The sequence below is a fragment of the Hippopotamus amphibius genome, chromosome 10 (genome assembly GCF_030028045.1).
Source record: "Hippopotamus amphibius kiboko isolate mHipAmp2 chromosome 10, mHipAmp2.hap2, whole genome shotgun sequence".
Lineage (NCBI taxonomy): Eukaryota > Metazoa > Chordata > Mammalia > Artiodactyla > Hippopotamidae > Hippopotamus > Hippopotamus amphibius.
Window position 1 is genome coordinate 107,264,842 of NC_080195.1, and position 576,716 is coordinate 107,841,557.

Sequence of the window (576,716 nt, forward strand, 5' to 3'; positions counted from 1 at the left end):
TGCTTTTCAAGTGTGCTCCTGGGAACTTGTCAGGAATGCACAATCTTGGGTCCTACCCTGAACCTACTAAATCAGAAGCTCTGGAGTCTGTATTTTAAGAAGCCCTGGGACTTCCCTGGTGGGCGAGCGGTTAAGACTCCATGCTCCAAATGCAGGTGGCCCAGGTCAGGGAACCGGATCCCAGGTGCTGCAACTAATGATCCTGCATGCTGCAACGAAGACTCAGGGCAGCCAAATAAAAACAAATAAACAACGAATAACAAAAAACAGAAGCAGCCCTGTAGGGAATTCTGATGCTTGCTAAAGTTGGAGAAGCACTATTCTATGGTATGCATGCCAAGCCTTATGAGGGTCAGGTCAATATTTTTCATTATTTGTAGACCAGCTGAGTGATGAGCAGTGATTTCTACCACACTTTCTTTTATTCATTTGTACGTTCATTTTTGGGTACCTGTTCCTGTCTTAGGCACCACGTGGATCAGAAAGACATTAGACAAAGATTCTTCCTTTAGTTAGCTGATGGGAACGTGGCATAGACAAAGGGAACTTTTATATGGAGATGTAAGGCAGAATATGATTAAATCCTTGAATGACACAGACATCAAGGGCAGTATAAGTGTGGGAATATTTTGGGCTGCAGAGGTGAGGCTGGGAATGTCAATGGGGAGAATTAGCAGTCAGATGGTGGAATCGGACCTGGTGAGTTCTAGAAACAGCAAAGGTAACCTGAGGCTGGTCAGATTAGGGGAGACAGCTTGTGCTGGGAAGTTTCGAGATTGAATTTCTTCATTCCTTTAAGGACCCTAGAGGTGCTGGCCTCCACGACACCAGGCAGTGGATGGTTGGCCTCAGGGCCATTGCTTAGTGCTGGACTCTGAAACCTCCTGTCCAGGAGGAGAAGAAGAAATATTTTCAAATTCCACCACAGTACAAGCCTCAAGCAATTTGGCTTCACTGAGGTTGTTGGGAAATGACTGTGTAGCCTCACAAGTCCCTTGAGCAGCTTCCCTGGGCTGAGCTGTTTTTTTTTTTTTTTTCTTTTTTAAAGAAATAGCCTCGGGTTGATTTTGAACTTGGAAGAGAGTCCAGCAAATAGCTAGTGGACACAAAAGGTTGAGTCGTGAGTTTATGTTTCATCAAGGCCCGTCTTTTCTTCCAAGCATGAAGCGGGATTGAAGTGGGATTGGCTTCTTCAATCATTTGCATTTTCAAATTGTAACTGTAAATTCTCTGTGATGTACTTCTCTAACCTGCATTACTCTATACACCTATCTGCATATCTGCATGAAAATAAAATTGCTGTTCATAATGAGGTGCTACTAGATTCCCAAAGACCTTCTGAATTGTCCAAGAAAAATATGTAGTTGAGTATCCAGCTTCAGAGCATTTTACTGTGCTTTAATTTTTTTTTTGGCCACGCCACCCAGCATGCGGGATCTTAATTCTCTGACCAAGGATCGAACCTGTGCTCCCTGCAGTGGAAGCATGGCATCCGAACCACTGGCCCTCCAGGGAATTCCTTGGGCTTTAATTTTTGAAACCTAACCATCCATTTGTGATCTAAATAATAAATCTAGTTATCAGAATTTTTTATTAATCAGAAAACTTTGTTATTAACCAAATTAATTCATTGCAGTTACAACTATTGATATTTTTGAAAATAACAATAGCTAGCATTAATTTAGTACAGGCTCAGGCATCGTACTTCTGCTTTAAATTCAGTAGTTTGTCTCATATTCACAATTATCCTACAAAGTAAGCATTATTACTGTCTCCATGTTACAGGTGAGCAAACTAAGTCACAGAGAGGTTACATGACATCTTTAACATCCTACAGCATGTTGTGAAATTTGCATCACACACACCCCTGCCTCACACCATTCAAATCCTGGTGGGAGAGGGTATCACATCTTGGAAGGAGGTAAGGATTTCAAGCTAAGATCTACTAACTGAGTTTTGACAGATGGAGAACCTTGGGGAAGCTACTTTTAGTTTTTTATTTTTTTAATTTTTAAAAAATTTTTTAGAACTTTTATGGAGATGCAGTTAACATACAATAAACTGCATATATTTAGAGTGTACAATTTGGTATCCCAACCTCCTACTTCATTCCCTCCCAGCCCTCCCCTCTTGGGGAAGCTACTTTTAAACTCTTAGTGTACTGGTTGCTTATTCAGGAATACAGAAAGAAGCCCTTCCTTACAGGTTAGTTGTGAGGAAAAAATGAGAACATACATGGAAAAGTTCTGCTCTATAAACTACCTCCCCAACTCCCCCCTTCCCTTGCCAACCATATCCAGAAATTAGGTTTCTCTGGTAGGCCACAGCTGTAGAAGCAGCCTCAGAATCCCCCGATCCAACTTCCTTATCGCAACTCCAATGGGCTGATTCTGTTCCTAACCTGCCAGTCCATGGGGTTCATCATAATCGTCTGTCTGCCCAGGTGACCTGGTAAGGAGTCAATTAACCACCAGTTGCACACGGAGCTTTTTGGAGAGCCAGGGATGCTGACACAGACTTGGACCTGCTCAGCGCTCTGACAGATGGATGGCATGGATGGCGGCATCCCTGAAAATAAAGATGTCTTGTCTGCCGGTCTGTGTGTCTGGTTGCCTAGGCACTCCTCCCCTCTGGGGAAGTCACATTTTCCTTTGCTCCACCCAGTTAGGGCCCCAGGTGGCACGTAGACCTTTACATCCCTGCCTTATCCCTTGTCCGGAACCTCAGGAACCTGCTAACCAACCTTCCCCAAGCCCCCGGACCTGCCTCTCACCCACTGCTGCTCTTCACTCACTGGATTTTACCTCTTGATGAATTTGTGAAACCGGGGTTCTTGTGAGATTGTGTCTCTCAAGTGCTCATGGAAAACCTTTATGCCTGGGGCAGAAACAACTATTTGCACTCCATCTTTCTAGAGTGAGGGGGACTTTGGAAATCTCTCTTGAATTAAAAAATGATCCGCAGATGAAGGCCTGTGAAGCTGGAAAGGTAGCTGTTAGGATAGATAGGGTTTTTTTTTTTTTTTTTTTTTTTATTGTGGTAAAATAGACATCACATAAAATTTACCATGACATTAAGTACATTCACAGTGTTGTGTAATCATCACCTCTGTTTATTCCAGAACATTTTTTCAACTCCCCAGAAGGAAATCAGTACCCATTAAATAGTCATATTCATTTCTTCCTCCCCCAGCCCCTGGAAACCACTAACCTGCTTCCTATTTCTAGGGATTTGTCCATTTTCAGTATTTTCATATGAGACAGATGAGTTTGTTAATTTTAACAAAATTAAAAAAGTTTCAACATGCTATACATTCACATTCAAAATATAAAAGTCTAAAATAGCTTCCTCTTTTGTATCTCAGTCCCCAGGAGCCCTCATCTCTCCCTGCCCCTTGGCTTCTACATCTTTGCAGATTCTTATCTCGTCTTCTAGAACATGCATATTCTTATCCAAGCCCCTATTTTATCTCCATCCTTTCTCACACAAAAGGTAACGTTCTATACACAACATTCTGTACCTTGTTTTTCAGTCACTTAACAGAACATCGTAGAACTTTGCCCGTATCAGGCCACAGAGAGCTTCCTTGTTCCTTTTCATAGCTGCATAGTTTGTCATCCTGAGGTTCCATGCTATATTTAACTAATCCTTTCTTGATGACCTTCTGAATCTGTTTCTGGCTGTTTGCCATCAGCCATGAAGCTGCAGTGAATCATCTTGGACACTTGTCATCTCTAAAGCGTCTCTGCAGCACAAAGTCTCAGAAGACGTGAGGCTGGGTGAAAGGGCACGTGGATTTATACTCCTGTGCACTATTGCCCAGTTGCCCTCTGTGTGGGTTGTACCGATTTATAGCCTCCCTGGCAACTCAGGAGAGCCCCATAGCCCCCATCACCGTGTGTCACCAAACCTCTGTATGTTCTCATTCTCAGTCAAATTTTCATTTGCGTATTTATTCATATGTATAGGAAATAGGATTTATTTCTCAGAAAACTAAAAATAGAACTACCATACCATCTAGCAATTCCCCTGTGGGCTATGTATCCAAAGAAAACGAAAACACTAATTCAAAAAGATGCATGCACCCCAATGTTCACAGCAGCACTATTTACAATAGCCAAGGTATGGAAGCAACCCAAATATCCATCAACAGATGAATCAATAAAAGAAGATGTGATAAATATATATATATATATCACAATGAATATATATATCACAATGGAATGTATATGCATATATGTATACACACACACACACACACACACACACACACACAATGGACCATTACTCAGCCGTAAAAAAGGATGAAATTCTGCCATTTGCAACAACGAGGATGGACCTAGTATTATGCTTAGTGACATAAGTCAGACAAAGACACTCTATGCTATCACATATGTGGAATCTAAAAAATAAAACAGAAGAATGTATATGACAAGCAGATTCACAGATATACTAGAGAACGAACTAGTGGTTGCCAGTTGGGAGAGGGAAGAGGGGAGGGGCGAAATAAGAGTATGGGATTAAGAGATACTAACTACTCTGTGTAATAGAAATAAGCAACAAAGATATATTGTACAGGGGACTTCCTAGGTGGCGCAGTGGGTAAGAATCCGCCTGCCAGTGCAGGGGACACAGGTTTGATATCCCTGCCCCAGGAAGATACCACATGCCGCGGAGCAACTAAGCCCGTGCACCACAACTATTGAGCCTGCGCTCTAAAGCCTGTGAGCCACAACTATTGAGCCCATGTGCCGCAACTGTTGAAGCCCACGCGCATAGAGCCCGTGCTCTGCAACGAGAGGCCACCGCAATGAGAAGCCCGCGCACCACAATGAAGAGTAGCCCCCCGCTCGACGCAACTAGAGAGAAAGCCTGTGTGCAGCAATGAAGACCAAACACAGCCAACTAAAAAAAAAAAAAAAAAAAAAAAAGATATATTGTACAGGACAGGGAACTATAACCATTATTTTATAATCACTTTAAATGGAGTAAAATCTATAAAAATATTGGATCACTATGTTGTACACCTAAAACTAATATCACATTAGTTTTAAACTGATAAACTATACTTCAATTAAAAAATAAACTATACTTCAATTAAAAAAATAAACTATACTTCAATTAATAAAAAAAATAGGATTTAAAAAACAATTATTCTTTTTGTCTTCTTAAAGGAGAAAAATGCACTTGGCACCTCTCTGTTGCCTGTTTGTCATCTCCAATGAGATTCACTAAAGCAGCATCCTGCCCAAGCCTGCAGACCCCTCCTCTACCTGGAAAGAACCCCGCTGTGGGAGGTCACTGCTTCCCTAGGCCACCGGTCGTCTGAGCCCATCTTTGTTACAAAGTGATTTGGTGTTTTCAGTAGAGCTCTCCAATCTCCAGCCTGACTGTGCTGCCCACAGGCTGTGTGGTGTGGTCCAGCCCATCCCATCACTGCTCTCTCACTAATGACTGCTCCCTGCTGGTCAGCTGCTCTCTGAGCGCCAAACCAGGGATCCAGAAGTTTATTTAAAGGCGTGATGAGAATGCTTATTAAGGAGATGGAAGCCGTGTGGGATGCAGAGCAGGGCTCTCTTGAAAGGAACCCTTCTTGGGTGGGGTGGGGAGGAATTGGGATTGACACATACGCACTGTTGATATTATGTATAAAATAGATAACTAATGAGAACCTACTGTATAGCACAGGGAGCTCTACTTAATGCACTGTGGTGACCTAAATGGGAAGGAAATCCAAAAAAAGGGGATATATTTATGTATATAGCTGATTCACTTTGCTGTACGATATAAACTAACACAATATTATAAAGCAACTATACTCCAATAAAAATTAATTAAAAAAAAAAAGGAAAGGGCCCTTTCTTGGCCCTTTTCCATCCCAGTGGAGTGGGGGGAGTGTGGTGAGCTCCAAGGAGAAAGAACAAGATAGACTCAAAGGGCCAATATTGAGGGAACAAAGAGCTACAGGACTCTATCACTCTGTACAATGCAACCATTGCAATGTCCCAAAACCTTCCCAAGCAGCACGCCATGTCCCTTTCCCATTCCATATAAGGAAAGATATTTGCCCCATTTTTCTCCTGCTCAGCACACTGAAAGTATACATCCTCTGCCCAGTCAGCAGATAACCGCAGGTCCCCTGGCTGCAAAAACAGGCAAGCAACCCATGCTCAGGGTCAGCTTTCCCTGGCTACCAGGAAGTCGGCCCGCTGTTCTTGCAGCGTCCCTTCTCTCTAATAAACTCTACCTTCTTTGCATTCTGCCTTGTGTCTGGAAATTCTTTTCCAACCCTCACTTGGACCACGACATTTGGTGGCCTGTACGGGGAACACCTCCTGGGGGACTATCTCCTCCCCCACCTCCTCTCCTCATTCCTTGGGACCCTCTGTGAACAGGCAAGTGGCTCTGGAAGCAACAGAGGAATTCTGGCCAGGGCCACACGCTGGTGTGTTCCAAAGTCTCCGCAGTTCCCTTCACCCGAGTAACTGCCTCCTGGAATGGGTGAGGGTCCTTCTGTCTTCCTTCTGACAGCGGACTAGGCCAATTGATATTGCGCGGGCACGGGTCAGGCATTTAAAAGCCATTAGGTTGCCTGCTGCTTGAAGACTCCCGTGAAAGGATAAGGGGGTCGTGGAACAGACCAGGCTATTAGAGCATCTGCCCCCAGCAAGACAACTTCTGTGCAACGAGAGGCACATAGTGGTTGCAGCAAACATAAAGCCCACGGTCCCTTGGCCACCGCCTCCTCCTTAGGGTTAGAAGGCAGGATCCTCAGTCCTCTTTTCCTATTACTTCCATCTCCTCTCCTCTAGCCTGGACTGACTCTATAGGACCTTGCCACCTCTAGATCATCCTGAAAAACTTCTTCCCGTCCCTGCGGATCTCCTAACAGTGAGTCATTTCCTGGTGGCCAGCTGGGAAATCCCCTCTCTGTTCTTACTGGAGCCTCAGTCACATAGTTTTCACTGGTGCCTCAGACGCATGGTTCTCACTGGTGCCCGAGACCCACAGAGACGTCCCTGAGACAAAGGGGGGCGCCTTTTTGCCTGTCAGTGATTCTCAATGCCCCCTCCCCCATTCCATGGCATCAGGGCTAAGAATGGAGTCAAACATGTCTGTCCCCTTAGACTCACCTCTTGGTTGTATTTTCAGGAACTGGAGGAAATTTGACCCAGACCATCTCAAAAAGAAGAGGCTCATTTTCTTTTGCAACAAGGCTTGGCCCCAGTACAAACTGGGAGATCAAGAACAATGCCTCTTCACGGGACGCTAAGTTATAACACAATCCTCCAACTTAATCTCTGTGGTTGGAAACTAGGAAAGGATTCTGAGGTTCCCTACCTCCAGGCCTCATGGCCCTCAGTCAGAATCCAAGCCTGAGGGGCCCCTGTGGCATGGTCTCCCCATCGCCACTCTATTGCCTCATCCTCTCCCTTCTCCTTCTCCGTCAGCTCCACTACCCTGCCCCTCTCCACCCTCCACCAGATATTTTAGATGGTCCTTCCTGTCCCCGGTCACAGTCACCTCCTCCTCAACCTTCTTGTCCCCAACCCCCACCCCCTTACCCAGACGTAAATCTTCCCTCCCCTCCCCCATGCTAGGTCACCGGCAGCCCGATGCCCTGAACCAGGCTCCAATGTGCTTCCCTTACCAGAGTTCGCTAACAGAGACCTAAATACTATCAGAGCTCATGTCCCCTTCCCCATGTCTGATCTCTCTCATATCCAGGGTATCCTAGGCTCCTTTAGCCAAGACTCTTCCCCTTTTATCAGGGAATTTTAAACTCTCACCATAGCCTTTGACCTAACCTGGCAAGACATTCATGTAATCCTAACCACCTGCTGTACACATGAAGAAAGGACTAGGATCTGGGCCTTGGCTCGGGCCTGGGCAGACGAGGCACACGCCCGAAATCCTAACGAGCACCCAACAGGGGCAGAAGCAGTCCCACGGGCAGACCCAGGGTGAAAATATCAAGCAGATGAAAATGGGCCCACAGGAGGGCTCACCAGGAGAAATTACATGATTACCTGCCTACTGGAAGGTATGAAAAAGGCAATCATCAAGCCTGTCCATTATAATAAACTCAGAGAAGTTACACAAGAGCCCTCTGAGAATCCAGCCCTTTTGCAGGCCCGATTAGCAGAGGCTATGAGAAAATACACCAACCTAGACCCTGAGACCCCTGAAGGTCAGACTATACTTGCACTTCACTTTATAAGCCAGGCATCTCCTGACATAAGACAAAAATTACAGAAATTAGGACAGGGCCCACAAACCCCATTCTCTGTCCTACTTGACACGGCCTTTAAGCTCTTTAACAACACGGAGGAAGTTTCCAGAAATAGGCAAGAACTAAGAGAGGAAGAAAAACTAAAGCGACACGCTCAATATATGGCCCTGGCCATTACTCAGTCCCTCCCACAACAGGGACCCATGGGAATCCCTCCCTCTTCTCAGAAACCACCGCTGACCTTCTACCAGTGCAGGGGCACAGTGTCAGGAACTGCCCCACCCCGCCAGCCGATACCCCATGCCCTTTCTGTGGCTGAAAGGGCCATTGGAAAAGGAGTTGTCCCTCCCTCCCTCAACTGGGTAGGCCAACACCTAAATCATCCAGCACCTGGGGTACTTGGAGACCCGGCCTCCTGGGCCAAAATCAAGGCCAATTGCCCCTGGAGGTGGTAACTGACTATCAGGAGCAGGAACCAGACTGTGCTTTAGAGCTGAGGCTCCTGGATGCAGATGACCAAAGATGCCTGGGGCTCTATCTAATGGCCCCTATGTTCCCCAGAAGAACGGAGGAGCCCAGGGCAACCCTGGATGTGGCAGGGGCTACTATAACCTTTCTGATTGACACTGGGGCTACTTATTCAGCCCTGACTTCCTTCTCTGGTCCCACTCTGCATTCCTCAGTCCTCCTAACAGGGATAGACGGACAACCCTCTTATGGCCATTTTACACTTCCCTTACCTTGTTCTCTTGAGAATACGCTAGTCACACATTTCCTAGTTCTCCTGGCCTGTTATACACCTCAGTTAGAATGAGACCTTTTAACGAAATTTAAAGCTACTTTATCATTTACTCCAGTAAATATGGCCTTAACAAGCAGCATGAAGCCACCCTAAGTAAAGTCCCTCCCCATATCCTCCACCAAGTTCCCCTGGAAGTACGGGAAACCACGATTCTAAACCCCGCCCCTCTCTTGCCCAGTCCAAATCAGGACACCCCCCTACTACATTCCTGTCTAGAATTTATTGATCAATACTGCAATGCGAGACCAGATCTACAAGACACCCCGTTACCCAATCCAGACGCAGAATGGTTTACGGAGGCTAACAGTTCTATTCAAGAAGGTCGAGGGTTTCAGACTATGCAATAGTCAGTTTAATAGGGGTAATAGAGTCAGGCCTACTCCATGCAGCTACTTCCTCTGCCCAGAAAGCAGAGCTTAAAGCACTAACTAGAACATTCCAATTGGGCAAAGGACTATGAATCAACATTTACACAGACTCAGCATATGTCTTCCTTGTGGTCCATGCTCATGTGGACTTTTGGAAGGAAAGGGGCCTACTAATCACACCTAACACCCCAATCAAGCATGGACCAGAAATCCTGGACCTATTAGAGGCCATAAAATCCCCTAAGAAAATAGCTCTCATCCACTGCAGGGCACACCAGAAGGACCCACCATAAATAACTAAAGGAAATAATATGGCAGATAGAGAGGCCAAAATAGCTGCCCAAAATGTCCTACAGGCCCCCTTGACCCCAAGTTTAGACTCTTTGCTCCCACAGCACTCACCATCAGAACTTAAAGAGGGACAAAACCGTGGTTCACTCTAACCCCTGAAGGGTGGCTGCAAAACCCAGACACCAAACTTCTTCTACCAGAAGCCTCCCAATGGAAGATTCTGAACCACCTTCATCAGGCTACCCATTTAGGACCCAATTCCCTCTACAGACTGGGAGGGACAATATTCACAGGAAAAGGAATCCTCTTCACCCTCCAATCCACATGCTAGGCCAACCCAGAGGGGGCCATAGAACTCACTCTGCTATCCCATCTGATCCAAAGGTGGGGGAACCAACCAGGAGAAGATTGGCAGATAGATTTCACCCACACGCCCTCTTGTAAAGCCTTCAAATGTCTCCTAGTCATGGTGGACACCTTCTTGGGATGGATAGAGGCCTTCCCTGCTATAACAGAGAGAGCATCCAAGGTTACCACTACTCTCATGGAACATATTATACCCCAGTTCAGGCTATGGCACTCTTTACAATCAGACAAAGGCCCCACCTTTATTTCAAGTCTAACCCAAGGGGTCAGCAAGGCCCTCCAAATCAATTATCTTCATTCAGCATTGTGTCCTCAGGTGTCAGGCAAGATGGAAACAGCCAATCAGGCCCTCAAGAAATATCTGACCAAGTTAGCAATAGAGACACACTGAACACGGCTTTGGCTTGTAACTGATGCCAAAACAAGCCATCTCCATACTTACTATTTTGATTCCCCTTTCTACTTTACTTCCCCAAATCTCCTATTATCACCACTGATTGGACAAAAACTAGCTATTTTGGGACCTCCATGTGCTCCACCCCATCCCCAAACTGCCCCATCAGAACCACAAGTTTTGGTTCCAACTCTCTAATATTAAACAAGAAGACTGCAGAAAACTCGACACCCGAGGACTATGACATAGGTTGGAACCCTACTATTCCTTCTTCAAACTGGGCTTATAACTTTTCCTCCTATCCCTCAAAGATTGCTCACCTCTCCCTCTTAGCTGGGATGACTTCAGCTACCACCTATGAGGGCTTAGCACATTCCCATACCCATTTAGGGAAACCCTACTTCAACATCACTTTCGATGTCTGCTTAGACCCTACAAATCGCACCTATTTCCTCTGCGGATCCAACGCGTATACTTATGTCTCCCAGCCAGCTGGATGGGGACTTGTACCCTTATATACATCATTCCTAACCTTCCCCTTACAAGTGACAGTATCCTGCTTCCCTCATGCTCTCACTCACATGGACAGAACCGAGAAACCCGCACTGTAATATCAGTCTTAGGGATTAACTTTGGGATGGGAACAGGCTCAATAGGCCTCTTAAACCCTATTTTTATGGCCTGACAGCTCTCTCTCTCGAACTCACACAACAAATTACTAACCTAGCAGCTCAGGTTAACACTCTATAAGAACAGATCAATTCCCCTAGCAGGAGTGGTTTTATAGAATAGGAGAGTATTTATTTATTTATTTATTTATTTATTTATTTATTTATTTATGGTTGCATTGGGTCTTTGTTGCTGTGCATGGGCTTTCTCTAGTTGTGGAGAGTGGGGGCTACTTTTCGCTGTGGTGTGGGGGTTCCCCATTGTGGTGGCCTCTCTTGTTGCGGAGCATGGGCTCTAGCTGCAGTGCGTGGGCTCAGTAGTTGTGGCACAGGGGATTAGTTGCTCCGCGGCATGTAGGATCTTCCCAGGCCAGGGATTGAACCCATGTCCCTTGCATTGGCAGGCAGATTCTTAACCACTGTGCAACCAGGGAAGCCCTAGGAGAGCTTTAGACGTACTAACAGCTAACCAAGGTGGGACCTGTGCTATGCTGGTTTTTTTTTGTCAACCAATAGGGCAAAATTCAAACTAACCTTCAAGATATTATTAAAAGAGCTAGCGGGTTTTATATGAAAAGAGCCTCAGGGGGATTCAACTCTTGGGACTTCAAGACTAATATCTGATCCCAGCTAGCCCCTTTCCTAGGTCCTATAGCAGCCTTCATACTTCTACTGATCTTTGGACCATGTATTTTTAACCTCCTTGTTAAGTTTGTCTCTTCTAGGATACAACAAACAAACCTCCAAATGGTAATGCAACAAGAATATCGGCCAGCCAACACCTGGACAACACTTGAAGAAGCTGCCATCAGGTCCCATGGAGCCCCCACCCCTCCCCAGGTGTACCCTGACAGAGAGAGCCAGGGAGAGTGTCGCCCTTTTCCCTTACAAAATGGGTTCCCGAACACCTGAGAAGGAGCTGGGCAGATAGACAGAGATGAGCAGGGTATCCAATAGGGCCAAAGAATTGACCCTTTAAATAAAGAGTGGGGGGAGTGTGCTGTGCTCCAAGGACACAGAACAAGATAGACTCAAAAGGCCAATATTGAGGGAACAAAGTGCTATAGGACTCCTATCACGCTGTACTATGCAACCATTGCAATGTCCCCAAACCTTCCCAAGCAGCATACCATGTCCCTTGCCCATTCCATATAAGAGAAGATATTTGCCCCATTTTTCTCCTGCTCAGCACACTGAAAGTATACATCCTCTGCCCAGTCAGCAGATAACCGCGGGTCCCCTGGCTACAAAAACAGGCAAGAAACCCACGCTCAGGAGGAAAAAGATGGCGGCAAAGTAGAGAGACGTGGAGTGCATCCCTCTCCACAGATGCATTGGGAATGCATGGAAGGACGCAGTAATTCCCACAGAGAACAAGCTGAACACCAGCAGATGGCCTCGGACACCGGAAAGGGCTGTGGGGAGCCCGACATAGCTGACTTAATATTCGTTTAATCCAATACTTGGACATTAGTCTGAGGCTTGGACAGTCTTCTATAAACACCTCTATCACCAGGACAAGTAACCCCAAAAGTTTGGACAACCATGAGGAAACAAAGAAACACCATGCAGGCAAAGGAGCAGGAAAAAAACCCACAAGACCAAATAAATGAAGAGGAAATAGGAAAAATGCCTGAAAAAGAATTTAGAGTAATGATAGTAAAAATGATACAAAATCTCGATAACAAAATAGAGAAAGTACAAGAAACAGTTCATAAGAACTCAGAAAAACAAACAGCAATGGATAACAAAATAACTGAAATTAAAAATACTCTAGATGCTATAACCAGCAGAATGACTGAGGCAGAAGAATGAATAAGTGAGTTGGAAGATAGAATGGGGGAAATAAACGCCACAGAGCAGGAAAAAGAAAAAAGAATAAAAAGATTAGAAGACAGTCTCAGAGACCTCAGTGATAACCTTAAACGTACCAACATTCGAATTATAGGCATCCCAGAAGAAGAAGAAAACAAGAAAGGGTCTGAGAAAATATTTGAAGAGGTTATAGTGGAAAACTTCCCCAACATGGGAAAGGAAATAATGAACCAAGTCCAAGAAGCACAGAGAGTCCCATACAGAATAAACCCAAGGAGAAATACACCAAGACATATATTAATCAAACTAACGACAATTAAACACAAAGAAAAAATATTAAAAGCAGCAAGAGAAAAGCAACAAACAACATATAAGGGAAAACCCATCAGGATAACAGCTGACCTTTCTACAGAAACTCTGCAGGCCAGAAGGCAATGGCAGGATATACTGAAAGTCCTGAAAGAGAGAAACCTACAGCCTAGAATACTCTACCCAGCAAGAATCTCATTCAGATTTGAGGGAGAAATCAAAAGCTTTCCAGACAAGCAAAAGTGAAGAGAATTCAGCACCACCAAACCAGCCTTACAACAAGTGCTAAAGGAACTTCTCTAAGTAGGACACACAAGAAAAGGAAAACACCTACAAATACAAACCCAAAACAATTAAGGAAATGGTAATTGGAACACACATGTCAATAATCACTTTAAATGTAAATGGATTAAATGCTCCAACCAAAAGACACAGACTGGCTGAATGGATACAAAAACAAGACCCTTCTATATGCTGCCTACAAGAAACCCACTTCAGACCAAGGGATACATATAGACTGAAAGGAAAGGGATGGAAAAAGATATTCCATGCAAATGGAAGTCAAAAGAAAGCTGGAGTAGCAATACTCATATCAGACAAATTAGACTTGAAAGTAAAGATTATCACAAGAGACAAGGAAGGACACTACATAATGATCAAGGGATCCATTCAAGAAGAACATATCACAATGGTAAATATCTATGCCCCCAATATAGGAGCACCTCAATACATAAGGCAAATGCTAACAGCTATAAAAGGGGACATCGACAGTAACACAATAATAGTGGGAGACTTGAACACCCCACTTACACCAATGGACAGATCATCCAAACAGAAAATAAATAAAGACACACAAGCTTTAAATGACACATTAGACCATCTTGATTTAATCGATATTTACAGGACATTCCATCCAAAAACGACAGACTACACTTTCTTCTCAAGTGCACACGGAACATTTTCCAGGATAGATCACATCTTGGGTCACAAATCAAACCTCAGCAAATTCAAGAAAATTGAAATCATATCAAGCATCTTCTCAGACCACAACGCCATGAGACTAGATATCAATTACAGGAAAAAAACTGCAAAAAAGACAAACACATGGAGGCTAAACAATTCACTCTTAAACAACCAAGGAATCACTAAAGAAATCAAAGAGGAAATCAAAAAATATCTAGAAACAAATGACAACGAAAACACAACCCAAAACCTATGGGATGCAGCAAAAGCAGTTCTAAGAGGGAAGTTTATAGCAATACAGTCCTACCTTAAGAAACAAGAAAATGATCGAATAAACAACCTAACCTTACACCTAAAACAACTAGAGAAAGAAGAACAAAGAAACCCCAAAGTGAGCAGAAGGAAAGAAATCATAAAGATCAGAGCAGAAATAAATGAAAAAGAAAGGAAAGAAACCATAAGAAAAATAAATAAAACTAAAAGTTGGTTCTTTGAGAAGATTAACAAAATTGATAAACCATTAGCCAGACTCATCAAGAAAAAAAGGGAGAAGATGCAAATCAACAGAATTAGAAATGAAAAAGGAGAAGTAACAATGGACACCTCAGAAATACAAAACATCATGAGAGACTACTACAAGCAACTATATGCCTATAAATTGGATAACCTGGAAGAAATGCATACATTCTTAGAAAAATACAATCTTCCAAGACTGAACCAGGAAGAAATAGAAACCATGAACAGACCAATCACAAGTACGGAAATTGAAGCAGTGATTAAAAATCTCCCAACACACAAAAGCCCAGGACCAGATGGGTTCACGGGCGAATTCTATCAAACATTTCGAGAAGAACTAACACCTATCCTTCTCAAACTCTTCCAAAATATTGCAGAAGGCGGAACACTCCCAAACTCATTCTATGAGGCTACCATCACCCTGATACCAAAACCAGGCAAAGATGTCACAAAAAAAGAACATTACAGACCAATATCACTGATGAATATAGATGCAAAAATCCTCAACAAAATACTAGCTAACAGACTGCAACAGCACATTAAAAAAATCATACACCATGATCAAGTGGGGTTTATCCCTGGGATGCAAGGATTCTTCAATATACGCAAATCAATCAACATGATACATCATATCAACAACTTGAAGGATAAAAACCATATGATCATTTCAATAGATGCAGAAAAAGCTTTGGACAAAGTTCAACATCCATTTATGATAAAAGCTCTCCAGAAAATGGGCATAGAAGGAAATTACCTCAACATAATAAAAGCCATATATGACAAACCAAAAGCCAACATTGTTCTCAATGGAGAAAAACTGGAAGAATTCCCTCTAAGAACAGGAACAAGACAAGGGTGTCCACTCTCACCACTATTATTCAACATAGTTTTGGAAGTTTTAGCCACAGCAATCAGAGAAGAAAAAGAAATAAAAGGAATCCAAATTGGAAAAGAAGAAGTCAAATTGTCACTCTTTGCAGATGACATGATATTATACATAGAAAACCCTAAAGACTCTACCAGAAAACTGCTAGCACTAATTGATGAGTTTAGTAAAGTAGCAGGATACAAAATTAATGCACAGAAATCTCTTGCATTCCTATACACTAACAACGGAAGAGCAGAAAGAGAAATTAAGGAAACTCTCCCATTCACCATTGCGACCAAAAGAATAAAATACTTAGGAATAAACCTGCCTAAGGAGGCAAAAGATCTGTATGCAGAAAACTTTAAGACATTGATGAAAGAAATCAAAGACGACACAAACAGGTGGAGGGACATACCATGTTCCTGGATTGGAAGAATCAACATCGTGAAAATGTCTGTATTACCCAAAGCAATTTACAGATTCAATGCAATCCCGATCAAATTACCAATGGCATTTTTCACAGAACTAGAGCAAGAAATCTTACGATTTGTATGGAAACGCAAAAGACCCCGAATAGCCAAAGCCATCTTGAGAAGGAAAAATGGAGTTGGTGGAATCAGGCTTCCTGACTTCAAACTATACTACAAGGCCATAGTGATCAAGACAGTATGGTACTGGCACAAAAATAGAAAGGTCGATCAATGGAATAGAATAGAGAACTCAGAAGTAAACCCAAACACATATGGGCACCTTATCTTTGACAAAGGAGGCACGAGTATACAATGGAAAAAAGACAGCCTCTTCAATAAGTGGTGCTGGGAAAACTGGACAGCAACATGTAAAAGAATGAAATTAGAACACTTCCTAACACCATACACAAAAATAAACTCCAAATGGATTAAAGACCTACATGTAAGGCCAGACACTATCAAACTCCTAGAGGAAAACATAGGCAGAACACTCTATGACATCCATCAAAGCAACATCCTTTTTGACCCACCTCCTAGAATCAGGGAAACAAAATCAAGAATAAACAAATGGGACCTCATGAAACTTAAAAGCTTTCGCACAGCAAAAGAAACCATAAACAAGACTAAAAGGCAACCCTCAGAATGGGAAAAAATAATTGCCTATGAAACAACGGACAAAGGATTAACCTCCAAAATATACAAGCAGCTCATGAAGCTTAACACCGAAAAAGCAAATAACCCAATCCACAAATGGGCAGAAGACCTAAATAGACATTTCTCCAAAGAAGACATACAGATGGCCAACAAACACATGAAAAGATGCTCAACATCACTCATCATCAGAGAAATGCAAGTCAAAGCCACAATGAGGTATCACCTCACACCAATCAGAATGGCCATCATCACAAAGTCTGGAAACCACAAATGTTGGAGAGGGTGTGGAGAAAAGGGAACTCTCCTGCACTGTTGGTGGGACTGTAAGTTGGTACAGCCACTATGGAAAACTATTTGGAGGTTCCTTAAAAAACTGCAAATAGAACTACCATATGATCCAGTAATCCCACTCCTGGGCATATACCCAAAGAAAACCATAATCCCAAAAGAAACTTGTACCATCATGTTTATTGCAGCACTCTTTACAATAGCCAGGACATGGAAGCAACCTAAATGCCCATCAACAAATGAATGGATACAGAAGATGTGGCATATATATACAATGGAATATTACTCAGCTATAAAAAGGGATGAGATGGAGCTATATGTAATGAGGTGGATAGAACTACAATCTGTCATACATAGTGAAGTAAGTCAGAAAGAGAAGGACAAATATTGTATGCTAACTCACATATACGGAATCTAAAAATGGTACTGATGAACTCAGTGACAAGAACAAGGATGCAGATACAGAGAATGGACTGGAGAACTCGAGGTATGGGAGGGGGCGGGGGGTGAAGGGGAAGCTGAGACGAAGCGAGAGAGTAGCACAGACATATATATACTACCAACTGTAAAATAGTCAGTGGGAAGTTGTTGTATAACAAAGGGAGTCCAACTCGAGGATGGAAGATGCCTTAGAGGACTGAGGCAGGGAGGGTGGCGGAGACTCGAGGAGGGGGAGTCAAGGAAGGGAGGGAATACGGGGATATGTGTATAAAAACAGATGATTGAACCTGATGTACCCCCCCTCCAAAAAAAATGCTAAAAAAAATAAAAATAAAAAAAAAAGAAGAAACCCACGCTCAGGGTCGACTTCCCTGGCTACCAGGAAGTCAGCCCACTGTTCTTGCGGGGTCCCTTCTCTCTAATAAACTCTACCTCCCTTGCATTCTGCCTTGTGTCTGGAAATTCTTTTGCAACCCGCACTCGGACCAGGACAGGGAGGTGGCTGGGAGCCCCAAGTTCAACCCTTGGAGGCCGCGTGACAGCGAATGGCAAGAATCGCAGCACTCACATCCTTTGATTGTTCCTTAAAGTTATTTTAAAGGCATCTGGGGAAAGTGACTTTCAGGCTGTTTCCGTCTAGGAAGAATTTATTTCTCCTGAAGTGGGAGTCAGAGAGTCCATTGAGAACACGTGGCCGTCACAGTTACTGGCCTCTGCATGGACGCCTCTCCACTTGGATGGAGGCAGCGGAGGGCGTTCATGTCCTACTGCGTTTGTTTCCCGTTTCCTCCTGGATGTCTGGGTGGGGGGCACGATGACCCTGCCCTGCAGCCATGTTTACATCCCATCACCTGGGGTGGGGGGGGGGCGGTGCAGCTGAAGGGGTTTCCATCCTTCATTCCAAGGGCAGGGAACTAAATTCAGCTGAAGCGAAGGGCGACTCCTCATGAGGCCACATTCTCTGGTGGAGCCTGCATTCCTTCCCACCACATACGCTGCCTGGGAGCACGTCTCCCCGCCACGTTTCTCGTGATGCTGAGTGCTCCTTGTGTAAGTGTTGAATCAGGAGCCGACCGCAGGCTTTACGCCCGAAAAGCTGTGAGTCATGGACCCCTCTGCTCCCTGCATCTGCTGGCAAGTGTGTCAGCTCAGTCCCCTGACCCCCATCTCCCATCACTCCCTCTGCCTCTTCTCCCCCAAATCCAGTACCCCAACCTCACTCCCCCATCCTCCCCAAGCTATCCCCAGTTCTCTGGTTCTCAGTGCAGGGAGGTCTTGGGAGCCAATGGCAGAGGGTCAAGTCCTGGCTTGGTCACTGACAGTCTGGGAGTACTTTATCGATTCTGAAATCAGTGTTTTCATCTGCGAAATGGGCTGACAACACTGCTCTCCAACAGCAATGGCTGAGGAGTGAAAGAGGCATTTAGAAAGTGCCCGACCCCAGAGAAAGCATGGTGGCAGCCATGGAAATGTGTCCCTCATGGTTGACAGTGACCCCAGGGCTGTGCTCGGTGTCCACCAGTGAGTCTGCACTGAGCCACACTCCCCAGGCAGTGACCGAGCGTGACAGGGACATTAAGACAGGTGGGTCCTGAGGGATATGGTTTCCTCTGACAGCTTTGCCTCCAGGACTCCCCGTGAGCATGGCCGGAATTTTCTTTTCTTTTTTTAATTATTTTTATTTTATTTATTTATTTATTGGCTGCATTGTGTCTTCGTTGCTGCACATGGGCTTTCTCTAGTTGTGGTGAGCAGGGCTACTCTTCATTGTGGTGCATGGGCTCCTCATTGCAGTGTCTTCTCTTGTTGTGGAGCACAAGCTCTAGGTGTGTGGGCTTCAGTAGTTGCGGCACACTGACTCAACAGTGTGGCTCAAGGGCTCTAGAAAGCAGGCTCAATAGTTGTGGCGCATGGGCTTAGCTGCTCCATGGCATGTGGGATCATCCTGGAGCAGGGATCGAACCTGGGTCCCCTGCATTAGCAGGCAGATTCTTAACCACTGCGCTACCTAGGAAATCCCGTGGCTGGAACTTTCTCAGAACTGCGCTCTGGGAGAGACTTTGCCTCTTCAGCATCCTTCCTGCCCTCCCCCCTCACGAGGTCAGAGCTGCATGTGGTCTGACGCCTCTCCCAGCCTCTCCACTCCTTCCCCTTCTCCCTCACTGGTGGCCCCACACCCACCCCCAGCCCCACCCCCCAAATCTCTTACCTGTCTAATCCCACCTTGGTGTCTGCTTCTTAGAGACCACACACCAACACAGCACTCAACATATTTTCGTTCCCTCTTTGCTACATGCATCGCCCAAAAGCCATGCTTAAGCATTTCTAATCTAGAAATCATTTAAAGGAATAATTACATATGCTACTTTTTTAGAAATTATTTCTTCTCAACCTGGGAAAGATTCCTGTAAGTACCTCTGAGATTGTGAATCCTGGGATTTCTTAGAGCATCAGCATTTTGGGAGAGCTTCTTCTAATGCAGACAGAAATCTCAGGATCTTCCCTTGTTGATCAAGGCTAGGCATTGCAAAATGTGTCCTACATGAGGACACGAGAACAGTTTTACTGCTTCTGCAAGTGCTGTGCTGCCAAAAGCCAGTGTGTTTCTCCACTCTGAGGGTCAGAGAGGATGGGAGGACCCTCAGGTGTGTGCACAGAGGGGCTCCAGTCTTCCTGTGGTCCCAGCAGGCAGGACTCCTTTCCTCTATCTCACTTGGCGCCATCTGATTTTTCTAGGAACCTTAGCTCCTTGGTGCCCAGACTGGCGATGGAGCCTCCAACACTTATTCCTTTTTTTTTTTTTTTTTTTTTAACACTTATTCCTTTTGCCCCACAAATCAGCCCAGGTGTCCTGGGCAGCTCAGAGTTATGAGTCCATAAAAACATGGATTGGCAGAGCGTGGAGGGGACTTAGAGATCATTAAATTGAGCCATATCATTTGACAGGTGAGGAAAAAGGTCTGGGGTATAGCAGGAGTGAATCCATCCTTGACTTCCATCCATCCATCCATCCATCCATCCATCCATCCACCCGTCCACCCGTCTACCCATCCACATATCGAGCTAGGCCCTGAGAACACAAAGAAGGTTAAGATGTAGCCTCTATCCACTGAGGGTCTCTCAGTCCAACACTCCCTAGATTCCATTCCTTAAAAGGGCCCAATTCAACCTTGTCCCTGAAATAGCCTCACTGTGTCATCCGTCACTTAGCCTCTTGCTGTGGAAGCCTTTCAGATTTCATCAGCAGCACTTCAGCTGCAGGTACGCAGGTCGTGAAGAGCAAGGTCAGCGATACATGCCTGCCCACTGCTTCCAGAGGAAGGCACTCCTGTGTCCAGGGTCTGTGGGGTCAGCACCCCCAGACTTGGCAGACTCTCCCGTTCTCTCAAAAAGTGGATGCTCTCAAACCTCTGCTTCTCTCCACTCTCCTCCCAAGTTAAGAAGCTCTGCCTTAGAGGCAGGAATGCAGCAGCCATGGAAACTTCCCAGGGTGGTTCATGTGGGATTTGGCCCCTAAATCGAGCTGGTGCCTCAGGGTCCTGCCTGCCTTAAGCTATGGGGCCCAGACCTGTCGAGACTTTGGAGGCCGCCTCTGATTTCCAGTCTGTAGAGGTCTCCGCCTGTGGTTGAAAGGTGAAGAAAATCTTGGGACCGTGGGCTGGTGGCAGCCGTGAATTTTGCTTGGTTTTGTTCGGAACAGAGAAGAGAGATCCAGGTGAGTCCTCGTGTGTTTGCTGATTACGGCCCAGCTCCAACTGTGCATGGAGGGTAAACAGAGAATACGTGGCTGCGTGGCTTGAGTTTATCATCTTTCACCTCTTTCTTTTTTACCCACGCGTGCACATAGCCCCCCCAACCCCCGGGGGGAGGCATCTAGTTCTTTCCCTGACATCCATGACTCAGAATGGTTATATCTGTGTTGCAGATAACGATCAAGAGGGCAAGGGTCCCAGGTTCGAACTCTGGGCCCCAGAGGAGGAGCATGCAGTCAGTCTGCTTCCCTTGACTTCATCACCGCTCTCCTTTGCCGTTCGGGTGTGGGCAGGATGTTAAAGCCAGGGCGGGGGGGGGGGTGTGTTGGAGCCAAGATGAGAGTTGGGATGCCTGGGCCCACCCCCCAGCTTTGCCCTTGACCTGCTGCGTGACCTCAGGCAAGAGCCTTCCTCTGCCTGGGGCCCAACTTTCTCCACTTTCAGGTAGGGGTGAACCTACTGATCACTGGGTAACGTCCACCGTGTGCTTCAAGGAAGACTCCTACGGCATCTGAGCGCTCGAGGCTTCCTCTACAGCTGCAAAGCATGGCTACGAGGAGAGGCAGATGCCAAGGGGATGTTGCCCACCCTGCATCTCCTGAGCCCTCCCTTCCAACCCCTCTTGTGAAGAGTTGCTGTGCCCTCTGGTGCATTTGCAGCGAATGGATGTCATGCGAGGTCCTGGCTCTCGCCAACATTCTTGTGTCCGTGGCTTTTTCCAGCAGTGGGTGTGCTCCAGCGTGAGCCCACAGACCCGGGGGAGATTCTGGACGGGACCCCTTACTGAGGACTGGGATTGGGAACCAGGCAGCGCAGCAGGCTGTCGGCCCTAGAGCCCCGATCCCCCATCGCAGGAGCCTGGAGACATACAGCAGCCCCGCTCCCCCACCGTCTCCCCTCTCAATCCTCCAGCCTCCAAAACCACGGTGATTATGGTGTCATTCAGTTATCTGCTAAGAGATCTCGGCACGTCACTTTCTTTCCTGGAGACTCAGTTTTCCAGTTTGAAAAGTGAAGCTCACCGTCACACGGACGTCACGGGGTAGTTACGTCGACGACAGAAGGTCATTTCTGTGAAAGTGATGCATGGAGAGCTTTCCGCACATTCATTATTTTTATGACTGTGGACTGTTGTTAGGGCAACTCTCTAGGAAAGGGAGCAAGCAGTGAAAGCGGCTTCCAGGGTTCCACTCTGGGAAAGGAGGTGCACGACACTTCCCTGCAGGTCCTCTCCTAGGAGACAATCAGCCCACTGCCCCAGGTCGTACCCCGGGATGAGCCTGTGGAACTGACACACAGGAGCACCTTGTGGACACTTCTTCTCAGGTGATTCTGTAAATCGCATGTCCTCTCTCATCTAGTCCTCTCCACACCCATGGAAGCGGTTCTGTGTGAATCCTCATCTTACAGAGGAAGAAACCAGAAAGGACTTGTCCCAGTGATACAGCAGAGCTGGTACGGTAAGAATTTGAACCCAGGCTGGTGGTCCTTGCCCAGCTCTGAGCCACCATCAGCTGGAGCTATTGGATGCTGGAAGGAGCTCAGGGAAAAACCCACAGAGCCTGCCCTGCTGCCGTGTTCCCCAGAGACAACACCCCGTGCTGGGCTCACCCCCGCGGTCACCCTGCCACCCGCTACATCCCTGAGGCTTTCGGAAGGGACACGCTGAGGGCTCACCGCTCCTTGCACTCTGCCGCAGGCAGCCCCCACACTCACCCTGGCATTTCCCCCCAGGGCCCGTGTCTGAGTTTGGGGAGTCTGGGACAGATCTGTCACCAGTGCCACCGTGCCACAGATCAGATGGCTGAAAACAACAGGAATTCATCCTCTCACAGTTCTGGAGGCTTATGTCTGAAATCGAGGTGTCGGCACGGCTGGTTCCCCCTGAGGGCTGTGAGGGAGAATCTGGTCCAGGTCTCTCTCCCAGCTCCTGGTGATGGTCCGTGGTCCTTGGTGTTTCTCGGCTTGTGGCAGCCCCATTCCCACCTCTGCTCTGTCTTCACATGGCCTTCTCCCTGTGCCTCTGACTCTTCACAGGGCATTTCTTTTTTTTTAAAATTAAGGGCACCAGTCATGTTGGATTAGGGGGTCTCCCTACTCCAGCAGGACTTCATCTTAACTAATTACATCTGCAACAACAATAAGGTCACGTTTGAGGTCCTGGAGGCTGGGACTGCAACATATCTTTTTTTGAGGGGGGGGGACAAAATTCCACCCATAACAACAAGTTTTGGGGAGGATGGCCTAAGGGGTGAGTATCTTGCATCTTGTCTAATTTTCCTTGGAGTGAGTCAGTTTACACTGCTGTTACGAGGTTACTCTGGCCTCAAGTATCCAGAAGGGGCTAGAGAAGGAACACCAGGTGGAGAACTGGGAGACATGACACGTGTCACCCGCGTAGTTCCAGCCTGAAGGATGAGAATTTCTCAGAGGTGGGCCCCTTGTATCAGAACCCCTTTGGCAGGTGGTGCTAGTGGTGGTGGTGGAGCCTTATTAAAAACACAAGTGAGAACCAGGAATCCATTTTTCTGAGCAGGTGTGATGGGTTGAATTGTGTTCTTCCAAAAAAATGTGTTGAAGTCCTAATCCCCAGCATTTCAGAACGTGACCTTATTTGGAAATAGGATTGTTGCAGATGTAATTGGCTAAGATGGGGTCATGCCAGAGTAGAATGTGCCCTAATCTGGTATGACTGATGTCCTTATGAGAAGAGGATAAAAGACACAGACATGCGGGGAAGATGGCTGTGTAAAGTAGAGAGATGCAGGGAGAAGGCCACAAAATGGCTGAGGCAGAGATTGGAGAGATGCTACCAAAAGCCGAGGGATGCCAAGGAGTACCAGTCACTCCGGGGAGATAGGAAGAGGTAGGAAGAATTCTACACAGTGTCTCAGAGGAAACCAATTCTGCTGACACCTTGGTCTTGGACTTCTGGCCTCCAGGACTGTGACAAAATACATTTTTGCTATTGTGAGACACCCAGTTTGTATGACTTTGTTACTGCAGCCCTAGGAAACCGATACAGAGAGCTTCCCAGCTGATTCCTGTGTCAACATAGCTGAAAACCACAGAGCTGCAGAGTCTCTTGCCCATTCCAGCTTGGACACCATGGGGCAGCGATGGTTGCCTCTTTAGGTCTGGACGCCTCCCCTTCCCCAAACAACCGTCTGTCCATCCAGGGTCCTGACACCAAGGCTCTCCAGAAGAGAAAAAAAGCCAAAGAGAAGCTTCTGAGGAAGATATTTGTAACCTTGTCCCCACTTTGCAGATGGGAAGTGAGGAAATTTGCTGAAGGTTCCTGGCTGGTAGGCCGCCAAGCACACCTTCCTCCTCAGGTCTGGGGGATGCTCAGTTCTCTGCTGTGTCCGCCCTCTCGTCGTCTATGGGTCTGATCTGGACCATTCAGCAAATACCGTGCGTGCCAGCAACCGAAGTGGATCCCCAAGAAGCAGAAGTGAACCTCACCTCCACCAGCTTCGGGCCACGGGGCAGACATTTTTCAAGTGGCCGATTATCATCTGTACTCTTTGCAACTTTATTTTAATATCCCTTGAACAGGGTCTAAGTTTCTGTTGACCAGGGAATAAAAGCTGCAACACTGCAGACTTTCTTCAACTGCTCCCACAAGACCTAAACGTGAAACAGATGTAACGAATGAAGCAGCACAAATGGAAATACTAAGTTCCACCGCTCAACACAGTTCATGACAGTGTCTTTAAGGTTCAATTGAAGAGGGGGTGGCTTCTAAAAGGAGGGTCATTTTCCCTCCCCTATATTTTATAATGTTGGTAGTTTTATTTGTTTATTTATTTATTGGTTGCGTTGGGTCTTCGTTGCTACAAGTGGGCTTTCTCTAGTTGCAGCGAGCGGGGGCTACTCTTTGTTGTGGTGTGTGGGCTTCTCACTGTGGTGGCTCTCTTGTTGTGGAGCATGGGCTCTAGGCACGTGGGCTTCAGTAGTTGTGGCACATGGGCTCAGTAGTTGTAGCGCATGAGCTCTAGAGCACAGGCTCAGTAGTTGTAGTGCACGGGCTTAGTTGCTCCACGGCATGTGGGATCGTCCCAGACCAGGGCTCAAACCTGTGTCCCCTGAGTTGGGAGGTGGACTCCCAACCACTGCACCACCAGGGAAGTCCTAATGTTGGTCATTTTAATCCATATTTCTTTGCAACGTCTGTCTGGGCATGAGCAGCATCACTCAGTGAGTATAGACAGACCATCTCTCTTTCTTTCTTTTTCTTTTTTTTTTAACTGGAGTATAGTTGCTTTATAATGTTGTGTTAGTTTCTACTGTACAGCAAATAAATCAGCTATATATATATATATATACATATATATATATGTATTTCCCCTCTTTTTTGGATTTCCTTCCCATTTAGGTCACCACAGAGCATTGAGTAGAGTTCCTTGCGCTATACAGTAGGTTCTCATTAGTTATCTGTGAGCCATCTCAGTTTTTGATTTGGCCAGGTTAATAGCTTTGTTGAACATGTGGCTTTCTCCACGTCTCCTCTTTGTACTTCAATAGTTCCGATGGCTTTCTATGCAAAATCACATTTATTGTCAACTTCAGCAGTAGCCTTGCTGATAAGCTCCAAACCTCTATCCAGATGTAGCCTGTGCTTTCGGGCAGCTGGGCTCTGCCTGCTATTACCTACTAAAGCCCAACAAGTGACACATTCCCCAGTTTATTCTCTCTTGAAACCCTGAGGTGATGTAAAAAGCAGCCCCAACTCAGGCTGCAGGAGAGATGCCCCCATCTATCCTGCAGTGGACATTGACCCCCTCAGTGCCCTAATCCTCAAGGACCTGCAGAGGTTATGGACTCTGCCTGTGTTCCCAGAAATGCTCTGGACTAGGGCCTCATTGTCCTGCCTGGGTCAGTGACTGTGCGTCACACAGAGGGGCACCTGTAGGGGTCCCGGGGCCCAGCAAGGGCTCCTCATTGGTCTGTGTCAGGTCACAGTGGGCTGACCAGCTGAGGATGGTTTATAGCTCCCCGACCCTGGTCCTCTGCCTGGCACCCTCTCATGCTCTGTTTATGGCCCTTAATTGCTCTGCAGAACTGCGTGTCAATCTCGGTTGCATTTCTCTTCTCTACTAGCCAAATCTGATTTTTCTCTGGGCCTTACCTCTTTCCAGGAAAACTGTGGGAATTAGCTCAGGTCAGTTGGCACAGGCTAGGGCTCTCTGAAAAAGCACTGCTTTAAAAGCTTTTAGGTTCACTGATTCCTCTTTTAGGGCACAGTAAAGCCAGGCCACTGCTGCAGTCCAGATTTGCTAACGTGGTCCTTGCAACCATCCAGTTAGATAAGCACTCTTATGCTTCCCATTTTACAGAAGCAAAAAATGAAAACAGGCACAGAGATGTCAAGTAACTTATCCAAGGTCACATAGCTAGTGATTTTCAGAAACTGGACTCTGACCCACATGCTACTGAGAGCTTGTAATCAAAATTCCACACGGCAGCTTGAATGTCTGAGACTGTAAGCATGTAGGTGGGCAGACAGATGACAGATTTTAGATGGGTAGGTAGATGGATAGATAGATAGATAGATAGATAGATAGATAGATAGATAATAGATAGATAACACAGGTAGTAGATAATAGGTGATATAAATAATGATAGATTGATAATAGAGATAGATTGATGGAAAGAAAAAAGGGTAGATGGATGGAGGATAGACGAATGGATAGATAGATGATAGAAGATATAGATAGATAAATAAAAGGTGATTGAGAGATGATAGATGATTGGTTGATAAATAGGTAATATAGATAGAGTGATAGAAAGAAGGAAAGAAAAATAGATAAATGTGTGGGTGATAGATGATAGAGAGATGATAGATAGATAGATAGATAGATAGATGATAGGTAGATAGGTAGATAGATAGATAGATAGATAGATAGATGATAGATAGGTAGATAGATACTCTCTAGACCTAAGAGGCTGGTAAATCCCATGGGAGATAATTTGTTGTTATTATGTATTTTTTCTAATCAGTCTTTTGAAATTCCACACAGGCACCCAGCCTCACGACAGCCTCTTGCAGAAGACAAAATAAATGCTCAGAGGACTCAAGCTCCTCATGTAGGCACCGCGGCCCAGAGGCTGCATGCTGACCTGCCCCCGAGCGCCCCCTGTGAAGGGGCTTCCTGCGGCCACACATCGGGGGCTACAGTGGGCAGCGGGGACGTGAGCCTCCCCCTTGGAAGTGAACCTGAGGCAGGGAGACAGGAGCAGCCCTCAAGACGCCACCTCAAGTCTTCAGGACCCTGGGCATCGGGGATGAAGCCTCACCCCCAGAAGCGTGTGGGCCACAGCCGAGCACCGTGCCTGAGGGGGACGTGGGGACCTCAGATCCCCACTCGTCCATGCTGGGGTCTGCAGCTGAAGAGGGTGCCCGGGTGGGTGAGGGGCTGCGGCAGGGGCATCCCCGCCCTGGAAAGCTGGTCTGGAGCCAGACCCGTGGGCTCAGCCGTGCCCCACCTTCTACTGTGCAAGCTAACCTCTTGTGCCTCAGTTTCCTCACCTGTACGACGAGGACCTTAACAGTAACCGTATCATAGAGTGGTTACGGGGTCAACGAGTTTCTACGTGAAAGGTGGAAGCCGACCTTTGGCCCCCGTATGACAATGGCTTTGCTGTGGCTGTTGCTAAGTCAAGCCCTGGGTTTGTCTTGGCCTGACTTATTTCCATTTTCAATTGGAAATTGAATTTGGATAGACTTCAGCCTGACTGGTCTGCTCCCTGGACCTCGGCCAGCCGGCTCTGAGTAACTGCAGACAGGGTGGGGTCACCGGGAGCAGGCTGTTGGATGTTTTCCCCCCTGCGGTTTTGGGCAGCCTGCTCGGTGATGGGCAGCTATGTTGTCTTCAGACTGGAGTTTCCCGGAGAGCATTTGGGTCACTCTGTGCGTCACTGGAAAGGTCTGCTCTTGGACAGACAGGGTCATCAGCTGTGCCCGGAGCTGCTTTCTTTCCACCTGTAGCCCCTCAGCCATTCAAAGTCTTGGTGACACGGGCTCCCGTGGCTGTTGTTTCACTGCAAGGTGGTTGGCGTTGCCGTTTCCATCCAGAAGGCATTACTTCTCCTTTGTGACCGTCTCTGTGCTTCCCTGGCCATAAGCCCCTTCTCCAGCCCCACAGCACCTCACCCACTGAGCTCCAGGGGACGCAGAGGTGAGAAGCCCCAGCCAGCCATGTGCCTGCCCCAATCATGGTTCCCGCTAACCCTCTACCTCGAAGTCCCTTGCACTGGTGGGGACTGAGTCAGCTGGGCTGCTGGGCCCGTTCCCGGCTGCTCTCCAGCTTCCCAAAGTGTGTTGCCTGGGACCCATCCCTCCGTGCCCTTGGGAACCACTGTAGGCAGTTCCCATTGCCTATGACACTGGGCCAGGCTGAACACTGAAAATTCTGTGAATCTGAAACTTGAACGAAGAGAGTTTAGCTTGGGATGCAGTTGTGCATGCCTCTCTCTCTGTGTCTCTCTGTCTCTCTGTCTCTCTCTCTCTCTCTCTGTCTCTCTCTCTCTCTGTGTTGGGGGCTTTTTTTTTCTTTAAAAAATTTTTTTACCTAGGGCAAGAACTCCTTAGACATACCAGCCCAGAGCCCTACATTATGAGAGGCCAGACAGCCTTCGAAACATACACAGACTCCTCGTGAGCTAAGCCAGTCACTGGTCTTCTAGCAGATTGAGCTGCCAGCAGCCCCCTGAAGGTGACTGGATTATGCTCAGTGGGGATAGTCTTGAAGCCCTGGCACTCTGCATCTTGTCAGTGAGGCAGCAAGGATGCTCTTTTCTGTGTGCTTTCTGAGGCTTTATATCATGCTGGTCCGTTGGCATCAGATGCAAACAGAGTCAATGTCTGCAAAAAAGTCACCAGTTTATCCCAGGGGCACCAAGCCTAGAATTATAATCAGTTCTTGACTTCTTCAGAGCCTTCTTGCTTTGGATTTTCCAAATCGAAAATAAACATGGAGGGCAGTTACCTTCCCTTGGTCCTCTGATGCCTGAAGGAGGGTTCTCATCCTTAATTTCAAGAACCCTCTCATTTCATTCAGAAAGTGTTGGCATGTGGAACTTGTCAACTCAGTATCAACACAGTTTGTCTAGATTTTGAATGGAGAGAGAGAGGAATCAGTGTGCTCTGCGTTAATATTGTCCTGTCTTGAAGAAGTCTTGGGCGTGCCAGATACCCCTTCTCAGATGAAAACAGCTGTTTTCTTCCCATTACTGGATGCAGCGTTCCATTCACTTGCTATCCCCAGAGCATCCTCGAGGGGGCAGCAAACCACAACCTCTGGCTGCGTTTCCCAGGCTGGGGTTAGCTCCTGAACCCACAGAGAGGATTTGGAACTTGTCTCCAGAGGGGGATGGTTATTGGATTACTGGTCTCTTTCTCAGGCTTTTCTCTGGGCTTGATGGGAAAGCAGTTCTCCTGGAGGGAAAGCTAGAGCTCCCCCCGTCTCATTTTTAGAGATCTGTGAACATGACCAGACCTATTAACTACTAAATTGAAGTTGAAGCTTTGAAGATGAAAAAGCTGCATAAGTGGGGAGTTCTGCTGTCCCCAGCCTGGCGAGCTGTTTCCCAGGATCCTTCTAAGTGTCTCTTTCAAGCTGTCAGGTTCACTCCGGTGACCTTCTGCGGTGACACGGACAACCCACCCCACCCCTGTGGGTCAAGGAAGTGTCTCCTCGGTGCAGCCACTTGCAAACACTTCCTTGAGCCCAAGCCACACCAAGCTGCCCACAGAGTCCCAGCAAAGGGCTTAGTCATACTCGGCGTGTGTCCCTGTCCCTCTGCTCTGCCCTGGTCACAGGCCCCCAGTGGTGGCTGAGAAGCTGCAGGGAGTGCAGGCTCATGAATGACTCTTTGCTGGGCTGAGACCAGCTGACATGGGAGTCCTGGAGGCTTTGCGGCCCTGCCTGGGAGGCAGCGGGTATTGGCCACATAACTGAGCAGTATCTCCAGGCACTGGGCCAGCTCTGCCTGGGTCCATTATCCAGGGGAAGGGGGCAGAGCGGGAGGTGTAGGAGGAAGACCAGGGAATCAGCTGCAGAGGTGGAATGAAGACGCAGGTATTAATGGAAACCCTTGAATGTGGAGCTGATGCTTAGTTTCCAAAGAACTTTCACAGCCAACATTATCCTGTGGGAGCCTCTAGAAGGTTCTGTGAAGTTGAGGATGCGCGTGGGAGGAGTAGGCAGGAGGAGCCCAGAGCAGCAGAAGGAAGAGAGCTGGTGGTGGGAGGTGAGAACCCGAGAGCAGAGCCTCTTCCTTGAAAGCCCTGCTGCCCCTCTTCCTGTTTCCGATTAGATGGGACCGCTGTTGTGGTTAGAAAGGCAAAATCCTAAAGGCCACTCTCCCCAAACTGTGACCTCAGCTAAGATGGGAGCCATCGTGGGAACAGAATTAAAAATTAATCTCTATAAAGCGGGCGTTTGACATGCTCTGCTGCTCTTAGTAAAGTAATTCTTGTACATGTAAATATTGGGGTTGGCCAAAAAGTTTGTTCATGTTTTTTCCGTAAGCCAGCTCTGGTAGCGCTTCGTTGTCTTTAACTTCATTCAAAACAGTTTTGTTAGATTGAATTGTGATAGCTGTCTTATCAGCTTGCATTAAAACAAAGCTTATCAAAATTGATGAATTTTTGTGTAGCCATTTTAATATTGAAGATGGAAGAAAAAAAAGCAACATTTTCAGCATATTATGCTTTACTATTTCAAGAAAGGTAAAAATGCCACCAAACACACACACACAAAAGACTGTGCAGTGTATGGAGAAGTTACTGTGACTGATCAAGTGTGTCAAAAGTGGTTTGCGAAGTTTTGTGTTGGAGATTTCTCACTGGATGATGCTCCACGGTTGGGAAGACCTGTTGAAGTTGAAATCGATCAAATTGAGACATTAATTGAGAACAATCAACATTATACCATGCGGGACGTAGTCAACATACTCAAAATATCCAAATCACGTATTGAAAATCATTTGCACCAGCTTGGTTATGTGAATTGCTTTGGTGTTTGGGTTCCACATAAGTTAAGCGAAAAAAACCTTCTTGACCACATTTCCATATGTGATTCTCTACTTAAACATAATGAAAACATTCCATTTTTAAAACAAATTGTGAGGAGGGATGAAAAGTAGATACTGTACAACCATGGAGAACAGAAGAGATCGTGGGGGAAAGCGAAATGAACCACCACCAACCACACAAAAGACCAGTCTTCATCCAAAGAAGGTGATGTTGCATATATGGTGGGATTGGAAGGGAGTCCTCTATTAGGAGCTCCTCCTGGAAAACCAAGTAATTAATTCCAGCAAGCACTGCTCTCAATTAGACCAACTGAAAGCAGCAGCACTCCATGAAAAGGGTCCAGAATTAGTCAATAGAAAATGCATAATCTTCCATCAGAATATCACAAGACCACACGTTTGTTTGATGACCAGGCAAAAACTGTGAAAGCTTGGCTGGGAAGTTCTGATTCATCCACCGTATTCACCAGACATTGCACCTTCGGATTTCCATTTATTTCAATCTTTACAAAATTCTCTTAATGGAAAAAATTTCAATTCCCTGGAAGACTGTAAAAGGCACCTGGAACAGTTCTGTGCACAAAAAGATATAAAGTTTTGGGACGATGGAATTATGAAGTTGCCTGAAAAATGGCAGAAGGTAGTGGAATAAAAGGGTGACTATATTGTTCAATAAAGTTCTTGGTGAAAATGGAAAATATGTCATTTTTACTTAAAAACCGAAGGAACTCTTTGGCCAATAGTTCTCTTTTGCATTCAGACCAAAGGGCAAGAGAAACCAGTGAAGGAACTAAAGTCCAGACTCACAAGGCAAGGGCTGGAGGGGAAAGAGACCCCAGTTGCAGAGCGAGGTCCCCTCTGGCGTGGGGAGAGGGTGTGTTTTCTTCCCCAGCGCAGGTGTCCTTTCACCGCAGCCCACAGCCTCACACAGCTCTGCTTCACTTAAGTTTTTGGAAGCCTGAGCAGCTCCCTTGGCTGGATTATTGCAGCCTCAAGGGCAAGACCTTGACCCGCTTCACCCAAAAGTGCAGGGTGTGCCCAGCACAGGTCCATGTACGTGGGTCTTCCACGCACATGTGCTGAGGGTGCAGATGTGCAGATGGGGGGAGGGGAGAAGCGAGGAGAGGGGCCAGATTCATCAACACAGTCTTGTGGTCAGTGAGGTCCTTTTGGTTACAAACCACAGAAGTGGATTCTGACCTCTCAATTTAATCAGAGTGTAATTAAAACTGGAGATGTACTGGAGGGAGACTGGGGTTGCATGGCTCAGAGAGGGTGTTGGAGGGTTAAGTTGCCCTTTTCTTGCGAAGCTGTCCTGAGAGATCAGAGAGGTACCCTTGACTTGGCTGGCCTCAACTCCTGGTGTCTGGGTCTTGATGGTCCAACCTCCAATTCCCAGGAGTCTGGATTTGCTTAGATCAATGGGGTGTGGCTAGAGCGTCAGTGTGCGTGTGTGAGTGTGTGTGTGTGTGTTTGTGTGTGTGTGTGATCTTAGGGAACCAGTAGCTTCTCTAGGCTGTGTATTTCATGTCATATATTTTCATGCATTATCTTATATGGAACCCTCCCAGAGAATTGAAATTTTTTCCATTAAGCATCTTTGAACATCTGTCTGATTATTTCTGCCATAACCCTACCACAGAGGAGGGGGAATCATTTTTCTCATAACCAACACTAAATTCAGCAGGAAAGAGCACTGATCTCTAGAATTTTCTTCATTTACCGCTCTATGTATTTCCTACAAGATACCGTATCTTCTTTAAGTGTTATCAGGTTTTCTGTTTATAGAAAGTTTAGAAAACAGAGAAAAGTACCAAGAACAAAATTAACATCGCTCATGGTCCCACCACTCAGAGAGAACAATTGTTTCCTTTGGCTGATATCATACATAAAATAAAATATTACATATATAATAATATCACATACATAATAAAAATGAATATGTATTACAATGTATATGCGTATAATGAGCACATTGCTTTGTGATCTTTCTCTTCATTCCATTAAATAGTTTCTTCCATCATTTTTAATGGGTGCTTAATATGCCCTATCACATATGTGTCACTAAATTTATTTATTCAGTCCTCCAATTTTGGACATTAAGGTGCTTCAAATTCTTTGCTGTTATAGGCAATGAAATGATAAACATCCTTGAAGAAGCATCTTTGAACATCTGTCCGATTATTTCCTGAGGATAAATTTCTTCATGTACAAATGCTGGGTTAAGGGATGGATATTTTTAAGATTTTTTGATGAGTCAGATCAAACGCCCTCCTGAAATGTACCAAGCGTTCTCCCGACTGTGCTAAATAAGGCAGTAATACAGAGTAAGTATTCATTTGCACAATCGTTTCCTATTTTATGGGAGACAACGACATTTCACTGTGTCTTCATTTTTAAATGTTTTATAAATATTTTTATTGAGGCACAACATGTAAACACACACATCTTAAGTGGACAACTCAATGGATTTTTATGTATAGAAATGCCCAGATCAAGGCATAGAACATTTCCAACCCTCCAGGAGGCTCTCTGTGCCCGCTCCCAGCTAATTCCCCCTACTGGAAGACAACCACTATTCTGCCGCTTTTCATTTTAGAACAGTCTGTCTGTTTGTGGCCCCCGTATAAATTGAAACATACAGTAACTACTCTGTCCGTGAGATTGACCCGTGTCTTATGTGCACTTGTAGTTTGCTCTCACTGCTGCCTCTCTTCCATTGTGTGAATAAACCACACTTTGCTTATCCATTCCTCAGTGGAAGGACATTTCAGTTGTTTTGTTTTGAGCTACAATGAGTAAAGCTGCTATGAATGTCCTTGTAAGATCTTTTGGACTTAAGCACTCACATCCGTGGAATGTATGCCCAGGAGTGAAGTGTCGAGTCAGCACTCATACATTTAGTTTTAGTAGATCCTTCCAAAGATTTTTTTCTAAGTATCAGTTTAACTTCCCACCAGACATGCATGAGAGTTCCAGTTGCTTCACGTCCTTGTCAACACATAGTGTTTCCGTCCTTTTATTTTCAGACATTCTGGTTTAATTTGTATTTTTATTATTAGAGGTGAGCTTGATTACTTTTGGTGCATGTGTATCAACCATTTGGATTTCTTCTTTTTTGAATTGCTTGTTCAAAAAGATTTCTATCTAATGGCCATCATCACAAAATCTGGAAACCACAAATGTTGGAGAGGGTGTGGAGAAAAGGGAACTCTCCTGCACTGTTGGTGGGACTGTAAGTTGGTACAGCCACTATGGAAAACTATTTGGAGGTTCCTTAAAAAACTACACATAGAACTACCATATGATCCAGTAATCCCACTCCTGGGCATATACCCAAAGAAAACCATAATCCCAAAAGAAATTTGTACCATCATGTTTATTGCAGCACTCTTTACAATAGCCAGGACATGGAAGCAACCTAAATGCCCATCAACAAATGAATGGATACAGAAGATGTGGCATATATATACAATGGAATATTACTCAGCTATAAAAAGGGATGAGATGGAGCTATATATAATGAGGTGGCTAGAACTACAATCTGTCATACAGAGTGAAGTAAGTCAGAAAGAGAAGGACAAATATTGTATGCTAACTCACATATACGGAATCTAGAAATGGTGCTGATGAGCTCAGTCAGAAGAACAGGGATGCAGATGCAGAGAGTGGACTGGAGAGCTCAAGGTATGGGAGGGGGCGGGGGGTGAAGGGGAGACTGAGACGAAGCGAGAGAGTAGCACAGACATATATATACTACCAACTGTAAAATAGTCAGTGGGAAGTTGTTGTATAACAAGGGGAGTCCAACTCGAGGATGGAGGATGCCTTGGAGGACTGGGGCGGGGAGGGTGGGGGGGACTCGAGGTGGGGGGAGTCAAGGAAGGGGGGGAGTCAAGGAAGGGAGGGAGTGCGGGGATATGTGTATAAAAACAGATGATTGAACCTGGTGTACCCCCCCCCCCCAAAAAAAAAAAAACCATGTAAGGGACAACAGAGTTTGGCAGACAGTTCCAAAGTTAAGAATAAGACTTTTTCGACAGAAAGAAAAGAGAGCTAACCTTTGGTATGGGATAAAAGGAATCGGTGCCTTGGAGTTGAAATGCAGAAGTAATTGTACAGTTTTGTAATAAATAATGTGTTTAAGAATAAAAAAAAAAGATCTCTATCCTTCTTTGGTATTGGAGTGACTGTGTTTCTTATTGTTACTGTATGTTACAAAAATTTACAAGAATTACTGTAACTCATTTTAAGAGTTCTTTGTATATTATTATCATTATTATTAATGCTACTACTTTAATTCTTGATCATACATGTTGCCAACACATATATGCTTTTGTTTAGCTAAAACAGGGCTGAATGCAAACAAGTATTGAAGGCTTACTGTGGACCAGGCACTACTCTCAGGGTTTTATATATAATCGCATTAATCCTTATAATTTACAGAATAAGAAACGAAGACACAGACAGGTTAAAGAACTTGCCTAAAAATCACACTGTGAATAATCGTTGGAGTGGGATTCACAACACGCCACTGCACACCAGAGCACAATGGTCTACCGTGAATTTTCAGCTGGACCACTATTTGTCAAGGTTCCCGGCAGGAATTGCGGCGTCTTCCTTTACAGTCATTTCTGGAGTGGTGATTTCATTCCATGATGCGGCTGATTCTATTTGAAGGAGGGTTGTGTGCTCATGATTGGAAGAGACACAGTGTGACCAAGATTTCTGATGCCATTGGGCAGTAAGCACCTGAGACCCCCTTGGTGGTCATCCGTCCGTCCTCACCTCAGTCCGTGACCCTGCATCACCTGCCCCACTCTGCCCCCCTCCCCTGCTGGGGCCCTTGCTCTGCCAGACCGCACCGTGTGCTGTCTCCTGCCCGTGGCTTGGGTTCAGGGCTCTCTATCTCAGTCCTATAAGTGCAGGGCTAAATTGTCACTGGAGGCAAAGGTGTAGTTAATTCTTTCAGTATCATTCTCCTCTCATGCCCAAGACACCTACATTCCCACTTTTGAGACGTGATTCCTGAAATAATAGTGGCAGCCATCTCTGCTGTTTTCATTCCAAGTACTTTATGTACAACACAGAGAAGTGGGTCATTTAATTCTCAAAAATTTTTTTTGGAAAGACAGTCATACCTACCACAGGTGTCGTATTGATCTTACCTGTGCACAGTGATATAAAATAGAAATATGAATTGTTGAAATGTGGTATTTAAAATTTAAGTATTGTTAAAACTGAACGTTTAATAATCCAAAAAAGAAATTAAGATGGAATACAGAACAGTGGAAGTCTGGAAAAATAAAGTTTTTTTGGAAACACACACACACACGCACTTCCTTGTCCTGGGACCTGCAGCGATTGGGGGGAGGGGTGCAGAGTGGACCCTGAGGCTGGGGGTTGGACAACCCCAGCTCTGCCCTGGGCACAGGCCACTGAATCCCTTGCAGTTGTGGGATCCTTGTCTCTGATTCTCTAGACCCTGTGTGGCAGGTCCTCTTCCTCTCAGTGGGGCTGGTGGCCACTCATCCCATCCCTGCTGTCATCACTCTAGTCTCAGATTTCCCCCCGGCCCCTCAATGACTCAGATTGCCTCCTCTCTTGGCAACTACCTGCCAGGCGCTCTCCCCCAAACCAATCCCCCAAATCACTTTTAGATTCACCTTAAACCATTCATGTCTACATGTCATTATTCAAAAGCCCACAGTAAAGAAATGCGTTTTAGAATGTGACCCCCTACCTCTATAAGTGAGCATATATATACATGTTTGTATGCATACATATATGTGTATACACACGCACACGTAAAAAACTCAAGACAAGATTCATGAAATGTGAATTTCCTACCTGACATCCTCTCTGGCATCTTCCAACCCATTCCATTCTACTTTATTCTATTCCATTCCTTTTATTTGATTCCACCTTGTTAAAATTAATTATGTTGATGCCCCAATGCCTTGATTTCATGACCCCTTAGTGTGTTGTCCCCACACTTTGACTCAGAGGGAAATTTCAAAACTTTTAGCCTTGCTTTCAGGGTTTTTGCTAACTCACTGGCCCCAGCCTCCACATTCCTGCCACCCACTCCCCCATCATCCCTTCAGCTTTTTTTTTCATGACTCCATGTAGGAATTCTTGATTTTATTTCCCCAAACTGGCCCACTCCTAGCAGTTTCTGACGCTCAGTGCTCTTTCCTGCCTGTCCTGGTGTGTTCCGTTCTCTTCTTCATCCTGCTGGTCCTGAGGGCCCAGTTTAATCCCTGCCTCCTTCCTGAAGGGTCCCTGACCAAGATCCCCCTCTCTTGTTTTCTTCCCCCTACACCTGGCACCTAGATCAGGCTCTGCTTTCATGATGCTTAATTTATGAGCAATCCACCACATCTAGGTTGGTTTCCCAGCTCAAACCATGGAGGGATGCTTGTCCAGGAGCAGGACATTTGGCACTTCAGCAAGTTACTGGTGGCCTAGAACACCCAATCCCTCCTTCCCCAGAGCCCCTACGCTCAGGCTGCCCATGATGGTGGTGAGGAAATCAGAATGTTTTCATCACAAGTTGGAACCAGAAACCAATTTTCTTGCCGAGGTAAACAATGCCATGTAGGCAAGTGCACCTGAAAAAACGTTTTGAGTGCTGTGCTTAAAGACATGGTGACATAGGCTTTCACGAGTTAGCCAAACAAACAACCACTGACCTACCAACAAATTTTGGATTTCTGCCTGTCCTTGGATCGACCACCCCCTGTACTGCCCTGTCTCACCACCTTTCCATGTGGGCGTGTCTTATCTCCCCAACTCGCCAAGCCTTGGAGCATAGAACCATGTCCCTAGCCTCCCTCCAATTGCTCCTGGGCTGAGTAGGGCGTCATCTGTCTCCGTAACCATTTGTTGGTGAAGCTTCGTTTTCCCTGCCTCCTCTGGCTGCCCAGTCATCTCAGCTCTGCCTTCATGTTGGTTTATCCCAGAGTAAATGGGTCCCATCTGTTATTTGGAAAATCTTAAAGGATTCTTAGCAGGAAAGCAAGGACAAAGAGAGAGACGGGAGACAAGAGAATAGGGGAGGAGAAGAAAGGAAGGTGGATGGATGGAAAAGGGGATGAGAAAAAGGGAGAGAGGTGAGAAGGGAGACATAGAAATGAAGAGAGGAAGACAGATGATGAAAGGGGAAAAGGAGGAGAAAAGAGGAAGAAAAATTAAAACAGGGAAAGAAAGATGAGAAGAGAAAAATAAGAAGAGGAGAAATTGGAAAGGTAAAAGGGCAATAAAAGAAAAAGAAAAAAGAAAATAAATTCTAATAATCTGACCAGAGATTGTTTCCCTGCAGAAAAGAGCAGAGAACCAGACTAGGCGAAGGCAAAGGAATGAGAACTGTGGTTCCGGATTCCCATTCTGGACAAAAAGAGACCAAGCTGTATGGAGTTTCAGCTCTACAAGATGAAAAGAATTGTGGAGATGGATGGTGATGATGACTACATAGCATCGTACATGCATTTAATACCACTGCGGTATACACCTACAAGTGGCTAAGATGGTCAATTTTGTGTTATCTGCATTTTGCCACAATAAAAAGAACGATTTAAAAAACCTCCCACAGATCCCCATTTGATCAAGCTCCCACTTGATGAGAAACTAGGAGTCTGCATTTGGTATGTGTACTAAATTTTATTGCATATTTTTAAAGTATGAAATGAATCCCAAGCTTCATACTAGAAATCCAATAGAATTATTTATTTAAAATAAATAAGAGAAATGCTCCAGGGGCAAGGATGGACTGAGAAGGGAATGAGGGAAATGTATGGGGATTTGGTAACGTTCTGCACCTTGGTGAGGGGTTAGGCTACATGGGTGCATGCACAGACACTTAAGATCATGTACATTTAACGATCGTGTATTTCCTGGTGTGTAAATTTTACATCAAAAGAAAAAACTGTAAATAAATATTTAACTTGAAAAAGAGAGGGCTCTGGCAGGTGTTTCTGATGGATGAGGAACTACAGTGACCTAACAGAATCAACAACTGTTTCCTGACCCAACTGAGCCAGTGAGGACATAATGCTCATTCTCTGTCTACAGGGTGCAGGTGAGCCTCAGGGCCTGGTTCAAGTCCCAGCCTCTTCAGCGTGAGGCATCACTTTGCAGCTGATGGGGCATCGTCCCCTCAAATTCCCTAGAGCTGTGGTCTCACCCATTCTTGGAACAGGAGGAGGCAGATGACAAGACCATGGAAGGTTCTGGAGGCTCTCAAATCCTTGAGTGCTGTCAGGGTGTGGCCCTGAGCATCTACACGAGGTCCCAGTGCATATCTGCCTCATGACACACCAGGCTCTAAAAAGTAAAGAGAAGTTAAGAATACAAAACCAGATGTAAAGGTCCACTGGAAGGCCTTTCCCCCAACCCCTTAAATTGGCCTACTTGTGGCATTGACAATACGATTTTGGAGGACAAGGTGAAATTAACACCCTATGCTCCAGTTCCAAAGGCCCTCTCTTGACTTACAACTTGTTTCTCCTAGGGAGGGTCATTGGGCTACGAATAGAAAAAAAAATCTATTGTGGGCTACATAACAGAAAGCAACTTAACAATGAGTTTTATTTTCATGGGGGGATACATACAATGTTATCTAGTTTTTTGGTAAACAATGTGGGACAGAAAACTCCATTTGATATACATATGTTGGCTTAATATTGAAGTTAGTTAAGAGAAGGAGACAGAAGGAGAAGAAGAGTGAGGAGAGATGGAAATAAGAAAGATGGAAAGAGGCAGAAAAGAATGAGGCAGAGAAGGAAAATGAAGGAAGAGAGAGAGAGAAAGATGATTGACAGAGAGGGGAAAAGAGACAGATATTCTGCATAAAGTATGTAGATGCACAGAGGCAGAGACCCTCAGAGACCAATGGAGAAAAATACTCCTGTGGGTGTGCACGTGCGTACAAGGGCAGGCACAAAGGCTGGGTCAGGAAGAAGCAGTTTCAACCTGGGGTCTTTACAGTGGTCCCTAAAAGATAAAAAAATCATGTTGCTTTTTCACATCTGCAGCACAGGTGAAGACTGCACCTGATGCTTCTGCCATGACCAGATGGCATTAAGCTAGAGGTCAGATATCAGAGTGACCACCACTACTCCAGACTGACTTGGATGACACATGGTCCCATTTTGAGGATAAGCTTTTTTATTTCCTTCCTCAGTGAAGACAGATTTTCAGTCGCTGTTTATGCCTTTAGAATAATTTGTCATTAATTCATTTGGGCATTAGGTGGGCAAAATGGTCCTTTAAAGATGTCCAGGTCCTAATCTTCAGAATCGGTGAGTAGACTATATTACACATGAAAGGGAAATTAAGGCTACAGACGGAACCCAGGTTGCTAATCACCTGTTGTTAAAATAAAGAGATTCTCCTGGATTGTATGGGGGACCCCGTGTAATTACAGTGTCCTTGAATGGGGATGTGGAAGAGTCGGGAGCAGAGAGGTAGCATCCGGAGAAAGACTCCATCTGCTGACATGATACTATATATAGAAAACCCTAAAGACTCTACCAGAAAACTGCTAGCACTCATTGATGAGTTTAGTAAAGTAGCAGGATACAAAATTAATGCACAGAAATCTCTTGCATTCCTATACACTAACAACGGAAGAGCAGAAAGAGAAATTAAGGAAACTCTCCCATTCACCATTGCAACAAAAAGAATCAAATACCTAGGAATAAACCTGCCTAAGGAGGCAAAAGATCTGTATGCAGAAAACTTTAAGACATTGATGAAAGAAATCAAAGACGACACAAACAGATGGAGGGACATACCATGTTCTTGGATTGGAAGAATCAACATTGTGAAAATGACCGTACTACCCAAAGCAATTTACAGATTTAATGCAATCCCGATCAGATTACCAATGGCATTTTTCACAGAACTAGAGCAAGAAATCTTACGATTTGTATGGAAACGCAAAAGACCCCGAATAGCCAAAGCCATCTTGAGAAGGAAAAATGGAGTTGGTGGAATCAGGCTTCCTGACTTCAAACTATACTACAAGGCCATAGTGATCAAGACAGTATGGTACTGGCACAAAAATAGAAAGGAAGATCAATGGAATAGAATAGAGAACTCAGAAGTAAGCCCAAACACATATGGGCACCTTATCTTTGACAAAGGAGGCACGAGTATACAATGGAAAAAAGACAGCCTCTTCAATAAGTGGTGCTGGGAAAATTGGACAGCAACATGTAAAAGAATGAAATTAGAACACTTCCTAACACCATACACAAAAATAAACTCCAAATGGATTAAAGACCTACATGTAAGGCCAGACACTATCAAACTCCTAGAGGAAAACATAGGCAGAACACTCTTTGACATACATCAAAGCAACATCCTTTTTGACCCACCTCCTAGAATCATGGAAATAAAATCAAGAATAAATGAATGGGACCTCATGAAACTTAAAAGCTTTTGCACAGCAAAAGAAACCATAAACAAGACTAAAAGGCAACCCTCAGAATGGGAAAAAATAATTGCCTATGAAACAACGGACAAAGGATTAACCTCCAAAATATACAAGCAGCTCAGGCAGCTTCATACCAAAAAAGCAAATAACCCAATCCACAAATGGGCAGAAGACCTAAATAGACATTTCTCCAAAGAAGACATACAGATGGCCAACAAACACATGAAAAGATGCTCAACATCACTCATCATCAGAGAAATGCAAGTCAAAGCCACAATGAGGTATCACCTCACACCAATCAGAATGGCCATCATCACAAAGTCTGGAAACAACAAATGTTGGAGAGGGTGTGGAGAAAAGGGAACTCTCCTGCACTGTTGGTGGGACTGTAAGTTGGTACAGCCACTATGGAAAACAATTTGGAGGTTCCTTAAAAAACTACAAATAGAACTACCATATGATCCAGTCATCCCACTCCTGGGCATATACCCAAAGAAAACCATAATCCCAAAAGAAACTTGTACCATAATGTTTATTGCAGCACTCTTTACAATAGCCAGGACATGGAAGCAACCGAAATGCCCATGAACAAATGAATGGATACAGAAGCTGTGGCATATATATACAATGGAATATTACTCAGCTATAAAAAGGGATGAGATGGAGCTATATGTAATGAGGTGGATAGACCTACAGTCTGTCATACAGAGTGAAGTAAGTCAGAAAGAGAAGGACAAATATTGTATGCTAACTCACATATACGGAATCTAAAAATGGTACTGATGAACTCAGTGACAAGAACAAGGAAGCAGATACAGAGAATGGACTGGAGAACTCGAGGTATGGGAGGGGGTGGGGGGTGAAGGGGAAACTGAGAAGAAGTGAGAGAGTAGCACAGACATATATATACTACCAATTGTAAAATAGTCAGTGGGAAGTTGTTGTATAACAAAGGGAGTCCAACTCGAGGACGGAAGATGCCTTAGAGGACTGGGGCAGGGAGGGTCGGGGGGACTCGAGGGGGGGGGGCGTCAAGGAAGGGAGGGAATATGGGGATATGTGTATAAAAACAGTTGATTGAACCTGGTGTACCCCCAAAAAAATAAAATAAAATAATAAAAAAAAAATAAATAAATTAAAGATGTTTAAATGCCAGTTTTCACATGCTAATATGGCTTGAGAGACCTGGAAATCTCCACATAATAGACCAATTGCATTATCCTTAACTTTCAAATCTTCATGAAACAGTGAGAATACGGAGCTTGATCTTTGATGAAATTGGGTGAAGCAGTCCCTCATTACTCCATTCATGTTACAATAATCATACAGTTGGTTGAACATATTTGTAAAAGAAAGAATCACAGCTTTGTCATTCAATATATCCTTCACATCAGTGTGCTTTGATGGGATCTCAATGTAGTACTTCAATATATGAATATATTTTATACACTGGGATCAATCAAATCTAATATAAAGGTTGTATTTTCAGTACAGATGAGTGCACTAACAACTCTAATTTCACAGTCTTGTGCTATTTCTTAGGCAATAAAATTATGATTGACTTATATAATTTTATGTGCTGGACTAATGGTTTATTTATACATGTAATCTCTAATCCATGTTCCTTGAAGAACTATTTTTACATTAGTCCTTTCTTGTTGAAGAATTTTAGGCATAAGAACAGAACTTACACAATCTAAATAAATAAAAATGTATGCTCATTTTAAAATTAAAAAAAAAAAAAAAAGACTCCATCTGCCATTGCTAGATTTAGGATGGAGGAAGGGGCCACGAGCCATGGAATGCAGGTAGCTGCTAAGAGCTGGAAAAAGCAAGAAAACAGATTCTCTCCTAGAGCCTCCAGAAAAGAATGCAGCCCTGCTGATACCTAGATTTGAGCCCAGAGAGACCCATTTCAGACTTCTGACCACCAGAACTGTAGGAGAATAAATCTGTGTTGTTTCTAAGCCTCTAAGTCTGTGATAATTTGTTACGCCAGCCTTAGGAAACAAATATAGACATAAATCCCTTGAAAATCTACTTGAAAGACTTAAAACTCTTGGGTCCATCTTCAGGCAGCCTCTGTATTGTAGGTGTGTTTGAAAGTACCAACCCTGATGATCTGTCCTGCAGGTCAACAAGTTGACTGTTTTTTTTTTTTTTTTTTAATAGCTGTTCTTTGAACTCAGTTGAGGAGTTTTCATTATTTTACAACCAGTTGGCAGTGTGTTTGTGTGTGTGCATCACCTCAAAACCCACATTACACAGGAAACTTGAAGTGGCCTAAGCTCCAGAGAGCTGTGAATGTTGGTGATTGTTCTGAGAGCTGGACGTGTAGAGACCACAGTCGGCTGCCTTCTCACAACAATAACAGCCTTAATTATTCCCCTAATGTGGAGCTGGAGCCTCCAGAATCACAAATCTTTGACTCACAGAAGGCTTAGACCCTAGCTGCATGTTGCTACCACCTGGAATCTTCTAGAAATCCCGATAGTCAAGCCACATGTAAATTGGAATCTTTGGAAGTGCCAGTAGGTATCAGTATTTTGTGCAGCTTCCCAAGAGATTCTGGTGCAGCCAAGATTAAGAACTAATGCTTTCACAGGACCTAAGGAGCAGATCCCAGGACTGTCCAGGGGCATCGAGCAGGCCTGCCTTCTGCAGACTGGCTGCATGGGTAGACATAGAGGAGGGGAAAGTGAAAGCTGTAGGGTGATTTAAGACTCCATGGCATAAAAAAGAGTGAAATAATGCCATTTGCAGCAACATGGATGGACCTAGAGATTATCATACTAAGTGAAGTAAGTCAGACCGAGAAAGACAAATATTATATGATATCATTTATATATGGAATCTAGATAAATGATACAAATGAGCTTATTTACAAAAACAGAAATAGACTCACAGACATGGAAAACGATCTTATGGTTACCAACGGAGATAGTGACAGGGCAGGAGGGTGGTGCGGAGATAAATTAGGAGTTTGGGATTAACAGATGCACACTATTATGTATAAAACAACCTACTGTATAGCACAGGGAAGGATATTGAATATCTTGTAATAATCTATAAGGGAAAAGAATCTGAAAAAGAATATATATATGTATAACTGAATCACTTTGCTATACACTTGAAACTAACACAATATTGTAAATTAACTATACTTCAATTTAAAAAAACAAAGGAATACATACGTGGGTCTTAAGTCTGATAATTTGGGTGTACCAAGTATTAATTTAGCCTGTAACAGCGTTTGCAATAAAACTAAGATGCCTTGGGAAGCAGTTCCAACAACTGCCTCGCCCATATCAGCATCTGACCAGCATCTGGTCTTCAGTTCTAAATCCTCTGCACAGGGCTTGGTACTGATGGAAACCTGTGGACAGGCAGCAGTCACAGAGGTTCCGGAGAGGTTCAAGGTGGATTGATGACTTCCAAGCCAGTCAACCTCATCTCCCCTCGGTTGTTGACTTGGTGACAGGGGCCCCACTTGTCTCTTCACTTCTCTGCTTCATAGGGTTGTGGGAGATAAGATGATGAAAATCATCCCAAGAGAGAGCAATGCTTTGAACACTCAGACATCTGTGGAATGAATGAACAGCCCAATGTGGGAATAGAATTTCTGTTGGTGTTGTCCTCTCTGCCCACAGGGGATCAAGGGGAAATAATTGAGTCCAGGGGCTGTTCCTTCTAACGTAATTGTCAAAAGAAATCTGGCTATAAAATTCTACTTTGCTTGTATAAATAAACAGGAACCTCATAACCCTGAGCAAGTGGAAAGTTGGAAAGTTCTCTCAGTAAAAATTTGTAGGGACCGGGAGCTTTTAAAGAACTATGATTTCTCATGTACCAGTCACTAATACAACAGTGACGTCATTAATTTGGATCCTGAAGATTTGGAATCTGCAATAATTTATACTTGTCCAACTAATTCTCTTTGAAAAAAAATGTTCAAAATACTTTGTTCCCTTATGGAAAAAACTTGTACTTACCAGCTAAACTTTTGACTGAGTCCAAAGTTTGAAAGCGTAGGGTCAGATCCCAGATTGGCAATTTATTAGCTAAGCGATGCTCGAAAAGTAGCAGCCTCTGTGGATCTCTTCTGTAAAAACAATAATAATCCCAAGTTTTTTGTGAACTTAAACATGATGAAACAATATGGCAAACTGAAGAGTGTTTTGTAACTAAAGTCTTTTTTATCATCTAACTTTTTTGTCATCTAACTTTCATGACTAGCTTTTTTTTTTTTCATCTTTACTGGAGTATAACTGCTTTACTGTACTGTGTTGGTTTCTGCTGTACAACAAAGGGAATCAGCTATATATACACATATATCCCCATATCCCCTCCCTCCTTCCCCATCCCACCCCTTTAGGTCTTCACAAAACATCAAGTCGATCTCCCTGTGCTCTGCAGCAGCTTCCCACTAGCCATCTATTTTACATTTGGTAGTGTATGTATGCAATGCTATAAGCAGCTTTCTTAAACTCAAGAGATATCAGATTCCTTCATGTGGCTTCTGCCTGTAGACCTCTCTAGGCTGGACCTTTCAGGTTCCTGCCTTGCCGGGGCTGAGCCTCCAGGTCTCATGTGTGCTGACAGCACTGCCGACCAGAATGAGCAGCGCCTGGTGCAGGTCCCGGGTGCTTCGTGGTACAGCCAGTAAACAACGACTTATTGACTGATCACATATTATCATTGTCACGTGCCCAGCCATCTCCCCATCTTCCATATGACCGACAGGCTGGTTCACGGTTGGCACTAAGAATGAGCATCTTAAAATTTAATCAGGTTCAGGTAACAGGTAAGGACTGGTTCCCCAGCAAGGGGAAAAACACAGCAAATATTTTGGATTCAACTATGTGCGCCGTATCTTGCTGGAGCTTGCAGGCCCTTTGGAGGCTCTCAGACGGCTCTTAATTAATTGCTGGAGCCAAGTGGGGCAATCTCGTGAGGGCTGTTGCTTTTCTAATCTGATCCAGCGGAGCACTCGGGGCGGGGGCGGGGCTGGCCTTGGATTGGGGGGATGAGTGGGGCGTGGGAGGAGCTTGAATGGCCAACCTGATGCTCAAGCAAAGAAACAGATCTTCTCTTCTAGGCTTAGTTCCCTGGCTTGGAAATAAGGGGCCTGGAATTGAATCCTGACTCTGCTGCTAAGTATCCCTGAGACCTTGGGCCAATGAACCCTTTTGAGTTTCAGTGTCTCATCTGTATAATGAATACAGGATGACAACCTCACAGATTATTGTGGGAATCAAATGAGATGAGAATAATGCCATGTAACATAAGCCCGGGGTCTGGTCCTGCAAGGCTGCTGAGCAGCTGGGCATGCCCGCAGCTAGAAGCTGTGCTGACCTTGGGGATGGTGAGCGGGGAAGAGATCTAGGGTGGGCACATTTCCCAGGGGCACCAAGGATGGGAGATTCTGGGGGTGGGAGCCTGCGGGTGCCAGGGACCATCTCCCTAACTCCTCTGCAGCTGTGCCAGCAGCTCCCAAGGAGCTTGGCGGAGCTGGACCTGGAGGGGTGGGGGTTCCTGCCTACCTAGGCTCGGCTCCCACTGGGTGCAAGGGGGCCTTTCCTGGCCCTGGGCCTGGTGGAGCCCTGTTTTTGCTTTCACCACCCCTGACTTGGCCTTTGGCCTGGTTAAGGATTCCTTCCATACACTCCCACAGAGGGTCACAGTTAGAATGCAGCCTCCTGGAGAAGCAGAGTGGGCTGGGCCTCAGCAAGGACACAGGGACAGCTGCATCATCCACTCCTTCCTGACCCACGCTGGCGCTTTATTCATCATGCTGCTTTCCCGCTGCTCTCTTTGCCAGCGACACCTTGCCCCATCACCCCTCTCCTGCAGGAAGTCTTCCTTGACCACACTGGAGAGGGACAGCCTTGCTCCAGGCCCAAGAGCTCCCTGGAGATGTCTCTGCCATCGTCTCTGCCACACTGTGTTGCCCTTGTCCTTGCCTTGGCTGTCTCTTTCAACCAGTCTGCACGGCTCCTGAGGGCAGGCTCTGGATCTCATGCAGCTTTGAGTCTCCAGGATGAGAGTCACCCTCCCAATAAATATTCACTGAACTGAACTAATTCCGTTCTTTCTAGTGTAAGAATTGAAGCCACAAGAGGGATGGGGACCTGCCTAAAGTCATGTGCTCATCTGCGGATCAACCCGTGCTTCTTAGGCAGGGTCAGGCATAGCCTAGATTCTCATCGCATCCTTATTCAATTGAAGAATGCTATATTCATGACTTAATAGATCAGAATTAATCAATCAGAAAACACTCCTTGAGCATCTCCATGTGGAGGATGCAGGTAGAACAGGTAGTAATTTTATACAAGCCTCAAACTCAGGTGTGCAGAAATGCAACTTTATTTTTTTCTTATTTTTCAAGAGATCCCATGATCATATTACATAAAAGCAAAAAATAAAAAGCTATAACTTAATATGTATTTTTTTCTATTTTATTAGTTTCTTGTAAATCTCTTAAAAGTAGAACCAAATGTAAACATTCTTTTTTTTTGGCCATGCTGTGGCTTGCGGGATCTTAATTTCCCAACCAGGGATTGAACTGGGGCCCCTGGCAGTGAAAACGCCAAGTCCTAACCACTGAACCACCAGGGAATTCTCTAAATGTGACTATTCTTATTCCTCCATTTTTAAATAAAAAAATGCAACATATTGTTTGCACCTTACTTTCTTCATTACCTTTCCATAGCACTATTATTTCATAGCTATAGAATAGTCCATTTTTTTTAAAGAACTTTTATTGCGATACAGTTAACATACAATAAACTGCATATATTTAGAGTGTAAAATTTGGTATCCCCATCTCCCAATTCATCCCCCCCAACCCTCCCCACTTCCCCACTTGGTGTCCATATGTTTGTTCTCTACATCTGTGTCTCTATTTCTGCCTTGCAAACCGGTTGATTTGTAACATTTTTCTATATTCTGCATATATGTGTTAATATACGATATTTGTTTTTCTCTTCCTGACTAGAATAGTCCATTGTTGATTTAAACTGTTCCTTGCTGATGGACACTTAGCTGTTTCCTATCTTTCTTTCTTATAAACAAAACTGCAGTGGGTGCTTATGTGCATGGGTCAATTTGAACAGGTGAAGGTAGGTCAATAGGAGAAATTCCCAGAAGTGGAATCACTGGAATAGAGGGAAGATACTTTTGTAAGTTTTATAGATATTTCCAAATCTGCATAGGGTTGTGGCAATCCAGACTGGAGCCAGACATGCAGACAGCACTGGTTGGCCACAACCACACCAACAGAGCCTCAACTCAGTCCATGTGGAGGTCACTTTTCTACCTAGTGATAGTGCCATGGACTGAGTTGTGTCCCCTCAAATTCATGTGTTGAAGTGCTTCCCACCCACCCCCACCCATGTGACTGCATTTGGAGATAGAACCTTTAGGAGGTAATTAAGGTTAAGTGGGGTCATAAGGTTGGGGCCCTGATCCAATAGGATTGGTGGCCTTATAAGAAGAGAAAGAGAGAGAGACCACTCTTTTTTTCACATGAGCATAATGAAGAGGTTATATGAGGACAAAGTGGCCACCCCAAGTCAGGAAGACAGCCCTCACCAGAAACTGAACCCTGATGGACTTTGGTCCGGGACTTCCAGCCTCCAGAACCGTGAGTAATAAATTTCTGTTGTTTAAGTCACGCAGTCTGTGGTAGTTTGTCTTGGCAGCCCAAGAAGATGAATGTAGGTAGAAAAATCTTAGTTACTTCTGAGTAAACTCTTTCATTTTGGTGTTTTTCTTGATTGCTTTGGGATCATGATTGGGAGTTTAGGAGTCTCTGCCTTCCCCATCTTTCTAGGGTGGCATCTGGCTAAAGTCATGGCATCTTTCTCTAACTTTTTCTGCCCTCCTTGGCTTCCACTGAGAGGTCCATGGTCCCAACATCCTGCCTTCAGGCAATCAGCACATGGTATGTCTTTATCTGCCTCCTTCTTTTTCTTCTTCTGGGTCTCAGGTGTGCAGGCTTGGATTAATCATAACCCTTGATTCACACCATACTATCATTATGGCCCACTTTTTTTTGTTATTTCTAATAATGATTAAAATAATTAGTTATTGGGCTTCCTAGGTGGCACAGTGGTTAAGAATCTGCCTGCCAATGCAGGGGACATGGGTTCGATCCTTGCTCCAGGAAGATCCCACTTGCCGCAGAGCAACTAAGCCCATGCACCACAACTATTGAGCCTGTGCTTTAGAGCCTGTGAGCCACAACTATGGAGCCCATGTGCTGCAACTACTGAAGCCCACGTGCCTAGAGCCTATGCTCTGCAACAAGAGAAGCCACGGCAATGAGGAGCCCATGCACCACAACGAAGAGTAGCCCCTACTCACCGCAACTGAAGAAAGCCCGCTCACATCAAAAAAAAAAAGACCCAACACAACCAATAAAATAGATAAATAAATAAATAAATAAATAAATAAAATTAGTTATTTTATGAGATATTTATGGTCCCATCAAGGTCTCTAGTTATCAGCCCATGACTCCATTTCCTGCTTGTCCATACTGTGAGGCCCTGTGCACACTCCTCTGATGCTCCCTGAGCCTCTCTGATGCTATCTCAGGCCCTCCCTTCTGGCTCTGCTGTCTCTTCTACTCAACTGCTTTTGAGGGCAGGGGAGGGGGGAGTGACTCTGTGAGCTGCAGGCTCAGCTGTGTTGGTAAATGCCTCACAACTGGCTCTGCTGTGGGGGGAGGGGTGCAGAGAGGACACAGTTTGTAGCATTTGCTCTTTTCAGGGATGCGAAAACTCCCACCCTGACCAAGTTCAAGCTGCTAACCTCAACCAGTTTACAAAATTCCTGAAAATTTAACAGTTGGCTGCTGGAATGAGTGAGTTCCAGGCTCACTACTGGGATAGGGCACAGGGACCCTCCTTAGACATCCACAACTTTCTCCTTTTCAGTTTTCATTCCCTCACCGGGGTAGCCCTTTTCCAAACTCTAGGGAAATGGTCATTTAGCTCTTATTTGTGCTTTTTTCAACTCTTTATGCTAGACTGGGGTTTGGCATTCTTTGGGGATTACCTTAGAAAATGTCACTCTGATTTCTGTTCTCTGTGTAACCTCTCTCATTTGTTTCTTTTTATTTATTTATTTAATATTTTATTTATTGGCTGTGTTGGGTCTTCATTGTTGTGCTTGGGCTTTCGCTAGTTGTGGCGAGTGGGGCTACTCTTTATTGCAGTGGGTGAGCTTCTTATTGCGGTGGCTTCTCTTGTTGTGGAGTATGGGCTCAAGACATGCAGGCTTCAGTAGTTGCGGCACATGGGCTCAGTAGCTGTGGCTCGCAGGCTCTAGAGCACAGGCTGAGTTGCTCCTAGGCATGTGGGATCTTCCCGGGCCAGCGATTGAGCCTGTGTCCCCTGCACTGGCAGGTGGATTCTTACCCACTGTGCCACCAGGGAAGCCCCCTTCTCATCTGTTTCTATAGGAACAGGGGAAGAGAGTTGTGGGGAGAGCAAAGCAGCAAGCGAGGGAGAGCACACCCACCATGGAAGGGATCTTGGTCTGTTTCATCTCAGTTGTCTTTTTGGTTGGCATATTGTCGATGTGCCGACAATACATATCTAACAATTACTACATTTCTGAAAATCTTACCTTCCTACTCAAAGACGTAGAAGACATAGTCTTTGCCCTCATGGAGCTTACAGGTGGTGCAAGATATGAGATGAAGAAAAGGAACAAGGATATGTAATGGCAAGTGCCAAATTGTGGTCCAGACCATGAGTTTTGATGATTGTCTGGAGGATGGAGAAACTGCCCTGGGCCAGGATGCTCAGAGTGTTCTGTGGAGAAGGTGGGATTTATACTGAGTCTAGAAAGATGCTGTTACTAGAATAAGCCCAATAACTAATTGAAAGCACATAATTCAACTCTGACAGTATGTCAAGTTGTCTCACAGAAAGCCAGCAGCATTCTTCCTGTTTGGCTAAGAGATACGCACCCTGTCACAAGGAAGCAGGTTGATGGGTACACTCCTGAGACTTTAGCTCCCCTAACGAATGGCCCAAATTTGAGAACAGTCACACTGAGTCAGGACCTGCAAGTGGGCGAGGCGAGGTCCTTATTCTTTTAAGAGCTTCCAGTCTGATTAGGAAGATTCCGACACACTTAATTGACAGGTACATGTGCAATGCCAGAGAAATATGATTTTCCTTCTTGTCCATCTCTGCATAGATTAGAAATTTAGGAACGGGGAGACCATTACGAGGAGCCTCCCAGGTGGCCCTCATAGACATCCCATTCCACACAGCCAGGACTCAACCCAACAAGTTCCTTCCCACAGATGCTCAGCTCTTTGTCTTCTTTATCTCAGGGCTCGAGGGCAACATCGACCTGGCTGTGCAAGTGAGAAAACTTAGCAGTAACCCTCGCCTGCTGCAAGGCATGGAGGAAGTCCCCAATCCACAGTCCATTTCATTCATGTATTCATTTAATCGTGCATTAATTCGTTCAGCAAACAAGGGCTTACTCTGTGGGGAGGTCGTATATTGTATGGACCAAGGGCATGGGCTCTGGAGAGAGAGAATTTGGGTTGGAACCCTGGCTTTGCCACTTACCAGCTGCGTGATTGTGAGCAAGCTGCTTAAAGCCTCTAAGCCCCGGGTGCTTTTATCTGTGATGTGAAAGTAATGGCATGCTTCTCATATGGTCATTTGAAAGAGTAAATGAGGTAATCCACAAAGGGGGCTTCATAAGGGTTAGACACAGAGTTAGTACTCAGCACACATTTGCTAGTTATTATAAGGATTGCTAGCAGCACCACAGTTGTATCCTTTTTTTGTTTTTGTTTTTTTGTTTTTTTTTGCTGTACAACAAAGTGAATCAGCTGTATTTACACATATATCCCCACATCCCCTCCCTCCTGCGACTCCCTCCCACCCTCCCTATCCCAGCCCTCTAAGTCATCACCCATCATCGAGTTGATCTCCCTGTGCTCTGCAGCAGCTCCCCACTAGCTATCTATTTCACATTTGGTAGTGTATATATGTCAATGCTACTATCTCACTTTGTCCCAGCTTCCACAGTTGTGTTCTTAGACTTTAGGAGGAGTATGGATGAACAGGACCCTGCCCTTGCACCAGAGAAGTTCTGTTGCCTCTTTTTTGGAGAGTGGACATCCCCCTTACTGAAAGAGTGTGGGTGTGTGTGTGCGCATGCACACACTCCTTTTAATTAAATCACCCATGGGAGGTGGTGTCCACTGGGTAGATGTGAGCCTTGAAGGGAAAATGTGAGCCCTGCTTATCCCTTCCCTGTAGATCCATGCATGGAGGGCCTCTATCTGCATCCTTCCCAATGCAGGGATTGGAGCCTCATGTCCCGCTTCAAATGGCCCTGTGACCGTGGGCTGCCCTGATCCATGGCTGGGTGGACTTCAGCTGATTTGGTGCCTCAGCAGGTGCCCCCAGCCTCAGGATGCAAAAAGATGGTCCTAGAAGCCCTCTAAAAACATCTGTCTCTTACCAACGGGAAAGGATGCAGAAAAGGACAAAGAGGTAACCATGAGACCCAGTATGAGCCAGGAACAAGCTGATTACTCAACCCCAGGCTCTGTGGCAGAGGCGGGGAGGACAATGCCACACAAACCACAGAACACCCCACGTGGAGCAAACGTGAGCAGCAATGATTGCATCATCATGCCATCCAGACTTACTCATCTGTGAGGTTGAAGATGGCTGGACCACATGGGTGTGTTCAGCCGCAGAAACCAGGTGAGGTGGCTACCAACCTTACGCATACTGACACCTGTTGGGAGAGGTGGAGGCATCTGATCAGAGTTTCCCAGGAGCAGGTGGCCTGGTGGGAAGATGGGTGTGAGGGGTAAGGTCAGAGAAGACAAGCAGGGAATGAAGTTCAAGGGCTTCGAGTTTAAGAAAGCACCTCAAGTCTAGTTATCTTCATGGCTACTGAGAAGGCACCCTGTCTCCAACCCCATATCTTCCTCACCTGCTTTCCCTTAACACGGGACAAAGCCTCCTGTAATTCCAGGGGATTTGCATTTCCCACTGAAATGCATATCCCACCATAGCAGGGGTGGGGTGGGAATAAAACCAGAGTGATTCCTAATCACACTAGCATGTAAATCATTGGATCACTGGCCTGGGGCCTTTTCTTGAGAGTAGACTGGGATAAGAGGATATCAGAAAGGTGGAAAACATACTGATCAACTTGGAAGCCTCAAAGGGGTGATGGAGGCAGTGAGAGGAGAAGGACAAGATCGCAGAGAAACAGGCTGGGGTGTTTAAAGACAAATCTTGCTTTCTTTGCCCCCAAATTAATTTGAATTCCTCCCTCCCTTCCTTCCTTCCTCCCTCCCTCCCTCCTTCCCTCCCTCTCTCCCTCCCTCTCTCCTTTCCTTCCTTCTTCCCTCCCTCCCTCCCCCTCCCTCCGTCCCCCCTTCCTCCTTCCCTCTCTCCCTTCCTTCCTTTCTTTCCTCCCTGCCTCCCTTCCTTGCTCTTTCCTTTCTTCCTTCTATAAAATTTTTTTGAGGCTCACTACATTCTTTGGAACTAGGCATATAACAATAAATAATACACAGACCCTGTCCTCTCTGAGGTCCCAAGAAAAGACTAAGGGTAAACTAGCAAATTATCACAATGAAGTGCGACTATGCACTACAGAAAGATGAACTATAAGTGGTAATGGGAGAAAAGCGGAGGGAGTGATTGCTTCGGCGTGGGGTTAGCCCTCTATTTGCACAAGCTGATCTTGAGGGATTTCTATAAAGCTTGCATGTCTCACTGTTGCCTTCAGCTGGGTTAAAAGCAGAAACAGAGGAAAAGAAAGGTTGTAGTGGTGGTGATGAGGGGGTGGGGGGTAGATTTATGTGAGTTTGGGGAGCCTGGGTGGCTTTTAGATATTAGCTTTTAAGACTAGCTTGTGCCTGACTAAGTAGTGACCTTGAATAAGCCAGTTTATCTGCAAGGGCCTCTGCTGGATTAGATAAACTCGGGTGTCCCTCTATACCTTATTCCACCATTGTTTGAAGGGTTTTTGGGTTGATCTCCATGGGGCAAATGACTTACTTCCTTTACGAAGTTGGTGTCTGGGAGGCAGGGGTAGAACCAACCTAAATGAGCACCAGTTGCTCTCAGGTACCATGCTAGGCAATTTTCCATGTCATCTAATTTACTCTTCCCAAAACCCTATTGAGAGGCATACTATTGGTTCCATTTTGTAGGTTAGGAAAGTGATGCTTAGAGCAATGGAGTCCAAGTTTACGCGGTTAATTCGTGACAGGGTATGGATTCCATCCCCCTCACCCCGCTTTGATCTCACTTCAAAATCTATGCTCCATCCACCATTCCACACAGGATGATCTACCTTTTAAAAGCAACGGGCAAATGGAATCTGTGTAGCCATGTTCATGAATTTCATTAAATAAGCTTTGTCAAATTAGACTCCCGGGGAAAATATGATCAGTCTTGGATTGCTCTGCTGTTAGTAGATGACTTGGCATTGTGATAGTAGCTGTATCATCTTGGATGAGTCACTGAACTTTTCAATGTCTTAGTTTTTTCATCTGTACTCGGGGTAATAATAATACCCTAACACCCTATACTACCTCTGGTGACTGAAGTGAAGAGCAAGTAAATAGAAATGCATGCTTTTGAATTGTAAACTGTTAACGCTATTTTGATTTGGGCTAACTTGGTTTACCAGGTCTTGAGTATCTAAACGTCAACTTTTGGTTCTGATATTGAAAGCCATTTAGATTTTCTTATATTGAAGTATATACAGAAATACAGAAAAATATACATATCACAATCTGTGAAGTAGCTTGATGAATTATTACAAAATGAAACGGCCCATATCAGATATTGAACATTATTAGTACTCAGGACGCCCCTCTAGGTCCCCTCCCACTAGGCCCTTCTTTCTTCCTAGAGGTAGTCAGTATGAGATGGAGCAGGACCCTGTGGTCCTCTCCCACACACCCCCCACCATGTCTTCAGCCTGCCTTTTGTCCGTAGAAAAACTTTAGCCAAAAAATGAGTTTAATCAGAGAAGTGAGAAAATGCAGAAGCGAAGGAATGCAGTCAAACAGGACAAAATAATAATAGTTTAGCCATTAAGCAAAGTCAAGGACCTTTAGTTCCTCTTCAAGGGTTATTGATAATATTCTGAGCCATACCCTGTGAGCTGTTTTGTAGAGACCGAGACCTTCACCAGGTGGAAGAAGTTAACTACGTCATAATCAGACGGTAGCCATGACATAAGCTGCCACAATTCGGAGAACTGGCCTCAAAGAAATGGGAACAAATCGACCTTGGACCTGAAGACTAACTGTACTGAAAGCAATCAAGATGACACTGGTCAGACCACCGATGACCAATTCCAGGGTAACTGCCAGAGCTGACCCTGCTGTTTCTGCATGTAGACCCCTTCCTCCGCCTGTGCACCCTGAAACTCCCCCCCCCCTTTTTTTTTAGATTTATGAGCTCTACTTTAATTCATGCTTCAAATATAAAAACATGAACTTACACACAAGAGTGAAATTACATACATTGAGCACTCTACACACATATCATGTAATCACTACAAAAGCTCTGTGGAATAAGGAATTGAAGACCCATTTCACAGATGAGGAAAGAGACTTGAAAAGGTTAAACATCTCACTCAAGGCCACACTTCTATTCAGTGGTGGGACTGAGAGTCAAGCCCAGGCTAGCCTACTCCATAAGATAATTTAGGAAAAGATCATCCATTTTACAAAAAGATTAACTAAGGTGGCTTTAGGTGGAAAATTTTCCTCTAGCTTTTCAAATATGCAGACTCCATCTGGCTGGTGTCCATTCCTGCAAGAATTCTCTGGAGTGACTGCCATTAGGAACACTGTGGATCACATCAGACACATGCTGAGGAGGAGAGCATACAAGGCTCTTGGGAGCCAGTGTGAAAGGTGGTGGTGGTGATGGTGTGTATGTGATCTTGGGGAGGGTGGGTGAAACTCCCCTTTAAAAGCTCTTGCCCACTGATCGTCAGGGGAGAGTTTGTTGGCCTTTGGATGTGAGTCCACTCCCCGTCCCCTACTCATTGCCAGTATCCAAAATAAAGCAAACTTTCCTTTCCACCAACCTTGCCTCTTTATTGACTTTTGAAGAGAGAGCAGCCGGACCCCACTTTCAGTAACAACTATCCTGACATAACCTTAGACTCATTTTTGCCTATTTTTCAACTTTATGGAGATGGAGTCATACAGTAGTATTTTTGTTTGTTTGTTTGGCTTCTTAACTCAATCTTATGTTTGTGAGAAAGAAGCAGGTGTTTATTAATTTTCACTACTGCATAGTATATTATTGCATAAATAGACTACACTTTATACTAATCTAATAGATTGATAATTGAATGGTAAATCAGTTTGAAATCTTGGAACAAACCCAACTTGATCTGATGTATTATCCTTTTTTATATTGCTGAATTTGATTTGATAGTATTTGCTCAACCTTTTTGCCTCTGTGTTTGAGTGAAATTGGTTTGTACTTTTCCTTTTTTTTGCAATGTTCTTGTCAGGTTTTGGTGTCAAGGTCTTTCTGGCTTCATAGAAAGAGGTGGGAATGTCTTTTCCTTTTTTCTCTGAAAAAGTTTGTGTACAATTGGTGCTATTAATCTGAATTAATAGCATGAATTGTATACAAACGTTTTACCAATGAAAGATATAGGCTTGGAGTTTTGTTTATGGGAAGGTTTTAAATCATGGATCCAATTACTTAAATAGACATGATAAAGTTTTTATTTTTTCTTATGTCAGTTTTGGTAGGCTGTATTTTTCTAGAATTTTTTCATTCTTTAAAAATTTCATACTAATTGGCATCGACTTTTTTTTAAGTTTTGATACTTTATTTTATTAATTTATTAATTTTTTGGCTGCATTGGGTCTTCATTGCTGCACGCAGGCTTTCTCTAGTTGCAGTGTGTGGGGGCTACTCTTTGTTGTAGTGCACTGCAGGCAACACACCTTCTCAGGGCTGTGGCTTCTCTTGTTGGGGAACACAGGCTCTAGGAGCACGGGCTTCAGTAGTTGTGGCAGGTAGGCTCAGTAGTTGTGGTGCATGGGCTTAGTTGCTCCATGGCATGTGGGATCTTCCTGGCCTAGAAGTTGAACCCGTGTCCCCTGCATTGGCAGGTGGATTCTTTTCTTTTTTTTTTAATATTTAAAGTGTACAATTTGATATTTTTTTCTTATTAGTAATGTATATATGGCAATCCCAATCTCCCAAATCATGAGCACCCTCCCCCCCATCCCCCGCTTTCCCTACTTGGTGTCCATATGTTTGTTCTCTACATCTGTGTCTCTATTTCTGCCTTGCAAACTGATTGATTTGTACCATTTTTTAATATTCTGCATATATATGTTAATATATGATTTGTTTTTCCCTTTCTGACTCACTTCACTCTGTATGACTGTCTAGGTCCATCCATGTCTCTACAAATGTCCCAATTTCGTTACTTTTTACAGCTGAATAATATTCCATTGTATATATGTACCACATCTTCTTTATCCATTCATCTGTTGATGGACATTTAGGTTGGTTCCATGTCCTGGCTATTGTAAATAGTGCTGACAGGTGGATTCTTAACCACTATGCCACCAGGGAAGTCCCAGCATAGACTTGTTCTTAATATCTTTTATCTATTTAATATCTGTGATGTATTTCTTGGAGGATAAACCCTTTTACTACAAAATACCATTATCGTTATGAAATGTTCCTCTTTATCTAGTAATGCTTCTTGCCTTCAGAATTATTTTGTTTGATATTAATATGACTACATGCACTTCCTTTTGGTTAGTGTTTGCATGGGGGTATATCTATTTTCATCCTTTTATTTTAAATCTTTCTGTATACTTATATTTAAGATGTGCCTCATAAAAGCAGCACAGTTTTTAATCCAGTCTGTTAATCTTCTTATTTAATTGAAATCTTTAGTCTTTATACTTGTTTCTGACATATGTAGTTTTTAAATTAAAAAAAAATTAATTAATTAGGTTGTGCTGAGTCTTAGTTGCCGCAGGGAGTCTCCTTAGTTGCAGTTCGTGGGCTCCTTAGTTGTGGCATGTGGGATCTAGTTCCCTGACCAGGGATCAAACCTGGGCCCCCTGCATTGGGAGCTCAGAGTCTCAACCACTGCACCACCAGGGAATTCCCTGATATATGTAGTTTTAAATCTGCTCTTTTAAAATGTTTTTTTTTTCCTATTTGTCTCATCTTCTGTGATTTTTTTTTTTGCCTCATTTTTTTCATGATACAAAAATGTGTCCACGGGTTCTTTCATATTTCATGTTTCAAGAGGTGGAATTGGTCACAAATAGAATAAGGCATAAATGACAGTGAATGATTTAAAAAACTAGATCATGGATGTACCAGGCATGTTCTGAGGACACTCAAACAACCACTCCTATGTAGTGAAGAACTGAGGCCTCCTGCCAGTAGCCTTAGGAATGAGTCATCTCGAAATAGGTTCTTCACTCTCAGTCACACTTTCATACAACCGCAGCTCTGGCTCACATCCTAATGGCAACCTTATGAGATGCTCTGAGTTAGAGCCACCTAGCTAAGCTTCTTCCAAATTTCTGACCCACAGAAACAGTGAAACATCAAATGTTTTGTTGTTTTAAGCTGCTGACTTTTCTTTAAGCTGCTATGTTTCTTACTTTATTTGGAATAATTATTTCTTCTTCTACTCTGTTAGACATCCATTGGTTACATGTTCTTCTACATTTCTTACTCTGGGTTTTTTACACCTGTCTCAGCTTACGATAGTGACACTATCAGCTAGAAATTGCCTGGGGACACTCACCTGGGTGCATGTTGAGCCCCCAACAGACATCTTCCCTTTCAGAACCAAAGTTGTAGCTGGACCAGCCCTTCTTATTATGATTACAAAATGCCCTCAGCAACAACCATTTGGAAACTGTGAAAAAAGGGACAAGGTTTCTTACTCCCAAGTCTTGGAGGGTTATACAGCATGCCTGGGGCCGCACAGTGAGGTGGGTGTGAAGGAGGAGAGAGAGTGAGGAAGCAGGCCTGGGGTTCTGTTTTATTGGGGTTGAGAATAGGGTTTTGCAGTTTCATTCTTTAATGGTGAATTTAAAACCTGAGTGAGAATTAAAAAGAGGGAAGGGAAGAACAGATAGCCCAAATTGTCAGTTATCTAAATCAACCAGAGGTCTTTAAAACAAAGGAAACTTCAGGGGTGGAGTGGCCTGGCTCTTTATCTAGTCCCTGGCTGGCAATTTGTTTATTCGAGATAGCTGTCTTTGAAGTAGATGCCTCAGCAATCAGAAGCTTAAGCAGGACACTCACGTTACAATAATAATAAAAAAACCCAACTGTTAGACACTCATATTCATGGTTACTCTAGCTTACAGCAAGCATCTTTGACATTAAAAACTACTCTAAGTTAGTATTCTTTTTATCACTCATGAATGATGCAAGGATCATAGGGCACCTTAATTTTTCTTTCTGCCTTTAGTGTTATTATCAGAACATATTTTAAATTTCTCTGTATTTTTTAAACCTCACAAGACATTATTATCACAAGACAATTCATACCTATGTGTTTTACCATTTCCTTTACTCTTCATTCCATTGTATGCTTCCATATGGAAGCATTTTCCTTCTACCCAAAGAATTTTGTTTGTACTTGCTCTGTACTGCAGTCCTATTTGGTGACAACTTTTTTGTTTTTGTCAGTTTGTCTAAAACTATCTTTATTCTATCACTTTAAAATATATTTTGACTGAGTTGGGAGTTTTAAGATTGCATATTTTCTTTCACCATTTGGAAGACGCCACTCCATTATTCCCTAGGTTTTGCTTTTTCTGTTTAACACTTATCTGTCAGTCTTATGTTTACTCTTTTTATTCATTTCCTGACAACATAAACATAATTTAGGTTTTCAAAGACTTGGTTCTCAGAAGTATACCAAGCTGTCTATCCTAAAGTTAGAAGATTTATGCATGTGGTAGGTGAAAAGCAGATTTTGAAAGATCCCTGCCTCCAGTAGTGATGGACTAGTGTGTTGCAAATCAACACTCCCATAGATGAGAACTGAAAAAAAACAAAAAAACAAAAGCAAACTTCTGAGTATGTCTGTGTGCATGTTTGAGGACATCAAACTAAGGGAACAGAGACGTAAGAAACCAATATACTAAAAGCATATAGAGCCTCAAATTATCTCAAAAAATGTTTATACACAATGATCAGTGTTCAACTTAAGATAATATGTCTTTATTTCTCTCTCTGGCTGATTGTAAGAGTTTTTTGCCCTTTGTTTTTGGTTTTCATCAATTTTCCTATAATGTTCTTAGGTTTAGTTTTCTTAGTATTTACACTGCTTGATTTTTTTTTTTAACATTTTAAAATCTGTGGCTTGATGCCATTGGCTGTGGAAATTTCTTGGTTGCCATCTCTTTGAATATTGTATCTACTTATTTTCTTTTTCTTCTCCTGGAATTTTGATTACATGTGTATCAGACCTTTCACCATGTACCTTATGTCTCTTGTGCTCTGTTCTGTACATACTTTTTTTTTTAACTCTGGGTATTGCTTTTGACCTGTCTTCCAGTTCACTAATCCTCTCTTCAGCTCTCTCATTTACTCTTAAATTCATTGGTCAAGTTTTTAATTTCAGTTCAAGACTTTTCTGTTGCAGAATGTCCACTTTTTCTTTTGCTGAAGATTAACACCATAGCCATCTAATTTTCTTGCATTTAGTAATCACATGTACTTTGAAGTCCATATCTGATCATTCTTGTGGGACTACTTTTATCTGTGATTTCTCTTGATTTTCAGTTATTCATTCATATCTTTTGGTGCACCAAGTAATATCCAATTGAACACTAAGCATTGTGTATAAATACTTTTTGAGATAATTTGAGGCTCTATACGCTTTTAGTATATTGGTTCCTTAAATCCCTGCTCCTTTGGTTTGATGTCCTCAAACATACACACACACACACACTTGGAAGTTTTTCTTTTTTCAGTTCTTATCTATGGGAATGCTGATTTGCAACACACTAGTCCATCATTACTGGAGGCAGGGAGTTTTCAAAATCTGCTTTTCACCTACCATATGCATAAATCTTCTAACTGCAGGATAGGCAGCTTGGTATACTTCTGAGAACCAAGTCTTTGAAAACCTAAATTATGTTTATGATGTTGGGAAATGCATAAATTAAAACTCAAAGTTTCTGGCATTTATTTACCCTCCAATTTTGTCACATCATCTCTTAGTCTGTGTAAGAAATGCTTCAGCAGTCCCAAAGTTCAGATTTGAACTCAGCATTGAATGTAAAATGTTGCCAAGAAAACATAAGGTAGACATATAGGGACCATGAGGTTAAGCAATGTGACCTGGTCCCCAGGCTGTACGTGACTTTGGTGCTATTCTTTACACTTCAAGTTCTGGCAGCACTTAGCGAACTAGTGTTTTGCAAGCTTTTATCTTTTTCCTGACTTTGTGATGGTTGCTTTTGTCAATGTGACCAACGAATTTTGAATCAGACTTCTGGCATCTTCAGAATGATATTACATATGAAGGTTCAGACCTGCACCCTTTAAAATCCAGTTTCATTAAAGGGAGGCTGGGCTTTTTAACATGTTGGAAATAACGTTGAATCCTCCATTAAAGGCGTTTCTTTACACAAACTGTAGGACTCGGTGTTAAGGCAAGATGGGAAGAGCCTAATGGGCCATTCTGAAAGAACTACCCGTTAAAAGGTAAAGTACAGTATGTTTTAAGTGACAAGCCCAAGAGCTGAAAATGACTCTTTGATCTTTAAAAGGCTCATAAACAGGGGCAGTGCACTTGCAGACCTATATTTATGTATTCAAATATTGGGAGAAAGTCCAAGCAGAGTCTTAGGACTGCAGGAGTTTGCAGTTTAAACAAAAAGAGTTGGGGGTGGGGGGAGGGCAATTACATGAAACTTTTTACAGTATGAAACAAGTTTTCTTCCCTCCTTGTCAACCAATGAACTGGAATCTTGCTAAGGACTTGTTTTTTAAGGGAGGCTTGAACCAGTCATTACACAGATGTGAGGTATTTGTGAAGAAAGAAAGAGACAATTGAAACCAAAAGAAAGGATGTTTTGTTTCTGAATTAAATCTCTGGTTGTTGCCACTTTCTTTTACTTTGATGAAGGGTCTCCAATTATCTCCTACCCCTCAGTGCCATATATATATATATAGTGTATATATATATATATACCCCTTTTTGGTATTGAAATCATTAACCACATCTGGAGACTTAATCTATGGACAACATGCTTATTTCCTCTGTTTCATGGAGCAACTAGGGAGGGCTCATAAATAACTGCAGGGCCATTGTCAGGGCTTTGAGGGTGGTAGTTGTTAGGAGACATTCAAAAGAAGTCAAAGAACTATGCAACTTTCACTCGTGGCTACTTTCAGTCTCAACAGCGTGTTGGTGTTTTCTCTTCCGCTGACCCAGATGGTCCATCCTTGAGAAGAAATAAATCCTGCCTTTCATAGAAGAGCCACAGGCACTGGAATAGGGAATCTGAGTTGTGGTTCCAACACCAGCCATTTACTCTTTTACCTGATTCCCATGGTGACCACAGCTATGTTTTTGTCACATGACCATTTGGTTCTTAGGATCCAAGGGGACCTTGGGCCAGAGCAAACTCTACTGAGTGAGTTTTGATCTCATTAGCTGTCTACTTGAATTAAGTTTTATGAATAATAATAAAATAAATAGACATATTCACCAGCTAAGTGAAGAAACAGAACATAACTGCGTCCCAGAATCTCCTAAGTGTCCCTCTCCTTACTCACCAAAGGTAACTACATATCCTGAATTCTGTATTAATCTCTCTCCAATTTTCTTATGACACCTATCTTTGAATCACTAAAAAGTAACTAATTAGTTTTGTTTGCTTTTGAAGTTTACATAAATGGAATTATACTCTATACAGTCTTCTGTTTTTTCCCCCTGTAGTTTACCTTGTTACGTGCAATGGTAGTTCATTCACTTTCATATCCAAATACTATCCCATTGTAAGAATAAAACACAACTCATTCATTCTTCTGTAGTGGGCACTTGTAGTGTTTCCAGGTTTTGCTATCACAATTGGTGCTCCTATTAGCATTTGTACACATCTCCTGGTGTGTATGAAGAGAATTTGTGAAGTAATTTTTTAGTAGTAGAAACGTTGGGATTTGGGGTAAATATGCATTCAATTTTTTGAGAGTAATGTCAACTTGTTTTCCAAACGTGATTAAACTAATTTACACTCTCAGCTGTGAAGTTTGAGCGTTGTAGTTGCTCCTTTTCCACACCAATATTTTCTGTTGTCTTCCTTTTAATTTTTTTGCCAAACGTTTATTATTCAAAATGGTTAAACGGATGTTTTTATCTGCACCTTATCTGTGTGGACACTGAGGCTTGAAGGTTTCAAGTCATTTGATTAGGTTTAAGGAGTATAGATTCTGGAAATATGTTACATATAGGAAGGCAATTATATCACCCAAAACCAATCCATAGGAAGCCTGCCTAATGATGGATCATCTAATGGCCAGGTCTCTTCAAATTCACCTCTTTGAAAGTTTTGCATCTGTTTGGAATCTCTTCATGTGGAACTAAATACAAAGCAGCATAACTAAATAAAACTAAATTAAAAAATAAAAACCAATATTTCTTAATATTTGAGAAAAAGAGCTTTAGAAAAAGTAGCTGAAAAGTTCTGCATTTATTCACAAGGGGGAAAAGGACACCCAATTAAAAACAAAAACACAACATTATCCATAAAACACTGCAAATTTGCTGACTGCTTGTCAAAGATGTAAAAAAAAGTTAGAATCGCCCTTAGACATATTCAACAATTTAAAAACCAAGATGGCAAATGAGGATGGGACAGAGGGAAAAATGCCCAAACCTTTGAAGCTGGATTGAATTTTAAGGTGACTTGACCCTCGCACAAATGGATCACAGGCCAAGTGGCTTCCAACAAGATGACCTAGACTTTTTTGGGTTTTACAAACCCTAGGGCAGAGTTGAGGATTAGCCATCTGTGAGGGCACCAGGCTGTTCATCACAGTAGCTTCTGGAGCCAACCTAGTACCCCCTTCTCTTCCTCATTACTTTGTAGTCCCTGAATATCCTGAACGTCCTTAACAACCTGGAAGGAACCAGAGTTTGGGAGAAGAGAAAGCACTTCTTCCCCTAGCCAGTGCTTCTGCCAGAAGTGACCTCGCAGAAACCATTTATGTACGTGTGTCGATTAGGATTAAGTTTGTCTGCAGTGATGGAAAACCCCACAGATGAGTGGCTTAAGTGAGGGATAAATATTTAGTGTCCTTGGATGTAGATGAATCCAGATGCAGGCAGCTGAGGGCTGGGATGAGGGCTCCACAGAGACATTGGACCAGGCTCCTTCTAATGTCACTTGCCCTTTTTGGGATGTGGTTCTCTCCCTCCAAGCATCGCCTCCTCATTCTAGGCAGCAAGGCTGGGGGAGGGATGAAGAGGAAGGGGCAAGGGATGCACATCAGCTCTTCTTTAGGGAGATTTTCAGAAGCTGCTACACCCCACCTCCATTTAGATAACTTTGACACGAAATTTGTCACATGGGACACTAAACTTCAAGGGAGGCTGGGAAATGTGGTCTTTCTTCCAGGCAGTCATGTGCCCAAGGGAATCTGTTACTAAGGAAAATAGATACTGGGGTAGGAAATTAGCAGGTTTTCACTCTCTTCACTTCATGAATGGAAGGAAGAGACAGGTATTTCAGCTCTACGAATCCTATTGTTTTTGCAGGTTTTAACACACTGCCTATTCTGTTTGGCAGTCAAGATCAGGGCACACACAGACTTTGTGAAATCCTCCCACCATCCTTGGGTGCCAGCTGGTTGGTGTAAGAAGATAGTGAACTAACACTTAGGACACTGTTGTGGGGCTGCCTGCCGTTGGGCAGTAAGGCCAAAGGAAGAGGAAATCCCTCATTTATCAAGATGGACCATGAGGACACGCAGAGGAGAATTCAAGGGTCCCCCTGGCTTTGCAAAGAGTCAGATCTAGATCATGGACTATGTGTCAGAAAATGGAATACTGTTTTTCTTTTCTCCTTTCTCCCTTCCTTCCTTCCTTCCTTCCTTCCTTCCTTCCTTCCTTCCTTCCTTCCTTCCTTCCTCCCTCCCTCCCTTCTTTCTCTCTCTCTCTCTCTCTCTTTCTTTCTTTCTTTCGTTGTTTATTTTTTGTGGCTGTGTCATGCGGCATGCGGGATCTTAGTTCCCCAACCAGGGGTTGAACCCACGCCCCCTGCGATGGAAACATGAAGTCTTAACCACTGGACTGCCAGGGAAGTCCCAGTACTGCTTTCTTATCAAACCTATGTGTGTGGCTCTCAAGCATTTCTAACAAGCAAGGTGGTTCAACTTTTTTCATAGCTTCTGTTTCCACCTGGATGGATTCTTCATTGTTGGAAGAAATCTTGAAGAGCATATTAGTCCAGTCTCCCCTTCCCCTGCCCCACCATGAGTCTGGGGTCCCTAGACAAACTCAATCCTCCCCAAATTTCTGTTTCAGGGAATGGCTACTTCATTCTTCTAGTTTCTCAGGCCCAAATCCTTGAAGGTGTCCTCAAATCCTTTCTTGCTCACATGCCAGATCCAGTCCATCGTACCCTGTTGGCTCTTGAAATGGATTCAGAATCCAACCACTCCATGCTACCTCTACTGCAATATCTCCTACCTACCTGGAGTGCCTAGCTGAGCAGGCGAATAGGTGCTGAAATCCAGCCCTGCTTCACTCACTGAATTGTGTGGCTTTGCTCCGAGGCTGCATCCATTTGGACAAAGGGCACTCTTCTCAATTTGCACCAAGATGCCTGGTAGACAGACAACTGCCTTGTATGTTAGCTCATGTCATTTCTCTGCTCAAAACCCTATCATTCAGAAGAATCCCACAGTGATGGCTGTGTGTCCTGGCCCTGCTACCTCTGTGACGTCACCTCCTTTTACCTCAGACACATTGGCCTTCTTGATCAATCTCAAATACACCAATATGAGGTCCTGTCTTGGGGCCTTTGCACTTCCTGTCCCCTTTGCTTAAAGTTCATAAAATGACTCACTCACCCTCATCCTTCAAGACATCTAGCGTTCCATCCTTGGTGTGCTCCATCTTCCTCACCCTCCTTAGCTGTATCCCCATCTGTCGTGGGCTGAACTCTGCTCCCCAAAGACATGTTCAAATTTTAACCCCTAGTACAGTAAGTTTCCTACATACAAACAAGTTCTGTTCTGAGAGTGCGTTCGTGAGTCCAACTTGCTCATAAATCAAGCAAAGTTAACCTAGTACCCAACTAACACAATTAGCTATATAGAACTGTGCTATTCTAGATTTATACTACTTTTCACATAAATAATACATTAAAAAAAAGCACAAAAAATAAAGAAAATATTTTTAATCTTATAGTACAGCACCTTGAAAAGTACAGTAGTGCAGTACAAGAGCTGGCATCCAGGGGCTGGCATTGAGTGAACAGGCAAGAAGAGTTGCTGCCTGGAGGAGGGAGAGGAGGTGGGAGATGGTAGAGCTGAAGGATTGTCAGCAACAGGAGACGGAGGGCCAGCTGCAGGTTCACTCATGCCTGATGTGGATGGAATGCATGTCTGCACATTTGAAAGTTTGCAACTTGAAGGTTCATATGTAGCGGACTTCCTGTACCTGTGAACGTGATCTTATTTGGAAATAGGGTCTTTGTAGATGTGGTCAAGTTAAGATGAGCTCATACTGGATAGAGTGTATCCGGATCCAGTGACTGGAATCCCTATAAGAAGAGGGAAATTTGCCCACAGAAACACACAGGGGAGCACCCCTAATGAAGGTGGCAGAGGTTCCAGTGATACATGTGCAAGGCAAGGAACACCAAGGACTGGGGAGAGTATCAGATTCTCCCCCAGAGTCTAGAGACGGAAACAACCTTGCCAACATCTTGATCTTGGACTTCTGGCTTCCAGAATTATGAGACAGTAAATTTCTATTTGAAGCCACCCAGTTTGTGGTACTTTGTTAGAGCAACTGCAGGAAATGGGTATGCCCTCTGACATACAATATGTCACTTGTTCATTGGCTTGGGGGTCTGCCTCCCCCTTTAGTGGGGAAAGAACTCTGTGCTTCGCTGCCATAGAATATATTTGATGGAGGCAGTCATTCTGTAAGAGCAACACTGCAGCTTTCTTTTCGTAATAAATTTATTTATTTATTTATTTAGTGATTTATTTATTGGATGCTTTGGGTCTTCGTTGCTGCACATGGGCTTTCTGTAATTGCAGTGAGTGGGGGATACTCTTCATTGCGCTGCGCAGACTTCTCATTATGGTGGCTTCTCTTGTTGTGGAGCATGGGCTCTAGGCATACGGGCTTCAGTAGTTGTGGCACACAGGCTCAGTAGTTGTGACACATGGGCTTAGTTACTCCATGGCATGTGGGATCTTTCTGGACCAGGGCTCCAACCTGTGTCCCATGCATTGGCAGGTGGATTCTTAACCACTGTGCCACCAAGGAAGTCCAACACTGCAGCTTTTAACCACCGGCAGAAACCGATAATCATGGAGGTGCAGGAAGAATGTGGCCGCATACAATGATTTGTAGTAACAAATAATCGGACTTTCTATGCGTGTATGACTTTTCATCTTCAAAACACTTTCAAAACATTAATTAATCCTTACAACAGCATTGATGAAATGGAAATGAGGGAGAATCTAAACTATGGAAAATTTAATTACTAATGTTAAAATCTGGCACAAAACTAACACTCCTCCTGCCGGGGCAGTAAACACATTCCATGCCATCTCCTCTCTCTTTGAAAAAACGAGCAGGGAACTTAGTTCTATAATATGTCAGGAAGGAGGCACAGCTATTCCTGAGAATACCAAGGGGGTGAGGAGGGGTATTGCGCGTCAGAGAGAGGGGTGGATTCAGAGTTCCTTTAGGATGCTGGGATCTAGGATTCTAAGACCCTTCCTAAGGGAAGTCGTGGACACAAGGTGGGCTGGTTTTGAACAAAGATGTGGAGAATTCTGTCAGGGCATAAGACAAAGCTCAGCCTATGGTGCCAAACCAGAGAGAGAGAGAGAGAAAGAGAAAGAGAGAGGAAGGGAGAGAAGGAGGAAGAAAGGCTTCTAGAACCCTGAACTTTTGGATTCTCTAGACTGGAGGGGTGGAGTTGGAGTGCAAATGCAATGCACTCAGCAGGAGGGAGAGCTGCCCATGCCCTCCAGAGCAGAGAGAGTGCTTCATGCCAGGGGCATCTGGCCCCTGTATCCCACAGGACCTGCCGCCTGCTGGTGTAGGGCTGCTCCAGCCAAGGGAGGGAGAGTTATCATTCCCTATTCCTTAAATGTGGCCTGTGTGTAGCTAGTTCCTTCCAAAGAGTACAGTACAGAAGGGGGGAAATTAAGGGTAACTTTACAGAGCAGAACCTGGCAAACACCACTCCCCACCAGCCAATCAATCAAGGTCAACCTCAACAGCCTTAATAATGTTGATAGTATATATCCTTGATATGATATGGTAAAAATTGCATGGTACCCCTGTGATCTTCCTCCCCAAACCCGTAACCCCAGCCAAATCGCGAGAGAAAACAGTGGAAAATTCTGATAGAGGGGCACCCTACGATATACCTTACTAGTACTCGTCAAAATTATCAAGATCCTCATAAACACGGGAAGTCTGAGAATATGTCCCAGCCCAGAGAAGCCCAAGAAGTCATGACACTTAAATGTAATCTGGGATCCTGGAACAGAAAAAGGACATTAGGCGAATACTAAGAACATCCGAATAAATTATGGACTTTTGCTAGTAATAAGGTATCAATATTAGCTCATTAATTGTTTCCTGATGTTTAAGATGTTGATAACCCGGGAAATCGTGTGCTGCTTTCAGGGGGTATGTGTAGGGGTGGGGGAGATGGGGACTCCATGTACCATCTGCTCAGTTTCTTGGTAAATCTAAAACTGTCCTAAAAATCGAGTTTATTAATTAAAAATAAATAAATGGAGGGCAGGCTCAGGGACGTGTGGAGGACTCCCACTGAAGCTTCCCCTCAGAATTCACAGGGTCTGCCTGACACACTTGGTCGTGCAGGGAAGGGGCTTTTAACCTGGAACCCCTTCCCGGTGTCCAGCATGGAGCAGGGATGAACAGTTTCCATGGAAACCCTTTGGCTCCACCCCCTCCCCCTTTACCAGAAACTCTTGCACAGTTTCCTTTCTCCCTTCTGCTTTTCAGACTAGCAAGAAGCAGGCATTATTTGAAAAGACAGGCCACCCTGGAAGGTTTAGACAACACTTTTGTCACCAAGGAATGCCTAGCATTGCTCAGAGCTTCAGTATAGGAGAGCGGTTAAGAGCCGGGGGTCCTGGGCTGGACTGCTGCTCCTCCAATAGCCGTGGGACCGTGTGAATGACTTAACCTCATGGACCTAAGTCTCCTTATCTGCAAAATGGGGACAACAATAGGATCTCTCCCATGGGGCCAGGGTCAGTCCTCGAAGAAGCTATCACACATGAAGCACGTAACCAGAGCCCAGCCTGTAGTAGGCACTTGAAAAATGTTTGTTGTCATTTTTTCTTCAGGCAGACACTCCTCCTCTGGAATGCCTTGAGCACTTTGGAAGATCCAAAATCTCTCTGACACTAAAGTCTGGATTAAAAGCCTGCTACAGACAGCAATCCAGCATCTACCTGGCAAGTTTCTGTTTTCTTCTTCCTAGCACAGGGCCCCGACCCTAGAAATCCAGTTCAGTAAAACCTTCTGAAAGAGGTATCTGGTGGTACCTGTCAAAATGTAAAATGGTTTTGAATCAGCAGCTCCTTTTATTTATTTATTTTTTTTTTTATTTTTTTTTATTTTTTTTTTGGCACACGGGCTTAGTTGCTCCGCGGCATGTGGGATCTTCCTGGAGCTGGGATCGAACCCGTGACCTCTGCGTTGTCAGGCGGATTCTTAACCACTGCGCCACCTAGGAAGCCCTCAGCAGCTCCTTTTAAATGTACAAAAATCCTAGCATAAGTTCCTAAGATATACGCAGAGACTGTTATCAAAGCAAGACATTGGGAGCAACACAGATGTCCAGCAATATAGGAAGAGGTAAACAAATTAGTACAACAATGAAATGTTATGCAGTGCAGTCATTAAAAAGAATGACATAGGTCTAAGCAGGCTGCTGTAGAAGGATGCATGTTGTATATTAAGTGAAAAATCTATGCAAGGATATGTATAACATCATCTGATGCCTTTTTGCATAGGTGTAAATTAAATATGTGGTGTATATTATGGGTAAAGAAAAAAGTCTGGAATGGTGAACACAAAACAGTGAATAGTAGCAGCAGGGCATGGATTGAGCAACATGGAAGGCATTTAAACTTTTTATTTGATATTGTTTACATGCCTAATAATGGGAGATATCACTTTGTGTATTTAACATTTATTGAGCATGTATTATGTGCCAAGTGCTTTTTGAAGTGTTTGATATGTTTTAACTTATTTAAATTTCATAACTTAAAGTAGTATTTTGTCTATTTTACAGGTGAGGAAAACTAGGCCATTGGTTTCACTTGTTTCCTTGTGTGAGACAGAACTGGAACTCAAACCCTGAGTACATGCTTTCAGTGGCTCCACTAGGCTTCCTTGCGGGACGTATGTAACCCAATCCTTCCACCCATTTCCTGCCTCTGCTCATTAGCCATTACCTCCTACGTCTGTGATTTCTTTTCTTTCTTTTTTTTGATGTGGACCTTTTTTAAACTCTTTATTGAATTTATTACAATATTGCTTCTGTTTTTTGTTTTGTTTTTTGGCTGCGAGGCCTGTGCGATCTTAGCTCCCCAACAAGAGATGGAACCCGCACCCCCTGCAATGGAAGGCAAAGTCCTAATCACTGGACTGCCAGGGACGTCCCTGGGATTCCTTTTGATCCCACTTGCTTTTGTTCCTGACATTCTTTGTGGCCATTCTGTAGGTCACTTAAGACCATGAGGTGGCAGTGGCAGGAACTGGAAAGCAGCTTTAGCCTGGTCCTTAGCTGGGAGGTACCTTGGATCACACAGAACCTTGAGACTGAGATATTAATAGTCCTTTGCACAGGGGTGGTGGTGAGGGAAGCCCTTATAAACTCCCCATCACAGTCATCAAGGTGGACTCCTGTAATTTACAGAAATGGAGGCAGGTAAGGGTGCCTGGACTCAGGTGAACATATACCCTTTCCACCTTGTGTCTGAAAATCCCGCTTAATTCTTTTCTTTTTTAAAATAAGCATTTATGCATGCTTCAGCGTTCCTTTCTACCCAAAGCAGCAACCCTGGAAGCCTGGGCTTTACTCAGGCCGTGATGCCGGCAGGAGCAGGAGGCGCTGGGAGGCAGAGGCACAGACTTCAGCTTGCAGACTATAAGCTGCCTGTTGAAGGCAGTTTCCTGTGTGTTGCAGGGGACTTCGCTCGGCTTCCCAGCCCTCCATCTCAGAGAAAGACAAAAACCAATGTGATATGGTGTACGTAGTTGCCAAACCGTTTATTTGCCATTCACTGGTTATAATATTGGATTTACATAAGAAACTTGGTACAAAGAAAATAAGGCTCCAATGGTTCCTGGGCAGCAGCAGTCCAGCTGCCCTGCACAGGCTGGGCCCAGTGGAAGCTCCCAGCAGAGGGGGCGGCCACTCCGACTACGTGCAGTGAGTGGACCACGCATAACGGGGTGTCTGCTCTCCTGCACTGTCTAGAAACACCTTGGAGAGGGGCTTCTGGGGTGTTCCCTCATAAAGTATCTGGTTTAAAACTCAGGCTTGGCAGTTCCCTTGCAGAAAATGTTCACTAGGTCAGTACCAGGGAGAAAGAAACCACACAAATTTCTAGGATGCTCTGTGAACAGATCCAGTAACTGCTACACAAATAGACACAAGATGGAGCCTAGTCAATTAGTGTGCACGTCCCATCGTTACTTTTTCAATAGATGTGTTATATTGTCATTTCAATTTGGAAGTTTATTTTTTTCCATTGATTTTTATACATCCAGAATAGCACAAATAACCAACAGTTCTTTTTCTTTTTTTTTGCACATTCATTTCCCCAGAACAAAAAGTGAACGTCTTAAAAAAAAATTGGAACCATGCTATTAGCTCTTTACAAAAGTGAATAAAAAGTAGCTCGTTTTTAAGTCTAAAATAAACAAAGTAGAAAGAAGCGTTTTTTTTTTGTCTACAGTATTTAGCAAACATAAGAAAATGTTCTTAGAAACACACAAAAAATTGAAAAAAAATTATTACAGATATTAACAATATTTTATAATGAAGCTTAAAATCTATTTACATACATAAATACAATTAACTTTGTTGATGCAACTCTTCTGGAAGAAAAAAAAAGCCAAGTGATCAGCCTCATCAATACTGATCCGGCTAAAGGGAAGGGAAACCTCCAAAGAAACAGACAAACAAAAAGTCCCAAAAGATTGTATACTGCAGGTAAACAAAAAGGCATTTTGTTCAGATGTAAAAAATGTTTTCTGATATTACTGTTAAACTGACTTTTCATGTATAAAAGACCCCAAACATGTCATCCCCCAGAAAACAAAAAAACACCAAAAACAAAAATCACCAGGACGGAATGTCCCAAGGAAACAGGTATTTCAAGACAGAAATCTGCAATCCTAAATTGCAGGACATTTGAGTGAAACCATTCATTTCCTTTCTAATCAGAGCATTTCTGTTTATCTGCGCAGAAACCCTAGGCAACAGAAAGGCTGTCTGTGAACTCACTGTAATTTGCCCAGGAAGGCTTCTATTGCTGCACTTGGACAGCAAGCAGATCCAAAATGGTTGGCAATGTCTCCATTATGCTGGAAGAAACCCATATGCAGGAGAAAGGCTGACTCACTATGTTCCTTTATGTAAAGGGAGGAAAAGTGCAGTTCCTCCTGTTCTGTGTTTGGTGTTGGGATAGGTGTGCATGCTATCTCCTTATACAAAGCTGGAGAACGGAGGAGGGAAGAGGTGGGATTTGGAGGAGGGATGGGGAGAGACAAAGAGGGAGATATTTGCAGGGGGCACAGAGGGAGAAAGATATAAGTATTTTTAGACAGTGAGAAAAACAAAAAGAACTGAAATATGTGTCTATGTTAAAATTATAAATAAAGGCATGAACTAGCAGTAGAGATGGCTTACTTAATCTTTCTTCTCCTGGACCAGTGCTCCCAGATACATCCAGTTATTACTTTATTGGCTTAAGGGTCTACCTGATAAAAGGACCACCTTAATTTAACCTGAAGGCAATAGAATGGAATTCCTCAGGGGGGAAAATGCATTAAGTATGAGACCTATCTCCAAAACAACCAAGGTTTGACTTTTTTTTTTTTCTGGAAAGATTAAATACTATGTATGCTGGTAAGGGTCTGTGAAACTCTGAATGGCCAAACCCGTGGGTCTACGACAAAGTGACAAGCTCTCCTTATACATGGCTTTGAGAGTGAAGTTTCAGTGTGAGAGATTATCTGATTTCCCTTGTAGGGCATTAGGCTGATTTTAAGTTGGAATATCTTCAGGTACCAGAACGGAACTGAAAAACATATTTTTTTCCCTTCATTTTTTAACCAACATTTTGTCAGGTCAGATAAGGCAACGTGCTGAAAAGAATATTTAAGCTCAATTTGGGGTAAATGGGCTAATGGTCCTTTTCAGAAATAAAAAGTTTTAAATTTATTGATATTTAAGGGTAATTTTGCTGTAAAAATGTAACACAGAATAAAACATGAAAATGAGTTGTGGAGGGAGAATTATGCCTAAAATGAAAATAAACATATTCTGAGTTTCTCCAAGATCTGCTTTAGCTCTTTTTTTAGATAAGAACGACCTGACAACACAAACTGCTTTACTCTTTAATTCTTACCAAAGTGCTACTGCATCTGTGTAAAACAATCAATATATATATATAAGAAAACTCAAAAACAAGTTGTTTTAAATAAGACCAGCTGTTTTGCTGCCTGCAGCCAAAGATCTTTCTAATTTGAATCCTTAAATTTATAAAATAAAAATCAAACACTGTTCTGAAGTCCTGCTTTCAAATACTCTTCAGAGTTGACCTGAAATCATTTCAACGAATTTAAGAGGTACATTAAATAACAACCAGATCATTTTGAGCACACACGTCAAAATCAGCAGTTAGTATTCATGAGCTGTACAACAACTGCATTCTGACCAAATTCTCCAATAAAAATAGTGCCATAAAATTGACAGTGACATTGGATATGTTTGGATTGTAGCCATGGGCAGCAGTGACAGAATCTTTCTTGTCCTGCTGATGCACGGGTAAAAGTGCACACACCCTACAGGGTAGGGTCTCAGCCTGGTGAGAGCAACACAAAGATGGGTGGTGAATGAGCAGCATGGGATGGGGTCCTGCACAGGTGGGAGGATGCTCTCCCACATGACTCCACTGAGGCACACGGAGGGATTTGGCTTGTTCAGGCCTGCTGCTGGGCCCACCTACAAAAACTGAGCTGGAGACCTTCGGCTGTCAAAGGCATCTGGTCTAGTCCCTTCCACTCCCAGCCCTGGGGGACAGCAACAAGTTTTGTTCTCCATCAACGAACAGGTGTTGTACCAAAGAGGAATATTTTCTTGGAGCTAAAAAAATCTGAACTCTGGATTCAGATGATCTCTTTTCTGCCCCAGAATCACAGTTAAGGGACCCCTAAATTCGCTCATTCGGTTTCCATGTGAACACTGCTCCTCCACACAGCTGACTTTGGATTTATTCTGTTACAAAGCGTATCTGACATTATCAAGAAGCCATGGAGTGAGCAAACTCCTAGGTAGAAAATAAATCCTCTCCAGAGGTGCAATCATTGGCATCTACCCGAATCCTCTGGAACCAGATTTCACCTTTTCTGAAGGGAGGGAGTCAGGTATGAGACCCTTTGTTGAGCTTGGCAGAAAATTCCATACTTCAGATCTTTGGAGTGACCCTCAGTATCTAAAAAGCCTACTAAAAACATTGCTGCGTTAGCTACCAACTCGTTTCTTTAACATTAAAGGGAGTTTAATGTAAACAATATTTAGATAACCAAGTGATCACATTACCCATCCTTTTTTTCCAACCTTCTGCAATGTGATACAATTAACTTTGGCTACTATCAAAAACAAAAAATGTAGTACTTGATATTTTTCTTCTTAATATAAGTACATTTAAATAATAAAAAAGTATCAACACATTAAGTAAGTGTCTAAACATCAAGATACATAAATATCTAGGGATTCCTTGTGGGAATACAGTAGTTGAAAATGACCCAAAGCTGTAGCTGTTTCTTAAAAAACAACTACACAAAAGTCCAAAAGAAAAGTTAAATAAAACGTACAGAAAAAGGAATCATATTTTTTTCATTTGTCAAAGCAAGAAAGAAGCAAGCTCAAATTTATATATACATATAAAATAAAAACCACCCCAAATGCAAATACGCATTTTGCAATTTATAAGGTGCTGGAAAAGAAAATTAAAAACATGAATTAGACGCCAAACAGAATGAGTTGCATCTCCCCCCCCCAAAAAAAAACAACCCCCAAATTCCATACTCTTTGGAATAAACAACTTGGTTAAAAAGTGAAGTCAAGGGTATAAAATCTTTCTTTTATTCACAGCATTGCTAAATCAGAAGCATTCACAGTTTCCCTCTGGGAATCTTCCTGTTTGCCTTACAACGCGTCCACGGGGTGGTGGAGCGGACAGCCTCAAGTCGCGTCAGGTTAGAAAAATCTGAGATGGGCCAACAGCCACTGCGAACTGCACGGCCTCCAGAGGCGCCGGGGGCCCGCAGGCCCGGCCCGGGGCGAGACAACGACGGCAGGCGCAGGGCCGCGCTGCCCTGCGCCTGCGGCCGGGCCCACGCGGCTTCCCCCGCAGCGCGAGGCTGGGCCCCCAGCAGGCGCTTCCGCGACGGCGTCCAGCCGCTCGGAGGGCGCGTGCGCGCGCAGCCTCAGTAGGGCCGCCACACGGCCTCCTCGAGGCGCGCGGCGGGCGCCATGTTGGTGGGGGAATTGCTGTGGCTGCCCTCGGCCTCCACCACGTCGCTCTGGTTCGGGAGGCTGGGGTTGAGCAGCGCTGAGCCGGTGGAGGCGTTGGTGCAGGGTGGCAGGATGCGCGGCGGCGAGCGCTCACCGCCCACCATGGAGAACTGGTAGGAGCCGGCCGACGCGCCGTAGTACAGGTGGTAGGACGGCGAGCTGGCCTGGAACGGGCCGCCCTGCGCCTGCGACGAGCCGGGGTAGGGCGGCGGCAGATACGTGTGGTAGCGCGTGGCCGAGCTCATGGCCGACATGCCGATGCCGATGCCCGACGTGACGGGCGTCGGGGAGTAGGTGAAGGCGCCGGGGTAGTGCATGCGGGGGTCAGAGATGGGGGGCAGCGCGGTGAACTGGCGCGGGTCGCCGAAGGCCGTCAGGTCGGGCGCGGCTGCGGGGTGGTGCGAGAAGATATCGTGAGACGGGGGTTTAGGGAGGCCACGCCCCTTCCCCCGCCGGCCCGCCCACAGGAGGATTACCCAGAATGCCGTTGCCCAGGGAGATGGTACGGTAGAGATGGTAATGCATGGTCTCTAACAGTGTAATGTGCTATGTGATGTAATGTAATACTTGCTTCATGTAAACATAATGTTGCTGTAACTCCGGGGTTGGCAAACCCACCTGCCAGTAATTTTTGTATGCACACAGTCTAAGAATGAGTTTTACTTTTCTAAATGGTTGAAAAAAAATAAAAATATTTCTTGATATGAAATTTAAATTTCAGTGTTCATAAAGTTTTATTGGAAGAAGCCTTCCTCATTCTTGTATGTATTATCTGTGGCTTCTTCTAAGGCACCACTGCAGAGTTGAATGGTGATGGCAGAGACTGGAGGACCAGACTGTCACACTCAGAAAGTCAAAAATATTTAGTAGCTGGCCCTTTGCAGAAAAAAGTTTGCCCCCCTCTATATAATTAATATGTTAACATATCAGTATTAATGAACATTTAATTGGTGATGTTAATATAATAATATATAACAAAATATGACACTCGAAGAACAACTAATATTATGGATGCATGAAAAATTATTAATAGAATATATACATAACACGATGTTGTCATAACAATATTAATATGTAATAACATTTTAATACATCATACATAATATTTAGGTTGAATCCTAGAAAATTGCTGTTTCCGTAGGCCTGGAAAAGTTAATAATTGGCAGTTTCCTATGGCTGAAGCTAATGCATGCCATAGTACTGACTGGGAGTGGGTGTCCATGAACCACCATGTCACTCTTTCTCCCCTACATCTACCTGCAGACTAGTTCCACATTTTTAGAAACAGCACAGCCTCGATTTCACGTGCTTTTCTCTAACATGTGTCACTGGTTTGTTAACAGGAATGGCTGCAGGACTTTGATTTATCTGCTCCGTTTTTGCATATGTTGAAAGTCTACCAGGAATGGCAGAGCTTTATCTGTAAAACTCATTTTGTCAGATTATGCATTTACTGTTTCACAGACTGGCTTTGGCTGTCCTTTGTTGCATCTTTCTGCGTTTTCCTTAACCACAGGCAGCTCTGGGGAACCAGTAGGGGGTTTGGGTGCCAGGATGGGTTTCCTGTGTCCTGCAGATCAGAGTTTCCCAACAGGGGCACTACTGACATTTGGGGCCAGCTCTGGATGTTTGGCAGCATCCTTGGCCTCTGCCCACCGGATGTCAGTAGTGCCCCCACTCCCCCCATTGTGACAACTGAGGATGACTCCTGACCTTCCAAATGTCCTGGGGGTAGGGGTGAGGGGGGCAAAAGTGCCCCCCCCCGCTGAGAACCACCACTGTGGATGTAGGATGGTATCCTGGGGTAGTTTCTGTTCCTCAGAATTATTCATTAAATGACCAGGCCAGGACCGTGGTCTTTACATGAGCAAACCCAAAAGACAGCAGCAAAACAGAGCAGAGGTAAGAATTGAATGTTTTAGAATTCAGTGCTCAAATCAACATACAAAATAACTCCAAGCTCAAGATGGCATGTGGCCTGTGTCCTTTTGTGTTTAGGCCCAGAGAGAAACCTAACAGAGCCAAAAGCTTGCTCTGAAAGGAAAGCTACCAGGGTGGATTAATCTGTTTTTGGACGGCATCGGCTGTTGATCAACTTCCTCATATTTCAAGCCTATTATTCCAACAGGGAGAGCTAGTGTTCTCATTCTCTCTCTCTCCCTCCCTCTCCCCTCCTCCCCCTCTCCTTTCTCCCTCTCCCTCTCTCCCCCAGCCCTCCCTCCCACCAAATGAACTCCTCTGTAAATTTGGGGTGCCTGTGATGAGGGGATAAACTCCTCATCAGAGAGGTAATTAAAGTTTATAGAAACAACCGAAGTCTGCAGCAAATCTCTCCACTAATGAGGAAACCAGGAGTCTGACTTTCAAACAAACACTCCTGTTAATCTTTTCAAAGCGAGTCAGACATGTGGGCAGGGAAAAAGTTGTAAACTGACAGTGGTTCTAGGGCTGCCCTTCCACGGACACTCTCTAGCTCGTCCTGAAGCCAGGCCGCACCTCATTCCACAGGGTTTGTCCCTGCCCGCTGGGGCCATCTGTGAGCAAGCCCTGTGTCACTTGTTTGTGTTCACACAGAGAGCCGTGACAGGCCTGAGAGTTAACAGAAAGCTTTACTCCATTTTTCCAGTTAGATTTCTATAGTCCAGGGAGAAGCATTAGGCGAATACAATCACTTTGTTGTCATCTGATGCAATACTCCGGACACAAATAAATGACTCCACCCCTTATTCCTCTTGCTTCATTTGCCCTGAGACAAAAAGGTGAATCCACTGGAAAATGAATGAAAGGTCACCCTGTTTCATGACGGTGTCTGGACATGCTCCGCCAGTCTGTTCCAACTACTATGTGGTAACCTGGTGATGGCGGCAAGTTACTGGAATCCCGAGTGAGCCCGTGATTTGTCACGGACATAAGTAATGGAATGATGTTACGGTCTCAGCTGTCAGGGGAAAATAATTCTCTCACTTGTGGGCAGAATATCTGAAAGATCTTCGATGCTGCCTGTGATTCTTCTTCTGCCCACACAGTAGCAATGCCACACTACAAAAGACCACCCATTTGGCCAAATTATCCTTTACACACACACACCGTGATAACAAAACAACTTTGGCCCACTAGGTAGGCTCAGATTTAAGTGACCTATTCAAATACTTGTTTTCATTTTCATGTCCGATCTGACGTCCCCTACCAAGCAAGTCCCACCCATCACGCACAGTTCACCCACCCAGCCTTAGCTCATCTGTCCTTTTGGCTGGCCTGGGGCTCCTTATTCAACAGCAGTGTGGGCAGAGGTGGGGACCCCTGATCTTCACAGGGAGCTTTTAAAGAGCAGGCAGTCTGGGGATTAGGCGGTATAGGTATTTTGGTTGGAAATGTTTCCCCACCGATGGGGCTAAATATTTGCCATGACAGCTCAAGTCTTCATTCTGCAGCTTGACGTGGATGAAAGCAGTCCCATTCCGGGCCCCTCCCACTGCCCCCAAAGGATTAAACAGCCTGAGCAGATAATGGCTGCCTTAAAAGGATCTTTTGCATGACTCAGATTAATGCATGCTGTCTGTCGCCCAGGTTGGCAGCTAAACATCATTTAAAAAAGAAAAGAAAAGAAAGAAGAAAACGTCCAGATGACAACTCTTTCCAGACAAGGTGTGGAGTCTGTCTGCAAAGGAAAGAGAAAGACACAGAGCACAAGTCTCTCCTGCAGAAGGAAGCCCAGGTGGGGCTGGGGGTGGGGAGAAGGGCAGAGCACCGAGCGTGGGGGCGGGATTCAAGGGAAGCAGGCTCTCAAAGCAGCCACTTTTTTTTTTTTTTTTTTTTAAAGTCTCCCAGCCCCCTCCTGCCCCCAGGCGGATGACAACACTTTTCAGGCCTGGGCTCCGGGCTCAGTTTCTCAGCGGGAGACCTGCCTAGGTGAAAAGCAGTCTCCCATGCTGTCCTCTGCCACAGGGTCATGCTTGGGTGCCGAAATGGGACTTGATTTTTATCTCCTTCATACCCTCATGCCATAAAATGCCCTTCCATTGCTCCTTGACTAACTGAAGTCCAGGCTATTCAGAAGTATAACTGTGAGATGGGATGTGGGAGGGCACATGTTACTCCTATAAAAAAAGAAGTCACTCTTACATCTGAACTGGTCAGCTGGAGCAGCTGGCCCCTAGGGTTCTTGGACTATAAGGTACCAATGATCTTGGGTGCTGACCAAGTCAAAGATGTATGAAATAAATTCCAAGGGACAGACCCACAGCAGGGACATTTCCAAGGAAAACAGTAAATTGTGCTTCAGATTTAGGCCATAGCCAGTGGGCAGAGCAGTGCCACCAAAAAGAAACAATGAAAGATGACAAGTGCCTTTGGAAGCAGACCAGTCCTGAGGGAGCAGAGCTTCTACAACAACGAGCTGAATAGGCTTCATAATTCCTACACGAGTCCCTTAACTCCTTAGCCCAGCAGGTGCCGTGAGATTCTTGGCATCGGTGGCCAAAAAAAATGTGGAAACTGGGCAACTAAGTTGGCTTTCCTATGTCACTACCGCGTCCAAGAAGACAGTCCTTAACTGAGGGGCAGCGTCAGCCCTCTACGTCTGCTGATTTTTGGTTGTCATTGGTGTGTGTGTGTGGGGGGTGCTGCTGGCATCGAAGACACTGATGACAGTCTTACAATGCACAGGCCTGCCCCCCACAGCGAAGAATCTCTGGCCCCAAATGTCAGTGGTGCTGCTGTTGAGAAGCTGAGAGGTATTCCGTGAAGCTCTGAGAAGAAGCTAAAGTGTTTGTGGAAATCTCAAGTAATCACAGTTGTCCGCAAAACACAACATTACACAGTACTTAAAATGGCAGACGCGAGGCCTTTGCCCCTTTGCCTGCCCCTAATCTGCTATAATCTGATCTCAGGAGCTGAAAAGCAAAGAAAGCCGCCCTCCTCCCAACACACAAGAAGTGTGTTCGCAGGCTTCCCAATGCTGAAGTTCTCTGAAGTATTTTCACAGTTTGGTCCAGCTCCAATTTCAAAGCCCCTAACAGGGAGTTGCTTCTTTTTGCGTTCAACAAAGGAATTTTTCTCTGCAACTCTGATTTCCCTGCCCACGAGCAAAGGTAAGTGCCAAGCCCAAAGGTCTCACAGGTTAAATGACTAGTATTAACAACAATTATGCCAACCACGGCAGCTGAGCTTTCCAGTCCGTTGCCCTAACCTGGTATGAGCAGCCCGTCGTGGGAAGTGTCCCATTGGGGTAGACTTGTGTCTCCTTCCACGTGTGCCCTAGTGCACTGTTCACGTGACCTATGAAAGCTCTCCACCACAAGATGGATCAGTCCCATCTGAGTTCCAGAAACTGACAACTTTGGCTTTTTCTATTATTGACCCTTCAGCTGCCACCCTTGCCTGCCAAATGTGAGTGCCCCAAAATGCCCAAGGAATCCACTTTTTCCAAGCCACTCCTACTTCCACATCCATAATCTCTGCCTCTGAGTGTCAAGGAAAATCAGTGCACAGGCGCTGGACTTAAGAGATAGACAGCCTTGTTTTAAAACTGTATTGTATCCAGTTAACAATGACAGCCACCCCCTTCATGCATCGCATCTGGTCTCTAGAACCTTCCACAGCAGCCAGACTTCACAGTGTATTTTCAAGCAGCTTACTTGAGAGTCGACTGGAAAGCTCTGCAGAGAGGGTTGTCATGCCGCTGGCCCGTCCAGGCGAGATGGGTGTTGCTGGGTGGACAGAAGGAGAGGCGATGGATCCCAGGTACTGGTAGGACTGATCGTAGGACCATGGTGGGGATGGCTGGATCTGCCTTGTATCTGCAGAGAATCAGGGAGGTCAGTTACATAGAGAGAGGGGCAGGATTTAAAAAAATAAAATCTTTTAATAAAAAACCAGCTACCTTTGTTTAAATCTTATACATGTCTGTGGCCTGTTAACCTATGTTTAATAAGCCTCCTTAAGTCCAAGTATTTGCTTTTGTTTGATGATTTCCCCCCCAAACGATACTGAAATATAACTTATGTTTGATTCTTGAAGATTTTCCTCTGCTAACTGTTGTTTTCAAAGGTTTTATTTAGTCACACTAATGATGAGAGGAGCTGATTATGCTTTCCAGTTAGCGTTCAAACTGTTGACCTAGCACACGTACTGACTGTCCAGCTGTATCAGTAATTACAGCTATCATTATCGGGTGGTCACCTGTGTCTCTGTACTCAGTAAGCAAAAAAGAATGCAAGGGTTTGGGTCTTTTTTTGTACCTTTGGCAAAAATATTCTGTGGCTTTTAAGTTTTCTGTTCAGGTGAACTCTCTTCCAAGGATAATGGAAAAGAAAGTCTGGCTGGGAAACTGGCAGTGAGGCCTGATGACTAGTTCACAAACCTGGCAGTGCAGAGCTGGCTTTGTCAACCCAGACTAACAGAGATGTCTTGCATCTTTTTTCAAGACCTCAAGTTTGCAACTTTTGAAGGGCAGAATGTTGAGCAAGTATTTTACAGACTGCCATTAAAAGAGGCCTGGGACAGGGAAGAGACAAAAATCTGACTTTAGAAGATTTAGGTAAGAAGGATTTTGTAAATTTAACTCCAGCATTCATAGGAGTCCTAGTTTTCAAACTCATCATACTGTTTGCAGATGAAAGGGACGAGGGAAAAAAAACACCTTCTATTCTTAGGCAAAATGTGTAAGGAAATGTAGAAATCGACCACTGTCTTAGCACGAGATAGTTTTACATTTATGTCTTAGAATTAAACATTCATTTTCTCTTTGTATCCCATATTCTTTGTGGACAAAGGTGACAGCAAACTACACTAACTCCCAAGGGTCTTCATAGCCAGGGGTTCATGATGCTGCGAGTATATATAAGAAGAGCAAAGTCCCTTAGGAAAATGCCAGGTGTGAGTTTTATGTGTGTCATGACATAAAGAAATGAGCTATTCCTACTCGTTATACAGTATCCACATCTGCTCCCTCCAGGGCTTTTCACTTCCAGCAGTTAAAGTCTCCTTTGTCTTTTATGCCTTTGAAGCTGTCAGAGTGGAGAACAGAATGAGGCATTTGGAGACCCAAGTCTTCCTTCCTCATCTTCTCCTGACAGCCCTTTCTCCAGTTTCTCTCATACTGATCTGCTTCTTTGTTTTCTTTAAAATAACTGACTTTTTAATTTTTAATTTTAAAAAAACCTGGGGAGGTATTTTAACTTCGAATATTAGAAGTCTAATATTAAAGAAAGGTCTTCATTTCCTTCTGAATTTTAGAGAATTTGAGGGGATGACAAGGGATAAAGACCTGGTCCATTCCAGACTCAGTGGAAAGTAAGTGTTCAACTGCAGTCAGAGATCCTGTATAACCTTACAGCGAACAGTGCTTCCAGTAATAGAAAGCAAACAGCAGTAGCAGGTGGTTTAATATTCCCATATTGCTACAAGTATTTTGCTCCAAGTGAAAATAAAATTATATACTCAGATATTTTCTATAAGACATGCGTATGTCCTGGATACACATATTTACTGAGTGAATATATATAGTACTCAAATATGTTAATCATTTAAAAAGCAAACAAAAGAGGTTTTATAATTGTCATAAAGCCCTCTGGGTGTGAATTGCAGTACAATAATTCTTGCCTTGTTGTGTAGACAGCCCAGCACCCCTAACCCCATGTCTGAAACCACAGTAAGCATAAAGTATTATGCCATGATTCATGCTCTGTCATGTTTTACTGTAGTGAAAAAGTTGTGCTAGGCTTTTCTAAACTTATAATTAAACCATGCAAACGTTGCATAATGTTTCACAGCCTTTTAAAAATATGCTTTGGTAAAGTGATCTTTATGATTAAAGTCCAGGTTCCATGATTTTTTTTTTTAACACAGGGTTTCAAATTCAGTATCTTCTTACTGCACACCACTACTCAGCCTTCCAGTGCTGGGGGTGGGGCTGGGGACAATCCTAAAAACCTAGTGGCCCCTGATCTGTGACCACAGTCAACTGTGTCTGGCTTCATTGGCAGTGGTGGGCCAGAAGGTGGTGATGGAGAGCTTCTCATGTCGGAGTTTTGTGTGTTTTCTTCTAAATATTATGTGGATTATTCAGTAAAACAAAACCAAAACCAAGCAAAAAAAAAAAAAAAAAAGGAAGGGCCAGTAATATGATTTATGCTGAGTTTACTACTGAATTACCATTCTTGCCATGATTGGGCCACTGTGAACACACGAAGGCAAGTGTGGAAATGACAGCACTGTGGGCCACCCGGGCACTGGGCGGAGAGGCAGGAGAAGTGGCCTCTGGCCTCTCTGTGTGATGACCCTGGATTATGTGGTTACACTTTCTTATTCTCATCTCTGAAAGGAGATGATCTTTAGTGGTGACAGTGCAGGATCCTAATTCCAACAGGTCCCAAATAGTACTTCTCTGCTTAACTTGTATGTTAAACAGAGTTAGGGGAGAATCAGGTGGGTGGGCGAGGTGGAGAATGGTGCTTGTAATAGTTAATATGTGTATTCTGCTTCCCAGAAGCAGGAAGTAGGAAGAGGAGGTAGGACAGGGATAAGATGGGGGTTATTGGGGAAAAAAAGTCATAGGCTGAGGAAGAGCACCGCTGCCCATCATTCTTCAGAGGAGGGCTGCTTGTTCTTGAAGGGAATGCCTCTGATGGGTCAATCCACCAAAAAGAACAAGTTTATTGAAACTTACTATGTGCCAGGCATGTGCTAATTTATGAGTAAGACCAATATGGTCCCTGTCCCATTGGAACTTAGAGTCTGATATTAGTAAAGATCTCAGGACTGTATGATGCTTGGAAAGGCTTTTTCCTGTTGCATTAATCATCATGCTGAGTCACTTCATTCATTCACTCCAGGCTCATGAAGTTATTCACTTCCTCATTCATTCATGTTGCCAGTGAACTCTTTTGCTTTATTAGGGCCACTGTTTTGGGAACTCAGTAGTGAGTGGATTATAGTCCTTGCCTTCCAGAGTTATGGCTAGTGGGGGCTGTATCCAGTGAACAACTGGATACCTGCCTAAACTGGACTTGCAAACAGCTGTTCCCAAGTTAGAGATAAGAACCCTATGGTGTTTACTATATGCCATGTTCTACCAAAGTGAGGAACAGACAAGGGAACGCACCTAATTTAAGTGATATGCAGATTTTGGTTTGAAGTCTTCTTTCACCGTAAACTAGCTGTACGACCTAGGGCAAATCCCTTATTTCCTCAGATACACAGTTTTCCTACTTCACAGGGTAATAGTGAGGGGTAAGTGAGATAAGCCATATATACAGTGGGCGTCACAGTTTCTGGCCATATTAAATGCTCAATAAGTCTGGTAATTTTTATGATTAGATTACTAAAAAGGAAAAGAAATACATATCAGGGGACTTATCTGATATTTATTGGTAAGGCCACACACACCTGCTCCAAGATGAGACTCAGGCAACACTGTTCTGTTCACTGAAAAAAGGCCTGACACGCAGAGTCTTCAGCACTGGAGAGGAACCGGACTCAGGAGATTAAGTGGTAAATGGGCAAGAAAACTGGAGATTTGAGGTAAGGATGGAGAAGGTGAGGATACAATCTCAACCAACTCATGTTTCCATTAAAAAAACTACTGGATTAGAAAACTTAAATTTGAGTATGTCTGCATCCTGTTTTTTCCAGGGTACATTTTGATGTGGCAGCTTTACTGAGGGCCATTTTTATGATGGGTTATTTTTAGCTTTTTGATCCATCAAGTAATGGATAAAACAGCCCCCTCTCCTGAGATCCTGGGCCCCACTCCCTTCCATTTGAAATGCCGTCAGAGAAGGGGGGAGTTTGGAATAAGGTGGTTGAGGCTAGTGGTGAGCTTAGAGTCACCCATGGCATATTATCATGTAATAAGAGAGTTGTGTTTTTGCCCTTTGATGCAGTAATATCAAATAATTCAAGTCAAAATGTTCTGCTGCTTCCAAGTTCAGCTCTGAAATGTCAAGAGCTTAGGAGTTATCACTCCTATCTTTATAAGAAGATAAAAAACCTGATCTATGATTTTTCTTGGACCTATCAGAGAATTGAGGTCATAGGGCAAACTGCCACCCTGAAGTCTTGAGAGGCAGGTGGATACAGAAAAGTATGCTGAGATGTGCTTACTGGGAGCAGAAGCCACTGGAGCCATGAACTGGTAGGAACATTTAAATGGTAATTTTGATGAATTGTTGGAGGCTGAGTATAGACTAGTGTGAGAGTAAGAAATTCCTGGGGGTTGCATTCCTCTGTGTGTGTGTGTCTGTGTGTGTGTGTGTGTGTATGGGGGTGAGGTGGGGACACTTTCATGGGTTTTTCATTTAGGAGCTCCTCCAGCTCTTCGTGGGATCCAGTATAATAACAGTGGGTTATAGAAGAAGGAGCTGCAAGACAGGCTATTTAAGGAAGAGTTCTTAGGGAAGCCCAAAGACAGACAAAACAGGGACATTAGAGGAATCTGAAGCCTCTGGCACCTGCCACTACAGCAAACATTAAACATGGCCCAACTCCCAGCTAGATGAACATAAAAATCTCACACCGAAGGCCTATTTACTTCAGTTCCTGTCACCTGGTACATCGTATCCAGCTGCCAAATCAGAAATAAGGCACAACAGAAGGCAAGAAAAAACAGTCTGAAGAGACAAAACAAGCATCAGAACCAGACTCAGATATAACAGAAATTTAGGAGTTATCAGACAGGGAACTTAACTGATCAATGTGTTAAGGGCTCTACTGAAAAAAGAAGACAGCATGGAGGAACAGATGGATAATCTAAGTAGGGAGATGGAAACTCTTAAGACTCAAAAGGAAATTATAGAAATGAAAAACACTGTAACAGAAATGAGAAATGAGCCTTTCATGGGCTCAACAACAGACTGGATATGAGTGAGGAAAGAATCGGTGAAATAGGAAAGAATTCCAGTGAAATTGAAATATGTCCGTAGAAACTTCCAAATTATATAAGGTAAAGAGAAAAGAAAACAAAAACAAAAACCCTAAATAAAAATTAGAACATCCACAAACTTTGGGACAATTTCAAAAGGTGTAATATATGCATCGTAGAAATACCAGAAGAAAAAGGAGTAGAAAACTGAGTGGAAGATATATTTGTAGTATTAACAGCTGAGAACTTGCCAAAATTGATGACAGACACCAAACTGCAGATCCAGGGAGCTCAGGGAACACCAAGCAAAATAAATACAAAACAAACAAAAAAAACCCCACTAAACCCCAAAAAACCCAAATAATCTACATCTAGGCATGTCCTACTGAAACTGCAAAAAACTCAAAGACAGAAAATCTTGAAAGAAACTGGAAAGAAAAGGTTGGGGGAACAACGGTAAGCATCACTTCAGACTTCTTCAGAAACCTTGCAAACACAAGTAGAAACGTAAATAAAGCGTTGAAAGAAAAAAGCTACCAACCTCGAATTCTATATTCAGCCAAATTATCATTCAAAGGGGAAGGAGAAATAAAGCCATTCTCTCAAAAACTGAGCTAATTTATCCAGCAGACCTGCCCTGCAGAAAGTGTTAAAAAAAAAAAAAAGGTCTTCAGGGATAAGGAAAATAATATATGTCAGAAACTTGGATCTACATAAAGAAAGGAAGCGCATCATAGAATAAATGAAGGTAAAATAAAGTCTTATTTTTCCTGTTCTTAACTGATCCAAGAGATAACTGTTTAAAGTGATAACAGTAATGTATTGGGTGGTTGCAAGGTATGGGTAAGTGAAATGAATGACAGTAATGACAGAAAATGAGGAGGGAGGAGTGGTCTTGTGTTCTTTGACGGTGACTTACATTCATTACACATATATTTTGCAAACTCTAGGACAACCACTAAAAACATTTTTTTAAGTATAACTGATATGCCAAGATTGGAGATAAAATGGAATCGAATCATATAAAATGCTCAGTTAAAACCAGAGAAGGCAGAAAAAGAGAAAAAAAGAACAAGTGCAACAAATATGAAACAGTTACCAGGCTTTCCTGGTGGTGCCGTGTTAAGAATCCACCTGCCAATGCAGGGGACATGGGTTTGAACCCTGGTCCAGGAAGATCCCACATGCCACGGAGCAACTAAGCCCGTGTGCCACAACTACTGAAGCCTGTGTGCCTAGGGCCTGTGTTCTGCAACAAGAGAAGCCACAGCAATGAGAAGCTTGTGCACCACAGTGACGAGTAGCCCCTGCTCGCCACAACTAGAGATAGCCCATGTGCAGCGACAAAGACCCAATGCAGCCAATGAATAAATAAATTATAAAAAAACAGTTACCAACATGGTAGATGTTAATCCAACTATATCAATAATCACTTTGAATACGAATGGTCTAATACTTGTACCAGCTAAAAGACAGCGATTGTCAGAATGAATTAAAAACAAACAACTATGTGTTGTCTATAAGGAGCTTTAAATATAAAGCCTCAAGTTGAAAGTAAAGGGGTAGAGAAAGACTCGGCTAACACTAATCAAAAGAAAGCTGGAACAGCAGCTGTATTAATTTTATACAAAACAGACCTCAGAAGAAGGAAAAATTTCAGGGATAAAGAGGGAAATTACACGAAAAACACTGTGTTTGTGTGTGTGTGTGTGTGTGTGTATACACATATATAACTGAATACAGCAGAAATTAACACATTATAAATCAACTATACTTCAATAAAATAAATTTTAAAAAAAGAATTACATGAAAAATGTTGTCTAAGAAATCATAATCCTTAACGTGTATGCATCTAACAACAGTGTCAAAAGGCATGAGGCATAAACTGATAGGACTACCGGGAGACAGAAACACACAGTTACAGCTGAAGACCTCACAGCCCTTTTTCAGTAGCTGACACATCAAGCAGGCAGAAAATTAGGGCACAGTTGATCTGAACAGTGCTACCAACCAACTTGATCCAACGAACACCCTTGGAAAATTCCATCCAACAGCAGCAGGAACACATTCTTTTCAAGCTTACAAGGAACATCCACCAAGACAGACCATAAAAAACACCTTAACAAAATTTAAAAGAACAGAAATCATACAGAGTATACTCTCAGGCCACAGGGATTTAAACTAAACAGTCAATAACAGGAAGATAGCTGGAAAATCCCCGAATATTTAGAGCTTCAACAGCACACTTCTAAATAACCCACGGGTCAAATAAATCTCAACAGAAATTAAAATGTATTTTGAACAAAATGAAAATCAACATCACAATTTGTGGGATGCAGCGAAAGCAGTGCTTAGAGGGAAATTTATAGCATCTTAATGCACGTATTAGAAAAGAACAATTCAGAATCAATAAGCTTCCACCTTGGGAAATTAGAAAAAAAGCAAAATAAACCTAAAGCAAGCAGAAGAAAAGAAATAATAAAAATTAGAGTAGACGTCAGGTAAATTAAATACAAGAAAACGACAGAAAATGAACAAAACAAAAAGCTGCTCTTCGAAAAGTTTAAAACGTCCTACTTTGTGCTGTATGTTTGCAAAGGGCCATAGGAGAGGATGGCCAGAGATACCTCCTGGTTCTCTGAGCACCTATGTCTATGGGCTTTTTAACACCCACCGTCAAACCTGGGTCCCCAACAGCACACACATGCTGGGAGACCTTCCCTCAGCCTGGGGCCGGGAGAAGGTTGAGGGCTCTGTTGCCAGTTAGACTTTGGAGGCCCTTTCCTTGGCTATTTAGCTGATATCTTTAGAGACCTGATGTTTCAGTCACCTTTCAGAGCCATTTAAAAACAAAGACCAGACAGTTATGTATGTGCCAGGGCCCCAGTGTCTATTTTTAAAAGAGCCAAACCTACGTCGTGAACGTATAAACCCTCAGGGCGGCTCTGGTTTTTTCCCTAGAGGATTTTTTCTCCCTTTTCAGCTTGGAAGGTGGCAGGGCAGTTCCCAGGGTGCCCTCCAGTTTCACCTCAGTCATGGGCAGCTGGTGTAATGCCCTCTTGGATGCCTCAGAACACACAACAGGATGTGACTCAGGACTCAGAGATGTGAGTCAGTTTCCAAGGCGATGTGTCAGGGCGAGCCCTGGTGATGGCTTGCATCTCCCTGTCTGGGACCCCTGGAAGAAAGATCCGAGCTCCCCTGTGAACAAAAGGGGTGCTCCCAGATACTCCGCTGCTACCTTCAGAAGCGTGTGATTTCAGCTTTCACAGCCCCAGCGCCTGGGTCATTCTCTGCTATGAAAGAGGCATTTCCCTGGGAGTCCCACCGTCTGTCTGAAGTGCTGTTTCCTCCAGCCTATGCAGTACAAGCGTACCGCAGAGCAATAAGCAGGAACAGCGGTCACCTACGAGAGTGCCCAGGTAGACATTGATGAGCCTGGTGTTGCTATCAGTGAAACCCTCTGGTAACATGAGTCAGTTCCCACCGGCTCTGGATCCTGGAAAAAGAGAAGTTGTGAAAGAGCTCTGGTATCTGCCAACCATTTGTCTCCACGGGCCGCAGACATCTTGGTTAGTCATGTACAGCTAAGATGCATTCATTATTCCAGCAATTACTCTGTCGGGAAGCATCTAGCACCAAACTTGGGTAGAGGCCTGCCTGGGGATGCTGCATTTTAAAGGCTTTCAGGGCCTTGAGGGATTCCCAACCTCAGAGCTGACCAGTGGGCCCAGGAGGTGGCAGGCAGGCTGCCTGCCGCAGGGCAGAAGGGAGCTGTGTGGCCACGTCCCTACCCCGCACTGCCTTGGAGACGCGTACTCTGTAGCTGGCAGGGAGAGGCTTCCCGGCTCTTTGGTCAGGGCGCTGGGAGTCCAGAAAGCTGGTTCCTGACATCAGAGCTGCCCCCAACTCCGGCGGCTCGCCACAGCCCTTTCCCTCCCAAACCTCTCTTTCCTCAGCTCAAAAAATGGGGGTAACCAGACTCACCTGCCTCACAGGTGTGAGAGTTAATTACTGTTTGTGGAGCAGCTTTGAGAGCCGCAGATGAAAGGTGCTCTATAAATGCAAAGAGCGATTCCTCATTAGACTTGCCAGACAGTTCCCAGGGGAAACAGTCCAGCCCTCACCACGAGGCCTCTCCCCTTGGCCAGATCAGTCTGAGCCACGTCTGGAAAAAGGCTCTGGACTCAGGCACACTTGACTCCTAGGCAGGGTTTGGGGATAAGTCACTGGCTTCTAGAAAAGACGGGGGGTCTGGATAACACCTCTGATACTCTGCCAGCACTGCCTCCCTAAGTCGGAGGGAGGGTGGCTTTCAGGTCACAGCGGGTGGAGGGGTCTGGGTTCCAAGAGAAAGGAAGGCACCTTCTGCCCTCTGCTCTGTCCTCCCCTGCAGACAAATTACTTCCCTGGATTTTGTCAGACAAACATCCATGGCAGACATCTTAACCATAAAGATTTTCTGCACCCTCACTTTCTGAACGGCTGCCCCGCCCCAACTTTCCAGCCCCAAACTGATTCTGCAGACTGGCTGGGGAAATTCCCGTCAGGCCAGGCCATCACGGGCAAATTCAAACTATTCCATGACTGCCCTGCCAATTTCTGTCCATTCCTCCATGTCTGTCTCCACCAACAAGAATCTCAAAATATGGAGGGTAAAGATGGCTCTCTGTCCCCAGCCACTTATTCTGCACCTCTGCCTTCTTTGCTGGTTCTCGAAAGGCATGAGCCAGAGATACCTGTCGAGGGCTGGGAAATCTCAGGTAGCTTTTGGTTTGGGACCCAGCCCTCGGCGGCAGGAAATGAGGACCCTTACTCACAGGAGCCAAATTACTGACTCTGCAAAGCGGGCAGCTATGAGTGGGAGAGACACAGCACCCCCCGGACTGCCCACAGCTAAAGAAACTGGATTTGATGAAGGAACATTCCACCGAGGGCAGCGCATGCTATAAAGGGGACTGTGCAGGTTTGAGAGTCTTGTTCCGTGACCCAGGGCGTGAGACTGTCAGAGCCAAGCCGCAGTTGCAGTCCCAGCTGACCATGTGCTGATGGCCGGAGGGGAGCCTACGGGACTTCCCAGGGAGGCAGCAGCCATCACTCCCACTAAGTAGATACAGTAACAGCCGTCCCTTGGGCAGATCCTATTAAGTAGCGTGGCTGAAGCTTTGCCAGGGTCCTTGAAATGCCTCAGGGTGGCAGCAGGCAGGAAAAAAAAGAGTGATGTTATCGTTGCGATCCGGGGCCATAGGATGACCGCCCCTGCCCCATGAGTTGTCAGTTGGAGGATGCTCTTAAGGCTGCCGTGGAAGGACATCTGATGCACAAACAAGTACCCGTGAGGCCTTTCTGCAGCCTGGCTTCCTCTGAGGCCCCCCACCCAGCTCTGTGCTAAACTTTTTACTTTAGCACTTAGGCGGTTTTGTAAAAGGTTAGACCTTTTGACACATTTTATTGTATTGTGAGGTTTATTTATTTGTCGTAAAGTCATGATGCAAATCTATTCCACCATACTTTCTTGCTCCAGGCTGTAGCCCACACATACTTCAAAGCCCATCCAAGCAGCCTCTGTCTTGTGCTGTTATCTGACATGCACTCTAATGCATCCTTACTGGATTTTACACCGGACACTCTGATTTTAAGCAGCAAACTCGGAAGCATAGCATTCCAATGAAACCAGAGGAAGAACTCATATGAATGGGAAAAAAGGCGTGCAGTGAGTACCATCTAGAGAATGCTAAAAGAGAACATGAAAGAAGCTGAACTATCCGTTGGTTTCTCTTGGCTCCAAACATCTCCAGGTTTTGGGAACCTCATTCCTGAGCTGCCCCGCAGGGAGAGAGGGCCTGGGCAAAGGCTCAAGGGCAGGGTTTTGGAGTCTGAGAGATGAGGACTGAGCCCCTGGCTTGCTCCTCACTCACTGTGTGCTAAGGCAAGCCGCTTAAGCCCTCAGAGACTCAGTTTCCCCACCTATGAGGGGGGTTAGGGGAGGGTGAAACGGGATCCTGACTCCAACACTGCTAATGCACTATCTGGCTCCTTCCAAATCTTCTCTCCCCGTCCCTTCAGAGAAAGATTCTGTGTCCAGAGGACCCACTCGGTGCCATGCAGGCCCCAGTGCTCCACGTGAGGGAGGAGGGGAGGCACAGCCCCATGGAATTGCCAGGACGAGACCTGCCTTGGCCTTGGCTGGAGGTCCAAGGTGCAAAACGCTCCCAGCCCTTCACCCAGGAAGACATGGTTTCACCATTGACATGTGCACCATTCCAGCAGCACCTACGTAGACTGCGAAACGAAACACGAGCCCTTTCTCCCGCCAAGAACCAGCCTCCCTCAGAGGGAGCACCGCGACCACCCTGCGGAAGGCACCTGCTGGCCGCAGCAAAGAAACCAAAAGCTGAATCTTGCAAATTGAGGATGCACGCATGGTTCTTCACCTTCGGGGCTGGGACCCAGGTTGAATGGCGACCGCTCTTCAAGAGATTCTATCCACACTCCCAGCCTGAAGTGCAGTAACCCCCAAGCTGGAGCGCCTGCCCCCCCCACCTCCCACACTCTTGCTGGCCAAGGCAGCAGCTGCCTCGCATTCTCCTGTCCTCCCCACCTGTCCCCACTGGCCTGTCCCAGCTTTCCCTTCCTGATGTGCACGCTCCTCGTCTTCCTTTCCCAAACATCAGGCCCGGGCTCCTGGGATTCCCAGCAGCAGGACCAGGAGGCCAGACCCCCTTGGGACATCACCCGTCTGCATCCCTCTAGCATCCTTTCTCCGGGGCACAAGAACCCTGCACCTGCCTCGAGGGAGAGCCAGCACTGCACGGTTCCTGGCCGGCCCTTCACCTCCAACACTGCATGTCCACGAAGCTCTGGGAAAGTCTCTGGATGTCCAGAGCAATGGGTTTCTCGCTCTTAAAGGGCACTGCCATCCCAGCTGGCCCCGATGCATTTTTTCCTCCCATTCCGCTGCGCCTGAACTAATGACACATCGAGGCAGCCTATTCTCCTCATTTAAGGAGGGCCCTTAACCCCCGCGCTGGGGACAGGAGACACACGGACTCCCATCTTTTCTGTCGGTGGCCTCGGGGAGATGGCGGGACGGGCAGCCCTGAGCCCAGCATCCTGCTTCGTTCCTGAACCTGACACCCTCCAGCCCCACCAGCTCTGGTTCACTTTTTGTAAACATGCTTTTTCAGGAGTAGTGTTTATTATATGTCTTCAACGCAAGCCTGCTCCATACATTAAAAAGCCCCCGGAGAAGTGGCTCCCTTACGCTTCTCTTTGTTTTTTGAAAATCGTTGACTACTGGGATATTTGCCCTTGGAGCAGCAGTGAGGAGAAAGAGGTGCGCTGTCTGGTCACTCCGTGGCAGGTTCCTGTGCCACGATAACTGGGGGTCTATGACTTGCGAGCAGGGGAGGGGGGATCGCTATCAGCTTCCTCTGTGGAAGCCTCCTGCCCCTCCTGTGGTCTCCCCCTGCCTCCCCACCAGATCCACACAAAAGGAGCCGACTCACCTAAGTCTGCAGCCATTGCACACCCCCCAAAGAACTGCCCTTGACATGAACTAATTGGGATGGCGGTAGATGAGTGGTACAGGTTGCTGAGGTGGAGTTTCGCAGCATCAAGGAGGCCTTTGAAGATAAGAGCCGCGTGTGCTTTCATAAGCTCATCCCTGGTGCTCTGAACAAAGGACGCAAACTAATAAAGTCAGATTCATCTGGGGGCAATCCACACTCACAGAGGAACATCACCCCAAACTCTGATTCAGAAAGGCAAATGGAAATCTGCCGGAATTCTTTTAAACTCCAACACAGACCTCGATTTAAAAACTGACACACACACACACACACACACACACACACACACACACACACACACACACACACACACACACACAACTCTGGGTAATAAGCAGACCTCTGATGATCTAAAGATCCACAGCTTCATGTATTGACTTAGAGAAAGTAAATGGCATTTCAAATACAACCTTCATACTTTAATAGATGAGGTCACCCTGAGAAAGATGATACTGTGAGCCCAGCAGTGGGAAACCTCCCTCCAGAGAACCGCTTTGATTTACAAGGTCACGGAAGCCTTTCTCAGAGAAGCAGGAGGTTTTTAGTGACTTGGACTAAAGTGAAGATTTTTTTTTTTTTAATTAAAAGCCAAGTTTGAGAGAGCAGACAATTTGAAACTCTTGCTCAGCAACAGGGATGACCCCGGAGAACAGGGATCCAGGCGGCCTGCAGAAGTCAAGGGTCAGCACTGCTTTACTGCTGAGGATAAAGGCCCAAAGGGCTGCCATTTGTGTCCGACACTGATATCCTGTGCGGACCGCCTGAGCTCTTGTGAATTTCCCAGGTGGGTTTCAACAGGGGTGGTTTCTCCTCCAGGGCATGCCGGACAATGTCTGGAGACGTTTTTTGTTGTTGCCACTGGGGTAAGGGATGCTATTGGCATCTCGTGGGTGGAGGCCAGGGGGTCGTATTAAACATCCCCAAGTGCACAGGATGGCCCTCCCCACAGCAGGGGATGATCCGGCCCCAAATGCCAGTGGTGCCTTAGGGAAACCCGGCCCAGGGTAGGCACGCACCTCCCCCATGTCAAACCAGGATGACAAAGCCAGATGCCGTGACTTTCAGAGGTGCCCCCAGACTCAGAGAAATTTAACGCAGCACGTGCCCTGAGCTGAGTACAAATGAAACTGAGGGGTGTGCAGAGATAAGGGGTGTAGCGGGCACCTTCTGGAGCCCTTCTGGGAACCCAGAGGTGGCTGGAGACCATCTGTCTGCCGTCATGCTGTGGCCAGGACTCTGTCCCCACGCCAGCGCTTGGGACAGCCGCTTTCTCACAGTCTCCCGGCCTGGCACCCAGAATCGGAGCTGGTGTGCCGAGCCCCGGGTGAGGCAGGTGTAAACGACCAACAAGATCCCTCCTGAGCTGACCGTCGGCTTTGCCACCTGGGAAGGGACAGGCTAGCGCTTGCCTCTCCCGAGCTACCCAGGCATGAGTCACATGTAACCAGATGATGATGCAAATCACTGTCAACATTTCTAAGGTTTCATTCCAGCATCTCATGGGATGAGAGAGCGGAAAGCAACCTCGGAGCCTTTCTGAGCCAGCCCCATGTCGGAGAAAGCCGAAGCGTGGCAAGGGGAGATGACTGTGACTCCCTGTTGTTCCCCATGGCAAGTTAATGACAGGGCAGGGACAGACCTTCTTGTTCTTTGTAGAGTGCTGCTTTTACTGTGTGATGATTGAAGCCATTTCCCCCTGAACCTAGTTACCATATACTGACAAAACGAAGAAACTGGTCTAAGCTTAAAAATACACACACACACACACACACACACACGTAATCTGCAAGTACAGTACCCTTTGGGTGCTGGGGAGGGGTACCTTTTCCTGCTAACAGATCTGGGATTCTGAGCTTTGTGGGGCTGGCTGGGAGGCCCTTACTCCATTTACATCTCAAATAAAAGTTGATATCTGTTGCTGCTATGAAATCATGAATAACACAACTCGAAATTAGGGAGGGAGGGAGGGTACCATTTCCCTCCCGCCCCCCGACCGTGTATTGGGGGTGGTCGCGGGAGGCAGGAGGCAGGCTTCCAGAAACGGAGGGGGCAGCAAGGATCACATTGTCACCCTGGTTCTGCCTTTTCTCCTAATAGCCTTCAACTGCCAAGGGGCTGCAACCAACGTGCTGATTTTAAACCCTTTTATGGAAAGTGCCATACCCTCTTCTGCTCACATCACTTAAAATAATGAGTTAGGCGCACTTGTATTAGTCTGTCTTTCAAGTGGATTAAATTCATGGGCTCGTTCTCCTGCAGTCTCGCAAGCTTTGGCCTGGCTGTCTGAACCTCCAGATTAGACAGACGAGCACATGCCAGACGGCAATGAAACGCAATTACCTAGGCAAACTTTTGAAGGATTTGAGCCCTGGGGCGCAGGCTGTTTACGACAGACTAAAAGCACCGTTTGTACTGAGCAAGACCAGTTGCCTCTGTCTTTTCGAGTTCTGGATCCTACCTGCCACTGGACTCCAGGCAGGATTTCTAGGGGCCCGATAACATCAGGCTTCTGTCCGCACCTCAGCACCTCGGGGTCTTTACTCTGTTTTTCAACAAGAAAATGCAAGTACCAACAAAAGCCTATTATAACCTCTCCCTTTGTGTTCACTGACTCTCTCTCATTGGTTTATTCTTTTGGTATTGTGTACCACCCCGAGAAAAGGCAGCGAGAAATCATCCTATAGCTAGCTGCTTGGCTCTGTAACATCTTTGGAAATGAACAACCTTTCCAATAAACAGGAGCTTCCTGCCGTCTTTGAAAAAAATAGCAAAGCAGTCTCAACAGCATGCCTGAAGTACCTCCCCCTTGATTGGAACTGAGGGACCGAGGGAGAGGGGGCAAGAGAGAAAGGAAGGTTGATAAGGAGGGGGTGCAAATGGCTTTCCCGCTGCTGGTCCACACTTCAGTATTTTTTTCAGATGGAGACCAGCAGGGCCAACAGATGGGTTGGAACTGTCCTTCGTCTACCAGCTGAAAACTATGACAGTGAGAGGGGGCCTGGGGGGAGGGGGTTACCTGGACTTCCGTAGTCCTGTCAGGCACAGAGTGAAGCCGTCGAGGTGGCAGCAGTGAAAGCTCTCAGTGTTTTGGGACCCGAGGTCCTGAGGCCTGTCAGTGGGTCACTTTGGGCAAGAGGCTGTGATCAGGGGTGGGAAGATAAGAGCTAGCAAGATAAAGAGTGAACTTGGAAGGATGGGTTTGGCAAGTGCTGGAACCCAGAGGAATCTAGGGATGCTTCTGGGGAAGAAGGCTACACGGGGACACCTGAACACAGGAGGAGGGTGCAGAACACAGGTGCCGAGGAGATGGTGGTGTGGTGGGGGGAGGGTGTTATGAGGAAGCAGTGGACAAACAACCTAGTCTTACCTTGGGGTTCAAATCTGTAATTAAACATGTGAACCCAGATTCAGGCATTTGAATAACAGGCTTAGGTGAGCTGGCTGAGGAGCTGAATGATGGGAAGGAAGACACGAGAGAGTTTGACTTGGATGGGGAGGGGACAGGGTAGCTCTCTAGCATTAGTTAACAGAAGCTGTAGAAAGTAACGAGAGCAGTAGATTAAGAAGCATAGAGACTCCCCATTTTCCTCTGCGTCATAAAAGTGGAGAGGAAGGGCCCAGGGAGGGGTAGGTGTGCTGTTACCTGGCGTCCAGCTGGGCTCTGGGAAGTGGAGAAAGAACATATCACGAAAGCAAGAAACGAAAGCACCGAGAGTTGGTACTTTGGGAGGAAGGGAATCGTTTGGGGCAGGAAATTTTGAAATTGAGATTAAAACCTGCAAATCCTGAAAGCAGGGAACATGCTTCCTCAGTGACTCCAGCTGAACCCTTACCCTGGAGATCCGGGCCAGGGTCGTGGGGTCTGGAGATGTGGGAGAGAGAGTTCCTGCCTGCCTGGAACTTCTAGGAGAACTTATTCTCGGAACTGTGATTCCAGATGGGGAGGAGAGAGGGCAGCTGGGTGGGGCTCCGTGTGGACTGTCCGAGGGGCATCCCTCGGTGGGATGATCTCGCAGCACAGAGGGAAATCTCTCTCAGGTGCTCACTCCTGGGAGCCCATGACAGTTGGAGAAGCAGCAAACGTGCACCCATCTGTGGGGTATCAACGCACACGTACGGGGAAGGGAGAAGGAGAAGTGAGAGGTCCCGACAGAAGGGTCCAGAAGTGGAGAGGGGATCAGTTTGGTCCTTGGTGGGGATGAAGATATCCTGAAAGAGCTGGGACAGGATTGGGGGAGGTGGAAGGGGTGAGGGGTAGGGGTTTTCTGGGTGGGCCGCCAGCATGGAGCAAAGCAGGTGGGCAGGGCTGGCCACAAGTGTTCAGAGCCCAGAAGTAAAGGCGGGTAAAAAGATAGCTGCTCACAGCATTGACGACCCAGCCTCCCTCCGGCTCGTCTGCTGGCCTTTTGGTCATTTCAGAGCACAGTGGGCTTAGGGAGGAACATCTTACGGCCCTGAGAAGGCAGGGCCTCGGCTGGAAGGGGAGCTATGAAATCAGTGGTAGAGGTGCTCTTTGACTTCTGGACCAGGCCCTCTGTGGCCATCAGATGTGGTAACATCTGCCTCCTCCACAGGCGATGTCTTTAGACAGGATGGGCTCAAGGAGGAGCCTGAGGGGTGGCTGGCAACGCTATCCCAGACTCCCTGAAGGCCAAGGTCTCAGCAGCGATGCCACCTCCTACTACACTGCACAGTGTCTTCATATGTGTTGTCAAGGTCACATGCAAGGTCACAGAGAAGGGAATCAAACCCAGGTTGGAGGGGAGCCAGACGTTCCCAGATCTTCCATCACTTGTTGCCGTTTACAGGCCTCACTCTGCTGTCCCTGAAAAGTTGTTCTTTTGTCCCTTTCGGGACGTTGGCTGATATTCATATAGAGATAGTACTAGTTAAAAGTGATTGATACTAAGAAAACAGCCGGGCCCCACTTCCCCTCAGCTAAGTCCTAGGTCTCAGTTCTACCCTGCTATGTCTCTGAGGCTGAGGTGACGAGATTGGGCCTTAGTGCTGACACAGAGTTTGCAGGTGAGGAGGGTGGGGCCGCCTGTTTCTTGTTGGAGAATAAGCAGGATGGAGTGACCACTGGTGCCCAAATGCCTCCCAGCTCAGGTAAGAGCCTTGCTTATAGAGAAGGGGGCTGGGAGGTGTGGGCTACCCGAGCCCCCAAGACGTGACAGCTCCACGGGCGTGGAACCACGCGGGGCTCCTGCACGGGCTCCCCAGTGGGAGGGCTTGCAGAAAGGGGTGGTTTTTTATAACTGGACAACTCCTTTCTGGACTGTTGTCCTATGGATCTTTACATCATGCATTCCTATGAAGAGAAAGTCATTTCAGGACGGCTTTGACCAAATAATGAGTCCTTGGAGCTACTGGCCTTGAGGGGCTCCAACCTTGACCCAGAAGAGGTCCTGCCCAGGGGCCACCTGGAGTTAGGGTCTTGGGAGAACTGGACTTGCAAAAGGTCCGCAGACTTAAGTGCTGGTGGCCGGCTCTGTCCTCTCTGTTGATGACAAGGGACAGGAGGGCTGAACTGGGATGGAACAGTCTGTGGATAAGGACAGAGCTAAGGACAAAGTTCTTCTGCTTTCTGCTCCAGCCCCTGACACGTCAGCAACAGAAGGGAAACCAGGAAGAGAAGACCCCGTGGGAAGAGCTCAAGTGTCAGCCCTGGCTGGGGGGCTCCACCCCTAGCTAGGCACCTCGCATCCCCACCGCCTTGCTCAGCTCAGGTGGTGCGTGAATTCCTTCTCCAACAGGCCCCGAGCTCCTTGTTTTGCAGTAAGGAATTCTCCTTCATAAAAGGGCTACTGTTGGTATTGTTTATTTGTTTTTTTAATTTCCAAAAATAAGGAAAGGTTTATAAAGTGGGGGGTTGGGGGGGAGAGGAAGGAGAAGAGGGCAAGGGAGGCGGCGACCCCAGCATGTCCCAGGCTCGCCTTGGCTTCTCCAGGCCCCCAGAGCCCCCTCCCCTCGCTGTTCTGAATGTGAAAAGTAAGCAGCGTAAGCCGCCTGGGCTGGAGATGCGTCTAACAAGGCCCTCATTGTCTCAGACAGGTGTGAGATTGGACTTGATTCGGGGCCAGCACCTCCAGTCCCAGAGCCAGCTCTGTGAGCCGAAAACATGCACCAACCCTCCAGTAATACCACTGCAGCCAGCCAGAGTCTCAACAATTTAAGGCTTAGCACACACAACATAAATCAGAGGAGGATGGACCAGCCGACCGGCAGTTTCTTGGGCGGATGCCTGCAGACTGTCTGCAGATCAGACCCTGCCTGTTTGGGTTATTTGAGCCTTTTTTTTTTTTTTTTTTTTTGGTAATATAAAGATGAGAAACAGGGTGGAGCAGCGCACAGAGGCACACTGGTGTTTGCCCTATCTTGTTCCAACGGCCCCTTTTTCTTCCTAAGTGCTGTTTTGAAGGGACTGCTCGGGAAGCTTCGCCTTGCTCTATCCAAATACTGAGAATGTGTTCAAGCTGGGCAGGAGAGGCAGAGGCAGAGGCAGAGACGCTCCAATATGAGAGCCGTCTGTGTGGCCTTCAGCAAGTCAGTTAACCTCTCTGGGCTTCCAACGTCTCCTCTAGCTAATGAGGGGGCTACCATTTCCTTCTGGTCTAGCTTTCTCCGATTTACTCATCTCCAGTGGTCACAAGTTCAGAGTCACTGTAAGAACCGCCTAAATCAGGAAATCATCACCCTTGAGAGGAAATTTACAACCCCACTGAATGCTGTTTGAATGGATTGGTTTCTTGGAGCAAAAGGTCCGTTATTGGCCTCCTCCTCTTATCTGTTCCTTAGGAGCCTGTGATCTTCAAAGCCCTAAGTCCAGCGCCCTGGGCAGGTGGTCAGGATGCTCCGAGAGCCCTGAGTTGTGGGAGATGAGGAGGAGATGACAGGTCGGTGCTGCGAGTCGGTGCAGGGCCTCAGGTCCCCATTTCTCCCATCGACTCTAAAGTAAGTTTCACTTAGGAGAGGCAGCTGCTGAGTCACAGAGTCTCAGCCCAGGAAGGGAGCCCAGAAGCCACCAGAAACGCATCTGGTCTCCACTCGTGGGACTCCTGTGACAGTCCTGGGTGGCTCTGGTCTGGCCGTTCGTGCCCTTGGCCCTGAATTCACCAACAAGGGTGTGGCCACTGCAGGGATGCCAGGGTCTGGCCGGGTGCCCGGGCCCTCACTGCCATGCACTGTGCGGGGAGTGAAGGGCATGGACTTGACAGCCTCCTGACCTGGGATGAGGGGACCGCTGCTCAGCCCGAGTTCCCCCACCCCCCCGCCACATTCCCAGAGCTGTGGCTGCGGCCCTGGCCCCTCTCACCCCACACCTGTTTGCTGGCCTGCTTCAGCCCAATAGCTCAGGCCGCAAGCAGGCTTTCAAGGCCCGGGCTTGTGGGCAGAATCAGCACAGGGAGGTATTTACTTCCAATCACACAGGAGGGTGAAACGCGGTTCAAAGAAATCCTCTCGTAGACGGTTCGTTCAAAATGCCGAAGAGGCCGACCATTCACATCCTCTGAATGCGTCCGATTCATGCAAGTAAAGGGACAGGTCAGGGGTCACCCCGACTGCTTCCAGTGTGGGCCCTGTGGTCACGGAGCGTCCTGTCAACCTCCCTGCAGCTGTCCTCCCCCCGCCCCCACCTTGGAGCAGGGTTGGGGACACTTGGTGGGGCTGGGAAGGACAGAGGGAGGCCTTGAGATGGGTGTCCCATCCGTGCCTTTTAAAAAAACCCCTACTGCTTCAGTATGAAATTCAACGTCGCAAAGATGGAGACACAAAGAGGCGCGTGATACCAGATCGAACCATGGGGACCCATCCTCCCATCGAGAAGGACGGTGAGAGGCAGAGCAGGAGTAGATGTCCTGATACGCCCTCTGTACTGACAGCAGAGCCCACATTCTGTGCATCCCTCTGCCCCCGCCCCAGGCAGAGGGACAGCAGGCCAGTAGGACGGGCACTGGACCAGGAGCCTCAGGACTTGGAGTTCAGGTCCGTCTTCAAGTGGACCAATCACTGATGCTCCCTGGGCCTCGGTGCCTCATGAGTGAAATGAAGGGCTTCCAGAAAGACACTCAAGGTCCCTTTCAACTGTAACAATCTTCCATCCCCATCTGACCCTGTGGAGCAGTGGGTGTGTGCTCTCCTGTTAGTTTACCCAAGAAAACCGAACTTGAACAAAGACAACACTAAAATAACCCCTGCCCTTGTCCACCCCAGGGCTATCATCACGCCTGGAAGTAAGGGGACACGGAAGGTCATTATCACAGAGCAGCTGTGTGGCTCCTAGGAGAGGACGGACGTGCAACGCCCTGGTGATGCACCAATGCCACCAACAAGAGTAGACAATAGCAATAATAGTAAAAAGCATAACACTGACCACTTACTGAGCATTTAAAGTGTACCGGGCTCTATGCTACATACTTGACAAAAGTATCTCTCAATCCCTGTGATGAGTTCATGCGGTAACGGGCGTAAATACGGCACACCAGGCATCCAGTGCTTTACGCATATTAACCCAGTTCATCCTCACAACTCTCCATCATTTTCGTGCCCATTTTACAGATGAGGAACAGCGGTGCACAGGGCTAAAGTAACTCTTGCAAGGTCACCTAATTAGGAAGTGGCCAACCTGGGATTTGAATTCCCATTAACTATATCCACATAGATCTTAGCATTAATCTATGGATCCACACTCTGCTTTCCTCATATACTGCATTCTGGGGGTTCCCATGATTTTTATGAGTCCCTTCTGATGGTAAGGTGGGAGGAGCGGCTCTATCCCGACTGACGGGATAGATGGACAGAAGAACCGGCATTCCACTTTGACATCTGCGGCCCACTGTGTGCTCCCACGGACGACCAGGGAGAACGTTTGAAAAATAAGAGAAATTTCTTATAGATTCTCTAAGGCATCTCCCCCCGTGGCCCTCCCCACAAGGCGTGAAAGAATCAAATGAGGAAATCGGGAAGAGATTCTGGAATAAGAATAACAAGATTTCCTCTCCCTTCCACCTGAATTGGCCATCCGTAATTTTGCACAAATCCAATTCTAAAGTCATACCTTGTAATTTGTGGAAAATCATATTAAACAGATCCACGTCTGGGCAATGGCTTCTCCCATATAGCAACATATGGTGGCTCGGAAAGCCCAGCCACACAGCAAAAATATTACCAAAAAAAAAAAAAAGGGAGGGCCTCTTAATCAGGGGGCAGAGTGGGGGGCTCTGGACATCCCTCCTGGCTTCCTGAGAACATCAGGCGTTAATCCCTGAAAGCCGCAGAACCTACCCTGAATTACAGCCTGTTAGAGTTAGGGCTGCCTTGTTAATGGCTTTCATGGTAGGTGAGGGGCTAGGACTCATGTGGCTGCCAGCACCTGAGTGGGCACGGCAGGCAGGACCCTCAGGACCCCGCCGCACACCTCATGCGTTACTGGTGGTGGGGATTCAATGAACCAACAACATCAGTCATTCCAGACACGTGAGCCATAATTATCTTGTTACTGTCTTCAGTAAACGTGTGACCCAGGCAATGTCCTCGTCATTCTGCAGTGGCCCCGGCTCCAATAACAACCCAGATATAGACCCGATCACAGACATACGCTGCAGTTTCAAAGCTGGGAGGAGGACCTGCACTTTTCAAAAGCTTCCTCATTCATCCCAAAGATCCCAGCCCTGGTGGATGACCAACAGAAGCACGGCTTACAACTTGGGCAATGACGGTTGTTCCACATAGCAGGCAATTCACAACAAAGTGCGGATGAAGGTGAACAGACCCCGAGAGGGACGACCCAAATAAGTTGCCTGATGGGCAGCAATGCCAAGTCGAGCCCTTGAGCTTGTGCTGACTTTTACAGATATTTTAATAACTTTATCATCATATAATCTGCCATCTGATACGGACAGAGAGATGCACTAATGGAGCATGAGTGCCCGCAACTGTGCGCTAACCCCAGGAGATGTAATAGAACAATCATGTTCACTTCCTTGTATGACCTACAAGCTGCAATCACGAGTCGGGTTATTTCTTCCTGCCTTTTTACCCAGAGATATTCTTTTAAAACCTCCCAAGCAAGTGTATGTTTGTAGCCCTTCCCGAGATGCAAGGAGGAATTGGCACCGCCTAAGCTCTTTGATCTGGCCTTGGGATGACTTGGGTTGGGCACAGAAAGGTGTGGGGCAAAGAGAACTTCTTCTGCAGCAGGAACCAGCAAGTTACAGATCCGGGAGACTTCACTGCCCCCGATGGGTGAGCTGCTCACACCCAGGGTAGCACTGACTCTCCTGGGCTCCTCAGAGACCTGCCTCACAGGCCTTCCCTAGGGATGCCCTGCTCTTACAGCATCTGCGTGGTCACAGCCAAATGCCAGATCTGAAGGACCATAGCGCATCTCCTTCACGCTCCCAGAAGGACTGAGCTCCCCACTGCAAGGACCCAAATCCTGTTAGCCAGACCTGATAATACGGACTTATAGAGGCTCAGATTCAGTGACACTGGGTGGGGGACCAGTGGTGTGCACAAATAAGCCCTATTTCAGTCCGTGATGCTGTGTACCTTAATGCTCAGGTTTCACGAACTGTTAAGTGACATGAGATGCACTGGTCAGGGTCCCCCACTGCCTCTTCTGCCTTCTTGTCCACCCTTCTTCCAGGTGGGAAAGCAGGGGGTCCCATCTTAAGGAGGAGAACCACCTTTACAAAAGGGACAGTTAACTCTTGCTACTGATTAAAACTGAAGGATGTTTTCCCTAGTCTTGCAATAATACTTGGAATATTCTTAACCCTAAACCTGACCCTTAGGTAGTGTGAAATCATGGTGGGTGCTTGAGCCTGTGTCTGGAAGAAAGGACTGTCTTTTCCGCCCAATGACTGTCTCTCCTGCCCAGGGCTCATTCAGGGGTTTGGTGCCATGGTTTTGTTTTCCCTTGAGAAGCTTATTTCTTTTAAACAGTAAATGTTATATTCTGTGCCATTTGGGAGAGTCTGAATTAGCTAGCACTCAATCTAAAGACTTTCCATAGCTCGATAATGAAAAGTCAACTGGATAAGAATTGGCACATTCCATTTTCTTCCCCCTGTCACTCATCAGGAGTGCCCAAACAGAAAAAAAACATGATTGGCCAATGTTTGTTTTCAGGGTGAGTTCTATACTGTTTTTTAAATTATTATTATTTTATTTACTGTGGCTGTAACCGAATCTCTCGTATCAAAACATCAAATGTTCTGCCAGAGGAGATTATGGAAGAAAAGTCTATGCTAGGAAACCAGGTTTGTCAGTGAAGATTTTATTTACAGGAGTTTTGCAATAGGGATCTTTAATCTCCATAACAATTGAGCTGTTCTAAGGCTTTGAAAGCAATTGTTCAGTAATAAGAAAGCTCATGTAGGGCTAAGGCTTTGCGAGTAAAATGTGAAAATATAATACAAATATACACTGAGGTGGCTCTGAAAAGTTGAGAACCCCCCTGCCTCTGTACATCTTCCCCCTAAAAGTCAGGCTGCAGTGCTCTGAGGGTCAGAGGGAAGTAAGGGAAGAGAGCCGTAATTACAGTTCCTCAACATTATTTAAATCACCCATGTTAAATTTTCAGGAGCACTAAAGTAACTGAATCACAGAGGGCCTGCATTTCTGTTCCATGATGTGAGGAAAAACAATTCAAATGAGCAAAACCAACTCCGTTTGGAGAACTATAACTGACAAAAAACCACAATGGGTCGTTTTTTCACCAGAGCCTTTTTTTTTTCTTTCCGTATCAGCATCTATTGTTTGCCCCTCTCTTGGTACAAACTTTTGGTAAACTTTGATATTACTTCACGGCCACAGTCAAAGTTTCGTTTTTAAATATCCAAATGTGAAAGGCTATCTTCGGGTGATTTGTAAATGTGGGATTATGAGATGCAAAGTAAATCGCTAGCCTTTCGCAATGGGTTTCTGGTCAACAGTGCCTTGCAATAAAGCCATTTTTAACAAGGCAGCTTGTTCAAAACAAGAGTGATATGCCGAGCTCCGGGCGGTCACATTCTTGAGTCTGTCCCAACTGGCTGGCTGTGGTCTCCCGTGTCATCTTCTGTCCCTGTGCTTACTCCCGGCCACGATGTCATGGCTTTTGGGGGCCAGGGCAAGAGGCACCCAGCCCTCCTGTCTCCTACTTTTCATCGCTCTCATGGTACAAGGAAGGACCCCCTTTCTCTACCACTGTTGGGCTCTCTGGTTCCATCAGCATAGGTGTGCTAGAAAATGTTAAGAAATATCTGATCTCATGTAGAAAAAAAAAAATCATACATTCTTGTGGCTGGGAAATAAAAGTACCATGATACTAGTTCTAGCAAATGATGGTTCGAAGTGAGAGTAGCCAGAAGACGTGATTGAGGCTTTCAGGCATAAGTCACTGAGTTCACATCTACCTACCCATCATATCTATTCTGGGGGAGTGGACAAGGGAAAGTTATCTCTGGACTCACCTGATGCCCTGTATCCTTTCTACCTTGGTGTAATGGGTAGAATGGTGGCCCTGCAAAGGTATGTCCATGTTTTGACCCATGAAACTGTGAACGTGACCTTATTTGGAAAGGGGGTCTCTGCAGATGTAACTAAGTGAAGGATCTTGGGATGAGGTCATCCTGGGTTAGCCTGAGGGGGGAGCTATGCCAATCACAAGTGTCTTTAGAGACAGAGGGGGAGGTGACACAGAGGAGGAGGCCATGTGATGACAGCGGCAGAGACTGGAGTGATGCAGCCACAAGCCAAGGGATCCTAGGAGCCACCAAAGGTTGGAAGAGGCGAGAAAGGATCCTTCCCTGAGATCTTCAAAGGGAGTATGGCACCTTGATTCTGGATCCTGGCCTCCAGAACTGTAAGAGAATCAATTTCTATTGTTTTAAGCCACCAAGTTCATGGTAATTTGTTACAGCAGCCACAGGAAGCTTAATACACTTGGCTAGGTGCTGCTGATCATCACTGCCCACAGTTACTAGGTGTTGCCCATGGGCTGGCTCTCACGCCCACTGCCTCACCTTTCACAGTGGTTCTAGGATCTCCAAGTATACTTATTACTCCCATTTTGCAGACAGGGAAACTGAGGCTTTAAGAGGTTAAGCAGCTTGCCAAAACTCCTACATTAATACGTGGCAGAGGCCAGTTTGGGGCCAAGGTGGTCTGCCTGTTGAGCCCTCATTCTTAGCCACCAGGCTCTGCTGTCTAACTTGGCCATGAGATTTTTCAGCTTAACCTTCCTGCTGTTGTACCATCAATATCAAATAAGTGCTCCAACTACAGCTTTGTTAAAAACTTACTCTTCTGAACAAAACTTTTGTGTATTTGTGTGTGTATGTATAGTGTGTGCTGGTCCGTAGATCACAAGAATGAGGGAACATTTCAGAACATATCAAATCCACGGAAGGAATATTTTATCATTAAAATCAAGCCCTAAAATGAACCCTTCATTCCTCTAATTAGGAAAAATGACCACAGGCATTAACAACATGCTCCGGAAAGCATGGTCTGATCACCCTGAACGACATCCATGAAAACACTTGGTCTGAAAATGTGGTCCCGCTAAAACGTGGTTTATGATTACTAGGGCACTGACAGCTCGCCAGGTTGGCGGCTCCTTTGAAGGGCTAGTTTATTAAGTACTTAGCTGAGAGGTGCTTGTAAATACATCACAGGCATTTGGAGCAGCGCTGTTCAAGGGAGTTCTGTGTCAGTGACCGTGCAGTCCATGAATAGAGTGCGGAGGAAACGTAAGGCTAGCCGCCACTCTGAGCACCGCTCTCTAAGTTACTCCAGGCAGCAGATGGAAAGCAAGGGCAGCTGACACGCTGCAGCCACAGAAGCCACGACAAAGGCCACAGGCAGACCAGGAAGCCAAGGCCTAAGGGCCTTTTTTAAAGGAAAAAACAAAGACTTCGCTTTCTCCCTATCCTTCATCCCCATTTTTTAAATGTCTACGATGAAATTGATTAGCTGAACTTTTCAAGCTTTCCTTAAACTTCGTTCATGTTGCATCAGCCAAGAAGAAGGAAAACAGTACCAGTATTCCTCTAGTTCTCTCAATTCATCTAGTTCTAGTAACCTGTAACCTCTCTGCCTGCAGGTGAGAAGAGGGGTGGGGATGGGGTTGCATCGCCCACCAACCTGCTTACACTCCACGTGAACGCTCTTCATTCTGCGTCCATTCCACTGTTTTTCTGTTCTTTCCTCCCTCCCTTCCTTCTTACATTTATTTATTTCTATTTATTCATGGGAACACCTGATTCAGGCTTGTTTTCCATGTAAGATTCTGCTGTTGTAGACCTTGAAAGGCTCTCAGACTCTACTACACCTAGATAAGAGTTATTTTTAGATCACTCCCTTTTCATGTTCAGAGCATGTCTTATAAGTTGATTTCTGGCACTCTGAATATTTTGTGTCACCATGACCATTTGTAGATTTACATAGAAGAATGTCCGGTGTTTGACTGATGGTAGCCGCTACCTCCAAGGTATTCCAACAGCCCCCTCCGTGCCCCCCCCACCCCCGCTACTTTGTTTTTGAACTTCTAGAATTGCTAGAAGAGAGAGGAAGGAGAGAGACAGAGAAAGAGGAAAGGGAAGGGAAGAGATGTTGTGCATTTTGATATTTTACCCCTGAGGCTGGAAAGGGGATTTATCTCTCCTACAGAAACGTGAAAAGGCTGTTTTTTTTTTTTATCTTTTGTCAATCCAGCTGATAAAGATTGACATAAGTAACCCGGTATAGCCAAGAAAGAAAGTCGATTCAGTATCTCAAAAAGTGACACAGACAACAGCACCGGAAAATGGTGTTTCCAAAGTAGCTTTAACTTGTAGGGTAAATCACTAGCAAAACAAAATCATTTGGAATAGTAAAAATCAGGAGGTGATTTAAGAGGTCAAGACCCCTCTGGCCATAGGGATGTCTTAGAGCAAGGCACCCACCCTCCTGAAAGCTGATGAGATGTTGCCAGGGTTTGGAGGTTAAGAAGGCCTTGGTCCTTGGATCCCACAAGAGAGACTCTTTCATGCATGAAGGCTAGGCAGTTGCCCCAATGAAGTAAACAGAGCAGCTGGGAAGTCCTCTCCCTGCCCATGCATGCTTCCTTCACTCATGCTTAGAGAGTCATTATTCTGAGTTCAGTTTTCTTTTCTCCACATCGTTAAAAACAAATGCACATGTCTCCAAAGGAGAGAATTTACTGAGGTGCCCACCACAGAGTCCGGCCCTGAAGTTAGTATTAGAAACACCTAATGATAATAGAACATAGTCATTACAGGACTGCCGAGTGAATGACCAGCCCAGTACTGCTGCCATCTCCCTCTTGATGACTGGCATTTTACTTGACACCAGTCAACCCTGTGTCTAATCGATCCTTGATCCAAGAGTGGGAGCCTGGGAGAAGCTGCCAGCCACCAGCACTGGCTTTGGAGCCAGAAAGGTCTGTGTTTGAGTCCAAGTCCTTCACTTCCCATCTTGGAGATGTGGGCAATTGTTAACCTTGGAGGTTCAGTTTCTCTGTCTACAAACCACACCACAGGATTACAGGTACAACACAATGTATATAAAAGGTCTGACTTGTGCCAAAATAGATCATAACTGGTCCAATTAAAGAGTTAAACCTTGTGTCTTGATGTTGACGGCAAAACACACAAGAACAAAACCTGGCCTCTTAGTTTCTATGGTTTTGACAGTTTTCTGCACCAGTAGATTTCACCCCGTCTCCATTTTCCCAGAAAGGAGGGAGTTATGTAGCTTCAGTGTGGTTCATCATTTTTGGTAAATCAGGAGTCAGATTCTTAAAATTACTTCCTCGGGTTGCCTGAAGCCACCTCTCAGGCAGATGTGTGGCTGAACTCGCAGCATCGCCCTGTTTGTCTAGACTCTGCCCTGGTCCATCTTTTAAAAGGACATGTATCAGTTTCCTTTCCTGGGACTGTAAAAGAATGCTAAAACTCGGCTGTAGGAGTTCATGACGATGTCCTGACTTGCTTAAACGTGTAGCCATGACAAAATGGCTTTCTATTCAATTTTAAGACCCGATGAAGTAGGAAGTTGAAATTAACCTCAGCCCTTTTATAGCTGAAACCTCAACAAATAAACAGTGGTTTGGTGGCATGGCAACCTGGCCCCCTTTTCCATCTGTACCCTGCTTCAGATCATTCGAGATGTCTATTTTGAGTGATTCTCAAGCACACCTGATTCTAGGTAAATAGTGGCATTATTCTACATCCATGATTTTGTACTGAAGGAGTTAAAGGGCCAGGCATGACCCTCCGATGAAGTCCTAGCAAGACAGGGTGTATCAGCCTATCAACTTATGATCTCTCCGAGTCCCTAACTGCTGACAACTCCGCCAGGCTGAAAACATCCACACGTCAGTACAGCACTGCTGTAAAACTGCTCTGACTACTTTGGGGATGTTTTTCTTCCAACTACTGCTGCCATTTCAAAGAGAGCCATAAACACATGCTGAATTTTTATATAAAGCATCTTCTTAAATATAATATAGAAGCTCTAGCGCTAAGCTGGGAAAATAACCATTTTCCTACCCATCAAGAACAAAATGAAGGTTCTGGCTGAAAGAGATTTTACTGTTATCCCTGTTAACTTTCTAATTTCAGGCAAAAAGAAATCCCAAGGGTCTACTCAAAACAGGATGAGGGTAAAAAAGCATTTTCTTATGGAAAAAAAGAAAGGAAAACAAGTTTTACATGAAAATCTCCCAGATACTTATTTTTTAAAGGTTGTTCCTACCATTTTACAAGTGACGTTCTGAACGGCAAATCATATTTTGGAAAGAAAGAACATCAGTGATATAGTTAACACATTCTCTCGAGTAGCAACTAAGCCTCCAGGGCACTCTAAAAGCAAGTTATTATTATTTAGATGTTGCAGGAGTAAAAAGTTTTTAAAAGGAACAAGAACGGGGGTTAAACCTGATACGCTGCTAAGCGTACAGTATTTCAAAGAGCTGAGGAATGCCCGTCCATGGCGATGCCTAGGCCTGAGAGCTACTGACTGCTGAGGACAAGAATTCAACACCCCGCCCCCTGCCCTGCTGTTTTCTTTTTGGTAAAGAGAGTCTATCTGACCAGGAGGGAAATCAGATCTTTTTCACTCTTCACCAAAACTGAAACCAAGCAGAATTTATGGTGACGATTTCCACTTGCCCCCGTGTGGCTGAATTTTCCATTGCCTTTCAAAAGGCTTAACAGTTTTGGTTCCAATAGCAACAGAAAAAGGCAAATCCCTTTATCAACCTAGTGGTAGAAATGGTCAGTTATGTCATAAGAGAATAAGAGAACAGAAGTCTCCCCTTGGATGTCACAAATGGAATCCTGAAGGTGACATAAATGAGTGTAAATGGCCCTAGACACAAGATCCAGTCATCTCCTGGAGAATTTTATTCTATTTAAAAGAAAAGTAGCATTTTTCCCTCAAGCCCATCTCTCCCACTTAATGTGCCATTTGATCTAAGTTCTCACACACCCTTGCATTTTGGAATTAAAAAAAAAAATCAATATGCATATTTTGAATAAGTATGCAATGATTAAGCACCAGGAAACCAATGGTTTCATGGGACCTCTTCTTAAATTCACCAAAGATGAAACGGGAGATGAGAGGCGGCCCCCCGAAATCAAGCTTAGGTTTCTGTTGTCCACAAAAGGGCTACTGTACAGATAGACCACGTAACAGCTGCCTGCATAGCATCTTACAGGAGGAGTTCTCGGGGGATTTTCCACGCAAATAAAACAACCTCCCCCAGAACGATGACTGTGAGAGTGACTGGCAGGGGCCATCCGGCTCTGAGGGCAAGAGTGGGCATGGCTTTTGCCAGCCCCACAGCGGTAACCACAAAAGAAAGCTAAAGGACTTAGGATGCTTGCACATCTCACAATACAACTCAAACAGAGAAAACGCCCGGGGAAAGCTAATTTCTGCTGTGCCAGGAGGGTAAGGAGCGCGTCCCCTCCTGGCCACCTGCCCTTTCCCCCAGATGTGTTGCTTATCTCTTCCTTTGAGTGAAACAAGCCTGCTCCTTTGAGAAAGGAATCTTACTGCGACCCTATCGTACACAGCTGTGTCCTGCACGGCACCGAGAAAACGACTGCATTTCGGAAATTTGAAATGGTATCACAGAGCAAATAATCATTGACGTCAGTGCTTCCTACAGTGTAAATGAACTCTGTGTATTATCTAATTTGGCACAGTGGGTTTTATGCAATTATTGTATTTTACAGTGTTTTTGCAATTGCCAGCTAACCCCACGGTGGGAGGAGGGATAACCCGCATTCTTTATTGATTGCAAATTTACAAATTGCAATGAATACCCTCGATGGGATGGCGTCCAGACACTTCTCCTATTTCTTTATATTTTCAAAAGAACGTGTATTAAATATAAACCCCACAGATAATCAGTAAGAACTTGAAACATCCTGACCTTCACCTGGTTTGATGTATATGTGTGTGTTTTCAAGACCAGGAAGGTAAGAAATTAGCCTAGCCAAAGCTAACACTTAAAAAATTCAAGATATGATCTGCAAATCTGTATTTCTATATATCTGTCCAGATCCTGTCTATACCCTCTGGAGCAGTGCCTTTCAATCTGGGTATCTTGTTACAATGTAGATCCGACTCAGTGGGTCTGGGGCGGGCTAGAGACTGTGCGGTTAACAAGCTCCCAGGCTGCTGGTCCAGGGACCACCCTCTCTGGAGTGTGGAGGAGTAGCCATGATTGGTCTGGGCGGGTTCCGCCCGAGGGCGAGGTGGGAAGCGGGCTCCATCCAGGTACTTACCCTGCATCTGACTCTGAGGCTGAGGGTTAAAGGCAGTGGAGTGGTTCAAGGAGGCCCGAGGGTTGGGTGTGGGGGCTGGGTGGTGTGGGCTGACCCTCATGGCCGTGCGCCGCAGCTGCTCCAGTTCACTGAGCCGCTCGGAAAAGGACAAGCTCCCGGGCTTGGTCTGATCATCTAGTTTCTGACGATGTCCTATTGCGGGGAGGGGGTGGGGAGGGGAGAGGGAGGCAAGAGATCAGAAAATGTACTGTGGATTTGCTAAAATTCGGGCTTTCCTCGTCTTTCCCCTCCCTCTCCCGTCACCCCCCACGTGCATCTGCTGGAGATTTGCACATTTGGCTGCTCCCGGTGGGGATTCGGGGCCGCTGTCCCCACAGCAGACTGGGGCCCCTTCTGTCACACTGGTCACTGGGTGCTCCCCCAGACTGGGTCCCGGCACCCACCCTACCCCTCTGCACCCATCTCCACTGGGCGCAACACGGTGGGCACACGGGGCTCAGTGGCAGTGGTGATGGCAGGAGGGAGAAGAGGGGCGTTCATTGTTGGCACTTGGCCAGGAAAGGAGCCCTGCCAGTGGCATCGCAACAGCTGCCCCAACTGCACACCCCACCTCTGGCAGGTTTCAGAGGCAGCAAAGTGTGAGCCCCGGAGCTCAGTGGCGTGCCCCTTCCAACAGGAAATGAGGTGTGGCTGCAAACCCACAGCCCCAGGAGGTCAGATTTCCTGTTAAGCGCAGGGCACTGGCGGCCCCGCGGCCGGTGGGCCCTCGGCCGCTCTCCTCTGCTAGCAAGCTCTGCACGAGCATCCTTTCTTCCCGAAGCCAACTTCCCCAGCCTCGGTCTCATCCAGTCCAAGATTCCCAGCAGGCCGGGCCCACTGGAGCCCAGACGGGGCTGCAGCAGATTGGCCGAGCTTCCCCAGGGGTCTCAGGCTCCAAGGCGGGCAGGGGGGCCCCTCAGCATCCGTATAGACAGTAAGTGTCCTCGCCTTGTTCCTCGTCAAAATCTCTGTCACCAGGATGCAGGGAGCAGAGGCTTTTCACTGGAGAAGGGCCAGGGGGACTGAGCCTTAATCCTTCATTGAAATGTCTTTAAACTAGAGACTCAGGCCCGTCAAGCAGAGCTGAGGCTCCCATGTACTGATACAGCCATGGGGTGGGGTGGGGGGCGGGGGGGCAGTGGGGGCGGGGATGGTGGTGGGCTCGGCTGATTCATTCCTCTTTCAAAGAAGCTGCCCTCCTGCTCCTCCTCACCCCGGTGGTTCGAAAAAAGAGTCATCGACCAGTTTCACAAACCACCCCCCGGATTGTCGAGTGGCCTCAAAACAAGAGTGGAGAAGCAGGCTTTTTGGTGCCACCCTCGAGTGTCCATTCACACGCCCAACCCAATCCTCAGTGAGAACGAGGACGCCTCGATTCCGTGCCCCCTAGCCCACGGAGGGAGTGGGCGGAGGGAGAAGTACATTTTAGCCCAGCTCCCAATGGCTACAATTATAAAATTCAATTTTATAACTTGTATGATGGTTCCAAATCTCCGTGGTTTGCCGTTTCTTCCTGCTGCCAGGCCCCTTGGCACAGCTGACACCGTCTCAAATTCCAGACCAGAAAAAGGACCCGCTATACTGCAGTGATTTTATCATGAACAAGACCTGTTTCGCTCTGAGATGAGGAAAAATACTTAAGCATAATATTTGTGTAGTTCAAATGCTCGCTCTTTTCATGTGTCACCAAGGCAAATCTGGACTCTGATTCAGCCCTGCAGCCCACAACACTCGGCCCGAACACAGCCGCCTGAGTCACGCGGGCCCAGCACACATGTGACAGGCCTCTTACCGGCTGAGTATTTTAAGCACTGGCCTTGTGGGCGAAAGGCCATGGGGCCAGGTCCCGGAACAACCCCTGTCAGCCCTTTCCCTCAGAAGTATGAAAACATCTTTTTCTAGAACATTCTATTTCAGTCAATCATGGAGTCATTCGTGGTCTCTGGATGGAGCTTCCCTTGACTCCTCCCTCCTCTTATCTATGTGACACATCCTTGGCTTCCTGATGGTCAGACTGAAAAATCTGAAGTTTTCTTGCAGAAGAGCAAACGACTGCAACTCAAAAGCCATCCCGAGCATAATAATTCGGCCCTTTAAATGCCCAACATGGGACTTCCCTGGTGGGCCAGAGGTTAAGACTCTGCGCTTCCAATGCAGGGGTTTGATCCCTGGTCGGGGAACTAAGATCTCGCATGCCACAAAGCCAAAAATAAATAAATAAATAAATAAATGAATAAATAAATAAATGAATAAATAAATAAATAAATGAATAAATAAATAAATAAATAAATAAATGCCTACCACAACCTAATGCCTGGTATTAGGAGTCAAGGGGAGTAGATGGCAGGACAAATGATTCTGGAAAGTTCTACCACCTCAGAAAGAATGCCAGTTGGCAAAGTTATGGTGCAGAGGCTTCTAGCAGGTTCTGTACCCATTTCAAAACTTCACATTCCTTGGGCACCCAGTGGCATTTTTGAAGAACATCATGTCAAGGACAGTGGGTGATCCAGGGGAATGATATGTACCAGACCACTCTGAACACGTGGCATTCTGCATTTTGGAGCCTCCGCCAGCCTTTGAAGAGAGGCCTTCAATTGTGTCTGCCTCAGCCACCAAGCTTGGGGACCACGTGCCACCAAGAACCCAAACAGGAATAAGTCATGTCAGGTAAGCCACTACTGCAGGCAGGCACAACGTGAGATTCTTTTTTTATGAGACCCCTCTCATCGCACTATGCTTAAAAAGAAAAAGTTTCAACATGTGAGCCATTTCTCCACCAGCTGACACCTGCCAAAATCGTAGTCATTTACAGAGATTAACTGATGACTGTCTGCTTTAGCAGGAATGTTCAGGCATAGCTCTCAGAGAAAACAATTCTTCACTCTAAGCTATTTCCTAAGCCCTGAGAGTCGCAGGGCTGAGTTTAATGCCGGAGGAGGGGGTGATAGTTCATCCCACACCCTCCCCACGTGTGATGCTGGGCATAGGTAAGAGCATTACTGCCCTTCCAGGGAACCCTGAGCCCCTTGCTCACTGTTAGTATGAGAGAGCTGTAACACCAAGGCATGGGGGAAATAAGAAGCGTTATCATATTAAAGGTGTGGTTCTGATGCATTTATAAGCTAGATCAAAGGGAGACTTAATTCCTCTTTTCTGAAACCATCAGATTTCATGTGCCAAAGAGCAATATTTTGCGTGAAATATAGAAGCTTCCGATATAAACTTTCAAGCTGAGGAAAATGAATGCTTTATGTCTCCAGTTTCCTGTATCTGTGTGCAATTAAAATGTCAATTTGCTGCCTGAATTTTAAATACAGGGGTATGGAAAATGTCCACTATCAAATTCACTTTTCTTTTTTCTTACTGACTCCTCCTTCAGAGGGCAGCAGGGAATTCAACCCCGGATCAAACCTTCTGGTAGAATTAAACAATAAAGTCTAAAACACACGCATGTTGGGAGCCTGGCTTTTTGAACATGTTGGAAGTCAACTGTGTGTGTTTACATGGTGGTCCTGAAAATAGTGGCTACCTCAAGATTTCATGCTGGGACATCTTACTGAATCTTTAGCAGAGTTGAAAAAGATCCTAAATTATGTTTCTCTATTACTATTTTCACATTTTTGAAAAAGTACCTGATTAGAATTTTGTATATATGCAAAACTATACAAAGCCAAAAGAACAAACAAAAAGAATAAAAACAAATTAATTCCATCCGCTAAATTTTACTTCTTCATTCCAAAGACATATGTCCTGCCGTCTTCCAGAATGGGTGACCAACGGGCATCCCTAAATGTTAGGATATTTGTGATGGATAATGAGATCAGCTTTCAGTTTTCTGCTATAAAAACTAGGCTGAATAGGTATGCATATTTCACTGCCAAATGAAGTGCCTTTTTCAAGAAACCATTGTTAATCTGTGGCTGTAAGTAATATACAGCCACAGATACAACATAGATCATCCTCGAATTATAATGGGGTAATGTTCTGATAGATCTATCCTAAATTGAAACTATCATAGGCTGAAAATGCATTTAAAATACTTAACCCACCAGACATCTTAGCTTAGCCTAGCCTATCTTAAATGTTCTCAGCACATTTACATTAGCCTACAGTTGGGCAAAATCATCTAACACAAAGCCTATTTTATAATCAAGTGTTGACTATCTCAAGTCATTTATTGAATAATGAAAGTGAAAAACACAACTGTCATCTGAGTACAGAACGGTTGTGAGTATATCAGTTGTTGCTGATCCTTGAGATGGCACGGCTGATCACACAAGCATCACACCACACGTCACCAGCCCGGAAAAAGATCAAAGTTCACAATTTGAAGTACGGTTTCTACCAAATACGTATTGCTTTCACACCATCATAAAGTGGAAAAATTGTAAGTACAACCATCCTAAGTCAGGGACTGTCTGTACATAATCTCCTATGAAAGAAAACAGGTAAGGCTAAGTTGTCACCTTTTCTTGGCAAGTTCTGGTTGGAGAGAATCATTTCCTGATGATCAACATGTTAGTCCATGTTTCTGATATGAGTTTACTGGTTTTCTTGACAGATTCTCAGCAGACAAATTAGAAAAGGTGTACACTCAAAGCACTGTCATGATGAGCAGTTGAGAAAAATCGATGCAAAATAAGACCAAAAAGATATCTATCTATATATGTGTGTATATACATATCTATCTATCTATCTATCTATCTATCTATCTATCTATCTATCATCTATCTATCATCTATCTATCTATCTATCTATCTATCTATCTATCTATCTATCTATCATCTATCTATCTATCTCATTGTGATTCTTCTAAAAGGATATATGTTTTTCAAAAGATGTTTGCCAATCAGTCTGATACTAACGACATGTATCTGGATATAAAAACATTGATATCTCTTTCTTTAATTTGCTATTCTTTATGACTAGGGAAAAGAAACCAACGTGTGTTTCCTGGTTTAACACTCTGACTTCTGGGTTCTGGAGTCGTCAGTACCATTTAAAGCAATGGTACTGAACGCGGATGTGATCCTTCCTCAGAGCACCTTGCAGGTGAAATAAACCTTCCTAATTGCAAACCTATCCATCTGCTGGCTAACTAAATGTTCGTAAATACTGTCCCATATTATATATTGTGTATAGATTATATACACATAGATTTATACATATAGTTATAAACAGAGATTATATATAGATTTTATGTATATTATATACACAGTATATGATAGGATATAAAATATATACTGATACATGTTACTGTACTAGAATACATATTATCACACATGTTTACATATCATCCAACGTTACACACACATGGGTAGCCTAACGTCCCCCCCATCTCCTCCCATGTTGTTAAGCTTAGAGAACAGCACTGGAACAGGCTGGAATCCTTCCGAACTGGACAAGAGCTGGAGAAACTAGCCTCATCTTTTAACCTACATGTGGGAGCGAAGTTCAGAGACGTTATGTCATGCACCCAACCTCACACAGCCAACTGGAGAAAGAGGGCAGGTCTGAAAATACACCCACTCCCTCAACCTTCCCCCTCCCACCTCACGCTCCGTGTACCTAGAAATACCCATTTCCATGAACAGAGAGAAGAGGCACACAGCGTCCTGTGGTTGTGCAGCACAGGGACCCCGGGCACTTGCATGGTTCGCACTCTGCCTTTACAATCCCACTTCTGCTCCCGGCGCGTCCTTAGAACAGAAGAGAGCCAGAGCCGTGGGGTAACCCCTGGCGGAGAGCTGGGTCTCACACATCTGCAAGGGCATCAGAATCACCCGGACATCCTGGCAGGGAGGCATGGGGAGTTCAGAATAAGGTCCCCGTGATGCTGAGACTGCTGGTTCAGGCACCACCCTGGGAGCGTGGGTGTGATGCCAGTGACTCCTCCCTGTGGTGCACATGCTTCCAAAGTGCTCCTCATCTGCCGTGGGCTGGAAACTAAAACACCAAATATACCAGAACTGTTTAGACTAAGTGTCCATGGACACTGGGTGATGGCCTTGTTTTGGTGATAACTATTTTGTGGTCTTTAAACAAAACAGTTTAAATTCTTCAGTGTTCTGTACGGAGAGGCTGAAAATGCCAAAACTCAGCCTCTAGAGAGGTGGGTTGCGACCGTCTCTCTCCCACCATCCCTGAGATGACTCTGTGAGTCGCTGTTGCAATAATCAGGCAGATCTTTAAGGGGAACCCAGGATTCTCAAGTAGGAAGCGACTTCTGTCCTGCCATCCAGGGAAAGACTTTGGGGAACAGTAGAAAAGGGTTCCGTGGACCCTATTAGTCCATCCCAGAAATGCAGCGGCTAAGACATCTGAGCTGCCACAAGGATGGGGTGCTACTGCAGATGCTATAATCCTTCTCTCTCCAAGAGGAACAGCATGGCACCAGGGAAATGGGACTGCCAGTCTGGACGTTAATAACTCTCCACCTTAAATCTGCTTTTCCACCCAACTTTCCTGTGGACAAGAGCAAGTCTCTTCATCCCTCAGCCTCCTTATCTGCAAGCCTGGAATTAAAGGACTAAGATGGATTACTGTGAGGGGCTCTAAAAGCATTCACGGCAATTACATCGGCAGCGATTCTTCTCAACTGGTTCCTGTCGGACGACTCTAAGCAGGGGCTTTCCTGAACCACTTCATGTGACATTAGGACTTTCAGAGTTTTCTTTCTGTCTCTTTTTTTTTAGGCACATACCTGGCCTTTAGGAGCCATCAGACTGATCTTTAGAGCTCTATCTTGAACCTGGGTTTCTACCCGGCCTGCCCTACCCCTTGCGTGTGCTGGTGGCTGGCAGCTTTGCACAAGGCATCCTGAGAATTCACTCTCCCTTTGTGTCCTGCTGTTTCATCTGTGGCCCTCTGAATAGTTACGAATGACCTTAAACATCAGTTTTCACAGATCCTTCCTTTTCACCCCTCAAGCCTTCACCGAGCCTTTCCTGGTACCCACTGGCTGGGACATCCCATGCTGTTTTTGCCCCTTCCCCATCATGGCCCAAAGGCTGCGCCCAGAGGGAGTGGGCCATTAAACTCACCTTAAAACCTGCTAGCAGGTTGTCAAGGGCTGCAGCTGGGAAGAAAACCACTCTGCTGAACCTTAATCCAGGGTCTCATTTTCCTGCGTCTCTTATTGGTTAGAAAATGATGATGCTCTTTGGTCCCCTGCCCGCCCCTTCCCACTAGCAGCCAGAGGAATGTAAGGCTGAGATTAATGTCCATTATCCTACCGGTGGAACTGTCTCATCCCCCCACCCCAGCCTCACCCACAAGACCTATGCTGGGCTTCTGTTCCCCTTGCTCACGCTCCTTCTAAATCATACCCAGCCAGTGGGGAAAATCTACTAGGATGCCACCACTTCCTAGACCATGGGTTTCTGCTGACTTAGGGACTCTACAGACATGCTGCTTTACCCCAGGAGAATCACCAACAGGGACAGCAATGGCTTTGGTTGAGAAGAGCTTTGGTTCTCTTGCAGGTGGCAACAGGTGAGTGACGCCCGAGTCTACCTGAGCACGGGACTTCCCTAATCTGGGTCTTCCCAACCATGGTCCTACAGAGGCCTCTCACATGGCACAAAGTATATATTTAGAGGCCACCTGGCATTTTGCTAAGCCTACTTTCTAGACTAGAAGGCAGACAGTTTGAATTCCCCACTTTGCTCCAGCCATACTGGCTACATTGCTACGGCTCCTTTATGCCCGCCTCAGGGCCTTTGCAGTTTGTTTCACCTGCCCAGAACACTTATTCTCCAGAGACCTGTGGACCAGATCTCTCCAATTTTTTCCTAAGTCTTTGCTTGAATTTCATCTTCTCCCCGAGGAATTCCTGAACACCCCAGTGTAAGCTGCAAACCCTCTCCAACCTGGCCAGTCCCTAACCCTCTACCTTTGGTTTTCTCCATAGAACTTACTAATGTTACTTACAGTCTGTCTAGGCCCAGTGGGCTACAAGCTCCCTAAGAGGGAGAGTTTGTCTCTTTTCTTCACAGCTGTATCCCCAGTGTGTAGACGAGTACCTGACACACAGTAGGCTCACTAAATGTCCACTGAGGTGACCGACTGACGGGCTGAACGCTGGTGCCAACCAATTGTCCTCTATTAGATGGTAGGCAAGTAGAACTTATTGGGGGCAAAGGAAATTTGAACTAAAGTTTTCAGCTGGAGCAGAACTAGAGGGCTCAGGAAAACTGCTTGGGGAGGAAAAAATATCATCACTGAACATAGAGAGTTTCACGGAGAGTTGTCTCATGAGAATTTGAATAGTCCATAAAACCTGTCTTCTCTATTTTTTTTTCTTTCATCACACAAAAAGATAAAAAGGAATGGGTAAAAGGCCTTTTGTGCAGAGTAGCACCCTCACATAAGCAAGGTACTGCTACAGCTTCCTTGTGTTGTTGGAGAGAGTACACACACACACACACACACACACACACACACACACACGCAGTGTCCCATGTCCCTCTAGACATGAGCTGAGACATAACTTCTAGAGCAAAGCATGAAAGGAAAGTAGAAAGCCATGGTGAAGTGTAGAGCGAAGCTAGCTGGGGCCAGAGCAAGAACAACAAGTAACCCAGACTTCAGGCCAAAGGGCCACACAGGGCCCACCCCCTCCATCCCTCTGTGAACCTTGCCTTCAAAATTCACGGGACAAAAACAGAAACAAAACTGAGTTCCCTGAAGTTCCAGGCTCGTGGTAACAGGCAGTGGAGTTCGTAGCTCCTCTGTGTGAGCTTCTGGAGACCTGGGCCTCCCTAAAAGCAGAGGAGTCAGAATCTGTAGTCATCGGTCACCATGGGTTACCTCCTGTTTCTGTCTGGTGACTAAGGAGGTAATTGTAGGTTAGGACGGAGAACCCGCCTGGTTTCTTTTGCTCCTGAGAAGAGGTAGCCCTCTGCGGGGGCAGCAGAGGCAAACTCCGTGGAGGGTGCAGACAGCTTACAAGTGCAAGATTTTTCTCCTCTACAAGCTTGTGATTCCAAGTATTGTCAGCCCATCCTCGGTGAAGGGACTGTTTCTAGAAAACCCCCTGGGAGGATAATAAAAAGTAATCCAGGAGCGGTAGCTGTTGGTCACGTGGATCCAAGTGGCTCCTGCCCCCCAAGGACAAGCTCTGTGGGTGGGAGGTGACTTTGGAAGAGTACGGTTTGGTGGTGAGGCAGGGGTCAAGTTGAGAGGAAACGCTCCCTGTGGCTTTGACCTGGCTTTGGAGTCCAGGTCCTCAGCAGTCCTAGCCCTGGGAGCACAGGCAAGGCCTGGGGGAAAGGAGAGCACCATCCATCCCTGACTTTCATGGGCTCCACCTGCAACATTGAGCTGCCTGGGCATTCCTGGTCCCCCCCAAGGTGTTCCGATGCCCCTGTGGGTCTCCACGCCCCTCCTGCACCCTCACACACCACGCATAAAAGACAGAGGCCCCAAGCCTGTGCAGACAGGGCTGTGGTAAACAGAGGGCCCTTTGGAGGTTGGGTGGTGCCCCAGTCAATGCTGGATGAATGAATGAGTGATGGATGAATGCATACGTGAATAAACATCCCCCTCCTGGGCTAGACTTACTCTGGGATGCACATCCAGCAGTGTGCAGGATGCTCTATTCCTCTGTGTTTTTAACAGAGGGTAAGGAAAAATTCCCTCCCATTCCTAAAAGCCCTCCTGTTTGGTCCCTGGGGGCTTTCCCAGCAGCGGCAGAGGGGCGGGGGAGCAGCATGTTATTCCCATCTCCTCTCATGTCACAAATGCCCACTGGGTTCTGGGCTGGCCTCATGGCAGCAGGAGACCAAGGGGTCAGCCAAAGTCCCAGCCCAGGTCTTCTAATAGATGGCTAAGTAGGCCCTTGCTGGTACCAAAGGACAGTGGTCCTCTGGCCACTCATAGCTCCTGAGCACTTGCTAGTAAGAAAACCAATAGTAACTAGTAGTTGTTTTTAACAGGCCATTATCCCTACCTCACGCCATCCAGAGAAAAAGCTGGGAGATTATTTTGGGGATGATGGCCTCACTCAGGCTAACATTTATCCACTGTTGCCCACAAATAGCTGAAAAGGAAAATTTGTGGGGGAGGGGGTCCTCCCCCCTCAGTTACTTGCATGGGCAGTGGTGCTCTGTCTGGGACTCCCAAAGAATCATAGCAAGGTGATAAAAATGTTGGTCCCACTGCTTGTCAGGTAATGTTGGGAGGGAAAGTTCTATTTATTCCAACTCATAAGTGCCCCCCATTCACCCTGATGACCGCATCTGAGCCAGTTCTGGAGTGAAGGACAGGAAGGCTGCCGATACCTCCCTCCAAAACCCAGGCACCATTCTCCTGTCCAAATCCTTTCCAGATTAAAGAGCGATAGGCCTTCCTCCTTCTGTCTTTACCTTGGGACTCTGCCCCTGGAAGGCTGGCTTGGTGGGACCAGCTTCCCTGCTCTGCTGCAAATGCAATAGGAGAACTGCCTTTCCAACCAATGTTTTGAACTTTTTCTCCTTTTAACTCTGTCAACAGTCCCTCTTCTGTATGAATACTCTGGTGTGTGAAAGCACAGCCTCTACTGGGTGAGGGCACCCTCGTAAACTGGAGGTTATGCTTTGTGTTTTCCCAGCCTGAGGGGCCCCTACCCCACTCCCGTCCCTGTCTCTTCCCCACCCCCAACATTTTTTTCTTTTAAACTACTTCTGCTTCCTTCATTTTCTTTGCAGCTGCAGCCGAGAGATATAGTAAAGCTACTGTATAGGATTTTGAAAGCAGGGCCTCTGAGAGCTTTCCAAGCTCCGTACAAGCCGGTTATTCTCTGGCTTGTTTTCTTTGGCTTCAGGTTAGTAACACAGAATGAGTCAAACAGTATTAACTTTCAATAGGGAAGTGGTGTGGTCAACCCAAGCTGTTTGCGGCTAGATTGTGAAGATAGGTAGGGCAGGTAGTGAAGAACAACCCATAATACTGCGAGGAGGCAAAGGAGGGAGGCAGCCTCACTCAGAAACATCCAACAATTAGGTCAACAGGACTCAAACCATCTTTTTTAAATTGGCTGAGGAATTAATACTGAGGTCTCCAGCCAGCCAGCTTCCGGAATTTGGCCAGGTTGGGGCTCTGTAGCTTGCACAATTGAGCACTTTGTGGGTATAAGGATTTTTTTTTTTTTTTCTTTTTCCTTCCTTTCTTTCTTTTCTTTTTTCTTTTTTTAAATGATGCCAAAGTCATGGGGAATCTAGTCAGGATGATCTCCTCTCCTTACGGCATGTCACTCTGGGTGGACCTTTATCTATTTGTTTCCCCTGCTTGGGGTGTGAGCAGCTGCACCCTCCCCCCTCCTTCCACCTGGTCCTCACCCATCTTCTCAGGCCCGGATCTGTCTCCCCAGCTTGGCGGGCTGGCTGCAAAGCCTGGACTCTCCTTCTCCAGGTTAGGTGATGCACCTAACCTGGTGTTGGGTGGGGTTGGGGGTGGGAGGGTTCAAATGCTCCTACAGACATTGAATCTTACTTTTAGAAGCTGATAAGGATCTTAAAACCATCAAATCCTCTCTCTCTCTTGTTCTGCAGATGAGGAATCTGAGGCTCTGAGAGGGGATGTGGGCTGCTCAGCTTTGCAGAGCCAGCCGGGGCCGGGATCTACGGCTCCCAGCGGTCTTTCCACAGGGCCGCCTCTCCCTTGCCCAGGGCTCAAGATTCCTCTTACAGCTCAATAGAGCGGCTCCGAGAGTGGCCCAGCCCCGGAGACTCAAATTTCAGCAGTTTCCAGTTCTTTCTCCCTGCACTCGGCTACTTATTTATTTTGAGACCAGCTGAATCACCCAAGGAATAGAACGAGTTTCTCTTCCCAGCCTGCTTCCCAGCAGCATGTCCACAAATGAACAGGACAGCAAGCCAAGCCGACCTCCGGAGCCTTGCAAGGTTCCCACCTCGCAGCAGCTGAAGGTTTTGACTCTTGGGAAACTGGCATGAAAGCTCAACGGTGTAATATTTCACCTCCCTGCAATCTAATCCAGAAATCTCAGGCAAGCAGCATATATAAAAAGCCACATGTGAAAAAAAAAAAAAGAAAGAAAGAAGGACTCAGCAAGCTGCACTACAATCTTTGTAACTCTTCCTAAGCCTTTCATGGAAAGAAAATGAAATAATATAGCCGGAGAGGTAAAACTGTATTTGGTTTCAGAAAAGAAATAGATATTAAAATAAAACTCAGTTCTCTAATCTGTCCAGATTGTCTTTTGTTTGTTTCCAAAATGCTTAAAAGGTGTGTAACAGTAGGAAAGAAAATATTAAGATATCCTAATGGCAAAAGGCAAAGTTTCTAAAAGTATGGACTCACAGTGGGGCTGATTTAAATCTCCTTTTTTTTTTCTCTATGGTTTTCTTCTCATCGGTCCTGGAAGACAGGATGAGATGAAATGTACCTTCAAGAAGCCAATAATTATTTTATTTTAAGATCCCTGAGATTTTTGTATAATGTACACAACAATAATAAAATTTCCTATGATTGTTTTTCTATCTAATTACATATCTATATATTTCTATTATCTGATGGACCGTTTACAAAGCACCTCGATATCTATTATCTCAATTCACCCAAAGCAATCCTATACATTAGAGTTCATATAATTATCCCCACCTTATAGATGACTCAGTGGGAGCTTCTAGATGCTAAGAGTCTTGGCAGATCACACAGCAGGATGTTCAGTTAAGCAACAACTACATTTCAATAAAAATCTTTGGGAAAAGACAGCCTCTTCCCAAGGAAGCAGGGCAATATGGTGAACTTAGTTTTGCTTCAGTAAGGAGTAAATTGGTAAAGTTGGCTCAGTAATTCAGTATTTGGGGTTAATAATAGGTAGGGTGGGAGGAAAAAGAGAAAAAAAGCCCTTACTATATTGTATCCTGAGAGTTCAGTCTGCAGTGATTAAAAAATATATATATATATCTTAGGAAAAAGAATATATATGTATTAGGGAGTATGGGATTAACGTGTACACACTGCTGTGTTTAAAATGGATAAAATGGATAACCAACAAGGACCTACTCTGTAGCACAGGGAAGTCTGCTCAATGTTATGTGGCAGCCTGGATGGGAGGGGAGTCTGGGGGAGAATGGATACGTGTATATGCATGGCTGAGTCGCTTTGCTGTGCACCTGAAACTATCACAACACCGTTGATGGGCTATACTCCAATACAAAATAAAACGTTAAAAAAAAATAACTTGGCAATGGCAAGTATTTGGCCCCCCACTTGGGCAGAATTCCAGTTGCTTCCACGGTGGGGGAAGGGGACCCACCTGCGTCCAAGGCATGTGCTTTAATAATGACAGCTACTATTTAAAGGGCACCTCTGTGCCAGGCACCGTGTGTTATCCCATGTGTTACTTAACTGAGTTGGCACAAGAATCCCCCAAGATGGGGACATCATCTCCCTGGTGTTACACCTGACAAGGCTGAGCTTGGGGAGGCTAATCTGATCACAGTGGAGGCTTGATCTTGAATCAAGCAGTCCATTCTCTAGCCGGGCTGCCAACCATCACTCCAGCCTGCCGCCCAGATTGCCTCATTTAATCCTCACGTCCCACAGCAAGGTAAACGTCACAAGCCCATTCTACAGATAGGGAAATGATGCACAGTTAGCAAGCAGCAGGGTTCAGATGTGAGGCCAGGTTGGTCCAGCTCCAAACTTCTCTCTCACTCCCTCAGGCTCAGAACTCTCAGCTTTGTTTCTGAAACTCAGGGCTATGCCCTGTTAGCAATTCAGGGAATGAATGACAAGATGTGACTACGGGTGTTTCTCCTTAGCTCTTTAAAATGAGTGAATTGGAAATATCATAAATCCACTTCAGAGGTAAGTAAAAATAAGGTGACACCAGGAACAAATCCAAAAAGGGCCATAAATGTATATAGTTCTTAAGAGCTTAGTTATTTCAAATATTTGCTTTTTAACTCAAATGACCTCAAGGCTGCCTTCTAAGCCATGGTGAACAAAAACAAAAGCAAAAACAAATGGGATCTCACATGCTTGTTGAGATCAAGCATTTGATCAGTGTATGAAAGTACACTGAAAGATTCAATAACAGGCGGAGTTTCAGTCAATACTTGCTTTAATGGAACCTGAGTATACGTAAATTGTGTAAGTACCAAAGTAATGTATTGCCATTAAGTTACTTTATAGGGGTCTAGGGAGTTGGCAGATTAATTCAACTGTGTTCCTTAAAAAAGGGAAAACAGAAAAGAACTTTGCTTTGGGTACTTAAATGTTTTTTACCTTGGCTTTCATCTACAAATGTATAGCCAGAATATTTGGCTTGGCTATTGGGAATTTTCCCAGTGACAATGCATAAGTTACTTGCACAAAGAACTCACTGTAAATAGACCACGTATAACTCACAGCACGAAAAAGGCATTTCACATCCAATGTCAGTGTTTGTGATGTGTCTGATAATACAGCTGTAATGCCCAGTAATAGATTATACTTAATCTACCCCTTCTTTAGTGTCAACTTTTCATAGCAAAAAAGCAAACCTTTAAAACAAATTGTTTATAAAGGAAAAGAACATGGAAAGGATGGGAGAAAACAGAAATTGCAAGCTAGCTCAAACGAACTTAAACACAGATCTAGTGCAAAGGGGTAGTTTTACTTAACTTACTCAAACGTAACCTGTTTTGTTTTGTTTTTTTGGTGGTGGTGGAGATCTATCAGACCCACTGAATCCAATTCTCACCAATGCCTTTCTTAGCTGCACGCTCTGAAGGAAACAGATATAAACCTTTGCGAAAACTCAAGGAGAGTTTTTTTTTTTTTTTTTTGAAAAATAAAAAATAGAACGTGGTTAGAGTATAAAAAAAAAAATCTAAGTCCACTCCAGAGCTGACAAGCAGACACATTATAATGCGCTGTGACGACAGCAATCCACCTGCAAGCTGTGGGTCTATCCCCCGCCTCCCCACCCCCAGGCAGGGAGAGTTTCGCACACAGAGATGGCACCTAGGGTTCCAACGCTGTGGCTTAGGTGCTTCCCAAACTGCAACTAGATGGCAGCACGGACCTCAGCGAGCAGCTCCCCAAGCATCCCAGGTCAGAGGCTGCTCCATCAGGTCACAAAGTGTGCAGGCAGCAGAGGCATCGCGCATGCCCAGAAGGGTCTCCGATAGTGAAAGGCGACAGCATCCTCATTGAAAGGGGCCGCTGAATGTCTCAGGGGGAAATGAAGAGAAGCCCTACCAAACACATACCAAAGAAGAAAAATCCAAAAAATCCAGGGCAGATCTAGACAGACACACTGGTTTAGGAAACTCGGAGAGTGGCCGAGTGCTTTCTGCGCCCGCAAACCTTGGCTACGACTAACGAGTTCAGACGCTCCCCCGAGGTGAGCTGCATGCTTCTGGTACGAGAATTTGGACCCCAAGAAACTCTGGCACATTTCGTGGCAGTTTTCTAAAACGATGTGGAAGAGCCTCTCCCAAGCTGTGTTATGCATATATCTGAAAGGACCCACGTGTTAGACCTCAAATACTTTCTAAGTTACTCAGGCAGGTTTTTTTTCCCCCTGAGTTTTTCACAAAGTTCAACCTTTGGGGGCAAACCATGTGCCCATGAGGGACTTAGGAACGGTGCCTGGAGTGTTTCAAGGGTCCATAAAAATGCCAGAAAAGAAATTTTACTGTGTCTAAATACAAAAGGAAAACTGAAAAGAAAAATCAAAATTTATAAATGTTTAATTAAGTCTTAAAAAAATGAAACATTATGGCAACGTCATGAATTTTTAAACTTAGGAATCACAGATCTTTTCTGTTTAGAGTTTTCTCATTTCCAGAGGATTCCAAGACTCAAGGCAAATAACTGTTCCATCTCCTGAACACTGTGTGCCAGGCACTGGTTCAAAATGTTCTACTGAGACTGTCGCGTTCATCCTCCCTGACCCTTGAGGCTCGTACAGCCCCTGTCCTTGTTTTACGGAGGCTCAGCCGGGCCAGCACGCCCCCCCTGCTCCCCCCAGCTATGGTCACCCACACAGTCAGCAAGGGCCCAAATGGGGATCTCAACCTAATAATAACCACGATGTTGATGGCAGTGAAATTAGTGCTGCAGGAAATTAAATGAGGTAAGTTAATTTCAGATAATTTCAACACCAAATGATAAAAGCCGTTCAAAAATTTACAGCGAAAAGAAACATCTAACATAGGAGCTGGGTGCATATGGGTATGTCTGACGTGATGAAGGATGCGGCCCCCGTGGAAGGCAGCCCACGGGGGTCATCCTCTAAGGGGCGCTGCTTGTGGGGGAGCTCATAGCTTCTGTTTTTCTGATGATATTTTGTTATCCCTTCAGTGGGAACTAATTTAGAGATTATCTCGTCCCATTGCCTGGTTGGACAGAGAGGAAAGTGAGGAGAAAGTACTTAAGATAATTGCCCCAGTTCACACCCACTGGCCTGGTGGCGCCAGTCTGAAACCCAGGTTCCCCCAGGTCGGGATCTAGAAACCTTTATACATGTTTTAAGATTAAGAGACGGAAGCCTAAATGCAGACAAGATTTGTTTTTTTCTTTTAGCACTTCATATACTAAATTCTAACAAGGACTGTGATATGTTAGCTTAGATCTTGACTTCACTGGTGTGGCGTTTAAAATAGCGATGTGGGTTTGCAATGGTCCGGATGGGAAGAGATAGTCAAAGTCACAGTTGAAGATTAGTCCTACACAAAAACAAATGAAATTAGGTCATTTGTGGAGTTGTGGATGGACCTAGAGTCTGTCATACAGAGTGAAGTAAGTCAGAAAGAGAAAAACAAATATCGTATCTTAATGCAAATATGTGGAATCTAGGAAAAGTGGTACAGATGAACCTATTTGCAGGGCAGGAATAGAAACGCAGACATAGAGAACGGATGTGTGGACACAGGGGGTGGGGAAGGGAGGGTGGGATGAACTGGGAGATGAGGTTTGACATAAATATACTACCATGTTTAAAATAAATAGCTAGTGGGAACCTGCTGTTTAGCATAGGGACCTCAGCTAGGTGCTCTGTGATGACCTAGATGGGTGGGCTGGGGGGAGAGGGAGGTCCAAGAGGGAGGGGATATATGTATACATACAGCTGATTTACTTCATTGTATGGCAGAAATTAACATTGTAAAGAAATTATACTCCAAGTACAAGAAAGATTCATTCCATGTTTCTTCTCTCCCCCCTGCCCGCTATGTGAGACTGAGATGGTACCTAGATCATTTCTTTGGGTTCTTATTGGTACCCGGAAGGAAATATTTTTCCTTCCTTTCTGTAGCAATACAAATGCCATTTAAACAATCTTGGTGACTTCTGTATAAGACAGGGCTTGTTATCAAGAAGTCATAGGTCTGCCCAGGTCTCAGGAGAGCTAATGAGGGGGGTTATCACTGCTTCAGGGGCAGACGCTTACTCCCTCCAGGGTCCTCTTACACCCCCCTTGTCCAAGGGACCCTTCCTTACCTTAGCCTGGATAAGTTCGCTAAAAACTCAAGGGTCATGGAAGTCTTTACGTATATAAAATTCTTCGTGTTCTAGTTTGATGCTATGAAGTATAACCACCAGGAAGACATTCTAAAATTCATTGGAAACATTTAGGCAGGATTATTAGCGCTTTAAAAACTGCTTTTGACAAGTCACCAGATAGTTGGGGAGCTTAGCACAGTGGGGGTTATAGCACCAGTGGAAGTCACCCCAGAATGTCCACCTTAGCACCGCACTGCCTTTCACAGTGGGGAGGAGGAATATAAGTAAAACATTCTGCCTCTTTGACCCTCTGTCTCCTACTTTGTATATGGGTGAGATGGAAGAAGGAATTATTTCCTTTTCTCTTGGGGATCGTGATTTCACCTAGAAAGAACAAAAGTCCAAATTCGACGTTTGAAGAATCCAGAAAAAGGGGGTTAAGTAGATCATTGTTCATTACTGAGAGGACTTGTTTGAAGCAATTCCCAGCAAACAAAGTGATTGGGGATTGATAATTACAATCCTGAGGTCACAAATCTGGAACACCGTCTGGCATTCCACTAACAAGTCAGGAGCAAAGGATGATACAAATCTGCATCCTCCTAACAGGCTGCACACTGTGCACGTGGGCCCTCCAGGAAGCTCCTTGCCGAAGGGGGAAATGGACTTGGACGGTCACATTACACATCTTTCCTGCCTGCCTGCACTGGAGGGAGAGGTGTATGTTGGGCGCCATCCCTGCTTCAAGTCCCCATTGATGCCGGGCCCCCAAGCAGACCCTGGTGACAGACACGGAACCAACAGTCGGCACGTGTGATGGCGTGGCTGGTACATTTCACTGCAGCCCCGCCTCAGGGAAAACGCTGATTCCATCCCATCAGTACAAAAATGACGACTGCCGAGGCTATGAGGCTCTGCTTTCTCCAAGAAAACTGTATTTGAACCAGAATTTTATTGATAAGCTCTTCTAATAAAAAAACTTCTGCACAGAAATTTCAATACAATAAAGCTCAAGTAGCAGTCAGTGTAGTTCTTAAAAACAGACTGGCGTCTGTGGACTGCAGTATCTGGACCGCTTCGTTTCTGGCTTACTGTGTGACCTTGGGTGAGGGACTGGATTTCTCTGTGTCAATTTCCTTACCTGATCTTGCAAAAATTATTTCAATTAAGGTATATGCAGTACTTTGAACAGTGTTGGGCAAACAATTAGCACTATCTGAGTGTTAGGTATTGTTATTATTATTAGGTGTTTTTATTATTAAGAGAAAATAACATTTTAAAAGAGAACTGCGTGTTAGTGACTCACCAGAGCAATCCATAAACATTTCCGCTCATCCTAGACTTTTCTGGACAAACTTGATTTCAAACGTTTTTAGGTCCACTGTCACCATAAGTCTATAGGTGCCTGTCATGCACTCCTCTTTTTCACTTGAAACATATTCGTCATAAACAAACATCCTGTGTCTTCTCTCTCGATATATATTACAGGTATGCTATTTACATTCAACATCATAGAAGAAAATTATATTCGTGTGACGTAATCTCAACAAAGTCCTTAACAAAGCAATTCAGTGATGGGGGGTTAAGCCTACTGTAAATTGTCTTACTTTAACTATAACTCTCCATAAAAAAGTATTATAGTTAGTTGGCAAGAAGGCTAGTGCTCCGGAAAGTAGCATATTCCAAAGTTTTTAAGTAACGGCTCCACCTAGCTCTCCGTTATTCCGAACCTCAAGAGCTCAGACACAACTGTTACTGTGATGGGCTCCTTTAACCCGAGGGCATAAGTTGTCCCAGAAATGGCCAATATTTGTTTTACAAACCTTTTCAATTTTTAATTAGTTACTCAATGTTCCAGATGTAACGGATACCCGGCCAGCCAGGTGATGGCTCTTGCCATCAGAATGACTGTCCAATCCACAGTTCACACTACTAGGATCTGCACCACCCCCAGCCCTGCCCCGCCTCTACCACTGGGTCAGTAGTTGGGGTCCCAACTGCTCCTCCGCCCCTCATTAGTAAAATATCTTCCTCTACAGCACTGGGTTAATTCACACATTCAAATTATTTAGTGAAATACCTGCAGAGAATATGCTTTGGTATCTCGATATTATCATATTACAGACACACGGGCTAAATTACAGACACATGGGCTGAGAGCTAGAGTTTTCCATTAGATCCCCTGAAATAGTAAAAAAAAAATAAAAAAATAAAAACAATCTCAAATATCCTTTTCTTGAAAACTCCTTTCACTCTATCTTTCATGCTTAAAGAGAAGACTATCTTTTAATATGTTGACAAGCTTCTAAATGTTCTACCTACAAACGGAAAACAGATCCCGCATTGCCACTTGCAAGAAGTGATCCCAGCAGAAGATACCTTCTGATGGTGTTCTTTCTCCATAATGCATTTAATTTTTCAACAATTAATAATTTCTCTATTAATCTGAGATGTAAAAATAATCCTGTGGAATGTGGGAAAAACAAGTTTTGACTCACTAAGAGGCAGGTCAGTTTCTGTTAAAGGGCAAGTAATCATCTGAAATGAAAAGCATTTTCAATTCTCTTTGGAAGATATCTTTTTGCTACAACTTCACCACTGAAAACCAGGAAACTGATTGGGAAACATCAAGTTATCCCATTGGCCTGGCCAGCAGACTAGCTGTGGCATGTTCCTTCATTCTTTGTCCTTTTCTTAATGACCTGACTGGCAGGTTGAATGAGATAAGCTTTCCTTCCTGTTTTTGCACAAATGCTTTAAGTTCAAGGCTCCATGCCTGCAATCAGGTGCTGACAATTGCCCTTTCTAGACAATCTTGGAGGTGGGACAAATGTGAGAAGTCATGTAAGTCATATACGCTTCATTTCAAAAATGAGGATACGGAGGTTGGGTCAGAGAGTCTAGAATAGATGATGTGTAGACGGTACGGTATGGGTGGGGAGCTGAATGCATGGACGGACAGATGCAGGGATACGAGTACAGGATTAACTTCAGGAGCTCCTCATTCTAATTCTGGTTTCATCACCAACTATTTCTTTCCAACCCAAGCAGACCGTTTCATTTCTCTGGGCCTGCTTTCCCTTACCCATAAGGCAATCAGCCCTGGAGGCTCTCTCAGGTCCCTTTTAGCTCTCATAGTCATTGATTTCATGAAACAAAAGAACTTTTCAAAACTATTCGACTTGGCAATGCTGGGACCATTTTGCCAGAATCACCCAGAATTCATAGCACCGTAATAATGATAGAAGGGACTTGGGAGGTCTTATTAAACCACAGATTTGACACTACCTGGGCATACTGATGTATGTGCAATGACCTCTCTTAAAATTGCATTAGGAAGAATGTCACACAGTCAAGACATGGTAACAACCAAAGTGTCTATCAACAGACAATGAAGAAAAAAATCTCTCTCACACACACACACACACACACACACACACACACACACACACAGGAATAGTATTCAGGCATAAAAAAGAAAACCTGCCATCTACCATTTGCAGCAGCCATTTACCATTTGCAACATGCATAGACCTCGAGGGCATTATGTGAAGTGAAATAAGCCAAACAGAGAAAGACAAATAGCACATGATCTCACTTATGTGTGGAATCTAAAACAAAACAAACTCACAGAAACAGAGAGTAGATTGGTGGTTGCCCGGGGTTGGGGGTGGGGAAAATGGGTCAAAGGGTACAAACTTCCAGCTATAAGATGAAAAAGTTCTGGGGACCTAATGTACAACATGGACTAGAGTTAACACATTTTTAACCAGAGACATATTACGGCCACAGGCGTTAGTTTCTACAAAAATCCTCCAGTCAATAATGTGTTAACAATACTGCATTATATATTTGAAAACTGCTAAGACGATAGATCTTAGAAGTTCTCAACACACACAAACAAACTGTCACTATAGGATGTGATAGATGTGTTAACTAATCTCATTGGGGTAATCATTTCGCAATGTAGGCATATATCAAATAATCGTGTTGTAAGCCTTAAAACTTATACAATGTTATAAGCCAGTGACATCTCAGTAAAGCTGGGAGAAAGAATTCTGTTAACTTTCTCATTAAAAAAAAAAAAGTGGCTGTGAGCAGAGCTTCATCAAAAAGAAGTAGTTCCCACCCTGAATCAAGACATCCAGGTAATAATAAGAAAACAGCACGCTAAAGGCCTGCCTTGCCTTGGAGAGTGGAAAGTCTGCATTACTTGAGTCACCCTGAGAGACTGTGTATTTGACTTTTTTCTAGAAGTCCCTTGTGAAATGGAGACTATCTACCTGGGCACGTAACACCTCCTTATAGTATACTTCTACGTATTCATTTAACTTAATTTGCTTTTAAGTTAATTTTTCCCTAGACCCCCAATTCCATTTGTCAGGAAAGACTCTGTAAAAATGGGTGCCTCTTTGGAGCAAATCTCTTCTGTCTGCTCAAAAAGCCCTTCCCAATAATGACTGTTTTCTTAAGTCATAAAACAGCAGGAAGCAGAGTCAACTGTATATACAGGAGGGCCATTACAATCGCCTATTTTTCCCCAGTTCTTAAAAATCCAAGAGGCCATCATTTGTTTTCTGAAGCTCAACCGCCATTAGTTCTTTGAATGGTACAGGAAATACTGGCTGTGGGGCAAAAACTGCCCGTTTTTATGCATAAGAGAAGACGGGCAGCTGGAAGGTATATGGAGGGGTCACCTGGTTTAAGCTTCTTCCTTCTGGCAGGTCTGCCATTGAACTGTCCCAGAGATGGCTACTGCTTCTATTTTTATTTAAAAAATTTTTTTTATTGAGGTACAGTTGATGTACAATAATATTATATGTTTCAGGTGTGTAACATAGTGATTCACAATTTTTAAAGGTTATATTCCATTTATAGTTACTATAAAATATTGGTTATAGTCCCTGTTGTACTATATGTCCTTGTATCTTATTTATTTTATACATAGCAGTTTGTATCTCTTAACCTCCTATCTCTATCTTGCCTCTCCCCACTTCCCTGCTTCTATTTTTAAAGATAGGGATTCTACAGCCTCCTGTATGAGTCTTTCTGGAAGTTTAATTACCCTCAAGGTCAATTGCCTGACACCTCACAACTGCCTGCCCCCCAACCCCATGCCTGCTGTAATCTGAGCCTCCTCCCTCTTTGGTCCTCTGCAAGCACCAAGGCGCCTGCGTGGTGTGTCTGTTATGTTTAATGCAGGGTCACTAGGAATCTTCAATTTGCTGTTCCTACTTGGAAACTTACGAAGTTGGGTTTGGTTGGAACTGTGTGTTTCTGAGCCTGTGGTTTGCTTTTCACACAGAAATTGGAATCAGGGGATGCTACCAAGTCCCAGGGTTTCCTGAGTCTGGACATGACCAGAATACCTCCAGGTGCTTAAAGACAAAAATCTGCCAGGGGAAATGAGGTCAGAAATAACAGGAGTCACGAAGCAGGCAAACGGCACCAAGGAGATGGTGAAGGGACACCATGTCCTGGGGGGGAGGGTGTCCCTGGTGGGCATGGTGCTTCTTTCTGCCCATTCTGGGGTATGGGGAAGGCTGGGGCGGCAGCCAGGATGGTTCTAGTGGGTGATCAGGACGCCAGAAGGCTGTGCCCAGGACGGTAGGAAAGACTGCCACGAGCTGTGGTGCTCACAGGATGACCTGCAGAGAGCCGCGCCCGAGAGGCAATTTTAGGGCCCCCTCAGGCACCAGGCAGATCCTCTGGAGGACTGGTGGGGAGTGGGGGTGGGGGGCAGGAAGGAGCAGCAGTGAGAGACACAGGCAGGCAGGGAGGCTCTGCTGGCATTTCCTGAATTCATTCTCTATGCCAGACACACAGCATTGTCTCATTCCAGCTGATAGAGAAGCTCTCATTATTATTCCCACTTTACAGATGAGGAAACTGAGGTTTAAAGAGGCTCCATAACTTCCTGAAGGCTTAAGTGCCTCAACTGGAACTCCACTTGTTTGCCCCAGAACCCAAATTCTTAACCACTTCTTTTTACGACCTGTCATCCCTGCATCTCAACTTACTGGCAGGGTAGGGAGCCCTATTTTGACCCCCCCACCCCTACCCTGAGAACAGAGAATATTAATTTTCCACCGGGGACCTGACATGGTTAGGAGACACGCAGATGCTGGGCGGGGTCACCCCGCTGGGCTGGAACCCAGCCTCCATCCCAGGGAAGGGTGTGGTTCTGAAAAAGAGTGTTACTCTTGTGTTTACTCAAAGATAGTCATTAAGTCACCGTGAAGACATTTTTCTGCAGACTAAACAACCCCACTCCTTTTTTTAAAAAGCTTTCCTCACAGGAGCTATTTTTTTGGTACCATCTTTCTATATTTACTGGTTTTCCCCCAGGCACTCTTCCCCCTTCCCATTCTCTATTTTAAACAATCCTGTAATAAGATTTTGATCTGTGACACAGAAAGAAAAGGGTCATTTTCGTAGATTTCATCTCCAGCCTCCAAATGAATAACAGCCCAGCATGGATGGTAATCAGCCCCTTGTGGTCCACTCTGACCCTCTGGTCTTTTTTGGCCACCTCCGCGCCTGGCCAGTCTTCCCTTGAACTTTACCACGTATTTGGTCCCTAGTCCCACACAGTCCCAAAATGATTCTAACATCCACTTGAGTCAGCCTGATTTCCTTTTGCCCTCCAAAAGGAAAGATGCTTCCAAAAAAGAGCCCAGTGCTCAGAGACAACCTTTGAGGAGTGAGAGTGTCAAAAGGAAAATTATTCCTCTCTGCAGGGGTCTGACAGTCCCCTACGGCAGAGGTTTAAGCCACATCTGAGCAACGCTGATCGAGCACAGGGATTCTGAGACATGGTCCCTGGTGCCGGAGTCTACCAGCTGGGGGTGGGGTGGTGTGGGGTGGGGGTGGTGCCAGCCCCGAGGGGGCCCACTTACTTCGAGGTTCTCGGGGTCCATCCACTGTGATTTTGATGGCTCTGTGGTAGGTGGCAACTTGTGGTGGGTTTGTGAAGACGGTGATGGTCAGAGTGAAGCTTTTCCCTGTTAGAACACAAAAGAGAGCAAAGAATGAGGTGATGGCCTGAATATATCTGCTGGGTAATTCAAAATTAACTGATGCTTTCCAACCCTCAAACTGGAAAGGGGGCAGGGCTTCAGCACACGTTACTGATTTTTCCAATACTCCTTTGAGTTTGGCTTTGCTTAAATTTTGGAATATACACCCATGTTATCTAGATGTGACACTTCCCTTAGTCCCGTGGCTTTCATCTAGTTATTAATAACACAGGATCAAGAGAGATTCAGATGTGTTTTCTTTCAGATTGAGACCCCAGGAACCTAGGAGCAGATTGGCAGCTATTGGCTCCTTGCCCCCATGTCCTCCCTGTTAATAAGCTCAGGGCAGAAGGAGGAAAAGAAACCATTTCCATCTTTCCCCTCTAACGGTGTTTGTACCTCCAACGATTAGGAAAGATAGAATCCCTAAGTCTGAGGCTGGGCTAAATTGGAATGATTCTCTCTGAATTTTAAAAATACTAATTGCTGGTTGATTTTCAATATTATTTTGATTATGCCAGATGTTATTATAGGCACTCTTGGGATTGGCCAGACAAAATTTATAGCCAATAAATGGATTTAAGGATATATAATTGACAGATTGAGATTTAGTGGCAACTTTTAGTATAAATACGCACATGAACTTCCATCTAAGCATTTTATACATACTTAAAAAACACAAGCATGTCTTCATTGCATGTCGAATGCAATGCTTTTAATAATTTTTTTAAAAATATAATTTATAATAAAAGTATTAATATAGAAATACATTAGTTATCTAAAAGCATTTCTTCTTGGCTAAGTGGTTCAGAGAATGTTCTCTGGGTTTCAATTCTGGCTAGCTGAACTTTGGCAAGCCACTAGCCCTCCCTGTGCCTCAGTGTACCTGGAAGATGGGTACTGACAACTCTTCCAACCTTGTAGGATTTGGGGAGAGGTTAAATGAGTTAATATGAGTAAAATCATTAAAACAGCATCTGACACATGGTATTCAAAGGTGTGTGAGTATGTGAGAGAGAGAGAGAGAAAGAGAGAGAGAGGCACAGCTCTTCCTACAAGAGAGGTAGAAGATTTAAGTTCCTGTAGAAATATTTGACCTCTCCAGATCTCAGCTTCCTGGTTTGCAAAATGAGGGAGTTCATGCGTTACATACAATGTCACTTTTAACTCTGATTGTATTTTTGAGATGAAATCCCAGGGCCATCTCCATGTGTAGGTGTGTGCCTGCCCCCCGCCCCGGGGTCTCCCCTGCTGCCTGCAACTTCAACATTTCAGAGATTCCATCTAAACACAGTATTTCCTTCCTAGGGCTGCTGTAAGAAATTACCACAACTGAAATGTATTGTCTCCTAGCTCTGGACACCAGAAGTCCACAACTGAGGTGTTGACAGGGCCGTACTCCCTCTAGGGAAGGCTCCCTCCTGGCCTTGTCCCAGCTTCCTGTGGTCACCAGCAATCCCTGGCATTCTTCGGCTTGTGGCCTCATCACTCCATTCTTTGCCTCCTTCCTCATGTGGCCTCTCTCCCTCGGTCTCTGTCTGCAAACCTCCCTCTCCTTACAAGGACACCAGTCATTGGATTTTGGGCTTACCCTACTCTAGTAAGACTGTACCTTAACTTGATGACCTCTGAAAAGCCCCCATTTCTAAATAAGGTCACATTCTGAAGTTACCCATGGACATGACTTTTTAGGGAACACTATTCAACTCAGTTCAAACACCAAATGCCATAAGAGTTCCAGTCTTGGCACTACAAGTGACAACTGCTCTCCAGGCACCTGTGGGTTTTATACCCTGAAATGGTCCCACTCCTGTGGTGCCCCTCCTACAACCATCCTATTGTTTTTTTAATTTTTAAAAACTTTTTACTGAAGCATAGTTGATTTACAATGCTGTGTTAGTTTCAAGTGTACAGCAAAGTGATCAGTTACATATATATTCTTTTTACACATATTCTTTTCCAGATTCTTTTCCATTATAGGTTATTAAAGGATATTGAATATAGTTCCCTAGGCTATACAGGGAATAGCGTAGGTCCTTGTTGTTTATCTATTTTATACATAGTACTGTGTATCTGTTAATCCCAAATTCTTAATTTGTCCCTTCCTACCCCTTGTCCTTTGGTAACCGTTAAGTTTACAACCATCCTATTCTTGATTTCCTAAATGACAACAAAGAATCGTTGTCTCCCCAATGTTGGCATTTTTAGGTCTGCGTAGAACTTAACAAGTTTTCAAGCACTTTCCCATATATTAGTTTATTTGGTTCTCACAATACTCTCATGAAATAAACAAGACAGATTTCACTGTCCTTGGTTAATAGGCAGCAAAGCTAAGGCTCAGAGAGGATGAGGGGTTTGTCCAAAGTCACACAGCTCGGATACATGGAAAACCCAGATCTCCCAACTTTGTGCTTCACGTTATCGTCATGAGGTCCTAAATCTCTACCTTCTAACTCAGTGGCACCAGCACCAGGAAACCAGACTCATGGTACCCCTTCCATGCTCTGCCCCTGCCCCTGTCAACTGCAGACTGGCCTACTGAATCGGGAAGGAAATTCAACCAAAGCGAATATTTGTGAAATCGTTGCTTGTAATTATAATTCTACTATTTTACGCCCATCATTTTACGTGCAGTCAAGAAGTCTGTCCAGCAGAAACTAGTAGGTGGGGCATTTTGGCCACAGGAACGTGGTTCACGCAGGTGGAGGTATTCTGGCTCGCCTCTCGCACAACCTTCTCTAGTGTACAGCTTTGAGCACCAGGACATCTGCTCATTACCTCAGAGACAGAGGCAATAAGTGATGACATTTTGCTCACAGGTGTGTGTGGCTTTTTTTACACTCCAGAACTCTGCCTTCCACTTCCTTGTTCGTCCGATCAGACCGGGCACTGGACTTGACACCTGGGGACAGCCATCCAGTGGGCACGCTGAACCCTGGGAACGCTGCCCTCCGTGCTCCGCCCCTGCCACGCCCTGGCCACGCCCCCACCGTGTCCTGGCCACGCCCCGCCACGCCCCTGCTCATCCCTGCCGAGACACAGCCTTTCTTGGCCAGCACCTGCAGCAGTGGTAGGTGCGCCCAGAGCATACGTGTTATTAGCCAAATTCCCTCATCACAATGACCTATGGGCCTGGTATTTTAAGTGCGTGGGTGTGGAGAGTGAAAGCCTCTCAAGTGTTTTTCTCAGCAAGCTCTAGCCAGACTAGTAAGACGGCAGAGGAGAGCAAACGAGGACGGATCAGCTAAATAACCACCACCCAGAAACAGGCTTCTCGCGACCAAATGCAGGGCTCGGAGATGGCGCTGCCATGGAGAAGACTGATGTTCCCATTTGCAGCCTGAGCGGCTCCTAGCCTGGAGAGGCCGGAAGGTTCCTTGCAGCCCTGGATTTGGTCCATGGGGTGAGCAGAGGTGCCCTTGGCCGTCCTGCTGAAAAGCTGCAGCCCTGGGCTCCCCAGGGGCCAGGTGCAGGGTCAGAGGTGTCCTGCGTGGGGAATCACAGCAGAGGGAGCTAAGGAAAGGGAGGCATCGAGACATTCCTTCTCCTGTTCACGGAAACCGCACCCAAACAGCACCCTGACTTCTGGCCAGTGGTTGGGTCCAGGAGGAATGCCTGTAGAAGACGAACACTAGGACTGAATAAGAAGGTGGGAGGAAACAACAAAGGAGAGAAGGGTTGTCTTGACTTAAGCCTGAAAGCAGCGAAAGATAAGAACTTGATCGTACAATCCTGTGGAAGTGCCAAGGCATAGGGTGCTAGTTAACAGTGGGGACTGCCTGGGTTTGAATCCCAGCTCTGCCCCTTGCTAGCTGTGTGACTTTGGGCAAGTTACTTAACCTCTCTGGGGGCCTCATCATCTGTAAAATAGGGGTGATAATGGTCCTTCCATCTCATAGTGCTGTTATGCAAATTAAGTGAAATAATGCATCAGCAAATATCAGTTTAATTATCATTAAAGACGTGACAAACATGATTCCACAGAGACCAGAGTTGTGGGCAGTCCCGTGAGGTGGGGCTGGTGGCGAATCGGTGTTGAGGTCTGATGGTGGGAGGTGAGGTGAGCCTTAGTGTTTGGCAGGCGGTGCCGCTGGAGCCCCTCCAGGACCATCCTCTCTTCTCTAGGAATTCCAGCAAACCTAGGCAGAGTGCAGAGGACAGCAAACAGGCAGCAAATGGGGCTTAAAGGCCCATCAGGAAAACTGCATGTTGAACTAGAACTTCCAGTTCAAGGTCACTGCTGCCCCCTCCAGCTGGCGACCTTTGTAAGGCACAACTGCAAGTGGCTGATGCACTTTATAAACAAGCCAGGTCAAATGCTTCCCGCTGGGGCACGTGTTGTCCCCCTCGACGCCAGTGTGTCCATCCAAATGCCAGCACAAAATCCTAAGTGCTTTATTTAGTTGGGAAGAAGGTCATGGGGTGAGTCTTCCTGGACATTTGCTACCATGACACACTTTCCAAGGCGAGGGAGGGACGAGAGCCCAGATCTGTCCTTTCCTAGGGCTCACGATTACAGGCCTGGGGCTGATGGACTCTGGCAGCCAGGCTGTGGTCTCATAAAGCCACGGCTGGACACTGCAGTTCCGCAAGGGCCTGGGGCACCACGCCACTTCCTGACCACATCTGGGAAGTGGCGAAACCTCAGGATTGCTGCAAATAGGCGCCGTGCTCCCGCAGGGTGAGGGTAGGAAGAAGGGCAGAAGGTGAAAAGGCAACTCAAGATCATCTCGTGCCCGGGAATGGAATAAGGTCCTTAGAAGTTCGTGCCCCATCAATCACATCGTGGCAAAGTCCTCCTATGGCCACGGGTGTCTCCCTCTGTCCTCTTGCGATCATCCCTCCCTAGGTTTGGTTCACGGGTAGCCAAGCCGCCTGCGTTGGCTCCTCAGCCACTGGGCTCTGTTTTGGTCACTCTCCTTGGTGAAGGTTTGGACCCGAAAGTCATCTTCTCCTTTTTGGGCCAGTTTCGGTGGGATGTGAAACTTGCCCTTTGTCACGCAAGGGCAGGCTGTACGGACAGAGGACCGTCTGCTGAGGGGTCGCACAGATTAGGAAATGCAACCACGACATTTTCCACTCATTCATCATCTCTCCAGGGAAACCGGTGGTGCTCACACACTTTAAGCACCCGATGAAAACCAAGAAAGCCAGGGAAGGCTCAAGTCTTGCTCTTTGCAAATTCTGGAAATTCCAAAAGATTCTGCGATGTTGCAGGAAGATTTCTCCTCTTACCATGTAGTTTGTGCCGGGTCTAATTTTAATCACGGATAACTAAGTATTAAAATGAACAAACCCTCAGATACCGGGAGAAATCTGAATTGGGGGTATTTTTCACAAAGTACCTTTAATTTGTGTTTCTCGCTTTTCCCCTGGAACAACCTAATGGCCAAAATGCATGCTTCTCCTCCTCATGCATTTCCTTACCCAAACACCTACCACTATCTCTGACAGTGGGGCTGTATAATTATTTATTTGGGGATTTTTGAATAGAGGACAGATTCTTCAAGTGGCACAGAATTTCTGGTTTCTCTGAATTGAAGTGAGGTGACGATGTTGGTGCGTGTCCACTTGGGTGCAGAGTGCTGGTGTTTACAATGTCCTTATCCAATTGCACCTGCAGCCCCGTAGGCAAAATGCAGCGAGGAGGCCCCAGCTATTGGCACAAGGACAACCCCCCAAAGTTGCCTGAAAGTCAGGTGCTTAAAATACAGAACTCAGTTTTACATAAAATCAGCATGCATTGGGTATATGGAACGTTTAAAAAACAGCAGTTTTAGGGCTTCTGAGGTGGTGCAGTGGTTAAGAATCCGCCTGCCAATGCAGGGGACACGGGTTCGATCCCTGCTCCGGGAAGATCCCACATGCCGCGGAGTAACTAAGCCCGTGCGCCACACCTATGGATCCTGCGCTTTAGAGCCCGTGAGCCACAACTATGGAGCTCATGTGCTGCAACTACTGAAGCCCACGCGCCTAGAGCCCACGCTCCGCAACGAGAGAAGCCACGGTAATGAGGAGCCCGCGCATCACCACGAAGAGCAGCCCCCACTCATCGCAACTAAAGAAAGCCCACGCAGAGCAAAAAAAAAAAAAGACCCAACACAACCAATAAAATAAATAAATAAATTAATTAATTAATTTTAAAAAATAGCGGTTTTTACTTAGAGAAAACCAAAAACATGCCAAGGGTTGCCTCTGGAGCTATTCTATAAAAATGAGTTGTTTGAGGATGGGGGCTGTGGTTTATTAATCTTTGCATCTTCTGTTCTGAGTCAATGAAAAAAAAGTTTGATAAATGGGTCAATGGATTATTCTGTAAACTTTCAGTTTGACAGTTGCTTCTTTCTGATGTCTGACTTCACCTGGAAGGCTCGGTTCTCCTTTCTGGTGGCATGGGTGTGAGTTCAGCCTTACTAAAGGGATGGATGGGCTAGCCTTTCTGTTCATGAAGAGCTTTAACCGAACCCCAAAGAACCATGATGCTCTCACGCGATTTTTGCACTTCCTTTCCCCAGATGTCACGGTCCCTTTTTGATCTTCCTTTTTTCTTTGGCTGTCCCAGTGCCTGAGTGTCTTGCATGAGGAACCAAGTTTTAACCCTTTTAGCCCAAACATCTCCAAGACTCTGAATTCACAGCTTCTTTAGGTCGAGGCCATGCCTGCTGCCCTGTACTCCCATCCTGGAGAACCCTCTGGTTGGCACAATTCCCCAGTCTCCACCCATCGGGCCAAATGCCACACAGGACAGGTGACCAAAGTGACCTTCCAGGGCTAGCCTAGTCCTGGTCTTGACCTGCTTGTGCCCACAGCCCGAGGCCACATGGCACTGCGGCAGAGAGGCCCGGGGGTGGGCATTTTGAAGGGAAGGCAGCATCAGGGTCCTCAGTGCCCACTCACCAACCTGTTCGTGCCCATAGCTCTGTTGCAGGAAGCAGGGAGGGCAGGTGGGGGTGGAGGCTGAGCAGGAAGAAGAGGGACAGTCCAGGAAAGCCTGCGGGGTGTGGCAGGTGGGGCCTGGAGGGAGTTGATTTCTAGACACGGTGACATTTATCAGATGGTGTGTCTGCAAACTGGATATACAGTGACCCCCTCTGAATATGTGGGTTCGGTATCCGTGGGTTCAGCATTCATGAATTCAACCAACCTTGAATCCCATCTCTGAGCTCCCAAGCACCCTCCAAAAGCCCTGCCTGCTCTTCAGTCTGCAATCCCAGCACCTTCATACCATTTGTATCTGGTGATGTCAATTCCCTGCTTAAAACCTGCTGGCAGTTTTCCGTTTCACTGGGACCAGCCCAAATTCCCAATGTGGATGTCAAGGCCCTTACCAGCTCTCTCTGGGCCAGCTTGCTGTTCCTTCCCTACCCCGTTTTCTCTGCGTGGACACTCTTGCTGATGCCTTCAGCTGGTAGCCCCCTTGTCACCCTGAAGTGTCTCCACCGAGATGACAAGTTGTCCAGAAAGACCCCTAAGCTTGTAGTGGGTTATGCACCCGATGGTGCATTTTGCTTCTGTCACTCCTGTCCTTTCACTATGGTGTGGCCGCTCAGAACAGTGACATCTGCTTAACTGTGGGCCCCTCACTGGCCCCGGCAGGCTTGGCTTTTCTCTGGCTGGCCTTTGCATCTCCAGGGCTAACCCAGGGCCTGGCACACAGCAGGCGCACAAGACACACTGAGGAATGAGTGAACGAAATACCCTCTGGGGCTGGGGGAAGGTTCTCACAAAGCAGCCATGGCACTATACACTTTCCTGATCGAACAGGGTCCAGAGCCTGTGAGCAACTCACCAATCAAAACAAGATCCATGACAAGGTTGGTGCCCAGCAAACGTCTGGGAAGATTATATTATTCTTCTTCTGGCATTTATTTATGAATATTTATGAAATTCCTGCTGTGTCTCAGGCACTCTCATTTTACAAGTTTCCTCGGAGGATAAAGGAATATAAACTCCTTGCCAACAAGGAGTGAACAATGGAAATAGCATTGTTCCTGACTTTCTGATTCAGGGAGACATGGGCTAACTCCTGCCTGCTCTCTTCCTCCCCGCTCTGCGAGTCTCCTGCAGAAGGAAGAACGATGCGGAGGTGAATCGTAGCTCTTTCTTCCCAAGTCTTGTTACACACACGCCATCTCATTTTAATCATCCTAATAACCTTCTGAGGGGTGTATGAAGGGCAGTGTCATACCTACTGTACAGATGTGGAGACTCATCTGAGTCCGGCAAGCACGCTACCTTCTCGTCCTTTGTCACACTACCTTCCAAAGACCCGCAGAATGGCCACAAGCAGATGCGTGTGTTTCTATGTTGTTATCACGAATCAGAGCAATATCAAATAGGACACAATGGCCTTAGTGGATTCCAGAGCCCATGGATTTGGGCAGAATGCGAGACACCTCTCCAAGCAACAGCCAGATTAATCGATTCTCTGTTGACGTGTGGCCAAAAAAGAAAAATGCGTGGGTGTCTGCTTGTAGTTTCTGAAAATGCTGAGATACAACCTTCAAATGGCTTCCAGGGGAACAGCCAGGATGTCCTGAAGTGGGGTCCAAGGCGAGCTGCCGTGGCACTACTATAAAACTCCCCTCGACTTGGGTGGAGTCAGAAATTACGGTGCAGGAAGGATGTGATGTTGCTGGGTGCCAGCCTGCAGAGCCCGATGACAGGACCAAGGGATTACTCTGCTTCAGTGTGAAAACGCACTGTGTATTGTTATGATACGATTGGGAATTAAAGGGGCATGTATCAATCATAAATATTTGCATGCCGTTAATGTTTGGACAAAAGAGTTACAAGGGCTAAGTTGGGAGAACTTCTTTTCCCACAAAAAACGGTGCCTTGGATTTCAGTGCATATTTAATTTCGTCTCTGCCATTGCTGATCTGAAATCGCAGTGCCCGCCGCGCATAAATAACCCTTTCGTGACCTGAGAGCTAGCTCTATGGGCTCAAGGGATCAGGATAAGGGTCGATGTTCCCTCCCGGAAAAGTCATTCATTTAGACAAACAAAAAAGCAGGTCCTGGTCGTATGGTTTGTTAGGAGCTCCCAGAGTTGCTGTCAGCTACTCTGCAGAGTTAGAATCACAGCGACTGATCTTACCATGTAATAACCCCTCAAGTCTGTCTTATCTCAGGTAATCCTCACTGCACCCCGCTCCCTTTGGACAAAGGCTGAATCAGGCTCAGATAGGTCAAGTAACTTGCCCACAGACACACAGCTCTGAGCAAGTGTCTTCAACTGGTGTTCCCTGCCCCCAGTTCTCCCCCAGGGAGGAACATTTGGCAAAGTCTGCAGACATTTCTTGTTGTCACCACCCATGACCGGGAGGGGGAATGCTCCTGGCGACTGGGTAGAGGCCAGGGATTCCGCTACCCATCCCAAAATGCAGAGGATGGCCCCCACAACAAAGAATACTCAGCCCTAAACGTTGATGGTGCCCAGGGTGAGACACTGTCCTCCCAGCGGAGAATTCAGGAATGTCCATGTACTAACCGCTAGGCTCTCCTGCCTAGAGGAAGAAGAGTCCTGGGGTAAGTCACTCATTTGGAGATATTTAATGAGTCCCCACTCTGTATCAGGCACTGGTCCAGTGACTAGTGATACCACACAGTGTTTTCCTAGCTCAGGGCAAGATCTCTCGTGTTTTGAAAATTCTTGGAAGGCCACCTCCTGGGGACTCCCAGGCCCATCTTCGTTCTTTCCCCGGTGCTTGGGTGTCAGCACCACAGTGCACCTGAGCATGCCTGCCTGCCACAGCTGTTCCCGAGCTCTTTCCCCAGCGACCTTCACTTCCTAGCGCGTCGGTAGCGCGTGGGCCCTGTGTAGCCCGGTGTAGACGTCGCCCAGGGACTCCCATTCTGACAGTTAATTCTTGCCAGTCTCAGATGATGTGACACAACTGATCTCCACGTCGAATCTGGGAGCTGGTTGCTTTACTAAGGGAAACTTACAGGAAGCAGATGGGGCAGGAAAGTTTGGAGTGAGGGTCCCCATGCAGAGTAAATGCAAACAACCAACATCTTAAAGAAATTCCACCTGTAGCAGACACCACCATAATTCAAGGAGAACACCTAGAGAACTCTTTTTTCAGACTCTTTTCAAGTCATCTTTCCCTGAAACTTCTTGCAGAAAACAAGGTGAGGGCAGAACCACTATGTCAGGGCAGGTGGGAGAAAGCTCCAGAAGGACCCAGCCCTCTGTTTGCCTGTGGTCCCTGCACACCTAGCATCTGAGCAACAAACCAGGGCCTCCCAGGAACAGATGATAAATCGGTCTCTGTCCCGTCCCTGTCCCCTCCATGCCTTCCCCCCGGGGGTGCAAACTGACTCCTTTTTGGTGTCTATAAGGTATCTGTCAGCAATGAATACCAGCACCTTGCTTTTAGAACTTTTTGGTTCAAGTGGACACTGTTCACGCATGTCAATTCCTGTTCCTGGATCGGTGAATCTGTGCCCCCCACCCGCCAGCTGAAGCCTGATGGGGAGGGGGGCTGGCGCTGAGAAGGCAGTGGTACACTCTCACTGTTTCTGAGGGTCCCTGTGGACCAGCATGTGGCTGACATTCCTGAGGGAGTGGCTGCAAGGGGGCAGTTCTCAAGGAAGATCATTTCCTGCCCGGTGGCCCCCTCCACCTGCAGCCTCTCCTTCCAGCCTTCACACATCCCCCGACCTGGAAGATGACGAGAGGGTGCTATTCTGTGCACACAGAACTCTAGTATATTTTCGTGTTTAGAACAATACTTGAATATTCAGTGATGCTCTCTTGTTTGGTTATCTTTGTTTTAATTCTGTGTGAACTTTTTAATCTAAGTTTTACATAAATTTGGGAAAGGGGCAGAAAGTGTCAGGCAACAGAGAAGACATTTTACAACTTATCAAGATCATCTGTGTGGGGCCAGCCCAGGGTTTCTCAGCCTCAGCGTGACAGGGTAGGGCTGTCCTATGCGCTGTGGGGTGGACTCTACCCACTCGATGCTAGGAGCACCCCCACCGCCACCCCAGCGGTGACAACCACACATGTCTGCAGATATTGCCAAAGGTTGGGACCCACTGAGGGAGACCACCATTAAAACTGACAAGCAGATAGACAGATAAGATCTACCAATGCTGACCTGCCCTGAGGTTTCACATAGGATAATGAAGGCAGAACACCTGTACAGACCCAGTGTCGCAGGTACTGGGGACACACCATGTAAAGAGGTCAAAGCTGTATTAGGATATGAGTTTAGACTGTTTCTCATTAATTACAGATAGATAGATAGATAGATAGGTAGATAGAGACTGTACCCCACACAATGGTTTTAAATAGAATGAAGGAAAACATCTCTAAAAACCCCAAACTGATGCCTGGAGCAAACTGGAGTGTTTCCACCTCCAAACAAGCCCATCCCTCTTGCCTCCTCTGAGGAGATCTGACAAGCACACAGATCACCAACTGTGCTCAAGCGCCCATATTCCTGCGCCATGCCTTTGTTTGAGCCAAGGAGCGGCTCCTCTCCTTTGTTTGCATAAGGTGACTCAGTTAAGGCCACACACCAGACCTCCCATTCACTCCCAGGAGCATCCTTGGATCCGGAGGCTGGGGGGAGGGTCAGCTCTGCAGACTGGGCTGCCCCTACATCCTTAATGACGCTCTTAAATCTCAAGGTGAAAGCAGGGATTCATCTAAGTTGAGAAACAGACAGGAAATTTACTTACATCTTTGAGAAAAACACAGTGTAAGTGGCTCCTACACGAATGCTTCCTCACTAGGGAAACCAGAGAAAATGCATTTTGAATCTAGTGGCAGGATGGCCACCGGGCCTCTTGAAGGAGGTTGCTGGGATAACTTTCCGATTTATGGGTCTTCAACTACCTGGAACCCTCGTTGGAGGAAGTTCAGTGACTTAAAATGGAGTTCCTAAATGGGATGCGCTGCCCGACATAGCCTAATAGAGGCTGGGATGTGCTGGAATCCCAAATCAGCGCCAGGAACAGGAATGCCACAGCAAGCTCCGTTCTTAACACGGACCAAAATACATCTCTGTTGAATGCAGGACCTCATCAGGACCAATGACGCAGTGTAAGCGTTGCCTAAAGTCCACTTATGCATGTTTATAAACATAAAAACTTTGAATGCCCCGAGAGTGAGCTGATAAAACTGGCACCTTTGAAAGTATTCATAGGCAGCTCATTAAATACACACTGCTCACTTATTAATTTCTGTTAATTGCTTTATTGGGGCTTCCAATGAGAAGAAGTTATTAGTATGGATTTAGTCCTCAAAGATAATTTGGTCCAGGAAGTCTTCAAAGTGGAAGTACTCTCTCTCTCTCTCTCACACACACACACACACACACACACACACACACACACGCACCTTTCAGGCTGAAAGTCCACGAGATCCTTCGAAACCACATAACCTCTCCATTTTGACAGTACATGATTATTCATAAACATCCCCTTTCTGATCTGAACACATTTTATAATCACCAACAGAAAGAAAACAGCCATCAGACAGTATAACATCTCTCTTCAACAAGTCATTTTTCTTCTTTGAAAATAATGAGGAAAAAGAAACAGAATATGTTCTTCCATAACCAGTCTTCTCCACCCTCTCGTGCCCCTCGCCAACCAGCACAAAAAGAAAATACAAAACTGATTTATTAGAACCAGAACAGCACTGCAGCCCTTGGCCGGATCACTGTTTATGTCTATAACGCTTGCTGCTGAAACAGGAAGCTCTAAAAATCACTCAACCATTGTTTCTCTCAGAGGCACTTTCTGATTGATAGTCCGCTGTCCCCACCAAGTAGGACTGTCTCAACCCAAAGCAAGCTGGCTGGCAAGGGAGGGGTTTGGGGGAGCGGCAGTAGAGAGAAGTCCAGCTTCTGCCCATTAACTCTTTTTTTTTTTTAAATAAATTTATTTATTTATTTTATTGGTTGTGTTGGGTCTTTTTTGTTGTGTGCGGGCTTTCTTTAGTTACGGTGAGTGGGGGCTACTCTTCATTGTGCATGGGCTCCTCATTGCCATGGCTTCTCTTGTTGCAGAGCAAGGGCTCTAGGCGCGTGGGCTTCAGCAGTTGCAGCACATGGGCTCAGTAGTTGTGGCTCACGGGCTCTAAAGTGCAGGCTCAATAGTTGTGGCGCACGGGCTTAGTTGCTCCGCGGCATGTGGGATCTTCCTGGAGCAGGGATCGAACCCGTGTCCCCTGCGTTGGCAGGCGGATTCTTAACCACTGCGCCACCTAGGAAGCCCCTGCCCATCAACTCTTAAACATTGTTCATACAAATAACCTCAATTTAAAAGAGCTGTCCGACACCATCAGCAATGCCTGGCACATCGTAAAATCAGCAAGAAAACCGTGAAGAGATCAATTGCGAAGCTGCGTGTTCCAGGCACAGGCAGTTTTCAAGAAAGCTCTCCTCCTTGATCTTTGCCATGACAGCAAGCGGGACAGGGACTGCGGGGTGGTGGTCAGGGGTCCCCAGGGCAGGGTGGCAGGCGGCAACTTGCTTTGAGAAAGTGTCGTTACTCTTCTATGGGCAAATGTGAAACAGAATGAGAGAGCTGATCTCTAGAGGTGAATTCTACATTGGATCATGGACACTAGCTCTCGCCCTGCCATTGAATGGCATTATTTGCTAGGGCTGCCTGAGGCTGTGTGTATCAGAGGCTGGGTCTTTTCCCATACATATTTGCCCACAATGAAGTCTGCAGACAGATTTCAGTGCATATATTATTTTAAAATGTAGATCAATAGCAACCCCAAAAGGGGAGAAAATGGGAGAGCTGATTTTAACACACTTCTCGTCTTTTCCTTGTATTCTCTCCAGGAGATCTCACTGCCAGCTCATTACCTTGAATGTTATCCACGAAACAACGCTGGGATTGTCAGATGAATTTTCCTCCCCTTATTATATGAGTATGTGATAAAATAGAGAATGACTTAGATCCTATGATAATACTGTGAGTCATTCAGGCCACTTCTCAGTAATAACCACTCCATAAAGACACGTCTCTCTTTGTTTAGAATACCGGTACACTCTATCCTTTTCTACATGTACCTTTCCTTCAACCACAGTCTTGCACTCATCTGAAAGGCAGCCTCCCCATTCTGTTCCCCAAATAAAATAAAATACCTTAAGAGTGGAAATGCCTTAAGTAACAAACATTACACAAATAGGCAATAACCCCGATTGTGACAGGGTAAATATTATGTCTGGGAGGAGACTCACAGCAGGAACATGAGGAAGGAATTTCATTTTATAAAAGTGTTGGGAAGGGTACTATTTTGAAAGTGGGCAAGATTAAAGGTGCCAGGTGAGGTCAACATAAACACAAATTTCTACTGAGAAATACCCAGAAATTAAACCCAGTCCTAACGGACAGGGAACACGTGGCCTCATTGGGCTGTTTGTGGAATTCGAGTTGCAGGTCTGCAGCCAGGGTGCCTGGCAGTTAGTAGAGGGGAGGCTGACCCTTCAATGGCAAAATAAGCCCTTCTCCTTTCAAAGGACCATATGCGTGTACACTTGATGGCCTCTCAAAGGTCTGGACCAGCAGTTTGAATGCGATCTACTTTCCTAATTATACAAACCAGGTCCTGGCTGTAATAAAAGCAGGTGTAACCAAAACAGCACAGAGCACAAGAAGAATGTCTAATACACTTGCTCATTTATTTCCTCATTTTCCAGTTATCTACAATGTGCAGCACAGCACTAGACTGGTCCTCCACGGTCAAGGCAAAGTTTCAGATTCATAGATTCTTGGCTTGGGGGTCCATGGATACCCAGAAGGTCCATAAACAAGCTTCAGAGGCCCTGAAAACTGAAATTGTATAAGAAGCTGTGTGTGTAAGTGTACATGTGCATTTTTTTTCCCGTGGGGAGAAGGCTTCCAAGGATTTTCAAAATTATTCCTGATGTTCCCCAAAGTTTAAAAATCACAGTCTTAGGAAAATCAGAAGGAAATCTGCAGTGGATTCTCTTCCCCCATTTACGATGTAGTAGATAATACAGTCTGGTAGATTTCCTCCTTGGTTCTAAAATGAATTAACTAAGGCCGTATTCCCTGATTGATCAATTCCTTTCCAACTGATTAAGTACTCCAATAGGGGCGGAAGCACTCACAGATTTCATTGCTAAAATTTCTTCAACGTCTCTCGGCTGCAGCCTTGATATACTTTCTTGTAACTGAAAATATCCATAGCACCTGCCCCAATGGCGGAGGTAAGCTGATGTCAGCTACTGGTCATGAACGTCACCAAAGAGAGTTCCTCTTGATCTTGAACTTCGATTTTCTGGAGGTAAGGGATAGTCCCAGGACGTGTGTTTAAGTGTGAATTGTTCTGCACAACAACTGGTGTGCTCGACATCAGCTCCCCTCTCCCGGGAGCTGCTATCTCTTCTTCCATTGTAAAGGAATGGTTGATCTATACAGAGATACTGAATCAGAGGGAGAAAATTCCCAGGGTGAGATATCCCTGAAGGAGAGGTTTCAGTTGTAGGGACAGAAAGGAGGGAAGGAAAGAAAGGGAAGGAGGAAGGCTCAGACTGCTGAAGACCTTCACCAATATTTTTTAGGGGCCAATGTTGTCAGCAACTCTGTAAAAGCCGGATGGGCAGGTTTTCCCAGTTGCAGGCTGAACCTGAGGTTAGGTGCTGTGGTCCTGGATGGCAGCCAGCACCCAGACAGATCGGTTTTGTCGAACAGAGAAAAACCCTTCCATGTTCAACCTCTGGCAATTTCTACCAAGTTTTACAATCCCCGGGGAATGGCAGCTGAGAAAAGAAAAGGGAGTTTCTTTTTCTACCCTTTACTTGGAACTGAGCACCAGGCCACCTGAGAATCCATCACACCAGTGACTTTCGACAGAATGGGAAATTGGCATTGAAATGTTCGGTGAGCCAACAGCCAGGACCTTCTCAGCCCCTGCGTGGTGTGTTGATGCCAATGTCATATTTTCAGACACATTTTTAAAACCAGAAAACGAAAGAGTGGATAGTCTTGGGACCAAAAATGAAATAATGGATAGTCTTAAGATCACTTAATAAAACATTATGAAACTTTCCAAGGACGAGATTCAGTGAGGCAGATTAAGACTGTGAAAATGAGTGAGAGTCATCTGCTCTCTACATAATGGGAAGCAAATTGCAAAAAAACAAAACAAAACAAAACATAAACCCTGGCAAGCTTCGATGTTGACACTTAGACTTGAAAGAGTAACATCAGGTTGTATTTTATGACTATGGGGAGAAATTATGAGACAGAATCACACTGGGCCTTTTGACAGCTCATTTTGTCTTGTAGCACTAACCGAAAAAAAAAACCCAAAAATTTCACTCAAGACTGACAATATATTGGGTAAAACCTTCATTTCGGGGTTCCTCTATTTTGGATTGCTTATAATCACGCACGGGAAGCAGAGCCCAGCTGAAACAGATACTGTCCATATATGGAGTGTTTCAATTAATTTTCTCGTTCCAGGTTATCAGAAGACAGCCCAGCCTTGGTTGCAGCTATTTCCCTCTGCAAACTCAAGGGCATCCTGGCACGAATCAGGCAGCCAAATGCAAACACTCCACACCTTGGGGAAACAGTTCACTGTTACCCAAGTAAACACAAGCTCCTCTTAGTCACCCACTCAAAACAGACACGGCCAGTGAGGGACGAGAAACACCAGAAAAAAAAGCATGCTGCTTTGACAATTTCATTCTCAATTATTACCAGCCTCCTGGGCCTCGCCAGCCACTACTGCACTTCTTACGGGAAAATGGCATGGGCCATTCAAGAGTTTCCAAAACTTTCATAACCAAAACCTGACCCATGGGCCCACAGAAATGCACATGATGATAATATCACTTCCTCTGGAAAGGCAACCAAATGATACTCAGCTATGGCTTCCTAAGAACAGAAATCCACAGGAGTTGAACTGAGATGGTTACTAGGCTGTGAGGCATGAAGCCAGGCAGTCAGGCCTTTGTTTTTTATTGGCTTCTCACCCACCCTGCCAGCTACTCATCTGAAGCCTTCATGATGTTTTCTAAACACGCATCTCTGAATCATAATGGGAATTCCATTTACTGGAAGGTGGAGACTTTTAATATAACAAGTGAACCCACAGACTAACTGTGCCTTCGTAGCTTATAGCATCATGTATGCTTTCAATAAGTGGACATAATTTGCTTGGCGTTACCCTATTATGAACATAGCACTAGGAACAAATATTTTCAATCATGTTATAAGTTTTTTACAATTTTCTCTACCTTTGATTCTATTTTGAAAATTCCCAGACAGCTAGGATAGCACAAAAACAACAGCCAAAAAAAAAGCAACATGGCTTTACCCCCATTCCTCTTCGACTAATCAAATTCCCCAAGAACACAGATTTTCTTATATTTTTGAATGCCTTTATAAAGAGTAGTGATTACTCTCATGTTTAAATGTCCATTGTTGTTGTACTTTTACTTCTTTTCAATGCAAAAGTCATCTACTGTTATTTAGGTAGCTGCCACGTCTTTTTTTATCATTCTCAAAATAACTTTTATTCGTAAGCTTATTCAATGCTTTATTACAAAAATGAGATTTTCAAAACAAACTATCTTACCTCCCTCAATTAAACTAATAGTACTCACTGCTATTTACAAAACAGGACTAAGGTTCTTACAATACAAAGAAAACACAGTATTTGGAAATAACTGGAAATCAGAGATTACAATAAGCCCAGAGTCCTCTTCCTGCTCTAATACTTTGATAATGGGCACCAAAAAAGAAAACTACACGTAGAACTGCATTGATGCAACAGAGCCTCTGGAGAATCCAATCTTTAATATTATTAGTACCTAAAATATTAACTGGGCCCAACCCCTCCCCCAAAATAATAAGGCATCCAAATTACATATAGGAGGGTCACACTGCCATCAGCGTCACCAAACCAGAATGTTACTAACGCTATTTCTTCATATTTTACGATAAAAAAATGCTTCCTTGAAATGTTTCAATAATCATCCATCATACATCCCTTAAAACTGTTAGAAGTGATCATTTTAAACTCTGCTACTTGTCATAGATAGCACATGGACCCTGAGCTAAAGGCTTCCAGTAGAGAGATTTCTGAAAACTACCTGAGAGAGAACCACTGTTGTATAATCTTAGTTTCCCTGATGGCAAGTTTTATATTTTTACATTTTAGTAAAACATCTGAGAGGTTTCCTTGAAATTCACAATTCATGTTTTGCCTGCTCCAAATTGGTCTTAAACGAATTCAATAATGGAAAGCAATAATGTAAAGCCAGATTCTGTTAAAAACCTTAAATTTTAAATAAAAAGCTTGATGCAGCAATAATAATGGGAAGAAATGACTGTGTTTCTAGGGAATCCTATCACAGAAACTTCTAGATGTTTTGAAATCTGGGTTTGTTGCCATGTAAACACTGGGTGTTTCAAGTTCAGTTCTGACAGATACATACCTCTTCCACTCCGACCGACAAACCTGAGGTCATTGAATCTTGCCACTTGGTTTTTCATGGCTGCGGTTGCATTTCTCAGTTCGGCTGAGTAGTTTTCATCATTGCCTGCCATCACAGTAACCAGAGTGCCATCTGGAACATCCCCCAGTGCCACCACCTAAACACCAGACATCAGGCATGTTAGAAACTTTGATGTCATTTGCATATGTATTCTAAAATTGAATGTATATTATGTGCTGCTTTTTAGTTTGCAAAGGAGTAGCAATCGTAAGTTAAGCAAAACGACAGAAAAGTTGTTAATGGAAAGATTTACTTTAAATTCCACTATGTAAAATTACAAATGTTTAAATAATAAAACATTCACCTAATGAAACCACATAAAGTCATAGAGTACAGTTGGAATAAGACTCACTATAGCAAGGACTTTGAAAAGCTATGCCTTCTCGTGAACACAATCATCTCTTCTTAATTCTTCATATTTGAGAAACAGATGTCTTGTTTTTTATAAATTTATAACTAACCCATCTTTCATTTGTCCAGGCCTCCACCGACAGGCCGAATAGGGCTGATGTTGCCGTTTAGGTGTTAAACTTACTTCTGCTAAAATTAAATTTGATTGCTACCACTGAAGTGCTGACCATTCTTGAATGACTTAAACTCTCCCTTCACAATTATTTCATCCTTGTTGCCCCTACTGGCTTCTACTACCTTGATTTTCACTGGCAGTGAATTCTGGTATGCAAGAGAAAAAAATCAGAAACATACCCTTGGCTTAACACTAACTACAAAGTCAACAGACCTCAGAGAAGAGGAGTGCTCCCTTTGATGTGCTCCTCTGCATTCAGGAGCAGAACTATGTCGAATTTTTATATCTGTGAGTCACAGAGATGTGTTGACTTGGACCTTATAGATGACTGAGGTTTTCTCCAAACCCATGTGATCTCGAAGAAAATTCCTTCAATGTAACTGAATGGGAATGAATTTCCATCAGGACTATTAAACTAGTAAATACATGTTTTTGACACTTAGGTAATAAAAAAAAAAGCAGCAATTTCAAGGTAAAATGCTCTAAAGAGCATGGCCTGAAGAGGCTTCATTCGATAGCATCCATTTCTTGGTCATCATTTGACCCTTCTAGAAACTATTTTCTTGGTTGAAACATTTATTCTTAGCTGCGTTTTCATTGTTTCTGTTTTTTCAAGTAGTTGTAGAATTTCAAACCCAAATGCCCCAAGTTGTGCTTGTCCCTATCACTTCTGGTGTCTTTGATGGTACCCTCTCGGTCAGCAACGAAGTGTGTGCTCATCATTCCATCATATAATCGTTTTGGAGGTTTTGTTTTTGAGTTGCGATAATAAAGTACTCTACAGTGATTACTCCTCATCCTGTTTTCCACCTCCCCATTTTTACCTAATATTTGCTATGTAATTTGGGGGTAACGCCTATATTTCAGTCCTCTTTTTCTGTCTGTAAATAAGGCTGCCATAGGCTCCCTTGTATGATAGAAAAGCCACGTTTCTCTAAATTCCCATCTTCACTGCCTGCTTAGTCATCACCCTTTCTCTGTGTCATCCGGATGACCATCTTTTGTTTTTATTTCCGAGGATGCTTCAGCTCTTGGATTCTAAGGAATATGACGGGGAAAATGAACCACTGTAAGGGGTGGATGTACTTCCAACCCAGGACTACCCCAGGAGAATCAATTCTCACAGCAGTAGGTAGGCATGTTCCTCATCTATTTTATCCGACTTGCACTCTTATCTTTTTTCCAATCCTTTCCCTCCAATGGATGTGTTTTCCATAAAGGAAATTTAAAAACACTATTTCTTCACTAAGCTATTTCTTCCTCAAGCACCCTCTAATTAGGTATTTAGAGCCCATTATAAGTATGTTTGTTGGTGTTTAATTAAGAGCAGTAATATGACAATTCCCTTTTGTTTCAAAACCATTATTGAAATAAATCTCCTTGATCAGTTATTTAGTTATTGTTACCGGTTTTTTCTATTCCCATAAAATATACTTGCTTTATTCTGCGCTTTTCAGTCTCTTCAAAATCCGCCCCCCCTTTTTCCCCACTGTTTTCACTTCCCTCTGTAAAATTAGCTCACAATGTTGAAATGTCCTCCTTGAAAACATATTTTTACTTCCTCATCCCCACCTCCCTCTGATGGCCTGGCCTCTCTATTTTAATTCCACATTCAGTAAGTATACAGGGACCAGATCAACTACATGGTTTTCAAACTGAATATCTCATTGTTGGTTAAATAGGTTACATTAAATAAATCTTGTTTTATAGCTACCAAAATGTATTCTACATCACCTTCCTCCTACTGGCCCCTCTCACAGTGCTCCAAGGCCTGTGCTTCACGCATCTTTCCAAAACTACCCTCATCAGTAACATGGCAAATTCACGAGGCCGTCACCAAACAGAAACAAATAGAGAGTAAAATAATCATGGTGGCTAAACAAGAAAAGGTTGTTGATGTTGGAATTTAAGACTAAAAAATTAGGAATTTAAATACTGCTTTTCCCTTTTTTTAAACCGCAGCAGGAGTCAAAAAAATTTGAGGCTCAAAGATCATTTACTTGGCCTTTTATTGATTTTTCATGGTAGGGGGGAAGGGAAAGAATATTAATCCAGGGAAATTACATTAATAAAGTACATTATCTAATTATTATCAAGCATTTTTAGACTAGGAAAAAATTTTTTTAATTTAGAACTAACATGTCTGCTAATTTGATACAGATTTTATCATTGCTAGGCAATATGCAGAGAATTTTTTTTTTTAAATCTAACTTCAGAAAAAAAGAAGCAACTGGAATGAGGAGCTATAAACAATAGGTAAGGAAACACAAACATTTACATTTTAACATAGACCAAACAGACAAGAAGGGACTTGCTGGCCAAAGGATATCTCATTTTTTTTTTTTTTTTTACTTCTCTGTTTTTAAAGTATCAGGAAGTTGGGCAAAATATCAAGCCTCCTCTTTATTACAGAACCTCCCCACACTTCTCTTGGTCAGCCTGTGCACAGTTCAAACTGGCATTTTAAACCAACTCTGATTAGGTTGAAATTACAGTCACAATTCATTTATTTCAAGTCCCTTAATTTTCCAGTGTTTTAAAGAAAGCTGTGGGGTGGAACTTAGCATTCAGCTGAGACGACATTTAACGCATAGCTAGGGGACCACCATCTCGCTGACACAAACGTTACTTATTTCTTTCTTACAGAAAGAATATTACTATCAGCGGCCAAGGCCTCTGAACTTGCTGAAGGCATGTTTATGCCTTCGGACTCTGGAGTACCAGGGCCTAAATAAACTTTAATATTACAGTCTTATAAAATATATCTTAAGTCATCCAAATAGCTTTTTTTGACTGCTTCTGTAAATAATGGGTGACACGTAGCAAATTTAAGATTTTCTCGGCAGTAAAATAATGGATCTCTTCTAGGCTAAAAAATAAAGGCGTTTCATGGCAGAGGGCAGGGGTGGGGGGAGCCCACTTTGGGATCCAGGATAAGCAATTAGCTTGATTTGAATCTATTTTAAGGAAAATTCATAACTTGAAAACTCCCTTTAGTTTCAAAGATTAAAGCCAAGGATTCAGAAGATGCCCAAAGAATCACTTCAACGTTCTTTTCATCAGTCTCATCAGACTTTTTCATTGTTTTACATTTTCTCCTCCTTATTACAGGGAATGTAATAACTCTTTACTGATTAACTTCTTAAGGAGATTGTCTGAGGCTTATATAAGATCCAAATTTTAAAGTAATAATTTCTATAGAAACTGCTTGGGAGGTGGGTGGTGGAGAACGAGTACAGAGTAGAGTCAGGGATACACACTGAATCAAGCCGGATGCAGTCACTTTTTCAAGTGTAGCTTGCTTTACCCTTAATCTGCACTCATTGCCTCCCTGGAAGTTTTGTCTCCTCTTTCCCTTATGCAGTGAGCAGGTCTCCTTCAGAAAGAGGCCCCTCTTTATGGGGACTGGAGGGGTGACAGATTTATTCATCGGTGGTCTGATTCCTCTGCTGTCCTTTCCTTTGCCCCAAATGTTCTCAAGACCCACCTGAACTTTTTTCAGGAGATCTATACCTTGATTTTCAAGCTAGAAACTATTGCTCAGGAAAGCAGAATTTTTTTTTAAAGTGAATTGTCAAAAGTCATTTTAAAAAGGCAACCTCAATGGTTATTAAGATTTCTGCTAAAAGGAATTAATTCCCTGGTGGCTCATGAAAGCAATTTATAAGGTTGTTTTGTTTTTTTTTTAAAATTCTTTTAGAAGGAAATAAATACTTTCATGTGGTGGCTTGAGAAATGACATCGCTTTGACTCCTGAAGATTCTCTCTTAATCACTTAGTCTTTGGGGTGTGGGTTCCCTAGCGGAAGAGGAGAGATGCAGAGGAGACTCTGATTTACCCCAAAGGAAGCCACAGATCCCTGAGAACCCACTCCCTTGGTGTGTCCGGAGCACCTGGTTTTAAAGGACCCTGGGGTTGATTATCAGCCTGTCTCCTCCCCTCTGCACTTATCTGAAAGTGACCCCATCCCTATCAGGTCCTCTGGAGCTGAGGGAGCTCCGAGGAGGCCTGCCCGTTGAATCTGTTTATGTAAAGGGATTAGAGTGATTTAAAATTGAAATGGGCTCCCAACCCACATCTAGAGATGGAGGAAGGGACAGGAAAGGGTCCAGCGGCTGCTCAAACTTATCCTCATTTCCACCCCCCTCAAAAACTCCTGCTTTCAGAAAACTGAGGCAATTCTAGAGACACAGCCAATTGTACATTTTTTTTTGTTTGTTTTAGAAATCATAATCTAAGTTTGGAAGGTGTGTAAAGCTTAAAAATAAAGAACCCAGACAGTACTTTTTAAAAAAGTGAACATTATTCATTGCAACTAACTCAAGATCCAGCCCAGGCTTGGAACCATAAAAAGTTTATATTAAATTAATCTCCTCTTAAAGGGGACAATTATTTAACCAGATTTTTTTTTTTTTAAAGAAAAAAAGAGTAGCTGATCCTTACAGCCTTTTTCCCCCCCACCTGCCTGCCTTAGCCTCTTAAATGAACAGGAAATGACTGCACTGGTTGTATTAAAAAAATCTACCCCTTCTGCAACCCATCCAAGACAGAAGAACTGAATCCCCACCACCGAAATGAAATGTCTACTGTTTGCTGCCAGGGTGGTGGGGTGGTTGTTTAAAAACGCCCGGGGTTGTTTATATATCCCCGTTGAAGGCCAAGGTTTTTAAAGGCAGCTCAAAGCTAGGGCAAGATCAGGGGCGAAAAGTGAACGGAGACCTCTTAAGCTGCTCGGCTGAAGTTACCCGGTCCACGCCGCCCCCACCTCAAACAGCAAAGCGGGCGGATCAGACGCCCGGCTCCAGCTCCCGGCAGACAGCCTTGCCTCCTCTCGCTGCCCCCGGCTTAGCTAGGTGAGCCGGTGATAACGTTCAGCAGGGTTCCAGGAAAAGAAACAGGATTCGCTGCTTGCGGCTTCTGGCAGGAGCAGGCTACAAGCTCGAAAAAACTCCTCAGAAAACTTTTGCAAACTTAACTACGCCCGCCGTGGACTTTGAACTTGCTAATTCCTATAGGGCTGTTAAAAAGGGGGTGGAAGTGGGAAGCCCTGACAGGTTTCCTTGTCAGTTTATTATTTTCATTGACCTGAAGGTATAAAAGTATCTCTATTTTATTTCCTGATGCCTCCCTCAGAATAGATTGGGTGTCAAGCCAAAGTGGGGAGAGAAGCAGGGGAGCAGATAGACAGCCTTGTTCCTGCTGGGTTATAACTTTTCCTACTTTGGATCAAAGCTAAGGACCGCTGCCGGGGTGGACCAGCCGGCCCTCAGTGGACATCTTCCGGGACATCCTAATGTTTTCAGCCATCACCGGAGGCCGCCACGACCGGCTGAGGCAGGCCCCCTGAGGGTCGCCACGGCAACGCAGCATCCCCAGTCTCCCGAGCGCAGAGGGATGGACCATGGGCCCCAGCGCCGGCCCCTTTCTAGAACCCGGCCCCGCCTGCCTGGCCGCTGCCCTCCGCGATCGCCCCGGCCTCGACCGGCCTCTGCCTGTCCTCCCGCCACCCGCTCCGGGCCGAGTACCTTGAAAGCGATGGGCAGGGTCTTGTTGCAGCGCCAGTGCGTGGGCAACACAGAGCAGAGGAAGTTGGGGCTGTCGGTGCGCACCAGCTCGCCCGGGTGGTCAGCCAGCACCTCCACCATGCTGCGGTCGCCGCTCCTCAGCTTGCCGGCCAGGGCGGCGCCGGCGTCCGGGGTGCCCAGCGGCAGCGCCTCGCTCATCTTGCCCGGGCTCAGCGCGGTGGAAGGCGGCGTGAAGCGGCGGCTCGTGCTGGCATCTACGGGGATACGCATCACAACAAGCCGATTGAGTTAGGACCCTGCAAACAGCTCCTACCAGACGGCGACAGGGGCGCGGATCTTCAGCAAGCAGCTCCGGGGAGACCAACATACAAGTTCAGGGGCCTTTATTGCTGCGGGATGGCTGGGGGATGGGGGAGACTAAGTTACTAACAGTCCAAGAGGGGGAAAGTTCTAGTTTTGCCAATCGGCCTCAGACCCGGGCAGGACTCTTAGCAACCGACCGCTTAGTGCTTTAAAAAGTGGGCGACCAGAATCCGAAGTCAAGTGCCAAGGGAGACTATCTTCTTCTGAGTCTTGCTTTGAGAGTTTTAAGTTCAGTCTTTGGCTGTTACAAAAGCTCCTGGAGGCAAAATTCCCATACACTTCCTAAAATATTTGTGCGGAGAGCAAAAGGACCAGCAACTACATAATTTGGAAGTTCCAGTAGTTAATTGCCTGTCAGTTTTTTTCCCAGGTCAGTTTTGTCTAAAGTCCAACACAACAGAAAATACACGAGGAGTGTCTTCCAAATACAGCGCCACTTTTTATCATGCAAAACTGGCTTCAGTCCTCAAAAGCAAGAACTGAGACTTCCAAAGGTCCTGCTTCTAATGTATGTGCACACATATATATATATAAATATATACATATGCTCTACTTCATAAAATATTTACAATACAATCTGTAGAGAATTTAAACACAACAGAAATCCATTAATGCTCGCTGCAGGTTTTTTTTTTTTCTTTTTAAGTAGCCTTGAAAATCAGCTTCAGTAGTTGGAGAAGGGCTGGGCGAGAAGTACTTGTCATGTTCTCAATAAATTCTGGCAAAATGCTCAGTTCAGAAAATTCAGCTTTTCAAAGAAAAGCTAATCTTAAAGAAAGAAAGAAAGAAAAAAAAAAAGGGTCCAAGTCGATGACACTCAGGGTTCAGCTCTCCACATCTGAGAACTCGGGTTTGGGGATGTTGGTTAAGTTTGCGGCTGATCCTGTGGTTTGGTGGGGGTTGAGCAGCGGCCGAGTCACACGCACGCAGGCACGCACTCTTCGGAAGGCAGCCGCTGTCTACATCGACTCCGGTGAGTCAGCCCCGACTGGGGCAGTAGCGAGACGATCTTCCTCCAACGTCGCCCCAGCGCCGGCCGGTTAACTGCCCAGACGCGCCAATATAACCACGATCACCGCATAATCGCAGCAGGTGGAGCGGGCCTTGCCTCCGCAGCGCAGATCGAAACAGACGGGGCGGCTCGAGTTACACAAGCACGCACACACTGCCACGCACACGTAACTTCACCACTCGCCTCCCAGCACAGTGCACTTTCTCCAGCAGTTGTCAAAGGAAACAACCGGGAAAAGTTCACACCCAGGAAAGAAGTTGAACCATCCAGCCAAGAAACCAGTTCATTCAAAAGTAAGAAAGAAAGAAAGAAAAGAAAAAAAAATCGAAGCTCCGACGCGGGTCAAGGAGAAACAGCAAAGATGGACTTTCATCTGGTGTCCCCAGAAGCCCCGGGAAGAGGTGCCTGCCGGCGCAGGGCCGGGCAGCGTGGTGCCCTGGCTGGGTCCGGCCGCGGGGCGCCCGTCCCGCCTGCGCCCGCTGGCTCTATGAATGAGAGTGCCTGGAAATGAACGTGCTTTTACTGTAAGCCCGGCCCGAGGAATTCCATTCCCTCAGCTCGTTTGCATAGGGCGGCCGCCGGCCAATCACAGGCCTTTCCGGTATCAGCTAGGGCGCGGCTCCCGGCCGCGGGCTCCTGGAATTGGCCCGCGCGCCCCCACCGCCGCCGCCGCCGCGCGCTACTGTACGCGGCCGGGGTGGAGAGTCCACCGCCGCGTCCGCCTGGCGCTGCCCGGGCGTCCACAACCACGCACACACACGCACACACGCACAGACGCTCCCGCGCTCGCCCGGGGCCCCGCCCCGGTGCGGACCGCGGCCCTGCGGCTTGGCACCCACGCCGGGGTGCGCGGCCGCTGGCTCTGGGGCTGCAGGGAGCGGCCGCGGTCCGGAGCTCCAGGAGGTGAAGAAGGGGCCGGCCGGCCTGGGGAGGTCTCGGGCCGGGCGCGGAGCCCCGAGCGGCCCAGGACCAGAGACCTGCCGGAGGGAGGCGCCCCGGGAGCCGTGGAGAGGAAGCGGCAGCCGCGAGGCTCCCGAGGCCGGGGCGGGACCTCCCGGCACCAGGCCCCGGGCCCTGCGCGGCCGCCCACGGCCGAGCCTCTGCTTTTCTGGCGGGCGTGGGATTGGGCCGCGCGGGGGCCGAGGGCCCGTTCAGCGCGTCCCCACGGCGCCGTGGGCAGCTGCGGCGAAGTAGCGCTGATTCATGTAATGAGGCCGGACGGCGGTCGGTCTCCCCAATAGGGGTTTTGTGTTTTTAGTTTTTTCTCTCGGTTTGTTTTCTGTAATGGGTGTTTTTCGCCGCGGTGGGGCTGCGGCTTCATTACGCGGCGCGCCTCACTCAGGCTGAGCTTAGCGGCGAGCCGAGGAGTTCCGTAGCGAGAGAAGACCCCGCAGGACCAGCGACCCGAGAGAAAGTTGAGAGCTCCCGCTCGCCTCGCTCCCCGTCCTGGGCGCGCCGGCTCCCCCGCCAGGCCCCGGCCGCCCGCGCCCCGCACCCACCTCCGGCTCCCCGGAAACGGCCCCGGCTCGGCTCCCCGCCCGCGCGGGCCGGCCGCCGCGGGTGCTGCACCCACCCCGGCTTTGCGCGCGCGGGCGGGAACTTCCCCCGCTCCCGTCCCCGCGGCGCCGCGGGCATCTTCCCGGAGCTTGGGGGGGGAGGCCCGGCCGCGGGGCTCCCCCCTCCGCGCGCAGCCCACCCCGTCCCTCCCCCGGGGGAGGGCGCTCGTCCACTCCCCCCAGCGACTCCCCCGGGCGGGGTGGGAGGGTGGGGGGGGGTCCCTCGCCCTCTCCCCGTGGGGCCCCTGCCTCCGTCGCCCTTGCCGACGCCGCCGCTCCGGACTCTGGCGCTGCGGCCTGCGGGAGGCGGGGGCCGCGGAGGCCTCTCCGGGCGCCCAGGCAGCTTCCCTCGCCCCAGGCCCCGAGAGGCCGGGCGGCGCTGCGGGCCGCGGGCGCGGGGCGGACGCCAGGGGGCAGCAGCCGCCCTCGCTCGCCGCCCCGGGCGCCCGGCGGCCGGGCAGCGCGCCCGGGAACGCCCCCGACGGCGCGGGGCTCGGCCGGCCTTCTCGCGGCCTTTGGGTCTCCTGTGCGAACTTCGGATGGGGAAGAAACAACAGGAAACGGCCGCCCGACGCAGCCTGGGCGACCCCATCCCGCCGCCGCTGTGCGGACTGCGGAGCCGGCGGCGAGGGAACCCTTGGGCAGGGGTCCCGGCTGTCCCGAGCGGCGCGCGTCAGGGTCCCTTCCCCAAACCCGTTTGCTTGGACACCGCCGTCGGCCGGCCCCAGGCCGTCGGTGCTGCAGGCGTCCCAGGCGCCCTCGCCGGGCCTGCGGCCCCGGATCCTACCATCCCGCCGGACTTCTCCCCACGTGGGCCGGTCCCCTCGCTCCTCTCGCTCCAGGAAACCTGGGTCTTTCGGGAACTCCCAGGACCCAGCTGCATTTTGTTTTAATGGGTCGGGGTGGGGGGGTCTCAGAAAACGCCTTTGTATTTTTCTTTAAAAGTGATTTTGAAGAAGCCGCATTTCAGGTGTAAAGACCGCAAACATCCTCTCTCCACCTGGACCGAGCTATTCCAAATACTGCGCAGTCACCACACTTCTCTTCCCGCCGCCCCGCCTGCCCGGGGCCACAGTCCCTCTGCGTCCGGGCTCGATGCTGCCCGGCGAGTTCGGGCGGAGTGAAATCTTTCGCTTCAGCTCAAGTGCATTTCCCTAAGAGCGGATCGAGCGCTCCCGGGGGCCGCCTGCAAGTGCATCCCCATAGACCCCCATGGACGGGGGCTGGGACTCGGGAGAGTGGCGGAGGCAAAAATGGGCTCTGACTCGGCGAATGTAGCGGTCTAGGGTAAGCTGCCGCCCGGAAAGGTCAGAAGAGGCTTCTCTGGGGCTGCGACCGTTTGCCCGAAGCCCTAAACCCTGCGAGGGGCTGCGGGGCGCATCCTGCGCTGCGGTTTCCCGGGCGGGGATCACGTTCCCTTAGAAAGAAAAGAGGTACAGCGATAGATGCGCCAGGCTTAGCCTTTCAAGGGCAGCACCGTGGGCGCTGCTCAGCTCAGAGTCTCAACCAGTAAATCCCGAGTTCGAACGCAGACAAGGAAGATAATAAGGAAAGCGTTTGCTGATTTATTCTGAATCGGGCTGCCGGGCATTTGGGGTTCCCCAGACTTTGCACTGTAACTGCGTTGCGCGGTGCAAGCTTGAAAACCAGAAACAAACAACACTGCCCCTCCTTATCGAGGAACTAAAGTGAATGGAAAGCAGGCAGCATGGGGCTCAACGAAAGGGTACCGGGAACCCCTTAGTCAGAAGGGCTTTTTACATCGTTTTTGAAGTTGAGTAACATCATGTACGAAATGGAGAACTCATTTCCACCAGCAGCGCTCATTTAAGCGGCGATATAGAATTTCCCTTCCCCTGCCTCTCTAAGGGAAAAGGAAACATTACGTTTACACTCCTAGTGTTCCCCAGGAATAACACTAAAAATTACTTTTGTCATAATACAATACAAAAAATATCACGAAGTAGTATGTGGGTGGATGCTATGTGACAGATTCTTCCAAATTCGCTACATGGGAAAAATTTCAAAGAGGCTCATCAGTTGATTGAATGAAATGTAAGTTTTCACAGTGAATTTAAAAAGCAGTATTTGGTTAGTTGGAAGAAGAAAAAAAAAACAATTTCACTGGAAAACAATAACAGCTTATTGACATTTTTTTCCTACAACTTTAGGTAAATATATAACTATAGGGGGTCTCAGAAAATATCTAAATATTTTACATCTTTTGTTCTTTCAAAACCCTCTCAAAAATAAGTAACACTCTCAACCATTCTCTTAAATCCCCATCTGTAATATGATATTTCTAAAATTACATTTCTAAAAATGTAATATTTCTAAGAGAATTATTTCTGTTTTCAGTGGCCGTTTTAATGAAAGTAAAAACCAGAGAATGTATTTTGCTAGAGGTTCTGGACCAAACTGCTGCAGTTTGTACTAATGTCAAAGGGAGGGAAAACAATTTTGATGAGGACTAACATACATGTTAATGTATGTACAATACACACTGTCCAGTTTTCAAGATTGGAATTTAATTAAACATCCCATCCCCCTAGTGGATTTGAGATTATTTCATTTTGAAATCTAATTACTTTGGGGACAAGATCCCTTAGTTCTTCCACTACGTCCTTCCTCTATGTGACCGTTTCCATGGGATCCTGTGGCTGATATGTGACTATTTCACTAACTTTGTAAAGCAATTTACAACTCACAAGTAGCAAACTGAGAAAAAATTTAAATTAATCTTTTTAAAAAATTACGGATGCTTAGTAAACATCTTACTCTCATAAAAATTTTGCATTAGCATTGCTACAGCAAAAGTAATAAACTAGGTTATAACACATGGAAGCCAAGCTCTATTTTTTTTTTTTTAGAGTCATATAGAGTCATTTAATAACAGCAGAATGCACCTGTGGTAAACGCTGTAGAACTGAGGATATCATTTAAGGTTTCATTGGAATGTTTTATATGTTTGACATTTACAGTATTGAAAACAGCATTTAAGTATTTTTGAATCAGCAAAAAGAAAGTCTTGACTATTTGGTTAATTTATATTGTGAGTTATTTATAGAGATACATGGATAAAATGTCATATATATACATATACAAATGTGCATATTTTATTAAAAATATAATTTGGAATCTAACATACCATGAACGTCTCTAGATGGATTCATTCCGTGTACACATTCTGAAAGAGTGAAAAGTAGGAAAATAAAAATAATGGTATGAATATACTGACAGCAAACACTAAATCAACTGAAATTGATTAATTTAATTGTAATTGGAATCAATGCCAGTTTAAAAACTAAATCCCCCCCTCTTATTTTTTTTGGTAGCTTGTTACCTGTTACACTTTTTTAGCACTGGAGATTTTTATAGCCTATTGTCCAGCTTTGGCTCAAAAATAACTTAAAACAGTAAATCATTATATAAAAAATGAACTGTTACCTTTGCATATGGTTTTTATGTACCTTTGACCGATGTTTTCTATTGCTAGATAATATTGAATCTTTATCTTTCATAGAATCACCTCTTTTAAGCTCTGTATGTGATGCAAATGTGATTTATTTAATGAACATTAAAAATACATTTGGAGAATGTAGGGATGGATCACAATTTAAAGTGAAATTAAAAGCAAACCCTAAGTTAATACAAAAACATTTAAAAATCTATAACATGCTAGAAGCTAAATGCGAAAAGTGAAAATATAGTTTTCAAAGTGATAAACAATTTGGAATACACCTTATAAAAGAAACAAACTAGCAGATAAACATTCTGATCATTTACTTCCAATAACAGGACATTTTAGAAATATTCCCTCTTTGCTTGATTTCCTTTCTTTCCCTTTGTTAGGAGGGCAGATTATTCATATGGAAAGCTTTCATTCTTAAAGGAACAGATGATATCAATGATTATTGAAAATAATTGTCATATGATAATTCTATATATGAATCACTTACTATATACTGCTGCATGTATAGTTACAGGTAAAGTCACAGATCCATTAAGCAAAGCCATATGAAGCTATTTCTCTTCACATCTTGAATATCTATGTATAATGTTCTGAATTTGAAATTATTCCATCAGCCTTGTGTATTGATAATAGCACTGAATGGTTAACATGGAGGAAATAGCATTTTTCAAAGCCTTAGTGTTTGAGCATTTCAAATACAGCAGACCTAAAGCTTTCAACTCCACCGCATAATGTTAGTATATTATAGTTTAAATAAAGCCTTTAAAAGTAAGAAAGGAGATAATTATTTCAAATTTCCAGATGCTGTTTATATAGGCAGAAGAACAAGATTTTCAGCTCCATAGTCTTATATTTTTGCCAAAGCAAAAAAGGGCAACTAAAATAATAAGGGATTCTGAAGGACTGCCCTACGAAGAAAAATTAAAGGAATTAAGTGTGTATGGTCTCAAAGGAGTGCCCTTACAACACACACACAGACACATGTGCGTGCGTGCATGTGCGCATACAATTATGGTTTACAAGTACATAAAGTGACTCCATAAAGATTTTTTAAAAATAGAGCAGGGAAATAATTATTTGCACTAATTATGGACGATAAGGCAAAAAAAAAAGAAAAGAAAAGAAAAACAAATAACAAATGTATCCTGAAGTTAGTAAGTTTAGTTTTAATAGGCATGGGGGTTGGGGGAAATCCACAACAATAAGATGGACCAGACAGCTGAGTTTGCACTAAAGAGACCCAACAAAACTAACCACCCTAGAAATTCTCTCTGAAGACCCTAGGGAAGCCTCTCCATGTCTGAGACTGAGAAATAGGAGAAACAGAGTGGAAAGGCAAGTGTTTTTGTCTACACACCTAATGTTTCAGTGATTCTGAGAGAAAAGCCAAGATTTTTTTTTAACCTAAAAAAAAAAAGGTAAGTGGATTTTGAAAGGTGTGCATGTGGTCTGTAGAAAGCTTTCTTAGTTTGTCCTGTGTCAGTAGCATTGAGGACACAGCACACACCATTAAGCTGCGGGGTGGGAAAGGAGAGAGAGGGGACAGGTGTCTGTACGTAAAGTCACACCTGTAGCAACTGAAATGATTTGCCCAAGGAGTTGTTAAAGGTGCTAGAACCTGAACTGTAAGACAGGAGAGGTTATGGGAATTCATAACAATGAGAGCTGACTCTGGCTACCGCATCCTTCAGCTCTCTCAGTTGAATGCTGCTGTGTCCCAGGCCACGGCCAAAATGCTTTTAGATACCTTGCCCAATTTATTCCTTGCAACAGAACCACTACCACCTCCCCATTTTACAGACAAGAAACCTTACACTTGGAGTTTAGGAAACCTGCCCAAAAGTTGCTTCACTCGATCTCTGTGTACACACACACACACACTCGCATCCCCACATATGGGTCTACACACATGGTGAGCTGTATTTCTTTTTGACCACAACTATGTATTTTTATCAGTGTCCTTTGTAGTCTTCTGAAAAATTAAACTCTGATCTCATCTTTCAATTTTATCCTCCCCTGTCTCAAGTTCTCCATCAGAAAATAGCCCTGAAATTCTTTACCCTGCAAAATCTCAAATATTTAGGATTCATATCATGAGGTTGCTTCTGGCCACCTACAAAGTTTGAGGAGCAGGTCGAGGTCCCTTTGGCAATGGTGTGTCAGGCTGCTGATGGGCATGTGTGCAGGGTCCAGGGAGCTGATGGGAGGAGGCACAGGGGTTGGCACCACCTGGTGGGCTCTGGAAAGACTTCTTTCCTGGTTAGAGATGATATTTGATTTGACCCTTGGAGGTTGTGTATATTTTCACCAGGTGGTTGGGAGGGCGGGAGGAAGGACTTGGGGGTGGCTGGGAGGTGGGGGAAGAAGGCTTTCCAGGCAGAAGGATGAGCATGAGAAAGGCATGGGTGAAGTTGTGACACAGACCCACAGTACAGTGGGAGCGTAGGTTGGGGATCAGGTTGGGGAGTGGCAGCTCGTAAATGACACAACGCTGGCAGACATGAACACAGGTCAGAGGCAGCTTACACAACCTAAAGAAATGCTGAACTTCAACGTGAGGGCAATGGGTTCTATCAGAGCCTTGACATCTGGGAAATAACATGATGAATACATATTTTAGGCAAATAAATCTGTCAGAGGTGGACAGGTGAATTGGAGGGGATAGAGAAGGAGCTGGAAAGCTACAGCCTTGCCTGGCAAGGACTCATGAGCACTAAGGTTGGGGGTGGGGTGGGGGGAGGGATCTTCCCCCATTTCTGGCCCAGGTGCCATTAGCAGCAGTTAAGACCAGAAGAGGATGGGTTTGGGCGTAGACATCAAGAATCAGCTTGGGATGAACAGAGCAAAATTACAGGTGCTGGTGGAAAAAAACAGGAGGAACGGGTGTTGTGTAAGCTGCTAAGTTAGTGATCATTTGCTAGTTTGGCAGCAATAGAAAACTAGCACACCAAGCACGTCTTCCCCTCCTCTCACTGTTCTGGGGAGACATTGCCTGTGTGCTTATTAGTCTCTGTTTCTGAGGTTCAGTAGCAGGAAGCCACACACCTAAGTCACTGTTCTCCAAAAGTCCTATCAGTGATAAAGCTGATGGTTTGATCTCTGTCTGCTCGACTTCCTTGCCTGTCTCACAGTTGGTTCTGGATCTTTGGGGAGCAAGGGTGTCTTTTATTGGCCTTCCTTAAGCCAACTCTATAATTGTCTCATTCTCTTCTGACTCACCCTTACCCTCACACAAACACGGAACCACTAGATGTTGAACACCTTGCCAGTGAGGCTTCCTCCTCTTCAAATCTTAGACAGCACTGTGTAAACAATGTGTATCCCAAGCCCCTGGGAATCTGGTTAAATGCAGATTCTGATTCAGTAGGTTTGTGGTGGGCTGGAGGCCCTGCACTCAACGAGCTCCCTGTGATGCCACTGCTGCTGGTCAAGGACCCTACCCAGAGTTGGCAAGGCCAACTGCTCAGTATTCAGCAAAAACTGTGCCTAGGACACGCTGGACTGCAGTGTCTAAAAGGGTTTTGTAAACATTACAAATTGAAAAATTGACATGACATCTATCTCTGATTGGACTTTAAAAACTAATGTGATGGGGGCTTCCTTAATGGCACAGTGGTTAAGAATCCGCCTGCCAATGCAGGGAACACAGGTTCGATCCCTGGGCCGGGAAGATCCTACATGCCACGGAGCAGCTAAGCCCGTGCACCACAACTACTGAGCCTGTGTTCTAGAACCCGTGAGCCACAAATATTGAGCCCACGTGCCACAACTACTGAAACCCATGCTCACCTAGAGCCCATGCTCCACAACAAGAGAAGCCACCACGGCAATGAGAAGCCCATGCACTGCAGTGAACAGTAGCTCCCGCTCACTAGAGCTCAACTAGAGAAAGCCCGTGAGAAGCAACAAAGACCCAGTGCAGCCAATAAATACATACATACATACATATTTAAAAAACAAAAACGAACAAACAAATAAAACTAATATGATGGACTGAATGTTTGTGTGTGTCCCCCCACCAAACTCCTATGTTGAAGCCCTATGCCGTAATGTGATGGTATTAGGAGGTGAGGCCTTTAAGAGGTCATTAGGTTTAAATGAGGTCATGTGGGTGGGGTTCTCATGACAGGATTAGTGCCCTTGTAAGAAGAGACGGAAGCCTTTCTCTTTCTCTCTCTGTCTCCCTGTCATGTGAGCACATGATAAGAAGGCAGCTGACAACTAGCCCAACCGGGAAGAAGGCTCTCACCAGAACCCAACCATGCTGGCATCCTGCTCACAGACCTCCAGCTGCCAGAACTGTGAGAAATAAACTTCTGTTGCCAAGCCACCCAGTCTATGGTATTTTGTTATAGCAGCTGAGCTGACCAAGACAACCATGATAATTGAAGCTCCCTTTGATCACTGCATCAGACCTCACACTAAGGACCTTACACACATTATTCCATTTATACCTCTAGCAGCAAACAGTCCACAATTATTCCCTCCACTTTACAGAGGAAGAAACTGAGGTTCAGTGATTGGCTCACTCTGAACCCATGCAGTTTGCCCCTGGAGTGCCAGTCACAGCCAGCAAGCTAAGCCACCTTGCAAGATTCATATCATTATGCTATTATCAGTCAAATTTCTTTATTAGTTCTTGACACATTGCCTTTAAACCATGTGAGCATTCTTTCTTATTTTGAGAAGCACTGTCCACTAGAAATGTAATATGAGCCATATATGTAATTTAAAAATTTCTGATAATCACATTAAAAAAGTAAAGAGAAATGGGTGAAATTAATTTTAATAATATATTTTAATTAACTTAGTATAGCCAAAACACTTTCATTCCAACATGTAATCAATATAAAAATTGTTACTATTTTACATTATTTTTCTCTTTTTCTTTTCTTTTCTTTTCTTTTAGTAAGTTTTCAAATTCCTGTGTGTATTTTATATTCACAGTGCACCTCAATTCTGTCTAGCCAGGTTTCAAGTCCTCAAATGTGACCCGGGGCTAGTGGCTACTGTATTAGGTAGTGTAGTTCAAGGGCAAACACTCAAAACACAATTCACTCTGAAGAGCAATTTTGCTACTATTCTGCTTGTGCTCAAGTGATCCCTGTTTCCAATCTGTTATTAGCAAAGGCCATTAAGTAGTGCATCTTTCTGGACTCATATTTTCCCTTCAAGCTGTCCTGAATCACAGTTCAGAATTTTATTATAGCATCACTTGATTGGCTTGTAGTCATAAGGACACACATATGGCGAAAACAACTAAATTGCAAAGGCCTACTGACCACTGCCATTGCCACCAAAGCATTTTCACAGCCACAGATGAGCTACAAGTCCACCCTATGCAATTCTCATTTCCATTTAACTTTTACCAGCCGCTGATGCCACAGCCTATACAATATGCTTTGGTTTCTTTGACCCTGAAAGAATACTACCAAAGCATCTCTTGACCCTTTCTTTTCCAACACACTTGTTTTTCTATGAAATTCACATAGGCAACATGGATTAGAATAAGAGGTATTACTTTTATGAACACATGACTTCAAAACAGAATTGCAAAGTGACTGAGTGATATTTTCAAATAGCAATTCCTATAAACAGGTTTATCTTGATATATAGCATATAGATTAAAAAAAAAAACAACCCACTCAACATGGCAATTTGCTAGCAATCTTCCAGTTTAAATAATGAGTGCAAATCAAAGATGAGGTAGCTCCTGGCTTCAGTGGCCCATCTGTCTTTCTTCCAGTCCTCAGAAGAAACAACAAAAAAGAAATATGGAGTCAGGTTTGTAACAGAAACCACAGGCCTGACCTCACTGCATTGGTTCCTATGGGGATCCTGGAAACTTCGAATGTCCGAGCATCTCTCTCTTTTTTTTTTAACTTTTATTTTTTAAAATTAATTTTTATTGGAGTATAGTTGCTTTACAATGTCATGTTAGTTTCTACTGTACAGCAAAGTGAATCAGCTATATGTATACGTATATCACCTCTTTTTTGGATTTCCTTCCCATTTAGGTCACCACAGAGCATTAAGTAGAGTTCCCTGTGCTATACAGTAGCTTTTCATTAGTTATCTATTTTATACACACATACATATTTTATCAGTAGTATATATATGTTGTAGAGACATGGACGGACCTAGAGACTGTCATACAGAGTGAAGTAAGTCAGAAAGAGAAAAACAAATATCGTACATTAACACATGTATGTGGAATCTAGAAAAATGGTATAGATGATCTTATCTGCAAAGCAGAAACAGAGACACAGACTTAGAGAACAAAAGTATGGCTACCAAGGGGGAAAGAGGGAGGGTGGGAGGAATTGGGAGATTGGGTCCAAGTATCTCTTAAGAGCAAGCATACCTGGTTTCCACCCCTCAGCGTTGTGGGTGAGGTCAAGGGGCCGATGCATGGACCCTTGAAGGGGCCTGGATCTTCCCCACATTCTTTTTGGCTCCATTTAAATGAGAGGCTGAGAAACTACTTGCTGTGCATGCAACTAATTCTCTCTTCGAGTGATTTCCCCTCTGTAAGTACTATGGAAAGTACCCAAGTGTTAAGGAGCGTCTCAAAGTCTCCTACACTTGAAGAACAGGGAGGTGAGTTTACACACTTTTCTGTGGCTTTGAGTCCCCTAATTGGGCAATGTTACAGCAGTCAAGATTTCTGGTGGATAATAGAAGCGGCGTCTATTAAAAAACTTCAGTTTTAGAGTCTGCTTTACTTTAGACATTTTAATGAGTATATTTAAAACCATTTCTGCCACTATGAATTAGAAGCAAAATACAAGTTTTCTACAAACTTATGGTTACCAGGGGATAAGGGGTGGGAGGAGGGAGGGATAAACTGGGAGATTAGGATTGACATGTACACACTATTATATGTAAAATAGATAACTAATAAGAACCTGCTGTATACACAGGGAACTCTGCTCCATACTCTCTAATGGCCTATAAGGGAAAAGAATCAAAAAGAAAAAAAAAAAAAAGAGTGGATATATGTATATGTATAACTGATTCACTTTGCTGTACACCTGAAACTAATACAACATTGTAAATCAACTATAGTCCAATAAAAATTAAAACAAACGAAAACAAAAAACCAAACAACAAACACAAGTTTTCTAAGTTGAGCAAAAAATTATATGAATGAATGTTTGAATGAATAAACAGGAGTCCTGGTCCTCATTTCCCATGGGTCTTTCCAAAGGGAACTCTCCTCCCCAAAGCAAGCACTTTATTTTATTCTTTGTGTTTATAACTTATCTTTATTCCCACACTGGGGCAATCATGACATTATTATTAGACAAAGGTCTGACTCTTTTCCTTCTGCAAACTTTATGTTTAAAAATAACTAGGTGAGTCAGTTTAACTGGTTCTTGAACTGCTAGGCACAGGGAGGAGGGTTGGGGGTTAACTGTAGGTCTGATCAGTCACTTAATTTGTGCCAGCCTCAGTTTCCTCATCTACAAAATGGGAGCCTGGGGCAAGCAGGCTTTCCAGCTCTGTGAGCACTAATGTACAAATGCCACTTGGAACTGTGAGAAATTGACCTGGTCTGATGCTGACCAAGGTCAGCATCTGGCAGGAGTGAACTTGGATTTTGAGTGGGGAGGGGAAAGGAAAGAAAAAGGGGAACACAGAATCAACTCAAGACAATACATTTTAAGGATGTTACCAATTTATTTAGGGTCCCTCTAACTTCACATATGTAATTTCTATTCATTCAAGCAGGCCCAAGGAGCTGTGATTTAAACAAACATACATACATATAACTGAGATTCTGCATCTTCTAGAAAATAACAGAAATACATTGCTGTTCTGTACTATAATTTACATAGGATTGAGGTTAGAGAGAAATAGATATTTACTTATAAATATTACCTATAATTTATTACTACAATTATTTAAAAATATTAAAATTATCCTTTTCACTAATTCTGTTTTCTCTATGTCAACCCAACTAGTGAGGTTTCACTGTATACTATATTATAAAATAATAACTAAAAAATAATATGTATGTACAACATAGTTTAATAATTCCTTTAGAATAAACAGCTGCAAGGCTCTTCATCATTATCATTACAACTGTTAGCACATCAAATTGGAGTTTTTTTTCCACTGAAATAAAACACTTTCTATCTATGATCTCATATAAACTGTAGAGAAATTTCCCAAAATATAGCAGAAGTTTCTAGGAAGAGAATGTAAAGGCTTGAGATAAATCTTGGGTGCTGACTCTCCAATCTGTCTTGGACATTTGAGGCCTACCTAAGAATTACGAGTCAGAAGTGTAGTTACCTGTGAAGGAATTGCTGAGATATCTATATTGATCAATTACATAATAAACTGCCAAATGTTGGTCTTAGAGGGTTTTTCCAGGCACTCAGACAAGACAAATCTTTTTGTATTAATCCTTCTATCTTCAGATGTGGAAAACAGAATTTTATATGGAATAATGGGGCTAAGACTATCATTATCCTGCTTTGTGTGAGGTCATGGAATTATACTCTACACAAGCTTCAAAATTTCATGTTGTAGTCTGAAATAAAAGAGAGCTAAAAAAAATCAGCAACCGTGGAAGCAATCATTCTATGTAATTACAGAAATCCATTTTCCAAGTTTCATAAAAAGCCTACAATCTGCATTGTAATGGCTACATGCTTGCAGATGACATTAATAATATTATATAATTGATGTTCTAGTAATAATCACATTTTTATGGATAAGTCACTAGACACTGAAGTGGAATATCAACAATTTTTTTTAACAATTAGAAAGGATATATTGTGTGTCAATATTTTATAATAACTGCAAGTGGAGTATAATCTTTAAAAATTGTGAATAACTGTCTTGTACACCTGTAACTTATATAATAATGTACAGCAACTATACTTCAACAAAAAGTATGTTTTAATTAAAAAAACACAATTATTGAGGAGACTTCTTATGAAACATCATTGCCTAATTCTAAAACAATGGTCAAGTCAGATTTAAACTTTTGGATAGGGTTGTCTTGGACTCGCTTAGAAAAATGCTATAATTTAAACCTATTCAAAAAAATGAAACCAATTTTGCTACCATTTTTGAATGAATAATGGTGTTAATTCTGGAGAGTCTTCTTAAAAGGTAGAGGGGAAGAGTGAAATAATTTCTAACAAAATTAAAAACAGCTGAAAATAGATATTATCTGTTACTAATTGCCAATTAAACATATGTACAATGAAAGCAATATACAGAGATCATCCAAAACTTATTTAAAAATGATTAAACACACAAGCGAATTCGAAGACTTTTTGTCATATATTTTTGCAAAGTTGGTAGTTTTTAATAGGAAGAGCAAAGGAACACATGCCTGTCCAAATATGACGACAAATAAGCTCCCAAATGAACCTCAGCTGGTTTCTAGTTGAACTACTGATCTGGAAGTTCACCGATGTTTAGCAACTACAAAGGACGCTCATAATTCTTGTTTCTCCTGTCACCTTAGCAATTCCAATGCCCATGAAGAGACCCACCCGAGGAGAATTTCACAAGCATTATTGGGAAATACAATACTCTAGGGTAAGTTTTGAAAAGGGGGCGTGCAGTAAGTATCTATATAAATGTGGATCTGAAGACTTTTTAAAAAGCATTCAATTACAAGAAGTTCTGTAATTGTCAAGTTCTCCATTTAGGGAGTATCTCACTTTTTTTGGAGAAAAATATCCCAGACCAAGTCTATCTCCTTACCACTTCTGAAATGGGAAATATTTATTTAGCTAAGACCTCTCTTTTGCTGAAGACGCCAGATAATGAAATGGACTTCTAAGGAGGAAAGAGGAAAACTTTACCCCATGTGCCAGTGGGGGCTCCTGTTTGTGCCTGTAAATACCACGCTGAGCTGTCAAACTGAGCCGACTCCAGGTTTAGCAGAACGAGGGAGGGTGTCCGGAAACTGCCTAGTGACCTCAGCCTAGGAGACCTGGGCAGACAGCCCCCTTCTCTTGATCGAGATCATTATTCAACACCAGCACATTGAACAATGACATGAAGTCAGGTGCAAGATGGAGATTTTTTTCCCCCTCACTAACCAAGCTCACGAGAGAATTCATTTCTTTTCTTTTTGCCTCGGGCATCTATAGGCTAGCAATTTTCATCCTGTTACTGAAATGTTTTTTCCCCCCATCCTTCCCAATTAGAGTGGAAATGGATTAAGACTTCAGGTTAACCCCTTGCTTACTAGGGATGAGAAGGAAACAAAGTTACATGGAAGCTTTATTTTCTGATTATGATTAATGATGGTTTGATTAATCATACTCTCTCCCAAAGACATTCCTTTAGCAAAAATGTGATAATGCCTTAAGGTAAAGCAGGAAAAAAGCCCCCAAATGAAAAAACAAAAACAAAACAAAAAAGCCCCAAAACAAAACACAAAACTTCTTTTATGAGAATGTTATTGTTACTTGTCATCTTCATATTTATAAGCATTCTAGAATTCTTATGAGTAAAATTAAATACAAATTCAGATATAGCCTAAGAAGTTATAGCAATAATATGCTTCATCATATTATAGAGAATGGATACAGTAAAAGTGGAATTTTGTTGTTGTTATTTTATTTTCCTAAGCTTGAAGTATCAGGAATTAACAAAAAATAACAAATATCTAGAAACTGCTGGATCACCTGAAACTTACCAAGTAGCTCTCCCCTCCCTGAATCTAAGAATAAAAACTTCTATAGAAAAATATCTTCTCTTTATTGATCTTTAAGATTTTTGGCATGTTGCAATCCAAAATACATAGACCTCAAATAAACTCCTCCATGGCAACCTGTGAAATAAGAATCTTTTCTCTGCTGGAGGTCTGTTTGTTTCACTTTGAACAGAAGCGAAAGGAGCATTTCTGACTTGTGTTATAAATCAGCATTCCTCCCCAAAGCGAAACTCCCCTCTGGGACAAATTTTTGGATATTTAAAAGTAAATATAAATTTTTTCTATTTTTATTTATTTTATTCTATTTTTTAATTTTTATTTTTTTCCATTTATAATCCCATTTATTATGTTGAAAGAAAATTTTATGAAAGTTGGAGGATAAAGAAATGAAAATAATGAGTGTTTGAATTAACATGAAATCCAAGGTATACAGACATTTAGACAAAAAGATTTAAAGTAGAATGTGTGACCTTACTTTTTTTTTTTTTCTTCCAGATCTTTATTGGAGTCTAATTGCTTTACACTGGTGTGCCAGTTTCTGCAGTACAACAAAGTGAATCAGCTGTATTTATGCATATATCCCCATATCCCCTGCCTCCTGCAACTCCCTCCCACTCTCCCTATCCCACCCCTCTAAGTCCTTACCCATCATCCAGCTGATCTCCCTGTGTTATGCAGTTGCTTCCCACTAGCTACCTATTTTACATTTGGTAGTGTATATACGTCAATGCTACTCTCTCACTTATAAATTTTTTCTATTTTTAAAAAGAAAACCAATATATAAGGGTTTATATTGACTTAGTAGGTCAAGGAAATAATTGATCATATCAGGAACAGCCTGGATAGCCTTGCAGCGGCTCCTGATACACGATGGCATTGGATTTGGGCTCTGCTAGGTTTTAATAGTTTGAAAGGGGGGGTTCATTTATCTGAAGACAAGAGACTAGGCCACTTGACTTCTGGGGATTCCATCAAGTGTTCCTTGTCTCTTCGAATCTTCGAACAGAGAGAGCTGTAGAATTGATTCATCAAAAGTGGAAGCTTGGTTTATGCTAATAGGGTTATGATGGCTGAGTGAATTTTAGTGGACAAATAAGAGTGATGCGAACATTCATTCAGAACCTGAGCTGCTCTGAGCCCTAGGCATTGTGGCAAAGGCTGTCCATGCATTATCTCATTTAATCCTCTCCATAATCTTATTAAGTTTGAAACTCTTATCCCTTTAAGTTTAAAGAGGTTAAAGAGCTTGCCCTTAGCCATGTGGAGATGGAGCAGTGAAAGCGAGAACTTGACCAGCTGCACTGAGAAATCAATCTTTGAGTTGTGTGTATTTTTAATAACCATGTTGTCCTTTATATTTCTCATTTAAGAAGTTTCATAGACAATGACTTTCCAAAAGGACTGCCTGTGCTTCTGACAGGCAACCTGTCCCCAGTTCAAGTGGATGTGTAAGCAGGTCCACTCTAGGAATGTGACACAAGGAAGTGAGCTGCTTCAGAAGCTCTGAGCCCAGATTGATGGATAAATATTTCAACGGCTTTTCCAGAATGGCACTTAAGGATTAGAGCCCATCTCAATTTGGGTTTGAGCCCAGGGCCTTATGGTTTAAATATAAAATGCATTAAAGCCCTTTATTTAGAGAGCCGTATGCCATTTTTAGGGAGCAGCCCTGGTTCTCCTTCTGACTGTATTGGGAGTACAAAGCAAATAGGTGTCTCAATGTTGTCATTAGTATTCATTATTTATTAGGATTTGATGGTGTATTCATAGCCAGGAGGGTCATGAACCACCTACAGAGGAAGGCTTGACCCTAAGGACAGTGCTTCCCTAGAGCACAGCCTGGATGGGCTCTTGACAGAGCGAGAAAATCATAACAGAAGAAATGCCCTCAGCATCCCCCGTGGGGGGCTCAGGAACTCCGATGTACGTCTCTGATTTAGAAAGCAGAAGGACACCGCCATGTGAAAAGTTTCTGAACAGTGACTTCAAAATCATAGATTTTGACCATTCACTGGTTTCAAATTAAACAACGACAATAATTATTATTATTATACAAATACAAGACAAGGAAGAAAAAGAAACAGAAGGAAAACAATGGAAAACAGAGTGCTTCACAAGTAGTAAGAACAAGTATTGCTTCCTGAAGCCCTTTTTTGATTGATAGAACCATCTCCTGAGTCATGCATGCAACTTACTTCCTACGGTCGCTTGCAATTCAAAAAAGTTTGAAAGCCTCTGGCCTAAAATGTCTATTTTACTTGGTACTTCTTTTGTTAAGGTGACCCAGTATGCGAGTCTCTGTGACTCTTTGTGCGTCTGCTAAACTTTCTGTGCCTTCATTTCCTTACTGACCAGGTCTAGAGCTCCTGCCACTGTCAGCAGGCTTATCGAGAAGATCGCATTCAGCCATCACTGCTGAAGCACTTGGAAAAGCCAGACACAATCATCAAAGATAAAAGATTATTATAAAACAAGGCAGAGTGAAACTGTTTCGAAGGCCACCCTTCTGTGGAACGGCATCTGATCATTTTGAGAGGTGAGAAGAATCTGAGCAAACACTTTGTGCAATCCATTCATTTTATAGAGAGAAAGAGAGGCTCCAAAAAATGAGTGGCTTTTCCCAGGCACCGCAATAGTGGCTAATCTGGGACCTCCAAGCCCGTGAATTTGTGTCCTGCCCCCAAACCTGCTACTATTTCAATACCAGTTTGTGACTCCTTTAAAAAAAAAAAGGGATAATCTTGTGAAATTTTATTTACAGAAAATTTACAGCTCATGAAAAACTAAATTGATTTCTTCCCTTTCAAAGTGGTTTCCCGATTGCAATCAAATAAATTAAACTCTAGCCCCGAAGAAATTTCAGGGACCGAGTCATAAATCTCCAAGGAGAGATACTGAGAATCCTTCAGAAATCTTGAGAAATCTTTGCATCTTATGGCAAAGAGTGAACGTGACTCATCTCCTACCTGAAATGTCAACTGGGGAAGGATTTTTTAAATTGTATTGGAAAGGAAGAATGGAGAATGTCTCCTTTCTCGCTTTGATTGTCTAAACTGAAAGTAATGAACCAAAAAATGTCAGCCAAAATGTCCCATTTGTCTCTCCAGCGGGGAAAAAAGTGCTATAAAACAAAGGCTTGGATGATACAGCAAGGTCGTTGCTCAATGCTGTGTTGTAACACTAGTTTAACTGTCACTGAGGGCCGGGGTGGCAAATGTTGCATCAACTCCTCTGCAAGGTGTTTCCTGGGCTTTGCAGACAGGGTAGTTTGGGGGCAGTGCAATCTCTATTCTTGTGGAGGCCAGATAAAGCCTTCTGCTCCAGGCCACTATCTTTCAGTGCTGAAGTTATAGATAACACAGTTTCACACCCGCTGCCCAAGTCCTGCTTTCCCAATTTGTAAGCCTTTATTGCTAAAGTCTTTTGTGTGTGTTTTATCAGACACATTTTATCATCCTTCTCCAAACGCCCTTTGTCAAAGTCAGCCTTTGAACTTCTTTTGCATATACATCGAATGTGACCGATGATTCAGGATACGTAAAAGGCTTATCTTATAATTCTAAAGAGAGAGGGACAGAGCCATTGATCTTTCTGCTATAATAGATCTTTTGGGGGCCTGTGTGTGTGTGCGCACGTGCGTGTGCGCGCCTGAGTGTGCACGGATGCTGAGGGGGCAGGAAGTATAATCTTGTTATTTACCTGTAAGATGTTATGCAACAGATTACTCTATGCAAATAGTTTATGCCTTTTGTTTTCCCTCACAAATTAAACCTGAATTCTGGGGCAGCGCAAAGAATGCTAACAGCCAGCCTATCTTGGCTTGTGCTAAAGGTCACTGAGGGTGGGACTGACGTCAGGGTCTTGTTCACAGGACCCCCTGCGTGGACTGCATGCCAGGCTGACTCTCTGTTCTCTTTTTTGTGCAGCTTGTGGTCAGACCGCCAGAGTCTGAATTCAGATTCTTGCTTTCCTCTCATTTGATATGGGCGCTCCCTGGAACTGAGTGCCCACCCTCACAAGGGGAGCTGATCCTTGCTCACATTACTTACAGCTCCTTTATTCGGCAAGCAGATGTAATCCATTTGGGTCACATCAGATAGGTTTATAACTCCCTTCTCATTTTTTGCATGTCTCACGTCACACCTAACGCTGCATCTGTGAAAATCAACTAGGAAGGGAGAGATGGGGACAGATGAGACTGTTCCCTTCTGGGTCACAGAGGCAACTTCTTAATGCAGCTCAAGTGCTGCCCCCAACACAGAGAATGTTGAGCTCTTATGGGGACCACATTACACTTAAAAAAAAAAAGAAAACCAGATGATGTTCTGTTTCATGTCCTGCACATCCCCAGAGGGAGATGCAAAGGGTGGTGAGCTGCTGAGACGAGTCAGGAGACCTCGCTGTGGCTTTTTGGCTCTAGCCGGGCCATTCTTCACTAGGGGAAAAATGAGCTTCTCTCGTTGGAAAGTACAGAGGAGCAGATACATCTCTGCAAGATTCAAACCTGGTCTTTAGGGTTCTGGGTCCTTTCACCAAGTTTTCTCGCTTCACATCACATCTTTCTCTTTTTCTTCCTCCTCCTCCTCCTTTCTGGAACCCTTCCCTGCCAGGTTGTGCTTCGGCCACCCTGAGGTGTTTTACACTGTGAAGGACGCACTCAGGCCAGCAAAGGGAGTGAAACAAGCTAATGGATTCAGTTTTAAACAAATCAAGACTTACATCAACTGACCCTGAAATCAGCTTCCACCAACCAGATGGATTCCTGGTTTAGCTGTCTCTTTCCCAGGGGCTCACAGACTTTTCTTCCCCTTGGTCTGCCGTCCTGGAAAAGCAAACCTGCCATGGTGGTGGGGGAGGGGGGTGAGTCATGCCTTGCACCCTCCCATCCCGTGTCTGGCAAGTGAGCAAAGGACTCTGCTTCTCTTGCTCGCCCCACCTCCCCACAACTAGCTGGAGGCTCAAGCCTCTCCCAGGTCCTAGTTTTCTCCTTTTTGTAATTTCCTGATGGAGTCATCAGTGATGGAGATCATTTTCAAAACATATTTATTTATTTTTTTCTGGTGGGGAGTTCATTTAGGTTTCTGGGAACTAAGAACAAATGAACTGCCTTTCTGAAGTCAAGAACCGCATAATGAAAGCGACATGCTGGGGCTTCCCTGGTGGCGCCGTGGTTAAGAATCCGCCTGCCAATGCAGGGGACATGGGTTCAATCCCTGGGCTGGGAAGATCCCACATGTCGCCAAGCAACTAAGCCTGTGAGCCACAACTACTGAACCTGTGTGCCACAACTACTGAAGCCCATGCACCTAGAGCCCGTGCTCTGCAACAAGAGAAGCCACCACAATAAGAAGCCTGCACACTGCAATGAAGAGTAGCCCCGGTTCACTGCAACTACAGAAAGCCCACGCGCAGCAAAGAAGACCCAATGCAGCCAATAAATTAAAAAAAAAAAAAAAAAAAGACAAAGAAAAAGTGACATGCAGAGGTAAAAAGCTCTTCTGCTCATCACCCTCTTCATCACTAGCCCTCGATGTGACAGTAAAACTCCCTCTCCGCCACTGGAACCCAGCATGGGACAGAGCCCCCTGCACGCTGGACAGAGTCTAGAAGCTGCCCTCTGAGTGGGCTCCATCCTCACCCAGGCAACACCGGGCACTACCAGTGGGCTTGTGCGTGAATCACACGCCAGTCAGGATTCCTAATATGAATGTTGGCACATTGGTTCAATATTGCATAATACTTCAATTCAAGACCTGTGAGGAGGGCACAGAAAGCCTTTGTCTGAGTTTCCTGGGGGAAGTAGGAGTTATCAGATTTGGGGGGAAAGGGATGCTTCCTGATTTTGGATCATAAAACTGCTCCTTGTGGTGGTACAGGACCCAGGGGATAGAGAGCAGGTGAACTGCAAATGTTTGCCAAACAAAAGTTGGTAAAAATCGGCATCAAAACTGCACTCATGGGGATAACGTAGGAATAAAGGTGAAATTAACAACAGCAGCAACCAGTGTCTGTGAGATGAGAAACTGAGTACCAGACGTCTTGCAGACAGCAGCCCTGGGAGGGGATCTTATACTTGATCAAGGCACAGAGATATGGAGTATTTGCCAAGGTTATGTACCTAATGGTCACCTTTGAAGCCACACTCCCACAGAGAAAGGGCTGAGGTCTGCTTGGTGCTGGCGTTTGTGGTGCGCAGAAAGGGCTGCAGCCCTTCCAGCCAGCCCTGCCGCAATCTCACAGCCAGAGACCAACGTAAATCGGATCTTGTCTCTCCCCTACCCAGACTCTGTGAGGGCTTTGCAGGGCACAGAGAATTCCAGGCCCTGGGCGCCTCTCTGATGTCACAGAGCCCGTGTATTCCTCATCTTACTCTGCCTCAGCCTCCTTTCTGCTCCTCAGATACACCAAGCTCTTCCTGGATCTTTTCACATGCCTGGACCACTTGTTCCCCTGCCTTGCCCCCAGTTTTTCCCACGGCTGCACAAATGTCATCGATCAGAGTAACAGCAGAGTCACCCCACTTCCTACCCCTGCATGGTCACTCTTATCATATGATGCACAGTGATTTATTTTTGACATTGCATGTGTCTCATTTAATTTCTGTGCCCACTTATTTATTGCCTGCCTCCAAGTGATGGGTGGAATGAATGTGAGAAAGGGAGACTTTATCTAGTTCATTGCTGGAGAGCACCCAGGATCAAAAATAAAATGTTTGGAAATGAGTTGATTCTCATTAAATAATTTTTATGAGTAAATGAATAAATGAATGAATGAACAAATGAACGATAAGGGACTGTAACAGCCACCTCCTCTCCAGCCTGATGTGCCCTGAGGCAGCCCAGGTCTTAGAGCAAAAGGGTAACTTTGCAGGTGTTGAGTGGTGAAAAAGTGTCTCCCTTTATGACTTGCTCTTTTGATCTCTGGGTCTCAGTCTAGGAGCCCAGGGAACCTCATCTCTGTTTCTAACTCTTGGCGCCTTGAGGGTTTTGGAGGTTGACCTGGCCAACAACCTGCAGAACCGCCTCAGATGGCATCTGAGTTTCAGACACAGTGACAACCACAGCTGGCCTGCAGTCGGAGGAGGCATCTTCCTAACAGGAGGACGCTTTGGTTATGCAAATGTACGGTTTTTCTCACTCGGATGGTAAATGTTCCTGGTTAAATCAAAACTAAAGAAACACAAAAAGGGAGACTCATCCATCTAGGCCCCCGATCCCAGTGCCCCAGCCTGGGCCCTCATCTTACAGCTACAGACCCCTGTTTCCCCTGCTTTCCTGATCTTTGGGGTGCAAGCTAAGTTGAGGTGGGAAGGGATTTTCTCTACATTTGGGGAATCCACATCTGATATGTATCTGAAGTACCAGGTCAGTCTTAACATTGTTCCCAGATAAACAGGACATGGTTGGATGAGTGTGATTGGATCTGAGTTAAACATTGAGTTGACACAAACGGTGGTGTGGGAGAAGCTTGGGCCTCCCACCCAGAGGGCTCCACTGGCCCTGGCCAGGCTGGCGACAGGCCTAGAACTGCAGGAGCAGGGCGGAGTGGTGGGCCTTGCAGGAGCTTATCTCTGGGATGAGTAGGGCTCTGGGAAAGGAAGAAACCCATAGGGCTCTGAGGGGCTGCCCACCTACCAATGAATGGAGACAAACAGATCGGTGTGGATTTCCTGCAGCCTTATCTGAAGACATAGGGGCACATGTTGGAAAACCCAGAGATGGGGAGCATCCTGGGGCAGACTTTAGCAGCATCAGCAAACTCCTACTTCTGCTTCATGCCTCCTAAGCGTCATCACTTTCTCTCTCTCTCTCTCTTTTGGCCTCTCCACCTTTGTAAGATTTTCATTTAGGACCCAGGGCATCTTTTGAACCAGCCTATGACACAGAGCTTCAGTTTAGGGCTGGGGGTGGGGTGGGGACCCTTGCATTATATTCTTTAATAATTCACATGGCAGCTTTGTAGGGAGATTCTTAACTTCTCCTTAAAAGTAATTAATTGATTTTCTGACATATCGGTTAACAATGTATGCCACTGACACAAAGTGGCATTGAGGTTCTTGATTGGGTGGGAGGATGGCATGGATTAAATTCAGCCCAGAGTTTAGCTTCAGAGACTCTAAAAATATGCCTCTATAAAAGGAAAGCCTTTTTTACATGGAGTGTTTTCTAAAAATCTAAACCATATGTCCTTTCCGGGCCTGTCAATGGGCTAAAATATAGGTTCAAGTGTGTGTAGCTGCTCAGACGTCGAACATTCAAGAGGCATGAAATAACCTACTGTTACTCAAGACGGTCAACACTCTGGATGAACGTTTACCTGGAATTTGCAGAGGGAATTCTCACTCTCGGTCAGTGTCTCACAGGAGGAATGCCATCAAAACATGGTTTGCTCAGGACTCTTGGAAGAAGGCAGATTAGCTCTGCACTGGGAGTGGTTGCCCGTCTCAGTGTCGTAGCAGGCCGGCTCTTTTTGTAGCTGAATTTTCAGGATCCTTTTACCACTGCTCATGATGGAGGACTTCTCTGTAGAGAAGTTTCCCGTCCACAATGCAGACTTTATTAATGGGGACATTAAGACACACACTAGTGAAGTGGCTTGCCCTGGGTCTTGCAGTGAGTCAGTGAAGTGCTGGAAACAAGGACTTCTGACATCTTGGCCTCTGGAGGGATTCGTGTAACAAACTTCTGCAATGGGGATGGTGGACTATTTTTTAAAAAAAAAAATTTATTTATTTATTTTGGCTGTGTAGGGTCTTAGTTGTGGCACAAGGGATCCTTCATTGCAGTGCGCAGGCTTCTCTCTAGTTGCGGCGTGCAGACTCCAGAGCGCATGGGCTCTGTAGTTGTGGTGTGTTGGCTTAGTTGCCCCGAGGCATAGTGGGATCTTAGTTCCCTGACCAGGGATCGAACTGGTGTCCCCTGCATTGCAAGACAGATTCTCAACCACTGGACCACCAGGGAAGTCCCAGGATGGTGGACGATTAAAGAGTTATATCTGCCAGGAAGTCGCTGTGTGTATTTGAAAACTGATGGTGGCCATGATGTAAAACTCCTTAGAGTAAACTTTCTGGGAACTGGTGTTTCTTTCCCATTCCCAATGCTGGCTGCCACGTGGGGGGTCCCTCAGGGAGGTGTCTCCTGGCCTCTCTATTCCCTTCACTTGGTGCGTTGGTGCATCTGGGAGAAGGAAGTGATGGATCTGGGAACTTGGTCTGCTCCCTTTCTCCTCTGGGGGCCCGTGGCTGCAGGAGGCACACATTCTGGTCTGTGTCTCTGTGTGGTGTGTTTTGCAGGCCCAGCACTGGTTTGAGGTGCCTGAGACAGAGAGTGAGCCTAATGAATTTTGAGTGCAGTTTTGGGGGAGGGCATCGTTGGTGCATACCTAAGCTTCATTCTGCAGTCTGGCTTTCAGTAGCAGTACAGCTGGCCTTTGGACCTACATCTGTCCCACTCCTTTCGGTCTGTCACGTAATAGATTCAGTATTCAGGAAGTTTGCCATTTATTGGATGTGCTTCATTCTTCAGCATCCACAGAACATAGAGCGTCTGAGCATAAAGCCGGGACACATGGTAAAAGAAGAACAAGCCCGCTTGAACTTGCTATACAGAGGGCTGAGGCTGACTTCCTGGTTCTGTTACTTCTTTTGGGCTGGTCAATGAATCTGTTTCCTGAACTACAGAATAGGGGCAATTCTTCCTTTATAGCTCTGTTATGAGAATCTGATGAAATATCCTATAAGACAAATCTTAGGCTATGTTTAGCCTTTCTATTGTCCATTAATGGGACTTGAAATATTTTCTACTGCAAAATGCCAGAAGAAGGACATATAAAAGTATTTGAAAACCTTAAAGTATTTCCATATCGGGCTATTTTACTTTTTACTAATTTGAGAACATCTTAAGTTCCGACTGAGTCTTACGAGGAGGAAAATTTAATGGAAGAGTGAAAGACCACGTGGAAAAGAGGGAGTGGACATTTCAAGAGGAGGGAGAGGGCCAAGAAACGCCTCATCACTGATCTGGTCCCGCTGAGAATGGACTCAACATTCCTTTAGTAACTGTTCGAGTTACCATTCCTTCTTCCTTGTTGAGTCCAACCCAGTGGGCGTAAAGACTCATGTTCATAGCACCTGCTCTGGTTGCACAGAAGGGCTGCTGTGGTGAGCCACAAAGGAGGAAAACATTTGAAAATTAAAGAGGAATTATAAGCAAATACAGAAGGTTCTTATTGACATTCATATGACACTGTTTTGATGGCTTCTAATATCATGTTTGTTGCTTCTTGGCAAAGTGCAAGGTGTTGACAGACGAGAAATAAGGGCAAAGGATCCAGAATGTTTGCATGACTCATTTCAGAATTATCTTTAAATTTTAAAGCTTGGCAAATTCCATTTTTTCCTACATCAATGTTATTTGGCTGATGCAGAGAACAAACAGTAACATTGTAAATATATGAAAAAAAGTATCCTCAGGGGTCCAAAGTGCTGAATATCAAGAGCCTCTTCACGTTCTTAATCTTGGGAAGTGAAAAGCTTTTACCTTGAGATGGACGTTGTCTTCTTTATTCTTTAAGTATGGTAACAGGAGATCCAAGCAGATTCAATAATGCATATTCTGAAAGTTCTTCAGGTTTAAGAACAGGAGAGTATTTTGTAGAGGGAGTGGGGAAAAGGACATCAATTATTCACCATGGCCCTAGAAATGAAGGAGAGTCTCAAGATTTTGCTGACGTCACTGATTGATTTTTTGACACAACAAGTGAAATGAAACTCCAGTGGCCCGTTGGTATTTCATGTCAGATGCACCATCCCCTGTTCAATGCAGAGCTGCACTTCAGGTGCTAGACATTTGTGTCTCAGGGTGTGGGAAAGGGTGGTGATTTCTCCTGCCTTAAAATTAATACAACCTACAAAGCTCTTAAAGCAATCAACAAAATATGCATTCCGTAATCAATTAATGTCATGCAAGCACTCTGCACCCATGTACCAAAGACCTAGCCTGGACATTCTTGAGGAGTAATATCTGCTGAAGACATGGCCCCAACACTTATCCAATGTACAGTCTAGAAGGAGTGGCTGTTTGATCGCCAAATACTGACAGTTTGATGTAGAATATAATGAGTGTGATGATGGAGGAATAAACCCAGTGTCATGGGTGCTTAGGAAAGGGGAGAAATGAGATCCATCTGGATGGGCTGGGGACCCTTTGAGGAAGAGATGGAGAGAGGATTGAGCCTGGAGGGAGTGTAGGGTTTGGGAAAAGAATTTAAGAGAGCTTGCGGGACATGAGCAAGGGAAGAAGGAAGCACAGGAAATGTGATGGATGCAGGATGAGGCTGCAGTGCACACTGGCTTGGGGAAGAGAAGGCCCAGGAGGGACCCGAGGCTTTGGGGAGGCCAGCCTCAATAAGGGGCCGTGTTTACTGGGCACTTACCGTGGCTGCCAGGTCCCGAGTCAGTCCTGTATGCGTATTATCTAGTTTAATGTTCACAACAACCCTTTGAGACAGTCTCCATCAATAAAATAGCAGGTTTATAGAGAGTCAGTAATACCCAAGGCCACTGAGACCATAAGGGCAGAGACAGGACCTGGACTCAAGCCTGGCGATGGCCAAGCCCCTGTATAACATAATGCCCCTAAGTCTGTCACGGAGGGGTTTGGAGATGAATGTTCTGACTCCAATTCCAAAGTATGTATGGGGGGTGGGCTCCCCACGTATCCAAGATATTCCCTCTGTTTCTCTTTTTAATTGAAATATAGTTGATTTACAATATTGTGTTAGTATCAGGTATACAGCAAAGTGACTTAGTTATATATACATATACATCTACTTCTTTTTCAGATTCTTTTCCCTTAGAGGTTACTACACAATACTGAGTATAGTTCCCTGTGCTGTACAGTAGGTCCCAAGGAATTCTCTAACACCAGCTGAGTGTCCTACAAGTCAACTCAGTTCTGATGTTACATACCTGGAGACAGCATCAGATCCCATCAGTTAAAGCTCAGTCCTAGAAGAGCTGCCCCCACCCCTCCCTCATTGCAGATGCCAAATGCAAGTCCAGTTGTCACCTGTGCTTCCGGCCAACTGGCTATGAATTGGAGGCTCCAAAGAAGCCCCTTCTTGGGTTTGATTAATTTGCTAGAGTGGCTCACAGAACTCAGAGAAACACTTTACCTACCAGATGACTGGTTTATTATAAAGGGATATAACTTAGAAACAGCCACATGGAAGAGACGCCTAGGGCAAGGGACAGGGAAAGGGCCCAGAGCTTCCACCCCCATGTCTCAGCACATAGCTCTCCTCAGGTAGAGACCTGAGTTACCAGCCCAGAAGTTCTCCCAACCCTGGCCTTTTGGAATTTTGTGGAGGCTTCATTACATAGGCTGACTCATTAAATCATTAGCCACTGGGACTTGAACTCAACCTCTAGCCCTTCCCCCTCCCCAGAGGTTGGGGGGTGGGACTGACAGTTGCAAACCTCTAACCACGTGGCACATTCTCCCGGAAACCAGCCCCCATCCTGAGGTGCAGTCCCAAAGTCACCTTACTAATGTAACAAGAGACTCCTTATCACTCTCATCACAGGAAGTCCCAATGGTTTTAGGAATTCTGTGTCAAAAACAGGGACAAAGACCAAATATATTGTTTCTCATTATAAATCATAATATCACAGGAGACTTGTTTGCCCCGTGGATGCATCACAGTCCTCAGCACAGCCATGCTTCAGAGAGAGCGTCAGGGATCAATGACAAGGACAAGTGTGAGTGGGTCAGGGCTGGAAGCCCATAGACGGATTAGGAGATGCGACAGGAGTCTTGGTGAGGGGGCTGTGGCAGCCACAGAAATGGAAGGCAGATGGAGAAGAGGGGATGGGAAAGAAGATCAGAACTTGGAACTGGGCATTGGGGTGGGGCTAGGGCGCATGTGGAGAGGTCCAGGATTTTAGTCTGGATGACTGGATGGCCGGGAGATGGAAAAAACCCACAGGACGAATCACTAAGTGGCTTCTGGTTGAACTCAAAGCATTAGAATTCTGTAGTAGCTCTGTATTGTCTAATTCTGAATGCATGAGTGTTTGATTCTTAGGTAGTAAAAGATGTTGGACAGAGTCATAATGCTAAATCAAACCTAGGGTCATGTGTAGAGATGTGGATGGACCTAGATGTCATACAGAGTGAAGTGAGTCAGAGAAAAACGAATATCATAGATCAATGCGTATACGTGGAGTCTAGAAAAAAAACGGTACAGATGAACTGGTTTGCAAGGCAGAAATAGAGACACAGATGTAGAGAACAAGCGTATGGACACCAAGGGGGAATGCGGGGTGGGTGGGGAATGGATTGGGAGATTGGGATTGACATATATATGCTGATAGGTACAAATAGGTAAATAATAAAAACCCGCTGTACAGCACAGGGAACTCCACTTCACTACACAGTAGAAACTAACACAACATTGTAAAACAACTATATTTCAATAAAAAATAAACAAAGCAAAAACAGAAACAAAACAAAAAACTTAGGATGCTCTCTACTGGGTGAAAAATGTAATGAAATGATGACGCCCCTTGATATTTTTTTGTCAGAAATATCTCAAAGAAGATAGACATATGGAAAGGTGGACAGACACAGAAAATGAGAGAGAAAGCCGGGTATGTTTCGTCCTCATGTAAATGCTGAAATAAATGCGAAGCTTGGCAGTTATGAAAGACGAGCCAGTTCTCACCACTGGAACTTGGAATCAATGTTAAGATGGCTCCACACGACCCCAGACACATACACAGAAGAATAAGAGATGGTTATAAATTCCTTGGCTTTTGCCCAAGTTATGAGGCTGTGGTAAGGTCAGCTTGATCTGAGAATCACCTTGCAATAATCTGAGTTTTTCCCCTGTGGGTGCTCATGAGATGGGAAATACAGCAGGATGGTGACATCTCTCACCTTGAATACCTCTTGGGAACGTTTCTTAACATAGGTCTATGACAATTGTCCCCTGGCCTTGAGTTGGAAAAAGTCTGGCCGGGGACTTCCCTGGTGGTGCAGTGGTTAAGAATCTGCCTGCCAATGTAGGGGACATGGGTACATTCCCTGGTCCGGGAAGATCCCACATGCCTCGGAGCAACTAAGCCCTTGAGCCACAACTACTACTGAGCCCGTGTGCTGCAACTACTGAAGTCTGTGCACCTAGAGCCCGTGCTCTGCAATAAGAGAAGCCACTGCAATGAGAAGCCCGTGCACTGCAAAGAAGAGTAGCCCCCACTCACCACAACTAGAGAAAGCCTGCGTGCAGCAACAAAGACCCAATGCAGCCAAATAGAATAGATAAATTTATTAAAAAAAAGAAAAAAGAAAGAAAAAGTCTGGCCAATCCCCAGCATTGCCAGGTTAACATTTCACTTGGTGACGTGGTTATCCTCAGCTGCAAGGGGTATGTGGAGAGATCTATATTTATCAGATTACTTTTAAAAATTTTGCTGGTTTTATCTACTGTGCTTTCTTATGGATACCTTGAGTTTATTCTTTGTTGGGAAGAAATATCACGGCTTTATAATCATGAGGGCTGCACTCTCAATGTTTCACAACTTTCACAAGTTACATAAAGTAAAATTCATAAAATAGATGTAAAATTACAATATAATGTATTTTGAGGTATAGCATAATATTTAATATGTCAGATGCTGTTGCAGTCTATCAATTCCTTACAAACTAATATACCAGTTCCTTTCACATCAGGGCTATGAGCTAGGTAGTAGTATCATCATCCATGTTTTATAGATAAAGAAACTGAGGCACAGAGCTGTTGATTAACTTGCCTAAGGTCATAGAGCTAGCAGAGCTGGGATTTGAACTTAGATACTTTGGCTGCAGAGCACACACTCTTAATTACTTTCTTAAACTGCCCCTCTTGATACCAAAACGTAATCCTTGGCGTGGATTTGCAAGTACGGTTTTTGACAAGTGATGACCAAGGAGAGACGAGACTTCAGAAAGAAGGAAGCTCTGATCTAGTAACCAGAGAGAACCCGATGACTTAACTCATTTATGACTGTATTTAACAACTGCATCTTTTTGCCAGGGACCAGATAAGGGACCTCTCCAGTTCTTTCAACTTCTTGACCTATTGACCTACTACACTATTTTACCAGTTTTGCACGGAAGCCCCCCGCTGTACAAGGTTTCACCAGCACCAGGGCCTGTCCTTTGCTTCAGTGGATCTGGTGGGCTGCCCTCACTCCTCTGGGGCTTGTTCTCCGCCCCGTATCTGCATGTACCCAGCAGAGCTTGACTCTTCAGGGGAAAAAAAACGATTGACCAAATTAGCATGGAGATAAAAATACTTCCTTCTTTGATTGGGTGGTCTCCTTATAGAACAGAACCAAAATTAGATGCAGGAAGTGGCAGGTATTTTGGAAACTGATAATTGACTGTTGTTAGATTCAGGTTTTTGCCCTAAGTAAGCTTTGTAGATTTTTAGGAAAGACTATTTCAGGTGAACATTTTTAGATGTGAATCAGATAGTAAAGAGAATGTGTGCATCCTATTCTGTATTTAGTGCTCTATTTTTGAAACATCCTTGAGAACTAGATGTAAGCATTCGTTCATCCAACACTTCGTTTTGAGCCGGTGCTCCTGGCCAGGCACCGTTTTAGGAACCTGGTTGAGAGCAGTGAACCAAACAGCAAAAACTGCCTCCTTCGGGAAGCCGACCTTGACCTTCTAGGTTCAGATGGAGAAAGCTGAATGGATTCAAGTTCCACGGTTGGCAAATGAACAAAGCAATGACCACTGTCAAAGCCAAAAATGCTCTTCGTGTTTATATCCTTGCCTTCACGCTATTTGACCAATTTGGGGGTGTAGGGGTGGGATTCCCAGCTATTTTCTTCCAAGGATCTATTTTAGCATCTTAGTACATTTTATGCACTTACCTCCAATCCCTTCCATGACTATCTGCTACTTTTCCAGCAAACTGTCTATTTCTGATTCCACAGGCAAAGCCTTCCCCAAGACCCCAGGCTTCCCACGTCCCAAAGCTACTTATGGCCATGTCATCATGGATGGTGACTGTCCCCAGTTTCTGGCCAAAAAGATGAAGCAAGAATAAAAGCACTTGAGGCTCCTGGTACCACCTGCAAGGGCATAACTCTCAACCAGAAACACACCAAGAAATTTCCCAGTTTCAGACCAAATGGAACAGTCAGTAAAAATCTCCACAAGCATTTCCTCCTTTGTTCCTATTATTTATGCCACACATAGTTGCATTCCTGGGGACACAGGAAAACGTCTTTCGCTGTGCATCTCCGGAGAAGGTCTTAACTCTCTGCAGAGTGAAAGCACTATCCTGTTCCTCACCTAAAACCTAGAATTAGAAACCTGGGTTCTGAGGCTGCTGCCCCTAATACCCTGGTGATACTGGGGTGGGTTGGAGCAGTTATAGTCGTGTCCACATGGGCAAATTACACACGCATGAAAGAAGCCCTTCTGTATAACTAGCAGGAGCTACTTAAACATTCTTTTTCCCCTTTGTACTGTGGTAAACTATACATAACATAAAATTCACCATTTTAAGTATATACATTTTAAGTGCGTGTATGATTCATACATTTTGAAGTGTATGATTCTGTGAGACTAATTACATTTATGCTGTTGTATAACCATCCATCTTTGGAAATTTTTCATCTTCCCAAACTGAAACTCTGTCCCCCTTAAATATTAACTTTCCATTCCTCCACCCTTCCAGCCCCTGGCCACCACCAATCTGTGTTCTGTGTCTATGAATTTGACTACCTAGGCACCTATAACTGGCATCATGATATTTGCCCTTTTGTGATGCGCTTATTTCCCTTAGCGTAATGTCTTTAAAGTTCACCCATGTCGTAGCCTGTGTCAGAATTTCTTTCCCTTTTAAGGCTGAATAATATCCTATTGTATGGATTAGACCGCATTTTGTTTACCTATTCAGTGGTCGATGGACACTTGGGTTACTTTCCAAATTTTACTAATGCTGCTCTGAACCTGCGTGTACACATATAAATATTCTTATTCACTCTCTTGACAAACAGATATTAAAAAATGTGATAGACAACTATGAACCCACTCTTGAAAATCTGTGACAAAATGAGGTTACCTTAACTTTTCTTGAATACTTTGTACCCTTCAGATAGATTCATTCATTTGTTGGCCAGACGAATTCCCACTGGGTACTAAGCACTATGTGAGATCTTGGGAATTCCAATAGGTACCAGGAGGGGTTCCGGCTTTGAAAGGAGACAGGTCTATAAGTGAGGAGTTAGGCTGGTGCCCCGTGTGCCTTCAGCAAGGTGTGTCCTAGCCAGAAAGGAGAGTGCAGTTGTGTTTCACCTGTTCTGGATGGTCAGGGGAAGTCCTGAGCAGTGGTGATACCACATCTAAAGGAGAAGCTCCTGAGGTGTGTGGTCCCTGGGCCAGGTACTTGACATATATTGTTTGGTGCAATTCTTTCAATAGTTTTATGAAGGGGGTGCTTTAATGCCCCTATATTACAGATAAAGAATCAAGGCTTGGAGAGACTAAGTAATTTGTCCAAGGTCACACACTTAATAAGAAGCACAGTACTCTACAGCTCTTAAGTACTCTGTTATACTGGTGTTCCAAATAGGGACTGACAAGGTAACGTGGGCAGTGGGGCAGGATGAAGGGCATTCCAGGAAGAGGAAACAGTGAGCTGGATGCATGGACTAAGGAAGGAGCATGGAGGAGTTAGAGATGCTCAAAGCATCCTTTCCAAGTGGCTTACAAAGCAATTGCCTGCTGGAACCCTCAGTATTTAGGCTTGGAGGGGAGTCCCTGGTTTCTGCATCTCTCCCTCATTGTCCTTCTGGGTAGGATGGCACCTGTGACATCTGCAGAGACCAGACACGAGGAAACCACAGGATATTTTCTGCCTGATTTGGGCCCCTGCTGCTTGGAAGCTTCTGGTATAAACAGATGGAAAATATCAAAATCATTTTGACTGAATAAATATGTATCTACCATTGATTGACAGCTTATTCTAAGCCAGACACGATTCTAAGGACTTCTCATGTATTAACATTCTAAGTCTTCGCAACCATCCTTAGATGTAGGCTCCAAGATCATTCTCTTTTATAGAAGCAAATAAATCCCAGGGAAGACAAGCAACTTGTTTATGACAACACAGCTAAGAATGGGCAGGGCCCTGATTTGAAGGATATGGAGGTTCGAAAAATTGCAGATGGACATTGACAATGTCCTGCTTTTGTGTTAGATGCTCAAGGTCAACTTTCTCTCCTTAGCGTGATGCAGTGGGGTTCTTGGCCCAGCCTCTCCGAGACGGCTGACCCCTGGCCGTTAGGACAGGTGGCTGCACAGCTCAGGGTGCCCAGAAAGCCAAGTGAAGATACTGAGCTCCCAGGGGCTGCTGATTCCCTTTCATCGTGTGCAGAGCAAAGATGAACTATCTATATTTAAATGGATCTTTTTAAGAGGCAGGCTGTCACTGCCCGTTAGCTCTGCGGTTTCATTTCTTTCCAGCTCACAATTGGACTTGTGAAGAAACTGAGAGGTGATGAGCTGGGTCCCACTCACCCTGAACGGCAGTTGTGTTCATTTTTAAGTCATGATGTCACGAAAGCCTGAGGCACATTTCTCAAGAGTCAGAACTTGAACTCAAATGAAATTCTAATTTTAGTTGTTACTTAAAAAACACAAAAATCCCCAACCCCCATAACCTAGTTTTTAACTTGATAAAACCTAGATGTCCCATGGGAATTCAAAGTACTCATGGGCGAAACTGAACGTGTGGCCAACCCCACGCCTACCTGTTTCCTGCAGCCCCTGTTTCTATGAGCAGCAGTTCTGTCACCTGTCATTCAAGGGAGAAATCTCATCTCCTTCTTTCCCAACATGGCAATCCTGTCAATTTCACCTCCTCATCTTTGGTTCACGTTCATTACCTCCTTCCTGACCCCAGTGTTTCTTTTGCCTGCCTGTTCTCTCTAAAGTTGACTTAGGATACTCCCTGCCTCTGGCCTTGACCCCACTGTGCCATCCTCCAGGTCGCTGCTAAACCATGTCTCTTATATTCAAATCCGAACACATTTCCCTGCTGGAAAAATTTCTGTAGTTGCCCATCACCCAAGGCCCCACTCACTGAGTCTTTGTTCACGTCTCCCGTCTTCCTCCTCTTGAATCTCATGCTCTGGTTGTATTGACTCTTTTGTGTTTTCCTAGCATGTCGGGCCATGTCACAAGTCAGGGTCTTACTCACACAGTGACCACCACTCCCCACCCACGGTGTGTTTTGCCCCTTCCCCTGTGATGAATCGCTTCTCTTCACGGCAGCTCAGTCATCAGCCCATCTGCAGAACCTGGCCCTTGGCTAGGCTGCAATTAGGCTCATCCCCTCATTTCCTGTCCACGAACAATTCAGCTCAACCAAGTTTCAGTAAACCTTTGGTGACCCTCTGGCAGTGTTAGGCTCTGTGTTATATGTTGGGGATACAGAGACTCTTGGGACGCAGTTCCCGTCCTTAAGGGACATCAGGCTATGAGTCAATATCTACAAGGTGTAGTGGTGGCCCAGGGCGGGTGGTGACTAATTCTCTCCAGGGGTCCAGGATTCCTGGAGCTATGATGTCAAGGTTGGGCTTGTGGAAGGATAAATCGGAAATTGATGGGGGTGGTGGTGATGGTAGGAAATGATGAGGAGATATTCCGGTTAGAATGAGCGACCTGCACAAGTGTGATGGTGCAAAAGAAGAAGGTGTCTGTGGGACTCCTGTGTGGTTTGGCATCGCCCAGCAAGCCTCCCAGGGCTGAGACTCAAGAGGAGGGCAAGAGCCAGTTGGAGAAGTACCTTGTTTACTATGCAAAGAGTTACAATTTTGTCCCTTTCCCTGGAATGTCTGTTTCTCCCTCCATCCACCTTTCCTACCAAGATCCACCCAAGTGCAGTGAAATCCATCAACTCGTCCCAAACTATCTCATGCTTCTGGAATAATTCTGTCAATTTCCATTGCACTGGCAGCTTGGGTCATATATCTGAAAGCTTAATTATATAGGTCTTTTGTCATTCTCTAACTGACTCCTGTGAGGTTTTTTTTGCTTCCTCAATGCTATGGGTCGAGTATGTTGAAGTTTTCACTCTCAGTATACCTGTGACTGTGACCTTACTTGGAAATAGGGTCATTGCAGTTATAATGAAGTTAAGAGGAAAGTCATTAGTGTGAGCCCTAATCCAATGTGACGAGGGTCCTTATAAGAAGAGGAAATTCCACAGGAAGACACAGATACACTCAATGCTACATGATGTCAGAGGTAGAGATTGGAGTGGTGTAGCTGGAAGCCAAGGAACGCCAAGGACTGCCAGCACCACCGGAAGCTAGGAAGAGGCGGGGAAGGGTTCTCCCCTGCAGTTTTCAGAGGGAGTGTGGCCCTGCCGACACCTTGATTTTGGACTTTGGGCCTCTAGAACCCCAAGACAATAAATTTCTGTTGTTTTAAGCCATGCCATTTGTGGTACTTTGTTAAGGCAACCATGGGAAACTAATATTCCAACTAAACTGTAGGTTCCTTAGAGGCTGAAAATAGATGGGAAATTTTTAGCATCATTACAACACAGCTCAGAAAGGCATTCAAGAAACATTTACTGGCTGAAGTTAGAATAAGTGCTTGGAGTGTGGATGGGGTTTACAATAGTCAGAAGGGCATAGAGTCATCTGTGTTTCCCCAGGGCCAGCGCTGTGGCGGGCTTTCCTGCGCATCTCATTTAGCCATGGAAAAGCTGGGCTTCTCTCCATTAAACCTACCCTCTTCCATGGTGATGAAAAGCAAAACTAAGGGTAGAACATGCACACAATTGTTAACAGAAGTTATCTCTAGGGAGTGAAACTTTGAGTAATTTTGATCCACTTTTTGCTTGGTTGTATTTTCCAGTTTTTTTTTTTATAAACGAACATATATCACTTTCATAATAAAAGTCATATACATTTTTTAAAAAAGGCAAATGTCTTGTGTGCTCGATATGAAAAGACAGCAGGTTTTTATTCTTGACTGATTAAATCTGTCAGCATTTGGATCCACAGTAAACACAAACTTGGGTTTTTCTAAAGCTCTTTGGGGCTTTTCATAAAGCAGGCTTTTTATGCAACGTTTTGAACAGATCAGGTTAAGGTATGCAAAACAGTCGTTCCAAGTGGGATTTTTTAATAATGCAATAAGAACTGAAGATTTAATAGGGGATTTCTTCCCTAAGCATAGGAAGAACCAGGTAGTTGTTTATCATTCTTTGCACAGAGCACTTCACTTTTACTCTTGGGCAGACTGATAAAACAGATGTTCCCTGCAGACATCAGCACCTTCCATAGAAAATCAAAGCTACTCAGCAGAAAAACACAAGGATAGTGAGAGGCAGATACTGTCCGTCAAGGGTGGCTGTCACTGTCCATTTGCTTAGTGACAGGAGTGCTGTTGTTTTTTTTTTTTCCTCTCCCCTTGCATCTCTTTCTCCAGATGTCCTGGGCTTCCCCTTTGGCTAAAGTGCTCTCAGAGGATGAACTATTGGAACCAGTTGCCTGCACAGTGAGCTGCTCAGCCAGGAGTGGACAAAAAGGGTGAATTCAAGCATTCCAGAAAGCTTGGCTCCCACTTTATAAGAGCAGGGAGAAAATTCATGAAGATGACGAGCACACTAAAGAGCAGGGTTTACAGGATGCTGACCAGGGAAAGAACTCCGTCTTGAGAAGCACCAGGAAAGAATGAATGACAGTAGCCTGGGCTTCAGCTTTCTTTTCCCTTGCCACACTCCCTGTAACACAGAATGCACAGACACCAAGCCACGTGTGTGGTTTCTCCGGGAGCACAATTGTAGGGTAACCTGAGACTCAACTGTTAATCAGTTTTCCATTTGCTGACGGTTACCTGTGAGGCAATTACTTTTGCAGAGACACTGCTCTGTTTGGGATAGAAGGCGGTGGGTAGCAGGCAAAGGGAATCTGACGTACAGGCCAAGTAGTGTGCTCTCTTGAACAGTGGCTGTGGTTGATGCCTGTGGTGGCCTCGAAACTCTTTAGAAGGGAGAGTCCCACCAGAATTCACGGATGGGTTCTGGGGCTCAGGAAGGCCCCAACAACCTTGCAAGTTTCTTTCCCTACATCTCTTTGGGATTTTACTTTGTGACTAAAATCCTCTTTAGAACTGTTCTTATTCTTCCCTAAATTCTTGACTCTGTGAGGAAGCATCTAGGCACGCCCCCTTTGTGAAGACTCTGTGGATCAGCCTGAAGCAACTTGCCACCAAAATATAGAAAGTTAGAAACAGATTTCCTCTCAAACTTAGTAATACAACTTATTAAATACAGTCCATAAACACATGAAAAGATGCTCAACATAACTAATTATTAGAGAAATGCAAATCAAAACTACAATGAGGTATCACCTCACACCAGTCAGCATGGGCATTATCATGAAATCTACAAACAATAAATGATGGAGAGGGTGTGGGGAAAAGGGAACCCTCTTGCACTGTTGGGAATGTAAACTGGTGCAGCCACTATGGAGAGCAGTATGAAGTTTCCTTAAAAAACTAAAAATAGAGCTACCATAGGATCCAGCAATCCCACTCCTGGGCATATATTTGGAGAAAACCATAATTTGAAAAGATACATGCACCCCAATGCTCCCTATAGCACTATTTACAAGAGCCAAGACGTGGAAGCAACGTAAATGTCCATTGATAGAGGAACGGATAAAGAAGATGTGGTACATATATACAATGGAATATTACTCAGCCATAAAAAAGAATGAGATAATGCCAGTTGCAACAACATGGATGGACCTAGAGATTGTCTACCGAGTGAAGTAAGTCATACAGAGAAAGACAAATATATGATATCACTTATATGTAGAATCTAAAAAAGGTACAAATAAACTTGTCTACAAAACAGAAATAGAGTTACACATGTAGAAAATAAACTCGTGGTTATCAGGGAGTAAGAGGGGGAGGGATAAATTGGGAGATTGGGATCGACATATACACACTACTATATATAAAATAGATAATCAACAAGGACCTACTGCACAGCACAGGAAACTACTCAATACTCTGTAATGACCGATATGGGAAAAGAATCTGAAAAAGAGTGATTATATGTATATGTATAACTGATTCACTTTGCTGTGCAGCAGAAACTAACACAACATTGTAAATCAACTATGCTCCAATAAAAATTTAAAAAAAGAAAAAGAAAAAATGCTGTCCTTATTTGGAAAAATCAGATATATATATTAGGACTTTTAACAAATTCCTGAATTCATCAAAATGTATTTACTTAGGGGTTTGATTATGAAACATTCCTACAGCAACGTTACTGAATGACTCACGTTAGGGGAAAAAAAAGTGGAATCCAGTGGTCAACTTAGAAATTGCATTACTTTGATACTTTGACTCCATTTAAATGAATAGGAATAGGTTTATCCCCAGAAATATTTTTTGTGGGGCGGGGCATGAGAGACAACAGAGTAAGAGGGTATCCAGAGAGGATGCTAATCTCCTTGCACTTTAAGGCAGATTCTCAAATTTTTGACATTTTATGGAGCTTACCAAGGTGCCTAGATCAATCTTTTGATGGAAAGACATTTTGGGTGAATAATATGAGCACTAAGAGACTGCTGCTGGTTTTGGTAAAATACTGATGAGGGCAATTTTTAAGAGGACAATTTTTATCGTAGACATTCTGGGTTTTGGGTGTTGGTAGAGCCTTTATGGAGGAGATGTCCCCAGGCCAGATGTAGTTCCCCAGGTCTCTCCAACCATGATACATTAAAAGATTGTAGGTTCCTTTCTCTGAACAACTATTTTCAACACATCACTTTCTCTATAGCTGGGCCAAGATGCTCCTTTAGGAAACCATACCAGAGGTCTTTACCCATCTAAAACAATTACCATTTATTGAGGACTCAATTACATTGTATGTGTGATCCAATGAGTTTATTTCCCCTTTCTGCAGTAGCAGAGACCAAGCTGTGGAGAGGTTAAACCACCTGCCAAAGCCCACAGGGATGGTGACTAACTCAAGGAGCAGAGCCGGGAATTAGACACAAGTCTCTCTCCCTCCAAATTTTACTTCCGTTCCATTTTCTTGCACTGCCTTTCATTACCAGGTGATATCTTCTAGAAAATGCTCATCCCAAGCTGCTGATTTCATGCACCTGATCATGTATGGTGGACCCTGCATCACTCCTTGCATTTTCTTTATTTCCTTTCTTTTAAAGATTTTTTTTTTAATGTGGACCATCCTTAAAGTCTTTACTGAATTTGCTACAGTGTTGCTTCTGTTCTACAGTTTTGGTTTTTTGGCTGCGAGGTATGTGGCTTCCCGACCATGGATCGAACCCGCACCCCCTGCATTGGAAGGTGAAGTCTAAACGACTGGAGTACCAGGGAAGTCCCCGCATCTTCTCTTCTTTCCCATTTACTCAACAGTTTGCCTCATCCCTGCTTCTCTGACCAATTAGCTATTCTTTCCTGTTTTCCAGACCCATCTGTGTCCTCATTGCATCTGCTTTCTTATTTATGTTCTCACTTACTGCTCCTATTTCTCTCGTGGGTACTTATACATCTATGGGCATAGTGATCACATATCTTTGAAGTACCTAAGATAATTTGTGCAGGAAAACATGGGACAAATATAGGTGCATTGTAGTATGGGTTCAAGCAAAGTTGCAGGCTCTAACCAGAGATTGGAAAGGCGTATGCATAAGACATTAACTGTTTATCCTGGAATATTACTGATTGGGACCATCTTGATAGTGAAGTTGTTTACAACTGAACACCTCTTCTCCAACCTATAGGCCACTTGCTTTCTACAGATCTCTCAGTGCACGGGTACCATGATAATACCTGCTTGTTACATGCCACAAATAGCCCTGCACATAGGAGTCCGTGTTTCCAAATACCCACATAACTAGGTCAGAGTACATCCAGAGCTAGGCTATGATGCTCTGATGCTGTTTACATTTAGCTTCTCATTTAGTATAACAATTTAAGTCACTAATAATATACCTGACGTGACATTTTAGGAGTGGTGGGGTGTTATTCATCCTTTACCAAGTTTTGATGTGCTTTCTTTAAGTGACTTCCAACAAGTTGGAGTTATTAAGATTTACTACCATTAAAGGAAACAAACTGTTGTTTTACTATGTTCAATGTATATGGTAAAAGTAGAAAATTGTCAAAACCTATATTTCTTTTAAAATTAAAAGCTCCTATTTCTTGCCTTGGTCTTTGGTTTGACTGGGCATGTAATACACTGCCAAAGGGTGCTTACCCAAGGGGATGAGGATCTCTCAGTTCAACTTAGGTTTGACCTTCATGCTATGTCCAACTTGCTACACGTATGTTCATCTGGCTTGCTCTGTCTTGCCAGACATTGGAAACCTTGGCCTTGGAGGCAGTAAACAGTTAACAGGACTCCAAGATGTGGATGCACAGGCTGACTCACGTGCTTTAAGGGTTGTGAAAGCCACGTCAGAGAAGCAGAAATGGAGGACACAGGGCCACCTTTGCGGCCGCGGGCTCTGCAGTCTAGCAGTGACGGTGGAGGGTGTGATGGACTCAGGGAAGGAGGCTGTGTGTGTATGAATCAGGAAAGGAGGGTGAAGGCAGGGATGGGAGCTGGGCTGGAGAATGGGCATACGACCCGAGGGTTCCACAGAGGTCTCACGAGGCGAAGACTTTCAGCCGCCCACCAGGAAACAGAAGTCATTGCCTTTCATTTCCTCCCTTTCCCTTTTTACCCCCTGACTTTTCTTTATTCATTTCTTTCTCTCTCTCTCACTGCCTTTCTTTTTTCGCACTTTTGATTCTGTCTTCACTCAACATTTAATGATTTAAAATATGATCTCTTTACAGCTAATGAATTCTTAAACCAATGGCATTTTTGAAAGAGTGAAATTAATAAAAAGGATTAGAGAGGAAACCAAAATATGCTTCTATAATTAAAGTAATGTGTTCCTCATATGTTCACTGATTCTAATTGATTACTCTTGAGGACCATAAAGAGAACCAAACAATGGATCCCACAGCTGTGGACTCTCCTTTGACACCATCATTTTCCTTCACAGAGTTGTATCGTTGGTGATTTCTAATTAGGATGGAGTTGGACTGAAACCTGGGCTTAAATCCTGACTCCAGTATTCAACATTTATGACCTTGAGTTAAGCATACGTTTTCTTAGTGTCTCCTTTGCTATTCAGATAATACCTTCACCAACAGATGTGTTACGGAAGTTTAGGAAAGATATGTGAAACAATGGGTAAATGTGACTTTGAGAATTTTCAAGAGCAGTCTGGATCCCGGGATTTTGCATGGGTTGTAATAATATGATAGATACTCACGATGAGAATCATTGAACCAGCCTCTTAGTGAACAAGTTTGAGGTGTTTTCGTAACCTGGTTAAAGCAGGGTCTTTCCACCTCCGAACTGTTGACATTTTGGGTGGGTAATTCTTCGTTGTGGAAAACTGTCCTGGGGATTGTAGGATGTATAGCAGCATTCTGGCCTCTGTCTACCAGATGCCAGTAGCACCCCCTCCCTATGGTACAAAGACCAAAAATGTCTCCAGATATCGCTCAGTGTTCGCTCCCAAGCAATATCACCCCCAGTTGAGAACCACTGGGACACAGCTTGCTCAGTCCAGCTGTGATCTCCTTCCTTCATATTAATGTTTTGAATACAACTTAGAAAGCAAACATAATAGATACCCCCATAAACAGCAAAGTGGGCTGATGCAGTCGGTGTACACAAAAGCACGTTTGCCAATGTTTATACAGAACACATAGCTCTACTTAGCTCCAACCAGTGACAGAGGATTCAGAGTTTACTTTCAGTCCACACTTAGACGAGACCAATGTGAGGGGGCAAAAAGCCAGACTTCCCTCTCAGAAGCCCCCATTCTGGGTTGGAGAGCCTATGTGAGTACCGACTGTAAACTGATTTACAACCCAAACGTTATTTGTTCACATCCATCAAATAAAATCTGAGACTTAAAGACACAAGCCGATGTGTTCATTTCCTCCCTTAGATTCATTTGTGATAACCATTGAAAATCCAGCCTCTCTGCTTTTTTTTTTTTTTAAACAAGAGCATGCTGTCATTTCCAGAAAATGTTTTAAATTAGTATAAAACTTGGCTAAATTTAGCTTTTATAGAAGAACGAATAAAACATAATTAACTGTTTAAAGAAGAAAACAAAAACCACATGAAGGCATGAGACTTGCTGGCGAGAAATCTAACAGTAGTGTTTGGTAGCTAACCCATCTCCTGTGTAACAGATGTTCACGAATTTAAACGGAAACAGGATGGGCATCCGTGTAGAAGGCACTGGTGATAAAAAAGCTGGTAACTGTGTACATGTAGGAGTCCGGTACAAGTGCGGTATTTCATCTCTAATTGCCCAGAGATGGGTTCTCAAGAACACTGGAGTGGACGGAGGAAAAAATCTCAAAGTGGCCAGAAATCTCGGTAGATAGATGCTTAGCGGGGCCTGGGCAAGCAGGCTGCCCCTCAGTACTGTCTGCTTGCTAATAATTGCCAGCCTAGGTGGAAGACCAAGCACTCTATTTTAAGGCTCTGGAAGCATTTGTCTCTGGTTTTAGCAGAACATATACTATCTCCTGTAATTTCTATGTAAATCCTTGGGGGTTGAGAAGAACTATTTTTTTTCTCCCTATGCAGACTACTATTTATGACTGTTCACTGGCAAAAGGGGTTAATTTGATTTAAAAGCTAAACATGATTCTCTGTTTGGCTTCAAAAAAGTATTTTAAAAAATCTCCGTAGAACACAGAGAGACAAAGGATTCTATTGTACCCCTGACCTAGGCGTGCCGTGTCTTTTTCCTCCATACACAGACACAGGGCTTGGCCCAAAGCATGAACTATTATGTACAGATGGGTCCAATCTTTGTCACCTAATAAAGACTCATTAAATCAAAGGCCAGGTTATCATTTATTCTGCTGGACTGACTAATGCAACGTTCCCTCTTCCATGCAGTCTTTTCTTAATACTCTAGCAATTATCATTGTTATTGTTGTTGGTGCTGTAATATTTTTAAAACACAGATGGACCTGGGAGAGTGCCATTGTGACATTGTGGCCAGGAGCCAAAAAATGACAGTCATCTATTGTTGAGGAGCTGGAATGCCTTGGGTGACTCACAGAGGCTCAGAGTAATGTGTCTGCAGTGCTTCCAATAAGTTAATTGACTAGTTCTGCTTACATTCCTCAGTCTCCACCTTTCATCTCCTTTGAGATTAAAAAATAAAGTGAATAATAAAGTAATACATACATTAATAACACATGAAATGTATTCATAATAAGCGATATAACCAATAAGCCCCTTGTAAGATGACCTCATTAACAATCGCATTTTATTTGAGGTTCCGCTAAACATTTCAGGAATAGTTTTCTTCATTTGGAAAAAAATTCTAAAACACTGGATCCTAAAACACTTTGAATGTGGGGTTCTGGGGTTCACCTTTTATGTCATACCTCATTCCATGTAGGGGTGTGGTTTTACAGTGAGAAAACGAAAAGAAAAAATCCTCTGTCCCTTAGGTCTGGGGATGGGAAGGGAACATGCCCTCCCACATCAGTGAGCCCACTTTCTGCATATTCAGGATTTTTAAATAGAAAATACCAGGTGAGGTTAACCTGTTTTCCTCTAAAAATGCTTTCTCTTTAACTCAGGGTCTTAATTGTAATGCAAAAGGCCTCTGAGCTTCAAAGAAATGAGAAGTTGACTATTTCTTTTCTTACATAATTCTCCCCGAAGATGCCAAACCTTAGTATGCAAGCCATTGAGGGCTTTTATTGTGCAGGTGATCCTGCATTTTGGAAGCTGCAGTGTTAGTTTATGGCTTTTAAAGTTTACATTTTGATTAATAGGAGCAATTAATAAACCACGAGTTATATGATTAAAGTGAAAAAAATCAATGTGACCAAGAAGAGATTGTAATATTAAATGCCTAAATATATCATATATGATTTTTGCAAGTAGTCTCATGCCAGTTACATTTCCAGGAGAACTAATGTTTTCATATTTTTCTTTTTTCACTGAGGAGTAATCTCTTCCAAAACCAAAAGTAAGTGAATTCTCTCAGAACTTTATATTTAACTAAACTATTCCAGTCTCTAATTTAGGACTAAATTACTTCTCACTTGAATGAGAAATTGGAATGATTTTCTTCTCTCTTAAGCTTAGACGCATTCTCTTAGTCTGACATCTTGCTCAGGGTCTGTGCAGACAAGTTTTGTTTTCTAGTTCCTCTCCATTTTCGTCCTGCTCTGCATTTGCTTTTCTTTTTTTTTTCTTGGAACTAATGCTTTTCTATCTGTGGGGATCTTTCTGGCCACATCTGTCAAAGTGCTGAACACACATTGTTTAAAAATAAGGATGAATTCAACCAATGGTGCTGGAACAACTGGACATCCACATGCCAAAAAAAAAAAAAAAAGGATCTAGACATAGATCTTACATCCTTCACAAAAATGAACTCAAAATAAATCATAAAACTAAATGTAAAACACAAAACTGTAACACTCCTAGAAGATAATGTAGTAGAAAACCCAGATGAATTGGGTTTGGTGACACCTTTTTTTAGATACAACACCAAAGGCATGATCCTTGAAAGAAATAATTGATATGCTGGACTTCATTAAAATTAAAAACTTGTGCTCCATGAAAGACACTAGTAAGAGAACAAGAAGACAAGCCACAAACCAGGAGAAAATATTTGTGAAAGACACATCTGATGAAGGACTATTATCTGAAATATAGAAAGAACCCTTAAAACTCAACAATAAGAAAACAAATAACCCAATTAAAAAATGGACCAAAGACCTTAACATACCTCACCAAAGAAGATATATAGATAGCAAATAAGCATATGGAAAGATGCTCCACATTATATATATCATCAGGGAAGTGTAAATTGAAAGAGCAGTGAGATATCACTATACCTCTATTAGAACGGTCAAAATACAGAACACTGATAACACCAAATGCTGACAAAGATGTGGAGAAACAGGAACTCCCATTCATTGCTGGTGGGATTGCAGAATGGTACAGCCAACTTTGGAAGACAGTTTGGCAGCTTTTTATTTTTGTTTTTTTAAACTAAACATACTCTGACCATATGATCCAGCAATCTCACTCCTTGGTATTTACCCAAAGGAGTTGAAAACTTATGTCTACACAAAAAACATGCACACAGATGTTTATAGCAGCTTTATCATAATTGCTAAAACTTGACAGCAACCAAGATGTCCTTTAGTAGGTGAATTGATAAATAACCTGTGGCATACCAGCCAATGGAATATTATTCAATACTAAAAAGAAGTGAGTTATCAAGCTACAAAAAGACATGAAAGAATCTTAAATGCACATTACGAAGTGAAAGAAGCCAGTCTGAAAAGGCTACTTACTGTATGATTGCAACTGTATGTCATTCTAGAAAAGGCAAAACTATAGAGAGAGTAAAGTGATCGGTGGTAGCCAGGGGTTGAAGGCAGAAAAGAGGGAGTGAATAGGGAGAACACAAGGGATTTTTAGGTCAGTAAAATATTCTATATGATACCATAATGGATACCATTATACATTTGTCCAAATCCATAGGCTGTACAACAGCAAGGCGAACCTTAATGTAAACTCTGGACTTTTGAGTGATAACGTTGTGTCAATGCAGGCTCATTGATTGTAAGAAATGTACCTCACCATTGGCGGGGGCTGCAGGTAATGGGGGAGGCCAAGCATGTGTGGGGGCAGAGAGTATATGGGAAACCTCTGTACCTTCCCCCTCAGTTTTGCTGTGAACCTAAAGCTGCTCTAAAAAAAAAAAATAAAGTCTTAATTAAAGAAGGAGATTATAAACCGATAATAATAAAAAAAGGTTGGAAACTTGGCCTTTCATTAAAATCTATATAACAGATGCCATTCTCTTTTTCTCAATACTTTTTTAAAAATTAATTTTCATTGAAGTAGAGTTGATTTACAATGTTGCATCAGTTTCTTCTATACCGCAAAGTGAATCACTTATACATATACATGTTGCCACTCTATGCCCACATAGGTCATTACAGAGTATTGAGCTCCCTGTGCTATACAGGAGGTCCTTGTTAGTTATCTGTTTTATATATCATACTGTGTATATGTCAATCCCAGTCTTCCTTTATCAATACATTTTTTGTATTTGATACTGTCATTTGTAATAAACTGTTATTATGTCTTTGCCTATGTCTTTCCTTTGTCTATTATATAGAGTAACAAAAAGGAGTAACCTTCTGATGATAACGTTTAGTCAAATAGGTTCCTGAGAATATTCTGATGATAAAGTTTCACCTTGGTTTTGATACTTATCTGCTAAAGTGTTGGGACCAAATGGACTTATGGATTTTACTGGCAAAAAGAATTCTAAAGAAAACACATTCATCACTATTTTTCTAGACTCAGTTCATATAAAGGCAAATTTCATATTTTAAATGTTTTCTTCACAGAAGTTTTATAGATGAAATTTATAAGCAAATTGGATGATTAATCAATGATCACACTGTGCCAGCATGTGATACTTTAAAAAACAAGTGAATGATTAATGTAACTGATAGTTGCTTTTTGTATTAGAGATTTCAAATGGATTTTCATTAAAAAATTTCTCCCAAGCAACAAAAAAATTCAAGAAACGCAATTCAATACTTTGCTAGGCTCAATAGATACATTTTCTTATTCTAACAGCTGCTTCTGTGCGCAACAACAAAAGATGGACAAATGTTATTATTTCAGAGCAGAAATGGCCACATCTGTTGGATTGCTAATTGTCAAAAGCACCAGTTTGCTTCTATAGTGTCCATTAAGGGATTTATCTATTGCTAAAATAGACCGTTTGTTTAAAATTTTTATTGGATTATATTATAGTTGATTTATAATGTTGTGTTAGTTTCAGGGGGACAGCAAAGTTACTCAATCATATAGCTAAAATAGACTTTGAATTCTTCCTTTGGAGGAGAATATAATGACCATGTATATGACACAGCAAGGATACACATTCACGGAGAGAATTCGCCCTGGCAAGCCAAAGTACCCCTGCCATGTCAGAATGAGAGGAGAAACAGGGGTGCCCTAGTCTCCACCTTGAGCACCTTAAACAAACCTCAGCACTTGGAGCTAGCTTCCCAGGGTCCAGCCTCTCAAAAAGGTACCAAGGAATGTAACCACCAAGAATTATCCTCCAATACAAGGGCTACTAGAGACTGCCTAAAACTTCCTACCCAGGGAGTCTAGACATAGCTGCAAAAGCAAGAGGCTGTGGAAGCAGAACTGCTCGTGTTGGTGGGGGTGCTAGAACCCTACCAGCTTCTTCCTGGGTGGTTTGGAAAACTCTGGAACATTTCAAGTTATGTGATCTTTGCATCACTTTGTTTCCAGGTTTCATTTTTTTCCTTCCTCTCAGACAAGACCTTTCAGGTTAGTCTAACAATTGTGCAATCTATAACCAGCCATGCCTCTCCCATTCATACTTGCTTTTGTTTTTCATTTAAAAGGGGAATCAATAGCCAACCACCCATTTATTGATCTGCAACAAAGAGATTAGGATGTTTCAACCTTATAACTTTTCTGGATTCTTTTCCATGTCAAAAAAAAAGGGTTAGTTTCTTCTGGTCCACAGTCAACCTCTACTGTTTCTGCTTTGCATGTCCAATGGGTGGCATGAGTTGAGAAATAATGCCAGAAAGTGGCTCCTGAGAATCTCGTGGAATGGAAACTGCCAATGGGATAGAGAAACATCAGTGACTTACAAGGCAAACTAATAATGGCAGCACCCACACAAGCCACAGCCCAGAATTCTTGGGCTGTAAGTAAAGTGTGGCTTGTGGAATGTCCAGTGGTAAGTACTCATTGGTTCTTTAGTGTCCCAGTTATGTGGTTTCTGTTAGTCATCAAAATCTGGAATTTCTCAAGCCAACTTCTAAACACACAGAAAATAATAAATGGCACATAAAAGGAATAATTATCCTCATGATTTTTTTTTGTCTTTCCTCATGATTTTTAAACTCAGTTCTTTGATAGCACACTGCCCATGTTCCTATACATAGATGAGTGCAGGAGAACACACTCATATATGTATACATGCTCTAACGCAAACAAAGATTGCAAAGAACAGTTTGGGTCCAGTTTGTCCCTAAGTCCTGCACCAGAGTTGAGGGAAGAGTTGAGTCGACTACATTTAGTTTTGTTTTAGGAGCAAGAGACCTGTGAGCCCTTCAGAAGTCTCACCACCAGTCAAACCCACTTAGCCTTGAACTGTTCTCCTTTTCAAATGAAGTAAGATGGTGCCTCACTCACAACTTTCACAAGGAAGTGTAGGACCTTTCTGGTGCTTAAGAGTGATAATTAGTAGGTGTCTCTTCCACTGGGCTCAGAAAACTTTGATTTGTGCTTCTGGCTCCTCCAAAATACATCTGCCTTCTTCAACTCAAAATCAAATACATGCAAACCTAGTTTTCCTTCTTGATGAGAGCAATGACCCAGCACTATTCAAACGGCAGTACAGAGAGCTGGAGATGTCTGATCCCACCCTGGAAGGATGGCTGTGGCTATAAGTACACTGGAGATGCCAAGAAATGGTCCTTCCTCAGGTCTCTCTATTCTAAAGATCTTGGCTGAGGGTTATTCTGCCCCTTTCTCTAACCTTAATCATCTGATGAACATATGAACAACCAAAGTATCCTTCTGACAAGCCTTCATCCACAATTGTGACAATTCCTATGTTCACTCTGGTGCCCAGGAGTCAATCTGGTTCCCTTTAGCCTCTGTGCCTCCAAGCATCCCAGACAAGAGTGACAAGTTGCTAAGGATACACTAGTCTTCCTCTGAGGAGGCAGGTCTGTTCAGTGGACATTGTTCTAAATAAATATGGAGAGAGAGAAAGATCACTGAACTGGGATTTAAGACCCACTTTCTCCTCCTGGCTCTGCCACTAACTAGGAGTGAGACATGGGGCAGTTTCCTCTTCGGGACTCAGTTTCTGCATCTTTAAAATGAAGGCTATCCATCAATAGATGAATGGATAAAGAAGATGTGGTACATATATACAATGGAATATTACTCAGCCATAAAAGGAACAAAGTTGGGACATTTGTAGAGACATGGATGGACCTAGAGACTGTCATACAGAGTGAAGTAAATCAGAAAGAAAAACAAATATCATATATTAATGCATATATGCAGAATATAGAAAAATGGTACAGATCAACCATTTTGTAAGGCAGAAATAGAGACAGATGTAGAGAACAAACATGGATAACAAGGGGGGACAGGGTGGAGGGGGTTGGGGTGGGGTGAATTGGGAGATTGGGATTGCCATATATGCATTACTAATAAGAAAGAATATCAACTTGTACACTTTAAATATTTGCAGTTTATTGCATGTCAACTACATCTCAATAAAATTCTTTAAAGAAAAAGATAAAGAGTAATATCTGATATCTTTATAAGAAGAAACTGGGTAAAAGGATCTTAGAGACTGATTTGAATGAAGCCACCAGATATAAACAAAAGAAATGGATCTTTCCTTGTAAATATCAGAAATTGCAAAGATGAAATAAAGTTCATTTTTTAAATTAATGAAATAAAATGAAGGCTATCCAATGAAGGAATGATATCCACCAACTGGAACTGTGGACCATCTAAGTTAACCCCTTCTCCTTTAGAGCAGTCTTATGCAATGCATTATTTTGTACCCCCACGTGTTTTAGAATAAGAGAAATCGGTAAACTGAACACAATGGCACTCTTTGAGGAAGAAAGCTGAGGTTGACTATGGAGGGTGCCTATCGTGGGAGAAGAGGGAGCTGGCTATTTCCTGCTGATGTTGACTGTATTCTCAGACTTCAATAGCAAGTTTCCCTTCCCTTCATCCTAGAATTTCAGCCTCTCTGTTCCTGCAACAACTCCTGGGGCTTCTCCCAAATCTTCCATGTGAATAGCTATCTACTCTTCCATATGGGTTCAGATTGGTGCCCAGTTCAACACATCCTGAGTGAGGTATCTGACTTTACTACACAGAAGAGTCTGAGAATGAGACACAAAGACCTATCCAAACATAAGTCCAAAGAAACACATTTTACTTTATTTTTAACATAACCTACCAGTCTTTCAAAACTTTTGTCTTTTCATGTATGACATGTTAAGACTCTTACTAAAAAACTCTCTTAAATGTCAGCCCATATACTCTGCGGGAAATATTTTACCTCTATTCATCCACATTCTTTTTGAAGGTCATTTTACTAAAGTTAGACATCTGAAAGATGATGGTATAAAATCTAATTTCTTAATGGTATGGAAGGCTAGTAATCGTTTTATTGTTTGATGTTTAGCTATAGATGATGATTTGATGATTTCTTTTTCTTTCTTTTCTTTTCCTTTTTTTGAAGTTCAGTGGATTATTTAATGAGAGACATATGCAGCAAGTTAAAGCTTGCAAGCTTACTTCATCTCAGTAATGCAGAAAAACTCCTTAAATTGTGGATTTTTTTTCAGAGGGCACTCTGAATCATGCAAAATAGGATCTAATTTCTCAGGGAAAATTAGAAAACAATGAAGAAAAAGTACCTTCAAATTTTATAAGCTTGGTGCTCCCTTGTCCCTGTAACCCTATCCAGGGTTGAATTAATGAGATTCAAATACCAGAGATGTTATGGTACTGGGATGTTTAGAAATCATTCCCTTGAGGCACCCCACCTACGTTGGGGTGCACCTCTAGGTTCCTGGGGATGGAATGTGGAACCAGTTCCAGTGGTTCAATCATTAGGCTAGGTGATCTTCTATAGGTTACTTATATGGCAGTTTTCTAAGATTTATAAGACTGTATCATCTTTGCACTTGTTCTAATGCACTCAAGTAAAAATTGCCCATCCAATGACTTATATTGACATTGATGGCTGCGTCTGGTAAGATCGTCTACCAGTGTCATTGTGCAGAATTTTCACGGGCTATTGGCCCACTGTGCAGATTTCATAGTCACTTGACAATCATTCACTAGATGCTTCAAGAAGCTTCCTTCATTCTGCTCCATGTTCAGGTAAGTGTCCATTATTTGCTCTAAGAGCTACTCTTGATGGTGCTTAATTGATATTTCCATTAGTCTGATGAATACAAATGGCGATAAATGCCAGGATTGGCCACAAATTGAGTACAAGGCATCCTTTGCATCCACATGGGAGGGTGAGCAGGGTTTTAAGGCAGAGTGGTGAGGACAATTAGCAGGGTTAATGGATCCTTTCCAGTGATGAGATGACACCAGATGCCCTTCTGTTGCTTGCATTCCGTGCATGTTTAAAGTCCATGCTTTTTTTCTGTGTAGCAAATCACACTGTTTTGGACCCAGGAGGCTCCATTCATCAATGGTACAACTTTGTGTTGTTGCAGTAAAACAGTGGGGCAGCGAATGTGCTGGAAGCCTTGGGTCAGGTTGGAGGATGGTTTCCCTCCTCCCCCGAATGGGTGGTCACATCAAACGTGGACCCTAAAGTTCCTCAAAGCTGTCATGACTGTGCCCTGCCCTGAATTCAGAGCCCCAAGTCAGTCTGGTCAGCTTTTAACCCTCTTTCCTCAGCCTGTGTCAGCACATGGTACCTCTCGAAGTAATTGGGAAGCACAAATGGAAAAGGTCCACAGGGGCCCATCAATCATGTCATCAAGCTCAGTTCTGAAGAAAACAACCACAAATGTTCAAGTGGAAATAAACTAATTTCACTCTGACTCTTCTACTGTTCTTGGTTTTATGACCATGTTTTTCACACTGGATGGAAAAATACAAACAACTGCCCAGGAACTAAACGCAGAAAACAATCTGTTTGAGGGTGATTTCCTCCCTTGACTTCTCTGCTGTATCGACCAGATGGACGCCATGGAGGCTCCAACAGAAACCCCACAATGGACCTTAGGGCCAGCCCAGCACACAGTACCAGAAACGTGGATGCCTAAAGTGTGAAAAGCATCTTGAATGTCTTCTTGGCAGAGTATTTCACAAGAATTGCCAGTTTGCCAGTTGTTACACCAAAGAGAGATAAGGGGACCAGCTAATCCAAACCCATTTTACTTGATAAGAAAGGGAAACATGATTTTAGAAGGCCAGTGGGGTTATGGGGAGAGAACATGGAACCAGGTCCCAGTGTTCACATATCAGACCTTATGACCTTCCATACATTATTCGTGTTGGTGTTTTCCCAACACCATGTATCAGACCTCATGATCATCCATATGTTATTCATGTTGGTGTTTTCTCACCCCTCTAAGCAGGCTCAGAGATTTATGAGATTGTGCCTTTGGGTTTGCTCTAATGAACTCAAGTGAAAATCCCGTATTGATTTCCTTGTGCATCAAACGACTGGGTCTGGTAAAACTTCTAACCCTCCCAAGTCCATTGTATGCAAACGTGTTCGAGCCAAATATTTTCACTTCTAGTCTCTTGAGAAGGATGGTGGAGGTAGATTTGCCTAAACTGAGCATTTGCTTATAAAATACCTTTTCTCTTTTCCCCAGATACTTTTTTTTCTTTCCTTTTGTAATCAAGTAGGAAGAAAGGAGATTTAGGAAATTTTTTCATGTGCTTACTGTAGTCCCCAACAATTTCTTATTCTTTGAGAGTCTCAACCTTACTGAATAAAGAAAGAGTTTCCTTGAATTACATTGTGATCAGGGAAAAATTGTGTAGACGAAGATCATGGAATATGTCTCCTTCTCTTGAGCAGTTCTTCTAAGAGTTTAGGCAGGGAGCGTATTCTTCTGGATTGGTTAGTATTTGGGTTGACAAGCATGTCAGCACATGAATTTGTGGTTAAATATTATGCTGCTTTGGGTGTTTAGCCTAATATGTGTGCTTCTTCTAGCATGAAGGTCATTTGGCTAACTTGATCCTCGCAGTTCAAATAACAACATGGAGGGTTAGAAGAGGGTTAGAGGGTTAAAAGTTCCCTATGGCACTGAGAATGTTAGAATTGGGAAGAATTGGGTCTGTATTTACATGACTAGAGAATATACTAACCATCATAATCATATTGTGGCTGTAAGTAAAGAGAATTATTTTATTTTCAGTAATATCCGTGGCTAAGTGAGCATTGTGAGAGTAACTCTATAACTCTAATATCTTCTCTGGCTAATGCTCGTTAATCAGCTGAGAGCTAATTATATTAACAATGTAATAGACAGTTTCAGTGTTAACGCTTCCACTCTCAAATGAATTGTTTGTTTAACAGGTGACTTCTGACTTATCTGGGAGCTGTTATAACATCAAAGCCTGGCTTATGAAGCCTGGCAAATGATGCATTGTATTTGAGCATAATCTTTTTTTCCCAATGTTACTTCTAATTTACCCTTTTTGATACCTAAGATTAATAACGAGTACAGCTAAATAAATCATTTCTTTGAGAACAGGCATGCCAATACAGATATTATCAAGACATGTAATCTGCCAAAACGTTGGTTGAGTATCAGCGATGAGCAAGCCACACAGTGCTGAAGACTTATTGATCACTCATAGACATTAGTTGTAATATATGTATAACCTAGAGTTTCAGGTAGACTGAAATATCCTAAATACATAAAATACAGGAAAATGTATTCTAGAGTTTTTTTTTTTTCGTTTTCAAGAGTAAAACAATTCTATGATCACATGGACAGATGCAAGTCTATTTCTCTGTGATTAGAATAAGCTTGGGCTTGTCTAGAGGGCATGTCACTCACCTTCCCTTGACCTTGCTAGCTACCTCCTTTGAGTGCACTTTCCTTTTTCCACTTCTCTGCCAGATGCCCCTCAAAAGTGCTCCCACCTTCCACCTCCACAGTCTCACCATCTCCTCACTGCCCGGCCCAGCAACCTGCTTTTTCCTCCCACTGCTCTCCTGAAATTGCTTTCTCAAATGTCACCAGTATCAACAGTTGCTGATTCAATTCTTCCCTCTAGATTTCTCTGCAATTCTCTGACAGACAACACCCTCTTTGAAATGTCCTCTACCCTTGGTGTGTCCTTGATGCTGTAGCAGCCTGGAGTTTTCTCCACCCCTCTGACAGTTCCTTCTGTCTTCTTTGCTCTCAACCCCTATGGAAGCCTTCTTTAAGGTTGTTTTACCCTTTCTTGTAGAACTTGGGTATTTCCTGAGCCTCAACTAATGTATATGTGAAAGTGACCATCAAGACTCTTCCTCCAGACTTTCCTTCTTCAACTCCAGTTCTATGTCTCCATTTGTTATCTGGACACCTCACCACTTTTTTTCAAAGAACTTTCGTTGAGATGTAATTGACATACAGTAAACTGCATATATGTAAAGTGTGCAATTTGATATTTCTTTTTCTTATTAGTAATGTATATATGGCAATCCCAGTCTCCCAATTCATTCCACCCCATCGGCATCTCACCTCTTGATGAGCTTTGGTACTCAGCATATCCCAAAGAAACTCATTGACTCCTTCTCTCTAATAACCTCCTCTTCCAGATTTTCTGGTTAGGACGTGGCACACTGTTCTCTCGGCCGCCCATGTAATCATAAATGTGGGGCCTCCCACTCCGTTGGTTGCCTAATCCTGTCAATCTTCTTCTCACCGTGTCTAGTGATATGTCTCACCCCTTGGTTTGTCCTGCCACCACCTCCATCCAGGGCCTCATGGGTTCCCTCTCTGGACTGGTCTTCCCAGCTCCATTCCCTTCCAGTCCTACAGCGTCCTCATGTCTCACAAGATCTCTATGCTAATTTTTCCAAAGAAATTATACCACTGTGACATTTCTCTTTACAAAAATGTTTTATAGAGTTCTGACTCCTAAACTTATGTTTTTAGCCTTTTCTCTGCTCTTCCTCAAACAGGGAATCCTATCCTTTAAATCCAGTGGACTTGATGGTCCAAATCATACATGACATTCTTCTCTCTGCTCTTTGTCTATGCTCTTCCAGCTGCTTGGAATACCCTCCTTCACACATCCTGCCCTTGTCATCCTTCCAGTCCCGGTTCTGTTATCACATTGTCCACAAAGCTTGTGGTGATGCTCTGAAAATTAGAATAAAGCTTTGCACTTTTCCATAACTTGGCTTGATGAATGTGCTACAGATACAAAGGTTGTCAGGGTCATACATGTATATCATATATATATCACATATATATATATAATACAGCAACCTGTGATTGACAAATCAACATATAAAGTGGCTATTGAGAGCAGAGGTTTATTTACCAAAGGATCCAGCTCTGCAAGCTGAGTGTATGAGAGCCTCTCTGGCCAGGGTTACCTGGTGACAGGGAGATGCAGGTGGCAGTCAGAAACGAGTTTGGGCAGTGACATCCCAGCTGTCTCCAGACTCTCCCAGTCATCTCCAAGGGACCGGTGAGCCCTACAGGACTCTACAGTGTGGGCATCACATGACCCCTGAGCTCCAGAGGAGAGACAAGCTCTTCCACTTTCAGGTTCACCCACACGCACTGCACTTGGTTCTCCCTCAGTCTGTAATCAATTACTTATTCCCACCTTGGCCAAGCTAGCGCATCCTCTAGAGACAGGCTGAGGAAGTACCTCCTCCATGGTCTCCCTCGGACTCATGGTCTCTCCTCGGCCCACACATGGTTAATCACGTATGGGTACCGCAATTGGCCTGACTACTATACTCCCTTATTTTACATGTGTCATCTCTCCAAACAGAAAATGAGATTTTTGAATGGGAGACTAAATTGTATTCATTATGACAACACTTAACATCCTTTTGCTCATAATTGCGATTTAATAAATGTTAGTTCAAAAGAAACATGGTAGAATAAAGTTTCAGATTCCTTGGGTCACCATCATTCCCAGATATGTTGCCATGCGTCCCACAGAAACATGTATCTGTCAGCCCACCACTCAGATTGATGAGTTTTTTATAGGGGTTCCAGTAGGGCAGCTTTTAGAATAAAGACGCAAACCCCCATGCCCTCTCTCAACTGAATGGCTGAATAATCTCAAACTTTTCAACGTAAGTACCAGTGAATATGCCAAAAACCTCATATATTTCCTGAAAATGGAAATCGTTATCATTACGGGTCACTGTGTATCTTATTTTGGTCAAGCTTTTCCCCTGATGTGTTCATAAAGGTGTCCTATATTTCACCTCCTCTGCTAGCTGACACTCCGGCGTGCAGTCGTTCTCCTCACGCAAGTTTTCGTTTGTTCTTCCTTTTTATCCCTCTTGTCACCAGCCCCACCACTCCTACCAGATGTTAATTGAAAAAAATCCTTTTTTGTTTTACTTTCAAAATGAAGGTCGGTATTTCACCTTTAGATTTAGAATGACTATTTTAAAAATTCATTTTTCCTATAAATTCAAAAGGGGGCTATAAAGAAAACCAGGACAACAGGACCTTTTCAACAATGGCCTCAGAGATTTCAACAGTGGCCTGGTGTGACCTCATTTTCCCTTGCCAGGCCAGGCCAGAGCCTCGTGCAAGAGCATCAAGCCTTCTAAGCTCCAGCTCAATCAAGAGAGATTTTCATTTTATTCATCTGAACTCACCCACAAAAATAGTTTTAAAAGGCTCCTTTCTAGAAAGGAATGGGCTTTGGGAGGGGAATTTCTCCGAGGAGGTCTCAAGGGGTTTGCTTTATGTTACCCGAGGCCTAGACTCCCTGGGTTGTGAGCCCATGGAGGGGACTGAGGTGGCCTTGTGGGCAGAGTGATTAGCAGCCTAATTTGGGTACCCAGGCAGCTGGAACCATGCAGAGCAGACCACAGATCACTTCCAGCCATCTCAGCCATGCAGAAACCAGGGAATGTGCAGAATTTCTTGACTGGAGATGTGCATTTATTTATACATTACTTCTCTGCTCTGTCCCCCCAAACAACTCAACAGGGCTTGTCTGGAGATTTGGAAGATGGGAAAGAACAGATGTTTGTGAGGTTTCAGTTTAGTTTGGCCTAAAAATGGAGGCGTGAACCAGACAACACACCAAAATCCTTTCTGCTCAAGAATCAATATCAGGATAGCCATCAGTTTGAATATTTCCATTAACCTATTTTTGGGGTACACTGGGGGCTTTCCTAATGGCAGGATTTAAAACCACCAATCTCCGTCTTCTTGAATACATGCCCTCCAGCTGCAGAACTGTAAAGTGAATTTCCATAAAGCACATCATGTGTTTTTCAAAGTCTGTTTTTCCATAATAAAAACAGAGATGTAACCTTCATCCCAATGAGGTTGGGTTGAATGCTTTGACCAGGGACTAGTGAAGGGGACGTTTCGAAAACATCCCCAGCCAGTGGAATGAGGAACGAGAACTGTGCTTTCTAGGCTAGCCTCCCCAGGGGTGTGCATCCGTTAAAGGCAAAGGCAGGAAGGCAGCCCCAAGCGTAGAGACGGCCCCAGGGACGTGACAACCAAGCCAATGAGAAAAAAAGGCCAGTAAGGCCTGTTTTGAGATTTATACTCTGTCACAGTCCCACAGGGAATGGGGAGGGGACATCTCAATGTTGTCACCCAGTTCTGTTTAGCCGACCGATAGCTAATATTTATTGGTCATATCCCTTCTGGCAAGTATCGAGCTAGGCCCTGGGGGCGCAAAGATGAATAATACATGAGGCCCTCCTACATGGAGCTTACAGATCTTCCAGGTTAACCAAGTTAGGGTCCTTCTGAACTGACTGGACACCAGCGAATGACACTGGTGTTGGCATCTTGTGCTCAAGAGTTACAGAATCACTGCTCGGCGACCATCGTAGGATTGTAGAACATTGTAAGACTAAAGGATCTTAAAGATCTTGTAGCAAATTGAGGTGAAATGAAATGATTGTTTAGTTGCTTATAAACTGCCCAGAGCTAAACAAACATTATTATCTGGTCTAAGCCTCACCGTTTATGAAGGAGAAAGATTGACACAAAGTTAAATGATTAGAGCTACCTCATTATTAAACCTGTAGTTTAATAATCACAACTCACATTGAATTTTTTGCTTAGTATTCAAAACTAATATTTTTAAAACTATACCACGAATAACAGAAATTATACCTAGATAGATGCATAGAAATTATGGGAAAGAAATTGCACTGAGGAAATATTCAAGTGCAATTTTGTTCTGGAAAATTCAAGCACTTGTAAGTATGAGCTTAAGTAATGATTAATTATGGATATAATTATGCAATGATTTAGTTGCATTTTATAGAGTATCTGTAGAGGCAGAATCCTAAGACAGCCCCACAAGATTTCCCACCCTAATCCCCTGTCCCTCTTCGTTCTAACTTCCAGCATGACTTAGGGCAAGCACTAACATCCTGTAGAATCCTAGCAAGTATAATTAAAGTTCTGTTTATAAATCCTTTATTGACATTTAGTCAGAGATTACAGGACTACACACTGCCCCGCTCTGTAATAGCTCATGATGAAGTTTGCTAGAAAAGACATTAGAAGCAATTTGTCAACAGTCTCTGAAAATCAAGGGACCAGGTATTTACATTTTACAGTGTTGCCAACTGTTAGGTACCTCCTTGCAGGCGGGCATGCTTCATCAATGCATCTTCCTGGAGGGACTTCACCCAGATGGCTCAGATGTTTTGAACACACACCATAGTGAATTCTCCAAGTCAGCTAGGAGCATGACAGCAGTCTCACTAAAGTGGCCTTGTCACTTAAACCTGGGAAGCTATGTGGAATCTCTTTTGTGTCTTTCTAATGAACTGCAATTCTTTTGAACAGGAGAATTTCTGTTACAAAAAATGTGAAACTGGCCTGTCATCATGCTAGGTGCCTGAGTTTGCAACCTGGGGTCACCTGGGTACCACTTATTTGCACAGAATAATGATAATGTCTGGCATAGACCAGAGAGTCAACGTATCTGCAAGAATGAATGGATTGTAAATTTATAATTGCTTTACGACTTCCAAGGTCTTATATTTATATTTATCTGATTTAAGCGCCTAGTCCTTACCACTCTGGAAGGCTAAAAAAAAGGTCGTCATTTTATAGGGAAAGAAACTGATGTTTGAGAGGTTTAACATGTCCCAGGGCTGTGGTAGGTCTTCATTTTTCACATTCATCAGACTTCCTGATTATCGAATATCTTAGGCGCTGGTATTAGCAGTTATTTCTTGTATGTTCCTTCACTTCATTTGTTCTTAATTAGTTATAGCTTCACATCATGAGGTAGGTCTTTTTACCCCCATTTTCAGATGAGAGGCTCAATGGAGTTATGTAATTTGACCAAATCCCACAGGCTGTGACTGATCATGGGGGCTTCAATCTCAGGTCTCTCTGCTCAAGAGCGTCTGACCTTCCTGCTGTAACCCAGTTGCACTTCCAATGAAAGTGAAAGGCTATTGTTATTTTCATTTTTAAGTCTGAAAAGCACTAAACACTGACTTGAGGCAGTGTTAAAGCTATAATAGCTCATCCAGGGAGTCTCTGTTTTTGGCAGTTAAAAAAAGAAAAGCATGCTTTGTAGCATTATTATACTTTCCAACTGAATGTAATTTAATCCAACAAGCTTTGACAAGTGCCTGTTTTCTACAACTTTTATGTGGTACCCAATATCTATTTACCCTTCTTCCCTAGAAAAAGGTCTCAATTTTGTTGAGGAGAGCAATGTGTTTAGGTAAAAGTTGCCATTTCCCATCTTTTCTTGCAGCTAGGCAGTCATGTGAATACATTCTGACATTCTAGATGGGATGTCAAGGAAAGCTCTTTAAAGGGGTCTTTCATCTTCCCCCCTTCCCTCTGACTAGAGTGTGGATGTGATGTCTGGAGCTCTGGTTGCCATTCTGGATCATGAGGCATACTTGAGAATGCAAGCCAAGTGCTAAGGATGATGGGGAAGAAAGATATAAGGAGCCTAGCTCCCTGGTGATGTGATGGGGCTGCCAGGTCAGCCTTGGACTACTTACATCTGGAATCATCATGTAAAAGACATAAACTTTTATCTTGTTTAAGCCACTCTTTTTTTTCTGGTCTCTAAATGCATTTTCTAACTGATGGGTATAGGAGAAATGAATAAAATACATTTATTGGTCTCTAGGAAAGACAAATCCACAACTTATTAGAGTATGTTTTGAGTATGATTTAATCTAATAAAAGCATAGACCCAGTGGGGCAGCATCCCAGAGAAAGAGGAAATTAATTTTGCTAAGAGGAGGGTGTCCAGAAAGGCTCTTGCCCCTTGGATGGAGGGAGATAAGAAGTAGAAGAGCAAATTCATTGAGCAAAATCCTGGAGATGGATAAGTCAAATTTAAGTAATGGCAATTTGTTGCAACAAATGACATTGACATTTCAGAAATGATTTTATTGAGGTTTTCAACAAAACACTGGCCATCAGTTGTGAGCCTTGTTCTCATGGACCCAAATGTAAACTAAATAGCAAATTCTTGTGTGTTATTTGAGATATTGTCTATTGGCTCATTCAAGTACCTTTCTTCAAATATATATTACTTAAGTGGTAATATTTTAATCTATAGACATGGTAGTTATCCTTTATACATTTGGCTATAATTGAGTAAGAATACGTGTGTGTGTGTGTTTTTAAATAAGATTCAGTTCACATTTTTAGGGCTGAGTTGAATAGCTGTCTTTGAGGAGGGAGGAGAAAACAAAAGGGGAAATGCCATTTATATGGGATCCCTTCTGGGATGATGTTATGGACGAGAATTAGATGTTTGTGTCCCTGCCAAATTCATTTGTTGGCATTCTAAACTCCAGTGTGTAAGTATTAGGAGGTGGGGCCTTTGTAATTAGGTTTAGATGAGCTCATGAGGGTGGGGGCCTCATGATAGGATTAGTGCCCTTGTAAGGATAGACCAGAGAGGTTGCTTTTTCTCTCTTTCCCCCACATGAGGGCACAGCAAAAAGGCAGCTGTCTGCAAGCCAGGAAGAGAGGCTTCACCAGAATGTGATCATACTAGCACCCTGATCTTGAACTTCTCAGCCTCCAGAACTGTAAGAAATAAATGCCTGTTGTTTAAGCCCTGCAGTCTATGATATTTTGTTACAGCAGCCTGAACTGACTAACACAGATGCCTTTTACACCTTACTACCTGTGAAGGGGGGGTGCTTTCCTGAAAGTTTCATCGCAGGAGTCATGCTGGAGGTGATCTTGAAAGGCAGGAGACAGAAGGAGCAGAAAACAGAGGATGATGATGAAGAAACAAGGTCCAGTTCCAATGGTTAATGAAACCGGGGTAGCTTCAGGTGCTGATGGCTGGTCCCAGATCTCTCACTCAGGTGTTCACTAAATGTACTTGTGATTCTACCCTTTCTTCAGCCTCCCTCACAGTTAGACTGGGGTCAACTGGCTGAATTATGGCCTATGTGATGTAGGTAGAATTTGCTCTTCTACTTCTTATCTCCCTCCATCCAAGGGGCAATAACCCCTTCCAGGTGGGACTCAGCAGTGTCCTGGGTGATCATCCAGCCCTCTTTCTTCCCACTGTGGTGACACTGGATCCTGTATTCTAGGTGGCATAGCTGCAAGGTGGAAGCAGCCTGGAGCCCTGAGTCACTGGATGGAGGAGATTCTTGTGGATGAGTTACCCTCAAAACATTAGCTTTTGCACAAGAGAGAAATAAGCCTTGGCTGTGTGATGACTTTGGAACTTGGGAACTATTTATAATGTCTGCTAGAGTTAACTATTCTGACATTATCCCTTGGCAGGAAAATCAGTATCAGTCCTTCATAAAATGAGTGAGAGTTGGTGTGCCTTTGGATAGGAGCATGGAATTCAGAGTTGGGATAATACAGGCTCAGTTTGATTCCTGAGTGAGCTTGGGCAAGTTTCCTCTTTAAGCCCAAGATTTTTACCTATAAAATGGGAGTAATTGTTGTACCTACTTTCTAGGGCAATAATTTGCAAAATGTAATCTCATAGACCATCCATCCAGACCCTGCTAAACCCAAATACTGGTAGAGTAGGGGGAGGCTTGGAAGTCTTGTTTTTGATAAGCTCCTCCAGGTGATTCCTACACTTTGTAGTTTGAGAATGACTGTTCTCAGGGGTTGTGAGGATTAGATGAGATCATATGAGCAAATGCACAATATCTGGCACACAGTGAGGACTCCATACAAGGGAGCAATTACTTTCATCATTAGAGAACATAATGGTGTAAAACTCTAATTTCCTAAGGAAAGTGGGCAATGACATGAAGGGTGAAGAGGGAGAAGGCTTTGTGTTTCCTTGTGCTTATCACTCTGGCCTCAAAGGAAGCCAGGGGGGCAGGCTACTGAATATAACCTGATTTGACTTAAATGGAGGGTTGAGGCAAACTGCTGTGATGTGGTGCTTTTTCAGAAACAAAGTAACAACCTGAAAACGAATGAAGGAGAAGGTCGGTCTCCTATCAGCAAAATCCCTAAAGACTCCCAGGCTTTACAAAGGTGAATTTTTAAGCGTTGATGGAAACGCGTTAATGAGCGTATACAAATGTGGTCGGATGGTGCCCACCATGCCTGAAGCTCTGTTGAGAAATTATTGACAGCTATATTGCTTATTCCTGTAGTGGTTAGGAAATGAAATGCCTTTCTCTTATCAAGTAATTGCATTAAGGAGCTACTGGGAACATTTGGTTGCTTTTCTGGAATAGGCAAGAAGTCAACTGCACTTCAACCAGGTTAACTGTCAAGAGGAGTTTGGCTCAAATTTCTTTTAGTTCAAATAACATGTTTTTCTTTTCCTCATGCATATGCAAACAAAAACAGAAAAACAAAGTCAACTAATAGTCAAAACCCAAGAGCATGTTTGTCATAAATCCTTGCATGTTTGTGAAATGAAATTCAGCAAAAGAGGTCTTTTTGTTTTTTCCATTTTTGGGGGGGAGGAAAGCCCTGAAATGAGCAGCTACGGAGCTGGGGTGAGAAGGATCTCCAATGACTTAAGACAGGAAGCTTTGCGTGGGGCCTGAACTGTAGGGAGAACCATTGTACGCTTTGGTGCAACCCAAGCAGAGAGAGATATTTTCTAGTTAGGATGGTTTCACTGACAGCATTTTCCTGCAAATACAAAGTCTAAAAAGTTTCTCATTTGAAAAATCGACTGAGGGAAAATACGAACACACAGAATAGTAACGGAAGTGAACAGAAAAGTGGTCATTTTTTGGCGAACTTGATATTATGCATCTTCGAGCCTTTGCATTTTCTAAGGGCCCCTTTTATGTCTACACTGTCATAAACATATGGCCACTAAGCAAAAAGGCAGTTACCTGGCCATTTTGTTCACACAATGTCAAATTCTTGGCCAGTCCTGCTTTTCACCCACGTGCTGACGAGTGTTGTTTTTACGACACACACACAACAGACACAACTTTGTGAGTTTATGTGTTCTTCTGCCAAGATGGGTGACCACCTTACTCATGGGCTGTGGCTTCAAGGCCCCTGGACACTGAGCAAGTTGGGTCCGAGTTGCTAGAACTTTTGGCCTCACAGTCCCCAATTTCTCTTTATTCTCTCCCATCTACACAGTAACATACAGGGTGTATCACTACCAAATATAGCTCATTCCTCACAGCTGACAAAATTCCATTCATGAGATCAACTTGCTCTTTTTCTGCAGCTTTGAATTTGCCCACCAGGCTTGCTGTAAAGAATGAACCATTTCTACGTGGTAGGAGATCAGGTTACAGAGCACAGCTAGGCCACCAGGAGAAACCCCTATACTGTTTGTGTTTGTTCTGGAAGAGGATGCCAGGGAGAGGTGATACTAGAAAGAAGCTGGCACTGTGCACCTGAGCTTTGTGACATTATGCTCCTCCAGTTTGCCTCCTCAGAGCCTTACAGCATCCTGGTGCCAAACAGGGAGGAAAACACTGACTTGGCCAACACGGGCGTTACAAATGTTTGCTCACATTTGTTGACTGCTTTGAAGATGCAAAGCATTATGGGGCACTAAGGATGAAAATGATCAATTATAAATCCTCACCCGACTCCCTGGAAAATTAGGGATAAATGGGCAGGAAATATAAATGTTTGTGACAGGAAGCTAGGAGCCAGGGTGGCTTGTGAAATGGGAGGAGCTCAGCACACACTGTCCTAACCTGGAGCCAGCCAGGAACGCACTTGTGTTTGGAAAGTCAACGCCTCCTTGAGCTAAAGTGGTCATACTGGGGGCTCAGGGGAGATGAGAGGGAGCTCCCTTCAAGATCTGTCTTCTTAAGCACCTACTGTGTCCTGTGCTGACTGTGCTTGTGCTTATTTCCTGAGAGGAAGCATCTCTCAAGCATGGTGCCGTCCCGTTGGTCCCATGAAAGGAATACCCTATTTAGAGTTTGGCCTGGGCTTTCTCCTCATCCCTCTTCTGTAATAGGATGATGAATAGAAGACCTTTGGGTCATTCAGATACCCACACATTCTAGAATAATCACCCTTATTCATGGCTCCCAGAATAAAGCATGCCTCCTCTGGTCATGTGATGGTGTTTACAAACTTGAACTTTATCATCTTAGAAATCTGTAACCTTTTCTGGTCATCTAAGGTCATCAGGCTGGTGGTGTGTCTGGCTAATGGCACATGTAGCGTGGACAGTTGACTATATGGCTTCATCTGGGGGTTGCTGGGCAGGATGTCTGTGCCAGTGTTCCACCCTTTGCCTGTCATGGCACCAATGAGAATCCGTTTGGCCATCAGTTTCTCTGCTGGAGTGAGTCTTGCATCAAACTCATCCTTGCAAAGGATGGTGAAATGAAAACTCACTTTATTATTTTTTGAAAGACACAGAAGAATTTGGGGCACTCATAGGAATTACACTGTATTTACCTCATTTTAGATAAGGGATTTTCTAACAAGCTGATGTGGGGCTGTGATAGAAACGACCTAATGTGGTGCCTTCTTATCGAGGGGACGGATAACATTGGGGTCCACCTATGAAAACTGCCAACAACCAGCTGCTTGGCTGTGGACAACGCCCATCACCTTTCCAAGGCTCAATGTTAACATCTGTAAGATGAAGTGTAGCTGGACCAATGATTTTAAGTTCCTTTCTTTCTCTAAGGACTCAGTGTCCTCTGAGCTAGGTCTAAAATGCTATCACCCAGGGAAGAGAAAAGAGAGTATTTTGAGCTGCATGGGGAGAAACAGGCTATGTGACCCTGGAAAAGTTACTTAACCTTTCTGTGCTTCAGCTTCCTCAACCTCAAAGTGGGGGTAAGACTGTAATTAACTCGTAAGATCCTGAGGAATATGTTAATATTTGCATAGCACTTGGAACAGTGCATAATGTATAATAAATGCTGTGTGGATTTTTATGAAAAAATATAAGGAAACCAAACTATGGATTCCTTAGACAGCCAGAGGGGGAAAAAGTGGGCTGAAGGTTCGTGAGCCAATGACAAATGCCATAAAAATAAGACCAGAGAGAGAAAACAAAGAGACCCTCCCTTCTTCCTCCTCCTCCTTGTTTTCTTACAATATCTCTAAAGTTTATTTCTCCCAGTTTTATTGAGATATAATTGACATATAACATTGTATAAGTTCAAAGCATACAGCATAATGATTTGATATATGTGTATATTCTGAAATGATTACAACAGTAAGTTTAGTTAACAACCATCACCTCACATGGTTGTAAAATTTTTTCCTTGTGATAAGAACTTTTAAGATCTACTCTGTTAGTGATTTTTGAATATACAAAACAGTATCACTAGCTAGAATCATCAGGTTGAACATTACACCCCCAGAATTTATTTATCCTATAACTGGAAGTTTGTACCTTTCGACCACCTTCCCCCAATTCCCCTTATGAATATACTAAAGAAGACAAGTATTTAGGAAAGCAATCTACGGGTTTAGTGTAATCCTTATCTATCAAAATACCCATGACATTTTTTCAGAGAACCAGAACAAATAATCCTAAAATTTGTATGGAACAAAAAACCTGAATAGTCAAACCAATCCTGAGAAAAAAGAAGAAAGCTAGAAGTGTCATGCTCCCTAACATCAGACTGTACTACAAAACTACAGTAATCAAAACAGCATGGTATTGGCACAAAAACAGACACATAGATCAATGGGACAAAATAGAGAGCCAGAAATAAACCCATGCACTTATGGCCAATTAATCTACAACAAAGGAGGCATGCATATACAATGGGGAAAAGACAATCGCTTCACTAAGTGGTGCTGGGAAAACTGGAGAGCTACATGTAAAAAAATAAAATTAGATCATTTTCTCATCCTATATACAAAAATAAACTCAAAATGGATTAAAGCCCTAAATGTAAGAATGGAAACCAGAAAATTCCTAGAAGAGAACATAGGCAGAACACACTTTTACATAAATTATAGCAATAACTTTTTGGATTTGTCTCCTAAGGGAAAGGAAAAAAAACCTAAAATAAACAAATGGGACCCAGTTAAACTTAAAAACTTTTGCACTGCAAAGGAAAGCACTGACAAAATGAAAAGACAACCTATTGAATGGAAGAAAATATTTGCAAATGATATGACCTATAAGGGGTGCATAACCAAAATATATAAACAGCACATACAATGCAATATCAAACAAACAACCCAATTAAAACATGGGCAGAAGACCTGAATAGACATTTTTCCAAAGAAGACATATTGATGGCCAACAGGCGCATGAAAAGATATTCAACATTGCTAATCATCAGAGAAATGCACATCAAAATCACAGGATATCAGACTTCCTAGGTGGCACAGTGGGTAAGAATCTGCCTGCCAATGCAGGGGAAACGGGTTTGATCCCTGCCCCAGGAAGATACCACATGCCGCAGAGCAGCTAAGCTTGTGCACCACAACTATTGAGCCTGCCCTCTAGAGCCCGTGAGCCACAACTATTTAGCCCATGTGCCGCAACTACTGAAGCCCACACACCTAGAGCCCGTACTCTGCAACAAAAGAGGCCACCTCAATGAGAAGCCCGTGCACCACAACAAAGAATGCCCCGCTCGCCACAACTAGAGAAAGCCTGTGTACAGCAATGAAGACCCAACACAGCCAATAAAATAAATAAATAAATAAATAAATAAATAAATAAATAAATAAATTTAAAATCACAAGATATCACTTCACACCTGTCAGAATGGCTATCATCAAAAAGATCACAGATGTTGGTGAGGATGTGGACAGAAAGGAACTCTAGTATACTGTTGGTAGGAATGTAAATTGGTGCAGCCACTGTGGAAAACAGTATGGAGATTCCTCAAAAAACTAAAAATAGAATTACCATATGATCCAGAAATTCCACTGCTGGGTATATATCTGAAGAAAACAGAAAGACTAATTCAAAAAGATCATGCACTCCCATATTCATGGAAGCATTATTTATAACAGCCATGGTATGGAAGCAACCTAAGTGTCCATCAACAGAAGAATGAATAGAGACGATGTGATACATATATATACATATACACATTACATACATATATACATACATATATATACTGGAATATTATTCAGCCATAAAAAAGAATAAAATTTTGCCATTTGCAACCATATGGAAGGACCTGGAGGGCACTATGCTTAATGAAATAAGTCAAAGACAAAAATTGTATATTATCATTTATATGTGGAATCTAAAGAACAAAACAAACAGGTGAGTGGAACAAAACAAAAAAAGACATGCAGGTATAGAGAACAAACTAGTGGTTACCAGTGGGGAGAGGGAGGAAGCGAGGGGCATAGGGGTAGATGATTAAGCGGTACAAACTACTGTGTATAAAATAAAAAAGCTACAAGGATATATTGCACAGCATAGGGAATATAGTCAATATTGTACAATAACCTTAAATGGAATATAATCTATAAAAATATTGAATCAGTACATTGTATACCTAAAATGAATACAATATTGTAAATCAACTATACTTGAATATAACTTTTTTAATAAAGAAAAAAAAGGGTATTCATATATTTCTTCCATGTTTTGACTGACCACTTGAGAGAATGATAAATGATGACATATGAAGAAAAAATTGGGTGACATTTCTGCAACGCACTTTGCAATTTCACTATCCTGAAACCCTGACTGTGGAACTTTCCTCGACAACTCTACTCGTAGGAGAGAGGGAAGTGATTTCAAGCCAAGCACTGGCAGCTCCTCTGTTTTACTGATGATGGTGTGACCCTACATCAGCCTGTATTTCGGTCTCTGCAGTGAGTAATGATTTCTGTCACGAGGCGCAAATGATATTCTTTCCCAAGTAAACCTTCCATGAGAAATGGGGGGAGGGGTGGGCAGGCATAGTGGGTCTTTTCTCAGCAAATTATCTTTCTGAATCAGTGTCCTTCTCTACGTATGCCTCTTTCTGTGTTTCAAAGTTCTTGCCCAGTTTATGTGTTTTATTAATTTATAGATTTTTTGATGTGTACGAAGTTCATTGCACTTTCTGCTCTCACTAAACATTTTTAAACATTTAGAAAGAAAAGGCTGTGTTTTGCCAAAGGCAAAGGGCTGAGCACCCTTTTCGACTTAAGAGCTTGCTTGGGACTCAAAACAGGATGTTCTGTTTGACCAAAAGAAATTTCTTTCTCTGCTTTTAATGCTCCGGTTAGCTCTTTCTTTTTGATGGGATTTGAGAGAAATATCATCAGGCAGCTAGTAAAGAGACAGCTTACAGAAATTTGCACGAATGAAGTACTTTCCCCTCTCTATTCCTTTAACTATAAAGACTTGAGATCTCTCTATTGCTCTATCATTGCTGTTGCATGTTTGTTTCCTTACTGTTCTGCTCTGACACTTGGAGGCTATGCTTGAGTTCAAACAGTTAAGCCAAAGGACCTTGACCAAATGGCCCAAATCCAGATGTAAGCACTGTGTAACTTTCCACGTCCTCGGCCCCAGACATACACATTCCCACCGCAACCATTTTCCAGAGTGTGACTAAGAGATGGAGAGCGTGGCATTTCTTCTGAGAAGCAAATGAAATTAGCCCACAGTTGTCTGTTTCCCTACAACCTTGGCTGCGGGGATAACATTTGAATATAGGTTCTCGTACTTTGCCAGTCAAAGCACACGCCTGCCCTATTGTCCCCAGGAGAGGCCACAGCAAACAAAGGAAGGAGATAAAATAATCCTATTTTCACTAGCTCTTGGCTCTCAGTACTACTGAAAATCTCTCAAGGCAATTCTAATGTAGAGTTAAGATTGAGAGTCCGGGTGATAGAGCATTTGATGTCCACAGGTGAGGCTGTGGTCCCCTTGAGGGCAGGGCCACATCTCACAGTGTTGGTATCCCTGGCATGTGACCCTGGGCAGCATGGTAGAAACACTCACTAAGCACCCACATGTAAGATACACCCACATCCCTGCACTGCAGGGTGTCCATGGCTTTCTAGGACAGCAATGGCCTTTCGAAGCTCCAGCAGGGAGGATGCATTGGTGTAAGACCCCGGGAGCTCTGGGTGAGGGTGAAAAAGCCCCGAACAGAGTGTGGTCTCTTGCTCCAGCTTGGCCATAGATTGGCCAAGGATCAGTACCTCACTGGGTCTCAATGTTCTGAAATACATGAGTTGACCGCACTTGGATGTCTCAAAGGCCCTTTGCACTGTTAAAAATCCATCATTCCATTTGCTAAAATGCCAGGCCCATCAAGGAAGGAAGAGGTGGAAGAAAAGGCCGGGAACGGGGCAACTTGGACCACGAGGGATTGCCTTTGATTTTTTTCACCATATGATGTGCTGTTCAAGCTCTAGGCTACCCCCAGGGTGTATTAGAGGCAGGCAGTGCAAGGCCAGGCAGGAGGTGGATTTGGACAGTGGATCAATGGGACATTATCTGGCACGGCTATTTCCGTCGTGATGATAGAACGGGGAGACTACCAGCACGCAGCTGACTCAGAGAGCAGATGCCTCGGGAGGGGAATCTTTTGAGGAACGTGCCCGGCCATGAGGAGCACTGAACCCTGCACATGGAGCAGGGCCCTCGTCTCTGAATATTCTAGGAGCCTGCTTTCCTCCAGTTCAAATAAGGAAAGCTCAGTTGTGTAGACAGAAGGCTGGGGCTGCTATGCATGCATTCATTCCCTCCACATCCTGCCCTTGAGCTCACACTGCTGATGAGAGGGTCCATGGACTTGGACTCATGCTGACCCATGAAGACACAGAGGGGACACAGAGAAGAACCAACTGGCTGGGTCAGGGGACTCAGGTGCCGCCACGTGCCCCATGGGAGCCGTGAAGACCCAGGTAGGGAGGCTGTGGGCCTCACAGTGTTCTAGGGCATTTTAGTGCCAACCCTGGACTGCAGAAGCCCCTCTAGACCCGGGTGCACGTTCCGCATAGCAAGGGCTGGAGAAACACACAGTTGACCTGGCAGAAGGTGAGAAACCAGCCCTGAGGTGGTAGCGTCTCAAAGAGGAAGGAAAAGGAGCGTGATGGAAAGGGAGGTGGAAGAGGACAGTTTGCTTTCCAGTCAGGCCTCTGCCACAAACCAGCTCTGCTATCAGGCGAGATCTGTTCCTCCCCCAGCCTCAGGCCCCACATCTACAAATTGAATGCAAAATGTCCCAGATCTCTTCTGGCTTCTCCTGAGGGCGTGATGGAGGATAGAACAGAGCCCACACCCAGAGCATTCTCAATGCATGTGTGTGCAAGTACACGCGCACACACACACATGCACACACACACTCCTGGACATGTACTTCAACCCATGCACACACTCTTTGATGCACACAAACATACATGCACACCGATCTGAGTATAGTTTCCACACTTCATCTCCAAATTTTCAGAAAGCCGTAACAGACCAGTCAGGAAAGTAAAATAAAAATCAGCTGGAGTTTTTATCTGCTTCCGATGCTCTTGCTGCCTTTGGTTTCGGCTCCTTCACCATTGCAGAGGGCCAGCTTCTTCGGTTTTTACATAGGCACCACTTTCAGAGCAATGAAGCATTAGGAGAAAAGAGTGAAAGCAAAGACATTTATAAGAGGAAAAAAGGAAAAAGTCCCCCACCCCCATCCATGGTGGGGGGGAGGTGAGGAAGGATTTTTAGAGTGTTCTTTGAGAATATTTGTATAAAGAACTGCATGTTCTTGTTTACTTTCTGTGGAGCCCCATTTCCTCCCTAGAATTCCTGGTGGTCAGACTCACCAGTTATAGGGCTCTTCGGATGAACATCTGAGACACAGAAAATGCGCACACGCACGAGGGCAGGGGCATCCTCGGGTCCGAGTCTCCTCTCTGGGATCTGGGGCTACCTTGCTGCTCACCACTGTCTGACCTGACCCTAGAGATGCAGAGAGAAGCTGAGGGACATCTCTGGGGGTCACACCTGGAGACACCTGTGTATCCCGTGGGTAGCAGTTCAGGAAAGCCATGCAGAAATATGGCGCACAAGGGGAGGGACTGGCCAATCATGTCCCAGTGTGCCTTGCTGGAACTGTCCCCTCATCGGCAATTCCGATGTTCCCTGAAGAAAGGCGAGTTCTGCGGTCTCAGGTTCAGTTACAGAGAGAGCTCTCCTATTTCTTACTCAGTGTCACGGGCACACTTATGCAAATTGATAGAGGCCAATTTTACAGATAAGGAACCTGAGGCTTAGACAGGTTAACTAAAACGACATGGCGAGAAAACAGGAGAGCTTAAACTCGGATTTGCATCTTCTAAGCCCAAATCTACTCCTATTACCATTATTTCATGGATAATGAATAATGATAAGCAGAAAGAACAATAATAATAATAAGCTAACATTTTAATAGATTACCAAGTACATGGCACCATTTTAAGTGCATTATATAGATCAGCTTATTTAATCCTTGCAACCCTATGAGGTGGGCACTTTTGGAATCCCCAGCTAGAAGATAAGAAAACCAAGCCCCAAAGGGTCAAGGAACTTGCCCAAAGCCGTCTGTCAGTGAATGGAGAAGTGGATGCTTTTGTCTAAAAACCACTCTGCTGTCCAGAGGAAGCCGGCGGGTCACCACCACTCCCGCCGGGCTTTCAAGGTTTCCCCATCCCTTTCAGCCAGGTTTCAATGTACATCATCATATGTGTTTCCTTCTATGCTGTGTGTCCATAGAGGGCTTCACCCACCAATCAATGACAACCGTCTTTCTCCCCAAGGGTCTGATAATTGATCCAATTATGGGTTTGCTGCAAATGGAAATTAATGTCATTTGGCCTTCTATTTATTTTTGCTTTTCCCGCTGAAATGGCTATTATGGTTACATACGCCACACAAGAATTGTGGTAATGTTGTTTCTAAATTAATTTCCACCTAAGAGTTTTCGATTTTCACTTTTCGTCGTGATGGAGGCTACCAACAAGGAAACTGCAGTTACGGTAAATGGCTCTTGTCATTGAAGCACGTGGAGGAGGTGAGAAAGGGACGGGGCAGAAGCCGGAAAGTCAGGGCACATTTAAAAAATATATTCAGACAACCATCTAATTTCTTCAGTAATGGGAAAAATATCTTAGGGGTGTGAAGAAAGCAAATTCACAAACGTGTTTTTTTTTTTTTTAATTGTGTTTTGTTTTTGCATTGAGCTTTGGGTTGGGCAGAAGGAGTGGTCAGTGGGCCCCTCTTACCAGGCCCTTGTGAGTATAGCAACCCATCAGTCTTTCTCATAAACATGTCGGCGTCAGCGGGGGGAGGCTGGCTCCCCCCAGAAGCCCCTGAACACGCAGACCCGTGGTGTTGCAAATCCGCCCTTTTGTAGGCGTGCATGAGGCATGCAAGAGTCATTTCTGGTGTTAGGTTGAACAGGTTTAATTTCCTGTTTTAGACAAAAGGATTCTCCAGCCCCATTGTGGTGAGAAGTGAATGATACACAGTCACGTTAAACAAAATGACAAGGCATGATGTCCTGGTAACAGCAAGGTGACTCACTGATACCAGTACTGGGGTCTCCGAGACCCCCTAGCAGCATCCCTTGATTGAAGGGCTGCAGTTTGCAGGTTGCCGGAACCAGGCTGCACTCTCCTGGTGCTGCGGGCATTTGTTTCTAAGGCAGCTCCCATCAAAGAGGGTTGCAAACTCACTGTGTCATGCCTGTTCCGGAGAAACAGCCTCTTTTCCATTTCCAATCCGAATCAGTTTGGAGGCCTCCTAAATGCAGCTGCTAAGTCTGGGCAAGCTAGAGAATCAGTGCATGGTTCCCCTGCCCCCAAGTCCTCTCTCCTCAGAGCCTGTCTGTCCGGGGAAAATACCAATCAGGCTTTCTGGGCTGCTGAATTTCCCTCCCCAGCCCTAACTCCTGGATGCAGCTCTGCAACCTTCACAGGTCCAGAAGGTCCTCAGGAGGCAGGCTGAAGTGTCGCTTGGATCTAAGACTGAGCCCTGGTCTGGCTGTCTTGTCTGAGCAAGCGTATTGGTTCTAAGCTCTTGGCAGAAATCTAGGCGGTTTGTTGCTATGGCCTGGAGATTCTTCTACAGCAACACAACCCTCCACTGGGACCCTTAGGTCTCAGGCAGGATGGGACAATCAGAAGGGATGCTGTGAAGCTGTAGAAACTGAGGTCCTAGTTAAAAGGACCCTTGGGTGTTACCCTCTGAAGAGTCTGTATCTGGGATGGGACCCTCTGAAAGCAGTGACTTGTGGAGCCATTAGTGGAGAGGCTCCCAGTGGAAGGAGGTGGCAAGGCTTACGCTCTGCATCCTCACAGAGGCAAAATCCATTCTGATCTCACCTGCCCTTCAGGTGGCCTCCCTGGCGCTCCATTTCTGGTTCATGGCTAAGACTATCTGGAATGTTCTTTGCTGCTCAGTCCAACTGGCAGTATTAGTATGGGGGAGAGTGCATATGAGGAGAGCCATGTGACTTGCTCCCAGGCATCCACCTCCCCAAACCCCCGGTGATCTTTCAGGCAGAAAGTTTCTGGAACATTCTAACACTGCTGCAGGGTGTCTGTGAAGCATGTACCACAGTGAGAGGGTGGCCTGACCTGGGGAAAACTTTAGCGACTCACCCAACTGCCCTTTGTGATTTGAAAAAGTAATGCTGATAGAGAGCTTCGTTGCTTCTGAATCTGTCCCGTCCTTAGTGAGGGCTAAATGTGTGTTTATTAGGAAGAAGCCATATTTGGGTTTATATCCAGCTAAAACAATTCAGCAACCACACAGGCCATTCTGCAATAGGTCACAGAGTGGCGAAATCAAGAACGAAAACTTCCCTTTCCCTGTTTAGAAACGATCTGGGCAGAGAGGTCTAAGTCAGACCTTTCACATCACAGTCTCCTTCTGTCTGAAGACGGGGTTCAGTTTTCCTTTATCTCTCGTGCCCTTTGAAGTACAAGCCTCTGTCTGCTTAATGCCCTAAGCCAGAGAGACTACGATGAATTCCTTTTACATTAAACAAATCCGAGTCTGGAAAGGCAGTAATATTTCTAAATAAGTAAACCCAGCCATGACTTTGGCTTTTGCAAAGCTCGAGATGGTTATCCAGGACTATTGCTAATGGAGCGAAAATCTAACGTGCATCTAGCAAGGAGCTGACGGAGGTGACTGGAGACCCTCTGATGGGCTGTCCAGCCATAAACCTGTCTCCTCTTTGAATCCATTCTATTCACAAGGCAGACTGTCTCTTTCAGGGGCTGAGAAAAAAAAAGGGAGAGGGAGTCAGGAGAAAGAGCGGGCAAAAAAGGAAGAAAAGATGAAATGGCAAAAGGAAATGAAAAGAACTTTACTGCTCAGTTTCTTCTCCTGCCTGACCCAATTATCAGATTTTGCATTCAAGTTTAAGACAGTAGATCAAACAGCAAGAGGCACTTTGTACTTCTGCCAGGAGACCATATGATATCTTTCAGTGACTCTCCTGCATACCAGGAGTACGGAACCATGCCTCTCTGCCAGGCCTGCATATGGTGCGATGTGCAAAATATAGCAAAATTCATAAGTGACTGCTCTTATGGATGTTGTCCAGGATTTACGGCACTTTATCAGCTCAAGGAAAAAAAAAAGGCAAAGCATGATCTAATTATAACTTTCCACAAATAAGTCAAAAGGAGAATGAGAACAGAAAGACAAAAGGAGAGGGTCATGCTTACTCGACAAAACTGATTATCTTCAGGCTTGTTTTTATGTGATACAGAACTTTTTACAAGGTATGGGTCATATCTGTTCTGGGTATTTGGATGTTGCTGGCGGTGGCCATGTGCATTCTCCGCGAAGGCCTGGATGGCAGACGTTAACTTTTTCAAGCCCTTATGGTTTGCCTCCTGAGAGAATCAGTCAAAGACCATCCTTTGTTGTATATAGAGGTGGTTTATGTGGGCTGCGCATGGTATTTTAGTGGTTTTCATGCCTTTGGACAAGGATTTGTCTTTGTGCAGCTGGATGAAGAGATGCTTTGGAAAAGCACTTCTCACTTCTGAGAATCGTGATATGCACTGGGAAATCAAGATTCTACCCCAGGGCTGGGAGAATGAGAGGAGATGGGGTAGAAGGATGTTCTAATCTTCACAGTAACAATTCAGAAGCACTATGGATGACCTCTACTCCGTGGATGGTGGTGGAATTAGCAGCACTTACTTCTCCAAATTAATATCCAGCTAATATTCTTTAGAGATTTTTCAAATTCAGCCCTTTCCCTGGGTGAAGACAATGGCTGGAGCATGGAAATCACTGTTTTGTTCTGATCCTGAATGGCTGGGTGTTTATTTTTTTTAAGTTTTTTATGCTTTATTAGATTTGTTAATTCATCTTTATTGGAATATAATTGCTTTACAATGCTGTGTTAGTTTCTGTTGTACAACAAAGTGAATCAGCTATATTTATACATATATCCCCATATCCCCTCCCTCTTGAGCCTCCCTCCCACCATCCCTACCCCACCCCTCTAGGTCATCACAAAGCAAAGAGCTGATCTCCCTTTGCTATGCAGCAGCTTCCCACTAGGTATCTATTTTACATTTGGTAGTGTATATATGTCAGTGCCACTCTCTCACTACATGGTTGGGTGTTTAAAGACTGACCTCAGGGGTCACCTCCTCTGTGGTGGGCTCCTCATTGGTTGGAGGTCCAGTTAGGCTTTGCTGCAGTTATTCATTTATGGGTCTTATTTTTTTGAATCTGTGAACTCATTCAATCCTCACAATGACCTTCTGAGGTTGGCACCATTATCATATTCATAGTGTACTGATAGAAAACATGGGGTCATGGAGCAAGAGGTGAACAGTTGGTCAATCTGGGTGAAGAGTATACAGAAGTTCTTTGTATTACTCTTGCAACTTTCCTGTACGTTCCACTCATTTCAAAATAAAAAGTCAAAAAAAGTCTCAGGAGTTAGGTAATTCTGGATTTCAGCACTGGTTCCACCACTTACCAGCTGTTTGTAAATTAAGGGTTTTACATAGATTAGCCCACTTGATCTTCACAATCCTATAAGGTGAGGTAGGTAATATATGTTTTTCCCAACCATACACATGAGGAAACTGAGGCTCTTAGAGGCTGAAGAATATGTCAAAAAAGCTGGCGCTCATGTATACTATGCTGTTATCCACAGTTTGAATTGACTTATTAGCATAGTGTTAAGCTCCCTAGAGCTCTGAGAAACAAGGAATGCAATGTTGGGTCAATTCCTTTCATCAAAGAAAATTTTATGGAACACATAGTAGATTCCAATCAAGACTGACCTTAAGAGATGTGGTGTGTAACTTGAAATTCCTTAACTTCTCTTAATTCATTTCTGTATAAAGATCAATAAAGAGAATCCAGGAAAGGCTAAACATTTGGAATTTTGTTAATTTTATCCTTTCTTTATATTCATTACAGTTTAAAGAATGTTAATTCTTTTACCTTATCTTAAGAAAATACTTTATCATCTTGATGGCTTTAATTGCCTTCCAGGCACATTTAAAATTTTTGTTCTACTTCCTTCCTTCCACTCACCACTGATCCATCTATCTATCTATTCAACCATCATCCATCCATCCATCCATCCATCCATCCATCAACCTATCCATCCATGAACCCATCCATCCACCAACTTATCCATCCATCCATCCATCCATCCATCCATCCATCCATCCACCCATCCACCCATCAGTCCATCCACTTATCCATCCATCCATCCATCCATCCATCCATCCATCCATCCATCCACCCACCCATCCATCCATCCATCCATCCATCCACTTATCCATCCTTCCTTCCATCATCCATTATGTATGGTGTATGTCTATGAACAAGGTCTTTGTTAAAGAGAAGGTACATATTTTGCCTTCACTGAGTTGAAGAAGGAGATGCATGTATAACCAGTCACAGAGAGGGAGGGAAACTCCAGCATCTCAGAGGAGGGAGAAATGATTCTTCTATGAGGCCCATGAATTGCAACAATCAAACCTCAAGCACCACATATTGCACAGAACAAGCATAACAACATGTTGTGTGGTTCACCAGTCCCCTATAAAGGATTTCTGTGGCCTGCCTGGATGGTACAGTACATTGCACTGATGTCTCTACTGGAAGAACATTTTCTGGGACAATTTTGATGGCCCTTTGTAGAGCTGTAACTGATCACTTAGAGACTATAACTTTCTAAATACAGTTCAAAAGAATTTCTCCTAAACACAATAACAGGCCAACCTTTAAGTTGATGTGCCACTCTCATATCCACTACCCAGAAGTTTACTGAGTTTATTCTATTTATATGGCACTTGGATAAGCTCATTTTTCACTAGAAAAACTGGAAATTTCATTGCTCACTGCTCCGACTTCCAGGTGATTAATGAAATATTGAACTAGAGAGCCCAACAGTGACTTCTGGGGCCTGGAATCAATACTTCTCATGTAGGTAAATGTCCATTTGGTTTCTGCCTCGATATCAATATTCTACAGTAAAGTATCTTCCAATACCATGGTACTTAAACAAATAGAAGTTTTTTCTAGGTTCTGTGCCAAAGAACCTCTGGAAGTGAAATTTGATTATATCTGTTGGCCCCATTTATCCTTTCACTTATTATCTATCGAAAGAAATTTATAATATGCATCGCCCTAAAAAGCAAACACATGAAAATAACCAAAAGCAAACCCGTGTTCCCGAGACGTGTGGGCAAATGTAATTTTGTTTTGTGATTGGTGAAGTGGGCCATAGGCTACCATCATTAAAGACTTTTGCTCTTTGATAGAAGTCCATTGTGAGTCCTATCATAAAATAAATGATCACTCTTGATTGATCTTTTATGTAAACAAGGTGTTTATGTATTAGGTTTGGCATTTACTATAGACTATCCGAGAGTGGATGGTGAGATGTGGCTTTCTACTTAAAGGCACAAGTGGTTTGGGATTTTGCACGGTCGGCTCTGCAGCATGATGATGAGATTACCCCTTTCAGTTGGCGGTATGTGGCTTAGCTAATGGTCATCATTTACGAGGTCTGTTCTCGTAGATGTCCTGTGTCATCCAGTTGCATGCATAGGATATGCGGGTCAAACCCTCTACTGTTCCCTTTGACGTCTTCTTCTTCAGCATCTCTCTCACCCTGGGGGGTATCATTGACAAACTACCTTTACACTGGTGACTCTCAAATCCACGTCTCCAGCCCAGAACTCTTTCCCTGAACGTCTAGACCCAACTTTCTGGAGGACCTTGAGAGCTCTACTTGTATATTTCATGGGGGTCCTCAAAACCAATATATCCAAAACCAAGCCCACCACTTGGATGGCTTCCCCAGCTCATTGAATGGCACCTTGTTTAAAGCTCTTTCCCCATAGATCTGTCTCCAGGAGAGTATCTAGTTTTCTGTTCTGCATTCAATTACACAGAAGAAAAGGAGGCAGATGTGGGGATCTTTAATTTCTGCCCCTTCACTCCTTACAAGATATTCCCACCTGGTCCCTGGGACATTGTATTGCAATGATTAGTGTATCTGATTGTCTCCTTTGCTGTACAGTAATCATGCCAAGCGTATGCTATTGTCTGTGGATGGAGGTCAATGAGAGATGGCCAAATTCCTGCAGTTTATAGGCTTCTGAACCTGGATTGGACAAGTACCTCATCTCTCTAGGACCTGAACTGACTACCTCATGGATGTTTTTTGAGGGGGTGGGTGGACAGGACATCCAGTATGGTCATGTGTGGGAAATTTTTGTGTGTGAATTTTATAGTGTTACACAGATCTAAGCTCTTTTTTAACAAGCCATTTATTTTCTCCTATTGTTAATCTTTTAAATTTTGCACCTATTGATGTAAAAAATGCTTTATTATAGATTCAATCCATTCTTCCATGTGTTCACTATTGTAATCCTTCTAAAATCACAAGCACTAGTTTAATTTATAGAGAGAACAACGGTGGGTTCCTTTAATGTCATGGAGATCTCAGCTTGGAGTTCCTTCATATTAATCCTTATCCAAATGTCATCACCTCCCAGGGAAAACAGCTCATCTGACACTGTTAGCTTCTAAGGAGGATTTTAATCTCCTTCTCAGGAGGGGAAAACTGAGTGGTTTCATCCCTCCATACACTCATATAGGCCACTTTGCATTTACTATTCCAGTATTTCTGATGCACGTGGATTTGTGGCCCAGATTACCCTAAGAATTGCTTCAGATCTCCTCTTTGTCTCCATACCTAGATAAAGCTCTAGACCATCCCATCTCTTTTTTGATTCGTTGCTCTTCAAAAATTTTCTTCTCTGTTTTCGTAAAAGCTAAGTGCAAAGAGGTGAACTAATTGGTTGTACTTCTTATCGAAACATCTGATGCTTTTCAGTCATCTGAATGATCACGTGAGCAAGACTGCTCAAAACTTGGACCTTCAGAGGGCAGAATGAGAAGGAATCACCTCCACGCGGGCTGACGGGGACTGCTGCTGATGCAGTCCATGCTAGCTGAAGCCTTGCTGCGCTCTGCCAGGGAACTCTTCTGAAACTAGGGCATGCTTTGCATGAAACCCCATTTTCAAACCGAAACCATGAAAAAAAATGGTGGTTCAGTGTGGTTTTTACTCAAAACCAGGTGATGCTTTGTGGTTCAGCCACGTTTCAACTTGAAGCCAGAGAGAGATCAGCGTTTGGCTGGATCTTATTTTATGTTTCATGTTCCCTTTGGTTTTGTTTCCCAAATCTGAAATCTGGGGTTCAGATGAGGGGTGCTGAATGAAGAAAATGAAGATGGCATGAAATCTGGGGCAGATAAAGACGGCACTAGGTTTATAAAGGCCATACCACTCTCCTGGGTAACTGTCTGCTCCTGTTTTGTTTCAACATTCCTTCTGGAAAGAACCTTCTGCACGCTATACAGTTCTTTGAGATTTTCTTTAAAGGGGCAGAACTATTAACACCGTACAAAAATAGCAAAGCCTGTCTTGCTCTTGGTTTTTTTTTTTTTTTCCTAATAGGTCCATGAATAAATCTGTTTCTTCAGGTCAGCCATTGAAATATTTGAAAACAACGTTTTAAGCAACAGATTGTGACATTATGTATGCATGTCATACTTTAAGCTTCTACTCTGTGTTGGATATTTGAACTTGTTAAATTTTTTACAATGTATCAAAATATTTTGCAGAGGAGGAAACTGGGCTCAGAGTGATTGGATAACCTGCCCATATAGGAAAAGGGAAGAAAAGTAATTGTAACACTAGGTAGATCCAGCCAGTAGGAGGTAGAAGAAAATGTTGCTCTTAGGTCTTTCTCTAGCTCTTTCCATTATAGCATGTTGCCAAGAAATCAGACCAAAGTTCTGTCCTTTAGGAGCTTTACACTTGGAGAAGGAGCCAAAATATATACCTAAAACCATAGTATGTAGTGGAAAGTGCTAAGTGTCCTAAGGGTGGTCAGATGGTAAGTTGTATAAGGTCAGGAGTGGGGGGATCATACACAACATTATATGTCAATTGTATCTCAATAAAGCTGGAAAAACTCTTTGTGGAAACAGTGACATTGGGACACTGAAGAGTAATTGGGTGTGGAATTTTTAGGAAGGAAGGGAAAAATAGTCATGGTGAGGAAATAGGGTGGGTAAAATCACAGAAATGAGAGGTTTAGTGGTTGAAGGGCAGGTATTAGATGGAAAGGTTGGTACTAAATCTTAGAGGGTCTTGGTTTTAGGAGTTGTATTCTACCTGTGGAGGAAAGCCATTAATATTTTTGAGTTGAGAATTAATAAATTCAGGGCAAAAGACAGGCAAAAACCTATGATTTAACTCTGAAAGTTGCTTGGGTCTCACTGGAAATTCAGATGAGGATAAAAAAATAATTCAGTAATTGGTCTTTAAAAAAATCACTGAAGAAAAACGAATCATCCGTATACTGTCTGAGCTCCACAATAAGATATACTTGAAATTGCAGAATAATATCCAGCTCTTGAATTTTGAAGTTAGAATTTATTAGCATATATCTTAAAGGAATACACTGTCAACAGCTTATTTTTACAAATTAAAAAAATTCCCCAAACCTGTGGGGTCTGTCTCACTATTATGCCCACATGTACCCTGCCAGAGAAAAAAAGAAATTAAATTTAGATTCTCCCTAATGAGAGATATGAAACACTAAGGAATAAGATTTTGTCAAGCAGTATTGAGTTTTGGAGGGCCACAAACCATTATGATATCAAAGATTTTATTCACCCCCCGAGAACCAATTTTTGTCCCCTTGGGTTGGATATTGCCTCAGTTGGGAACCCATGATACAGACCCAAGCTTGCTTTGGGATGCTGTTTTCCTAAACACAATGGAAGCGCTAATGTGAAGTCCTTATTACAGAAGGGAGGATGTTTATACTGTCCAAGCCCAATAGGCTGATAATTGATAAAGAAGCCACCTGAGAGATTAGGTGTAAAGATTAGATGGAGAACGCAAAGAACTATTAGGGAGGACATTCTTACTAGAACATCAAGGTCAGTAACATGTTGGTTGAGTCTATTTCCTCCTAACTATCAGTTCTTCCTGTAAAGTAACTTAGTTTTTTTTTTTTTTTTTTTTTTACCATGCATTCTGGCAGGTGATGGCAGTAGGAAAGTCAAGAAAATGCTATAAGTCCCACAAAATGCAACATAAAGGTGGTTATCAATGTAATATATTTCTGGAGGCTTGACATTACACTGGCTTTCCAAATGGCCTCACTTATAAGGCAATGTTACTTTAAGCGGTGGCTCTGATAATATTCATTTTAAACAGCTAGACGGCTATTCCTTGGAGATGCACAATCAAATTAATAAAAAAATACCCTAGTGTTCATTGCAACACCATTTACAAGAGCCAAGACATGGAAGCAACCTAAAAGTCCATTGACAGATGAATGGCTAAAGATGTGATATATATATACACAATGCAATATTACTCAGCCATAAAAAAGGATGAGATAAATGCCATTTGCAGCAACATGCATGGACCTAGAGATGATCATACTAAGTGAGTAAGCCAGACAAAGAAAAATATCAAATGATAACACTTATATGTGGAATCTAAAAGAAAATGATGCAAATGAACTTACATAAAGACCAGAAATAGACTCACAGACACAGAAAACAAACTTAGGGTTACCAAAGGGGAAGGCAGGGAAGGAATAAATTAAGACTTTGGGATTAACATAAACACACTACTATATATAAAATAGATTCCCAACAAGGACCTACTGTACAGCACAGGGAACTATACTCAATATTTCATAATCTATAAGGGAAAAGAATCGGAAGAAAAAAATAGGTGTGTGTATATATATATAAATATATATATATAACTGAATCACTTTGCTATACACCTGAAGCTAACACAATATTGTAAATCAAGTATACTTCAATGAAAAATAAATTTAAAAACTACCCCCAAAACCCCAAATTACACATAAATAATACATAAATTAATAAATAAAACCAAACTGATAATTTAAAGTTTGAGAGTGGTTGAGTGTGCAGTTATTTGTTTGTTTTTAATTGAGTGTGGCTATTGTTTGAAATGTCCAGTGTCTTCAAGTAAACACTAAAGAGTGCTTTAGGCCCAGTGAGCAATCTGTCCAAAAGTTCTACCACAATAGCTTACTTTCCATGGATGAGTATGAAGGCACTGCTTCTAGGTTAGTTTGCCGATGAACTCAAAATTTGGTGGTCCTCGTGGGGGAAATGAATGGGATTAATATTTCACAAAGGAAAAAAGAAACGAACATGTCTTCCCTTTTTACCACCCTCAAGTGTATGACAAAACACCTGGTTTTATTGTGTTATTTGAACTTTCACAGGAAGAAAATATATTGCCAAACCTGAAGATTCTATTTTTTACTAGAACAACAAGATGTCACTTGGAGAACATTACTTTATTGGAAAGTTTTTATTTTTTATTTTTTTACTTGTCTACCACAGCTTCACTCATTTCATAGCTGTGTGCTTCCTGGTTAAAAAGCACCAAACTTTCAACATTTGCTTCTCCTTTTGTGAACCAGATCAGGGCTAGGAAATTCCAGTATTTAAGAACAGCTGTAGAGGTTAACTAAGGGATTGTCTGGTGTTTCGGCCAGTCCTGCTGATAAAGCATGAGCTGCTTTATTATTTAAACCTCTGCATGCCTGAAGCTTCCTTTTCCTGATACTGAAGCTTGTCTTCCTAAGCCACCTGGATTCAAAAAGGAGTTTTTAGGTGACCATGGAGTCTCCCTGGCTAGAGTTCTCAGACAAAAATAGCACTTCCATTCATACTCAGCCAGGGAAGCTCTTCGTGTCTTTTAGGAGACAGATGTTCTCCTTTGAGTTTGAAGGAGTGAAGCTGCATTGTGATTTCCACTCTCTTCAGTGGGCTATGAGCACTGAAGTTTCTAGCCATGCGTGGCTAGTTGGGAACCCTGAAGGCTCAAGGATGCTGTATATATTCCCACGCCCAAGTTCTAGGATATCACCTGTGACCCACACAGCCCATGGAATGAGAGAAAGATTCCTTCCAGATTTGGCTTTGCTCTTAAACATATGCTCCAAACTTTATATGCTGTAAACCCTCTTGTTTTTTTTTTTCCTGTAAGTCACCATCTTTATGGCCAATGCATTTTTTTTTTTTTTTTTGCATAGGTAGGCAATTCAAGCAAGCACTGTTTATAATCACTGTCAAACAATATTTATTAAGAAAAACCTTTCCATGGGTGTTTTACCAGATGCTCGGCAAAGAGAATTCTACAGGCGTGTACACGATTTGGAGGGGCTTGTGGTGTCATTCAGGCAGACTTTGACAATCAAATGCTAACATGAAAACCACAGGACTGATATTTAGCCAGTCCGTCTGGGGGTGGCCATATTCGTCCTCATACTGCCGCCTTCCTTTCTGAGTGGTCGTTACTGGTTATTGTACCTGTCTTTCAACATTTTGATTATCTTCCCAGAAAACATGTTTATTATCTGGTAAGTCTATGTTACATCTATTTTAAAGCCTCCTCTGTTTTTAAGTGCCTTTGGTAGTACTTGGATGATGTTCACAGTAAAATAAAAACATCAGCTTGGAAAAATCGGGCTAAATTTTCACTAACAACTTTTTCTCTCTTTGCTCCAAAAGCAACATAATACAGAGAAGAAGGCACGACCAAGAATCAGAAGTGTTGGCTCTGGATAGCAGGGTGAGGTGTGGAACTCATCAGACTCTAGAACCAGGCAGCCTGGCTTCCAGCACAGCCCTGCCCTCCGCTGGCGCATGGCCTGGGGCAAGCTGCGTGCTGTAAGATGGGATGATAATTGAACTTACCCTGCAGGTTACTGTCAGGGTTAAATGAGTCAATATACATACAGGGCTCAGAAGAGCACCTGGCTTGACCATAGGTGCCACATAAAGATCTGCCGTTATTGCTTTGATCCTGGCTTTGTCACTGAGGAGCAGGTCTTGGACCCCTGTGGGTCTCCGTCTCTCCGTATCAACTATGGACTAAGTTCTCTGAAACCATTTTATCTTGTTTTCTTTGCAGATAAGGCATGTTGCAAACACCTAGGGGTAAGTCATGGAAAGGAGGGGATCATATAACTTATCATCCAAATGGAGTGCTTTTCAGCTTGAATGGAGATGCTATTACTAGTTAAGAATGACAATGGGGTAATGGACATAGGTCAAGTCAGCGTGGTCACCCCGTGTACAGCAGGCAACGTCTTGAGCCATATGTAGACTTGGGACCAGGGATTCTGCTTTAAAGACATGAGGACAGCGTATACTGTTTCAGGTTGTAAGGGTGGCGTTTAAATGGGACGCAATTGAAATGACAGTTTCCAAAACGTGCTGTACGGTTTGGTCTCCCACTTTTTTCCAATGTCCCTCTTCATTTTTTCCTAGCTTACAGGCAGAATAAGGATCAACAGTACTAAAAAAACAGACTTGGATTAAAAATCAGTCGTGCTGATTTTTATTTCTGCTGAGTTTTCTCTTATAGAGCTACCTCCACCATCCCGAGAGAAACAGTTTTCCCCATTACTGATGGAAAGTTAAGTCTTCTCATAAGGAGGATTTCCCTTCCAGAAATTCAAAACGAGAAAAAGTATCAGACAATGTGATTTTGTGCCAGCGAACAGCCCTTTCCAAAGATTTAGATGGAATAATTTGTTTTTCATGGTTTATAGGTAGCAGATAAAACCTACATGGAAAAATGGACAAGGAGAAATGGAAAATAAGACACAGAATCTGGAATCGTAAGCTTAAAAAGCAATTTGTTTTATTTCAGCTGTGCCCAGAAATAACTTGAGGTTAACAAGTGAGTATTTCTACTGGAAGCATCAGCTACAATTAGGTCACCAACTTAGAGAAGACGTAGGCAGAAATTTAAATACCAAGTCTATCATTATAAAGGTACTTTATCAGCAGAACTGTCAGCTATGCATTGTTGACTTAAAATGATTAAGAGCCTAAAATATCAAAGAGGAAGATGAAGCTTGTGGAAAGGCTCCTATTGATAGCAGCTGAGGGGCTAAATACGAGAGAGTTGTTTTACTAACATTCCTTGGGGAGTGAATTTTAAACTTCGTGATTTCTACGTCAGTCTGATGTGAAAAGACATAAATACTTGCTTCCTCCTGAAAGCTCTGTTCTGGCCACAAAAACCTGGGGTCACATATTTAATTCTGGTGATGATAAAGTGACAAATCTGTTGTTGGTTAGCATAACTGAGACGTGGTGTAATACTCTTCTGATTTCTCACTAAAAATTAAATGTGAAAAATCTATAACAATACTATTCAAACTTCTTATTTAAAAAATAAGCAAAAATCAATAAAAAATATGGAACCTTTGGATCTGGCACCAAGAATAAATTCTGCGTGCATTGTCTTAGCTCACTCAAGAAAGGATTTCTTTCCCTGGAAGTTTATTTGAGAGCCTAAAAAAAGATTTCTTAATTTGATACGTATCATTGCATAGTTTAATAATGACTAGACTTTACAAATATCTGGATTCATATTAGCCATGGAATTCAGAAGAATATTATCTCCTGTTACATTGAGAACATGTTTTTCATGGTGGATTTCACTTGATCATTCATTTGGTCCATTCAATTCAATCATTTAGATGTTCCAAACTACTCAATGATGACCTATTTTTTTTTTTTTTTGCATTTCCGTTCACCATCATGATACAGCTTTAAGTTTCACAATGGCTGTGTCTAGTTCCTTAGCCGCAAAAATGTCCTGAGACCTTTTTTTCCCGTATTTGTAGGACCTTGCCATCACTGCAGTGGAAGCCCCCATTACAAATTTGTCTTCTTTACATGGGGCTGTTGTTTGAACAAAAGCCTAAAAGGATGGGTCTTAGAACAGCTGTAAAACATGCAGCTGTACGGTGAGGCTGCGTGCACCATGCCAGCACTCAGCTGGGCACGTTCCTTAGTACGTGTGGAGGCTGGGGGCTGCGTGCAGACAGAAGCGGCTTCCTCTCGTCCAGCGTTCACTGAGCGCCTGGTTCCACTTCCTTTGTCACATGTACGTCAGTGCTTATCTTCTCGAATCATTGCAACTATACACTGCTGTTGCCCTTCCCTTTAAGGTTTAATGTCTCTTTTGCCACATACGAGGTATAGAGAACTCTTTTAGGGACAGAGTTTTAAACCCAATCTACCCACGGAACTGCCACTAATACCAGACGTTAAGTAAAATGAAGGTTTACTGTTAGTGAAGGTGTAGCTCTTAAGAGGGCCCCCCCAAAGGTTAACCCAAGACTCAGTTATGAAGTCAGAAGATGCTAGAGTGTGTGTGTGTGTGTGTGTGTGTGAGAGCGAGAGAGAGAGAGAGAGAGAGAAATGGGGTCTACTAGCCTCATTGTCAATTTTTTCTTCTTTATAATTAAAAAAATCTGGCCTCATGAAAAAATTGTGATATTGTCTTCATTTTGTAAAAAAGGAAATAAACTCAGAGAAGTTAAGCCATCCCCCAAGGTCTCACAACCAGGAAGTAGTAGAACCAAGATTTGAAGCCAGGTTGGTATGTTCCAAAGTCTACTCTATTATACTGTTAACCAAGTGAATCTTCAGAAACACTCCAAGCACATAGTCCTATGTCCTCTGCGGCTCTTCTCTGCACTCGGCAGGCTGCAAAGGGAGACGGCACTAAATGTACATGTTGTTGACCAGCAATTGCACAAACTCGAATTTTTGGAAGAGTAAGGCCTTACAGAACACCCCAAATCATGTCCCAAGCATCTGTCTTGTCTTTCAATATGACTTCTAGGAAGGTTAAGTGTTAGAAGCTCTAGGGTGATGTGAATCACAGGAAGTGAGTCATTCTTTCCAGATACAATGGCCTTTATTTCTCTAAAACTGTTGATAGACCTTTATAAATTGGGGTAGAATAAAAGCTAGTGAAATTTAATATTATAACTACTGCTAATGAATACTAAAATAAACTTACTACTACGACAACTACTGAATGGCTTTCACTTTTCGATAATTTATCAACATGTTGGATTCTTTGCTCCATCGAATAGCGTGCCACGTGCCTTCTGGGTGTAAAATAAAAGTTAATTACAATAAATGTAAAGACGTACAGTCTTTTTATGGTGTTGTCTCACTCACACAATCTCTCTTGTGTTCTGGACCTACAATACACGTGGTTCTTGGCTAGCAGGGGATGGGTTTTAGAAACACAGTGGAGGTAGAGTCAATAGGATGTAGCCGTGGTTGGGTGTGGCGGTGAAGGGTGAGGGCATTCAAGTCAAGTCTGAAATTTTAGCCCTGGTGACTAAGGGCTGCTTTCCAGAAATAGGGAAGTTGGAAAGTCTGAGAAGATGATGCACAGGTTAGAATAAAAAAAATTGCATCCAAGTGGTTTTGTGATTCCAACAATACTTAGGAGACAGAGTGAAAGTAGAGAAAGTACGTTGTAGGGTTTTTTTCAAGGGAGGCAACTTGCAGCATCTACTCTGTGTGGCTAAAGAATGAAGGTGAGGAACTCAGGACCCTGCCAAAAAGCAGAAGGGAATTCATTTGAATATTGGGTTTGAAAGCCCTTCATTCCCTCATGGTCCAATCACAGTGTCTTGCAATAGGCTTGATGGGAGTGGGAAGCTATAGGTGCTGGTGAGACCGCCAGGGAATGATGGATCATAGAGTCAGGCCTACTGTGGTGGGACAGTACTTATCAAGGTGCTGACTGGCTTGAGAAAGGAGTTGGCCGGAGACCTCTGGGGACACCATGAAGGAGTGAGGATGGTAGACTGGAAAGAGTGGAGGCTGTGGATGGAGGAACATTCCAGAATGTAAGATCTTGGAAATGGTACCATGTTTGCTCTGAATGCTATTCCAAGGCCACGAGTTCCCCAACCCCCATCCTGATTGAGTGCTCCAAAAGTTAGAGGGGTTCCTTGGGACACCTTATGAGAGCTCCTCCCATGTTCCTTAGTGGGCGTATCTTCCTTTCTCACAAGAGGACAGAGGTTATTATGTGTGGGGTAAACAAGTATGTTATTCAATCATATTTGATTATCCTTTACTATATTATTACTGCTGTCTTATTGCAATTGACATTTCCTTCTTCAGTGATGGGGCATCAGATGTAACAGTTTTAGGGAAATGTGTCTGCTGGTCTACCAGGATTTTTCTCTTTGACCAGACTCAGCGGGCTGGCTGCTGCACACCATTCCACTTTCTAGGTTTCCCGTCTCACAGGCTGACCCTGTTTCCTCAAACATGAAAGTTGAAAGGCTAGGATGCAACATGATGCACCAAGGTTCCAGTCCAGGAGGCTCCAAAATCAAGGCCAGGGACAACTATCTCCCCAAGATGGGGGGTGGAAATGTGTGGAATACGGTCAGTGAGCCGTGGTCCCAGGAGTGCCCCCCAAAGATGGATGTCTACCCAGAACCTCAGAATGTGATTTTGTTTGGAAATAAGATCTTTGGAGACATGATTGGTTTAAGTTAAGATGAGGTCACACCAGATAGGGTATGCTCTACATCTAATGACAGGTGTCCTTGTGAGAAGAGGAGACACACAGATACATAGGGAGAACACATCCAAAGGCAGAGGTAGAGACTGGGGCATGTAGCTACAATTTAAGGAATGTCAGGGATTACTGGGAGCCACCAGAAGCCAGGAAGCATTCTTCCCTAGAACCTCGGGAGGGAGCGTGGCCCTGCTGACACCTTGATTTTGAACTTCTAGCTTCTAGAACTGTGAAACAATACCTTTCTGTTGCTTTAGACCAGCCCACTTGTGGTCCTCTATTACAGCAGCCTAGGACCCTGATACATCCCTTAACCCTGTGAGATACTTGTCACTGCGCAGCTGGGAATCTCCTCCCTGGGGCCAGTACCCCTGTAACTAACACGATTGAAAGTCTTGGGACGCCTTGCCCCAGGAGGCTTCATGCCCAGGTAAGTGTATTTCTTTGGACTGCTCTTGCCATGACATGGCTCTGACTTACATCTTTGTTCCTTTGAACTTCAATCAATGGCTGAACCAGGAACGTTGTTTTGACTACACCGATGGTTTCTAAACTCCCCACTGTGTGGTTTCCAGGTCAGACCGTCGGGCTTTGTTCTGTGAATCATCGCCGAAAGATTCAATTAAATCTCGCTTCGCCTGCCTTGTGGCCAGGGTTTCGGTGACTTAGCAAGAACAGGGGTGCTTAGGGAGTTACTGAGGAAAGCCAGACACAAGAGGGGGGCCGAGTGCTGACACGAGGCAGGGAGAGCAGAGATTAGGGGGCTCGGAGTGGCGGTGACGAGTGAAGTCACCAGGAGCTCAGCCTCTTGGCTGGGAAGGCAGCTGTTGATTCCTGACATACTATTTTAGGACCCGAAAGAGAAAGTGAGGGGGCTTTGTGAAATCACTTAAAAGAGACTGCATGTCAAGGGGAGATGAGACATGTGTTAGCACCACTGTCCTTTCCCCACAGGAATGAGAGAGAAGCACAAATGTGAGTCTGCTCGTGATCTTTATGGTGGGAGGCTTCCTTTGAAGTCTGACATCACTAAAAAAAATCCCCATAAAACCAAAAAGAAAAAAAAAAAAGCATCTCATCCTGGCCAGGAGCTCTCCAAGCACCAAGGAATATGGGGATGAGAAACGGTTACAGTTCTGCAGAAAGAGGGATTCAGCGGAAACAGAAGTTACTCAGGAAGAGGAAAGAAAAAGACGAGATTTCTTGACAGGCCCGGAGGCTGCTGCCTTGATGGGGAGGCTCGCTCCAGGAGGGAAGAGTCCTGGGTGATGCCAAGAGAGCCAGGGGAAAGAACAGACCGCATCCCGAGAGCACGAGTAGCCCTGGGCAAGTCACGGAGACTTGGCATCTTGGACTCAGTTCTAGTTTGCTTCTGATGCAAGTAAGGTCTGGACCCTACTAACTGTGGAGGACTTGCAGAAGGTGATTGCTTCCAGAAGTTCCCCACGTAGAAGCAGGGATCCCTGGGATGGGACAGCCACATGTGCGATAGTGTGGTACCTATGTGTTTAGGCCTCACATCAAAGAGAATCAGGTGTGGGTGTTTGCCACAGTGGGAAAAATGGGCAGATGCGAGAGGTCGTAAAGGTAGATCAGAATGACAGGTTTAAGTTGAAAGGCTTCAAGATGGTGAGCCTCACTGCCTTGCTGTGGCTGTATCATGAACCAGGCTGATGTACACACGCACATTTGGGATGCCTCTTTTAATAGGTACAATGCTGGGAGATGAAATGAATTTTTGACGACATTTTTCGTAAAACTAGACAAAAGCTCAGCACTTCTTTCACAGGAAACATCAGCTTTGGGCTTCATTTGTGATCACAGTGCCATGGGTGACCAGCATATTTACCCTGAGAGCTGGATAGTTCGAGGGAATGCTGGGTCATTCTGACCGACCAGGAGTTTAGAGAACTACTGATGCCATAGACTGAATGGATGTGTCCCCTGCAAACTCATGTTAAATCCCAATGTCCCAGGTGATGCTATTTGGAGGTGAGGCCTTGGAGAGGTGAGCAGGTCATAAGGGTGGAGCCCACATGGATGGGATTAGGGTTCTCATAAAAGAGACCCCAGAGAGCCCCTGGTCCTTCTGCCATGCGCGCATACAACAGGGAAGATGGCCATCTATGAACCGGGAAGCCAGCCCTCACCAGACACCGAATCTGCTAGAATCTTGGTCTTGGGCTTCCCAGCTTCTGGGACTGTAAGAAATAAATATCTGCTGTTTATAAGCTACCCAGTCTACGGTATTTTTGTTAAAGCAGCCTGAACAGACTAAGACAGTTGAAAGCCAGCTGTAACCTCTGTGGAGTCCAGGGCTGGCAACTACCCCCCCCCCGCCCCCGCCACCTCCTAGAACATGCCCCTCTCTCCAGATGAGACCCCCTTCCCCCTTCCCTTGGCTCAGTTCTTCTAGATAAAGAATATTCACGTCTGCCATCGCCTCCGCTAACCGGTTGGGTGTCCTGCCCTGTGCTTCCTGGATGGCGCAGGGGGTCTGTTTACTCGTCTGTCATCCCCAGAGGGGTCCTGCGTGACACAGATATCCAGCTGACCTCTGTAATGCATCTATGGGAAACTGGCTGACTTCATCTTGCTCTACAGAGCTCTCAAGGTGTGCCAGCCACCCTACAAACTGCATTGCAATAACCCAGGGAGGCAAGGATGGCTGCCCTTCCTATTTTACAGGTGAGGACGTAGAGCACAAAGAGGTCACATGACTTGCCCGTCACACAACTAACGAGTGGTGGATGGTGTTCATATACCTGATCTGGGTTGCATAGGGTCTCTAAAATTCATGCCCACCCAGAGCCTCAGAGCAAGACCATCTTTGGATACAGGATCTTTGCAGAAGTAACCAGTTGAGGTGAGGTCATATTGGAGCCCACACTATGGGGCTCTAAATCCAATGACCGATGTCCTTTGAAGAAAAGAAACCAGAGTCACACAGAGAGAGGAAAGACAACTACGATGATGGAGACAGAGACTGAGGTGATACGGGCAGAAACCAAGGGACAACAATTGCTGGCCACTAGCAGAAGCTCGAAGACAGCCAGGAAGAATTCCCCCCGGGAAGCTTTCAGAGGTAGGGTGGCCCTGCCTTAATTTCAAACCGCTAGCATCTGGAACTATGAGAGAAAACAGTTTCTGTGTTTGCAGCCATCTACTCTCCGGTCATTTGTTACAGCAGACACAGAAAAATAGCAAACTCCCTCTCGGAAAGAGAAGGGAAAGCGTTCTCTGGGGGCTGTGGCATCCCTGCACTTTCCCTGGACAGGAGAGAGGGCAAGCAGGCCTGCTTCCCTTGGAAGCTCTGCCCGGCCACAGGACTCCCAGACCGCTCGCACGCTGAGCAGGCCTGCTTGTTCCTCCACGAGATGGCATTTTTGGAGGCACACAGGTCCAGAGCACAAGGCAGGAGCCTGGGGCACATTCCCAGCAGATGGACTTTGGGAGGATTGGATGCGGCCACCTGGTGTTTCAATTTTCATTTTTTAAAAATGGAGCCCATTCGTGAACACAAATCAGGTACTGTTCTAAGCACTGGGAATGCAACAGACAGTGAAATTGACCATGTCTCTGTCCCCACGAAATTAACCTTCTAGGGGAGACAGGCTATGACTCAATCAGTGAATACGTGATGCTTTCGGAGAATGACGGGGATGCGAAGAAAAATTCCCTTCTCAAAAGATGATGAGGTTTCACAAAACTAAGCATCATAAATAAAGACAAAAAACCAGATCAAACGATGATGCTCTTTGCCCGTGTTAACGATCACACAAGTGTCTGCATGGCGGTCCAGGCAGGACCCTGCGAGCTCAGGCTCAGATGGTCCTTGGGCTGGCCCTGCTGGACTTATGCCAGAGGCCAGCCTAATGTGCGGCCAGAGTGTGGCACATCCAAGTCTAGTTTCTCCATTGCAGGCCAGCAATAAAAGGGATGACTGGACAGGCAGCCTGACCAGACCTTGCAGGAGGGAGAGTGCATCCCCTGGGCCGGTTCCCGGGACTGAGCTGGCAGCAAGGCCAGCAGTTCCCCGAAAGGGCCACGCTCCTTCCCTGCCAGGAAGAGCATCTGCAGGGCCTTTGGGGACACCTCCAAGAGGTGCCAGGCACCCAACATGCCTCTTGTCTTCAGATACCAGTCCCCAGGCGGTGCCTCTTGGGTGGCCGCTTTGAGAAAGACACAGGGAGCCAATTTCAGGAAGAACGAAACTTTCAAGGAGAATGAAACTTTCAGGAAGAACGAAAGGCAAACTTTCCAAATCTAGTGAACACGATAATGAACGTGAACGAGGATGATTTTAGACGCAAGCATTGTGACTTAGCTACAGAACAGGCTACTAGGAAATACAGGGTGCTGTTAGTGATGGGTGATGGAAACCGTTATTGTAAAATAGAACTGTTTTGGAGAGAGAGGCAAACAAAATTGCTCCTGGGGCTTCGGTGTCCTCGGTGACTCTTCACCTAACTTGACTTCTGAGGTCAAACACCATTACTACGAGCCAATGCGGGGTTGGAAGAGAAAATTGGCCTGTTTGCTTGTTACTAGATATACACACACTCACACAAGTGACCAAGGAATGTAGGGGGAAAAACCTGGAATAAATGCACTGGTCTAATTTCTTCCACTTCACTCACTGAAATTCCCCACTCACTAATTTTTCTAAAAGCTGATTTTCTCATATACTTTGAAGTCAGGCAAGTGGGTTTGGGGAAAGTCACATTCTCTTTGAGGTGGCTGTTAACATGCCAAGTTATCTCAAGAGCACCTTCAGCGACAGAGGAAATCTCCCCTTGGTGAGTGAAGAAGGAGAGAATAAAGGCTACGATTCTAACTGAATAAATATGGAGCTCTTCTGACAATCGTTGGATCACTTAACGGTTTCAAAGCAACCAGGAGGAACAGAATTTTCTTTACATCCAAAGTTTTCTTAAAAAAATATAGCCAATATTTTATAAGAACCTTAGAGTATTATGTATAAAAATACTGAATCACAATGTTGTACACCTGAAACTAATATAATATTGTAAATCAGCAATATGCCAATTAAAAAAATTAAAAAAGAATCTTTGAAGAAATTTTACAAACCTAGAGGAAGGATATTTACCCAAGATGAAAACTGTCTAAATGAAATGATCTATTATCTTCTTTCCGCTGGTGAAGGTGTAATGAAAATTTTCCTGTTTTAAACTCGTGCACATATATATTGACATTTTTATGCTTGCAGAGAAATTGCTCAATAGATGTAGCTTGGCCTAACAAAAAAATCTGCATCGGCATTTTGTGTCTAAATGGCATGGTGAATGTTAACTAATCTTGATGTGATAATCATTTCACAATATACACAAATCATTATGCTGTACATCCCAGACTTACACGGTGCTCTGAGTCAATTATATCTCAGTAAAGTAGGGGGGAAAAAGAATGAAAGAAAAAGCAAGAAAATTGGCATTCACTTCCAGCCTAAATATTGACTGGGAACCTCTGTGCTCGCCCACCCTCGGAGACCTCAGCCAAACTCTGGGGCGGTTAGTTTGGTTTCCTGGCTGGAATTGCGACACCGTTGGGGCAGAGAGTCTTGTAGCTGCAGACGAGCCTGTGAACAGGGTGTCAGGAAGTCCGGGAAGGCATGAGTCAGCTCAGCGCTGGCACCCCTGGCACTGGGGCTCCAGAGGAAACTTGACCAGTAGCCGAAGTCAACAAAGGGCGTCGAGCAAGCCGTGCGGCCTGGGGGAGGCACGGGGGCAGGCGGCTGGCTCGTGAGCGAGGGCCGGGAAGGGCCCGCCAGCGTGTCCCCACCAACCCCACACACCGAGCTCCACCCTTCCCAGCAGAGAAGGTCCAGCCCTTTCAGCTCTGACCACAAAGGGTGGAATTTAACGACCTGGGAACTAATTTCTCCTTGGTTTTGGTAAACTAGAAAGATAGAATGAGTAATGTATTAAAAGAATCTTTTTCCTGATTGAGGATTTAAAAAAAAAGTATTACAATTCTGTTGGAGACCTGAGGTCTTTGGAATCAAGACTCTGTAACTTTCTGGGAGGTAATTTGAGATGTAAATGTGTAAATGCTCTGATTTACTCGTTGTCCTGTACTGACACGGGGCGTGGTTTAGAGCAAAGGCTACAGGAACTAGGAACTAGCTGTCTCTTAGATCTTTCTGTCTCTTCTCTGCCTCTTGGCATGTATGTGTAGGTATGTACTTGGGTACGTATGTGAATGGGTAGGTATGTGCATGTGGAGCTACTGTACATGTAGGTATGTACTTGGGTAGGTATGTGTATGTGTAGGTACGTCTTGTATACTCAGTTTCTTCTATCCATCACTCCTCCCTTCTAGAATACTCCTGCCCAACCTTCAGGGTAGGTTTGCTTTTTAGAATTTTGAACGCTGAGAATTATTTGAAGCTCCTGGTCTGTTTTTTTTTTTTTTAACACCTTGAACTTGATATGTCTGCAGCCTGCCCCTAGATGTGTAGAATAATAGAAACTCAGACTTGGTAGGACCGTGGAGCCGTGGGACTCTCCACCTCATGGGGCAGGAATTCTCCCCAAAGTACCACACCCCCCAGGATTTGACCTGACTTAACCAGGTTCCATCTCTGTTTCCGTCCTGCAGCCCAGCTGGGGCGCTCAGATGTGATAACCCTGCTGAAGAGTGGATGAGAAGGGAGTTAAATTGTGGGCAAAGTGAGAAAAGCCCTGGATCTGGTGCAAAGGAGGAAGTGGAGAGAAGGGAGATCGTAGGAGGAGTTTTGCCTGCAGGGCGGCAGTCAGAGGCTGGGGGATTCCTATGGAAGGGAGAGGGCTGGAGAGGTGGCCTCGCCGTGTCCTGACTTGCCTGCCTCTGGCCCCTGGCTCCTCCTTCTCAGACCCCCGAAGATGAGTCTATTAAGTCAGCCCATCGCACACATCTAGAAGTTTCTGGGTGTTGCAGGGAACTCGAACACGGAAACTTTGGCCTAAAAGCAGACTTCTCAGAACAATACTGGCACAAATAACAGTTAGCTTGAAAAAGAATAGCAAACTCCTCCTCTCTCTCTCTCCTCCCCTACTTGACTTCAAAACCATCTCTATTAAAACTTTAAGTGGAAAAAAAGCTAGTTTCGCAAAGATCCTTGTTACCAGAAAGGGTCGCTGTAAATTATCTAGAAACTTCGGTATTTCTGCTTTACAATTTTTGCCTGAACTTATCACTTTTCTTTACACCATGAGGCCAGAAGATTAAAAACAAAAACAGAAAAAAAAAAACCCAAAAAACAAAACCCAACAAAAAATAAGATTGTAGATCTTGAGCAATGGGACATAGATACTATCAAAACATTTTGCAAAATTACAGAAGCATTGCTACATTTTCCATAGGGTTAACTTTTGAGATGAAAAACTAATTTGGAACTTATGATTTCTTTGAAAAGAATTCCCTTAACCAAACCAAAGACATTTACTTGGGGGAAGAAAATGACTAACTTGTAGTTTCCACAATGAGAAACACATTCCCATGGCTTCTGGCCACTTTCTGTCATTACGTGATGGGCTTAAATTGCATTCATTTATAATGAGTGAAAAAATATGAATGAAACCTTTAAATTAGTCAAAATAACGTCATGCTTTAAACATCCTCCCCTACAAAGAAAGAGAGGATATTGGATGGCACTTGACCTCACCATCGTTTCTGAGGATCGATCCCAAACCTGACGGTCCATATGTAACTTCAAACCAAGTGTTGCAACCTCACAATTAAAAAAAAAAAGAAAAAAAGAAAAGAAAGAAAGAAAAAAGCAGGCCTCTTGTTGCTGCAGTGAGATAGGGCAGCGTAATGGCTTTGAGCATGCCTCTTCCTGTCGCGTATCTGGCCTCGAGTCCACAGAGCCCCCCACCAACATCAAAGGAAGCTGTAGGAGATGGTGTGTGGAACCCCAGATAGCCCCGGGAAGGGCGGGGGACCCATTCTCTGCCAAGAGGAATTGCTAAAATTAGATGGTGAGGGAGTCTCAGCGCTGGAAGGGATCTTGCTGATCATCTGCTTCCATCGATGATAGAACCCGTCAGACCTTCCAGACCTTCAAAGACAAGGGCTTATGCAACCGGCAGGAATGCCTTTCTGTTTGGAGATTCTTCCCTCGGTCTATCTTAAGCTCTTCATGCTGGTATTCAAGTCAATTTCCTCTTGCTTCAGGGCTCAGTGAGGCTGGGGGGCAGCCAGGCACTGCATTTTCCTCCGGGCGTTCCAAGATTTTTTTTTTTTAAATAATCTGAGACCATCATGTGGCCCTTCCCCTTCGTCTGGGATGCTGTCCTACAGTCTTCATTTTGGCCTTCTGGGTGCATTTGGGATGCACGTGAAATCCTCCCAGAAGGGCTAGAAGGGTCAGGGCCAGCCTCACGCTGGGGCTGAGCGAGGGAGAGGTCACCTGCCCAACAGCATCTTTATCTTTCCCTTATCTCCCTCTCCATCCGCCCTGCCTGGCCCTGATGACAGTATCTGAACGTCTGCCACTCAAGATTTACGCTCTGGGGCTAAGCGCTGCCCCTCCTTCACTGTTTCTCTGTGACACTTTGAGTCCATCAGGAAAGGGTTAAGTCTCTTAAAATTAATATCTCTGCTGCCCTGATTTCCTCCCTCGAAAATATTTAGGGAAGCAAGACAGGCTGGGAGAGGGGATGAGGGAGGAGAAGAAAGGGGCTTAGGAAAAGGGGACCTGAGTGGGAACCACAGAGACAGCCTCGCTTCCCTGAGAACGTCCCTTGTGGCTTCCTTGGCAGGACCACACAATGTCCAGAGACCACTGTGTGACTCGCAGAGATAACGGCCGCGGTTCCTGGCAACATTTGCTCCATCCCTGCCCCCTCCATCATCCGTCTTCCTACCCAGAGAATCTTTCTTTGGCTTTGGGCACCATGGACCTCAACTCTGCAGAGCCGGGAAGAAGCCAGACCATCGTGAGTCCAATCCACATCCCATCTTGTCAATTTCTTTCTCCTCAAGACCAAAACAAACCACAAACCCTCTTATCCCACTAAATATCCACTCATGAAGCACAATCAAGGAATCTGTGTTCCAAAGCAAAACGCTTCTCTTTAAAGGAGCCAGCCTTGACTGCTCTGCCCTGCAAATGGGAGATTTAATAGACTTGACCTGAGGCAGGCATATGGTAGTAAGTAGGTCTATTACAAGGTTGAATTGGTGACTTGCGGTGGCTGTCAAGCATCGGGGGCCTTGAATTCAGGCCTGTGGGTGAGCAGGGCACAAACAGCTGGGCAGAGCAGCCCTTAATCTCCTGCCAGCTGGACCCAGAGACAGAGCTCGGAGGCTGGAGTGCTCAGGCTGCTCTTGGCACGGATTCCAGAAACGACTCTGGTGGCAACGTGGGGCTGTGGCTCTAGGCCTGCCCCAGAATAACACGCTGTCAGCATATGTTAACAGGCTGCCTTTTCTCCAAAGATCACAAAATGCATTCCATTTAGTGTCTGTTTTGCAAGTGTTACTATCTGTGTTTTATGGGCAACAAAACCAAGATAGAGCAAGGCCTTTGAGCTCTGCCGTGTGAGTGTGAGTGGTGAGGGGCTGACCTGGGGGGACCTGTGCTTCCTGAGTCTCGGGCTGTTGCAAAACAGCTTCCTCCCAACCTTTCCAAACTCCTTCCAGAATGGTCATGCTGGCTGGCAGATCTCAGGGGCTGGTGGGAGTTAAAAGGAACACATGTGTTCCAAACTCCTTGGAAGAGAGAGTGGTATTAAACACACACACACAAGCTAGTGTTCACCATGTGGGGACCCAGATGAAAGGGGTCGGCTGCTTCAGTACTAGGCTTTGTGACCACACGTGGTGAGGCCTTCACCCCATAGGAAGCATGTGCAAATGAGCAGAAGACCTGGTTCCTTCTTCTCTCCTGGGTCTTGTCTCCCGTGAAGCGTAAGACCATGCAGAATCTCGTCTCTCTCCTTTTAAAAATGTGACCATCCCTTAAGACTAAACTTTCTCAGAAACTCACCACTGACACCAGTCAACAGAAAGAGGAACCTGCTAGTCTAACACTAAGTGAAATTTTCCAGCTGGCTCTGTTCTGTCTCAGCCCCCTCTGCCCACGTGCTGCTTCATCTTCATTGAGTGAAACAAGATAAGCTTCTCCCCAGAGATGTCGGAGCCACACTTACCATATTTGATACAAATGATTCTTTAATTGAAATCCAATCAAAGGCAAATGATCTCCAGAGTTAGGACTTAAACTGTAAGACACTGAGACATCTCACAACACTTGGCTGAAAAATGTCTAAGGGATCTTTACTCAAGGTAGAGCCATAATGAATTCCAAAAAAGGAAACGTAAGTCTACCGACTTTTTCAAATCTACAGGGAAGATAATCCCAGGGTTTCCATTGAAAACTGGCGTTTAACAACCAACCAAGAAGCATTTACCATATACCCACTGTGTGTAAGGTTTTGTGGGGCACAAACATAGTTATTTCGTGCACATTCCCGTGGTCGGGTGGTTCTTGCTCTTTGCACTGGTATAATTAGCAATAACTTCTCTCAATATTCGGAGATTCTCTGTTATCTCTCTCAACTATCTCTCACATCCTTGTCTTCTGGAGTGGCCGCCTAGCTTGAGGCCTGTTCTGGGGGAGCTGGGGTCTGGGGTCACTCTTGATGCTAGCCTAGCACACACCAGTAACGGTTAGTTACTAGTGGCTGGATGAGCTGGGGATAAGGCAGCAGAAAGCAAAAGGCAGCCTCTAGTGTGTCAGAGCCTAAACGCTTGATCTTTTCTTCCAAATCTATTCCTCCCATAGTTTTCCTTGCTTCTACAGCAACCGCAGTTTTCAGATGGCTTATGCTGAAGAACATTGGATTCTTCCATGCCTCTTCTGCTCATGCCGTCCATCCAAACTGTCATCCAATAATGTTTTTAACCTTTAAAACAGCCACTTCATTGTTCCCACAAGTTACCCTCATTTCTTGCCTCCACTTGCAATATTCTGTTTGGCTTTTTTTTAAGGTTTTTTTTTTTTTTAAAACATCTTTATTTGAGATGTAATTCACATAAAATCCACCCAATTAAAGTGTAAAAGTCAATGTTTTTTTGGTATACTACGTTACTAATTTTTTTGAGTTGTAAAATATATATAACACAAAATTTCCCATTTTAACCATTTTTAAGTAGACAATCGGTGGCATGGATTATATGCACAATGGTTGCTGTGTAACTATTATCACTCTCTATTACCAAAAGTGTTTAATCACCACTAGACAAACGCTCTGTAAACTAGGAATAGAAGGAACTTCTTCAACATGATAAAGACCATGTACAAAAACCCTACAGCTAATGTCATACTCAACAAGGAAAAACTGAAAACTTTCCCCCTACATTCAGGAACAAGGCAAGGAAGCCCACTTTTGCCATTTCTATGTAACATAGTACAGAGCAATTAGGCAAGAAAAAAAATTATCTCTGTTCATATATAACATAATCTTATAGGTAGAAAACGCTAAAAAATCCACAAAACCCTGTTAAATCTAATAAATGACTTCAACATAGTTGCAGGATATAAAACCAGCACATCAAATTAGTTGTGCTTTTATACACTATCAGTGAACAATCCAAAAAGGAAATTAAAAATCAATTCCATTTACAATAACATCCAAAAGAACAAAATTCTTAGGGATAAATTTAACCAAGAAGGCAAAAGACTATACACTGAAGACTTTAAAACATTACTCAAAGAAATTAGAGGAGATCTAGATAAATGGAAAGACATTCCAGGTTCATGGGCTAGAGGACTTAGTAACGTTAAGATGATGATATTACCCTAAGCAATCCTGGGAGTCAATGCAATCCCCATCAAAATCCCTACGGTGTTTTTTACAGAAATGGAAAAACCCATTCTAAAATCCTAATTGCCTTTTCACTTGCTGTTTTCTCTGCCTGACACGGTCTGCCACACAGATATCTGCATGGCTCCCTGTCTCACCTCCGTCAGGAAAAGGATGAGGCTGTCACCACCTAGGTCACATGTCACCTGTCATCTTTTTATCATGGCCCTCCCTCTCCACCCTCACACTCCCAATCATGTCTTATTTGCCTTACTTTTCTTCATTGCTCTTAATTACCACCTACCCACATTGTACATTTTACTTATTTATTTTTTTACTTCCTTTTTTGACTACACATTTTATGAGGTCAGAGATTTTTGTCTACTGGTTCACTGCTATATTCCCAGCGCCTAGAACATGTCAGGCACAGAGCAGGCACTAAAGATAGAAATCTACGGAGTGCAGGAATGAATGTAAAACACACAAGAACAATAAACACATTCAAGTCTATTGTTTTTGTAATGAAACAAGATCTACAAATGACTACTAATGAGATGTCCGTCTCATATCCACTTTAACAGGATCTAGCATTAAAGCAAAACACTTAGTGAAAACAATACAGCTTCATCAAATACCCAAAGAAGTGGTGAGTGCAAATATTTCCTCCAATTTGAAAGTCATGTTCACTTTGGGCCATTTTCAGATCATCAATTCTCTTTCCAATGTACTGCTCCCCAAATCCCAATATATTTGAAATGACTTCCCCGTCTGAAAAAGTCATCAGAGTATCTAATCCGTCTGAATCGTCCATGGCAAAGGACCTGAGTGCGTGGAGATTCAGTTATGACTATATGTGGGATGCCAAGAACTTGACTTTGGCTGGGTGAGAGCAAATCTCGACACCAAGGGAGGAAGCTGACAGCTGGTAGGAAAATAATGGGAATGTATGCAAGTAAGTCAAAGAGATGAACGGTAACGGGAGACTCCCACGAGTGGGAAACTTAGTACGTGTAGACACAACTACAGGCCAAACAAATTTACAATTTCACATACTTAACTTATGATTTTCACTTTGATGATGATGAGTGAACAAGAAGGAGGCAAGCTGTCTGTTAAAAGATGACTCATCTATGTCTTATTTTAAATAGATCTTGGGAGCATTCCCCTGAATTACATCAGTGATCTCATGAACCCGTGACATCTCCAGAGAACAGCACAAAACTACAGTTTCAGTGGGAAGGTCAACACATCGAGGTGACCCCTCTTCAGGGCTCAATTCCTGCATTTCCATTTTCAGGGGGCGGCTGCTGTCTTTAAGAAGGAGGAGTCTGCTGCCTCCTTGGGTAGAGCACAGGTGCGTACCTTCCAACTTTGTATTTATCTGTGTCGTCAACGTATTTTCAAAATAATCCATTTATACTCATGAATCCCATCCATATAAGATTTCTTTAAAATGGAAAACCTTTTCCACTACCACTTGCTGTTGAGAAAATGAAAGTATGAGGTAGCTGCGGTAGCTGCCTTCAGGAAATGGTAGAATCAAAGAAGGAAGAACTTAAAAATACAGAACTGTGTTCGGCCCACTCTGCCAGCCATTGGCTACTTGTTCAAACTTGGGCCAAGGGACTGATGTGACACCAGTCACACAGTGGTGACACTCCACAGATGGCACAGCATCTTTGTTTGCATCAGAAGTTTGTTGTATCAAAGACGAGGGTGAGTCAAAAATTGTCCTCATCTGGCTATAGAATTTATAGAAGTTTTAACATAACTGGAGTGCAGATAATTTTTGACTCAGCCTCATAATTCTAAAAAGCAGGAGGCCCAGAAGCTATAACTAGGACATCCCTTTTATATGACTCATGAAGACCTCACTTGCTTTGCAATAGCCAGTCCTGTGACAGCATGTGTGTTGTAGATCTTAGCAACATAGCAAATCTCGAAGGACCCTGAGTGAAATCCCTCTCCGTGTGCTGCCTACAGAACAGCATGGTGACCACAGGGCACAGCTGAGGATGTGTCACGAGTCAAGTCAGATAAAGCTCAGACTATATCCCAGAAGTTTTGACCCTGTCCTTATCACCCTGTCCATTGCAGAATTGTTTAATTTTCCCAAATGGACCAGGGATTCTTGGCAATGGGGCCTTCCCTGATCCTACCCCACCTTCAATTTATCCTATTGCTTCTGCACCTTCGGATTTCACCATGTGATGGGATCACGTCCGGGGGAAATGGAAAGATTCAACTTTCAGGTTCACAAAGGAGGCAGCTCAAAGTGCAGCCCTTCCTTGTTGCCTGCCTCCTGGAGAGGTGACTGTCTTGTGATTCCCAGGCCCAGCTCGTACTCGGCTCTGGACCAAAACCCAGGCCTCCAAGAGCACAACTTGGACGTGAGGCCCGTGTTTCAAATTCACATCACTTCCCATCACCAAGGGACTTTGATCTGGCTCCTTCTAAGATGAGATTGGGAAATTCTTATTTTTAATTTAAATTTCTGGTGCCTCAGCGTTTTAACACGATCTCATTCCTGCTTTTTTTTTTCCATCTGCAGCAAAAACCTCGAAACCTGCTGTCACTGCCCAGTTGTTAAAAAAGAAGTCCTGGGCAGATGTTATCGAACTCTACAGAGGTAGGAAGCATGTTCTTTATTAGGGTAGGACTTCTTACTTTTACCAATGTGCTTATCGCCTTTGATAGAGTGATGGGGAAATAGGAGAGACAGAGATGAGGGGAGGGGGAGAGAGACAGAGGAAGAGAGAGAGACAGAGAGAGACAGAGGCAGAGAGACTGAGACAGAGACAGAGACACAGAGAGAGAGAAAGAGAGAGAGAGAGAGAGAGAGAGACTGTATTTTTACATTTTAAAGACCACCTCCCAGGCTGTCTACAGTCTATCAACACCATTTGGAGTCCATGTGATTCACTTTATAATCCCAGGAAACAGTCTCTTCTGCCTCCAAAGCACCACAGTTTAAATTCTAGACGAGTCTAATTGGAGTCAGATTAAACTTATGACACCCACCCCCCATCCTCCCAGACCCCACCAATTATTTCACTAATAAATGCTGTGAAACTCCACATTACATACTCTCTGACTATTTTTAAGCTGAGGAACTCCATTTTCCAAATAGACTGTGCTACTTAACGGACAGTCTCCACAATCCCATCCTCATCCCTGGCACCTAATCTCCATCCCCATAAAGGACACTAATTGTTCTTGCTGCCCCCAAGCTTCCTCCTTGACGCTCAGCCTCCAGTGGGTGCGGCTCTAAATACGCCATCCCGCCCTTGCCAGCAGGACACCTTTTCTCACCACTGAAGATGCTGCACAAGGAAGGAGAACCTAGCATGTGGGCTTCGGCTCGGACCTCTTCCCCACCTCGTACCTTTGCAGCTCCTTTTGAATTTCATGCCAATACCCGGAGCACCATTTTGTGATTTTCCTGCTGCACCAGCAAGATCGCTGCACAGCCTCGACACGTTGAAAGTGACTCCCTGCTCCACTGGGACACGTGGCAGCCAGTGCCCCCACCCCCAGCTGGAATGCCTGGGATTGTCTTTTACTGCAGCGGCATCTTTACAGCTGGGAAGCGACTCCCCAAGGTCTCCGACAGTGAGTAAGTTTCTCACATCATCCTTGGCAATCCCAATCGTAAGTCATCCCCCAAAACGGACAACAAGTCTAATCAATTGCGGCCGCAAGTTCCTCAAGTGCTGAGACGCTAACGTGTCACTTTGCAGCCAGGGGTCGGGTGCACTGTATCTGGGAAACGGGATCCACAGAGGGAGATGAAGACACACACATGCTGAAGACTGGAGATTTACAGATTCAGTGTCCTCAGTATTTTTACAGAAAGTCTGCTTTGCCTCCATAAAAGGCTCAAGTAGGCAAACCAAACTCAGTATCTTTCCCAGAAAGCACAACTAGAAGGATATTCCATCTGGTTAACAAAATAAAGCCACATTACTGTCTCTTTCAAGTCCTCTAAAGCCCTCCGTATGTAACCCCCGCCTTCTAGCCAACACGGCAGAAAATCATCCATGTGGCTCAGATGCTGAGAGCCTGAGAACTAGACCCAGCCAGACCTGAACATGAGTCGCTGTCATGCAGGCTAACTTTGGGCAAGTTAGGTAACCTCTCTGCACCTCATGAAGATAACAGTAATACCAATGTCAAGGGTGTCACATGTGAAGTGACAGCCCAGCATGGGGCACACGCATGTTCAGGATGTGTTAGTGCCACTATGATTATTCACATTTCCTTTTTCAGGGTAGGAAAAAGGTGCGTGGAGTAGGAGCTATGTCAGCCATTCTTTGATGCCGGGGCTCAGCTTGGTGCTTCAGACAGGCTGCCGGCAAGGCCTGAATCAATGCTTGGACACAACCCACACCCCTTCTCCGCCAGGCTGAAGGTGCTGGAATAACAGGGGAGAAAAGGAGAGGTCTTTCCAGGAGTCTGGTGTAGGACACCGCCCTCCCTGGTTCACCAGGACAGTCCCTGTTTACTGCCGCATCCCTTCCTACTCCCGGAAGTGCTCAGTTAGGAGGACAAATGATATGGTCACCCTATTTATGAGCTACCTTAAGTAGCTTTCAGAGCTGTGCTGTCCAATATTGTAGCCACCAGCAAATGTGGCTGATAAGCCCTTGAAATGTGGCTGGTCTGAATTGAGATGAACTCTGCAAGTCTAAAATACATACTGGATGGCAAAGACTTAAAAAAATTAAATTATCACATGAATACTTCTTATAATAGCATACATGTTAAAATGATAATATTTGGCTATATTGGCTAAATAAAAATATAAGTAAAATTAATTTTGCATGTTTCTTTCTACTTATTTGTTTGCGGGCTACGGGAAAATTTAATATGTGGGCTTGTGTTATATTCTGTTGGACATCACTATTTTAGATTTTGAGCGTTGTGGACTGTACACACATCCCTGCTCTTGGACATATGCTGTGCCTGCCATCGAATTTTCTCTTGGGCTTTGGGGGCAAATGTCTTCCCCACAGAACTGTGCCATTATGTCCTTGCCTGGCTGCATCTTCACTCCTAAATCCTTGCCCCTAGGCGTGACTTCTCTCCTTTGCCCCTTGGCTACATGTCATCACATGGATGTTTGAAAGGGAGCCAAATTCGACAAGCCCAAAACATACCCCATCGGGTCCTGAGTTCCACCCGGGGCCTTGCTTCTCACCCCGATAACTACTCTTGCAGTCACCAGACTCCAGACCTTCACATCACCCCTCACTGGCTCTGACTTCTTCCCTCCAGAGACTAAATCAACTGCCAATCTCCCAGGTCACTTCTCTGTCACACCTCTTCTCTGTTCTTGCTACCTCTGTCCACATTCAGGCACCCGTATTCTTTAATAATAAATATTATTATTAAATAATTATTATTTATTATAATTATTATATTAAAAACAAAATAAATGTAATAATATTGTTTTAACATCCTCCAAATGGATCTTCTAGCCTCTCTCAGAACCACCATCTCAAACATTTTCCAAGTGACATCGGCAAGGTCTTTCTACATTTCAGAACTATTTCATGTCTCAACTTAAAAAATGTTCTTGACCTTTCACTGTGTCCAAGTTCTTCATCCAAATTATCAAAGCCCTTGAGAACCCAACCCCAATTTACGGATCCAGCTTAATTCCCTGTTATTTTCCCTGCCTCTCTCACCTACCCAATCCCCACTTCTACCAGACCATATTATTTTACATGAACATGCCCCATGCCCTTTCACCTCTAAGTCTTTAATTGATGCTGCTTCCTGCTGCCAATGTCATCTTCACTGCCTCATCTGCTGTGGGGAGTTCTATGTAACTCAAGGATGCGGTAAAAACCCACATTGTCTAAAAGCTTCCCCAGCCCCTCCCCCAAGGAGAACTGATGTATCCTCCCACATTCAATACCAATAGCATTTTCATCATGGTGCTGCGATAGCACATTCAAGTTGGTTCCGTGTTAGCATCACATATGTGAGTTTTTCCCCTTCCCAACTAGAGGTAGACTTCTTTAATATTTAGGTTATTCATCTTCTGACCCTCCTGTCCCCATGACAACAAGCCCCAATTTCCAACAATCGTTTGAACGGTGCTCAGTCCATGAAGGCAAGTTGAATCAATGACAAATGTGAGCTTAGCATCTTCTTTGGAGGGATCACCTGGCAGCCTTCTTTCAGCTCTGCCCTGGGAGAATTCCTTGAGGGTAGATGAGGAGGGGCCAGACCAAAGTGGCATTTAAGGAGAGAAAGGGAAAAATTAGGTTGTGCACATCTTTCTAAGCAGATTTTCTAATTATGCTACATTAAAATATTTGTTGAATGTGAACTTCAAGAACATTTACTATCGAGATCAAACTTTAGGAGCAGTGAGCTCAGGATGTACTTCAAACACTGTTTATTCCACAACTTACACCTTCTTTTCCTTCATTACAGGTATGACAGGTGCCTAGAGGTAGATTCAGTTCTTCCAACCACACTGATGATGGAATGGTCATTAGAGGCCGCGAAAAAGGGAAAGTTTCTGAAGAAAGATGAAATTACACTTATATTAGAATGTCAGACAGGACCTTGCATGAAAAGAGACACAGATCCAAAGGGAAAAAAAAATAGAGGAAAAAACCAAACCCAAACTTGAGGTCCCCCCACTGTAATAGAAAAGCTGATGCTTGGCTTTCAGGAGCGCTGGTCGCGTGTGTGTTGAATTACAGGCAATTACCAGTGGTCTCCCTGTTGGGCCTGAGGAATTTTGAACAGCGTCAAAGGGAAATATGATCTTTCAGAGGGAAATCCTACTGCATCTTTTAACCCTGGGCCAACTCCTCTGGGGTGATGATGTAGTTTACTTTTGATGATGCATTTTATTTCCATGATGCATTTTATTCTTGAAGTCTCACAAACAGTTGTTGGTGAAAGTCGAGGTAAGGATAAATATGTCTCCCAGGTCACGTGTTTTGAAAAAGCCAAACTGGGCCTGTGACACTGCTGAGTGATTCTGAAGACCGAAGTTAATCCGGCTCCATGTCTTCTCTGCCATCCGGCAGTCAATCCACAAGGAAGGAAGCAACATTTTTGCATAAATCAACTGTGTGTTGCTCACCACCATGAACTCGGCGTGCAAGACCGCGAAGTTTGGTCTGATTCTTCAAAGAAAATGACACTTTGGTCAATGTGATTTTGGTTATACTTCATTATATTATTATAGTCCTGAGAAATGGTACATTAACATATAAGCATCAAGACACTGAACATGTACCACTTAAAAATAAGGGAGACCAGGGTGGTTCAAACCCTCCATTGGGCCGGGCCAGCTGGAGGGCAATGGACACTCTTCCACCTAAGGCAGTGCCACCTGGGCTGATTAGAGCTGGCTTTGTTCAACTCTGTTTTCAGTCCGAATCTACAACAGAAACATACTGCACTTCTGACTTAGATGGAATGAAGTTTATTGAGGAAGAAAATGGAAGCTAAATACTTTAAGAATGGCTCTTTCTAGGTTCTTATTTTCCAGGTTGGATAAAAATTTTGACACTAACTAAATGTGAACCGTGGCCAAATAGCTTACCATTTCTGTGCTTCGGTTTCCTTATGTGCAAAAAATGAACATATGAGCACACGCTGCTCCCAATCGCCCAAGTCCCATCAGTGGACACTGAAGAACTATCAGTGGTTTGTGTTAGACAAACCACACCCCTGTACAAATATGCTAGATGAAAATCTCCCTTGAGTGTTTACACAGAGTTTCATAAAGGGATGATGTTGTGAATGAGCTCCTACGTTAGAATAGTTCAGGGAAAGCATTTCAGTCTGTGATAGTCCGGTGATATGAAGTTGGAGTCTCCTTCAACTCTGGCTTTAGGGCATGTGAAACCCATATTGCATGTTCTGCTCTCAAGTTTTTTCCCCCTACATTTAGACCAAGAGCAAGGGACTATTGCTCCATAAACTTCGAGAAGACAATTTAAAAAAATACCCAGTACCATATTTGGGGATACTGATAACCACTGCTGGAAATTTAATCTGTCCATTAATCTCCTTTTTCATCATCGTTTCCATCTTAATGTTTAAATAAGCAGAGGCTCAAAGCACCAACAACTCCTGCACTTAGTACATTCCTACTCTGCTTGTCACATAAAGGCACAGTCTTTGTTTATGAAAATGCCTTTATCTGATTGTATCTTGGATTTCTTCCCATTCCTAGTCTCTGGAATACTTCCTGGTAGAGAAGGATGGTCCACAAAAGTTTGTTAAAGGAGTCACAGGATGACCGTACCATCATGAGTAGAGAAGGCACACGAGTCCTACATGAGAAGCAATTGATCTTGGCAACTCTGCTGAAAATCCTTCTCCTCCCCCAGCTTGGAGGCACTGAGAAGGCCACTACTGACCCACGAGTTGTCCCTTGGGAGAAAATCAACCTCTGGACTAGACATTGCTTCTCAGTGGCCAACAAGATGTTCATGTGTTGGGTAAAGGCAAACTCAAAACAACTTGATATTGGTCAAAGGAAGCAAAAGAAGACAGGTGATAAACCTACATTAACCAAAAATGCCAGATGAGGAACAAAAACGTCTACTGATGGTCAAATGGAATCTCTCACATTCAAGTTTCATCGTTTTAATAGTGAATGAAAGCAGAGGAGCCTTTATTCCCGCAAAACAAAGAGAATGTTGGCTAACACCTTTGCCATTTTGTTTCAAAGTATAGTAAAATTTTGGGCACTCTCTCTACCCCAACTAGCTTCTTTCCTTGGCTTTTATGTGGGCAGGGTTGTTGTAATTTCTCTGTTCAAATAAAGTCTGTAGAAAGCCACAAAAGGAGATCTGGACCCTACAGCTTAACGGATTCTGGAAAGCAGCTGGCTTGTAACATGAGTCATTCCAGCCAAGGCTGTCTCTTTTGTATGTTTTTCTCTGACCTAAAGAGTGGGTTATTGGATGTCTTCTGGCAGGTGCTATGGGATTAAGGAGGTAGCTGCTCAGAAACAAACTTTGAATTAGCGTTTTTTTTTGAGTTTACTAAGGTAAATATGATCGTTAGCTTAATCTCCCGTATCTAACGTGTCTAACGTGAGGTTCGCATTTAATAGTGAGGTTTAAAAATATTGATTGGCACGTGCATCTATTATTTGTGTATAGATCTCTGTGCTTTTCTCCGAGTTATATTTTAGTGTTAATTATGAAATTTCCAGTGCATTCCTATTTATCAGGATCTGAACATTACAAAAGCTCAAATATCCACATGATTTTGCCTTTTCTGCCATTATGAGAGCAAACCTAGTGGAATATTAATGAACTTACAGTGTGGGCGGGGTTTAAGTCACTTTTAAAGCGATATTACAAGGTCTGTGGGATTCAGAACAATCACCCCCCACCTCTAATTCTGGGTCACAATAAACTAATAGATTTTCATATGATAACTCTCAGGTATTTCTGAAGATGTCTTGGGTTTCTGAATCATGGAAGAAAGATTAACTTAGGTGTCAACTCTGTCAATATACCTAGGACTCTAGTTTTATATGCACATATTTTACATACATATATACAAGATGCAGGCTAGGATCTATTTGTATATGTCATCACCACCATCACAGCACTCAATTTACCAAAAGGAAGGAGCTTATGAGGAGAATTTGGGAAGAAAATAACAATAAGTTATTGGCTGGTAAGGAGAGACAAAAGAAAGGGCAAAATAGAGCTTTTTATACTTTAGAAAGTATAAAATATCAGATTTCAGATCTAAAGATCTAGGTTCAAACTTCAACTCCTCCTCACAGAAACTAAGCAGGACCTTTGAACAAACATTTAACCTTGAAGAGACCCATTTATACATCCATACAGTGAGACAAGTAATTAAGGCCAGCTCTTTGTCACAGGACAGTGGGGAATAAAGGGGGTCTTTCTAGTGCAAACTTTTTGTGCACTCTTAAGTAGAATCAGGCTCTGCACACTTTTTTTGGTAAAGTGCCAGACAAAAAATACCTTAGGCTTTGTGGATAAGGTTCAACTGTGAAATTGTAGCAAAGGAGCAGCCACAGACAACGTGTCAATAAAGGGGTGTGACTGTGCCAATAAAAATCTATTCACAAAATCAAGTGGTGGTCAGATTTGGTCCATGGGCTAGAGTTCCCTGATCCCTGATATAAATGATAGTTCTTGTCATGACTGCACAATGCAAATGTCCACAGTAGAGCACGTTTGCAAATAGATTATCCCAGTCGTAATATACACACTGACATCATTTCCCTTCATTAAAGATGTCCTACCCTTTCCCCTTTCCCTGTGTTTGTAAGTAAATGAGAGTCAATGGAGGTCTACAGGTATAGCTGAATTTTCACCTTGGTATTGAGAGCCGGGCTGAGGCAAAGTATCTAAGAGCCGGTACTTGTATGTTACATAGTCTTACCTAGATACGACTAACTCATAGACACCTTTAAGTATACCTATAAATCTAGCTTCTAATTGAATATCAACTGTTCTGTTCTTTACATATCAATCATGGATCCATAAACAGTAAGGAATGCCTCCCAAAATAAAAGAGCAGCTCTGAGAAGATGAAATGAGAGGGGAAGGGTATCAGAGGTGAGTTTATTAAAGGCTTTCACCCCCAAATTGCAGATGGCTATAATCAAAACAGAATAAAACAATATGAAGCTGATGTCCAGGGATGGTAAGGACTGGGAGAAAACAGCTACCTTGACGCACTTCGGGTTGGAATGTTCCTTGGTGTAACCTTTCCAGAGGGTAACTTATCAGCATCAAAACTCTTAAAAAGTGCTTGTAGCCTCTGAACCAACTTCCATTTCTAGGAATTTATCTTAAGGAGTAATCAGAAATCCACCCAAAGATTACGTTCAGGGATGTTCAGTGTCGAATCAATCATTATAGTAAAACATTGGAAACAATCTAAATTACCAGAGATTTAAGATTGGTTGAATAAGTTATGTGTCATGAAAATCCGTGCAATAATTAAAATAACATTTTAGAATAATTGTTAATGGCACAAAAGTGCTCTCAGTATTTTTTAAGAGATAAAAGGAGTTTATAACAAGGTCCCACTGTATAGCACAGGGAACTCTACTCAATACTCTGTAATAACCTATAGGGGAAAAGAATCTGAAAAAGAGTGGGTATGTGTATATGTATAACTGAATCACTTTGCTGTACACCTGAAACTAATGCAATATTGTAAATCAAGTATACTTCAATATAAAATAAAAATTAAATTAAAAATAGTTTATAAAGTAATACTTCAAACGAGATGTCAACTAAAAATTATGCTTTAAAGGACACCAAAATTTTAACAAGGGGCAGGGATAATTATTAGGATTATAGATGATGCAAACTTCTTTACACATTTCTGATTTTTCAAAATTTCTCCAAATAACTTTTTAAAATGTTTTTTTTGGAGTATAGTTGATTTACAATGTTGTATTAGTTTCAGGTGTATAGCAAAGCGAATCAGTTATATACATACATATATCCACTCTTTTTTTAGATTCCAATCAACTTTTGAAGTAAAAAAGAAAAATAAAACTTTATTTAAAATCCAATACTGTGATTAACCAGAGTCAGCTGAATTTTAGTTAACTGGATTTTTTAAAAAAAGAAACGGACAGTCTCCCCAGGTATTTAAGAGTACAGTTTTCACACTGAGGACCACACAGAATCAGTCTACTCTTTCAATCTCCTGCAGCTACTGAATTATAGAGTGGTAAGCCCTGCTCAGCTCATGCCATATAGACTGCATTAGGAATCAGACAACTTTCCTTCTGGTCCAGGATCAAGTCTAAGCCTTGAGCACATTTCATAACTCACTGTTTCAGTTTCTACAGCTATAAAAAGGCGTTAATCATCTTTGCTCAGTTTACCTCTAAAGAGTTGCTGGGAAGCTCAAGCATGACGGGTATGTAAACAAGAAAAGAAGACATAAGATTACAAAAAATAATGGTCCCTTCCCTCAATCAATGGTTACATAATACTATATGTAGTATTTAGACAGGAAATTGACCTTAAAGATTTTAGAGTGGTGGTGAGGAACAGGGTAGAAACAGAAGAAGTTTTCTGGCCACCTTCGAGTCGATCATACGATCCAATTTGCCCGACTCTTCCTGAACCTCCTACTTAATGCAGGTTTTACTCTGCTGAGGAAAACGGGAAACCAGAACTTCCTTCTAGGAACCCAAGTTATGTTGTCCTCAAACCCATTTGCAAAGGTAAAAACGTTCAACTCAAACTTCTGGTCAAATTCCAGCCTAGGTAATTCTGACCTGCCAAAAATCTCCCCGCAGAGAATATGAAGACACGTGGGAGGGCGGGAGGGGAGATCCTGAAGGCTGACAGCCTTGGCCGTGATGAGGAAGGGGCAGATGGAGGTCAGTCTAGCTCCCCAGTCTCCAAAACAGGTCTGGGGGAGTCAGGTCTCTGGTACGTCCTTCTGTGTTTGCACCTTAAGCTTCCTGAACAGCTTCCAGCCCTGAACCCTGGAGCATGCTCGTGTACACACACACACACACACACACACACACACACACACAATCCATGATCCCTGGAGCACTGAAGACGAGTCAGGCTCTTTCCTCATCATCAGGGCATTGAAGACCCAGAACCATAGCGTGTAAACATTTCCTCTAGAATCCGTGGAGGAAACCACTTGCCCAGCAGTTTTGAGGCTCTCTGCTTTTGCTAACAGCGATCCATCTTGGCAAACCAGAGCCTCCCCGTGCGCATGGCCAGTGCATCCCTGGGGCTCTGCCTTCAGACCACAGGTGGGCTCTAGCCCTCCCTGCTGGGGGCAGGAAATGCTCTCGCGTGAGCTGCACAGCCCTCAGCTGCTTTTGTGGACACATCACAGCACCTGAGACGCTGCATGATCGTGGATACTGTGTGTGTGTGTGTGTGTGTGTTTCCCCAGCTCCACAGAGACGCCTCTGGTCAGAGCTGGGCCAGTCGCCAGCTACACAGGGACACCTCTGGTCAGAGCTGAGCCTCCCGGGATTTCCTGCAAGCTTCGCTCCAGGTCCGGGTGGCAGAGCTGACACTGCACAACCCACACAGCCATCCTGTGGGAACTGTGGGGACGAGTGGGTGTCCAAGTCCTCACAGCTTGGGGGAAGAGGGAGAGAAAACAGCTAATGGGGGAGAGTAGGTCAGAGCAGAGACTCTGAGGCCAATTGCCCAAGATTGTCCACTGGCTCTGCCTTTCTCCAGCGGGGAGACCCCGGCATCCTGAATCCCGTGCATCTCAGTTTCCTCACCTGTAAAATGGGACCATAATTCTACCTGACTCAAGGGGTTGCTGTGGGGATTAAAGGAGTTAATATATATAAAGCACTTAGGAAGAGGTACTATGTGAGGACCTGCTATTATTATTATTGTTGTTGTTGTTGCTGTCAGAGGAAAGTCGACAGGATATTTTAGGCTGTTTTGTTTTGTTTTGTTTTGTTTTAGCAGGAGAGCTCTTGGGCGTATGTGTGAGTGGAGAGGGAGGGACTGATGGGCAGTTTCAACGTGCAGGTGGGGGCTGGGCTCATGGGGGGAGGTGCAGGGAGCTGGGCGTGGGGAGTGCAAGTCTGTAGGTGAGGATGCAGGTCTGGCTGCCCAAAGAGAGGGGCAGGTGGGCCGAGGGGGAGGAGCAGCAGCCGGCAGAGAAGAGGCAGGGAAGGAAGGGGCGGCCTCAAGATCAAATAAAATGAGCTTGGAACCCACGAACTGCCGGACTAGGCTTCTGGGCTGAGAGTCGTGAAGGCGGTTGGTAGTGTCGGTCCCTGGCTGGAGTGTAGATGCTCACAGGAGTGGAGGGAGGCCAAGGGAGGGGCAAGAGCATAGTTAAGTGACCCATCATGTGATCTGGGCAGAGGGGACAGCCAAAGCAGCAGTGGTGGGGCTGGAAGTTTCCAGAAACTGACCAGTGGCCCCTGTTAAGTGGTTGTGTGAGTTACTGGGGAGGAGAGTGCTGGGAGGCACAGGCGTGGGAGGGTGACTAAGAACCAGATGCCAACAGCACGTGGAATGAGGCAATGGGCTCGGGTTCTGTAGGCACCGAGACAAGCACACCCAGCTGCTCCAGCCCTAGTCTGCATCCCATGGCCCATTATTAAAATGAGGGAAACACAGAAAACAATTATCTGAATCAGTTATCCAACATCTGTCCTCTTCTGTGAGAGGTAGAACATGAATCTCAAAAACCAAACCTCAATCAAGGACCCTCAACCTGACCTTGACCTTCCTCAGTGACCTTCCCTTCCATCCTCTGCTTCATTCTGAGCAGCCGTCCTTGTGAGGTCAGGGTCTCATTTTCCTTCACACCCCTCACGTTTCCTTCTGTGGTGGATTCTCGAACCTGCTGACTGATGGGCTCCAACCTGCACGGACACACGGGCATCCGAGTGGATTTTCCCTTCAGGGAAGTGCTGTGCATGGGGGTGGGGGGTTACAGAGGGAGGCTCCATGTGCAGCCAGCCCTGTCTCTGCCACTCAAACTGTTTGAAAGACTCCCCTCCCGGCCTCTCAAAGGTGGCTTGTGAGTTACACAGGACATCAACGTCATTAACGGCATTTCTTAGTTTTTTAAAAAATACATTTTATTGTCCATTCACAGATCCCCATGAATTGTGATATCTTTTAAAAGTCAATCAGCATTTGAAGGAAGATTTTCTTCCCTACCTCTCTGAAGATGTCCACCAGAGATTCATTTTCAACTGAGAAGATCACTGAACAGATCTCCTTATGTATGATCTGGTCAGCTAATCCCAATATGTGCATGTCCTAAGGTACTAATAAAAGGAGGATTTGCCATTATATCAGTTTGGGCAAGAGAGTTAAACATAAATAGAAATTTTTTCATTCCTGCAAAACTTCTGAGAACCTTTGATGTACCAATGGGCCTTGTGACTCTTCCAGAGGGGGGCTTTGTGGGCAGCAGAAACATATCTGCTGTAAGCATCTCTGTGATCAATGTTCTGGGGACCCTCCTTTGGCAAACATCACTTTGGTGACACCCTCTCACCCTCTGGATGAAGCACGTGCCCAGGAAAGTAAGGTGACTTGGCCAGACCCACAAAGCTAGTGAGTCCCAGAACCACGATTAATGCAAAACCACTGTGAAGTGTGCATCCCTTTGTCATAAAGATTTCATCCCTGGGAGGACTGTGCACCTTTTCAAACGGACCACTTTGAATGAGAAAATATCCCTGTGTATAGGCAGGCTTGTCCCTACCTGCCTATGTATTTGGGCTACAAGCCATCTCTTGATTGGGCACAGAGAAGGCAGTAGGACGTTTGAGATGTGGCTTCCTTTGGATGGTCTGGGTCGTCTGCCCCAGGGTGGGTATCAGGACCCTCAGAAGGCCACAGGGAGGGGAGCGCAGCCAAAGAGACTTGCACAGGAGAAGAAAGAGGAGGAGAGAAACAAGCTAAACCTATTTGCATAATTTGCTTGTGTTCAAGAAAGGAGTTGACCGCTACTCCTTCCTCCTCCAGCACATGGTGCCTTTATCTTGGGACCCAGATCTTCACTGACTTCTGCAGTTGGCATGTGATGGGGGCCAGCCCATAAACCTAATTCCCACATATAACCTTATTGTAATAGAAAACTTGACTCAGGCTCCTAGCGACTGACTCATCAGTGCTCTTCAGGAGAGAAGTTGTTTATGAGAATCAGGGGACATCCTGCAACCCTTGCTCCAGATTTGCACCTTCACCTTGTAGCCATCTCCCACGCGCGAGTAAGGCAGGGGCCTTGGAAGACGATGCTACATTGGGTTGCAGACGGAAAGCAATGGAAATATAGTTAACTACACCGAAGGCTTGTCCTTGGCAAACTCACCAAATAGAAATTGTTTCTAACCTGCCCAGCATCCCAGCTTTGTCTCCTTCCCACTGGATGGCTCTTTGCAGGCTTCCGAAGCTGTGATTAGGTGCTCAGGCTACTTGAGCAGTTCTGAAACCTGAACCACCATCAAGGGCACTCTTATTAAATAAAACTCACACCAAAGTTAACCTAATATGCATACAATGGTTTCTGTAATTGCTATTGTGCTGTGTGGTACGGAGTTAAACAGCTCGTATGTTGGAGTCATAAAGTCCCAAGCATAACTCTCTGCTGTGTCATTAAATAGCTCTCGACCTTGGGTGATCTCTTCACCTCTCTGAACCTTGGTTTTGTCATCCCTAAAATGGGGACAACACCTACCCCATTGAGTTCTTGTGAGGTGAATGGGAGATGATGCAAGTAAAACACTTCTTCCGTCCAGGGCTCGGAATACAGTAGGTGCTCAACAGATGCACCTTTGCTTCCTCCTTCTTGTTTGATCATCAGCCACACGTGGCAGGCAGTTGAGTTTTGTCCAGTTAAGCCTTGTCGTGAATGTTCTTGTACTTTTTATGAGCACCAATGTTTGATGTTCACACCTGGACCATCGCTGCCTCCACCCCCATCTGTGTATCTCACTACAGGTTAGAATGGCAAGTTCTTTCTACCAAGGGGACATGGACGGTCTTAATAAAGCAGGCCTAGTCCTTCCAGGCCCATGAACCAAGGGCCAATGCACTTACTTCAGAACCCATTTCTGGGGCCAGGAGGATCCAGCCATAAAGGGGTCAAATCAGGAGCCCTTGGGGACCTCCCAATGCTCCCCCAAAGCACCCATGCATCCAGACCTCTTTCTTGTCCTCCCACCAACGGGCTCTAAGTGAGCAGCCTGAGGGGCTCTTCTTTTTTTTTTTTAAAGCTCTTTATTGGAATATGACTGCTTTACACTGTTGTACCAGCTTATGAGGTACACCAAAGTGAATCAGCTGTATTTATACACATATCCCCATATTCCCTCCCTCCCTCGACTCCCCCCACCCTCCCTGTCCCGGCCCTCTAAGGCATCATCCATCATCGGGTTGATCTTCCTTTGTTATACAGCAACTTCCCACTAGCTATCTATTTTACAGTTGGTAGTATATGAAGGGCTCTTACATCATACTCTCTGAGGCTTAAGCCATGTGGACGTTCTCTGTGTGTGTCTGGGGGGCTGATGCAGGATGCCCATGGCCTTGGGACAGAGTGGGAGGCAGTGAAGCTCAGAAAAGGCTGAGTGACAGTGAGAGAGCAGGTGATGGGAGGGGATGAGGGATTTAAGTGGAAGAGAGGTGAGCAGGTGGGAGGAGTGGGTGGAGGGGACCTTCCTCACAACTCCTCCGGGCTCACCTGTGATGTAGGAGGCATGAAGGGGGCAGGGCCTGTGCCAGCCTTCCTTTCCCTGTACCCAGACCTTCTCTACTGCTTAGGATGAGAAATGCCTTTGGTAGGAGCCAAGCCCTTCATTCCACAGTGAAATCATGGACTTCTGGATGCGCTGATACCCCAACACAAGTGGGCTTTATCTTTAAATGATTCTCAGAACCTGTCTGGTTCTTCAAGAGTGAAGAACACAAAGTTGGATGTAGTTGGGGAGCCCTGAGCATATAAAGGGGTCTGGAGGAAGAGGAGCAGAATCTAAACATCACCAATTTGCAGACGGTTGGAACACCACCCTTAGGTGAGGGATCAGGCTCATTTTTATCCACGTCTGAACCAGAAAGTCCAAGCTGGACACTGTGAGAAGGAACCAAGCTCAACTGTGGAAAAGTGCAAGAATACTGAAATGGATATGAAGACGTCCGAGGTCAGGTTGTCATGATGCCCTGTGTGACTTTGGACAAGTTACTTGATCTCTCTGAGCCAGGAGGGGCTGATCTATGAAAGGGGCAGGAAACAAGTGGGTCCTGAAGTCTGTCTTGCTGTGACTTGCTCTATATTTGGGGACCTACTCAAGCCCTGGGGAGCCTGGTCCTCAATCTTTCTCATTGTTCTGTGTCTCCAATTAACTTTTATCATAACCAGCTTTCAGGGAGGGATCTGTGAGCCCTTCACTCTGGGTACAAATGACCAGCAACCCTTCCAGAGAGAGAACTAAAGTCTTCAACTAAAGAATGGAAGTTGAACAGTGGAATTGTCCTTGAGTAATTTGATTATTAGGGTGATCTGATATTATCAGAATTACTACTCAATTTGGGGCTAGATTAAGGCATTCTAGGCATATGCAGGTCCCCAGGTGTGTGGCTTGGTCAGCGGATTATTTTGAAGCAGGCACCTCTTCCTCTGGGCAGTCACATACCACACTGACCAGCCAGGGGAGCCCAGGCTGGGATTTCAGCCTCCACTGTCCCCTCAGCTGGTTGCCTTGTGCAGTGCCCAACCTGCTCAACTATCTGTAGTGAACCCACATGAGGTGAGGAGCCTGTCAGGCACAGGGGCTTATCTTAATCTTTCTGGGGTCCTAGGACTTAGTCCAGGGCTAGCTCTCCAAGGACCCTTAGCCAACTTCTGTTGTTTGAATAAAGGCAACTTAAAAGAATAGATATATGTATAAGTATAATTGAATCACTTTGCTGCATACCTGAAACTAACACAACACTGTAAATCAACTATAGTCCAATATAAAATAAAAATAAAAAAAAAACAAACAACAAAGACATATTGTATAGCACAGGAACTACATTCAATATCTTGTAATAACCTATAATGGAAAAGAATCTGGAAAAGAATATATATATATAATATATATATAATATATATTAAATGTATGTATGTATAAATGAATCACTTTGCTGTACACCTGAAACACTGTAAACCAACTATACTTCAATTAAAAAAATAAATTTAAAAAAAAGCAGCTTGATTTGCTTTTGGATTTGGAGGAAAGCAGGGAATAATTTCACCTGGACACCTTCAGCTCAAGTTTCCATGATCTCTACTGCCTGGGGGTGAAGTCCTACTCCCTGGCTTAGACTGGCCTGGACTAATTTACCCTGGCCCCGCCAACCCGTCATGACCTCCCCACACCATACTCCCCTTCAGTCAAAGTGACCGGCTCATCATACTCAACCACGTACTCAGCACTTCCTGCCTTGCATATACTGTTCCCCTTTCCTGGATAACTCTTCCCTGCTCTCCTCTGAATATTTAAATCCTGACTTGGCCTGAGGCCTCTGTAATGGCTCCAGCCACATTGTGACCTGCCAGTTCTTTGAATTGCCATTGCATGACTGCAGGTACCACTCAGTCCCATACAGTTTTATGACAGCACCCTGCTATTCCATGCGTGCATGTCTTTTGTCCCCAACCATTGTGTAACTGCTGGGAGCAGAAGCTACACAGGCCTCTTTTGTGTCTACAAGAGGCCCGGAATACTGTCAATGTGCAGAGCAAGTTAGCCACAAAATGATAAAAGGTGCTAATGCTTAGGAAATGATTTAGCGTGTGTTTTTAAAAGTCCTAAAGTTCTTTGGAAAAATACTGAGATTACCTACACTTGGGTAAAATGTTCTGGGATCACAGTAAGTAAATGAAGTGAAGTTCCTTCAGATCCCAGGCTTTTGCAGGTCCTATGGGGTCATACGGCACAGTCCCTGCCCTAGAAAGATGAGTAAGTAGCTATATTCAGCAACCATCCAGGGAACGGGATTGACAGACATCCGCCCAGCCAGCCTCTTGCCTGGTTAATCATAAATCCGAGACCGTCGCCAGAACGAAGGGGCAGTTAATATTGCCCTTTGTACATGGTCTCACTGGGAAACCCATTTACTGTTTGGCTGGCACACGGCACCAACTTTCTCCTGCACCCAGAATATTCTAGCAGAGGGCTGCTTATCAGCAAGATGTCATTTTCATGGCAAAGCAGGGCACTGTGAACAAATGGCAAATGGGCCATTTGCACAGTCTTGGGTGTGTACCCGGAGGCTAGGATTTCCCAATTTTAGGTTTTTCAAACACAGAAAACATCAAAACAAGTCATGTCCTCCCCTCAAATGATTCAATATTGTATATATAGCAAAGAAAGAACTGAAAAAGTATTATTCCCTAAATCCTTAAAATTTAGAAGTGGTTTTAAAATAGAAATAGTGTGGCCATTGGGATTGACATTACACACTATTGCTATCGTGTATAAAACAGACAGCGGATGGGAACATACTGTATAGCACAAGGAACTCAGTGCACTGTGGTGTCCTAAATGGGAGGGAAATCCAAAAGGAAGGGGGTAAATGTATACGTATGGCTGATTTTTGCTGTGCAGTAGAAGCTAACACAACATTGTAAAGCGACTATACTGTAATAAAAGTTAATTAATTAAAAAGAACTAGATAGAGGTCATGTTTGTACAACATTGTGAATGCACTAAATGCTACTGAATTGTTCATTTAAAAATGCTAATTTTTTGTTATGTGGATTTCACCTCAATAAAAAGTTAAATGAAAATAAAAAAAAAAAAGGAATAATGTGATTTTGTATCTTCTCTATAGAAAGTTTTTGTCATTTCCTCCTAGACCTTACTCTCCAGAGAGCCTGGAAACACCCAGAATGGTCTCTTGTGCAGTTTCATCACAGAATGAGCCACCTACTAGCACACATGAATCTTGGGCTGCAATGGCCCTCAGTAGAAAACACAGTGATTTAATGGTGGGGTTTAGTCTGCCCTCACTTAGAAAGTGACCGCTAAAGAAAGATTGACTGATCCTGATTTCTGAGGGATGTTACTGAGGAGCTTTGTCAAGTTCTTGGCAGAGGTGAGAACTGGGAGGAGAAAGTGAAAGGCCCTGAGACTTGAATGGGCTTGGTTATGCAGAAGAATTTCCATGTTCCCCAGAGAAATGTAGGCCCTCTGTCCTGGTGGCTTTCTCAGTCTCAGTGTCATCTTGAGGACTGGGAAGAGGAAGCTGCAAATGTCACCTGTCGCTGCACAGACCTCCTTCTCGTACCCCACATTCCATCTCTGTTTTAGAATTAAGCCAGGACTGATTCTCTGTGGGCTAGGCCGAGGTGTGGGTGGAAATCTTGATTTTAAAAAATAAGTGACAAAATTAATTGAGTCTGTGGATGTCTTAAATCTGCCCTTAAATAGTGACAGAAATATAATTAACCTACCACGTTTACTTTTTAAAAAAATATTGATTGGAGTCTAGTTGATTTACAATGTTGTGTTACTTTCTGCTGTACAGCAAAGTGAATCAGGTATACATATACTTACATCCACTCTTCTTGAGATTCTTTTCCCATATAGGTCATTACAGAGAATTGAGTAGAGTTCCCTGTGCTAAACAGGAGGTCCTTATTAGTTATCTATTTTACAGATAGTAGTGTAATCTACAACTTTTAAAAGAGGACTTTGCTTCCAGGAATCTCACAGAAGGTTCTAATGTGAGTCTGTCGGTGGCCTTTGAGAAGGGTGATGTGAAGGCCACTATTTCTTCCCCATAAGAACGGGTTCAGGCCTATCTGTGACTCATCAGAAAGCTTCACTAGGTCTGGATGGAGGTGGGGAACGAGGTGCACAGAGGACTTTGAGGCCTCACACTATTCCCAACTTACCTCCTTGCTGGCTGATAGCTGCGCCTGGGAGTGACAGTGGGGGAGCTGGGGACATATGTGGCTTTTCTCAAGAAAGAATTCCATGCCTGGCAGAACCCACTGGGTACCTTGTCCTTGGGTTTTGGGCTACACTTAGGCAAGGTGGATTTGAACCCAGGAGACAGCCTGTCTGAGTTGGAACTCGAGACTCTGGGCACCAACCTGCGCCTCAGTTTCCTCATCTGTAAAATGGGGATAACAACCGTATCTACCATGTGAGGATTGCTTTGAGGATGACACGAGTTACCATTTGCAAACATTAGGACAATGCCTGGCATGTAGCAAGCACGATATAAGTGACTGTGAACTAAGCAACTAACTAAATAAATGAGATGGTCCTAACCTGCTAGGCAGTGATATTTTTTTCTCTATTGGGGAAATTTTGTTTGTTTGCTATTTGTTGGATAAGCAATGATCACAGAAACTAGAAACATAGCCACCTAAAATGGGGGCGGGGGTTGGATAGTCTGTGTATTTGTGGGTGTATCCATGATAGAAATATGCCAACCCAAACTCTACTGCCCCCCCCCATTTCAAACACCACAGCAACTGAGAAATAGACCCTAAAATCAAATGGAAATATAATGTGTCATCATTTTGCTTGCAGAGATGGGTGGGAGGATGGTACTTAGTTCTAAGTCCAGCAGTCCAGCTGGGTCTTCCTGCAGTCTCTGCCCAAGTGAGGCCCATAGGAAAGCACCCCCAGGGACCCACAAAGCCAGCCACGGGGCCTGAATTCCTCACCCCTGCTGCGCCATGAGATCTACTGTAGTTGGGGAAGGAGCAGGAACTCCGGAAGGCCGGCCTGCCTGGGGCATCATCCCAGGAGACAGGAGCAGAAAGACACGCACCCATTTCAGGCAGGCTGGTCTCAATGGTCCCCATCAGATGCGCCTCTCCTCCCACAGCGGGTGGGGAACGGAGGGAAAAGGAAGGTCAGAGCCTTTATCTCCATGTTTCCGAGAGGGAGGGAGTTCCCATCTATGAGGATGGCAAGAGCTCCAGGAGCAGGTGAAAGTAGTCACCTAACCCTAACCCTAACCCTAACCCTAACCCTAACACAGGAACCAGTGAGAAATGCATGTTTTTATTTTTTGACACTATCAACCTAAGTATCAAAAGCAGTTTGCTGAGGGATCATCGTTGTCTAATCTGGATTGGGCAACAGGTTCGCGGGTGGCTGAGATGGCGTGTGGGTAATAGCAACTCTCCTGAGGGAGCTGCTTGGTGGTCCAGTGGTTTGTGGACAGCCCTGAAGAAAGGAGTGTGGCTTATCTTTGAACAGGATAAACGGAGTGGAAGGGTCTATATTGGGTGTGTAAAATCAAGGGGGAGGCAAGAGTTAGGGTCCAGGGGACAAAAAGATTCCGTCTTGGCCTTGCTTTTGATGGAGCCCGTGGTCCTCTCAGACCCACCAGGATGGCCTGAAATGCATCTGATGTTGAAGGAGAGCCTGTAGCTCTTTCCTAGACCTAAATCAGCAGGTCCTGGGGAGGACTGAACAACCAGCTCTCCAGGACAAGATGTCTGATGGGGCATTTGCAGATATCAGCGCTCACCCATCGATACCATCCCCCCACTGCAGCAGCTGTCCATGATGGGGTGTTTCCACCATTTAGAGACAACGGGTGTAAATGATGCCATCATTGTAAACTGTAGTAAAATAATCCCACAGTGACGAGTTTCGAGTATTTATCACATGTGTTGTAAAATAATTTGTTGAACTCCAACCTTATATAATTTCATTTTGAATGATGGCTGTGTTCAACTACCAGCATGCAAAATTCCTGAAAATTTGCAAGAGGCTCTTGTGAGATGAGTCAGGCGTGACATGTTCGAAACCCATCTGTCCTTGCTGTAGGAAGAAGAGGCCACAGAGGTTTCCCTTCTCCTTCTGTGATTCTCTCTCCCTCCCAGTTTGGCAGGCAGATTGGGCTGCATTCGGCTGAAGCAGCAAGTAGGGAGGTCTGCCAGTGACCCACTGTTCTTCCCAAAGAGACGCTGAGGGGCCCTTTGTGCCCAGCTGAGCAGCTCTGCTTTCTCTCCCGGCTGCTCCCCAATGCGCAAATGTATCTGGGCATAAATGGGACAGAAGCCTGAGGGTGGGGAAAAGGTGGGGGGGTGGTGCTCAGGAAACAGGCCAGCATTGCCTGGTCCACAGGGTGACTGCTGGGGACTACAGATGTGTAAGACTGAGGATGATGGAAAGAGAATACTGGGGGCATCTGTGGATGCTGGAAATTCCTATATGTCGGGCTGCTTCTTGTGTACACATAGATAATATATAGATAAAATCTAAAATATAAATATATTAGCTACATATGTATATATTAGATATAGATATGTATTATATTAATATGTTAAGGTATATTATTATAATGATTATATTAATATAGTATGTTAATATATTATAATCTATATATTAAACTATTTCTACTATACTATTACAACTAAAGTAATTATATTATATTTTATATAATAATATAATTATATACTAAGTTAAATATTTTATTATATATTATATTAATATATATCATATATTTATATTAAATATATATACTTTACATATTGTATATACTTATATTTATATTAAATATAAATATATGTTAATATATCAAATATGAATAGATACAAATATATACATTTAACTTGGCACATAGCTGCATAGCAAAAGACTACGTTTCCCAGCTTCCCTTATAGCTAGGTGACTCCTAGGTGTTTGTTTAGACAATGGATTGTGAGCAGGAGTGTAGTGGCAGATTTCAGAGCCTGGTCTTAAAGGGAAAGAATAGATCTTTTCTTTCCATATTCTCACTTCCTGCCAGTTGGAATGTGGATGTGATGTTGGGGGCTAGAGCAGCCATTTTGAGCCATGAGTTAAAAACCAGGTGTTAGAGGCAAAGAGACCTGATTCCTTGTGATTATGAAGATCCCATACCAACCTACCCAAACTTCTACAAGGGAGAGAAGCACACTTCTGTTTTGTTGAAGCCCCAATAATTTGGAATCTGTTACAGCAGCCAAACCAATACCCTGATACAGCACAATGTATTTATCAGCTTGCTATTAATGATTAGAGCATGTCTTGGGTATCTCTTAGCATTCCCCAAAAGACTTTACAGAATTTCGATTCACTTTCTGCACCTTATTCTTTTAACTTTTTAAATAGTGAGAATAACTTATAAAGTGAGTACCCAGTGCAAGTAACTTAAGGCTAAAAGTACTACATCATGACATGAGTGCATCAGGCTATTTTTTGGTTTTTGTTTTCTTTGCAACCTGGTGTGGCTGTAAGTTAAAGCTGACTTTTTAGACCCTATGTCAGAGGTTGTAGGCTGGTAATATTGCCTCGTTCAACCTAGATACCTTGCAACTTTATATTTTGGTGATGCTGAAATTCTCAGCATCCAGTTAGAATTCCTTTTTCAGGAGAGCATTCATAGGATGGAGCATATTCTCTAGAATAACTGCAATGTCTGGAACATCAGCAATAGATTTCAATTTTAGAAACAGCCAGAAGCCATTAAAGATGGAGACTAGTGCTAAATAAGGTAGCTAAAGATGCCTGGTTATGCTTGTCTGTGTCAAAAATGAGGTGGGTATAAAAGTCAGGATATTATTTTAGTTGTTTAGTGAATAAACTACCCTGAAAGCCATTTCAAAAGAGCAGCTCCCAAAGGCTTAAAATAATAACGCAACTGGTGGAATGATGGTGTATTTTTCCCAGGGGACTACTTTGAAGGACACTACAATTATAGATGTGTATATTCCAGAATATATAGTTAAAATCAGATCTATTATTTTCTATTCACAATCTTTGTATTCATCTGTCTATGATAACTTTTAAATGAGAAAGAAGTCCACTTAGGACCTTTCAATGAGGTCTGCAAAGCGTATAACAAAAATAATCATGCATCAATTCGGGCAATGGCCCACAAAAGAAAGCTCCTTCTTAAGCTTCAAAGAAAGCTTCATTCAAAGCTCTCCATAGGCCCTTCACCATCAGAGCAGCAGCACCCTCCTTCCCCCACTCCCATGCCCTAGGCCAGTCTTGGGAGACAGTGTTCCCCCATTAGACTGTGTACTTCACCAGTCCTACCTGGCTCATGTCAGCCCATCTCATCCTTTCCTCTGTCCCTGAGAATCAACCACCCTTTGACTTGATTTTTCACTCCTTTATATCATCACACAGTGGAGTTATTCCTTGTTAGAGTCTATACCTAGGTTAGCCAAAATGTATGGGGTGCTCTATTTATGATACTTGGATCAAACAAAAGAACTTCAACCAAGAGACATGGCAATGAAGCAGGAGGCCACACATGAGATAAAAAAGAACAAAAGGGGGACTTCCCTAGTCGCTCAATGGTTAAGAATCTGCCTGCCAATGCAGGGAACATGGGTTCAAGCCCTGGTCTGGGAAGATCCCACATGCTGTGGAGCAACTAAGCCCATGCGCCACAACTACTGAGCCTGCGCTCTAGAGCCTACAAGCCACAACTACTGAAGCCCATGTGCCTGGAGCCCGTGCCCCACAACAAGAGAAGCCACCACAATGAGAAACCTGTGCACTGCAATGAAGAGCAGCCCCTGCTTGCCACAACTAGAGAAAGCCCGCGAGCAGCAACGAGGAAGACCCAAGGCAGCCAAATAATGATAATAATAAAAAAAAGAACCAAAGGTCACAGAAATGGGAACAGGAGCTCCCTAATGAGAGGTGCGAGGAGTGATATCCGTGAAGACTGCTCAACAGAAGAGTTAGCAAATTTGAAGAAGCTTCTAGGAGAGGAAATGGAGAAATGACACGGCCCTCTGGAAATCCTTAAAAATAGGTAGATTCTTATTCACCCAGGGTAGTTGTTCATCATGAACACAGAAACATTAATGGATGTGTGCCGTCTGTTTCTAGCCTGCTTTTTTGGACAAAGAAGAATAACAGAAGCAAATTTGACATAAATTTGAAATTTCAGGACCAGAGCCTTAGTAAGGGTAGCCCAGAGGCCCCAGCAATAACCACACCCCCCTTGGAAGCACAGTGGTCTCCTGCTGCTGTATTTTCAATCAGCCCCAGTAGGAGCCATTTTCTGAAGATCTTCTTTTGTGTATGTGGGGCTTATTCTTTTTACACTCAGAGAAGTCCGCGTTCCTGACTTGAGAACAGTGAGTTTTACAGCTTGTGCGAACCTATTTTCAGGTTAATTCTCAATTACACCCTTTGCCTTGGAGGGTCAAGTCGTTTGGTTTCCAGCGAATCCTGTGGTTGTACCTGTGGTTACCCACCGACTTCTCATCTGCTTTGCTTATCTGATAACAGGCGAATGGGGAAAGAGCTTTTAATATCCCCCAAAAGGGGAAGATTGGTAATTAGTTATTCACCGCAGGGAATCAGGCCAGGTCAGCTTACTCCAAGAAAGAAAACAATCTGGAGGCTGGACTTGGGGGTTCCTTTTACACAAGATTTTGGTCTGAAGAGGTCTCATCTGGATTGCTTTTTCTTTGTCTTTCTTTTCTTAAGCCAGGTCAAAGCATTACACACTGCTGGGGAGAGAGACACTTCCGTCTCTCCTAAACTTTCATTTTCATGACAGTTGTAAATTTCAGCCCCGTCCGAGGTCTGCGCGCGCGCGCGCGCGGATCCGCCGGCCAAGTCGTCCCTGCATCCCTCCTCAGGGAGCCGCCAGGGGATCCTCTAGAAAAAACAGTGGGTGAAGTAACTGAAAGAGCAGCGCAGAGGCAACAGCCAGAAACGGCGGGGACTCGAGCGGCCGAGACAGGAAAGGAGGCGGTGGCGCGGGCCCTGGTGCTCCGCGCGCTGCAGCGACGGAACTTCTGCAAAAGCTGCCCGCCCGCGCGTTATCAGCGGCGCGCAGGCCTGTGGTTTTCTCGCTCTCGCAACCCTGCTTTAACTGCCGGTTTATTTTTCGACAAACAGGATGCCTCCCTCTGAGGCTGTCAGCATCCCAGGCTCTTTGAGAGAAAAGAGGTAGTGCAGCCCCACCCTAGAGGCAAGGCCGGGGGGCTCTGTTTCAAGAGGCTTCCCAGAGAAGCGACAGCCCTGCAGGTGCAGCCGCTGGGAGAACATCAAGAAGGGCGAGGAGGCAGGAGGGGGGGAAACCGGCCGTCCCCTCCCAACCCCCGCCCCTCCCCCGCCCTGCAGCCGATTCCACTGCCCCATCTCTGCAAGCGTCCTGAGGCAGAGAGGCCCAAATCATGGCGGACAGGTTGGAGACAGAGGACAGTGCTTCTCAAACTGTAATGTGCACGCGAATCACCGGCAGCTCTTGTGAACGTGCAGACTCGGATTCCGCAGGCCTGAGATCCTGCACTTCTACCCAGTCTCCAGCGTTGCAGCTGCTTTGCATCAGGGGGCCACCCTTGGAATGGCAAGGCTCTGGGAGATTCCCATCCAACCCTTCTCCATACATTTCTTGTCCCCAGTCTCTGTGCAGGCCACAAACCGCATGCAGAGGATTCCACATTAGAATGAATCCTAATGCAGGCCGCGTGAGTATTTCAGCCCAGCTGTATTTATTCCCGTGACTCTGGTTTAACACTAGCCAACTTGCTAATGGAGAAGAAACTTCCTTTGTGCTCCAGAGGGAAGGGAAGCTTGAAAGAGCCAAGAGATTTCTTAAATCCTAATTGGCAACACCTTCAGGGATTCAGGAGAGTCTAAATTAGGTTCTGAGCCAAGAAATGGTTGGGAGATGGGTGGGACTTAAACTCCCTCGACCAAAAAAAAAAAAAAAAAAACCAACCCCAACCTGGTCAGGGTCTTTCCTATTGATGAAAATATTTGCATCTCACAGTTGAAATTCAACGAACGTCCACATTTTTCAGAAGCTGTCTAGTTCTGTGCAGCAGTGCAGAATTTGGAGCCCATGTTTAAGTATTCCAGACCCAACTGGATCTCAGACTACCTTTAGGATCTTGTGGTGTGCCCTTTAAAGTGTATGTTTTTGAGTCACGTTTAATTAGCACTAAGTATTATCTGAGAGACTAGACTAGGAAATCCATAGTATGTGAATAAGATTGCAAGAGAGGACTCGCAGTCTAGGATGAGTAGGTCCTACCAGGGGCAGTGCTGTCAGATGGAGGAAAAATTCGGCTAAATTTCGCTAAGTTTTTCGGCTGAAATTTCACGAAGATTCCATTTTGACTTCATCAAAACCAGTCACGGGCGTCCTGTTACTGGAGTGTTTCTCAAAGTATGACTAAAATTACAGGGCAGTTAAAATGCAGACTCTTGGGCCCTTGGGCCTTCTGTCTCTCATGGTGTCCAGGGTGGGCTCCAGGAATGTGCATTTTAACAGACACACCAGGGGATTCTGATGTACTGCCTGGTCTGCAAGTTCAAGTCCAGCATTCTTGCTGCAGCATTCAAAGACCTGCCTTCAGTTTCACTGCTCACCAGTGAGCTGAAGTGGCCTCTTCACTGCCCATGAGCCCCTCCAACCCAGTCTGACCAGCTGTCTCCTTTTCATCTCCTGTATCTTCCCAGCCCTGTATAAAATGACTTCTTCTTCTCTGAGCCCTCCTCAGATCACGGTTCCTCATTCAGCAATCAGTTATTTTCCTGCCCTGTGATGGCTCTTGTATTTGGGCTGTGCTGTTCAAGTCTCATTTTGATGCTTTGCTTTGTATCTCTAACTAGATAGTAAGCTTCTGGAGAGACGTTTCATGCCATGTGATCTTTGTATTCCAGACCATTTTCTAACACAGTGTCACATACACATCAACTGTTCGGTAAATTTACCGAAGGGTCATTACTGACATGTTTTACAGTGTGTGAATAACCTGGTACACCAGGTTCTAGGATCAGAAGGAGCTGGGAAGGGAAATGCAGGTGGTGGTGAGAGGGTTGAGAATCTGGTTATACGGTCACAAAAGACACAGAGGAAGTGAGAAAAAGGGAGTGTGGACCCTCACTTATCTGCTTGCTGTATGAATTGGGGAAGGAATTTCTTTTTGTTAAATATAGTTTCCATTCTACTTGAAATCTAGATTATTAAATCTATGCACTGAAGGGTGGGTGTTTGCTTTTCATTCCCATCCCCCACTGGTAGATTTCTTGGGTGGCCTCGGCCCCCCATTTCTTGCTCTGCCTGGCCTCCCTGTTTCCTTCTTGCCCAGTTGGTGGTCAGCTCAATAGCCCCACTCCAAGCTCAAGCTGGAAGAAATTTCAGTGTATGACAGATAGCTAGGCAGATTAAAAGAATGGTAGTAATTTAATGATTTGGCGGAAAGCTATAAACATACCTGTGTTTTAATCCTGACATGGCTAGGGTTATTGGTCATGCAACCTTGTTTATCTTTCTTAACTTTTCTATGCTTCACAATTCTGGTTTTTGTTATTTAAATCCTGAGCCTCCGTGTTTTCATCTTCAAAGTCAGCCTAACAATATTAGCTCACAAGGCATTGAGTGGGTCAAGGTGATAACGTATAGAGACTGCTGAGAGATGCCAGCACTCAGCAGCTTCCAGAAACCCATAGTTCCCTGCTCCTTAGCCCAGGTGTGGATGAATGTCTCCTAGCGTTCTAGGCTAATTTTTGCTTTCCACACTTCACTATCATCTCAACTTCAGGCCCACTGCTCTTCCTGGCCTACCCTTAGCTTCTCTCCTAAGGAAATCTGTCAACCTCTGTAGGAATAGCTTCCTCCTTGGGCTTCAGGCATAGCCCTGTCGGCCATCTGGTCACCCTCAGCCTGGTGGTGCCCCCAACTCTGCTCCGAGGACTCCTTCTCCTTGTCTCCTCTCTCCAGCCTCTGATCTGGGGTCTCTTAATGCGCCATCCAGCCTTGACTCTTCATACTCAGTTCTCTTCTGTCTTCTTCCTTTACCTCCGATGCTCAAAGGCCTACGATAGTCTTCGGACCATCTGTTTAAGGTAATAGCTCTCTCCTTTGATAATACAGAGGTTAGGACCCCCTTTTGTAATATTAAGGTTGCCTAAAATAGAGACTGAACCATGAAAGGACTTGGAGACCCCCAAGTGACTGCTGCCACCGTAATTTCTAAGACCTTTCAGGTTCCCCATGTACGCTTTGACAGGTAATTTTCAGAAGACATGCACAATTGTTTTCCCAATGTCGGGAGGCAAGGAGGGTTGCACTTTCTAGAAAGTAAAGCACCAAGAGGGCATAAAGCGCAGAAATACGTCTCTACAACCATCATTCTGGTGGTTGGATTTCTCAACCTCGTCACTATTCACATTGGGGACCTGATAATTCTTTGTTGGAAGGGAGGCTGTCCTGTGACTTGTAGGACGTTTAGTGGCTTCTCTGGTCTCTACCTCCTAGATGGCAACACACCTCTTCTACTCCCCACCAGCTGTGACCAGTAAAAATGTCTCTAGACATTGCCAAATGTGCCCTGGGGGCAAAACTTCCCCCACACCTCTTACCCTCTCTCCCCAGTTAAGAACCACTGATTTAAGATATTTGAAGCTGATAGACATGGAGAAGAAAATGGGAAAAGTAATGAGAAAGGATTACTCTGGTGAGAAGTTCCCTAAATATGATCTAAATAAAAGAAAGGAGTCTGAACCAACAGACCCTTGAGGAAGGAGCGGGGAGACCAAATCGTAAGGAAAAACATGACAATTACAAAGATAAGAAGGCATTTATTTGGACAAAAGATCCACTAAGGAACATTCTTGAATGGAACAAAGAATGAAATCCAACCTTCATGGAATTCCTCTCATGTGCAGATGTGGCTATGGACAAAGGTGGGTGTTTCCACGTGACCGAAGTCCATGCTTGGCTAAAGGGGATTTAGGTGCAGAGGGACTTTGGGGGAATGGTCAGGGGTGATTTGGGGCACCAGACGGTACAATTATTCAACAGATGCCAAAGGTCTTGGAATGGAAGGGGAACACACATGACACAACATCACCTGCCCAACATTTCACTGAAGAAAATTCTCCCTTAAATTGTGAGACATGGAGAAAAGGTGCCGGGCACAATGAGCTCGAGGTCCAGCAGGACAGGCCACATGCGCACTCAGCGCCCCGACTTCACTGAGATAGGCAAGACCTAGAACTTCATGCCAAATCTACTGTAAGTTATTCACCAAAGCTTTTCTGATTTTCCACTGATTTCCTCTTTTGAACAGGAGAAAACATGGTGAAGTTTTCCCATTTAAAAAAAAAAAAGATATCTTTGAGCAGATAACAGAGGAATACAGAGCATCCTTTCTGGTCTTTACTTGGTGTCATAGAAGTAACCCAACGGGAAATGGACAGGACCTCATTGTCAGTCCTGTGATTATGACTCTCTTACTCATAGGCATTTATCTATCCACATAGGTATTCTGTGTAAAGCACAAACCAATCAGCTCAGGAACAGAAAGAAGCTCCTTGACTAGTGTTTCTCACATGCTTCTTCTTGCACTTGCCTAGCCTCCCATGAGGAACACCCACAGGACTTCTAGCTCCTCACCCTTTGGACGGAAGTGGAACTAGCCCCTGCCACCTGCTCTTTGCTCCAATATCCCCACACACTCCTTCCTATTCTTAGCTGATCACAAGTCTTAAGGGGGAACCAAGTCTGGGTGGAGGTCCTAATTACTTGCTCCCTGCTGTGGTTGTGTGGGTGGAGAGACTACCGTGGACTCTTCTGCTCATACCCACTGGGGTTTCTACACCTCAGCAGTAAGTACAAGGCTGATGGAGCTTCATCCTTCTATCTGTTCACTTGTCCGTCCATCCATCCATCCATCCATCCATCCATCCATCCATCCATCCCTCTGTTCATCCATCCATCCAGCATTTGTTGAGTGCCTGCACGTTGCCATGTGTTGTGAATAAAGAGAAAAATGAGAAGAGCTTATCTCTCAAAGAACTCAGAGTCTCTGGGAGAACACCTTTATAAACAGAAAACCTTGAATTACATTTTGGTAACTGCTACAGTAGATATATGGACTGAACAAATGAGTCATATCTAGAACATGGCCTTTTGCATGAGCTCCCAGTGGGTATCCTAGAAGACCTGGTTATCAGAGCATCACTTTGGTAACCCTGCTGCTTCAGGGAGCAAACACAGATTGTGTCCATCCATGTTTGTGGTGGGGATGTGGGGAGGCCTGCTCTTGTACCCCAGCACCCCATGTGGATACATGTCCCAGCTCTTGTAACCTGCACAATGATTTCCCTCCATTGATCAACAGCCCAGTTAGCTGGTTCTAATGACCCCGCCACCAGAAATTATGGAAGTGATGGAAATTGTGCAAAGGAGCATGGAGAAGTATCCTCCCAGAGGGGACTTGAAAATAGCATGTAGAAAGTGACACTGAATGCGCTTTGCATTTTTTGAAACTTTTGACCAAATCTTCAGTGATCTGCAGGTCATTAGCTGGTCTTTTTGATTAGCTCTTTTCTAGATTTCAAGAGCCTCTCATCAAAGACATGCTAACAGTCATTTTACAAAAAGGGAAGGAAAACAAGTGATTTAAAATCAGTCACTGGAAGGATTCAGACTGACAGTACCATGCATTTCAAATACAGTTTTAAAAGAGTTAAGGGCTCTTTCATCATCAAATCATAGTCCTGCTTCCCATGATGTCTGTAATTAGAGACTCAGATCACTCATTCTGAATTTCTCCCAGAGGACATGAGCGTCCAGGCTACCCCCTCTCTAAAAGACCATCTCTTGAAAATATGCACAGTTTAGTCGTTAAGTGCGCAAGGGCCAAAACTGGACTAGAATTGAATTCAGCCCTGCTCCTTCCCAGCTGTGTGACCTTGGACAAATCTCTTGGCCACTCTGTGCCCTAGCCACCTATGCATAAAATGAGGCGGCTAGTCGTCCCCGCTGTCTAGGTGACAATGATAACATGAGTTTCTATTTGTAAGGCACTTACAACAGGGCCCAGCCCGTGGAAAATGCTCCATAATAGTTCTTGTTCTATAAAACTTGACATTCCAACAGTGCTTTCTCATCACCTCCTATCATCTCACTTCTGTCTTCCGATTTTAATCATGGTGTACATTAACCAAAGCAACCTGCAGGCATTGTTGTAGGAGTACCTGATTTTGTCTTCCTTGTCCTAGTTTTTCACTAGAAAAACTATGAAAGATAGAGTTAACGGACCTGGCTTCCTCTAGAAAGTAATCCCAGTGTATCAGTTCCTTCTGGTTTGTCCTCAGCAGCCTGGAATCATGGATGCTTTAAGTTTCTGCTCTTAGTTATGGCGTAAAAGACTGCCTTGCCTTCAAGCTCCCTGCTCATGGACTGTTAATTTCTATGGGTAGCTTGAACCAGCAAGAGGGGCCTGGGCGGGGAACCAGGGTTCAAACTAGGCATAAGGGTACAGACATGTTGCGGAGGGTCAAATCGTCACATCTTTTTATTTCCTTGGGCCATAAATACATGGGAAATGACCATAGTGCACTGGCTCCTAAGGGTTCTCTGGAACAGTGGTTCTCAAACAGGGTGACTGTAGCCCTTGGGGAACATCGGGTCATGTCTGCAGACAGCTTTGGTTGTTACATCTTGGAGAGGTGGTACTACTGGCATCTAGTAGGTGCAGGTCCAGGTCCTGGCTAAACTTCCTGCGACACACAGGCACCCTCAACAAGGAATGAGCCCGTCCCCCATGTCAACATTGGTGAGTTTAATGGAGGGCAAATCCTCAGGCTGCACGGTGCCAGATGCCTTCTTGAGAACATCAGAGCTGACAGATCTCAGGCACCTGCCTCCTAGCTGTACAGGGAATGGAAGATCAGGGTGCAAGGGCGCACACAGCCCCGGCACAGACCCCGAGTCAGCCCCAGGCTCCTCTGTCACACTCCACGCCTCGCCCCATGCATCAGCCGTTCTCTGCCAACAGCAAAACGATCCAGTCTGCAAGGAGGCATTTGATGTCCAGGTGCAGTCACGTGAATGGCCGGATCGGGGTTCACTTTTGGGATCTGTGTTGCCTTAGAGTGCAAAGAGGAAAATGGGAAAAGCGAGCAGAACAGTGTGTAAGGAGAAAAGGCAATTCAGGTGGAAAGGAAACGTGCTTCACAGTCAGTAAAATCAACTCGTGGTGTGCTGTGTGTCAGGCCTCACAATAGTCTATGAGGGGGACATCATTGTCATGGTCACTCTGTACAGATGAGGAAAGGGAGGCCCAGAGTGGGGAGGCCGTCCACCCAAGGTGACACAGCAGGAAGCCAGGCTGGCGGTTACACACACAGATGCTCTGTCCTGCCTGCCTTATAGGATGGGAACTGAGTAAGGCAGAGAGAATTCACTCTCCTCCTGGGCTCTGCCTCCTATAAGCTTGTGGCCCAAGTGGATTTTATTTTATTTTATTCTATTTTATTTTATTTTATTTAAAATTTTTAGATTTATTTTTTCAAAAGTGTATTATTTTCATTTTTTGTTTTATTTATTTTTTTATTTAATTTTTATTTTATATTGGAGTATAGCTGACTTACAATATTATGTTAATTTCAGGTATACAGCAAAGTGATTCAGATATATATATATATCCTTTCTTTTTAAATTCTTTTCCATATAGGTTATTACAGAATATTTATGCTCCTTTTTATTTTTATTAACTGGGGCTCAAGAGCTGTACTTATCTCACAAGGGTTTTTGATTAAAAGAGGTGATGAAGGGGCAGTGCCTGGCACATTGTAAGCACTTGGAGAATGTTAGTTGTACTTGTCATGATTTATAAGCAACAATGTAACAATTATCTAATCTGAAGACCAGAATCTTTCCCAACAAGAGTGTGAAGGAGGCAGGATGTAACTGGGGGGCGGGGGTCCCTCTCTGTCTCCCTTGGTATGGACTTTTCCAGAAACCATCCCTGGACCCAGGCTGCAGGGGTTGTCCAGGCCTATGTGAGGCCAAGGGGTCAAGGTCCCTCTCTGTTTTTTACTCCTTCAGGCTGCGTGGTGTTTATAGAAAAGAAGACTTGAAAGAGGAGGCTGTTTAAAAACAACTCCAACTGCTTCTGTGTAAATGACCTGTTGGATTCTGAACTGCCCTGTGCCTGTGTGGGGGGTGAAATCTGTCGCACAAAATGGTGGGGGGCCTGGGCCTCAGAGGGAGGCCACTGTGGGAGGGTCAGCTTGGACCTGAGGCCAGGGCTCCCCAGAAAGAACCGAAGCCTGAGTAAAGGGTAAAGGTCAAGAGGAAATCAGGGAGGGTGGGAAGTGGGGCTGGGGGGAGGGGGCAGGCCCTGGGGTGTATGCAGATGGCGCTAAAAAAGGATAGCAAGGGTGTTTTCTGAGTCATAAGAATTACCCAGCTATAACCTTCTGTTTATACCAAGGAGCTTTTATTTCCCTGCCTACTTTGTACAAGGAAAGCAAGTCTATATAACACAGAGTTGCCTTTCCAAAGAAGCTATGTTAGTTTATTATTATTTTTTATTGCGAAGAATAATTAGCACGAGAGCCTTTTAATTTGGTCCCATTAAGATGTTTGCATAACAACAATTAGAGGCTGGCGGGGCTCTCTGCTGCAGGGCGAGCAGGGGACTCTCGCTGGCTGGGAGCTGGCTTTGGTGGGATGCGGGGACATGTCATTAATTATTGCGTCCTTTGCCACGTGGAGCCCAAGGAGAAAGGGAAGGAACTTTCTGAGACTCTGTGGTAACTCACTGGAGAATAATCAGATGAGAAATGCCTTTTGTACAAATAAGGTTAGAGAGAAAAAAAGAAAACCTCAAACCCACCTACTTGAGAAAAGGATTTGTAATGATGTCAGAGGGCTGGTGACGTGTGGACTTTTGAAATTACAGATGTTTCTGCAGAAGGACAGAGAGGTGATTCCCAAAGGCCCACCAGTGAGTGGGTCTCTGGCTTTGCAACTGGGAACCCGTGGTGTGGAGGGTTCTGTTGATGAGGGCGTGAGGCCACTTTTACTATCAACTGCTTCTGGGTGGAAGTTTTATCCCAACCACAGGAATAATTGGATGTGAGTGTTTGCTGGGAGCTTCACTGAAAACCCTGGCCAGGGTCAAGGTCCTGACAGGTTGGCTCCCAGGGGCTCCCTGGTTTCCTGAAGGATGGACTCTGGTATGAGGTCCCAGATTTTTTTGGGGGGTTGGATCATTTCACGGGTTCATCTGCATGTGGGTCCCAGGACAGGGACCAGGATGGGGCAAGAGAGGCACCTCGGACACAAAATTTAAGTGGGTGCTGGTCTCTCCAAGTCATGTGAACACAGGGTCAGCCTTACAGGAGCCTTAGTGAGTGCCTCCTAAAGATTTTTCAGGAAGTGCCTTGCTGAATCAAACTAATCTTACCGAAGATGGACTGCTAGACTGATAGACTGACAACTAGCTGGTTAGGAAGAAAGGCTTAGTCATGGTCTCCCCCGCACTGCCACGCCCAGCCAGCATCTCACCATCATCTTGGGGACAGGTGATTCTGATGTACACTTGTTTGAGCACTGCTGGCTTAGAGATGCATCCCTTGTGGGCAACCCTGGAACCACTAGGATGTCTCTGCTGTGGGACAGCTCTGATGGAGAGAGGCCATGAGAATGAAAACTAGTGGACAGGGGTGGCGTTGACACCAACGGTGGGCACCTAAAGCCACCAAATGCATCCAGAGGCATGCAAGCAGTCCAGGAAAGTGGACTTGACAGTGGACAGTGGCCCCAGCTTGAGACCACCTGAGGTTCAGCACTCCACAGTGTCACCTGCTGTCCAGGGGCCTCGGCAAGTCTCTGACTCCATGAAGCACAGCTCTCTTGTGTGTCAAACTGAGAGAATGGTAACATCCACCTTCCTCCCTGCAGGCAGACCATGGGCTCTGTAGAGCAAACCCCTCCATTTGGACCTGGCTCCCTCACATACCAGCAGCTTAATGTCAGGCAGGTTACCTAATCTCTGCATGCCACGCTCCCCTGAATAAAATAGGATTAGTAATGAGGGTACCAACTCACAGATTTGTGCAAGGGATTTAACATGGTAACACAAAGAAAAGCGTGGTACAGTGCCAGTGTCAGCACATGGCATGTGCTCCATAAACACTACCTATTGCCATGATCAGCTTTAATATTTGCAAGCTCAGCCCTCTGCCAAGGAGCACTAAGACCATTTCTGCACTGCTGCGTGGTGAGAGGAAGAGACCCAATCCTTCATCCTACTATGTGCTGGTTTCTGGCACAGGTACAGGGCCATGTTCTGGGCTTAGCAGAGGTTTCTTTCCTGCCCCACCTCCATTCTATACACCTTCAGTGGCATTTTCCAGAGTTACCTTTACTAATTGACTTCTTCTAAGTGTCCATTGTTTTGTACCTATTATCTCAAATCCTTTTGACAACCATCCAAAGTAGGGATCATTGCACCCACTTCACAGATGAGAAACCCAGGCTCTGCAAGTTTGGGGAAGCAAGTCAAGTTCACAAGGTGGTCACTGCTGGTGAGGGGGTAGAAACCAACCTCCTGGCTCCAAAGCGCTGGGCTCCCTGCTCCCTGACCTACTCGTTGGACAAGCCTGTCCTCTTGGCCTCGCCATCAATGACAGCTCATAGAGCAGGGCTTGGGCTGAAGAACACACAGTTCCTTCTGGAGAGGAGCTGATAATTCAACACTGATGGGGTGGGGGGAAGGATGGAGTGGGAGGTTGGGGTTAGTAGATGTAAGCTATTATATATGGAAGAGATAAACAACAAGATCCTACTGTAGAGCACAGGGTATTCAGTACCCTTTGATAAACCATAATGGAAAAGAATATAAAAAAAGAATATATGTATATATATATATATGCACACTCATATATATGTATAAAATGGAATCACTTTGCTATGCAGCAGAAATTAACACAACATTGTAAATCAACTATACTTCGATTAAAAAACCAAACCAAAACAAACCAAACCAAAACAAAACACATCGATTGGAACTTCCAGCTGAAGGAATCAAGGCTGCTGGTATAAGCTGAGTCCCAGAGAGCAAGACATGAAACGTACAAGTGTCTGAGGACCTTCTGATTCAAACTGAGGTACGCATGGGGGGAGAAGGAAAAAACCTCACAACTGGCCTTTTCAGTTTTTATCTTATTGTAATTTCTATTTTGGGGATGTGTTGTACAGGGCGCATACTATAATTACATGAGTACAGCAGTGCAGGCATGTAATTTCTAAATAAATAAATATGCGTAGGTTTATATGCTAAATAAGTTTTACTTATATTCGGCGAGACCAAAAAGTTTGGAAATGACTGTCTTGCTGTTCATCAGATCCTGGTCCACTTAGAAGCAGCTTTGATGAATTGGATACATCAGGGGAGGAGGTACCAGTGGTATCTCTAAGGCATGGGAATTGAACACTAGCTTCTGTGTGTGTGTGTGTGTGTGCGAGAGACAGAGACACAGACAGAGAGAGCCCTTTATTTCTCCTGAGGGAGGCCATTTCTGAGTGTAAGAGCTTTGAATCCAGAGTGCTGTGAAGACATATATCCCTAATGGGAATTGCAGCCGGGTTCAAATGTGGTCGGAAGACAGCATCCCCCCACTTCCCAGGGATTCCTCCGAGAGCTGGAGGCTGGTGGCCTCAGCGGGGCCCTCTCTGCACCCTCTGTATGTAAACAAGCACGCTTGCTCTTCTGCTGGTCGTTCAGATTTCACCAGAGATTCTCATCAAAACCAACCTGGGTAACCATAAAATTGCCTAAGGGGGCGATGGGCACCTGCTGGGTGCATCACTAAGGCCGCTGGGTTTCTGGGTGAAGGAGAACACCCAGACCACATGGGGCAGGAAAGAGCGTCCGGCCTGCACCAGCGAGGCTGCTCCATTCCTCACACACCTAGGGCAGTTCTTCGGGGCCGTGGGCTCCGCGTAAATCGTCTACGTGATGTTTCCACACAGAGAAAGCTCTTTAGCCTGTCAAGAGCTGTGGTGTCTGACCAAGGCGAAGGAATGAAGGATGATTAGGCCAGGTATATGCTAATCGTTTAGATCCCCAAGTGGAATCAGCCCCCCAAGTTTAGTGTCTGCAAAACTCTAGGGTCAGGAGCACAGCGGATTCAATTTCTGGTTCTGACTCAAATACTGACCAGCGGTGGGACCTTGGACAAGGGAATGTCTCTGGCGCCCTAAGGCAGAGAGATGTCTAAGGTGATTCCAGCCAAAAAAAAAAAAAAAAAGTATATATATGTATACAGTTATAAATATATAACTATATATTTATACATAAATATAGTTATATATTTACGTATAAATAAATATATGTGTATTTATACACCACAACTATATATATAGTTATACAGTTAAGTTTCAGATGCCAGCTGAAACTATATAGAGCTATATATACAGGCATAACTTAGAAAGTATCACATGGGACAATGCCTCATAGTTTATATGTCTCGTAGTTCGTTTGTTATTTAAACAGCTTCATCCACCTCTAGGATACAATTATTTCTTTGTTTTGAACACAATCTAGAAGGAAGCATGTAGGAGGTGTAGCTTTTTTTTTTTTTTAACGTGAAATAATGATGTGGGATGATTGGCAGTTGAACAGAATTTCCATTGTCGTCATTTGTACTTCTTTATGTGACCCCACCCCCTTCGCAGTCCTAATATTTGTTTAAGGTTGTTCAGGAATTGTTCCTTTCCTCTCGGACTTTGGGAGTCACAGCCATTCTGATCTTTATGAACAGTGGAGTCAATGATAATAAAACAACAGTGTAAGCTTCTGTTCATACCCATCAGTGCCTAGATCACTTCATCTTCACCCAATACAGCCGTGTTACTCAGGCTGGACTGCAAAGGGCAGAGACAAGAGAGCAAACTCATGAGAGAGACGGCTATTTTTTTCCCTTCCTCATAGCTCCTCCAGACCTTCGCATGGGGTATATATATATATATATATACATATATATATATATATATAAAATGTATATAAGGTAAATAAATATATATTATAATGTATATAAAATATATATTTCTATGCAGTTTCAGAGTTTACAAACTTTATACTTTCAAAGTGGGTTGATGTCAAGTTCAGCTGTGACTGTTAGCAGGGTGGATGGGGCTACACAGATGCAGCCTGCAGATGGTGTGGAATGAGGGGCATCATGCTCGTAGTTCAAAGGACAAACAGACGCTGTGTATTAAAGCAGCAAACTGTGGTTGACGTGGAAACTGCTCCTGGAAAAATGGCACCCGAACTGGGTATTTTAGTCTACATTCGCTTTTGCACGTTTTGAAGCTGTAATAAAAAATAAACATCAAAGGCTATACGCGTCAAAATTTTTTTTTGCGTAGAAAATGGAAATGATTCCTCCACTGAGCAATGAGAGATCTTCTGACAACATGCTTAACCTCCCCTGAAAAACTCATGCACAACAGCCTGTGGCCACTTGAACAGCGGGCAGTGTGCTCAAGGTTCTGACTTTAGTTTCACTGAATTATAGTTGATTTACAATGTTGTGTTAGTTTCAGGTATAGAGCAAAGTGATTCAGTTATGCACATATATATATATATATATATATGTATATTCTTTTTCAGATTCTTTTCCATTGTAGGTTATTACAAGATACTGACTATAGTCCCCTGGGCTAGGCAGTAGGTCCTTGTTGTTGATCTATTTTATATACAGTAGTGCGTATCTGTTCATTCCAGGGTTCTGACTTTTGCTTGCTCTTTTTAACATATTCCTATCCAGCAACCTGACTACTGCAATATTTTCTAGATCCTTCTTCAGGATCTACTACTAATTAAAAAATCTGAATTCCTACGCATTTTCAGAAAAACCTAAGTGCTGACCAGGACCCATAGAACTCTCAAGGAGAAGAGGAGACAGAGGCTTGCTTTGAGCTCCTGGGTCATATTTGATTTATTGCTCATAATTTTTTTCCTATCAGAGATCAGAAAGCGTTTATTTTAAGAGTCCTAGTCTTCACAGAGGACATCCAAAAGACCAGGAGTAAAAGCCAGATGGTTGGCAAGGAAGGTAAGCAGGAGTTTTGCAAAATGTCAGAGCCACATATTTCTCCCAAAGGACATGGTTTCTAGACTTAAGTTGAGTCCTTAACTTTGAATCAGTGTAGCACAGGCTGCAAGTTTACACAAAGAAGCATCAGTCCTGAAATCAGCAGAGCCACTGAACAAACCCAACTAGCCAACTGTGATTTCTATTTTGGGTGACCTTTTACCTTGGGGGCTGCTAAAGTGTCTGGGCAAACCCACTGTTTAAAAAGAAGTCCATCTGAAAATAGACACAGAAGGACCATGGGCTGGTAGGGCAGTGTCGTCCACAAAATTAACGATTCTCAATGAATACTGATCTTGCAGCAAAGCAAAATGAAAGATTTACACTATTTCTTATTTCAGGGAAAAACTGAATAAAGACTTTTTTTTTACAGCATTGACTTTCAGGGAGGTAGAGTTGTATCCAGACTCAGGAAGCAGATAGGCCAGTAATTATGAAGCAAAAATAATCTGTAACTTGCAGAAATACAAGGTATGAATAAGTATTCTATCTCCCAGATAGAGGGGTATTATCTGGTTGTTGTTGTTCAATCAAAGATAAAAACACTTTAGGCAAATTTAAGGAGGGCGACTTAAAAGAAAATTTCCCTCAAGAAATTCTGTAGAAGAGAATGCTCTTTAAAAAAAAGTTGTAGAGTGTTGGGCCGGTGGGTTTTGAGAATTCAAAAGAGTGAGGAAGAGAAAAAAGAAAACTATTTTCAGTTACTCATAGATACATCAACCCAGGGGCCAGGTTTGGTGGCTCTTGTAGAGACAGCCATACTCCTGTCTGTACAAGACTGGCTGTTTTTCTTTTCTAACACTGTGAGAGTGAAGTGTGCTTCTGGGTTTTGACCCTTAAAATAGGTGTGACCCTGACTCCCTTTTAACTAGCTCCCTGCCTCGCCCCATCCCATCTCCTGCCTGTTTTGCTTTCAGTAAATCAAGAATAAAGGAGTGGGGGGGATAAATTTGGAGCTTGGGATTAGCAGTTCACACCACTATATATAAAACAGATAAACAACAAGGATCTACTGTATACCACAGGGAACTATATTCAATACCTTGCAATAACCTATAATGGAAAAGAATGTGAAGAAGGATATATATATATTCTATATATATCCTATATATATGTATGTTTGCATATAACTAAATAACTTTGCTGTATACCTGAAACCAACACAACATTGTAAATCAATTATATGTCAATTAAAAAAAATAAGACCTTTACTTGAAGGTGCTTTCATTTTCTTCCATAAAGAGGAAAAAAAAAAAAGGATAACTATCACCCTCTCCCACCACCCAGCATCCACCTGCAACTTCTAAGAAGGACTGAAGGAAGAACTTGGAGTTTCTCTGCGTGTATTTTCCTTTTTTTTTTTTTTAAGAGAATGAAATTTTTTTTTTCTTTAAAGATTTATTTATTATTTTATGTATTTATTGTTGGCTGTGTTGGGTCTTTTTTTTTTTTTTTTGGCACACGGGCTTAGTTGCTCCGCGGCATGTGGGATCTTCCTGGAGCAGGGATCAAACTCATGTCCTCTGCATTGGCAGGCAGATTCCCAACCACTGCGCCACCTAGGAAGCCCCTCTGCATGTATTTTCAAAGCTCTACCCACATGGAAAACATAGAAGATGAGATGTCACCAGGGAAAAACCAGATATCTGCCTGGGAACAGTCTGACAAGTGATAAGTCCACTGTCCGAGGCACCTTCCCACTAGAGACCCTGTGACATGGTTCTGGCCTGTGAGATACATAAGGGGGAGTTGGCAGAGAACTGTTTCCTTTCTTCAGTAAAAAGACAGAGCTTCACAAGGAGAAGGGTTGGAGGCCCCCCATCTCCTTCCTGCCTGGACCAATCTGAGATGCAGGCATCTCACAGTGGAACCAGAACATAGGAGCATCCTGCTGTATCAGCCCTGGACCACCTACCCCCAACCAATGCCTGGCTGCTTGAGCCACTGCAGTCAAATTTTCCTTGATGTGCAGCCAGACACGGTTGTCACCAGTAAACCCTGGCAAGAGCTTTATGCTCTTTACGTCACTGTGAGAAAATGCATCATTTCAGTCATCTTTTGGATGCATGGTTTATTTTTCCACCTGAGTTCCTTCTTTCCCTTCTCTGGCATCATTCGGTGTTATCAGGAGAGTAGAGGGGACGAGAAAGGGAGAGAGAGGTTAGGGAGCAAGAGATTCGGGAAGCTGAGAGAGGTTGAGAGGATGTCTCTCTGACGAAAAGCGAACTTTGTGCGATCCAGGGGAGTGTCCAGCTTACTTGCCCAGTAGGTCAAAGGTTACGTGAGGCTCTAAACTCTGTTTCATGTTTAGGAACCACCCATAATTCTCTGAACGCAGCCCCGATTACATTCATAGTCTGCAAAGCTCTTAAAGGAAATGCACCCTTTCTTTGACGCTGGGGCACCATATTTTTTGGGGAGAAAACTAGGCCAAGAAAGACACATCACTCGAAGCTTATTTTACTCAGCAAAGAGGCTGAAGCAGGAGATTGTGGCCCCAAGGAGAAGGCACAGGGGAGCTCAAGGAACAAAAGTTTCAGAAAAAAGTGTTTTGCAGATTTTAAGTTCTGTTCAGGCACCAGAACAGCTTCTGAAAAGTTCTCTGAAGAAGGGGACTTGGAAAAAAAAATTTTTTTTTGACAGAATATGGGAAAATGCTCACCAGGTGTAAAATGGCAGGATCACTGTTTTCCACCAGAAAATAAAGTAATTTTAAAAAGCCACTTCATGTTAAACTAAGACAGTTTAGGATGTGTTTTATGGTACCACTCTCGGACACATTCAAAGATTTCAAACAGGAACTCTGTCACTCGGAGGCAAGCTCATCTAGAACATCATTAGTCCCTTAAAGGAGACGCACAGACAGCTAATGACTTATCTAGGTCACTAGGAAGTTACCTGAGAAACTGAAAATTCGCTTGAATTTCCTGTGTGGCCTCCACTCCCACCCCCAACACAACAAGCAGCCGAGGTGCCTCCACTGTCGGGCTTTGACAAATACCTGGTCAGAAATGTCACCAGAAGCCCGGAGCCGGGGACCCTGCAGAGGGTCACCAGGCGAAGTGGCTTTTTCATTAAGAAGGGCCTTCAGGAGAATAAAGCGATACCAGAACCTCAAGGAGGAGAAACTTCTGTCAGGATTCCAACACAACACGCCCCAGTGCGCCTTGATATTGAAAAGCTAAGCCCGTCGAGTTCCATAAAGGGCCCTCGCTCTTTCTCTGTCTTCCTTTTGGTTACTTACAAGTAGAACACAGGTGACATGGTGTTGAAGAGGTGGCTGATATACTCTCCACATCCCACACCCCACTGCGGTCCTGCCGCCTCACCTCTGCCCTGGCTGAACCCCCACCTAGACACCCCCCTTCCCTCTCTTCTCGGTTCTGACCCTCCACACCACCTCCTTCCTGACCCCTGGGACTCTGTCTCTAGGGAGCCCCTCCTGGGGTCCCCCAGGGCATCGTGACCTCTCCTTTCCAAGAGTAGACAGCTTTGGCTGAGTGTCATCTTAGGAAGCTGAACAACAGTAGCCACGGCTGACATCAGCTGCCTATTTTTTTATGACTGTGCTGAGCACTTTACACCAGTTGTTTATTTTAGTCCACACAGCTACTTTAACAATAGGTCCTACTACCATTCTTGCTTTATAGATGAGGAAACCAAGGCTCAAGAGAGAAGCTGCTCTGCGCTATTTGGCAAAAGTCAGAAAAACGGAAAAGAAAGAAAAGGGCATCACTGTAGTAAGCCTGTGCCTGGTCCTCATTCTGCCCCTGCCCCTTCTCTTTTCTGGTCCTGGCTGCTCTTATGAACTCCTGGGCTCTGTTCTCTAGACCGACACCACAAAGCCCTTCTCTATTAGATTCTGCATGTGCAGTAGCCCTGGAGCCTCCCTCCACCCCAGTATCACGTGCTTTCTCAGTAAAGGGGCAGATCTTTTCAGAGTATACATCTCAGATCTATTTCAAGGGAAGAGAGAAATCTCCTGGCTATGAATTTGCTTCTGAAAGTTCTCCAAGGCTTCTTGCCGGTTAGATTCTGGCTCAACTGCTACTTCAGAAGCTGCTTCTGCTCCTGGTGGCTCACTGGGCCTGCCCTTGGAGTGTAAGCAGGTGTGGGGCCCCCTCTGACCTGTCCCCCCCCCTGAAGGGGGCATGTGTCTTGGGAGGGTTTGGAATTACAGGGACAATCCCTGGGGAGGAGGCAGAGCCAAGGAGGTGGTGTCTCTTGGGGGGGGGACTGCTTTCTGCCCTTTTAAAGCTTAAACATTTCAAAATTGCCGTGTCATTTTCAAAGGTTTCTTAGCATGCAAAGGGACTAAATGGCAAAGGGTCTGATTGGGAGTTTAGATAGATTTTAACACCTTTTTTTTTTTCTCAGTTTCAAAATGTGTCGGCAGTTTCAGAATGCCTAGGTGCATCTCACATGGGGGCGCTGGGGTCTGATTCTTCCACATCCAGGAGGGCACTTAGGCAAAGTACAGGGTCCTGGCGGGTCAGAGGGAGTCAGATTTGCTAAGACACTCTGTTAGGGGCTGAACTGTGTCCTCCTGAAGTTCATACGTTAAGTCTTAACTCCTAGTACTTCAGAAGGTGACTGTATTTGGAGATTGGGTTTTTATAGAGATAATTAACGTTAAATGAGGTCCTTAGGGTGGGCTCTAATGCAATACGACTAGTGTCCTTGGAAGAAGAGGAAATTATGACATATGTAAATACAAAGGAAGACCATGTGAGGACACAGGGAGAAGATAGCCATCTACAGAAGCCAAAGAAAGAGGCCTCAGAAGAAACCAACCTCCTGACACCTTGAAGCCTTCCAAAAAAACAAAGCTACACCAGGACTCGCCATGAGATTTCTGGCCTCCAGAATCATGAGACAATCCATCTCTGCTGTTTAAGCTACTCAGTCCATGGTACTTTGTTACAGAAGCCCTAGCAAACTAACACAGCTTTCACACGGTGTCTGATACCCAGTTAAATCGACGGCTTTCTGTGAACTTAAAACTTCAGCAGAGCCAGAAGTGTCTTCGTAAATATTTCTCTGAAAAAAATGGCAAAGTGAGGCTCCCAGAGAAGCGTGGTTCACACGTTCAGCCTTGGATCCTGCAATTCCTTTTGAGAGATGCCTCGAGAAAGACAGTGGCGAAGCAGCCCCGCCGAGATTTTTACCTGTGGTTCTAGGAACTCGGAGGCATATTAGCATTCAGGCTTTGCATAGACCACTAAGCCACTTCTAAGAACAAGGCTACCTGAGGCATTTTGCAAAAACATGTATGTGCCGACGCTCTTCCTCCCCACACCTACCGCAGCTCTGAGGGCCCACACGTGGTACCCCGCCAGGGGACCCACGTGTGGGTCCTGCAGGGACTTCAGGCCGTGAACCATGTGGGTTCATGCCAGGGAATTTCAATCACACCTCATCTTCTTGCTGAGCACATTCGGTGAGAAGCGGTGCAGTGGGATAGAAAAAGAGCGGCCTTCTCTGTGGTAGACCACATTTGTTTTGCATGCCAGGCTCTCAGACTCTCGCTTGCCTGTCACACAGACGGGAACAATGGTTTGCTTGGGTCCACACCTCTCTTTCCCTCCATTTCCACATGGGTATCTTGCTAAAAATAAGTTATGGGTTTCCTCCTGTGAGAATTGCATGCACTGATAAAGGACCATCCCAGGAAGAAAACAAGATGTTTTCCCTGCTTGCTCGGAGCTGCTGCTGGGGAAGGGACACACGCTATAAATTACAGGCAGCGAGAAAGGACCACAGAGCTGGGAGCTGCTGATGGCTCGGCTGGGGAACCAGGGGTACCAACTCTGAGGAGCAAACTTTGTTGGAGAGGAGGGCGATTCTTCTCGCATCACGCTTTAAGGCACTGCCCACGTAGTACCAAATGCCTTGACATTTTGCCCCCTTTTGCAGTCAAATGAGTGGTGTGGACAGCTTACCTAGACAAGGTAAACCCTTGGCTTGACCAATCACCTAGATAAAGTGAGCCGTGAAATGGCCAGGATTTCACTTTGATTTTCTGAAATTCAATCTCGATATTATATTCTTGAGTTAGAGATTATGGGAGGCCCCGAGTTCCTTTGATTGAGAGGAAGGAGTGAAAAGACCTTTTCCCATGAGCCCTTCTGAGTCTTGGTTGGGGTCCTAGGGTCCCCTCCACACCACCCCCTGGAAAGCTAACTGCCACCGGTTCCTGACCTGGGGCCGGTCGGTGACCATCCTGGGGACACAGGCTGTGGGGGCTGGGTTGGGGCTAAGCTCCTTGTCTTTCCCGGCGTCTGAGCAGCTCACGGGGTCCCCTCACTGTCTCTGCTGTCTGACCAGTAAGGACAGAAGGCAGGCCAACACGGTACACTGAAATCCAATCTATTACCCAGTGGAATGCTGAAAAATTTCCTGAATCTACCTTCCTGAGTTGATAGAATAGGAAACAATTATCGTTGGGAGAGGGTATTGAAAGGAGAGTGAAGGCAGGAAGATCTTTTTTTTTTTTCTGCTATTCTACAAATATTGCTTCCTTTGCTTGTTAGCGGCCCAGAGGAAATGCAGCGAGAGCCGTTCACAGCTTCTCACCAGCGGCCGGTGTTTCTGCTGCAGGAGCCCAGCGTGAGGATGTGTGACTCACACGCATCGTATGATTCAACTTCACTAAAATGTCCTCAGCTGCCAGTAAAGAAGCACTTGAAAACCCTTTAATTTGAAGCTTTGAATCAGTTAATGACTTGCTTTCTTTCCTTTCTCCTGAAATCCTGCCCCCGCCAACATACACACAGACACACACACGCATCTTTGTCAAGTGTTTAAATTTCAGAGACCCGGAAACATAGAGGCTCTGTGGCATCCACAATAGCGTTTGTTGTGACAAAGTGGCTGGCAGCCCTCTGCATTCTTCGGCTCACTTGGCTTGATGAATAAATAATGAGTCACAGATACTATTTGGGTGCGCGCGAGAGTTTGTAGCCAGAAAATTAATTATTCCCCCATCCCATCCATCCCACTCCAAACCATCTCTGCCAAACCATCAAGCCACACTCCGCAGGCACTGGTCAAAGTGCTTGCCCCGACACACAGCAATGCCTTCGTGACATTTCTATGTTATTATTTGTGTTTGTTTAGGCGCGACCCTACATTCCCAGCAAAGAGATGCAGGGCGCACATGCACACACACGTACTCACACACTCAGAGCTCAACCACAGCTCCGCGCATTTCAAGAGGCTGGTTGCAGAAAAATGCAGACAGGTACCCCACAGTAGCTGCTCCTAGTAGGAAACACACAATCTAATGACTCCAGCTGCCACAAGCTCTTGACTTAGGCAGCTCTTGGCAAGAGAGACCTCTGTCCTATTTGCTTTCTTTCTCTCTCAAAAGAAGCTGGCTGCCTCTTTGCACTGAGGCTTCAAGGAATTACCCAGCATGGCCCCATCCTGGGGCTTGCAAGCTACAGGAGGCTGCCAGGCTCCTGTACTCTCTGCCTTTTGGAGACAACTGGCTTGCCACTTTGTCCCTGCTGTCCCCGCCCGGGCTGCGAGCGTACCTCCGCCTCTGCCCCACGCTGGCACCAGCCCCTCTGGCCGGCTGGGCAGGGGCCCGCTAAAGCCTGCGACAGGCTGGCATGTGGGCCACACGGCATGCTCAGTGCAGGACAACTCAGTCACAGTCACCCCAGGCCAGGGACAACCAAAGAAAACCCAGAGAGCTTCCTGCAAGCTTTCTCATCTCTAGGAGCAGCCCCATGTACTTGCACTTGACGAGGTTCTCACCCACCGACTGAACCCTTCAACAGCTTAACCAAGTATTTATGAAAACATTTCTGAAGAGCGGCCATCTGATGAATAAGTAATCCAATAGCCTTGAAATCAGACGCCCGCATTTGAATGCCTCCCACCAAACAGACAGGGGACCGGCAGGGGCTCTCTGCACCCAGTTGCAACAGGCTGCCACTTCACTCTCTGCAAAGCTGAGCAAAAGTCGATATTAAAAGCCCAGAGTGTACTCACCTCTCATGAAGCACTGTGGGTATGAAGGAAATGACTCAAATATGCTGTCTGAAGCCATCGCTTCCTCCTGAGACGGCACCCTCTTCTGAAGGCGGGGGATTCAATGATATCTTTTACCTTAAGAGCGAAAAACCAGGACAGGTCACCGTTTTAACCTCACCCTCAACCATGGTTCCCTACAGCTCCTTTTTTTTTTTTTCCCCTCAACACCTCTGGGGCTCCTTGAGCCCTATGGAAAAAAATGTACCTTTGCGAAGACAGATATTCAAATGGGTAAAGATTACAAAAAAAAGCGGCGTCTTGGCTGTGGCTTGATGATGTTCAGAACTCTGCGAAAGCCTGTGGTTTGCAGGCAGTGTGATTCGTCCCGCTTGCTGACCACTGAGTTGGGCTCAGACTTCTGACACTGCCAGCCTACCCAACTTGTGGTTCTGTGGTTGTTTATGAGACCCAAAGAAGTTTTCACACAACCCAAATGACAAATTTAACTGTTCCCCTTTCCACAGCCCCTCTTAATTGGTTCTTGCCAATCATGTGACTTCAGTGATGTCAATTTTTTTTTTTTTTTTTTTTTTTTTTACTTTCTGAGCAATGCCCTTCCTTCCCTCCACCTGCCCTCCCCCAGGGCGGTGCAAGAAAATAGCCAAGTAGACTTTGCAAGAGAGAGAGAGAGAGAGAGAGAGACTGTAGAAAAAAGTGACTCAGTCTCTTATTATATCAATGGTCTTTGCTGATTTAGTACAACTCGAGTCCTGTTGTTGTTATTTGTGGTTTTGGGAGCTCTTGATTATTTTGATCAAGATTTCGTTGCTGCTTATTCACTAGTAATTCAACCCTGGCATTGGGGCTGCTGCGCAGACAGGATGTGGACCCCATCATTTAAGATGCTGGGCATTGGTGCAGGAGAATTCAGCCCTTGGTAAAGATGATCACAGCATAAGTGAAACTATGAAAGGAAAAAAAAAATAAAAGGAAAGGTTTGGACGAGAGTCTGACCCCTAAGAGGGTCTAGCAACTTACTGGTTTTCCTTTCCTGCAAAAAAGGAAAGCATTTTAATTTTGTGATCAAAAGACCGTTTAAATAAAACCAAAAGTATGTGGTTGTCTTCCTCCTAAGTGGACATCTTTTCAATAAAGAGATAAAATTACAGTTCTCTCTTACACATACACACACACTTCACTTATGAAGCTAAAGGAAAACAAAGAAAAGAGAGATTCTGTATTTTGGGTCAAAGCAGTGGCTACCTTGCCACTGTTTACTTCTGGTTTTCACCCATGAAAGATCACTGTATTGCCTTTCTCAAGTTCAATTCAAATCAGTAGGCTAATTCACACCTGTAGGTAAAACTCAGCTCTGGACTATTGCAATTGCACTTTGAGCGCATTAAGAAGACCTCACAAAAGATAGAGGAACCAGAGGGTGTGATCCTCCAGAGCAAGGGGCTGATAACAGAATATTATGTAGCTCATCTTCTACCTCTGGATGAACACAGGCCTGCTTGGAAGTGCTAAAAACAGGCTAATTTTGCAAGTGGGCCTGCCCTCCTGGCCACACATATTCATTTATTTATTTTTCCTGCCCATTGGTTCTGCCTGCTAACAAATCAAATATTGATTTGAAGTTCCAAAAGACACATCTCCTCCCCCCATTAATATCTTTATTTCTTTTGTCCATCACACTCTGTATATAGTTTCCGTGCACATGGTCAAGGGAAACTATGAAACAAGGGGTTTTAAAATGCCAACCCTGGGTTCCAAGCTGGTCTGTGATAACCAGCAAAGTACTCTGTAAAGTCTGTACTATCAGAGCAGCTCCTCGAGTTTTTCCCTCAACCTTTCAATTTTGCCTCCACCCACCAGGGATAATGTGTTCAAACGCCATGGCACAGGGCTTTTAAAAGGAATAGACAATTGTTACTAACTCCTGTTTTGACTAAAGCAGGAATTGAAACTCGAGAGACTGCTTTCTCTCAGACTTGTGTGAAGTTAGCTTGCCAAAAGTTGACACCTTATTAATACTGAAAAGAATAATAATGTGTGTATTTCTTTTATGAAGTTTATGAAGATCTCAATGTCACGTGTGTTGCGTAGAACTCTCGATGCAGATCCTCTGTGAAGATAATTAACAGTATGTTTCTGGGCTCCTTAATAGAGTTGAGGCTGGTTAAACCCCCGTATCAAGTTCTTTTCTCTCTGCTACACTGAATACTCCCTGGCAGGATCCTAGGAGCTCTACGCTGAAACACGCAGCTGCCACTTCTGAGTCGGATGAGACTTAATAATGACTTAGAAATTCAAGTGGTGATGCAGCTAAATCCTCTGGATATTTCATTTTAGAAACTCCCCAGATGATTTTAGCCTTACGTGTCCAGATGCTCGAGGGGAGGGTTTGGATGTGTCAGTTAAATGCCCAAATTCTTGGCTTCTCTCTGCGGGCCTAGTTGGAGCAGAATATGTATCCTTCCCGTGGGGTCTTTGCAGGACAGGTCAAGTTGAAAGATCACAGTAAGGCTGGGATTTGCTGCGGCCTCAAGGTTTGTTATAATCATCTGGGGCTGGGGTGTTCTCGGGGCACCAGGGGGCAGAGTCTGAAGGCCTGCACGCCGCTGGCTGCCCTGAGCTGCTTTCCTCCGGGTTATCTGTCACAACAGCCACAGGAGAACTTGACGACTCGCTGAGGCCACAGTTGGAGCTTTTCTGGGCATCCTCCAAGTCATGACAATAGTAAGACTCAGCCGGCTGCTGGTGCACTTGGCCTTCCCACTTCCTTAGGAGCCCAAGACCAAAGGACACATGTGTCATCCATGGACCAGCTGCCTGGGGGGAGACTATCTCAGCTCGAACGGTTCAGGACTCTTTCAGTTTGTGCACTGACCCACACCCTCTGTCCTACTTCCTCCAAGTGACTCAGACCCTGGGCTGCTGGCTTGGGAATTGTACCCAAGCGGCGGCAGTGACTGTGGCTTTGCCAAGTAATTGGATGGCAGTTTTCATCCTGGCTCAGATAGGCTACAGTTTCTATTAGGGGGGCAAGTATGCTCAGGCGTCACTTTGAATGGTTCTATAAAATTACTAGCAAAGGTGGAAAGATGCATATTTGTGTAACCTTATAATCCACGTATAGAACTTCTGTGTGCAGTCCGAACCACTCCAAACATTCTGTTGGGCTTTTTTCATTCCATGATTACACTGTCTCTGAACGTGTTTATTGTTAAGAAGATTCTCTGGCCATAAAACGGAGGCAAAGAAGATCCTTCCCCTCCCCCCACCCCCCCAACTGTACATAGTCTAAAATCCCAGGAGGACAAGGCTCCTAGATTCTCTCTCTGTGCTACACATTTCCATTATTTTCTACATCTTTGTGTTCCAACAGAGGTGTTATCCAGAAACTTCCATGCCATGCTGACAACGACCTCAGTGATGAATTTTAATCTGGGACATAGACGTCAGAGCTTCATGGAAGGAGTTGATCTGTTCTTGGCAAATCCAAACTTTTAAAACAACTGGAGAGCTTTGTAGGCCCAAACATTAAAGGTTTTCTCTCCTGGACCTTTAAACACGGTGGCGTCCACAGTGGGGCACATCTGTCTTATGCACAAGCCCCTCTGGATAAAAGTACAATTCAAATTTAAGACTTTGTTTTATAGTCAGGCAAGAGTTTCAGTATTTATTTCTTAAACTTCCCTAGATGAAGATGTATTGCTCAATGGGGAAACAGCGTTTTTTAAGAAAGGCATTGAAACCAACCAATTAAAGGAATGCTGCCTAATGGTATAAAAAGCTGTTTAATGACCTTTGTTTCAAGCACGAGATGTTACGCTACTTCACTACTCAAGGAGTGGCCTGTGGACCAGCAGCACTAACGTTACATAGGAATTTGTTAGGGACCAGAATCTTGGGCTCCCCCCAGGCTGACTGAACCAGAATCCTTAGTTTTATAGGATTCCCCAGGGCATTCCTACACACTTTAAAGTTTGAGAAGCATTGCTCGGAGGGAAGCCTTGCATATGTAGGAATTTGGTAAAGAAAGAATATGATAATTTTCTACATTCTTTGAGATCGCTTTTTTTCCTTGGAACTTTCTGTAAATTCCGACTTTTCTACCTGGCTATCTTGGCATAATTTTGTAAGCCCTGGATGTTTCTAGACAGCAGACACCCCCAGGAGGCAGGGCTCATGTCCTCCAAGATTGAGCTTTCTTGGATTGTCACTCGGACTTTTTGACTCAAGTGCTGGGTTTGGGTCACGTTTACAGTCTGAGGTTTGACATATAGTGTAGGAGGCTCTCCTGTGCTCCCTCTGCAAGGCCAGTAGCCACATACATGTAAACAGAAGGCTTTTTTCCCTCCAGGGGCATCAGACTCTCAGTTTTCACCTAGTTTGCAGTTTGTAAGCACATTCATCCTGTGAGTTCCTACAGCCTCATAGCAGCATTGCAGGTGGTCTCAGGAGTCCCATGGTGGGCTGTCTTCCTCCCTACTGGTCACCTGCCTCTGCTCTTCAGCCACAGCCTTGCTGATGTCGCACCCTGTGCTCTGGCCCAGAAGAAGGGACCTAGCCTTACACTGTACCCGCCTGTAACAGCCAAACCTTCCAGGGTCCAGAGGCCCCACTTCCACAGGCACCCAGGCGTTTGGCTACTTCTTTCAGATGCATCTGGAGCCTTTCAGGCCTGTCTTGGGCCAAGAATCTTGTTTGGAATAGTTTCTCCTTACAGCATTTTGGCTCTTCTGCTTCTGGTGCCATTTGAAACCAGGAGGGTAAAGCTGGAAAACTTCAACAAACCCTCTTTGAATGTTAGAAATGTTCAGTATTTGAGGTTTGGTCAAATGATGGAAAACATTTTGGGTTGGTACTGAACTTTCCAGTTCCTCCAACCTCGAGGTTAATTTTAGCATGAGATCCAGGCAGGGAAAGCTAAGGGAAACGTGGAAACTAAAATTATTCTGAGCAAGAGAAGCTAGAATTCACATTGGTTAGATGGCGGAGGAGTCAATAATTCAGTTTGTGTGGCAAAGAATCTTGCCGTATCCCTAGTCTGAGCAAAGCACCTGGCCTCAGGAACTTTGGACTTTTGCTGTAACTGCTACTCATTTTCCTGGTGGTAGGCAAATTAACGAACTTCCACATGACTCTTTAGAAACTGAAGCATAATACTACCTTTTCCACAGGGGTACTGTGAGGATCAGTAATTTTTGGACTATGCAAAGTGGTTTTGAATGGAATAAGAGAGATCTGTGGCTGATGTTTCAATATGGAAAAATGCAATATGTGAATTTTAATACTTGCACTTGCCAGGTGTCATAAAGACACAGCATGAGGCCCCTAAATTAGAGGTCTGGGTAAGAATGAGTTGAAAATCTCCTCTGCAGAAAGAAATCCTTAGTGTTCATCACTTAATTATTGAATTCAGTGTTCTTTTGGAAGAATATCATTCAGCCTTACAGATGCAGGCTGCAAATTCTTACAGAACCTCAAAATGTCAAAATGAAAAAAATATCAGCTCTATGGAGAAAACAGAATATCATACTTAAAATTTGCGGTGTGTATTTTAATTTCCTCCTCCTTAAGTTCCCTTCCCTCCTGCTGCCAGTTCAGACACTGGCTGGATTTCTGGAAGAAGGGTAGGAAGAAAAACCTTGTTCGTGTTCTGGTTCTGATTTCATCTTCTTCTCAAGTTTTTAGTTTATTCAAAGCAGAAAGAAGAAACCAAGGTATCCCTTTATGCCACTCCAGCTACATACAACTATCAGATCATCACTCTCTCAGCTTCTGGGGCTGCCTGAGAATGGACGGTCACATAACATCACCACTGGGACCTAGGGGGTTAAGAGATACATATACTTGTAGAGGTTTTATTGAAGATAGTTTTCCACATAGGACTTATATCTGAGATAATATTCTTTGTGGGATAAGGAAATTTCCAGCACTGGCAAGCATTAGTGGAACTAAAAGATTACTGAGAGGTAAAACAGAGGAGCGTTCACCTGGGTTTCCATCATCAGAGGACAATCAGTGATCTTTGCTTGCAGGACACATCAGAGCTTTAATGGCCTTCGATTATTACAGAGGGATTATCCTTAGTTTGTTTCCCAGGGTCTTTGCAGATTTTACCAATGCTTGTTTGTAATTCTCAAATGTATATTGAAAATGGAGACTCAAGACATCAGCTTTTGCCTGCATTGTCTGCATGGTGTGAACTGCGACTCCAGAGCTTACTGAAACTCAGAGTTGTTGTCCAACGGATAGTAAGAGGTTTCAGAAAATCAGTCTAATGAATGTTGAAAGGCCTGGAATTGTACCCAAATCATCTGGGGCTCTTAAAAAAATTCTGAGCTCCTGGAGAACATTGTTTCTTATGTCTACATTAGTGTCATTGTCCATGGAAAGACTTTCAGGGAACATGCACTTTACCAAATTTTGTGGGTGACCTTTAACCTTTTCCTGGTGTGCCTTTGGTTTTTTAAAAAATTTGCTTATTTATTTATTTACTTATTCACTTATTTATTTATTTTATAGTAAGTCCTTTTTGGTTATCTATTTTAAATATAGCAGTGTGTACATGTCAATCCCAAACTCCCAATCTACCCTTCCTTCCACCTTCCTACCGCCCCCCCCCCCCCGCCCCAGGTAACCATAAGTCTTGTGTTTGTTAAACAGGAATCCATCATTGCCCTTCTGACTGGTCCTTTTTAAATCACAACATTTCCATGATGTGATTGGCCTCCTTTCTCTTGACCCCATATCTTGGCTGTGGCCATAACCATGAATGTATGTATGTATTTAGCTTTATCTTCACCCCAAAACTCAGGTCTCCCCATCAATGTGGGTTTTTTCCATCTATGTGAATTTACACCTGGGCCCTCCCTCCCCACATCCCTCCCCACATCCCTCCCCACCTCCCTCCCCACCTCCCTCCCCACCTCCCCACTCAGGCTCAAGATTTTTATGCTTCTTTACATCCAATGAGCAGTGCACCTCCCAAGGATGCTCTGTGACATAGCAGCGTTGCTTTCCTTTAATTCTCAGTAACACATCATGAATTCACTTGTCTCCATCTTTGGCAGAATTATCCAATTCCCGCTTTATCCTTTCATTCTTTGTCTCTTCCAATCTTTTCCCTGGGCTTTACCAAATATCAGGAACACCCCACTTTCCCAGCAACCTTGGTTATTTCACTGGATATTTCCTAAGTTTGGGTGAGGCAGACTTGGTCCTGCTCAGAATAAGGTTTACAATCTTATGAACCATTGACATAAGAAACAAAATGAAGAGCAAATACCAAAATAACAGGTATGGCCAGGGCTGGGACTGGGGAGAGGTAAGTGGGGCTTGCAGGATGCGAGATGTGACATTTAAGGCAGCACGGACTACTGATGGTTCTGACCCTGAACTTGCATGACTCTGAGAGTGAGTGCTTCCTCAAATGTTGCACCCTATGTACCTCATCTGTCTCACCCGAGCCGGACCCTGGATCTGGCTCACAAAACTGAGCCTAGACCCTGGGCTGGGCAAAGTGTGGTGTTTGAGTCAGGAAGAAACTGTGTGGCTGAAAAGCCTGTAGCCATGGAACAGTGGAGTCCTGCGCTGGACCTCGGAAGGTGTGGGTTGCATTTTGTTTCACTAGGCATGCACATTTTTGATAGATGAAAGGACAGATGGCGCATAGCTCTGAGGCCTTAGGCAAGGCAAATCAGAAATAAACTCAGCCTGCTTGGGAGGTAGTGAGGGGACCAACCTGTTGGGGAGAGAGGAGTTGACAATGGGGACCGGAGAAGGACCTGTTAAGAAAAAGAAAGCCTGGGCCAAGTAAAGGAAGACCTCAAAGGCCAGGATAAGGAGTTTGCTTTTATTCTGTACATAATGGGGAGCTGTCAAAAGCTTTGGACCAGGAAAGTGATGGTGTGGAATTGGAGCTTTTGGCAAATTGATCTGGTAATGGTACCTCTGGTTATTTGGTTCACCTGTTGACTTTTGAGAGTAGGGTCTTGACTATTTTTGGTCATTTATTGTATCTCCAGTGTCTATAACTATGCTTGGTATGGAAACTTTTTGAATGAATGAATGGATGGCTGGATGGACGGTTAGACAGACAAGTGGATAGAGGGATAGATGAGGCTATATTAAGACAAGAGGCTGGGGAGACATGCCCTTTGCCCTGTAACGTGGTCCCTTCCCACTCTGACCCTGAGCCCAGTCTTATGACTGGTTTGGCTAACGGGACAGTAACAAAGTTGGTAGAAGCAGAGGCTCGGGAAAGTGCTTGCACATTTGAATACACCTGGGCTGGTGCACTGGAAAATGAGACACACAACGGCATGCCATTGTCCCAGCTGAGGCCATCCTACATCTGCCAGTAGCCAGCTGACCATCAGACACTTAATGAGCTCCAGCCTAACCCAGAAGAACTGACCAACCAAACCCAGCTCTGACCAGCAGAACTGCCCAGTTTCCCCATAGACGCACGAGCAGTAACACATGGTGGTGGTTAGAAACCATAGTTTTGGGGTGGTTTGTAATGTTGCATCATTGTGGCAATAGTTTTTGTTGTAGAAGAGGTAGAGATGCAGAAAGAGCAGTGCTGGGCTGCTGGCTGAGATAATCAGGCAGAATCAGCAAATTTTCAAAGTGAAAGAAAATAGAAAGTGGAAAATGGGGAATTCACATAAGAAGGGAGTGGGAGGAGACAGGGTCCAGAGGAAGAGAGCAAAAGAAGGTGGACAGAGAAAAAGGAAGCTTGGTACAAACCAAGGGAGGAAGAACTTACAAGGGATGGATGGGATACAGAGTTAGATGCAGAAAAGAGAGAGACCAGAAAAACAAAACCGATGGGAAGGTCAACAGATTTGACAAATAGGAGCTTCTTGAGGTCTGTTCCTTCATGACGTCTCTTCAGACTAAACAGAAGAGTGGCATCCAATTTTGCTAGTATGCAAACAAGCAGCTCCTTCTTTGCTTGAATGGAAAGCTAATATGACATTATATTATTACACACTTATGTTTTCCCAACATATCTAAGTTGGTTGTATGGCTTTTTCTGTTTCAATTTAATTCAAAAGAAATGTTTATAGAGCATCTACTGTGAGAGAATGGAGAGAAAGCACATCCAAAGAAAGAAAGATTTTGAGTAGTGTGTGTTGCTGCATTCTACAAAATGGCTAGACTTTAAGGGTATGTTTGAGATGGGCTGTCATGGGGCAAATGAGGGGACCCTTCACAGAAATGGACCCTCCACGATAGTGGTCACCCATGTGACCAAGATATACTGGACATCCTATGTCAGAGTGAGGGGTGAGCCAGATACCACCTAGAAACTTCCAAAGAGGTGTTCAAGATCCACCTGGACAACTGATGCCCAGTGAGGATGTAAAGGGTCAAGAGTGGGAATTAAAGAGGAGGGTTTTAGAAGAGTGTTTTGAGGTGTGGTTGTCCCACTCCTCTCCCCCCAACCAAGTGGCCAAGGCCCAGGAGAGAGTCTGTCACTTGAGACAAGAAATCTAGTGAGGGGGCTTGAGGTGGACCATGCAGCGGTCATGTGTCCCTCCGTCTGGGGCTTGAGTCACCTCTGGGAGAGCGAGTGAACTCTTGCAAGGTAAGACGGGGGCTGTATTAGGAATTTCCAGTAACTCCTCCAAGATACCTCAAATATGGAATCCCCAAGTAGGATGTTGGCATTGTTTTAAAAGGAATTCTGCCCCGGGTTGGGCTGCCCAAGTAAAAAGATTTCAGCCCCAAAGTGGTTATGCTATGAACCCCTGGGAGAAGGAATTGAGATGAGATTGGGGGCCAAGAGCCTAGGGAGGGGCACAGCAGAAGAAGCCTGATGAGAGAGCCCAATGTAGAGCCCACAAAGGTGCACAGAAGAGACCACATCGAACATCTACATCGAACATCTATGAGGACCAGAGAGAGCCAAGTCACTTACAACAGCTGCTGACAAGTAAGCGCCTCCTGATCTCTCTCCCTTCATCCTCTTCAGGATGCCCTGTGAGGAGCCTTGGGTACCAAAGGCTGGAGGTGGATAGACAAACACAAAGCTTTAGGAAGAAAGGAGCTGGACCACATTCCGTTAACAACCCAAGCAGTCAGCCCAATGGGCTCTACCTGCGGCCACGGACATCCAATTGAGTTTGCAGTTTTGGTTATTTGGGACACTGTGTACAATGTAGAGGGTCCCTATGACTTTTCTTATCCATGTGAGGGGCAGGAAAAGGCACACTGAGCAGGTTTTAAAAGGACAGTGAAAGACAAAACTCAAGTGGCTTTTCAAAAGCAACTAAATGTCCATCAATGGATGAACGGATAAACAAATTGTGGTCCATCCAGACGAGGGGAATATTATTCTGTCATAAAAAGGAATGACACTTTGATACGTATTGCAATATGGATGGACATTATAAACATCATGCTAACTGAAATAAGCCAGGCACAGAAAAACACATATTGTATGATTCCACTTACGTGAAGTACCCAGAGTAGTCCAGTTCAGAGACAGAAAATGAAGTAGCAGTTACCAGGGGCTGAGACGAAGGGGGATTGGGGAGTCATTGTTTAATGGGTACAGAGTTTCAGTTTGGGAAAATGAAAAATCTGGAGATGGAGAGTGGTGATGGTTGCACAACATTATAAGTGTAATTGTTAATGCCACTGAGTTATACACTTATGGTTAAAATGATAAATATGTAAACAAAATGAAATGATGACCTACGGACTGGGAGAAAATATTTGCAAACGATGCAACTGACAAGGGCTTAATTTTCAAAATAGACAAACAGCTCATACAACTGAATGCCAAAAAAAAAAACCCAATCAAAAACTGGGCAGAAGACCTAAGCAGACATTTCTCCAAAGAAGACAGACGTGTGGCCAAGAGGCACATGAAAAGATGCTGAACATCGCTGATTATTAGAGAAATGCAAACCAAAACCACAATGAGGTACCACCTCACACAGGTCAGAATGGCCATATCAAAATGTCTACAAATAATAAACGCTGGAGAGGGTGTGGAGAATGGGAACCCTCCTACACTGTTGGTCAGAATGTAAACTGGTGCAGCCACTATGGAAATAGTATGGAGGTTCCTTAAAAAACTAAAAATAGAGTTACCATATGATCCTGCAATCCCACTCCTGGGCATATATATGGAAAAAATGAAAACTCTAATTTGAAAAGATGCACGCACCCCAATGTTCATAGCAGCACTACTTATAATAGCCAAGACATGGAAGCAACCTAAATGTCCATTGACAGATGAATTGATACAGAAGAAGTGATGTATATATATATATACAGTGGCAGCATCAGGGATGTACCTAGATAACATCATACTAAGTGAAGTAAGTCAGACAGAAAAAAGCAAATATTACATGACATCACTTATACATAGAATCTTAAAAATAGCAGAAATGAACTTATTTACAAAACAGAAACAGACTCACAGACATAGAAAACAAACTCATGGTTGCCAAAAGGAATAAATTGGGAGTGTGGGACTAACAATTGCACACTACTATATATAAATTAGATAAACAACAGGGTTTATTGTATAGCATAGGGAGTTATTTTCAATACCTTGTAATAAACTATAGTGGAAAAGAATTCGGTTATATGTATGTAACCAACTAACTTTGCTGTATACCTGAAACTAACACACTATGTAAGTCAACTATAGTTCAATAAAAAATAATGAATATGTAATATTTTACCACAATAAAGAAAAATCAAGTGGTTTTTATGATTGGACTCAGTGAATTCTTTGTGTCTAAAATAACTGATTATATCCATGGTGGGACACTTGTATATTGGTTCACAAAGCTCTGGGGTAAATAGGATTTATTTATTAATTACTGTTTATTCCTCTTAGAAATGTTGGCTTAGCCAGTTTAAAACAGATTCAGCCCAATCTGTACAGGCATGCCTCATTTTATTGTGCTTCCATTTACTGTACTTAGCAGATATTTCAGTTTTTTAAAAACTGAAAGTTTTAGGCAACTCTGCATCAAGCAAGTCTAACAGTATAATTTTTCCAACAGCATTTGCTCACTTTGTGTCTCTGAGTCACATTTTGGTAATTCTTGCCATCTTTCAAAACTTTTCGTTATTACTATACTTGTAATGTGATCAGTGATCAGTGATCTTTGATGTCACTGTTGCAAAATTTTACAACTCTCTGAACGCTTAGATGATGAGCTTTCAATAAAGTATTTAAGCTTTAGCAATAAAGTATTTTTTTGTACGTACATTTTTTTTAGACATAACACTATTGCATACTTAATAGGCTACAGTATAGTTTAAACATAACTTTTATATAGGCACTGGGAAATCAAAATTTTATGTGACTCACTTTATTGCGATATTTGATTTATTGCAAAGGTCTAGAACTGAACCCACAACATCTCCAAGGTCTGCCTGTATAGATACTGCCTTTAGGTAATCAGGTCAGTGCAGTATATCTTATGGCTTGAGACTCCTGAGGAGTTTCCTTTAACTCCATGTGTGACACAATTAAAGTAGTACTTATTATCTGATAGGCGTTTACTACATCTTTATTATTTCTATGATAATTGGAAGAAATCAGAAGACTGCCCAGAAAAATGATTCTTCAGAAAGTTTCTAACTTTGGCTGCACCTTACATGGTAGTCTATAACTTTTCCTTGCTTCTAGAAGAATCTAGAGTTCTATCTTAAGTTGAGAAAAGTGAAATTTAAGATTCTTTTCCAGAAGCTGTTGGTTTGTAATAAATTTTGCTTCAAAAACTAGATAGACCCACACACTCAGATGTGTACGTGCGTGTGTGCGTGCACACAGGCACACACACACTTGAATCCAGGGTGCTGATTTCACTTTATGATCTGCCCTTACTCAGCCACCAATGGGTGAGCAAGCTCAAACATTATCTTTCGATGTGATGTTCTCCATTCCTGTAGCTAGTAGACCACGCAGAGGGCAGACCTAGAGGAAATAACTGATTTAACGGTAAGTCAGTGATTAATCCTTTTGCCGCAGCATCTTAATATGCAGGCATTATCTTGTATGATGCCCGAACTATAAATACGTTGCCACTTGTAATCAATCCTACGCAATATCTATCTTTTCCTTGGATCTACTCAAGGATTCACCCATGGCCTCCTAGGCTTCTAGCTCCCAGGTCAATCGTATGAATTCATGAAAATATGCTGATTAAATTGCTTTATCCTTTTTGGATGGGCGTGCCTCCCAGTGTACCCTTTTGAGAGATGTCAATGGAAATTGACAATGAGAGACGGAGGAATGACTCCATGTTGACACTTATGTTCCCTGTGCTGTGCTGTCCCTGGACTACCTAGGACCTGGTTATTAAGGTGATAAGAAGGAGGTGATGAGTTCTTTTAGATTCAGAATGCTTCACCTATTGAAATACACGCCTTTTAACTCCAAGATTTCCATCATTATTCATATCCTTCACCCAACGGGTAACTACACTCTAGCTCATTCTCTCTTTTAGGATGGACTGAAAACATTTGGAACAATTAAGTAGTTTCACTGTACTTCAAGCCCTAACATATTTTTGGCTTATCACTTACTTTCAAGTTCAGGTTTACCTCTACGCTTCTGTGATGCAGCCTGGTAGGGTTGCCAGATTTAGCAAAGCAAAACAAAAAAGGATGCATCGTTATCTTTGAATTTTATAGAAAAAAATGCGTAAGTATTTAACACGCCCCAAATATTACATGGGACATACTTCTAGTAAAGAACTATTCACTGTTTAACCGACATTCAAATTTAACTGGGTGTCCTGTGTTTTAGCTGGCAGTCCTCATTGATGGTCAGGATGTGAGATATAGATCTATACACATATCACCTAAGAATCAGGAAGTGTGGGAGTAAATTTAAGCATACAGGAGAATATAACAGAATACGCCAGTGGACTTCAATCTCGGCAGGCTGGCGTGGATTTTTTTGTTTTCTCTTTTTCCTGCAGCCCTTTCAAGGCCCAGGAGGGGTGTTTAAAACCAGGCTCACCTTGCTAGTGGTTTGTCCAGCAGTAAAGAAACAATGGCCAAAGGGATCATTTACCTTGTTTTTTTTTCCATGCCGGACTCACCTGCTTTCTTGTCCAGGAGGACTCGCGGTGGCATTGTTCTTCTGTGTTCCTTTTCCAGAGGAGAACCCGGGCGTGCTAATTGCTGGGTGGCAGCTCCACTAAATGGAGGTGGACGACAGCTGGGAGCGAGGCACGTTCTACAAGGAGAGGTTTGGGGTTTCCATTGTAGTCAGCGTCATAATCTTGCACCCTTCCATCTGCCCTAACTTTTGTTTTTGGTCTCAAGCAATTGGCCAGAGCCGAAAACATAAACACCTCCGCGCGCTTGCCCTTATCATTTTCCTTTTATGTTGGTTTAGGAAATACACCTGAGAGACCAAAGGCACACAATGAACCCAGCAATTACCAACCACCACGGGCAGGCGGCAAACGCTCAAGCAACCAAACACCCGAGGATGGGGCTGCTACTGGCTCCTGACTTTCCCCATGGCACCGGGGGCCCCTCGCAGCGGCCAGCCTCCGGATCTGAGTCTAGGACTCCCTCCCACTTCTGTTCTGGGACAGCTGACTTCAGTCCTGCCAAAGGTGGAGAACTTAGGAAGTTTCTTTCCTGATTTATTTCGAGTAAACAACTGGTACAGATGATGCACAGTGCTGGGAAAACTATTTAATAAAGGGAAAGAGGCAGGACATAACTAGTCATCTATGAAACACTTAATTGCGAAACTGTTAAAAGGAAAAATGGATCTCTTTTTCCCCCCCCAGGTATGGCTGCGACAGAAAAATCCCGAAGGGACATTAGGAAGTGAAGGGGGAGGAGGGATGGGGGAGGATGGGGAGAGATACTTGAAAACATCACCTCCATTTCACAGCTCAGGGACCGAAATTTCCACTCATTTAGCAAGTGTTTATTCAGCACGTTCCGTGTATCAGGCACTGCTGTAGCGAGCAAAATAGAAAAAAAAAAAATTCCTGTCTCATTGAAGTTCTGGGGCAAGGCAGTCTAGAATAGAGGTTATAGATGTGAACTTTGGGGCCATGCTGCCTGAGTTTGCATCCCAGCTCAGCCTCTTCCTAGCTCTTTGTCCTTGGGCAAGCAACCTAACTTAGCTCTGACTTGACTTTCTCATCTGAAAACTGGGGATGATACCATTGTTCCCTTCATATGACTGTTGTGAGATGACAGTGATATTTCTTACCCCATAGGGTTGTTGTGAAGATTAAATGAGTTAATGTCTATGAAGCACTTAGAAAAATTCTTGGCACATGCTGAGTAGGAGCTACTTATCAGCCCTTATTTGGCTGTAACATTGCTTTGCTATTTAATGCTAATTATTGTGCTATCTGTGGGGCCTTCTGCAAAAATGATGGAGAAAGGGAAAAGCTATTACCTAATAGCAGAAGACTGGGCAGATGGGCTTTTATGCTCATGCACCCTCCTAAGATACTAAATGGCTTAAGAAATTGTTTTTATTTGCCACCTTCTTGGTTGGTCCTGAAATATGAGAAGCACTTCTTTTCCTTAAATTAATTAATTAATTAATTTAGTTGAAGAATAGTTGATTTACAATGTTGTGTTAGTTTCAAGGGCAGAGCGAAGTGATTCAGTTATACATGTATGTACATATATTCTTTTTCAGGTTCTTTTCCATTATAGGTTATTACAAGATACTGAGTATAGTTCCCTGTGCTACACATTAAAAAGAATTTCTTCCTTTAAGTAATTCTTTAGAAATTCTCAGAATGGCGTCAATGATATGAACCATCTTTCAGAACATGTAGAAAGCTCATTTACCATCGCTGAACTGGAAATCAGAATTACCCTATTGGGTGGTTAGACTGGATTCTTGTCCAGAGTGTTCTCTGGGCTCCTCTGTGCCTCACCATCACATGTCCCATCCTTTGTGGCTCCGTCTGCCCTGAGCCTGGCAGCGTCTTAGCTGGAGCTGCTTTTCAGCAGACGGAGCAGAGCCATGGCCAATGTGTAGCTGGCAGTCAATGTGGGGAAGAACTCAATCTCTGTGGTCATAAACCATTGAGATTCGGGTAGTCTGTGGCCATAATCTAGCCCGTCCTGATTGAAATATTGGCTCCAACCAATATCCATCCAACGCATGATTTTCTCTCCTTCTCTGAAGTCAGCTATGACTTTTTTGTTAGTTGATTGATTATTATAGAAAGATTATAAGTTTCATGTACTAAAAAGTAAGGGTTAGACTTCCCTGGTGACGCAGTGGTTAAGAATCCACCTGCCAACGCAGGCAACACGGGTTCAAGCCCAGGTCTGGGAAAATCCCGCATGCCGTGGAGCAACTAAGCCCGTGTGCCACTACAGAGCCTGCACTCTAGAGTCCGTGTGCCACAGCTATTGAGCCCATCTGCTGAAACTACTGAAGCCCGAGTGCCTAGAGCTTGTGCTCCGCAACAAGAGAAGCCACAGTAATGAGAAGCCGGCACACTGTGAAGATGAGTAGCCCCTGCTTGCTGCAATTAGAGAAAAAAGCCTGTGTGCAGCCAAGAAGACCCAATGCAGCCAATAAATAAATAAATATATTTTGATTAAAAAAAAAAGTAAGGGTTGCCTCCAGAACAACCCTCGTCTCCTTACTAAATTATTATGGCTCCATCACTCATGCATTGATCTAAGTGCCCCATTCCTTCTCTTATTCACTTAACAGACCTTTTGATAACACTCAGTCTATGTTACTTTCTGGGCGGAGTGCTGGAGGAAGCAGACAGGCAGCTCAGAAGTGCATAAGGTAGGGTTCCTGTCCACGCGTGCTTATCAAGAGAGTGGAAATAATTTGTTTAAGACATGCAGAATTCTGGACATTTATTATATGCCATGTAAAGTGACAGTGTGTTTGGCTTTTACCACCCATCCTCCACTTCAAGCCCTGGTCCCTCGTTATAATATTTTATGAGTTGGTATGGACTTACTGGTTGCCCTAACTTACAACTTAAATCACATTCCTCTCTCCTTAGCTTCCCAAGATAAACAGTTGCCTTTAATTAAAATAATCTCCCCCCAAATGTTCCCTCTATCTCCTCAGTACTGTTAGTTACCTCTCATTGGCTATTCACACCTCAGTAACATTTCTCTTCTGGACAGTTATCCAGGGTAATCAAAGTCTCTTCAGGTTTTGACACCTCATTATTTTTTTGGAGAAGAAGATAATTTTTTTCCCTGCTGTTTTCCTTCCAAAAAACATCTGGGTGATGAACACTGCAAACACATTTCTGATTGACATTAGTGTCTGGCGAGAACTTTCTAGATAACGGGTCCAGTCTTCTGTTTCTTTTCCTCATCATCCACTTGCACTGGGAATGTTATACACACTGGGATCCAGGGATAGGGGAGTAAAATTCCTTAAACTATTACTTTTTCCATGATCCTGGGTATATCACAGATATTAATTGCCAAATGACTCTGCTTTTAATAAGTTCTAAAATCTTGCTCTGGTGACCATATTTTCACTTGGAAAGTTTTCTTTATATGAACAGAAAAGGGAAAAAAATGGTTCTATTTATTTTAATTGTCAAATTAATAATCTTTGATAACTTTAAAACTTCTCCCCTTATAAAAAAATTAAAAACGAAGAAATAATAGGAAAACACTTGATATGTCTTTGATGCATCATGACATGACATGTGACACATGACATCTTCATTTCATCAACAATGGAATCAGTGCATTTACTAATTATACTAGCAACTACCATTGGTTGACCCCCAGCTAAGAGCTTTACACATTTAATGTTTACAACCCCCTTTATCCCCATTTTTCAGATGAGAAAACTGAGGCATAAAGAGACTAAGGAATTTTCAAGAGATAGAAAGTTGGGGCACCATAGTTTCAAGTCTAGGTCGTCTGATCCCAAATTCTGCACAAGTCCTCACTGCAAAATACTGCTCAAAGTATTCCGTGCCTTCATCCTTACTCTTTTTTTTTTTTTTAATTCTTAATCCAAGAATTAGCTAAGATTAGGAAAGAGAAGATTTGCTTCAACAGGAATTCAAATTTTACATGCTTTGTATTGGCCCTGGGATCTTTCACTTGAGGTTAGTAGAAATATTTTCACTCAAGTTCAGAGGGTTCGTAGGAGGTAGCTCCCAAATTTTATTGTCTTTCTTGTCTCCACAATATGCATTATTTATAAGATGTTCAGTTATACTACAAAGGGGTCATACATTTCCTTTGGAGATTTAAATAGCATTTTTTTCAGGGATAATATAGATTGACCATGCCTAGGCCTGCACGTGTCCTTGTCTTTATAAGACGTAGGATGCGTTTAGGTCATTTTAGATCTTGTTCAACAAGGGAAGGGGATGATTTAGCAGTTAACTAGATTGTCTGTGAAGTCATTCAAAATGACCATGAAATGCTTCCTTCCTCCAAGTACCATGGACACTTTTTAACCACTCATGCAACGACTATTGTGTACCACCCTAGCTACCAATGTCCACGCCTTATCTTCCCTGACCGACTGTAATATCTGGAGTGCAAAGGGCCTGTCTCAATCATTGCTATGGTACCTTTAGGAATTAGAAAGTGGTAGGGGCCCATCACTTTTTTGTTGACTGGTGTGTCCATTATCTACTGCCACAATCATGCTGAATTAAAAATATCCTCCAATCCCAAGTGCATTTAACAATGAACAACTATCACTGTTCTTGGGTCTGTGAGTCAGCAGGGCTCACTCACGCCTCTTCTATCAGCTGTAGGTTGGGTGGGCAGCTCTACTCATCTTGGCTGGACTCTCTTACTGGCTGGGAGTTGGCTGGGATAGCCAGACTGTCTTCCACGTGGTCTTCTATCCTCCAGGACACCAGCCCAGGCAGGTTCTCATGGAAGTAAAAGTGACAGAGAGTCAGCAGAAACACATATGGCTGAGAACTGACATGCAGTCATTTCTACTGCATTCTATTGGCCAAAGCAAGTGACCAGGCCAGGCCCCATTCAAGGGGTAGGGAAGTAGGCTGCATCTCTTGATGGGAAGAGCTGCAGAGTCACATTAGAAAGGATGGGTCCACAAGGAGGGGTGAAGAATTGTGGGCATCTTTGAAATCAACCTGCCACAACTAGAATAAATAAATAAAAATGAATGGTGTCATGAAATAGGAAGAAGGGCAAGGTTGGAGCAGCTGGTTCAAGGTCCCTGCCCTTTCCATAGATGCTAGGTCCCGAACATGTCATATCTCGTCACGTCATGTCATGTCATGTCATGTCCTTAGCACAGTTTCTCATCACCTCGAGGTTGTTAGGGGAATCTAACGGAATAACGTACACCGAATTGCTTCATAAATTATAAATTTCAATGCATGTGTGAGTTACCATTGCTGTTATTTTATTTGAGGTTGGGAAGTCTTTCAACAACCTCAAATAAACTAGTTATTGACAGATTCTGAACAGCACCCACAAAGGATGTGTAAGTCCCTGTAAGTTGCATTTTTCTCACTTTCCTCCAAACCTGGATCTGATGCCTCCTGAGAATCAGGGATGGTCTTACATAGCATACAAGGCATCACAGGAGCCCACTTGGAATGCAGAAAAGTTCTATATATGCTGCTGTAACCCTCACCTTCTGGAGTGCAGACACGTGCTCCTGTCCTGTGTGGCTTCCACACCGAAGGAGGGCGGCACACAGAACACCCGACTTCTCTATTTGTTTCTGCTTGAAGGATTAACAAGCTCTTAAAGAAAAATAAGGTCACAACTTCTCCTCTTCCAGACTTTGTGATGTCACAGCCTGATGGGGTCTTCCCTGTTTATTGCTGCCTGGGATGATTTTTATGGCCTTTGTTGGTGTGAGAAATAGTCTCTGGTGATATTGAAAACAGTTGTCCCTCAGTATCCGCAGAGCATTGGTTCCAGGAGCCCCAGTGGATACCAAAATCCATGGATGCTCAAGTCTCTTATGAAATGGTCCAGTTCAATGAATACAGTCAGCCCTCTGTCTGTGCGATTACAAAATCCTAGGATACAGACACAGAGGGCTTGGCCAATTGCATTCGAATGAATGGATTTTCCCCTCTTGTGACATCTCTTGTGATAAAAACAGAGATGCGTTTTGCATAAACGACTCTTGGGGAGTCTCTTACATACCTCAGGGATCTGTCCCCCTTTTATAAGCCAAGTGTGAATGCAAATACTTGACACATTGCAGGAGATGACTTTTAGGGGAAAAAGGACCAACACTGATTTCCTTTGTGTAGGGAACGGCCCACCTTGCTCTTTCCCACTTTCAGAACTTTTATTCAGACACTGAGGCCTCTGAGAGACTCCCTGGTGCCCAAGAGCAGATGGGACCCCAAATTAAAAGATGTTGCCAGCCTGAGAGAGAGGTTAGAGAGAATTGTCGCTCTGGATTCTCCAAGAGCTTTATCACCGCCTGTATAAATCCTCAATCCCAAATGAGCTTAAAAGGCATTACACATTGTATGTAAACCAATGGAACAAGCAAAACCACCTGTTTTTTCCCCCTTCTTCTTGGCCTTGACATAACCCATGCACTATATGAAGTTCAACTTGCCATTCATTTACAACCAAACCCAAGGCAAGAGCTGTACCAATTCCACACATGCAATCGTGAGTTCATTCCTTTGAAAAGGAGCTGCTTCATTCGCTGGGGCTTCCTTAAGCAAGATGCAGGGTGGGGGCGGCGGGGGCGGGGGGGTAGGGAAGGCTGGTTTTTGCCTTCCTAATGCACAAGCCACTTACCTTTTCCTGGCTCTCTGTCCCTCTCCTGTCTTGGCAGAGGGGCTCGAGTTTAGAAGGTGGCCTTGGAGGAACCGGTCAGTCTCTTGACTTCCTTTGAGCGCCATCGTGCTGTCAGGGAGAACTGTCTGCGGGGAGGGTGATGGGGGCTCTGTGTGGGGGGGTGGGTATCCCAGAGCTGGACTATCTGGCCAACAGCAGCAGCGAAGTAGTGGAGGAAAGACAGCACTGACTGTCCTTTTTTCATTAAGTGTATTTATAAACATACTGAACAAGAAACATTTTTCCTTTCTTCACAGTGATGGATGATTATACGTCTATGAAATGTTTTCATTTATTTGGCGCCAGGGTAATCAAAATCATTTGAAACTGTCCCACTGAAGGGAAAGAAAACAAGTAGGCGTGGGACAGCCTGTGCTCCTTCCCTCCTGCTCTGCAAGGGTAGTAGCTGGCAGAAAGGCTGGCTTCGCAAGGAACACACTCTCCAACTGGTAATTACTCCCAGTCGTGTTCAGGGCTGCCATCCACGGAGGCTGCAGCTCTGCAGGACGTTCAAAGCCATTGCCCGCTCTCTGGGAGCCGTGGGGGAGCATTGGGGCCAGCCTGTGCGTGACTCTGTTCAGGCTGAGAAAGAGCTGGTCCCAGGAAACCTTGTGAATGAAACTCTCGTGCTTTCATGTCTGCCCTGGCCCGTGTTCTGGGTCAGCCCTCCTGATCTCCAACATCCTGTTTAAACTGGTGTTTTCCACTACATGCAGACAACACAATTTCTATTATAAGCTTGCAATGATCGTGCAGAGACAGGCAAGGGAGATTAGGTAGGGACGTGGGGTGAGGTTGACCTGCTAGAGAGAAAAATACAGGAAGCAGATGCCCAATTCCTGCTTTTGATGGGGCTCCTTGGACGGCTGAGGAACTCCCATCTTTGTTTTACAAAACCAACGTTCGTTTGGAAAGGCTACTGTTTTGGTGAGCTTATCCAGCTCAAACCACAGAAGGGCTGTGCTCACTTCTGGTTATCTTTATGGTTTGTGATACAAACCAGTTTAGAAGCATGAGGGTTAAGACCCTTAGTGGGTAAAGAACGAATGATTTCCCTCATCTCAAATCATCACCTTTCAAGGAAATAATTTGAATACTAGAGCAAAGAAGGGACTTTCACTTCTTCAATAGGTGTCAGAATTTTTTTAGGTGGATTAAGAGAATCTCTTTATAGCTATTTTCTTATTAAAACGGGCAAAGTCCTGAGTGACGGTTTCCAAGCAGTCTCAGAAAGGGACAACTCGCACTTTCTGGCTCCAAATTAACAAGATGAAGAAGGGCTTGGAGAGGGTCCTTTCAGAACTTACCTATATCTAGTTTAAAAAAAAAGTTATATTTGCGGTTATAGTGTAGAAACTCCTGTCCTAAACACACTGTGTTTATTCTGTAGTCATTAGCTACAGAAAATTAGTGACCTGTCCTAGGGCTCTTAAAATTCTGACACTGGAGTTCCCAAACTCTTCATGTTAGGGAGGACAATTATTTGATATACTTCACCTACAAGGGAGCAAAGATTTTACCTTTGTGCTGTGCCAGGGCATGAAGTTGGCATTTGTAAGTATGAAATCTGAATAAAAATTATAAAATTAAAAATTTCTCCGTCTGATATGGACACAGACATCTTTTCTGTAGGGAGCAAGGGACAAAAGTGACCATTGAATAACCAATAGACCTTCCTGTTATTTTCGTAAATTCCCATGTTTAGCTGTGAATTTTGGAGGTGCCTAATTTCTAAAAGTAAGTGAGTGTAAATCTCAAATAACAGAGTGCATTATTGAAGAGACTTAAAATTGCTCCTGGAAGTCTGGGGCAGTTTGAAAAAGACAAATACAGGAGTGGCAGAAGGTTTTCCATGCTTCATATTATCTTTCCATAAGTCAAAATTAACTACTTTGATTAAAAAATATATCAGTAATACTTATAAAAGAAGATGTGAGAAGGAGACTCTTTGGCCCAAAAAGAGATGGTCTGAAAAATGCTTGGGGTGGTGGCCCTGACTTCAAATGTTTAGCTCTTCAATTACTTGATGTGAAATCTGTTACTTCACTAAGAGAGGAACTGATTAATTCAGAAACTGGTAGCAACCAACTTCCTCCCAGTGAGCTACAATGACATCACCCCAAAGGTCTGAGGGTATGCTAAATACAATTTCAAAATAGCCAATCACATTGGCTGAGATGAAGTGGCCACAGCCAATCACTATCGCCCTTGCTTCATTGTCCAGCCCCCTGACCTCAGCCTTCAGGAAGCATCCGGGTGAGCAAACCCAGGGGCATACAGCCAAGTCTTAAATCCCTGAGATGCCTTTATCTCTGGATGAATAGATCATGTTAAGGGTTTCTGTGGCAGAAACAGATCCTACAGACAGCATAATGTTGGTGTCTTTTTGGGTAATATTTTTCCTTCCTAGACAGAGCCCACTGATGTGTTTTAGAATGAGCATTTTCTATTTTTATAGGTGTCTTTTCCATTTTGCTTAGAATCTTATCTGAAGTGTGGATAAGATTTGTGAACAAATCCTCAAGTGTTTAATACGAACTGAGTGGAGAGAGCCCCTTAATCAGAGTTCAATTAACTGGTTTTGTTTGCCAGCAGATTACATATTTAGAAAGGCAACCAGCTGCCACTCCCACGTGGTTAGTTCCCAGTGGGTTCCAATCCCTTCATTTCTGCCTGTAGCTTCTTCCAGCTTCAACCAAATATACCTCCTTCCCTTCATTCACCGTCAATCATCCCTACTGTAGAATATTCAATTTCTTTAAATATACACAAGGCCTCATACACAGAGTCACTTGTATTCGGGACAGGCTATGTAATTTGTGAGCCTGGGTGCAAAGTGAAAACATGAGTCCCTTGTTATTAAGAATTTCAAGATGGTGCCAACAATCTCAAGAGCAGTAAACCAAGAGTGAGGCCTTTCTGAGATGAGTCCTTGTATGACCACATGGGTTGCCCGCCCATGGGGCCAGCCCCTAGTGCTTCAGTAACCACACTCTCACACACGTCTCCTTACAAGTACACAGCAAAGAATATGCATGGAGCAATTGCACTTTTACTTTGTGCTAAAACTTTTCTCTCAGCCCAACACCAGTTACCCATAGCTCAGTCATAATATGCTAGTAATGAAAACTCTGTTTTCTTACAGTGAGATTTCTAGCACTTTTATATGTATTTTCTCCTTTGATCTTAAGAAGTTATTATTATTCCCAATTTGCCAATATGCAAACAGGCAAAGTCACTTACCCAAGGTCACACTTAAGATTTGTTTTCTGCTTGTAAGTATACTATATAGAACGTTTGAAAACTATGGAGAGAAAGAAAATATTTGTTGCTCATGAAGTATCATCAATTAGAGATAATCACTATTAAAGTTTTGGTATGTATGCTTCTATTTTTCTATAATTTCTAATGTAAGGATTTTTATAGCTTCTGATATATTTTCCTGTCTAAATGGGGATCATATCATCTGTACTGTTTAATAGCCTTTTTGAATCAGTAATATGACCCAGGCCTTCCCCACATTATTAAACACTTTATGAAGACTTATTTTTAATGGTTACATAGTATTCCATCATGGTTGATAAAGAATCCATTTAGGAATGAATGAGAAATGGTAAACAGAAAAGATGACACCATTAGTGCTAATTCCTTTTCGTATTATAACTCTTTTACTCCTACTTCTAGCCTTATAAGCTAGAAGATGTTATCTCCGTTTCACAGGTAAAGAAACTGAGGCACCAAGGGTTTATATAATTAGCCACAAGTCACACATTTGTTAGGGCAAAGCTGGAATTTGGACCCAGGTCTGCTTGAAGGCAAAGCTTATAGTCAAATCATTCTGCAGTGACAGTGATATGTAGTTTATTATTCTATTCTGAAGAAAGGCCCCCTGGGTCAGCACATTATTTAGAACCTTGGAGATGCGGCAGGTTCTCTGCTAGTAGGAAAACACACCTGGAAGATTTCATGGGACCAAGAGGGGTCCCAAGATACTGACAAATAATGGCCAGGAACAATCTCTGGGCCAAAAAACTATCGCTGCAGAAGTTATTACCTGGTTAACAGGAATTCTTTTGGTCACAGAACGTCACATTCGCACATTCAGAAAATCTAGCAAAGAAGGCTGTATGCTCATTCCTAGAACAAATCTAGAAATGCGGGCGGTGGGAGGGTGGATTGTTTTCCATCTTAAGAAGTAGCATTTGGGATGAATCCCTAAGCCATGTGTCTGTTGGACTGCATGTTTACCCTCTAAGTGAGAATTCAGGATAATTTCAGGAAAAAAAAAATATGTTCCTAAAAGTTCTTAGATGAGATCACTTGAAAGTGATTTCCCTGGTGTAATGTTTGTCCGACTCACTTGCCCTCACCCCAGCCTGGCTTAGTCAGCTAGTTTCTCACTGACGTCCTTAGTTCCAGGAGCCTGGTCCCAGAGGGAGATGGAAAAGATTCCTAGCACGTACATTAGATCAAAAAAAATTTTGATAGTGAGTAAGAATAGCCTACTACTCCCCTTGTCTTGACTGCAAAAGCCCCCCCAAAAGGGAAGGCGATTCGTGGGCAAAGTTTCCTGTGACTGCTGTAACAAAGTACCACAGATGGAGTGGCTTAAATGACAGAAATGCACACTCCTTCCAGTTCTGGAGGCCAGAAGTCTGAAATTAAGGTGTCAAAGGGGCCATATTCCCCCTGATGGTTCCAGGGGAGGCTGTGTCCTGCTTCTTCCAGCCTCTGATGACTCCAGGCGTCTTTTGGCTTGTGGCTGCACCACTCCAGTCTCTGCCTTCATCTTACATGGCCTTCTCACGTCTGTGCCTTCTCTTTGTATATGTCTTCCCCTCTTTGACCTCTTTTAAGGACTCTTGTCTTTGGATTCAGGGCCCACTTGGATTATCCAGGATGATGTCATCTGTAGATCATTAATGACATCTGCAAAAATCCTTTTTCCAAACAAGCTCACATTCACACATTCTGGGGGTTAGCTCATGGATGTATATTTGGGGGGGGGGAGCACCATTGACTCCCCTCTGGTGTTGAAGCTTAGATGCTGATGTGTCCCTGAGAAAGAGCTCCTGAACCCTCCTGGTTTAGACCTCGGGTAGAGCCTTCTTCCCTGGACAAAGCTCTGGGAAGGAAGGAAGAGCTCAGAGCCAAAGAGCTGTTTGGGTTACGCAGGCAGTCAGTTCTCTGTCCCAGAGGGGCTTGGAGACACTTGAGAAAAAAGAAGCCATGCCACCCATCTGCGTGGCAATGGAGACGTATAACCAGGTGGGGTGATGGCCATCTCAGTAGATTCAAGCCTAGAGACAGAAGATTACCAAAGACCCAGGTCCCACTTTCCCACCCCAAGTGAGCACGGCATAGCCCGGAGATTTGACTCTGGGCAAGAGGGTGCTACTGAATGGGAGGAGAAGAGCATTCTGACACAAAGACTGAATGGAGAGTCAGAATAGAAATTGAAGATGTACTTTTTGTGCTATATTAGTCAGGGTTCTTCAGAAAAACAGAACTGTTAGAGGAGAAAGAAATTTATTTTAAGGAATTAGCTTATGCAGTTGTGAACCTGGCATGTCTGGAATCTATCGGGTAGGCCTTCAGGCTGGAAATTTAGCTGAGAGTTGAGGTTACACTGTTTTGAGTCCTAATCCCACAGGGCAGCAGGCTGGAAACACAGGCAGGTTCTATACTGTAGTCTTGAGATCTCCTTCCTCTTTGCAGAACCTCAGTTTTTGCTCCTAAGATCTTCAACTGGTTGACCGGAGCTCACACACAGTATGGAGGATAGTCTGCTTTCCTCAAAGTCTACTGATTTAAATGTTAATCTAAAACATACCTTCCCAGCAACAGCTAGCCTGGTGTTTGACTAAACAATTGTGCACTGTAACCTTAGTCAAGTTGACACATAAAATTAACTATCACATTTACATACTGGAGCATGTGGACTTGAAATTCTGTCTTGTTCCTCAAATAATCCGGAGCACCTAGTAAGTGCCAGGCATTGTGCTAAGTGCTGGAGACGATGGAGTGGACAGGACAGCTGTGTCCTCTGGTGCCGGAGTTTACCATTGACCCATCAGGTGATCAAACCAAGGTGGTTACAGCATCTGGAGGTGTGGAGAGAATACCCTGAGGGGGTCTTGATCGGCAGCTGTGGGGCCTGGGAAAATTTCCTCCAGACTTGGAGGAAAGTAGGTGTGAACCAGGGGAAGTGAGGAAGGTAAAGGAAGGTGGAGTATCATAGACAGAGATGACCTTTAGAGTGAAAGAAAATCATGAGGCGTTTGAGAAACTGAGATCAATTCATTATGGGGAAAAGAATGTGAGTTTCATTGTCCTGGAGAAATGAAGTCAGAGGGGTGAGCTTTGGGGCTGACTATCCCGAGATGTCATAGAAGTCACACCTTAGCTTCAGAGCAGTGGGGAGCCGCTGAAGCGTGTTGACTTGGGGTGTGGCATGATCAGACTTCATATGTAAGTGGATTGGAGGTGGGGGTCAGGGCCTCCCAGCAAGATGTGATAATGGCCAAAATTAGGGCATGACAGGCGTGGGCAGCACAAAGTATTTACAGGAGAACCAGTCAACCAAGATGGTATTCGTTCCATTTACAGATCACTGTTAGGGACTGGTGGCTCATCAGGCAGAAATACACTTTCAAATGTGTTGTCTCATGTGGGGACGGAATTTGATAGCCTTACAAGTATTTTATCATCTCTGATTATCTTTCTACCAGCCTTTCCTCTCCTCTCCCCATCCTTAATTCTTGTGATTAGAATTAGATACTGATCTTCCTTTCTCAAATGTTTGATGTCTAATTCAGAGTAAAGTGTTTTCTTTTTTAACGCATGTCTTGTGAATTAACTTATGAAAGGGAAGAGAGGTAGGTGATCATGTCAATGTGAAATGTGCTCTCTCCTTAAATCTTTGCAGGACTTTGCACACTCTCAGCAGAACTCCTTCCCTACTCCCCTCCCCAGATGTGGAAATCTTCCCAGCTTACCTCTCATTGGCAGCCCCTTGCCTTTCATTGAGAAGATGAAAATTGGAGTGAACTGTAATCGAATGTCATTCAACCTTTCCATATTAAAGTGAACATGAGATCAAATTGTTGGTTTTCCCAAACTTTACGTCATTTTGTATTAGATTACTTTCCTTATGTCAGGACATAGAGCTCATGTGAACCAAAAGTGGAAGGAATCTTCAAATTTTGCCAAGTCTATAATGTGGAGGAAAAAAAAGATCTAGGTGAGGAGCATTCGAACGTGAATGAAACCCCAGCTCTGCCTTGGCAGCAGGCTGAAATGAACTCAGCTCATACTTGGCATCTGGGTTGCTGATGTCCTGAACCACACCTCCCGAGCAGTCCGAGTTCTACCAAACCAGAGACACGTTTCGCCAGATACTTTCCTTGCTCATTTCCAATGTGTGTGCTTGTGTGCAATGGAATCCATATGTTTCTTATCCATTTACACTTAAATCATCAAGATGTTATGCAACGATGCTTCTGTGATTTACAGATTTTTTTCATTTTTTTTTCTAATTTGAAAAAAGAAAATCATATTTTGCAAAGTGTAGACCTGAGACCACAAATTTGTACAATGAAGAAATATGTGTGTCGCTATTTTCTTTCCAAGTTTCAAAGGGGGCACTGCCAACTTGCAAACACATGACTTCCAGAAGCATCCATGCCAAGTGCATGGGTGAGTCTCCATCTTTGATTACTGCCAAAGTCCCTCATCATGGGCAGTGTGTGTGTGTGTGGCGGGGGGCGGGGGGGGGGGGGGCGGGGGGAGGGCGGGCGCGGAGGTAGATGAAAAGAGATTGATTTAGAGACAAAGTGATAAGAAAGAAAAAAGGAAGGAAGATACCAAGGGAGGAAAGAATTTAACATTTTGGAACATATGGGAAATCAATATATTCAGAGGTAAAAGAAGAGAAAATATGCTTAATAGGAACAGGTTAAGGTGGTCAACTACTTAATCATCCACTTGTTAAAAAGATATTTGTATAGTGCCTTCCATGTACCAGACTGTGGCAAAATAAAGATGGGTGCAAATTCTTGGGCACCTTCCCATCAAGAGGTGGACCTATTACTTATTCAGTTGACTGTGAGGTGGCCTGTGGCTACTTTGACCAATGCAGCTTGGTGAAAGTGATGCCATGCCAGTTCTGGACCTGGCCTTTAGGAGGACTGGTGAGCCTAGCCACCATGCTGAAATCTTAGCCTCTAGAACCTAGCCACCATGCTGAAGCCATGTGTAGACGCAGTCAACAACTCCAGCCATGCTCCCAGGTGACAGCCAGCATCAGTTGTTGGCCTTGTGACTGTGCCATCTTGGACCCCCAGCCCACTCAAGCCTTTAGATATAAAGATTGCATCCGCTCCTTCTTTGGAGACAAAAAGTTGTTTCTCTAAAAAACTTTTGTTAACATTAGGCATCAGGTGTATTTGCTTATATTATGGTGTGTTTAGATGAATCTTTAAAAATTTCATGCCATCATTGGCATGCATAAATGATGTACATTTTTCCAGGCTATGAAGCTTTTCCTTTTAATGACTTCGTGTCCAAGAAACAATCATTGCCTTCCTAGAAGCCTTTCCCAATTGCACCACAGTGACCCTATTCAAGAGAGCTTTGCCAGTTTCTATGAGTATGACCCTTGACTACCTGGTGGTCTGTCTGTCTGTCTATCTATCTATCTATCTATCTATCTATCTATCTATCTATCATCTATCATCTATCTACCCATGCATCTCAAATCTCAAATTTTAAATATATCTCATATATATGTAATATACACATATTAACATTTTATATTTTAATTTCATAGTTCCTTGAATGGATTAATGAAATCAGTTATTTTAGCTTTAGGTTTATTTTCCTGGAGACTAGCTTTGCTTTGTCCTCCAGATTCATTTTCTTGGACTTTGATGTAAATCTGGAGGGAATACACGAGTAAATTCTAAAATATTGACATCCCTCACCTACGTTGCTTCCTATATTTTTCTTTTTTTTTCTTTTCTTTTTTTTTTTTTTTTACTGTTTTTGAAGGATATTAATAAAGATAGCTGCCATTTTTGAGTATTAGTTCCAGAAATTATGCTAATAAGGTAACATGTTCTCTCATTTAATTCTTGTAATAACCCCAGAGGTTGTTATTATTTTTCTCATTTTACTATTCAGGAAGCAGAGACTTAGGGAAATTCAGAAACTTGCGCAGGGTCACACAGCTAGTGATAAAATCAAAGTTTGAATCCATATTTATCTGATTCCAAATCAATGAGATCATAATATCCTGCCTTCCTGTTTTCTTATATATATACACTGACTCATTCAAAGAGATTAATTTGGTCATCTATCCAGTCATTTCAAAAATTCCTCAGATATCTTCTGTATTGAATAGTTTAGTTAAACCATACACAGCAAAAGGCCAGTAGAAATAAATAGGACATTATTCACATTCATAAGGAGGTTTCTGGGCAAGAATTTGAGCCTTGTTTAATTTTATCAGTGAAATGGGACTGTAGTTTTCTTTTTACCTTCCTTAATGTATCAATCAGTATAGGCTAGGTTATGCTGCAGTAACAAATAATCCCACAGTCTCAGTGGTTTAAAACAAGGTTAAGTTCTTGCCTATGCTGTTCATCCCCTGAGGCTCAGGTAGGGGCTCTGTTCCATGTTGTCATCATTTTCACTCTGGGACACAGTACTAACAGGAACATTTACGGTCACTATGGCAGAAGAAAATGAGAGTTCTATAGAGTCTCACTGGGGCAAGGAATTGCTTCAGCCAGAAAGTGACACACTCCCTTATACTCACAATGTATTGGCCGGAGCTAGTCATAGCCCACCACAAGGGAGCCAGGATGCGCAATCGTCCAGAAGGTGGAATTGCCGAGAAGAGGGAAGAATTAGACTATTTGGAAACCAGCACTAATGACTACCACATTTATGGTAATAGAAGAATTCATAGCCTAATATATGGAAGGACTTTAAAACCAGAGAACATTTTATGCCTGACACGTGTCAGTGCTTCATCAGTGTCATGGAATTCTATTGAGAAATTCGGTAATTTCGAGATTTTCTTCAAATCCCTTCTTCCAGGCTATCCTAAAGGGGAAAGAAAAAGTATTTAATGGAAAGGTTACTATGAGTCCTTTACCTTTTGGTTTTTCCACCTTTAGGAAAGGGTTTCAGCTAGTAGCTCTGAAGGACCATCTTGAGACAGACCAGTACTGCAGTCAAGAACCAAGAAAAGCTGGATTAAGTTGGCCTGTGTACATGTGTGTTCACATGCACACACATGCATACACATGCACAGAGTCTGAATAAAGAGTTACTAAAATGAACTGGATTTGAGGGTCTAATGTCTTGCAGAGAAAGGTCACTGATTAAAGAGAAGTTGACATTCATCACATGGCTGAAGGACAGCTTAGTTATTGGGAATAGGTCAGCAGAAAATATCCAAACTACAGCAGGGAGAAGACTATAAACTACAAGTGTTTTGTGATAAATTAAAATGAACAAAAATAAAGGAAAATAAATAATTGATAATTTTCAGAGGCTAGAAGACTCAGTATCACAAAAATGACCATTTCCCCCGATTTAAACTTTTGGTTTGATATAATCTAAAGGAAAATCACAGCAACTTTGTATATATGCATGTGGAAATTGGAAAGTTGATATTAAAATGTATGTCGAAATGCAAAAGGTCAAAATTAGCCGGGTTTTATGTTCATGAAGAACAAAGTTGGTGGACTTATATGAACAGATTTCAAGATTTATTATGAAGCTGCAGTTACTGAGATCATATGTGTTGGTGCAAAGAAAGGTACACAGTCTAAATTAGTACAATCTTTTTTGGAAAAATAGGTGAATGGCAAAAAAGAAAAAAAAAACACATTTGGTGGAATAACGTGTCAGAGTTAATGTGGTAAACTGTAAAATAAGAAAAAATACTCATGATACTTTTACATTTTTATTTTGATTTGACTCTGTTGGGTATAAACACAGAGACTAGAAAAGATACATTTGGGGGCTTTAAAGGAAAACTTTTGTTTGAACAATGGAGTCAATTTATCGAAATGTCCTTTCATTGTGTATTTCTGTACTTTGTTAAATAATAAAAATAATAATGACAAGGACAACTAATACTAATTCTTTACAGTTCTAGAACACATCAGTGCTCAAAGCACATGGTCTCAGTTTAATTTTGCCTCTCTTTATTTAAAAAAAAAATGAGGCAATTCAGTGTTGATTCATTCTTACAATAACTCTGTAAAGTAGGACTGGAAAGACTGACTCTACTTCCTGTTACAGATGAGAAAACTGTGATGCAGGGGCATTAACCTACTTGTCTATTATCACACATCTAGTAAAGTACAGACCAAGGGCCCAGATGCAAGCATTGTGACATTGACTGATGCTGATGTTTCCCATTAAGTTCATCTTTTCTTCCTTTCTGCCTTGATTTGGGTTTCGAAAGCTTAGGATCATCAGTTTCAGGTCAGGCCTAGCAGAGACAGAACAGTGATAAAAAGCGGAGTTGCGTAATAGGACAACGTCAGGCTGAGATGGCTGGAGAGCTGGATTGAGGCAAGATTGGGCCCCAATTTCCAGAACCAAACCGTAAGCCAAGAAATTGAAAAAGCACAGTCACTCTATCACAGTTGTTACTGATTTAAAAAAAAATAATGTGAAGAAAATATAGAACAAGATACTGAAAATGTAGTCTCAAGACAACACATCTGTTTCTTAATATATCCACTGTTTTATAAAACCAAAACTGATAATCTTCTAACATCTCCCTGCTTCCCTCCTAGGCCTGTTTCTCTGGGAAATTATTTACAGAGCTGCTCTGTGAACATTTCTGTGGAGCAGGACGAGAAGAATCATGTGAAGGCAGTTTCAACTCAGCATCGAAATCCAAGAGAGCCAGCGAAGACCCCTCAGACTTTCAACTGCTTGATCCTAGCGGCTGCTCTCAAAGGACCTTGACCTCACAGATCTGAACTCCCAGTTTCCTAGCTCTCCATCTCTGTGCTCTCTGCCTACCCTTTAATGGGCTAGGAAATGACATGGCGGTAAATCACATATCTCCCTTGCATCCATTGACTTGACGATCACAAGACGAAGGGGTTGGGATACTGGGTTCATTGCTGAGATGCTTTGGGTTCATTCTCCATGGATGCAAAAAATACTTTGACCAGTTGGAACTCCTCCCCCTCCCTCCCTCCCCAATGGGTCCTTCCTCTCTCTAATCTCTGGATCTCATTATCACTCTTTGGCTCCAGAGACTAGAACTGATCTTTTATCCCACCTCTGATATCTTCCATTTTCCCACTAGTCCTCATCTCAGGAGTGGGATCCTTCCCTAGAGCCCAGCAGGGTCTTTCCTTCCTCCATGTTCTTGAGATTTCCTGTCCTCTCTCCACCTCTTTGATGAGCCTTGGGAGTGAGGGCTGCATGCGCAACCATCTAGGCCATTGCTAGGTTCTTAATCTGAGACCTCCTATTGGAATCTGTGCTGCCTGTATTTTGATGGCAAGGAACAGAAAGAAGTTAATGGTGGCTCAGAAATGCAGTCATTCTATTGTCTCCCGTAAAGTTTGGAGGTAGATGATCTTATCTTTTGTGTAGCAGATGGTTTGTGTCCTCAAGGACTCAGACTCTTTCTCTCCTCCCTTCTCTGGGATCTTTGGCCAGTTGGCTTTTTGGCTATAGGCTTGTCACCTCATGGTGATAAGACAGCTGATGTAGCTCCAGATGACACGTTGTCTTTCCAGTTAGCCAAGCAGGAAGGGGGGAACTGACACAAAAGACGTTCTCCTCAAGAAGTTGTCTTTTGTCTTTTGATTCAGAACATGAAGGTCTTCCAGTATATTTCCCTTTGGGTCTCAAGGTGGAGAACGATGGCATGCTTCCATCTCTCATTAATCACTGGGGAAGGGTTGAGGATTCCCATGCCTGATTCAGGCCAATAAGGATTCATGCTACATGCAGAAAGGGCCTCACTTCCTGGGGATGAAGTCAACTCTGTTCAACATTTTGAAACAAAATTGGGAGGAAACAACTACTGGGTAAACATGGGGCCATGAGGGCCCATTCTGAAGCTGGGCTTTGCACCCAGGCATCTGCTGCTAGAGGGTGGGTTCAGCTCTCGGTCTTCTCTTTTGCCCTGATCACTACCTGCAGTGAGTACAAAACAAACATGCAATGCATGCATGCATTGTGCACGAAAGAATGAACGCATGGATGAGTAAATGAATGAATGAAGGAGTGTGTGCATGCCTTTCTCCTTATTCATGACAGACTTACCAGAACCTTCCTCTTGATCCTGTTATTTGTCTCTACAAAGAGACTACTTTGAGTTCCGGTGTCACGCCTAGCCTTGTATTTTATCATTCCGCCTTCTCTGTTTATAATCCTAAACTCTTTGACTTCCAGGAAGCTTGTCTCTATCATGTTCCTTTTTCTTAAGCAGCTTCCCCTCATCAAATCCTTTCCCTTTCTTCACTGCTCTCCCCTTGGGCAGTGTTCTCCTAGCTGGCTTCCTTGACGCTAGTCTGACATTTCTCATTTTTTAAAGTCAGGTGTATTGAGGTGTATTTTAAATATATTAAAATTCACCATTTTTAGGTGTGCACTTTAATGAGTTTTGCCAAACAACTGTGCAATCACCACCACAAACTAGATAGGGAACATTCTCATCAGACTCAAAAGCCTTCTTTTGGCCTGACTTGCTCCTTGGCAATCAGTCCTCTCCTGATACCCCAGCTCCCAGAAGCCACTAGTTTGATCCCTGTTCCCATAAATTCAGCAAACAGACTTTTGATTATAGCTTCTTTCACCTCGTGTAATGTTTGCATCCAGTTGTTGCATGTATCAGTAGTTTTGGGGTGCCTTTTACTGTTGAGTAGTATTCCCTTGTATGGATGTACCACAATTTGTCCATTCACTAGCTGATAGACATTTGTATTGTTTCCCATTCTTAGCTGTTATGAATAATGTTGCTATGAACATTCATAAACAAGTTTTTGTGCTGACAAATATTTTCGTAAGTGATGCTGAGTCACTTGGTAAGTTTATTTTTGCTTTATAAAGAAAATGCCAAGTCGTTTGCAAACTGGATATTCCATTTTACATTCCTACCATAAAACCTGAGGATTCCAGTTTCTTCCTGCCGACACTTATGTTTGTCTTTTGTATTATAAGCATCCTAGCAAATGTGACATGGTATTTTATTGTGGTATTATTTGTTTTGCATTTCTCTAATGATGTTGAGCATCTTTTTATGTACTTGTTAATAATTTGTATACCTGCTTTGGTGAAATGTCTATTCAGATCTTTTGCCCACTTTTAAACTGAGTTGTTTGTCTCTGTATTACTAGTTAGTTATATGGGTTCCTCATATATTTTGGATACAAGTCATTTATCAGATACATGGTTTGCAAATACATTCTGGAGCTCTGCTGTGGCATGTCTTTCTGTTTCCATCGTGGTAACTTTTTAAGCATGGAAGTTTTTATTTGGTTTGGAGGAGGGGATTCCGGCTGGAGAATGTAGAGTACTTCTTCCTCTCTCTCCAGCCCTGTGGCAATTCTCCCCTGAGGTTCCGCCCCTGGCTCTGGTAACTCCACTGCTTTCCTCTCTTTCTTCAACCCTTGGGGTGGGAATAGGCTTCCTTTTGCTCATCTCTGGGCAGCCTCATCACTCCTTTGGATGCTCACCTGTTTCAACACCTTTGCAATTAAGTCCCCATATTAAAATTACCTGATTGTGGGCTCTGTTTTGCTTACTGACTGAAATAGCATCGCTGTCAGACATAACATCTTCAAATACTTGCAGTGCCTCTATTGCTATTTCCATATTGTCTAAATTCTTTTATTGAATCCACAGGCTCTTAGTAATCTGACTCTAGATAAACCAAGGTATCACTATTTCACACACCTACTCCAACCATGGATACTCTTATCTTTAGAGCATGTATATCTCACTGTTATTTGACTACATACTTGCTCTTCTCTTCTAGACTGTGAGTTGGTTCCACGAGGGCAGGGGCTATATGCTGCTTGTGGACTTTGTCCCCAGATAGCAGCTGCATGCCCAGCACATGGGATCTGGATCACACAGCAGAAGACTACTGCTCACCAGTGGGAGTGTTTGGTGATGACAGCATAAGAAATGTCAAGGTCTGCCCCGTGGAGAAAGGCCAGTTTGAGATGAGGCCTCAGGTTCTTCCAGAAAGAGGGTAGAATGGTTGTTTCATCATTAGAGCACAGGGAATCCTGATGTTGGCATAAACCTCACAAAGATCAGTGCTCTGAGCAGTCTGGCATTTGATGTGAGTGAGATAAGGAAATTCTTCACTATTCTTGCTTTATCTAGCATCTTCCTCCATTTTTCCCCCACTCACCCTTACACACACACACACACACACACACACACACACACATACACACACACACTTCTCTTTCTTCTCTGCCTAGAAAATGCTACGTACTCTTAAAAATTTAGCCTTTAGGTTATTTTTTTCCTGGAAAGCCTTCTCTAGTCCAACCAAGAAGAATTAATGGTTCCTTCTTCTGGGTTCCTTTAGGAATGTGGGCATGTTTCTTACAGGCACTTAGCACATTGAATGTAATTAGGTATTTGTGTGTCTGTCTCCCTCACCAGACAGACGGTCAGTTTCATTAGGGGTGGGACCCCATCATGTACCTTTTCGTCTTCAGAGCTGACCCACGGCCTGGGACTGAGGAGTCTTTGAACACACTTGTTGAGTCAATAAGTGCCATCCCTTTCAGTTTGCTATACTTTTCACATAGAGATGCTATGGTGAAAAAAGAGAAATAAATGCTTAACACCTGAACTTGGTTCTGTGCTGATTGGTATGTAATTTTGGTGGAAGTGTGAGGTGAACAGGGTCATAGTACCCCATTTCAAATTGCCTTTTGGACCTGGGAAATAATTTCCCAACCATCTGCGGCTTTTTCTACTGTTTCCATTAGTCATATGAACCTTCTTGACCCCTACACATCAGTGTGATAGTTGCCCTCCGAATTTTATTTTGAGGAAATTTTTTTTCAAGAACTTTATACAGTCATCCAAAATGCTTTCATTTAGAAATCCCATATTCTAGAAAACTCTTCCCAATAGTTACAACAAAAATAATTCTGAATAATGTCATCAGACTTTTCTTTTTACAGTCTCACTTAACTGCTTCCTTTGGGTCTTTGTTACCCACTGCAATGCCTATCAAGGATTCTTTAGGTTCAACTAAACATTCAGACTCACAGGTTATCCCAGGATACCCTTGACATCCATTTACTCAGAGGATGTGGGGCAGGAGTTGCAGTCTGGTGACAAACGTCCAACATTCATAGGACTTCTTGCAACAGTTGTCTACACAGCAGGGAGATGAATCCACTTTGGGCACATATGGAATCTGCCCTGGCTTCAAAGCCTCATACCCAGAAAGGGCACCAACATATCTTGTAACAACCTCAGAGGTATCGCTCCCAGGCTCCCGTTAAGAGCCACGTCTAATTGCAAGAGCTACCATGCTCAGGGAAGCCCCCAAACAAGGTGTGCTAATTGGGTTCATTGATGGTTTCTCCCAGTCCAGATGTAAGCTACTTCAGGGTCATTTTCATCATAACTGACCACTGCCTAGGAACATAGTTGACATTTTAATTTTATCAGGTATCAGGAGAACAGAACTAATCAAAGGTTGAATTCTTATATAGAAGGCAACATGGTTCTGTTGATTAATGCTTTGCCCACAACTGTATAACATAAAAGCCAAATTCCTTAGCATTCAAGGGCATCCATGGCCACAGGGGAGGGGACCTTTCTGGGTTTATTCACCTTTCCCCTGAATTTTAAGCATCAGTCACATCTAGTGTCTCACAGGTTTTTTGAAATACACAGCACTTTCATATGGTCTAAATTTTTCCCTGCAAAGGTTTCTCCACTTATAAACCCTCCTCCCATATCAATTTTCACCCTCTCTCTTTTCCAATTCATGTTTCCTTGTGAAGTTGTAGACCCAATGTGACCCCTCATGTTAAATGTTTCCCTGACATGACTCTCCAGAAAGATTTAGTCATTCTTATCTCTGGCTTCACAGCGTTTTATTCACACCATTATTTACAACTAAAAAAAAAAAAAAAAAAAAGCAAACGGAAAGAAAAAGACAGAAGTTGTCACCTTGATTTTCAATAAATTCCACTTGCATCTTCAGCCAGACTGGCAGCCCCTAGCGCACAGGGCAGCCCTCGTCTTTGAGTCCCTGGACCTAGCAAAGTGCAGGCATGTTGTGGGTATCCCAGAAATATTGTGGAGAATTTAATGAGATCACATTAATTCCAATAATAGCTATAGAAAATTTCTGAACCATTTTAAAGGTGAAAAAGCCCAGGTTCACAGTGTTTTGTAAAAGTTTATAATGATCACAAGTGGTTCTTGAGTGCTTAATTTATACCCACATTTACATTTCCTCAGTGAATCCTCCAAAGCCCTATGGGATAAGTGTTATTATTGTCCGCATTTAACTGATGAGGAAACTGAGGTTTAGAGCTGTTGAGTGATGTGCTGGTGATCACAGGCTACCCAGAGGTGGAGCTGGGATTCAAACCCAGACAGGCTGGCTCAGAGGCTGACTCACATGTCTGTGTTATGTTAGCTCTCCTACAGCTTGAAGGATGTCAACAGGAGAGCCCAGGGCTATGAGGATCGTTTATTCTGATTTTCTGGAAAGGTCCATGAGTTGAGGCTGCTCGCTCTACTCCTGTCCTCCCCAGGGTCCGTAGAGAACAATTTCAATGTCATCTTTAAATTTCGCCTTGTATGGTCCACTGGAACAATGGATAAGTTGAGTAAAATCATCTCCCTTACCATCTTATTTGGTAACTCTGTAGAAATTGTTTATATACTATTGGTAAAACTCACTGTAACATTTTGACTTTTGGCCCCAAAAATCATTTTGGCAATTTGGGTCATTGTGATGGGAGTTTGATATCCTTAGGCAGCATATTGATAAACGACTCCATACATAAGGAAGCAAGAAAGGATTGAAGTTCACACAGTGCCAGGGGCATATTTTTTTCTAGTGTTAATATTTGTGTTATTGGTGTTTTTCCATTACAAATTATTATTTTAAGGTAAATACCCCCTGTACGCATATCGATGTGTTCCATTTGTATGGTCTGAGAGCAATAGCATCCATCACTTAAAGAGGAGGGCCAACAGTTTCCAATCAAGGACATAAATGTGTGATGTTTTATCCTTCACCTTTGATATTTTAAATCATGCATTATATTTTATTGACATTTATATCCACCAGTTACATTAAAATAAAAATATGTTATCTCTTGGACTATTTTGTTCACTTCAAAGTAGCATGAGTTCCATTCCTCGGGCCTGAACAAGGATACCTAAGCAGGATGTTAGAGTCCATCCTATTATTGAGACTCTTCCAGAAGATTCTATTTTTTTCTGAAACAGATGTGGTTTAATTTTATTGAATGGTATTTTGAGTTAGAAACTTAGAAAGCAGGAAATGGAATAGTCTGCATCCATTCATTTGCTCCTTTATTCAAGTGTTTGTAGAGCCCCTTCCATGGAGCTTTTGCCATGAACAGACTGTGACAGTACTTCTTTCACTGTGTCAGTCTTAGGCTACAATGCTATTTTCTCACTGGCCTCAAACCCAGCTCTAGACCTAAGGAAATCCGTTCTCCAACACCTCGGGAGAGTAATATCTTGGGTGTGGAGGAGGCAAGAAGATCAGCAGTCAGACTGAAGGTAAGACTCTGAAATATTTTCTTCTCTTGACACTTACAAACCTGACAATACCTGACTCCCATCTAAAAATATCAGCTCCAGGGTTATAAAGACTCAGTGCCTCTGGTGGGACTGCCTATTGCCACAGAGCTCTTAGGCTTTGGAAGAAAGGGAACAGGTGTTGGCTATTCCTGGAGGGAGGAAGCAAATGGAAACTCTTCTGTAATTCTTAGATGACTCTGCATTTTTTGAGTAAGGACTGGACTCTTGAGGGGTTGTTTAGACTGCATTTATTTGTCTTAGAGCCTCTCTCTCTCTGTTTATCTCTCTCTCTATCATCTATCTCCCTATCTCTCTATCTATCTTCACCTTCATCGTCATCGATCTTATTTGGAGGAATTCCTAAAATAGAGGTAGCTAAGGCATACGCAGCCTTATCATGTGTTTTAACTCTGGAATCCTCAGAGTGACTTTGTTATTTGAGGACAATGGTTTATGCGTCCACCAATAGTGACCACTTCACCATGAAAAGAGGAAGAGAGACAAGAGTAACATGCATTTTGGCCTTATGACACTCAGTTTTGTTACTTGTAGCTAGTCACAATGCCCATGAAGCTCCTATTCATTTAAATTGATCTTTTACAGATAATTTGTATTGTGGGCTTAGTTGCGGGTTACCTGTAATATATGAAGATTTAAAGAGACATCAGAATGCCACTGGATATTTTTCCATCAGACACATTGCTGTGGTTGCAAATAAACCTCTCCTATATATATAGGAATGTAATAATTTGAGTTTATAACATGAAGAAAAAATTTAGCCAATATATTTGGGTTAAATTAAATTAAAAAGTGTACCCATTACACTTTTTCCAGTTTCCTTATTGTATTATTATAAAGTAAATGGTCACATGTCACAAACAATACCTAACTGGTATACCCTCCTTTTCCAGGGCTGTTAAATGGCTTAAATCCAGGGATTAAATTATTCCTCCCTATGCCATACACATGAGGGAAATACTTATTTAGGCCCTTTAATCCCTACATCTTAAAGCATAAGAGCAATGATGACGTAGATTAGCTTCTCCTTTCCCCCAAATGCAACATGTGTCTAAAAGAGCATCATATACATATAGCCTGCAGAGCATAAAAAGAATTAAAACACGGTTCCCCAAGTGGTCAATGATTTATATAAGAGTTGATAGAAAATATGTTTATTGACTAGTACGTACTTCAGTGTGTGTTGGGCAGAATTTTACATAGACTCTCAGATTTGAACTGGAACTAAGTATTTGCCTAGCCCTCTAGCTTTGCTAAACAAGAGAAAGATGCTTGTGATGTCTCAGTTTGAGTGTAATGAGGTCATCTCGTATCACAGACATTTCATATCAGTATTGACTCATAGATGCTTCCAGTTAAGTCCAACGCCCAAACCATCCTCGTCTGTTAAGCCACAGCTTGCTACTTTGCTTTACACTCCCTCAAAGTTTTAGTCTTACCATTCCCATCCTTAATTTCCTAAAGTCCCTCCAGGCTTCAGTTCCTCCATTTTCCTTCAATCCATCAGGATGTACCTGATCTGACTTCTCTCCTTCTCTAGTCCAGGCTCCTTGGTTTACAGAGCATGTTAGTTTTCATTGGTAATCCCCGGTCCTCTCTGTCTTCTTGTCACCCAGAACCGGCAAAATGCCAACTGTCGAATCCCTCCATCATTGACCTTCTCTCTTCCCAAGCCTGGAAGGAAGTGCACAGATGGAGAAAATCACTAAGATTCTTTAACCAGTCACACCAGGAAGCTTGTGTAGCTGTTCCAAGCCCCCACCTCCTTTCTCCACGCCTTTGCTTCAATAGCTTCCTGTATCCCAGCAGATGGCCTAGCCTCTGAGGACAACCAGCCCCTCAACTTCTTGCCTCGAAGGCCCAGAGGAGTGTATCACATGCGCAGACCCACCTTTAACTCCTGCCTCTCGTGTCAGCTCTCTGCAGCCAACCCCACCAGCTGTGCTCTGGTTTGTACTCTCTCCCACTTCCTCCAGACCTTGACCTCTCAACCATCTCCCCTCTTGGCGTATCCTTACATCTCCCTCTCTTCCAGGTCCTCCTCCTTAGCATAAGAAGTATGCTTAAGTTGTTCCCCCATGTAAGAGCAAACAAACATAGCAATGATTTTTTTTAAAAAATATTTCCATTCAACTCTTTCCTTGACATCCTCAATGTCATTAATTGTCACCTCCCCTCACTCCAGACACACTCCCAAGACTGTGTCCTGGATCTTGTTATAACCTGGAATTCTTTCTTCTGTGAAAACTTACACCTAGTTATCCCTCCCTCTGCCCACAATATTGTATTATTCTTTCTATCATACTGCTGTATGCCTACTACATGTGTTCTTTTATCTCTGGCAGGATCTGTTGGCTCTTCATCCCTTGCTAGTCTCACTTGGAGCACTAAGTGGCCTAGAGCTCATGACCCATCACTTCAATCCCTCTCCTGTCTTCATCTTCCATTCCCAGGTGTTCTTATCCTTCCACCACTCTTGCTTGGCAAGCCCTATCCCTGGATCCATACAACCCTCTAGCTTTTCTGCACCTGAACTGTGGGTGAAACTTGGATACAATGTAGATTCAACACATCCACAGCCTCCTGCTTGAGCTGGGATCGCAACCCTACGCAATTCTCTTTCTACAAATCCAATGATAGCTCTCTCTTTCTTTCCCCTAATGGAATGGAGACTGTTACTTCTCTCCAGTCTTTATATACCCTGAGACTATCTCCTTTCCCCCTCTTAGAGGATGCCATCTTTCTTAATTCTCTAAGAAACGGAGAGCACAAGATAGAATACCTTCATGTTCTGCCCCAAGCACTGAAGATAGGTGGATCTGTCTTCAGGGCCCTGAAATGTCCATGCAGGAGCTGACGTCCCCTTCTCACAGTTAATGCCCTCACATGGCCTTCAACTCCTATCCCCTATCTGCTTCCTCCAGGGTCTTTCCTTATCAATTACCTCCTCACTATCTTTAATTTGCAGTGACTTTTGTTCTACTTTCTCTTTCTGCTAAACACATAGTTATGTTTAAGTATTCCCCCATGTATAAACAGACAAAAAATTTAAATAAGCATGAAGCACAAAATTCATCCTTGGTCTTGTATCTTTCTGTAGGGTTCATCTTCTTTTTTACTCCCCTAGCAGGTAGACTTTTGGAAATAATGGCCTCCTCTGCCTCATAGACCTCCTAGGTACCTGGTTTCTGTCCCACCACTCCACCAAAAGCATCCTTAAATCACTAGGACCCTCCTTTCAGCATGTGCAACTGTTTCACATCATTCAGCCTCTATAGAGACTTTGTGGTTGGAAATTCTCTCCAGCCCAGATTGCTGTGATAGTTGCCTCCAGGTTCTCCTTCTTTTTCTGACCATTTCTTCTCCCTCTCCTCTGCAGGTTCCTCCTTCTCTGCTTTCCCTTAAGCTATTAGCATTTCCCAGTCCACAGACCCTACCAGCATCCTTCAAAACCTATCTCTCCATTCCTCTCCTTGGTGAAGGGTTTCCTCACTGAAGCCCTTAACACTATGGAAACTTACCATCCTAATGCATGGTCTAGTGATCTGTGAGTGCCTGGTTGTGGCTTTTTACATAGAAGACAGCAAATACTTGTTTAATTGAACTGAGCTGAGTAGTTACCCTTCCTCTTTGTTGTCTGTTTATATTTTATACCAGCTGCCCTTACAGAAGGTTGATCCTGTCCCTGTTCTTTTTCTTGACTCTCATTTTAGACCTTAGCATATTTTTCAAACCTCTTCAAAGCACAGGCTTCCTGACGCTATTTCTTACTCGCATTTATATTCATCTTTCTTCACTTTTTAACAAGTGTTTTTACATCTGACTTTACAAAGAATTTCCTGTTTGGCCACCTCTTTAACTACTTCCCCATTTTCTTCCCAGTCAGGATTATGCTATTAACAAGAGATCTCTCTTCCTTTGGAAGCAGCCTGGTATTTCATTACGTCTTAGAATCCCACTGGTCTTTGCTCCCAACTTTTAGAATTCTGCCTTCTTGAAACCAGGCCATCCATCTGACAATACCCAGCTCACCCAACGTTGGCTATCTCTGGAGTAACCTCCTTCTTTTTCCCAGGGCCCCTGCCACTTCCTTCTTGGTTAGCATAGATCCACAGAAGCTGTTCTGCATTGCTTCCTCTTTTGGCAAGTCAATTTCTAGCAGATGTCCCTGTGGCTCCTCCCACCAGCCCCCTTCCTCTGCCATCACCAGCTCCTCTCGCTGCATCTGTGTCTGCTCTTTGATCCATGCCTGGAAAACGTCATCGCTTCCGCCTTCTGGATGGGTGGTCTCAGCATAGTCCCACTCGGCTTCTTTCCTTTAATCTTCAACCAAACTCTCTCCTGCACGATCGCATCATCACAGTCACATGTTTCGCCTCAGGTGTTCATGACTCTGACTGGCTAAGCATTGAACCTGTTTCTCTTGAACAGACATTTCCTAGACTGTGGTGTCTTCAGCCTGTCAAGGGTCTGCTTCTTTACACCTTAGTGATACCAAGTAGTGATGCTCATCTTCCCTTGTGAAAACCCATTTTACATTTTTATTTGTTACCTATATTTTATGCCTACCAACGTGGTATGTGGACATAAGCACTAATTCTAGGCTTCTTGCAAGTGATTCCTGACTGTGAATTACTTTCTCAGTAGTATTATTATGCAGTCTTATTTTCTCTGTTTCCACATAAATTTTCCCAGTATGTATTTGATTTTACCCTTTATGAAGAACAAAGCCTTGATTATTTTTCTTCTTTATTTTTTTAGTTTTGACTTTTTAATTTTCAACTTTCTATTCCATTTTTCATGGAACAAAGTTGTTTGTTATAACTATTATTATTATTGTTATTATTATTATTTGAACTTTTGTCGGCTTATCTTCATGAGATACAATTTCTAGGCAAGAATTCATATTTCAGTGTAATGATTTTGAAAGCCAAATTCTGTTCTGACAATAATTGCAATAGTAATTGTACTAGCAGTAGAGGCAGTAATAACAGCAGTTACCATTCATTCAACGAGTATTTATTAAGCACCTACTATGTGCCAAGCAGCATGCTATAAATTGAGGATATTGTGAAACATTTTCAAAATGTCCCTGACCGCATGGACCCTGCAGTCTAGTGAGGGCTACAAGTATTAATCAAATATTCACACAAACAAAAAGAAAAATCAGCCCAGCAATACAGGCGTGGCAGAGACTACTGGTCACCCACCACCATCCAGCTTCTCTCTTGGCCTTTGGTGGCAGCACGCCTGAGTTAGCTGGACTCCTGGCTGCCCAGGCAGAGACACAGAGACCACATCCTCCTTCTAATAAAGAAAGAGGGAGTCTTCTATTTACTAAGCACTTACATAACACTCTTTGAGTGCTAGCTATTCCTCTAGTCCCTGACACATACGGGTTCATTTTGTTCTCTCATGAACCCTTTGTGGGTACAGACTATTATTATCCTCCTTTTGCAGTTGAATATTTAAAGATCATATACCTCTTAAGAGAAGAAGCTGGGATACAAATCCAGTCAGTCTAGCTTCTGAGTCAGTGCTCTTAACCATGGCACTAGGCTTTCTGTATAAAGATCTCCCATACAGTACCTGTGTGTGTACATGTGATCTGCATGTGCAAATGCAAACCTGAAAGTGTGTGTCTGTGTATATGTCTGTGTGTCTCTGTGTATGTCTGTGTGTCCATGTGTGTATCTGTGTGTGCGTTTGTGTGTGTACAGAAGTCCATTATCTTGCTTAGATCAACACCAGTCCTTTGATCTAATGCTGCAAATCCCACCCTGCCTCCTCCCGCTGTGGGATCAACTCAGCAGACATCTACGGTTACTGTCTCTGGACACCATTTGCTCAAATGTGTAGATTGGGAAGGGGATTATACTCTATCTAAAGTTATTATAAAATATTGGCTATATTCCCTGTGCTATACATTACATTCTTGTATCTTATTTATTTTATACCTAGTAGTTTGTATCTCTTAGTTTCTTTAGGAAGACTAACTTTGGTCATGGGTTATTCAGATTATCGTGACTATTCAGACTATACATCATCCCAGTGTCCAAAAGACCTCCGATAACTCACCTCATAACTTCAGCTGCTCCTGTAAATAAGACCCTCATGATATTTTAGATACCCGAGGACACTAAAAATCTAAATACAAATCTAACTGATAGTTTTAGAAAGACGCTTTTCTCACTGCTGCTAAGTAAAACACAATTCTGCTGAGAATAAATATGGGAGAGGAAGAGTTCTTTTCTACCACCGGATCCTCATTTGTTGGTCATCTGTGCTAAGCTGGGCTTGAGTGTAGCCTTCAGTGGCGTAAATGCTGGAAGATTAGTGGGCGCACATGGCGAATGCAAGATAAGACCTTGGCAGCCTTAAGTAAATGTGAACAACAATGCTCTTCTAAGTGGTCCTCTGAGAAAAAAAGCACTGTTATCATCAGCATCATTTACACTTATTAACAACCTTCCTTGGAGTTTTCAACATGTTTGTTCTTTGAACCCTGAATTATCTGCCAGGGAAGAAACTCCTCCCAGACCAACCAGCGGTTGCTGGTGTGGCTTGTGGCTCTCAAAGCAGTTTCCAGCTGTTGTCAGCAGAGCAAGAAGGAGCCTGTCCCTAGATAGCCGCTGCTTGGAGCCAGCCAGCCTTGTGCAGTGGGCCAGGTGAAGGCCATCAGCTAAGGTGTTTTTTTTTTTTTAAAGAACTATTATTGAGATATAATTGACATACAATAAACTGCGTATATTTAAAGTGTACAATTTTTTCTTATTAGTAATGTATATATGGCAATCCCAATCTCCCAATTCATCCCACCCCAATCCCGTCCTGCTTTCCCCCCTTGCTGTCCATATGTTTGTTCTCTACATCTCTGTCTCTGTTTCTGCCTTGCAAAGCGGTTGATCTGTACCATTTTTCTGTTTCGCATATATGCGTTAATATACGATATTTGTTTTTTTCTTTCTGACTCACTTCACTCTGTATGACAGTCTCCAGGTCCATCCATGTCTCTACAAATGTCCCAATTTCACTCCTTTTTTACAGCTGAGTAATAGTCTATTGTAAATATGTACCTTATCTTCTAGCCAAGGCATTTGGAAAAATCTACAGCAAGGCTTTCAGAGGTATGTTAGGTTCAGTGGGATGCTACAGGGAAAAATTAAGAGGTGCAAATTACTAGGTGTAAAATCAATGATACAAGGATGTGATATAGCCAGTATTTTATAATAACTCTAAATAGAGTATAATCTATAAAAATACTGAGTCACTTTGGTGCATACCCGAGCCTTATATAACATTATGTCAACTATACTTCAAAAAAAAATATTGTCAGAGAAAGACAGATATTATATGATATCACTTATCTGTGGAATCTAAAAAAAATGATACAAATGAACTTATTTACAAAACAGAAATAGACTCACAGGCATAGAAAACAAACATGGTTTCCAAATGAGATAGTGGGGGGAGGGATAAATTAGGAGTTTGGGATTCACATATACACACTACTGTATACAAAATAGATAAACAACGACTTACTGTATAGCACGAGGAACTATATTCAATATCTCTTAATAACCTATAATAGAAAAGAATCTGAAAAAAATTATAAAACTGAATCACTTTGCTGTACACCTGAAACTAACACAAACTTGTAAATTAACTATACTTCCATATTAAAAAAAAGGGTTTAAAATAAATAACTAAATAAATTTGAAAAAGCTAAAAAAAAATTAAGAAGAATATGACATACAGTTTGCATCTTCTCCATTTTCTGCCTCTCCCTTTTAAAGCTACAATGTAAAAACGGCTCCTCCGCTATCCGGAAGGGGTCTGAAAGTTCTGGAGGGTATTCTAATTTTAGCCTATTGGGTTCCTAATTGGACCAGATGGACTATTCTACCGTGTCGCTTTAGCTCTGCAAAGACAGGTTCCATCACAATTTCTCTGTGACTCTCCAAGTTGCCAACATGCCCAGTACAGTCAGTATTTACAAAAAAAATAAATAAATAAAGTGTTAAAGTGAATGGAAGATGCTACATTCCACTGCTTCTTGTCATCCTCTGATGGATGTTTGTGAGTAATCCTATAGTGTTTCCCATAGGTGTCCTTGAGACATTTATAGGGTTATTTTGAGGGACTAAATATAAATATTGAGAATGCAGAGAGATAAAAGCTCTGAGATAAGTCTTCCATTTTGATAATCAGGAAAAGGTGTGGAGAAGTATCAAGACCTTTGTTTTCAATCTCTGGACCAAGTTTTCTTACTTCCGTGTGTCCCTGGACTCATTCATTCATTCACAGGCTTTGGAGTCAGACAGGTCAGGGTGAACCCATCCTAGTAGGCACTTGATGGGTGCTGTTTAGCAAGTCTCTGGTATTGCTAAACCTCAGTGTCCTATAAAATGTGAAACTAATTCATTCAGTCAAGAGATGTTTGGGGACCCCTCCCAGGTTCCATGCATAGTGCAGAGTCGAGAGACATCGTTCCTACTCTCCTGCAGTTAAATGTCAAAATAGCAAAGTAAAATATAGATTTGTAGCAGATTCACTTTGTTGTACAGCAGAAAGTAACACAACATTGTAAAGCAATTATATTCCAATAAAAAAAAGAATATAGATTTGAAGAACTGCAGAATGCTGCCCACAGAGAAATGATGGAAAATATGAAAGGGCAATTAAAATAAGGACTAGTTGAAATTTCAAGGAGAGACTTGAGACAGAAGAGATGTTAAAGATATCGAAGCTGATGATTTTTCAGACATTATGAAAGACAGACTTCTCGGATTCAGAGCGCATAACACATCTCGGGGGAATTAAAAGAGGAAATTTGTATTGAGGTACGTTATAGTGTTATTACAGAATTTCAAGAATTGAATAATTTTAACAAAAACATTTCAAAGCTACCATAGAGACAAGGCAGTTATATAAAGGAGCAATAATCATACCAACAGCAGAATTCTCAACAATAATGGGTATCCAAAGACAGTAAAATAAATGCAAAGAGAAAATAACTTTACCTAGCTAAACTATCTTTTAAGAATGAGGGTAAGCACATTTTCATACAAGATATAAGAAATCTCACTTCTAAAGAATTCTCAAAAAAAGAGAGCTTTTAAAAGATATACAATTGACCTTGAACATCGTTGGGATTAGGGTCACTGACCCCTGTGCAGTCAAAAATCCACGTATAATTTTTGACTCCCCCAAACTTAATCATTAATAGCCTACTATTGACCAGAAACCTTACTGATAACATAAACAGTTGATTCACATATATTTTGTATGTTACATATACTGTGTTCTTACAATAAAGTAAGCTAGCGAAAAAAAGATGTTATTAAAAAAACATAAGGAAGAGAAAACACATTTATAGGACTACACTGTATTTATTGACACCATAAGTTTACATTTTCTGTTTAGAAGATAAATTGTCTGTCTCTCAGTACCTACATCAATGTTGTCTTATCTGACACAAAACACTGTAGATGCTATACTATTACTAACATCAGACATCAAAAATGAAAAAGTAATGTGAAAAAGAAATTTATTTACAGGTATAATGATTCATGTATTGAGAACAAAGAAGCAACAATATAATTGCCGTATTAGAGTCTAGTGTAATCGATACCATTGCTTCATGGTAACCCAGCCTATGCACTAATGAATGAATGGTTATAAAACTTTTATAGCATTTGGTATTATAGTCATGTTCATAATACAGTATTGCAAACGTTGTTACATGTTTCAAAAATCCACTTACCTGTGATGATAGCCTAGTATGCATCTTCTCCCATTACGAGAGGGGCATAGTGTACAATAAAGTAATTTTTTGAAAACAAAGTTTTAAAATAGTAAGAAAATTAACACATTATTAATTGTTTATGAAATATCACTCATCTTATGCCTATGTAAAGATAGACTAGTACTACATATGTTTTATGCATTCCCAATATACCTACATTTTCTTAAGTTTTTGAATTTCTAGGCTATGTGGTTCATCTGTGAGTTTTTTCAAATTGCTGCAGATCTCCAAAATTTTTTTCAATATATTTACTGAAAAAAATCTGTGTATCAGTGGACCCATGCAATTCAAACCCATGTTGTTCAAGCGTGGACTGTACTTCAGAGAGGAAGAAGATAAACACAGAAGCAGAACCTCAGATCTCAGATGTACTCAGGAAAGTGAGCAAAGAAAAATTGCAAACCAGGGGGATAAAACCAAACATGCTTTGACTGTATAAACCAATAGCAGTAATAACAATGAATTACAGCATAGAGAACATTGTGGAATTAAAACCCAGTACAGGGAAACCATAATATATGAGACAGGAAGTAGGGAGATGAGGATTGCAGCAATATTGGCTTTTTCTTAATTACTCAGGAGGAGGGGGAAATATTGATTAATGTTAAATAAAAATAGTGCAATTTAACAGTCTAGTTTGCAATTAAAAAAGAAAAAGCATAAAAATTGACTATAAATCTTCCAAACAAATAACAGGAAAACAGGGGACTGAACTCAGCAGGGTACTATAACACGAGGAGTTCTTTAGAAAGGAAGCTGATGACAAAATGGAGATTGCATTGGATGAGTTGAGAAAGTGGGGCAGGGAGATTATAAAGGAGGTGAAGTGTAAGGTTTGTGTTGAGAATTGCATTGGAACCAGTTAGGAGAATAATAGGTGAGACTGGACCCCATCGTGACAGGACCTGAATGACATGATGTGGAGTTTGGACCTTACTGGGAAGGTGATTGGGAAGTTTGTGATCAGATCTGTAGTTGAGTGAGAGCAGTGTGAAAGTTAGATTTAGCGGGAAAGTGCTAGCGGTGCTCTGTCAGTTAGGAATGCTATCAGCTGCATGTCAGGATAAATACTTTCAAAAGGAGCTGATGGAGAACACTCGTGTTTGTCACATAACCCAAGCTGCAAAGGGCACCAGTGGCTGGTTGGGGTCAGACGTTCAGTTCCTTCCACAAAGGACCCCAGCTCTTTCTGTGGTTTTGCTCTGCCATGCTTAGCACACATCAGTGGCTTTCTGCTTCATGGCCACAAGATGACTGCTAGCTTCGTGTATCACAACCCCAAATGAGAACAGGAATCAGGAGTGTCATCAGAGCAAAGAAAAACTTTTGTGTGTGTTGCTGTCACCTTTAATCAGTGTATTAATTTGTCAGGACTTCTCTAACAAAGTGCCACACACTGGTGGCTTAAAATAACAGAAGCATGCTCTCTTACAGTTCTGGAGGCCAAAGGTCTGCAAACAAGGTTTTGGTAAAACCGTACTCCCTCTGAAGGCTCTAGGAGAGGATCTTATTTACCTCTTCCTAACTTCTGGGGGTTGACATCAATCCTCAGCAGTCCTCGTCTTCTAGTCACATCCTTCCAACCTCTGCACCTGTCATCACATGGCCTTCTTCCCCGTGCGTCTCTTTTCTGTGTCTGTGTGTCCAAATCTCTCTCTCCTTTCTCTTTGTAAAGACACCTGTCATTGGATTTATGGCCCTCTCTGATCTAGCATGACCTCATCTTAACTTGATTACCTGCAAAGACTGTATCTTCAAATAAGGTCACATTCACAGATACTGAGGTTGGACTGGAACATATCTTTTTGAGGCATACAGTTTAATTCACTACAATCAGGGATCAAAACATTTTTCTCAGAAGTGCCCAGCAGGGACTTCCCTGGTGGTGCAGTGGTTAAGAATCTACCTGCCAATGGACACGGGTTTGATCCCTGGTCTGGGAAGATCCAACATGCCATGGAGCAACTAAGCCCGTGTGCCACAACTACTGAGCCCATGTGCCACAACTACTGAAGTCTGTGTGCCTAGAGCCCACGCTCTGCAGCAAGAAAAGCCACTGCACTGAGGAGCCCTCACACTGCAACGAAGAGCAGACCCCACTTACCACAACTAGAGAAAGCCTGCACGCAGCAATGAAGACCCCATGCAGCTGCCAAATCAATCAATCAATTAGTCAATTTATATACATAAAAAGAAGAAGTGCCTAGCAGGCATCCCTTCACATCCTGGCGCATCCCTCAGTCAGGGGCATATACTTTTTCTATGGGTATTAAGAGCTTTCTGGTTGGTACCTGACAAAAAATCAGAATTAAAATAACAAGGGCGAAGAGAAATGGGGGATGCTTGCTAAACAAGCTCCAGGGTCTGTTATGTAGGGAGACAAGTTGGGAAGCTATTGCATATATATTGATAAAATAAAGGGTTAAACCAAAAAAGAAGACATAATATAGGAGCAGCATATGCAGGGATGGACTCAATACATCCTGGAAACTACAGTTACAAGCACAAGAGAATCCACATGCAAGGATGAGAGCAACCTAGACTCTGGGAAACAAGAGACTCTGTGAATTTGACATCGAATGAGTGAGTAGAGGGTGATTTGGAAAAGGTGAGTGATAACCAAGCTATAGAGAGATGTGAACACCAATAAAGCCAATGAAGCCATAGTTCTCTTTCTTTTTCCTTTGTAACCCCCACCTCCAGCCTTCCATACCCACTCATCCACTCATCAGCCCAAAGTGGAAAGTGTATTTCCAGCTTCAACAAATCCCTGGCAAGAGCAGCTCTCCGGGAAGATACCCAGCACATGCCATGGAGACCGGAAGGCTTCTTGATGACATGGTTGCCTTCGTTTGCAAGATGAATATCAAGAATGCCTGAGAAATGATGGTGGGAATTGCTTCACTCTCATCTTGCCTGTATTTGGACATAATGTTTTAACTATTCTTAAGGCCCCAACTCCATCTACCTGAGTGGCTGGGGTGGAGATGTACACACTGGATTTTTCTGTTAGTCACCGACTTGGTTGGCCTCCAGCTGGAAGGAGTAAAGGATGGTGTTGGAAGCTGAGATCATCCCTTGGATTCTGGTAACCTGGTTGGCGACTCCACACCCTTGGAATCCAGCACATTCATTTCCAGAAAGTCAAGTTTGGTAAATTAGTACCTAATCTATTTCATTCTCAAATTCCCATCATGACGAAGTGAACGACTTACATGAAGTTCAAGGCCAAACTTCTGAAGTCTCCTTATTTAAAACATACTGTATATTTTATATCAGCACTGAGAAACTGTCTAAGTATCTCCATTTCCTTCATGTTTTTTTGACTTCTGATTCTTACCCCACGTTTTTCACCCATACTAAACTTTCTGCAAAGTTTTCCTTGAGACTTGACCTGTAGGAAACAATACACGGTAACCCTACTCATTTTACTAGCCTTGTTTATGTCAGAAATTTGAGCCCTTAGTACTCTTATATCCTCATTCAGTAGTAGATAAAAGAGCACAGGGCCAATTATCCCCATTTTTCACATACGAAGACTGGGTTTTAGACCAAGGAGTCTGAAGACTTGACTGTGTTGCCCAACCATTAGTATCCAGTCTGGGGGGAAACCTTCTGATGCTTCCGTCCTCTAAGATGAAGAGGTAGCCTTTAGCTTTCCTGTGGGTGGACGACAAGCATTGAGGAAGAGAATTCAAAATGGTAACTGATTTAAAATGCACGTATATTGAATCGAAATAAGTTACGTGAAAGCACCGAACATGTATCTGCCACCTAGAACATGATCTACTATAAAATGTAACTTCCTGCCTCCCAATCTTGACTTAAGTGTAGATTTTTGTATTAATATTTAGATATGGTACTTTCACACACTTGAGTTTAAACACAATTGTGTGACACTATGGTTTTCTGACTTGAGCCAGAAATGGTTTTCTCCTTCTAGCTGAGCCACTGTGAATCTTCCTTTACCTTCTCTGATGATTGGTGATTTGTGTGTGAGGAAGGGTGTGAGCTCAGCCCTCTTGCCTTCATTTACCGAGAAAATGTTGAATCTGTGTTAAAAATGTTGTGTACTTGAGTGCACAAGGAAATAAAAGTGAATTGAAATCTGAGGAACTGAGTTAATAATTCATTTTATCATCTAGGATGATTGGTTCCTGCATTTGCTGTTGCTCTCCTTGGGGTCCCTGGTGGAGCCTGTTGCCCCTCTGAACCTGGCCCCAGTTATGATGGTAGATTGGAGATGAATATGATAGAAGATCTCTGGGTTTCCTTTCAGCTACAGGGATTGTTATGGGCTGAATAATGTCCTCAAAACTCATGTGTTGAATTCTTAATCCCTAGATCCTCAAGATGTGATATTATTTGAAGATAAGGTCTTTACAAAGGTATCAAGATAAAATGAGATCATGAGGGTGGATCCTAATCCAATATGACTCAGGTCTTTATAAAAAGAGGATATTTGGACACGGAGAAATGCAAGGAGGGAAGAGCATGTGACGATACAGGGAGAAAATGGTTATCTGCAAGCCAAGGAAACTGGCCTTAGAAAGAACCAACCCTGTCGACGACACTTGGATCTCAGACATCGGCCTTCGGAACTGTGACACAATACATTCCTGTTTTTTCAGACACCAAGTCTGTGTACTTTGTTCTGGCAGCCTTAGCAAACCAATACAGAGTTCTATGATCCCACTCTGTTGAATTATGTCATTACAAATTTAATACTAATGACTAACGTTTTTGTCAACGCTCGCATATCCTGATCTTATTGAATCCTGGCAATAATGTGAGATGAGGGTCGTTTTCCTAGTTTCACAGAGGTTAGACACTCCACTCCAATTGAAAGACGAGGAAAGGTGGGCTCAGGTGGGACTAGATCAGTCACCCAATGTTGTGGGACAGAGCTGGGTCACAAAGACATGGCTTGCTTCCAAGATTCATGTTCTAGCTTCTATTTCACTTTTCCTCGTGAAGGATGGTAAGGGTTTACGTTATAATTATAATCAGCAAAGCCATGCTTTAAAAAAATAGGGATCATATATTTATACAATGGGATACTACTCAGCCATAGAAAAGAATGAAATGATGCTCTTTGTAGCAACATGGATGGACATAGAGGTTATCATACTAAGTGACGTAAGAAAGACAAATATATATGACATCACTTATATGTGGAGTCTAAAAGAAAATGATACAAAAGAACTTATTTACAAAACAGCAATAGACACACAGACATGGAGAAGAAATTTATGATTACCGAAGGGGAAAGGGTTCAGGGTGGGGAAAATTAAGAGTTTGCCCTTCATGTACACACACTACTATATATAAAGTAGATAATCAACAAGGACCTACTATATAGCACAGGGAACTCTACTCAATATTTCATAATAACCCATAAGGGAAAAGAATCTGAAAAAAATACAAAAGTGAATCACTTTACTGTGCATCTGAAACTAACACAATGTTGTAAATCAACTATAATTTAAAAAGATAGAGATGACAAAAGTTAAGGTAGCTGTCCTGGGAACTTACATAAATGCTCTGAACCAAGAAAGTTAGGGGTGACTCTATCGGCACCGCCCAAGGACAGAGAAAATATGATCGGAATGCTTGCCTTATCAGAAGATTTCATCTGCTTGCTTGTTTAGCCCAATTTGGCTGAAAAGAAGATCACTGCTGCCAAAACCCACAAGATGAAGGAAGGCACGGATCTCTCAAGAAAAAAGAAATTCTGAGTAACATACCCCTAATTGGTTCCAAACTGTTAAACGCGCAGCTGGAGGGAGTACCCTTTAATGTATGAAAACAGGCATTTATTGCCCTCATGATGGGGAGAGAGCAGCACACACAGTGCTGGAGGGGCTGCGGGGTGGTAGAATCTTCTGGAAGGCAATTTGGAAGCATGTCTGGAAAACCTCTATAGTCTTTGACCCCGTAATTTTGCTTCTAGGAGCTTATCCTGCTGAAACAGTCCTGTCAAAGATGAGGGAGAGGTGTGTATAAGAATATTTTAGGCAGCTCAGGTAATCACCTCAGGAGACAGGAGAGGAACATAGAGAGGGGGAAAGATAGCTGGTCTTGGGGGAACTTGGCAGCCTGGTAGCTACCACTGAGGGCCACAGACCCAGGACTGATTATCATGCAATCATGGTGAAAGTTGGTATATATCTAATAACATGCAAAAGTGTCCATGATGGAGCTTAACTAAAAATTATACAAGTAGTGTATATAGTCTGACCTCATATACATGTATGTGTAGGTGTGTCTATATATACACACACGTGCACACACACCAGTGAAGGAGGGGAGGGTAGGACTCGAATGATGTACATCAAACACTGACTACAGTTGTCTCTGAGCTATGGAATCATAGGAGATATGATTTTCCCTTTTGCCTTGCTTACATATAATTTCTGAAATTTCTACAGCACATATTTATTAATTTAGTAATAAAAAGCATTTTAATAACGATTTAATAGGTGAAGGTCTCTGCTATGCTCTTGGTCATTATTTTTATTTTAATGTGTCGTCCAGCTCTCCTGAGTCAATTGATTATTAAATCGGGCACCAATATTTGCTAAAAACACCAAGCAATTTCTTATTCAACCTGAGCTTTTGTTCTTTCTTTCTTTGACACAACTTGCCTTCATCCAAGCTCAGATGAAGTGAAAGTTGTTTGTTTTAGGTTCTTGGAAGCTTAGACTATTGTATCACTCACCTTCTACCCTATCCAGAGAGAGCAAACAGTAGCGTGATGGAAATGTGATTTTACCTCTCATGCACTGTTCCTTGACAGCATTGGTACTGTGCATCTTGTCCGTACTAGCCAGGGCTCTCCAGAGAAACAACTTTTATTATAAAGAATTGGCTGATATGATTACGCAGGCTGAGAAATCCCAAGATCTGTAGTTGGCAAGCTGGAGACCCAGGAGGGAGGATGGTATAATTTGAGCCTGAAAGTTGGCAGACTTGAGACCCAAGAAGATCTGATTTTTCAGTCTGAGTTTGAAGGCAGGGTAAGACCAATGACCCAGCTCAGCTCTCAGGCAGGAGGAGTTCCCTCTTATCCTCTTTTTGTCCTATTCAGGTTTCAATTGCTTGTGTCTTAATCCATTCAAGCTGCTATAACAGAATACCTGGACTGGGTGACTTCAACAACGAACATTTGTCTCTCACAGTTCTGGAGGCCGGAAAGTCCAAGATCAAAGCACTAGCAACTCTGGTGAGCACCCACTTCCTCGTTCATAGACAGTGGTCATCTCGCTGTGTCCTCAAGTGGCGGAAGGGACAAATGAGCTCTCCGGGGTCTCTATTTCAAGGGCACTCCACACTCATGACCTAATCCCTCCAAAAGAAAAGTCTCCACCTTCTAATATCATCATATTGAGGGTCAGGATTTCAGCATATGAATTTGGGGGGGACACAAACATTGTTTATAGCAGACACAATAAGGGCACCCACATAAGAGAGGGCAATCTACTTTCCTTGGTCTATCAATTCCAATGCTCCTTTCACCCAGAAACACTCTCACAGACACACCCAGAATAGTGTTTGGCCAAACATCTGGACAACTCATGGCCCGGTCAAGTAGAGACATACAATTAGCGATGACATTGGCCAACACGCAAATGTGTCTCAATGGGTATAAACCACTGAGCCCAAACCTCTTGAGGTGCTGTTCCCATGCCTCCTGTTGAGTCTGGCACACCCCTGGGCTGGCTTTCTCTCCTGGGGTCACCTCACAGTGTGGGGCCACAAGAGAAGTGGACAAGACCATGACTTAGTTATTGGAATATACTTGTATATATTTGATTGGGTTGAAACTGCATAGCAGATGTACTCTATGAGAGCAAAACTATTCAAACTACAAACTGTATGGTTTAAATTCTTCCCTGACCCTTATGAAGTATTTTATCAGTCTTTCTGTGGTTTGGTGAGGTGGGCACCCAAAAGCAAGCTGTTGTCACCATCAGGTTGGCCACTCCATATAACTGTTCTGCTCAAATTCATGTTCTCAAAAGCTGAAAGGTGGAGACACTTAACTATTCTCCCTTAGGTGCTCCGCTCTGGCAATTTTGGCACCAAAAATAAAGGCCAAGGCACAGTGCTGGTTGTTTGTCCCTGAATGCATGATTCTACCTTAGCTCAAGAATGATGGTGGCTCTCTGGGACCACTGTACTCAGGGGCTGGGAGAAGTGAGTGTCCTTTGGAACAGGACTCCAGAGGTGCTGCAGACAGCACAGACCCAGTGTCGAAGGAGTCCCAGGGTCTTGTCAACTTGGAAACTAGACAGGCCTGGTTTCCCAATCTGGGGGTAGATTGCACATGTGGGGATCAAATAGGGCTCAGGACTGGAGTGTGAGGCTGTGGTCACCAGGGACAACTGTTCAAGGGCAGTGGGGTCCAAGGTGGAGGATGGGGCAAGAAAGGTGGTGCAGCGGGCAGGGGAAGGGCAGGAATTGAGGTCCAAATCTTTGCCCAGAGGTTCTCAACTGTGGACTACTTTGCAGTGTCTGGAGACATTTAGGGGCATAATAATGGAGAGAGGGGGCCACTGGCATCTAGTGGGCAGAGATCAAGGGTGCTGCTAACATCCTACATGTCCAAGACGAATAGTCTGGCTCCCAAAGTCAGCAATGTATTTGTATATACGTGTGTGCATGCACACACACACATGCCCACACAGATGAAGGGTGTGGAGGCTTATAGACTGGGACAGCAAAGACAGGGAGGAGAGCTTAGAGGGGAGAGGAGAATTTAGAGGGGGAGGAGAACTGGGACTTGGGGCAGCACAGCAGCCTGGGAGCCACCCCCGAGGGCTGCAGGCTTCGTCCAGTTGGCAGGAAGGGTGCTGATTAGTGGGAGCCCACTGCTGACAACGAGGTTGTCATCAAAGACTGGGTCTGGGGATGTTTCTTACCAAGATCCACCAAACCTGAAAGAGGGAGAAGAACGTAAGGATGTACCTCCCACCTCAGGCAGGAACGACTGAGGTTGGGGCACACTGAAATGTGGGGTGACATCTGGGGACTGGTTTACAAGAGATAAAGGCAAGGGTAATGAGGCAGGGGCACAGGCCCCTGAAAGTGCAGAGAGGGGACACGTGAAAACTTCCCACGAGGCCCATTGTAGGGGCTTTCTCTTTTCCCACCAGCTACTCTCCCCCTGCACAGGCTCTCTTGCAGGGAACACGCTCTGGTGGTAAAAAGCATGCGTTCTCCAGCCTGGGTGTTAGCATCTTGCTACCCCTTGCTGGCAGTCTGACTTCAAGGAACCTACTTAACTTCTCTGTGCCTCCGTTTCCTCATCTGTAAAATGGGCACCATGAATTAGCACTTATAGAAATAATGAGAGTTAAATGAGATATTATTTGTAAAACGGAGGGCTGTCTGTGACAACTGTTTCCCTTCACTTCTCAAGACAGATAATTTTTTGTTTTCCATCTTCCAAAATTCAGCGTCTCACAAAATTGAAACTGGGAAGATGAGGGGTAGAGGGGAGAGAGAGAGAGAGAGAGGGAGAAAAGTAGTTCTTGGCGTCTGTTGTTTTTTTTCTCACTACTCCCAGTTTCCAGGGCTGTGAGATTTAGGGTCAATCACACCTTCTTTGCTGGGACTAACATGAAGAGGGGACTCTGGTTGGGCTGTTTTGTGGGCAAAGCAGTTTTGGAGTGACATGGAGAGCATATTTTCCCTTAGGAATATTAAAATGCCCACTGAAATTATATTTATTTTATTGAATATATTTGACATATTGTGTAGATTTAAGGTGTAGCACGTTAATTTGATACGTTTATATGTTGTAATATGGTTGCTGTTGTAGCTTTAACACCTCTATTACCCTGTACCATTCTTGTACAATATTGTTGTCTATATTCATTATATTTTGCGTTAGATCTCTGTCTTATTTACTACTCATTGCATATTGCACGTGTGTACCCTTAAACAATGTTTTGCTCCCCAAACATTCCAAAAAGTGCAGGCCAGAGCAGAGATTTACAATAGAGGGGGTGCAGACTGCCTCAGCACAGTAGAAAGATACCGTGTCCGGTACGGGGTGACATCAAAACTCCAACAGAGCACATCTCTGTACCCCCCAAGACAGGAATGCCACTGAATCTTATATCCAGAATAGGAAAAAATAAGGAGAAAATGAAACAAGCTGAGAGTAATTTTTAAAGGGTCTGCTAAAGGATAAACAGGCACAGAGGAAGGTTTTTATTAAGTAGTCTTTAATATGCATAGAGGTATTTACACATTTCACCAACTGTCTCACTAATGCATGCCAGAATAAGAAAAGTTTTGTGTTTTCTTGCTGGATTCTTTTTTTCCTCCATGAGCTTTTCTGCTGTGAGTCTGCTTCTTGAAAGGGACAAGCCAGATTTGGTTGACCAAGTTGGACATGACCCTTGATTGTGTGTGATGACTTCTACTGCTGGTTCTGGCTTGATTGAATTGATGACCTAAAAAGTGACTATAGTTAGGGAATGGTATAGAGTGAAAGAGGTGATTTAAGAGAGCTGCAAGTTCCTACTTCCCACTGAGATTCAGAGCACTCAGGACACTCATGAATATGAGGGGCTTTGTTGACAAGCGACAGCTCTGGGTGTGAAATCACCAGTGACCCCTGGTACATCTCTCATCCCTGTGGCCTTGGGAAGGAAGTTTCCAATCGGAAAAATTTTAGGCTGTAAACAATATGTATAAGTAAAGACATGCAGCTGTAAAAAGGAACGGAATTGAGTTATTTGTAGTGAGGCGGATGGACCTAAAGTCTGTCATACAGCGTGAAGTAAGTCAGAAGGAGAAAAACAAATACCATATGCTAACACATATATATATGGAATCTAGAAAAATGGTACTGATGAACCTAGTGAGAAGGCAGGAATAAAGACGCAGATGTAGAGAACAGACTAGCGGACATGGTGGGGTGGGGGGAGGGGTGGGTGGGAAGGGGAGGCTGGGACATATTGAGAAAGTAGCATTGACATATATACACTACCAAATGTAAAGTAGATAGCTGGTGGGAAGTTGCTGCACAGCACAGGGAGATCAGCTTGATGCTTTGTGATGACTTGTAGGGGTGGGATGGGGAGGGTGGGAGGGAGGCTCAAGGGGGATGGGATATGGAGATAGACGTATACATACAGCTGATTCACTTTGTCATACAGCAGAAAGTAATACAACATTGTAAAGCAATTATACTCCAGTAAAGATGTATTAGAAGCAAAAAAAGTAAAGCCATGGCGCTGGTTTTTCTTTGTGATTTACACCCCAATTCTCTGTAGGAGCTGGCGTCAACCTTTGCCGCCCACGTGGCCTCATTTTAAGGGGAGTTGAGAGCCGCTGAATTTACGTCCTTGTTTGAGCCTCCACCACCAATTAGTGTCAGAGGCAAGCCTTGATCATAGGACTGCTGGTTCTTACTTCTGGACTCCCTCCCCGACGCTGGGTGGGTCCCTTCCTGCAGAGACATCTGCTCCGAGGCATTCGAGCCTCAAGAGTGGCATGATATGTTTCAGCATCAGTTACACTCTGGAAACTTGCATCCATCGTCATCCTTCACTTGGTACCAGCAAGTCTTTATTTCCTACTTTGCTTTAACTCAGCCCCCGTGTAACGCTTCCAAATGCCTGTCTCAATCCACGCTAACCTTCAACATCACTAACCCCAAATGGGAGATTTCATTTCCTAGTTTGCTCTAGGGGAAAAGGACAAAAAGTAATTCTCAAGTTCCTCTTCTCCAGTCCATGTTTACAGCTAGACATGCAGGCAGAGCCCACTCAACTCACTTTCCTGGTGACCATCTTTCCTCATCCCAGCTTGGTTGTCAATGGTCTAGACAATGAATTGCACGAAACACACCATTGTGGTTTTTCCAAGCCCTCGAAGTTTTAGAGATTAGTCAATTATTTCTACTTTTGACACTCACAAGTATGAACACAGCCTAAATCTTGCCTTCAGTGAGCTAACAGATAAGAAAGATAAAAAAATATTGGCACATATGAAAAGGCAGAAGAATGAGTAACATGGTACTATTAAAGCAAGAGTGAGTTGTGAAAGTAGTGTACTTATTTCCAGAAAGCATCAGGTGCAAATTCATAGAAAACATTGAATTTCAGGCCTTGGGGAAGACCCCAACCAATATTTTTGATTGCTTTCAGTTTAAAAGAACAACTGTTCCTTAAACTTATTTTGTGTCGTCTCCTCTCTCCCTGTCAGCCGTCTATCACCCATTCAGTGGTGATATGGTATGTGGCTGGATTCCTCCATATCATCCATCCTATATGTATTCTCTTTCTCAATTTCCTTTCTTTTTTTTCCTGGCCGCACTGTGAGGCAGGTGGGATCTTAGTTCCCCAAACAGGGATCAAACCCGTGGCTCCTGCAGTGGAAGCTCAGAGTCCTAAACACTGGACTGCCAGCAAATTCCCTCAATTTCCTTTCTTAACACTTATCTAAACTTTTATGATGACGGAAAAAATGTGTGAATGTACTTAATGCCACTTAACTGGACCCTTAAAACATGATTAAAATGGTAAATTTCATGTTATGTGTATTTGACCGCAATAAAGAAATAAATGATTTTAGAAAGAAAAAAAAGATTTTTCAGAAATTTAGCTGCAGGTAAAGAGTAAACTTAAGATGAAAGGTAGTTGAGCCAGAGCTGCAGTGGATGTGAGCTTCGTGTTTTACTTCCTAAACCAACCTTGGTGGGGGGGGGTCTGAAGGTTTTTTATCTATGTCCCTCAGTTATATAAGTAACCTTCTACTGATGTATCTCATTACACTGGGGAGGTATTGAGCTGAAAAGTGAGGCCCAGTGCCAAGGAATTCAACTGCTTCCTTGTCACTTCATTGTGTGAGAAAGACACAGATTTATCCTGCCATCCACAATTTTAAACAAAAACAAATAACTTTCATAAAAAAGCCTCATTTTCTGTTTGGTTTTCCCTTGGGAGCCAAGCCTTGCTTTTCTTAAGTAGGATGAATCTTGCACTTCATTAAATGCCCTGATCTTTTCATCACGTTAGCCTTTAAGGCAACAACATAATCTTAGATCATCTAGATTAATGATGACAATAAAACTGTGGGTATAAATCTTAAGAGGGCTGTGAAAATGAACAGCTGCAGATGCTAAAGTCTGATTTCTAAAATTTCAGAAAGATTTATCCCTATTGATGGTGATCCTATTTTTTTTTTTTTTGGTCTAATTAAACCAAATTAATTAGAGTTTGATAACTCTCTCTCTTTCCTAGAGAGTTATCAAACTTCCTGTTGAGTTGAACAGGTCTTTGGGGGGTAATGTACCTCCTGGACAAAATGTTCAACCCAAATCCTTCTGGCGTGATTTAAGTTCAGTCTTGACATTTTCATGAGATCCCTGAGAGTACAAGTGAGGAGCACTGTCTACACATGAAAAGGCCTTCTCTGAGATTCCCTATAGCACAAGACTGGTGTCCTGAATTTAGGACAGGATGATAAAGTCTATTCCAAATGCTAGAAGGTGCTCAGGTCATCTCCCTGACCCGTACTCATCCACAAAGGAAAAATGTCTCCTCCGCCTACATACCACCAGGGTAGTGAAACAAAATGATGCCACCTCTATATGTATGTTGCCCAAGGAGTTCCAAACTTTTCTTAGATCTGGCTCAAGACATCAGTGAGGGTTCCTTAACAAGGTGGGAAAAAGAGACCTGGAAGCAGTTGGAGCTTTGCTGATTCTTCTGCATAGGGCAGCAGCTCATGGTTCTATCAGGAGGTCCATTTAGATTGTTCTGAAATATTCTATGGTTCCACAGGTACAAGACACAAAATGTATGACTGTTCCATCCTCTCCTTGGAGATAAAGTTTGAAGATGCTTATGTGAAAGAACCTAGAAACATCATGTGGCTTAGAGATACCAGTGTCTTCACCCTCATGATAGCAAACACTTAGAAGCCCAATGGATCAAATCCAAATCAGTGTCTGATTTTTTTCATTTTTCATCCCCTTGCATCACAGGCTCAGCACGACACTAGTGAGTATGTTGTGTGTGCCTGGTTGAGAAGGAGATGGAGGGCAGCCTCCATGTGGGCAGAGTCCCTGCAAATAGGACAGTTCGTGGAGTCTGATTTCTTGGAGAGGCACTTCCATTGTCCATTCTCAAACTATTCTCACTGAAGGGGGTCGGTTGTTAGTAGCTCTGGCCAAGATCAGAAGCCTGGCTCCAGGATGCGGTTGCAGGCAGCAGTGGGTCAGGCTGTGAAGGTCTGTTGGCTGTCCCCTCAGGGGAGATGGGTGAGCCATACACAGGCCACCCACATCTGCCTTAGAGAACAACCTTCCCAGGTCCTTTTCCAAATGCAGTGGTTTAAGGTAAGCCAATTTGCCAAATACTTGCTGCAGAGGAAATGCATATCCAAAGATATGTTATCCAGAAACTGAGCAGAAATCGGTAAAGCATAACAGGAAATAATTTCTTTAGTGAAAAAGTAAACCCAGAACCACCCAGTCAGACTCTAAACCAAGGATCTCCTTTTAGGGAGATTTGGCTCCTGCCATTTTTTTGGTGATGGGAAACCTCCTGGTTATTTCTGCCATGTCTCTGTTGAGCCAAGAGGCCACTGGTACCCTGCTGAACTATTCTGAAGGTAAGTTTGCAATATTCAAAATGCCTTTACTGGGGCTTCCCTGGTGGCGCAGTGGTTAAGAATTCGCCTGCCAATGCAGGGGACACGGGTTCGAGTCCTAGTCCGGGAAGATCCCACATGCCGTGGAGCAACTTAGCCTGTACGCCACAACTACTGAGCCCACGTGCCGCAGCGACTGAAGCCTACGTGCCTAGAGCCCGTGCTCCACGATGAGAGAAGCCACCACAATGAGAAACAGGCACAGCACAACAAACAGTAGCCCCCACCTGCCACAACTAGCCTGTGCACACCAATGAAGGCCTAACGCAGCCAAAAATAAATACATACATAAATAATAAAATAAATCTAAAACTAAAAATGCCTTTAGTAAAGGCTGCGAGACTAGATAAGAAAAGTGGAAACAGAACATCACAAAGGATGGAAACGTGAGCAACAGGACTGGGCCTGCTGTAGGCCCAATTTCTGGGCATGGGGCCCAGCAAAACTCCAGCTCACCTGCTATTTTCCCAGCCACGTCGGAGTCCACCTACTGTGTCCTTACTCTATAGCACTGGGGAGGGATTCACCCCTTCGGGGTCTCCTGGACACCATACTGAATAAGAGAGATGGCACCGTCTCCCACTTCCTTGGAACCTGTCTTCTGTCTACGTCCATGTCATCCCCTGGGAACTGAAGCCAGAAATGGCCTTTCTGCCCAGGGGAAGCTCTGCGTCCTCCCCACAGGGATTCAGACTCACCTTTGCATCAAGAAGAAAATCGTAATTCCATACGACAACCCCCAAACCCACGTGATCAAGATGTAACAGATAGACAAGCCAACTCATTTACTTAGCTTCAAAGAGATACTTCATTTTTTCTCTCTGTTTTTTTTTTTTCATTGCTTTAAAAATTTCCCTCCACAGATATGACGTTCTTCTGGAATTCCTCTTTGTTTTAGGTCTTCTGCTGTATCACTCAGGAAGGGGAGTTTTGTAAGCCTTTCCTGGTGATGGTGGCAGAGTGAGAGAGTAAGAACAGTAACTGGAGAACTCTTGTAAGAGGCAGGACCTGTTGACTGATAGACGTCAGTTGACTGAACTCCTGGTTTGTCCAAGAGAGATGGGTTTCCTGGGACGTGGAGTCACTGAGACAGGAAGTGCTGCCGGAGAGGGGGTCAGGACCCCCTCCTCGCTCACAAGCAGCACCCTCCAAATTCCACACACGCCCCACCTCATCTGCCCAGGACCACTCAGAAGTCATCTTCAGTTCTTCAATGCCATATACTAGTTTCGATCTCTTTTCATTGTTATTTCAACCTTGTACTGCAGTGTTTATTCTGCATTAGAGTTGCTGGGCATTTTCTTTAATAGCATCCTTGGGGGTAGGCTCTCTGAGGTCAGAGGTCATCCTCATGTCTCTCCTAGTATCTGGTCTAACTGCCTTCCACTCCCAACTTCCACCTTCAAAGTTGCACATCTGAAAAAGATGCGATTTGGATTGTGAGAGCTTGGGGCATAAGGCCAGTCCCTAGCGAAGTCTCCTGAAGAGGCAGAAATTGGGGGATGACACTCCATGGAAAGAATGAAACCCCCTCAGCCTCCAACTTAGACATGCCTCTCTCCAGCCTGTGCCTCCTACCTTTTCTCTTTAAGTGTCTCCTTCGGCAACTGGAGGGCCTCCTTGTCGTTTTCTAGATTTGTCCTTGTCCCTTGTGAATGACTGAGAGCCCTTTCCTCTCCATGATCTCTGAAAACCCTACAAGGCTCCAGAGTCCAGAAGACCAAGCTCCTAAACTGCATATGTATGTGTGTGTGTGTGCATGTGTGTGCACACTCGTGTGTATGTTCATGTATTGGTGGAGGCAAGTGTGTGCAGAGTGGTTTGGAGGCAGGAATCTATAAACATTTTTACCCTCATCATAATAATATGAGTATTATAAATAATATGCGCTTAGGAAATATTTATTGCATCAGATTTTTTCTCTATCACATGGATGGATGGCTCTGGGAAGGAATTAGTGGTGGATCAAATGCATTTTACAATACGGCCCCCAGCCCAGGACAGGGACCCGTATCCCCCCACCCCCACCCCAATGAGGGCTCAGAGGGGATGGAAAAAAGGAACTGTTTCCTTAGTGGTAAAAGTGAAAGCTCCTAAAGAAGGGGTGTTGGGATGTGTGCGGTTGTGTCTCTGTGAGTGTGTTGTTATGAGTAGAGACTAGTCAATACAGGCCAATAAGGTGAAAAGGAAGAACTTGGATTTGAATGTTGGATGGCTGGCTCCTTGCACCAGCTCTAAGCCTTTGGGCAAGTTCTTTAACTTATTTTGATACTACAGTTTTCTCACCTGTCCTTCATAGAGTTCTTGGAAGGACTAAATATCCCAACACACATAAAACACTTAGCACGGAGCCTGGCGTATAGTAAACACTCAATAAACATCAGCTATTACTATTATTAGGGCTGACCCCAGCTACAGATGAGAGGTTTCTAAGACTCCAATAAATGCTCACAAGAGGGGTCTGCAATGATCTGAGGCTGTGCTGGCTTGAATTTTTGCAACTGTCTTAATATATTTGAAATTTATCCTGAAATCCAATGTACTGAGGTCTCCTGATAAAAAGAGGAAAAAAAAAAAAAAAAGTGGAAGCATATGGTGGTCTGAGTCTTAAAGAAGAATGACTTCCATGATAGAAACAGGCTGTTGGAGAAATATGTCTTTTCAGCCCCGTCAGTCACAAACCTTTTCCAAATGTTGACATTACGCATGATATTAATATACTATAAAGGATCCGTGGAGAAGTGGAAAAGCACATATGTTCCACGCAGAGCCTGAGCTGTGCTAATGCCCCTAATGGATTAGAAGCAGTAGTTCACAGCTAGCTTTGAGTATTAGGGTTTGCAGTGGCTGGTGTCAGGATGCTTACAATTAATCACCATCTAAAGATGTGGCCAAATCTGGATTTTTTTGTAAATTAAAGGAAACATATTCTCATCCAAGGTCTTGTTAAGGTTTAATTTTATTTTACTTCACTATCCAGGGCTTTTTCCCTTTTGGATCCCTTCTTGGTTTGGGAGGTAAATTCCTATTTAGAATCAAGGTTTGTTTTTCTTTCGCACCCCCACCCCCCAAGCTTGCAGGATTTACTCAGGCAGAGAATAACCTTTGAAGTTAAGAGAAACTGTGCTATCAAGCCAGGATACGAAACAAAATCAGAAAAGGGCCCCTAATGCATTATGGAGTACAATGCAGAATCTGCCCGAAGGTGATGCTAATTTCTGCTCTTGTCAATGAGAAACAGGCGTCAGGATGACTTGCTCTGTATTCCTCTGAATCCTCAGGACTCTGAGTTGCCACATGGTGATACAGGAAAGCTGGTGGGCCTGGTGGGCGAGGGGGGAGCCCTGTGATGGGGCAAGGGCTGGCTCCTTTCTTTTCTTTGGCATGGCTCATGGAAAAGTCAGAGAAAATGAATTTCAAATGATGGGTCAAAACTCAAGATTGGAAACACATTTCTTCCATCCTGTAGGTCTCCTGCATCCATGGATATGATTTTGATAACTTTAATTTCATTGTCAGTTGCAGGTATGTTGTTCATAGAGTTCCACTCCAGAAAAATCTCTTCATTTCAGTCATTTACCATGCAATGAATCTTTTTCAATCCTGTAAAATCGTGGAAAAAAGTTCAAATTGGCTGTAAATGATTACACTAATTTCCTGTTTTCTTTCCATTTCTTTTCTCCTTTGCCTTTTAAAATTGTCCCTTTTGCCTGCGGCACATTTTGCATTAAAAATGTGGAGGGGGACAGAAGATCTACATTAAGGCAGCAGCTGGGATGTAGAATTGCTCAGGCAACTTTTTCCCTCACTCTGTAATTTTTGTCCACGTTGTAAAAATATTTCAAATGCTCAACAAATGTTGGCGTGCTAAATGAAAACGTGGAAATAACAAAATACCGTTTGGTGGGAAAATTTAAGAAATTAGACAGACGCATGAATGCACTTATGGGCAAAAGGGAGGCAACTGTTCTCTAAAGATACTCTGAACTTTCCAAAAAGGGAGGAGGCTGATGCTAGAAGCAGAAGGAAGAGCATCGTCTGTGGGACCACTTCTTGCTGCTCCTTTTGGTTAACTTGGTTCTGGAAGGCAGCTTCTGAAGAAGGTCACATGCACTGTATTTTGGAGTAAAACAAAATCATAAGGAAGAAAGGAATATCTCTCCTCCCTGCCATCCCCCACCAACTTGACCTGAGGGAGGACCGCGTCTTCCCTCTATCTCTGGCACAGGGATACCTACCGAGAACGGCAGGCTCTGAACTTGATCTTGGGGGCCCCCACTGCTTCAGGGCTGCTGTGTTCTCTCCCTCTCCTAGCCCCGTGTCCCACTGTCCCACACTTCATCCCTGTTGATCGGGCCTTTCTTACCCCTCCTGGGCTCAGCTGCATCTTGTTCCCAAACACAGCAAGCCCAGTGAGCCCAACAGACTGGGCATGCCAACGACCCAGCTGCACAAAAGAGCCCCCACCTGCGAGAAGGCTCAGAGCAGGGTCTGCTCCCAGCACACCCTGGAGCCCGTGGGAGCGGGGGCTGGCTCTGTCTCTTCCAGTCACAAGGGTCTACAGGGAGGCAGTCTTGCTCCCAGAGTTGGGGATTCAGTGATGTTTCCCTGGGGCAAGGGGAGATGGAAAAATGGAGGTCTGTGTCTCATTTAGGGGGTAGGGAAGAATTTAAACTTGCCCATAGAGAGAGCTGGTCTTTGCCCTTGGTTTCTGGGAGGTAATCGCTAAGCCCTTGGAATGTCAAGCCTGATAGGAGTGTCTTTGTTTGTCTCAGGCCCTTGGACCAGCCAGATAATCGCAGTGTGATTTAGGGTGGGGACTGTGAGTCACCACAGCGTGGTTTAGGGTGGGGTCTCTGCCCCACAACCTCGTCTTCATGGTGGAGCCAGAGGAGAACCTCTGGACTCCGAGGGTCCAGTGAGCCTCTGGCAGGCAATGCTCTGTGTGCTTTTCCTTTAACAAATGCAGCTGGAGGAGAGCAGCTTCCAATGAGCTCTGTGTGTCCTTCTAGTGAATTACTGAAACGGAGGATGCTTTCAGAACCCCTTGAACTTGTCATTGGTGTCAGAAGTGAAGGTTGTGATCTTACAGACATTGTCCCTCTAACTTTGCAGTTGGTGGTGGCTCTCATCTGAGGTCTTTTTTTTGTTTGTTTTTAAACATTTTCCTATTTTAAAAAAAATTTTAGAATGGAAAATTTTCAGTATACATAATGATGATTTTTTTCAACTCCATCACTTCCTTTACATTTGCCATTTGGAAGTTGTCTAGTGTAGGCAAGAGCCTTCTTCTCACCTGGGGTCTTCTTCCTAAAGTGAGGACCTGAGGGTTTGCATGGTGAGCCTTCTAGAACCTTCTCACTTTTCCACTTCCTAACAGCCACTTACTCTTAACTCCTATCTCTTGGCCTCACTTCATCCACATACAGTATTTTCATTTGAGTCACTTGTATTCAAACTAGCAATTACTTCTTATGTTCAGCTGATACAGTTTTTTTAAACAAACCCACTAAGGCTTACATATCCAGGTGAAAGGAAAATTTCCACTTTTTGAAGAATTTGAAAGCCTCCATTTCTAAATCTGCAAACTTGACACCACATACAGATTCTCTGGGAATGCTGAAAGTTAGACCAAATGACACATAATAGGCTCAATAAATGTTAGTTCCCACTAACATTTATTGAGTTTTCTGGTGCTGCCTTAATGAAGTATCACAAACTGCATGGCTTAAAACAACAGAAATTCATTGCCTCACAGTTCTGGAGGCTGGATGTTTGAAATTAAAGGGTCAGCAGGGCCGTGCTCACTCTGAAATGTGTAGGGAAAGCCCTCCTTGCCTCTTCCAACTTCTGGTGGTTTGCTGGCACTCCTCGGCATCCCTTGGCTTGTGGCTGCATCACCCCAACCCTCCATCTTCACGTGGGTTTCTCTGTGTCTCTGTCTCTTACATGGACTTCTTTCTCTGAGTCATATTTTATTAGAGGTCCATCCTCCTCCATTATGACTTCATCTTAGCTAATTATGTCTGCAAAGACCCTATCTCCAAATAAGGTCACATTCCAGGTACTGGTGGTTAGGACATGAAGAAAGAGATCTTTTCCTTTTCTTTTCTATTTTTTTTTTTTTTGGCTGTGCTGCAAAGCATGTGGGATCTTAGTTCCCAGATCAAGGATCAAACCCATGCCTCTGCAGTGAACGTGTGGCATCTTAGCCACTGGACCACCAGGGAAGCTCCAAAAATATCTTTGCTAAACAGGTACAATTCAATCCCTAATGCCATCCACTTTCCCTTTCTGAAAAAAAGCTAAGCATGTGAGCTCCTAAAGCCTCAGTTTCTTTACCCGTGAAGTGGGAAGCATTACATCACTACCTCCCAGGGTAGCAAGGGATCAAAGGGATAAGAGCACGTACATTGCACAGCAGACACATCCATAGATGGGCCTGATAGCTCAGACACAGGAGAAATGATCCCTCATTGTCCCTACGAGTGGTGACTCCAAATAGGATGTTTTCTAATGCATTTGCATTTATTAACATATCAGATGTGCAACAGCTCTTGCCTCACCTGTTCTTTCTTGTCCCCCTGCCACCAGGTGCCTGGGGAGCCCAGAGGATCGCAAACCAAGGAGGCATTGTTTCCCAAGGAACCTCATTCATCAACTCCGTTTGGACAGCCAGCACGCTGAGACAGTCCCCAGCTACACCTTGCCTTCTTCCGCGTCTTTGAGCTTATCTGAGAGCCTTTTGTTAGGGCTCATAATTAGTCAGTGACTCAGTAGCCCACAAGCATTACCCAGGAGCCAGACAAGACCAGCAAGCTCCGAGGACCACCTGTTCCAAGTCATTTCCTGTGTGGGCGGCAACTTCACAGGCCTGAAAATGTGAGTTACGGTAAAAATGGCTTCAGCCCTGGCACCCTGAGTTGTTGAAACTAGATGGAATCTCGCTTGACTGTGTTCTGGCCAGACATATTTCATTATCGTCCTTTGCATATATATTAAAAACTCTCACCCCTTTATAAACAAATGTTCTCCAGGGGGAGGCATCACACCCTGGCTTTAAGGGAGAAAACACACCAATGTTTCATCTCCTGGGTCAGCTCTGCAAGCACAGAAGGCACTTGGGAGGGGTGGTGATTGAGGTGGTGTGTTTATTCCTGGGGGGGGGGAGGGGATCATTACTGATGCGGTTCAAGAACATTCACAGTCAATGTTAAGCTACACCCTGCACTCAGCTGGAGTTTGGAAACATTAATCAAATCTTCTGTTCACAGTACTCTTAAATTGGCCAATGGAGTGGAAAAAAAAAAAAAAAAAAACCAACTCAAACAGTTATTTATGTCATGTAGACAAAACACCGGGTTGATTGACTGATTATTTCCACTGTATAAGGGAGCCATCGCTGCCATTTTCACTCTGAATTTAACTGCCGCGTTTTTCCATGAATGCAACTGTTCCCTCCTGAAAAGGATTCATTTTTAACCTTATTGTCCCTCATCTTCTGTCTTCCTGATCTTGCTTAAGATTGTCAAGTTCTTGGGTCATGATGAAACTTTAAAAGTCATTTCTTTCAATTTTTTTCTGATTAGAAAAACCGACACAGTCTCACTATAGCACATTTCAAAATAGAGATATGGATAAAGAAAAGAAAAATTAACCACAGGCCCACAACCCAGGAAAAAGTATTGATGGTATCAAATTTATTTAACCATACTAAATTTATTTAACGATCTTTTTTTTGTTGAGCATTTGGATGGTTTTAAAGGGCATTTGTTATTTAACAATTCATATTCTGTTAGTATTTGATACAAATAATACTGTGATCCCAGTGCAGGATTAGTTTTAACACTAAAATATATTTTAATGATGCTGGCTGTTTTATCTTATTTTTCAAACTTTCATTGCTTTGCCCTTCAGCGAAGAGGGCACTTTTAGCTAGGGATGCAAATTTATTAATCACAAAAATAAAATCGGAACAGAGTATACACGAATCACATTAGGATGCAGGACAAGGTGTAGACTAGAGGAGAGATTCTCACCCCAGTCATGAATCTTCAAGCTTTGAAAATAAAACAACTCATTTTTAAGCACTAAGTCAACACTGTCCCATGAAACTAACTCTTACGTTGTCCCAGGAAACCAGCTACCAAGACTAGTGAACTGAAAGCTGACGAGTGAAGGTCGAGTTAACTGCTCCGTGTTGTGTGCTGATTATGTTATGAGGTCACGCTGAAAGCGTCTTTTAGCCCCACACACAGTTATTTTTTAGGTATACATCTGTTCCAAGTATTGCTTATACTGAAAAATTATTTGTTCTTTATCTGAAATTCAAAGTTACCTTAAGGCCCTGTATTTTATCTGGGAAACCTATGGAGAGAGCTGGTGGTTTTATAAGCAGCATGTGTGTCTACTGGTTGGGCTGTGCCTGTGAGCTGTTAAATGCTTTGACCACCCCTCCACCCCCACCCCACCCCATGCAAACATCAAACCACCTTGTTATTCAAGAAACCTCCTTATTTGTGACCAAGAGAAACAGTCTAGAAAAAAATCCTCTAAAGTTCATGGGCAGGAAGGCAGCATAATATTGTAGAAAGAACTGGGACTTAGGAACTTGATAACTTGAGTCAAGTCTTAGCTGTGTGACCTTGTGTTAGTTACTTAACCTCTCTGAGCCTTGATTTATTGATCTTCAAAATGGGGCTAATAATACCTACTTCCCAGAGTTTTAGTGATGATGAATGAGATGATGTATAGTATCTCATAGCAGACCCTCAACTAAAGTGGGGATCCCTGGGACTTCCCTGGTGACACAATGGTTGAGAATCTGCCTGCCGATGCAGGGGATGTGGATTCAAGCCCTGGTCCAGGAAGATCCGACATGCCACGGAGCAACTAAGCCCATGAGCCACAACTACTGAACCTGTGCTCTAGAGCCTGCAAGCCACAACTACTGAGCCCATGTGCCACTACTACTGAAGCCCGAGCACCTAGAGTCTGTGCTCCACCAGAGAAGCCACCGCGAGAAGCCCGCGCACCACAACAAAGACCCAATGGAGCCAATCAATCAATTAATTAATAAAATAAAATAAAATAAATTTTTAATGGGGAATCCCTTAGCTCAAATTTATAATTTAGTCAAAACAGCTAAAAATGCTGAGTACTCTGGCCTCCAATCCTTACCTCCCATATTCCACAGGGACAAGTATTAAAGCCTATATCACATACATTTTGCAAGGTAGAAGTAGATAGAGGTGGGGATGGTGAAAAGATAATGTGCCCAGGAACATATGAAGTTCCCAGAGTAAAGGGTGCAGATCTCAAGTACAAACTATCTTCTTTGCTTGTAAAAGTGACCTTGTTGGCCTCACTCAGCGATTAGCTTGGCATTTTGACCGGGATCATTACTTCACACACTCATGTATTTATTTATTAAAAAAAAAAAAAAAATTCCAGGGGCAGACAGCATCCCAGGCTCTGGGGAATATGAAACATGCATTGGACCTGTTCCTGTCCTCTTGCAGCTTATAGTCTGGCAGGGTAGACAGGCGTTAAGCAAATCCTTGTGCAGTAAGTATTAATATTTTAGCACAAGTTCTGATTAGAGTTGTAAAAGCAAAGTACAGGTGATATGGAGAGTAAAACAGTGGAAGGTGGTTTAGAATAGGGCTTTGTGATCTCCACCCTCTCTCCTCCTGCTCCCAAGCAGGCAAAGACACTGTCGATGCAACACAGAAAACAAATTAATGGGTAAAAGGAATCTGGGAATATGAAAAGCAGGATAAAGAGGGTACTTCCTTTTTACTGTTGTTTCTGCCTGTTTATAAAAAGGGCCTTTCAACATTTACAGAGCTTTAAAGGGTAACATGAAAAATAGCACTTTGTACTCATTGCAGTGCCTTTCATCTACATCACTGCCAAGCCCCGTAGATGTTACCTCACCCGCCTTCAGAGCGCTCCTCAAAGGAAGGTACGGAGACACTCTCAGCTCATTTCATAGATGAAGAGACTGAGGCAGGGGGAGGTAAGAATGGTGTTGGGCTAGGGGTCAGGGTGCCTGAGTCCTATGTCAATAGCTGGGTGATGTTGTGTGCCTTCCTTCGGATTTTTTAGAGGTTTGGAATGGAAAATCCCCAATGTCTCATATAGTTTTAATCATCTGTGATGGTGTCAAGTTTATGGACAGGTGTCAGAGTGCTAATTCCCAGGATATAATTCAAGTCGTCACCAATACCTTCAGCTTTGGAATAACATCTCTGCAATAAGACCATCCAGAAAGACTATTAGAATAACTGACTGTTATTAAAAATAAGAATATGGTAAAGCTCCCTAATGACACTGATTCTCAGAACCCGAGGCGGACTTACTACATCAAAATTCCCAAGCCGGAGGCCTGGTAAGCCATCAAAGAAATCATTAGGCAAATTCAGAAAACACAACATCCATGCAGATTCCTGGTCTCAAGCTTGGCTGCACATTCGAATCATCGGGGAGCTTGGAAAAATGGGGGTGCCTGTGTCCCACCGTAGAGATTTTGATGTACATGGTTCAGGATGAGTCCTGAGTGTCAGGTATGTTAACCTCTCCCCAGGTGATTACAATGGGAAGCCAGGGTTGAAGGCCATCCACCTATAGCAAGCTCTGTTGTCATGCAGATGAAATGAAGGGGCTGGATGAGGCTAATCTCACACATGTAAAGACCATGTCCAAAGATGCTCAATGATGGGGGACAAGGCAGGGCTGGATTCTGACTCCACCTCTCACCCTCTTCCCTGCACTATCTGGATGCCCGTAACGCCTGAATGTAAAAGTTTTCTTTTAAATGCACACACACACAAAGGTTTTAATTATATTAGTTCAAGAAAAATTATCAAAAATTGAAAATTTGGGATTTCATAAACCATTTGACTATTCAAAAATCATGATTTTCTGTATGGTCTCCATCACCAGCACCAATAACGTGAGGCAGTTAAAAGACAAACAGTAACTTGCAAAAATACTTGCAACATAGATGACAAAAGGTTACATGAAGCAACTTCTGAAATCAATGAGATGAATAATCCAATAGAACAATGATAAAAATTTGTGATTAGAAAATTACACAAAAGGAAATTTAAGTGACTAATAAAAACATAAAAGTGTCTTTGGCCTCCTTAATCATTAAAATCATGTAAATTAAAATATTGTTGAATCATTGATATCCACTTATCAAATTATGAATGATTAAACAATTGATAATATCCATTATTGGTGAGGATGTGACAGCTGGTGATAAGTTAAATTGGCATAACCTTTCTGCAGAGGAGTTTGGCAAAAGCCTTAAAATATGTGCGTCCTCTTTGACCTGATAATTCTATTTTAAACAAATTATCCTGAGATAAGTGTATTAAGATGTACATTTTCCATCATAGGGTTTCTTATGATATCAAATATTTGGTAATAATCTAAACATCCATCAATAGAAAATTGGTGAAATAAATCTTGATAGATCCACGTAATGGAATAATGGGCGATTATTAAATATTATATTGCAGAATTACATTTATTGACATAGAAATAGGTTTCATGTATATAAAGTGAATAAAGTTACCAAACTATACATCACAGGTGCTCATTTTTAGCATGTATGAGTGAGTATGTATGCATTGACAACAAAAACCTAGGTTTGAGGTCTAGTCCTGGTTTTGCCTAGGATCTCACTTTTCTAGGGACTGAGATGTTTTCCAGGATTCAGGAACTTCCATTTTAAACCTGGGATGACCCTGAGCAAAGCGGAATGATTAATCATCCAGTCTTACCACTAACTTGTGACTTTGGACATGGTTTTTCATCTTTGTGGCACAGATTTGAAACAGCAGTGGCTGGGAAATTTGTAACACACATCCCCCCCACCACAACTTATTAACGATGTTTCTATTTGGGTGGTGAGAATAAAGTATTTTAAAGTTTCTTCTTCAGTATTTCTTTCGAGTACCTACCCATCGTATGTATAATATAAAAAACAATACAGTCATTTCTATTAAAAATAATCCCATGGTTCAACTGGCATCTATTTTTAGTACCAAGGAAATGGCACTTAATTGTAAAAAATTGTTTCCATAGAATGTCAATCACAGACGTTTGCTACAAAACAAGAGCTGAGGCCTAGATATTCAAGAACAGGGTGGATCACAGACAACATCCCCCTGTATGACCACAGGATCTTAGACCACACGTGCTAAATGAATAAACAAAAACTTACTCCTTATTTTACGGAAAGAGCAGCAACACCCCTGTATGGATTTAGTGTATGTTAGATTTGAATCTAGAATGATTTAGTTATTTTGTCCCCCGAATAAGAAGACTGCAGCTTATGAACAATTTTCCTTTTTTTTCTTTCTTTTTTTTTTGTTACAGATTTATTTTGAGGTAACATTTACATAGAGGGAAAGGCACAGATCTTAAGTGTATATTTGCCAAGTTTTGATAAATAAATACACCCATTGTAACCCACAACCATATCAAGGTATAGAACTCTGCCTTCACCCCAGAAAAATCTCTAATGCCCATTCCTCAATTCCCTCACTTCTACCCCTCGAGGCAAGAACCGTTCCAATTGTTTTCTGCCATAGACTAGCTTAGTCTGTTCCGGAGCTTCATATAAATGAAAACATACTATATACTCCCCTCCACTTTATTTTTTTAAGCTCTTTATTGTAATATAAGTGATTCACACTCTTGTAACAGTTTTTGAGGTACACCAAAGTGAATCAGCTGTATTTATACATATATCCCCATATCTCCTCCCTCCCGAGACTCCCTCCTACCCTCCCTGTGCTGGCCCTTGGAGGCATCACCCATCATCAAGTTGATCTCCTTTTGTTATACAGCAAATTCCCACTAGCTATCTATTTTACTGTTGGTAGTGTATATATGTCAGTGCTATTCTCTCACTTCGTCCCAGCTTCCCCTTTGCTCCACCCCCTCCAACCCCGTGTCCTCAAGTCCATTCTCTGCATCTGCATCTTTAATCTTGCCCTGTCACTGGGTTCATCAGTGACATTTTTTTAGATTCCATATATATGAGTTAGCATATGGTATTTGTTTTTCTCTTTCTGGCTTGCTTAGCTCTGTATGACAGTCTCTAGGTCTATCCACATCATTACATATAGCTCAATTTCATTCCTTTTTATGGCTGAGTAATATTCCATTGTATATATGTGCCACATCTTCTTTATCCATTCATCTGTTGATGGTCATTTAGGTTGCTTCCATGTCCTGGCTATTGTAAAGAGTGCTGCAATGAATATTATGGTACATGTTTCTTTTTGGATTATGGTTTTCTCTGGGTATATGTCCAGTAGTGGGATTACTAGATCATATGGTAGTTCCATTTTTAGTTTTTTAAGGAAATTCCAAACTGTTTTCCATAGTGGCTGTACCAACTTACATTCCCACCAACAGTGCAGGAGAGTTCCCTTTTCTCCACACCCTCTCCAACATTTATTGTTTCTAGATTTTTTGATGATGGCCATTCTGACTGGTGTGAGGTGATACCTCATTGTGGCTTATGAACAATTTTCCAAGTGAGTACATTTTGTTTGAAAACATTCGCCTTGAAAGTTTCAATATTGATAATTTTTACACGGCTTTGATAAGGCTAAATAGTGATATCTTTCAAAGAATCTTCTGTTGTTGGTATTAGTTTACCAAGAGAAGAGTCCTACTAACAAGTGAAGCAGTCAGTCTAGAGGGCCTTTAGGAGGAAGTTTCCCAGAAGAGGCTTAAATTTAGGTCAAGCCTAACATTTGCTGGTTTTGGTTAGTGATGCCACTGGGCAAGGAGAAGTTCCCATGTGCCCCAAAAGCCTTGACTTCCTCTAGAGCAAGTATCACTGCCAATTTCCCACCTGTCCTGCAGCAGCTGCAGAAGTTGGTGGAGTCTCAAAAGAGCAAGAGAATCTAGAGGCTGTGTCCTGCAAAGACCTGGCTGCCTCCCCGGCCATACCCCTAAACCCTCACCTGAATACTGGATGCATTTTTGAATCTTACAACTTTTGAAATTTCCTTCCTAACTTTGTACTCTTTGTGCTCTGTCCTCCATTTCGGGAAAAAGCAGAGACAGTCCTGAAATCACTGACAGTTCTGCTTTTGAAAACCCCTTAACTTCCTTCTGTGTCGGGGAATTACACCTGGATTCCAAAACATCCTTCGTTGTTGCTTTCGATGAGAAAATCTGATGAGAGTGCATGGTTTGATTCACTGGCCGGGATTCCTGACAAGTTTTCACATGAATATTCCTATGGCAGTCTGACAAATCATTTGGTGTGAAGGATGGCATTTAGTGATCCTATTAAGCAGTGAATTTCTCTTTGTCTAAGTCTATTTCCCCAAATTTGTTTTAATGAAGCAAAAAAAGGTTTGCACAATTTCCCTCTCCAGATTTACAGTCCTCTCCCCCATTGGCAGGGTGCTTGATCGGCAGCAGCCTCAGATGCCAGGTGGGCTTGCCGGAAGTACAACTGTCCGTGGCTGATGTGCAGTTCCAGATCCTTCCCGTATGAAATACACTTTTAACCCAGAAGGATGAAAACACAAACTATGTTTCCGAATATGGACAACTAAAGGCACTGTGTGTATTTTCTCTGGATGCTTTGGAAAATTACATGCTAATCCCTATGTCACTCCCTTGAACATTTCTGTGGAATTTTGATGGTTTGGAAACAAAGCACTGAATAGGATACTTATTGAAAACTTTGAACTCATTCTACTGTATTACCACCTTAGTCTATAAAACTATAGCTATGTCCACAAAATTACAAAAAAGAACCCTCTAGTCCTTTCTCAACCAAAGCTTTTAAATAGCAAAATCAATTAAATCTGACTTCAGTCATGGTCTTTTGTCTGCTGCTAACTGGCTGCAGTGGAAAGTGGACTTCAAGGGTTACTTTTCTAACAATTCTAACAATTTATGTGTTTATGAGTGACTTGATTTCTTTCTTTTGCTTCATTTTCATTCTTTTCTTATCTTCCTTCCTTTCTTTCTTTTTTTTTTTTTTTCTTTTTTTTTTTTAGTAGATAATTGATCAGTCTGCTTGGGCTGCCATCACAAAAGACCACAGGCTGGGTGGCTGAAACAATACAAATTTATTTCTCAAAGTTCTGGAGGGTTGGAAAGTTCAAGGTTAAGGTGCCAGCAGATCTGGTTCCTGGTGAGACTTTCTTCTTGGCTTTCAGAGCTGCCTTCTCACTATGACCTCACATGGCAGAGAGAGAAAAAGAGTGAGACAGAGACAGAAACGGAGACAGAGACAGAGACAGAGATAGAGACGGGGAGAGTACATTCTGATGTCTCCTATAAGAACATATGGGATCAGGACCCCATCCTTGTGACCTCACAACCTTAATTACCTCCTTATAGGCCCCATCCCTAAATTACAGTCGCATGGGGGTTAAGACTTCAACATATGATTTTGGGGAAGGACACAAGTCAGTCCAGAGTGAACAACTGATTAAGTAAGTGAAAATGGACTATTTCATTTGGGAGAACTGGTAGAGTCTGAATGTTTCTTGCTTTTTGGATGGAGTGATTTGGTATAAAGCCTTCCTATAACAGTAGCAAAGCATTGCTGATGTGAAAGACCATCCCAGAATGAGTCAAGGCTCAGAGATAGCTAGACTCCCTCCTCAGCTGTATCAGTTGCTGGTTGGGTGACCACGAACACATGCTATAAGATTTTATAACCTGTTTCTTTGTGGGAATAATTGTATTTATATCAGACAACTGTTGACTAGTTTAGCTGGGTATTTGCACGTACAACGCTTCTCGGCAAGGGAGCTGATGCTGTCAGTCCTCACTTTCAGCCTCTGTTACTATCAGCATCATCATCATCAATATTGCCAGGCTAATTAACAAAAGAGTAGAAGCATTCTGACTTACAAATAGTCATAGCAACCCCCAAACTGACATGTGTAATAAATTAGCCCAGAAGCGCAAATTTAAATACTTTTTTTGCTCAAAGCCAATCTTAAAGAATCCTATTGATTGGTTGTGTCACACTTTCCACATTTCACTCTTCAGAGAAAAGCTGTCTAGACGCTCAGCCTCAACTCTGACGCCCATGAAGATCATTGTCCACTAAACAGAAGATACCTTTAATAGTCTGCTTTCTTTTCCATCGTAATGGTGACTCTGCAGGAACCTGAGGTTTGCAGGAACCTCACCATAGAACTAATGACAGAAGAGTCTCCAAGATGAACCAAAATTTATTATAGAAGGGGAGGAAAAAAAGGTCACCTGAATGAAATTTCAATTCAATACAGTAAGTTTTTCTCAAAATGTTCAACATTTGTAATGCTTGAAAACACTTTCTCCAAAACCACTTCCAACCCACAACTCATAACATTTTCATGATTAACCTTAGAGAGAGGAAAAATATAACCAGAACTGTGTCACATTCCCACAACCAAACTTCTGGTCTTTTTCCCCATTGGGTGGGGAAGGGTGGGGGTGAGTGGTGCAAAGGATGCAGAGAGAGGGCCCTTTGTCTGGAGTTTTTAATTGCTGAGGGGTTTTACCAAAGAAGCAATTTCTTTCACACATACCATGTCTCACCTTGAGCTCTTATCCACTGGGGACATAGTTGATCAATGATGTAATTCTCCAGTTACTTAAGGATAGTGATTCTTTTATTCTCACAAAGGGTTTGCAGAAAATTAAAAGAAGCCTGCAGTCATTTATTTTAATCTCTCAAGATTGTTTATTGTTTCTACAAGTCAGGACAGTCCCATCTTTGGAAGGCATATTCCAAGGGAAAAGTCAATAAAATGATCGCATTGTTGGATGGGTGGGGTTTTTGCAAAATAGACTCATTGTTGATGGTCTTTTAAGGCAACACTTTATATTTTATCTTGTGGTCTTTCTGAAATCCATGGATGGTCATTTGGTGTAAATAACAATATTAATTTACCTTCAGAGACTTTTCTACCTTTGAGAAGTCAGTAGAAGTCTATAAATTCTAAGCTTCAATAATAGATTATTGAAAATGCTCATTTCCCATGTGACTTCCTTACCATGCGCTGCCATAAAGCATTTTGGCCTTTATACCAAGTATAAAATGAGGAGGAATATATGCACTTAATATGGTTTCTTTGAATATTATAAGTTTCTCGCTCCCGATATAATTAATCACTTTTCTGTGTGTAATGGAAACTGCAAAACTATTTTTTCCCCCTTGGGTTATAAAAATATCCTGAGATTGTCAGCTTTTGGTTTTCAAGCTCTTTGATCTACTTTAAATAAGAAAGGTGCAGGACCCCCCAAACCGGGTGGGTGACCTCTGCCCTGTAGTGTGAGGAAAAAAGCTGTGAATTTTCCACCTTATTTTTTTATACCCATGAGTTTCCTATTTAGAGGAAAATTTAATACACAGTGGGTACATTTACAGTTAACTCACCCAAATGTTATTTGTTTAAGAGGTATTTGGTGCCCAATATACCCCTTGTTTCTATTTTTTTGAATAAGGCTTGTTGAAGCTCTTTTCCTAGAAAAAGGATATTGCCTTTTACCAAGGGCACATTATCTTTAATATCCAGCATTTCAGTCTATTTTCTGCAACTTAAAGTTTCAACATCTTAAATTGTCTCAGTTCTCCAAACTACAGATTGGTAGGATTAGGAAGGATCTTCCTTTCTTAGTAGCTGTGTCATCTTGCTTAGGAAGTTTACAGGTCTCCCTCATTTGACAGAAAAACCCATCATTAAGCACTAATGGAAGAATGGCAAGGTCTTCAAAGTCTTCCTCTGTTTAGATAAGCACCTTCCAACTCCCGAATCTGCTCTAAGCCACTGTAATGTTTACCATGTTTAAAACTGATAAAAATACCTTACAAGGCAAATCGCCTGTGAGCCAACATTTAAAAAATGCTGTTATGATGATAAAACATCAGAGGAAAAGGACTCGATGAATTTTAAAAAGTCCTAAAAGAAGAGCAGCTCACCTGTTATTACAGATGTGAATAAATTACGAGTTAATTTTCCCAAATACAAGATCAACCCTTGTATCTATAGGGGAGATCGCTAATTAAAGCATGGCTCCAGCATCAGTATCCAGTCCAGTTTCTGAAGATGACTATGAAGGTGGTTTTGGAGGGAATGTGCCTGAGATAGGAAGTGTTTTTAGAAACCTGGCTGTGGTTCCTTAGGTTAAAATTACTTTGCTACATTTGCTATGCCAAGAAGAGAGTTTCATACTCTCCCAAACAACATAACTCCAGTAGGATGTTTGGTCAAGAGGAAGTCAGTCATGTAAGATACTGTGCAATGATGCCCTTCCCTTCTTATCCCTAAATTCTACACATTCCAAGTGTCTCTACCCTTAGTACAGACTGACTAGCACTCAGGTGGGCCTCCTGGTCCTTGGGTGTTCTCCTGGGCCTCACTCTAGGAAAGTCTGCAGCAGGTAAGGACTGGCGTGAAAAGCTTCCTTGATCTACACTGGATGGCCCTGGGAGGTTACTTGAGTAATATGGTTGCAGAGATATATTAGGCCCCTTGGAATCCTGTACTTTTAAAAAAAAGATTCTTCAAGAGTTCTAATGGGATGGTACAAACCTCAGACTGTTAATGTGTGCTCTTGGACTTCATGAAATATTCTTACACCCTCCAGAAACACTCTCCACCACTGCTAGAAAGCTGTTGAATACTTATTAGGTTCATACCAAACTGGGTGACCTTTAGGCAAAGCCCAAAAGATGAGAGAAGATAAAGAAGAAAACTAGGAAGTGTCACTTGTAGACACAGTCAATGCATTCATTTCTTGGTTTTGAAGTCATCCACTCTTGAGCTAAGAGTTTAGAAATTCCATTCAGACATGAGAAATTCTATTCAGACATTCTTTCAACAGTAAATATATGAATGATTTCCAAGTAGCCCACTCTGTAGTTCATACTTAGTGGGATAATGCAGTAGTTGCTGCAGGCAAAGTCAAGAAAAATTTGATTTTCGTATAGCAAACTTCTGATTAAATACTCAGTGGATTGTGTTTATCAACCATGACCTTCAGCTGACCTGTTGTTCCACACTAGTCAGGAAGCAAGAAGGATTGGTCTTAGAAGAAACAAGGTCTATTGTACGTAACTCTGAACTAGAGGGTCAAGAAATCTGTCATTAATTCGCTCATGATTTTTAGAAAGTTTCTTGTATTATCTGTTAAAAAAAAGGGAAAAGGAAATAGAAAACTGGTATCTTTTAAGCATATGATAGAAATGTAAATTTGGGTCAAGTAAAAATGTAATTACTGGGTAGACCCCTCAAGGACATTGTGCTTAGTGAAAAAAGAAAACCTCAAAAAAGTTATATGCTGTTTGATTCCATTTATACAGCATTCTTGAAAAGACAAAATTATAGAGATCGAGAATAGATTGGTGGTTGCTAGGGGACAAGGACAGTGGGTATGGTTGTAAAAGAGTAGCATGAGGGATTTTCTTTGTGGTGATAAAATGGTTCTGTATCTTGGGTGTGTTGATAGTTACACAAATCTATACACTAGATAAAGTTGCATAGAGTTACACGTGCACACACACACACACACAGAAATGAATGTGTGTTAAAAAGTGGTGCAAACTGATTAAGGTTTGCAAGCCATTTAATAGTATTGTACCAATGTCAACTTCTGGGTCTTATATTTTACTTTGGTTGCATGAGATGTCATCATTGGGGAGAGCTGGATGAAGGCACACTTAGACTCCATGTGTTATTTTCCTAACTTCCTGAGGATCTTATACTTATTTCAAAATAAAACATGTTTAAAAAGGGCATTACATACCTGTCCCAAAGTGCATTCTTGACCAATTCTATGTTTTCTGTGTGTACGATTACAATGAAAATAAAAGTAGAAATAATTAAAACAAAAGAAAGTGGTGAAGGAATGACAGTTGTTACATGGAGTGGGATGAGTCACAACAAAACCATCAAACAGAGTTCTTCTCTTGTAAGTTAACTTTGCATAAACGTGAATACAATGGCTCCTTGTTGAACACCACTTTGAACTCACAAGGCGAAGTTCTTAGGGACAGCCTTTTGAAATCTAAGCCTTTTGTAAGCTGAGATGCCATGGAACATTTGTGCTATGGGCTGCTTCACAAAAACAAAGGCATCTGTAGTAAAATAAGTTTGGGAATACTGAAATTAAACATTTTTTTCCTGAATCTCTTTTCTTTTTTTTTTTCATTTTATTTATTTATTTATTTATTTATTTATTTTTTTGGAGGGGTACACCAAGTTCAATCATCTGTATTTATACACATATTCCCGTATTCCCTCCCTCCCTCGACTCCCCCCCACCCTCCCCGTCCCAGTCCTCTAAGGCATCATCCATCCTCGAGTGGAACTCCCTTTGTTATACAGCAACTTCCCACTGGCTATCCACTTTACAGTTGGTAGTATATACATGTCTATGCTACTCTCTCACTTCATCTCAGCTTCCCCTTCACCGCCCATTCCCCCAAACCTCGAGTTCTCCAGTCCATTCTCTGCATCTGCGTCCTTGTTCTTGTCTTGTCACTGAGTTCATGAGTACCATTTTTAGTTTCCGTATATATGAGTTAGCATACAATATTTGTCTTTCTCTTTCTGACTTACTTCACTCTGTATGACAGACTCTAGGTCTATCCAGCTCATTACATATAGCTCCATCTCATTCCTTTTTATAGCTGAGTAATAATTTCATAATAATAATTTAGAATTTTATAATAATAATTTAGAATAATAATAATTTTATAATAATAATTTAGAATAATAATAATTTAGAAAGCCATACTTCTAAAAAAATAGACTCCAGACTTCTACGTCCTGAAATAGTAGACTAGGTGATCCAGGTGATTTGGACCAGCTCTCTGCTGAAGACAAGGAGAAAGATAACACACACACACACACACACACACACACACACACACACACCATTTAACTGAAGTAATTGAAGTCTTTGGAGAGTTGTCAACGCAATGAAGAATTACAAGGCCGAGATCCCTGAGGAGACAGAAATACAGGGAGATGGTCCCTGCATTGGAGATCATTTTTACTCTAAAGGTGAATGGGATTCTGGAGGGGCAAGCTAAGAACTTGAAAATACGTGTTGAGCTTTTGCCAACCTCACATGGTGAATGGGAGAAAAAAAGGAGTTCAGGGCCCCCCACGAGGCAGGGCTTGGAAAATCTGTCATGCTTTGGGTTGAGACATCCAAGTCCTACATCATAGGAGCCAGGGTGAGTGGGAAATAGCACAGCCCCGTAGGAACGGAAGCCTGACTTAAGATCATCTCAGTCCTTGAAACTGATCCTAGCATGCTGGTGCTTCTGGCCACAAACAACAGTAAATAATTTCTCTAGGAATTTACGGTCTTAAATAAATTTTATAATTTGTGACATATGCCAGGTAGCCCACCAAAAATATTAAGACATAGGAAGGAATAAGAAAAAAGATAAAAACAGATCCCAAAGGGCATCAGGTTAGAGTTACCAACAACAGAATTTGAAATAACAAAGTGTAAATAAATCATCAAAGGTATATAAGAATAGATGGAAAATTTTGATGAATAATTGTAAACTGTTAGGATAATCAAAGAGAAGTTTTAGAATTGAAAAGTGCAGTAACTGAAAATTAGAAACAGCAGGAGGAGTGAAGCCTAATAAAGGATAAAAGAGAATCAATGAATTGAAAGATATATTCAAAGTAAATATCCAGAAGAAGTTACATAAAGAAAAAAGAATACGAAATGTGAAGAAAGGGTAAGAGACAAAGGGAATACAATAAAATGAATACAATGAAATTCCTTCCAGAAAAATAAAAAAAAGAGAATGGTGTGGACTTGGAGGCAGTGATTGAGAAATTTCCAAATAGGAGGGATTTGAGAAGCAGTATAAATCCAGAGAAAATGGCATCACAGAAAATGAAAGACAATGAGAAATCTTAAAAGTGACCAGAAGAAGAAAGACATATTGATTGCAAAGGAGGAATAGTGGATTGACAGTTGTCACCTGAAAAATAAAATAAATAAAAATAAAATAAAATAAAATAATGAAACTTTAGAATAAATATATAAATAAAATATAAAATAAAATATAATAAAGGAAAATAACATAAATTTTAAAGCAAAAATAATAAAATAAAATAAGATAAAATGTAAAATATAGAATAAATTAAAATAGAACAAAATTATAAAATTCTTAAAATAAAAATAAAATAATAAAGTAACATAAAATAAAACCAAACAGAAATAATAAAATAAATAAAAAATAAAATAAAATGTAAAAAATAAAACAAATAATAGAAGCCAGAATGAAATAAAAGAAAATTTTCAAAATTCTGAAAGTTAATTTCCAACCTAGAATATTGGGTGAAAAAAAATTCTTCAATAATGAAGGCAAGATAAAGACATTTTCAGAAAAGCAGAGAACAGAGAGGATTTGTCACTAGCAAGCTTGCACTTACTAGCGCAATATTACAGGGCAGGAAATATAAAAGTGATTCCTCAGGAGGAAGGAAAATGATCCCAGATGGGGGCTTGGAGATGCAGGAAGGATGAAGAACAAGAAAAGGCATTTATGTCTGTAAATTGAAATGAATGTTGGCTGTACAAATCTACAGCAATAACACTCGAATAGAATACGAAATATGTATGCAATTAAATGACAACAATAGCCAATGAGTTGCAAGGGCGGGGAAAGCAGTCCCTACGTTGTCTGAATGAGGTGAAAAGGATTCAATTTGTGCGTCAAGCAGGTCAGCAGGGATGTCTAAGCCAGCTGTAAAAGAGCAGGACCCCCCGCGCTCAGAGGGGAAAACAGCACAAAGTGTAAATACTCTGTAAAACCAAAACAATGCAAGGATAGAGGAAAAGGAATATGGAAACAGGTAGGACAAGCAGAAAGCAAATAGTAGGATAGCAAAATTTGCCTCAAATATATTAGTATTTATAAGACCACACTTACTGTAATCTATGCTCTCAGTGACTGACAATAAAACTACTTTTGAAGTCATACTATATGTCAAATCACTTAACATGCAGCAGCTCAGTTAATCCTCATGGCATCCACATGTAGTAAGCATTATTGCTTATTAAGTACTGTTGTTTACCTCCACTTTTAAAACAAGGAAATCTAGGCACAGAGGGGTTGAAAAACTGGCCCAAGTTCGCCCAGCAGGAAGGGGTCAGAGATGGGGTTTGTTTAACTCCAAACCCGTGTTTTGGCCACAGTGTTGTGCTGTATGACCCTGCTCCTCACATGCTACCAAAAGAGAAAGTTCCAGACTTTTTTGGGCATGAAAGAAAATAAATTGTTTGGGACTTCAAGAATTCTCCCTGGATTAGTAATGAAGCCACCATTAGAGTAAAACAAAGTAAAAAAATATTTTGAAAGCAGTTTGGTTGCCATTTATATTAAGAGCCTTAAGCAGCTTCATTCTTTGATGCATGATTTGTACTTCAAGGACACCATCCCCATGACAAAGTAAGTACAGGAGAAAATGGATGGAAAGAGATGTTCATGGGAGGCTTATCTGTGATACAGAAAAGGTGGAACAGTGTGAATATGTCACTAACATGTTTAATTGAGTTAATAGGTGACCATTAAAAGAGTATTGATAAATAAAAGTATATTTGTATTACAGTTCAGGTTGTATGTATATATGCTTTTATTTATCAAAGGTATTTTTATTATAGATATAAATTTGTTTTTATTATATACGTATAAATTAGATTCACATACACACAGTGTATATGTATATAATAAAAAGCTATTATATTAAATGATGGGGAAAGGAAACAAGATAGTATATGCTAGGCTCATCATAATTGTATACAATCCCTCTTTCCCCTTCTCTTTGACAAAAATCCCCCCAAAGGGAAAACAAACAAACAAACAAACAAAAAACTATGCAAAAGCTAACATAGTCTTAAAGCAAATATGCTCAAATATTAGCAATATGTATTTTGGGGTTGTAGAATTAGATATGTATTTGTTTCTCTTTTTGTGTTTTCTATTTCTCCTCAGTGCATACATTCAAATTAACATGTAAATTCATTAGCACAAAATATGGTTGTTTGAAATGGCGAGTCTTATCCGATGAGGGGGCACTTGTGCACTCCCTGAGTTCATTTAGAAAAGCAGCCATTAGCCAAAGAGGGCAGAGCTCCTGATGGCACGTGGCCTTGTTTGCATCCATGGAAAAATCGAAGAGTGACTACCACGTAGTTTGGGTGTATTCGTCTTGCCCCCTTTGCCCTTGGAGTGGAAGGAACGGCACGTAAGACCACCTGGCTCCTGGCTGACGATGCCTGACAGCCACCAGAGCCAGCTGCTCTAAGGAAAGACAGTGCCCGAGCATGCCTCATGGATAGCACGAGAGGGGAGGAGAGAGGACACGGAGAAGAGCAAATGATAAAACAACTTGTGTGAGGCCGTTGCTCTCTTTGCGGCTTAAAGTGACACTTTTGTAAGTTCATCAATCCATCCATTGGTGATCATTAATTCCATAAATAATACTGAGTGTCTGTTACATGCAAGTACTACACTAGAGACCCAGAGGGGCCAAATTAGTTTGTGGAGGAGATCTAGTTTTTCTCCCAAAGACCGGTCAATCATGGAAAAGGCGACTTCTCCCCCACCTTCCGCCCTCTCTTTTTTAGCAAAGGTCTACCTCAGTTTCCTTGTCTACTGCACATATGATATTGTCCCAAGGTCTGGTTATTCTGAGAATCAAAGATCCCAGTGGATATTTGCTGTTCCTTTAAAGGTAGTTTCTCAAAGGGTCGTTTATCCAGGAAGGCGTAAAGGGATGGTTGTCTTTCTTTATCTCAGAGGTTCTTGAGCTCCATGGAGCCTGAGGGATCTGTAGTGAGGATCCTTATGAACTTGGTTACAATGAAAGCACATCTTTATATTTTCTAACCTCTAACTCAAATGTAGCATTTTCTTCAATCACAAATATAGAGAACAAATGGCAGTAGTATTAGAAGGATTGTGATTTTCTCATCAGTCAAAGTCACAGATATTTTTAAACCATGTTACAGTTGTTGCAAATGTACCACAATGTTGTATATGCTCATCACCACCTTGAAATTATACTCATTCAGCTTGGCGATAGGTCTTGTTCTTTAATGAATTAATAAAAGAAGCATGATGGGGGCTTCCCAGGTTGCGCAGTGGTTAAGAATCCGCCTGCTAATGCAGGGGACATGGGTTCGAGCCCTGCTCCAGGAACTAATCCCGTGTGCCAAAACTACTGAGCACATGTGCCACAACTATTGAAGCCTGTGCACCTAGAGCCCATGCTCTGCAACAAGAGAAACCATCACACTGAGAAGCCCATGCCAAAGAGTAGCCCCCACTTGCCACAACTAGGGAATGCCCGCACCCAGCAATGAAGACCCAGTGCAGCCAGGGAATAAAATAATAAATAAACTTATAACAAAAAAAGAAGCATAACGGTTTCTACTTATAATTTTTTTAAAAAAACTATTTTGATAACTATTTTGAGATTAGTTAGGATTCTCTAGAGAAACAGAATCAATAGTGAGTATGTATGTATATTATAGAAAGATGTATTATAGAAAGGTTTGGTATAAGGAATTTGTTTATGCAATTATGGAGGCTGACAAGTCCCGAGATCTACAGTCAGCAAGCTGGAGGCCCAGGTGAAGTCCATTTTCCCTTTCGAGGTCAGAATCAGTCACCCCGGCCAGCACAGTAACTCCCTTCTTTGCCCGTTCATTCAGAAGCACGAGGAATCCAAAGGGGCCGAGTGACTGTCTTAACTCTCAATTCAATGGAATCATTGTTGTGTCTCCTGGTGGAAGCACTGTGCCCTTTGGAACTGAGACCTCTGGGCTGACAGAGCTTAAGGTCATGGGAACAGGAAGCAAAAGTTTTGCTAGTGGGTCACTAAGGGTAATGGTGGTGCCACTCCCCTTTCCACTCTTGATTTTTGGACCCGGGAGTCTTGGCTCTGGGAGAAACAGCACCGTACATTGAATGCTGATTTAGAGTATACACAGCCTTCTGGAAAACCTTACTCTAGCCTTACAAGGTATTGATACCTAGTTGGCACTATAACTGAGTCTTCAAAAGGCCATTCCACCATTCTATCAAGTCAGTTCCTTCAGGATGGTGGGAAATACAGTTAGAATTCCAGTGACCTCCATGAGCATGGGCTCATTACTTCACTTCATCTGCTGTCCTGTCGAGTGAGAGCCTGGGTCAGAAGTAATACTGAGTGAAATGCCAGGGCAGTGGACAAGGCATCCTGTACGTCCACGAATGGTGGTTTTGGCAGAAGCCTTGTGTTCAGGGTAGGCAAGTCCATATTCAGCGTGTCTATCCAGTAAGAAGAAGATGCTAGCCCTCTGAAGGCAGGATCTAATGTCATCAGCTTGCCATCAGGTGATTGGTGATCATCCTTGATAATGGTGCCATGGTGGGGTGAGGGGGTCTGTGTGCTGGCCTCTGCACTGGCAGATTGGGCACTCAGAGTGGCCATAGCCATGTTGGCCTTGGTGAGTGGAAGTCCATGTTGCTGAGCCCGTGCGTTACCTCCAGCCCTGCCACCATGGCCACTCTGTTCGTGAGCCCATTGGATGATGATGGGAGTGACTGGGGAAAGAAGCTGACTGGTACCCACAGAACAGGTCATCCTATTCACTTGATATGGAACGACCTCTCTGCTGCGATATCCTTTTGGTGAGCATTCACATGGGACACAAATATCTTCCCTTCTTTTTGTGCACTATGAGGCGTCTATCCACATACATTTTCCCCAAATTTCCTTGTCATCAATTTTCCAATCATGTTCTTTCCAAGTCCCTGACTTTCCTGCTAAACAATTGGCCATAGTACATGAAGCAGTATGTAATCACACACCTGGCCATTTCCCTTCCAAGCAAAGTGCAACCAAGGGCAGGGCTCAAAGTTCTACCCATTGGAAGGACTGCCCTTCACTGTTGTCCTTCAGGGATGTCCCCAGGGTCTGCATCAATCCACTTGCTAGTGGTGCCTGCATATCTTGCAGAAGCATCTGTAAACCAGGCCCGAGTCTTTTCTTCCTCTGTCAACTAACTGATTGCAGGGAATTCCTGCTGAGCCATAGGTATGGGCTGGGAGAGAGAAGGCAGTGTAGCAGGAGTGGGGACCATGGGCATTTGAGTTATTTCTTTATGCAACTTACTTACCCCTTCAGGGCCTGCTTGGGCCCGATCACATATGTATCACTTTCATTTGATGACAGAGTGTTGCTGTGCATGCCCACCTTTATGGTTTATGGTCACGTGGTAACTTCGTGGCTCATAGTTAAGCATTCAGTTTCTGCTAAGACTCGGTGACAGGTCAAGAGCTATTTCTCAAATGGAGTTCAGTTCCCTGCACAGGATGGCAGAACTTTGCTCCAAAATCTTAAGGGCCTGCACTGTGATTCACCCACAGGGGCCTGCGGAAGCATCCACACAGCATCCCTATCTCATCCCGTCAGGCCTCTTTGCATCTGCTGACTCATAGGGTCCAAGTGGCATGGCAGCCTGGTCCTGCTGCATCTTCTCCTGTTCTGAGCCCCTCATTCAAAACCAGCACATTTTCAAGTCACTCCATGAACAGGCTGGAGCAGTACACCCACGTCAGGAATAGGTTGCCTCCAAAAGGCAAAGAGGCTCACTAGGTATCGTGCCTCCTTTTGATTGTAGGAGGCACAACGCAACGACTTATCCTTCACCTTAGAAGGGATATCTCAGCGTGACTCGCCCCGCTAGACACCTAGAAATTTCGCTGAAGTAGAAGGCCCCTGAATTTTTGTTGGATTTATTTTCCATCTGCTAACAAGCAAACGTCTTACCAGTAAGTCTAGAGTAGTTGCTGTTTCTTGCTCAGTAGGTCCAATCAGCATAATGTCATCAGTGTAATGACCAGTATAATAAATATCTTATGGAAGAGAAAAGCAATCCAGGTCACTGCAACCTAAATGATGACACAGGGCTGGAGAGCTGATGCACCCCTGAAGTGGGACAGTGGAAGTGTATTGTTGGCCTTGCCAGCTAAAAGCAAACTGTTTCTGCTGGTCTTTACTAATATGTTTCAAGAAAAAAGCATTTGCCAGATCAATAGCTGTACACTAGGTACCAGGTTATGTGTTAGTTTGCTCAAGCAATGAAACCAGAGCCGGCATTGTAGCTGCACTGCAGTCACCACCTGGTGAAGCTTACAGTGATCCATTGTCATTGTCCAAGCTTTATCTGTTTTCGGCACAGGCCAAATAAGCGGGTAGAATGGGAATGCTATGGGAATCACCATTCCTGTGTCTTTCAAGTCCTTAATGGTGACATTAATGTCTGCAGTCCCTCCAGGAATCCAGTATTGGTTATCCTGAGAATTAAAGAGCCCACTGGCTATTTATGATGTCCTTCTAAAGGTAGCTTCTCAAAGGTTGTTTATCCAGGAAGAAGTGGAAGGAAACTACTCTCTCCGCATCTCAAGGTTTCTTCCATGATTAGCATTTTTGTGACCTGGGTTAGAATATATCTTTACTTTTACTAACCTCTAACTCAAATGCAGTGTTTTATTCAATCATGAATATAAACAACCCACAGAAGTAATATTAAAAGTACTTACGACTTTCTCACCAATAGAAATCACAGATATTTTCAAATCACATTACAGTTGTTACAAATGTATCAAAATATTGTGTGTGTTCATCACTACCCTGAAATTAAAGTCATTCATCTCAGCAAAAAAGATCTTGCTATTTAATGAGTTAATAGAGAAGCATAACTATTACTATTCACAATTATTTTAAAAAGTTTGATAACTATATTTCAATATATAATAATTGCATTTGACAGAGTAAAATCTTGGTACAATACTGGGTATCTTGCTTCCCCAATTACCTTCAGAGCTTATTCTGTTGTGCAGAAACATCTGTATTGTCTGTCTGGCTAGGCAATCTATAACACTCTTCATGACACTGGTAATACTAATTTATTTTTGTTTTTCCTCTCACTCAGCTATTTCCTAAGTTATCCTGGACCTGAGGCACATAATTTCTATGAACATGTACACCTTCTTATTTCTACTCCCCCACTTGTTCCTTTGAATCCAGTTCTATCCAAAGAATTCTACCCTTTGTTGTTGCATTTCTATCACGAGCCTTATTATAATCTCAATTTTAGGAATGGCAGGACGAGGAAGAGCTTTCCATCAGGGGGAATCACGGAAGTTATTTATTGTTCTTGATTCAACTAGTGTTTTTCAGAGCCCATTACTGGATGTCAGGAATAATACCAGGTTATTTAGGGCTTCAAGGATGGATGTGACATGGTGAAGAATCATAATCGATCAGGAGAGACAGGCATGCAAAAGGCTCTGGGGACCCATAACATGAAACAGGGGACTCTGGCACAGGAAAAGATGGCTTTGTGGGTGAAGGTACATTTAAACTCAGTCTGTAAGAATGAGTATTGTTTGCAAAGTAGAGAAGGGACAAAGGAGAAGTGTTGACTGCAAAAGAATGGGGTTGCTGGTGGAGCCATTACAGTCAGAGGGGGCAAAAAAGGTAAAGGAGCATGTGTTTTAGGGAGCATAATTGGTGCCTGTGGGCCTGAAAGAAAAGCTATCCTTGTAGGAAAAGGGGAGAAGGTGTTACTGGACAGGTATTATGCTGTGGAGACTGGACTTCGGATTTCTCAACAGGTAATTGAGAGCTGTTAATAACTTCTTTAAATTAATTTTTTAAATTGGAGTATAGTTGATTTACAATGTTTTGTTACTTTCTGCTGTACAGCAAAAAGTGAGTCAGTAATACATACACCTATGTCCACTCTTTTTTAGATTCTATTCCCATACAGGCCATTACAGAGTATTGAATCCAGTTCCCCGTGCTATACAGTAGGTCGTTATTAGTTATCTATGTTATATATAGTAGTGTTAACAACTTTTAAGTAGGGGAATTATACAATCAGATGCAAGCGTTGGAAAGCGGATTCAGGAGAGGACACACGCATTAAGGAAGACACTGGGGTCAAAAAGATAGAATCTGAAGAAAAAGAGAAAAGAGTCAAAGCTGCCATTCAAGTATCTTGCTTAGGTGAGAGGTTTGGTGGTGACATGCTTAATTGGGGAAAGGTCAAGTTAGGGGCAGAATGTAAAGCTCCGGAGCTCATGGGAGATATTGAGTCTGGGAAAATCAACGTATGAGTCATGCACATGGAAGTAATAGTTAAAGCTCTGGGAACAAACCAGCCTTCCTAGGAGAGTGTCTAGACTTGCAATGTGAAGAGCTTTGAGGACAAAACCCCAGGGAGCAGTAACATGAAAGAGTGGAGCCAAGAAAGATGAGTCAGGGAAGCTGAGCAAAGGAGAGGAGTCAGAGGATACTTTGGAGAATCAGGAAGCACCATATGAGGCCGACTCAGGGCTGGAGGTAGGGGCAGAGCATTGCAGTGGGAATTTCAAAAGCAGCTGCAGAGCTTGAGGTCACAGATGAATATCCCGGAGGTGGAGTGACATTATCCACCTAAGGATGACATCTAGCGGGGCTTTGTAGTCTGCTAAGTCTCAAAGCAGAATACCAGAGACTGAGGGGTGAAACAACAGAAATTTATTTTCTCATCATTCTGGAGGCTTATGTTCCAGATCAAGGTGCCGTCAGGTCTGGTCTCGCCTGAGGCCTCTCTCCTTGGTGAGCAGATGGCCACCTTCTGGTTGTGGTCTCACGTGGCCTTTTCTCCGTGTGTGGACATTCTTGGTCCCCTTCCACTTCTTATAAAGACATCAATCCTATTGGAAGAGGCCCCCATCCTTACGACTTCATTTGACATTAATCGCCTCTTTAAGTGCCTTATCTCTTAATACAATTGCACTGAGGACGAGGGCTTCAGCAGATGAATTTGGGGAGGGCACAACTCAGGGCATAACAGGAGCTGTGGTGGGAAATGGTGACATGGAACAGAATTGAAAAGATTCAGTATTTCAGAGTTATGGAATGAATCAGTTTCTCAGGGAAGAGATTTAAAAGGAATGATGCACTGCTTGAGAGAAGTTCATGGATGAGAAGACATGTCGCTGACTTCTGGAGACTTACGGACCCCTGGGAAGATGGCATCTGTGGTTTCTCCACAATGGACTGGCAGAGGGAGGAAAGAGTGACCCTCCAGTAGCAAAGTTTGTTACCTGGCTGTTTTCTAGTAGTACTGACCATTGGTGCTCCTTGAGGCTGTGGCATAGTCAAGCCAGAGAGGGGACATACACCTAAGGTACCACGTGTACAAATCCACTTGGCTGTGTGTGGATCAACCCACAGCTAGCCTCGTACCGCTGAGCTCTCAGCCACCTAAGAAACTGTCTTTTCCAGATGCCTTTCCCATCAGGAGCTACCTTTGGTCACTACCACTGCTGACTCAGCAACTTTGGAGTTGGTGCTGGGCAGCAGAGAAGGGTCATTTCATGCCATGGTCAGATACCCGGGGACATGCGTGAGGATGGGTCACTCTCTCTCCCTAAGCTAGATCTCCAAGCTTCTGCTCCTGCTCTCACCTCTTTCTTCACCACCCCCAGCCTGCAGTCACCCTCACTGCTGACCAGCCAGAGTTGCCTTTGGAATGGAAATTATATTGCATTACTTTCCTGTTTAAAATCCTCCAGCAGATTTCCATTGCATTTAGAATAAAACCCAGTGTCACTGACAAGACCTATTCTTGCCATAACCTAAGGGAGTGATTTAGTACAAACACACACACACACACACACCCCTCCCCCTGCCAGGACATTTGTCAATGTCTGGAAACTTTGGGGTAGTTATAACTTATGCCAGTGCTAATGGCATCTGGTGGGTAATGCCCAGGGATATGTTAAACATCCTAGTATGCATAGAACTCTGACCTCCCCTCTTCTGCCATGACAAAGAACTCTCCAACCCCAAAGGTCAGGGGTGCTGAGGCTGAGAGGCCCTACAGGCCCCCATGCTCTGGCCCTGCCTACCCTGCCCACCTTTCTGGTGTTCCTCCTAACCCTAACTCTTCTCCTGCACAGTCATGATTTTCCCAGACACATCATGACTCCCTTAGGGCATTTGCATTCGTTGCTCCTTCTAATGTCTCCCTGAGGGGCTTGCCCCTTCCTAAGGCTTTCTCTAATCCTATGAACTAAAAATGCTCCCATTCTCCCCTCTTTCTTCATAGCACTTCTGCACGTGGGCAGTTAAAGCACTCCTGTTGCAGGAAGCAAGATCGCTTCCAGGGCCTGAGAGTGGGCTTTTGTCTAACACTTGGAGATGAATTGTCTGAGGAGACACATGTGCTGACAAAGCAAAAGACTTTATTGGGAAGGGGTGCCCGGGTGGAGAGCAGCAGGACAAGGGAATCCAGGAGGACTGCTCTGCCATGTGGCTCACAGTCTCGGGTTTTACGGTAATGGGGTTAGTTTCCGGGTTGTCTCTGGCCAATCATCTTGCTCAGCCCATAGTTGGTCTGACTCAGGGTCCTTCCTGGTGGCGCGCGCATCTCTCAGCCAAGATAGATTCCAGCAAGAAGGATTCTGAAAGGTTGGTCATCTCCTCTCTCTGCCTTTTGACCCCTCCCAAATTCTTCTGAGTTAGTTTTACAACACATACTATGAGCTGGCATGTCCTCCCTCCTTTCGCCACCTCCCTAATTCTCCCTATTAGTTTTCGGCGGCAGCACTGGGTTCTTTATCAGGACCTCCTGTTGTGAGACAACTCTGGCAAGTGGTTATCATTGTGCCTGGCCAAGGTGGGCAGTTTTGGTCAATGGTTCTCTAACACTACTGACCTCTTTTCATGTGTCTTCCTTGCTAGAAGGTGACTTCTATGACAGCATGGGCTTTCTCCCATTCACCGCCATGTATCTCATCCCCAAAGCAAGGTCCACACAGTGGACGCTCAATAAACAGCAGCCAAATAAACTAAGGAGGGAATGGAGACCTGCCCTGAGAGGTAGAGAAGGTTCCAGAGGTTCACTGCTGGATGTGTGGTCCCCTCACTCTCTCAATGCTCATCAAACAAAAACTCTCCATTAGATTTTGAAGCTGCCTGGCTCCACAAGTGCCCAGCACCCGTCCAATGTAATAAAGGGAGGTCAATGGATCCAAAGGGTTAAAAGTCATGGAGGCAAATGGCAGGCTTCTCAGATGCACTTGCTTGGTGAAACGACTGTGATTTCATTCTTCTTTTATTCCGGACTTTAGGCTTTTACAGTAATGGACTGGACAGCAAGACCAGCAACCTCAAACACTAAATTCAAGTGCAGTTTCCAACACTGCATTGCATCATGCAAACCATATACCTGCATATGAGTTTGTGCACCTTCATGGGCTTGTCATCCTAAGGGGTCAAATTTCCCTTGTAATGGGTCAACCCAAATGTTGGTCAAATTGCTCCTATTAGAACATAAATGCAAATTAAACCATAGCATGTCTCTGCAGATTGAGAGTTGGAGAAGAAGAGCCAGCCAGAAACTCTTCCGAATATACTATGATAACTTTGTGTTCTCAGACAGGGAAGGTTCAGGCTTCCATTTAATTCATTGACAGTGGAAACACTTTATAGCATTGTATGAAGTATTCTTCTATACGATAATTTCAGAACTCACTCATCTTCAAGACTCCTAATTTCCTGTCAACAGCAGTTTTTGCTTTCTTTCTTCTCCTTCTTTTTGTTTTTTTCTTTCTTCTTTTGATGAGGGCTCTCCCTAGGGAAAAAGTAAAAGCAGCTTTTCCTGGAAGAGTTCCTGCTGCCCTCATTTACCTTTTGCATAACAAAAGCCCAGACTATAATTCTGAATGGCTGTTTTGTGTAGTTGAACCAGGTGTCCTGCTTGGAGAGACTGAACATTAGAAGTCAAAGAAATGCCAATTTGCTCTGTTTCAAAACACTTTGTTTCAATTGCTGCCAAAGCCTTGGGGCAAAATGCTATAATCTATTTTCAGTTCCAGCTTTTCAGTTGGCTCAGCCTCTTTTCCTTTTTTTTTTTTTTAAACTTATTAATATGCCCAAGTGACAGTATCACTTATTAACCTTATTGATCTGGGAAGACTTTTATTAACTACAAAAGATATTCATTATTTGAAATTAGTACTAGTTACTTCTTGGCAAGAGAACATCAAAGTCCTGAAAGATGAAAACTGATTTATAAATAAATAACAAACATGCTGGTTAAAATAAATCAGCGATATATCTGTTTATAGGTTAAATAATTAGATAATAGTAAACCAAATTGAGAAAGGTATGACCACCCAGTCTGAAGAAGGATACTGACATATTTGATAAAAGCATATTTTCAATTTAAAGGGTTAGAGAGACATTGTGTCACAGTTGGAGTTATGTCACATCTGGTGGATCTGGTCCCTTTTTCTCCCAGCAGTGATCTTGGGTGGCCTCAGCCTGCAGTGGCTTGAAGCAGGGTTTTGGTTCCCAGCCAGTGATTGAGGTTGCGTCGCAGCAGTGAGAGCACCAAATCCTAGCCACTAGACCCCTGGTCAGTGACAAGGCCCTGGCCCTGCGGCTTTGCAGAAAAAAATTCCCACAAAGATGGAAAGTAGTGAGACAAGTAAAGTATTTATTAGAAAAAAAAGTAGTGTACGTGTGGATAAACGCACAGGTGGACGCAGAGAGAGAGTTGTGCCCTCATGGCAGTTTGAATCACTTTCATGGGGCATCTCTTCTATGTTTCCTTTGACCAATCATTTTCATTTGCCTGTTTCAGAGTCCATATTTGGTGTATCTCTGGATTTTCCCATGTGTGTGAGCGCATCTCTTAGCCTAGATGGATTCCACCAAAGAGGCCTGTAGGTAGGTTTGGCCACTTGGCATCGCTCCTCTTTTGACCTCCAAGGAGCCTTTCTGCACATGTGTAGTCAGGGGAGGTCTCCTGACTTCAAGAGTGAGGAATATGTGGTCTCTTACCTTCTATCTGGGCAGGGCGCAGCCTCTTCTCCCAATTGTCTTGTTATTTCTGTCTCAGAGTATCAGTCCACAGGGAATGAACTCAGACCATTTGCCTTGGGGGCCCAGCTGTCTCGTGCCTCAGCAGCACTTACAAGGGCACAGAAGAATGTTAGAAAAAAGGCAGCACATGGATTGCTAGCTGCCAGAAACACAAAAGGCCTCCAGATGAATGCATGAGACTCATTCATTCAAATATTTTCTCAGCATTTACTAAGAGCTGGGTATCATTTTAGATGGTACGTTTGCAAAATAAACATATATATTTGTGTTAACAGAATGTTAAATGCCTGGTACCCTGAGCTAGGATTTTACCATAATTCTTAATCAATATCTGGATGACCTTATATATCATAGACCTGTGGTTTTTCTCTCCAAAGGAGGACACTAAGGACCTGAGAAGTTTATGCAATGGAAAGAAATGGGACTTTCAAAGATGTGGAATCCAATTCTGACACGACAAACTGAGATGGGCAAGTGATTTTAGGTCCTTGAATCTCAGGATTCTCTTTGATAAAATAACCTGACCTCATCAAGTCGATATCATGGCAACATGAGATATTGTACACACATGGCTGGTGAGACTATAAAATGGTACAGCTGCTACAGAAAACAATTTGAAAGGTCCTCAGTAAGTTAAAATTACCACATGATTCAGCACTTCCATGCTTATGTATATATCAAAAGAATTAAGAAGAGGTATTCAAACAAATATATGAACATGCGTGTTCGTAGCAGCACTATTTACAATAACCAAAAGGTGGAAACAGCCCAAATGTCCATCAGTGGATGAACGAATAAAGAGGTTGTGATATCTACAGACAATGGAATGTTATTCAGCCAAAAAAAGAGAATGAAGTACAGATACATGCTACAGATACAACATGGATCTACCTCAAAAACATTATGTTAAGTGAAAGAAGCCAGACACAAAAGGCCACACATTGTACGATTTCATGTATACGAATTCCCAGAATAACTAAATCCACAGAAAAAGAAAGCAGATAAATGACTGTCAAAGACTGTGAAGGGGGGAACGGAAGGAACTCTTCATGGGCACAGAGTTCCCTTCTAGGTGATGAAAACTGTTTTTTCTTTTTAAAGTCTGTATTGAATTTGTACAATATCGCTTCTGTTTTATGGGGGTTTTTTTGGCCATAAAGCATGTGAGATCTTAGCTCCCCAACCAGGGATCTAACCCACACCCCCTGCATTGGAAGGTGAAGCTTAACCACTGGACTGCCAGGAAAGTCCTGATGAAAATATTTTGAAACTAAATAGAAGTGATGGTCGCACACATTGTGAGTATAATAAATGCCACTGGCATGTCCACCTTTAAAGTGGTAAATTTTAGGTTTGTGAATTTCACCTCAGTTAAAAAACAAAAACAAAAACAAAACACAAGGGAGTGTTTATGAAAATACTCCATCGATTTTTTTAGTGACTTACCCAGGGTCACTGAGGACTGGAATTTGTATGGGTAAAAGGCTATGTAGCAAGGTTGACAGGAGTCTGAAACTTCTAGTGACTCTTTCTTGAGAGAGAAAGAAACTTTTCTTTGAAGGGATGCCCCTTTAAACTTCCCCTCTTGTCTGATTGGCCAGAATCGGGTCACACACCCTTTCCTAAACCAGTCATGGCAAGAGGAGGGGGTTATCCTTAAGCCAATCAAGTCCCCTTGGAGCTGGGGATAGGTCCGCTTCCCCTGAGACCATGGCTGTGTGTGTGTATGTGTGTGTGTGTAAATATCGGAGGAGAACAAGGGTTCTCTAGGACAAGATAGAGACACAGGGACATCACTTAGGTAATCCCCAGCACCCCCCCCCCCGCCCCACCCCACCCCGCACTGGAAGAGCTGGCTTCATGGTCAGTATGGAGAAGCCCATACTGCTGACTAAACATATGTTGTAGGAAATGCTGAGTTTCTCCAAAGAAATTCAGAAATACTTTACAAAACTAAAGGACGGTCAGGAAGGAGATTAAAAAACTGCCTCAAAGAATTGTTCACTATGTCTATGAAATACAATAATTGCTTTAAGAAATCCTCACTTTCAGAGACACTATGGTGAGAGGTGCCTTAGGAAGGCAGTGGTTGAGAGGTGGACGGTGCCCTTGGAGAGAAAGACCTGGATGGAGTCTTGGCTCAAAACTCCTAGTAAGTCTGGATTTATCCTGAATGAACTGAAGCTTCCTTGAGCTTCATTTTTAATCTGTGAAACAAGGAAAGCAATACCTTCCTCACAGAGAACTTGAAAAAATTATACTCAAGAGTGGAAAAATGCTTCATAATTTATGGTAGGTACAGAGACCATTGACCAAATTCTCTAGACAAAACAGCATGACTTACACATGGCTTCTCACTTTATGATAAATCCTGTTGTGCTGTGTGTCTCAGTATATCAACAGGTTTGGGACTTCCTAGGTGGTACAGTGGTTAAGAATCCTCCTGCCAACGCAGGGGGCACAGTTTCAAGCCCTGCTCTGGAAAGATTTCACATGCCATGGAGCAACTAAGCCCATGCACAACTATTGAGCCTGTGCTCTAGAGCCTGCGAGCCACAACTATTGAGGCCATGCGCCACAACTATTGAAGCCCATGTGCCTAGAGCCTGTGCTCTGCAACAAGAGAAGCCACGGCAATGAGGAGCCTGTGCACCACAATGAAGGGTAGCCCCTGCTCGCAGCAACTAGAGAAAGCCTGTGTGCAGCAACAAAGACCCAATGCAGCCAATAAAATAATTAATTAATTAATTAATTAAAAAATATATTGACAGGTTTGAAACAGTTCATGCACAGTGGATGAATGCGTGAAGGAAGCATTAAAATGCCTGACTGCCTTCACACCCAATATAATTGGAAGCAGAGGTTCTGATTGGCCAGTGTCCCCCCAGTGCAGTAACCGCCATTGTTTTCCCATCAACACACTTCCCTCCTTAGAAATCTCCAACTATTATACCGTAGACCTGGATTAAAACCATTCCTTAAGGTATTCATTTCTAGGCTCCTCTCTGTTGGGACTAGATACATACTTTGAGGGATCCAGTGCAAAATCAAGACTCTCTATTTAAAAATTATTAACAATCTCAAGATGGTGACAGGAGAACATTACCCAAGTAGGAGCTTTCTGAGCACAAGACCTTGTTTGACTGTCCAAGTTACATGGTCATGAACCCAGCCCCACTAATTATCTACAAGTGAGAAATGCAGGCGCCTTAGCACAGTACACAAGGTTTCTGTCCTGGGTTCCGGGCTCCCAATGAGCATCTGTCTCCTTGCACTTAAATCACATTATTTTACACCTTGGTCTCTTCCCTCAAGAAGGTGAGCTCCTTGAGTTCAGGAAATGTGTCTCATTTTCTGTGCTTATGGTTCCCTGCCCGTTTTCTGGCATACGGATGTTTCCTAAGTGAACATGGGAATGGCCACTGGGCTGGATCCCAGCAATGCTGAACCATTCATTCTCTGATGTGACTCTGGTTGGGACCTCTGAATCTTATCCTGTCTGTTCAGGTTTTGGCTTTGACTCTGACTTTGCCCCTGGTTAATGTGACACTAAATGTTCTCTTGGACTCCTAGTACCTACTTCCTCTCCCTTTCCTTTTTTTGTTTTTTCTTGTTAATTTATTTTTAACATTTTCCCAATGACTGCATATAGATCTTTTTCTTTTTACATTTCATACTTGTTATTATGTCATACATGATCCCTTTATTAAAATCTGTTTTTCTTAGTCTGTTTTTTTAAGAACATTTATTGAGATATAATTGACATACAATAAACTGCATGTATTTAAAGTGCACAATTTAATGCTTTTTTTCTGATTAGTAATGTATGTTGGCAATCCCAATCTCCCTTTCCTTTGATTTTTAGCCTCAGGGACGGGGTTGGTGTTCAGATCCCAACTCTGGTTATTCATATTTTTGAAACAGCGTGACCTAGGATGAAATTCCTCTAAAGCAGATCCCAAGACAAGGATTTGGGCCACGTATTTTATTTGCATGGTGAGGGAATGGGTAAGTGAGAAAGTAGAGGGTGCAAAACAGAAAAGATAACTTAACTAGTAGATTCCATTATGGGCAAACTGAGCTCAGGCTTCTGGGACCTTCTGAAAAGTTGTGTTGAACCCAACTCTAAGTGATCCCATCAAGGGTACTCATTCACAACTGCTGCCTCTGCTTGACTGATGGTCATTCTGGGAACTTTCTGGCACTTTAGCCTGTTTTGTATGTGGGTGTGTGTGCACATGTGTCAGAGGATGCTCTTAGCCAGGAGATGCAGGAAGCCATCAGCATGGCTGCAGGCAGCCTCTGGGATAGGTGTGTGTGTGTGGGATGGGGAATGTGTGGACCACTGATGACATCCGTTACATAGAGGAATGACGTTAAACAAGCCTTGCAGAAATGTTCCGTGATGATCGTGAACTCCAGCTAGTGCACCAGTGCCAGAAAATATGGCAGATCGTTTCTTGAGGATGCTGTTCAAAGTCCTACAAACTGAGTAATACATCACCTCACAGTTCTGGAGGTCAGAAGTCCACAGTCCAGGTATCAGCAGGGCCATGCTCCTTCTGAAGGCTCCAGGGAAGATTCTGTTCCAGGCCTCTTGACTTGTTTCTTGGACATTGTCTCCCTGTACATCCTTTTTTTAAATTAATTAATTAATTTGTTTACTTATTGGCTGCATTGGGTCTTCGTTGCTGCAAATGGGCTTTCTCTGGTTGCAGAGACTGGGGGCTACTCTTCATTGTGGTGTGTGGACTTCTCATTATGGTGGCTTCTCTTGTTGAGGAATGGGCTCTAGGTGCCTGGGCTTCAGTAGTTGCAGCACATGGACTCAATAGTTGTGGCTCATGGGCTCTAAAGCACAGGCTCAATAGTTGTTGTGCACGGGCTTACTTGCTCCAAGGCTTGTGGGATCTTCCTGGAGCAGGGATCGAACCCATGTCCCCTGCATTGGCAGGAGGATTCTTAACCACTGCACCACCTAAGAAGTCCCTCCTTGTACATCTTTACATGACCTTTCCTCCATGTGTGTCTGTCTGTCTGTGCCCAATTTCCCCTTTTTATAAGGGCACTAGTCATTGGATTAGCACCCATCCTAATGATCTCACTTTACCTTGATCACATCTGTAAAGATCCTGTCTCCAAATTATGGTTATATTCTGTAGTATCGGGGGAGGGGGCAGTATTAGGACTTCAACATATTTTTTAGGGGACATAATTCAATCCAAAAAATGACCAAATGAAAAGAAACCACCTATGTCCCACTCAGACTCCCTATGTGGGCAAACACCTAACAAGGAATCGTACCCCTTGTTGACCTAGGTGTTTAGAGCAGTTCCCCAAGCAACAGCCATTGGAATTTTTCACTTCACTCCTTCACATTAAAGAGAAAAGTGGGCCAAACTCGGTAGGAAGACAGACTACCACCAAAGTCACATGCAAAAATGAACGGAAGATGAAAGTCAGCTTGGCTTGCAAAAACAGTGGGGTAATTCCGTCCAAGGGGAAGATTCACTGGAAGCCCTTTTAGCTTAAGACTGACTATTGTGGGAGGTATGTGGTAAACTAGGAGAAAATTCACAGGGGAATCTTTGTAAAACTGAAATAATTAAAGGCTGCAAAAACAGGACATAGAGAAAAAGCTGAAAGGAATTTGATAATTTCGCCTGCAGAAAAGCAGACTGAGGTGTGGCTTCCCAGTTCCCCCGCATTTGAAAGGTGGCCAAAGGCACTCCTATTCCTGCTGAGAAGAGAGTGATGGGAAGAAGGCTTAGACTGGAGGGGGGAGATTTGGGTGGGATAAACTGAAGAATGTTCCAGAATTAGCCTACATGGTGTCAACATTCTGTGATTGGTTCACTGACAGAAAAGACTTTACTTTTGCACAAACTTAATGATTTATGCAGATTCCTTTTACACACGTCATCTCATTTGATTCTCCCCACGCTCCTTTGGGGGGAACAGGGTAGGTAACATTGTGTAAACTGAAACGTGCTGGGCACGTGATGTTTTTTGCCAGTCCAGGGTGTCTCAACCTCAACACTACTGACATTTGGGGCCTGATCTTTCTCTCTTGTGAGAGGCTGTCCTGTGCATAGTAGGATGTTTAGCAGCATCTCTGGTCTTTACCCAATGGATGTCAATAGGACCCCTCCTCCCATCTGACACCCCAAAATATCTCCAATTATTGTCAAGTGCCTCCTCATTTGAGAACCACTGAGTAGTCTAAATTCCCCCAACTTCATTCTAAGCCCTTTCACTATTTTTATTTTTTTATCCTCTGGGGAGAGGAGAAGTATGGCTCTTCACTTTTTAAACATTTGAGCTAGATGAAGAGACATTGACACTGACTCCCAGGACCTCCCAGACCACTGGGGAATGGCGTCTGCATTCTCCTCCCAGTGGGAAGGTGGCTGTCATGTGATGCGTCCAAAGGGTGCAGAGGTCACAAGAGCCACAAGTCTGCCCAGCATGATCAAGGAGGATAAGTTTCATAGAAGAGGAAGGATTGAGACTACACTGTTAAAAGGTGAAATAGGAGTGTATCACCTAGATGTTGTCAGTTATATGATATACAGCTTTTTATTCTAGGCCAGGGGTTGTCCCTTGGGCCATGGGCCAAGTTTTATTGGAACACAGTCACAGTCCTTCATTCAAGTAATGTCTATGGTGGCTTACGTGATACAACAGCAGATCTGAATGGTTGCACTGGAGTTCATGTGGCTCACAAGGCTGAAAATACTTACTATCTGGTCCATAGAAAAACTTGCCGGCCCCCAGCTGGGTACCTGGGATTATGAAGCACAGGGGCCCTTACTGAACGTCTGTTCTGCTGCCTCATTTCTCATTGCTTTAGGTGAGAGCATCTAATGTGTACCAAGCACTGTGGTTTATAGATGCTCCCTTGCTTCTTTGCAATGACCTCGAAAAATGTATATTATGCTCACCAGGCCAACCAATAGAAGTTCAGATAAAATAATGAACTTGACAAAATTATATAATGAGTAGGCAGGTGGACGTGGTGTTCAATTCCCATTTTCTCGATTCAATGTCATTCAACTCTGCGAGCATCAGTTTCTTCACCTATTAAAAGCAAATGAAGGTACCTACCCGTCTCCAGGGGATAAGCTTTCTTTTGAAATAAATGCGATAGTAACTCTTCTAATAACAAAATGCCGTGTCGGTAACAACGATCCCAGCAGTATAATGAAGTACTAGGTGACTGCTGTGCTCTGTCTTCTGGTAGCACTGGCTTTGGGACCAGCAGTATCACATACATAAAGCATGGCAGATTTATCCTTTTACACCATTTGTGGCTCACTTCAGTCAATGCTTCCTTCCTGATCACGCAGCTAGGTTGGCAACGCCAGGGAAACAAATAGAATTTAAGCTTGGCGTTAAAAGAGACTTGAGAGCAGCAACTTGAATAAATCCACTCTGTAAAGGGTTTAGAGATCCTGGAGGCCACATTAAAGACATTCCCTAAATCAACTCAGGATGGGGCTGCCTGGGTGGTGAGGGAAATTGACATGCCCCAAAGATCTGAGGTTGCCTTCTCTTCACCCCACCAAATAAGGTGAGGGTTAGGGTTAGGTTAGTGGATAATAAAGCTGGTGGCAATTGTGCAAATGAGCCTCAAACGCAATGGACCAGTGGATGGTGTGTCCCCCTTGCCTTGCTTCCCTTCTTCCTTGGATGCTTCGCTGGGTGTACACGTATTACTAGGCACGTGTGTAGAACAAAATGATTGTCGTGAATGATGGGGCAATGCATCGCCAAACAGGACTCAGCACACTACACAAAGCATTTTATTTTTTCATTTTATTTAATTTTTTTACAAACTTATTTATTTATTTATTGGCTGTGTTGGGTATTTGTTGCTGGGCGTGGGCTTTTTTCTCTAGTTGCAGTGAGCGGGGGCTCCTCTTCCTGGCGGTGTGTGGGCTTCTCATTGAGGTGGTTTCTCTCTGCGGCAGAGCACTGGCTGTAGGCGCAAGGGCTTCAGTAGTTGCAGCTCACGGGCATCAGGGTGCAGGCTTCAGTAGTTGTGGTGCACGGCCTTAGTTGCTCTGCGGCATGTGGGGTCTTCCCAGACCAGGGATCAAACCCGTGTCCCCTGCAGTGTCAGGCAGATTCTTAACCACTGCACCACCAGGGAAGTTCCCACAAAGCGTTTTCAATTCACCATCTTGTTAGGTCCTTACAACCACCTTCTGTGGTAAGCCCTGGTATTAGCCCCATTTTACAGATGAGGAAGGTGAGGCTTGGGAGCTTAAACAAATTCCCTCGAGTCATATGAATATGAAGATTGAAAAGCAGATCTTTCTGTTTCCTAATCACAATTTCACAGCTCCATCCTCAATGAAAAATGGGATTCCCCGTTGAGGGCATTTCCTGCTCTGGGAACAGGGAGGCATCCCCACTTCCCTGAGCCAACGTGGTTCTGCCTACATCTGACTGCCAGGTCTCTGGCCTTGCCGAGCTTGCTCAGATGTGCTATGGGTGTGTTGAATGCCTCAGATAGTGTAGGCACCCCCCCACCCTGCCCCAGGAATGGGCATGTGTAATCAATCAGTGTAGTAAAAAAGAAGGAACTCATTAAGCCCCCCATGTATAGGACATGTGGAAGGTATCTGAGCAGTAGAAGAAAGAGGTGTGAAAGGCCCCAGTGCCTTAGGCCAGAGGCAGCAGCTTGAGCCCACATGGGAGGACTTGCCTTCCCTGCCAAAGCCATGGGCTGCCGTAGCCTCGGGCGTGGGGGGGGTCCATCCCTGGCCTGTGTGGGCAGATGTGGGCAAAGAGCATCCCCCCCTGCCCCAGCTCACCCCAGCCACAGCTGCCTTTCTGATCTGAGAGGTTCCTCCAGTTGTCAGGACCCCCCAAGAGGCTGGCACTAGCATCTCTGTTCTCAGTGGGGCTCCCTCCAGGACAAGTAGGGAAAGGTGAGTCCTCCAGAGTCACCCTCCAGGGGGCTCTAATGGAACCCCCAGGCTCATTGCCTTTTGGTGTTGGTTGAATCCTGTGCCTCAAAAAGATACCTTGAAGTCTTGACCCCCGGGGCCTGTGCGTGTGATCTTATTTGGAAATAGGTTTGCTGGACTGAATTTTGCTGCCCTGTTCCCCCCCCACCCCCAGCCATGTGTTGAGCTCACCCCCCATGGGACTCTGTCTGGATAATATAGGAGGTAATTAAGGTTAAATAAGATTGTACGTGTGGGCTCTAATCCAATAGGACTGCAACCTTATATGGAAAGGAAGAGAGAGCTTGCTCTGTCTGTCTGTCTTTCTCTCTGTCATGTGAAGACACAGTGAGAAGGGGGCCATCTGCAAGCCAGGAAGGAAGCTCTCACCAGATACCAAACCAGCTGGCACCTTGATCTTGAACTTCTCAGCTTCCAGAATTAATTTCTGTTGCTCCCGTGACTCAGTCTGCGGAATTTTACTACAGCAGCTCAACCAGACTAAGACAAAGGTCTTCACAGTTCTCATCCAGTTCAAATCATTAGTCATTAGCACGGACCTCAGTATAAGAGATGCAGAGACAGATGCACACAGAGGCAAGATAAAGCGAAGGTGCACAAGGGACGTGACCACGGGCAGGCGGAGGCAGAGGTGGCAGTGAGGCGGCCACAGACCAAGAAACCGGAAGCTGGAAGAGGAAAGGGAGGAGCTGTCCCTAGGGGTTTCAGAGAGAGAGAGAGAGAGAGAGAGAGAGAGAGAGAGAGAGAGAGTATGGCCCTACCAACACCTTAACTTTGGACTTCCAGCTTCCAGAACACTGAGAGAACTGTGAATTTCTTCTGTTCTAAGCCACCAAGTTTGTGATACTTTGTTCCAGCAGCCCTAGAAAATCAACAATCCATTTATTCCAAAAAGCCTGCTAGAATGCAAGTGTTTGAAAAAGTCATCACTAGGAGGGTGCTCTGAATTCTGCTCTAAGGATGTTTTTTTCAGTACATTATTCTCAGAGCTTTTTCTTGGGCTCTCATTAGCTAAGACTGTGCAACACACTTGGCCATATCAGTTGAGAACTGTTGCGCTGGAACATTCTAAGAAGGTCTCAGCCCTTGCAGTGAGGAGCGGACTGGAGAGCCCATGGCCTCTGTGGACCATGTCCTCTGTGGAACGATCAGCTCTTCTTGCTCTGATTGTCTGTTGGAGCAGGCCCTCCTCCTGGGTGTTATTTTATCTCTACTGCGGTTGGAAGGCACAGTTGCTCTGTAGTTGGCAAGCAGTCATGGTGATTGCAATGATATGAAATTAAATGTTCTTGGTCTACAGAGCACACTTCTAAATTCAGGCACTTAGGAATAAGCCATGCCTTGAAATTGTGTGATATGTCATCAGTGCCTGCCTCTCAATGCCCTGTGCCTGGCACTGACTGACCACCCTCGCCAGCCCACCTAGCATCAAGCCAAACCATGAGTGACACTAGGGAATTCCTGAGGCCATGTTTTTCTGGGGAATAGGACATCAAGCTCCATCTGGGGCTGCTGGGGACTCTCAACCCCAAAGTGAGATTCCTCATAGTCGAGCAGCAGATTCCCATTGTAGGGGCTTCCCTGGTGGCACAGTGGTTGAGAATCCGCCTGCCAATGCAGGAGACATGGGTTTGATCCCTGCTCCAGGAAGATCCCACATGCCGCGGAGCAACTAAGCCCATGCGCCACGACTACTGAGCCTGCGCTTTAGAGCCCATGAGCCACAACTATTGAGCCCATGTGCTGTAACTACTGAAGCCCACGTGCCTAGAGCCCGTGCTCCGCAACAAAAGAAGCCACGGCAATGAGGAGCCTGCGCACCACAACGAAGAGTAGCCCCCACTCACCACAACTAAAAAGAAAGCCCGCGCACAGCAAAAAAGACCTAACACAGCCAATTAAATAAATAAATTAATTAATTAAAAAAAAGATTCCCATTGTACAAGGAGGTAAAGGACAAATAGGGGTTTGTAAGGACACAAGGAGCAGGGTTCTAGCTGCTGGAACTTGGGTCCACAGCACACAAGGGGACAATTCTCATACATAAGAGCAAGTCTTCTTCTCATGGTGGCAGTGGGACCCCTGGGGGAGAGATTGACAGGAGCATAGAGGGGCTGTCCAAATGGGCAGATGGTTCACGCATGGCCTTCAACGTCCTTTGTATTGGTTTCCTGTTCTCACTGTAACAAATTATCACAAACAGTGTATTGAAATAACACAAATTTATCATCTTGTAGTTCTGGAGCTCGGAAGTTCCAAATGGATCTTACGGATCTAAAATTAAGGTATCAGCAGATTTGCCTTTCTCCTGGAGGCTCCAGGGGAGAATCAGCGTCCTTGCCTTTTCCAGCTTCTAAAGGCTGCCTGCATTCCTTGGTTCACAGCCACGCTTCATTCCCACTTCTGCTTCTGTTGTCATGTTTCTTCTGACTCAGACTCTGCTGTGCTGTTATTATAGGGACTCTTGTGACTACATAGGGCTCACCCAGATAATCCCCTATCTCAAGATTCTTAATAGACTCCTACCTGCAAGGTCCCTTTTGCCATGGAAAGTAGCATATTTGCAGGTTCCAGGGATTATTTGTCTATCTTGTGTAGGAAAGCACTTGCCAAGGGAAATGCCACCCTCTGCTGCCCTCCAGGAATACACATTTTGAAAGTCTACTCTTGGACTATTATCTCTCGCCCATTCATCTCTCTCACCCCCATCACTTTCACTCCATCCCCATTGCCCCCCTGATTTATGGAGTAGATTATCTATTGAATCATTAAGAATTGAATTTGGCTTTTGTCTGTACAGTTACCTGAAATATGATCTTTGTACAACCTCAACTCAATTATTTTCATCTGAGGAATGTGGCTAACAGCCTCCTTCTTATGAAGGTTGGTAAGAATAGATGAGCTGGTTTAACACAGGACGTGTGCAAGCTAAGAGCTCAATAGATATCCATTTCTTTCCCCTTACTTCTTTCCCGAGGGCTTCTCCTTTGACAGTCTTCCACTCTGAGATGCCTCCTTTTCTGAGGCTTTATCTCATCTCCATTGTTAATCCTTTTCCTGCCAGTGCACATTCCTGGCTTCTGTTTTCTTGACTTTACCACTTCCTAGCACAAAGTCATCTGTTCTGGTGACTTCAACAATCTCTCCTCTCGAAATGATGACCCCCAAACTCTAACCTCCAGCTCTTCCCAAGAGTTCTGGACCTTTGTTCCAACTCCTTGAACAGCATCTTCTTGCATATACCACTGGCACAGTCAACACAACAGCTTTCAAACAGAATCATTTCATGTTCTTGTCCCACACTCACCTGGGTTCTGACTCTCCCTGGCATACTCCTGCTCACCCTGTCCCGTGGCCTGGACATTTCACAGACACATTGGACTCTTCTCTCTTGGCACGTCTCATATGCAAAGAGACTGGAGACCCAGGGACATCTCCCCTTGAAATACCTTTCCAGGCCCATAATCCTGGTTTGACAATAACCTCCTACCTTTGGCCTCTCACCTCTCCTGACACCAGTCTCTCTGCTGTTAGAGTTTATCTTTTGTTAGAGACAGGTCAGCTCATAATATTCCACTTTTCAAAAGCCTCTGCTGACACATCAGTCCCTAAATTCTGAATGCTTAATTGTAGGTGTGCAATCAGTGCTTCAGGAATAATTGAAGAGATGTGTCTCCTGCAGGGCAAAGTGTTTACCTGAGAGGGCGCTGAGGAGCTTCATTGGTTTTTCTCAGAGTGGTGCAGGGACCTCTGTGCCTGCACTCAATAAATGGAATTCTGGTCTACCTCCAGCTCTAAGCTAGAGCCTACAGGACTGCGGGTCAGGAGGAGACGATCTTAGGGACCCAGAAATAGCAAGGCCTGGGTGTCCATGCCCCAAGAGAACTTCTAGATCCTTCATGCTAATAGGAGGGTTTCCAGAACAACACACTCAGAAACACAAAAGAGATATTTGTGTTGACCTCAGGCAGGTGCACAATTTCCCTGATGAGATGTAGATCGTAGTCGACCTGCTGGGTCTGTTGGTCCCATTAGATTTTTGGAATGATCCCCAAGGGCTGTTTCCTCAGGGTAGCAGAATGGCCTGCCAGCCTCCTGACACCTATAGGATGGGGCTCCGATAAGGATGCCGGTTATCCTCCATGTGCTCCCCTCACAGCCATTCTCCCCTATCCTCTGCCCTGCTGCCTGCCCCTGGAGATGACCTCTGTGGAGCATGACTGCATCCCCTGGGCTACCTTGCCCTCTGGCAGGAGACTGCAGGAAGAGGGGGAGAGAGAGGTCAAAGCACTTCTTTCTTCTTCCATCTTCCCATCTTGCTGCAGTTCCACTGAGGACGGGGTTGTATGGTAGAGCTCCTATTGGACGGTCCCTCTTCTTCAGCTCCAGCTTTCAGCCCCACTCGTTCCCCTTGCATCCTCAGACTTAGAGGTTACTAGTACCTGGGTGCCTCACTGTTCCTTATGAGTTTCCCAAGCTTATACGTCCATAAATAGTTACTTTCATTAAATTCTCCCTAATTTCCACAATTTAATGGCAGACCATCTTTTTCCTGCTAGGAGCCTAATGGCTATGGTAAGCACCAAGGAATATTACCAAATATTTTTATCATAATTATATTATCCTTGGTCCATTCTCTGGAAGATGCAGCGAGGAACTTGAGCCTGTATTTACCTGTAAGAACTAGAGGATTAGCCTTTTTAGTCTGTGCACCACCTCCATGGAAAACATACCTCCAAAAAAGCCTGAGAATTCTGAGAACTCTTGCTCTATGTTACGCCTTTTATTTCTCAAAGAGGGTGTCTATATCCACTGAAGGAACGTTTGCAACTTTGAGGCAAATCATAGAGCAGTTATCAGCACCCTTCCCGTTTCCCATAGTTCTGCCTGAGGACATCTCAATGGCAAATGTACAACTTGCACCCATGTTTGTGGCTTTTCAGCCAGCCCTCTTTTCCACTGAGCTCGGAGGACTCCCTTATGGATTTTCTTTTCTTCCTCCTGCAGCATTACTTTGGCAGATTCCCGAAGCAGAAAATCCAACAAAAACTCACTGATTACAATGGAATGTACCAGCTCATGCTGTGAAAGGTCACCCCACTTCATGGCATCTTGTGATACACACACAAAATCAGCTTAGTCAGAAGCATGTGCCGTCTGACTAACGATTGGACCTGAATTGAACATTGTGCCGTATAGCTGGAGCAGGTGGCCCCATCACTCTACAGTATCCCGTGTCGAATGAGCAATGCCCAGTGATGCCAAGAAACCTCATGAGTGAGTACAGAAAAATCTCAGTGTCAGCGTGATGCAAGTGATCCCTGCACATGGTGCGTACTCAGTGCCCCATAACAAGACCGTGTCCAAAGCCAAATGGAAAGTCAACTGCAAAGCAGAAGCTGTAGATGCCAAACTGGGGAAGCACAGAGTGCCAGTCTTAACTTCCTTGAAGTTTGTTTGCGCGGCTTTGGAAATCACAGACAAATGGATGAACCATTGGCCAATGGTGGAAAAGAAACACTAGGTTAAAGAAAGGACAGATGGAGGTAATTGTGATGAGAGGCAGCTGTGAAGTTCCTACTTATGAGTATTCTATACTCTAGGTGGTAATAGGTGACTTGTCGCCAAATTCCAACAGGTGTATAGATGTAAATCTTGAATTAGTGTCTTTTGGAAAATGTCATTTCATGCGTAATTAGAAGTAAAAAGAATGAACTGGTTGCCTCTGAGGGGGCGGGGTTTGACTGGGAATGGGCATGAGAGAAGCTAGTGGGTGCTGGTCTTGTTCTATAGCTTGATAAGGGTTGCATTATATCACCTATGTGCTTTTCTCAAAACTTTTAGAAAGGTACATGTAAGGTACATGCATTTCACTGCAGGCAACTTTTTCCTAAATAAAAATGTACATATAAGCAAATATTGACCTCTGGCTAATAACATGCATGAGGAAATATTTGCAGATGAAGTATATTGATATCTGCAACTTGTTTTAAAATGTATCAGAAATAATATGGACTTCTATTGGTTGTAGAATCTAGGCAGCAGATATGGGTATTTTCTACACAATCCTTCCAATTTTTTGTATGTTTGAAAGTTTTAGTTGCTACTATATATAAAGTAGATAACCAACAAGGACATATTGTATAGCACAGGGATCTATACTCAATATTTTGTAATAGAATCTGAAAAAAAAATATGTATATATGTATGAATCACTTTGCTGTTCACTTGAGACTAACACAACATTGTAAATCAACTACGCTTCAGTAAAAGAAAATAAAATAAGTTCTTTAAAGGTGCTGAAAAAAAGTGAGAGTAAACTGAAAAGAAAAATCCCAGGGCTTCTCAGAGTTGAGGATATTTTAACACAAGTAGCATCACGCTGTCGAATTATTTAAATATTGCTTTTAGAAATGAAGCGTGCCATAGGATAAGACACAGGTAATCCAAAGTAAAATCAAATTCCCCCAAACTAAATCTGGTTAGAAAAGCCGGTCCCTAAGGAGATGAACAGGGATTTATGTGGGAAGGTATGTGAGTATCACAAGATTGAGAGAAATGGAGATTTTGAAGAATCTATTTCTAAAAAAGCACTTTAGGGCTAAAGATTGATTCAGTCCCTACCCCTGGCAGACCCACTCCATTCCCCAACCCCAAACCACTAACTTCAGAGAGGTCACAGATGGTCTAGAGGTGAACCGTTCATGGGCTACGGGCCAATACTGGATCTTGCAAGGTCGAATGGAGACAATTACAGACTCATACTTTCAGCTACTTAACAACATGGTTAAAAATCCGAGCCCTTCAGATCTTCAACTTTCAGAGAATGTCTGCAGTTCGATTCTTTGACAGTTTGACATCTTGACTCTGTTTTGGGAGTCACTGTCAAGAGGATGAGTCTGTCTGTCAACATCTGACTTTACTAACAGACTAATAACATTGCAGAGAGTACCTTGTGGAATGTAGGTGTTTAATGAACTTACCACAATGACTCTGGAATCCTCCAGTTGCTCCTCTGCCTGACTGCATGACCTTTAGACAAACGCTTAAACCCTGTGAACCTCAGTTTCCTAATCTGTTCAGAACAATAACAATAAGAACGCTTACCTTTGGAGTCCTCGTGAGAATCATGGACCTTTAAAAAGATGTGGAGTCTCTGGCAGGTGGTTGCACGAGACCCAAAAGAAACAAGAGAAGATGAATAAGAAAGTCTTCATCTGCTGGCCCAGCCTGTTGGACTGGCTTACAATTGGGAGGAGAAAAGGGATCACAACTCCTGTTGGGATGCGAAGTTGCTCTTTTTGGGCTCTCAGAGGACAGTGGAGGAGGCCACTGCAGTGGGAGGATCAGAAAACTGGCCACAGTGTCTAGAAATTTCTTGGGAATAATCCTGCTGGCGAGAGAGGTGTGAGGAGGGTATACCCCAGTTCTGGGGGGGTATGGAGATGAACAAAAATGTGAGTTAACAATAATCACCAGAGACACATGGAATAGCAGGGACCCTGGAGCCTCCATGAGGAGATGCTCTTTCCAGTTCAGCTACCATTTGTACTACACTGGCTCTGATTATTAAAGAATATTATTTCATATGTCCATCATTATTAATTGCTTCTCATATCTGCAATTCTGGCTAAAGGATGAAACAGAAGAGATGAGGGTTAGGGATGTACGTCACTCCTGGGTCAAGGAAGAGCATTTCCAGAAAAACAACAGTTATACTAACACATGCTTTTGATGAAGTGTATCCAGGCAATCAGGCTGGAATTCCAGTGGAAATTGCACAGAGTCTCCAAGAATAGTGCTTTCCATGTTGAGTATGGCGAGTTGCTTCTAATAACAGAACCCATTTGGACCCGTTTTATTAACTTATTCCATTCACAAAGATGCGATCTTTTAATGGCAGTAATAAGGCAGTGCTGCAAGCTGAAGCGACTTCCTTAAGAAGTGGAAAATAAGCATTTTCCTGCAGCTGCGGCCCATACTAAACAGCATGTAACGTACAACATAATCGCTCCGTAACATCCTCCTAGGACTGCATGAAGGAAAATGCTCCTCCTGGGGAATTTTGCTGAGAAAGAAACCGGAAGGCAAACTCTTAAGAAAGCTTCCATTCGTTATCAGCACCTAGGGCTGTCAGCTATCAAAGGTGATAATCTGAGTGGTTGAAATCAATTGATAAAATGACAGTTCTTGCTCATTGAAAGCAATTTCCCACTAAGATTTTGCATATTAACTAAAGTTGCAATGGTAGAAATATTATAGAATATAAGTTGTGTTTGATACGCCAAGAAGAAGGGAAACTTGCTTTATCTTCTCCCAATTATAAAAGCCCTCTGATGCTGTACTTGAAGACGAATGAGGTTCGAATAGTTTATTCTAATATTTCTCTAAGTCACAGGCTACATTTTTTTTCAATAGTGCAGGGACGTTTTTGCCCTTGGTCAGAGACTGAGGAGATGGAGGAATTTTACTGGGCTTCCAAACCTTGTAAAAGAGAACTACTTTTCTCACCCCGACTGTGTGTTCCATCTGGGAGGCCGACTTCCAATATTCAGTGGAAATTTTGTCTTGCTCTTCAGCCTTTTAGATCTACGGAAAATTTCTATATATTTTTTATTGAAGTGTTAAAAGGAAATACTTGTCATGTAAGCCGAAAGGAAAATTCAGACTGTTTTGACCCTTAAAGAAACGTAGATGAAAGAGGGTAAGACCATTCAAACATGGATAAAGAAACACTTTCCAGTACAATTTAGAACTTGAAATTTTACCTTTTCTTAATTTACCTCATGTCTTTGAATGACAAATCTAAAAAAAAAAAAATTGTCTTTTGTATTTAGAAACGGGCAAATGATGATCCTCACTTGAAGAAACTAGATTTATCAGAAAACACTGCAGAAATAAAATTTTCCTATTAGGTTATTGCATGAACCAGGCTTTGCAAGGTTATATTGTAATGATCCATGATCCCCTAAATCTGAGAACCTTCTAAAAATGAAGTTTCATTTATTCACATGCCTTCCCTTCTAGTATCTGAATTAAAGAGCACTTTTTGCTCATAGCCCTGGCCAAGAATTGCAGTCATGTGAACTTGGACCCCCCCCCCCGCCTCTACGAATCAGGCTAATTTTTCCCTCCCCTCCCCTCCCCTCCTCTCCTCTCCTCTCCTTTTCTCTTCTTTTCAGCTGCAAATGTAATTTTTCAAAACTTAACGTTATTATTTAAGCATCATTTCAAAACCTCTTTATAAGCACCTTGTTAATGTTGTATAGTACTTCTTTTTTCAGCTTTATTGAGGTATAACGAACAAACAAAAATTGTATATATTTAAGGTATACAGCTTGATGGTTTGATAAATACCTGTGAAATGATCACCACAATTCGCCTGATTCTTAGAAACAAAACAGCAATCTTAAGGCCACCCAAGGGCTCTAAGGATCTTAGAAGGAACAGAAATGTGTGCCTGTCATGTGCAGCCTTCAGTGCCAGAAAGGACACATGGCAGGAGGGGGTAAATGTGTGTGTAGACCTTGGCAGGCATTATCCTCCTTGCTCAATCTTTACAGACTCCATGTCACTCCACATGTGACAGCCACATGTGGCACCTCTCAATCTGATGTATAATAATGAAGACACTAGCAATTAGAGTCAGGAAACGGATAGATCATCCCAGCCAGGATGAAGGTGTTGTCAGTTTCCATTCACACAACAATGCAAATAACCAGGAAGCTCCAAGAGCTGGACCCTTTTTGTTAGGAGGTGTAACAGCAATAACAGATTAAATGCACATTGAATGAACATCCCCCACATGCAGAGCACTTTGCATGCTCTATCTCCTTTGATCCTCACATCAGCCCAATGAGGCAGCTATTATCATGCTTATTTTTTACAGATGAGGAAACCAAGGTTTAGGAAGATTAAGTAACTTGGAAAAGATTGCACACTTAGTAAGTGGTAGAGCCTTGATTTGACCCAAGGCGATCCGATTTTTGGAATTTACACTTACAACCATGGTTGAGGCCAACCATAACTGAGGTTCACAATCTTGAACCTGGACAATTACACGTTAGAGGTGGCTTCTGAATCGTAGAAGATTAAATTATGCTCCATGAGGTTTTTATGTTAAATGTATTTTGTTATAGCCTCATTCAATGGTCAACACATTTTCTAAAGGGCCGAATAATAAATATTTTAGGCTCTCTGGGCTACAAACAGCCTCTGTTGCATATTTTGTTATTTTTATAACTCTTTAGAAATGTAAAAAAGCACTGTTAATTCAAAACAAGGCATGGGCCAGATTTGGCCCACAGGCCATAGTTTGCCAACCCCTGATAATGCATCAGAGCTTGATACACTGAGTATGAGATACTGTTATCTCTCTGCCAAATCATGTGATTAGCCAGAATATCCCATTTATAGCTGTCCTGAAGCAGTGAGAAGTTACTTAAAGTGGAAGGTGAGTTTGGATATATAGGTCTATCCTCTGTGAACTTGTTTTCTTGAGTAACCTCAGTGTAGAGTCCAGGTTTATGCGAGGATTCCAAATGCCACCATAGAGACTGTAAGAGCCCCTCTCAGTCTCCGTTTTGCTCCTGACAATGGCACAAAGTGATACTTGGTAGATGTACACGCCTCTGTTCTTGACAGCTTCATCAAAAAACACCAGTGAGTTTTACCGAAATTAAAAGTCTATTTCCGGGACTTCCTAGCTGGTGCAGTGGTTAAGAATCCTCCTGCCAATGCAGGGGACCCGGGTTCAAGCCCTGCTCTGGGAAGATCTCACATGCCACGGAGCAACTAAGCCCATGCGCCACAACTATTGAGCCTGTGCTCTAGAGCCTGTGAGCCGCAACTATTGAGCCCATACGCCACAACTACTGAAGTCCACTTGCCTAGAGCTGTGCTCCACAACAAAAGAAGCCACTGCAATGAGGAGCCCGTGAACCACAATGAAGAGTAGCCCCTGCTTATAGAAACTAGAGAAAGCCCATGTGCAGCAACGAAGACCCAATGCAGTCAATAAACAAATAAAATAAATAAATAATTTTTTTTTAAAAAGGTCTATTTCCAAGCCTCCTCTTTCTCAAAAGATACCAAAAACCATCACAAAAAATCTTGGAGCCCAAATAATTTACTGAGCAGTATCATGGCCACAAATGGTGCCTTGGGTCTTTGGCATCATACTGTGGGAAATCCGATCAGGAAGGATGAAGGTCAGTATTCTTTATAACAGGCAGCATGTCTCTAGACCTTACTGGGTACAGTTCTAAACCTTACACGTAATAACTTATTTAATTCTCACAACAACTCCAGGAGGGAGGGCATAGTTTTGCCCCCGCTTTTCAGGTGGGGAAACCAAGACACAAAGAGCTTAGAAAATTCATTTGAGTTTACTCAGCAAGTGGTAGGTCCAGGCTTCGGACCCAGGCAGAGTGGCTTAAGGGCCCGTAATCTTGGCCAGTTTATTGCACTGTTGTTCCATGAACTTGAAAATGGTTAGGCCTATGGGGGAAAACCAGCTGTGTGAGGAACAGTGTTCCATTTGTGAATGAAGTGCATTAAATTAAACGGTCCAGGTTATTTCAGGTAATTAAGGAGCACTGGGTTCTAATTCTACTTTTCCCAATCATCTTATTGGTCACTATGGCCTGAAAGCTATACTTGCAATTTTGTTGAGTAGAAGACAGTTAGTTCTTAACACGATCTTCTCTGTCAATATGTTAAATGTTTTCTTATCACTTTAAGCCCCTTCCTCCATGAGAGTCATTTGCATGCAGGCTGTGGCACTCTCAACACCAGGCCTGGGAGCTCAGGGAAAGTTCTATCTCTGGGCATTGGTCTCATTCATTTATTCTACAAATGCTAATAAAGAGTGATCGTGTTTTCTCATCTATATAATAAAAGGGTCAGGCTGCATGACCTCCAAGGTATCATCCATCAATAATATTTGCATTATTTAATGGCCCCCATAGTATTTGCTCACTCGAGGAAGTCTTTCCTTGCTGAAGAAGGTCTTTACTCACTAAAGGAAGTCTGCCCTTAAATAAAGCTCTACAAAATCTCTCTTGACTGGGGCTGTTTGCAACAGAAAATGTTTTTTCATTAACGACAGGATAAAACTGTCCTTAAAATTAGATCAGCGTTCATAACAATCCAGTATAATAATAACCGTGTAACCTCACTTTACAAGAGATTCAGCCCTTCAGGAGGAAAAATGACTAAAGAACTCATTCTTCTTTGAGGGCCAAGATAAAAATCTCAAGGTATCCTTTAGATGCTGTAATCTGCTTTGAACTTTGGCTCAGCTATTTCCATGAACATCCTCCATTTCCACTGGGGTAGATACTATATAAGACAGAACATTACAAATCACTTTGTTTAAAGTTACCGAAGAAAGGGTGGGGGGTAGAAAAAACAGCTTGGAGTCTGCTGTTAATTAAAACCAGGCGATGATGTACAGCGATTTGTCTGGGGCACTTCTGACTGGGCTGGTTCCTTGACAGCTGTACATTCTTTCCTGCCTGTATTGTTTGAACTGTGTCCAATGGTACAATCGTTAAATCTTTGATAGCTGTTGTTTAAATATGAGAAAGGGAGGGGGGAGCTTTTTGTTTCAAGCGAGAGAGGGAGATGAGTCTTGTATTACATTTAAAAAGTTAGGGTTTATTAGATCATTTTCACTGGGTTTTGGTAGAATGTCTCTGGTCATTTTTTGATTGTCTATTGACACGTTTTCACTACACAAATGTCAAAAGTCTTACTTCCTCCCTTCTTTCCTAAGGGATTCTTGCTGTGGGTAGGAGGGAAAAGTATGGAGCACCTGGTCTTACTCAAATGAGACTGGGGATAGGTTAATTTCACAGTTGAAAACTCCATAGGCTGGAATACATTTAAACATTTGCTAATAGCAAAAGAGACTACCAAAAAAAAAAAAAAAAAAAAATTCAAGTGGCTTCAGGAAAATTGCTCACAAACACACAAAAAAATTCTGTGTCATCCTTGAGTCTGACAGACACTTAATGGTTAACCAAAGATTGCTAAACTGTGTATCTCCAAATCTCCAAGCAACTTTAAAAGGAATCATTCATACTTTCTGAAAGACAAATTGGCATTAAAGAATGTATATAAAGAAGTATTTGTACATTTATCCATACCTTAAAGTTCGGGTATTAAATATTTTATAACCACAATACCCTTTCTAAATAGCCATTGTGATATATCTACCTATATGTTTTTTTAAAAGTCTTTATTGAATTTGTTACAATATTGCTTCTGTTTTATGCCTTGGTTTTTTTGGCTCCAAGGCATGCAGGACCCCAGCTCCCTGACCAGGGATAGAACCCTCAACCCCTGCACTGGAGGGCAAAATCTCAACCACTGGATGATAGATATCTAATAGATAGGTAGACAGATGATAGATAGATAGATAGATAGATAGATAGATAGATAGATAGATAGATGATAGACTTAGTGTTTCAATTAATATTTCAGGTCAAATTTCATTTTTAAAGTTCTGTTTCAAGATAGCCTCACCTGCAATCAGGAAGGTGTTTGGCGGTTCAGATGAACATTTTTGCCAGCAATGATAGCTGTGGAGTTCTGCCACAATGTTGTAACTCCCTTTCCTTCAAGGTCATCCTACAAGTGTGACCTCGTTTCCTCTGAAGAATTGGACAGATTGTCTTTTAGCTAGGACTCCAGATTCCCGGGGCAGAGTTTTTCAAAGACAGGTGTGAAAATTATCCTTGCTTATTCAGAAGTGAGTCATGGTCTGCAGGATGCTATTGCTTATCTCAACCTGGTAAAGGTCAAATGAAGTTCTGGTTCGCAGAAAAATGTTCTATACTGAGTTTCCAGCTTCACTGGGGATTCTTTTCTTTCATTTGGTTTGGGAGAACCCAACAACATTGCTGACTCATTCATCTACGTTGGGTGAAACTTTGACCAGACAACCACGGAATAGCTGGCCCATAGGAAGGTAAGTAAGGTGGTGACTTTATCAGGATTACTCCTGGAGTCCAATTACAATAGCAACAGGCAGACAGTAAAGAAAATAAACCTTACAGTAGCAAAGGCAACTACCTCAGTGCCAATTGCTTTTGTCAAATATGAGAAGCTTGACTTTGCTCTGACAATGGATATTTTTTAGTTTAATCAATCTCTCGACTAAAATTTGTTGAGACAGATCATTTAGAGTCAGATAAATACATACATTGGTCCAGGTCTAATCCATTTAAACTAGAGCCCAATGTTTGCTTATTTGCCTTAGAAATTGTGGCTCGGGAAATATAAGGACTCATGAAGTTCTCATTTCTGTTAGCCAGGCTGTGTAAGCATGGGGCAGCTAGCAGAGTAGCAAGTTAAGTTGGTTGTCTACATTCAACTCTTTCCTCCCTCCACACTCCTACTTGCTCACAGACCTCACCTCCACTACAGTGTCTGAAAATATCAGATATTAGGTTTAAAGCTAGATCATGAAGATCAACCATAGACTGGGATCTGAAAGGAAGACATCTGCAGGACTTATGAGAAAGGTTTTACTCCCTAATTATAAAACACCACCCAGGAGGACTTATTCCTCTTTTATGGTCAGATGTTGCTGTAGTGATCGCTGGGATGGCTGCATCCATTTTGTGACCAGAGGATGGCACATAGAAAACGAGAAAGAGCCCAAGTCTGTGATGACATCAATGAGCCACCAAACTGACACAGGACCCACCTCCCTCTGAATGTCTTTTAATGTGTCTCAGCACCTGAAGTTGTCTTCACTGAGACTGGCTCAAATTAAAAAAATATGATTCCTTTCACAGTCCTTGTGTGCCTACAGATCCATAGCAATAGTCTCAATGTTCACTAAATACAACAGCTCTAAAGAACTAAGAGCATCAGAATCTGGCTGCAAGATATGGAAGGCTCAAAGGGAGGGGCCAAGTCAGGAATCAGTATTGAGGACACTGAGCAAGATATAGAAGAAAGAAATTAGCACAACTCTAGTTTTGTGGTAGGTAATATTTAATCCAAAGCTGGGCTCTAAAAGTGTAAGAAAGGCCAGGAAAAGGAAAGAGGTTCCTGCACTGAATGAGAGGCTGGGCTCCAGATCTCTAAGTTTCCTTCAACTTTTAACATTGCCTGATGTTTAGAAACCAAGACAAATTACTAAGGAAATGCCACCCCAAAAGTAATCCGTTAATGAATTAAAAATGTCCTCATGCCTCTGCCTTTCAAGGAAATTTGATCTACAGCTTGAGCTTATGGATAATGGACTTGAAAGAGAGGGATGGTGAACAGGTCTGTCAGCTCTCCTTGCATGGGGGTCTGTCCATGGCAATTAGACTTCTGAGCTCATGTAAATGAACAGGCATATAGTATAGAAGCAGGCTTGGGTTCAAATCCCAGCCTGACCTTCACTAGCTTTGTGAATAGAGTTATTCAACACTCTCAGCTTCAGTTACTTCATTTTAAAAATGGAAAAAAAATATTACTTGTCTTATGGGAGTTTTTTGGTGATAATTAAATAAAATAATCCAAATAAAGCCATTCATCATGCCAGGGATGTAATAAATGCAAAAATTTTAGCAACTATGATTATTTTTATTATCTCTTAACAACTGCATGATACGATGCTTCTGGAGAGACTGAAACAGTTTCTAAATGGCTCCGTAGGTCCAACAGAAATAATAATGCCAGCAGAAGGAAAATACCTGTCAGTGCTACATTTTTTACACTAATCATTGCTTTTCTAAAATAATATTTTTTAAAAGATATTTCAGGGAGTAATTTTGAGACAGACACCTGGATAACATGTGAAACTGTTTAGTTCTCTCACATAGGATTTGCCAAATTGCTGATTTCTGCATAAAACGTGAGGATTTTGCATTATGAATATTGAATAAGAGTTTTAAAATGATGGACAGATTAAGTATTTCCATGTTGGAACTGCTTCTGCATTATATCTGGTTTCATATCATCACTATTTTAATGGGCTACTTTGTGGCCAAATAGTTTTAACATGTGTTCAATCCTAAATAATCACTCATTAATCTTATGTGACAACCAGATTTTAATATTTATTAGACTGCGATTGTTAACAACAGACTTTATGCTATTTATAGTATCTGAATTTTTTTTTCCAGAATAAAGTTACCTACACACCAAACTGCTTTGTCTCAAAACCATGACAATTAGATACAACCTTAGGCAAAATTTTATGAAATGTATGTTTTTACGAAAAACCAGTCTTGAATATTTATTTGAAATTAATTGGCAGAGTTAGGTAAAGAAATTTTGTGATTCATTCTTTAAAAATAAATAGCTTTCATAAATGTAAGCTTGTCTATATCTTGTTGGCTTGAATACAAATATACACTGATTATTGTTGAAAGCTTCTGACATAATTACTAAACCTGCTAAAGAGAGGTCAAGATATCTATAGTTGGTTAGTGCATATGATAGTGCAGACAATGATAAGGATTTCAAGGATAAACTATGATTTTGATTTGGTTGAGTGGTTTATTTTCTCTTTGAACATTGCACCACTTCCCTGCAGCCCCTAGAGAGAATGCTGATTGTTTTTCAGGGTGTAGGTGTCAGAGGTGGGATTAAATTCTCTTTTTACTTCATATTGAGTCTTCTAAATCATTACCCCAGTACCCTCGAAATATCATTGCTTCACTGAGGCTAGATTCTCCTCACATTATCCTTTTCTACTTCTTCTTGTTCTTAGTCGCCTGCCATTTTCTAAGCCAACCCTACACATACATTGAAGAATTTGGCACCTAAAAAAAAAATTTCCTCTTTATTCAAAACCCACTCATCCACCATCATCTTCAGTGACTTTGGACCCTTCTTCCTTCCTTTCTCTCTGCTTCTTAACTTTCACATCTACAATGGCCTTCATCTCGACTCCTTTTCAGGCACTCTCTCTCAAGGTTAAATCCTAGAATCTCTCCATCCTTGAATTCTTAAACACAAATACTTTACTTTTTGACAGAAATCTTCAGTTCATTTGGTTTTATCACAAATTCTACTCTCTCTGTTCTTTATACTTACCATGCCCTTTGATACCTGACTTTCTTGCAGAATCAGCCTCTCCTGATCTCTTTCCCTCCCTTGGCTCCTGCCATTAACATCACTAGGACCCTCAGTTCCCTCATCTCCTAGCCTTCCATGCATTCACTCAACAAAACTACAATATTGAATCAATCCTTCCAGCTACCTTCTTGGCTCTCGGACCAAGGTGGTGGTGGTGGAGGACTTTTAAAGAACATGTATGATTTCACGTCTCAGTTAGATCCTCAATCATTAATCAATTCTTTTACTTATTGTTGGGCAAGACATTTTCCAATACTTTTCAACGTCCATGAAAAACTTCATCACTCTTCTCAAGAACCATTTCTCATACAGACTCCTTGAACTTGGTAGACAAACTTGTCACTTTAATAGAAAATTGAGGTCAATAGACAATTCTTCCACAACTTTGTTGCAAATGTTTCTATGTGTACCAACTCTGATATTTATCATTCCCATTTCAAACCATGAAGCTTGTTTTTCTTGTTAAAGTCCACAAGCTAGGACTTTATTGGCATCTCTTTCCTCTTCCCTCAAGTCCTTTCCATTAATCATCCTTACTCTCTCCTGTATCTTTGAATTCATCTCAGTTGGATCCTGTACTTCAAACTACTAATGGGTTCAAGATTTTCCAAGTGTAAGCAATTCTTCCTGGATTGGGCTTTCATCTAGCCACCAACTTTTCTATCTATTCCCATCTCTGAAGACATCTACATGTCTTCAAAACAGCATATATTTCAAACATGCCCTTTCCTCCTTTACTATTCCTTCCTTGGTCTTTTGCAATCTGGCTCCTACCATCATACTATATTGTAATAGTTCTCTCAGTGAGTAACCAGTAATCTATTTACTAAAAACTCTAATAAAAAGTTCAATCCTTAATTTCCATGCTTTTCGAAGCTTTGCCTTTGCTGATTAGGGAGCAGTGAAAAAGAGATTGGAGAGGTCCACCCAAAGCAGATGGAGGGCTCTGTGAGGCGAACTGAGGAGCTTGAACTTTTTCACTGAAATTCTGAAGAAGTTCTGCAAGTTCACATTCACGAAGCTCTTTGCACCTTTTGCTTCCATGATTTTGCACTCTCTTGATTCTCTTTCTACCCATTCTATCTCTTTCTTAGACACAGTTTCTTCTGCTTACCAGTGAAATGTTGTTTCCCAGAAGTTGCTCCTGGGTGATCTCCTCCACTCTTGTGCTTTCAAGTGCCTGATATAGGATGTTGATTTCCCTGTGGAGTTTTAGTACTGGCTTCTATTGTAAAGGGCTTATATTTACTTATACAGCTGGCACTGGGAGGGTGGAATATTCCAAAACTGGGAAAGGGGATGAACTTGGTGTTCATATGCGTGCAAAAAAGAGGTAATATAGCAGACCTGGGACTTAGAAAGTCATTAAAAGTTTGGCCCTTGGCCGACAACTGGAAACTTAGATTTCAGTAGTGTTCTCACCATTTACTAACTGATAAGGATAGTTTACTGTGCCTAAACTGTTTATACGCACAATGTGATTTATGTTTTCCTTTTGGGAGTCTGGAATTTGGGTATGTGTTGAGGAAAGAGTACCTACATGACCAACTCCCAGTAAAAATCCTGGGTGCTGAGTCTCTAATAGGCTTCCTTCATAGATAACTGTTTATGCGTATTGTCCCAATTTAATGCTGGAGGAATTATGCCTGTTTTTTGTGACTCCAATGGGAGAGGACTCTTAGTTTGTGCCTGGTTTCCTCTGGACTTTGCTTCATGTGCCTTTTCCCTTTGCTGATTTTCCTTGGTATCCTTTCACTATAATACACTGTAGCCATGAATATGACTATATGCTGAGTCCTGTGGGTCTTTCCGATGAATCATTGCCTCTGGGGATGCATGTTGGGGATTCCTGATACACATGTATTCTTATTGCACCGAATTCATGTGTATATTTGAAGAAAGAAGTTAGAATGAACAAAAGAGTTGGATTGAATGCTAAAGGCAGAAAGAAATAAGATGGGTGTGGGAAAGACAGATATAAGAAAAAAATCACCAGGCTCCATGGTGATGAAACTCTAGGCAGGTTTCATTCAACTGCTTTAACTATTTTTTTGGTATTTTTATGACTTTCTAGTTATACCCATCCTTTACAGGTAACCCCAAGAATTTAAACACTTTTAAAAAAATTGAAGTATAGTTGATTTACAATGTTTTGTTAGTTTCAGGTGTACAACAAAGTGATTCAGTTATATGTACATACATAGATGTGTATATATACACATACATATCTATGTATATATATTTTTTTCAGATTTTTTTCCCTTGTAGGTTATTACAAAATATTGACTATAGTTCTCTGTGCTATACAGTAGGTCCTTGTTGGTTACCTATTTTATATATAGTAGTGTGTATAAGTTAATCCCAAACTCCTAATTTATGTCTCCCCCATAAATACTTTTAAACACATTCCTGAGTATTGACCTAAGTCTCTATCTTCCTAAAGCAGTTTTTCTGTATTTACAACCGTAGCAATCCACAAAATACAAATTAACTGTCTATAAGATTCTCAAGATTACATTATTCCATCATGCAATAAATATTTATTGAGCAAAGATGTTTTATTGTGCCCCAGGTACTATGGTAGTCACTGGTGATTCGAAGATGACTAAGACAAATCCCTCTCTTATCCTCAAGGAACTCACTTAAGGGAAGAAAGATGCCAAAGGAAAAACAGGCAAAAGAACTTTGTTCAGATCAGAGTTTTGCAATTGCATATAAGTCTCAGGAGCTTTCTGGCTACCCAAAGCCTCATGTGCTCTGCCACAGTCATGCTTCCAACAGGTGAACGCAGAAAACTGTTAGGTGAGTCAGCATATGGAAAATGCTGGGGATTCCTGAAATAGCACTGACTCATTAATCACTGATACCTTGGCTCAGTCCACGGAGCAACTGGAAATGAACAAGCAAAGAAAGTGAACTAATGGTTGGAGGATGGAAATACCCCAGGAGACATTTGTTGAGTCAGTATAAGAACGTGGAAAACTTCAACAGTCATAGACTCAAATGGAATGAAAAAAGAGGAGGAGCATGTTTTCCAACAGCTTGATCTCCATTCGAAAATTTCTGGCAAACCCCATTCTTCTGGATTCTTTGGGGAATTAGAGAAAGGAGGGAAAGAGAGGAGTAAAATGTTGTTCTGACCACAGTGGATTCTAGATTTACATGGTATGACATTATATAGTACGTAGCCAGTATCTGATGTGTGATTTGGGGCTGAATTATAAAAGGTGTGTTACAAAGGAAAAGAGAAGTGACACGGAAGAAAACAACCTTGAGAAAGTGCTGGGAGCAAAAATGGGCCTTGGAAATTGTAAATTAATAAACTGAACACAGCATAGACTTTTTAAAACTATAAGTGGGAATTCATATACACAACTTCTTTCAAAATATTGGGTCTTGGCAAAGTTGACTTGAGAGAAAGATCAAAGTGACACTAGATGTTGATAGGTCTTGTTTAGTGGAACCTCCCATAAAATTTGGAGCTTCTCAAATTTTGTACAAGTGAGTTTCTGAAGAGTATAACCAGATTTTTCATTGATTCCCACTGCAAAATCAGGGATGTAATGTTTTAGAAAATAAAGTTCTTTTGTATATGTAAAAACCATAATTAGGAACACAGTCAATTTTTAAAAACACAACTTAGAGGGGAAAAAATACCACTTCTAACAAAACACAATTTTCCAAAATATTAACAATAGTATACACTAAGTCATGAAAATGTTGAATTGGCTTAAATTTGTTTATACATTTTAGTTAAAAATGTCAGTTTCAAATATTGACCAAGTCCTTTCAGGGAACTCAAAATGTCTTCATATTCAGCATAGCAATTTTTCATTTTTTCCACTTTCTTCACTCATGAACCTATTTCTATGTATCTCCCTTTAGCATCTGTACATGTTTCAGCATCCCTGAAGCAGAGATAGGATTGAACACCATCAGGACCACAAACCTGATAACCACTGATTATGCGCCTCCCCATTCAGGCATCATGCTAAGCTGGATGGTCTTATTCCATTTAATTTTCTCAACACAATGCCCAATGTGTGTTCTTATCCTCATTTTATGGGTGAGGGAAGTAAAGGCTGAAAAGTCCATTTTCTCCTCACGAGTGGAGAAGTCTCCTTTGTTCTAGACACTAGCTTTTTTCTAGGATGGCACAGCCACCAAGAGACAAACCTACACACTGGGCCCATTCCAATGGTGTCTGCCAGGCCAGCCTAGGGTGGGTCGCTGCTGGGTCATTGCCTAGAATTATTCAGTCTCAGTGCTTGGAAGGCCATGGAAAGACCTCATCCAGCCACACTGAACTCATGACCTCCTGGGATTCTACCCCACCTCAGAAAGTAGAAGTAGCTCAGCAACCTGGGCAGGAATTTAGCACAGACCAGGACCGGGTGATGCTAGCTTCCCCATAGATTTACCTGTGGAATCTGTTTGGCTGGGTCATCACGCATGTGTGGCAACTCCTGGATGCCACCTCTGCCTCCAAGAAAGGCAGCCAGAGAAAAATTCTGATGGAAACCCTTCGGGTTTTATCTCTGTATTTGACTGATTCTTCAGTTTGCCTTGTCGATGCCAATCAATAGGGACTGAATACAGTGCTAGTAGCCGTGAAGAAAAGCTTTATGCATACAAAGCATACCCTGTTAAAGTGAATAATGATAATGTCAAGTGAAATACTGTCTTTTAGGAAGTTATTGGCTCTTCACAGATATTTGTTGCTGAATTCTTCCCATTCCTGTTAAGTAAGACATTTTCTTAAGTCTCATCATCTTTCTGAGACCACAAGTAATTCAGGAAGCTATAGGTTTAATAATTAATAGGATCTGACCAGCCAGTTTCTTTCCTTATGTTTTCAATCAATCAGTCATCAACAATGAGCAGCTATGATGTCCTTGATCCTTCTTGGAGTGAGAGCATTATTTTGCTTGATGTTTCTTTACTCCATTGACTTCTATTCTTTTCCTGTCTCAGTGAATACAGCTCGTTTACTCAAGGCAGACATCTGAAGGGATCTTATCTGTCCACTCTTCCTTTTGTTCCCTCTGATCTGTCATCCAGTTCTGCCTGCTGTGCCTTCCAAAGCCCCTCATCTGGGTCCTCACTCCATGGGTCTAGCCCTGGTCCAGGCAGTTCAAATTGTTGGAAGAAATCCTCAACAGTCCATCCTCAATGATGCTTCCAGTCACTCTTTCCAAAAGGAAAATGAGTGTATCTCCCCTTGCCTGGAATTCTTCAAGGTTTCTCTGGGCAAAGGGTAAGCTCACATTTTTGCCCATCAGAGAAAGCCACGCATTCACTACCCTCATTCCTTCAAGTCAACTTCTATTTATTGAGCACCTACTGTGTGTCAGGCACTGATCTAGGTGCTGGAGATACAGCAGCAGACAATGTTCACACTCTCATGGAACTTTCCTTCTACTGAGGAGAGACAGATAATAAACAAAATAAATCATGTGTGTGTGTGCATGTGAGACACACACACACGAATATGTATGTTTGGAAGGTGATTTGTGGAAAAGGTATAGAGGAGAGTTTGAGAAAAACAAAGCAGAGCAGGATTCTAGGGAATGATGGGGAGGGAATTATTTAAATAGGGGAATCAAGGAATGCTTCATTGAGACACTGACATTTTGACAAAGATGTGACCTAGTTCCTGCCTCTCTGTGCAGCATAACTCCCACCTCCCTGCCTTGCAATTTATTCCACAACACTCAACACTTGGTCATCCCCAGATGCACCAGTTCCTCTGGTCCCTAAGCCTTTGTGTGTTCTGTTGCCTCCCTAGGACACGTGTGCTCTCCTGCAAAGGCAGACCCAGTTGTCCTTGTCTCTGCCACCCCCACCCCACTAGACTTCTCCAGGCAGGCCAACTATGACCTCCAACTTCACCTGGAACAAACCTACCAGAGCAACTGTAATCTTGTACCATGATTTCCTTTCCCTCTCTAAACACAGAGATACAGATATAAACACGTGTATACATAATATATGACATCTTTTATTTACTGAATCTTATCATGTACATACCTGTATTCTACATTCCTTTTCATAACAACCTAATGGGGTGATATTATCTCCATTCTACAAGTGAGACAAGCCATTTGCTCAGTCTGTTTCTACTGATGGAGCTAACTCAAACTCAGAGCTCTCTGCCCCTATGACCTTGCTCTCTCACACCCTCCCACAGTTTCCTCCCAAGACTAAGCTACCTTAGGGCATATTCTGTAACTTTAGATTTTTATATCCTTGCACCTAGCACAGTGCCTGACACAGAGTAAGTTCTCAGTAACTATTTCTCCAATAAACGTATTTTACTACCATTCATTCATTCATCATTCACAATGTGGAAAGTTTCCATATCCAACCCCTTGAGTATCTCCCCATAGGCCTAACCTTTCAATAATAACAGTAGCAACATTTTCACATCATCTACCATGGGACAAAAACTCTTCTAAGTACTAATACCAATTTCTTTAATACTCACAACAACCCGATGAAGTAGGAGGTACTGCTTTTATCCCCATTTTACAGATGGAGAAGCTGAGGATCCAAGCAGTTAGATCACTTTCCAAAGCTCACACAGCTAGTAAGTGATGGAGTTGAGATTTGAACCCAGGTGGCTGTGACCAGGCTCTGGAACCTCTACTTTCTTTTTTCCTTCTTTCTTTCTTTCTTTCTTTCTTCCTTCCTTTCTTTCTTTCTTTCTTTCTTTCTTTCTTTCTTTCTTTCTTTCTTTCTTTCTTTCTTTCTTTCTTTCTTTCTTTCTTTCTTTCTTTTTCTTTCTTTCTTTCTTTCTTTCTTTCTTTCTCTCTCTCTCTCTTTCTTTTTCTTTCTTTCTTTCTTTTTCTTTTTCTTTCTCTCTCTCTCTCTCTTTCTTTCCTTCATTCTTTTTTTTCTCTGAAGTATACTGATTTACAACGTTGTGTTAGTTTCAGGTGTGAAGCAAAGTGATTCAGCAAAGTGACTATATATATACTGGATATATATATATATATAATACATATATATATATACTTTTTCAAATTTTTTTCCAGTATAGTTTATTATAAGATGTTGAATATAGTTCAATAATATTGAAGTTTTTTTTCTATATCTGTGAGCCTGTTTCTGTTTTGTAAATAAGTTCACTTGCATCATTTTTTAGATTCCACATATAAGCGATACCATATGATATTTGTCTTTCTCCGTCTGACTTACTTCACTTAGTATGATAATCTCTAGGTCCAGCCATGTTGCTGCAAATGGCATTTTTCTTTTTTATGGCTGAGATATATATATATATATATATATATATATATATATATATATATATATCACATCTTCTTTACCCACTCATCTGTGGATGGACATTTATGTTGTTTCCATGTCTTCGTTACTGTAAATAGTGCTGCTATGAACATAGGGGTGCATGTATCTTTTTGAATTAGAGTTTTATCCAGATATATGCCCAGGAGTGGGGCTGCTGGGTTATATGGCAATTCTATTTTTAGTTTTTTAAGGAACTGCCATACTGTTTTCCATACTGGCTGTACCAATGTACATTCTCACCAACAGTGTAGGAGGGCTCCCTTTTCTCCACACCTTCTCCAGCATTAATTTGTAGACTTTTTAATGATGGCCAGTCTGATCAGTATGAGGCGGTACTTCTTTGTACTGTTGATTTGCATTTCTCTAATAATTACCAATGTTGAGCATCTTTTAATGTGCCTGTTGGTCATCTGTATGTCTTTTGGGGATAAATGTTGAATCCTCTACTTTGCATCACTGCATCATACTGCCTTCCTTGGTTTTCCAGATTCAGGTTGTAGGCCCACTGAGTGATGTGCAGTGATGTGTATACTCTGTTTTCTACATCTGAAGCAAGGTATCATCACTAACATCTACTTGGTATTGCCATCTACAGTAATAATAACATTTACTTGGTATTGTTGAGAAAGTGACCTTTTAAATCCAGTTCTTTCAGTGACTAAGCAATACCCAGGGGAAACTTGACGGCACGGCACCGTGAATGCACTGGAGACAAGGGGTAATCAAAACATGAAAGAAAAAGTATCCAAAAAGAAAGTGGATAACTCTGTGCTGGAGGAAAAACAACAATAAAGAATTTTTGTTATTGTTTGTTTTTTTAAAGCAAGGAAGTATTGGGAAAACTGCCGTTGAAAGAGGATTGAAGCTGGCACAAAGGAAGCAATATTCTAGGTCACAAATGAAATCTGTCTTTTAATCAAATATCTAAAAACCCATAAACCTACCCTGGAGCCAAGAAGGAATACACTAAATCATATCAGAATCCTTAGACCTGGAGAATGTGTTAGTTTTAGCAAGTGACTACTTTCGAGCTGAAATGAAACATCTGAAAAACTTAAAAGGAAAATGTGATTAGGAAATGAATCTGTGCTTTTTACACTGCCTGCCGCTCTCCCCAATCTCCTCCAAAAGAAAAGAAATAATTTTTCCACTGCCTGATGAAGGGGACATAATCTTTGGTGATTTGTTTGCCTTAGAATACTTTTCATCTTATAAAACTCTACCTCTGACTACAGGGCTGATTCCAGCTTTCAACCAGCACCACTGCTTTACTGAGGATGGTGAGAAACACTCAGTGAAGAGGTAATTCTGATCAAGGGTCATTATTTTTTTCTTTTTTTGTCTTTATCAGCATTTGAAAGAAAACCAGAGATTTTCTTTTCATGAAAGTTGATGACTTCAGGTGGGGAAAAAGCAGCTGTGGCGGATGGACTTTTGAAACGCAGTAAAATATCCTGTCTTCATATAAATGTTTATGGTAGCAGGAGAACTGAAGAAGAAAAACACAAGCAAAAAGTTACATGACTCACAGGCTGAATTGCTTCTAAATAAAGCATTTCTCAGAGTTTCCCATGAGGTGTTTGGAGCGAACAAGCAGCAGGGTCCCTGCTAGTGCGAGGAAGGATATTTTTAAAAAGGTGCACCCAACAGCAAGTCAAGAAAATCATTCTGTTGCTTTTGATGTTTAGGAAAATATATGGCTAAAGTGAGGCTATGGGATCACATACGTACTGTCTTCATTCACATGCGGGCGGTGGCGTCACTAGCATCTCTTGACTGGACCACTTTGTAGGTGATGAGCAGAGGTTGAGTGGGATGCCTCCTGTTGACTCACAGACTTTCCTCTAACAGAGCATCATGAAACGATGATAATTAAGTTTAATTTTAGACCTTGTGTGCTGAACCTGGGAATGTTTTCAAATTCAGAGCAGGCTCCGTTGACTTTGGCACTTGAGATTTGAAAGGAAGGTCATAAGTCCTAGACTACCTATGTACTCTTGAGTTCTCTACTTCCAGAAAATTGGGAATTTGGAACCAATTAAGGAAAAATCTTCTACTGAAATTATCCTGCAAATAGCAGGCACTTCTGGTCTTGACTCAACTCCAAATGCAGAAGCATCATCACCTTCTTTCATACTCAAGACTTTCTAACTAATTACCTAGTGCCTCTTCCACTTGTGTGAAAAAATCTTTTCTGTTTTTTTTCCAGTCAAGTTTAAAGGGCTTGAGCTTGTTAGGAAGCATGTTCGAATAGTCCCTAGATTCTCATTGTGCCTTGCCAAGGGTGGTCTCATATGACCTGATAACAAATTGGCAATATTAGATTAGTTGACTCAACCATTTCTAGATACCTGGTATGAGTAGCAATGTAGAAACGAAACCGTTGTTCCAGTGAATAGAATAATTACTATCTAGAATGCGTTCAACCTTCCAAATGCTCAGAGGACCCGAGGGTTGAATGAGCTGGCTTGGTCTGGGTCGCCCAATTTAACAAATAAAAATACAGGACACTCAAATTTGAATTTCATGTCAACATGGATGACCTTTCAGCATATCTGTATCCCATGCAACATTTCATTATTCACAGTTTACCTGGACATCAAAAAAAGGACCTGCTGTTTATCTGAAATGTAAATTTTAGCTGAACAATCTAGATTTTATCTGGCAACACTTTGAGATGCATGAGCTTTTCTGAGGTACTATTTTATCAGAAACACATTCTGAATGTTTTCCTGCAAGAAGTGGGGAATCTAGAGGAAATACATCAGAAACATTTAATCTAAGCAAGAAAATAGCCACTCTGGAGAGGCCTTTCCCAGCCATTGACACACACTGTAAAGCTACTCCCCCGAAAACCAGCAGGGTGGGGGGAAAGTAAAAGCAACATGACAAATTAATGAATCCTGTTGTGACCTAACACTTCCCCAGACAGAATGCAAACTCTGTGCCAGTCACCCTGAGGTTCAAGTTCCAGTATCCTCATTTTTCTTTCCTACGTTTCACTGCCTCCTGTAGGGGAAAATAAAGGAAGAGATAAAAGAAAAAAAAAAAAAGGACCAACATTTTCATGTACATTTGTTTTGGCATTAGCTGAATCCTGGAGACAAAAACAATCTCCTGCTTTTAATTCAGTCCATGTGTAACAAAGTTGTATGTTGGAAGATCTGGCTTTAAATAAGAACGATTAACAAGCATTTTTGATCACAGGAAGTCCAGAAGAGTCCCTGCTCCTTAGAATACAATAAACATCAACTTAGCAGTTAGACGGTCCATATTGTGTATCAGTCATTCTGTAGCACCCACTTGATCGGCAGCAAAGGGAGATGGGCCTTGAGAGCTCCCTCGCCGTCACCATCCATCCATCCATCCATCCATGGGCGTCTCTGTTCAGAGCTGGGCTGCCCTTCCTTGCCGCCCAGGGAGGCTAGCTCGGCTGCTGTTTCTGGGCAAGTGGCCATGGCAGGGATGTTTGCTTTAGATAGCCTGCAGCTGGCTGAGTGGGTGTTTCATGCAGACAACACAGGCGCCTCCCACTGTCTCTACTGTTTCAGGCTAGTGGAGCCTCTGGGGCCTTTTGATTTATAAGGAGATTTACATGCCTGGATTTAAAGTTTTAGGAAGCAAAGTCATGATGAATGAGGGTCTGGCTGTCGACCTCAGGGATCCACACACACTACAGAGCTTGCAAACCTCTTCCCTTGGGTTGGTCTAAAGAAGATTCCAAGCAAGCAACTTGGAGGGCGTGGGTGCCCAGATGTAGAAACCTGGCAGGGCAGTGATGCCGCAGTCCTTGTTCTTTCCACAGCCGCCCATCTCAGGGCTGACCCTAATACTGAGACCTCAACGTGTGAGGTTTTCTGGCTGTTTATGTGCCGTAGGTATTCTTACACCTATGATGTTTTCAGTTTGAGACCATTGGGGGCGTTGAAGGGAACTATGTTAACTTTTCTGGGGAAAGCCCGAAGTTGGTACCTTTTTTTTTTTTTTAGACGATTGTTCTCATAGATGCTGAGGATGAGCATGTTGTCAGGAGGAGGGGTGGGGAATTTTACACAGAGGGGCCTGAGAAGTCTTATTTTCTTATCCCAGACAACAAATGACCGCTTAACTGAGAGAAATTCTAACTACAACAGTTCACTGGGGGAAATGTGAAAACAAAGTGAACCAGAAAAGAAATAGAAACCCAGACTTTTCTGTTCCTGTTTATCCTATTTTTAATCTCGACATCTCAGTTGCTCTCCTTCTTGTTTCCCTGGCCTTGCTGGAATTCATACACACACCTGGCTTTCCATGTGCCTCGGGGACAGAGGGCAGTTGGGGCCCGACAGGGGGAGGGCTCTGCTGCGGGCTGAGAACCAGTGTCCACGCTGGCGTGTGTTAGAGGAGGGAGATACCAGGAAGCTGGGCCACCTCCGATCGCAGCTGTTGGGAAAGTAAGAATGATCATCTGTCCCTGCTTTATCTACCTGGCAACTCCGGACAAGTGGGAAGAAGGAAAGATGGGGAAGGGTAATTATGAGAGATTGTGGACAAATGTTCAGACTGACCAGTGGCTATAGGAATGGCTATGGTCATTGGTCCCCTGAATATCGTCTCCTTCTCTCTCTCTCTGTCTTCTTTCCTTCCGTCCAGTCTCAATGTTAGGCTCCAGTGATACAGAGGCAAAGGAGCCCAAGGGAGTCCTGGTCCTTAGAAACTTTACAAGGAACAAACGATGTTCACAGAGGATGCCAATGTCGGTCTACGTAGTGGATGTCGGTACCCAATACCACAATGCACTTACATGTGTGAGTTTATTTTTTCTTTCTCCTATGAGTAAAATAATTTCATACCACTGTGTGGTTCTGTAACTGAAAAAGAGAAAAGTGAATAAAGCCCCGCCCCCGCCCCGGCCAAAATAACATCTTCTGAAATAGAGAGTCAATTGCATAGACTGGGATTTTAAAGCCTGAAGGGGAGAGCACTGTAGGTCCCCACTCTGATCTCCCAGGGCGCCCTGGAGCCCTGGTCTGCAGTTAGGTGTCAGGAGGGCTGCACCTGTGTGCTGCTTCATGTCCAGCACTGCAGCCGTCACCCAACTCTGCCAGGGCCCCCTCCCATGGTTTATTCTCCCATTCAGCACATCTCACAGCCTGGAAACCTACAGTTGCTGCTCAAGTGTCCCTTCTGGCCTCCTACCTGCTTAGCTCTTCACATCTGCGGTCAGCAAACCTCTCCAGGACCCTCAAGGGTGTCACTGATGTAGCTTCCCTCTTCCGCTGATGGCCTGTATTTGCTAATTGACCTGGCATACTATCATGTCAGAAGAACCATCACTAGTTTCCATCTCAGAGGAAGAATGAGAAGTGGAACCAGGTCTGCATCTACTTCTACCATGGATCTCCCCTCCCCCACCCCAACCTGGAGAGCTGGAACCTTTTGAAACCTTCTGGAACCTTGTACAGCCTGTTGAGCTGCTGCCACAGAAGTCAATAATACATTTACTCAGTTCAAGCACTCTTCAGCTGTAAGGGTGCTCATTAGAAACTGTTGCACTAGGTAGGCTTAAATGATTTGAATAGAAATGAATACATTTAATAAAAATGATCCGCTTTGTAGAATTTTTTCAGGGTTCTGATTTTTTTCTTTTTCGGTTCTTGTTTATTTTCTTCAGTCCCAGATAATCTTTAAATACATTGCTGATGTATAATTAATTTTAAGTGTCATAACATTTTGAGCCAGGCTGATTTTGATGACAGTAAAGAACTTTTTGAAGTAGTTTTGTGATTTTCATAACACAACTGATTTTATAAGGGGAAAAAAAATTATTCCCATATAGTAAAGCTTTAAAAGTGCTAGCAGTGTTGTTATTTCCTCCAACATAAGCACCCACAACAGGAAAGCAAACAAACCCACAGTGGACTGAAAATGTGGTTCCTGGAACTCTCTTAAACCTTGGCTAAGTTTTGGGGGCTCCCAAAGGACAGGATTACTTCATGTCAAAGCAAAAATTCTCCTGACTCTGTAAACAGCCCACGGTTCTGGGAAACACGGAAAATGAAGATGAGAAATGAAGTTGTGTTGTATTTGGAAAGGCTGTCGAGATCATGAAGTTTTCATCCTGGGGGATCCACCTCTGTTGCTTTGGGGCCTTTGGGGCCTTTTGGGCCCTTCTCTTCCTTGCATTCACTCCATCTGTTACCAAGTTCAAGCTTATACTGCTGTCTGTACAACAGGCCGATCAATCGAGAGACGAGTTTTGGGGGCGAGAAATAGGGACTTTATTTGGAAAGCCAGCAGACCAAGAAGATGGTGGACTAGTGTCCCAAAGAACCATCTTGCCTGGGTTTGGCTACTAGTCTCTTTTATAGGGTGAAGAGAAGGAGGTGAGGAGGTAAAGTGAAAAAAAGTGGTAAGTTGTTGCAAATATTTCCTGGTTCTGGTCAGATGCTAGAGCGGATGTGTTAATTTCTTCTTTCTTCAGCCATTCATAGTTGTCAGGATGTTTCCTGTGAGCTAAACAAAGGTATTTTAGCTTAAAGCTCAGGCAAGGAAGGCAGGGCTCTTGGAGAAGGGCCATTATGCATACTTTAAGATATAGGCAACATCCCTTTAGTGATTAACCTGTGGCCAAAGTATGAGAATATAAAGGTTAAAGTAAAAGAAACAGATCCAATATGGAGTCAGATTTGTTCTTCCTTGTCAGATATCTCTCTTTACTTTTTTTTCTCAAGAACACCCATCACCAAATAAAAAACACGAATGATGGTATCACAACCAACAAAACACCAATGATGATATCACAAGCCCTGGTCAATCCTATTCCTTCTTTAGAGCTCAAACTGCACTGTGTATTTTCACAGGAATAGCTGTGTGTTTTGTGGCATATACAAAACTCACAAAGTAAAAGACAGAAGACATTGCATGCCTCATTTCCTACTAGTTTTGTGGTAAAAACCAAATTGATACTCTCTTTTCTCCTCCCCACCACAGGACTGATTCTCGTTTCATGCGGTGGTATAGATAAGTGTCAACACTATACTCTCACTGAGAACTCTTTATGGTTCAGTGAATATCTAATGAATTTAAAATATTATTCTGATTCCATCCAGAAAAAAGACAGCATTTAGCTTAATACAGTATTCCATCAGAATAAACCGAGATTTTTTTTTGTTCCATCATAAAATTGATCCTCCCACAAAGAAAAGCATGTGATAAAGGCTGTATCCCAGAATTTTAAACTCTATCTAACACATTATCCAGACAAAGAAGATTAGGGCTCTTGGCAGACTCATCAACAGTGTGCCTGCATTAGACGTGAGAGAGCTCAAAGAGAAGAAACTACAGTGTATTCCATCTGTTCCTTTGGCAACGGGGATCTTCCCTTGTTTTAAACCAAACAAACATTAACAAGGAAAACCAGCTGCTTTTACAATGAATAAACCCATTACCTCAACTCTTTGTACATTACTGAGGTATTTTTACTTGTCAGATTTTCTGTTTTGTGGAGGCTTGGATATTTTCAGTGTGCTGTCAATGCAGACACAACAGAGCTGGTTTTAGCAGCAGCACCAGATGTGGATGAGAACATGGGCCTTCCTGGCCCTCCGATTCCAAGCTTTGGTGGTAAGTTACCACTGCTGTCAAAAATAGTAACAACAGGATCTGGCATCTTGACACAACACTGCCTAGTGCTGGCTAAGATCTCTGCACAGTAGCCAACAGAGAGGAGGCTGCACTCATGCGCGGAGAAGGGAGGGCGCCCCCGGGGTTTTGACTCAGACTGTGCATCAAGAGTCAGCCCTGTTGTAGTTTCTACTGCAGCAAAGAGAACTGGTGCATATTGGTCCAAGGAACCACCCGACCCTGGGGTCACTATGTTTGACCCACTGCAGGGAGTAACATTAATCGTGCCGGGGGGACAAACAAACACTAAGATTCTAAAGCAAGAGTAGGAGGGATCTTCCAAAAGTACCAGCATTAGAGCTTCTTTCTCTTCCCTATCCCCCCTTTCCTAGATTATTGGATATCATATGTGCTCAGCATCACAGCGGCTGGTGTTGAAAGTGCCATATCCTCCTAGAACAAATCAGAGGCCCCCGTGACCCACAGGTCAGACAGCTCAGGTCTACAGAGACAGACAGAGTGCTGTTTGACTGGTAGAGTAGAAAGAACAGCGTTCTTTTAAAAATGAACAAGTGGAGTCTACAGGAGAGGTCAAACGCTCACAAACTAGCACCATGATACAGGTTCGGAGCCAGGACCTCCAAAACAATTTGCGGTAGCAGTGAAAGTTGTAGTTTTGAAAAAATTGTTTGTACACCTAGTGCCTTCTGATAGTTAGCCTCCAGCCTTGGCCGCATCTAGTTTCCATGGAGTCTTGGCTCTGGACTGAGTATGGCTTGAGGCTATTTCTGCGTTGATCTTGACACAATGCCTTGTTAACTGAGTGAACTTGAGCAAGCTTCTGCAATGCTCTGGGCTTCACTTTTCTCACTTATGGGATGGGGACAATGATATGGTATCTGCCTCTTAGAGTTTATTGTGAATATTCAATGAGATGATGCATGGAATACACTCATCACAGTGTCAAGCACACGCTCAACACACAGTAGATGCGAGGTATGCTTATGAGACAGCAATCACGATAAGCCTCCTTTTCAATGACTGCCCAGTGCTCATAAGAACACTGCGAGATCTAATATGGCTGAGAGAGTGTTCATATTGGGGTCTCTGCCTCTCACCGACCTTATCTCTCAAAACTCTCCCCTCTGCCTTCAATACTCCAGAGATGCTGAAAATCATTCAGGTCCTCTAAAGTCTCATGTTCTCCCTAATTCTCAGGCCTAGCGACATGTGCTCCCTTTCCTTGGAACATGCTGTCAGTAACTCTTAGTCATCCATGCCCTGGTCACTTCACTTTAACTTGGGTCTCCCTCCCTGCTTCCCAGAGTACACACTCTTATATTTATTTGTTCAGTATTGGTCTTTTCTCTGTGACTGACAGCTCCATGGACATCAGGGCCGTGGTGAACATCTTACTAACCCTAAAGCCTAGTAGAGATCTCATCCATGATAGGTGTTTTGTCAATATTGATTGATTGAATGAATGAAGTTATAAAACCACCTGGGGGACTCACAATTATAAGTACCCTCCTTCTAGGTGGCTCAGTTCAGAAGTGAATAGACCTCTTAGGATAAGAATAGCAAGTGAACATCAGTACGGAGGTGAATAGGATATAATCTGTTCTTCTTTAAAGGAATGGCTTTTGCTGAAGAAATGACTAGTTGTCTCTCAGTGTGTAGTCTACTCTTCTTCCATAGCAATAGAAGTCTTGATTTTTAATTGGGCCCATGGTCACTTAAAAAAACAAAGGTGGTCAGGTTTTGGATAAGTCTGACCAATAAAATATAAGCTAAATGTTGCCTGCTTTTTACTCCATTCTCTGTAAAATCCAGGTTATAAGTCAAAGCCATCAGATTGCCACCTGCTAACTGTGTGTTGTACAGCAGACTCTGGCACCCCATCTTGAATGACAGTTGGAATACATTCTCTATTATGTTTTTGTCCTCTTTCTCTACTCTGATACCTGGAATAAAGATATGATGGCTAGAGCTTTGGCTGCCATTCTGGACCTTGAGGAACAAAGCTGTGCTTTACTGCAGGTGAAGCACAGAGCTGGAAGGAATTTGGGTCCCTGACTATTATAGGGAGCCAACCACCATATAACCACTATATCAGGCCTGGACTGCTTACTCTCTGAATTTTTCATTTGCTTAATTTATTATTATTATTATTGCTCTGTTGCTATTGGGATTCAAAGAAAACTCCCAATTCTCAAGAACTGCATTATAAAAATAATTATTTCAGTTGGAGGAAAGGACTATTTTTTTTAATTGAAGCTCTTTTTATTGAAGACCATTTATACTAGAATTTTAATAGCAATAATGTATTTTATTGATGCTAACTAAAGATTTTTTTAAAATCCTAAACGTAACTAAACAAGTTATAAATATCATGAAAGATCAGACCAAAGTCGATGGATTTCTAGATTCAAAACACACAGTAGAACATTACACAACTGCCACCAGTGAACAAATGAATATAATGTCACTGAGCAGCCAGTCACTCCAGAAAGCAGCTGTGTTTTCCAAAGCAGGGAACACAATGCTATTTTTCCTTATGTTCATGGTACTATTTCTCAATTACAAGTCCATGATAACTGAGAACAATATTCAAAATACTTATCAATCTGTACAGTTTAGATGCTGACCTGTCAGAACAGACGCTGGTTGTAGAACAGCTAGTATATCCATCCTGGTGCACGCTTATGTCTACCAGCCTGATGACACCAACAGCAGTCTGTGTATGGAAATTACGTTTCCTAAAGAACTGACCACATTCTGTGTATTCTGTTGTATAACACGTGGGAGAAATGCCCAGATTGTGCACAGAATGCCCTGGTCTATAGACATAGTTCCTTTTCCTTTGTGAATCTCCTGATGGGTTAGTTTAGAAGGAAACAAGACTCATGGATCCTTTTAGAGAGATTTTTGGAAGGTGATTAACTAGCTCTTTAGCATATAGTTTCCTTAACCATTGTTTGTCGGTGTTTGAATGAGTGCTAATACGCAAGCATATGTACACACACACACACACACACACACACGTGCATAGTGTGATCGCAACTGAATGCACTGAATTGGACCTGTGACAGCAGTGCTGCTTCCTTTGACTCCAGGAACAAGAAACATCAGCGCCTCCAACATCCTGGACCTGCTTCTGACATTCGTGTCACAGCTCCTGGTGTCTAACACACTACTATTTTTGATGTGCAGCTGTTGAGTTGAAACATCTGATAGTTTCTCTTCTCCAGGCGGGTTTGGTGCAAGATACCAGTAAACGATCATTTGTTTCAGTTCTTATAAGCGTCAAGAGACTAATATTAGAGAATGGTTCCTCCCACACATGCTCCTTCCCTTCTGGCTTTCAGCCTAGAGGATCTCAGACCCCAAGGAACCACACAGAGCTGTGATCAGGCAGGCCTGGGCTTTTATCCTCCATGCCTGTGGAGCCCCAGCTGGCTTACAAGGCTGACCAATGGGAGAATGGGAACATCCAGGGTCACCCCCACACTCTGGAGTCCACACTAAGTCCTTGCTATAGCTGAATGCACCTCCTTTTGCTTTCTTCCCTGTGGATTTGGAGACTCAATGGCTATGATTCACTGAAACAGTCATTTGTGTACTTGGAGGCCATTAGTGAAATCCCCTTTTAGCTCAGGGGAAAGAGGGTGGTCAAAATATTTAAGGACTGGTAAGATTTAACAACTGCTGAGGCCAGAGCATTATCCAGCTGGGTTGGCCACTGAACACAGAGCTTGAGCACACTCCTAGAGGCTCCTTGTCGTGGACTCCAGGGGCTCAGGGAAGCAGCTCTCTGCCGCTTGGTGTGGGACATACCTCCGCATCTTAACAATAGGCAGGTCTCTTCCAGCATGTTTCTACAGAGAATCCTCAGCCTCAAGCTTGACAAATCATCGTATCTATCTATCCCTGTAGTATTTATCAACTCTGCTCACGTGATGATCCACAATTGGATAATTCACAAGGTCAGAAAGACATCCCTGTTTGCCAATAGCCAGAGGGTTCTTGCCTGTATCTGGAGAATTATTTAATATCATTTACAAAAAACGTAATCGAATTGTTAACATGTACAAACGAGAGATTGTAGTACACAAAAGCCAGTTTATTTCTGACTTAGAGTATACTGAATTTCACTGGAATAAGTAGTGCAGTGCCCTATATTAAAAAGACCCTGGTATAATTGCAGGTTGCTCCAGTAGAAGTGTGATGCTTTGCACTGCTCCCTAGTCAGTCTACATCCACCCTCTGGGCTCCTGGCGGAAGTGTTGCAAGAGTATATGTATCCATGCACAGGTGAGGAGTCCTAGAAACATGTCATGTGGGTAAAGATTGAGGGGTGTTTCATTATGTGTCATGAATGACGCCTTCCATTTTGTATAAGGCTTTATTTGGAAGAAAAAATTGACTTATTCTGTGTTGCCTCGAAAGGGTGAAATAGGGCCAGTGAGTAGACGTTAAGGGAGAGAGAATTGGGGTCAACCTAAGGAAGAGTTAATGGAAAGAAAATGAACTATACAGTATTGTAAGCTCAAGGTCATTATAATTCAGTTCAAGAAATATCTATGGTAAATATCTTACCGTACCCTGGTTACTATATGCAATGTTGTAAACATAAAGAAGAGTGTAGGTGTGGAGAAAAGGGAACTCCCTTGCACTGTTGGTGGGGATATAAATTGATACAGCCACTGTGGAGAATAGTATGGAAGTTCCTTGAAAAACTAAAAATAGAGTTACCATACGACCCAGCAATCCCACTACTGGGCATATACCCAGAGAACACCAAAATGCAAAAAGACATATGCACTCCAATGTTCACTGCAGCACTGTTTACAATAGTCAGGACACGGAAGCAACCTAAATGTCCATCGACAGATGAATAGATAAAGAAGATGTGGTACATATACACAATAGAATACTACTCAGCTGTAAAAAGGAACAAAATTGGGATATTTGTAGAGTCATGGATGTACCTAGAGACTGTCATACAGAGTGAAGTGAGTAAGAAAGAGAAAAACAAATGTTGTATATTAACACATATATGCGGAATATAGAAAAATGGCACAAATCAACCTGTTTGCAAGGCAGAAATAGAAACACAGATGTAGAGAACAAACATATGGACATCAAGTAGGGGAAGCAGGGGGGTTGGGGTGGGATGAAATTGGGAGATTGAGATTGCCATACATACATTACTAATGAGAAAGAAAATCAAATTGTATGCTTTAAATATATGCAGTTGATTGTATGTCAATTGTATCTCAATAAAAGTTCTTAAAGGAAAAAGAAGAGTATAGGAATTTTAGTCCACAATGAGATACAGATATGGAAAAAATTAATAAGGAAACATCAGACCTTGTGCCACAAGAAATACTTTTATAAGATTCCAAAGGAGTAAGGAAGTGATGATACTCTTCAAGGGGATTAAGAAAATGTCCATGAAACAGTAAATGACAGATCTAGCGTTTGAAGAATGAATTTCTGTTTGAATTAGACAGACGGACAGACCAAGAGATGGAAGGCATTCCAGAGTGAGGGAACCGCATGTGCAAAGCCTAGGCAGGCACTTCAAGTTGTGTCTAGAAAACTCTTAACAGTTTTGGAATTGAGTGTTTCATTAGGCAGCACTGGCTGATATTCTCTTGGGATGTTCTACACACAGACGAGCTAGAATTTTAATTCTTCATTCACTGGGAAGCACTGCTTATGTTTCTACATGTGTTTGGTTTCCCTTCATCTGCTCTTCCAGTCACTCTGTAAGGAAATTAATTAGCAAAACATTTTCTGAATTTATGGAAAGGGAAACATTGAAATAGGAGAAATATTTAAGTTGGTTTTGGTTTTGATTTTTTTTTTTTCCGAGTTGGCTTTTTTTTTTTTTTTTTAACTTGACATAGGAATAAGCTTCTATTGTGATGGCTTTGGAGACTGTGCTGCAATTTAAAGAAATATGTGTAGTATCCTGAACATTGGTTCTTGGAGGGTAGATTGGAACTCTGCAAATGGCTAAAGGTTTGGTGAAAAAAGACGGATGATAAGTCAAGGGCAGTACCAATCTTAGTTAAAAAAAAAAGAAAAAGATAATCTGAAGGGCCCCATACTCAATTTGATATACAAAAGTTTTCAAAATTGTTTCAAATAATTTTTGTTTTTTAATTAAAAATTTTCTTCTTAGGAAAATTACATTTATTAGTTTTTGATTCTTTTCAAGTAGCTTTAGCATTTACTTTATAGTAAATAATAAAAATAATAAAAAAACAAAATATTTCCAGGAGAGGTCTCCTGATACATAAGTATGGAAAGGTCTCTTTTGGAGACTGATACACTGATATTAAAATGATTTTATGTGTCTTTAAGCATAATATCTTATGTCATAAAACTTGATAACATCTCACAAACTAAATTCTATGAAGTTCTTTTTTTGCCCCTAAGGTCTTTCTGCACTTTTATTTCTGGGCGAGGACTTCTTATCAATGTAATTCATTGTGTTTGCTTCTTGTTGCAATCAGCATCAGTTTTCTTTCTTAATGCCTGCCTCCTTTCTTTTTTTTTTTAAGTTAATTTTTATTGCAGTATAGTTGATTTACAATGTTGTGTTAGTTTCTGCTGTACAGCAATGCTTTGCAAATTATATTTATTTTATATCCAAACCTTGAGTTTCCTGGTCCTCTATTCATTAAGTTAGAATGAGGATGCATGGCCCCCAGGAACTGAGAATTACGGAGAAGTGGGTTGGCCACAGCAGCTGTGTCAAGAGGCAAACCTCTCCTTCCATCAGGCCTCAGGGACTTCGGATTGTTCTGGCTGCTTCTCAACCAGCCCTTCTTCTGCCTACCACAAACCCACCCATCACCACCATGGGAGCTAGGGAGGGTCCGCTTTTCGTCCCCTTAGATGTCTGTCCTCCCTGGATTTGAAAGACACCCCCCCGGAGTCTTGTGCAAAGTAAACACTACTAACTATTGCCCCATCACAAGCTGATGACTTCCAAATAGCAAATAAGTGTCCTTAAATGATCACTACTTTATACCCAGTTTAACAGAAATGTCTGTTGGGTTCACTGCCAGGTGCCACATTAACACTCAACCAAAAATTTCTCTACAGAAATAACTTCCCCAATTGGAATAGTGGTGTGTATACGGAAGAATCTATTTATGTTTCAGTTCAGTTTGAAACATTTTTGAGAAATGAGCTGAATGGATAGAATTTAAGCAATATGTGCACCTCTGGAAAGATATGGCAGATGTTAGCTCTTGAATTGGTGGAAATAGAAACGACAGATTTTCATTTCATGAGTAGACTTATTTAGGTTTTTTGATGTTATGCTGACTTTTTAGTATAATCTAGAGCAGAAGTTACTTAGCATGAACAACTCTATCCTGCTATTCAAACATTTGGTTTGAGATGTTGGCTGTTCCTTCAGCCTGCTGGATGCCTGCTTCATAGCATAGAGCTTCCTAGAAGGGATGCATTGAGTGTGCAAGAGTTCTGGCCACTGGGACAGGTGCTTTACATAGGTTACCTCCTTTAATCCTAACACAACTTTGAAACAATTGTTCTTTGCAGATGAGGAAAGGAGGCCCAGAGCAGCTAAGCTACAGGGTCCTGTAGTCCTAAGTTGTTTCTCTGGGTGTGTCTCTCATTGCCTCAACAATGCTCAGTTCTTTGTTCCCAGTTCCCTCTGAACTCGCCCTTACAGTGGACTCATCCAGTATTTTAATTAACGTCCTCCTCTTGGATAGCAAGGATGGGTCACGTTCGCTGCAGCATCCTCAGGACACAGAATATAGCTGGGAGCCTCACTGGGGCTTGGATTTGTTGAAGGAGCTGAAGCCAGATGAGAAACCAGAGCAGAAAATGCCTTCAGAGGCCAAAGAGGCATCAGCCTGGCCTGGGATGAATGGGAAAGGATTCCCAGAAATGGAACTTGCAACTCACCTGCAAGAATGGGTAGAATTTCAAGCCAGGATGTTAGCAGGAAAAGGGTAGGATTGAGAGGTGGGGGGCAAATGACGTGGTCTTTTTGTCAAAAAAAAAAAAAAAATACACAGAATTGAGTGAGGCAATTCTTTCATCCTAATGTGTCTCATTTTTCTTCTACCTTTCTAAACTCATACATGGCAATTTGGAAAAGTTGAGATTTTCTTCCTCTCAAAATAAAAATCTGATTTCATTCATCATAATAAATACAAACTTATTTAGAGTGCATTCATGGATTTTGGTCACTTAATTGAAGATATATAGTATTCATTTAATATTTTCAATTTAGCCAGATATTTTTTAATTGTCTCAGGTACTGACTTGAAAATTATATTTTCTATTTCTATTCTAAGCTTACTTACATTGCCTGTTGTTCAAATGATTCATGTTTAATTTTCTTGTAATTAAGAACATTTTACTTTTTGAAGACTGCTAAATGTTCTGAGATACTGAATCTATTGGCTCTTGATACTACAGTTAGTAGCAAAATTCTAGAGGAGGAGGTTAAGTACAAATGTATTCTTTTTTTGTTTGTTTGTTTGCTTTTTAATCTTTTAATGAGCTAGGGCAGGCTCTAAGAAAAACTGCTTCTCAGTATTCAAAATACTTAAGAGACCAGTCTCAGAACATGAACCTGCAGTCAGATGAAGGCTTCTAAGCCTTCAGGTTTTCACATTTCTGAGCTGAGCCCTCCTTACAGCTGGAGAAAATGTGGATGGAAAGAAGCTAATGTTACAAGTTGTTTCTCTCAAGGCAATTAACCTGTCTCCACCTCCTTCCCCATACATAGAGCCTTTTGATGCAAACCTGCTAGGAGTGGTGCGCTCAAAAGTAAACATTCCCCAGTTCAAAGAGGCAGTCTTAGGCTTCCCTGCTTAAAGTGAGATTGAAAGAGTTATTTGCTTTCTTGTCTCTTCAGACTAGTGAAGCAAAGCTGGAGGCTCCACGGGTTCACTTTTCCAACAGCAACCTCTTTTCAAAGATGAGCTTGCCAGGGAAAGAGATGGACTTTACGAAATCCACTAATGGAAGGTGATCCTTGGATGAGACTAGGTGACTCCACCAACTGAAGAGAGGCAAGATACTGCCCTTCTTAAGTGAGCACATTGACGTGGGCTATCAAGAAACCCAGAGTCCTTTAATAAAAAGTCTGATAATATATCAGGAAGCATCACAGATCTGCAAGATGGCAGTGGCTCACATGACAACAGCCCATCAGAGGGGGTGTCCAGGGACATCATTGCTCTCAGGGACAGGTGCATATGCTGGGAAGGGGTGCACCAGGGCACAGGCCTGTTCACTGAGACCAATGAGAACCCCCGAGAGAGAAACAGAGTGCACTGGTTTCAGATTCACTGAAATCTGGGACTCAAACTCTGCCACATACCAGAAGAGGGTGAGAGGTGCTAAAATAAATGACACAGCGTGAGGAGCGGATGCACACTGACTCAGGGAGAAGAAATGTGGTTGAGAACAGCATGGGGTGGATTGGAATGTTCCAACCCTGATCTTGGAGGCATGTGCTATTGTAAGGCAGAGAGACTTCGCCTCAACACATTTTGAATTATCCATGACATTGACGTCTGTTGACACATTTTGGTTCTGAAGTAACGAGTAATGGCAATTGTTCATTCAAGAGGTATTTAATGGATATGTATGATTTTAGGGCATTGTGCTGGGACTTGTGAAGCCTGTGACGATAGACAAGAACGGTCTGTCTCAAAGTTATTTAAAGGGTTTACTCATTATTTTCAAAGAAGTTGTGTGTGTACATGTATTTGTGTATATATGTAACACACATACATAAGTGTATACACACACACATATATATGTATACTCTTTCTAGGTTATAAAAATGTTGGTAATAAAGTTTTCCAAAAATTGTCTAGAATTTCAGATTTTGCATGAGGTTGTCTGGCATTAGTTCTTGAAAGAGACGTCTTGGTCCTTTGCTCTTTAAGAAGATAATGGATAACTTTCTAAGCACCAGAGGAAAACTGTCCTATGGTTGCAGAAGAGCTGTGAAGAAACAACTGAATCTATAAAGTAGCAAAAAAATAAAAATAAAAGGGTTCTGAGTCTCAGCTCCACCCCTGTGTAACTGTGGATGGATTTCTTAACTACCGAAGACTCAGTCTGTAAGGACAAAAGCATCTCCTTCAAAGTGTTGGGTGAGGATTACATTTTCTAACAGCTAGCCTGTGGCAGATACTCTGTAACTGTCAGTTCTTTCCCCAAGATATTTTCCCTTTGGTTGTACTTCAATACACTGGATTTGCATAGAATGAGTTTTCATGCATTGAAGATCTGACTGCCAATTGGAAAGGCCTATGAAGGGGCAGGTAGACTTCCTTGGCAATATGGCACCCAACATATTCTAAAACCTGCTCTCTTCAAAACACGTTATAATGCTGAATAAAATATTAAATGCTTTTTAAGCGCATGGCACGGGGAATTGATCAGAAGCCAAAAAAGCAAAGCAGGAGCACAAATCCAGAGAGGAAACCACTAAAGTTGCCAGTAGCCCAAGTTGCCTGGCTATTCCGGGAGGTTAGGGCTTTGAATTCAACTTAGTGGTGAGTTGATGGGTTGGATGAATCCATGTGAAACGAGGGTCTTTGAAGGCCTGTGCCCTCAGTGACAGGATGAACCAAAGTATACTCTCCCGCAAAATATAAATGACCAGGGAACTTGTCCAGATTCAGCCTTCATTCTGGGAAGAGTGGGAAGAAGTGTTCTTTGAGCATGTATTGCCATCCTGCACATGGGTTTGAGATCCTGTTCTTAGCAGGCAGGTGGTCTGCAAAACATCAAGCTGAGAGTGTGACATTCTGGTGCCAGGTTGGTGGTGACCCCAGGCACTTGGCAGGAGTAAATGGAGATCTTCTCAAGAGTAATGTACTTTTAATCTTGGCTTCAAAGAAAGTTCCAAAATTCACAAGTGAAAAAACGAAAATCAAAGAGTACGTAAGTAAATGAGGGACCATGAGCGAGAGTCTGCAGGAACAATAAACAGCAGAATGAAGCCAGAGAGATGCAGGTATTGAAATTACTGGATGAAAATATACAATGAATATGTTGAATATGTTTAAAATAAGGAAGGGGTGACTTGAAAACATAAAAAGAAAAAGAGGGTATGAAAAATGATGAGTCATATTTGAAACAGCAACAAATACATCTTCCAGAAATAAATCTGAAATGAGTAAAATTTGAAACTCAGTGCAGGGACTAAAAGCAGATTAGACAAGTTCCATTAGAGAAGTTCTACTGGAGAAGCTCCACTAGAAAAGCTGAGCAGAGAAATGGAGAGAAGCAAGTGACTCTTAGGAAATTTTGCTGACTTTAGTACAGAGATGGGAACAATGAAAAGAAGGTTGGAAACATGTACATAAAGTGAGAGGGTATAATTTAGCACACACTGAACCTGTCTTGTGGAAAGAGATGGTAAAGTGAATACAGGGTTATTCTTGTAATATTGCAGAGGTGGTGGTGGAGAATTCTCTTGAATTCATGAAACTTATGAACCCCTAGATTTAGGAAGTTGAATGAATTGCAATTAGTGTAAAAGAAACCCACCCTAGGGGCTTCCCTGGTGACACAGTGGTGAAGAATCCACCTGCCAATGCAGGGGACATGAGTTCAAGCTCTGGTCCGGGAAGATCCCACATGCCATGGAGCAACTAAGCCCGTGCACCACAACCGAGCCTGAGCTCTGGAACCCACTAGCCATAACTATTGAGCCCACATGCCGCAACTACTGAAGCCTGTGTGCTTAGAGCCAGTGCCCCGCAACAAAAGAAGCCACCGCAACGAGAAACCCGTGTGCAGCAACTAAGACCCAACACAGCCAATAAAAATAAATAAATAAATGAGTAAATAAAATTATTAAAAAAAAGAAAAAGAAAGAAACCTACCCTAGATTTACTCTACTGTAACGGCTGAAAACCAAGGATAAATGAAGCAACCTGAAAAGTAGTGGAGAGAAAAGGTGAATGAACTAAAAGGAATCACAATTAGACAAGAAGCTGGTTCTGCAACGGGGGCAGTAGGAGGTAAAAGGAAGAGCAGTCACGTGTTCAGAGGACTGGGAGAAAATAACTCAACCGGGAATTGTGTACCCAGTGGAAATGTCTTTCAGCAAAATAAAGGCATTTTTAGGCAAACAGCAACGAGAGAATCTATTACCAGCGGATCCTCACCAATGGAACTTCTCTAGGGGGTACACTCCAGAAGGAAGAAAAATGACCACAGAAAGAAGGTCAGACACAGATGAAGAATGGATGAGCAAGGAAAACACAAAACACATGGGCATCACGAACACACTGCAGAGCAGAAGATGCTTTCACAGATTCATTCATTCATCAGAGAGCCTTTCACAAATGCTTTACATGCTCAAACTATATCTTGTTTTGGCACATACGTAACAGGAAATCTGCAAAGAAATATCAGACAATAATAAACACTAAGTTTCAGATAGTGTTTACCTGCTAATTAGAAAGAAAACAAAGAACCTAGAATCAGGCCCTAATCAGAGCCTGACTGTGCAGGCACCCTGGTCTCAGACTTCCAGAACTGTGAGAAATAAATTGCTATTGTTTATTTAAAAAAAGCAGAAAGAAAGCAAGGAGAGTTTCAGTATATTTTTATGTTCTACTCCTGAAGCTCTGAGGTGAATACATGAAAGCTTATTTTATACCTTGAATGCAAATTATATACGCAAATATTCTTTGGTATGTTTGAAACATTTCTTAATATAAAAGATTTAAATATTATCTCAAAATCCACCTTGAAAATTACAGATAAAAATAAATTTTGAATAAAAATTTTCTTAATCGATATGATTCATTTCTGCAAAAGTTGGGAAAATGAGAATTGAGAGGGAAAAGGAGAGAAATGGCAATTAGAGAATACAGCACTATCTAGCAGCTCTTGAAATCAATAATTAGATAATAGATAAATGACAGGGAAGAAATTTTACCACTTGGTGATGTAATCTGTCAGAGTATTTCAGGAGACAGTTTGATCATGTGGTCTTTTGTGTTTCCTTCTTTGCCATGGCCTATAGGAAGCTCAAAGCCCAGTTTGTGCTCAGCTGGTCTGGCTTTCCCTGCAGCGGAGGCCCAGCATTGCTTTCTTCTCTTGAGGGTTCCTCAAGGCATCCCAAAGCTGGGCCATGTTCCAGCCTGGTAGGTTTGAGTAATAAACAAGAAGGAGTCTTGCAGTCAGGTCGAGGGTAAAACAGGAAGGGGTATGAAAGCCAAGTGGGGTAAAGAGTCCCTGTACTTCCTCTGTCAAAGCACTTCCCAGGCTGCACTGTCATGAACTCTTTCTTCCCCTAAACTGCATGCTCTTTGAAGGCAGGGTCCCCGTCGCTGTGGTTCTTCACCACGTAGCCAGTGGTACAGGCACAGCGGAGGGTGCCCCTGGTAGGAGTTCTATGCATAGGTGTCAAGTGAACAAATAGATGATGCATCATGGACCTGGCAATCCTGGTTTATTTTGTACATTTCCTGCTATGTATGTGCCAAGACAAGATGTGTTTTGAGTATTTGAACCCTTTATAAATGGCCCTCTGATGAGTGAATTAATCTGTGTTTTGCATCTTCTGTTTTGCATTAAATTTGTGAGGCACTGTGTTTTTTTTTATGCTTTTATTTATTTTTTTCTTTTTCTGTAATCTTCTTTTTCTTATTAGTTACCTATTTTATACATATTAGTGTATATATGTCAATCCCAATCTCGCATTTCATCCCCCCTCTTCCCTCCTTGGTGTCCATGTGTTTGTCTTCTATATCTGTTTCTCTATTCCTGCCTTGCAAATCAGTTCATCCCTACCATTTTTCTAGGTTCCACATATATGTGTTAATATACACTATTTGTTTTTCTCTTTCTGACTCACTTCACTCTGTATGGCAGTCTCTATGTCCATCCACGTTTTTGTGTGTTTTCTGAGCCCTGTTATCCCACTGCTCAGTGTAGAGGACACATGCTCACAAGCATGTGGGTGCCTGTGAAGACATGTGCATCCATGCACGTCCATACACACACCACACCCTCACCCACATCACACACCACACACACTGTACACCACACACTACACACACCATATACTACACACACCACACCCTCACCCACATCACACACCACACTCACACACCACACACACAACACACACCATATACTACACACATCACACATGGAACACAGATAACACAACACACACTACATACATATACATACCACACCACACCCACCACACACACACACACACACACACACACCCTGCACCACACCACACATACCACACAAGTCATTTACAAGCAATGCTTTCATGCCACCATCTGAGAATTCTAAAGAGAGTATCAAATGGAACATTTTATTTTGCACATGCTACCAGGTCATAAGAGAATGAGTTCATTAAAAAATAAGACATTGAGACTGAATTAGCAACAGAGAACAGAGGTGCCCTGCTGTTCAGCAAAGGGGAAAGCAACAGGAATGCCAGGCAGGACTCAGGTGCTGTGGATGGGCATCTGGGTGCTCTTCTAGGTGGCCCTTCCCACCTTCCAGAAAGGTAGCGGGGGCCTGGGGAGGTTCAGAGAGCATTTCTAAAAAGCCCTTTTGTTTACTCGAACTGTGCTGCCTCCCTGGCCCTGTGCTCGCTTGGCCGTGTGCCCTGTTTCTGGTGAGAACTCTGCCCTAAGTTCTGTTATTTCAGAACTAACCAGAACTGCTTGCTGCAGTGGCTGTATCTGTGGGCCTCAGGAGTTGGGGAAGGGGCCTGAGACTCCTGAGGTCAGAGACCCCAGGAAGGGGCACTGGGGTGACCTTCAGTGGCCTCAGCAGAGGAGGATGGGTCGTTCTCACTCAGGGAGCTTCTCAGGTGACCCCTTGTCCAGTCTCCATCGTCAAGGGAATTTATTAAATTGCTGGGACACAGGAGATTAGGAAATGGGTACATTGGTTTTGCAGAGTGGATTAACCCTCTAGATGGGACAGGTATCTGAGAACTGCTGATTTATCTACAAAACTACATCTCCCTTTCTGGTTTGTGCTTTAAGTTGCGCAGGATTTGATCAATGGGTAAAAGCCACGCAACCCGCACGGGAGTCCATGGGCAAGGTAGTCAGTGAGCAACGTGTTCACTTAGACTCTTCAAGTGCCCAGGAGAGCCCTCTCTACTAGCTTCTGGAAAGATAGGGAGTGGGGCAAAGTAGACTCCCAGTCATAGCCAAGAAGGATCTGACATTCTCTAAACAGCCCTCCCCTTCTCGCCTGTCTGCTTAAACAAGAGATCCTCTGATTCTCCTTCAAGACTTTTCTTAGCCTTTATTTGCATGCGTGAGTTAGGTGGGTGGGAAAGGGAGAAGTGAAAAGTAGAGTCTGCCTTGGCCGAACCCTCCCTAGGACAAACCTTGATCTTGGGATCATAGACTCTTAAAGTTGGAGGGGATGGAGCAGAGCAAATTATTGAGGGGTGGGTAGAAGGATGGGAGGTGGGAGGGATGGGAGGACCACAGGGAAGGACTTCCCCAGAAACCTGGTCCTGCTTCACCAGTCCTTTCAAACATGCTGTGCTCTACTGAGATCAAATCCTCAGGAACTGGGCAGTCTTCCAACTTGTCCTTAATTGTACTCTTGACAGCATGGCTTTATTATTGGTTTCTAAGTGTTGTGAATGCCAAGAAAATCAGACACCATAAAATGAAGGCTAGATTTTAAAACCAAATATGAACCATACCTTTCACGTTTATGTGTTTCCCAGTAGACAGCACATTTTTTAGATGCGTTAGGGCATTTCTCTTCATCACCACTGTATGAGGTATGCAAAAACTTATGCCCACTTTGCATATGAGAAAACTAAAACTCAGAAAGGTTAAGTAATTTGCCTCAGGTCGCACAGCTAGTCAGTGGAGGAGTCAAGACTAAGAATCAGGGCTTCCTTTCACATCAGTAATTTGGTTCTGGCCGGTCTCTGTCCCATCTGCTGCTGATGAGGACTTGACCCTGGCTCTGCTACAAGGGTACAGATAATTCACTCATTGGCCATTTTCCCCAAGTGTTCTCTCCCTTTCCCAAAAATGTTGGTCATGATTTGGATAGTTGGATATCCCTGGAAGTTGAAAAGATGAGAAATTCTGGATTGTAACCTCAAGAAAAAGTGTCTTCTGAACCATAAGGAAATGCTGTGGAAAGGAATCGAGTTTGTCACAGTCTCTTGGGTAGATAATTCAGTTCATTACATTCTCCAAGGTCAATCCATCAGTTAGAGAACCATCAGTTATCAAGTTGTGGAAAGGTAGGCACATTGTCCAAATGTCCATAGGGAAAGACTCTACTCAGAAGTTGGCATGAGGGACTTCCTGGCTGTCCAGTTGTTAAGACTTTGCCTTCCAATGCAGGGCTGTGGTCAGGGGGCTTAGATCCCACATGCCTCGCAGCCAAAAAACCAAAATGCATAAAACAGAAACAGTGTTGTAATAAATTTGATAAAGACTTTAAAAATGGTCTGCATCAAAAAAATCTTTAAAAAAAAAAATAAACAAACAAACTAAAGAAGAATTTGGCATGAAACTGTGACCAAAGAGCCTTAAATCCTGTCCCTTCTTGCCAATGCAAAGCAGGCTGGGTCCTTTTGGAAGCTAAATGCTTCCAAGAACTGGGTGACAATTTATAAGAGAAATTCTGGCACTGAAATTCAGGTGTGAATTTCACAAAAGAAGCATCTAATTTACAAGCCCAAGACGTCGCATTCTTCCTTCTTTATTGCCCTCTGTAGACATGAGAGTTTGCCTGACTGGAGTAGCTCATCTTCATCTAGGAGAGCAATAAGGAAAGGCACATCTGGATGGGTTATGACTATAGAAGTTTGCACATCAAAAATTATTTGGTTAGGTTTGGGAAGTAAATATTCTTTAAATGTGGTCCATTAGTGTGATAGCTCCATAGAAATAAAGAAATATAAAATTTTGATACCCCATTTCATGCAGTGGGGAAAATGTCCTCACATACACTGTTGTTTGTTATGAAAATAACACAGTGTTTTGGAAAGCAAAATTTAGCAATTTCTCTAAAATGTAAAATATGCCTAACTTGGGACTCAACAATGCCTCCTCTAGGAGTTTATCATAAGGATATACTTCCAGGTGAGCACAGAGAAGTCCACTCAGTGATGCTTATCTTAGCATCGTTTATAAAAGTCAGCAACTAGCAAAACCTCGACTGTCAGTCAATGGGCAATGGGTTAGATAAATGGTGAGCTAGTTTATGCCATAATAATACTACTCAGTTAATATAGAAAAAGAGATAGATCTCCATGTACTACTGTGAAGTTATCTCTACCACATATAAAGCAGAAAAAGCAAATTACAGGATACTTTTTATACTTGGTTTCTATTTTTTGCGAAAAGTAAAAAAAAAAAGGACATATATACATAATATATGTTTAAAAGATCATATGTGTATAAATAATGGACTAGAAAGAGATATACCAAATTTGAGTGGTTTTCACTTATTGGGGGAGAGAATAAGGAGAGGTTTTCTTTCTTTTTCTCTTCCATTTTTCTTCCTTCCTTCCTTCTCCCTCCCTCCCTCCTTCCCTCCCTTCCTTCCTTTTTGTACACAACCCAGTATTTTTAGTTTTTTTTTTTTTTGTCCATTGAGCAAATACTACATTCAGAACTTAAAATGTCAATAAAAATTTTAAGGAGGAAATAGCCAACCTGCCTGGGAAGCTTGCTGTATCCTAGGCAGAGCTCTAAATGCCACACACGCATAGCCTTGCGGGCTGCTCACCATGGCTCTGTAGAGTAGGCAACGGCACCATCTTATCTTGCAAGTGAGGAAGATGAGAATCAGAAAATCTACATAACCTGCCCAAGGTTACAGAGCTGGTGAGGGCAGAACAGAGACCCGACTAGGGGCTCCAGAAAAGCAGATCCATACTCTTCCCCCCTCACTATGACTCCCCCAACCATGGGTGGTCTGTGTCCAAAGGTCTACGGGGAACCCTGAAAAGGATCTGAATGGGGGACCAGGAGATTTGATTTTCCCAGAGAGAGGAGGAGTGGAGCCTTTTTGTTTTTCCCATGCAGCCCCAGAGGGGCAAGAAGAGACTTTAATTCGGGGAGGGAGGATCCACCAGAATAAGATGGTCCTGATTCTCTGAACCAGCTCGCGATGCAGTGATGGGAGAACTGAGGGACACGGCCGCTGGCATTCTCTGGGCTTCCTCTTAGGGGAAAAAACAATCTGTGAGTGGAAACATAATAGCTTCCCCACCCCAGCTCCTAAAGAAAGCCAAGGGCAGCTAGGTCTCCAAAGTGCTGTTTTCCTGGGTAAACTGTGTCAAAGGTGCGGATGGGAGAGAGGCTGCCCAATGGGCCCTGGCATCTCTTCTTCTGGGAACAGGGTTTTGGCTCTTCTACAAGTGGCCACGGGGATCTGGTTACAGCCGGCCTGAGCTGGAGTAAAGGCCAGGCCTGGGGTCAAGCAAGGCCTGAGGAGTGTCCGGAAACGAAGTCACCCTTAGCCCTCCGCCAAGTGGGACAGGTCTCAGGGCCCCCTTCCCTCACCTCCCAGAGGCCAGGACAGCCCCACCCTGCCCACTTCCAGGGACACTGAAGACCAAGGAAGTTTGAGAAAGTGAACATGTGCGGATTAGAAACTTCTAGTAAAACCACTTCGGGGCCCTGTTCCTTGACGAGGTGCACAACCTTGCTGAGACGAACTTTAATTTCCATCCCGAACTCCTTCATCCCCCGAGGCTTTTGTCTACCTGACTACACCTGGACAAGTCTTCGTCTTTGAAGATTCAACACATTTGTGACTTCCTGCAGGCAGGTTTGTCCATGTCTAGGGCAGGCAGGGGTCCTTCTGCTGCCCTGAGAATCCTGGGAGTCACCCCCAAGCCCCACAGCCCTCCCCATTCCACGGACATTGTTCTTTTTCACATCTCACTCCTCCACTCAGCTGTGAGCCCTGGAAATGCAGTGGGGTCCCCTCCCCAGCCCTGAGCTGGCACAGTCAATGGCTGTAACCTGCCTGCACTGAAAGGTAAGCTAGCTCCTCCCTGCCCAACGGAGACTGGGGTGCGAACCACCATGCTGGGCCCTGGTGTAGCATTTGTGTCCCCCTGGAGAGGGGAAAGCCTTCCAAAGGGAGCCTAGGGAGAGCGGAAGGGGCAGCCCGTGAGCGATATTAAAGGTGAAAGACCCACAAGGGATGACAAGCACCTGTTACAAAGGACACCCGTCCTGGCCGATGAACCAAACCAAAGACAGACATTTAGGAAGACGCGTTCAAACAAGGAGAGTCCTCTAGGAAGATAAATGGCAGAAAATGACTCTCTCAGCTCCTGCTTGCCCCCTTCCTAGCTGATTGGGCGCTTTTGTGCACTACACTAAATGCACGACCTGGCATGGTGTCCCCAAAATAATATTCAAACTCCGGGTGCTGAGCTCCTGCTGGAGCCAGATTCTAGATTAGCTGATTTGTATATGTTACTTTATCGCGTCTCCACATCAGTTTTATGAAACGGTGATATTGTCTTCACTTTAAAGAGGAGATAAACTGAGGCTTAAAGAGGGCATTTTCTCAAGGTCATCCGGTGAATGAGATATTGGCGTCCGATCCCACTGTGCCGGCTCTGCTTCTAACGGACATGCTACTAGGAGTCAGGAAAACAAAAGCCAAGGGAAGGAATCCCATGGTGGTCCAGTGGTTAGGACCCCGAGCTTTCCTTGTGGTGGTCTAGGCTTGATCCCTGATTGGGGAAGTAAGATCTTGGAAGCTGTGTGTTGTGGCCAAAAAAAAAACACAGAAAAAAAAAAAAAAAAAAGCCAAGGGACATCACCATCCACACTGCACAAGAAGCTAGTGGATGAGGGGAAACACACCAAGGGAAAAGAAAGTCATCATCTTCAGAAAATGGGAGATTTCAGAGGAAGGGGAGATGTCACGTGGGACATTTTACCAAACAAGCTGATGGCAAAAGCCAGCAGGTGTCTGTTTTAGGAGAAGCCGCACCCACCTGTGTGAGGGACCTGGAGGATGGGACGAGGGTGATGCAGCAGCACCTGGTCCCCTCACATGCTGTGGCAAAGGCTTCCAGACAGCTGGCAAAGATTACAAGACAGAAAGATGGGCAAGCTCTGGCCTCAGAGAACCAGGCTGTGGGGCAGACAAAGAAGAAACAACAAAGAATTCTGATTGAGCACGAAACCCAGCAGCGTCAGCAGAAATGCTCAAACCATTAAGTCTGCAAACAAAACAGGAAAGGAATGGGCTGGCCTCTAGTAAATGACGGAATAGAAGCAGCAGAATAAAAAAGAATGGAAATTTTAAATCTATTGGTTGAAACAAAGCTCCCCCTAAGTATATAAATAAGTAGTAGTTGTAAGAATTACAGAACTGTTTTTTGAGGAGTGTTGGGAGAAGCTTGTTTAGTGGTAGGAAGAAAATTATAAATATGTTTGGTTGTATATATAATATTTTATTTAAAAAAAAGCCCATTTGGAATACATTAAATAGTGACCATGTAATGAGGAAAGTCCAAGGGTCATGAGAAATATGTCACGATAGAGGGTCATGGAGGTTTCAGCTGAGGACAGTGCTTCCAAATGGAGGAGATCAGTGTTTGCTGTTTATAGATACTGCTTCTGGGTAGCCTTCTTTATGCTTAGGAGGATGTGAGTGTGTACATTGGCTTGTGCACCAGCAAGTGTGAGCACACGTAAAGAATGACTCACTGCTCTTTGCTGGTGGGTTATTCAACTCCAAGCATGTACCTGAGACTCAAGACCATCTTCAAGACTGCACTGGTAGAAAGAGAGATGAAATTCACAAGGGCCTCCTTCCTTCCGTGTATGTGTAGTGAAAACACATCACATGCTAAGCATTGAGCTGGGTTTGGGAAATACAGCCCCTGCCCTGTTGGGACTTACAGTGGGTTGGGTATATATGTGTGCACGTGCATATCTCGAGGAAGAAAGGGGTTCACAGAGTCTTGTGTTCTTCCTTCTCAGAGCAACTTCAACACTAATAAGTCTTGGAAAAATCAGACTATTGGATAGGTGGGAAGAGAGATGACCAGCTTGTTCTCCAGCTACCCCTGTTGGGCATCCTTATTCCTGTTGGTGGCTTCGTGGCCCACAAGTCCAATCCTTTGTGTACACTCATGGCTTGTGAGTCACTGAGGAGTCATAACAGTGACCCTGACCATAGCAAGGATTTATTTGCCCCTTGCAACGTGACCAGCTGGCCCATTAATTTCATAGCATTAATTTTAAAAGGAAATTAGATTCCAACCAGAGTCATCAATCTTTTAAAAATAGAGCCACAAGAAGAGAACATTGATAATCAGAATGTAATTTTCTGAGTTAGGAGGTGGTCAAGACATCAGTGTCCGGGCTCCTATATACATGTAAGGTTTCCAAGGTATTTTCTTGAATGACTTAACCAGGTCAAGCCAATGGTTTTAAGTCTAGAAAAAAGACCACTTCAAAGGGTCCTTGCTTCCTAAGATTCAGCCAAGACCCTCCTCTAGCAGCGATGAAGGGAGTGACATGTATTGAATTATAAACACCAAGTCATGGGCTGTTTTCCCAGCCAAATACATTTCTTACCAAGACAGGCCTATTTAGGACATAGGTTTCTACAGTCTTGCTGCTCAAAGTGGTTCAGTGGTGGTTAGAGAATAATCCATGTATTTACATTTATACTTTTTTTTTAAACTTGTTAATCCTTCTGTAGTCTGTCAGCTCCTAAAAAATGATGATGTTTTTCATTAAAGGAAACTGTCTTTCTCAATAATTTAATCTAAAAACAAAACCTCCCTTAACTAGCTTAAATCCTTTTAATTTAATTCTTTATTGCTTCTGTAGACTACTAAAACTGAAATATTACTTATCTAGATTTGGTTTTTTGTTCAATTCATCTCTCTTATTTTTAGTCATTCAATTGCAGGCCTTTTAAAAATACACTCCTGTTGTCTAAAGCTTCGGAGGAAAATTTGCTGCTGAGAGTAGGAATAAATATTTTTCTATGTCACCCACCTTTTTTAAGAATAATAACATGAGTAAACAGAAAACCAAGTAATGTGAGCATTTATCCTATCACTTGTAGGCCCAATTTAACTACTTTTTATTGATAATTAAGGTCTTCAACAGGTTTTGTTATACCTGTTCTTAGTTATTCAAGAGCTGTAACTATTTGTACCATCTGCCGTAATTGGTAGGAAGGAAGACAGGCTAAAGAGGACTTAAAATTAATGCACGATTTCCAGGTCTCAATAAGAACGAATGGAGTTTTTGACCAGAGCCCAATGTTGGTGAATCAAAGTTTGGTTTGGTTTCACAATTACTCCCATTGACATGAGGGATTATGCATTTAACCTTAATAATCAAATCAGAATCAAGAGGCCACTCACATACAAAGTGACCTCTATAGATCTTTATTAAAATATTTTCTCAACTGCTTGACTCTATTTTTGAATACAAAGCAAGAATTTCTTCTAAAGATACCTCTTTTTTTTCCTTTTGCAAATCAATTTCTACTAATATTATTTTCCATCATCAAGTACCTAATGTCTATATTGTCTCTTTATAATCCCAAATCCATTATACATTAAACTCCCCATATGGCTTAGGTTGTGTGAGAGATTGTGTGTCTCCAAACGCAGATTGGAATCTTCTGAAAACTCAGCAAGAATGATTCTGAAGAAGTACCTCATTTTCAACATTTCTCTATAATGTGGTTGGAATAACACATCCATCCATTTCTCTCTGGATAAGAAACCTCAGTACCTTTGTCTGTGGAAGTGCCAGCATTTCTGCTAATATCTTCATGTGTCCATTGATATAATATATATTGGAGGCAAGAAGGAAGTAAATCAATGCTGTTTATTTTCCATAGAAAGTCTTCCACCTGCCCAGTCATCTCAATGTGTTTTGACTTTTCTCCTATGATAAGGATGTCATCAGTGCACAGAAACTGTCATCTGCGAATGCCAGTTATACAAATGCTGTCAAAATAGCAAATTTAAAACATAGAAAAGGCTTCTTTGTATTTACTGGAAACACTGGAATAGAATAAATACTAAATATTGGCAAATTATCCCATGAGACTTCTGGGTTGAGATGTTTAATTTATTTTGTGGATGAGAAATATCTTGAATGTGTCATTTCACTGCTATGTCAATGGCAAATTAATTTTGTTATAGAAGAAAAAGTGACTTTTATTTTTAATTCAAAGCATCAGAAATGTCAGCAGCCTAAGCGACTGTTGGTTTAACCACATCTTCTCTAAATTGGCAACACAAGGCAATGGCCTATATTTAAGCACTGCAATTGTGGCTTTGGTTTCAGAACCATCGCACAGTTGTTAGTTACCATCCTTGAGCAGAGGAAAAAACTGCTCAGGGTAGGAAAGGAATTTGCAAACTGCCACAGCAGGATAATTTAGACTAACTTGGACCTCAGTCATGAGAGTCACACATGCCTTCTGGAATTATTTGGCCAAGTTTGTCTTGGTTAGATCAACAAGAAAAGACTGCTCTGTTTTTTTGTTTTGTTTTGTTTTTTAATTAAAAAGACAGAGAAATAAGAACAGGCATTTAAAAATTTAATGCCTGGCAAAGTTTTCAAGTGGAAAACACCTCAGCTGGAAACGTGAATTTTGAAGACTAACTTTTGGGTTTCACTGTCTTTCAACCTACCCACAGTGATCACCTACAGTGATTGTAGCACAAAGTTTTGGAATCAAGATTTGTGTTTTGTGTCACACCATAATTATGCCATCATGACACGTTACCTCTTTTTGCCTCATTTTTTTTTACAGCCATAAAATAGGCTCTGTGTTTCCAAGGTGATGTGTGATCAAGGTGGCAATGACAATGTTGTTTCCATTCATTCATTCAAATAACCCAGAAATCCCACTCCAAGCCTCTATGCTGGAGTAATTCTTACATACGTGCATGAGAAGACACAAACAAGAATATTCTTGGCTAAAAAATGTAAGCATATAAAAGAATACCTAAATTTCTAACACCAGGAGAATGGATTGTAAGTGGGACGCATGTATGTATATATGTTTGTGTGTTTGAGAACATGCAACACAAAAACAATGTAATACAATTTGGGAGCAAAACCTATGTATCAACATGGATATATGTCCAGACACAGAGTATTGAATGAAAATAACAATTTGAAGAAGGATACATAGCTGTAGTACCATTTATTTGGCGTTTGTATGCAAGTTCATAGTTTGTTGTGTTTTAGAAAAGTATGTAGCAAAGCTATAATGAAATGCATGGGAATGAGAAACACCAAATCTGGGGCATGGTTCTTTCCATGAGGCTGGGAGGAAAATGATATCAAGAGACATAATGACTGGGTAATGTTTAATTGCTAATGCTCATTGGATAGTAAGCACAAGAGTCATTATTGTGTTATAGTTATTAATTAATTTTATTGACTAATCAATAAGATATATTTCATTCTACCTTTCTTTATTCCTTTTTGTACATATGAAACATTAACTTTCTTCCAAAAGTCACGAAAAGGAGGTAAATGGGGTGAGGAGCTGGAGACAGATTCTTTCTAGATGCTTAATAGAGAAAGCAGCCTGTTGTAAAGGTGAGAAGCAGAGTTTAATCATTAGCAAGGTTACCTGTTTGATTTTGAGGGAAAAAGTAAAGAAGCCAGTGGGAAGAGAAAGACTTACTGCTATTCTATTAAGAGTGATGATTTACATGGCAGGGTGACTGAGTAGGTTGCAGAGAATGGAAATAGGGAGGCAGATGGAAAGGTTGATTTGTAATGAAGAATGAGCAGCATTTCCTCTGAGGCTGGAATGGAGTTAAAGATGGAATCAGAGGGAGTGAAGTCCTTTGACATTCAGAAGAAATTAGCTAAGGAAACTCACACTGGATGTTGTTGATTTCATCAAATAAAGAAGGAGTCCTAGCCCCAAGTCTCACGTTGTTTTCCCTTTTTTATGCCCTGTCCCATCACTGTCTCAGAAAAATCTATGTACCTATTGGTCCTTTCCACAATCTTCCCACCACCACCACTAAATTCTTTGAAGGGAGGTGCAGTGCATGCTTTTTTTACTTTGGTATCTTCAGCATCTTCATACTCATTCAGAACATATAAGAGATGGTCAAAAAACCTTTGCTAAATGAGTAAAAGGCAAGAGGTAGTATTAAGATTGGGTTTCAAGAGAGAAAAGGCAAGCTACAGCTTCGTTGGAAAATATACACAAGCTCTACAGCCCAAAGGAATGAAAGATTTATGGATTGGAACCCAGACTGCACCATGCAAGGGTCAGGTCTGCAAATGCCTGTGACTTTCTTCAGTGACACACTGAAGTCTAAAATCAAGAACTGAAAAGGGACTTTGGAAGTGAGCTGGGACTGTGGTTGGCTGGGCTGTCTCAAGAGTAGGTCAAAGGAGCCTTGAGGCTCTGGGTTGAGCGTGAGAGCTAAGTTGAAATGTCTGACCACAGAACGTCAGCTGGTTGGGGCTTAGGAGTAGCAAGTGGGAAAAACGAAGTGAAGCAGAAATGGGGAAGATACATACTGGAGGCCCCATTTGGGACAAAGAGCATGAACGTCAGAGGTGGCGGCTGAACTGGTAGGTGACTGTGAATAAAGCTGGATATCAGCGGAGTCATCCGGGTTACGGAAAATAAAATTGTGCCTCAGCCACTAAGGTTGACCTGGAAGAGGGTGATGATGGGGGAGGGGCTCTGTAGAGCTGACCAGATGGCAGGGACATTAGAAGGAAAGTGGAGTGAAGCTCACAGACCAGTGGGAAGCAAAGAAAAGGCAGATTATTCTTTCCGTTGTCCATCAAAGATGTTAACTTTCTAGACATATGATGGGGTTAATAAAAGCACAGAGAACTAGCACTAAGAATAAAGTCACTGCATGCAGCTGAGAACTGCATGCAATGAGGACCACGACAAAATGGACACTGATAGCTTCACCTCTCAATATGGTCTGCATCACCTCATTTTCTATCCACACACGACCTAATTGTGCTGACTTTTTCACACATTTCACCTGACCATCTAAACTTCCATTTCAGAATAAATGCACCCATCTGATATAAGAATGAACTAACATGGTTAAAAAAAAAAAGGTAAACATGGACCTGCGTATTGTTTCTATAAATATTATTATGTAACAATAAATATTTGGGAGTAATAAGTAATTGTGTCAATAAATAATTGGGAGAAAACAGCTCTAGTTTATCATTTTGTAACACAAGAAGCAAATTAACTGAACTTCCAGGTTTGTTTATCAAAGGCAGAAAACATTACATAGCCATGGAGCCCTTAAAAAAGCATTGACTCAGATTTTTAAAGTGAGACAAGTGGTTTCCATATTAAAAATATATAAAACAGCACCCACATCCAAACACTATGAGCCGAAGGGACTGTGAGAACGACTTTGCAAAGCCATGTTCAGATCTGCCGGTGGGATGTGGTCCTTGCAGCTTCCTGGCTAAAATTCAGCTCACGGAAATACAGTCAATAGACGCAGCCTGTCTTCAACAGCCCTTAACTATAACCTGATGTTAAAAACAATCTAACTAAGGATGATTAGGAAAAAAATATTGACGCCTATGATTCATAGTGGGGGCCAAAGGGGCAGGAAAGTTTTGAAGGACAAATTAATCTAAATGCGTGTGCATTTAGTTTGGTCCATGTAAGATGATACCTGTTGTTTAGAGATTCCAAAAGATGGTCACGTACAGTCAAATTGTTTGGTACCCGCAAGAAGGTTAAGCAATTCTTCCCTCCTCCTGCAATTCTTTTCCTTTTGCAAAGCTAAAGGATATACAGTCTTAAAATGGAGCGACCCACAGTATTTCTAATAAAATGCTAAGTACCCTCCACCGCTAAATAAGAAGAATAGTCAGGGAGAAATTGGGTCTTTAAAATGCTGCTTCATGTATCCACGGAGCATGCATCTTCTAGCAATCTGACAGCAATGGCTAGCCTAAAACGGGGCAATCATTTCTCAGAGAGCCATGTTTACCTAATTAAGAGCTTCTCTGTGGTCCCCAGTTACTTAATTGTGTCATTAGCGGCAGTTTTGACATGAAGAGCAACTTGTGTCTAGAGCACCAGCCTGGCCTCCGATAGGGAAGCCCAGCAGAGCGGCTCCCAGGGGGTCTGGCAGCAGCCTGCTGCAGTATGGACAGCGCAAAATAGAATAATTGGTCCCCAGAGGGGCTGTCTCTTCAGCTGCCAGTAGGGATTGCTTTTTTCCTGGTGATTTAAAAGCCAAGCCTCCATGACTCCTCTGCTGACTATTAACTTGTGGCTCTGGTACGCAGCGACTCCTGGGAGGCATTAGGTCCCGGCAATTGTCACCGCTGTCCTCTTTGCTGTCCTGCCATTTATGACAGCACGAAATCGACAGTCCTGATCAAGAGAATAATGTGGTCAAGCTTCCTGGTAGTCGGACTGATAAAATGTGCAGTGTACCATAGAGGTATCCAACTGCGCAGGATCACAGGGGTTAAACTTCAGACTCCGGTCAAAAGGATGCTTTGCCCTTCTGTAACGTAAAATAGCAAAGGGCCAGAATTGACCGTGACCATCAGGGAAGTCAGGTGGGAGCCTCCTGCTGCTCCTTCCTTTCTCCAGCAGCAAGAAGAGAAGAAAAAGAGTGGTTACCAGTGAGGACAGGGATGGGAGAGGGGCAACATGAGGTAGGGAATTAAGAGGTACAAACTATTATGTATAAAATAAGCTTCAAGGATATATGGTACAACACGGAATACAGCCAATTTTTTTATAGTAACTTTAAATGGGTTATGATTTTTATAACTTGTGACTCACTATATTGTATACCTGTAACATATATTATACATCAACTATACATCAGTTAAGAAATAAAAATTGGACTTTTACATGCTTATATGATTCTCTCTTGATTTGTACCTGAATCTGAGGGAAAAATATTTGCTAAACGAATCACAATCTCAAAAAAAAAAAGAAAAAAGAAAAAGAAAAAAAAGAAAAGAAAAAGAAAGAAAGAAAGAAAAAGAAAAAAGAAAAAGAAAAAAGAAAAAGAAAAAGAGTGAATGCAAGTGCTCAAGAAGATTTCCCTAGGGGGAAAAATATCAACTACTTCTAGAATTTTTTTTTGTTTTTAAGTTTTTTCTTATTGAGATATAATTCACAGAGAATAAATTCACCCTTTCAAAGTGTGCAATTCAATGGTTTTAGTATATTCACAAAGTTGTGTAACCATACCACTGCCTAATTCTAGAACATTTTTATTACCCCTAAAAGAAACCCCTTACCCATTAGCAGTTACTTCCAATTCCTTCCTGCCCTGAGTCCCCAGCAACCACTAATCTAGTTTCTGACTCTATGGATTTGCCTGTTTCAGATATTTCTAGAACGGTTTTTGATGAAAGAGTTTTTAGATATCTAATATGGACTCTAGTAGGCAAGTATTAAAAGAACAACATCTAAACTGGAGGGAAAAGGAACCTATGACTAGGACTTCAAAAAAATAATCACAGAACAGCACAAAGATGGTCATGAATATATCAACCTACATCTTTCTCTTCCTATTTTCTATTGTCATAGAACCTTCAACTACATTGTGTTAGTTGGCAGCCTTTTTCTTTAGGCTAGCATAGTGATGATTTGTTGAGGAAATAGATATTTTCATTTGCATTTTGAGTCTCTATTTTGAAGCCTTTTAATTCAAGACTGTATACCTCTGTCTGTAAAAAAGGAAAAAAAAAACATGCTTTTTGGAAGGTGTCTTAAAAAGAAAAACATAAACAAAAATCTTTTAATAAAATTTTACTTTCTTAAAAAGCATAAAGGATTCAGATTTACTTAGCCTAGGCAGCTAATTGAAAATAAGCTACTATATATGTATAGATGAAGCAGCCCTTTGTTATATATTCTAGGACACAAACTTCTTAGTTTGTGTTACTGAAATAATTTTAGGATGCATCATTTCACCCCTATTTTCTCAAAATTGAATTATAACTATTGGTCCAATTTTGCCTTTGGGTTTCCCAGTAGAGCCTTGGGCTCTGAATTCTAGAAAAACTGTTGCCTTAATGGCAAGACAATGCCAAAGTTTTACTTTAAGAAGAGCTGCTTGGAGCATCTTACATTAATGGTTCCTTGAGAGGGAAATGTTTGCTACTAATTAAAGCTGCTTCACTTCATTGCAAGTCAACTTTGTTCAGAAGCTTAGCCTTGGTTCTCCCAGAAAACAAAGTGTGAGATGAGGGCTTGTATGTAGCTTATTTGGGGAAAAGATCACAAGGAACAGAAGTGGGAGACTGGACAGAGGGAAATGGAAGGAAGAAATATCCACCCAAAGTTACATTATTGAGCTAAACCCAGAAAGCAAGCAACATCAGTACAGCTGAGGCAAGATGCTGTCAGGCTATAGCTGTGTGCAGATGGTTGCTGCAAAAAATGCCTGGAGTAACAAGGAGTTGTAAGAGCTGTTCAGTAAAGAGTATCCCAATTTTACACACGTGATGAATCCTTAAGGGATTGCGAAGGATGAACCGTAGTTCTCTGTATATGGAGGATCTGTGTCTACATAGAATTTCAAACAAGAAGAAAATTTTTCAGTCAGTGCAGCTTTAGAAGCTCTCGTATTGTTCTGGCCACAAAGATAGTAGATGTCAGAGGATCAGTACAGGGATCATGGCCAGGAAAGAAGCCTCTTGTTTTTGAGACACAAAGATGGGGACACCAGAAGTGGGGGCTGGGATAAAGAAGCAGGAACCCCAGGGTGGAGCAGCCAAGATCCAGATGGGACCCCAGGAGGGAGTCTCCTCTTCTTTTGGTCAGATCAGATAAGGAGAAGGTCAGCTTCTCAGTGAGGATGAATCAAAACACACCCTTGGGCTTTCTTAAAGATGGTGGAGGGCTGTGTAGCTCTCATTCCAGAGTTCAGTTTCAGTTATCTTCAACACAACACTTTGTTAGTCTCATGAAGGCTGGCATTAAACAATCCTCAGTTTGTTAAAATAACACCCGAGTCGAATGGGCTACACCTGATTAAGAGAAATAATATTCTTTTGTTTTTCAAACACTGCTACTGGAGGAGTAAATTGGATGAGCTTTCCGGAGGAGGGCAATTTGACAGTAGAAACCAAAACCTTAAAAATGTATATATCTACTTTTGAGAACTGATCCTAAGAAAACAAGCAAGTATACTCACAAATATGTGTGTGTATATATATATGGGTGGTTATTAAAATGTAGTTAATAACATTGAAAACAACATAGTTAATAACTGGGGAATAGTTAATAAACCTTTGGTATAGTCAGAAAATGAAATACCAGGAAGTTATCAAAAACTATGGTGTAAATGTATACATATTAACATAGAAAGATGACGACAATACAGTTAAATAACAAAACAAGTTAACAAACCACATGATTCCATTTACTTAAAACTGCATATGCTTAGAGATGTATCTAGACACATATTTACCAGATGTTTAACTGTGCCCATCTCTAAGTAGCACTGTTTCAGGAGATTTTTTTCTCCTATGTAGTGTATGCATCATTTGGGGTTTTATAAGTCATACTCTTATTTTTTGCAATCTGAAAAAAACAGTAAAGATATTTTCATTTTCAGGAAAATAGATTCTAGTTCTTAGTTCGAGCAAAAACATGTGGGTAGCTCCTACCTTACCAAATTTAGTCTGGGTGTGTTACTTGCTACAACAACATGAAATAATTAGCTGACTCAGGGTGTATTTCCACTCTACTGACACATAAGGTTTTGGCTGTTTTACCTTGGGGTGAATTGCGGAAGATTTGCCAAGACTCTAGATTCTTGTGAGCAAAAAAACTAATTTACCAAAAATCTGAGGACTCATCTTTCTGCATGTTGTCAGAGGGCTCACCGGTGTTCCCAGTATACTGATCAGCCAGCCCCAAAAACTTGTTCTTGGTTTGCTCAGAGTACAAGTGAGTTATTCACATTGAGAGACTGGCGTTTGGGACACAGAAAATAAGATCAGTATCAAGGGACGATTCCCCTGTGATTCTCTAAACATCATTCTTCCTCCTTAATTGTCTCCCAGTATTTGCTAGGTTCATCTGAGGTTCATTCCTTAACTGTCTACTTTATTAGAGATATGATTCAATTTATTAATGACTGCATTGGTTTAAAATATTTTATGCAATATATCCAACAGCATATGGTGAGAATATGCAGACTATAGATCATATGCTGATAAAGTATATTTTGTCAATCTATTAATTAGATGAATACATTAATGAATTAGATTAATCTGCCAACTAATTAATAAGCTTGTCAGAGCTTCACTGCTGTAAGGCTAATGATTGTCTTACTGATAGCTTAGAAGCACATATACCTTCTCATTCATCAAAGACAATAATTTTCTCCTCAAATAATTACATTGTATTCTAATTCTCTGTTAATTGGTAATTCATATGTGATAGTTACAGAAAGTCTTGATGAAAGAAATATGCCTTTCCTTCTTGATGTCAGCTAAAGAATTCACTGCATGTTGTCACATATATGTCTACAAGTGGCTTTGCAAGTATTCTCTCTTCAAGTCCATATCTTTTTCCTCCCCAGTTATGGATAAAATCATTCACTGTATTCTGAGTTCTGGAAGAACTAGGACTGTACCTTGGAATCCCCAATGCTTAGTGCATGTCCTGCACCCTGGAACCTTCCACTCAGGATACAAACATGAATGATTGAAACCCCTGTATGTCCACCCCAGGATGAGGCTGGACACCCAAGATGCTGGCAGGCGACCGGAGATTTGGAGAGGAACACGAGTGGCTTCTTAACACAGGACTTTGCCAGGAGGTGGCCTGGTGAGAGAATCAGCTGCTGATGCCCTTTTCTGACTTGCACTTGACAGTGGGCTTCTTCCCGCACACTAGCAATGCCAACCTTGGATGGACCGAAGGAGAAACTCACAGCTGGGTGTCTGGAGGGGACTCTGTCTCTGGCACGGCCTCTGGGGCTTAAATTTTGTTTGCCTTTGTTGCTTTTATTGTCTCTAGAATACAAAGGTTTTGACAAACAGCTTTAGGCTATTTTAATCTTAGTGACTTTTCTTTTAATTCGAGAAACTTTTCAAAAAGCATTTAGTTTTGTCTTTACATATGGTACCCGAATTTACGTCTCTTCCTTTGATTTTTAGGAGTATTTAAAATTATATAGATTCATAAGCCTTACCTCCAGAGATTCTAATTATTAGGTGAATCTGGGTTGGGCCTCAGAGTTCCTTACTCATTACAAAGCAGCCCAAGTGACTCTCAGAGATGGTCGAGTTTCACAACAACTGACTGTCGTTCAGTCTCAAAGAATGGGAAAACCTAGTCCTGGACTTATGAAATTTCCTGGCACCAGGCAATCCTCCTCATCTGTGATTTGTAATTCCAAAATTTATTAAGAACATAAATATGTATCAGTTACTGCTTGGCCCTGGGCACAGAGACAATATGATGGGAAAGAGAAAAAATCAGGTAGAAAGTCAAACTCCAAGGATGAGGCCTTGAGTCAATCAGTGTTGTTACGTTTACCAAAAGAAACAGGTTCCCTGAAAATTTCTAAATGATCCTTCGGGCAAGGTAAATTGAGCATTTTAACTAGGATATAACTTACTTGCATCTTTTCAGAAAAATGGCTTCCACATATGGTAAACAATGGAACCACATCTTTTCTTTCAAACAAAAATATCACCTAGAACTCTATACGTATTACACCCAAGTGGGGTTTTATTATTCAACCTGTATTTAAAGTGTTCTGGTTTGTAATTTTTTTGGAGGACCCTTCTTCCCTTTCCACTTGTTTTAACATAAACAGATATGCTTAAAGCTCCTTTCTGAGCATCTCTTCCAATCTCTTACAGGTTCAGTGGGTGAGGTTGGGAGACAGAGGAGATGGAGCTGGGCAGGTGTGATGGGGCCCCATCCTGTCTCAATTCTGGGATCTGCCTGCTCTCTGCCTTGTCATCAACTTAGCCCAACAAGGAAGTCCCGCCCCTGGCTGCCTCCATACCTTCTCTGATGGGTGGATCAATCCAATTCTGGGGTTCAGTGTCAAGAATCCAATACTGGGGTACAGTATTAAGTTATAGCAACGCACTTCAGCTTCCTTTTTCAACCTCACACTTGTCCATCAGTGATGAATGTTGCAGCACTTTCATCATTGTGGGTCTGACTCCTGTTCTCATCTCTCACTTTGCTCAGGAAAAACAAGAATACTTTCTCACTCTCCTCCAATCCTAAATAACTATATCTACTCACTACAAGGTCAGTTTGTGAGAATGGTACAGGCTGCTCTGATAAATCAGAATTATAACTAAATGTTGGCAGTGTCGTGGTTAACAGCACAGAGGCGAACCTCATGGTCTCTGCCATTCATCAGGTGTTTGACCTCAGGAAAACCACTGCCTCTCCCCATAACTTGCTTTCCTCATCTGTAAAATGGAACCTTTCTTTCAGGATTATTGTGAAGCTTATGCAAGTTGATATTTGTGAGTAAAATATTTACGATAGTGTTTGTCATGTGCTAAACATCTCATGAGTGCTTGCTGGTGTTACTATTTCCTTCTTTTGGTTGATATTGTTTTATTGCACAACATAGACAAAACATTTTGACTCCCAACACAGAAATAGTTAGGAAATATCATTTCTCTTTCTTTCTCCTGTTTTGGAAAAAAATAATAATCTGATTTTTTATTGTATCAGGACCCTTGCCCACTAAACCAAGGTGTCTGGAGACACTTCAGTCCAAGGTCAGCCTCAAATTAGTGAACATCCCAGAGTAAAGGAATAATAAGTGTATCAAAACTCAGTAGATAGCATACCTGAATGCTCATGTTTATTATAGAGCTTACGTTTGAAATCCTTTCACATAAAAATTGAATTAAATATGAAAATCCTGAAGTACTTTCTTGGAACATAGTTTGAGAACCAGTGCTCTGGACTGCACCTGATTAAACTGATCCTCCAGTCTGCAAGGCAAGGCTTAGAAAGGTTTATTAAATAGAGTTTTAAAATTCTAATCAGTTACACACACACACACACACACACAAAACCCTCAATCCCCACGCCCCCTACTTTGGCAGCTACAAATTCAAAATTGAAGCTTAAGATCACACCATGGGAGAATAGACAAGCCCTCTCTGAGTTACTGCTTCCATTTCTGGCAGCTCTGCTGAGTTCACACAACTCCGAGGGGCTCCATTCATGTTGCCTAAATATAACTAGTGCCCCCAAATGGTTGGAGGAAATGGTTTTCACGAGTTCTTCTGGTCACTTCCCTGGGGCTTTTGTGGCTATGCTTGGAGATTTGACCAATGTTGTTATCTCTTGTGGTGAGCAGAACGATGGCCTCTCAAATATTTCCACATCCTAATCTCTAGAATATGTATATATATAATATATAATATAACATGTATATATATACATGTTATCTTAAAACTTGGCAAAAAGGACTTTGTACCTGTGATTAAGTTAAAGACCAAAAGATGAGGAGAGGATTGTGGATGATTCAGGCAAGTCCAATTCAATCATGAGTGTCATTAAAAGCAGAACAATCTTCCTGGTTGTGATAGGCAGGAGAGGAGACTAAAGAACAATGGCCAGAGAGATGTAACCTTGCTGGTTTCAAAGATGGAGGAAGGGACCACGAGCAAAGGGATGCAGGTGTCCTCTAGAGATGAGAAAAGGCAAAGAAACAAATTCTCCCATTGAAACTTCTGCAAGGACGGTAGCTCTGCTGATGTCCTAATTTTACTCCAGGAGACCCTGCATTGCACTTCTGACCTCCAGGACTGTAAGATAACAAATTTGAGTTGTTTTAACCCACTAAGTTTGTGGTAATTTGTTATGGTAGCAATAGAAAATTTTAGCAACTCTTCAGTGAGTTTCTCTTTAAGTGTAAAAAACAAAACAAGACAAAACAAACAGAAAATCCCATATCCTTCTTGACAAACTGGACCTGATTTAAGTGTAGGTAGTCCTCCACTCAAGAAAGATGTTTGGTTTTTTTTCAGAACCTACTGGATGCTAGATTCTGTGTTACACTTAGCAACACAGAGATGAAAAGAACGGGAAGGCTTCTCCTGAGAAGTCAACTGTCTGCTTGGGAGAAACAAATTCCTCCTTCCTCTCCTTCTTCCCCATTCACTGCGCAAAGTGTACACACCTGGAGGTTTCTAGACATTAATTTAATTGATTCTCCAACAATTGTGGTAGGTAGTAATATTATAATTATTGTTGTCTTACTGATGGGAAAACTGAAACACAGATAGATGAAGAGCTTGCCAAGGTTATGCAGTAATAAATGGTGGAGTCTGGATACAGTCCCACGCAGCCTGGCTCTACAGAGCCCATGGCATTGAGTGTTACAACACCCTGCCTGACATATAAATAATATACAAATACTATCAATGCCAAGGTGATAAAAACAACAGAGATAAGAGAGAGGGCATGTTATGCCAGAGTGCTATGGGATATCAAAGTGAGAGTCTGTTGAAGGAGATGGAAAGTGCTTGTTGAAATGGTAACATTCTACCTTAATATGAATTAATAACGCTACCTAACATTTGCTCTTTACCTATGTATCAGTTAGCTATTGCTGCCTGACACTCTGGAACTTAATGGCTTAAAATAATAAGTATTGCTTGTTCATACTCATCAGTCTATGGGTCATCCAGATGGTTCTCCTGGAATGTGCAGGACACAATCATGCATCTGTGATCTAGTGAGATCCAGGTGGACAGCTCTGCTGATCTAGGCTGGGCTTCCTCAGATGTTGGGGTCAGCTGGCTATAGACTGGGCTGCCTCAGTCTCCCTCACGGAGTCTGTGCTCCAGCCTGCTGGCCCAAGCTTGTTCACATGGAGGTGGCAGGGTTCCTTGAAAGGCAGGAAATCAGCATGGCACTGCTTCTGCTGTTTTCAACAGGATAGAGCAAGGCATGGAACTTAAGGGAATCCAAGTGGAAAAGTTTCAAGAGAACACAGATGCTACCTCTCATGGGAAAAACTTCAAGGCACAATGCAAAAGGACATGGACATGGAATGGTAGAAAATTGGGAACATTTTTGCTATCAGTCAACCACAGCACACATCGGTTTCTTTAACCCTCATAGGAAATCTCTGATGTGGGTAGTATCGTGCACTCATTTGCTAGCTGAGTAAACTTCAGAGCCAGCATTGGCACTAGGAGCCCCCTGATGCCACAGTGTGAAGGTAGACACGGGGAAACAGTATGTGCACCCAAAGCTCACAGTGGAGACAGAGGAGGGGGTGCAAGGATTCTCTGGCACTCGGTCCAGCAGGAATACAGTTACATGCTATGGAGGGTTAGGAGGCTGGGAAGGAGAACAGGAATCAGAATGAGGTACCAGGCAGAAGGAACCGAGGGTGGAGAGAACCATGAAAAGTTAAGAGTCTGCTGCAACCCAGGAGAGAAATGATAAGTGACTGAACCAAGGCAGCAGCTGGGAACTTTGATTAGAGGAGAGAATTGAGAGACAGTTAAGAGGTAGAGTGGAAACAATGTGGCCACTGCTGGATGTAGGGGGCGAGAGAGAGGGAGGATTTGAAGAGCATGACTGATGGGGCTGCAGTTCACAAAATAGGGAATTGAGAAAACAAGTTTGCAGGGTTTGGAAAGATGGGAGGATGTAGGCAGGTGGGGACAACTCATTCACCATTTACCTAATAAATGTTTTGGTGCCATTATGTGCAGGTACTCTTTTAGGCACTTGAGATACATCAGGTACAAGACAGATACAAATCTGTGCCTCCTGGAACTTTTATTTTAGTGTAGAGAGACTAACAGCATTCACCAAAAACATAACGAAGAAGCAATTTTTGTAGTGTGAAAAAGGGTTACAATTACCATGCATATTAATTACCTCTTGCCCCTGTAATAAAATTACCACAAAGTGGATGGCATAAAACAGAAACGTATTTTCATGCAGTTCTGAAGACCAAAAGTCCGAAGTCAATATCATTGGGGTAAAATCAAGGTGTCAGCACGGCTCCCTCTGGAGTCTCTGGGGGAGAGTTCATTCCTTGTCTCTGGAGGCTAGTTTTCTAGTTTCTGGTGGCTGCCAGCATCCCTTGGCTTGTGGCTGCATCCCTCCCATCTCTGCCTCCAGGGTCACGTTGCCTTCTCCCCTTCTGTCTATACAAAATCCCCCTCTCATAAATACTTGTGATCACATTAGGGGCCCACCTAGATAATCCAGGATAATCTCTCCATCTCAAATGCCTTAATTTAATCACACCTGCTAAGGCTTTGCCATATAAAGTAACATCTTCACAGATTCTAGTAAATAGGATGCAGACATCTATTTTTTTTTTTTTTTCAGGGAAGAGTATTATTCAGCCCACTAAACTATGGCTCAAAGGAAATGCAAAGCAGGGTGTGTGGGAGCAGGAGTGCTGGGAATTGGAAAGGTCGTCTTGAGCAATAAGATGAGATGGTCCAGGACTTATTGTGGAAGCGACAACCAAGGATGACTGGGGGAAAACATTCTAAGCAGATGCAAGTGCAAGGGCAGTGATGGGGAGTGCAGCAGTGTGGCGCAGGCGGAGGAAGTGAGGGCAGAGGAGGACCAGTGAGGGCACAGGAGTGACACGATGAAGCCTATTTTAGATGGATCAAGGGGATCATGGAAACTCCAAATCTTGGGCTGGATGGAGGAAAGGTTTTAAGTATTTAAAGGGGAGGTGAGGTTATAATCTGAGATGAGGTCAACCCGGAGAAATCTGTAGAAATGAAAAGAACAGAAGTCAGGGGACACAACCATATGGCAAACCAATGTTTAAGGGACAGCTGACTTTAAGCTCACCTGTCTACAGAAATCTGGATTTTCAAAAGCAAAGTACTGGTCTCTTTTTTCGGGTAGCCTTCAAGCTAGGCTAGACTCTGATCTAGATTCATGGAAAGCTGCAGAGGTGCACAGAAGGACTAAATACCCTCTCCTTCCTGAGCCACTTTCCTGGTCACCACTGAGTCACACATTTCTTCAGCAGTTTTGCATCCTGACCTCCAGGATGCCTACTACTCTAGGCCAGCATCCTGTACTTGTTGGGTAAAAGAGTTCATTAGCTATGTTAGTTTTGACTACCAGGATTGATTATGATTCTACCACAGGAAATCAAGACAGGAAATGGCGTTTTCTAATGGGCTGATTCTCTAAGAAGAGCTGCACAAAAATAGGAAAATGCCTGGTTGAAATTCACCTATTGTCATAATCTACTTACATGACAGTGTTGGAAGACTAGGTATAATTTGGCTAACCATTATTATTAAGGAATCAGAATTACTATTCAGGTGATAAGAAGCCTTATTTGTCACAATTAAAATAAATATTTCATGAAATATTTTATAGATCTTCTTGAAAGATATATCTCTATTTGCATTGATTTCTTAATTTTTTTTTTTAATTTTTATGGGGTATAGTTGATTTACAATGTTGTTGCATTTATTTTTTTTTCTTACTTCTGGTCTTTACAATATATCCATACTTTGTGATGACATACATAACTTGTGAATTTGGGGGAATAAAAATTGTATGTTAGAGCGAGATTTTATTCCACTGTTGTTTGTGTCACATTCTTGTTTAGTATGAATGAACAAACATAGAGAGTGATGTTTGACTTATTCCAGTATTCACGCCCTCCCATTACCTCTGGACCCCCATTGGATTATTTAATATATATGTGATAACTATCCCAGACTTCTAATGTTGCCCCAAACCCTGTATCTTACTCCTGCTGCCAAATTCACAGTGGATTGAAGCTATCTTTACACAGATTAGTTCTAATATTGTCACGGATCATAAGCAAGTCAAACGTATTTAACTAACTTGATGTAGCTGTAAGATGCCATAATCAACAAGAAGACACCTACTCTCCACTCAGTTGAGGCCTCAGCTATGTTATGAAGACCTGGAGCTATCCTTATGAAGTGGCTGAAACTGTTGTGTAATTACACTCAAAAATATCAGCTCAGCATCAATCACGCCCACACAAAAAGTCATTGTATTGGGTTGACAGTTTTCAGCATTGAATGGAAACTGAAACTAACCTTGATCCGTCACTCAAATCTTTCAGCTACGTGAGTCTATGGTTTATAGCTATTTTCTTCCCATAATAGTATTTAGCCTCATGTTGGCCACTTTTATGATTGAGATAGTCACCTGAAAACTCTTGCCATTAAAAAATTTCAGACCAAGTTAACTTTTCCCATATTTTATGAGCTCCCCACTGTGTACATGTACAGGAGTGTAGGTCAAGGTTGTGGTCTGTCCGCACCTTCACATCCCAACTTTTCTCGAAGTACCACTGTGGACCATTTCTAAATAAAGGAGGTACGTACACATTCTAAGATGCAAATCAGGCTTCCATCAAAGTGTGGCCCCTGCTCTACTTGCTTGTGGGTCATCCTAAGCATTGGCTCCCAACTTTGCTGCTCATTAGAACCATCTGAGAGCCTTTAGAGATATCACAGGTCATCCCTTGCCCCAGGCCAGCTGGCTGACAATTGGGGATTGGGGGAGAGGGTAGGATTTGACTCCCCAGGTGATTTTGAAGCACGAGAGAGTTAACGATTGACATAAAGCATATGGAGCCTCTTTTCAATCAATATCATGTCCAAGGCTTCAACCGTAATTTGACTATGATCCATGACTTTCCAAAAGTTTACTTCAGATTTCTTACATTTGAGAAAGACTATCTGGGACTTCCCTGGTGGCGCAGTGGTTAAGAATCCATCTGCCAAGGCAGGGGACACGGGTTCAGTCCCTGGTCTGGGAAGATCCCACATGCTGCAGAGAAACTAAGCCCCTGTGCCACAACTACTGAGCCCATGTGCCACAACCACTGAAGCCCTCATACCTCGAGCCCATTCTACGCAACAAGAGAAGCCACCACAATGAGAAGCCCGCGCGTCACAATGAGAAGCCTGCGTACCGCAACGAAGAGTAGCCCCCACTAGCCACAACTAGAGAAAGCCCGCACGTAGCAACAAAGACCCAAGGCAGCCATAAATAAATAAATAAATTTTTTTCTTTATAAAGAAGAAAAAGGAAGACTATCTAATAATAATGATGAATTGGCTATGATGGAAGTCACCACTTACAACCAGTGACCTGAGTGTTGTGCACTTTCTTATTTAATCCCCATGGCAGCCCAGTGAGGAAGTTTTATGTATTAGCTTCATTCTACGGATCAAGAATCTGGGGTTCAGCAAAGAAACTTGCTCAAGGACAAACAGTCAGTAGGTAACAGAACTAAGATATAAGTGTATACATGTCAGATTCCAAAGTCATAGGTCAACAGGAATGCGATAAAGGGGTTGAGGACTGTGGGGCTGTATGGGGTGGGGGATGCTAGCCCGATTCTGGCTTCTCAGAGGAAGGCAATTTAAGCTGTCACTTGGAGGATGAGATGAAGCTAGACTGAGGAGGCCAGAGAGGGGTGCAGAGGGAGGGAGCGCTGCTGAAAAGGAGGTCAAGTAGGAGGGAAAGAGTGTTCCAGGCGAGGGTGGAGGATGAGGTGTGGTTACCAAGTGCAGCTCTGGAGGCAAAACAGAATATACTACTGATCCAGGTGATAAATAACCTGAGATGTCTCCAGTGGGTTCAGGTAGAAATGGCAAATTATCAAAATTAACATATTAGGAAAAATCTGCAGAAAAGGGAGGACTGTAAGTTTATACAATCTGAATTCACATGCATTCAATAATGGAACGGGCAAATAAGAATTCAGCAGTGATGTGAGAAAAGCTTATTATAGACACTGGATGACAATGAAGCCTCCATTTTTAAGACCAGCAGTGTGTTTATCTTCTAAGATAATTGCCACCATCCATTCTAGAAGTGGATTTGACATTATCCACTGTAGTCCTTTCATTTAGTTAAAGAATCTAAGCTTCAGAGAGGATCCGTGGCTTGTTCAAGGTCGTCAGAGCAGCTGCCTAAATGGCCCCGAGCTGGCCCTGGGATATGGGCTGGTTGGTTCCAGAACAGGATTCTTTTCTACTTAGCCCTACTTGGAGGTAAATCATCAGAGAGAGTGGGAATCATTTTACATAATTTAAATGATAAAAAAATAATGAAGAAAAGGCACAGCTGACTGCTTCTTGCATGACCCACTGCCCCCTTTGATTTAGGCAGCTCTTATATCAGTGTTCTTTCATCTGGTCATCCAAAGGAACTATTGTGTAAACACAAGTTCATGGACATGCATCTTTGTGAAGAGAAGGTCTATCACAATCACATGTGTATTTCCATAGCTTTCAAAGGGTCTCTGGTTCCCAAAGAAGTTTTACGATGGCAAAGTGCTTTTTATTAAAAACCCAAAAAGTATAGCATTTTTTCCCTAAGCTTACATATTCAGTACTGTTGGATAATTTTATTTAATAGTATGTTTGAAACAGGTTTTTTCAATATAAAGCTAGCCTATGTATATAAACATAAAAAAATCTGATGACAGTATGCTCAATCTTTATCATCAGTGATGATGGCTACTGCTTAATTAACACAATATGCTGCACAGAATTCTAAGACCCCCAATATTACTTTATTTAATCTCAAAACTACATTGTGGGGGGGGGCATTATTATCATTCCCATGTTACAGGGAAGAAAACTCAACAACAAAAAGATTGTTAGTTGCCCTAGGTTGGTGGTTCTCAAAGTGTGGTCATTAGACCCGTAGCATCAGCATGAGCTGGGAACTTAATAGAGATGCCATCCATTGGGCCCCACCCTGGACCTCTGAATCAGAAACTCCTTGTTTTAATAAGACCTTCAGGTGATTCCGATGCTCCTAGTCATCTAGTCTGAGAACCACAGCTCTAGGGCATCCACTTAAAAAATGAAGCCAAGATCTAAATATGATACTGTTGCCCCAAATCACAGCTGGTGAATGATAGAGCTGAGACTCAAGCCAGGGTGCCAACTGCTGGTTTACCTTCTCTGGTTTAGCACTGTTGATGTAAACAGTATAACTAGGTTATTTAAGCCCTAACCGCCATTGGGATTAATTTTATGACTGTCATTGATGAAGTAAGCTTTGGGACAACAACCTCTGCCCAGCTGTCCCCATTGGTTTGTCCTACACCATGGCATTCTCAGTGAGGGGATCCAAGCCCTGGGGATTACCAGATTTGGGCCATCTGAACTTAGATGATTTTCACAAGCTTTGAGGACAGGCATTTAGGCAAGCTCTTACTCCAAACATGCCTGGTTAAAAAATAGTAATAATAACCAGTATGTCAGATTGTCTTTATAAAAATTAACATTTTTTCTTTTTAAGATTTTTTTTTTTGATGTGGACTATTTTTTAGTCTTTATTGAATTTGTTACAATATTGCTTCTGTTTTATGTTTTGGATTTTTGGCCATGAGGCATGTGGGATCTTAGCTCCCCAAACCAGGGATCAAACTCACACCCCCTGCATTGGAAGGTGAAATCTTAACCACTGGACCACCAGGGAAGTCCCTAGAAATTAACTTTTTTGCTTATAAGGCAAATCTGTAGGAGCATTTCACAAGGCAGCCAGAACCTCGTTTTAAATGCTCTTGTGGTACAATTGAGGCAATGTGTTGAAAGACGAAGCTGATGTTTGGTGTAAGTGACAGCTCTAGGTTCTCAACTTCACCACAATAGCTGGAAAGACCTCGTCCACACTAAAAATGTAAAGTATACTGCATACACCCACGAACAACACTCTCCATGTTGCCTTCAGCCTTCGTTTAACCTCTTTGACCTCTTCCATCCAAACTCATTTTGAGGTGTTGAAAATACACATTACAGATGCAAGTCCCCATTCTAGGAATAAGGACAGTTTTAGAAATAATAACTTGAAATCAGATTAGATTATGGCCCTTTTTCAGTTTACAAATTGCATAATTTCACTGGCTGCTTACATCTTGGGAAGGAAGACTTTTCCAGCATATTCCAAACACCTCACAGATCAGTTCACAAAAAGCTTAATATTCTGACTGCGTATAAAACAAAATGTGACACCAAGTGCGGGGCGTTCTTGAAACAGGAGATGCCTGGGAGGGAGTTTTGTGCTTGAAGTATGAATTACTTCATACCTCGAGATTAGCAGGCCCTCTAGATCAGGGAGTGGTACCCAAACACTTTTTCTTTCTTTTATTAATAAGTCCCATTAACTCTGGTTCCAGTTTTCCTTCAGTTCCTCCCTGGCTTTCCTAAAGACTGTCACCAGCACAATGACACAATGTTCTGTTTGTTTGCATTACCAAACACAGGAAGTGTAATGGGGAAAAGAGCTGCTAATAAAAATGAGTTCAGACCCTTGATATAGACATGACAAATGCAAAGTCAACTTCCATGTAGGAGATTCTGGTTTCACTTTATGTGAAAATAAGGTAATAAAACAAGACAAAAGGAGTGATAGGACTCTAATTTCTGCTTTTTAAATGATATAAATTTACAGATCTCTTATAATAAATATCCCCTATAGTGGGGTCAGTCTTTAATGCCTTTAGTATTTGTGTATGTATGTGTGCCAGTGTATATGTGTGTATATCCACCTATTATCTATCTATCTATCTATCTATCTATCTATCTATCTATCATCTATCTATTTATCTATTATCTTTTATCTATCAAGAGATAAGTCTTTCTACACATTAATACAGAACTTGGATTTCTCAACAGTCTGGTAACACCAAAAAAGACCTCGTCAGTGCCTACTCAGTTATGATAAATTGTATTAGTGTGATGTGTCCTTAGTAGAATTAAAATACGTATTATTTGATATTAAATTATTAATATCAAATTAAGATATCTTAAAAGACACATATCTAATAGTAGCAATTAAAAATGTGCCTAAAGAAAAAATAAAATTATATTTTTTTTTACAGAAGAGTAATGAGGTAAAAACTTCACCAGTTTATTTTCTTCTTCTCTCTCTGTGTGTTTATATGTATATATGTACACATATATAATATTATAATAATTTTATACGATATATAATATAGATATAGCATATGCATGTATAATACATATATTTTACAGCTATACATAGAGAAATAGAACTGATATTTTATAGATAAGAATTATGTCTTCATATATATATATATATACGGAGCAATTCTTTGTGACCTATAAAGAGTAATGGCATTCTCCATTTAACTATCATACTCATAAGATGACTGGCTTAATAAAAGTGGGTCTTAAAGACCAACAGGATCAAAGGATAGAAAATATGCACCCTCATGAGAACGCTCAAGAGCTTCTAGCATTTAAGCAGTCATTTTTCTTGGCAGTCCCATTTTAGGTGAAAATGAAGGAGAGATGAGAAAAGAAGATGCCAGGATAGAGAATAACAGCAGGGCGGAAGCAACAGAAACAAAGTGATAGATTCTTAAAAACCACCTGCTTCTGTCGCTGTGGTTATTGTCATTTTCTCTCTTCACCCCATTGATACCCTGATGCCCTGTTTCATTGTCGTTTTTCCAGCTGTGGCATTTTCAGTTGGCCTTTGTTACCATGTGAAGAAAGGAGTTCAGCCCGGGCCAATACACACTTATTCACAGGACTGTCTCTGCTTTCCCAACTCCCCCTACCAGCCTGCTTTCTAATGGCTTCACTAATCTGGATTTAAATCATGCTAAATCCCATCTCCCCTTCTACTTGCTCTTAATGACTAATCTGCTCTTCTGCCAAGAAAAGATGACACTCCTTGTTATCCTTCCAGTTCCTGTGGTCAAAATTAATTAATTCAACCAGTATTTATTAAGCATTACTATCAAGTAGGCAATAGGCAAGCAGTGAAACTCCTCCTGCCTCCACAGCTCTCTATAAACATACAGAAAGAACACCTATTCACCTATGAACTTAGAATATGTATTCTCAAAGGAGCTGAACTGAAAATGCTGTGTAATACATTTAAAACTATGCACTTTAAAATTGTTTAATCCGTTAAAGTACCTAGCAACCTATATTTGTTGGTAGTCATTTATTTTACCAACCTCTATTTAACAAAAAGATTTTATTCTTGGGAAAGAAAATTAATTTATTTTTTATTCTGTCTTCAGTCTGGTCTGAAACTATTAGAATTATAGCTGTTGGGTCCAATCACAGAAAGGAAGTTGATTATAGTGAACTCAAATAACCAAATTAAATTTTTCTACCAAGTAAGAGCAAAGGAAACAAAACCTCATCTAAATGTGGAAACCATGATATCATGCCAGAATTTTAGGGAAATGAAGTTTATGTCTAATGACCATTAATGTCAGTAATTATTATTCCTTATTTGTTAAATGTGTACCTGAAAGAACAAATCTAAGGTATCTGCCTTTATAGGGTTTTTAAAAAATAATTTGGAAAAAAAAATAGGTCTTGTATCAAGGTTGTGTTATTTCAGGTAATTGTGTTTTTTTTTTCTCCAAACATGTCTTTATTATTCTCTCATATCATACTTTTTTGTACTTTTTAAAATTGAAGTATAGTTAATTTATAATGTGTTAGTTTCAAGTATATAGCAAAGCAATTCAGTTATACATATATATATTCTTTTTCAGATTCTTTTCTATCATAGGTTATTATAGCATACTTTATAATGCAAAAATATACATCAGATTTAACTGTATTTTTATACATTCCCTTTTGTATTAAGGAAAAAGTTGTATAAGCACACAAAATATGAGCATGCCCTATTTCTAGTTTGTTTATTTTTTGTTGTTTGTTTGGATGACTTTGCTTCATTTTTATTGTTGCTCAGTTGAGTAAATTTAAAACTATCATAATCTTTTATAGAAAAGTATTCCTAGATGAATGAAATCTTTCTGAAATCCCCCAAATCTCACATTGGCCAACCTAGACTTACTGGCATGAAGAGTACTCAGCTTCCTGCTTCTGATCCATAATTTTATATGTGAAAGTCATCATCAGAGCTTGCAAGACAAGTTGCATTGAGCATTTCCAGATACCAAAACCTCCCCTCTGTGATTTCAAACAGTCAACAGCTGCTCAGCCTGTTCTTCCCATCACTGTTCATGATTGCGTTAGAAAAAAATCCACCTTTAAAAAAATTGTGAAAACTGAGAACAGCAAAGCAACCAGTGGCAACTAAGAGACACTATGCTGTTATCAACCTCAGCTCATTTTCTTGGGCTCTTGCCCAACAGGGCTAAATTCTCTTTACAGCAAAGGATAGTTTCAGCTGACCTGCTGTGAATGTCCCAAGTGAGTCACTGCCATTAACTCCATCAGCACCATTTGCTGTCCACTTGGACATTTCTGAACAGCTGCTGGGCTCCAGTGCCAACTTCTAACTGGAATTATGGCTGGTCTGACTCAGTTTCAGAAGGGGAAAAGGAGGGAGATGGAGAGGGAGGGGGAGAGAAAAAACATACGTGCCTCTTCTCAAAGAAGACTGACAACTCTGTTTTTTCCATTGATTATGGTGGAAACACATTTGAAGAAGTGAGAATACTAAACTCAGTTTGTCACATTCTCTCTGTGTTGTCTCCTATTATTTTACTCATGAAGTTGGGATGGGGTTTTATATTGAAATTATGCACTGATGTGGAAATTTGCAACCCATAAGATGTCACCCCATTTCCACTTTTTCTCAGACACATTCATCTTATTTTCCAAACACAAAAGTGAATATTTCCTTTACTCTAAAAATATTTTTCATAAAATTGAAAATCCATTTTGAATCAATCAACAACTTTTTTGGAGCATTTGCTAGAACAGGCTTCTGGACTAGACATTAACAGGGATTCTGAGAAATATCAGACATGATCCCTGGATTCAAGAATTTGTAATAAAATGAAGAGAAAAGGCCTGTTTAAATAGATGATCCAGGAACAATATGAGGGAGTGTGCATAAAAGTACCAGATGCCTGGTACAGCTACCAGGGGCTACAGGAACTCAGAGAAGGGCTCTGGGCTGGTAGTTTTAAAGCTGGAATGATGGTAACTGATACTAACAACTGAAATTAAATTGACTTTATAAACATAAGCTATGTGTCATAACTGGGCATGCAGCCTAAGTATCTAAGTTAAAGGCTGAAATATGCTCACATAACCTCAGCATTTCATTTCAGGGGAAGTCTGTGATTTATATGCACATTGTTGTGTGCACAAGCACATATATACACTTCTCAGAAACTCTTATATTACCAGAGACACCAAGGAGGTGGCCGTGTACTTGTTCTCTTGAGGATATTTATGTACCATCTTGTGGGCAGTGAACAAACAGCAATTCAGGTTTCTGCAGCTTACCAAGAGTTAGAAAATAGATAAGTAAGGTAAAAAGGGTTCTTTCATTTTGAAAGCTTCCCTTACCCAGCTATTTAATTTTTTTTTAATTTAAAAAAAATATTTATTTTTATTGGCTGTGTTGGGTCTTCATTGCTGTGCACGGGCTTTCTGTAGTTGCGGTGAGCGGGGGCTACTCTTTGTTGCTGGTGCGTGGGCTTGTCATTGCAGTGGCTCCTCTTGTTGCGGAGCCCAGGTTCTCGGCACACGGGCTTCAGTACTTGAGGTGCATGGGCTCAGTAGTTGTGGCACATGGGCTTAGTTGCTCCACAGCATGTGGGATCTTCCCAGACCAGGTATCAAACCCATGTCCCCTGCATTGGTAGGTGGATTCTTAACCACTGTGCTACCAGGAAAACCCTATTTTCATTTCTTGAAAGGAGATTTCAGAGGAGACTACAGACAGGTTAATTCTTACCTTCTTTTATGACGATGAGGTAACTATAGACTTACAGAATTTTCAACACAATTTCAGCACTTACAAATATTTTCCCTGAGTGGTAAACATAGAAATGTTATTCTATAATCATTGGTGCTTTGAGTTAATTTACCTCTCACATGTTATTCACTCTAATTCATTGTGGATTTGAATTAAGAGAGCTTGTTCTCCAAATGCCAGGATAATGCTTAGTTACTGAATGAGTATACATAATTAATCTCAAAGTCATCAATTGTGATGTGACCACAAATTCAATATGGAAAAAAAATAAGCTTGAAGTTTTAATCCTGAGGAGGCTTGCAAATATTAGAAAATTATACATCCAAAAGAATGTTTTAATTTGGGACCCTAAAACCAACTAGCAGTTTTTCCTGTAATTTCCCAATTCATATCTAAGGCTGCTAGAATAATTAGTGAATTATTAACAGTTTTCCTGAGATGCAAAAAAAAAAAAAAAAAGTCACACATAACTAAAAAATCACACTTATCTAGAATTTTGTATAATCAGCTCTGTCTTAGACCTTGTCTGTGGACTTGATGGGAACAAAAGAGCTTTTCTCCAAATGGGGAGCCAAGCCAGAAGGGCAGCCACCCTGAAGGGAACTCAGACTTGTGTGGTGAATATATACAATGAATGAGACTACACATCAATTCATGAGTAATCTTGCGTTAGTACTATGGTACAGTGGTAAATCCAGAAACAGGCAGAGAAACAAGAAAGAGAAATAAGGAAGATGGTTTCATGGAAAAATAATTTATAATTTATTGTGTATGGGTGAGGAGATGTTTAGGAGGAAATTCCAAAGGGAAGATAACAATTGAGCTGGGTTCTCAGAATGCCTTTGCTATGTGGTTTTGGGCAGGGAGTGAGAGAGAATCCTAGCCAACAAGAGCAATGTTCATCCAATAAATATTTACTGAAGTGCCTAGTATAAGCCAGGCATTTTTCTGAACAGTGGAGGTACTATTGTGAACCAAACCAAGTCTTTGATATCATGATCCTTACATCCCAATGTGGAAGACATATGATTAATATGTGATTTTATATATATATATATATATATATATATATACACACACATACACACACACACACAATAACAATAAAAGACAGATCTGTATTACAATGCCTACTTGACATTGCAGTGTAATGTCTATAATATATAATAGTGTCCATCACATAATTATAGAATATAATGTCAAATGGCTATAGAGAAAAATGATAATACAGGGTAAGGTGATGTTAATTATATGTGTGTGGCAGTGTGAAAATGCAGGTGACTTTCATGGATCAGCAAGATCTGATTGTCCTTAGAGCACAGTGTGCTTGGTGGTAGTAGGGGTAGGAAAGGGGAGAGAAAATTACTAGAGAGGAGATACAATGTTCAGATTTCAAGTCTCATATGATATAAACACTGTTAAGAAATCTGGGTTTTCTTCTGTAGGCAAATCAGGAGGCATGGAAGAATTCTTAAGCAGGGAAGTGACATGATATGATCTGTTTTTATATAGATCACTTTCATGGCAGTATAGAAAGTGAATTTGGGGTGAACAACTACAGAGATAGAGGTTTCGTTTAGGAAGCTAGTTGCTTGTGCACTATCAGTTTAGTTGAGAGGATTAAATGCAGGACACAGTGTATCTGGTAGTCTGGGCTCTAGAGAGAAGGAATTCTAGACCAGATGACCACTGTGAATAGTTAGCCCAGTTGTGGTCAACTTGGCTAGTGGACCTGAATTGAAGGTTTCTCTCAGCTCCATATTCTATCTGTCTAGAATTTTTGCTTCTAGTAATAGCAGAATAGCAAATTGTATCATAGTTAACAACTATGCATTCTGGACAAAATATAAAAATATCAATTACTAAAGACATTGGGAAGACACAAAAGGTAGACAGAGACTGGGAGGCAGTGAATATTAGGAAGAAGGAAATAACACTGATAAGTCTTCTGCTTCTTGCAGTTCTTTCATTGTTATTGTTGTTATTTGTTTGTTTATTTTTTTCCAGGTAGGTGGTCCCAGCCTGGCAATTAAAACTTGGATAAGAAGCAACAGTTTTACAAGCTTGAAGAACCCAAAGACACATTTTGGGGAGACCAAACAAGAAAGGAGACAGTCAGAGCACTATACACAAGATTTTGTTTATAAATTTTGTTTATATCTCTGAATGATCTTTGAAATATGCATGCACAGGGCAGATTCCAAGAAGTGGTTCAGCTAGGCTAAAGGAAGTAAATGTAGATTTTAGCTGCTGCCCACCACAGGGATGACAAAATTGGAATCCAATTCTAACCAAATTAACTGCCTGCTTAAAGCAAAAGAATCAATAATCTTTGGAGAAAAATAACAGAATCTGGTGTCTCTAAAACATACTTTTCACAATGTCCAGTATTACATATAAGGCAAACTTACTAAACATACAAGGAAACAAGAAAACATAACAGAAAGCCAAGAGAAAAGACTTAATGGAATTTGGTCTCAAAATGACCCAGACATCAGAAATAGCCAACAAGGATTTTAAAGTAAATATTTTAACTATGATTCAAAATATGAAGAAAATATATATGTAATAAATGAAAAAGTGCTGAATAGAAACTACAAATAATAACAAATTAGAACTGAAAAATACAATACCTGAAGAAAAGAATTAACTGGCTGGGCTTTAACAACTAGGAGGTGACAAAAAAGCAAATGAAGTTGAAGACAGATCAATACAGTTATAAAGTCTGAAGAACAGGGAGAAAAAAGATTGGCTTGTGTGCCAATATTGAAAGCCCTAACATATATGTAATTTGAGTCCTAGAAAACAATAGGGCATAAGAAATATTTGAAGTAGTAATACCTGAAAATTTCCCAAATTTAGTGAGACAATTCCAGATTCAAGAAGCTCAGCAAAGTCAATCAAGATCCAAAGAAAATCATAGTGAGGCCTATAAAGGTTAATTTAAAGAAAACCAAAGAAGAAAAAAAGTTCTTAAAGCAGCCGGAGAAAAATAACACATTATATACAGTGAAACAACAGTATAAATAACTGCTAACTTTTCATCTGAAACTATGGAAGCCAGAAGGCAATGGATCAATTTATTGAAATGATAAAAAAACAAAACCAAAAAACTTTCAAGTTAGAATTCTATACCTAATGAAAAGAATCTTCAAGAATGAAAGCAAAATAAAGCCACTTTCAATTAAATAAAAATTAAGAGAATTTATTGCCAGCAATCTGTACTACAAGATATGCTTTAAGGAGCTCTTCAGACTGAGGGAATTGATACTAGGTACAAACTGACTCCAGAAAAGAGTGAAGAACACTAGAAATAGTAAATATGTGGGAAAATAATAAATTGCAACTTTTATATTATGAGATTTATAAAGCAAGCAGGTAATGATATTTATGGCTACTACAGCATAAAGGATAGGATACATGGACCTAAATAATTGCTAAGTTTGTGTATTGTACATGAAGTGGTATGATATTAATACTAAGTGGACTATTAAAATTTAAGAACTTATACAGCAGTCCTTAGAGTAACAACTAAAAATTAATGTAAAGTGGTGTAGCTACAAAGCCAATATAGACAGTCTCTGACTTACAATGTTTCAAGTTTTGATTTTGCAACTTTAGGATGTTGCAAAAGTGATATGCATTCAGTAGAAAACATACTTCAAATTTTGAATTTTGATCTTTTCCTAGGCTAACAATATGTGGTATGATACTCTCTTGTGATTCTGGACAGCATGGACAAGCCACAGATCCCAGTCAGCCACGTAATCACATGGGTAAACAACCAATACACTTACAACAATTCTGTACCAATACAGCCATTCTGTTTTCCACTTTCAGTACAGTATTCATTAAATTATATGAGATATTCAACACTTGATTATAAAATAGTCTTTGTGTTAGATCATTTTGCCCAACTGTAGAACATTTAAGGTAGGCTGGGCTAAGCTATGATGTTTGGTAAGTTAAATGTATTAAATGCATTTTCGACGTAATATATTCAACTTATGATGAGACAGTGGCTCTGTTCTTTAGACTGGACATTTACCATTCCCTACATACTGCGTGACCATTGAATGAATTATATCATTAAAACTGCTGATATGAATACTATAAACTTTATAATGCATTAGCTTTTTTGGTCAATCCAGTCACATTGACCTGAACTGAGTTTGCAGTCAACCACGTTCTTTCTCCCAAGGAAGTTCAGTTTAAATGGATCTCTCTATTTTGTATCATTGTGGTAGATTTTCTTAACCTTGGTGCTGAGTTTCCTTGTTATCCCTGGTAGATTTCATCTCATTGGCTTTAGCTCATCATTATGGGCAGCTGAGATATTCCAGAGTAACTTTCCTTCTCAATTCTATGTTATTTAGAAGTCTAACATTATGCCTTCTGCATTTTCCAGTTTAAGTGGAACCGATCTTTGGTGACAATCAAGCTGATGTGCAATTAGTGTCATTTTAAAATAATTCAACCTAGGAACAGCTCCTCACAGATTAACATTCTATCTTTACCTGAAGCTAAATCAAGGTCTAGAGGCCTGATTTTATGATTAATATTTTTTATTAATGTTTGCTTGTTGACCCTAGTAAGCTTTTCTCTTGACACATTTTTCAATGTTAGGAACACAAAGAATGTGAATTGGTAGTGGCAGAAAGACAACAACAGGCAGAACATGAGGGAGCAGTGGAGATGCGGGTTGGGTTTTGGTTAGTGCTCAGAATTAGGCAGCCTCTGTGGAACTGTCTGTTCCAGAGTTTCATTGCTTTTTGCCCCTGGGAGTGTGAGAATCTGGGAATGGTTTGCAAATATTTTCTTACCCCTCCCATCTTCGTCATCATAAAGAGGAGCATTCTTTCAGCTCCCTCTTCTTTTTACTGGCACACATTCAAAGAAAAATGCAAGACTTAATATACATCTGGGAAAAAAAAGGTTGCCACATATGTATTCAGATTGTTAAACAATATTTGGGAAAATGAATAATTTTGGTTTATGTGTGTAAAGGTCTTGAATTTATGCCCTTTTATGATGAGTAACACATTGCTTCTCAGCTATGCCTCAGGTTCTGAAACAAGGAAGAAAATACTTTATAATTTAGGAAAAACTGAAGATGACAAGCTAATAACAGACCTATTATTTTGAATCAAGGATTATCTCTTGCAAAAGATAGAAGAGTGAAGAGCCAGCCATCCTTTACCTTCAGTTGGTCCAAGAGGTTCTGTGAGTTAATGTATAGCATCCCTGAAGCAGGGTAGTGTCCTGGCTTATATAAGAGAAATAGAAAGAAACTAGTTTAAAGATTTTAGAAATTATGTCTTTGATGTCTAGGAAAATCACCCTAAACAGTCAAAACATTATATATTCTTTTTATTGAGATATAAAATCTGCCACAGAAACCAGCCACTAAAACTCAAAGGTGCACCAATCCTTGTGGAGATCTTTTAGGAAGAATATGATCAAATGTGAGATATAACAATAAAATGGTGTGGGTGTAACTCTTCTCATCTTCAAAGAAGTTTACACACTGTATCTAGTAAATGTTCCCAGCTCATCACTGACATGGCAAGTGGTGCTATTCATCCCATTCTACAGATGATAACCCCAAGAAAGGTGAGTGGGCCACCCCAGGACACACAGTCAGTGGGTATCAGAGCTGACACAGCCTTGGGAGTCCACATATTCTCACTGTGACCAGAAAGGGACCATCATGCTTTCTGAAAGCCTCAGTGTCCCAGGTTCCAGTCCAAAGGCCAGCAGACTAGAGATTCAGGAGAGCTGATGATGTAGATGAAGTCTGAAGGTGGTCTCAAGAATTTCTGCTTGCTCAGAGAAGCCAGTCTTTTTATCCTATTTAAACCTTCAACTGATGAGACAAGGCCCACCCACATTTTAGAGAGTGATCTGCTTTTTCTTCACTAATTTAAATGCTAATCTCATCCAAAAACACATTTCAAATTGAAATATAAAGTTAAATATCACAGTTACTATCATAAAATAAGCAATTCCAAGGGAATAATTTTAACTTTTTGAGTAAGTTGATATCACTCATGACCAATTGCTTCTTCAGAATATAAATGCAGTAATATCTTTTTGTAGATGGATTATGACCAAAATTATTGTTGTACTACTATGTGTTATGATAAAAAATAGGAATTATGATACAAAATTTGAGATACTTGTGTCAATCTGTGGAAGCTTCTGGGGAAGCTATGAGCCTACTTGATGCCTCTGTGCAAATGTATCTTTTGACGAATGTTGGCAAGTGGAGAGCAGGCTGAATTTCACCCTTCAACCATAGTACATGACGCCTGGTTTTGTGAAGCCTGTGTATTCTGCCATGCCATATATATGAACTGTGACCTTAGACTGTGTTGTATTCCAAATCTGGTTACTTTCTAGTGAGGATGCAATTGAACAATGCACCACTTATGTCAGAAGAAAGTTGATTACACTGATCAACAGGCCAAATATAATAAACTGGCATAAGTGAAATGGAATCTGTCTTCTCAACGTTAGGCAGGAATTTGCCTTATTTTTATATATGTCCTGGACACATAAGCCACCTTTTTTAGGAACCTATGTAGGGTCTTCAATCAAAACATCAACAATTTATTCCTTGTGTCAAAGCAAAATCACTCACATGAAATTTAAGTAAATTCATCATTTTATTATGTTATGAATGCAAAGAAACATTATGCATTTTCTTCTATTAAATACAACACAATGGGTTTTAAGAATATGAAGGATAACAGAAATCTGGGGTTGAGATGTAGAAGCAGACTATTTTCTCCACTGGATATAAGCAAAATGATTTTAAGTCCCGACAAGCAGATCAGAAAGCCAGACAATTTGAAGCTCACCTAAAAATATTTCTCACAGCTTTCCATTTCCCTGGCATCTTTCAACCTCTTAACCTTCACAATAAAAATTAGAAAACAAAACCTATTTTCCCTTTCACAACCATTGCTAGCATGTGGGTGTGAGGAAAGGAAAGAACCCTGCCAGTTAGTGCCAAACCAGTCTTAGGGATCGTATGGTCAGCCCTCACTTCTACCCACCAAAACCACCACCAATAAAAATAATGACAACAGTACCTCCCATTTGGGTACCACTTTGATTTTCAATAGGATTAATTCACACTTCCTTATTCAAAGATCTCATGTTTAAGTGCCAATAAAATAAAACAAAGCAAAGCAAAGCAAAACACACACACATAGTGTGAGGTAGTCATCGTATACATTTTAGACATAAGGGGATTGTGGCTAAAAGTAAAGGGAGATTTAGTAATTTGCACAAATAAGTGGCAGAGTTGAACTGGAAATAAGATCCTCTTCCATAATCTTTCCAGATCCCACAGCATCCATAAGGTGAGTGGGGTGACTCTTCATCTCCCTCCCCTCCCCACTTATACATCCTCCTCCATCAAGGCTACAATTTCGTCCATTTTCCCCGACCATCCCCAGATGAAATGGGTTTGCAGAGGAGAGACACACTGTCTGGTTGGTTTCTCTTGCTCCAACCCATCTGGAAAGGCTGTGCCACATGCACTGAAATGAAGAGCAAAGTTATCCACTCCCTTCCCACTATTGTACTTGGATCCAAACACGGCTGTATCTTCCCTTTTACTCATAGAGCTAGAATGCACAAGAAATACGTAATCCACTTTTGTCTGTCGTTTTGTCTCACATACCCATATCTATATCTTTCTGTGGCATCTCATGTTTGTTTAGTTCAATGATAATCTTTTTTCTTTTTTTTCCTAGTTTTGTTTTGTTTTGTCTTTCTGATGTTTCCACAAATTACCTATATCATTTCAGATTTTTTTTTTTCAGAATTCCAAGACCCTCTGTGGAAAACTGAAGCTGTACTCATATAATATAATGTGCTCATAACATATAATAGTATTATTCAGGTGTTAAGATTGCTGGACCAGTTTTTTTTTCACTCTATACTTGCCATTTGCCCATTGAAATTCATCTTTTTTGTCTCTGAGCACTTCTAAACAGCTAAAGATCCTTTCAGTTCTAAAACCTCTTAATCCCATTGACCAAACATTCCACTAAAGCAGAAGAGATATCGAGTAGGTTCATGTATTTTAAAAGGGCAAAGAAGATCAGTTTAATATTTTCTTTTTCTCTTTTAAACATACTCAATACGACCACAGTTTTCTCAAGAAGTCCACAATTTTGATTTAAAAACATGTTTCCTTCTTGGGACAAAAACCACACTGCAAAAAAAAAAAAAAAAAAAAAACCCACACTGAATTATCAAGATAGTTCTCCTGGCTCATCCTCTTCACACAGTACCCTGCTTAATACTGTGATGGATTGAAGACCTAACTAAATACCCCCAATTCATACTGAGTACACACCCTCCAAGCTCCCCAAACCAGTTAGACATTATGGAGGGAGTTTTGCCATACAAATATTTTCCCAGTTGTTCGGTCTTGGCCACACCCACAAAACAAATGAAAATGTTCTAGAGCCTTCAGGGTGGTCAAACACAGCTCTGCTTTCAGCCTCTCCTGAGTCAGGCGCACATTTGGCCTGAAGCTGTTTTGTTGTTTTGTACAAATGGAAGCCACTCAACTGCTTTTACACCTTATGTTAATGTCTTATTATTTCAAAGGGATCTCTGTTCTTATTGACAATAATTACCCATCGAGTTCAAAGGCTCTCCCGATTATGAAACTTCTTCTAAGGGCTAGCCTATTAATCCAGCTTGTTATTAAATTAGAAGTATATTCTTGACCTGTTTTTAATGAAGATTTTATTATTGCTTTCCTAATAAGCTTAATTATCCCCTTGAAATCACATTAATATTTCTCTAATCTCTATTATCTCTACTAAGGCTATGGGCTCACTCACTATTAGGTAAGCATTTAATTCCTCCTCTAATCTGGTTCTAAATCATCTTTTCAACCCCATGATTTTCCAGCCCTCCCTTTTGCACCCACACTCCCCACTCAAACCCTCTGGTCCAGCCAAATAGGTTTACACTTTGATGTCTGGAAATGATATATACCTATATCAGGCTCCTTGCCTTTACGAGCAATACGGTTTTCCTTAAAACTATTTCACTGAAACCTTCCTTTCTCTATATTCTTCCTACCCCAGCTCTCCCAGGTCACCATCTCACTCTGTACTCAGATCTCAAAAAGCACTGTGGCCTCTCCCACTCACATAGCACTTGCATATGACAGTTGCTACTAAGTTCATTAAAATTAGTATTTATCTCTAGGTTCTGACTCCACTGCTAGATTATAAACTTCAAGAAAGTGGGATTTACTCTTATACATCACTGCGGCCTCTCAATCTGACAAAATAGGACTGGACCCGGAGTCTAAAGAACTGGCAGGTGGTAAGTAGTTGAAGCTATCCTTCATCAGCTCTGCGCTCTTGTGTTATTCAACTTGTCTCCCTTGTGGTCTCCGTTTCTCATTCATAAATTGGAGAAAATGCTTGTCTATTTACCTGGCAGAAAGCCCTGGGGTCATCCTTGACTCTCCACTACCTCTCCATCCCAAGTCCAGTCCTGCCAGCTTCTCCTTTACAGTACATCTTGGATAAAACCACTTCCCCCTATCTCCAATACGCCCATCTTGGTCCAAGCCCCACCATATGTCACCTGGATGTTGCAATGATCACCCTGCTTCCATCCTCCCATGCTTGCCTGATGCTTCCTGCAATCTCTTTCCATGTGATCTTTTAAAGCCTATGCCAGAGAGTGTCCCTGCTCTTCTCAGAAACAGAAGTTGAGTCACAGATGCAGAAAACAAACTTGTGGTTACCGGGGGGGAAGCGGGGGGAGGGATAAATTGGGAGACTGGGAATGACATATACACACTACTATATCTAGAATAGATAACTAATAAGAACCTACTGAATAGCACAGGGAACTCTACTCAATACTCTGTAATGACCTATATGGGAAAAGAATCTAAAATAGAGTGGATATATGTGTATGTATAACTGACTCACTTTGCTGGACAGCAGATACTAACACAATGTTGTAAATCAACTATATGCCAATAAAAAAAAAATTTAAAGAAAAATGTTTAGCTTTAAAAACCCGTAAATAAATATGGCTTAATTTTGGATTAAAACAAATAAACAAACAAAAAACTCCCCAGTGCCCGAGGAGCTCACTTGGAATGAAAGGCCACGTCCTTACCAAGGCTCCTCTCAGCCCATCCCCTCTGCTTTGCTCTGAATCCACTCTGGCTGGTGCCTCCTTCCCACTCCTGGCACAGGCCAAGCATGCTCCCGCCTCAGAGCTCAGAGCTGACTCTCCATCTGTCTGGCGGGGACTTGCTCACCTAGCTGCATGGATCCCATCCTCACTTCCTTCAGTTCTCTCTGTGTCTTCAGGCCCCTTTGTCAGAGAGGACTTCTCAGTGGCCCTATCTTAAAAAGCACCCACATCCACTCACTGTTTCTTTAGTCCCTTACCTGGCTTTACTTCTCTTCAGAGCTTGTATCACCAATGACATGTATTTATGTGTTTATGTATGTAGTTTCTGTCTATCCTCTACTAGAACATTAGCCTCTTGGGAGCAGATGCTTTGTTTGGTTTCCTGCTATATCCCCAGCACCTTGATGAATACTTGGAATGTAGTAGGTGCTCAATAAATACCCATTAAATAAATGAACAGATGCATAAGTATAGGTGTGTCTATTTGAGACCCTGACGTTTGAGTCCATGGTTCTCCATCTTGGCTGTCCATTAAAATCCAGTGGGGAATTTTAAAGAATATTGATGTCCAGGCCACGCCCTAGGCCATTTAAATCAGAATTTCTTGGAGTGGAGCCCAGGTGCCGGTGCTTTTTAAACACTCCCTAGATGTTTCCAATGTATAAACAAGATTGAAAACCAGTGTTCTGGAGCATATAAAATAGTGTTTACGTTCTAATGGTCTTTGTGTTCCTGGCTAGCCCCTCACTAGCTGAGTACCTTGTACATTTCAATTACTTAATAAATACTTCTTGAGCCGTGATTTAAGAAGTGCCACTTTTAGTGCCTAGAGTAGTTTGTGCTCTGGGAAAAATCTCAATACTATTTTGCTTGGTTGGATTTAGATCTGTAGCTTGTGTAGAAAAAGATGGCTGGAGAGTGGACCCACAAGAATAGAGTAGCTACTCCCTACCAGGTACTCTGCCAGTTACTAAACATACAAATCCCATTTAATACTCATGTAACCAGGCTAATATTTTTGGTATGGTAAACCAATGTATTTCTCTTATGCTTTGCAAATTATGTTGCCCTGTGGCTTCCCACAGACTGAATCAGAGGCATTGCAGGTACTGCCTAAAATATAGACAGTTTGTTCAGCTTTGTGGAGTGAACTAGATCTGTGAAGTTCAGATGAGACAACGGTCTTGAAAGCTAGGTTTGTAGGGAGACAAAAGAATCTAATAATTAATTAAAATTAATTCAATAATATTAATAATCAATAATATTAATTCACTAAGTTATGCAGATCTTCCAAATGTTGACATATTTCATTACTCAATATGTAAAAAACCATATTTGTTAATATCACAGAAATGTCTTTATGTATTGAGAAGCCATTTTGCAGTGGTGGGTATAAGATTTCTAAAATTCTAGTTTTCACTTGAAAGCTCAGATTTTATCATTGGCAACAAATGAAGTTTCTCTTTAATAGAAATGAGAAAACTTGCTGGAATGACCAGTAGGTTCTAGAACTTCTTGGACTCAGGACCCCTTGCAGTATTACACATTAGTGTGGCCCCCTCCACAAAGAGTTTTTGTTTGTTCATGTCAGGTTTATCAATAGTTATCATATTTGTAAATTAAAATTGACTTTTTCAACTGTTTATTAATTCATTTAAAAAATAATGTTAAACACATTACATATATTCCAATAAAGAGCTTAAAAAAAAATAAAAGAAATACCTAAGAAAAAAACTAAAAAAATAAAAATAAAGTGACCAAAAAAAAAAAAAAACACCCATTACATGTTAATGTAAATATTTTATGAAAATAATTATATTGTCTAAGGCAAAAAAGTGACTTAAAAAACATTTTTGCAAATCTTGTTAATGTGTAGATTAATAAGAGACATTTGTATTCCTATATCTACTTCTGTTTCAATTCATTGTTTTGGTTGAAGGATATAAAGAAAATCCAACTTTACACACATATATAGTTCAAAAAGACAACATCCCAGGTTATTGTGGAATTTTTCTTTGATAACTACACCAGAACCCAACAAGAGGCAGTTTCTTAAAGTTTAGTTGTAGGGTGGAATCTGAAACCATACCAACAGATTTTCATTCTCTGTTATATTAAAATCAATTGATTTATCTTGCACTTTGAATAGATCTTTACTCATGAATGCTTTTGCCACATCATGCGTTGGTCTTTTGGAAAATATTAATTCACTAAGTTATGCAGATCTTCCAAATGTTGACATATTTCATTACTCAATATTTTAAAAATCACATTTGTTAATATCGCCACCCATTGCATCAGAAATGTCTTTAAGTAATGGGAAGCCAGTTCACAGTGGTGGATATAAGATTTCTAAAATTCTAGTTTTCACTTGATAGCTCAAATTTTATCACTGGCAACGAATGCTCTCCCTTGTTCTTCTTGAAGTAAGAGGCTCACCTTGTTCATTTTCAAGAAAATATCGTCCAAATGCCTAAGTCTGAATAGCCATAGTTTGTCAATCATTCTTTCAAGTAAAAGTGATGTTCCAAGAAAAAAGAGGCCAGTTCAGAAGGTTCACAATTCAGTGCTGCTCCTTGAAACAAACCACTGTGGTCCAGTAAGTAGCAGAAGTGCTTTATGCATACTTCCTGTCTTGGTCCATAAAATATTAAAAACATGTACTCAAGGGTTGAGATTTAATAGCATTAATAACTTTTTTGCTTCATCAAAGATATTTTTAGTAAATTGACATTTTTTAGCATGGGTGGGTGGTGGTGAGAACCACGATGGACACTAGTAGCCTCTGGTGCCATTGACTTGGTTATGGCTAAAATGCTAGTAATATATCCCACAGTGGTTTTTGCAACATTAGTGAAAATGTCAATACATTTTAAAAAGGCAAATAATGTCTTAGTATTTATTAAAATAGTTTTATGTTTCATGGAGCCCCTCTGAAAGGGTCTCAGAGCCCTCAGGAGTCCACATGCTACACTTTGCCCTAAAGTAATCAGAAAGATATAATGGAAAGGAAGCTCCATTCCTGATAGCTTTCGCGAAGGAAGGAAGACCTCTGGTCCCTCTGCATGGAACTAAGTGGAGAGAGGAAATAAATGGCAGATGACTGCATCTCCTTCAACTTCTTAAGATGGATACATACAGCAGGGGCATGGTGCTTGAAACAACCAGAAAGATTTGAGGTTATTTGCCCAAGGAAGAAGCCTTGTTTCTGCTTCCCAGGGCATAGCTCAGAAAAACATCAAACTCCCAAGAAAAGCCAGATATTCAGCATAGCATGGGACCAACATCGTACTGCCCAAATATGATTAAAAATGGCTCATGCACAACATCATATTTAATGGTGAAAGACTGAGTGCTTTTTCTCTAAGACTGGAAACAAGGACGTTCCCAGCACGGATGTCTGTTTTCACCACCCTTATTCAACAGAGTACTAGAAGTTCTTGCCACTGCAATAAGACATTTTTAAAAGGCATGCAGATTGCGAAGGAAGATATAAAACTGTTCCTATTTGCAAATGACATGAATGCCTAAATAGAATAGCTCAAGGAATTTATAAATGAAAAAAAAAAATTCTTTAAGGAGTGAATTAAGAAAGGCTGCAGGAAGTGGGTGCAGGTTCAGTCCCTGCTCCGGGAGCTAAGATCCCACATGCCTGGGGGCTAAAAGACCAAAATGTAAAACAGAAGCAATGTTGTAACAAATGCAATTAAGACTTTAAAAATGGTCCACATAAAAAAATATTAAAAAAAAAAAGAAAAGCTGCAAGATGCATAGTAGACATACAAAGGTTAATTAAATATTCTATATTCTAAAAACAGGCTGTGGAAACTGAGACTAAAAGCACAGCACCACTTACAGTTCTGTCCAAGAAAGTGAAATACTTAAGTATAAACTTGACAAAGCATGCATTGGGTCTGCATACATGGAAATTACAAAATGATGGTAAAAGAAATCAAACAATACCTAAATGAATGGAGAGACATCATGTGTGCATGGATTGGAAGATGCAACGTGTATTAAAGATGTCAATTCTTCTCAAATTGATCTGTAGATTTAATGTGATTTCTATCAAAAACCAGCAAGCTTTTTGTAGTTATAAACAAGTTTATTCTAAAACTTATATGAAAAGTCATAGGTCCTACTGTAGCTAGGAGGACCTTGACAGAGAAAAATAAAGTGGGAGGAATGAGTGCTTGATGGTAAGGCTTAATATATAACCCCAGTAAGCAAGACCATGTGGCAGCAAGACAGTGAGGACAGGCATGTACATCAGTGTAACAGAACAGAAAACCCAGAAATAAACCCACACAAATTTGTGCAATTGTTTTCATCGAAAGTGATTTCCAACTGTAATGAAATATGCACACACTAATAACATACATCAAGTATAATTCTGACAAGGAGTGACTTTTAAAAATTGAGATGTAATTCATACACCAAAACATTCACCTTTTTAAAGAATACAATTCAGTGGTGTTTTGTATGTTCATGAAGTTGTGTGACTGTCACCACTATCTAATTCCAAAACATTTCCATCATACCAAAAGAAATCTCATATCCATTATCCGTTAGTACTCACTCCCCATTTCCCTTCTCCATTGACCCCTGTCAACCACTAATTTACTTTCTCTCTGCAGATTTACCTACTCTGAGCATTTCACATAAATAGAAACATACGATAAGTGGCTTTCTGTGTCAGGCTTCTTTCATGAGCCAGAGACAACCCAGGGGACAGCCCAAGCACCCAAAGTCGTTCCAGCACCCATCACTTCCACAATGATACATGGATGATGTCCAACAAGGATTCTGATCAGTCCCAGGAGAAACCCTAAATTGAACTCAAATCCTCAAAAGACTGACCACTCACTCAGAAGTGACTGAGTTTGTCTGAAAGGGAATACTTTAAACCAGAAGAGACTAAGATGCTCATACTGGGCAGTCTGAGTTTTCTTCTTCCCCTTTCATGAGGGAATAGGGAAGCTCCAAACAGAATGAGATCAGTTATGGAAAATAAGAAACATTCTCTTTTTCTGAAAATCTGAGTCATAGCATTGAAGCTCCAATCTCCTCAGCTCTTAACAATTCCAGTTTCAAGATGAAGAAACTGAGGCTCAGAAGTGCTCAGCGATTGCCCAATGTCACAAGCAAATTCAAGCCTGTTGGCCTCCAAATCCTGGACTCTTTCTGAGCAAAGGCCAGTCTCCTGATAGTGAGGTTATATCACAGTTAGATGCTTTTCCTCTCAGTAGGAAGGGTCCTATATGTCTACAATATTTTGCTTGTAAAATGAACAATGTCTACAATATTTTGCTTGTAAAATGAACCAAAATGAAATTAAACTTTCTAATTTTCAGAAACTCTTTAAATACAAGCTCCCAAACCTGTTTCTACTCAAAACTGAAAACACATTGTTTAAGAAAATTTTTAAAATAATTACAGAATTCCTTCTGTAACTCTTATACATAGTATTTTGAAAGTTACAACCAGTATTCAATGCACATATTAGGTATATGCTGCTTAATAGCCCCCTAGCATTAAATGAGCATCTATTAGGTGCTGAGCCCTGGGCTGAGCACTTTCCCTGTATCAACTCATTTCATCTTCACAACCACCCCTTGATGGTGGCTGAGTAATGGAGCCCAAAACACCGTGAGTCAGTGACAGCCTGACCCTAATCTCTTCTCTTGACCCCTAAGCCCATGCTCTTAACTGATATACCATTCTGCCAAAAGAATATTGAATCCTACAAAGTTCTGGTCTTACGATCGTTAGGGCTGAAAGGAGGCCCATCACATATGGAAACTATGAAGGGGTCACTGCAGGAGGCTGATTTCATTGACCAGACATTTTAGTCTCTTTCTTTGTTTCATTTTAAAAGGAAAAGAGCAAAACCAGAATAAAATTTGTTCTTGAATGCGTCTGCATGATAATTCAAAGTGTATATTATAATTTATTATCAAATCCCTCAAAAAAGAAGTAAATGAGTGAGGAGAGAGAGAGAGAAACCATGTGTGTATGCAGGTAAGTGTGCTGTTAATGCAGAAGTTTCCTCAAAATACCAACCTTTTATTTTGAAAACATAACTTTTGTGATTAATTAAAACTTTCAATATAAGTGTTATCAAAGCAACTTTAAGACATATTTGTGGGGTATTCGAATTCATATACAACTAAGCATAAATGACACGTGGTGTTATAGGTTGAAGGGTTCAATTGTATCCCCCCAAAAGATATGTTGCAGTCCTAACATCTGGTATTATATGTGTGAATATGACCTTATTTTGAAATAGGATCTTCACAGATGTAATCAAGTTAAGATGAAGTCATTAGGGTAGGCCCTAATCCAAATATGACTGATATCCTTATAAGAAGAGGAAAATTTGGACTCAGACATAGAGGGAAAACTCTATGTGACAGCAGAAGCCGAGGTTGGGGTGATGCAGGTGCAAGATAAAGAAGCCCAGGGAGTGTCATCAATGCCCGAAGCTGGAGGAGACCAGGAAGGATCCGACCCAGAGGCTCAGAGGGCGCCTGGCCCTGCTGACACCTTGGTTTTGGACTTCTGGTGTCTGAAAGTGTGAGAGAATAAAGTTCTGTTGTTTTGAGCCACCTGGTTTGTGGTATTTTGTCATGATGACCTCAGGAAACTAACTCACTGGGGTTTGGGCAGAAAAGGGAGGGGGGAGTTTGAAGAAAAGGGTGATCCTGTGCTGTTGGAAAGGGGAAGAGAAGTAGCAGTGACATGGGAAAGAGGTGACACATTCTGGAAAAAGAGGAAGTCTTGATGCACCTACTTTCTTGTTTTGATTTTCTTAGAATTCAAAATACGCAGAAAATGTTCATGTAAATTGGGTGTCACAGACATCATCAAGGAAAACCAACCACCAATCTTGCTGTACAGATGAACAAGCCTTAATCAAAACAGATGGTATAATTCACAAAATGGAACCAACCACATACCATAATTACTAAAAAGAATACCACATAATGCGTGTGTGTGTGTGTGTGTGTGTGTGTGTGTGTGTGTGTGTGAGATGCAGTGCACTTGACAACACTGAGCCTCGTTGAGGAAGAACATGTTTTAGGGACTTTCTTATTGGATTTTTTTCCACTCTGGTTCTCAAACATTGATAATATCACCCTTGATTAAGGTGTTGATCAAATAGCCCTCAGAGTTCTTTAGCTCTGAAATTTGTGACGATCACAGAAGACTTAGATAATTATTACTGGATACACCACAAGAGTAAGTGGGTATTATTTACGGTACGGATTTACATAAAATGATCTGTAGAGGGTGCGGGACGGGTTCTGGGATGAGTCATCAATTTGTCCCCAGCAAAATGCGGGACAAAGAGAGATGCCTTCCCAGGGTGACCACAGAACCATCTTGGTGGAGGGCTGGTCTGGGGGCTCTGCTGTTCATTGAACTTTGTCCTTAGGCCAGACAGTCGACCTGTGGTCCTCTCAAAGATCCTTGAAACTTGCTTTGTCTTTACTTCCACCCAAGCTCAAAGACTCTCCTGTCCTTCTATTCCTGGGAATGACCAGATCCCTCTAACTGGAAAACCTGGCCCGCACACCCTGAGAGGTTGGTGTTTTGCTTTGCCAGCTGTGTCAATGTTGTATTGGGTCTTTTTGTATTCCTATTTTGGGGAGACAGTCTCCTTAACTGATGGTATAAACTGTAACTGGAGGCTGCCTTTATTCTCTTCTTCCTGTGTTCGGTACCTACCCTTAGGAAAGAACATGATGTCAAGCCCTGGTCATGACATTTAATAGCTGTTTGACACAGGATGCATTCCTTAACTCCAAACGAAGTCTCCTCACCTGTGCAATGGACATGTTAATATCTCTGAACTTTAGTAAGCATCTAATGAGGCAATTTTTAAAAGTTGGTTTCTTTTATTATAAGAATGAGAGACATTCACTCTAGCATTTTTAGATGAAGGCGGTGGTGGGGCTACACCCAGAGAAATGAGGAAACATCTCGAATTGGAAGTTAGATGCCAGGATCTTCCTAGAATGAGTACCGTGAGGTTTGCCTGGGTCCCCTTTCAGATGACACAGGTTTGCGTTGTCACGATGGGATGATCACACTTGTCCTCCCCTCTTGCGGGCCTCCTTTCTCCACTCCCTCTCTCCACCCCATCCCCCCAGCTGAGCACATCCATCCCCAAGGTGAACAGACCATTTTAATGGTGAAGGCTTTCAGCAGAGCTCCACGCTAATGTATTCGACTCCTCCTCCACTTGGAGCACAGACGTCTCAAAATCAAAATGTCCAAAGTGGTTCTATTGCTTCCTCCCTGCCCCCCACCCCCATCTCTCCTTCATCTTCCATATCTCAGAAAATGGTGCGTGGGCCACCCAGCCAATCCAGTCAGAGCCATCACCCCACACTCAGACACCAGCAAGTTCTGTGGATGCCAAGTCAAGACTTCATTGCAAATCTGCCACTTCCCTCCCTCCAAGACTCTTGTCTCCCACTGCTTATCTCTTTATTCTTCACTCCTGCCCTCCCATCCATGCTGCACCCTACAGCCAGAACGATGGCTTCTCAAACAGTAAATGAGCTCATTTCATTTTCCCACTTACTGCCCTCTGATGGTTTCCTAGTGCACTTAGGGTAAAACCTAAACTTCCTGCAGCTTCCAAGGCTCTGAGTGGCCCCCTCCCTGCCCGCTTCTCCACCTCACCTAGGCTACTTTCTGCACATTTGTTTTGAGCTGCACCTCATGCTTGGTGCATCCTGCCTCAGGGCCTTTGCAGTTGCAGTGCCCTCTGCCCAGGCGGTTCTCCCACCTGATATTCTGGTGGCAAGCATCTTCAAATCCCACAGGTCTCAGCAGAAATGGTACCTCCACAGAGCGCCATGCAGACCTCTCTAAAAGCAGGTCATTGTTCTGCAACGTACCCCCATTTCTGTGCTACTATTTCTTCCTTCAGAAAGCACAGTGTGTGATTATTTTTATCTGTTTTGTTTTTGTATTGCAGTAAAACACACACTAAAGTGTACTGATTTTACATGTACTCTTGATGAATTTTTACATATCTATATACCTGTGTCACCACCACCCATATCAAGACATAGAACATGACTACAATCCCAGATTTCCCTGCACCTTTCCCAAGTCAATCTCCATAGTATCTTTCTTCCCTGTTTCCAGAGATAAGCATCGTTCTGACTTCTCTCAACCATTGATTCGTTTTGCCTCTTCTTGAGCTTCATAGAAGCATAATCACACCGCATATACTCTGCTGTGTGTGACTTCTTTCACTTATCAGAGTGCTGTAAGATTCATCCTGCAGTTGTGTCTAAAATAGCATGTTCCTTTTTCTTCTGTGTAATATTCCATTGTGTGATTATAACACAGCTCATGTATTCTACTTTGGTAGACATTTGGGCTGTTTCCGGTTCATGGCTATTGTGAATCAAACTGTATATGTCTTTTGGTGCACATCAGAAGTCCTCTCTTTCCCCACATGCCACAACTACCGAGCCCACGCACTGCAACTACTGAAGCCCACATGCCTAGAGCCCATGCTTTGCAACAAGAGAAGCCACCACAATGAGAAGCCCACGCACCACAACAAAGAGTAGTCCCCACTCCCAGCAACTAGAGAAAGCCTGCACGCAGCAGCAAAATCCCAAGGCAGCCAAGAAAAAGAAAAAAAAAAAAAAAAAAAAAAGAACTCCTCTCTGTGGTTGACTGAATACCTAGATATAGAATTGGTGGACAGGGTGGACATATGTTTTGCTTTCACAGATTATATCAATAGTTTTATTTTTGTCTTTGATTTTGATTTTTGCCGTCTCTAGTACAATTAAGCTCTGTGAGGGCTGGGACCTGTCTATCTTGCCTGCTTTTAAACTCCTAACAAGCAGTGCCGTGCCTAACACATTTTTAAGCACTCAGCTGATATTTGTTGAACTAACAAGTATTGGATTCTGTTCCTTCAGCTTCTGATTCCTCATTTTACTTATAAGTTTTGATTCTTTGTGTCTCCAACTTGCTATGTCTCTTCATAGTATCTTTTAAGCATAAGCTCTCATTAGTGCCATATTCCCTTCGTGATACCAAAAAGTCCAGGGATGATCTGAGGAAGTGGCCTGCCCTTCCCAGTCAGCTCCGGCATGATGTGAGAAGACTCTCAGTGGTCCCCTGGGCTTGTGACCACCCTGGGCAATCAAGTGTGGCTGAGGGTCAGAGTCACATGGTCAGCCCATGCCCACCTTTGTGGAGGACCTTGTAGGATTGAGCCTGTAGCAGGAATTGTGACATTTGCCCTGACCAGCACATGTATATTTGGCCCAATCCCTGACATAAAGTTGGTGCTCAGCAAACAAACTACTATTTTATGTTACCATTATTACTACGACTCTGACTATTGGTACCATAGTTCATAATTGATTCTCCCCATGTTACACCATCAAATATTCCTTAAAGAGGTAACCACAGTTTGGGAACATCAGTCTCCATTTCTATTCACCCAATGTTGTAAGAAATGTGTGGATTATAAAATGAAAATTCATAATAAAAGGACACAGCCACTTTACGCAGTAAACAGTAATGCATCATTCAATAGGTATAGATGCTCTAATTTCCTTTCGTAAAGGGGCAGAGGCATTCATGTTAAAAGTCATCATTTTGTATCTGAATACCCATCTGTAATGGAAACTCTTAGGGTGGACTCCATAATCCCTGACTCATGATATTCACACCCTGGTTTGACCTCTCCTCTTGAGTGTGGACAGGACCTGTGACTTGCTGCTAACCAATAGACTATGCTAAAGATGTCAGGGTATGTGGCATTGGGATTGTGTAGGTGGTTACATGATTACACTACATAAATCTATCTCATCCATCTTGCTAGAGTCTCTCCATCTTGCGTTGGCTTTGAAGAAGTACATCAAAACGTTGGGGAATTCTACAGAGCAAGGAACTAGGGGCAATCTCTAGGAGCTGAAGGCAGTTTCTTACCTGCAAAGGCCTCCAACTGACACTCTCAATGAAATAAGCTCCTAAGTCCTACAACCACAGGGAACTGAATACTGTCAACAACAATGTGAGTGTGGAATTGAATCCTTCCCCAGTCAAACCTCAGATGAGACTGCAGCCCCAGTCAACACTTTCATGACAGCCTTTGAGACCCTGAAGCAGGGGACCCCCTCTCCAGAAATGTGCCCAAGCTCCTGACCCACAGAAACTGTGATGATAAATGTGTGTTGTTTTAAGCCATTAAGTTTGTTGTAAAATTGTTCCACAGCAATAGATTGCTAATGCAATCTATTGTTTAACTAGCATCTATTAAGAACATACTGCCAAACATGATCTTGGGCATGGATAGAGGACATTATTTAGTTATCATTCAACCCAAATACAACCAGCTTGAAAGCCATCCCACAGTCTATATTCAGTTGTTTCAGAGACTCCAAAATGATAACAGAGAGACAATCTGAGATAGCACAGCACTAGTATCATTTATTTTATTTAATGTTTTCCCCATAAACAATTTCCCTTTAGGCAAGATTAAATGTTCATGGCAAAACAAACTTATTTGAATATCACTATTGCACTTAACTGAACTATCATATTTTAATGAAATGATTGATGTCTCAAAGTTTCTGAAAGAAGTTTGAAAAATGTCACATCTCAGAAGAAATGGCAGAGGGACAAACCAGATGGGCTAAACATATGCAACTGCAGTAAACTATTATTTATCAAGTCTGAGGTCAGCGTCATAGTCAATCTTGCAGGTAGCTGGGTTGGAAAGATAAGAAATATCACCATCTTTTAATGATATGAACTATTCTAGATATGAGTATTGAATTAATATTTCTGGTTATATACACTGTATACTGTGGTTAAATTATTCTGCATTTCTGTGGTTAAATAATTGGTGTTGTCTTGGTTTTTAGTAACTGTGAATTTTGTGGTTAAATTATGTTGTCTAGTTTTGTTTCAACAGCTATGTGTGTGTGTATATATGTGTATGTGTAGTTGTAGGTGATTTTCACACAAGTTATAGGTCATTGTAACTAAGCCACAGAAATCTACGAAACTAGACTATATATGGGAATCATGTAAACCACACCCACTTCTGGTTTAAATTTTGTCCTATAAAGCATAACCATTTGTAGGAACTTGAAGTTGTTCCCAAGGCTTATAAACAGAGAGTAAATCTTTATTATTAATTTTTAGAGATAAAATTGTCATAACGGCAATTGTGGAATGGAAATCTCCTCCTTTACAGAAAATGTAAAATGTTAATTCTTCTGTATAAAAATGTAATTCTTATGTTTTTGTTCATTAATAAGAACAAATTTCTCTAGGAAACTGACAAGTGAAATTCCATTATCTTGAACTTCATTATTTTTCCAAATCCCAAACTTTTTATCAGATTTTAAATACTATTTATGTTGGTCTCATTTTTTTTGTGATATGTTTCTGAGTTTTTATTTATATAAAAGTATAGTTTCTCCTAAAAACAAATAAAACCATAAAAAATCCTGCTTTGTATGAGAGAAAACAGGTTAATAAAACTCATGTGTTGGTGAAGAGGTAATGAAATCACAAGGACTTTACAACCAAAGGTTGCTATTTTGACATCGAGTCTACTATAACCAAAGTATTGTTTAATTTTTAATCATAGATATTTGTCAGCCAAATAGATACTTTACAGTACTTCAATTGAAATATAAAATGATATCATGTTAATTCAAAAATCTACCCATGCCTGTTTCTGTATTTTTATTTCTCTTCATAGGGTTTATTAGTGTGTTGTTCAAAAGACAACAAAAGCATTTTCCCAAGATTATTTAACGTTGATGAGGAATCAGTCACATACTCTGTGGATGAAAGCAAAAACTGAAATCAATCTTTTTGATAAACATTTAACAATAATTATTAAGAGCATAAAACAGTTGATCCTCTAACTCAGTAGTTTCTCTTCCAGGAATTTATAATATGGGATTCATCAGAGATATGCATAAAGACACATGCACAAAATTATCCATCATAGAGTACTTTATTATAAAAATAGAAGCTGAATAATATTCCATTGTGTATATGTTCCACATCATTTCTATCCATTCATCTGTTGATGGGCATTTGAACCCATCTTGGCTATTATGAATAATATGGTAGATCTATTTTTAATTTTTTGAGGAACCACCATATTACTTTTGGTAGTGGTTGGGCAAATTTACATTCCCATCAATAATGGGTTCCCTTTTCACCACATCCTCACCAGCACCTATTGTCTCTTGTCTTCTTGATGATAGCCATTCGAACAGGTATGAGGTGATGTCTCACTGTGGTTTTGATTTGCATTTCCCAGGTGATTAGTGATGTTGAGCATATTTTTGTGTTGGCCATTTTAATGTACTTTTTGGAGAAATGTCTATTTAGTTCTTCCAGCATCAGAAAGGAAGTTTTGTGACAATATGGATGGACCTTGAGCATATTATGCTGAGCAAGATAAGTCAGAGAAAGACAGGTACTATATGATATAACTTATATGTGGAATCTTAAAAAGTTAAACCTGTAAAAAATGGAGTAAAATGGTGGTTACCAGGGAATGGGGGATGGAATAAGGATAATACTATTTAAGGATACAAACTTGCAATGGGTAGTAAATAAACCACAGAGATCTACCACACAGTGTAGTGAACATAGACAATAATATTGTACTATAATTTTGTAATATGATAAATATCACTATATCTACAGTCATATTACAGTATATAAATGTATCAAAGTAACACACTATACACCTTAAACTTATACAGCGCTAATTGTCAAATTTATTCAATTTTTTAAGGTTGCCAATTAAAAAAATAGAATTTGACAACATAGGGATATGCCTATTACAGAAAATAAATTGTGGAATCTCCATATGATAGAATATTATGCAATTATTAAAGCAAGATTAAAAAATATATATATATAATGACATAAAACATCTCAATGTTAAAATATAGAGCAGAATCCAAAGACATATTATTAAAATAGGTACCTACTGAAGAAATGTGGAAAGAAAATACAGTAACATGTTAATATTCTTTTTTTTTAAGATTTTTTTTTCTGATGTGAACCATTTGTGAAATCTTTATTGAATTTGTTACAATATTGCTTCTGTTTTATGTTTTTGGTTTTTTGGCTGTGAGGCAAGTGGGATCTTAGCTCCCCAACCAGGGATTGAATCTGCACCCCCCTGCATTAGAAGGAAAAGTCTTAACCACTAGACCACCAGGGAAGTCCCATGTTAATATTATATCTGATTGGAAAGATCATGGGCAATTAAAAATGATGGATATCTAATTTTACCTCCTACTAAGTTTGTGCCACAGCCCTTCACCTTAGTCTAACTCAGGTATAAGAATTAGGGTATGGACATTGTCTATATCCAGGATAAATTAATGAGGACAGAACAGCCTTCTCTGAGTTACACTCTTCTCAGAAACCATTATGTTGGTCTTAGAATAATTTCAAAAGCAGACTATAGTTTTGGAGTTGAAGAAGCAGATTAGAACAAGGGGTCACATGTGACAACCAAGAAAATATAGTCCCCTTGGGGGGCTTTAGAAGTACTGGGGAAAGATATAGGACTCCTTTCCATCTAGTGATATGGGAATGCTAATGAACCTTATTTGTATAATAAAGGAAAGAGTTATCTCTGCAGTTTGGAAAGCTTGGGGAGAGTTGGGTCACCTAGTGGTAGACATATGTCCAAGAGTGGCAGTCATTAGAGCTGTCCATTCATATTTCCAGTTCTCTTCCTTTAGGACACATGGCAGGAATACAACCTTTGTCACTGGGCATGGCCATGTGACTACAAGCTTTGGCTAATGATATATGAGAAATAACTTTGTCTGGTCACAAGCATATTTTCTTCCTCTTGTCCAGATGACAAATCTCAGTCCAGACAGTAGAGACTTGTTTAGCCTGGAGCGTTGACTGAGGACACCATGGAGAAGAGTTTCTTACTCACCCAAGGTGGATATGGATCCTGGGTGTGAATGAACCATTGTTGTCTTAAGTCACTGAGATTTGTTTTGTTGTTGTTGTTGTTACTGAAGCATAACTTGGCACATACTGACTGATCCATTAAACTTCTGAGGTCAATGCCTTAAAGAGAAATTGTGTAGAAACTGGAATGTATTAAATCGAGTATTTTACTCACAGTTTTTTAGATGTTCTTTAGAATTTGTTAAAAATTGACTTAAAAGTTAAGAAATGTTTTATATTTTGAATCATTATGATCTAACAAAGATGAGATTAATAAAATTTTATAGTGTCTCAACAAATACAATTTAACTTTTACAAACTTTTGAAAGTTCTTAATTAATAGAAAGTTTAAAAATAACATGCCTACCAAATGATGATACCATATTTATTGAAAGGAGAATTTGTTTTGCTTTTCATCAATATGTTAAAAGAATCTGTTAGTCGGAGGTCCTTGGGGAAATTACTGATTGCTGGGCTGAACAAGGTAAAGTACAAGGTGTGCCTGGAAAGGTGTGCCTGGAGTGCCTTGGAGTACCAAGAGGTAAGGAAGTATTTACATGCGTGAAGGACAGGGACATATCAAAGGGACAAGGAGCAAACCTGAAAGAGCTTCCAATGGCTACATCTGATATAATTTGAGCAACAAAATAAATAACATATTATTGGATTATAACCCAGAGTTATCCATGAGCCCATACTAATGTAAATAAATGATACAATAAAGAAAGGAAGGAAAGAAGGAAGACAGGAAGGAGGGAAGGAAGGAGGAAAGGAAGGAAGGAGGGAAGGAAGGAAGGGAGGAAGGGAGGAAGAAAGAAAAGAAAGAAAGAAAGAAAAAGAAAGAAAGAAAGAAAGAGAAAGAAAAAGAAAGGAAGGAAGGAAGGAAGGAAGGAAGGAAGGAAGGAAGGAAGGAAGGAAAGAAAGGAAGAAAGAAAGGAAAAGAAAGGAAGAAAGAAAGAAAAGAAAGAAGGAAAGAAAGAAAAGGAATGAAAGAAAGGGAACAAACGTCCCTTTCAAAAAAATTTCCAGTAATGTATGTACATGCCTCCTCTTCCAGGAGGTGGGGCTTCATTGACCTCCCCTCCCTCCAAACTATAAGGTGGGTTAGGCTTAGGAACTCACTTCCAAAGAATAGGGGTTGGAAAGGGGAACTGTTACCTTTACAGTGGAGAAACCTAAGAAACACTACTTTAACCAAATGATGAAAGTTAAAATCACCCGTGATGTCATGTGGGTATCATGTACCTCCTAATTGAATGGGATGAGAAGGGCATATCACCTCCACTCAATCTTTCCAAAATTCTAGAATACCATGAAGAAAACAACAGACAAACCCAGGTTGGGGGTCGTTCTAGAGGATCCTTGGCTAGTACTCCTTGAGACTCTCAAGTTGTGAAAAATAAGGAAATACTGAGAAACTGTCGCAGACCGGAGCCTGGGGAGACATGACAACTGAATGCAGTGGGTGCCCTGGATTGGATCCTGGGACAGAAGGACGACATTAATGAAAGAACTGGTGGGATCCAAATAAGAGCTGAAGTTTAGTCAACAGTAATAAAGCAATGTTGGTTTCTTTGTTGTGCCAAAAATACCACAGTAACGTAAGATGTTAATGACTGGGGAAACTGGGTGTAGGGTCTACAGGAACTCTCTGAACTATCGTTCCAACTTTTCAAAATCTAAAATTATTCCAAATATAAAAATTTATATAAGAAGGGATCTGTTAAATAGAACTCATTCAATTTCCACGTTTACATACCATTATATTCACCAGGTATCACTCATTTCATTTCTTTGTGTAACCAACTGGTCACCAAAATGGCAGCATTTGGGCTTTGTTCTCTGCCACCTGTTCAGTGAAAGTAGTTGAAAGTGAAGAAACTGGAGTAATATAGTTAATGTAAGATGATTGAGCCTAAAAGCTTGCAAGCAAATTACAGAATCAATGGGAAAGCTATATTATAATGACTTTAAAGAGAACTGTAATCAGTGCACTGGTGTCTGTTGAACTTAATTGTATGTGAATGCAAAACAATTAAGTCAAAAGTGATATGACTTTCTGTGGCTGGGACAGGATACTCTAGTTTCTACATTTAACTGTACAAGCAGACTTGCCTGATAAGTAGACTCTATTCAGTGGGAAAACGAATTTAGAATACTGTGTAAAACGGAATACAGGATATAACAAAGCACTCAAAAGCAACTTGGAAATGAAGAAAACCTTCAGCCTTGCAAACTTCATTGCAAATTAAAATTTCCTCCCTTCCATCTAATTTTGCAAAGCATTAAAATTAACACCTATTTTTTTTTTAGATACTTACCAAATACCTTAATGCTCTCTGCCATATTTATATATTATTCTGTCTGTTTCTCTATACGCAATACAATGCTCAGTGCCGGAAAGTTTAATAGCACAATAAATAAATGTTTTAAAATTTAAAAATAATTTAAATGTTAATTGTTTCATGACAAAAAACACTAGTTTATTAATGAACAAATGAAAGGAAGTTTTTTCCTGTCCTCCACATATGCAAACTTTCTGTACTCTACACTCAAAATTTCAAATGTAGCATTACAATAAAAGTAATGAGCTTGACTTGTTACACAGGTAGGTATAAACAAATAGAAGTTGTGTGTTTTTATCATTAACGGCATTTAGCTCTCAATTAGAATTTCAAACCCATCCCATTGTTCAAGGTTCCTTCCAATGGTACCTCCTTTGTCATGACTTGTCTGATCTTTCCCCATCCCCAACCAAGAAAAAAAATCTCCTTTATAGTTTACTCAAACTTAACTGTATTTTATGGCATGCACTATTTCTACTATGGTCATATTACTGTATATACACAATTCCATTTCCAGAGTAGGTATTTCTTGATGTTCAAGTCCATTTTTTATTGGCCTGACCAGCTTAGTTCAGGCTGTGAGAACGTCAAAGTTTCTTTGATATGATAGAGAAATATTTATTTTTTCTAGAATAATCTACAAATTTGAATTCATAATTAATGAATGCTAATTATCAAGCCTGGGGGAGAATTATTTCCTATTGTACTAAGTACAATTCATAATTGTACAAGTCTTTTTTGGGAGGAAATGTGAATATAGTTAAAATTCCTACTTCCTAAAACTACCATGAATAGCAGTGAAGACCCAAGCAGAAGGCCAAGGAATAAATTGAAAGCTAGACAGTTATTTCCTGGATATGAATGGGAATTTAGGGATGTAAGGGAGAATGGAGATGAGAGATGAACAGAAAGGGAAAGATGCAGAACATGGTAAAGAACATCCCCAAACCCGCAGACGACTTTTATAAACAAGAATCTCATATTTAATTGTAAGCATTTAGACTGTGATATAAAATACCTTTCAACCTTTCCCAAAGTAATGTCTGTTGTGTACAAGAATGTTATATACAGCTTTTGTGTGTGTAGGTGTTTGAGAAGCGTGTTGTGTGTGTGAGAAAGAAAGCACCTGGATGTGTGTCCGAAAGAGGAGTGTGAGCGTGCGTGTGTGTACGCATGCATGTGTGAGTGTGTATGAGAAAGAGTGAGTACGTGTCCAACAGAGAAAGACAGAGATGGGGAGAGATGAGCACGTGTATCTCTGTGTGTGTGTGTGTGTGTGTGTGTGTGTGTGTGTGAATGTACATGAGAAAGAGAGAATATGCGTCTGAGAGAGAGATGTGTGTATGTGTGAGAGAGCACACACTACGGGATCATGAGGGCTAAGTCTTCTGTCTGGGTCCAGGGAGCCTAGAGGAACCACATGTGTGGAGTGACAGGGAGACATAACCCAGAACTATTTTAGCAGAAACAGGACATGAGAAGGAGCCAGATCAGACCTTGTGCCTTGACCACCCATTCATGCTCCCATATCACAAACTCGTCCTCATCCCCTCAAACCATAAGAGTTTGAGAAACTTGGGAATGAGTCTATTCTCCTTTCCACAAGTAGCAGAAAGGGCATTTGAGCTAAACTCTGGATTTTCAGTCACTTCGGGACTCTGGCTGTCATCAGAGTTGAACACAAAAGATGAATCTAGACACAGCTTTCAGCCCAACAAAATGATCATCTGTGCCTGGAGAGGATCCTATAGAACAAGCAAAGGTGGTGTTTGAATTTGGGGGACAGGATTCACATACACATGTGATTTAGGGGTTGTCAGCAGTGAAGGCCAAGCCATTCTGCACACTAGACCCCAAGGACTAATAGAAATGGGTCAGCTAGTGACCATGTCTCACATTCTGCTGGCTAATACCATTATCTTGCAAAGTTCTTCAATTGCTTGAAACACCTGGTAAAATAGCAGAGACCCAACTACTCAGGTTGTTCAAGCTCAACCAGACAAGTAAAGCAATCAAATACCTGCAGTGTAGGCTCCATGAGAGCACCTGGACCCTAACTAATGTGCATTCTATGCTGAAGTGTTTTTGCTTCTGTTTGGACATTGATTCTTCTTAAATAGCCAGTGGAGGTGAGAGGATCCCATTATAATAGAGGGGTTGGCAGGTTGAGCTTTAGTATAAGGCAGACCTAACTGCTGCCACTTTTTAGCTTTGGACCCTTGTGATGTTAATCTAGCCAAGCTTCCAGATCTTCTTCTATAACATGGAATTAACAGCACTACTGTGTTACGGTTGTTGTAGGAAACTCATGAGATAATATACGTACTGTGCTTTAGACAATATTTGAAGACAATTGTAATAATATTGGTTATAATTCTTAGCATCAGATACAAGTAAGAGCATTCTGGGATATACTGTAATCATTTCACAGCAGACACCTGTTCCCCAGGCAAGACACACTACCCTGTAGCCAGAACTTACTGCCATTCACCTGTGATTTGTTTGTTTTTCCTTAATAAGTCTTGATTAAGCTAATGGAGAGGACCAGTAGGAGTGTTCAGATATGTCACTCAAAGGCAAAAACCACATCAGTGTCCTCCCTTTCTTGTTCTTCTAATCACCCTCACCTCATCCAAACCAATCAGTGATAAAAAACAATTTGGGTTTGGTTGATGAAATGGCAACTTTGGGGTTATAGTTCACTGTTTACTGCAGCTGATTTGCCCTTGCTTTTTAGCACGGATAAGGAGATATAATCAGATACTAGGTTGGGAGAGAGTGAAAGACAATGGAACCCAAGTTTAAAACACAACTAGCTACCCTGTACTGATACTGGCGCTCAGGGCCAGTGTCTGGCACCATGACAGTAAAGGCTTAAAAAAAAAAGAAAGAAAGAAAGAAAGAAAAACAAAGCCTGAACCATTTACCACACAGTAATTGGACACAAGGAAACTTACCACTGGCACCTGGCCTTTGAGGTAATTACCCTTCTTCTCCCAAGAGCATAATAGCCCCATTGTTTGACTAGTGAGTAGCACAGGCGTGCAATCAGAAAGGGAGAGTCAGACCCAGTGCATGAAAAGAAGGTAAGTGTGGTCTTTGATGTGCTTCCAGGCCTGAGTTGGGGACCTGGGCTGTGAGAAATAAGCATGTCAGCGATCTTTGTCTTCTCACCTGTGAAGACACTTCTAACGTTGCAAATCCTTGCCTTTATCTGCACAGAGCCCATTAAATCAACTGGGCACAGCTGTCATCAGCTGGGGCTCGAAACCAAAGTACACACTTGGGTTTGACTTTGCTGACACGCCTTGCTAGCAAGAGCAAGATCGGATAACCTCGGCCACGAGAATGCAGGTAGATCCGGCAGTGGTGTGATGTTTCTTACCATGGCTCAGTAGATGTTTCCCAGACAAGTTCTGTTTGGCACAAGTGAAACAATCCTGAAGTTCAAGAACATTTATGGATGTAGAGGATGCCAAGGACCCTGTGCTCAAAGGCCTGAGTTACAACAACAAGCAGTGACATTCATCCCACAGACATTACAATGAACCCCCAGGCACAGGACCTGAATGTCTTATTAACAAACATCAACTATTACGAGATGTCAATAGCTGTTCTCCAGGTGTCTATAAGTTTAGGTCTCTGAGTCATCAATCCAAATATGTTGATCATTTCTAGAATATGTTTACTTTAAGATTTCTAACTATACAACTGATTAGGAGTCTATACTTGTTAGTTTAAGGCCACAAACCTTTAATAAGAAACTTTCCACAAAAAATTATAGGAACAATTGAATTATAAGGAATGAACCTTTAGCCACTGGCCATCTCCTCCGTATCCTCGTCACCCACATTACTACCCTATGATACCCAGAAATTTTTTAAGTGGCATCTTCCTCAATCAGCAAGACCCAGCTGGTCCCTTGAGCCTTGTAAAATCTGCTGCCCTCCTGTTTCTTCAGATTCTGTAACCATGGAGATTGACTTCTGCCTTGCTGCTACTGGCAAAAACTTGCTCTAACAACACTAGGGCTAACATATTTAATTGATACAATATGGTATGTCCTTCCCCCTGCTTCTAATTCTCTATAATTTCTTAATTTTATAAAGTAAACATATATTACATTAATAATTGAAAAAATAAATGAGATAAGTTGTTTTTAATACTCAGTTCTGGTGTCAAGTTGACTAGAAACTGATAGAAGGAAAATATAATGAAAAAAATACTGCAGTTCTGTTTCTAATGTATATTTGTAGAAATGTAGTCTTAAGTCACAAAACTCTATATCCAGTATCTGTTTCTGTGAGCCTCAGTTTCCTTATTTGAAAATGGCAGCAGTAACAACCTACTTCTCAATCCTTTTGTGGAGATTAGATATCATAAAAGCATCTATTACAGGGGTCTGTTATGATATCAGTTTCCAGTCTCCTGCTTCTTCTCCCTTTACATCTCTCATAACTTTTAGATGAATGGCCATGAATGCAAGAGAAAACACAGTACTAATCTTGAAGGTAATGTTATCTGAATCCAATTTTAGAAACTGGATCATGTAGGAGACAGCTTCTGAATAGGCTCCTAGTAATCTCTGCCTTCTGGTATTCACATCCTTCTGTAATTCTCTCCCCCGAAAGTAGACTGAACCTAGGGACTTGTTTCTAGTGAACGGAACACAGTGGTAGTGATGGGTGTTCACTCCGAGATTAGGTTATAAAAAGGCTGTGGCTTCCATCTTGTACTCCCTCTCTTGCTCCTTCTGATGGAAGCCAGCTGCCACCTTAGGAACTTCTGGATGGAGAAGTAACTGAGGGTGGCCTGCACCAACCATGTGAGGGAGCTTGTAAGTGCATCCTTCCCTGGTTGAGCCTTCAAAACACTGCAGCCCCAGCTGGTACCTTGATTACAGTCTTCTGGGAGACTCTGAGCCAAAGGCACCCACCTAAGCTGCTCCCAGGTTCCTGACTTACAGAAACTCCGAGATGATAAACATTGTTTTAAGATATTCAGTTTTGGTGTAATTTTTACGCAGCAATAGATAACTAATGCAAACCAATATATTTTCTTTTTTAAAAAGTTTTCTTTATTTTTTTATTGAAGTATAGTTAATTTACAATATTATATTACTTTCAAATGTACAGCAAAGTGATTCAGTTTCTTTTTCAGATTCTTTTCCATTATATGTTATTACAAGATATTGAATATAGTTCCCTGTGCTATACAGTAGGTCCTTGTTTTCCTATTTTATATATAGTAATATGTATCGGTTAATCCCAAACTCAACATGTATGTATTAATGAGATAGTTTACACTTTTTTTTTTCAGCCTAGGTCTTTGAAATCTGTTGTATATTTTGTGCTTATAACACAACTCATTTCTGACTAGTTGTATCTCAAGTGGTCAACAGTCTCATGTGGCTAGTGGTTGGTTACCCTATGGAACAGTGCTACACAGCAGTATATTTTCCTGCACTCCTTCTCTACTATTTTTACTTGGACCTTCCAGGTGGCCATGACTAACATTTACACTCCTTTTTGTTAAATACACACACTCTTTCCAAAAATGTTTGTTATCCTCTCCCTAATTCCCTGTTACTCCCGTGTTCTATAGAGGCCTAGCTAGGCACTACATGCTAATAGAGGAGGTGATGCTTTTTTCCCCCACTAATACCCTACATTTGTCCTCAAATCACCCTCTAATAGAACCCACGGCCCTGTGAAATCTATCTCAGAAACTGCCCCTTCCCTCAAGGTGATGTTGTGTGTGTGGGGACCAAGTGGGGAGGCAGTGATGGCTCCTAGGTGATGCCTTGCAAGTTAAGAAGGGCCGTGGTGCTGAATGACCAGGACTTTAAACACAGTGTCAAGAGAGGCATGGAAAACGACAGCAACCTGGGACAGCTGGCGAATTGCTTTGCCAACCAAAATGTATGCCAAAGCCCACTGGTATTTTTAAACTCAATCTCTCCCATGCCTGCAACTGGAAGCCGGGAAAAAAAAAAAAAAAAAAAAGGAACAATGTGATTATGAAAGAGCTATTGTCTGGATTGTCAAATATTTTCTTCTTATCCAAATAACGATACTAAGTGTAAGCAGCTATGAAAAAGGTGGTCAAACTATAACAAATTCCAATGACTGGTTTGGGTTTTTATTGAATTAAAAACAATAAAAATACACATCTAGCTCATTTCATTGTCACATTTAAATCACACAGTAACAATATTCATGTGTTGATGTCTCAGAGGCAAAATTGTCAATTGTTTATTCATCACATAATCCCGGTAAGTAAAAAGAAGTTTTTTAGTTCAAGTCTTTTGGTTAACTGTTTTAAAGTACCCACACAATACCATATAGAGCCCTAAATCTTGCTGATTTGGTTGTTCCTGTCACTTTGGACTCTTAAGAATGAGTGTTTTCTTGCCATGCTCTCTTGGTAACAGCCACCCAGGGAGGTTCTGAGAGCACATCCTCCCCCAATTTTCTCATAACTTGTGGTGTTTTTTTTTTTTTTTTTTTTTTTTTTTTAATCTCCATGTCTGAGCAGAGAACAGAGTTGGGATGTAAGAAACAAATTATCTGCAGGAAAATATTTCCCATAACTATTCCTACAATGTCATTATATTTAATTGACCAGCAGAAAGAAAATAAGAATTGCTTTTTTGTCTTCACTAAAGAAAGAAAAACAAGGAGTGGATAATGTCTCTACTTCCTGGCTGAACTTGGAAAACAGAACCAGACTGAAAAAGTCAAGACTCTTCTACCGAATGGAGCCCAATGAAAAAATGAAAACATCAACCGCTGGGTGGGTAAACAGAGGTAAAGGAAGCAGCCCTGGGGATGAGTTACATGGAATAAATCACCAGCAAAGAGGAACCCATCAGCCAAGGTGTGCCTCCTTTGTGATCAGTCTCCTGATACTGTTTGGAGTACTGAAACAGCCCCCAGAAGGGGACTGGGGACAAATTGACTTGTCCATGGACTGTCTGCTTTCAGAACCCTGGACCTTGAGAACCTGACTGTGGCTAATGGATGTTGACAACTGGTGTCTCATCAGAGTGTGGAGAGAGATGCGATCCCCACCTTCCACTCCTTTGCCTAGGGAGCAGGTAGGTTCTCAATAAACGCTTGTGGAATGAGTGAATAAATGTGATGAGGGCAGAAGATTTTTCAGTCTAGCTGCGGACGGGAATTCTACTTAGGAAACATTACAAATCTATAGGCAATAAAATAAATTTTAAAAATCTACAGGGAGGTAAACACAGTATCCTCCAGATTTTAAATTATTGGTTCCCCTCTGTGTGACTCCTCGTGAGCTAATCCCCAGAATAACCTCCGGCACTTGGTCAGGTGATGGGACAAGTCTTGTCATTTCTCTTCCATGATGTCTTTCCTCACCTCAAACTCAACTTCTTTCTGGGCTGCCTGTTTTCTTAACCTTCCCCCCACCCCACGTTGTTTAGTTATCCTACGCATGTAAAAAATGTGTACAGCCTTCAAAATCGTGTGTATGAGTGTTTGTGTGTCTGTGTGTGTGTGAGGTTCTACATGCCTGTGTGGCTATTCACAGGAACCTTGCTGTGGGGAAAGCACTAGAAGATGATTCTGGAAACTTACAATTGCACCAGCTGGAAAGACATCTAGGAACCCCAGTTTTAACATATTTCCAGTCTTTGACATAATAAAACACATGCAATACATGAATAAAATTTAACATTCAGTCATTTAAAAATATTTCTACATAGTATTAGCAAGGGTAATTTCATTGGACATATTTCTGAAATTGATACGCAATAAGTCTGAAGTGAGGTCAACCCATTTAGCAATGGACACGTGGAAATACAAAGGAGGAGGTGGAAAGGGCAGAGGACTTAGTATTTGTTATATTTCTATTAATATTCTTCAGCTATGTGTAGATATCCCAGGTCACAGGTCTCAACTTTTCCAGGAGTGGAGTTGAGGGTGGAAAGAAACTACAGACTTGGTTCTCAAGTCTTTGAGGTTATTACTTCCTGTCCCTTCATGACAAATTCATCATTCTTTTCTAAATCTACAAAGAAAAGCTGAGATATGCAATGTGTTGGAAATAAGGTAAACAGTACAGTTTCTTACAGGAAAAACCTTTGTGTGTCATTTTATCAGAAAACATAGGTACTGAGTCAGGAAATTTTTTAAAAGCATATATTTGGCATCCTCATGACTAAATATTAAATATTATATCACAGTCTAATCACCTATAATAAAAACTTAAAATTAAGCATTAGACGACAAGTTCATTATATGTAAGTAATAATGTAAAATATCAAAGAGATGATTTGGGGAGACTGAATCTCAAAACATCTGTATATATGCTCACATACTTGGATGCATGTGTATACAATATCAATAATATATACTACACATAGGTATTTTTTATATTAAAAGAGCATTAGATGTATTTATGTCTCCATTTACATCTACATCTTTATCTACATCCACATCCCCCTGTTGTCTTGTCTGGGGTCCTATGGCCTCCTCTGTATACCATTATGTTCATTTTTACAAAAAAATTTTGTTATACCACACTCCCTTTTTAAAATATTTGTCTTGTTCCAGTGCTGGCCTGGTTGAACAGTAAACTTCAACAGCAGATCAAGAAGGTTCATCAAGAATGGATTACATTGGAAAATCAATTGGAACAACTTTGTCCAGTCACTGTGTTGTGACCCTCCCCTGCAAGATTCAAGTAACAGTGGGTGACCTTTTCTGCCAAGACCTTTCCTCTGAATGTTTCAACCCTACTCCTTGTCGTACATGCCTGAGACTGTGTCCAAAGCTGTGAGCCGCAGAATAAAATCCATATCACCTGTTCTCTTGTGCTTCACGTGTACGTTTTACTGTGGTGGAAGAAATACAACTGATGATCACACTTGAATTATAATAATCAGTGGAGTTTACCTCCCATTCTTAAGTACTTCCTCGAGGTGTTAGATGGTGTTCCTTACCCAAAACCAATCTTCTACCAAATAAAAACAACTTAGAGCATTATTTTTTTCGAAGTCATTGAAGACAGGAACTGTGATTTTTTTTTTCCCACTGTTGAGTCCCCAGTACCTGGAATCTAGTAAGTGTGGATCAAGTGTTTAGAAAAGAAACAAGGGGTGATTCTAGATTTATCAGTGATCAAAAATTTATTTCATATAGGATCCAGGATTTTGAAGGACGTCCTCACCGTATAAAAGTTTTAAACTGTTTGTACTAAGAATATACTGTAGATCTACCTGATTTTTTAAAAATTCCCGAGGGAAATATTTTCCTTTCCACTAGCAAGTGCTTATTTAATCAGCAATCTACTATAATAGCCTTTCTCCAGCTACGTAATGCTGTGCAGCAAACTATCCCGTAGTTTGGTAGCTTAAAGCAATGATTTTATTTTCTCTGCAGTTTTGGGGAGTCAAATATTTGGGGAGGTCTTAACTGGATGACCCATCTCTGCTCTGTGTGGCTTCAGCTGTGGGATCCCTGGGGCTGAAGAAACCACTTCCAGGATGTCTCCTGCACTCACACATTTGGCTCCTTGGTGCCTCTCTCGCTCTCTCCCCCACCCCGCCCCTCTCTCTGACATCTCATATTGCAGAGCCTCTCTTGGGTTCTGACCTGGGTTCCTCCTAGCATGCATGGCAGCCTCAGTCTCTGTATCCTGGGTCTTCTTTCTATATGATGCTTCAGAGTTCTAAGAGCAAGTTCTCTGAGAGGCAAGGCAGAAGCTGCAAGACTTTTGTAACCTAACCTCGTATGAGAAGTACATCATGTCACTTACTGCATACCCTCCTGGCCAAACAAATCACAGAGCCCTCCCAGATTTGAGGGTTAGGGGCATAACACTCTCCACAGGAATGGCTTAGAGAATTTCTGGCCATCTTTAATCTGCCACAAGACTCACAAAGAAGCTACAGGAATAAGCACTCTCTTTAAAAACATGAGAGTGTGTTTCATGAACCAGGGTCGGACACGTAGCAAATGCTCCACACATTTTGGTGGATTGACTGAATAGATGAATTAATGAAGGAAGTACCAATAATGCTGCATTATGCCTGTCACTAGTAGTGTTTATTTTAAATAGGTAAATAGATTTAATCATGCCAATATAAATATCATGTCCTGTATGCTTAACTCAATTCCCCTCTGGGTGGAAAAATGCAACAATGTGAATATATTTAACTGTGGCCAAAACTTTTCATACCATACACATGGAGTTTGTGTTGAAAAAGTGAATAGTGGTTACTTTTGATGGAATCTGTTTTTGTCTAAGTATCTACGCAATAGTACAGGTATAAATTTAAAACTGGGGGATATCATTAATTTGAAGACCAAACCAACCAAAATCTGATGACAGTAAAATTCAGGATAAAATTAAAAGATGGAGGAATAGTTGTGTCCATCAAAGTAATCTCCAAATATCTGATTAAATCCCCAAAGCTTTTTATAAAACATTTCTTCCCCTAGATTCTTATTTTCACTTATCATACAAAAAGTCAGGCATTTATGATTCATTTTCACTTTAGTTGGCAAAATGCTGTTTTGTAGCAATTTACTTGATATTCATACAACTTCTGAGTCAATTCCATTTTTGTTAAAAACAGGAAGTTGAATTTGCCAAAAATAAATGAACTTGAACACAAAGTTTTAAATGTGGCTTAAAGGATGGAATCCTCCATTCTCAGGCCCATTCTGATGTTGGCAAGACCCTTCTCCTGCCCAGACTATGAAATAATAATGATGCCCTTTAGCAATTTAAGCTTTGGATGCCAAAAAACCTGAATCTGTTACTAAATTTCACTTAACAACAGGATCTTATTTTTATCTTTAGCAAATATCCTGGGACATATTTAAGTACCAGAGACAAACTGGTACATTACCGATTTTAAATTTGAAATGATGAGCAGATCAATATTTCAAAGTATAACAGGAACAGATTCTATGAAATGAATACAAATCAGATATTGCGTTGGCCAGCTTCCAACAGAGACACAAAAAATTGAGAAAGCTAAGTGAGGGGAAATAATAAATGATGTAATAAAGCTTTCGAGATACAAGATTGAAAAAATTTGTGGCTTTCCAATTTAAAACACAAGACAAAAACCTAATTTCAACTTGTTAATATATAGTGCTCTTCTGTTACCTAATTTTTTAAAAATGAATAGCAGCAAATAGCAACTTATAGATGTTTATATGACTAGATCTAGAACCTGTAGCTCTAGCAGATCAAAGGATCCACGTGTGATTTGTGAGTATTAACCAAGCACCTTCTAGATGCCAGAAGATATTTTTCCTCTGAAACATTCAAATGGACTTTCCTTAGTCTAATCCATTAAGCCAACTGCATTTTCATTTTCTCATTTTACTTAATGCAAAGTCAATTTCAAGGAAATTCAATTGTATAACCAATTATTAGCTCTATTGCAGACTAGGTCTAAACTGCAAACATATATACATGTATGCCTTAAATCATCGCATTCTAGAATCATTATTTACTTATAGTGTTTGAATAATGGATAGTTTAAATTTGGCTTTGGAAATATTTTGGGCCAGAAAAGGGTATGTTTGAAAATTATTCATGTGGCCGTAAACCTAATTATGCTTTCCTCCCATAGTTACTCTAGACCTGGGATAGAGGAAGGAATGCACCCAAAGAGGAGTAGTCTACCTGTTGTATGTGTGCTGTTTCTAATCCAGATAAGCTCCTTCAGGTAAATGTAGGCAACTGAAATCCAGCTCCTTATTTAGTTGCTGTTTCTTTCACTCAGTATTGATGTGTGTCCACCATGTGCCAAAAAATGGTGTTAGGTGCTCTGGGCAGGGACCACTGTTGCTCACAGAAAATCTCAACTCCACTGTATTTCCCAGGAGTCTCCCTTTCACCTGAAGGTCAGGTGAAAGGGAAATGAGCCCTTGCATTCTGGAGCACCAAAAATTCTGTGTGCTTCCTTCATCCCTTATTTCTTGGCCAGGAAGACTCAGAAGCTATATTAGTTTCCTATTGCTGGTGTAACAAATGATCACAAAATGGTGTCTTAAATAATTCAAATGTATCATCTTACAGTTCTGGAGGTCAGAAGTCCAACATGAGTCTCCCTGAGCTAAAATTAAGGTGTGAGAAGGGCTGAGTTCCTTCTGAAAGTCCCAGGGAAGAATCTGTTTCCTTGAGTTTTCCAGCTCCTAGAGGACATCTACATTCCTTGGCTCCTGGCCCCTTCCTCCATCGTCAAAGCCAGCAAGGGTCAAGGACTTTTTACAACACAGCTCTCTGACTCATGTCCTGTAGTCACATCTCTCTCTGACTCAGGTGGGAAATGTTCTCTATTTTTAAGGATTCTGTGATTATATCACTTCCATAATTGTGTAAACCAATTTCTTACCATAAATACCTTTATATGTATACACTCATCATATTTGATCTGTTTCTCTGGAAAACTGACTAATAGGCTGAGAGTAAATCAGAGATGAGCTTAGTTTAACATCCTATTCTGGTAAATTGGTAAACTTTTTTTTTTTTTTTTTTTGAGATCTGAAAGATAATTGTATAGTAATCATTCTGGAAGATAATTGTATTCAGGAAGTACTGATTATTACTCTTCATTCAGTCACCCTAGTAAGACCTAGAAGAATCCCAAGATCCATGAAATAACCATGTAGAAACTTTATTTTCTATTTTAGAGACCTGTAATAAAGATAAGATTAAAAAAAAATTCCAGTCGCTTAATAAGGTGATACAAGTTCTTAAATAGCACTTAATACATATAATGAAAATTATTTGTAGAGCTGAGGCCTGTAAGCTTTCAATGTATGGAACCAAGTATTTTAAAAATGAATAACCAGTGAACATCAAGTTAGGTTTCATTTATCTTCTAATTTACATTTTTACTATCCATATTCTCAGGTCATACTAGGTGAAAGCCGAAAATATTTACTACAGCATTTGGAAAGAAGTGAACCATCTAAAAAGAAGCCAGCAGAATCCTTTTGTATGCAACATGAAGATTTGCAGAGGCTATAAATATTAATTTCAAACCCAGATCATTCAAAATACTCTCAGTGATATGGCAAATAATTTCAAGTTATGTAATAGCGCAAATGGCCCAATACAGAGAATAACTCACCATTCACCAAATGCAGTGGACAGGCTGAGAATAACAGCATCAGACAGAAAAGAAAAATTAAACAATGTCAACTTAGATTAGTCCAAAGCATTAAAATGGCCTGCTTTGCTTGTTAATGACCATGAGAGTATGCTCTTCAAAATATATACATATATGTGTATATATATGTTTAAGTGCGTGTGCATGTGTATATATACTTTCAATCGTAAAATAGTTTTAGTTTAGAATAGTTTTAGAACTTTTGTAGAAAAGTTGCAAAGATAGCACAGAGAGTTGTTGTGTACCCCACACCGGTTTCCTCTGATAGTTAACATCTTACATACCTGTGGTGCCTGCGTTCCAAATAATAACCCAACATGAACAAATTCCTATGAACTGAATTCTACATTTTATTTGGATTTCACTAGTTTTCCCCCAAGCCTTCTTTCTGTCCCAGGATGCCACCTCACATTGCATCTGTTCATCATCTTTCCTTCAGCTTCTCTGCTCTATTGCTTTCAGCCATTCCTTGCTGTTCATGACCTTGATGGTTTTGAGGAGTATGTCAGCGTATGTAGCTCTTCCTTCTATTTGGTCCACCTAATGTTTCTCTCATGGTTAGATTGAGGTTGTGAGTCTTGGCTAAGAATATCACAGATGAAGTGCCCTTCTCCTCAGGCCACATCTGGGGTACCTCCTATCCACATCACCTGTCACTGATGATGTCAACCTTGACCACATGGCCAAGGTGAGGTTGCCAGGTTTCTCCACTGAAAAGTCACTTCTCCCCACCTTTCCGTAATCTCCTCTTTGAAAGCACTAAGCCCAGCTGCACCTCCTGGAGGGGGGATGGGGATTCATGTATATTATTTGTAATTCATTAAGGAAGAGTTGTCTCTCTCCCCATTTATTTTTTAAATTTACTTATTTATTTGTATCAATATGAATATTTATTTTAAACTCTGAGTGATAGTCTAACATTGTCATTTTTTTTGTTGCTCAAATCGTTCCAGCTTTGGCCCTTGGCAGTTTGATCATGTTGGTGCTGTGTCTCTCTGACATGGGCTCATCCCTTTGTTTTTCTACAGCTTCTTTACTTTCAGTCAGTACAAGGTGCTCCAGGCTTTGTCTTTTCCCTTTCCTGGTTCTAGAATCTATTATTTCCTTTCATCTGTTTTTAAAGATTTTTTTTTAATTATTGCCTTTAACCTAAAAATGGACAAATTCACAGATATCTCAAAACACTGCCTGTATTCATTATTTTCAAGTTAGAGATCAATAAAGGGACTATTTTGAGTAGCTTTTTTTTTTTTTTTTTTGAAGAGGCATTAGCTCCAACTAGATACCATAAGAAGTGTTAGTATTTAGGACCTGATCAAATGACCGATTTTTGTAACCCTGGATCCTTTAGTAACAAAATTCTAGCCAAAGCATCCACATTTATATATGGGTCAAGTTTGATATTCTGCTGCTAGACTGAAGAAGAGGTCTCAACCTGGAGAGCTGCCATAAGAGAAGAAATTTACTTTGAGTCTTGAATAGAAATGGTTTTATATGCCATTTGGGAATTAAATGCTTTAAGGATATGGTGAATCAAAAAATGTTTGCAAAATCTGGGAAGCATGAGATATATCTATTTGCTACCTCTTTATGTATGCATGAATATATATTTTAAGGAAACAATCATTTATTGGTTCACAATTCTGTATGTTGGCAATTTGGACAGGGCTTAGCTGATAGGTTCTTCTGCTGGTCTCTGTGCAGCAGCAGTCAACTGGCAGAGCCTGGTGGAGTCTGGTGGCCCAATGGTACCTCAATCTCATGCCTGGTGGTTGATTTTGGCTGTCAGCTAGTCCTCTCACTCCATGTGGTCCCTCACTCTCAAGGGGGCTACCTTGGGCTTCTTGTCCCCAATATATAGTTTGCCTTCAAGTTTGTGTACTGTTTAGTGGTGGTGACCTTGGTCTCTGGACTCTGACCACCAGTCATGTAGAGGCTTATTCTTTTGGGCAAGTAGCTTAATTGCTTTAAATCTTTGTTATAATGATAAAAGTAGGATTAAAAACTACTGAATACAGTGCCTGGCAAATGGATAGTCTCAATAACTATCAGCTACTACAACTGTTATTTATCATTGTTGTTTTAAAAATTATTGTTATTATCATTAAATCTAAAATATCTGTTGTTCTTCCTCCTGTGTAGTTAGGTGTGCCCGTGTGACTGACTTCTTGCTGATAGAATGAAGGAAAAATTGATACAAGCTATTTGTAGGCCTGACCTTTAAAGACTGCTCCATGATCCTTTAAAACTCTTTCTTGTTGTACCAGCTGGATACCAAAATCCTGACAAGGACCTGGAGATCCTAAACGATGGTGAGCCACAAGATGGAAGGGGCCTGGGTCCCTGTGAGACCATGTGGAAGGCCACTCACTGAGCATCCACACCTGTTATGTTAGCAAGAAATATATATTTATTATGTTAAATCACTAAGATGTAGGGGATTGTCATCAGAGAGACAAGCGACACTTACCCTAGCTAACACAGACATTACAGGGGAATCTTAAAGGAAATTTTCTTGGTCAATTTTTTTTTTTCTGAAGGAACGGAAACTCCCTCGAATTACCAAAGCTTCAGGCAATACAATTGGAAGTATATGGAAGTATCTCAAGAATCCCAGGGAAGACTTATAGCCAGGCTTTTAAGAGACAGAAACATGAATGGTAAGGCTAACTACACAAGTTACTCTTTCTGTCTCTCTGGTGGTGCTTGGAATCTTATTTCTGGTTCTTTCTGATGCTCTTCATTCATTTTTTTTCCCCTGCCTACAGACTGGCTTTCTCTGCTTCTCCCTGCACCTAGACGAGAGCTCCCATCTCGGGTAGCCCTAGAGACCCTCTCAGAGAAGAAGATTTGTTCAAATTGGGCCAAATGTATGCCCTGGTCCAATCAGCTGTGGCTACGGGGTGGGGCCACTTCACACAACACTGGTCTTTTCTCATAGAATGGAGGGAACACCTAAAGGTATCCATAGGAACATTAGTGAGATTAGAGAGAACTCTCATTTAGCCCACTGGGATAAGTGTTGGTCCCACCACATTTTATTTTCTTATTAGTCCCTTATTTTTACAACTTGCCCCTCAAATTAAAAAAAAAAAAAAACACACATGTATTTAATGGAAGACTCTTTGGTTATTTCCTGTAATTAAGACTATACTTGAAATTTTTATCCCTTGGAATTTTATCTCAATAATGAAGACATAGTAATTCTAAGCTGATGAGGCAGAAATTATTTCTATATCAACTTTCACCAAATTTTAGTTGCGTGCTGTTGAGCTGAATCAGGCACAAGGCAGACTGTTTGGTTGATATGTTGGCAATTTCCTGCTGGCCTCGACTCTTAGACAAGCGCATTTTGTAAGACACCCATCTCACTACTTTTAGGTAATACAAAAACACTCACGCAGAGTGTTTGCAACGCAGTGATGTTGTCTTAATGCGGAACTATGCTATGTTTTAAGCTTCGGCATGCAGGCATCCCCTGGGCTTACTCTCGAGTTCCCCATTTGAATTACTCTATATTTCAGCTCTCAGTCGGAATCTCCTACAACTCCCTGGCTGAATTGCTTTGCCACATTTGGGGCCAATCAGCAGGAGCTGTTTATGTCTCAGAAGAGCATGAGCTGTTGTTTCCCATTGCACTTAGCACTCCCTTTCAGTGACATCAACTAACTGTCATTTCCATTAAGTAATTTTCATTGCATTTCTGGTGCCAGATAACCAAGGATGATATCAAGGATGAGAAGACTGCAATGAAATTGTTAATATAAAATTTGACAGCATATCCTTACCTTGTCACAAGTAGGGATGACAGAGGCAACACCAGAGAAAGGGAAAAACCACGAATTGATGAGGGAGGGAGATTTCAAGGGTATTTCTCTCATATGTAGAAATGAACAAAGAGAGGGGAGTTAAACATTGAGTGAAAAAACATACAAAAGTAGTATCTCTTAAAAATGACTGAGGATTTCTGCTTTCCCTTAGGTTGAAGCCATGAGTATGGGAGGAAGATGCGAAGTGAAACCAGGAAACTAAGACACAGCCCAAGAGGATAGGGCTTTCAGAAGGTCTAAAATTCCTGGCCATCAATAGGCACGTGAAAAGATGCTTGAACATGGCTAATTATTAGAGAAATGCAAATCAAAATTACAGTGTGGTACCAGTTTACACCAGTCAGAATAGCCATCATTAAAAGTCCACAAATAACAATGCTGGAGAGGGTGTAGAGAAAAGGGGACCTCGCCTACACTGTTGCTGGGAATGTAAGTTGGTGTAGTCACTGTGGAGGACAGTATGGAGGTCCCTCAAAAAACTAAAAATAGAGTTGCCATATGATCCCACAATCCCACTCCTGGGCATATACCCAGACAAAACTAATCTGAAAAGATACATGCACCCCTGTGTTCATAACAGTACTATCTGCAATAGCCAAGACGTGGAAATGACCTAAACATCCATCAACAGATGAATGGATAAAGATGTGGTACATATAGACAATGAACTATTACTCAGCCATAAAAAGGAACAAAATAATGCCATTTGCAGCAACAGAGATGGAACTTGAGATTATCATACTAAGTGAAGTAGGTCAGACAGAAAGACAAACACTTGATATCACTTATATGTGAAATCTAAAATATGATGCAAATGAACTCATCTACAAAACAGAAACAGACTCACAGACATAGAGAATAGACTTGTGGTTGCCAAGGGGGTGGTGAGGGGGGGATAAAGTGGGAGCTTGGGGTTAGCAGATGAAAACTATAGAGAATGGATAAAGAACAGAGTCCTACTGTATAGCCCAGGGAACTACACTCAGTATCCTGTGATAAACCATAATGGAAAAGAATATGAAAAAGAATATATATATATATATATTTATTTATATGTATCTGAATCACTTTGCTGTACAGGAGAAATTAACACAACATTGCAAATCTACTATATGTCAATAAAAATAATAATAAAGTTACTGGCCATGACTGAGAGCCATAGACCCTTGTCACATGCTGCTGAAACCAGTGAGAAAGCTGAATTCAGAGAGCTCCATCACTTTAGCAATCAGGGGCAGATGAAAGACAGCCACAGACTGGGAATCTAGTGCTTTAGGAAATCTCAGCTACCATATTGCCAATTATGAATTGTCCATGGTGTGTCATTTGCTGTTTTCAGCTTCTTTTCTGATGACTTGTGGTACAGAGTGCCAAAGAGAGGGAGACCCAGGCCATGTCCTCTACATCCTTCAGATTGTCCTAGGGGTGCCTAGAGGGGCAAGCTTGCTGGCAGACTAGCCACAGTCCCCATTTATTAGCACTGACCATGGGTGGGCACTTTACCAAAGGGTGCACATCCTCACTGGAGTCCCAGGGTGGAGATATTACTGTTGCTCCTCTACAGATGAGGAAACAGAGGCTGAAAGAGACTGTGGAACTCAGCAAAGCTAGATATGAATTCTGTTCGCTATGACCTCAGAGCTTTCCTGTAACCACAGAAATCTACAGCTCTCAAATTGTTTGGGAGAATTAAGGGAGGTTCACTCAACTCATATGAAAGGCTCCAGCATGGTGTAAGCGTAAAGAGCTGTTGGTCTATTTGCTTCCTTTGCTTTAGCTTTGCCACTTTGTGGAAGAGCTGCCTTTGGATTGGATGTTGGGCCAGAGGGATTATTTTGGGGCCAAGAAGACCTCCAGTTCGGCTGCTTCCAGAGAAGCACAGCCCCCTCACCCCCAACCCCGGGAGGGAGGCATTGCAAGCAGAAGCATTACATCTGCATGTGGGAGTATGAGAAAATCAGAGCTGGTCCAGCTCATTTATGCATCCTTTCTAGGCGCCCAGAGGTGTGGGTTCATCCCAGGAGTGAAAGTGGTTCAGAGAGGGTGCAGGTGTGGTCGCAGAGGTAGGAATGGGGGCTCTTGGGCTTTAGACCAAGGGCTCTGTTCTGAAGTCCTATGACTGGGATGCAGTTAGGGGCCACACTCATGGCACAGTATTGGGGAAGCGGTGCTGGGCCAAAAGAAGCCAAGTCATCAGGAAGAGCAGCGCCTTGGGAAGACCATTTTTCAAAATGTACAGGTTCCTGCTACCCACTCCCAACATTTTGAAATTCAACAAAACTGACAATGTTGGCCACCATCTGCTGCTGACTCCCTAGGAGGATATTTTGTTATCTTATCAACCCAGATGACTCAGAGAAGCATACGTCAAAGAGGGCTGAGATGTAAAGGAGATGGAATCTGGGGTGTTTCCCAGTCTGAGATGATGATTCTATGATGACACGACACGTGTTCATGCAGCCCACTGCTCGGGTTTGTGAAGTGAGCCTCATGTTCCAAACACACCTTGGCTGCCACTGCCCCAGGACTGTAGGTAAGCCTTTTCCCTCTGACCGAATCCCCCTCACCCTGGGATTATCCCTGTGGTCCTTAACCTCTCTGTGCAATGCTCTTGGCCTCTAGTCATTTAATAACGCAAGACCCTACAAAAGATGTCCCTCTGTGCCTTTGGCTCTCTGGACTACTCCTGCTCAGATCTTTCTTCAGTAACTGGAGAATGTGGAACATGTGTTGTTACAGAAAACCCATCCTGCTTTCTTTGGCATTCATGGACTTTAGGAAGCAAATTCTAGCAAGGCTAAGAGCCTGCAAGGGTAACTAACAGATGACTCTAAGCAAACCAATGAACAAATCCTATTAGAAAATTGCTTTTGAGGGATATCAGTTGTCCCACGCAGCAGAAACCCACCTGGAAATCCAGCCAGCGCTCAGGGCACAGTACCAAGTGTGAGGGTCACACTACACACCGTCAGTGCCAAGGAGGCCTATTCATTGGGAATGGGCTGCATGGCCTATGTGTCTCCCAGTAGGGGTGAGGCCCTCCCACTTGCTGAGACCCATGTGAACTGCTTCCTGCAGACACTCCTAGGCTTGGTCAGCAGTCACGACACCTGTAAGCCTCTTGGAACAGAGGAGGGATGTGCAAAGCATGGCGCTCCTGGCCTTCTGCAGGAATACACAGTGGTGCAAGCTTACCGTGTTACAAGTGGGAAAGCGCTCAGGGCATAGACCAGCCTGTGTCTCCATCACCCCATGTAGTGGTTAAATGCAGAGTGGTAAGCAGAAGAGGCACAGAGGTGTAAGTTTAAGACCTGGGTTAGACAGTGATCCTTGGTTCCTGCGTTATGTACCGATGTTCCAGTGGGGGTCTCAGGAAAGCACATCATGTTAAAGCGATGGCACTGTGCGGGGGAGACAGTAAGGCAGATGGTCCCAGGCAAGGGCCTGGAGGCAGCAGGGCTGAGGAAAGGCAGCTCTGCAGTGCCAGTGAAATCCAGGGGATTCCAAGAAAAGTCGCTGTGTCTTGGTCATTTTGTAGAGTCGGGTTATGGGCTATGTGAGCTGTGGACAACAGCAATTAGGGTCAGTGTGTATCCATCTTGTAACCAGGATGGATAAGGACATCTCTGAGGAGTCAAGAGGATCCAGATAAGAGGTGAAGCACCTGTATCCAGGTGTGAGGCCCTCACCCTGGTGCTGCCATGAGGACACATAGTCCATCCCATAGGCCATCTCATAAGCTATAACGTATAGGCTGTATCCAACACCGCCTTAGAGAGGAAAGCTTGGCTAGTCAGTGGGGATCAGGGGAGGTGTTAGGAGAAAAACCTTGAAAGGATTAGCATTTGCCCAAAAGAGATGAAATTAATTCAAAGTAAGACTAATGAGAATTAGTAACAAGACTTAAGAGTAAGACTTACACTACTTTTTTAAAAGTTTTTTAAAAATTTTTTTATAAAAGCTCTTTATTGGAATATAATTGCTTTACACTGCTGTGCCAATTGAGTCAGCTGTATTTATACACATATTTCCACCCTCTCGCGACTCCCTCCCACCCTCCCCATCCTGGCCCTCTGAGGCATCACCCATCATCAAGTTTGTCTCCTTATGTTATGCAGGAACTTCCCACGAGCTACCTATTACACTACTTTTTCTTTTTTAAGAACTTTTATTGAGATATAGTTAACAGGCAATAAACAGCATATATTTAGAGTGTACAATTTGGTATCCCAATCTCCCAATTCATTCCCCCCCAACCCTCCCCGCTTTCCCCACTTGGTGTCCATGTGTTTGTTCTCTACACCTGTGTCTCTATTTCTGCCTTTCATTTCCTCTTTCATAGTTGTTAGCATTTGCCTTGTGTATTGAGGTGCTCCTATATTGGGTTCATATATATTTATAATTGTTATCTCCTCTTCTTGGGTTGATCCCTTGATCTTTATGTAATCTCCTTTCTTGTCTCTTGTAACATTTTTTATTTTAAAGTCTATTTTATCTGATATGAGTATTGCTACTCCAGCTTTCTTTTGATTTTCATTTGCATGGAATATCTTTTTCCACCCCCTCACTTTCAGTCCGTATGTGTGCCTAGGTCTAAAGTGGGTCTCTTTGAGACAGCATATATATGGGTCTTGTTTTTGTATCCATTCAGCCAGTCTGTGTCTTTTGGTTGGTGCATTTAGTCCATTTACATTCAAGGTAATTTTCAATATGTATGTTCCTATTACCATTTTCTTAATTGTTTTGTTTTTGTAGGTCCCTCTCTTCTCTTATGTTTCCCGCTTGGAGAAGTTCCTTTAGCATTTGTTGTAGGGCTGGTTTGGTGGTGCTGAATTCTCTTAGCTGTTGCTTGTCTGTAAAGCTTTTGATTTCTCTGTCGAATGTGGATGAAATCCTTGCTGAGTAGAGTATTCTTGGTTGTAGGTTCTTCCCTTTCATTACTTGAAATATATCATGCCACTCCCTTCTGGCTTGCAGAGTTTCTGCTGAGAAATCAGCTGTTACCCTTATGGGAGTTCCCTTGTATGTTATTTGTCGTTTTTCCCTTGTTGCTTTTAATAACTTTTCTCTGTCTTTAATTTTTGTCAACTTGACTACTATATGTCTTGGTGTGTTTCTCCTTGGATTTATCCTGCCTGAGACTCTCTGCACTTCCTGGACTTGGGTAGCTATTTCCTTTCCAAGGTGAGGGAAGTTTTCAACTATAATCTCTTCCAGTATTTTCTCAGGTCCTTTCTCTCTCTTGTGTCCTTCTGAGACCCCTATAATGCGAATGTTGGCGCGTTTAACATTGTCCCAGAGGTATCTTAGGCTGTCTTCAGTTCTTTTCATTCTTTCTTCTTTATTCTTTTCCACCTCAGTGATGATCACCATTCTGTCTTCCAGCTCACTTATTCGCCCTTCTGCCTCTGTTAATCTGCTATTGGTTCCTTCTAGTGTATTTTTCATTTCAGTTATTGTGTTGCATATTTCTGTTTGTTTGCTCTTTAATTCTTCTAGGTCTTTGGTAAACTTTTCGATGTTTGCATCCAGTGTTTTTTCAAAGTCCTGGATCATCTTCACTATCATTATTCTGAATTCTTTTTCTGTAAGGTTGCTATCTCCTCTTCATTCAGTTGTTTTTCTGGGGCTTTATCCTGTCCCTTCATTTGGTACAAAGTCCTCCGCTTTTTCATTTTCTCTATCTTTCTGTGGCTGTTTTCAGTTCTGCAAGACGAAATACTGCTGATACTGCTTGATACTGCTGTCTGCCCTCTTCTATTACACTACTTTTTAAATGAAGTACACTGAGGTCCATTTAATCAGCCATTGTTGTGGTCTTCTTGAATTATACTGTCTAGTACAGCAGCCACTAGCTGCATGTAGCAATTAGGTTTAAATTAAATCAAAATCAAAATTAAAGATTCAGTTTCTCAGTCCCACCAGTCATATTAAGGACTCAATAGGCATATGTGGCTAACGGCTACCATATTGGACAGAGTAGATACAGCCCACTTCCAGCATCACCAGAAATTCTACTGGGAAATGCTGGTCTGAAACCTAAAATTTCTTTTCTGTCTTATTTCCAACTGTGTCCATAGGCCTCTAGAGAGAGCCCAGCACATAGGTGAATACGGTCAAGATTTTCCCTAAAGTACAGCTCTCCAAAATATGGTCCTAATCAACCTCTCCAGACCTTGTTTCTCATTATTGATTCATTCGTTCATTAAATACATACTTGCTGAGGGCCTTTGATGTGCCCGGTGCTCTTGATAGATGCTGAGGACAAAAATTAAGACATAATCTCTGTCCTTATAGAGCTCGCTTTTCGCCAGGGACAGCAACAAGCAAACAAACAAAGAGATGCTCCCAGTAGTTACAGATGGTGAAAAATTGCAGAAGCAGCTGCTTCATGTACTGTAGCCAGAGAAGGTTTCTTGAGAAGGTGGCATTCCAGCTATGACCAGAAGCTCCCTGAATCTATTTCCCCAGAATCTGCCCCATCAGTGGTACCTAAGAGCATCCATAAGCAGTTGTTGTATATGTAAATGAGAAGGAGCCAGGTGTTCAAAGGGGCAGGAGCAGGCCATTCTCGGTAAATTGAGTCTGATTCCCTTAATGGGGGCATAAGCTTGATCAGTGCAAAGAGCAGAAAGAAGACCATTGAGAATGAACCAGAATCCACACGTGGGAGAGAGACGTGAGCTGGGATTTTAAGAACTATATGGATCTCTTGGGGGGGAGGTGGTGGTGCGTGATGTGATCTAATTTATGTTTAAATAAGACCACTCTGGCTGCTCTGAAGAGACTGTGCTGGGGTGGGGAGCAGGGAGCAAGAGTCACAGGGAATGCCATAAATAGCCTCCGACAACATCCAGCAAGAAGATGTGATGGTGCCTGTGCCCTGGAGCACAGAGATGCGTCGGTCAGATTGGACTTAACTTTCCCAAGGCTCTTCAGATTGTCCTTCCTGCTCTGCTTCCCATCCTCACCCCCAGTCACCCTTCTTACGTTAGGATACTCTTCTCTTTTTATTCTGGCTTTTGAAATTCCACATATCCTTCAAGAGCTTGAATATATTCCCCCCCTTGATGAATTTATCTTTTATTGCTTGGAAATGTTACAGCAGTGATTATTGGTACTGTTTGCAAATGTGGTGTCCAGCAAACTGCATCCTATTCTAAGTTTGATCTTCCTTTCACCTCAAGAGACCCTGGATGGTGTGAATGCCTCTTAAACATCTTTCTGTCCCCTACTTCTGGGGTAGCACCTGGTCCAGCATCTTAGACATGAGTACTTGAGAAAATCAGCTCTGCAGCAACATGGGTGGACCTAGAGACTGTTGTACTGAGTGAAGTAAGTCAGACAGAGAAAAGAAATATTGCTTATATATGGGCTCTAAAAATAAATGATATAAATGAACATTTATAAAACAGAAACAGACTCGCAGACGTAGACAACAATCTTATGGTTACTGGGGGGATGGGTGGGCGGAAGGGATAGTTAGGGAGTTTGGGATTGACATGCACACACTGCTATATTTAAAACAGATAATCAGGACCTCCCTGGCAGTCCAGTGGTTAAGACTTTGCCTTCAAATGCAGGGGGTGCGGGTTCTGATTCCTGGCTGGGGAGCTAAGATTCCACATGATTCCTGACCAAAAAACCAAAACATAAAACAGAAACAATATTGTAGCAAATTCAACAAAGACTTTAAAAATGCTCCACATCAAAAAAATATTTTTAAAAAATAAATAAAATACATAACCAACAAGGACCTACTGTATAGCACAGGGAACTTTGCTCAATATTATGTAACAACCTAAATGGGAAAAGAATTTGAAAAAGAATAGATACAGGTACATGTACAACTGAATCACTTTGCTGTACACGGGCAACTAACACAACATTGTTAATCAACAGTACTCCAAAATAAAATAAAAAGTTAAAAGAAAAAAAAGAATATCCGTTGAAGGAATAAATGATCTTTACAGATATGTCTTTCTTCTATATTAACATCCGATCTTTTTTTGCATAAGCCCACTTTCTTTTTAAGCTTTTTCTGCATCTATTGAGATGATCATATGGTTTTTATTCCTTTTTTAAAATTTTTATTTATTTATTTATTTATTTATTTATTTATTTATTTGCTGCATTGGGTCTTCGTTGCTGCACACGGGCTTTCTCTAGTTGCGGAGAGCAGGGGCTACTCTTCGTTGAGGTGTACAGGCTTCTCATTGCAGTGGCTTCTCTTGCTGCAGAGCACGGGCTCTAGGTACATGGGCTTCAGTAGTTGTGGCACGTGGGCTCAATAGTTGTGGTTCACGGGCTCTAGAGTGCACACTCAGTAGTTGTGGTTCATGGGCTTAGTTACTCCCCGGCATGTGGGATCTTCCTGGACCAGGGAACAAAGCCGTGTCCCCTGCATTGGCACATGGATTCTTAACCACTGTGCCACCAGGGAAGCCCAAGCCCACTTCTTTGATTATCATTTCCTAACCAACTCTATGGAGAGAATACAGAACTATTCTCTTAAGCAGAGTATCTGTCCCTGGTGCACTGCATTTGGCAGCAATAATGGTCTGAAACCTCCAAAGGCTTGGTAAGAGCTGTGGCAAAGCACGAAAAGTGTTCAATTAACTCCTGTTACTCAAAGTAAATGGAGGTGCTTAAGCCAACAGCCATATATTCTCAGTTGCTCCTGTGACTAGGCTGTGAATGCCTTAAACACACTTTATTCATCTCAGCACAGGCAGTGCAGCACATGTCTGACTCATAGTAGGCTCTCTGGACATATAGGTCAAAGGCAAAATATTTATTGGAACGGTGAGCCTTCTGATTGGCTCCCTTGGAAGGGACAAGCCCATGGAGGCTCCTTGTCTGAAGTTAGGGAGCCCACTGAGAAGCAGGCCACACCATCCTTGTGAAGGACACACTGCATCTTTACTGCCCACCCTGGTCCAATTTAGGTGTTTAACGAGGGCTGCATGCAGGTGAAAATGTAGCGATAAATACGATTGTCCATCTCCCATCTTCCCTGTCACCTGCCACCACTTAGAGTCACATCATTTTCTCTCTTCCACCTTCATTCATCTTATCCCACACCCTTCTTTCTACTTGTCAGAGATCCTGATGAAGGGGGTCCCTCCCTCGCCCATGTAATCAGGCAAGGGAAGGAAGCCTTGGGTTATTCTTCTCTTCCTTCTTTCTCTTCTCTCTTAAAGGATTATTTTAATGCATTTCATTTGCAAATTTCAGCACCATGTCTATTTTTGCATTAGCTTGGAGTGTCTGAATTTGTGGTATCTTCCAGCCCATTAGTCATTGTCTTAATTCAGAATCAAAAATGAAAGGGTCTGTATGGTGGGAAGCTGGGAAGGAGGCTCTGCAAGTGGGATGCATTGGCCCAGGTCTTCCATGAGTATTCTGTTTTAACTTGTACCGTCCCTGATAGAACTTCTCCCCTGCTCTTCCTTTCCTCATGGTGATGGGAGGGGAGGGGGGTTCCTCCTATTTTCTGCAACCATTTACTTAGGCAGGCATCAATAATTCAGGACACCAGCTCCCTTTCTGAAAGCCCAGGTGAGGGCGAAGGGCCTAGCCCAGGCCAGCAGCTCATTTGCTCTCTCCTGCAAGACTCCACAGAGATCACTGCAGGCTCCTGACTGGCCAGACCACGGCTGCACTTGGAGAGGACAACATGGTAAGCTTTGACTTGCCAGTTGAGATCTGCTTTTTGTGCTCCTTATTTAGCTACTTTCCAGATCTCCTTGACCCATGAGAATGCCAGAGGCCGTATCTGGGGTGGAGATCCCACTGGCCCTTCTGAGCAGCAGTGTGACACCCAGAGAGGGTTCTGATCCCAGCCTCAGACCAAGCTTCTCACACCAGACCAGGTAAGGGAACTTCACATTCATTCTTTGATTTTAGAAATATTTATGTGAGACTCAAAGATGAGGATGTGGCCATGCCTTAAGAGATGCTGACTTACAACCTGAGATCGACTTTATATATGGGGTCTGGAAGGGGGCAGGATGTGCTCTCACCTCTAGGATGTAAGTTTCACAGCTGCAGAGACCTACATAAGCAGGTGTTTAAACCCTCTTCTTTCCAAAACCTTCAAAGAGCTTTGTCTCTAGGATTGTTCTTTGTTCTAGAGTTGAATCTGACTTCTCCACAGTCCTCAAATATCCCCCTCTTAGAGAAGTTGCTGTGTTCAGTATTTCTCTGAGACATTAGTTGGAATTTCTAATTCAGTTGTGAGAAACGATTTCATTTCCCAGAATAAAGACACAGGAACATGGGTCCCATCTCTACCTTCCCATCCTCCTCCCCCACTGCTCCCATCCTCTAACTAACTTCAGTCAAGTCACTTAACCACCGCTGCCCTGGGTAGGGCCATCTCTATTCTTTAAAGATCTCCAGAGAAGATTCCAGAACTTTCTTTGCTATCCCACTCCCCTGTGCAGCAGTCCTCACTGGCAGAACAACCTTCTTATACCCCCAGACTCTCATACCACTTCTGGGGGTGCTTCTTAACTTCTCCCCTAAACAACTGATGGTAGGTCATTTACCACCCTTCTCCTAATAGTAACACTTTTATTAACTTGAAGATGTTTTACAGTTGTGTTTATAGTTTTGGGCATCATGACCTCTCTCCTGTGGTTATTTAAGCTGCTTGACTCCTGACCTCGTCTAGTCCAATTTACACCGCAAACTACTGCCAGTTTAATCTTCCCCTGGCATAGTTCCCATCAAGCCACCCTCCAGTTCATCCCCCCAGCCGTCACCAAAGGCGTATGAGAGCATCCCATTGCCTGGTAAACTGAGTACAAATGCATCATGTGAGGCCTCTGTAGGGGGTCTGTCCTGGCACTCCAACCGCGCCCCAGGCATTCTCTAAGTATCCTCGTTACCCAGATCTTTTCAGAGATCTTGACCATTTCTCCTCTTAAGTCTCTCTCCATCCAGCACCCCCATTCCTACCAAGCGAAATCCCACCCACTCACTGAGTGTCACAGGGGTGTTTGAATTAGTTATACAGGGTCCGTGACATACTTACGCATAGAAGCTCTAGTCAAGACAGACAAAACATGGACATTTCAACACATACGATGTGGTAAGCCCAGTGCTTTGGGGGCTGTTAGGTGGGCAGAGCGTGGGAACCCATAACCTTCTTTGTGGGGATGAAACTTAAATTGTGTCTCGATGGGCAGGAAGGAGTTAGACACATGAAGAAGTTGGTGGCAGGGTACCCCAGGCAGAGAGAACCACAGAAGAGAAGGAAACTAAAGTGGTTTATCAGAGTATTCGGTACACGGTGGAGAAGGGCCAAGGCTAGCCGTTATTGAGAACTTACCACACAGGAATACTGTACTACACTCTCTGCCTGGCCTATCTTCTTCCACTTGCCTATTACCCTGTAAGGTGGATATTGTTTTCATCAAAGCTGTTCAGCAGATGAAGACACTGAGACACAATGAAACAGGGAGATAGAGCTGTGCTCACACGGACAGTAAGTCAAGCTTGGACTCCAGCTTTATACCCAGAACCCAACTCTCCACGGTTGTCCTGCTTCGGCTGACACTGCAGTCATAGACAAGGTCGGGATGCCTTCAAAGCTCTGTCTGTGTTTAGCAGGTTCCAGATCTGGCTTTGCGCTGATTTCTCATGCAAACCCGGATGTGTCACATTGGCTTTCTGGGTCTTATTTCTTCCTCTATAACAGCGGTTCTCAACCAGGGGAGCATTGTGCTCCCCAGGGGACAGTTAGACACGTCTGAAGATATTTTTGGTTGTCCCAGCTGCAGGGAGGGGACCAGCATCTCGTGAGTAGAGGCCAGGGGTGCTGGTCAACATCTTACAACGCACGGGGCAGCCCCACAACACGGGAGAACCCTGCTCTCCAGAGCAGCTCTCACGTTGCAGCCTACATCACAAACCCTTCTGAGCCATTAGTTCCGGGAGTTCATATAGGTGAATCTCCCAAGGCAGAGACCATTGCTTTCGATGGCAGAGTCTCTGAAGGGACCCAGTCCTCTTGGGTGGCTCTCCTTCATGTTAGCTTCCGTGAAAGCCTCCAATTCCTCCCTGAACCCCATGTTTTTCTCCAGAGTAAAATCCTGCAGGGCTCCATGGCTGCCAGGCCTGCTAGCTGCCATGCCCCAGCTCCCGTCCTGCCGGGTTGTTTTCTCTGGGAGGTTGGACCTCGTTCCCCTGACTGCCCTGCATCTCGCCCGTTCCTGGCACCGCCTCTGACAGCAGGACTTATTGAGGGACCAGGCCCCAGAGGAAAATGCTTGACACAGCTCCCTCCACGCTCCCTGGCCTGACCTGGACCCAGAGCAAGACAGTCAGACATTTCTTCTCCGCAGAGCGCCGGCCTTTCTTTCCCCCGTTATCGGTATTTACTTGGAAAATGATTTCCTCTGCTTTACTCAGTTTTCCTTTGAGCCCAGTTGCCTGCTCAGTTCTCTGTCCTTTCTGTTTATTTCTACTTCTCATTTTTCCCATTGATCAGATGCCCTGGAAATGTAGCGGGAACAGTGTGTGCCCTGTAATATTCAGTTACACTTAATATTTCTCAGTGCAACGTTGACTTGGAACGCCAAGCAGTCAGAATCCAGGCCTGCTCTGCTTACACTAGACATGGGCTTCAGTACAGGCTTCGATTCATGTCGGATCTATTCCCTGCTTAAAGGGGAACGGTGCCCAGGCTAACACAGGAAGGTGCCCCAGCCGGCGAGCCGCCCAGCACCCACCCCCACCCCCGGCCCCCCCAGAAAGCAGTTTCCTCAAATAAGTAAGTGGCTATAACACACTTGCTGCTCAGCAAAATAAAGACATCGCCTCCAATAAAACTGCCAGATGAATATACTGTGGAATCTCAACATGCTCCTTAAACAGAAAATTTTTCTGAACCAGCCTTTGCCATCAGCGCTGCTAATACTAGTTTTCTCAGATGCTGTGTTCTGACGATGTGTGTCACACTGAGAAGTAATGAAGCTCTTTGGTACCACAGTGCTGACAGACCTCTTGGGTGAGCTGATGAAAACACCATACCCTTTCTCCAGAACTCCACTGCCAACATCACAGGCTAGTCTGAGTGTCAGGCGCTCATATGAGTGAAACTCAATACCCATGGCAGAGACCATCAGCTTAAGTCTTCAAGAGGCTCCAGTCCTCTTGGGTGGATCTTTTCCATCTTGGCTTCAATGGTGGGATCCACTTCCTCCATGAACCCCGTGTTTTCTTCAGAATAAAATCCTGCAATGTTTACCACTCAGGAGGACCCTGTCCATGGATGGCTCTGTTTTCAAACTTAAGAACCAGTTTCTGCCTTCCTGGCTTAGAAAACACTGTTAAGTACTGCAAGGGAAGTATTATTTGATTATGTTAACAGAAAACAACAATAAATAGTCTCGCTAAGACCTATCAACATTTTGCATACTGACGTTTCTCTTTGGGTGCAAAGATACACTTTCTTGTGTGAAAATTGGGATTGACATATGTACACTAACATGTGTAAAACAGATAACTAATAAGAACCTGCTGTAGAGCACAGGGAACTTGACTTCACTTCTCTGTACAGTAGACACTAACACAACATTGCAAAACAACTATACCCCAAATAAAAAAAAGAAAAAAGAAAAAAGAAAGAAAAGAAAAGAAGAGAGAGAAAAAGAATCAAAGATTTTAAAAAGAGAAGCCAGGAAAATAAATAAAGTAAAGAAAGACCTTAAGAACCACGAAACAAATTGAAAACCAAGATTTTCTAGGAAGGCTGTCCTCATCTCTCACCTAAGAGAATGCAGTTAACCAGCCGCCCCTGAAGGCACTGGGCAACCTCCAGGGGCAACTCAGAAGTAAAGTCTCAAATATGGGAGGATGCGACCAGATGTTCCCTGAAAGCTCTGGGAACAACCCTCAGGGCTACATCCCCCTCAGAGTGGGGAGATCTTTGTCTTGGTCCTACTCACTTCCGCTGAGTCAGAAAATATGCAGTTACGAGTATCTGTATCACTCTCCTTAGCCTAGCCTTCTAAGGAAGTAGGGTCTGGACTGTGTACCAGACCTTTGTCATGGGAAGTGGGGAGGGAGCTGCTGCAGAGCTCACCAAGTCACTTCTAGTGAGAAAGAAGAGGAGGGGCAGGGTGGAGGGGACCAGTCAGTAAGGAGAACCATTGAGGAGGTGGGGAGAGTGGAGGGTTGGGAACCTGAAGAGGGAGAGAACAGTAGGGAAGCGACAGTTACAAGGAGAGAAGAGTGTACAGAGTGGAAGACTGGGAAGTCTTCCTGGACAGTATGGTTATCATTTCCTCTTTCTCAAAGGACAAAGTTAATAACCGCATCACTGCTCAGCTCTCCCACAGCTGGATGTGTGTTTCCACTGGTACTCAAGTAACCCCACACATCTCCTCATTGAGACTTGGGGGGGATCTCTGGGATGCCTAATCTGGTTGAGATGGACTGTAAGGATCCAGATTTATTCATATTCCATAGATTGTTCTTTTTCTCCTGAGTATGTTCCATGTTTTCGTCCAAAAGACAGAGTTCTCATCAACAATCAGGGGTGAGAAAGTGAAAAACAAGAAGATGCGAGAATGGGAACCTTTCCTTGGGAAAGTGTTTGAAATTGTCATGAAGACCTTTTAATAAATTAAAAAGAATCCCTTTCAGACTAAGTTATTTAGGGGGAGATATGAGAATTATTCATCAGAAAACAATCAGGGTAAGCCAACTAAACTGTGGTTTGTTTGAGTCAGAAATGAATTTCAGCTACTGGCCAAAGGGCTAGCAGGTTTTCATGGGATTAAGATTTATTTTATTTTATTTTATTTTTTTGGGGGGGTACATCAGGTTCAATCATCTGTTTTTAGACACATATCCCCGTATTCCCTCCCTTCCTTGACTCCCCCCCCTCGAGTCCCCGCCACCCTCCCTGCCCCAGTCCTCTAAGGCATCTTCCATCCTCGAGTTGGACTCCCTTTGTTATACAACAATTTCCCACTGACTATTTTACAGTTGGTAGTATATATATGTCTGTGCTACTCTCTCGCTTCGTCTCAGCTTCCCCTTCACCCCCCGCCCCCTCCCATACCTCGAGTTCTCCAGTCCATTCTCTGTATCTGCATCCTTATTCTTGTCACTGAATTCATCAGTACCATTTTTAGACTCCGTATATGTGAGTTAGCATACAATATTTGTCCTTCTCTTTCTGACTTACTTCACTATGTATGACAGATTGTAGTTCTATCCACCTCATTACATATAGCTCCATCTCATCCCTTTTTATAGCTGAGTAATATTCCATTGTATATATATGCCACATCTTCTGTATCCATTCATTTGTTGATGGGCATTTAGGTTGCTTCCATGTCCTGGCTATTGTAAATAGTGCTGCAATAAACATTATGGTACATGTTTCTTTTGGGATTATGGTTTTCTTTGGATATATGATGGGATTAAGATTTAAGTAACAGGCACCTCGGAAAAGGCTTTCTCAGGAAAGGTAGAGAGTTTATTTCCAGTTAAAGCTTCCCTTTACTTCAGTCTCTAGAGCCTTCTACGTCATCTGTCGCGATTAGGACTAGAAATGAGAAAGAAAAGAGTTGGGCATATAGTCAAAGAGCTGAACACTTCCAAACTACATTTTTAGCTGCAGCTAACGTTTTTTATATTCTGGGCTGCTTAGAAAATTTAGGTACAATCCACCCGTTTTATCCAGAGGTCTCTATCCCCTTCCACCTACATTGCTGTAGAGAAGTAACACAATGTGCACATTTGGATTTCTCTTCGTTTTCCTCTCCCTCTCAGCAAGGCAGGGAACTCACAGCTTAAGTGGGAGGGAGAAAGGGTGAGTGCTGTGGAGCACGGGCAGGGAGACACCAGTTTATACCTAGAGGATTTCGAGACCCATGTCAAAGGAAGGGCATTTCTTTTCCCAGATTATCAGCCTCTCTTTTTTTTACCATGGCAAGCAATTTTTTCATACAGATGAGCCCATAACAGAGGTGATAACCCATTCCAGCCTCACAAACCCTCACCTCAAAGGCAGCGTTCCAGAGCCTCTCAGAGGGAGAAGAGCTGGGCCCTTTTCTTTTCATCTCCTCCGTCTTTCAGGCTCTCCATCCCTTGGTTTCAAAGCCTTTCTCAAACAAATGTGAAGTTGAAAGGATAGACTTCAATTATTTCATTTTCTGAAGGTTAAAAAGGTTCTTGTAAATGACTGATGCAAATCCTGGAAACCCGGTTAAAACAACTGGATACCAGATGGCGAAGGAAAGTGGTTTACTGTAAAGTGTTGCAGAGAGTAGGAGCTCATTTACAAGAAGCAATTACACAAACAGCCCTGAGTATCCAAGATCCCATAAAAGGATGGCTGGGGTAGAAGCACACTGTCAGCTGTGCTTGTGTGAGTTCCACCCTCACACAAAAATTGCTAACGGTGCGATCAGTCACCTCTCCTGCTGCCTGGCTCCTTTCACCTTCCTTGTGATACTAAGTCTAGGGTGACGTGCCAATAAACAAAGAGCTACAGCCCAACACGGAGACTTCCACTTTCTCCATCACGCAGCTGCCTGGGGGAGTCTCCTAATTAGAGAAATTAAACAATATAAGGAAAGTATGCAGCTGTCATCATCAATGGTTAAGTCTGGGGAACTTGGTTTGTACCTCAGGTCAAAGGAATGGGAGAAAATTCCTTTACAATCTGGGATGCCTTTTTGCCCTCAATCTCTCTTTAATTTGAAAGTGAGCATAATACACTTTATCACTTAGGTTCATATACAGGTAATTCTTGCACGTGTATTGATATAGTAAGTAGGTTGTAAATGTGCAAACGCGGGTTATGAAGCTATAGGTGAGAATGGGATGCTGTGCTGAAGTTTCTTGTTCTGCACTCTTGGCTGATCTGAGCTGACCTGTCTGCCCTCCTCCACACAGAGCCTCCTGTGCCCAATTCAGTTGCCCTGAGACTGTGTCTCTGCCTCTGTGTGTCACACCCTCCCCAAGATCAGTTCTCTGTCTCATCCCGTTTTGACCGGACTGGGCAGGCCTTCCCTCATGGTCATAAATTTGACTGCCATCTGTGCTGGGGAGAGACCAGGAGCCCACCCAGCACTCAGTCCTGTTGCAGGTGAGAACATATATTTTCGTGGAGGCCTTCTGTAAACCCATACACACCTCAGGTGTTACTTTCCATCAGAGCCTTCCTTTGAAGTAAATACAGCCAGGTAAGAATGTAGGCGGTACCTTGCCAAGGCAGTGAGAGAAACACTTTTGTGCAAGTGGGCATATCCAGGGCTCTGAAATCTCAGTATCCATCCTCATGGTCATGCAACATGTGTGCCTGTGAACCTTCATCCTGGATTAGAAACCAGACCACCATGCTGATACTCATACCCCACGAGCTGCGACAGACGGTGCTTAACAGAGGGGCTTCCAGAGCCCCTGGGACACACTAAAATGGACCTGGCATGTCAGAGGCAGATGGAATATGCCTGAAACAAGGATCTAATTCCCAAATGTCCATCAGTTAGTGAACGGATAACAAAATGTAGTTGTGTATGTTTGCTAGAGCTACCGCAACGAAATTCCACATACTGAGTGGCTTAAAGAAAAATTGCTTTTCTTACAGTTCTGGAGGCCAAAAGTCCAAGATGAGGGTGTCGGTAGGTTTAGTTTCTTTGGAGGCCTCTCTCCTTTCCTTGCATGTGGCCACCTTCTCCCTGTGTCCTCCACATGGTCTCTCCTCTGTATGTGTACATGTCTGTGTCCAAATTTCCTCTCCTTATTTTTTTATTTATTTTTAAAATTTATGTATTTATTTATTTTATTTATTGGCTGTGTTGGGTCTTTGTTGCTGCCCAAGGGCTTTCTCTAGTTGTGGCGATCGGGGGCTACTCTTCATTGCCATATGCACGCTTCTCATTGCTGTGGCTTCTCTTGTTGCAGAGCTCAGGCTCTAGGCAGGGTGGGGCTTCAGTAGTTGCAGCACATGGGCTCAGTAATTGTGGCACACGGGCTTAGTTGCTCCGTGGCACCTGGGATCTTCTAGGACCAAGGTTGGAACCCATGTCCCCTGCACTGACAGGCAGATTCTTAACCATTGTGCCAGCAGGGAAGCCCCTTCTTCTTCTTATAAGGACACAAGTCATATGGAATTACAGCCCCAAATAAAGATCTCCTTTTAACTTAATTACCTTTTTAAAGACCTTATCTCCAGATACAATGACATTCAAAAGTACTGGGAGTTAGAACTTCAGCATATGAATCTGGGGGAAACAACCGGTCCACAGCAGTGTATATCTACTCCACGGCACACTATTTGACAATGAAAAAGAATGGAGCACTGACATATGCTACAACATGGATAAACCCTAGAAACATTATGCCAAATGAAAACAACCAGGCAAAAGACCACATATTGTATGATACCATTTACATGACATGTCCAGATTAAGCAAATTTATAGGCACAGAAAATAAATGAATGGTTTCCAGGGGCTTGGGGAGGGGAGAATGGAGTATGACTGCTGACAGGTATGCATTGCTTTGTGGAACAAAAATATTCTAGACTTAGATAGTTGTGATGGCTGCCCAACTTTGAATATACACTATAAACTACTGAACTGGGTCCTTTAAAAGAGTGAAATTATGTGGTATGAAATACATCTTGATAAATCAAAAAAAACATGTGATGGTTCTGCTTCACAGGGTCACTGGTCCCTATATCCATTTGGGGGGCTGTCACAGTGGAACACTGTGTCTGAGTTTCACAAAAAAAACTTCCTAAACATCTTTTATAAGAGATTTAGCACTCAGATTAAACCAGATATACATGAATATCTTTTTCCTGAGGATCAACCACATCCTTGTGTATTGCAAAGCCAGATTCAAATTCCTGCTCTGCATTCAGTGGGGTTTGGGAAGGATGGAGGGACACCAGGGCCACTCCTCTGAAGGCAGTCACAGTTTACTAGTGCTCTAGAGCTTCATCAGAACTAAGACCTACAATCTAACTCCAGGTAGGTCACCCTTTTTGTGAGAGGCTGTGTGAGCCTTCTCAGTCCTCCCAGTCCTCTTCCATCCTTTCTGAACTCCAGTCTTTTAAGACCTCTGGACTCATGAAAGTCATTCCCTCCTTCCTTATTTTGCAACCCTTTCCACGAGGCAACAGGTGGCCAGTTCACTCCATCCACAAGGGTAGCCATTCCTTATGATCTGCCTCCTCCCTGCCATGTGCATGTCTCCCAGGCCTGTAAAGTTTCTCCTCACCTCCTCAGACTGAGATCCATCCATTCATCCACTGCGTCACCCCACCAGTGTTTCCTGAGCACTTACTACGTGCCAAGCACTGTTCCAGAAGCTGGGAGGACAGTGTGAACAAGACAGTCAAGGTAAAGTGTGGACCATACAGAATTAAACAAAAACCAGTAGAGCCTAAATCAGAATTTCCACCACTCAGTCCTCAGTGGGCTCAACCTGCAGACCCCTCCTCCTCTACTCGCTCCCCTCTGCCTTCTTTCTCAGTGCATGTCTGCCATCTCTTCTTCGAGGTCATGCACAGTAAATACCTTTCCCCTTCCTATTTCATAATGTTATCCGCTGTCTTTTGCACACAGTAGGTACTGAAGTGTTTATTGTATAAATCTAAAAACACAGCACGCACTCCATGTTCTGGGAAATCTGTATTGTTTTGTATCTCAGGTGGTTCTCAGCATGGTGCCTCTTTGTCACGTGATAGAGTATCAAGTGTTTGATTTTGGGCCACTCCATGCTCAGAGCCTCCGCATAAACTCCGTGAGTTCTCTGCTGTGAATAAAAGAAGATCTTCCTAAAGCCACAAAGAAATGAAAGACCATAATTCCATTACACATGAGCATGTATTTTGTGGTGTGTGAATATACTGAAGTATTTGGAAGAGTGTGTTGGTTTTCATTTATGTAAGTGTGTACATTTTATACACACAGACACACACTCACACCTGGGTGACGTGATCATGGCTCTTGGGGTGAACCTACCCCACAATATCCACCAAGCATGATTGGGCTATCTGTGGATGTGTTTGTTTGGTCCCTGGGTGTGGTTGCTGTGTCTTGCTCATCTCCACATGGCTTGCACCTAAGGTGCTTGGAGCATGGCAGGTACTTGGGGGATGCCTGCAAGTCTTTCTAATGAATAAGTGACATCACCAGCACCTCTCAAAGTTTATGTTTTAGGTGTACAAGAATTCTGCTTTTGTGTATTTAAAGATCGTATTCATTGATCTTTAAATATACGGTGGATGAAAATAAGTTTAAGTTTTTCCATGTCTTAAACTGACACCACAAAGAGCCTGCCTACAATGAGACACCTAAGTTCACAACTTTGAACTTAAGGTTAAGGGTTCTCAACCTTAACACTACTGACCTTGTGAGCTGGGTTATTCTGTGTTGGTAGAGCCATCCTGTGACTTGTCAGTGATGCCAGTAACATCCCGCACCCAGTTATGACAGTGAAAATTGTCACCAGACATTGCCAAAACTTCCCTTGGAAAATTGTCCTCAGTTGGGAGCCAGTTTTAAAATTATATGGGAGAGACTTGGATATTTTTTTCCTCTACCTATGTAAGTTGGTTTTTCATTGAAAGAATTCTAGTTTTAAATATCTTGCAAATCTCCTGTTCAATCAATGAACAAAAACAATAAGAATATAAACATCAAATTTGGCTATTTTTTGTGTTCTAGTTGCACTACACACACATCTTCATGGTCAACCTTTACAAGACCGCTTAAAATTCATTTTCAGATCAGAAGAATACCACCACCATCACAATGCCCTCTTCATTCAATTCCCTCAAACTCTCTCTCTCTCTCTCCCCTTCTCTTCCTTTCTCCCAATCACACATGCACACATACACACACACACAAATACACACAACTTCCTATCTAAAAAGTGAATAATTAGATTGCTTCCTTTCTCCCACTGTGGTAAGACTTCTAGGGATCTGTCTTCATTCTGCCCTCCTGTCCTTCAGGCACATGGCTCTTCTCATTTCCTGCCATTTCCAAGTTGCTGGACCCATGTGGACTAGTTCCACTGAATGCATTACAAGACAAGTGCTGTGTCCCTCCGATCACCCATTGCAGCAGCTGGGGAGAGGCCTTGTGCTGACATGGTCAGGCCTCAGGATGGGAGAAATTTGGGATGTCAGGTTGTTGCATGGGGGATAGTTGCCTTGAGGAGTTTCCCAAAGCTGCAGTGGATTTTGCCTGACTGAGAAATAAACCTTAGTGGTATTAAGCCACTGAGACTGTGGGCTTGTTTGTCATACAGCCCAATCAGGCTTACGGTGCACTAGTAACTGACTGGTACACCCACTAAAGAACAAGGTTGAAAGCTGCAGGTGAGCTTTCTGGAACATTTTCAGGATGCTTCTGACAGAAGAGCAGGTCAGACTACAGTAGGTTATGCCCACCTGAGAAGGAAAAGAGATGAGAACAGATTGATTATATTTCATATTCAATTTCACTTAAACTATATGATCAATCAGTTGTATAAACAAAATTACAATTACGAATAGATTTGATAATCAAAATTGGTCACACAGTGCATTCAAAACATGCTCCTGTTTCTTTAAGTATTGGAGAGAAACGATGAATTCAGGGGGCTACTTGGAGTGGCTTCCCATCCCAAAGATGTTTTTGTATCTATATTTTGGGCCTCCAGCAATTCACATTAGATATAAGCCACCCAAAAATAGCTTCTGATACTGATAGAAGGCATGACCTTGGGCTGACAATTTATTTAAGTACCAGCAAGGCCAGACCATCCTGAGTCTTTTTAAGCCACTCTCTGCATTGATTCCAGTCAATAACCTGTTTTAAGAAAAGCTTAGGCCAGATTCAAAAAAAAAAGAAAATCTGCCTTCCCTTGAGTAAACATGGTAATCTGACAGCTCCAGTGGGTAAATAATGCACTTTTAAAAAGCCTTTCCAAATAAGTATTTACCCAGAAAGCTGCTTCTATAAGCTACCACTTGTCCTAATATCCACTTATTCAAAACTCTCTAAAAAAATTTCATGGGTTGAAAATGATAGACATCCTACTAGATCTGGGTTTGCTGGATTTTTTTTTTAAAGAAGAAATGTATTTCTTCCCTTTGGTTAGGAAAAGAGTCTTTCTTGAAATACAATACTCTCAGATAAATAATGGCAATAAAACTAAATGGAAAGTGGGAAAGAACATGGTTTCTTAGTGCAGTGTGCAGCACTTTCTAATTGGAAAATGCTAAAAGGGAGTTTTCCTTGGAGGCCTCCCATCTGACTTGAGACCAAACAAAACAGTGATTTGCTTATGAGCATTGAGGTCTCTATTTTCCTTGTTAAAGGAGAAGCTAAGAATGGAAGAAAAGTACCAAATTATAAAACTGTATTATGATCATGATTTGAGTGGATATTTCCTATGTTAAGGTGAGATGGAGAAATTCTGAACATGAAGAGTAGAAAAGAGCTTTGGGGTCATCTGGTCAACCCCAGGAGGAAACAAAGATTGTCGCTCAGAAGAGGGTTGTTGAAGAGCCCCGCACGTTTCTTACTCTTGCTAGCATAGTGCTTCTGCTCATATGGAAGTGTTCCATTTTTCCATATTAAAGAAAGCTAACTAGTTTAGCTGAGTTCTTCTGGAATTTGGTGAAGCCTTTATTCATCTGTCTCAGAATAGGCCTTTGGTTTGCTGATGGCTTTGAAAGCCAGAACTTTAGTAGTTCAGGACCTTCTGGGTCCTCTGGTCCTGTTACCTAATTTATTGTCAAAAATGGATAATGTCAGTCTTTTTCAAAGTCTCCTCATTTCCTTAACTAAAAATATTAGAACTCTATTGTTTGCATAATTAGTATTAAAATATTGTAGAGCAGATAAAAACAAATAGTGTGACTGTCCTATAATTGACAATATATTCAGCGTCTCTGTCTTCATCTTTCTCTCTCTTTTTCCTACCCCACTCTCATTTGCTTGCCACTTTTGCTTTTTTAATTTACATTTTTATTCATGCACAATATACATACAGATAAGTGTATGTATCATAAATATAGCGAGTTTTCCTAATAGAACCTACTTATGTATCCAGCAATCGGCTCACGAAAAGAACATAACCAGCACCCCAAAGCCCACCTGGGTAGCCACCATCTTGACTCTTCACACCATCGATTGATTTTGCCTGTGTTTATTTGATAGGAATGGAATCTTCTAGTATATAGCTTTTGCTCCCAGCTTCTTTCACTCAAGCCTATGTCAGTGAGATTCATATGTTACACCATGTTTTTTTCCTTTCACTTTAAAGTCTATCCTCCCCACTCCCACCAGCCCCCAATGAGGGGTACATTGACCTCCATCTTTCCAGCTGCTATGCCTCCTCTCCTCTTCCACTTTGTGTGTTAGGTTCATTGCAATCTTCTGATTTCTCCCCTTGGTCCAGTCAGAAATGTTGCTTTGACTAGAGCAGCAAAGGCCCAGCACGCTACCCTTGGGATGTGAAGGCTGAGGCCTCTCCCTCAGGATCCACCCAATGGACAGCTGGTGTTGACCACACATGCAGGTGAAGTACAGTGCAATCAATGGTCCAGTCTAAAGTGCTTTTGCTAGAGAGGTGGCAGGCATTTGTGATGGAATATATTATGTGCCTACTGGACTAGGCCTCAGTATCCAAATATTTGGTCAAACATTATTCTAGGTGGACACCTTCTTCTTAGTACAATCTAACCCATCAAATATTCACCTGAGTCAGCAGTCTCTTGACCAAGGGGAACATGCTAGAGATCCTGGAAAAGAGATTGAAGGAAATGAATGAACGGCAACTTCCTGCACTTTGCCATCAACAAGAACAAAACATATCAAAAGAGCAGAATACAGTAGTCAGTATGGATTTTCTCATTCCTGGCAACCAAAGGACTTTCTAACAGGAGAGATTCTCCCAGCTTATTGTTCACCATTGGTTTGGGCAGCAGCCCAGGAGGTTTCTCTAAACATGTTAAGCATTTAAGACTTGATTCAGGAGGCCCTGACTATGTACTTGCTAGAGGAGGGTTCTATACTCTCAGGGGCATAGGATTAGGAGGAATTTGCATAAGAACTTTTTGTCTGTTATAGTCTCTAAGGCACAGCACAATACTAATACAATGCTAATGGGGTAGTAGGTAATTTACTGGATTTTTTTTTTAACAAATTCTTCTAAGTACATTGCAAGTTGTAGTAATTTAAGATATTTGTAACGTAAGACATGTGATGTGTATGGAGAAAAACTGTAAGTTAGGAGAAAAATGTAAACTGATGTTTTATTAGCACGGAATTTCACTGTATTTTAGAGTACAATATTAATTCTCAACAACCAGGGTAGAAATAAATGAGTGATTCTTTTTACAGTAAACAAAGTTCATAAGAAAACTATGTGAATATTCTCTGGAGACCCTAAAGACAGAAAGAGATCACATGAACATAAATCAGCTTCGAAATCCATAAATATTTCTGTAGAATATCAGAAAATCAGCACTTAGGAAACTGACACATTCAAATTATTATTACTGCTTTGCATTAGAGCAGTTATTTAATTGTGTCACCAATGTGAAGAAAGTGGTATATTTTTCAGTTTGGTATTTTCAGAACTGCTGGAGATTAGCTGAGTAAATAAATATCTAAGCAAATTGTTTTTATCTCTTTCTGTCACAGCTAAGTAGCTGGCCAATTGTCTTTAACAGATTTTATTTCTAAAAGCCACACATAAGAAAGGAAGGTCAACAGATGAAAAGGATTCAGAACTTTAGCTTGGATTTCAAGACCGTGATGGCAATATTCCAAATATCCTTGAGCCTTGATGACCAGGATACCTAATAAATGCAGTACCACTATGAGGTTCAGAACTCTCAGTTCTGAATCACAATTGCATTTTACATGGTCCACTGAAAAAATTCAAAACATCATTTCTTATTTCCAGCGTATGTCTAAGCATGTTCCAAAACTGTGCAGATGGTTTGTGCTCCAATAAAAACTGCAATAATTGTTGATGAAAGAAAACATAACTAGGAAGAGATAGAACAATGTGTTTGTATTTTGGACTGTATGCGGACTCCACAGGTTAAGGAGCAGATGATCAAGAAGGAGGTACACAAAGGGCCTTATCAGGTACACACGTGTTGTACTGAAGGAGGAATCTGGGGCTACAGCAGTTGTAGCTGAGCAGGGTTGGCCGTTCTGTCAGTCATCTAGTTGACTTCTTCTTTTCTTCATGCAACACTATGGCTTGAACTAAACCCTCCTTACATCTTTTGAAGCGGGTCTGATGAAACTCATTTATTGGTAAATTGGCACAGGCTGGCCTGCTCCTGTTGTATCGCCATCTCTGAGAACTCAAAATGAAAGCCATCGGATTTTGTCTTGCAGAGCTGTGAGGTATTTCCCCACATTGGCCAAGATTGTTTCCCCATATTGACCACTGTCTGTGGTGAACCACTGGTAGCAGTCATTTGTAGCACTGAATGATCTATCCTTCAGACTGCTATAGCTCTCCCTTGACATCAGACTAATTTCTTACAAGTCTACCTCAAAGGCATCAAGTAAGTTAATGCTGTGGCCAAGACCTGACTCAGACTCTAGAGAAAGCCGGATCTGGGTTCAGATTCTGCCTCTGCCACCTAGCACCTCTGTATTCCTACTCAAGTTACCTTACTCCAAGTCTGGTTTCCACATCTTAGAAAGGGGCACGATACTAGCTAGTGTTTACTGAGTGCCTACAAGGTGCCAGACTCTGTTCCTACCAAAGGCAATGTCATTTCATTGTCGTAATAACCACCCTACAAGACAGGTACCATTATCATGCCATTCTGCAGTTGAGGAAACAAAGGCCAGCATCCAGGTGGAAACTGGCAGAGAGGTGTTTGTACCCCACGCCTGTGCTCTCACAAGTGTCTTATACTGCTTCTCTAATTTCTGAACTGCTGTGCTTCTCAGTAGGGAACTATTCTGACTCACTTCAGCATCCACGTTGCAGTATTGCTCCAAGGAGGAAATAAATCAGTACACACAACACCCAGCAAAGGAATTTGCACTTGCACTCCTTCATCCACTCAACAAACATTGATTGACAGCCCCTTATGTGTCAGGCAATAATGATCTAGGGCTCAGGCATACCAGATGATCAAAGGCCCTGCCTTCTTGGAGCTTGTAATCTAGAAAGGAAACAAGCCAAAGCCAAAGCCAAGTCAATATATCTTCAATGAAATATCACTAATACTATGAAGGAAAAATAAAGCAGGGGAGAGAGAGTGACAAGATTTGTAGGCAGTGGTTCGGCATGGGCGAAGGGCGGTGGGGAGGATGCTTCAGATAGAGAAATGGGCTCTGTGAGGAAGTGACCTTTGAGCCAAGCCCTGATTGGTGGGTAGAGAAGCCGTGCAAAGATCTGGTGAACATTATCATTGCTTTTACAGTAAAATTAATTATGTGCTAATTTCTTAGCTTAACCAAAGAGAATTCTTGTCACCAATGCTAACCAAAGGCATAATCTTTTACCTTTTCCTCAGTACTCTAATAACAAAAGAATGAAACTGAAAGTGTGATGGAAAAGGAAAAAAGCTATTTTGAAGACCAGAGAGTCTGGTTCACACAAACTCTGAAGGCATCATGAATGAAAAGAGACCATTTCCATCTTCTGGGCTAACGATGATTCATAAAGTCTCCCAAAGATGAAACCACATTCAGCCACAGTTTTGTTGGTTTCACTTAATTCTCTGACCCTGACCCCTTATGTGGCTAAAAGCATATCATAATCACAGTAAATTCTGCCTCTCTTCGTTCCATTAGAGGGAACCCAGGCCATTTCAAACACCATCTTCCCCTCCAATCTTGATTTTACAATGCTTTTCACTGAAGATTAGAGTTAATGCTTTTCTAAGAGGTTTGTCACAAAAGGGAGCTTAATTGGGGCTCATTTTCTCCATCTTCACATTTGTTCAAAAGCTTTACTTTTAGAGAGTGTGTTTGGTCATGAATGATTCATGTTCCATGGGTATAGATTACAACTTTGGAGAACCAAGCCATGCAGGAAGGGCAAAGCTAACTTGGCTTCCTGGGGATATAACCATTTCACTCTGTGCAGTGGATTAAATAGTGCCCCCCACACACAAAAAAGAGAAGTCCATGGGCTGACTTCCATACCTGTGAATGTGATTTTATTTGGGAATAGGGTCTTTGAGGATGTAATTTAGGATCTCACGATGAGATCATCCTGGATTAGGATGGGCCCTAAATCCAACGACAAGTGTCCTTCCAAGAAAATGCAGGGGGAGATTTGAGAGACGGGGACACAAGGGGAAGACCACATGAAGACAGAGGCAGAGATGGAGACCTGCAGCCTCAAGCCAGGGAATGCCAAGGGTGCCAGCAGTTTCCAGAAGCTAAGAGAAAGTCATGGAACTGATGCTCCCTCAAAGCCTCCAGAAGAAACCAACCCTGTTGACATTTTGATTTCGGATTTCTGGCCTCCACAATTGTGAGGGGATCAATTTCTGTTGTTTTAGACCAACATTTTTGTGGCGTTTTGTTAAGGCCTCCCTAGGAATCTCATACACTTGGTTTGAAACTTTGACATTGACTAGAAGACTCATTGTTGAGTCATTTAGTTCCTTGGAACAATGGAGGATGTGACCCAGTATTCAGGTTAGAATATAGGTTTTACAGACTGTGGTGGCCACCTAGTACCTTATCTGCTCCACCTCCCCCGCTGCCCCGCCACCCTGGGGTTAGACCCTGGTCATAGTCAGAAGATGGGCAACCCAAACTGGGCCCACCATAGCACCCATCCTTGCACCCATTCTGATTGAAAAAAAGAGCCAGTTGGCTCCAACTGGAGTTCTTTATGGGAATTTTTCAGTTGGATGGTAGGGAGAGTTCTTTTCCAGACCCTTAATTAAACTTGAAGTCCATGAATCCAGGGCTCCTCATCTTACACTTCCTGCAGGCAGATCCCCAACAGGAAGCTGAGATCAGAACCAACATCCTATGTTCTCAGTGGGGGCATTACTGGCATCTTGGATGTGCAGTTCCTTCTGGTGTGGACACGTCCTGTGTGTGGCAGGACCGTTAGCATCGCTGACTCTGTAGCTAAAATACTAGTAAATGTCCCCTAGTCATCGCGACAAACCAAAACAATGTCCCCTGGGGGAGCTGAATCGCCCTGGCCGACAGCACTGGCACATAAGCCTCAGAGTTAATATCTCTGGGCTAAGACAGCTTGATTCAGTCATGATCACAATAGCAATATATTTTTGCTGCTGGCAAAATTAGAGCGTTTAGAAATCCATTAGCTATGAGCTAGTTTACCTCTATAATCCCATGTTTATTTTTATTTTTTATTTGAGTGACCGACTGTCCTCTGACTGACCATTGTTCTCAGTGTGTTCTCAATGTGCTACATTCAGTTATTTTACAGATGAAACTCACCAGCTGGTGACCCAGTCCCTTTCCTTGTGGTGACTTGGAAGGTTTCTGTCTTCACACTTTTGTTTTGACTTAAAGCTTAACTCTCAAAGACAGTAGTCTTACTTCTGTAATTCCTTAGGGATATCTAATTATTCTGGAGATGTGGAAACACTGGGGGAAGACAAGAGATGGGACTTACAATGGAGCCAGAGCCCCATCACGGAGTGCCTGGGTTGGCCTTTACCCCAATGGCCATGAGGATCCAAGGAAAGGTGCTCAT

The 576,716-nt window shown here is 42.9% G+C and overlaps 1 protein-coding gene across 2 annotated transcripts; it reads right to left on the reverse strand.

The window, feature by feature from the left end:
* Positions 1-73,197: 73,197 nt before the first annotated feature.
* On the reverse strand, positions 73,198-316,078 carry RUNX1 (RUNX family transcription factor 1). Of its 2 annotated transcripts, XM_057696964.1 has the most exons (9): positions 315,868-316,078; positions 315,621-315,737; positions 169,156-169,194; positions 163,077-163,330; positions 156,966-157,122; positions 138,394-138,498; positions 114,014-114,205; positions 82,430-82,591; positions 73,198-77,181 (listed from the first exon to the last, which is right to left on the reverse strand). In XM_057696964.1, exons 2-9 carry the CDS (start codon positions 315,676-315,678, stop codon positions 76,706-76,708), a joined length of 1,443 nt encoding a protein of 480 aa, XP_057552947.1. In that variant the 5' UTR covers positions 315,679-315,737; positions 315,868-316,078; the 3' UTR covers positions 73,198-76,705. The 2 variants fall into 2 exon arrangements, with proteins under 2 accessions (XP_057552947.1, XP_057552948.1); XM_057696965.1 differs by lacking the exon at positions 169,156-169,194 and having other exon boundaries at positions 315,868-315,940.
* Positions 316,079-576,716: the final 260,638 nt, after the last annotated feature.

What these genes read in the sequence shown, in the direction of transcription:
- RUNX1 (XM_057696964.1), bottom strand. Translation starts at nt 315,678, where the DNA reads ATGGCTTCAGACAGCATATTTGAGTCATTTCCTTCATACCCACAGTGC. An exon ending in TCCATCTAGAGACGTTCATG is followed by an intron (nt 163,331 to 169,155) that starts GTATGTTAGATT and finishes GTATCCCCGTAG; the next exon opens with ATGCCAGCACGAGCCGCCGC. An exon ending in TGGACCCCGAGAACCTCGAA is followed by an intron (nt 114,206 to 138,393) that starts GTAAGTGGGCCC and finishes TCCCCGCAATAG; the next exon opens with GACATCGTCAGAAACTAGAT.